Source organism: Dipodomys merriami, unplaced genomic scaffold, assembly GCF_024711535.1.
Source record: "Dipodomys merriami isolate MVZ:Mamm:240054 unplaced genomic scaffold, mDipMer1.0.p SCAF_8, whole genome shotgun sequence".
NCBI classification, from domain to species: Eukaryota; Metazoa; Chordata; class Mammalia; order Rodentia; family Heteromyidae; genus Dipodomys; species Dipodomys merriami.
Genome location: NW_027206401.1, coordinates 14,061,133 through 14,637,848, shown reverse-complemented (window position 1 = coordinate 14,637,848; position 576,716 = coordinate 14,061,133). Strand labels below are relative to the sequence as shown.

The following is a 576,716-nucleotide window of genomic DNA, read 5'->3' as shown; positions in this document are numbered from 1 at the left end:
TTATTTGTTCACTATGTCAATGAACCTTGTGCTGTCTACAGATTACTGAAATTGTTCAGAAGAGTCATTCTTTAGTTTCATGGGAAAAAAAATAAAACAAAATAATCAGCCATTACAATTACCTAACATAATTAAGATATTATGTCCCAGGAACAGGACTGGCTGAAAAGTTCAGTATCCTCAGCATCTGAGGCTGAAAGTCTGATAAGATAAGGACCACCCATGGAGGTTGAACATCAAAGGCCAAATTCCTGGAAATCTCTTGTCTAGGTAAAGGAAAAGAGAAGTTGCTATGTCTTGAATATGTCCCTGAAATTCATGTGCTTTAGAGCTTGATACCCAGTGTGGCAGGGTTAGGAAGTGGGACCTAGTAGAAGGCACCACCAGACTGAATGGGTTGATGACCTCTTTGCAGGAGGCGGTGTTATATAAAGGAATGTGTTCACCCCCCTCACTCTCCCTCACCCATTTTAGCTCTTTCATCTCTTCCCACCTTCTTCGCTGTCTATGGCTTCTTCCCTCTCACCTCCAATCCTAACTTGGGTTTGCCAGTAACTCCAAGGTCTGGAAACTACAATCCAGCACCTCATTTCAACTACTCTTCTTCCCTTAGAGAATTCTGAGCCATCATCCCAAGTCATCAATGGTAAGCAAAGTGCAGCTGCAGGTGACAAGGTAGTAAATGCATCATCGTGACAGTTTTGCTTTGTTTCTTTTAGTTGGTGCACACAGAAGCAGCTTACAGAAAGAATGCTAGAAGTATTGAGATAACTGCTTTCTTTTTAATGCCACTTCCAAATCATTTGGTTGTATTTGTTTTAAAAGTAATCAAAAGGGAACTGGAGCTGGATGCTGGTGGCTCACACATGTAATCCCATCTACCTAGGAGGCTGAGATTTGAGGATAATGGTTCAAAAATCAGCCCAAGCAGGAAAGTTCATGAGACTCTTACCACAAATAAACTACTCAGAAAAAACTAGACATTGTGTCGTAGCTGACGTGATAGAGTGCTAGTCTTAAAAAAAAAAAAAAAAAAAAAGGAGCTCAGGGACAGCACCCAAGCCCTGAGTTCAAGCCCCAGGACTGGCACCAAAAAAAAAAAAAAATAAGAGAACTGGGAACTGGGTATCGTCCCAAGTGGTAAAGCACTTGCTTAGGAAGTGTTGGACCCTGAGTTACATTCCTTCTACTTAAGAAACAAAATAGAAGCAAAACAAACACATTTCCTAAATAACCATCCCAAACCAATATTCTATTTCTCTTTTACCCTATCCAATAGTTAATCCTAGTGTTCAAGACCTTTCTTCACATTTGGGCTCCAGATAATTTTTCTAGACTCTTCTCTGGTCGTATTGCAGTTAGATCCCATTCTTCATTTCTGTCTCCACTGGAGAAGGGATCCCACCCATCCCCACCCATGACTTCTGCAAGACTCTCCAATTTCCACAAAGGCACACCAACCTTACTGTCTATCTTGGGCTCTCTAGAGTCTTTTAATGAGATTCTAATCAAGAGTTCAGTTTATTTTCACTTCAGACACTCTTGAGAACACATAGCTTCAAGCATCTGCTCTCTGGCTTCTATTAAGAGCCTGAATAAGAAAAGTATTACCCTTTGCTTCAATCAATGTTCTTTCTGAGAACATTTACTTCTTCCTACCTTGAGGGCTTTGCACAAAGTATTTTCCCCACTTCTTTCCATCATAAACATGTCCATCAAGATGCAGGATGCAAGCAGGACCTTTGAAGCAGCCTTTGTGTTCCACTCCTAACAGTCTGGAAGCTGTACACTGCAGGTATAGCTTTAAAATACCTTAATGAAAATGCACATTTTACTAAAGATCCCATGGGAGGACAGAAGTTCACAGGTTGCAACACCATTCACTGATTGCTATTGGTCACCTGTGTCCCCCAAAGCCTTTCCTCTGGACATTCCTATTGTCCTCTGCTGCCTTTAAAATCATTCTTTGTTTTCCTAAGAGTTAAATTATGCTCTCACATCGTCTGGAAGTGAAAAGCCAGAGTGCAATCTTCCTACTTTCAACTCCTGAGTAGATGGGATAGCCATGCCCTACCACAACCAGACCTCACAAACCAAATTAAATGCCCTGTCCTTCGGAAGCTTTCCCAGATTCTCCTAGGTGGACAGAGTCTTTCTCATCTGCTACCTCCCTTGTGAGGTAAATAATATGTTCTATACACATGCGTGAAGAATTGCTACTATATAAACTACATAGAGAGTTAAATTTTAAAACAACAACTATACTTGGTTTGGCGTTTGCATGGATGTTGTTTAATCTTGATATTGTTCAGGGAAATTCTTCAAAGGATGCAAAAGAACCTTCAGGGGACTGTGATAGCAAGAAACCACGGCCCCAAAACTGTGAAAGTACATGAGCTGTGCATCAGACACTGAGATCTTCCCCCTTCTCAGTTCTTTTGAAGTGTGGTCTGTTAAGATTTCAGCAAGACAAAAGGCAATTATACTTCAAACACCTTCTTTTCTTGTGGTTAAAATTCATAAGCCCAATTACCATTTTTAAAGAACACAAAGCAGTATGACACTCTTTTGGAGAGTTAGAACCCAACAGTTGTTTTTGTGATTTACACCAGATATTTTACTTGCAATGATGTAATTCTATGTCAGAACTTTATTTACTTTTTTATTATTTTTGTGTAGTTGTAGATGGGTTACAATTAAATGAATCAGGTACTATCTGTATAATTCTTTCTGAACTATTTTTCCTCTTCGGTCACTCTCCCCCAATCTTTCCCTCCTGTCCCCACACATAACATATCCAGTTCATTTTCTACATAGTGTCTGATGATTATCACTGTTGTATTTTTTCATCCTCTTCTACCTTTACCCAAATACAAATAAAGTAACAAACAATGCAAAAGAAAAAGAGAACAGAAACAGTAACAATGCCAAATAAAGAGTGTCTCTTGTTTCCTTTTTTTGGAGTTCTTTGCATAGAATATTATTTTCTATGATCATCTGTCCATAGCCATTGAGCCTTTGCCCATTACTCCTATCCTTAGCCTCCTTTGGCATCGGTGTGTTAATGACTAGGGTCTTGTATAGTTTATCATGTCCCAGTTTAATTTATTTCTTTTGGTCATTCAGTATGTTTACTTGTATCTTTATAGCCAAGTTCTACTTCCTACAAATGAGGGAAAGCGTGCAGCCTATGTTTATTTGGTTCTTGCTTACTTAGCCTAATATATTGTTTTCTAAATCTTCCCACTTCCTTACAAATGGAACAATATCATTCTTTCTGGTGGATGAGTAGAATTCCATTGTGTGTGTGTATATGTATGTGTGTGTGTGTGTGTGTGTGTGTGTGTGTGTGTGTGTGTGTGTGTGTGTGTGACATTTTCTTGATCCATATGTCCACTGAGGGACATCTAGGTTGATTCCATATCTTAGTATGGTAAACAATGCACCAATAAACATGGTTGTGCTGGTGGCTTTAGTTTGTCCTGACTTGTGGTCCATTGGATAAATGCCCAGGAGCGGAATTTCTGGGTCATAGGGAAGTTCTATGTTTAGTCTTTTAAGGAACCTCCATAATGCTTTTCATAGTGGCTGAACAAGCTTGTATTCCCACCAACAGTGTAATAGGGTTCCCTTTTGGCCACATCCCCACCACCAGTTGTTATTGTTAGTTTTCCTGATAATGACCATTCTAACTAGAGTGAGGTGGAATTTCAGATCCAGAATCACAACAAATCAAAGAAAGGTGAACGCATGGGATTATATCAAACTGAAGATCTTCTGCCTAGCAAAAGACACAGCTAGCAAGATGAATAGAGAGCACACAGAGCAGGAGAAAATATTCACTAGCTATACATCAGACAAGGCTTCATATCCAAAATATACTTACAGCTAAAAAATTTAAACTCCCAAAAGTAAACCATCAAAAATACAACAACCCAATCAATAAATGGGCTAAAGACCTAAAGAGAGACTTCTCAGAGGAAGAAACAAAGAGCGGCTGATAGATACATGAAGAAATGTTCCACATCTCTGCCCATTAAAGAAATGTAAATGTCAGAACTTTATTTACATTCAATTGGCTCCAGATTCAAGTAATTGAAACAAGGTTTTCATGAGGTAGAACTGAGCTATGAGATCAGAGTACAGGAATATTTCACTTTCCAAATATATTGACAATAAATGTTCACATTTCTTCATTCCTGGCCAAAAAGAAAAAATATCCCGGCACTGTCCTCACTGATATTATAAAATATTCCCAAGGAATAGATGATAGAAACCTGTTATGGTATTGGCACTGAGCATAGGAAAATTGCTAAGGGAAATTGCATCTGGATAAGCTGTCTGCCCCCAGATGGTGCCTCATGATGAACAGCCCACCCTGCCTCACACAAACTTATGGTCGCAGAATCCTCAGTCCCAGGAAGAGTGTATTAACCTTTGCAGATCCATGCATCTCTACTACTGTGTCATGCATAATTTAATATCCCCATCACCTGCCTTGATGTGAGCTATAATGCATAAAACTCATTGAGGTAGAAATAACCTAGGGAGCCCCCTAACTTGTGTTATTACAAGTTCCTCTTTATTCATACATCCCAGAGTCCAGTAGGACAAAAATTTCATAAGCTGTTATATGTATTTACAATTTTCAAACTCTGAATCATAGAAAAGTCTACAAACAGTCGTCTGAAAACAGTCAGTAGGCTCTCTTCTGCTCCATGTCAGGGTAGATTTCATGTCTTCCAAGTCAAATGTCCCCAGCAGAAGTTTCATAGACAACTCTGACCCAAGATTTGACATAGGTATAGGCTAAGAGTAGTTCAGGCTGCAAAACAGGGATAAGATAGCATGCATAAAATATCCTGAGAGATAGACAATCAAACATTGAAAATGATGTCACTATTACACGTGTCATATAAAGGAACAAATTGTTAATCCCAATGTGCTTAAATCAACATGCAAAAGAAGAAACATGAAACAAGAACAAAAAAGAGAAAGTCATGATAAAGAATGACTGGCTTTGAGGAAGAATATAATCTGTATCTAAATTTCTACTTAGAAACAAATAAAGATTTACTAATTACTGAAATTTTAAGAAATTGAGCAGCATATCAGATTCATGTGAATAGAGAACAGAATGGAAATAGTTAGAAATAGATTAGGCATAAATATATGAGAACTGAATTATAGGAGATGGAAGGGTGATAGGCCTATAATAATATCTGAACAGCGAAAAGATAAAGAATTGGACACAGGCTTTTTTTGTGGATTTTTAAAAAACTGATCAATTCTGAGAACTATTGAAAGACCTCCAGGAAGTCAATCCTTCTTAAGTGGAGCAAATAAGAATGAATCCAATCTTAGACACAATAGCAAGACTGAAAAAAATAACCAAAAATTTTTAAACTTTCAGCAGAAGACAAATCTCCTGCAAAGGAATGACAAGTGGAATGACTGATAATTTCACATCAAAAAAAGAAAACCAAAAGACTACAGAAAAGAGACAGAAAATCATTACTAAACCAAAGTTTCATTCCAAGTAACAACACCAAACAAGAACCCACAGGAAGCAAAGAAAGTTTCAGATAAAATAAAGTCAGATGCACATATAGCACTTCCCTTTGGTAAGGTAAATTCTAAAGGCTGTAGTTCAAGGAGAAGGAAAAGAATCCTAATGAGCAAATTTGACATGCCAAAAGGAATAGGGTAACAAATATATGAGCAACATGGACCAAATCAAACTATGGAATGAACATCTTTAACTTCACAGTTTGATATAATCAATGAAATATAGACTAAATACAATTCTCTACAAAAATTGACTATTTTCTGCCCAACTATGAGTTTTGAACATGGCCCTTGATGGCATATCCTGCAAATATGTCTAAGAAACTATTGGTTAATTTGATCTCACCTGGTTCATGACTAAATGTAGAAAATTGATTGGATGTTGTATATGTCAAAGATAACACTTGGGTAATCAATGTTCCCTTAAGCGTTTAGCATGCTTCTGTCTTCCTTCAAAATTGATATTTTATTCTTTAATTCATTCCCTAGAGCAAGTTAATTCACTCTCTCTCTCTCTCTCTCTCTCTCTCTCTCTCTCTCTCTCTCTCTCTCTCTCTCTCTCTCACACACACACACACACACACACACACACACACACACACACACACTAAGGTGATCAGTTCTGCATTGTTTATTTCTTGGAAGGGGACAAAATAGTTCTCATGCTGACCACCCTCCATTCTTCTGCTCAGTGTAGCCACTGTTCATTAACTATTATATCCTTTATCAAAGTCTTAGGCATCCTTGTCAGCATCTCAAAATCCTTTTCAAGTGCTCCTGACAGCCATGGTAGCCAATTAGAGACAGCCCTGAACACTAATCCTCGATCTTTTTCCCAGCTTAAAGGAAAATGATCTAGGATTGATACTTCTTTCTTTAGTTGTTAAAGAGATAAGTAGTATTTTACTTTTATCTTGGAACTATTCCTCCACAGCTTGCTGCTGGCAAAGAGTAAAAGAAGTTAAAGCAAGCAATAATACTCACTGAGAAGTTCACAATGACTTAGGCATGCACAATCTGACATATGGATAAACACATTCTATATTTGCTTTTTTAAAACTGAAGAAGAATATGTTTTCGTACATAATAGCTACAGAGCATCTTTGCATGCTGCTTTATAGGTATGAAAGCACAATCCCATAAACCTTTGGTTTCAAATACTAAAACAAATATGTAATGAGTGATACTGACAGACAAGTGCTAGCATCTGGGGATATGGAAGTTCTTCTGTGCTTAAGCTTGGAGTTTGGTAAAGAAAACAACCATGTAATGTGTAGTATCAAAAAATAACTTTGGCGTATAGACGGCTTTGACTGCTGGCCAACTTGTTGTTTCTTCTTTAGGAACTTGAATGCTTCCTGCCCCCTCTCTTCCCTGTGCTGGGAAGATGAACCCACGATTCACACTAGTTGCACAAATTTGGAAAGTCCCTCCCACTTACTTTTCTTTGATCACAAGAAGGAATAAATTTCTGCCAAACAAGACATAAGCTTCAGAGGCGTGGCACCAGTAACCCAGGAGATAAGAACCACAATCACCATCTAGTGATGATGTGGTCCGCCATGTACACCAGAGCTGAGCTCCCGCACATTCTCCTAAAAGAACAGACATTTGCTCTCAGGAACAAGACAGTAGCTTTTGATAGGAGTCTCGATTCTAATCTCTGCCTATGAAGTAAAACAACTCAATAATTCCTTTTCCTCCAAACCCTGCTCTCATTGCTTGCAATCAGCAGAAGTCCAGGGACCTTGGTTATAATCACTCACACACACACACACACACACACACACACACACACACACACACACACACACATGAGTGGAAATACACAATGGCAATTATGATGTGATGATTAAGAAAAAAACTGAATTACTTACAGTCTGTGCATTGCAATTCAATAGTTTTAATAGAATTAGGGAACTAAAGGCAATGAATAATAGAGAACTAGAACTAAGAGAGAACTAGAAAACTAAATAGACCTAAATAAGTTCTCTATTAGTAAGGTTATGCAGAAGAACAGGACCAATAGGATGCATAGACAGACTGATTGATTGACTGAATGATTGATCATTGATTGATTGATTTTAAGAAACTAGATAGTGTGATTTCAAGGACTACAAGACTAAAACTGAGCATCTGTCTGGAGTTGATCTTGTAATCCTGAGCCTGGAGGCAGAACTCCATCCTCATTTAGAAACTCAGTCTTAAGAGCCCACACTGCATATGAGGTCATCTGCTTTACTCAGATCTAATCATCTATGTACTACTCACATTAATTGAGCATCATAGTCAAGAAAAGCAGATGTGACTAGTCATACTATTTGCTTGCTAAGTTTCTTGTGAGGTTATGATAGGTTCTGCTCTCTGTTTGCCATAGTGATGGGAGAACATGGGCTGCACCCATCTAATGAAGAACAACACTAACACCATGTCAGCCATCCTCTCTTCCTCTCCCACGTCACCTTGCTCCAGCCCCAGGGCACAGGTTCCCACCCTGCCTAGCTTTCCCCTCCTCACAACCTTTTCTGGTGTAGCTCCTTCTGCCCACAACACTTCATAATAAACCACTCAGGTTTATCTAAATCTAACCTGACCCATAAATTAAGTTGAACCAGGACAAATTGGCAATATTTTGGCTATTTTTTACTTACAGAGATCTGCCATTTCATATGTCTGACTTTTATAAAAGTAAGCTCCTTTACCACAGTGTGAATAGGGATTAACAAGAAATCCCAGGGGGAAATCCAGAAATAATTGAAAGTATATGGGGGAATTAAAACTTTACTCCACAAATGCAATCTTTAAAACTCCTTTCCTTTCATCTCTCAAAACACACACACACACACACACACACACACACACACACACACACACACACACACGGGAGGGGAGGAGAGAGAGAGGGAGAGATTCTTGCATGCATACAAAGCTTTCCTTGTGGACAGCATATACATCTGTGTGTACTGTAGGAAACCAGACCAGTAGTTTCATCTGTTCCATCAACCAACCTTCGTTCAACTCTCTCCCCTTTTTCACTCTCTCTGACCTTTCAGTAATTCTTTTGTTTTCCCACAAGGACTTTCCTGACCTTTTCGGTATAAACCATTCAGGCTGGCGGTGCCCATCCAACAAAAGGCATAACCTGGCAGGGGCAAGGTTCCATAATAGAGGAATTCATTAAGCCTCGCACTAACCTTTCTCTGTTATCATAGCATCTTAGATGGGCATAACTGATTTCCATACTCCATTACTTGTGTATCTGCTTTATGCTTCACGTGCTACCACTACAGCCAAACTATCAAGTGGGGAAAAGAAAAACAAAGAATAACTTAGTACATATTAATTAGGCTTACATCCTAGGGTCAAATTTTCAACAAACAAAACTGGTGCATAGAAATATAATAACATGCATATCAAAATTCCCCCAGGCTTTGAACTGTGTTCCTATGGAGATAACTTCAACCGACAAGTTGGAGAAAACTGCATTTCATTTCATCTGGGTGGAGGTTGGAGGCAGTGGATGGGAGAGAGACTGCTACTGATGTGTTTTTGTCTTTCCTTATTTCCATGTGCAAAGGCAACCGGTTCCAAATTGTTTCTGATGAGCTAGGTTCTTGCAAAAGTTACTTGACCCTGATATGATAGAATTTTCTGAGCTTACAAGATGAAGAGCCCTTCTAAATTCCCTGTTGGCCTCTCTCTGGCTTTGAGGTTAATAGGGAATATTTAGAAGGTGGAAAGTATTTGGAGCTTTGGAAGGTTAAGTCACACCAAGACAAGGAGAGACACAAAGTAGTACTGTACAGGAAATGAGTGATCCCACATTTGATAACTTGGAATCAGCCCTTAGCATCTAGCTCCAAAATATGTCCTGGAAATATCTGGGAAGAGGCCTCTGGAAGGACTCCCTTCTTCTCATCCGGTAGTGTACTCTTTGAGTGACTATCAGGTATTGGCTGAAAACCATAGACTTGTCTCCTTAAACATGGAAATTGAATCACACATACCACAATGTTTATCTCTGGTTTCCATTCCGTCTTTGACTCTACTTGAAGCATCTCTAATGCATTCCTATTGAGTCTTATTATGTTCATAGTTTCATTTGTTTGTAATTATTTGAGAACATTGGGTGATACGTGCATGAGAAAGTTATTCACAACTCTTTCTCGAAAGCAAATCAGAACCTTAGTTCACAGCACAGGGTCCTATGCATGGGTTTATTCTCTCTCCTAAGGAATAATGCATTAATATAAAAATGGAAAATAAAAGCATGGCAATGTCAATGTGTTCTGTGCATATTTTACATGCAAAAGATGTCTCTAAATATGCAAACATCCACTCTTTGGAGTAACATTTCATTAAATATTTTAATTATCAAATTACATATTTTGAAAGTAATCTCTTTTAATATTTTCTGACAGGAGTTCCGAAGAGCAGTTGGCTAAAATACAGACACAACTCCACAGAGGCAGAAAGTAGAGAAAAAAGTAGGGAAAACAGATAAAACCTTAACTTAAAAGTATTCTCTTCTACTTAAAAAAATGGGATTATAAACATCTTTGAAAAGAAACATCACACTACAATATAGAATTTCGATTTCAGGTTCTCTTTAAATGACAAAAATTGTACACACTTATATTACTTAGAAATCTGTATACACAGTGATATGACCAAATTAAGGTAATTAAGATAGGCATTATCTCAGAGATATAATCTTTTTTCTGGTAAGAACATTTTTGCAATTTTTAAAATGCAATACATTTTTACTACCAGGTTATACAATATAACTCTTGAACTTATTCAGTCTGGCTACAATTCTTATATCCATTCATTTCCATCTTTCTAAACACCACAAATCATGATGCTACTCTCTATTGTGAGTCCAACTTTTTAGATTCTACATGTGTGTGAGCTTGCACAGTATTTGTATCTCTGTGCTCAATTTCACCTAACATAATGTTATTCAGGTACATCCAGGTTCTTACAAATGAGCAGATTTCTTATTTAAGACTGAAATCGCATTTCACAATGCATATATACCACGTGTTCTTTATCCATTCATCCACTGATGGGCAATTAGGGTAATCACACACTTTGAGCACTACCAATAATGCTTCAATAAAAATGATAGCTCAGGTTCTTTAGACATATAACCAGTAATAAGATTACTCAATCATATGGAATTCTATTAATTCTTTTAAGGAACCTCCATACTGTTTTCCATCATAATTGAACGATTTATGGTTATTATCAGTGGTCTGTGAGGGTTTGGGTTTATCCATGGCCTCTCTCCTATACCTTTTGTTTATGGTTTGTATGATAGCCATTCTAACAACTATAAGGTGATGCCTCATTGTTTTAATTAGCATTTCTCTCATGAGAAGTGGTTTTGAACATTTTTCTTTTTTAATATGGTTTTATTGTTATTGTAAAGGTAATGTACAGAAAGGTTACACTTACATAAATAGGTAATGAGTGCATTTCTTTTTGAACAGTGCCACCTCCTCCCTTGTCTTCTCCCAGATTTTCCCTCCTGACAAGATGTTTAGTTCATTTTCAATATAGTACCTAGAAAGTATCACTGCTGCGTTTGTTCACCCTGTGTCCCTCTATTTCTGTGCTGTCTCCTTAACCTCCCCCAAACAGGTAAATGTACATACAAGTCAAAAAGTACAGAAAACAAAAACAGTGACAAAGAGGAAAAACAAACAAAAGGCAAAATGACAAAAAAAAAACTTCTTGTTCCCATTCCATGGAGTTCATTTCAATAAACATCATTGTTTATGAGCATATGCACATTTGTATTGAGCCTTTGTGATCCTCTCCTAAGAATATCCTCCTTTAGTCTCACTGTGTGAATGTTTAGAATCCTGTATAATTTATAATTTCCCAGTGGGATTTTGCAGATGATATGATCCTGTATTTTAAAAACCTATAGATTACCCCATTTGAATATTTTCATATACCTATGTGAAACTGGCATAACTTCTTTTGACAAATATCTGTTGAGATCTGTTTCATGGCTTTGATTAGATTTTAGATTTCAGTAAGAGATGACGCCTGGCAAAGTTACTGGTTAGTAATAACGCAAATCCAGCAACAGTCTAAACTGAACTATTTTCTTCTAGGATCAGATTCAGGGAGAAGCAAAGTCCTGCTGCTCCTGGTCCTATTTCTCCTCCAGACACCAACCCTCTCACATGCACAAATGATTCAATTACACATGGTTCAAGGGCTGATATCTCAGATGCCAATATTGCAGCAATCTTATGCTCAAACTTAGTTTTCTATAGAGAAGAGCTAATGCATACTCAGTATTTGTCCAATGAATATATCTCTCAGCCAAGAGCTTTCTAAAGGAACTCTCCATAGCCTAGAGCCAGGCAAAATAATTTTCTAAAAAGAAATTATCAGTAACCTGTATTAGCAGCTATAAATTGATAAATCCATATTAGTCCTAGTATGAATAGATTTATCTCTGATAATCAGTAATCAACAATGGGAAATAGAAGAAGATAGGCAATGCCTAGATCTTAAGCCACTATTTCTCCCAACCAAAAAATAATAATAAGTGGACAACAATGGAAGCCAATAGAAATAAAAGGCAGTGGATTTGAAAAAATTAAATCAGCACTGGGCTCATCTTAGTTTCCATTTCTTGACAATGTGACTTAGTCTAAGTCCTTTAGTTTCATAATTTCAATTTGTATTATAGAAAGAATAGAGTGTCTGATAATAAAATCCCATAGCCTGAAGATGGTTAGCAAGTAATTGGCAGACACTAAATGTAAGGATTTGAAATGATTTATAATAATTAGTATAGCTCTCTTCAATATCATTAGCATCAATAATTAATCACCTCTAGGAAAAACAAGGTTTTTAAAAATGAAGGAGAAAAGGAGGCAAGGAGAAATTTTCTCCTTCACAACTTTGCCTGTGGACAGCCTCTCCAATGGCATATTCTTTCCCCTCCCCCCGCAAAAATGCTAAATTGTTTATAACTGAATCATCAAATCAGTGAAGTGAATTAATTGATTCCCAACTTAGAAGATACAAGCTCCTTTACTGTAATTAACTGAGACTATCTTTTTTTTTTATTTGAGAACATACTGTACAGAGGGGTTACAATTACATGGGCAGGATAATGCATACATTTCTTACCAAGCATTGCAGCCTCCTCCTTTGTTCACCCTTCACCTCCCTTCCCAGCCTCCCCCCTCACCCCCACCTAATCATACCCCCCTCCCCCCCACACCGACATTGTAAAGATGGTTTTGACATGACATTTTGTACTTCTCATTGTTACAACAGGTCCACCTGAATCCTTAAACGACTTGTTTGTCCCCATCTCCTCCACATGTTATACTGACATCAAATATAGTGAAAGCGGGGGAACTGAGACTATCTTATACAACAATTGTAGTAATATGTGTTAATCATGCTCTTATGCTGCGAACACAAAGCTGGATGTAACCATTTAGAGGGGTATTTTTATTCTTACTTTAGTTTACAGTTGCAGACATTCCAACCTATAGTCCAAAGCATCCATGGTGGTGGGAACCTGTGGCAGAAGTTACTCATATCATGGCAGATAGGACAAAGGGAGACAGAGGAGAACCGGGGACCAGGATAGCAAGGACATGATCCAATTCCCTACTTCCTCCAGGAAGGCTCTGCCTCTGAACATTTCCAAAACTTTCCAAGCAGTTCTAACAGCTGGGGACTAAAAGCCTTTCCCAAGTGAGCCTATGAAAGACATTTCCTATTCAAATCATAACAGCATGATGTTAGCTCTCTATTTCTGCGATCAGATAACCCAAAATCCCCAGGTGTGTAATACATAAAGTCAGAAATCACTCCATAACCTAAGTAATACATAAAAGAAAGGAAACTTAGTCCAATTGTCTCAATGAATGGCCTCAAGTCACCTCCCCTGAATAATTCAAGTAGAATTGAACTGCAAAACGAACCACATTGTTTGCACAGTAAGTTTGGATACAGTTGATTACAAAGGAATTCAAAAGTATAAATTAATGTATAGGTTGAAGTCCTTCCGTTCTTTTATGGAAGGTACACACATACATACATGTTTATGTAAATGTGCACCACAGACTTGAACGTGTGAGTATGTGTGTGCATGTGTGTGTTTCAGACACACAAATAAAAGGGACATCAAACGAACTTCAGGTCGACTATTCCGATGGAAGGCAACCCAGCCTACCTGCCCCCCTTGCATTATTCCTTAAGTCCCTGGAGCTCATTTCTGCATTTATCCCGCTGTTCCTACACTGAGGCTTTCAGCAGTGGTCCTGTCCTTCGCCAGTGAGAAGAAACCTAGTCTGCACTGAGGCTTACGCGAACAGCATGAGGACGCTCCTGGGAAGTTTACAGGTGACTTTTTCTGCCACATTCCTTCTCTGTCTATGTGGAACTTTGACTTTCATTTGTCAGCGTTATGAATGATGTCCTCTTTCTTTCTCACCTGGGCATTTTCGGATTGGAGGTCCTTTCTATTTTGTGCTTCAAAAGTAGGATCCAAGTTTCTGAACTTGACCTTCCGTTCCATTTTCCCTCCCAAGTGTCACATCCTAGAGCATGGCACTGACAACTGGTGATCTGCCAATCGGGTTCCATATGGTACACAGGTGCAAATGAAGGCTCACAGCCAGCCACCCGCACAGCTGCCACCTCATCTGTGAAGGCAGATGAGCTGGCTATTTATAAGCAGTGGGAAGGCAATCCAAACATGAGACAAAAATCCAACATGAACTGAGCTCTAGATCCAAAGAGAGACCAGCTCCTCTGCCCTCAGAGCTCCGATCCATCCAGCAATGCCCTTCTGGAGAAAGAGCAGCTCTGAAGGCCAGACCAGGAGGCTGCACTGGGTTTTATTTCTTCTCTGAAGCAGACAGTAGCAGCTAGGGAACTAGAAAGGAAGGTCCTGGGTGAGAATGACAGCTCTGCTTTCTCCAGGAAAAAAACTTGAGCCTCTGAAATTGGCCAAGTCTTGGAAGAAGGACAGGTGTCCTTACATTGAGTGGTCCTACAAGGACTTCCCGTCACTTGTTTCCAGACAAGTGGTTGGAAGAAAAGACTGCATCTTCTCTGGGACGAGGCGAGGAGAACACAATTCATCTCAAAGCTTAAACGTACAGAAAGCAGCAATGGCAACAAAACCATAAGTCACTGTTGCTTAACATACAACTCTCAAAACTCTGAGGTGCACATCAAGAAAAGGAAAATGTAAAGCTACTCTTTCCATGTAAGAATGGAAGCTTCTAGAGCTGGGGAGGGGGTGCAAGAAAAGAAGGGAAGGAGAAAGGAAGAAGAAGAAGAAAAAGTAAGGGAAGGTGAAAGGGAAAAAGAAAGGAGAGAAGGAGGAAAGGGATGAATAGAAGAAAGGGAAAGAGAAAGCATTCATGAATGCTGTAGTAACTCCCATATTTAAAGCTATCTTAGGCATATGAGTGTGAAGATGCTGCATATTATAATCTTTCAGGAGCATACAACAGGTAGTGAAATACAAAGACTTAATGATTGGTCTCTAATCCACCTTAGCTCTGAGACATTCGAGGAAGAACTTCTTTATTCTTTGCTGATTTTCACACTGGAGAATGTGGATTCCCTGAACTCCAAACTGCTCCTATCATTAACATTCATTTCTATCTTTTTCTTCTGGAAAATTGTTTTTTACTTTAAAATGGAAGAGCTGCCCATGACCCATACTTACCATCCCAGCTACTTAGGAGGCTAAGATCTGAACAAAGATTTAAAACCAGTCTCTAGCTCAAGAAAAAAAAGTCCTCAAGGCTCCATCTTCAAAAATAACTGGCAAAAAAAAAACAGCTAAAAACATGGATAAGATGTAGAGAGTCAGCTAAGCTAATAAGCCAAGCAAGCTCAAGTTCATGAGTTCAAACCCTAGTGCCAGCCAAAGAGAAAAATGAAAAAATGTGGAAAGGCTACCCTCAGTCCTTAGTTCCCAGATTGTGGTCATTTCTCTCATTCTATACATTATAGTCTCCTACCACCTGTGACCTTGAATGTCCTCTCCGCTGGTCTATTGCTCCCAGCCTTGCCTCTTACTTACATTATGCCTCTAACACCTTGCACAAAGGTGAGAGCAATAGTCTGTATTGCTACTGAGTAGCGATCACCTTGACTACCACTTCACCTCCATTCCTAAGAACTAGCCAGTGAAGGTTATTGAAGGTGAGCTGTTTTTAATGTGGCAGAAGGCTGAGAGTGCCAAGAACCATTACCAACACCCTAAAAAGCAAAGGACCATCAGAAAGTCCTGAAGGCCACCTTTCAAAATGCCAGTAAACTTTTGCTTTTATCAGGGGTCAAAAAGAGCTACTAAACTTAAAAAAAAGATGAGCAATTCTGAGGTATGTCAGACCAATAGATTCAAGCTGTAGCCTGGCAACAACCCCAAGGCAAGAGTCACCTATGGCCTGAAGAATTGGAGTGGATTTAGAAAGAAAATTGTCTGGTACCTGTGTCAAACTCATTCTGGTTTTAGTGGCCCTATGAAAGGACAGTGAAAATTCAATGCATGGAGCATTTTCTTCTTAGGAAATACAAGATGAGGAAGTTGCCTTTGGTAAGGTAGAAGCGTGCTTTTCACACATTCTCTAACCCCATCCTTTACGAGTTAACGTGGTCTTACATGGGCACGGTCTTTCCTGACACCACGCTACTGAGTATCCCAGTGATCAAAGGGAGACGCTGCAAGAAGATACTCAACAGCTGATTCATGCCTCTTACCCATGGCGAGTGGTTTATACCCTGTGACAACCTGGAGCTCTCACTCAGCAGATGGAAGAGGGGGCAATCAATCCATCTACATTTTCAAAGTTCAATTTGAATGGACTTGAGAACTGACATGTTCCTAGACTGTTCCAAAGCCCCTTTTGTATCTTTCTCCCTGTCTTCTCTGGGATGGTCAACATTAAACACTGCAATTGCAAGCCTTAAGATCTAGGTGGGCTTAAACAACAAAGGATGATTTGTTACTCAAGCAGAGTCCAGTGCAGGTTGGACTGCCAAGCTCCATCTCGGAATACTGTGGTAAGATAGCAATCGTGTGGTAGGCTGGGTAGAGTGGCTCAAACCTATAACCTTAGGTACAAGGGAGGTAGAACTCAGCAGACAGAGGTTCAAGACCAGTCTAGACATAAAAACGTTCTCGTGAGTTTCCATCTTAATCAGTGGCTGAGCATGGTGACATAAACCTGTTGTGCCCATTATGGAGGAAACCCAATGTCTGGGGATAGTGGCACGTGCTAGTCAAGAGGACTGCAGCACAGACCAGCCTAGGCACAAAGCAAGTAAATGATACAAAAAGTGGCTGGACATGTGGCTCAGGCAGCAGAGCCCCCGCCTCACAGATGTAAGGTTCTTAGTTCAATCCCTAGTGATGACCAAGAAAGAAAGTTGGATGGGGCTGACCAGTTCTTATTGTCAAGTTAGGATCCAATCCAACTGCAGGAAATCCTGAGAAACAGAAGAAAATGAATGAGGGTGAGTGGATATTGACAGTATTTATTTCCCATCTAAGCAAGCACACTGACTCAGAGGATTGATATTGAGGCCTGGATCCAGATCAGGCCTGGGATCCCTCACAATGCAGAATTCCCTGCCCGGCCTTCCCCCACACCCCATCGTTATTTCGGCATGGTTATTACTTCTGACATTGCCCTGTCTCCATGAAGTGCCCAGAACATGACAGATAGCACAAGATGGATCTACCTAGACTTCCTTAGTTATAACTATTGCTTTCGTTTGTTTCGTATCAGTTGACTGTCGTTAGATTGATAAGGTTACAGCTGTCATCGAATTTGGGTAAATATGTATTTCTTCAAATGAGTTTTCCCCTCTCCTTAAGGGACTGAAACTCACAGCATATTGTGTTGCTGGAAGTTGCTTCATTGCTCAGTAATGATCTTTCTTCTTCTTTTCAGATTGTTTCTCCCCTCTGCATTTCATTTTTCAGTTGTTCTATTCTTGTCTATTAAACTTAACTGTTCTTTTTCTCTTGTAATATATGATGGAGGACTTCTTTCCTTCCTCTCTCCCCCCTCTTTCCTCTCTTCCTTCCTTTTGTCCTTTCTTTGTTTGATACTTATTTCTATTTTTTTCCCAGGACTGGAGATTGGGCCTCAGGACTTACCTTTGCTAAGTAAATGCTCTACCACTTCAGTTACTACAATCTCTACCCTTTCCTTTGTGTAACATTCCCTGCAGCTAAATTGGAACTGTGATCCTCTTGCCTCTGCCTCGTCAGTAGATGGGTGGGATTACAGTCATGCACTACCATGCCCAACTCATGCAATTTATTTCTTCTTTGGGATTTTTAAAATTATCTTTAAGTAGTTGTAGAAAAGAGTGGCCATTTAATGAAGTAATTTAAGAATATATTGCATCTTGATCAATATCTCCTCTTTCAAAATTCTCACCGATCCCTCCCCTACCCACTCCTTCCTTCTATCAATCTTATAGGACATACATCGAATTCTTGACTACATTTCCCCCTCTTCTTCTCTTCATCCACCTGCCCCTTACCTCTTGTCTCCATCCTACCCCTTTCAAGTACCCACTTCTTGGTGTATATGTTTCTGAACTTTGACTTTCTAAAAATTAGACTATTTGAGTTCCTCTTTCAATCTACTATATTTCAGTTAATACATTTGCATACACTTTCATACCACCCAACATATTTACGTATACATTTATACATTAATTCTAGCTTCTACAAATATGGGCAAACATGTCTCTCTTGGATGCCTGACTTACTTCACTTAATAAAATTTGTTTCTTTCTTTGCCCATAATTTTTACCTGTAGAAGTCTAATTTGAGTCTTTTTGCATCTTGCTATTCTCCGCTTTCTTCTTTGAGTAGATGAAATACGTCTTTAATAAACTTTTAATGTGTTTTTCTACTAAATGTAATATTAATGTATCTTTTTAAATTGGTTTTTCTGTTCATCATAGGTTGTATTTTGTTTCTTTGCATACAGGATTATTTGCAAGGTCTGCCAGACACTGTAAATGTTATACATGATGGATAGTTTTACATATGTATAAATATTTTTGAGCTTTGTTTTTGTACTTAGTTAAGTTTACTTGAAAGCAGTTGGATCTTTTGGTGTGTTTTGACTCAATGGACAAGCCTTTAGTCAAGGCTAGTTTTCTTGTGTACATTTCTGTGGATGATTACGTTTTTCTATTCAGCTTAGTAGGAACAGCCACTATTCCAAAGCCCTGTGATCGAACGTCTCACATCTAATGTTTACCTTTCAATGTGTCACCTCTCTGTTACTATCCTAAAACCTAGCTCCTTAGGGGAACTTAGGTCCTCAGCTCTGCCTCCTCAGCTAGAATCTTAGCATGAAAACTCTCTTAAGAAGGTCAACCAGGCCGGGCGCCGGTGGCTCACACCTGTAATCCTAGCCACTCAGGAGGCTGAGATCTGAGGATCATGGATCAAAGCCAGCCCGGGCAGGAAACTCCATGAAACTCTTATCTCCAATAAACCACCAGAAAACCAGAAGTGGTGCTGTGGCTCAAGTGGTAAAGCGCTAGCCTTGAGTTGAAGAGCAGAGGGACAGCACTAATGCCCAGAGTTCAAGGCCCACGACCGACAAAAAAAAAAAAAAGAAAAAGAAAAAAAAAAGAAGGTCAGCCAGGACTGGTGCTAGTGGCTCACGCCTGTAAGCCTAGCTACTCAGGAGGCTGAGATCTGAGCACCACGGTTCAAAGCCAGCCCTGGCAGGAAAGTGCGTGAGACTCTTTTTTTAAAAAATATTTTATTTTATTTTATTTGTGAACATACTGTACAGAGGGGTTACAATTACATGGGCAAGATAATGCATACATTTCTTACCAAGCATTGCAGCCTCCTCCTTTGTTTACCCTTCACATCCCTTCCCAGCCTCCCCCCTCCCCTCCCACCCAATCCTTCCCCTCTTTCCCCCTCCCACTGACATTGTAAAGCTCATTTTTGACATGACAATTTGTACTTCTCATTGTTACAACAGGTCCACCTGTATCCTTAAACAACTGGTTTTTCCCCATCTCCTCCACAAGTTATACTGACATCAAATATAGTGAAAGTGGGGGTTATACTGTGGGGAAGGGACATACAAAGCAACAAAAAAATAATCTTATAAATGCGTTAGAAACACATGCATGAAAGAAAAAAACATTAAAATACATATCTAAGGGTTCATTTTCCTAACATCACATTATCTGACCTTTTCCGCTTGACTCATACCTATACTAGATATTGCAAATAAGGGAAACCATGGGACCTGTGTTTCCTTGGGCCTGGCTTACTTCACTTAATATAATTTTTTCCAAGTTTTTCCATTTCCTAACAAATGGGGCAATGTCATTCTTTCTGATGGAGGCATAGAATTCCATTGTGTATATATACCACATTTTCTTGATCCATTCATTTACTGAGGGGCATCTGGGTTGGTTCCATATCTTAGCTATGGTAAATAATGCTGCAATAAACATAGTTGTGCTCCACCCAAATTAATAAACTCAGAGATGAGAATGGAAACATCACTACGGAAACAACCAAGATTCAGAACATTATAAGGGAATACTTCTCAAAACTTTATGCTAATAAGTTTGAGAACTTGACAGAAATGGACCTTTTCCTAGCAAATATTGACATGCCAAAACTAAACCAAGATGAGTTAAACCAGCTTAATAGGCCCATATCAAGCATTGAAATAGAAACAGCAATAAGAGACCTCCCAGCTAAGAAAAGTCCAGGACCAGATGGTTTTACAGCGGAATTTTACAAGGCCTTCAAAGCAGAGCTCACACCAATACTCCTCCAACTCTTCAATGAAATTGAAAGAGAAAGCTCACTACCGAACACATTCTATGAAGCCATCATAACCCTCATCCCAAAACCAGGGAGGGACTCATCAAAGAAAGAGAACTATAGACCCATTTCTTTGATGAACATTGATGCAAAACTTCTCAACAAAATTTTGGCCAATCGACTTCAACAATTCATCCAAAAACTCATACACCACGATCAAACAGGATTCATTTCAGGGATGCAAAGCTGGTTCAATATATGCAAATCAATTAATATTATTCATCACATCAACAGGAGCAAGAATAAGAACCACATGGTTATCTCAATAGATGCAGAAAAAGCATTTGACAAGATCCAACACACCTTTATGATGAAGGTTCTGGAAAAATTAGGAATCCATGGAACATTCCTCAATACAATAAAGGCTGTATATGACAAACCTACAGCCAGCATTATACTCAATGGTGAAAAACTAAAGCCATTTCCTCTTAACTCAGGAACAAGACAAGGATGCCCACTCTCTCCACTTCTCTTCAATCTAGTATTAGAATGCCTAGCTACAGCAATAAGACAAGATGCAGACATAAAGGAGATCCAAATAGGGAAAGAAGAAATAAAACTCTCCCTCTTTGCAGATGACATGATCTTGTATTTAAAGAATCCCATAGACTCCACTCCCAAATTACTCAAGCTGATTCAAAACTTTGGCAAAGTAGCAGGTTATAAAATTAACCCCCAAAAATCAATGGCTTTTCTATATGCCAACAATGAGAAAAGTGTGGCTGAAATTAGGAAAGCAACTCCATTTGTAATAGCCCCACAAAAAATAAAATACCTAGGAATTAACTTAACCAAAGAAGTGAAGGACCTCTATGATGAAAACTTTAAAATCTTGAAAAAGGAAATCAACACAGAACTTAAAAAATGGCAAAACCTCCCATGCTCCTGGATTGGCAAGATTAACATCGTGAAAATGGCAATACTTCCCAAGGCTATCTACAAATTCAACGCAATACCTATCAAAATTCCACCCTCATTCTTCAAGGAAATAGAAGAGGCAATCCAAAAATTCATATGGAACAATAAAAGACCCCGAATAGCAAAAACGCTCCTCAACGGAAAGAACACTGCTGGAGGAATATCAATACCAAATTTCAAACTCTACTATAAAGCCATAGTAATCAAAACAGCTTGGTATTGGCATAAGAACAGACCTCAGGACCAATGGAATAGAATTGAAAACCCAGAAATGAACCTACAGACCTATAGCCATCTAATCTTCGATAAGGAAGCTAAAACAATAGAATGGAAGAAAGACAGCCTCTTCAGTAAATGGTGCTGGCAAAATTGGTTAGCTACATGTAGAAAACTAAAGCTAGATCCTTATATATCACCCTGCACCAGAATCAACTCCAAATGGATCAAAGACCTTGAACTCAAAGCAGACACTCTGAAAACATTACAGGATGGAATAGGAGAAACCCTAGGTCTCCTTGGCTCAAGCCGAAATTTTCTGAATAGAGACCCGGAAGCACAACAAATCAAAGAAAGGTTGGACAAATGGGATTGCATAAGATTGCAGAGCTTCTGCAGGGCAAATGACATAGCTGGCAAGATCAATAGAAAGCCCACCGATTGGGAGAAGATCTTTACTAGCCATACAACGGACAAGGGTCTCATATCTAAAATATACTTGGAACTCAAAAAATTAAACCACCCAACAACAAATCCTCAAAGAAACAACTGCCCAATAAATAAGTGGGCGAAAGACTTAAAGAGAAGCTTCTCTGAAGAAGAAAGAAGGATGGCCAATAGACACATGAAGAAATGTTCAACATCCCTAGCCATCAAAGAAATGCAAATCAAAACAACTTTGAGATATCACCTCACTCCAGTTAGAACAGCAAAAATCAAGAACTCTAACAACAACAGATGCTGGAGGGGATGTGGACAGAAAGGAACCTTACTTCACTGTTGGTGGGAATGTAAACTTGTTCAACCACTTTGGAAAGCAGTATGGAGGTTCCTCAAAAGACTTCACATAGATCTCCCCTATGATCCAGCAATCCCACTTTTGGGCATTTACCCAAATGTTTACAAACAAGACCACACTAAAGCTACCAGCACAACTATGTTTATTGCAGCATTATTTACCATAGCTAAGATATGGAACCAACCCAGATGCCCCTCAGTAGATGAATGGATCAAGAAAATGTGGTATATATACACAATGGAATTCTATGCCTCCATCAGAAAGAATGACATTTCCCCATTTGTTAGGAAATGGAAAGGTTTGGAAAAAATTATATTAAGTGAAGTAAGCCAGGCCCAAAGAAGCATAGGTCCCATGGTTTCCCTTATTTGCAATATCTAGTATAGGTATGAGTCAAGCGGAAAAGGTCAGATAATGTGATGTTAGGAAAATGAACCCTTAAATATATATTTTAATGTTTTCGTTTCTTTCATGCATGTGTTTCTAACGCATTTATAAGATTATTTCTTTGTTGCTTTGTATGTCCCTCCCCCACAATGTAACCCCCGCTTTCACTATATTTGATGTCAGTATAACATGTGGAGGAGATGGGGACAAACAAGTCGTTTAAGGATTCAGGTGGACCTGTTGCAACAATGAGAAGTACAAAATGTCATGTCAAAACCAGCTTTACAATGTCGTGTGGGGGGGGAGGGGGGTATAATTGGGTGGGGGGAGGGGGGAGGCAGGGAAGGGAGGTGAAGGGTAAACAAAGGAGGAGGCTGCAATGCTTGGTAAGAAATGTATGCGTTATCCTGCCCATGTAATTGTAGCCCCTCTGTACAGTATGTTCTCAAATAAAATAAAATAAAATTTAAAAAAAAAAAAAAACATAGTTGTGCTGGTAGCTTTAGTGTGGTCTTGTTTGTAAACATTTGGGTAAATGCCCAAAAGTGGCGTGAAACTCTTGTCTCCAATAAACCACTCAGAAAACGCGAAGTGGCGCTGTGCCTTAAGCAGTAGAGCACTAGGCTTGAGCTGAAATGCTGAGGGACAGCTCCCAGGACCAGAGTTCAAGCCTCACTACTGACAAAAATAAAAATAATAAAAATAAATTTTAAAAAATGGTCAACTGGACGTAACAGGCTTGGTTCACCTTTTTTCTCACAACTCAAGGACTGTTGTCTGCATTAATGAATAATGTCTTGAAAACTTTTTCCCCAAAAATATTCTGCTAGGGTTTTTGTTTTGTTTTGTTTTGTTCTGTGTCAGATGGCAAGTGTTGTCCCATCCTACGTCTTCACGGTCCTGTTTTAAGAAAATCACTTTAAGCCTCTCATTATTTTATTTTAGAGACCTTACACTGTCTTCTGTTTGTCTGAGATAAAGTGTGGTGTTTGGAACGTGGCCTTACCTGAGGTAAGAAGAAAATAAGCAGCATGTAGGTAAAACAGCAGGGCACTGCCAGTATCAAACATTCCTTTAGGAACGTTTATACTTTGAGATTGTACTAACTCTTCTTCTTTTTGTCTTTGAGGCTATATAGCCCAAGTATCTATGTTTTTGAGCAACATCAAGATAAAAGAGAGTGAATGCCATTGTATTTGAAGGTAAAATGATAGAGAACATTTTATACCATATGCATACTTACTGTTGTGTGTCTTCTTAAGACCTTCCCATAACTTGCAGACAAGCTCGTGCTCTACAAAATGATCCTTCCTCTATAGCTACTATTTCTGAGCATCCTCTGCAACCATAACCTAGACTCAAAAGAGACTACTTTGAATCTGAACATATCAAGTATTGTTCCAAATATAGCCCTACCCAAAGAAATGCAAAACACACTTAACTCCAAATAAATGCTCCTGGTCTTTATTCTTGAAAGAGTAATCAATAATGAATTCTCTTTCATAATGTAGACTCTAATTAGATCTCAATGCTACCAAAACCCTCCTAATTACCAAAAGAAAAATTTATATTGTTGGGCTTCTTTCTCTTTTTCCTGTTTCTTTTTGTGTATGACCCCTCTGAAGTATTTTAAACCCTTGAAATGTTCATTTAAAAAAATCTTATTCCAATCACTACTCCTCTTGTTCATGCTTTTATCTCACCTACATTATTATAATAATTGTAATTATTATAATAATTATGGAAAGCATGCAGCAACTGGAAACATCATAGCACAGAGAAATAGGCAAATCAGGGGTCTCTCACCTGAAAGAAAGATTTCCTTCTTAAAATGTTGTTGTTCTGATTAATGAGAAAAGTAAACCCAAAACCTGTTTCCATTTTGAACTCATTTTAGTCCACGAAGAATTGAGTTGCACAGTGTTCAGAATATATGAATTACTAATATAACTTGAAATGGTATTTCTCATGCGGGGAGAAGAGTGATTGCCTGATGTTGACTCTCACATGCACACTTTATAATCCACAACAGAGAATAAAATATTGAGAAACAAGTTGCACAAGAGTGAGAAATATCCCCTGCTCAGACTGCTGTGTTTACTCGCCTGCTGTGATCCATTAGCAAACAGCTGTTCTTTGGTTTCTGAAGGTAAGAATTCTCTTGGTACTGTGAGTTGGAGAGAGGAGAGACTCATTTTTCCAAACAGGTTGAAGCTAGGTCCATTACGTGGTTTCTAATTCTTTTCCGTGTATAACATGGATTTGGCTCTCAATTCATAGATGTTAATGGTGATTACTGAGCAGAATTCACAACTAAACTCTTGTGTCATTCCCAAGAAGGGTGGAAAACACAAGAATTTGTGTTAAAGTAAGTTTGGGTGGGCTATACACATAATGAAATATCTAGCACCTTGAAGTATGTGCTGAGTTTTCTTAAATGAATCCATCCTGGCATCTAGAAGTTACCAAGAGATTTGTAGAGGAAAATTAAGTATTGGTAAAATCTCATAAACAGAATGTCTGAACTAATATGCTACACATGAACAAATCGGAGGGTACTTCGCTTGGAAAAGCCACACCGATTCAGCTGTTATTCATTCTCTTGCAAAGTTTATTAAGGATGTGGTTCTCAGTTGCTGAGGATAAACAACAAAAACCTCAAGATAAGTTTCTCCGCTGAGCCCTAATGAATTACACATGTGACTGGAGTGTCTTTGAATAATGTGCTTTCATTGCCAAATACCGGATTTTGTAGACCTCATTGAGTACGGTATTGATATTTTTATCTTCTGAGGAAAATGCAGTCTAGCACTTTAATATTTTTTATTATTAGAAAGAACCTAATATAAGCCACAAGTACTGTAGTGAAGTAAATTAGGTTTACTTTGGAGGACTATTTATTCTTCATTTAACAGGAATCATGCAACTCAGACTAATTCTTTGGAGAACAGAATTAAAATTCTTCAAGTGGAACATGTTTAACTTGGAGAATTGAACTGTGTGTGTTTGTGTGTGTGTGTGTGTGTGTGTGTGTGTGTGTGTGTGTGTGTGTGTGTGTGTGGATACTGAGGCCTGAGCACTGTCCCTTAGCTTTTTTGATCATGGCTAATACTCTACCACTTGAGCCCTGGCTCCACTTCTGGCTTTTTACTGGTTAATTGGAGGTAAGAGTGTCACAGACTTTTCTGCCTGCACTGGCCTCGGTTAGGACTTCAGGCATGAGCCACCACTGCCCATCAAATTGAGCCAATGTTAAGTAATGTGCTTCAAGAAACTGAATTCCAAATAATCCTAACATAACTGAACTTTGGGGATGGTATTAAGGAACTCTTGAGATTCCGAGAGAGCACACTAATTAGCACTTATTTTTCCTAGGCTGTCTCTCCTATTATTTTGTACATGTACATGAACACTTCCACTTTAGCCACTTAATGTCTTAGCCCCATTATTCATTGATTTGTTCAAACTATTTTTAGACATTAAACAACTATTGTTAGACATTAAACAATGTCTAAAGCAGAGCCTGTGACTTACACGTTATCATTGATAGACTTCAAATTTCAAGGCAAAAGCATAACAAATAATTAAAAACTAAAGAAAAATGTGTAATGACTAATAAAATCAGCTCTATCATTAATATACCAAAACCACACTGCTCTTTTCCAGGGGGAACTTTTCCTGTATGGGGTTATAAAGTAGTAGAAGATATCTAACTACTGAAATGGGTGGAGAAAGACCCCAAGAGGTCCAGAAGTAGCACAAGCAACAAAGAAGTCACTACCACCTCTAGTCTGAGAAAAAGGCCAGGAAACATAGTCTGCTGGAAAGAATCTCCGGACACTGAAAGGGGTTCTGCTGTTCAGTGGTGTTGACTGTCTCCAAAGGCTGCCTAAAGACATTTTACACTTGATGTAAAGGTGTCTCCATGCATAGTCAACCACAGCCTAACTTGATAAGTAAACAGACTATAGCCGACTCTTGCCTAGGTAGCCAATCACAAGTCGCAGGTGCTGAGTCTAAGCCAATCCCAAGTCGCAGGTGCTGATTTGAAGAGGTTTGAAGAAGTCAGAGCACGCTGCAGTGAGCTGGGCCCCTTTGTGTACGGGTCGCTTCCGTTTTCCATGGCATTTCATTTTCTGTAGCTATAAATACAGCCCGCTCAAGGGATGCAGTGGGGAATTCGGAATCCGTTTCGGCCCACACCATCATCATTTTTGATCCAGACCATTCATCAAATTCTAGAATCATAAAAGAAGTCCACTAAGACGTTTAAATTGTTGTGATTTGTCTCTAACAGTAGAAGCAGCCTGGGTTGCTGACCTCTGGCTATCTGGATTTGGTAAACGGAAGCAGTCCAATATTTCTCAGGAGCAGACTTGAAAAATCCTTATTCATAAAATATGAGCAAATCTAATAATACAGTGAAAGAAAGCCACATCTCAACTAAATTGCACTGGTACCTTTGTGTATATTTCACTTATTGCATTTTTTAAAATTACTCATTTTTCTGTCCTTATTCATTTCTTTTTAGGACTAATTCCTAGAAATAGAATTGCTAAATAAAAGGTGAGTATATTTTGAAGAATTTCAATGAATATTGCTTAAATTACTTAAAAGAGAGCTGATGCAATTTTTATTTATCTCACAAGAATGGTATAAATATAAAGCCTTGGTATCTTCCTATATTTTTGTTTCCCAGTCGACTTTTCTCCCTTTCTTTGTAGTGATTCATATATTCAGGATTTATAAGGATTTTGCAAATGATTGTCCTGCAATGCTGTTTGGTTTTATGTGTGTGATTTTTTTGCTATTATTTATCTGGTTTTTTGCACAGTAAGTTGTTTTTAATTTTTTATGTAATTATAAAAATCTAAATATTTATTTTATAGCATCAAACCTTAGGACATCCTTTTCAAAACTGTCTTCATCCGAAGATATTTATAAATCTACAGTCCAAAGTGTTTTTCTTCTAGTACTTTTCCATCTAAAATTCATCTTGTCAGATAAACTGTAAAGCATCTTATTTTAAAAAGTCATTTATTATCCAAGAACTATAATCCATGTGTCTCGACTTGAAATTCACTGCTATTCAATTGTGAATCATTTTAGTCTATTTTGTTTTCTTATTCTTTTGATAAGAGTATGTGTTCCGATGCCAGAACCATCTTGCCTTAGTTATAAAAATTATGAATATACTTCCATTTTTCTTCAATTTTCATAGTTATTTATTTAGACTGAATATAGCACAATTTAATCATGCTCAGACAAAAGTTTTACAATGATTACTTTCAATTTAGGTTGTAATCTAGAGGAAATCACCAACTTTAAATAGCTCTCTTCCCGCAGATTATGCTATCATTTAAATACACCAAGTTGGAAACTGCACATCTTTGGTGCTTTCATACTTGTGTTGCTCTATTAAATAAGAAATATATTTATTTGCCTGCAACTTACCATTCTCAGTGGAAAACAAATCCATTGGTATATGCATTATTGATTCTGCATTCAGTCATACTCAGCTCATGATTTTCCAGAAATATTTTAAAGCTATATTATTGCAAATAAAAATATCTTTTGGCCAGGTGCCGGTGGGTCATGCCTGTAATCCTAGCTACTCAGGAGGCTGAGATCTGAGGATGGTGGTTCAAAGCCAGTGTGGGCCTGGAGAACAGGTAGCAATTACAACCATGTGTGAAGGAATGATTGTGAGCATGTCAACTTTTACCACCCCGCCCTCTGCCAGGAACAACAATGTGGACTCTTCTATTATCCAGCCTCTCCAATGGTGCTGTACAACTAAATATTAACAAGAAAACATTAACCCCAAATTAACAATATTGGAAACAAAACATCTTAAATAACTAAAAATATTTTTAAGTTAGGAAGCATGTTTCTATTTTTAGGGTTCCAAGTTTATGCATTATCTGATGAGTAATATGTGTTGTGGTTCATCAAGTATAATTATTAATGCTTACAGAAATTAAGAATAGTTTACATCCTTTTATATTCTTTTGGTTGATAGGTTTACTAACAAAACATTCTTATATGATTGGTCATTATATAATTGTGTCTTGATAGATTGTTTATATATTGCTTAGTAAATCTGCTGACATTTCATTTAGTATTTGAACTTATATCTACAAGGAAAACAAAATTGGTAAACACTATCTGCATGCATGTGGCCATAATTTTGCACATGGGAAAAATTGTTTTAGGAAATTGTTCCAATGATATAAAAATATTTCTTTTCTTGAAAGTCCCTAGAACTCCAAATCTAGAGTGTATTTTTTTAATGTATGTTTCTTTAAAGGTCAGCTTGTTCACCTTTCTTTTCAAGGCCACTTTTTTCTCAATTTATTGTGTCTTACTATTATTTCAATTATGTCACTAAAAATTCACATATGGGCTAGGAGGGTGGCTCAGTGTTAGAGTGCTTGCCTAGCAGGCATGAGGCCCTGGGTTCCATTCCTCAGCATCACATAAGCAGAAAAAGCTGGAAGTGGTGCTGTGGTTCTAGTGGTAGAGTGCTAGTCTTGAGCTGAAGAGCTGAAGGACAGTGCCCAGGCCCAGAGTTCAGGCCCCATGACTGACAAAAAAAAAATTCAAATGTATCTACACATATATGATAATATCATTTTATAAAATTGCTTTCTCTTCATCTTGGACATTCTATTTACTTCTATAATTGTTTTGTTTTCATCAAAAAGAATACAACAGTATTTCTTAGCCTTGACTAGTACCATTTCCCTTCAGAGGAATTTATGAACATGATATAATTCTCCATTTACACATATTTCCTTTTATGTTCCTTAACAAAAAAATTCAACTAGGTGTTATAAATTTCTTCATAAATTGCATGCATATTTCTTTGGTAGATTAATTTATGTTCAAACAACAGCTTTTCATTATGCTACACACATAATTTTTTCTCCTTTTAAATGATATTTCTAATTTGTTCACCTTGAATGCAGAAATGCTAATAAATTTCGTCTGCTGACCCAATTGGCAACCTCACTAACCTCTTTTAATTGTTCACTGTTTCTCTATACTCTTGTATTTTGTGGGTGGTGAGGAGAGGGGTTGGGCAACATCTGAGAATAAGTGCCATCTTATTTCCTTGTTTTTGACACTGGTTATTCCTACCAGTTGTTGCCCGTATTAAATTACTGCCGTAATCTCTTCCTCCTCCTATGTATAGTTTCAGATTGATGTGTTGAGTCCACAGGGCTCTTGCCACCTTGCCTAGGTATTGTTTTTCTTACTTCCAACAACTAGCAAGTATTTCTTACTGTGAGACTAACAATTGTTCCCTGGTCTCAATTTAGTCACAACCTTCCCACAACTTACAGTGGCATCCTCTCACTGTACACTTAATCATCTTTGTGCTTTATTTTTAGGTCCCCTAACTTTTGAACTAGCTCCTTATTTGTAGCTTCCTGGCAATGGCAGGTTTCTGTCTCCCTGCTTCTCAGGCCCAAGTCCCTGGAACATCACTGTCTGTGTATGACCCTTGAACGTCTTCCTCTTCCCCGTTGCAGAGCTTTGTCAGCAGAATGCTGAGGAGCCTCGGAGGGAGAACGTTTTGTTCTCTCCATGTCTGGCTATTCCCTTCTTGGTTTCTCAACAGCATGAAGCACAAGCAGGGCATCCTTTACACAGCGTCTCCTGACACCTCGGAGGGCGGGTCCACGGGACAGTTTCTCAGCAGGTCCTTCTTCTATCTTTAGCTGGGCTTTCCGCCTCAGACCAGGAGCCGAGGGCCCTGGCACTGCAGCATGGCTCCACCCTCACGCATCATGGCTCACGCATCAGGAGCATTTGAATCTCATCCTCAGCTGTGTTTTCCTTGGATCTTCTGCCCCAGACCTCTAAAGGGGCTGTGCTCATCACTGCGGATCCGATAGTCCCTAGAGTGTTCTTACTCTCTAGTGGAAAATGCCTGTTACAGCAGTTCTCCATGTTAAAGACTTTTTCCTGCTTACATTGATAGTGGCACTTCTGACTCCTGATTGGCCTCTGACTATACCAGTTACGAGATGGCCTTCTTATTAAATTCCCTCATTATTAATGATCGTCTTTTTTGCTGTTTTTGTTTTTTCTTTTTGTTTTGCTGTTTGTCTATATGTCTTTGGGAGGGGAGGGAGGCATCGAAATGGAGGGAGAAAGGGTAAACAAATGCAGCAACCGTACTCACTGGACACCATGTTGAAAATGAGCTATACGACTTGTGGGTAAGATGGAAGGGAAAAACTGGGAGAGAGCAAGGGAAGGGGTGACATTGTCCAAAAGAAAATATACTCTTTACCTGACTTACATAATTGTAACCCTTCTGTTTTATAAAGATTTTAGTAATAAAAATGAATTTTATTAGTAATAACCCTTATTACTAAATTAGATATATATATATACATATATATATATATATATATATATATATATATATATATATCCTTTGTACAATGTAAATATAAGAGGGTGGTTTTGGTAGTAAAGCAAGATCTTAGTATTCCAGCAAAGTTGATGTTCACCAAGGAGCAATACTGAGAATGTGCTTCCATGAGAGTCAACACTAAGTCTTAAAGGATACCCTGATTTTCAAATATGTGTGCTCCATTGTTTGTGTTTATGTGTGTGTGTGTGTGTGTATGTGTGTGTCTGTGCTTCCCAGTGAATTACTTTTGAATGTTTCTCATTCCTCAAGCTTTCATTAATTTACAATTATCTGTGCATAGCATGACAACCAGATTCTTTGTTTACAGTTCTACAGTCTAATGATTACAAAGCTATTACCAAGACTAGTGTCTGACCCTGCCATTTCTGACTTTCTTTTTCCTCTGTTACCCAAACACTTGTGCTGCCACTACAAGGTGCCTTCATACTATGCACAGACTTACATTATAACGCCATGATATGTCATAATGCCGATGAGACAGCACAATGACACAGAAGTATTTTCAGAAACCATTCCCATTCCGTACCACAATGATCATCATTAGTTTGGGGTTTAACTCTTTCCAGAATACCTGAAAACTTCCAATCCCACACCATGCAAATTTAAATACTCTAACTCCATTTTCTCACTGGTGGGTCCCAGAAATTCCTGGGGCCTCTATAAAACCATCTGACAGAGGAAATGTGATGGATGGAAAACCAGAGCAACACTGTCAGACAAGAAATGTACTCGTTGCCTTACTAGTATGTACCTGTAACCCCTCAGTACATCACCTTTACAATAAAATAAAAATTTAAAGAAACAAAAACAGCCTTAATTTGTTGAGATTGAAGTCTTTTCTAAACTTTATAAAAATATGTGAATAAAATAAATACCCACGACACTGTGCATGGTTTTGGAAGCAACCCGTGCAGGTGAGGAATCTGAACTTAAGCTTCTGTAGTGTTATGTTACTTCTGCTCCTATTCCTGGGAGTTCATTTCTGCAAGGCAGCTAGAGAAGAAGTAGATTCTCCCAAAACTCATTTCACTGGAATGGCCGCAGACATCCCAGGACCAGAGACAGAGGAACATGCCTCTTCATGCTGTACCCTAGTGTTGGTGGGGAGTTTCACACCTGCTGCAGTGACTCGGGGGTACAACAGGTATTATTCCGGGATGTGACACCTTACAGCTGTGAAATTCTTTCTCTATGCAAACTAGACTATATTGGGAAAATCTGTTACTTATGCATTAAAAAATAATTCTATGAGAGAGGCTGACCTCTTTGACCTACGGGTTGTCAAAGGAACTAGAAGAAACGAGCCTTTCCTGAACCTTTAGCCCTCCAGGTCCTGCCTTGCACCTGAACCTGTGTTCTTTCTTTCAAAGCACTTCTTTTGATTTCATTGCACATTCTAGATGACTAATTAATTAAAATCTATCCCCCAAAAGAATAAAATGGAACTATGTCCATGTTAGGTACCAGCACCTGCCAGCTGGCATGTAGGTGTCCAACGTATGTTAGCTAAAGAAAAGCAAAAGCACTCATTCCATTTTCACAATTTTGCCTTATAACTGTCATTATTGTCATATTCAACACATTTTATTGATAAGCTGCTCATGTATCTGCACATCTACTAGATTATACGTTCCTAGAAAACTGGCCTTATTTCACAATTACATTTAAAACCTCCATAAGTACTCAGCAAATGTTTGTTGGGCTTACTTACATCATAAACAGGGAGTTGTTTCTGACAGGCATCTCAGATGGTTGCCTTAGCTACTCTGAATCCCATCTTTCTTTAAAAATCTAAAGAAATTACGCTAGCGATGCCTCACAGGATACTTTCCAGTAAAAAATAAAAGTTAAAACTGATATGCTTACATACACAATGCATTTTCTATCTCAAACCACTAACAGTATTTTAAACCATTTAAGTAAAGGAAAAACAGGACTTCTGGGTAAATTTAAACAGCTGAGGGAAGTTTCATTAAAATACATATGATGGAAATACGTTGATTGATTTTTTACTCAACAGGATTATCAACAATAAAATGTTTATTCATAGAATCCAAATTGGGTAACCATAAAAGGCTTATGCTCTTTGGGGGCAATGATAAAGATTCTGAAACAGTATTATGCATTTTTCAGAACTTATTTTAAGAAATAAAATAGTGTATTCCTCTTAGAAAGTTGATATCGTTATGGTGCTGACTGGATAAAATTATCATATATAAAGATTTGATTGCTTCCTAGAAGAAAAGTATTTTAGAAAATACTCAAGAAAAATATTTTAGACATTTACACACACTAGACCACTTAGGATAATTTAGGATAATAGATTTCTGGTAAAGGATAAATTATACATACAAGCACACAAATATATATGAATAGATATATATATGAATGATTCTATGTATTAATTTGTACCTGCCTGTTATGAATGTAAATTTTATAAGGAATCTATAAAATATAATAACTGGTAAGTCTATACCAGACACAGAATAATTTTTTGAGATTTCTGTATGATATTAAGAGTAATGTTTTAGCCGGGCACTGGTGGCTCATGCCTGTAATCCTAGCTACTCAGGAGGCTGAGATCTGAGGATCGCGGTTCAAAGCTAGCCCGGGCAGGAAAGACCGTGAGACTCCTATCTCCAATAAACCACCAGAAAACTGAAAGTGGCGCTGTAGTTCAAGTGGTAGAGCGCTCCGCCTTGAGCTGAAGAGCTGAGGGACAGCGCCCAGGCCCAGAGTTCAAGCCCCACGACCGACAAAAAAAAAAAAAAAAAAAGAGTAATGTTTTATAATGAAGACTTTCTTTCTTTACATTGTTTTACAAACTTTAAATTGGGTAACAATGAGCATCATTTGTTAAAAACTGTGTAGTTTTATTGAGACATTTGCCCCAGAACCTGAACATAATTTTCCTAAGTTAAACAATTTACAAGGAACTGCAAAGAAACAGAATAAGAAAAAAATCTGAAAAGTATATCTTTCTTTTGTCCTTAAGAGTTTCCTCTTGCCCTAGGTCAATCATGGAATTGAAAAATCATACCTTGCAATGCTTTGACTTGTTCCTAAATAAACTCATTGTCAGGACAAAAGAGATCAGAGAATCTCTCTGTTGTTATTTAGACTGACATGTCTTTTGGAAAACTAGAATAAAGATGAAACTAGCTCATGTTTCAGATGACTAGGAAGTCCTTAGTTGTAAGATTGGGAGGTCCTTAATTGTAAGCCTATAGATGATTTGTAAAAAGATTGCTAATGAAGGTTACTGGCCCCTACTCATCAATTTACCTGGACTTCCAGAGTCTTGGACACTTCACTACATGGACTGTTCCACTCATTCTCTGGAGATTTTCACAGTGTGGAATGATGAAAGAAGTTCCCGTTCTTTTTATTTTTATTTTATTGTAAAGATGCTGTACAGAGGGGTTATAGTTACATGAGCAAGGTAATAAGTACATTTTTTTTTTGTCGGTCATGGGGCTTGAACTCTGGGCCTGGGCGCTGTCCCTCAGCTCTTCAGCTCAAGGCTAGTGCTCTACCACTTGAGCTAGCGCCACTTCCGGTTTTCTAGTGGTTTATTCGAGATAAGAGTTTCACAGATTTTCCTGCCTTGGCTAGCTTTGAACCACGATCCTCAGATCTCAGCCTCCTGAGTAGCTAGGATTACAGGTGTGAGACACCAGCTCCTGGCATGAGTACATTTCTTGACAAACATTGCTACCCCCTCCTTTTTCTCCTATCCCTTCTTTCCCCACCTCCCCCACTCCTCCACCACCATCCCCAGAAGTTGTAAAGCTCATTCCAAACATGGAGTGAGTCTCATTGTTGCAATGTGTCATCCTGTGTCCCTGTTTCAGCATTTTGTTATTCCCCTTCTCCTCCCCAAATTAGATAAATATATATATACAAGTTGCAAGGTACCAAAATCAAATACAGTGACAACAGGGGATATACCACAGGAAGAAGACCTAAAAAAGAGGAAAAAATCATGTAGTACATTATAAACAACAAAGGAAAACTTCATGTGTCCATATCTTGAGGTTCATTTATCTTAGGGTTCATTTCATTTAGCATCATTTTGTACATAGCTTTTGAGCTTTTCTGATCATCTGATAAGATTATCCTAGATGCATACTCATTATTGCAAATTAGGTAAACCATGGGACCTATATTTTTGGATCTGGCTTACAGAACATCAATATAACAAAAATTTCCTCATTTGATTACATTTCACCTAGATCTTAGAATAGAGTCACTGTCCAATCATGAAAAGAAATCACAAGCAAGAAGGAACATCAGGAAGCATAAGACAAAGCAGGAAGAGAAGATGCCGGAGTGGCAGCTGACTAGGGCAGGCGAGGGGTGACAGAGGGAAGGAACTTTTGCATTCAGACTGTGGATTCTTGGCACCATGAGGGCCAGGAGAAGACATGAGGCAGGAAGACATGCAGAGGGTTCATAGCGGATTCATGACAGAGCAAGATGATGGCACAAGATTAAGTGTTCTTGTCATAAATGGATAGATTGTATGTTTTATGGTTTTTAAAATGTTTTGCACTACAGGAATTGAACTCCCAGGGCCTTGCGCTTCCTACCACTTGAGCCCTACCCTCGCCCTTCTATTCTGTATTCTGTTTTTGAGATTAAAGTCCCTCTAACTTTCCCCAAGCTAGTCTAGAACTCGCAATCATTCCTCTTCTCCATTTAGAGCATTGATTGTCCTTTGAGAGACTGCTCAGGGTGCCCCAATACCAGGGTATGATGAAGAAAATTTATAGATTAGTCAGAAAAATGAGAAAAACATTCTTCCAATATAATGTATAGTCTTGGCTCTGGATGGAATTTAGGATAAACGCCTCACTTCTAGTTCATTCTTGATTAGCAAGACAATGTGTCTAACATTCAACCTAACACAAAAATGTGGGGACATTCTGTACATTTAAAACAATCTCTGACATCTGCATCTATGTGGTGGAAAATAAAGAGTCACTCTATCTTTTAAAGTGCTTTCCTTTCCAAACGATAGAATTTTATCCTAAAATATACATTACTCACCGTCTCTCAACATTTATATCATGATGTCAGCCTCATAGTATACAAGAATTTCAAATTGGTAATTTTCATATTTTTATTTGTAATTGTTTTCCATTCCAAAAAGAATTAAATATCAGGTTTTATAACTGGTCAAATAATATGACAGAATGAAAATAAATTTAAAATAAGAAAGATGAGGCAAAGGGATAAAAAATAGTAGAACTGCAAGTACATCAAGGATTAAAGCTAGTTCAAGAAAGATGTTCTCAAAAAAGAAAGGAGGAAGGAATGCAGGAGGGAGGGACAGAGGGAGGAACAGAAGGAGGGAGGGAGAGAGAAAAAGAAAGAAAGAAAGAAAGAAAGAAAGAAAGAAAGAAAGAAAGAAAGAAAGAAAGAAAGAAAGAAAGAAAGAAAGAAAGAAAGAAAAAGAAAGAAAGAGAAAGAGGGAGGGAGGGAGGAAAGAAAGAAAGAAAGGAAGGAAGGAAGGAAGGAAGGAAGGAAGGAAGGGAGGGAGGGAGGGAGGGAAGAAAGAAAGAAGAAAAGAAAGAAAGAAAGAAAGAAAGAAAGAAAGAAAGAAAGAAAGAAAGAAAGAAAGAAAGAAAGAAAGAAAGAAAGAGAAAGAGGGAGGGAGGGAGGAAAGAAAGGAAGGAAGGAAGGAAGGAAGGAAGGAAGGAAGGAAGGAAGGAAGGAAGGAAGGAAGGAAGGAAGACGGTTGTTCTCATTTGGTATGCCCCATGTGGAAAATGAACTATGTAACCTGTGGGCAGGGGTGGAAGGGGAAACTGAGAGAAAGCAAAGAAAGGGGTGACATCGTCCAAAAAAAGTACTATACTCATTGCCTGACTTATGAAAGTCACTCCTCCATATAACACCTTAATAATAACAATTAAATTATATTCCAAAAAAGAAAGATGCTCTCGTGGTCTTCTCATGTCATGAAGAGGAGGAAACCAATTATTTCAAGCTTTGTAATTACATAAAATGTTTTTGTGGCTCGGGAACATCAACTATGTTTTATTCTTTGGCCAGAGAAAAATGCTTTCCATGAGATCACTTGCAGGAATAATACTGTGTGATGTAATACATCAACAACGTAGTTGGTACACATACAGTTTGCCTCTTGTAAGACAATCAATATTGGCCTAGGATGGCAAGCCAAACAAAGAGGATTAAATAACGCAATTTTCAGAAAGAAGATGGGTTAGAAACACAATAAAACTTTTAAAGACTATGGTTAAAATTGACATATGGTACTTGTCATGACAGCATAGCTATAAACCTGTGTGTGTGTGTGTGTGTGTGTGTGTGTGTGTGTGTTGTGAAATAGCTCTTAATACACTCAGAACAAAGAAGATACTAAACTGAAGCCATTCAGTTATTTAACTGAATAAATTACCTAGCCATTAACTTACTTGGGAAACTGTTCTTGTGAAATGTTTTCTTCACATTGCTTTTGGATTAATATGTACACTAGAGCTGAACACAGAATCCTACAAATTACTTAGCTTGAATATCAAAGAATGTCAAAAAGCCCATGTTTGCAGAGCATTACTTACAATTCCTACCAAATGTTAAGTAGAGAATCACTGTGACGTAGACAATGTGAACATCTCTGAGGGCTGATGGAGACAGAGAGTCAATGGATGAGTAGCTGCTAGCCAGAGACAAATGGGAGGGGAAAGGATTCCAGGAACAAGGAAACATATGTGCAAAATCCAGAGGATAAAACAGAACATTTAAGGTAATTCACTTTGGGGTGTTGGTTACCAAGATGATGAATCGGCTGAAGAGTAACTCATGGACCAGCCCTAGATATCTATTAAAAACTCTCTAGTTTTTGCTGAGAACAACAAAGAGCCATTGGGGAGCACTAAGAAAGGAAGAGATAGTACCATATTTAAAATTAAGAAAGTATCTGTGTCAGCAATGAAAGGAATGGTCTAGAGAGAGGGGTAAGAACAGCAATTTGATAATATGTCAAATGCCTTAATCATCTGGCTCAGAAGTGAGAGGGACCTGGACTTAGTTAAGAGATATTTAGGAGATGTAATTAAGCAGACTTTTGAGTGGCTTAAAAGGGTGGTAAAAGTGAAGATAACAAAATAACATTTCAAGTTTTTTGTCCTGGGTTCCTGAGTTGCCCAACAGAGAAAGTACAGAAACTGCAACTGAAAGAAGGAAACTTGACTGGAATATTAAAGTTGTGACATATCCTGGGAGATGTTCAGCGGAAAAAAAAATGTTGATGGATGAGCCTGGCACCCAGAAAAGGTTTAGAATGAGGATTGAGATTTGGGTGTCACTGGTATTGATGATGATTGAGAAAAATCTCATTGAGAATGGCAAACACACCATCCCTCCTGACACCTGGGCAGAAATTACAATACAAAACTTGAAGATAGAAATACACCTGCCACTGTGAAGACCTGGTGAAAGAAGGATTGCCCGCAGGTAAAACATTGCAGTAGATAGCATGTTTTTAGAAGACTGCTGATGGATAAACTAAAGCAAAGGACAATGTTGCTTGACATATTTTATGAGGAGGCATAGAGCAGCAAGGGAGATGGAGGATAAAGTATTCACTGGAACCTTGAGAATATTTCTGGGTTTAAAGTTTCAGGAATGATGACAACTTCTCTGGGAGGAAATAGGGCGGGGTTGGGGAGAAGCTTAGAGTAGAGAGACTGGTAATTATAGGTCTGGCAATGACTACTAGGTTCCCATCAACATTTTCTTCACTCTTCCCACAAACATTTTTTAGAGCTAGGAAAACAAAAAAAAAGAAAGAGAAAATATATCTAAAACAACTCGAAATTACAATTAAGATTTCACCATGAAGGGACCACAAATCCCAGTAGACACAGGTCTTTGGAAGGGAAACATCTAATTGCCAAAATAAAAGCAACAGCTATAAAGGAGAAAGAAATAGTTATTTTGATTGAAAAATTAAATGAATATAAATAAATCAGAACATAATGATAATCACTTGTTGCTAGTAGTGATTCTCACAAGCGATCGTTATGTACCACTGTGATTTACATTGGCATTTCTATAATAATGAATGATGTTGAACACCTTTCCATATATTTGTTGGGTATTTACATGTTTTTGAAAATATGACTTTTGAGATCCATTTTTTTAATTGGAGGGAGTTGTCATTTTTTTTATTGGTCATGGGGCTTGAACTCTGGGCCTGGGCACTGTCCCTCTGCTCTTCAGCTCAAGGTGAGTGCTCTACCACTTGAGCCACAGAGCCACTTCCAGTTTTCTGAGTGGTTTATTGGAGATAAGAGTCTCATGGACTTTTCTTGTATGAACCGTGATCCTCAGATCTCAGTCTCCTGAGTAGCTAGGATTACAGGTGTGAACCACTGGCACCTGGCTTATCTTTTTGATTCTAAGTCATTTGAGCTCCTTATATTTCTTTTTGAGTTTACGTAGTTGTACAAAGAGGTCGTAATGTCATGTCAGGTTGTAAGTGCAATGCATCATGATCAATGTCATCCTTTTATTATTCTCCCCTACTTTCCCTCTTCCAACCCTATTCTCAAGTATCTTACATATTTTAATAGCTCTCCCTTATCAGATGTATGCCTCATGAATATTTCCTCCATTCTGTCTGTTGCCTCTGTCATTCTGTTGTTTCCTTAAGCTTTGCAGAAACTCTATAGTTTAACCCAAACCTGTTTATTATTGCTCTATTTCCCTTGTATCTTTAATATTAAATTCAAATACATATCTGAGGCTAGAATCAAGAAGCTTTGCCACCCATATATTCTAGGAGGTTTGGGTTTGTTTATTTGTTTTGGATCTTACCTTTAAGTTCCTAATCCAGTTTGATTTTGGATGACAGCAATCTTTTTTACTGACTTTCAACTATTTCCTTTAGAGATTCTGGTATATTCCCAACTATAACTACAGTATAGAAATTCAACCTGTCTTTTACTTGATCTGTACAACTAGAGGGAGACTTGGGGAGAAAAATGAGGGAAGGGGTAACAAGTTTGACAAGAAATGTACTTATTTCCTTACTTATATAACTGTAACCCCTCTGTACATCATCTTGACATTAAAAAAATAAATGTTTCTTTCACACAAAATAGCTCCAATTTTCTGCCTGTCCCTAACTGTCCTTTCAGTAATATTCTCACAAGATAAACCTGAGAAATGGGGGGTAGAATATTCCAGTTTCTTTTGAGTTTCTACTTTTCTCCAGTCTGTTTATTTGTTTTTTACTCTACAGTCTTTTTGAAATAAACTTCATGGCAAAAGAACACTTTATTTAATGAATGTACATAAGAAGTTACAATGTGAAGTAGAGAACATATTCATTAGCTTTGATATCTTCCCTACTTTTTTATTGGCATCCACTAGTTTTACAAGAGGATTTCATTGTGGCACTTCAGTGTGCGCATGCAAGGTACCTTGACCACGTTCACACCTTCCATCATTGTCCCTTGTCCCTTATCCCTCTTCCCAAAGCAATCTCAGCAAGTCCGTCTTTACACATGTACATGAAGTATTTTACTACATTTACCTCCCTCAGCCTCTCCTTTCCCCCTCCCCATCCTGCTAGTACCTCCACCTGAGTAGGATCTCTTTTACAGTACTGTAGTTCTTTTTTTCAATCTTTGTCCAAGATTGTTTCACCTTGGCAGTTCACATATGTGAACATATGTGATCTTCAGTTAGAAGCAGTAATTGTATCTCCCCAAATCCATACTGAATGAATAACCTCCATGACTTGAGTATGATTGGTGCCCTTATGAAAACAAGAAGTTTGGATCCAGACTCCCATATATGATAAATGCTGGGTGAAAGTTAAGGCAGAGAACAGGCCGATGGTTCTGTAAACCTAGAAATGTCAAAGACTCGTAGAAATAAAAAAAAGTGAAACTGTTTCTCTCTCCCAAGTTTCAGAAAGAATTGAGCTTAATACACTTTGGTCTCAGAGCTCTAGACTCTTAAGGTTATGAAAGAATCAATTTCCATCATTTTGGCCATCAAGAGTACAGGACATTATTACAGCTGTCCTAAAAAACTGCAATACAAGACCAGAGTTTACCACGGCTGGTTGATTAGAAGCTTCCCCTAACAAGTCAACAGTCTTTCTCACCGGAAAATAAACTCATATTCTCTCTAAACCTCTAGAATTTTACCTGTGAAATAAGGATAGTCACATCTCATAAGACTGCTGGAAAGTGTCGATAAATTTCTATACATACCTATAAAAGCACTATATGCTATCACACTAAACGCTCTCTGTAGTTATTAGCTATTCCTGTCCTTCCCTTGTTGAACTGTACACCAAGCTCTATTCACTCCAGGTCCATCATCAAATAAAACAGATGTAAATATCTGACTCTATGAAGTTCACCCTGCAGTGAGAGGATGTAGACAATAAAATAAGGAAATTATGTAACATGCTGTCTTATAATTATAATTAGAGAGGGATTGTGGGCAAATTGGGACAAGCAGAGTCAGGTAACTCTTTGTAGAGTGGTACCAGGGGAGACATCATTGCGGGTGGTGTGCATTCATGGAGAAAGAGTCTATCGGGTTGTATTAGTCTGTCTTTTGCTGTTGTATCAAAATACGTGGGTTCTTCATGTAAAATAAAGAACCTTCTTTAGCCAAAAGACCAAGATCAAAGAGCCCCACAGGCTCAGCTTGGAGTTAGGGTATCTTGACTGTGGCACGCAGGAGGGATAGACTGAATGGCAAAGAAGCCAAGAACATGGGCAGTCGTACTCTGTAACAGTAGTGTTCACAGAAACTGGCTAGTGTCCTGTGTGAGAACCACATTAGTTCCTCCCTGACTAACCTAGTACCCTGCCAATGAGCCTCACCTCAGAAATTCTACCACAAGTAACATGATCCCAGATATACTTTTCCAGGCTCTTGTGTGGGGACAGATTTGACAGTGGTAGGGTCTAGGAGAGAAGGAAGGACAGAAACAGGAATTCTTCAGAGGAATCTATTCCTGAAACACAGTGTGGCAATCAGACTTGAGAAGCTAAAGCACAGAGAGCAGATCTCCAACAGGCTTTCCTGATGGACCCAATGTGAGATCTGAAAGAAAATAGGAGAGCCAGGGATGGCTTAGAGACTAAAAGCATGCTATGGCTTGAGCATGTCACCGCCCCCTTGCCCCAAATACTGGTATTGAACTTTTATACTTCAAGGTGCCACTGTTGGGAACAGGAGTTCAGTGTCATAAGAAAAGACTTGCAGGAATGATTCATTTTCTCCCTTTTTCACAAGTGCCCACATGCCCTTGGCTTTCTACCACACATTGAAGGAGCACGAAGCCCTCACCAGAAGCCAAACAGATGATGGCACCATACTTTTGGACTTTGCAGTCCCCAGAATCAGGATACAAAATATATTTTTCTTTACACATTCCCCAGTCTAGCCTCTGGTAATCTGTTACAAAAACAAAAAACAGACCAAAGCAAGACCTGAATGAGTGAAACTATATACCCTTAGCTGAACTGGGAAAGACTTTTGACATCATGGTTTAAGGAAAGGGGGAAAAATACAGTAGCTTCTATTATTGTTCAACTCCTATATATTATAATTATTATTTTTATAATGAGAAGTGGCTTCATCAGATTTTTCCGTTCTTTTTATCTATATTACCCACCAGATTCTCTTTTATTTCCTTCCCCCTTCTGACAGCTAGTGGAAGATTACTTCTAGTCAATCTTTCTTTGTGCTGGTACTGGGGCATGAACTTAGGGCCTCATGTTCTCCCTTAGGTTTTTTTTTACTTAGGGTAGGTGCTCTACTACGTGGGCCACACCACCATTTCCATAGCCAATCTGATTCCTTCTGAATTCATTCTTGTCTCTCAGAGAAGTAGGAAAACACTGAACATGTCTAACACAGACATGTCACCTTGACTCCCTTCCACTTCAGAAGTCACACCATCTTTCTCTCCCCGCAGAAAACATCTGCTTTTTCTTTTTTTAGGAATATCACTTTTTTTTTGCTTTTTCTTGCTTTATTCATGTTCTCCCACCTCCCCAACTTCCATGAATCCTTCCATCAATTCTTCTTACTAACCACACTGATCTCATTTCCATTAATTCTCTTCCAATTCCTCAATACCACAATAAATCCTTTGACCTAGCTTCCTGGCTAACTTTCCTCTGGCCCTCAATTACAACTGTTTCATATGAGGAAAAGTCGGTTGATACCTTTGGGTCTGGCTTTGGTTTTTTGCTCCTTTTTAAAATGAAGGAATTACCTAGATTATCTTTTAAATTTGTTGTGCTTTAAATTCTGATTTGGCTCTATGTTTAACTATATTCCATGCTATCACGGATACTTATCTAGCTCACTTTTCAATCAATTATTTCTCTCATTCTTGAGGCTTAATCATATTTTTGCACCATTTTAATGCCAAGTCACAAGTTTTTCACTTGTACCTTAATGTTGGTCAAAAGGGAGCACATAACTTTTCTAATTTTCCTAACTTTCGTACATAGGTAAGAGAAGGATAATGTTCAAAGCCTCTAAGAAAGTAACCTTATTTGGACATTTGTTTACTTGAGTGAGCACTTCTTTTGATTATCTTGGAGAAAGCTGTGGTTGAAACGTTTCCTAGATCTGGGGGATAGCTAAGTGGGAGAGTGCATGCTTAGGAAATAAGGGTCGTGGATTTAATCCCGAGTACTTCCACCCAGGATAAGCATTCATGCCAGAGACAAGAAGCTAATAACACCCTAGCTGCTTTGATTGTCCAGGCACATTCCTGAAGGTTCATCCTCATTTCTCTGAAGTACCCTTGCATATGAATTCTTTGTCAACTAAATGTGCCTTTCCATAGGCTAATTTGAGAGTAAGAAACAGTTTAACTGAGCTGACTCCTCCCTTTACAAATGAAAGCTTATTCTTTGAGGTTCTAGATTAAATGGATAATATTAAAACAATTCTGTCTTTTTGAAATGCATTTATTTAGCAAAAATTCCAGGTGATCTGAGGTAGGGTAGCCATCCTATTCATTGAAGACTACAGGTTATTCCAGAACACTTTCAATAGCCCTAAACTGGTTTTGTTCAGCAGAGCAAAAAGACAAAAAGTTGGAAATACCCTCCAAAATTCAATTCTATAGTGGAAATTATGAAGAAATATACACTAGACATTAAAGAAATTTACACACACATACATGTATACACACACTTATGTATATGAATAGTATTCCATTTTTAGCATTAAATTTCACATGTAATATTATGATTGCTAATGGGTTCTTGAATACAGTAGCTATTTCCAGCTCTTTTTAGCACATTAGTCAATGCTGGTTTAGCTATTTAACGTTGTAAAACTGTACAACTGTAGGGCAAGTGTTGACTGTCTAGTCTCCTCTGCCCAAAACAAATGTCACCTCTCTTGAGTGCCACCCTGCCTCGGAGTGCTACCAGAACTTATTTTCTAACCTTTCCCTAGACCCTCTAAATCACTGTCTGTCCTACCTATCAATACATTACTGTGGAAGAAAGGAGGAACAGAAAAATACACAGGTATTTTAGTTTAACTTTTAAAGTTTGGGTTTTGAGTCAGACAAATGTAGCTCTGTATTGTGTGTCACATGACAATGGATAGTAGATTTCACTTCTCTGAATCTTAGCTTCCTTGTGGACATACTAAAGATAATGCAAGCTTCCCCACCGGAGCCTATGAAGGTAGAATTAGATAAAATGGTAAAGTACCTAATATATGAAGATGCTATTAGAAGGCATCTTCATCCAGTGTTCTACCATGTCAGTCACACTGGTGTCAATGCAGGTCTGTTTCCAGGTCCTGCATCTCGGAAGAAAAAGTCTTGCTCATCTTTGTATATCCTATAGAACCCAGTGGTTCTAAAGAAACCAGGTGTTCTAAAGAAACAGCAGCGGTGAGCTGCTTACACTGAGAGCTGAACTATGATCAGACTCAAGCTGCTGAGTCAAATCTGTGGCTTTGGCTCTTGGGGTTGTTTGGATAATACAGTTCTTCTCGGGAACTATGACCACTCAGGCCCCAGTGGCCTGTGGGTCATCTACTGTGTTTTTAGGTTGCACAAATAGAACTTCTCATCTAAATTCTTTGGCAACTGATCAGGATACTCTTCATTTCTCACTGTAGAAACTGCTACAGGGGTATCGACCTTATCCTCGATACGGATTAAAGTGAATTGACTACAGTATGCTAGAAAGAACAAACTGTATTGAAAATAGTGCTATGTCAGATAAACAAGGGTTACAAACACCAGCTCAGTCCTGTCTAACCACCAGACCCTGGGCAAGTTCTCTATGCTCATTAAACCTCAATTAAAGCAAACACTGAGCTAACTCTAAATCTGCTGTCCCATGGGGAGGCTGGGTAGATAACGAAGACAATGTCTTAAAGTAGACTTTAACCATCAGAAAGCAGTATGTAGAAAATATAATGAATGGAAAGCCATTACTTTTGACCCCATTGATCTCTTCCTTTGTCATAATTCAGGCTTCTACTTTTATTTCTCCCATTGGCAAATGATCATCATTTTAGTTCATAAAAAATGCTGTGTGTGTGTATACATGTACTCATAGACTACAGTAATGAACTCCACCAGTCAACCAGGTCAACATGCCAAAACCACAAGAAAGTGCTGTCTTGAACCCCTCACACATAGTAGCAGCAGGGCAAACGTCTCTTCTGCAGCGGAACTGAGTGCATGCTTTGGTTATCTGGTGCTAGAACACTGCATGGCCAACTGCCTCTGGCTTTCTCTCCTGTGGCCCTCCCAGCATCCTTTGCACAGTATCTCAAAGACACAGTCCACTAAAAGCATCACCGAAAGTCATCCTCACAGGAAGGAAAGCGGCATGGAAGAGGAGAGCACACCAATCTTCACACTTCAGGCGGGGTCTCAGTCGCTACATCACTTAATTAATATCATCTCACACTTCTCTAAAAACAAGCAAACAAACTGGGAGGAACGAGAGGCAGGTTGGCCAGCTACCGAGTGCATCCGAGAGAACAAATCTTCCCGAATTTCTGGAAGAAATCTTCTTGAGCCCTGGACAAGGCATCTTCGTCAATGAACACCGCGGGCCTCTTGGCCATGAGGAAGTATTGAATCTTCCTGAGCTTCCAGCCCAGCACATAGTGGAGCCAGCCGCAGACAGCCGCAGTGGAGCGCCCCACCCCGGCATTGCAGTGGACATACACGTTGTGTCCATTCTCCAGGAGAGCATGCAGGAGACACACGGCCTGGGGTAGCATCTGCACTCGGCCTAGGATTGAGAAAGCACAGCAGGTGCGTGAATGATGAAACCTCCACATCAGCACTCACAACTGAGCCCTCCAGGGCTTGGGGTAGGCCCAGCCCTATGTGGGGAAGGCCAGGAGGGGATACTTTGCTTCATTCCTTTGTTTTCAAGAAAAGATGAGATACGTTTAACACCTGCTCAGAACCTCTGGACACTGCAGCTCCGCTCAGTGACTGTAGCATCAATGCAGATTTCCCTTGTAAGGAGAATTATCACCTATGGTTCAAAAGGATGGATTTGCACATCTTCCAGAAGGGTTTGGCAGAGAAGTTTCAAAGAAGACCTACTCTATCCTGTCAATTGAGTTTCACTTTTCCAAAATGTCCTACTAGCTCAAGAACAGCTGAGTAGAATTTACCCTTATCAGTTAAAGACCTGAGCTCGTTCATTGATTAGACAAATGAAATTAGAAACAATTAGATAAGGCTCATTTTCCTGTGTGCACTGGAATGCTGGTACATGTGGGATAATATAATCCTTCATTTCTTCCTTCATGACCCTGTGAGCACTACACCTGATTGAATTTCTGTGTTATGGGACAATTATGGCTATAATTATGACCATTTTAGGACTGCTATTTTAATTATTACACTATCCAAATACCTTATACTGGGTGAGGGTGTGCTGTGTCCTGCTGAGCCCTGACTAATTCTGCTCCTCCTCTAACCCTGCAGAGCAGAGGAACACCTCACAACCATCCTTTGCACTCTTGCACACAGGAGGATGCTCCTGCTCACACATACTCACTACAGAAATATTTAATGGGTTAAGGTTTTTGGTTGGTTGGTTGGTTTTCTCGCGGGTGGAGGGTCATTGTAAATGACTACCTATACAGAATCATGGGTTATAGTTCTGCACTTTCTTATACCTTGGCCTTCTCTGCCCTCCATGGAGGAAACAGTGCCTCAGAAGAATATTCCTAGGACTACACAGGAGAGACCTGTGCAGGCTTCATGCTGACATTGCCACTCAAAGACTGAGGAAACGGGAAAAGCCACTTCCCCAAAACGTCTGACCTGCAGCCAGGTGCCGATGGTTCACACCTGTAATCCTAACTGCTCAAGAGGCTGACATCTGGGGATCATGGTTCAAAGCCAGCCCAGGCAGGAAAGTCTGTGAGAGTCTTATCTCCAATATATTACCCCCCCAAAAAAAAGCTGGAAGTGAAGCTGTGACTCAAGTGAGAGAATGTCAGCTACGAGCAAAAGAAGCTCAGGGACAGAGCCCAGGCTCTGAGTTGAAGAACACACACACACACACACACACACACACACACACACACACACACACACACACACACACACACACACACACACACACACACACACACACACACACACACACACACACACACTAAGCACAGATTTCTCCTAGAAGAGCCACTCTGGTCAGTTTAGCCCGTCTTCTTTAGGTCTTTTGAAATGCCACAACACATTGCAGTCAGGTACCAGCACCTTGGAGGAACAGTAATTTTGCAAAAGAGCCCCTTGTGGTTGGAAGACCCTCTCTCAGTCACCGTTTCTATCTCACTTCAGGCTTGTCATGCTCTGAGAAGGAGTGGGGGTCTGTAGAGAAGCTAAGATAGTATTCTGATCCTTCTACCTGTTCTTCAGCCCCTCGAACAAAACCATCTAGAGCTGCATGCACCACTCAGCAGTTCAGAGATGTTTGCAAGGGAATGATTAGGTGTGCCCAGTTGGTGGTCCCCATGGGCTCAACTGCTGCTCTCTACTGCCCAGTGCTGGAAACGTGTGATCTCCGCCTGGTTTCGATTAGACACACTAGCTCCATGAGGGTCTGGGTTCATGTGCAACCTAGGAATTTTAATTCATTGAAATCCATAGGCCTAGTCTCAGGATGCTCTGAGCAGAACAGACCTGGCCAGACGTCCTCCTTGAACTCTCTTAGAGCTACTAAGTGTCCTGGAGAGAGACAGCAAAGTGGAGAAAGGATCGGGAGTGCCAGCAAATTGCCTCCCTGTGGTCTCAGCCATAGCACTGTGTGGTAGATCCACCATGTGAGTAGAGGTCAAGGGAGGTCAACTCTCTAAGATGTGCTTGATGGGTGTTACTGCATGGATTCTAGTCCTACTGAGAGGAGGTGAGACACCTGCTACAAAATTTCTGGTGGGAAGAGAATCAACTGGTAACTCGGGGATGCACAGGTTCCTCCCGCTTCTCCCACCATTAACACCACTTGAAAAGTTCTCGTCCAGAGCTGCGTTTCCCTCCTCCTCCCCTTCACCCCTCCCTGGATACCATGCCTTGACATGGAAACATAAGCAACAGTGTTGAGGCGGGTTCTTGTCAAAGGCCCGTTCTATGCACAGGCCACAGTCACATTTGCAGTAGGAGCTTCTGGTCTGGGAGTTTCCGCTGCTGATGCTCAGCTTACACTGCATCAATGAGGCGGCTCTGCCACGAGTCACGGTCTCTCCCCTAGGCCTCGGCCTGCCCTCTGGCCAGAGCTGCTTCAAGGAAGAGTCTTCTCCCATGACACTCATGGTATAAATACCTTCCTGTCCTCTTAGTCTCTGAAAGATTATTCAAGAGGCTGACACACAGTTTACTAGTTAGAGGGACGCATGCTGGCTTGAGGTTTCTCCTATCTCAGGTTCATCCTTCTGAAGGAACCATGGCAGCTACCCCATCAATGAGCCAAAGGCTCCCGGCTTCACATAGATTTCACACACAGGGACACACCCATCCGTGGCCTCCTCACACAGCCTGTCCATGGAGGCGCGGTGTTGAAGAGGACAGGTCGATTTTTAGGAGGGGCACCCATGAAGTGGCCAGGGCAGTGTGCCCATCATCTTAGGCTGGCCCCACTGGAGCCCTGGTGTATCTGAACACAACTGCAGTGACTGAGAAATAACACGCTGAAGCCCTGCTGCCCACCAAAGGCTGTTCTAAGTTCTCGACATCTAAGAGATCCTTGATAATCACCCCTCCACATCTGTGAGGCTGGTGATATGTTGCCCTCTGTTTTTAGATAAAGGAATTGAGGCATAGAAGTTTACCCAAAGTTAACTCACCCCGTGATCACTCAACTCAGCCCCACCAGATTGACTCCAAACATCTCCACTGTGGTCCTTCTCTAACTTACATGGATACTGATACCATCTCCCCAGCTTGACAGTCTGAATTCTCCCTTAGTCCTTCTGTGCCCTACTGTGCTAGTCTTGTGCTGAATGGGAGAAGTATGCCCCATACATAGCAGCACTTCTTCTACAGAAGCTCTCTGCACCCCAAGGGGCCCATCTCTCTGCTTCCTAGGAAGCCCAGACCAGTAAGGATCAAAAAGAAGGTCCTGGGCAAAATGCTATTGTATACAGGTACCACATTTTTTTGATCCACTCATCTTTTGTGGGGCATCTGGGCTGTATGTCAGTTGCAGAGAAATAAATAGAACTAGAATAAATCATGTTAAGTGAGGTAAGCCAAGATCAGAGAGACAAACGGCACGTGTTCTCTCTGATATGCAGAAGTTAGATCTAAAACACATTGGGAGATGACAAATTATATAGGATTCTAGATATTTGCATACAGTAAGATCAAAAGAGGGTGTTGTTAGGAGAGAATCACAAATGTGCAATGCCTAAGCACCTCTTCATATTTTTATAAAATATATACTGAAATGAACTCCAAGATATGGGAACAAAAGACTTATTTTTCTTTTTCAGTTTTCAGTCTATCTTCTACCTTATAAATGGTGTATTCACATGTGCATTTTTGCACAGGGCACAGCACTCTAGGGAAAAAGGGTAAAAAAGTACAATAGTGGAGCACACTGGATATTGGTAAAAGTAAAGTATACAACTTGTGAATAGAGATGGGAGGGAAGGAGTAGGAGAGAATGAGGGAATGGCTGACACTGTATGAAAGAAAAAGTACTTATTACTTGACTCATGTAAATGTAACACCGCTAGACATCACCTCTATAATAACAATAATGTAATTTAAAATTTTTTATTGTAAAGGTGATTTACAGAGGGTTCAAAGTTACGTAAGGTAATGAGTACATTTCTTTTTGAGCAATGTTGTTCCCATCCTCATTTTCTCCTGTTTTCCCACCCCTCCCACTTTCTTCCCTCACCAAGTTATAAAGTTCCAATATAGTGTCTTGTGAGTATCGCTGGTGGATCGGTTTACCCTTTGTCCTACTGTTTCTGTGATTCCCCTTCCCTTTCTCAAATCAGATAAACATATACAAGACAAAGGATACAAAAATCAAAAACAGTGACAGCAGGAATAAACTAAAGGGAAAAAACAGAAAGAAAAAAGAACTGATCACAAACAGTACACTAGAAAAAAAACCTCTTGTTTCCATTTCTTGGAGTTCATTTCAATAAGCATCATTTTATATGGTCATATGCACATAGCTATTGAACTATTGTGGTCCTATGCTAAGAATATCCTAGACAAATTCTAGTCATTACAAATGATGGGAAATATGCAGTCTATGTTTCTTTGGATCTGGTTTGCTTCACTGAATATATTTTTTTCCAAGTCTTACCATTTCCTTACGAATGGGTCAGTATCATTCTTTATGATGGAAGCATAGAATTCCATTGTATTTATTGATCCATTCATCTACTGAGGGGCATCTGGATTGGTTCTGTATCTTAGTAAACAATGCTGCAGTGACGTGGTTGTGGTGGTAGCTTTAATATGGCCTTGTTTGTGGTCATTTGGGCAAATGCCCAGGAGCAGAATTGCTGGGTCTATGTTTAGACTTTTGAGGATCCTCCATACTGCTTTCCAGAGTGGCTGAATCAGTTTACATTACCACCAACAGTGTAGTAACGTTCCCTTTTGGCCACATCCCCACCAGCATCTGTTATTAATTTCCTTGATAATGGCCATTCTAACTTGGGTGAGATAGAATCTTGGTATTGTTTTGATTTGCGTAGAAATTAATAATAAAGTAAATTTTAAAAAAGAAGATCCTCAGGGTCAAGGTTCACCATAAAATACCCTGCTTCACAGGGTCAGTGTCCACCAGAGCAACTAATGTTTAGATTTCCTGTACAATAGCTCCATGGAGAACTTAATTTGAGAAGAAAAGTTTCCATTTGTTAAAAAAAAGTAATATCTCAAGATAAGGCAAAAATTCAGATCTTTTTATGTAAAAGATTCCAGATTTTAAATGCTGGCAACTGAGTTGAAAATGTATAAACCTTATGTAGGTCAAACAAAATACTCTACCATCTGTGTTTCTCACTTTGGAATTTAGAACAGGCTTTGGGGCTCAATAGACATTCAGTAAACATTCTTTAAGTGCACAGATAAAAAGAAAAAATAATAAAAACATTCAAACAATCCTGAAAGGGCGAGTCACTGCTCAGATCCTCTCAACACAATTTTTGGTTCACACTTAGTCCAGGCTGATCCAATTCTGGACTGATGAAAGCATCCTGAAGGTGATCCACCTATTGAGTAAGTCAAGGTTGTAAGACAGGATAGTTCACCTGGGCAGGTTATGTGGAGCCCCCTAAAGCATCAGAGGCTCAGACAAGGAGGCCAATGATCCCTAGAGGAATGCTTTACCTGCAGCTGACTTTGCGTGCAATCTTTCATGGCTCGATTTTCAGCCTTTCTAACACACACACACACACACACACACACACACACACACACACACACACACACACACACACACACACACACACACACACACGTTCCTTACTACAGAAGCAGACATATGGCTGAGAATATTATTATTTTATTTGAGCCTATCTTTTTTTGAGCTTAATGTGGATAAGGTCCATTCAATCTGTAACAACTTTTGGAAGAAACTTAAAATTTGAGGACTGATCCTATAGTCCTAGCTTCAGGACTTTCACGGCCTTTTTGTTGCCTGCCCCTATTGTTATAATCCAGTGAGGTAGAAATTGCTGGGTCTATTTTCCAATGCAGGAGCTACAGGGTAAGTGTCGCACAGTTGCTCAGTGACTACATCGCTGGTGCCCAGGTGTCCTACGTCCAAGGTCAGTGCCCGCACAGTGGCAGTGCTGAGCTCAGTCTGTTGAATGAATGAAAGCCAATGTGATCCCAACTACAGAGGGTGGCTGAGGACACTGAGCGTCACACTAACTCGTTCAGGAGGCCAGGGCAGGCCACACATCATACACAGCTCTGCATGAACCCAGGTCAGAATTCAATCTGAATTCTCTCCATGGGGTAGATGTTTCCATGAGCAGCTTTGTTCTGTTCAGATGAATCCTGAATTTGGGAGACATTCACTTTTCAGGAGAATGAGACAAACTAAACTTTGACAAGAAAAAAAAAAAAGAAGAAGAAATGAAGCTAAGCCACGCCCATGGGCAGATGACAAGGTGCACTAGAAGGATCAATAACACGACCGATTGTAACCAGTCGGTGACAAGCAGTGGGAACAGTCCAGCCTCACAGACAGTCTCCTTCCCAGAGTTCATCTGACAGCATTATGCCGCTGCTCAAAATGCTTCCAAAGGGATGTGGGTTTATTTTTTCCTCTAGAGTTCTAAAAATATTCTGCGGGTTTCACCTCTGTGTGCATTGTGCTATTGTTACGAGCAGCATAGATTAATCTATTGTACAATGTTCCTCGGTCAGGCAGGAGTGGGGAGTGGGCGGTAATGCTTTGATAACGCCTTGGGGTTAAGCTGAACAGAAGAGATCCTTTCTTTGGTCTTAGAGCACAGCCTGTTGCTGGTGGGAGCTTTCGTGTCACTGTCACCTGTGCTGCCACACTGTCTCTGCACTGAAGGTGGCCCCTGCAGCACTAACTGCTATGGCTGTCTGGGACCTGGTGACGTCCTGACCCCGCCATTGGATTGAAGACAACTACAAGGGTTCCTTGGGGACAGATCTCCATCAGGCATCTACAGAACCCAAAGACATTGAGTAAATGACCTACTGCCAGCAAAACCATCATGCCTGGATAGCGTGGCAGCCAGTCACTAGCTCTGCTTCTCTTAGCCTGTCTCCTATGGTAGCCAGGCAATGGAATCAAAGCAGCTACCATCCAGGCGCTCTGGTTCTTCTATCCCAACAAGTTTATCTATCTTGAGGCAGCAAAACATGATGGCCAAGGTAAATGCAACCTACGTTTTTTTGGTTCCTTGAGAAAGGACAGAGCTCTTAAGACTAAATCCAGCTTCTTTGTATCAGCTTACCAAAAGAAATAACCAAGCTATCCATAAAGCTCCCCATCTCTGAGAATAACAATTAGACCCCCATCTTCAGTGGTAATGGGTCCAGCCTGGCCAATGGGACCACTTGAGGCCCAAAACAGGCCAAGGAGGAGCTTCCCTGTGGTCCTCGAGGTGCAACGTCTTGCCGATCACAGACTCTTCCAGAAATAAGCAACCTCCCCTGCAGCTTGAACCTCTGCATGAAACTCTAGTTTATCATGGGTGTTATGGACTGAAACTATGTCCATCTATCGAATGCTCCTGAAGAGTGTGTTTGGGAATGTAGGGAGACATTTCATAGTGTTGTATCTGGAGCAATTCTCTCAAGACTGCAGGCCTTGAAATCCAGGCTGTGTGTCTTTTTAGTTCTATTACCTGGTCAAGCTTACTTAACTTTTTGCCCCTTACTCTCTTCCTCTGTGAAAATGGAATTAACTACAAGGTCTGTCCAGAGCCACCTTAGGAGAATTAGATACATGCATGCATGAAAGCTGCCTAGGAAAGTATTTGCTGGGTAGGAAGGGCTGATGGTACACGTTTCCTGATTTCCTGTCTGGGCTTCACTTTGAAGCCTGTTGCCTTTTCAGAAACAGGTTACCAAACTACCTCTGCCTATGCAATTTCCACAGCTCTCTGCTGCCCCCTGCTGACATACCATTGACACTATCAGCATAACGGTTCTCTCAGCTACAGTTACCATTACCCACTCCACATTGAATAATACACTCTAATCTATAACCAAGCTGACATACATATTGTCCCTCTAAAATCCCATGCTTTCTGGGTCACTAATCTACTAAGCATATCCTTCCTCTCCTCACGTCCCCCTACCCAAGCCAGGCCCATCTGAAATGCAAGGCATTTGCCTGGCCTCACTGTGCTCCTCCAAAACTCTAACCCTCCCATTCTATCAAGTCTATTCTTCTCTTTGTGGTAGTACGTTTTGCACTCATCTCTGCCTTTAGATCAGAACTCTGCCTCCCCAGCAGCACAGGAATGACCACACACTAATTCCCTGTTCAAAGGCCTCCTGTCCAGTACTTGCAGAGTCAGTGATGGATGATTCATCAGCTCCAACCCCTGCAGTCACCTGGGCTCCTAGCTCAAGCCTCACTTCCTGAGGAAATCTTCCTAGATGATCTGGGTTTTCTCATAGCAACATCTATGTATCATTCTAACAAAAGCACGTACCATACCTTTCCATTTCTATTTTTACTTGTGTGTTTAATACTGGCCATCCCTACAGGACTACAAGGCTTTACGACGGCCGTGATGCCTGCCTTTCTTTACCATCCTGTTCCCGGACACTGGGGTAGTGCCACACACACATGAAGTTACACAATGAACTATTTGATGAGTCAAAAATTAAGGAAGCCAGAATAAACAGAATCTGAGTCAAGATGTTAAGAGATATGTATTCAATATATTCATTCTAATACCTTACATTTGCTCCATTTCAACTTTTCACATTTAAGACACTGAATTACAGCTAAGTAGGGATATTGATTACATAGATGGATAGATTGATGTTTAGACAGAGAGAGAAAGAGAGAGACAGAGAGAGAGAGACAGAGACAGAGAGAGACAGACAGACAGACAGACATAGACAAAGAATAACCGTTTCCTAGAATGCGGTCAGAGTCTTCCTCTGATCTTTACCTTCAGTGCTCATGTCTGCTGTGGGCATCCAGACATAGGCCAAGCCTTCCTCCTTATACAGCTTCATCATAGTGTCTGGACTCATGGGTTCTGGGTAGCGGTTACAGCCGGAGGAGTTCTGCACGATATCCCATTCCGTCTGGAAATTCATGACAGCTGTAATCCCCAGTTCATGCTTCAGCTTGACGGTAACATGCTCCACTTGGCGAGGACAGCTTCCCAGCCAGATATTTGGCACAATTCTAACAAGAATACATGGGCCAACTATTAGCATTGTGGCTCTAGCATGATGGCCAAGAAGCATTAAAATATAATTTGCCTTTCGGTCTGGCAGAGAGAAACCTGCATTTTATAGGGCTGTGAAGGACAGTGTTATTCTTATTGAAAGAAAAGGCATGTGGATGCTGCTGTTTTGAGGAAAACAAAGAATTCACTTAGCTAGGATGTCGGACATGGGTACCAGCAAACCTCATCAGAGGGCCCCAGTGCCCTTTGCCCCTCCCACCTCAGGCCGCCCTCCACCCGATATGCTGCAGGGAACAAGATGTCTGATGTCACTTCTCAACAGTAAGGAAACTTGTACAAATTTGTTCCAAAGAGAATAATCTGACACCTTTAAAAGTGCCTTTTTGTTCATCTTATCTTACCTCTAATCATCTTTTAATGTGAGTGACAGTTTAAGCAATTTTTAGTATCAGAATTTTTAAGGTAGGAAAAAAAGCTTGTTTAAGTAGGCTGTTTAGAGAATAAAAATTCTATTTAGGTACTTTTTATGTAAGACATACCAAAACACAAAGACCTAAGAAAGGAATAAATGTTATGGCGATCTTGCAATTGAATTGTAAAAGACATTATAACTCACCAGAGAACCATTTTGTGAATAATTTACCACAGATTATGATTGACATGGAGAATGTCTGGTTTCTCTAGTAGAGATCATTTAGAAAGGTCAAAGAGAAGTCACTACCAAATGGACAGTGACAATCTACCCAGAGGAGGATTAAAAGCAGAGCTTAAAAATATATTTTAATTATCCCTAAGTAGTTCTACAAAGGATTTGCAATTCCACATGTCAGTCTCTGAGTACAATGGCTATAGATTAATGTCACCCCTTTCATGATTCTTCCCAGTCTCTGCCAACCCTATCCACCCCTCAATTTATCTAGCTCCATTTGCATATAGACACGACAAATAGTATGACATTTGCCCACCCTTTCTAGCTTTGCATTCATGTCGCATGAGGTACATTATAAAAGCAGCTATTACCAGAATCTTTCTGAGACATATTCCTAACATGGGTCTTGAATAAGGACTGTGATTTCATGGATCATTGGTCTTTCTTGTTTCTCTAAGAAATTTGCCAGATTATTTATTCAGTCATATTTCAGACTCACAGCTTGGTAGTCTCTTTACGCATGCAAGAAAATCTTCATAAATAGATCCTGATACCTTTCAAAAGCAGTCTGTTTGGAAAGAAGAGAACATGGAATTTCTCAGTGACACCACATGCACACATAAATTGAAGTCCCATCTTTCTCCACAAATAATTTCAAGACTGTAAATGACTCCTAGACAGAAAGTAAGAAATATGACAGAGTTCTGAGAGACTGTCTGTCCATGTGTTTAATGTACAGGGTCAGGCACCAGTGGCTTATGACTGTAATGCTAGCTACTCAGGAGGCTGAGATCTGAGGATCACAGTTTGAAGCCAGGATGGGCAGGAAAGTCTGTGAGACTCTTATCTCCACTAAACTCTACTAGGAAAAGATGGAAGTGGTGCTGTGGCTCAAGTGGTAGAGCACTAGCCTTGAACAAAAGAAGCTCAGGGACAGAGTTCAGGCCCTGAGTTCAAACCGCAGGACTGGCAAAACAAAAACAAAAACACAATCTAAACATTAAAAAAAACACCTAAACATACTTGAGTCATGACAAGTATTTATTGTGGTTATATGCAAAAAAAAGAATAGTTTGTAGGAAAAAAATTGTACGCTTGAATTTTTTAACTATTTCTGCTGAGATTTAACCAAACTACATTTAAATAAAATCCATCCTAGTCATGTTACAAGTTAACTGAACACAAGGAGAAAGACATGAATGGCTGCCAAGTTTGGAGTCTGCCTTCTCAGACTACGTCTCAAAATCCGTGTAATCCATTTGAGGGAGTGTGGGCCTGCACAGGGAGTCACGCCATTTGTTTAACCTGGGACTGGGAGCCTGTCCTACAGCAGCTACTGAAGTGAAAGGCATGAGCCACTGGCTCACATCAGCGGTCAGGCAGAGGAGGCCTCCCTGGCAATAATGAGGACACCAGGTAGAGTGAGAACCCACGTGCTGGAAAAAATCACCACAGGGGACTGATGGGAAGAACTGGGACAGAAGAGACAAGAAACACCAGGAGGCACATCCACTCCATGGCTCAACAGCAGAGATCCCATCACTAATGGCCATGAGAAACTGCAGGATAACCTTTACCTAAAGGTAAGAATTAGCATTATATTATGTCCACAGGAGAAATAAAAAGAGTAGCGAGAAACCCCAGATAATGGTGGAACAGATGTATGAACATTGGCTTTTATTTATGCAGTGCCCTCCTCCTTGGCAAACCAGCACTACACCATTCTAAAAGCAACAAACAAAGACAAACAACAACAAAAACAAACATGAGGCTCTTTCAAAACCCAGCTAAGAACTTAAGGGGAAAACACAATGTGGTATTTTGTCAGTTAGATAACAGTGCTACATTTAAATTATTTACTATTTTGACTGTGGCTCAAGTGGTAGAGCACTAGCCTTGAGCTGAAGAGCTGAGGGACAGTGCCCAGGCCCAGAGTTCAAGCCCCACGACCGGACCAAAAAAAAATTATTTATTATTTTGGGGGCAATTCAATGTGAAATTAAAATGTGGCCTGGCTATTAAATAATAAGTTAAAAAAAATGGGGACAAACAAGTCATTTAAGGATTCAGGTGGACCTGTTGCAACAATGAGAAGTACAAAATGTCATGTCAAAACCAGCTTTACAATGTCGGTGTGGGGGGGGAGGGGGGTATAATTGGGTGGGGGGAGGGGGGAGGCGGGGAAGGGAGGTGAAGCGTAAACAAAGGAGGAGGCTGCAATGCTTGGTAAGAAATGTATGCATTATCCTGCCCATGTAATTGTAGCCCCTCTGTACAGTATGTTCTCAAATAAAATAAAATTAAATTAAAAAAAAATAAGTTAAAAAAAAGTCTATCAGTCCTGTACTTTGGATCTCATTAGTGACAAAGCAAGAGAAACATAAAAAAAATCAACATATCATAAGCTCTAACTTTCATGAGTGCATACAGCCCCTTCTGCTCAAAGTTTGTCCTCTAGTATTCAGTATTAAATTATTAATGACAAATGTCTACTCCAAAAGGGGAAGCTAGTTCAGGCTGAGTAACTGCTCCAAGACAAATTCCAGTTTAGACAATAATACTAATTAGCTCCTTTTTTAAAACATCATTTTATTAGCATTTCACATGGATCACACAGTATAGCGTAAATAGAGTGCATGGAGATTGCGTTAAATGACAATACTAGGGTTTTTTTCACTATGTTACATAGCCGATAACCAGATGAAGCAAACAATTTTGATCTAATGTCCTTTTTATTTTCTATCTTATTAAATTCCATATGATTAAATCAATCACAAAAATATAATGAGATGATGTCCCCCAAAGTTTATATGATGAAGTCTTTACACCATCTTCTCAGAGAGTGACCTTGTGTGGAGGCAGGGTCTCTGCATTAGTAACAATTAATCTGAGATCCTCCATCCAACTCAATGCAGACGATGTTCTTGCAAGGCAACAGCTGGAAATAGACACCGAGGGAAGACGATGTAAAGACACAGAAAGAACATGCTGCAAACAGGCCGAGGAGGCGGCCTGCAACAGATCTTTCTCTTGTCCCCTGCCCCGTTATGAAAACTTTTAGACACACAGAAATGTGAAGCCGCACATCTCTCTCACGAGACCACTTATATGATGGGCCTTTGTTACAGCAGCCATAGTAGACTAACAAATGCCTGAACCTTCTGGTTTAAAATATATCATCCATCCCATCATCCAGATTCTTCATCATCCTGCATCCTCTCACCTGAACTCCTTCCACGTGGCAGTGCACACCACCACATCCTTGGCTAAACCCTTCCCTTCAGCTTTCTGGCAACACTTCAGTTCTGAAGTAACTCGTTTTGATCCATGCAGTACAGTGTCGAGCTCCTCCACACGGCCTTCAAAGACTAGACTCCAATGGAAAGTCACCTAAAATGTATCACAGTACAGTCTCTCAAAGTCATAGCTAGGCTCATGCTTTTTTTGCCTTTTCTTTTTTCCTTTTTTGGTGCTGGAAGCACCTTATTTACATGCCTACTATTCTATCATGAACACACTTTCAATCCTTTAGCTTTTAGGTTGCTTTTGAGAGGTCTCTCTAACTTTTGCCTGGGCTAGCCTTGGACCACAATCTTTATACTTCCTCCTCCCAAGTTGCTGGGACCACTGGTGTGCACTATGGTGCCCAGCATTATAACTTCTTAAGGCTCTTGAGTCAAAGACAGTTTGGCCTTCTCGCTCTGAAGCATTTGTTACCCTGGAATTTTATGATATGCCATATTGCAAAGTATAGGGGTAAAATCACTCACACAGTTCACTTCTTAAAAGTCAACCACAAGATTACACAAAGACTGAGATACATAGCTTTGCGGCTTCAGTTGGTTCCCTTGACATGAATTGAAACAAAATGTTCCTCTAAAATAGCCTCTTGGTGTGTTCATTTTGTTTCCAGGGCTGAGCCTCCTTTGAAGGAGTAAAATGTCATCTTTGGAATTTTTCCACATAATGAACTTGAAAGGATTTATTTAAAATTAATCACTTGGCATAATAAATGGGGAACAACAGAAGATCAAAGAAGTAATAAAAATTAAACATGGGTAACTGTATTTGTTTTAAGGTCATTCAGCCTGTTCAACAAATATGTAATGATGCCTGTTTGTCTGGTTTTGGGGTTTTTTTTGGCCACGCACTCAAAGCGCACTTTTATTTGGGTCTGCAAAGTCTGAGGGCAGGCAATAAATATCAATTTACCCAATTTATAAAGGACAAACTCAGGGATTCAAATAGACAGTGCTGGGAGAGCTGGACTTCAGATTAGACAGGAGAGGTTTTTCTGACGCAGTGGTACTACACCTGAGATCTGACATACAGAAATGGGTGACTGGGTCAAGGGTTATCATCCTCACAAACTGACATGTTCAGTTAAGAATCCCTGTGTATAACTACTTAATGACAATATAACTAAATCAAATAAATTTAATTGCATTTTAAAACAGAAAAATGAAAAGAAAATTCAGCCCAGGAGCCAACAGCCAACACCTACTAAAATCCAGCTGACACAAATGCTATTTCACAGAGACAGTTTAACATACACTTGGTTTCTATGTCTCTTCCAAATTACCTCGTTAGGTGGTTATGCATATCTATTATCTGGTCTGTGACACTCTGTTTTTCCAGCTTATGGTCACCATGCCTCTTGTCTCCTCTGTGATCTCTACATGCCTTCTAAGTGTAAATGTTTCTCAGAGTTCCAAACTGGTCTCTCTTCAGTTGTTACATGCCTAGATGTCTCATTAACATAACTGCTTAAACTGCCATCCATAAGGCAGGCAAATTCCAAATCTACTTTGCTCAGATCTCAACTGGGAATTCTCCTGTATCAACTGAACTCATCTGTGCCAACTTGTACTTTTCGCTTCCTACCCACAAACCTGATTCTTCTGAATTTTGCCCAGTTTCCATAAATAGTGCTACAAAGTGCCCAGTTATCTAAGCCAGGAAATTTTACTTGGATTCTCGCTCTTCCTTTCCCTCTCCCATTAACCTAGCCATGCAAGTCAATATCCTGCATTAATGTCAATTGCTTCCTGATTGCCATTACCATCACCTTCCTTCCTCAGCACTCAAAAAGTGGTTTATACCAATAGCTTCTTAAGTGACCTCCCAGCCTGTCTTCCTTTCCTCCATTACTGGAGTTGTCATTTAAAACAAATCAGGAGCCAGTGGCTCAAGCCTGTAACCCTAAGCTACTCAGGAAGCATAGCTGAAGCATAGTTAGTTCAAAGCCAGCTCAGGCAGAAAAGTCCGAGACTCTTTAATTCAATTAACCACCTAAAATCTGGAAGTGGAACTATGGCTCAAGATAGTAGATTGCTAGCCTTGAGCACAAAAGCTCAGGGAAAGCTTCCAGGTCCTGAGTTCAAGCCCCACAACCAAGCCAACCAAAAAAACCCAAAAAAAAATAAAAAAAAAAAAAAAAAAAAAAAACACCTGACACCTGCTATAAATACAGAGGTGATTACCCATCATTTTCTAGGACATCTCAATACTTTGACCTCATCCTTTAGAATATGACTCCCATGGAAATCTCTAATCCCACATCACCATGTGAGCAGAAAATTTAAGGGTAATGTTTTACTTCTTCTTGATTCTCCAAAGGCCCTGAGCTCCTTCTTACATTCCCATGACAATTCACGCAAATAATCGCAGAGCTTTAGTTCAGACTCCTGTCTCTCTATCCTGAATGATCAGTCTTACCAAAAGCTTCCTGCTCCACAGTGAGCACCTGAAAACTAGAGTGATGTTACTCATCACCATATCCTTAGAACTTAACATCAGGGGTTTCGGGTCAGGGTCTGGGTGAAGGCACGGCTGGCATCATGTCCGGCCACAAAGGTGGCAAGCAGAAGCCCCTGAAGCAGCCCAAGAAGCAGGCCAAGGAGATGGATGAGGAAGACAAGGCCTTCAAGCAGAAACAGAAAGAGGAGCAGAAGAAACTCGAGGAGCTGAAAGCGAAGGCCGCGGGGAAGGGGCCCCTCACCACAGATGCAATTAAGAAATCTGGCAAAATGTAAGCTGTCCCTTGTCCCTGAGATGATGGTGACCCTTGATTCCATTCCCATTCAACATCTGGATTTCCTGTCGTAACATTTCTGCCATCTATAGGTAGAATGAAGTTTTGTCTAGGTCAGTCTCTAGTGTGTCAGCCATTGTGTCAGCCATTGCTATCTCAGCTGTAAATTTCAAGTAAACCCAGCCTAGGTTCCTGCCAGAGTCTGCTCTTTGTTCTACTCTCGCATTCTGTATCATCTTGAAAGTAAACCAACTCATTTAAAAGGCTAAAAAAAAGAAAAAGAAAAAGAACTTAACATCAGCCTCATCGCAACCATTAAAAGCAATAGATGGTTGAAAGAACAAACGAAGGAATGAAGTACCATCTGTAGATATGGCTTTACTAGCCAAAGACATTTTAGCTGGTTCATTCAACTACCACTAACTAAACAGCCTTTCTATGACTTTTGCAAACTGTGATGACATTTTCAACAGTGTTATCCCAAGGATATATGCAATAAGTTATTGGTTGAATTTAGCTCAAAAATAATATTTTTCTCTACAGGCAAACACAAATGCCTTTTTTAGTAAGAATATAAAACTATGTAGCTCAGTGTGTTTCTTTTTTTCCCCTTAACTGCCAGAAAGCTTAAAATTAGTGTTTAATAGTACAAATTAGACTGTCTCAAATCCTTTATAATTTTTATTCTATTTGTTCTCATGGACAGTCTGTTTCCTATCCTAAATGCTTCTATGTATATGATAGCTTTTCTAAAACCTCCTAAGGTACCTCAGCACAGTAGGTAGCACTTCAGTCTCATAAAAACCTCCTGTTATAAATAATTATATATTTGTAAGCTGGTGGAGAATGGTGGTAAAGTCTTCAAACTACTTACTTCTTCCACCTCCATGGTCTCCATCAATCAAGACAGCCACATAAACACAGAGACAGGCCTCTATTTGAGCTGTCCAGTTTCATTACATTTCAGAATCCTTGAATCTTGGTCAGTTTGATTCTGCAGATATGCACATCTATTCAAAGATCTCAATGACACAAACTAAACTGAATATTGTAACAGGCAGTACAATTCATCTGCAATAATTATATATATATATTACCTATTATGTATTACTACCTATCATGCTAAATATTATAACCCATGCACAATAAGCCTGTTTCATTTCCTGCTATGCATTTTATATGTTAGCTATTAATCCAAGTGGACACGCTTACAGACAAAACCAAGTGAAATTCTAGAGTAGTGCTTAAAACCATGGGCAACATTAAAATTCCTTGGAGGTTTCCATGGAAATATTTCTGTCCAATCCTCAGTGAAATCAGGATCTCTGCAGTGGTGGGAATGGCTTCAAGGATCATTATTCTAAGTCCTCCTAATGATTCTAATGGACATTGAGGCTTAGCAATCACTGGGTGAAGCGGGGAAGAAGGGTCAAGCTTAGCAATACTGGGGTGGAGCCAGGGAAAGGGGTCAAGCTGGAGATAAAAAATTTGTCATCTTTGCAGTTGGCCTAACCAAACAGAACCAAGAAGATATAAACCAATGAAATAGACATATAACACATAATAAGACTGAAGCAGTATAAAGAGTCTTCCAACAAAGGAAAGCCAAGGAGTCAATGGATTCACTGCTGAAATTTGTTGGACCTTTATAGAAAAAAATAACATCACTACTCCTCCAATGTGTTCATACAATAGAAATGGAAGTAACACTATCAACTTCATTCTATGAAGCCATCACTACCCTCATTCCCAAATCAGAAAAGGACATAACATATAAAAAAAATAAAAAAAGAATTAATTATAGGCCAATATCTCTTGTGAACATGGATACAAAAGTTCTTAATAAAAATATTTTCAAACCAAATTTCAACAATATTTTCAAAAATATCATACACCATGATCAAGCTGGCTTCACACCAGGGATTCAAGGAGAGTTCAATACACAATCAATAGATATAAACAGATGAGGGACAAAAGCTACATCATCTCGGCACATAATAAGCTTTAGACAAAATTCAACACTCAAAAAATCCCAGAAGAAAAGGAATAGAAGGAATGTGCCCCAATATAACAGAGTCTATATAGGGCAATCCTATAGGCAACATCATGCTAACAAGGAAACCATGAAATCATATTCACAAGAAATAATGCAGGGGTGTACATGCTTCTCACCTTTATTCAATATAGTACCAGAACTCCTGGCCAGGACAATAAAAAAAAAAAAAAAAAGAAAGAAGAGGGATTCAAATAGAGAAGGAAGAAGTAGAATTATCCCTATTTGCAGGAGATATGATCTTATATTTAAATACCCCAAAATAACACAAAAATCTCTGATATCTGATAAACTCAGCTGTGTAGGAGGATATAAAATCAGTGTTAAAAATCTATAGTTTTGCCAGGCATCAGTGGCTCATGCCTATAATCCTAGATACTCAGGAGGCTGAGATCTGAGGATCACAGTTCAAAGCTAGCCCAAGCAGGAAAGTCCATGAGACTCTTATCTCCAATTAACCACCGGAAAAGCAGAAGTGGAGCTGTGGCTCAAAGTAGTTGAACACTAGCCTTGAGCAAAAGGAGCTCAGGGACAATGCCCAAGTCCTGAGTTCAAGCCCCATGATGGACAAAAAAAAAAAAAATCTACAGTTTATCTATACCAAAAAGGAACAGGATAAGAAAGAAACCAGTAAACCAGAGGGTAGTTCCACTGACAATAGTATTCAAAAAAACAAAACTAGATTAAAAAAATGGAAATACTAGAAGACGGAAAGACCTTCTCTCATGTGTATGAAGTAGCAGAATTAATATCATGAATATGCCTCATTTAAGAGTATTACGTAACTAATCCTACAAGAACAGCATAAGGGTAACCTCACATGGGTAAACTTGTTCCAATACACATTCGGCTGCAGGGTGACCAGCCTCTGTGGAGCACACCTCAGGAATCACAAGACTGGTAAAGCCCTTTAAACCCAGTGTAACTTGAGTCATCTCTCTACCTTCAAAGGGCTGGAAAACTATAGTCCATAGTTGAAAACCACCTTGTCCCATGTTTTGCAAATAAAGTTTTACTCAAAATAGCCATATTTAATTGCCTACCCATTGCTTTTATCTTATTCTCCACAATTGTAGCAGATTTGAATCATCAAGACAGAAACTATATAACCCACAAAGGTTAAAATGTATCTTGAAAAAATGCTTGTCTCTGCTTTAGAGGCATAATGAATTGGGAAGCCTGCAGCTCTATTTCAGACTCACTGAATCATCAAGGAAAATTTTGTTCTAGCAATGGGTATTTCTATACCCATTTGTCTGTAAGGAGAAAGGCAAGATTCACATATCTGGCTGGCTAGATAGATAGATAGATAGATAGATAGATAGATAGATAGATAGATAGATAGATAGATAGATAGATAGATAGATAATAGATAGATAGATTAGATAGATAGATTAGATAGATGATAGATAGATATGGGTAGACAAAGAGAGAGGAAGAGTACAAAGAGAGCGAATGGCCATAGGCGTAGTGGCAGAGACAAACAATGAGGATCATCACAAAAGCTCCTATGATGGAGAAGAAGCAAACTGTAAACAGAAGATGATTGAAGGTTCTGACCTTCAAGTTAGATGCTTTCATGTGATGGGCACTTTTTCACACTGCCTCTCCAATAGTCTATACAAATATCCTTTTCTTTCCTTTATAATTACTACTATTAATCAAGTATAGTCCTAGAAAATATGCTCTGGTAATCTGATTCTCGTAAGTCAGGTCTTCTCATCTTCACTCTATAGGTGAATAAGCCAAGTCATATCAAGTTTAAGCAAATTCTCCATGCCTTCTCCATGGTTGAGCTTGTAGTCAAACTTCATTTGCTCCATCTCAGATCTCCCACTGTGCCTCGCCAGTCAAGAATTTCTTCCAACCCTAAGAAATGTTATACAAGGTTCTGATAACTGAAATTTCTTATTTACTATGCTAGATCACAGGCTATCTTTGAGCAATTTTTTTTTCTCCTACTAATAACCTATTGATTCTCTACAAGCTCAGCTCTTGGATAGGGGTAAAAGAAAATATAGACAGATGAGGCAAAATAAAGTAAGGAATCTGCCAGAATCTGGCATAGATAGAAACTCCCATAACATTTATCTTAGGGCTGAATTTGATATGAGTAGAAACACAGGAAGCTACTGAAGAATAAAGAATAACCGCGTTGTCTGAAAATGGCAGCTGCAAACCTTCTTTCTGTGTTCCATCTAGTCAGCTTCTCTCAGCCAAATGTAAATTACAAGAAATATAATTCAGTGTTTAGAAAATATGCTTAATTCACCACCAAAGCCATACAATTTTTCTTGAAGAAGTGAATCCTGCATCAGCGTTTTAAAATGATGGTGATTAAGATGACTACAATACACTTCCACTGTTCCTTTCCTTTCATTATTTGCGGCACCCTGACGGCAGGTAATTATGCTTTGGTGGATTTTCCTCTTAGATGTAATTTGGACCACTTATCTGAGATGCTCAGAAGGGAGCTGACTTTCGACTAAAGAGAACACCTGCTTTAACCAATGCAAAGGACGCTGCTTCTCCTGAGAGCCTCTTCCTCTCCTGGCAACACACAACTGTTCTGCAACCTGAAGCGGGGAGTGCTGTGTTCATGAATTGCCTTCTCTAGACAGTGCTTCATTTAAAAGAAAGCAAGATTTGTATGACATATGACTTTATACTTACAAAAGGAAGGTCACGAGTGTGAAATAACCAAGGAAAGAAAACAGATTTAGTGACATGTGCCTACAGACAAACACATCTACAAATTCCCTCAGCTACTCAGCTACTTGAACAACTCATAATTTGCAATTGTGCTATTTCATAAAATAGGTCAAAAGGGACTTCAAGAAGTATATGTCTGTTTGCCACACATGGAAATTCTGTGCATGGAAATTCTCTGCAGCCTCTTCTCTTTGGCATGAAGAGTAGACAACTGGCCTGGTACTCACTGTGGCTCATAAAAAGAGGATGGTCCCAGGGCTTTATTAAAACACTAAATTACTCTATTTCTGAGTAGGTCCTGGGAAGCTTCAGCCACATATTTATGAGACTTTTATTCCTTTTATAATCTAAGACAGTACAGCTATTACCTGGCTTTTTTTTTTTTTTTTTTTTTACGGTATCCTAACAAACATCAGGACGCATTTTGGCAAATACAGCCATTTGGCTTCACTGCATTCTTGAGATAAGTGTAAGTGAGAAGAATACCAAAGATGTGAGTGCACAACTCAGGGGAATCCACTGCAAATCAGGTGATGAACTGAAAGGAGGATTTGCTTTCCTTTGACTACACTTTGCTACCTTCTTTTGTTTTCCATGAATGGGAATCCAATTTCCTGGTGGAAAATATTGAAGGAAAACAGGGTAACATGTTCTTCTGATTATTCATCTTTCAAATACATTAGGATTTTTGCAACCTATCTTTTTTTGAAGTATTTACAAGAAAGAGTATATGTACTGTAAAACATGAGTGCTTTACAGGTATACCAGAGTATACTGTTCAATAAGTTTTTAAAAATTGGGTATGTTCATATATCCGACCAGTGGCAGAATACAGAATACAGAACTCACACCTCCTTTCAATTTTTACCAACAAGAAGTCGCTTTGTCTAGCTTCCTGGATACATAAACTTCCATGAACTTGCTTTATCTACAAACTGAAACAGAAGTACTGAGCCTGAGGTCATCTCTATATTGTCATGCAACTCCAAAAGAAGAAAGTCTAGACTTTTCATCTGGTGTGTTATCACCGGACTTCCTCCTAGCCAGTGGAGAGAAAAATTCCATAGGACAAGCCTATCTCTTTTGCACATTAAAGGAACTTGTGACTGCTTTCAATATAAGGATTAGAGGATATTCTCCTTCAAAGTCTTTATACAAAACCTTTGATATTGTTCCTTATGACCTTTAGCAGCTCCCCATCTAGGAAAGAAAATTAAACACAGAAAAAGGATGTTAAGACAATAAATAAATTATAATCAAACCTTCAACTAATTGTCTCTGCTCAGATCACAGTTCTCAGCTGCTATTGGTTTTATGTTAATAAGAATTCTTCAGAGGAAAAAAAATGAATTGTGTGTGTGTGTGTGTGTGTGTGTGTGTGTGTGTGTGTGTGTGTGTGTGTGTGTGTGTGTGTGTGTGTGTGTGTGTGTGTGTGTATTAGAGAAAGTGACTTAGTTCAGGAACTGGCTTAACTACTTACAGAAGCTAACAAGTCCCATTTGCAGGGTGAATCTTTAGTAGGCTAAAGACTAAGAGCCCACAACACAGTTCAAATCCAAAGCAATCTGTTAGCAGAATGCCCTCTTCTTCCAGAAAAGATCCACTCACACTAGGGATGCTAATCTGTTTAACTCAAAGTCAACTGTTTCATGTGCCAGTCTTACCTAAAGGTTCTGCTATGACTTGAATATGGATTAAAACTTTGGAGGCGTGGCCCCCAGTGCAGCAATGTACAAGAAATAGAAGCCAAATGATGGAGGAGGCTCTTACATCAAGGGGAGTGCTGCCCTGGGAAAGGATTAAGACAGTTCTCAGGAAACACACTTTCCTTTTAAGAAAGGTGTTCTGGAAGCTGGAGCCTGGCCTCACTCAGTCTCTGGCTTCTTGTGCTGAAATGTGATCCCTTCCTCCCGTCTATACCCCACCACTGTACCCACCATCAGGAGATGCAGCCAGGTGCAAGCCCTCAAGCAGAGCCTTGCCTCTGTCCTGACTTTCAGCCCCTAAGACTCTGAGCTATACAGGTGTTTATTCTTTATACAGTTAACTGATCTTGGGTATTCCATTATGGTTGTGAAAAGCTAGCTCAGATACCTTCAAAGAAATATTTAGAAAAATATTTGATTAGATATCCAATGGCTTAGCTACTAACATAAAATTTGGGGAGGGGAAGGGAAAAAAAACAAAATGCTTAAATAGGGATACAGGTTGACCCATTGTAACAATGAGATATATAAGACACTATGTTGAAAACAAACTTTACAACTTCAGGGGCTAGGGATTTGGGGCAGAGGTGCGGGCAGGAGGGAGGGGGAGGGAGGAGTTCGGGAGGTGAGAAGGAAAGGGATGGTAGGGGGAAAAAAGGAGGGGGTAACAATGCTCAATAGGAAATGGACTCATTACCTTACTCATGTAACTGTAACCCCTCTGTACAGTATCTTTACAATAAAAATATATTTTAAAAAATTAACCATCAAAAGTATGTATCACATGCTTTCTCTTAGGAGTTCTGATCTTTTCTTCACTTGATTGATTTATTGCTAATTAAATTAGCAGGGATTCATGCTAGTTAATAAGCTCCTAGGGCAGGGAGATTGTCAATAGAGCAATATATTTTTATACAAATGTCAATAAAGTACCATATTCTGCACAGTGTGCAATCTTAAAATTGTGTCAAAGCACAAATGACAGAAAGTCATTTTAGGACCACAGAGCAGGATTAATAATAATAATATAATAACAATAATCTAACCTATGTTATTGAACATTTTCTTGATTTTAGGAAATACAAAGGGATTTTGATCTGCTCTATTCATAGTCCAACAGGAATTCCCAGGTGTCTACAGACCTTTACAAACTGGGATTGTAATTCATTTTTTTATTTCTGTAGTATTGGTAGACATAAATAATTTGCTCATGGACAACACCTCCTGCCTATCTATATAAAATAAAACAACAAATTTTGCTTGTACAGAGAATTTGCTACCTGGCTACTGATTTCCTAATATTAAGTATTTATAACAAGTATTATAGTCTAAATAATTTATCAAAATGACAAAGTAATATATCACTTATAATAACAAAAGTACATAGAGTATAACAATAAAAATAGATATTTAAAAGGAACACAGAAAAATTCCACCTAATACAATAAAAACTGTCTTGTTTCCATATGAAGGAGCTGTGTAATAAAAGATAGCTATGGTCTCTAAAGCAAAAGCATGCTCATATTTCAAAGTTTATAGATAGTAAAAATAAGAAACATCCTATGTGCCTTGCAATTTATCAGAAAAAATGAGCTTATACAACAGAGAGATGGTATCTAGATTGTTAAATAAAAGGAAAGTTTAAATAGGTGGCATAAATAAGACTGAATATTTTATAACACTAAATATTAACAGGCTAGATTTTCCCATCAATAAGCAAAAAATGACTCTCTTAATCATTGAAAAGGCAAAAGTGAATGTGGTAAACATAAAATTGTACTAAAAATAAACTTGTTTGGAAATGTGCAAAATAAATGTAAAAGTAATTTTTATCATTTTCTTTTATTCAACATGAATACGTCAAGGCTTAAGATTCTGGTTGTTGTTTTAAGGTAGGGTCTCACTATGTAATTCAGACTGGTGTTAAATGCTTCATCCTTCTTGCTCACACTCACAAGTGCTAGGATTATCACTGGGGGCTACTGTGTCCAGCCAAGGCTTAAGATTTTAATAGCATGCAAGGTTGAATTCAATGCAAAAATGAGACCTTTTGGCTATTTGAAAACTTTTGGCTATTCCACAGCATTGAACCCTCTGAATGGACAATAAAATTACATTTTACAATCAATTACATGATTGAATATGCTGATAAGATTCTTCTGAAATGTTCAAATTTTTATCCAGTGGCAGGAAAAGGACTTCCCTAATGAGTTCTAGAGCAACTTAGTTGCTAATTTACAATACTCTTTATGGTGATCATTAAACATGTCTTAGAAACTTATGTGTAATAATGTTTTGCCTCATTTAATCCTGGCAATAAAACCACACAAGATAAGCTTTCAAGGGTAAGGAGTAGACAAATGAAGAGGAGAATGTATATCCTAAAGGATATGTATATCCTAAAGGATATTATCATAAGAAGCTTAAGGAAAGGGCTGGTAGGAGAAGGATGAATGAGAATTTTGAAAGGGGAGATCAAAATATATTATATTCATAAACTGCTTTATTAAATAGCAACTCCTCTGTACAATTAAATAATAAAAATAAAAATGCTAAAATGATAGTCATTGTTATTCACTAATAGGCAACATAGCAGTTAACTAACCCCAAACGCCACCAATACATAGTATAAAGTTAGGGTTCAAATCTCTGACAGTTCAACTCGGAGAACAGGATTTTAATAACTCTATAATATAAGCAGAAATTAATTTTAATTTAAAACCTTAATTTTAAAAAAACCTCACTTAAAGCATAGGCATGCCAGTACTCTGGGGGTTTTCAGACAGTATGCTCTGGCACTAAAGTTACCTTAACCCTCCATTTACTGATGGACATGCGAGTCTGTCGATTCTGGTCAGGATTGGCTCAGGATATCAATTACGTAGAATTGGTCCTATAAAGTAAATGTGCCAAAGTTCCCCAAGATCACCCCCACATTTAAATTTGAGTGCCTGTGTCCCTCTTGAAATTCACATTTTGAAATCCTAATCTCCAAGGTTTTAGCATTTGAGGAAGAATCCTTGAGAGTCCTAAGAGCAGAAGCCTGGTGAGTGGGATTAGTGCCTTAGATGAGCAGCCAGAAAAAGTTCCCTTGCCACTTCGACCATGCGATGCTGTGGCCAGACAGTGCCATCTGCGAACTAAAAGGGAGGCCCAAACCCGCTGATTACCTTCACCATGCAACTCCCCAACTGCAGAACTATGAAATAAATCTCTGCTGTTTGCAAGCGAGACAGTTTACAGAAGCTCATCAGAGTTTCCCAAGGAGACTGACATTCAAACTCTGTAATCTGCTCCATCTCACACGAGCCACCTGTACTCCCAGCTGCGACGTATTATAATGAAAAGATACAAAGGAGAACCAGCAAAGGAGAATGGTCGGGGGGGGGGGGGGGGAAGCAGCCCAAGCTTCCAATAGTCAGAGGAAACTCAACTGTGCCGGATGTGCTTAGCTCCCCCTACCCCCCACGCCCATAACAAGTGGAGTCTGCACAAGGAAGTGCTGCTACAAGGACGCCCATTGGAGAGACTAATTGCCAATCATTTCTACTGGGAGCTGGTGGGTTGGTCCCCTCTTCCTAGCATGGGCCCAAATTCTGGGCTCCCAGAAAGGCAAGTTTTCATAAACACACTTTTTGCACAGTTCAGGCACAGTGAGCCACCTTTATTTCAGGAAAACTGTTTTTCTGTGTTTATTAATGTTAATTGCACATAACATTGATATTAATTGCACATAAATGTTTACCAGCTAAATCCCAGAAACCAGGAAAGGACCAGAGTTGTATGCATCTTCTCTAAGAATAGTTCCAGGCCTGTTATATGTATAGTGAACATAAAGCTACCTCCAACGGTTGTGGATCACTCTATAAAAACAATGGACAATTCTCTACTTCTAGCATTTCTTGGGTTAGATTCTTTGTTCTCCTCCACTCAAAAATGCCCACTCCATCCACTAGTTCTCCTGGAAACATCACCTCGTTTGGTTTCCTCTGACAAAGCATAGTCAGACTCCAGCAGTCTGGACAATCTAAGGGGGAGAAGGTAACGTCTCTGATGGTAACCAAGTTACAACTGTGTAGCAACTGGGTTTTCATCTCCTCTTCCCAGTGCTCTGACCCCACATGACACCTACCTGAAAGTTGCAAAAGCCTTGAACAAAAGTTCTGGATTGGAAAAGAATAATGAGCCACTAAATTTCACAAAATTCACCATGCAACCTACACATCTGAGCATCCGTTAGGTAAAAAGCAGTGAGGAGATACAAAGATTTAAATCAGACATCGCTCTGAGTTAGGAAGTAGTCTTTTTATAGCCAATTTCGGAGGCTTCAAGGAGTAACTTTCACACCAAGCAGGTGAAGTGAAGGTAAGGCTGAGAAAACATCAGTGAATTGACAGGGAGAGTAACATTACAGAGAGGCATGGTCAGTATTTAGGACATCCTGACATATGATAAGATGTTTATTATAAATATTAAAAATATATGCTATAATATGCAAAATATAATTAGATTATGAATATATTATTAATATAGCATATTATTTATGTATGAATATATAATATATGTAGTATATAGTAACATACACTATAGTTCTATATAGAATATAGACAATATATTTACATATAAATAATTTAACATAATTATATATCTTTTATATATTTTTATATAAAATATATTTTTATATAATGTATACAATACATATTAGTATATGTAATATATAATATAGTGAATATTAGCATACACTATAGTTATATATAAATATAACTATATTGTAAGTATAATAAATTTAAAGTGAATTGCATATAAATATATTATTCATAAAAATATAAGTATAGTATAAATAAATTTATATACTTATATGTGTATAAATGTATATATTAATATACATGATATATGTTATATAAATATGTTATATATTCATATATATTATATAATATGTAACATATATTTTATATATCATATATTTATGTACATAAAAATACTATAGTTGTAAATTATATATTTATAATATGTAATATTATAAACAACTATATAGTTATAAATATGTACACATATAAAATACTATAAATGTACATATTTATAAATATTCCCATAGCCTTTTTATGTGCTTTTCCTCAAAATGTCATACACCATATTTAAAGCCTCCAGTCACCTCTGATCGACAAGGCCCTTTTGAATGTCTTTGATGGTCAGGCTGCATGAAATTTGCCCAAAGATTGTGAGGGCCAAGTATGGTGGTTCAGGCCTAAAATCTTAGCCAGGCAGGAGGCAGAGATCAAGTGAATTGTTGTTAGAGGCCAGTCCAGGCAAAAAGATAGGGAGCCCCATCTCAACCAATGAAAAGGTAGACATGTTGAAAGTACTGGACACTCCAGCAATGAGGAAGTATAAACAGGAAGATGGTAGTCCAGTTCAGCCTCCGCCTAAAGGTAAGACCATGTCTCAAACATAACCAAGACAAATCAGCTGGGGCAAGCTGCAGTGGTATAGTACCTGCTTATAACTCACAAGGCCCTGAATGCCACAACGAAAGTGGGGGCTCAGAAGTCATTATTGTATTGCTAATGGTAAAACACTCTCTTGGCCCTTATGCTTATTAGACAATTTTGTTATTATTTGTTGTTGTTGTATTTACTTTGTCTTTCTGGCCTTTGCCTTCTTTCGTTTCTATCCTTCACTTCGCTCCTTCTTCCCTGCTAGTGTCTCACGCATTTGGTCCCATAGTAACAACGGCTCTGACTTTCAGGTTACATGGCATTTTATAATCATTGTTTTGGGCAGCCGGGTCCTAAGGCTATTGCAGAACAGAATTTTCTGAGAAGTTTAGGAACAGAGGATGGCTTTTTTGTTGAGATGTTCAAGTTCATGTTCAGGACCAGTTTCATGGTCTATCAGGAGAGCGTCAGTCCACTCTCATCACAGCAAAGACAGATAGCCTGTGTCCCGGGGACACACTGTATTCAGGCACAGAGCACGCAGGTGCTAAGTCTCTGGACTGCCCTTCTTTCTTGTCCTAAATGGATTCCCATCAGCTGAGTGGATCATAATACTACATTCACTTTATCTAGGATCTGGAATAAAACTTGATTTCTGAAAGTTTTCTTAGTACACAAACTACCTTTACAATGTCTATAGTTGCTATTTGGCTGTTCCCTCAAAAGGTATTTGCATTAACAGGAAAGCCCAAGACAAATATCTTTAAATAAGAAATTTATCTATCAATAAGACAAAATAGTTTAAGCCAAAGTTGGATAGCAAATACTTTCTGCATCTATCCAAGCATGCAGTTATATTTTACCCTCTCCTTACTTTGCATTTTAATTATAGATATGTTCCATTCAATGGCTGACCTGTTCTGCACTCTATAGCATTATTTAAATTTATGGGCTTCTTATTTTTAATGAGGACCCATCATTTGGGTTCAGCATTTACAATACAGTACATGATTTCTGCTTCTCAAGTCATTATTTCTTCTTGTCATAACTATTACTAGAACTCAGCAACATTTCCAAAGTTACTTGTGCTCACTTTTATTTCTAAAAGCAAAAATCCAAGCAGATGTCTTTCGTATTCCTTTAATTTAAAAATACAACCAAAAAGTCTTATTTCAGTCTTCTTTGGTAATGGCATATTTCACTGAATTTCAGATGAATGCTATGCATTTTTCATTAAAATTCAATTCATCATTAAGCAATAAGAACATCTACTCTAGGATGACACATGCCTCAATAGTCTATTTTACAAACCTAAGTATGTAGAAAAATATACTTTGCCTTCATAAGTGAAAGTAGTGAAAAGCCATAACAGCTTTCTAATTTCAAAATCCAAAAGTGGCTTTGATGTTTAATTAAACTGCTACCAACTGAGTTTCTTAAATTATTATTTTAATTGTACAAATTTATGGGGTATGATATGGTAATTTGATACATGCATACACTGTGCAGTAATCCAATCAGGAGAGTTCCTTCCTTCTTAAAATATTTAAAATGTTTTAACACAAAATAATCACACATATTGACAGAGTACAGTATGATTTCATACTCATGCACAATAAACACTGGTAAAACCAGGGTAACTGACATGTCTGTTCTCTTGTTATTACTTTGTGTTTAGAGCCTTTGCACACCTAGTTTTTGCTAAAATGCATCATAGGTTATCATAAACTCTACACACACACACACACACACACACACACACACACACACACACACACACACACACACACACACACACGTGCATATGTCACCCACCCTATTCTGTAGAAGACTAGAACTTACTCCTTCCTATGACTGTGTTGGCTACTTATTACCAACCTCCTTCTAACTCTCTGTCATCATGATATATCTTACAAATGGCCTTTCTCTCTTTTTTTAACACCTCCATATGAGAGAGAACCTGTGGGATTTGTTTTTCTGCATCTGGCTGTTTCACCTACTGTAACATGCTCTGCTTTCATCTGTTTGGCCGAGAGGATACCATTCTTTTTATGGCTACGCAATATTCCCCAGCTGAGGCTCAAAACATAACGTCAGCAACACTGCACCCGAACCAATGGCAAATTTAGGGTCACTTGTTGGTCTGGCAAATGGATTAGAGACCTTTGTATCATTTTTAATCTCCATTTTCCTATTTTGTTTAGAAATATTTGTTTCCAGGTTTAGATGTTCAGTAAATAGCAAGTACCATCAAATCCATTGTTTGGTTCATAAAGCCACGAATCATGTTTTACACCTCTCTTCTTCATAACTTGTTTCCACTCAATCAGTCAGGCTAAAATCAAACAGGAATAAGTCAGAAAGATATGTTCACCGAGAATACTAATTCCTTAATATTTTGAAGTTGCATATTCTTTTACTCCCAGTGCTCATATTCTATTAATTATAGCTCTAACCAAAGCAATAAATTTTCATACACATGAGAATATATCTCCTTGCCTGTGGCATAAATATTGCATGTTCTAAAGTAAATAATATTTAAGTGATAATTGAAATGTTGGCAATTTAATTTTGAATTTCAAAATATCAAGGATGAATAACATTCATATTTACTAAATAAACTTTAAATTCTATGAACTTTGAAAGTGCAAAAAGTAAAACAAGAGTTGGTAGGTGAAAGTAAATGTCAAAAAATATGGAGACCCAAAAATCCCAATCTTAGAAAATAGGAAATTTCAAGATAAGACACTGTCAAAAACTGATGGATCACAAAATAGAGTTTTTATGAAAGTAAGTCATAATAGCAGTTTTTGTTACATCTTAGAGATTAGAGAAGAGAGAGAGGACAAATACAGAGTTGATTTCTCACAGGCAATACAGGACAATCAATAGCTATTTTATACCAATACATTAGTAAATGAATTATAAACATCTCATTTCAGACTCCAGAAAATCTAAGCAGAAAGTCATTAACTGATGAGTAGGAATGAAGGAAAAGTATCATAAGCTCTGCTTTTCATCTAGCTTTCTCTTCAGTATTTTTATTATCACATATAATGCTAGTCAATACTTAAATACGTTAAAACATTAATAAATAATAAAGGAAATGACCACATCCAAACCTCATGGTTTGTTTTCCACACAGTTATTTGAATACATTTTCATAAGGATACACCATTTCGCATTGATCTGTTGATCAGTATGATACAACTGCTCATCTAGGATATTTTTAGTGCATTTTTATTTTTAACTCACAATATCTAAATAGATTGGTGGTTACTAACCTGGCAAAATGCACTGATAATAACATATGTATCTAATCTAAGGATTCACCTTTTTAAAAAAAAAAGCATCTTTCATGTATAGAACCAAAAGAACTTACACTCTTACTCACTGTCTTTTTCTCCTCAAAGCACTGAAGGTCTGTAGACTATCCCCCCCCCCCCAAAAGAAGCCACTGCCATGTTCAACACAGTAAATATTCCCACTGTCACTTCCAGTTCTACTTTTAACTTACCAACATGGCGCTATTTTTACCTTGAATAGTGCATGGCATGGTGGCCTGCGATATTAAAATAGAAATCTGTAGTGTGTTTCATCTCATTGGTATGCCCCGTGGCTTCAATCCAGTGTCCTATTGGGAGACAATAAACACCATCCACCACGTTGTTTTCATTGTAAATACAGCAACGGTCATGATGAGGCCCATTGCCTGGGACAAGAAGAAATGACAATAGAGCAATTAGATGAACGCTCTGCTCCAACAACCTTTGAGTGGCTGATTCAAAAGTAATAGCCAGATGAAAGTAAACATAGAACCACTTAACCTACACATTTCCATATAAACACATCAAGTGAGAAAACAGTAGGAAGTTGCAAACCGTCACTTATGAAAATCAAGAGGATTCTGTGCTTCCTTTGAGTACAAAAGTCTAAAAAAAAAATTATTAACTACTTCAGAATCTCATGGTACTGCTCTGTGCCTTAAGAGGCCAGCAGGTAAAACATGGGTTATTATCACTTATAAATAAGGAAACTAAGTCTTTACTAGCTTGTCCAAGATCACCAAATGACTAGGCACAGAGTGGGTAGTAAGTTGATTTCCCTAAACCCTCACATTTCAAGCACCTAGTAGTTTCATGCTACTCTCTGCCTAGATCACATATATAAAAACATGGTATCTTCCTCCCAGGACTAGGAGATAGAGACAAAAGAATATATCTCTAAAACATTATTTACCTATTTTTCAATTCTGTCTAATACCAACTCCATTAGATGCTTTGCTCTGAATGTTCAAATCATAGCTCCTGCCCGACCCCAGAAATGTCTTATGCTGAAATCCAAACACCTAAGGCAATAACACTGGGAAGTAGAACCTTTGGGAGACAATTAGGTCATGGGGGTAGAATCCTCACAAAGCAGGGGCTACTTGAAAAGAAGCCCCATAGATTCTATGTGGTTCCTTCTGCATGCAAATATACAAGGGTATCATCTCTGAGCCACTGTGGGCCTTCACCAAACATGGAAGCTGCTAGTGTCTTGATCTTGGATCCCTATGTTCACAATTACAATATGCTTCTGTTGATGTTAAGTGATTAAATCTATGACATTCTGCTAAAAAAGGAGCAGGGGCAAGTGGTAGGGGAGAGGAAGGGAGTAGAAAAGGGGAAGGGAGGGGAGGAGAGGAGATAAGCCTTCATTCATATGAAATTGATCATTATTTATTATTAAAATATATGTGATTATTTTAAATTATTATTTTCTTTAAACCATGTGCATGTCATAAATTATAAGAAAACTATATCAGCAAAATACATGTCTGAGTGATTTATAGGAATTACATTTGTTATGACTACAAAAACTAAGTAAATGATTGGCTACATGTTCTTTCTTACAAAGTAGCCTAAAGTTGCAGAACATAAAATCTAAGGAGAAAAAAAAGCTAAATTATTAGGTGGTTCTCTGGAATAGAACCCCCTTTCAATCAACTGGAAAGCACAATGACTCACTTAATAAATCATTACTAATCTTCCTAGATTAGACTCTTCTATTCCCTTAATGGCTGCAAGTCACTGCACCACCTCTCCATTAACCTTGATATTTAATAGATGATAGCTAACCTATACCAGAAACACACTTGACATTTATATTCAACAGAACTATTAGCAAGAATATAGATAGATACTAATAGTGTTTAAAAGAAAATATTGAGAACTGTGTAAGTTTATTCTTCTATAGATAATGAGACAAATCTTTTACTAGGTCATGAGAAGAATTTAAATATTTGTCATAAGAACAATGTTTAAATTCTGTAATATTTTAAGACTGTATGGCCAAACTTTTGTTTTGAAAAAACCTGTCTGGTTCCAAAGTGGAATTTCCAATTTCCAAAGGAAAACTGGTTGAAGAATAATGAGATGGAAAAAGGATAGTAGTAGTAAACTACTATGTGATCACCAGTAGAGGATGAGGAAATGTTCTTGGTAGAAATGGAAAGTAGATTCAGAAGGGACAGGCTACAGGACGTGGTTAATAAAAAGAACTTGGAGAAAAGATAAACTTCAATAATCAATAATAAAATAGAGGAAATGGAATCAATAAGAATTCTCAAGCTTTTAGTAAATGTAACTGCAACAGGGAGTGGTACCATCTACTTAGATGCCAAATCTGGAAGAAACTGGTTTTAGAATGTTGAGTTGCCAGTGCTAATTTAGTTTATTTTTAGATATACAAAAGGAGATGTCAAGTTGAGCTACAGTTAATGGTTTGACACTCCGATCAGAATCCTGAGCTAAAAATACAGATGAGTCATCTGAGTGTAAATGACAATTGAGATAAGACCCAGATGAATCATAAAGAAAAGCAATATTGAGTGACAGAAGGAAGGGAGGGAGGGAAGGAGGGAGGGAGGGAGGGAGGAAGGAAGGAAGGAAGGAAGGAAGGAAGGAAGGAAGGAAGGAAGGAAGGAAGGAAGGAAAGAAGGGAGGGAGGGAGGGAGGGAGGAAGGGAGAAAGGAAGGAAGGGAAGGAGGGAGGGAGGGAGGGAGGGAGGGATAGAGGGAGGGTGGGAGGAAAGGACTTTGAAATGTGGGATAATAAGCCTTTTGTGAATCTGCACATGAAAATTTACCTCTAGTCACAACTGAGCCACATAGTGGAGAACAATTTTTCTATTTGATAGAATAACAAGTTAGTGGATTCATACTCTGTACATCATAGGCCTGGCCTCATTTGTTCTCATTAATAATCAAACTAGGTTTATTCATATGCAATGAGAACACAACAAAGGTCTTTGCATGTTGTTTAGCAGCCGGTGGGACACAGTGGTGCTTTCCGAGGTAAGCTTGAGGTAAGCTTGAGGCGAGCATAAAGAGCAGGAGAAATAAATACAGCTCAGCCTGGGAGCCACTCACAGCACACCTCCAGAGGGAGACCTTCGAAAGATGACTCCCCAAAGAAACCTGATCAGGTCTAGCAAAGAATTTTAAGAAAATATTTATTACACAAAACAGAAAATACTAGAAGGGAAGATTTCCATTTTAAAGAAAGACATGAGGACAGCAGAGACTTTTATCAAGCTAAATTGAAGCAGTGTGCTAGGGGAGTAACAAATAACTTGGAGGGGAAAAAATAAATGTCAGTCGTTCCTTCCTGAGGAGAATTAGCAGAGCTGTAAATAGTTCACTCTAATGTCGTGTTTTCCATGTATGGTGGCTGCAATGCTACGTCAGAGGGCACACTAAGGGGCAACTGGTCTTATGGGAAAGGAAATTGTGACCTTTTTCTTGGATAAAGAAGACTGAAAATGGAGTTCCTTGAAGAAAGATGTGTGAGACCAAGAATGTGAGAAAGGGTTGGAAACAGGGGACTTGGACCTTAAGGTTTGGTCAATAGCAATGTCTGCATCAGGCACATAACCAGTAAAATGGTTTCTATTTAGAGCAGAACATGGATGAGAACAAATTTAGGTAAGTGGAGGAACAATCTACAGCTCCAGGTGAGGTCTATGTCACTTACCAAAGTACACATCCATGTACTTAACTGGAGTCCATGACTTTGAAGAGTACCAGACCCAATTATTCACGTCTTTAATCATTATTTAAAGAAGCCATATGTGCTAGTCACCTTCTTATCACGGTTATGAAATAACTGAGATCGTTAATGTATAAAAAGAGAAAAGACATGTTTTGCTTCTGTTCTGGAAATTCCAGCCCAAGATCGGGTGAATGAATTCATTGTATTGGGCAAAGGAAGTGATTGTGTGACTCCTTTCATGAGCCAGGAAGCAAAAAGTGAGAGTTAGAACAAGACACCAGTTATACAGCATAGCCCTGACTCCTTGGGACTTGTGGATTCATGTGAGACCTCCCCCCCACACCCACACCCCCACACACCTCCTAGTCCCTGGGAACTAGGGCTTTAATACAAGTGTCTGTGAGAGGTAGTCAATACCAAAACTAAAATCTTGACATGAGTAGATTTATAATAATCTACATACCTTGGAATGGAATATATCACAAAGATGGTAAATTCTCCTAAGAAACGCTCAAAAAAAGTTACTATTAATCAATTATGTGTCCATTTGAAGTTAAACATAATAATCAAATTCTTCCTCTTATATAATGTTCACAGAAAATCCGAAACTTCTTTAACAGACTTGACCCAAAGCAACAAACAAAATTGTGAATAATATAACCTTAAAAAAAAAGATCCAAGCCAGGCGCCAGTGGCTCACGCCTGTAATCCTAGCTACTCTGGAGGCTGAGATCTGAGGATTGATGTTCAAAGCCTGTCCGGGCAGGAAAGTTCGTGAAACTCTTATCTCCAATAAATCACTAGAAAACAGGAAGTGGTGCTGTGGCTCAAGCGGTAGAGCACTGGTCTTGAGCTGAAGAGCTGAGGGACAGCGCCCAAGCCCAGAGTTCAAGTCCCACGACTAACAAAAAAAAAAAATCCAAAGATTTGACCTGGTCAGAAATTTTTCTGTGCCTAATGCCATGCCTGAAGGAATGAAACAAAAAGATCACTGAATACATCATCTCTGCATAAATGGAGATACATTGCATTGACTTTCTAAGTCACAGGCAGAGATGTTTATTCATTTATTTAATGAAGTTTTTATTAAATTGGACTAATTTTTTTAATGTTGTTTTCTCTACTATCATTACAATGTTTAAGGTACTGTCTAGACTTTTGTTGTTGTTGCTTATTAAATTGGCAGGTCTTTTTTTTTTCTTTTAGCTCTACAGCCTTCCCAGAATTGAGTAGCGATTTCATGGTGGTCTATCATCAACACAAATCTAAGTTGTAAAAATATATATGACATTTGTGTAAGTTTTCTGATATAAAATGGAATACTTCTGACCAGATTTTGCTAATTCATTTGTTACACATTGTAAAAGCTTTACATCTCCTGTTTGTGTACAGACAAATAATGCAGGGCAAAAGGAAATCTCAGTAGCCGTATCTCAATTATGTCCAATATTTGGATATGGAAAACATACAGTAACCATATTTGTAACAGAAACTCCTCAGAAAACTGACAATTACCTTACACTTAATGCTATCCTAGCCCAGAAAACATTCATTTTAGCAATTTCATAGCTAATAAATATTTTGACATGAAATATCTCTTCAATTAAGATTTTCTACAATGTGGACCAAATAGCTTAAAACATTCCCTTGAACTGATCAAGTTCTGCTGTGAAAAAAAAAAATCTTTGATGGCTTTGTACTTGAGTTTCTTTCTTGTCAAAATATTTTATGAAGATTTTTATATGCAACTGATGCGAAGATCATATAGACCCCAATCTAACTATGGGAAATAACTACAATTGCACAGATCATTGAAAGAGAGGATGAGAAAGTCAAAATTTCAAAGACCAAATGTTTCTGAAAATGATAAGTCAAATTCTTTGAACTTCTTTTACTGAGATGCTTTAGACTGTGGAAATAACAGTGCTTACTTAATGTATTAATTGGGGAGACAGAATCATGTAACATTTCAGGAATGATGCACTGCCTGAATGAAGGTGATCCAGTGAGATATCACTTCATGATGCATTCGCCTCTTGTTTTCTGTGCTAACTCTCAATGATGTCTAAATAAATTACCATGGTGCAATGGTGGCTCCACCTATAATCCTAGCTACTCAGAAGGCTGAGATCTGAGGATCATGGTTCAAAGCCAGCCTGGGCAGGAACACTCATGAGACTCTTCAAATAACCACCAGAAAACCGAAAGTGGAGCTGTGAACAAAAGAGCTCTGGAACAGTGCCCATGCCCTGAGTTCAAGCCCCATGACCAACCAGAAAAAAAAAGGAAAGAAAGAAAGGAAGAAAGAGAGAGAAGAAATGATCTAAGGACAAATCTCCACGACCATTGAAATTTTCTATACTTGTAAACTACGTACATGTAAGAAATAACTCAAGAAGCATTTGTTCCTCTACACACTACACCTAGTCATAAGAAAAAGTCTTGACCAACAGCAACTTAAACAAGTATGTCTATCTCACAGAATGAGGAATGGGAAGTCTGGCAGCCCAGAAGCAGTGGATACCCGGTTCCCTCTGAGGCTGAACTACACTATCCTTCAGGGAAAGACTTGGTTTTTCATCGGATTCAGGGGCTGACCCTCCCCTGGGCATCATGTCTGGAGTGCTTGCCATATGAAGGATAAAGGCCCTGCCAGCTAAGTCTATGCCCCTTTATATGAGACAAGTGGACGCTCTCCTGGGGGTCTCACCCAAAAGATTTACCCAGCACTTGTGACCTAGATATCTGGAGATCAATTGCTAGCCAAGGGGAATAAAGTAATTGTAACTGCTTAGAGCTACAATGATTGATCACACCACTGCTGAGACAAATGGGTATCCTGTTAGTTAAGGAGAACATTGAGGAACAAATTGCTACGTATGCCACGGATGGCAATGAAGATCGGTTAGAAAACATCATCTTTCTCCATCAAAAAAAACCAAACACAACTTTTTAGGACATAAATCATATTTCCTGAGGGATTACAAATCCCAGCCTGACTTAATTCAAAAGTACCCAATGTATCAAAATTTTAATTGCAGAGGATTTCCAGTTAAGTTAATCAACAATAAAAGAAGCAGTGTTGTAACATACTTCCAAAAAATGGAAAGACTGAGGGGTGTGGTTCAAGTGAAGGAGAACCTGCTAGCAAGCCTAAGGCCCAAGGACCAAACAAAGCAAAAGGAAAAAAGAACTCTTGTCAAGACAGAAGGAAACAGGCAATTGTTGTCTACTTCCTGAAGGTGATTTGATTTTACAGCCTCCTTGCTGTTCTATCTCCTCCTCCTAACACAAGCCTTAAAGGGCCCTCCCTGAAATCTCAGGTGTGACTTCCCCCAACGTCCCCCATTGCCTGCTTTCCCAAGGCTAGTCTGCCCTCACCCAACTTCCTGACTTCCTGTTCACTCTTGAGAGCACTATTAACATCTTGAGAGCACTATTAATATCGGCCCACAGCCAATCACAAACCAGCTTCTAAATGAAGTGATATTCTAACTGCCATGTTAATTTCTCTTTTTTTTTTTCTGTCTGCTAATCTCCTGGAAGGCAGTGTCTTATAGCAGGCAGTGCATGGTCCCAGGATTCAGACCCAGACTCCATTTCAGTGTCTGTGGGGAGCAGTATCACTCTTTGTACCAGAACCCATAGATGCTTATACCCTTGGATAGCATGGCACCCTATGTGCACTATTCTATTCTTAGCTCCTGGATACTTTAAATCCCTTCTAGGTCATGTATACTACCTACTGATGTGAAGTCTATATAAATAGTTGTACTGCATTGTTTCAGGAGTGCCATTTTTTTAACAGTCTGTATACATTCAGTACAGATGCAATTCTTTTTTTTTTTCAAATAGTTTTGATCCAAAGCTGGTTGAACTCACAGATGTGGAACCCACATCTGTATAGAGAAGGCTTACTGTATTACTTACTGTTTGTACTCGGGAATGAGAAAATCGTTTAAGCAACCTGTGGCTGTTTCCTCATTTGTAATTCTTTTTAAAAGGCTAACAGTAGGATCTATGACATAGAGTTGTGAGGGAATTCAATTAGATAGTCCATTAGAAAAAAGTCTAACACAGGGACTACCACAGTTGGTGCTCAATAACTCAATGACAGTGCTCAAGTACTACTATGCCTTTCTTACATCTTGCAATCCTTGTAGTCTACATGGAAAGCAGATGCACTGACTTGTAAAACAGGTCCAACATTAAAATATGCTCAAAAAGTATTAATGTAAGTTTTGTTTGGACTATGTAATAGTATTAACCATGTCGATAATGTATTCCCAATTCTAGATCTCTGATTTTTCCTGTGACTCACCTGGTTTTCAGAGTCTGACCACTCCTTTTTTAAACCATGCAAACTTTCCCCTGTGAAACTCCAAAATAGTATCCCTTCTCTTTGACAAGTGTCCTGTTTCCTATTTGTCTGAAATAACTTGTTAATGTGAAGATCAGCTTGTCTTAATTATTCTTCTTGGTTAATTCTTCAGTACATATTTTGAATATTCCTTCTCTCAATCAAAACACCAACTCTCCCCTACCCCAATTTCCCTTATTGGAAAATTAGCAATTCTTCTTCCTAAATCAACAGTGCACACACAGGGCAGCGAAGAGCCGGGAGCGGGCTGATTCGCATGCTCCTCACCTCCTGCTTCAATAGCTTAATAATCAGAGTCCTTAGGGTCCAGTTGCACAACTTGCAATAAACCTACCTCACTAATTAACCAGCCAGGGTCATTTTCTAATTTGTATACAAAAACAAAAATCGTGAAATTTCACAAATATACTTTGCTGAAACTAAGATACTCTTCCAATGTAAGATATACATTTTTCCTGTACAAATTGGATTGATATCAGATCAGGAAAGATTTCAAAGGTGATTTTTAAACCTGTATCTGACATATGCAAAGATGGTGAACTACCAGAGGTTTTTGCTTTCTGTAGTTCCTAAATTCCTGTGTAAATCAGGAAATTAGATCATCTTAGTCAAAAAAATATGTTTTAAATACTCAAGCTGGCAGAGCCCCAAACTTACCATCATTCTAGATATTGTAAATCCAGAAACATGACTTATGACTACAACTTTAAGAGAAAAACATGACATTTCCAGCAACATATCAATTTACTGTCAGATGTTTTAAAGTAAAATAACTTTGCTTCCTCCCTAAAAATATTTTTGAAAGTCTATTTAACACACAGCAATTAAAATTCCTACTAAGTTTCAGGTATTTAAAAATAAAGATGCCCTCTATTTGAATCTACTTTAATAAACAATTTAAAATAGCCTAATTTTTAAAACAGGTAATTTCTCTTATGCAAGATATAGTTCCTATGGCAGCTTAAAAATCACTTTGATTACCCTCTTACAACTGAACACTAGTGATACACTATAAAACTGGATAATTCTGACTTTCTTTCTTTGAAACAGGACAAGAATACTCTAACTTACACTAAAGCATAATATCAACAGAAGTCAGCAAGGAAATTCCACTGTGAATTCATCTTGTAGAAAAATTCTCTAGGAGATTCTGACACAAAGTAGACTGATAAGGAATCAGAATAAAGCAAATCTCAAACACATCATAATCATCAAAGGATTCAGAATTACAATAACATGATGGTTTTATAGAATATGGAATAATATAGGAAGCACAGTCTAAAATGCCCACGACTCTTTTGAAAAACAAATTGTTAGGCATTCATAAAGAACAAATGGCAAGATTTCTGTGAATAATTTTCAACTAATTTCAAATTCCTGTATCAATAATCACAACAAAGAAATGGGTTTTGATCTGATCCAAAATATGAAGAAGTTCCAGAAGCACTGATGTTTTAGGAAGATTACGCTCACATTTAAATACATATTTTTAAGTAAATGACCATGGTACCTTGGATAAGAAGGGAGAAAGAGAAGATGGAAAGAGAATGTGGTCCTCATATAAAATGAATTTTTTTCCATGCAATTGCAAACCCAGTGTAAACATAGTCGAGTAGAAGTGACATGCTGCCACCTAGTGGAACTAAAATGTAGATCACTCTTATTTGAAAAGATTACAAATTTCCTATCATTTTTTAAAGCGGAATAACAGAGCTGAATAATTTTCAAAGTGCCTCCAAATATATTATTCCTTTTTTAAAAAAGACAGTGGTCTACACATACATGTTAATACATCTTTCTTGAATCTAGGGATATGGATTAAGTGACATGATGGAGTCCTATATCTAAGAGCAAAGAAACATTGGAGTTCACAACACATGATCCTTCTCAACTTCCCGTGACACCTCTGTTCCTGTCCAAACAGTGCAATTTACAGGAGATAAACTGAGACTCAGAGGTAATCTATCATCTATCTACACACACACACACACACACACACACACACACACACACACACACATATACACACATTCTCAAATATAGTCAAGTAGTCTGGGAAACACAGCCCATAACAGTACCCTATTACCATGAAAATCTTGACAGTCTTGTGTCTTTTTTCTTTAAAATTCATACGGGATTTGTGTTCTATCCAATAGGACATACATGTGTGTTTTCATTGTCATATATTTTCTTTTTTTCAAATGTCTTTCCAAAAGTTGATGTTCTTAGACAATTTTGTATTGTGATCTCATGTTATAAACTCACGGGCACAGGCTTGCAATCAAGAAAAGAAGACAGAGAGTAGAAGTATACTCAGCTGTTGGGCAAAGTGATTTTGAAATAAATATTCTCCTTAGGAGATACTTTTACATGGCAGTGAAAAATCAAAAACTAATAAACATAAACCAACCAATGACAAAACATTCAGTATTTATATTAATTCCATAGATAATAGTCTTCTATATTAACTTCACCTTTGTTCATATTATTCTGCACTAGTGTATGTTAAAGTAATACCTTAAACCAATGTATTTTCACAGAACATTTAGAATTACCTCTACCCTAAGGCCAATATTCAAATACAACCAAATCTAAAATGATGGAAGTAACAGTGTAACCCTAAATCTACTGCTCCGTGTGTGAGTTCTAGACTTGTGCTGAATGGTTGTGATACCCATCAAATAGATCTCTACTGACCGAAATCAATGGAGATGGGAAGATGTCGCTATTTTGCAATGGAAGACATAAATTTCATTACTAACTTTTTCTTAGGGTACAAATAGTTCCTGAAATCTACAATGACAATATTCAGAAACTTTGTAATTCTCTTCTATAGTTTACTTGTGTTTGGTGCAGGGCTTTGTGCTTGCTAGGCAAGTGTCCTACCACCTTAGATATGCCCCCGCCCTTTATGCTTCAATCATTTTTAAGACAGGGTCTCACATTCTTGCTGAGTATCAGCTTTGTATCCTGAATCCTACACCTCCACACACTCCCCCACCTACCAGGCGTGAGCCATCAGGCCCAGCCTAATAATTCTCTTAGAGAAACAGTATGAAGCCTTTTATGACTAAACAAAACAATTCCTTATAAATCATTCTCCTAATTCTCTGTAGTTTTTGCTAGACAAAATTCAAGATAATATATTATCCTGAATAGACACATGAATATTGGTGTGTATACAAAGACATATATGCAAGCCGGGCGCCAGTGGCTCACGCCTGTAATCCTAGTTACTCAGAATGCTGAGATCTGAGGATTGTGGTTCAAAGCCAGTCCAGGCAGGAAACTCCGTGAGTTCAAGCCCCACAATCGACAAAAAAAAAAAGACATATATGCAGATGTATATAAGTATTTTAAAAATAAATAAAATGAGGAATTCTTTTTCATAAGAGTAGGATGGAAAGAACAAGATGCACACAGCCCTTAGGCTCAAGAGCTCACAGTATGATGGAAAGATATACAACAAAAGAATAAGTAGAGCCAGGCACCAGTGGCTCACGCCTATAATCCTAGGTAATCAGGAGGCTCAGATATGAGGATCGAGGTTCAAAGCCAGCCCAGGCAGGAAAGTCCGTGAGACTCTTATCTCCAATAAAAACCACCAGAAAACCAGAAGTGGCACTGTGGCTCAAGTGGTAGAGCACTCTCCTTGAGCTGAAGAGCTGAGGGATAGAGTCCAAACCTATAGTTCAAGCCCCACGACTGACAGAAGAAAAAAAAAGAATAAATATACAAATATCACGCTTGATTTTCTTTCAAAATGCTGCAATGTTTCAACTACCTATCTAAGATCTACTGTTCTCATTATTCTTGACAGTCATAACTCTAATTTTCTTCAGGGAGCCATGAACGTTTTGGATCAAGTGTATAGTAGAAACAGCCAAGCACAACATTTGTGGCCAGAAGGAAGGAGTGGAAATGCTTTTGCCTTCTAAACAAAGGGGATTCCAGGGCTGCCTTTTCCTAATGTCCCTCGCTCTCTTATTCCAGAGAATCCACGTGATGGCTGCAGCCAGGCCAGCCTCTTGTCTCCTTGAGGAGTGCCAGGAGAATGCAGTGGGACATCTCCCTTGACAAGGAATCGTTGGAGTTGTTATTTTTCTTCTCTGGATTAAACCATATATGCATGAGCTGGCTGGAGGGCAGTCTGGCTAGGTGGATTCACATAGGCTGAGTAAACAAAGCCCAGGGGAATGGAGAGAGCAATGAGAGAGAAAAGAAAGGCTGTCTGCACTCCCACCTGCTTCTAGTGGGTGATACGACTTCATTCTTTTTTTAGACTGGCTCACATTTGGTTTCTATTACTTGCAACTGAAGAGTCTAGCCACTATAACCAATGTGGTTCTGAGCTGTAATTAGAGGTGTGAGAAAAGCGAGCAGGTGCTGTGAGAGCAGATGAGGTGGTTAGGGAAGACTTCTAAAAAAGCTACAGGAAGCGGCTAGAGTGTGGCTGCAGGGGTAGAGCGCCTGCTTACTGGTACCAAGTCCTCAGTTCAATCCACACTACTGCCTCTCCCCACCAAAAACGAGGAGGAGACCTACAAATAAACATACACCAAACCAGAGAAGACAGAGTCCATGGAAAGATTTCCCACCTCCTTCCTCAACATGACCCCTCCCCAAGGGCCACCAACAGCCAGTGTGTTCCCCAGACACTGGAAAGGACCCTACTGTGGGCAAGGGCACTGGAGACCAGCTGCAGCCAACACTGAGATGTCTGTTTATATGGCTGCTTAAGACATCTGTGTATGATACATGTATATGCACACATACTTATATACATATATGACACAGGTATTTCTGTAAAATAAAAGTCAAGTAAAGATCTCAGAAATTTATCCAAACACAACAGATGAGAATTACGAGAGAAAAGCTTAGAAGCACTCTTTATATATGCAGAAGATATAATATATATAATAACTAACATATTTCCAAGGGAAATAAAGACAAAACAGAGAAAGAATTAAACAAATGATGAAAACTGCCCTCAGCTAAAGGAACTAATTCCTGGAATTAAAAGACCCAATCAAGTGTCAAGTAACATTAATTAATAATAGTAAGATACATCCTTGTAAAATAAGAGAAAAAATTAAAGTTTCTAAAGAGAGAGGCAGAGAATGAGAGAACAAAAAAGGCTTAGTTCAACATTAGAATTACAGACCACAAAGAGTATGGGTCAATACTGAGGCAAAGCCAATGAAAAGAGAAAATTACTGAGACTGGTGCACAATACACTCCATAAAGGATCGGCCAATCCCTAGAGCAGAAAGAAGTCACTGATGTCTTCTTAAATTTCTTAAAAGTTATTTGAGAATACAATCAACAAAATGAGGTGTTCAGGAATTCAATGATATAGATTCAAAACAACACAACGAACACAGGAGTTTGATTTTTCTTTAAAAGAAAGTCTCACATTGTCTTTACAGCTATACTTAGGAAGAAACAGATTACTGAAAAACAGGATAGGAATTCCAATTCTTCAACCCTAAACTATCTTAAAGAGCTCAGCAATTTCCACTCAGGAAATAGAGCAATGAAGCAGGAAATGATGGAAGTTCCCTCTGATTCTTCAGGTAAAATAATTAACATGAAGTTGAGAACGAAGTTGTAGACGAACATGTTAGTCCAAATATGAAGTCAAGTCTGCTATCATTTTATGTAAAAGACCTGACTTGAAGAGACAAAAATGGGTAGGTTTTTTTTCCTTCCAACGATGGTTTTTGTATCACAGGTTTGTATTTCTTCTTTAATCTAATTTTAAAACTTGGCTTCTGACACAAATAATAAGAGCTAGCCCTATGAAACACGTAATACATGTTCTATCAGAACCAAGTTCATTCCTGAAGCAGTTTGATCCTTTCAATGATGGCCGTGGTTAAGGGGCTCTCTCAGGATAACCGATTGGCTGATAAACCGAGGCCACGTGATACAAGAACATAAGAGTCTTTGCTCTTGACCACCTGACAGCCTCTCCACATTCTTCTCATAATTTACAGTCCTTAGAACCAACCCATCAGCCTAAAACAAGTCACAAGAAGAAAACAGAGCAAAACCTGTAAAATTTAACAACGCAGAAGATAAAACTAAGCAGGAATGATGTGTTAGTTGTTTTTCTTATCTCTTTTTAGGGGTAATTTTCTTCATAATGTAACTAAATTCATGAATCTTCTACATAATGGAAAATTAAGTCACGTATATTTATGTAATTTAAAATAATATAAAAATCAGCAGGGAGAAGAGGGATGAACTAGAGCTGAGTTCCTCACATTTTAATTGGTTAATTTTATGTGCATCCACTAGGTGTCAATAGATACTGCCTAACTTTAATTTTTTAAAAATCACATAGAATTTATGAGGAACTCTCTAAGCACAAAGTGAGTCCATTCGAAAAAGTCATATAAGTGAATTATTAGAGCTTTAGGAGGAATCCCAGAAAGCTAATGAAAGAAAAGGAGAGGGCTTGGGGAAAGGAAAGACTTTTCCCCAAGTTACATTTTTATTAAAAGTGAGCATGAAAAACAATTCTGTGTTTTAACTGAGTGATGCCTGGAATGAAAATGATAATAAATACTACCAGAGATTGTTGTTTTTAATGTACTATGTGATTTTTGCATGTTCTTCCCCCTCTTATCACTGTATTTGATTTTGGTGTTCTGCATCTTGTATACACATTTATCTGAGTTGGGGAAGGGAAGGGGAATAACAAAATGCTCAAACAAGGACACAGGATGACCCATTGCAACAATGATACTCACAAAACACCAAGTTGGAAATGAACTTTACAACTGGGGGGGGAGGGATGGGGGAGAAAAACAAAGGTGAGGGTAACAAGAAATGTACTCATTATCTTATTCATGTAACTAACCCCGCTTTACAAGGAAATATAAAAAAAAAAAAAACTGTTGGGTACAAAAAGAGGAACAAAGACCAGATTGAAACATAGTCCAGCGCACTCCTTCATTTCTGTGAATTCCTTTTGGGCTACATAGTCCATTTTCCTCTCAGATGAACTTCTCAAGAGACACTCCAGTCATTGGCCTTCAACAGCATTGAATTCCTCACACCCCAAGCTTCCACCTTCTCCAATTTACACACTGAGAGACTACGCCTTGCTATCACTTTGTCAGGGTATAATCTGCCCCTGAAATGCACCATCTGGCTACATATTTGGACCTAATCATTTCACTTCTCTGGCTCTATTCAACGATACACAACACGCCCAAATGTTCAAAGAGAACGCTCCACTGCGGGGGGCTCCCAGGCCAGCCACCTCCACTCCTAAACTGAAAGACCTGGCCCTCCAAACCGCCTTCCTTTTCTGTTTTCTTTTCTATTTTATATAAAACGAAAACACCGGTCGTGATACTGAGAGATACCCACAATGTCCGGCTAGGGAGGATTCTGAATGATGTGTGCATGGTAGGATTTGGGGTTGGGAAAGCCTGGGGACTCTGTCCTGGCCTGTGCGCTCAGATGATGATGTCTTCACAACCGGTGTTAAGCGGTGTTTATACTTTCCTAAAGAAATCGGCGCATGCATGTCTCAGTCCTTCCATAGCTGGGAAAACGTATTTTTCTCCCCAATCATTCCTTCTCATTAATCTAAGAGGAAGAAAGTATTTTATACAGTAAGTAGACAGTGAAATCTGGGAGTTGTAAAGATTTCCATTGCCAGAATCAGATTTTAACGCACCGGGGACGAAAGAGGGGCTCGGAGTACAGCTAAGGCAGAGCGCAGCGGGGACCCCTTCCCCCTCACCCCCCGGCCCCGGGGTGGTGCCCAGCCCGGGCGCCCCGAGTGCGCCCTGGGAGCCGGGGAGGGGACAGGGATGGGGCGGGGAGAACCTGGTGGGGGGGGGAGTAACCCGCGATAGCGGCCGGGATGGCGCAAAGAACTGGGGTATGCGGGGCGGGGGGGGGGGGTGACCAGGGAAAGTGACCCGCCACGCACCAAGGGGCCGGGGGCGGAGAGACCAAGGATCGGCCGCGGGGTCTCGGGCCCGCGCTGCCCGCGGCCCAGGCCGGGCGGGCCGAGGGCGACCCCGACCGCGGGGTAGCGCCAGGGCGGCTCGGGGCCGCGCCGGGCCCGTACCTTCCCAGGCGAGCTCTCCTCCCGGCTCGCGCTTCAAGAACTTGTACCAGAAGGTGTCCACGCGGCCCGGCTCCGCCCCGTCCGGCGCCCCCTCCTCGGGCGCGGGCCGCAGCTCCACCTCCCCGAGCCACAGGCCCGGCTCCGGCAGCGCCAGCGCCCCCGCGCCCGCCGCCGTGCCCGCCGGCCTCATGCGCACCGCGCCGCGCGGCTCCCAGCGCCCCAGCTCGGCCCGCGACCCCACGATCAGCAACTCCGGCCCGGCGCCAGCCACGGCGGGCGGCACCACCACCCCGAAGCGGAACCGCATGGCGATAGGAGGCGGCGGGCGGCGGGGCTCCCGCGCGCGGCGTCCCCGAGGCCGGGCGACTAGGCCCGGGCGCCTGGCGGCCGCGGCGATTGGACGGCGGGGCCGGGGGCGGAGGAGGAGGAGGCCGGGGCGACTGCGGGGACGCGGGCGGCTCTGCGCCTTTTTGGGGCGGCATCACGCGGCCCCGGAGCGCAGGCCACGGCCAGTCGCGGCGTGGGGCTGCGGGAAGTGGTCAGCGGAGCCAGCCGCGGCCTCTGGCCGCATCACAGCCTCGCGGAAGGTTGGTTTCCACGGGGACTAGGCGATGAGAAGAGAGAGAGGGAAATGGGACACAGAGAGGGGAGAGGGAGGGAGAGGAGAGAGGGACAGAGAGGAGAGGAGAGACGGGGTGGGGGGGGGGAGAGAGAGAAGTGGGGGGGAAGAGAGGAGAGAGAGAAAAGAGAGAGGGAGGGAGGGAGAGGGGGAGGGAAAATCCTCCCAACTCCGAGATTGGCCAGCCACCTTTCCCAGAGATTTGAAAGGATCTCGCCTAAGTGCACGGTGGAGGAAATGGCTTCGAAACTGCGCCTCTGAATGGCGAAATGGAGAGAAGATTCTAGAGCGGGTGTTTCTGAACCTCAGGTTCTGTGTTGGAAAATGGGGGGGGGTGGTGGAAGTGATCTCTCAAGACCCCACCAGCCCTGAAGGGTCTGTGATCAGGAACCCAGAGCGCACCCTCATCTGTCCGCCCACCCCTACTCCCTTAACGCCAGTCTCCTATCTGGAAAAACACTTTTCTCAATCCACACCACTTTTTTTCCTAGCATGTATAAAACAGGATTGGAATAAGTACTTCCGAATATCTCCCAAGGTCAACGCAAGACAACAACTAATTCAGTGTTTATCAGAATTACGACTTTCATGTATGATCTTTCGTGATGTTTCATGGCATAGACATCAATAAAGCCCTTTGTCCAAATTTTATTTCTAATACAAAACACAACTTTCACAACATTCTTAAGTCAGCTAATGAGTTCGTAGTCAATTTGGCCTGAAGACATGGCTCATGTAAATGTGAAGGACTCTTCATTTTGTCGCTGCCGTAGACTTTCATTTACATCTACTTGCAACATCATATTATTCTCACTCTCTTACTTCTTTCTGTATGTTCACCAACCTTTAACACAATACATGTCTAATGAGAATTAAACATGCATAAATATGCATGTTTGTTAGTATTTCAAAGCATATGCATACTGAAGGGGAAACATAAAATGTGTGTGGAGAAAATCCTTACGACAAAAGTACAAAAATGTAAACTGCCAAACAGTAAACCAGTAGCACATCTCGCCCTGAAGGTTGATAGTCAACATTTAATTGGTTGCTAAGCTTAAGGAGAAACATCAGGAAACAATGTGAAGACAGCCAGGCTGGCCAAACACAGCAGTGAACTCACAGTGACACGCAAGTCAGTTTATTCAAGCTGCCATTACAAAACAGTGATTTAGGAAAATAGCTGTGCACAGGGGCCTATTGGTCTATAGTGGAATTTGGACTTCAGTGAGTCTTCTCATTTTTTTTTAGGAACCCCAAAGCTAACTGTTCAGAATTTTGTTGTGTACAGTGATCGGTTTGTTCAGTGGACATTATTTCCATCTCTCTCTCATCATAGAGTTAGATAATTTTAACTGTTGGAAGAGGTGAAGCCCCTTTGAGCCACTAAACAAACTAGAGTGTATATTTAATGATGTTGGTCTTAAACATGGTGCAAATTTTATGGTTACAGTGTGTACCAAGAAAACTGCAACTGGAAAGAATGCCAAAGTAGAGATTAAATGACATATTTCATGACCTTGACCATATTTGGCTATCAGTCTTTTGGCTTGATTGACAGTCATTGCCACTGGCCTCTTACTGTGTGCCACACAGCTCACATACATCTCATTTTATCATCTCATTTAAACCATCCTGTGAGGTAACTACAATTATCCCCATTTTCAAACACAGGGAAACTGAGAAATAAGCCCTTCTGTGCTTCAGTATGCAGTCCACAGCAAACAAAGGGCCACACTATATGGTAAAAGGCATCCAATCACAGTTAAAGATCAGGTAAGGGGCTGGGAAGGTGGCTCAGTGGTAGAGCACTTGGCTCAGATGCATGAGGCCCTGGGTTCTATTCCTTAGCACCACGTAAGCAGAAAAGGCCTGAAGTGGCGCTGTAGCTTAAGTGATAGAATGCTAGCCTTGAGCTGAAGAGCTGAGGGACAGCACCCAGGCCCAGAGTTCAGGGCCCATGACTGACAAAAAAAAAAAAAAAAAGCCCACAGGTAAATGCATAGCTTGATCAGGATAACTGTTTATAGGATGTACTTAAATCTAAGCATATTTAAATGTTCTTTTCCATTAGGTCTCAATACAAAGTAAACTTCCTGCAATTTTAACCTGTGACTAATTGCATCCTCAGGAGTGATGCAAATAGATGAATCACCAGTGGTAGTCTAAACGGATCAATGAGTCTATAAAGACAAATATTTTGGTCTTCATAGAGGATTTGACTTCAGTCCTAGGAATTTGTAAATTTTGTTCTTTTATAGTCTTTTCTTGTTGACAACAGACTTAAGAATTCGTGCTTTACCAGTAACTTTTGTACTGTTCGCCTAAAAATACTCCTATGAAAGCTTTTCCTTTTACATTTTAAAGAACCACAGCTTTGAGTGAAAGGAATAATTTTTGAGATATATGGAGGTCAGATTTTGGGGAACAATTCTGGGAACAAGCTGAATTTAGAGCAAAAATTAGTTCAGTAGAGTAACAATTCAGATAATTTTTTTAAAAACCAAACAAATTTCATGTGCATTGAATTTTACTTCTGAAGTGTCATCTGGTCAGTTACTTCAATATTGCTTGTAGAATGGATGATAATTTCAAACAATTCCAGTAGCCAACTCAAATACATTCTTTCAAAGCCTCCTTGGGAGAAAACTGTAAATTGATTCTCTAGTGACTTGTTTTCTAAGCAATCTTTCACTAGTCAGTGAGTTACAAATCTTTCCTTTTATAATATTATGTATGTAGATATACACTCACTGATGTAAACCACATTTTATTCATGTCTTTTAAGGGCTGTTATATGTGTTAGTTTTTTACTCAACTGAATAAATCTAAAAGTTGAATGTATCACATATACCATTCCAATTTTGTAGCTTAGGACAAAAAGGCTTGAGAAAGTCTGCATACAGCTTAGAAAGTTTTAAATGTAGCTAGTGCTTTCTGGGTTAGAAAACTGTGTACTTCGTTCTTTGAGACCTTTTGAAGAATGCGTAACAATAGAAAGATACACATTACACCAAATCTTTGTCTAAAAGTCCCATAACTATTTTTTAATCTGTTACTTTTGTAACATATCAAAATTTCCCAACTCCAGTAGCTTCTCATAATTCCACTTTTCCATCCATCTGAACAGAGTGAATTTCTGCTGTTACTGAAATTTATGCATGGTTAACCAAACTTTGATTCTTGCATCTGACCTAAGAAGACATGAGAAGATTTAGTCAATGTAGCCCAGTGCCAGTGGCTCACGGCTGTAATCCTAGCTACTCAGGAGGCTGAGATCCGAAGATTGCGGGTTGAAGCCAACCCTGGCAGGAAAAACCATGAGACTCTTAAGTGACACTGTGGCTCAAGTAGTAGAGTGGTAGCCTTGAACAAAAAAGCTCAGGGACAGCAGACAAGCCCTGAGTTCAAGCCCTACAACCAAAGAATAAACAAAAAACGGTAAATGTAGTAAAAGTGATGGAAAAGTTTATTGGGAAAGGAATATGGCAGAGAAAGCAATTGTGTAGCATAATGCCACAGAAAGACAGAACTGCAGATCACCCCCAGCCCTCTTCAGGGTACAGACCTGAGCATTAAGTTTCCATAGCAATCAATTAAGATAGGGCACAAAGGTATGCATAGTTTAAGAGCCATTATCTCAGTTCTGTACTTCAGTAATTTCAGGCCAGGGCCAAATAGCATGAATGGTCAGGAATGAACACTTTCCCTCAATTAGCTCTTTACAGAAACTCTTACCTTCACTGTATTATTTGGAATGTAGGCTAGCATGGTCATCTCTAAGTTGGCAAAAGAATCCAAGTATTTTAAGCAATGGCTTTAAATCTTCTTTGTAATCAGAGAACAACAGCAAGAGACTTGTTGCTAATCCCAAAAGTCCACCTGCTTTTATAGTTCTATATTTGTCTTCAGTGGACTCCTACCTCTTACCACATATGAAAATTAACCCAAGATAAATCAGGCACCTGAAAGCTAAAATTATAGAATTCTAGGATAGAAACTCTGCCTGATTTTGTATTAATAGCAATCCTTATCTGTGACACCATCACTAAAGCAAAAAAAAAGGTTAAATCGCCCTTCATTAAAATCAAGAACATTATAGAGAAAGTGAAAAGACAACTCATAGACTGGAAAAAATATTTGCCAATCATATATGTAATAAATGTAATATCCAGATCTTATGAAGGAATCCAATAGCCAAACAATAAAATGATAATTGTGTTAAAATGTCAATAAATTATTTGAACTGATATTCTCCAAAATGATATAGCATGGAAAGGCAGGGAATGGCGCTCAAGGTGCAATCCTAGTTACTCAGGAGGCTGAGATCTGAGAATTCCAAACCAGCACAGGCAGGAATGCCATGAGACTTGGATCTCCAGTTAACCACCAAAAAGTTTAAAGTGGAACTGTGGCTTAAGTGGTAGAGTGCTAGCCTTCAGCAAAAAAGCTTAGGGACAGCTCCAGGCTATGATTTCAAGCCTTAGGACTACACAAAACTATAGAGATATAACATGCAAATATATTCAACATCATTAGTCATTAAAGAAATACATATTAAAACCACAGTAGCATACCAATTCAGACCCACTAAAATAGGTGTAATAAAAACCATAAACAATAATGATAATACTTCAAAAAATAACAAGTATTGGCAAGGGTGGGGATAAATTTGAACCTTCGTGTGGTGCTAAAATGAATCTAAATGTAATGTCGCTGCCATGGATACAGTTTGAAAGGTTCTAAAAAATTAAACATAAAATCAACATATAATCCAACAATGTCCTTCCTATGTATACACCCAAGATAATTGGCAGCAAATGTTCTCATTTGTAAACTTGTACAAACATCCCTTGACTGTTCATAGCAGCATTATTTATAATTCCAAGTGGAAACAACTCAAATTTCTGGCAGTAGAATGGATGAGCACAATATGGTATATACATTGTAAAACAATGGATATTTTTATTCAGCCAAAAACAGAAATGCAATATGTATATGCTATTGCATATACATGTTAATGTTATGGTAAGTGAAAGAAATCAAGCAAGAATGGCTACATGTGAAACCTATAGATAATTTATAAAAATAGGCAAATCCACAGAGACAACAATTTGATTAGGAAATTAGTTGTCACAAGATGCAGAAAGAGAAATTGAGACTGGTTGTAAACATGTATAATGATAATGTACTAGAATGATGATAATAATGTACTAGAATTAATTTGTGTTGATTGTTGTACAACACAGTAGATATATTGTTAAAAAGCTTAATTATATACCTTAACAGTATGAGGTTTATCTTATGTGAATTATACTGACAGAAAGTTACAGTATCCTGATTATTTTCCACTATTACTGACCCAGGGGTTGCCTGCATTGTTTGATTCATTTTGGTCAAAATTAAGAGGAGACACAATTAGGCTACTTTAGTTCATGAGAACTCCACATGAAAATGAGAGCTCCATAGCCATATAACAGATAGCGGTAGTTCAATTGTTTCTGTTTCTATTTTGCATATTTTATTGTTTGAATACACCATACACTATACATTTTGGCCATAGCAGGTAGGTGAGTTATTTTCAGATTGGTCTAATTTTTTAAAAAGGAAGGTAACTAATCCTGAAAGGTATGTCTTAAGGAACATTTGCAAAAGTTTCTCTAGAGTGTATACCTTCAAGTGCAATTGTAAATCATTGAATAGGTTCATATTCTGTTCTTTAAAGAATGTTCCAAAGAAGAGACAGTACTCTTTATCCAGAGCACTACTGTAGCAAGTACAACTTCTTCCTAATCACAAATGTTATTCACCCTAACTCCAGTGCATGAATTCTGATACTATGAAGTGTGTGTGGGAAAGGGCAAAGGCTTTTCATTCTTCAAGTATGATGTATAGTTGCTATTCAGTGAGTATTTTTCTGTTTGCCTCAACAAATAAACGTCAGTTCTTTAGTCATTTATTTTTTCTGTGAGGACTATCTCTAAGGTCTCTTAATTATTTCCATTATTAGCATAGGTCTAACTTTTCAAATCTAGACCAGGTAATTCATCATCTACCATAGGTCAGTTTGGATCCCAAAAGAAGTGCTAAAATAATTAACAGTTTCTATTTACAGAAGGTATAGAATAGACCCATCCAAAGCAAACCAGAATGTATTGTCTTCTTAGCCACAGTACACTTTATATGTTTATTCTCAGAGCCCATAAAGAATGCTTTTGGAGAACTAGCTCACATTTAATACTAAAGAACGTGATTAGCCACATGACATAGACATATTTGTAATCTCATCTTCAGAGTCTTCATTGAGGTTCCTAAACAGGAAGTCTAGATCTAGATATCTTAGTAGGTTTCAATTTTGTCTTTTAGGAAAATGGTAGCTGCATCTTTAATCCACAACTTAACCACCAACACAATTCTCAATGGTATTATTCAAAGGAGATTTTTCAGGAGTGTTAGCTGGCTGCTAAGTAACCAGTGACCCCATAGGAAAGGAGCAATAAGGAAAAAGTTACTAACTTCCTTTGTGTTTACTGACTTCAGAAAAGATTTTTTTTTTTTACTTAGGACTGGTTCAACAATTTGTACTTGGAAAATTGGAAGTGTGACATTTTTCTACAAGCAGAAATATGCAAAAACAAAACTATTTTAGTCACAAAGAAATTTCACAGGGTTAGTATTTGTTTTTCTAGAGCAGTCTATCAGACATCTCATCGCTTAGATAAGTGAAACATCTGAATATAAAAAAAAAAGTTTGGGAAAAGGCCTAATTGCCTCAGACATACTTGGATTTTCTGAAATAGCTTGGCAATAACAATAAGAGGAATTTTATACTGTAGCTACATTGTCTAATAAAAAATCTCCTTAAACCAGGTGCTGGTGGCTCACACCTGTAATCCTAGCTACTCAGGAGGCTGAGATCTGAGGATCAGGGTTCGAAGCCAGCTCTAGCAGGAAAGTCCATCCAATTAATCACAGAAAAAGCTGCAAGTGGTGCTGTAACTCAAGTGTTAGAGTGCTAGCCTTGACCAAAAGAAGCTCAGAAACAGTACCCAGGCCCAGAGCTCAAGGCCCAGGACCGGCAGAAAAATCTACTTAACCACTTTACCAAATAGAAAATGATCCTATTTCGAAGCAAAAGTGGTTAGTTACATAAATGCTTATATTTTTCCAAGTTATTAAGTAGCTGATTTGATATTTGAACTCACTTCTCTCCAGAAATCTTACATGTTTAATAAAATCTTGTGACGTATTAATTTCACTTATTCATCAGAAAAGATTTTACAGTTCAAATAACATTTATCTAGACAGAAGAATATAGTGCCAGTACTTGAGGGTATTAGGATTATAATGATAACACAATTCAAAATGGCTTAAATATGGATTTGGAAACAATAATTCTTCAAGATTCTTCATATATAACCAATCCAGAGGTTGACTTAATCTAAGAAACAGGAAAAATAATACTATGTTATTCTAAATATTGAACTTCAGAATCTTGAAAAGTTCTATGAAGAAATATGGATCAATTAATATTAAAAATGTCTAATCAAATAGATGGATTTAACACCCCAACCTTTTTTTTTTTTTCTTTTTTGTCCATCATGGGGCTTGAACTCTGGGCCTGGGCACTGTCCCTCAGCTCTTCAGCTCAAGGCAAGTGCTCTACCACTTTTAGCCACAGCACCACTTCTGGTTTTCTAGTGGTTTATTGGAGATAAGAGTCTCACGGACTTTGCTGCCTGGGCTGTCTTTGAACTGTGATCCTCAGATCTCAGCCTCCTGAGTAGCTAGGATTACAGGCATGAGCCACCAGTGCCCAGTTCCCCCCTCCCCCAACTTTTATAAGTGAGATTTTTTTTCCAGTTACCTCTGAAAATCATAGTTTTGCCTTGACAAAATTTCACTTTGGTAGATGAACTTTTAGCAAAAAAATTGAAATCATTTAGAATATTCCATTGTAACCCTCTGTTTCAAAGGGCATTGAAAGCTGATTTTTTAATTATTCATTTTTTGTTGTTTTCTCCTTTTCCATTTTGTCCATCCTATCTAGTTTCCACAAAGAAACCCACTAATCTTCTTACCCTTTGGGCTCCCTTCCTTGGCTTTTAACTCCTTGTAAATTCTTTTGAAATGTCTCAACCAAATGAGCTATCCGTCTTCCTTGAGTTTATTAAATATAACATTTTATGCAAAAAGTTCCCAAATCTATTATAAGCCACATATTCAGGGTAAAACACTAAAAAAGAAAAAAAAGTCAGGGTAACTTTCCTAACTCACTGGCTAGATGTGATATGGATATTCTAGGCAACTCCAAAGACAGTATTTGAAGAAAATCCTGGATAGTATTGCTATCTTGCTATCACAAAAATCAAGGATGACAAACTTCTGAGAAAATTACATGAACTTAAGAAGAAACGTGAGGTGGTATTTTTCTTCATTTCTGAAAGTTGCTGGGTCATAAAGTAAACCTAGTTTTATAGCTCTGGAGAGGAACTAGCATTTCATTTCCAGATCAGTGAAGATTTGATTCTGATGACTTTAAGATTTGATTAAATTGTGAGAGCATACAGTTTGGGATTGATACATCCTACAGAAAATCAGTTTTCTGTTTTCAATAAAACACTAAACACTTGCTCTAGTGTGTGTGTGTGTGTGTGTGTGTGTGTGTGTGTGTGTGTGTGTGTGTGTGTGTGTGTGTGTGTGTGTGTGTGTGTGTGTGTTTGTCTTTTAACAGCAGTAACAGCCTAGGGATAGAGGCAAGAGATGATCTTATTTTCCAAAACAAATGAGCAGCCTCATGTCAGAAAGATGTGGCTACTAGGAGGTCACCTCAAATAAAAATGTACTTGAAAAACAAAAATAGTTGACTTACTGATGCTCAAGGCGAGATTTACAAGTATCTGCTAAACACTGACTGAGGCACACAGCCAGAGAGTCAGAATGCCAATATTCATAAATTATACAGAGTTTCATCATGATTATCATAGATGAGTAGTCCAACTCTGTTGTTCTAGTTGTAGAACAAAGGACTCTTCTAGATTAAGGGTTAACAGAGTCTGACCCAGCAGTCATTTGTATGTATTTGTGAATGAAGTTAATTGAAGATATAGCCATTCCACTCATTCATGGCTCATACTTTCTCACTAAAACTACAGAAGTGAGCAGGTGAGATACAAATTAACTGCCTTTCCAAACCTACAGGAAAACTATTTCCACTCCTGCTCTAGGACAAGGGTTTCTCAACTGTAGCAGTAGTAACACTTTGCTCTCTGGATGCCAGTAGTGCACAACTGTGCCAACCAAAACATCTGCAGACATTGCCAGATGTTCCCTGAAGGATTTATCACCAGCCATCGAGAGCCACTGCTCTATACAAGTATCATTTTTCTAAGCATACTTCCCATTTTCCCTTCCATCTTGATCTGCATAACAACACAAAGAGCTCAAGGAATTTTGAAAACATAAAAATAATTGTGTAAAAAACCCTACAAGCTCTCATTCCATCTCTATGGAACATTCAAGTGTGTATTCTTACCATGTGCCTGTCCTCACTTTAAAGTAGGTGCTGGTCCTCCTGGGGCAGAATCCATCCCCACCTATCTCTTCCCTCTTCTCTGTTCAAATGTTTCCATTTTCCCCCTTTCCCCACTGGCTCATCAGTTACTATATCTCTAATCAGGCCCCTCAGTGACGTTTTTCTTCAAACAGACAAAGAAATTAAATACCTCTCAGTTCTCCTGTTAATATTCACAATTACTGATGCCACCTATAGAACACTTCTTGAGACATAAATCTGCAGATTCAAAAAATTGTAATGAATTCTAAGCAGAATAAATTAGAAATCTGTCTACACATATAATAAGGAAGAGCACTAATGACAAAGGTTATGTTGAAAGCAGTCAGAAAAAGACAATCTGTAATCTACAAAGGATGATTTTACAGTTCTTGCCATCTTCCATCTAGATTGACTGCTGACTTCTCATAGCAAAAATGAAAGCCATCAGGTGATTGAATAACAGCTTCATAGCCCTTGATGAAGGGGAGCTTGCCTACCCGTGATACCTCCATGGGAAAGAGTGCTTCCTTTTGTGATGCTGATTCATTGGCCTCATCTTGAAAACAAGGACAGTGACAGTCACACCTCCTTGAACTGAAGGCATGATTGCTGGATGCTATTTGTTAGCATTTAGTCATAAGGTTAATTTATTCCTATCATATTCTCACTTCCTAAATAACCACTTTTAGGATAATTATAAATACATAAATCAATGTACCCATGCAATATTTTTTAGTTTATAGCACATTTTCTAAAAAGCACAAAACCACTGAATAAGTAAAAGTATATCTAGTAAAAAAATTTCTAGGATTAATGACACATATATGAATTCCTTGTAGACAAGTAGATGAGTGAATGACATGAAACTAAATAGAAAATGGGCTCTAAAGCAACTCTCAATTACTCTCTCACATTGAAGGAGTAAAGTACATGGAAACAGAGGTAGCCTGGGTTCATCTTTTTTGAAAATCTATTGCTTCTAAAAGTGAGCGTTTACAAAAAGAAAATGTCCATGTGTAACACAGTACTTGAAGGCTGTGCTGAAGATGTGAACCAAATAAAATGAGGTCCATTTCTATAGAATTTAGTATAAGCTTAGACTTAGTCAAATCTTGTTCCACCGAAAACAGAAGTGATTGTCAGAATAAGTGCCAAGATAAAGCCCTTGTGGGCATTTACATTAAGGAAGAGCTCTGAGACCAACAAGGAATGTTTATTTGACAAGTAGCTATGAGTCCCTTCTACCCCATGCACTGAAAATTCCTGGTAATGGGAATGAGAAGAGCATGGGTAAGAAAAGATGTAGTCCACATTTTTCAAAAGACAACTCAAAAAGCAGCTAAATAAAGCATCAAAAAAGGAAAAGCGGAAACAGTATAGAGAGAGGTATGGATTTCAAGAGTTTCTAGTGGTACCAAGAGTTTGAATAAGATAAGAATGATGGGAAAATATCCTGATGGGATTAACAATTCAAAAGTCTTCTTCCTTCTCAATGTTTTTCAAGGAAAGTTGAATTACTCAAGGTGGATGGAGGACTTGACATGAACTAATGGAGAATGATAGCCTAATCTTTCAAAAGACTTGACATGAAAAGCCAACAGGTCTGATGGGATGTGGGGAAAGAAGAGAACTAGGAGTTTCTGTTTATGTAAAGACAGAGATGATTATGGGAGAAAGCATGAAGACAGCATTTGAGTGGGCACAGCAAAACATGCCAACTAATGGAGCAAATAACTCCTAAGTAATAGAAGCAAGAGATGGAATCCAAAGCGCTGGCAGAGGGGATTGGCTTTCTAATCCTGAAGAATAACTATTTGAAAGGAAAAGCAGAGATGATGAATAAATATCCAAAAAGTTAGAATAAAGGTGGATAGAAGATGAGGGGGTATCTGATGAAGCCTTTGCTTTCCTGATACTAGAGTAAGTACCCCTGCATTCAGTGAGGGGATAGAGGTTCTTTAGATAGCTGACTAATAGAGATTGGCTGAAGAGCTCTGCATCCCATGGCTTGTCTAGAAAGCATCTGTTTGCCAGGAAGTCTTCTAAGACCTTGCTTGCACCCAAGGAAAACCCCTCATACCTGCCGATCGAGACCAGGAAAACCTGAAGTACTCAGTTTTTACCTTTCTAAGATGACAACTGTAACTCCAAGAAAACACTGATTAAAAGCAAAAGCAGAGCTGATGACTCATGGAGTGACAATTGTACACTAGGAACATCTTTTAAGGGGGATATTTGAGCTAATAAATATTTCATCTTTTAAGTCTATTCTGTCTTTACGTTCTCAGCTCTGTCATCTCATAATGCATTTGCCATTATCATCAAAGGTCTCAAGTGTGAACAAATAATCATTTAAAGTTCAGCTTTAATAAACAAATGCTATTCCCATTGATCAGCTTTCCGGAAGGGTTGGAAGAAGGGAAGGGACAAGAGAGGCGATAGGAACCAGGTCTATTCTCTGTGTCAAACTCATTATTGCTGTTAACACCATTTGCTACTGCAAAGGTATGAATTATTGAAAGCACTTATGATTCGTGATGCTGTCATCAATGTTACCTTATTTTTAATTTTATTTATGGATAAATTATTCATGCAGAAGAAAACTGTAAGGGAAGAACTTTCAATTGGCAGATCTTTGTTATACACAGTAAGATTAATCCTCTAAACATTTCTGTTTGTAATAATACATACTATTGAAGATCAAATTAAGATCAGGCAAAAGAAAATATAGTTTAAAATTTAGTTTAAAATATAGTTTGAATTCAAAATCCTTTTTTATGTTAATGATATTGAAATTGCTCAGCTTTTATTAGTAGATTGAGGGGGGAGTTACTGGTACTGGGATTTGAACTAAGGGTCTGTGTTCACTTGACTTGCTCTTTCAGCTGGCACTGTACCTCTTGAGTCTTATCTCCAGCTCTGCTTTTTGCTGGTTACTTTGGAGGTGGAATCTCATGAATTTTTCTGCCAAAAATGGTTTGAGGGTCTGGGAAGGTGGCTCAGTGGTAGAGCGCTTGCCTTGCATGCATGAGGCCCTGGGTTCGATTCCTCAGCACCACATAAGCAAAAAGAAAAACAGCCGGAAGTGGCGCTGTGGCTCAAGTGGTAGAGCGCTAGCCTTGAGCTGAAGAGCTGAGGGACAGCGCCCAGGCCCAGAGTTCAAGCCCCAGGACCAGACCCCAAAAAAAATCCCAAAACTGGTTTGAAACTACAGTCTTCCAGATACCTTCCTTTCGAACAGCTAGGATTAAAGGCATGAGCAACCAGTCTGTCCTTTTTTTTTTTTTTTTTTGTCGGCCGTGGGGCTTGAACTCTGGGCCTTCAAGGCGAGCGCTCTACCACTTGAGCTACAGCGCCACTTCCGGTTTTCTGGTGGTTTATTGGAGATAGGAGTCTCACGGTCTCTCCTTGCCCGGGCTGGCTTTGAACCGCGATCCTCAGATCTCAGCCTCCTGAGTAGCTAGGATTACAGGCGTGAGCCACCAGCGCCCGGCCCAGTCTGACCTTTGAATGTTGAAGTTGGAATATAAATTATGCAGTAACACTCACCCTTTTAAAGTGTACAACTCATTAGTATTCTCACAGAAGATATTCCTTCTCAATAAGAAATCTCATGCTCAGATACAAAATATTTTACTGCAGTGCTTACCAACTAATTCATCAACGTTGTCTATGAATTTGCCTACTCTGGACATTTTATATAAAACGGATAACACAATATAAGATCTTTTATATCTTGACAAGGGCTTCACTTTCAGGAAACTTAATTTGTTTTCAAGATATATCCCAAATTGTAGTTACTTATTAATATCTGTTCCTTTTCTAATTGCTATATAGCATCTGTACATGGCTATCACATTTTGTACATCCACTCATCATTGTTTCTACTTTTTAGCAAATATGATAAAGATCCAAAGAAAACTTTGTGTTCAAGTTTTCATGAGACCATATGCTTACAGTTCTCTCAGGCATGTATTTAGGACTAGAATTACTAGGTCCTACACCACCTCTATTTCAAGGAATCCCTAAACTTTCTGAATTAGTTCTCACCAGCCATGTATGAAAGTTTCAATTTTTTCCATATCCCTACCAACACATGTTATTTTTGTATTTTTTTTAATGACAGACATTCTAGTGGGTATTAAGTACTATTCTCATGTGGTTTTGAGTCTCACTTTTCTAATGATAAAAGACATTGAGTATCTTTGTATGTGCTAATTGGTCATTTGTATATTAGCTTTGTAAAACAAAATCTATTTAAATCCATTGCCCACTTTTAATTGGGATTTTTTTATCATTGAGGTTTAAGAGTGTCATATTTAGGAATCATTGCTTAATCCAAGATCATAAATATTTATGCATGTTTTCTGTTGAGAGTTTGTAATTTAGCTCATACATTTAGTTATTTTTGTTGTTGTTGTCTATTTTGAGTTGTTTTCTGTTTGTGGTATGAGAAATAACTTTCCTCTTCACTAATGGATATCCAACATCATTTGTTGAAAACACCACTTTCTCCCACTGAATTAACTGCTTTATTGAAAAGCCATAAACATGAGGGTTTACAGACTCTTAACTTTATTCCATTTGTTTATAGATCCACATACCAATAACATATTGTCCAACATATTGTCTTTATTACTATACTTTGTAGTACTTTTTAAATTGGGAAAATTGAATTATCCAACTTTAGTTTTTGCTGTTAAACTGTCATATGTTCACTTGTAAATTAAGAAATACAATAAAAAAGTAACCTTAGAATGAATATACATCATCTGAAATATTTGTTTACTGTTCTCTCATAAACTCCAATCCCTTGGGTTCAGCAATCTACTCAATGCTTCCACTTGATTACAAAAGCATTACTCAATGGGACAAGATCACAGGGCGTTAGGTGTGAGTGACACCTTACTTCTCTCTCAAAACACTGGGGTTTTTGGAGCTGCAGAATACATTCTTTCTTGGATTACTGTCTTGCCAATCAGTACTTTCCTGTAATATGATTTCTTCCTCAATCCTTTCCCAACACTTACAAGTCCAAGGAACATTTTCCACAAGCCCTCTATGCTTTACCATGGTTGAAATGTATTCATTTTCAATATTATTTTTCCTATTCCAGGTCCCTTCCGTTTCCATATGAACTTTACAGTCATAACTGTCCATCTCTATAAGGCCAGTTTGGACAGAGATTTCATTGAATCTGTAGATCAATTTGAGGAGTACTGATATATTAGTATCAAACCTTCAGAATGTACCTTCTTCCCATATGCTTAGATCTTCGATTTCTTCAGCCAGTGTTACATAGTTTTCAAAATATAACCCTTGTACTTCATTGATGGAATTTGTTTCCAAGTATGTTATTATTTTGATGCTAGTTTAAATGGGATTGACTCCATAATTACATTTTCAAATTGTTCATTGCTAATGAATCAAAATATAATTGGTTATTCACCTATCACACCAAATTGCTTAAAGTTACCCATTTTGTTTTCAATCTATGTCTTAGAATTTTCTATATGCAAAATCATGTCATTTGCAGATAGTTTTACTTCTTTTTCTTCCATCTGAATGTTTTTTAAAAAGAAACATTCAAGAGATATCCTTGTTTTGTTTCTAGAATATATATAGGTTCCTGTCATTATCATTGTCTGGTGGTACATTAATAAATGTGAAAGCAATGGCATATATGGGTTTACTCACTGGAGCTTATTCTCTCTTTTTTTTTTTTTTTTTTGGTCGGCCGTGGGGCTTGAACTCTGGGCCTGGGCGCTGTCCCTCAGCTCTTCAGCTCAAGGCGAGCGCTCTACCACTTGAGCTACAGCGCCACTTCCGGTTTTCTGGTGGTTTATTGGAGATAGGAGTCTCACGGTCTCTCCTGCCCGGGCTGGCTTTGAACCGCGATCCTCAGATCTCAGCCTCCTGAGTAGCTAGGATTACAGGCATGAGCCACCGGTGCCCGGCTGGAGCTTATTCTCTTGTGTTCTTGCGACTGCCATAGAAATAAGTCTGGGCTAGCCCGATAGATGATGAAAGAAATAAGGCTAAATCATCCTATGACTCCAGCCCACAGTCTGCCAACTTCCAGGCTGTGATCTTAGATCATCCATTTGTCAGCCCACTGATCAGCTGATCATGGACATACGAGCCAACAAGGCAGCAGCTGGATCAGGCCAAGCAAGAGCAGCCTAGATAACTAATCATGAGCATGTTATAGTTATTTCAGGGTGGCATGTTATGCAAGAAAAGCTAACAATCTCTTTCAAAATGAGACCAACAAATGAGTTCTGACTGCCTTTGTGTGTAAGGACCTCACCTAGGAACAGGAACCCAAAACTAAGAAGACAATCTCTACCTAGAGGGGCCAACAGCTTATAATCACTACCAGTGAACAGATAGTGGTAGTGAGTCTTATTAATGCTTGGGGGATGAGTATTAAAAGAGAAAACATGGGATCTGAGATGGTAATTCGTTAATTTAGAATGATCTAGAAAGAAAAGGTGAAAAGGGATTGGATCTTTACCAATAAATGAGGCAAGTTGGGGGAGAACACTTTAGGCAAAAGAAATGGTACAATCAAAGGCCTAGAAACATCAAAAGATATAAAATTTAAAGAAAATGGTGAGAAGTATAACATAGCAAAGATGTAGCATGTAAGAAAATGAAAGATGGATGACTGATGGAATTTCAGACAAATATGCTATATCTTAATTACTGGTGAAGTGTCATGAAATTAAGTAAGGAATCATTAACATGAAAAAACATGATAAGGCCTTATTTACCTCCTTCTTCACTTTGCTTTGGAGCCTGTTGCACTATGTAGGTAAAGCTATTGCAGTGCAAGTCTCTTCTTGTCTTGTGTTTACCCTGATGGTTTAGCTCATAGTATCAGCCTATTGTGTTGAGCGCATTTAATGACATGTATCATTGTTCTCCTTGAAACACACACCCATTGAACTGGCATGTATACCCCCAATTATACGACAGGCCATTATTTCAAAGAAATTGGACTATTTTTAAATATTGATTTGAATCAGCAGTTTTGCAGTTAGCTTCTTAGAACACTGTAGAAAATAATTGGTTTAAAGATATTTGAATATAATCACCCCAAAGTCAGGAACATTACAAAATGTATTCCTTAAGTAGTCTCTTTGTGATCTTGAGTATTTAAATTTGGAGAAATATGTGAAGGAAACATTCAAAGTGAACCCCTGCTTAAAGGCTTTGCTCCTTTAAAGCTTGTCCATTTGTCCATGTCTAGCATAATTACTAGATAGAAAATAATACATTACCTATGAATTTTAGCATTGAATCATTCCAGAGAGAGTAAAGCCTACATAGCATCTGGAATGAGTGTTCAATAAATGTTTGTGGATGAACCCACTGATCTCAGTGTCAATTTCAACAAATCTGAGAAACCAAATGATCATTAGAAATGATCGTTAAGGCCCCTATTAATTTCAGGTAGCTCATATCCACTAGACAGTACCAAAGAATAAAAAAGATTTATATGTGCCCCAGTTAAATTTATTTAGTTTTGTCTAATACATAATTGCATTTGCACTATAAAATAAACAGAAAGTATAAAACTGTAAAAAACAGTACTGAAAATTATACAAACTGTTTCAAAGTATTTTCTAAAACAGATCTTTTAAGTCCAACTGCAATGTACCCCAAGGAATGGTAATAAAATGTGAAAGGTAGAAAATGATCATTGACAGAAGCCAGCAACAGTCAGAGTCTCTCAATGATAGGAAATGCTGAAGAACTGCAGCTCTGCTCCTGCTGCTGTCCTTGGTACTTCAGTGATGAGATTCACCGATTTTTATTATTGAACTGAACAAACCTGCTACATTACTAATGCTATACATGAATTTTAAAGCACAGCTTGAGCATTTCACAAACCTTGAGAACATTATACTTTTCAGATTTGGTCATTTATGACCTCAAATACTACATCCTTTAAAAAAAACAACTGTGGTAAAAATACATGTAAAACTTTACCATCACAAAAATGTACAACTAAGTACATTTACATTCACAATACTATGCAACCAACACTACTAAATTGTTCTGAAACATTTGCATCACTCTGAAAGAAAGCCCTATAACCATTCTATAGTCATACTGTTCACCCTTGCCAACCACTCATCTGATTTATTTCTATGGACTTGCTTACTCTGGTTATTTCATATAAATGGATTATAAAACATATGGCCTTTATGGTCTAGCATTATGCACTTAGTATTTTTTTAAACAAATATTACATCCCTTTGCACTGAAGACAGATGCTGGTATAAATCATGTATAAAGAAAAGATCCATCAGAAACTACTGGGGAGAGAGATGTGCCTCAGGCGTCAATCACCCAAGTGTCCTTTCAGAACACAGGTCATTCGCAGTACTAACTAGTGTTTCACAATGAGAGTGTCAACAACAGATTTAACACTTTAAATGAAAAATTAAAAGTGTATAGAATTCATGTTCACCAAATTATTAACCATTCAAGGCAATTTCATGTCATGTCACAGCTGTTTTCACAAAACGATTACTATTGTAGGGAATCAATGCTGTTCTCCCCGTATATCCGATCCCTTATTTACTAAATAATGGTGAGTTATCAGTAGTTACTTACGTCAGGTCATAATTTTCTCATTAATTGAATTGATAATGACTGTTGACATGATAAACCACTGGGTAGTATTTACCACCATTTTAATTTCTACAGCTTATTTTAGATAAATAACATGATTAAATCAGAAATGCTGTGTTTCAAATTTCTCAAATTACAAATTTGTTTTTGCTGACACTTTGAAAGAAGTCACTGAAATCTAAAATTGTTATCTCAGAAGACTTTGAATTGATGAGTTTTATTGTTATTTCTACGAAGCATGTTCACGAACTTTCCATGTAACCCACTTCTTTGTACTTAATTAAAAGTCCCAAAAAAAAAAAAAAAAAAAAAAAAAAAAAAAAAAAGTCCCTCTCTATATGTGTTGGATTATCCAGTAAGTTAAATACAAAGTGTCACTTTTGAAATGTTCTAAGGTAAGAAGAGGGCCTTTATCTCTGTAATAAATCTGAAAATCTGCTGGCCAGAACATACCAAATTTGGTTAGCTTTCTTTTTGGTATAATCCCTAAATTCTCTTCCAAACAGTAGCAAACACAATTCTAGGCAATGATATTTATTTGCTTTTTCTTTATCTAAACGTCCCTTCTCTTACTGCATTTGTAAAGTGGGAAAGTGAGCCATGTCAGGTTACATGGGAAGTTGGAAGGTATTATTTTCTGAATTTACTTTGACCTTTCTAATAAAAGGTGACTTCCCCAAAAAAAAAAAAAAAAAAAAAAAAAAAAAAAAAAAAACCAACCTTCCTTGTGTTTCCTTTTATTTATAGAAGATTTCATTCAAAGTAACTCAAACTATTTTTCTAGAAATCAGGTTTGAAAATCAGTGACAAAACACATCAGTAAATTATTATTTTATGGTACTGAGCATTGTACCCAGGGCCTTAATAAGCAAGTGCTTCAACATTTGAGCTATGTTTCCCAGTCCGTTTGTTCCAGTTGTTTTTGAGATGCGTCTTGATTACACTTACCCAGGCTAGCCTTGAATTAATGACCTTTCTAGACCTGCCTCCTATGAGCTTCTTCGTTGGTAAATTATTTTAAACATAATAAAGTGCATCAGTACTGAGTTGATACACTTTAAAGGTATAACTAATTCACCTACTCTGACTTCCTAAAACTCATGAGCATGTTAAGATCACTTAGCAGAATAAACTGAGATATGTCATAAAAATTCTCTCCATCAAAAAGCCTTGTGCAGAGCCAGGTGCTGATGGCTCAGGCCTGTGATCTGAGCTACTCAGGAAGCTGAGATCTGAGGATTATGGCTCAAAGCCAGCCTGGGCAGAAAAGTCCCTGTTAAGACTCCTATGTCCAATTAATCATTCAAAAACTGGAAGTGGAGCTGTGGCTCAAAGTAGTAGAGTGCTAGCTTTGAGCAAAAAAGAGCTCAGGCCCAGTACCCAGGCTCTGAGTTCAAGCCTCATAACTGACAAAAACAAGCAAACAAACTTGTGCAGAATATAGTGTCAACTGTTTTCTCTCTACTGTACTACTAAACACCTCTGCCAATAACACCATCACTCAATGTGATGTATTATACATGGAATGAATGTACTCCAAAGAAAATTGAGAAGAGAAAATCCATTCCTTTTTAGGTTTCTTTTCAGAATGCAACATACAAGATTTCTTGTGCTTTGCATTCAAAGACTTCAAAAGGCATCAAATTTGTACATGTCACACCTGTTATCAATGTAGTACTGCAAACCACCAAATATTCAGTGGGTATAGAAGTTTGTTGCAAACTCCATTACCTTCAATATTACTAAGATCACAACCACCAATGTTATAAAAGACAGATAGTAACAGCAATAACATGGCCGATGGGATATGCAGAACAAGGTCCAAGACCAAGAAAAGATTCTATGCTACTCACAAACCAGAAACTCTCTCTTACTGATAGGGTTGAAAACACCCTTATACAAGTACTTTTGTAGAATCCAATCAAAATTGGGTCCAATATTTCTCTTTCTAACTTTTGCTTTCCTTAAAAATCTGAAACTACTAAGTGAAAGGAGAAAGAGATGATGACTAGGCTAACTCAACTAAAATCAGCACTGCAAAGCACCACCATTAAAATGTTAGTGACATTAAGTCTCAGTCTTACATGGCTGTAAGACTGAGATAACATAATTTAACCATACTATTCATAAATTACCACTACTTTTCAGTTTGTAAATATGTACATACACACATACACCCATTCCAATAATATATCAGAAGACAGCTAACCTGGCATGTTCCAGGCTTTGCTATAAGACCTCTATTTTGTTGTGCACGAAAATCGCTAGATAACTTGTTAAAATAGATTGCTGTTCCCATCTCAAATACAAAGAGCTGAGGGGGAATGGGAAGGAGAGACAGAGAATGAGAGAATATATTGTGCTCCATTTCTGAAGCTTGCCCTTTATCTTACTGTTTGACAAAGATTAAGAGATCAACAGACTTCTCAATTTACAATCTACCAGGCCAACATACAAACCTTTTCATGCTTAAAAGGGTAAACACAAGGTTCTCATTACAGGTTTTAAAGAAATAATCATGCCAGGAAGTCTCTAGTCCTTCAATACCTCTAGATGGTAATACTAAGACACCGAGGAAGCAGAGAAAGCTAACTAGTAAGCTTTTCATACTTAAAGAAAAACAGTTCAACAGTAAAAACAAAGTGAGAAATGATCAACATCAACCAGCTACTCCTGGAATACACAGGTCAAAATTAAAGAAACAATATGAGTGCATCTGGAATTTGTTAAACAAGTATTATGATTTTATTTAAATGAAAGTTTTCCTTTGTAAGTTAATGAGCCATATAAAGGAAAAACATCAATTTTATTAGAACTTGAACACATGTTGCAAAATGAACACATTCTAACAAAACAGTATGGTGGCATAACAAAAAGAACAGTGAAAGATGTGCAAAAGAAATATGATGTGAAAAACAATGTTAAATATCTCATGATCTGGTGTGGAAACAAGAAGTCTAAATTTAGAACTCATGGACTTGAAAACCATAGCCATAAAACAAACATAAACACTGTGCTATCCTAATTATGGACACGTTCTTCAGCAAAACTGTAAGGCAGAGTTCTATTCTAAAGTATCTGAGATCTTATTTTTGGCTTCTTAACAGCAATGGATTTTTTTCAAATTAAATTAATCTCACAATTGAAAAGAAAGCTTAAGCATTGACAAATCAGTATTCTAAAAGGAAAATGACAAATGAGGCAAAACAATTGATTAGTCTTTAGTGCTACATTTTTCAACTGTAGTAAGGACTGATCCAACCAAAACAAATCTTAAGCAGTTCAGAATTTTCTAATGCCCAAGGAACGTCTCTGCTCAGCCTGATTGCCATATATGGGAATCATAAACCAGGAACTATAAACCCTCAGGAACAATGTAGAAAGGAAGGATAACAATTGAGCTCTGACATTCAAAAACAATGTAGTTTGTCATCACTTTATATTACCAAATGCCAGAATTTACCGAGGACCAATTATTTAGGTAAAAATTCTCCTCTTTGCAACTTATTTCTAAATACTGATATAACATGTATATTCATTTTTTAAAGGTCACTACATCAAGTTAACCATAGACAAATCATTTTGAAAGCTTCCAAGAATAGACCTGTAAATATTCTTCCATTATACCATGGTCTTCATACAAAGATAAAACTCTGACTTTCCACTAGAAATATATCAGAAATTAGCTTGGAAATGTCTCAAAGAGATTGTCAACCAAGACATGTATCTGTTTGATTGTTACATTATAAAGAAGCTATTAAACTTCCCATTTTAAAATGTCTTAAAATAATGTAGTTATATTTTTATAAGCATCAAAAGCCAAACTTGCCAAATGCTTATGAACAAACTAGTTGAGTCCTTTGCATTCTGAATATTTAAAATGTATTCATATATGCCCAATTCAAACTTAGGCAAATTTTTTCAAGCATTAAAATTATCTAGCAAATACATAATACCATGAAGAGTTTCAAATTAAATTTACAGGCTCGTTTTTTGTTTTTGCTTTTACCTCCCATATACAATATATGGGTTGAAGCAAAAAGAAAGATTGTGTAAAACACTGCCAAGAGTCTTTGGATATGATATCTAATAAAAAGCTGCGTATGAATCACTTTCCTTGTAGGAGTTGTAAGAGCCTAAGATGAAAACACCTTTGTGGATTATTTTAAATATGACCATTTCAAAACAGTTGCCAAACATTAGTCATGATTTTAAGCATTATGTCAGTATAATAGAGATCCCTATGCATCACTGATTGTCAAAGGAGAAATCTGGAAAATAAAAACTGTGTAATGATCTTATGCTTAAGCAATTGAAAGTTATTCTTCTGCCACAGATTTTAATCAAAATTTTGCTTTTCGATTAACCTGTGCTTCAACCCATAGAAAATATGTGGAATAAGTTGTTTGGTCAGGATCTTGTTAGTTTAAGAAGCAAAAAGTTTAAGAACCAAAATATGCACACAATTAAAAAAACTAATTCTGAAATTTATGTAAAGATTAGATCACCCTGTCCAGCAAGTTCCAAAAATTTCACACATTTCAAACATTAAGGCAACTTTTTTTTTCAAACTAAACAGTACTTTATAAAAATATATGTCACTTCAAAACATTTATATACACAATGACAATAAATTTTGCTAGTTGTAATCTTTAATACATTAATAAAAGTGTCACATATTACAAAGAAATTAGGTGCCTGGATGTGTGTATGTGCACATGAAGGTACAGTTCTTACAGTACAGGTTTTAAAACTGAGCGTAGTGAACGTCCTTCTTTAGTGAGCTCTCGAGTCACACACATACACGGCAATGGGATTGCTTCCTCCCGTTTCTCTACCACATTGTAACTGCATTTCTTCAAGTGGTCAGCCATGCTCAGGATGTCAGCAAATTTCCACTCATCAACAGAACAAAATGCAGTACTGAATCGCCATACCTAGAAGAAAATTCCACTTCAGAATTAAACAAGTCAATTTACAGAAAACCAAAACACACTTCTGGCTCTAATTATACATATATTTTTCTACTGTTAAGAAGAATACCTAGTATTTCAAGTAGTTAGTTACTTGAAAATCTGGATGTAAGTCTTGGTCAAATTGACACTTCTATGGGATAGTGATTACAATAAATCTAATACATAAAAAAATAAGTAAGCCAGGCGCAGGTGGCTCATACCTGTAATCCTAGCTACTAAGGAGGCTGAGATCTGAGGATCATGATTCAAAGCCAGCCTGGGCAGGAAAGCCCATGAGACTCTGATCTCCAATAAACCACCAGAAAACCAGAAGTGGCACTGTGGCTCAAGTGGTAGAGCGCTCACTTTGAGCTGAAGAACTGAGGGACAGCTCTCAGGCCCAGAGTTCAAGCCCCACGACTGACTGACTGACACACACACACACACACACACACACACACACACACACACACACACACACACACACACACACACACACGCCCAGAGTTCAAGCCCCACGACTGACACACACACACACACACACACACACACACACACACACACACACACACACACACACACACACACACACACACACACACACACACACACACACACACACACACACACACACACACACACCCTCTCAGGCCCAGAGTTCAAGCCCCACGACTGAGTGGTAGAGCGCTCACTTTGAGCTGAAGAACTGAGGGACAGCTCTCAGGCCCAGAGTTCAAGCCCCACGACTGACACACACACACACACACACCCCCTCAGGCCCAGAGTTCAAGCCCCACGACTGACACACACACACACACACACACACACACACACCTCTCAGGCCCAGAGTTCAAGCCCCACGACTCACACACACACACACACACACACACACACACACACACACACACGAAGTAAAAGCCAACATTAAAAACTCATACCCAATGTGGCTTATTAAACATAAAACAAATGTAACTTCATGAATGCAGAGCTACTTTCTAAAATAACATATACTGTATACAATTATTTTTATGTGAAAGTACCTATGTTAAGCTATTCATAACCTGGAGATACTGACAAATATTTTTTCTCCCTAGAGTTTTCATTAATACCTGTTACTCCATACAAAGTATTCTAAAAAATACTTAGCTTATTCAAACACAACTCACAAATACTGAAGCTACTAAAAATATTTTTTAAAAACCAGTTGCTTCAATTTATTCAAAATGTCCCCAAAAGCTTACAATTAAAGAGTAAGATTATGCAAAAATGGATCTTATTGTAGGCTATGCAATGTGTTATTAAGATAAAGGACTCACCTGTCATCCCTGTTCATGTGTCTACTGGAAACATGTGAGCTATTTCCCCTCGCTGAGTCAGCAACTCCTGAAACACTATCTCCCTAGTCCATCAATGGTATATGGCCCCTTATCATCTTTATGAATGGAAACATAATGCTTCCTAGACATACATAACAAGCATGAAGGAAGACTAAGAAAGCCCTAGGTAACAATTATGAACAGGGCAAGAAAAACCTACACATCCCAGCTAATAGAACGGTGTCTACATAGAGAACACTGAATATTATCATCCCTTGGTATCCAAGGAGGATTGGTGCTAAGATACACTGGTATGTTATAGGTGTTCAAATGTGGGTACTAAGAAAAGCACATTTGAAAGCCTTGCAAGAAGAAAGAAAACATGAGAAAAACAAGTCAGTGTGGCAGGAATATAAAGTAAAAGGAAAAAAAGGCAGAAGGTTAAGTATGAATAAGATTATAAAAAGTTGAACATGCTTTTGTTAAAAAGACAGCCTCTAATCCAAAAGGTCAATGGAGGAATACTAACAAAGCTATAAACATTAACTGATAGCGTAAGAACTGTATCTAAGAAACATTATATATAATTCTAAATTCTTGTATAGAGTTGGAGAGAAGTCCACTGGAAGTAGAGACTCAGAAGGAAGCTGTAGTAATGCTCCAGAAGAGAATCAAAGATGGGACTGAACTAGGAAAAGGGTAGGGAGACAAACGAAAACCTGGCAGATATGAAAACAGCAAGAATGAAAAGGACTTAATTACCTAGATATAGAAATAAAGTGAGCAAAAAACAATCACAGACCCCTGATGTGGACAGCTTGTTAGACAATAACAGCCCTTCCTGAGATTAAGAGGGTAGAGGAGTAAATTGGACATTTTGAGATTGAGGAAACTATTATATAACCAACTAGAGATATCCAATAAATGCTTGTCTATTTTGTACAGAAAATGACCACAGTATAGGGGTCTAACTAATTTATATGTGATGTTAATTTAAACTTGGAGGCTAGGTGAGATTATTAAAAATTCCCTGAAAATATTTCATTCCAAGTTAATACTAGTGAGTAAGAACTGAGGTCATAGTGTCTCATCCCAAAAAGGGAAAAACTAACCATCTTGCAAAACGAAACTTCTGCCACCAGATGCCCTTCTGGGGAAAAAAATTCATAAAATAACTTGTATGTTCATTCATTGATCAAGGCCTCAAAGAGAGAACAATAAAAGATAAAACCTAAGGTTATCAAGAATAATCAGAATTCTGAATACTATGCAACCAAATGTTCAGCTTATCAAAACTGCCTACATTAGAAAATGTAAAATTTTCTACATATTCTAAAATGAAAATTACCTATAAGCACAGATCTCTGCAATCCTTTTGTGCTAGTTATGGGGCCTGAACACAGGGCCCGGCTACTCTCCCTAAGCTTTTTTTGCTCAATGCTAGTGCTCTACCACTTGAGCCACAGCTCTGCTTCTGCCAGTTTAAAGGCTAACAGGAGAAGAAAGTCTCATGGACTTTCTTGCCTGAACTAGCTTTGAACTGCAATACTCAGATCTCAGCCTATTGAGTAGCTAGGATTATGGGCATAAGACACGAGGTACCTGGCTACAATCCCTTTTACTTTTCACTGCATAGGGCTTCTAATAGAAGCTAAGCATATCACAGGAGGGAAATGGTAGAGCCAGGTCTGCTAGATTTATTATAGGCGTCACTCCTTTGTACTGTAGTAAGGCTAACTATTCACAATATAATTCTGACATATAAAACTGGTAAGACTAAGCCAGGCACTGGTGGCTCATGCCTGTAATCCTAACTATTCAGAAGGCTGTGATCTGAGAATCGCAGTTCACAGCCAGTCTGGGCAGAAAAATCTGTGAGACTCTTATTCCAATTAATCATCGGAAAACGAAGTGGCGCTGTGACTTAATGTGGTAGAGCGCTGGCCTTGAGCTGAAGAGCTGAGGGACAGCACCCAGGCTCAGAGTTCAAGCCCCACAACTGACCCTCCATCCTCCCCCCCCCGAAAAAAATCTGGTAAGAATAAAGGTAACTGTAAGCAAGATGGTCTTCTTTCTCCATTGTCATATGGGGAAACTGTTTCAGAAATCAGAAGACTGCAACACGGATGTAAAGGAAGCTGTTAACAGAGAGTTAAGGAAGTGCAAAACAAATGCCCTTTGTCATGTGAGTCTAGATCTGGGAAATCTACAATAAATTTGTGATTATGGCAAACAACTCTATTCTAGTTCCCCGCTGACATTTAAAAAAATGCATCATGATATTAGCTTTACAGGATAATCGATTTCTCAGCAAGGTATTCACTGTATTAATTCTGCAGCATTATTGCCTACTCTTTAAATAAGTAGATTTGGTGAAGATTGAACTAACCTTTTCCTTAATCTGCCATGATGAATTTCCTTCTGGATACTTCTTTTTCCCCCACTGCAATATAACCATTCCTCGAGATTGAAGCAGACTGCCACATACATCCCTCATTAGTCTGGATACACAGGAGAGCTGGCATAAACTGAAGCCATCAAGAAAACCTGCAATATGTTGCAGGACCTCAAATGGAAGACTACTTAGATGGTCACTATGTAATCCCAATACACAGTTTCTAGAAGGCTCTGCTAATACCGTAGACACACATGGCTGAACTCCAAATGACCTCAAATGGCGGTCATGTATAATCTTTGCTCCTAGTGTTGATGGACAAAACCTACGCTGGGAATAGGTACAACCATAGTAAGCTAAAGGACACCTCTGTTCCATCCATCCGTTGAGTCCAGCGTGAATGTCACCATGCACATTCTTAAAATGTGAAGAAAATTCCTTTCTCCTAAATAATTGTCCACACACAAAGGTAAACATTGAACGTTGCTTAGGTTGGTATCTAGCAACACATTCTAATACTAAATCCAGCCCAAGTGTCTGAAAAGGGCTTGGATTTGAAAGTTGTGGATTGGCATGATCGCAAGCTGAAGCTGAAGCTATTTCCCCAACCATTGTATTTGTAGCTAATATTGCAGATGGAAGTGAAAAGGTCTGTGTCCCAAAGTCAATGTGATACACATCAACCATGCGACTATCCGATATACCCCTTCCTCCTGGAGAGTCTCCTAGACAAAAGAGTAATGCTGCTGTAATCAGATCTATTCCTTGGAGGCCCATGGGATCTTCTCCAACTTCCAAGTCGGATGTATCTACAGCTTTATCTTCCTTTGGTTTAGACCAACATGAGTTAGAGAGAAATTTGAACGAAGGAGTATGATTTAAAGATAAAACATCCATATTCCTCAAGTCTCCCAAGTCTACTTTTTTCCAATACAATTCTCCTTCATCTTCACCATCTGGCATGAGGATATGCTGAACTGTGCCATTAGGCAAAGCGCTGGATGGAAGTATTTCCCTAAGTTGTGCTCCTACTAAAAGCGAATTGGAAGGTTCTGAAGTACCATCTGATGCTATGCATTCTCCATTTGTTAAGTTACTTTGTAATGAGTCACCATGAAAATTCTGATCATCATCTTTGACCTGTGTACGTATGTTTTCCAAAGGAAAGCCATTACAAAGAGTAGAAGTGCCATAACAACCTGAATTCAGGTCACATAGTAAATCACTTGAACCATTTTGTTCAGACTGGGCATTCTGACTTGTGCCATTATAGTCGATTCCACCTACTGCCCCTATCTCATCCTCATGAAGATGATCCTGGTCTTTTAAGTTTCTATCTTGTTGGCTTTCTCTGGCATTTTGTCCTTCATCCATTTCATTTGTGGTGGCATGGGGACTTGTATTTAACATGCCAATGTCTCTTGTGGCAGTGTTCAGGATATCTAAAGCAGCAGCCAAACTTCGGGTTGTCTCTACAGTAGCTTGATAAAGTGCACCATAAGATTCTTCATCAACAGACACCAAACCATTAGCATGTGGAATTTCTTGGACACTTGATTTAACAGAGATTTGCTCTCTAGGTTCAGATACTTTATCAGTTGCTTTTGACATCATGGTGGCTACTTTGAGTGATTCTAAGAGCATCCTTTGATCTTGAAGAGCCAAGGCCATATCTAGTTGTGCCACTTCATCAACATCTCTGCTTAGATTTTCATATGACTTCCGGTCTGCATAACTAACTGGCCATCGGTTCCATTCCATAGTACAGCACACCACACTTGCAGGACACATTTCTAGATGTTCAGCAACTTTATTTCGAGCCAGCGTAAATGGACATCCAAAGTCACTATTTAAACAAGGCACTCGCTCAAAAGGACATAAAAGTCGATGCTCATCAGCTTTACAAGAGTGGAAAACTGCTCCACAAACCAATGGACAACCAATCAAGTCACAGGAAACCCCAGGGTCAGGTCTGGTCATACAGCGCCTACTGACACAATTCACACAGTGTGAATGCTGCAGCTCCTCCTCCATAGTGGCCAATCCAGCTCTAGTTTTTGAAATAGAAAAAGAAAGAAAGAAAGAAAGAAAAAAAAAGAAAGCAAGTTAGCCAAAAAGTGGTCAATTTTTGAAAAAATAATATAAACCACTTTATTCTTCAGAAATAAGAAACATATGACCATATTCAACTAGTTCATTTTACATATGATCAATAAATCATCTTGAAGGAAGTTAATCACTTTAAGTAACAACTCAGTACTTTAAAATGTCATAGTTTCTTTTTTATGTACCAAATTACAGTATATCAAAGGCATATTATACCTTTCAAAATATAATACTTAAAACGAATATTGTGTACTAAATCAATGAGTGATAATAAGTTACTGTGTATCTTCAATTTCTAGATTTCAGAGAATGCTACAGTTTATCATTTAATTTCAATTAAACTGATTTTGGTTTATCTCACATTGCAGAGACTTCATCATATTTCTAACAGAATAATCTATTACATAAAGGCACATAATCAAAACTTTTTTACTAATTTTTTATTCCTTCTGAATATATTAACTCATCTCTTCTATATAAACCTATTAAGGTCTACAATAAATCAACAAGCTTAATCAAAGTATATAAGAAATTTATCTAGAAAATAAAAGTTTGGCCCAAGCTATGTAGCTGTGGCTCTCTGGAGAGACAGTTTCTTTCATTAAACTACTATGTACCAGGTAGTATTCTGTGTGACACGTTCTCCTAAGGAGCTAGAACAGGAGCCTGAAGACAGTAAAAACCCCATCACCCTCGTGATCAAGATAAAGAAAATAAAATGGTAATATAGAAAAGCTAATCAGTATGTTAAAAGGATAGATAATGCATAGTAGCCATAATGATAAGAAGTATGAGACAGTAAACTGGTAAGAAAAAAGGCATTCAGCATATGAAAATGCAGAAATACATTCACTGACAACACCTACTCAATCTTCCTATGATTGCTGGATCAGGGTGAAATATAAGATAGCTCTGAAAAGTGAGACCCAACAGAAATGAAGCAAATCCCCTGGTAAGTGTTATATGTTGCTCTAAAGAATTCACTTTTACTAAGTGAAAGTTCTAGAGAATTTTGAGAAACAGGGTCTAGAAAAGATGAAGAGATTACAGATACCTTAAGATCTTTCCTGCATTACAACTAGCATTTTAACTTTTTTAGCATCAAGTTTTAGACCAGAAATAAAAGAAAGTATAAGCAAGACATACTGGCCTAACTATAATTTGAATCTATTTGATGCATTTTTAAATCATTTCAACCATGTCATTGGTTTGTTCCTATCAGCATCAAAAACTTAAACTAATACTGACCTTTGATATCATTCTTATTTACTACTCAGTTAAAATTTTAGGAAAACCAAAAGGTAACAACAATAAAAATCTAATCTCTAATATACTCACCAACTCTACCCTCACTTTACTGTCTCAATCTGTTCTTAGTGAGGTTTTCTAAATCCAAAGGGTATTTACTTGTTTTTTCAGATGCCATCTCCTTTGGCCGAATTTCATTATGATGACTAACCTTTCCTTTTTGGACTGTTGTTTTCCTTTATTTTTCATGTTGTTTCCACACTTCTCATTCTCCTACTGTTACCTCTTTGGTTATTCCTTTATCTAAACATTAGCTTTTTATCAGACCACGTGTCATTTCTGGTTTATTCTATACATTCTCCTTGGGTGTTCTTCAAAAGTTTCAATATCACCTCATCTGTAAAAGCATCCTGCCCAGATCCCTCTTGCAGACTCCATACCTCTGTAACAACTTTGTATGTTTTCACTTGTAACTCAAGTGTTTTCCAACTTGTTATACTGCAGTATATAATTTTCTAGCTAAGAAGCATATTCTTGGTCTGTTTTCTAAATTCAGTACATAAAAGATAATTGGCTCTTTTACATATTTTCCCCTAAACTCTATCTTGGACCAGAAAAAGTAATCACTTATGAAATTGTTTTATTATTTTCTTCCATTAAAGCATGATTTTCCTCAAACTACAATAATAAAAACCTATCTAGTCATCATTAACAGAGCTTTACTTAATTAGGTAAGAAGTTCTATACAATGTTGAATTATGCTAAGGAGAGGAGACACACATTCAACATCAAAATTATAATTTTAAATTGTGCTTAATAATAAAATAAGGTGCCTTTATATTCTTTCAAATTTCATAAACAAGTACACAACTTCCAAATTAAAAACATTCTCCATAGTAGAAGAAATGACAGATGAATAGTGACAAACATTTGTAATTTAAGCAGACATTCAAAAAGATACATCAAGAAGAATTGAGACAAAGCTGAACGGGTGATTAGACTGTATAAAGAGCTGTAGCTTTCTTGTTTTGCAGCTACTATACAAGTTTATCTCACATGCTAAAGATTACAAGCCTGTCTGTTGCTAAGACAGAAACCTAAAAAACAAGCGATTTCAACAGGAGTGACCACTGCTTTTAGAACTTGTTAGGGACATTTTATGTTACCACATATTCCATCACATGACCACCAGGCAGAACACATCTTAGAAACATCACTAAAAGGAGAATGGGGAAAGGAAAAAAAGAAAGAGGGTAAATATTTTGGAAATATATTGCAAGCATATATGAAAACAGTATAAAGAACCTCAGTGAAGGCTGTTGATCAACAGGGGGTTACAGGGCCCCCTAGGGAAGGAGAAACAGGCTCTGTTATTGAGGGAAGGAACTAGAAGGAGGGGGTTGGACTAACAAGGAGAATGAAAGAAGTCAAAGCAGTGAAATGCAATCAGAACAGATGGATTGCAACTCTGAAAATGGAATATGAAACCCGTTGAAACTGTTTTGGGATAGAGGATGAGCTATAGGGTGAGACTGACTATATTGTAAACAAATGAATCCCCTCCCCCCTATAGTTAATGTAAGCCAATTAAAAACAAACAACAACAACAACAAACCACTGGCTTCCTGAAGTGTTAAAAACAGTAACTATTGCCAGCACCTATGGCTCTGCCTATAATACTAGCTACTTAGGAGGCTGAGATCTGAGGATAGAAATTCAAAACCAGCTAGGGCAGGAAAATACATGAGACTCTTATCACCAATAAAACTACTCAAAAAAATCCCTAAGTGGTGCTGTGGCTCAAGTGGTAGAGTTCTAACCTTGAGCCAAAAAAAAAAAAGCTCAGGGACAGAGCCCAGGGCCAGAGTTCAAGCCCTAGGACTAGCAAAATAATAATAACTTACAATTCTAAGTTAAATGCAAAAAGAGAGAATACTTTTAAAGGCAAAAGGAAAGAAATGAGTTCTCAAGGATTCTAAATAAAGAGCTGAGACCATATCATCCTTCCTCTGAATGTTTAAAAACAAAAACAATGAAACTTGTACCAACATATTCAGAATACCTATTCTTTATTGAAGTTGACTCTGAAGAAAAAGAGAACATTAATTCTATACTTATTTTATCCTTAAAATATATTAAATCATTTACATCCTTATAAGAACCCAGAGAAATCTGAGGTTCAGAAATGGTTAAGTAACTTGCTGAGAATCATCTACCTACTAACTGGCAAAAGTAGGACTTAACTCTGTATCTGACCAATATAAAAAGAGAGTAGCAGACATGGTTGCTTACTGAAGTTCAAGAAAATAAGGCAAAGCCGGGCGCTGGTGGCTCACGCCTGTAATCCTAGCTACTCAGGAGGCTGAGATCTGAGGATCACGGTTCAAAGCCAGCCCGGGCAGGAGAGACCGTGAGACTCCTATCTCCAATAAACCACCAGAAAACCGGAAGTGGCGCTGTAGCTCAAGTGGTAGAGCGCTCGCCTTGAGCTGAAGAGCTGAGGGACAGCTCCCAGGCCCAGAGTTCAAGCCCCACGACCGACAAAAAAAAAAAAAAAAAAAAAAAAAAAAGAAAATAAAGCAGCTCTTCAGTAACTGGTGACTCAATTTTAAGATGTTATTTGGGGAATGGAGATTACACAACTTTGCTTGTAGTTTATTCCAACCCTTAATCGCCCTTGTGGTCAAGAAAGTCTTTTTGCTCCTTTCTAATTATAAGAACATATTACTTTACTATGAAGATACCTGTTTAAAATGTCTTCTAAATAATCTGACCAATAATGCCCAACATAAATATAAGGTATATGATATATTTACCAATTCTCAAAATAGCCACAAAAAAGAAGAATCAAATTCAATCCCATTTGACAGTTCAAATGTAAAGAGATAAGAAAATGTAGCAGTCATTTTGGAGTGTGTTTTGGGGAGAGCGAGTCCTCAGCTTTTCCAAATTTAAAACACTCCCAGATGTAACCTCTAACATCATAATTAGCAAATTTAAAATGCTTTAATAAAGCTATCCACAGCTACTCATAAATTTTGTGAAATAGTTTTTAAACTGCACAGCCCTAATTTTATCTGTTGAACAATGACACAGAAGGTCTGGTAGAAAACAAGTAGCTACAATTGAGGCTTCAATCAAGATGTGCTTAATTTAAAACTCAATGTTTCTTTTAACTCTGTTGAAGCAGAGTTAAAGAGTTAGCATAGCATTTCCAACATAGTGTCTTATGAATATCATTGTTGCAATGGGTCATCCTGTGTCCTTGCTTCAGCATTTTGTTATTCCTCTTCCCCTCCCAAATTAGATAAATGTACATACAAGATGCAGGGTATCAAAATCAAATACAGTGACACCAGGGAAGATCATACAAAAGAAACAACAAAAAAAATCACATAGTACATTAAAAAACAACAACAATGAAGAAAAACCTCTTGTGTCAAATGTTGGGGTTCATATTTTGCTTAGCATCATCTTGTATGGTCATATGTACATAGCTTTTGAGCTTTTCTGCTCATCTGGTAAGATTATCCTAGACATATACTAGTTATTTCAAGAGAAGCCATGGGACCCCTATTTCTTTGGGTCTGGTTTACTTCACTTAATATGAACTTTACAACTTGGGGGTAAATGAGGGAGGGAAGAGATAGCAGCAGAAAAACAAAGGAGGGAGTGACAATGCTGGACAAGAAATGTACTCATCACCTTACTGATGTAACTGTAAACCTCTGTACATCTTTATAGGAAAGTAAAATTAAAAATTAAAAAAGAGTTAGCATGGCAAATAACATCTGTGTTAATTTACACTTTAATATGGATTTCTGGAAAAAGTTTTATTAAAAACTTTACAGTAGTTTCAATTTTCTCTACAGAAGTGCCTTGCCAAACACACTGTGGCTGACAAGCAATTCTTAAAAATAGTTTTAAGACATGGCATTTTCCCATACAATGAAATGAGATCTTGTCATTTAAGGCAAAGAGATAGTGCCCTCAAATATTTTCCCAAAATCATGGAAACACAAAGGAAGATAATAAACCAGCATGATTTCATAACATGCCAAGAAAAGTCATTCAATGTATGCAAAACAGATTGTTCAGTGAGGATTGTTCCTTCTATTAAAAGATGCACCTCTTTCCTTACCTTAACATGCCACTCCAACTCTTTAGCCTTAAGCTTAAATGCTACTTTTCCGTGTACCTCAAAATAAAGGTTCTGATGTATATTTATCAACTAGTACATTTCCCCTCTTAGTACTAAAAACAACTCAAAGTAAAAAATGATTCTAACATCTAGACCACAGGAAATCTTCAAGCTCCATAAAGGTCAAGCCATCTCTATCTCACTCATGACTGTGTTCCCTGCATTCAAATTTTGCCCTAAACAGATTCATTTGTGTAAATATGTGAATAAAAACAACAAGGCATGCAATAAAACAACAACATGGATTCCAAACAACTGAGATTCTTTATGTCAACAACATAGTCCATGAAAAAAGATACAGATTTTCAGCTCTACCATTAGACAACCAATCTGAGTCAGAGTTACAGCCTTACCTTGGCTTGAAAGTCAATGGTGGGGGTAGGGGGAAGGGGTTGGAGATGTGGCTCAGTTGGTAAAACACCGCCAATGAGTCAAAGTATCAGATACATAGCTTGATTTCCAGTCTCAGATTAAAAAAAAAAAAAAAGCCAGTGGTGTTCACATATGGAGCACCTAACTGGTGTGCTAACAGGTGGTATTATACATGGATTAGATATAGCTCTATCATCTTTTAAAAAGTAAATTAATGGGAAAGGTAAATCAAAGAAAGGAAATGTCAATCTTCCATTGTTTAAAAAATCCTTAAAAACTAACATTGATTAAAAAAAGAAAGGAGGAAAATTTACTTTTATGTTGCTCCATTATTTTAATTGCTAATCAACTCTGTAGGCTAGTTAATAAGAAAAACTAAGTGAAGAGGCACTAATTAAAAAAAAAAGACAAGGTTTGGTGTTCAGACTTGTACAGATACTGAAGGATATAAGATGAGGAGGGGCTTGAAATAGGGAGTGGCACTAATCTACAGCCTTAATATTAAAATTAGCATGGTAATAGACAAAACAGAATTCTACTTAAAATAATAACATGTTGTCCCAAAGTATGGGTGATGTGGAACTAGACAGACCTGTTTAAATGATTAACCATTATTACAAATAAGTCCAATAGTGCAATGTTGCCAGAAGCATCTCAGGGCAAATATCATCCTTCATATAGTCAAAGATAGCAGTATGTATATGGTAAATGCAAACATAGGTTGACTACTGCTGGGATGCATTTCATTTTAATTATCATAATAAAACTATACTTTGGTTGGACATTTTGTCGTGTGTGTGTGTGTGTGTGTGTGTTGGTCGGTCCTGGGGTTTGTGTGTGCGTGCGTGCGTGCGCGTGCGCGTGTGCGTGTGCGTGTGTGTGTGTGTGTGTGTGTGTGTGTGTGTGTGTGTGTGTGTGTGTGTTGGTCGGTCCTGGGGTTTAAATTCAGGGCCTGGGCACCGTCCCCAAGCTCTTTTGGTCAAGGTTGACCCTCCACCACTTGAGCCACAGTTTCACTTCTGGCATTTTTGTTGGTTATTTAGAGACTGGCTTCGAACCATGATCCTCAGATCTCAGCCTCCTGAGTAGCTAGGACTATAGGCATAAGCCACTGGCACCCAGATTGTCTTAAGTTTAAAAAGTATGTAGGGTGGGGATCTGGAGGATACTATAGCTTAGTGGTACAGCCCTTGTCTAGAATATGTAAGGGCCTAGGATCAAACCTCAGCACTGAAAATAAACATAATAAAAAGTTAAAAAATTATAAAGGAGGGCATCAAGGTGGCTAGATAAGAATCACTGGATTCCCAACCCATACAGCACACGTCCTGGTCCAAAACGGCTCAATGAGTTACAGTATGTAATTGTTTTATTAAACTTTTGTTCCTGGTTTTAAGATGAATAAATTACATGAGAAAAAAATTCAAGTATATATCCTTCCCGATGTGATATAATAGAAAATATACATCTTGTACTTCTAAACATGGTCATGGTGACAGATTGGTTTCAAAGTAACAGTGGTGACTTGAAATCTCCACTAAACAAATTAAAGTATCACAGCTTTTTATCAGAAAGGAAAGCAATATTAGTAAACATTAATACTAAGATAAGAACCTGTGTGAACTGATGCTCAGTTCAAAGCGTTCCACCAGGCTGGCAGTGAGTGGCCTGCCAACAACTCTCAGCTTTTGGGCTCGAGGCAGTTCCTGTACTCTGAAATCAATGTAGATCTTTGGAAAGGTTGGTTATAATTGTGTCCAATAAGACATGAACATGCAGTTCTTAGAAAACAGCCACACTTATACACACAACTTCATGTACAATTGTTTTTATATCTGGTTAAACTTAAGAAGCTCATTAAATGCAGTGATATGAGGAACTACTGTATCTAGTGCTAACATTTCTCTTTAAAAGACATACTTTGTTAGAAGGAAATCTGATGTATGCTCATGTAACACCTCCCTAAACTGACCTACAAGCTCAATCTCACCTATTTCATGCAATGAATATGAAATTAAGTAATAGTCTTTGAGTCAAAACAAGTTTTCTACAAATACAGTGCCATTCTAGAATACAATGACCAGTGTTCACCAACTCCCTTTATCAAAATAGTCTTAGCAGATCACTTAAAATATCACAATAGTCATATGTTTTAGAGATCTGGCTTAGAGACCAAATACTAAACTCATTAACCAATACCTATTTTGGTGACTTTCAAATACCTCTCCGACTACATACATTGTCAAAAAAACGTTAGCAATTATTTATGCAGTACTGCATTTTAATGTTACATTTTATTAGAATACTTGGTTGTTGTTTTTTTTTTAAGCAAGTCTCCCAATGCTAGCAACTTAGAAACACTGGGTTCAACCTAAACATTTTAGTAAACTTGGAACACACAGGCAAACTCCGGTTCCATTTCTAGAATCACCCACGAAATAAAGCTTATGTTAATTAAAGTCCTGGGTAAAAAACAAACTGGCAATTTAAGGAGTTTGCAAAACACCACGCTGTCCCCAATTAAACTTCCACAGTGAGAAACAGTGACTAAGCATCAAGAAGAGTGATTCAACGAAAACCACAGACTGAAATCTACCCCTGGGCGGAGAGGGGAGGGAGGGGAGAATCCGAAAGGCGTATTTTATGGTGTCCGGCCTTCGGCCCGGTGAACCACTCAACTGTTTTGGAAAACTTTACTACGCACCAAGGTACGACCCGATCATTTACTGGGCAGCAGAGAACAGGTTAACCACCTAGAGAGTTGGCTGGGGGGTGGGGCGGGGAGGCTGGGTTCAGAGTTCTAACAACCTACATTGGTATCAAGATGCCCATAAATAACTTCATCTTGGCTCGGAGTCGTCAACAACAACAACAACAAAGTAATCGCGAGAAAGAAAAAGGTCCGTTTGCTTCCCCAAGCATCTTTAATTCAGGATTTACAACAGGGGCTGGAAGTTAAAAGCAGAGACGGGCGGAGGGGGGGGGGGGCAGGGTTTACCCAGACAGCTCAGTCACGTGGAAAACACTCCCCCCCCGCAGATCCTGGGGCTGCACCCCGCGATCTGTGTGCTCCCCCGCCCCCGCCCCGCAGGTCTGCAGCGCGGGGCAGGAGTTCGCCTTTCACAAGGTCTGCGGCTGAGCCGGGCCGACTCGCTTCCATGAATGGAAAAGTTACCAACTCCGCTCATCCCGCCGAGAGAGTTTCCAGGCCGCCCCAAGTCCTCACTTTAACCCGTTTGTCCCCAAAGAATCCCAACTTGCTCGACGCCCCCCAAAGGCACGGGGTTCCCTAAAAGTTTGACAACCCCTCCTCGACGCGCGCGCGCGCGCACACACACCCCCAAACCAGGGTGACCCGGGGAGCGGGGGGGGGGGGGTCGGCGGCCCTGGGGTTCGGGTCGCCATTTGCTGACCGCCTCAACCGCTGGCCACGCAGGCGGCGGGGCGCGGACCCCGGGGGCGGACGGCCCCGGCCCCGCGCGCCCGCACGGCGGCCCCGGCCCCCGAGCCGCGCTGACTCCGCTCGGCCCGGGTCCCGCCGCGGCCCCGGAGCCCAGGTCCGCGCCCCGCTCGGCCGCAGCCGCGGTGCCCGGCGCTCTCCGCGGCCCGCGCCGGCCTCCCCGCGGGCGGGGCCTCCCGGACACTCACCGGCCTCTGCGGCCGAACCGCGGCCCTGGCCCCGCTTGCCGTGGCCGCCGCACCCCGAAGCTCAGCGCCCCACGTTCGGGACCGGTCCGCCTCCTCCTCCGCGCCGCTCTCCACAACCGGGCCGCCGCCTTTTCTCTCTTCCACGGCCTCCTCCAAAGGCGGCCGCCCTCTCCGCGCGCCCCGCCCCGCTGGGCCCCGCCCACCGGCGGCGCGCACGCAGGAGCGGGCGGCGGGAGGCGCGCACGCCGGGCTTGGCGGGGACGCGCACGCCGCCCTCTGTCCCTGCTCTCACTCGCCGGCGCCCATGGGGGCTGGGAGCGCAGACGCCTGGCTCTCGCGGCTCGGCGCCCGGGACGCCCCGCGGCTCTCGGGGTTCGGTGCCGCGCAGCCGTCAGGCCCTGTTCGATTTTAGAACCTTGCTTTCTTGGAAGGAATCCTGGACCTTCAGTTTTCCAGTCGTGGTAACAGGCTCGTGTAGAGGGGGGCGGGGAGGGCTGCGGTGGCGGCCGCGGGTCCGCGCGTCCGCGCGTCCGCGGCCTCGGCTCCGGGACGGGGTCAGCGCCCGCCGAGCCCCGGCGCCCACGCGGCCTTCCCGCCGGCCCGCCCTCGCTGGGTGCCCCGGGTGGGGGCCTCGGGTCCCCGCCGGCCGGGCCGGAGATCTCGGGGCGGGGACTTCGCGCACGGCACGTGGCTTCGTTAACGAAGGGCCGTCCGCGCCCCCCCACCGCTGCCCGACGCACCCTGCCCCGGGGCAGCCGTCCTGTGGTGGGGACCCCCTCATCTAGTGAACCCCTGCTGCCCGCTCCGCCTGCCCCCACAGGCCTGGGGGGGGTTCCCTTCCCGAGCTCGTGCGGCTCGCACCCCGTTTGGGATGACCGGTCTTAAAGACCAGTGAATCTGAAAGGGGTGACTGGGTTAGGGCGTCGCAGCAGCGCAAACGTCAGTTCTTTAAGTGAAAAAAGAAAAAAATAGGGGGGGGGGCGTTGTTTGAATCAACTTAAAAGAAATCGAACTTGGCTGCAGATGGGCCACCCCATCTGCCTATGGGAAGGGGGGTGAAGCAGGCCCTGGAGACAGGGCTGGCTCTCCTGACCGAGGCACCACGGGCTTCATCGCCTCCTCGGCCGGCTCTGAAATTAAGAGGTCCGGGTTGTTTTCAGCTTTTCAGGGGTCCTTCCCAGCTTTCAAGTTCCATGATTGCACTTCCTGAGATTCGGGGATGTTTTTCCTTGACGCACCTTGTTCCACCTCAAGCTGGGTCCTTCAGGCTAGACACCTTGGGTCAGTTTTACCCATCTGAATAATTTTCCAGTCCAATCTTCCCATAACTCTCAGTCTGAATAAAAAATAAATAAACAAGCAAATCTTTCTTGTTTTTGTCTCATCCCCAATTATTGTCTTAAGCAGATTCAGAAATTTAGGTTCCTGCTGTTGGCTAACCAGTCTTCTTTCCCTAGTGTTTTCTCCCTCAAACCTACTTTAAGAAAACCACAAATCTCAGGGCACCCATTTCTTTTTTTCTTTTGTTTAGGCATCCGCAATGCCTATATACTGCGCAGTAGAAAAACTCCTTTGTTCCTCAAAGTGCCTGGGGTAGTGTAGACTGTTTAAGTTCCTTCTTTCCTCTGTGCAAAGACCACCTTGTTCATATAAATGACCTGACTTGGCGCCCATCTTTAGCTCCAGTTGCACAGCCTGTGCAAGAGACTGCTGCAGCATCTGTTACCTATTATCAGCACTTGGTGTGCGAAAAGTTCACCGTTATCTATTTCATAAGTCTGTTTCAGGTCATAGATTATCTCCCAAACCCAGGGAAGCAGGTTTTGTGGTGCTTTTCTATCACCCTCAAGTATCTTAACATGCTATCATGTACATTGTAGTGCTAAATGTATCCTTGTCACATAAATTAAACTTTACTCTCACTTCATCTTGTTTTCATTTTCTATCATGTTTTATTTTACATCCTCAGAAAAACTTCAGTCGGTGCCTCCATGGGAGCATTTAGCTCTAACCAATGGCAACTGAAGAGAATGTCCAGTATCATATCTTTCTTCATCTACATGGATTATTTGTATAGGATTCTAGAGCAAAGCTATCATCTGTGGTTTAGCGACCAAGGGAAGTAACAGAGACTAAGGCAATTTGAGGCAAGTAATAATAGTAAGAAGGGGCTGGGAAGGTGGCTCAGTGGTAGAGCGCTTGCCTTGCATGTATGAGGCCCTGGGTTCGATTCCTCAGCACCACATAAGCAAAAAGAAAAAAGCCGGAAGTGGCGCTGTGGCTCAAGTGGTAGAGCGCTAGTCTTGAGCTGAAGAGCTGAGGGACAGCGCCCAGGCCCAGAGTTCAGGCCCCAGGGCCGGACCCCCAAAAAACAAAAAACAATAATTAATAAAAAAAGAAGCAGTACCATGTTTGATCTGCGTACTCCTTTAAACAGAGTTTTTCCTGTTTCTCAAATTGCATCCTACAGAGAAAATATGGATCCTAGTGAACAGAATCTAGATCCTCTAGAAATTTTTGAGTGGTCATTCCCATTTTAGTGAATATATAAGAACCATAGAAATAAAACTAGCACCACATGTAGAAAACCTCAATATAACTAGATTACAACCAATTCAGTTGATACTAAAAACAAATTCAACAACCAAATTAAATTTTTCTTCCTTTTATTCAATATCAGGGACAAATAACATCTGTGCTCAAGTAGATTTTCTTTCCCAATTAGACCAGCTTGTACTTAGGTTGTCCAGGGGCTGCTAAGCTCCTGATAAGTCAGGACGAGGTTAAGTCATGTACTAATTAAGGAAGGCATCACGGGCCAGAGACAAATGTGAGTAGGTGGGGACTGATTTGCAGCTGTGAAGTCATGAGACAGTCAGAATTACTATCTGGGATGGCTGTGGGAAACAATTTTCTCTTTTATCTTCTGATCCTAAGAACTTGCAAGGGAGAAAGGCTGTTTGAACCACCTACTAGCCAGGGTCTAGGATCTAATAGCTATAATTATATTTCCTATGCAAGTTCATTTGCAGTATGAAGGATATGATGATTAATACATAATTATATGATAATTTGAAGACAGTGACATAGGATAATGTTTATAACCTCAGGTTAGTCTTGCAGTTTTATATAATCTAAAGAAAGGATTTGAACCAAGATAGCCTAGAATAGTAGAAAAGTGAAAGACCTGGTTTTGATACTGTATACAGCAGATCTGACGAGATGTTGAAATTACTTGTCAGTGCATTTCCATGTTTCCCAATTCAAGTTACTAAATTTACATTTATTAATACAGAACTCAGCACAAAGAATGAAGGAACAAATACCTCCATCTCCTGAAAGTAGTGCTTGAAGATGCATTTGTATTTCAGGTGGTAAGGTTGAGGGTGTGTGTGTGTGTGTGTGTGTGTGTGTGTGTGTGTGTGTGTGTGTGTGTGTGTGTGTGTGTGTGTGTGTGTGTGTGTGTGTGTGTGTGTGTGTGTGTGTGTGTGTGTGTGTGTGTGTGTTTCAGGTGGTAAGGTTGAGGGGTGTGTGTGTGTGTGTGTGTGTGTGTTTCAGGTGGTAAGGTTGAGGGTGTGTGTGTGTGTGTGTGTGTGTGTGTGTGTGTGTGTGTGTGTGTGTTTCAGGTGGTAAGGTTGAGGGGTGTGTGTGTGTGTGTGTGTGTGTGTACGTACCAGTACATGAATTTGAACTGAGGGTCTGGGTGCTGTCCCTTAGCCTTTTCATTCAAAGCTGGCACTCTACCACTTCAGCCAAAGCTTCACTTCTGTTTCTCTGTGTGTGCTGTGTGTGCATATGTCTAATTGAGAGTCTTGTGGACTTTTTTCTTCCTGGACCGGCTTTGAACTGTGATTCTCAGATCTCAGCCTTCTGAGTAGCTAGGATTTCAGGTGTGACCCACTAGTGCCTGGCTTCAGTCAACTTGGACAACTAGGTATGTAACTTTGTTACAAACAGCACTATAGAAGTGAGTGGGCAATGTTTAGTTTCTGTGTAGGATTATTGAGATAAATTTCCTACACCCTACCTAGGAGTGTGTGTGTGTGTGTCTGTGTGTCTGTGTGTCTGTGTGTGTCTGTGTCTGTGTGTGTCTGTGTCTGTGTGTCTGTGTGTCTGTGTCTGTGTGTCTGTGTCTGGGTGTCTGTGTCTGTGTCTGGGTGTCTGGGTGTCTGTGTGTGTGTTTGGTACTGGAGTTTGAACTTGGCTTTGCACTTGGCCTTAAACCACACCTCCATCCTTAGAAACCAGGTTTACCCTATAGATGGTCTCATTTTGGTTCTCAGCCCTACTGACTATTGCGGTGGTAGCACAGGCAAATGCCACCAGTTAATGCCATGCTAGGATGAAGTGGGCTCAGAGGGAGCTGTGGGCAGCAGATGAGCAGACTGTTACTATGTTGTTAATTTTGTTGTAGTTAACAGCTATCCACATGACAAGAGAGGAAACAATAGCACCATGTCTTCTGATTAGTTTTTCTAAAAGCTCCTGGAAATCCAAACAATTATATGAAAGCCTTAAGGTTTTGTTGTTGTTTTGTGCTGGTCCTGGGGCTTGAACTTCAAGCATGAGATGTTTTGTTCAAGGTTAGCACCCTACCTCTTATTTATTTTTGGGTCCTGTCTTGGGGCCTGAACTCTGGGCCTGGGCGCTGTCCCTCAGCTCTTCAGCTCAAGGCTAGTGCTCTACCACTTGAGCCACAGCGCCACTTCCGGCTTTTTTCTTTTTGCTTATGTGGTGCTGAGGAATCGAACCCAGGACCTCATACATGCAAGGCAAGCGCTCTGCTACTGAGCCACCTTCCCAGCCCAGCACTCTACGTCTTGAGCTACACCTCCACTTCAGTTTTTTGTTTTTTGGTAGGGGTGAGTTGGGAGGGGATAAATGGAGATAAGTGTCTCATATACTTTCCTGGCTGGGTTGGCTTTGAACTGTGATTCTCAGATCTCAGCCTCCTGAGTAGCTAGGATTACAGGCATGATGTCTTAATATTTTCAAAAATTAAATGTGTAGGTAAAAATATCAGCCACCACAAAGATATCTCATATATTTAAAAATAGAGATTTGTGATTTGTCTAGGTAGATCAGTTCCTAAATAAATTGTGTCTGTTTTTCCTCAGGAGGTAGATTTCTTGCACTAAAATGCTGGTTTACTTGCCAATTAGTTCCTAATCATTGTCAGTTCCCCACACTGTGGGTAACAGACTCCAAGATGACCTCAGGAACCTGTTTCTTTTTCTATTTACACATTTATCTTTTCCCCTTACATGGACAGAAGCTGCAACTTGCTTTTAACCAATAGAATATGTCAAAGGTACTAGGATATTATTCTCATGATTAGAAGATTATGACTTTGTGTTGCTAGCAGACTTCCTCCTTGCTGACTTTTATGAAACAAATTGTTACATTAGGGAAGTCCATGTGACCTGAAACTGACAGCTGCTCCTAAACTACAAACAGCCAGCTAGAAATGTAGTCTGTGAGTGCAACATCCAAAGGAGCAAAATGCCACCAATGACCACCCTGTGCATAATATGAAAGCTGATCCTTTCATGGTTGATCCTTTAGATAAGACCCCATCCCTAATCAGACAATCAGTTTCAGGTTCACACAGAGACCTCCAATAGTAAGGCCCTCCATTATGCTCTGGTCCCTGGGAAACATGACAAGAGTGAATGTCTGTCACTTTAAACTTAGGAGAATTAATACACTATACCTTGCCTACATAGGAAACAAAAGTACTCTCAGTCCACACTCCTACTTTGGCTGTTTTAAGGATTAATGAGTTAATACCAAATAAAGTGCTAGCAAAATGCCTGGTACATGTTGGATATCTTTTTCTTCAATAGATCGTAGAGAAGTCAGACATCTTAACAAGGAAAGATGGTAGACAGAAGGAAAGAAGAGTAGTCCAGGACTCCTTCAAGCCCAAGTGATGCATTGTGCGACATCATCCTGGGCCTGGGGAAGTGCTTTCCCATGGACTCCTACCACAGAGCAGCTTTACTGCAGTCTGACTGGGCTACAGAAGCCAGGCAGGCCTGTCAGCATAGGGCCAACACTTGGCCCCATGCTCAGTGGACAGAGATAAAGAAGAAGCTGGAACATAAGAGCTTCAGTGGGTTTATTCTTGAACACCTTTGGAAAACTTTCTGGGAAAACCCATAACAACTGAGTCAGTGTTTGCAGTGATCCTCTGGGGCAGTGTTTCCTCCCAGTGGATTTATTAAGCCTTACAGTTCAAATCTGGCCACCCCATTGGCAGAGCTATTGACCATTGTCTTTCTAGTTTATTCTTACATCCCCAGAACCTACTATAAAATAGTTTTGTTAAATAAATGTTGGTTAAATGGCATATGTGTTTCACCAGTAATTATAAATTGTTGTTACATCATAATTTGAGATGGTAACATACTTTTAAACAAACTTTTTTCTTACTTGTTCTTATTTTATGACAAGGGAAAGAAGATACATAGTGTCATTTAGAAGCTCACCTGCCCACAGCTACCTTGGCACATTTCAAGTGAATCCTCAAGGTCAGTGAGTTGTTTTCTATCCATGGAAATATCAAAGGTGACACATTAATTTGTCTTTCTAAAATAGACGAATTCCTTAACTAATGAGTCAACTAGCATTATGTCTTACTTGTTGTGCCCAGGTCGCAGGACCCCCCACCAAGTAGACCACCGGGAGTCAGACTTTCCAGCTGTTTTAAGGTTTTATTTAGGCAGGCTGCTGCTCGGGCCTCGTCCTACACTCCGACACAGTGGAGCCTAGGTGGAGAGCCCCGAGCTAAAGATTTGCAGGGTTTATAAAGGCACGTTTATAAACACGTGGATTACCACCACGTGTTGCTCTGCTAGACAGAATTTGCTGATCTTAGGTTTAGTTTAAACAAGCAACAAGTGGTCACTGCCTCAAAACTTTAACCCTTCATCTCTTGATTTCTATAAATGACTCAGAATATATTCGAAGTATGGAAGGCAGGGCTGGAGAGAGAAAAAATGTGTGTAAGTAGTCAATAATTATGAGCTGATATTAATGACCGCTCATTGTAGTAAAATAGAATTATCATATAAGTCTTGAAAATGTAGGCTTTGGGGGACTTTTCCCATCAAAAGAATAATTAAATGTCTTCTACTGGTAAGAGTGGTAAGACCTAGAAAGAAATTAAGGGCTTTTCTAATTTGGTCCTTCCAAATGTAAGAGGTAAAGAATGAGCATGATCTCCATTCAGAGCAGCTTAAAAGCTGAATCTGGTACCTGGCAAATGCCCCCTGATTCTCGTGGGATTGGCATTCCTTTGAGGGAAAGCCTTGGGGCTGATAGTTGTCTTTTTGTCTTCCTCAAAGTCAAGAAGTCCGAAGTCAGGGGCTGGGAAGGTGGCTCAGTGGTAGAGCGCTTGCCTTGCATGCATGCAGCCCTGGGTTCAATTCCTCAGCACCATAAGCAAAAAAAGAAAAAAGCCTGAAGTGGCACTGTGGCTCAAGTGGTAGAGCGCTAGCCTTAAGCTGAAGAACTGAGGGACAGCGCCCAGGCCCAGAGTTCAGGCCCCACGACCGGACCCCAAAAAAAAAAAAAAAGTCCTAAGTCTCCCAGAGGTCTGAAGGTTAACTCCTCTGAGTAGTGTACCACATTATCACCTTGTTTCTTGATGACATACTGTTGACTCACCTGTTCAGACAGACAATGTTGTAAAAGGACAGTATTTCATTTAGAAGAATATGGGCCTTTGTTGGAAGAGGATCTGAAGCTTGGGAGTGGAACTTTTAGGGTCACAGGTAGTGATACTTGCAGGTGTTCCACCAACAGTTCTGAGTCTATATCTGTCTTTTCTTTCTGAGTGAATTATAAATTAAAACGCTGATGTAATCAAACCTTTATGGGAAACCCTAGCATTATCCTATATTTGCTTTGATACTGTGTAGAATGTTCATTGAGTCATTGGCCCAAAGGGAAAACTGAAGTACTTGTCCTTACTTTCCCAGAAGTCCTGATGCCAGCTTCCTGGGCATTTTATGCACCCTTGCAGCACTGTGACTGTTCATATCATCCATAATTTGCAAATAGGAAGAGCTATAATAGCCATTTTTGTGTCAGACCCAGAGTCTAAGACCTATTAGGCGCACATAATGTGATTTATCTAACAAGATACTGAAAACAAGCACACTCAGACACAAATTAGATTAACCCTAAATTGACTTGCAGTACACTTATCAGATGTTTAATTTCCAACTCCAAATGGAAAGCTCTAAAGCAAGCCTATGTGAATTATTCAGGAAAGCTATGCCACACAACCTAAATGCCCTGTCATCTTTGGCTGCTTTAATCTGTCTCCAAGTTTCTCATCAGAGTGGAGCGAGCTGGCCACACCCTGTGTCTGCCCACCCACTTGTCAGTAGGTATTACACGGAGAAATAGTATAAACAACATATGCTTGTATTTCTTCCTCTCCTCGTGCAGGTCACACAGTCTTTTCCTTGGAAAAATAAGAGGAAAGGATGCCCACACATTAGGGTAACTCCAGCTTCCTCTCACATTTGGTTACATGCTTGCAATGTTTACAACAGAACATGAGCTTTTGTGAAATAGAGGAAAGAAGGCATCCAAAAGAAACAGAAGGCAGATAGTACTTTGCAGATCTGGCAAAGTACATCCAATTATTTCAGACTATCTTCATAACTAATTATTGTATCTGATTTAATTATTGTGGAAGCTAATGGTTTAGAGAAGCCTGACTTGGTATAATATGAGCAGCAACATCAGAGATATTCTAGGATATCTGAAAAGTTATGGATCTTCTGGGATGATGGGAGGGGTGATCATCTGGGTGAGAATCTTCTTCATTGTCTTGGAGCGCCCTTTTATGACTTACCCGAGGCATAAACATGTCTGAGAGTGCCCTCAATAATGTCCAGCCTCCCCCAATTTTATTTCAGCAAGAGCAGAAAGACTGGCTGGAACCATGTGCCTAGTTTGGACGGTTTTTTCTATGTTCACTTGTGAAAGATCACAGGTGATCTTATTCTTCTCCTTTGCTGTTTTCACAGTCATGCAAATACTTCCCCCATAAGTCATGTGAATCTATTTTGAAAGTTCACTATCATTTTTGGAGAGTTACTCAAATTATTACATCTTAGCCTTGGGAATATTTGTGGTTTCTCACAAAGTGAGGAATTGTGAGAAGTCCAGAGTCTCACAGTACAGAACATGAGCTAGGATCTCCTGATTGTTCAGTACTGAGTTCTAAAACAACAAAACTCTGGCAAATATATTGGACCTCATAGATCATTAACCCCAACATTTTATGAACATTGGCATCCAATGCCTCTCTACGGCCATGGTATTAATCATTGGCAACAACAGAACATCTGGGAGTGATGCAAATGACTGATCTTCCACTGAAGAGTGTGCCATGCTCGGCTCTTGATAACTTTTCCGAGTACTTGCATGTTAGAAATACTTACCTTCTGAAGCCAGGTGCCAGTGGCTCACTCCTGTAATCCTAGCTACTCAAGCAGCTGAGATCTGAGGGTCTCAGTTTAAAGCCAGACCAGGCAGGAAAGTCCGTGAAACTCTTATCTCCAATAAACCACTCAGAAAACTGGTAGTGGCGCTGTGGCTCAAGTGGTAGAACACTAGCCTCGAGCTGAAGAGCTGAGGGACAGCGCTCAGGCCCAGAGTTCAAGCCCCACGACTGACAAAAAAAAAAAAAATACTTACCTTCTGAAATTGGGTAGCTCATTTGTAAACCCCCATATGGCCTGTTTCTGTATTGTTGCCACACTTAAGATGGAAACTAATAAACAAGGGTGATAGTAAAATTCTACACTCTCTGGCAGGTAATGAAATCATTTAAAACTGTCTCTGGACAGGGAGAGTAGAGAAAATGCAATGGACCACTTTAGTTAAAGGAGATTTTGGTGTTGAAGAGGGTAAGAACTAGGGCTGGGATTTGTGGGCCAAGACAAAGAGTTCAGTGAAATGGGAGAGATACCTGCAATGACTGGTGGGAATAGGTAGATCTGAGAGACAACAAACAAGACATTCTTCACATGTTTCTAGTACTCACAGTGGAGGATTTGAAAAGCTATTTCTAATATTATGTTGAAATGAACCTCTAACTCTCATCTTTATTCTCAAATTGTTTTGCTAGATTTATGGCTTAGGGAGCAACCACCTTATAGGGTCTCATCTTATATACAAATTATAAATAATAAACCGTGCTACATTAAGGTTCTATTATAAACTGCATGAAAATGAAACATTATTTTAATACAAGATAAGATTTTGAGATCATATTTGGAAATAACACAAAAACATCCATGTTGGACTGGGATGTAGCCCAGTGGCAAAGCCCTTGCCTAGTATGTACAGTATCCTGGGATTGATCCCTAGTACCAAAAATGAAAAGACAACAATAACAATAACAAAAATACAGATTTTTTTAAAGCCCTCTCCCCACCCTCTCCCCCTCAAATTCATGAAGCACTGGTGGCTCACACCTGTAATCCTAGCTATTCAGTAAGCCGAGATCTAAGGATCATTGTCCGAAGCCAGCCCTGGAAGAAAAGTCCCTGTGAGACTCTTATTTCCAATTAACCACTCAAAAACCAGAAGTGATGCTGTGGCTCAAGTAGTAGAGCGCTAGCCTTCAGCACAAAGAGGCTCAGGGACAGCACCCAGGCCCTGAGTTCAATCCCCACGACTGACAAGATCAGTCACTCAGTCAACCAATCCATGTCTCCCACAGACATCAATCACTTCAAGATGTCTACTCATATTTGTCCAAATATTCATTACTTGATTAATGTATATGAACATTAGATTCACAACAAAATATCAAGCACAAAATATCAAGGAAAGCACTCAAGGCCTTGAGTTCAAGCCCCAGGACTGGCATGTGCGCGCATGTGTGCAACCACACACACACACACAAAGTATTTCAAGTCACAAGGAACAGAAGGGCTAAACCTTCTGTCCTGTAGACTCACTCTGCTTTGACCTCTCCCAGCCTGTTTGTTTCTGGCTGTGTGACCCATGTTCCTGTCCCAGCTCTTTTTGGCTTGGTGCTGCTGGCTGTCTTCCATTGTGGTCTGAGCCAGGCTGGCGCTGATCCACTGTGACAGTCCTGACCCTCTGCTTCCCAGCCCTGGCTTTCTTGGGAATGAAGGACAGAGGCATACTAGGATGCCAAAGGCCGTATATACCTAGAGGATGATTATTTTTAACAGATCAAAGTGCTATCTAATTGAATATTAAAGCATACAATTATTATATGATCCAAAATGACATCCTATATAGCTCTCTGTTATCTTCCCCTTCAAATAGATTAGCGTTTTGAAAGGTACAGAGCAAGGTGGCATAAAATAAAATTCACACAACAAATATACATATCAGAAAAGAAGTGATAGAAGTTTACACATGTCTATTGTTTGTACCAATGTTTAGACCAGACTTAAATTTTTTAGATTAGTATTAGATTTATTTTGTTGTTGTTGTTATTATGTTGAATTCAAGTTAACAATGGCCCAGCAGCAGCTTAGTTGTTGAGCAACTATGAAGTGGTTCTAGTCCTGATGAATTTCCAACCACCATAGCAGTAGATGTGCCCCAAGTCCTCCTGGAATTGAACAGACAGCTCTACTGTGAGTTTTCATGTTTGTATTGGTTCCTCTGATCCGGTGTGTTTTCTGTAGTTTTTTTGTCATTTTTATTCATAAAATGAAGGAGGTTTGTTTTTATAGAGCCACCACACATTCAAAACAACTTTTTTTCTACTGGTCCTGGAGCTTGAGCCTCAGGGCTTGGGTGCTTGCTGCTCCTGAGGTGTTTTTGCTACGGCCAGTACTTCACCACTTGAGCCACAGCTCCATTTCTGGCTTTTTTTAAGGTAGTTAATGGGAGATAAAGAATCTCATGGACTTTCCTGCCTTGACTGGCTCTGAACTGTCATTCTCATATCTTAGCCACCTACGTAGCTAGAATTACAGGCCCAAGCCACTGCTACCTGGTTTTACTTGGCTTTTTGCTCAAGTTGGCACTCTGCTACTTGAGTCATACCTCTACTTTCAGCTGGCTTTGAACTATAATTCTCAGACCTCAGTCTCTAGGCTAGCCAGGCTTACGGGGAGCATGACCACCTGGGCTTTGCTTCAAAAAATGTTTTGTTAGAGAGAATCTCAAACACATTAGGGAGTCAAAATTAGTGTGTCAGACTCTTCAGTACTCATCCCTCCACCTCGGTAACTAAGACCTCATTGGCAATCTTGCTTCAAATGAATACCCTGGACTATCTATTATATAATTTAGAAGCCAATTCTAGGTATATATCATTTCCCTATGCACCTCTAGAAGGTATAGACTATTTCTATAAGTATATTCATAATATTAATCACAATTATTTGAAAATAACAACTTATTGTCAGACATCAAGTCAACATTCTTATATTCCCAATTGCTATATATAATTTTTCAAAGTTGTTTTGAAATCAGAAACAAATGACCCATGTTAAAATAATGGATGTGTGTCCTAAATTTGTCTCTTAGAAATGAAGCTATAATTCACTTACCGCTCAGTCCACCCTGTAGAGTTCTAGTTTTCAACTAGCATGTACAGTCTTGAACTCACCTCCCAAACCAAGAGAGAGAATAGGTCATCCCAGGAATTGTCCTTGTAGTCTTTTATTGTCCTATAAGTGCCTTTGTTCTGAGGTCATACCAATGGAACCACATTGGCATAGCATAGCCCTCATTCACTTAACCAGATACATTTTGACAATACTTTAAGGTTGAAATTCTGCCTGTGAAAATCCCCTCATTTAACTCCAGGAAGATAATAGGGTGGTTTCAGGAAGACTTTTATATGTTCTAACTTTTCACAAATTACCCATCCCAGCAGGAACCATGTAACTGTTTCCTTAGTTGGCCAAATAGACATACTGCTTCTTGCTTGCCAGTAAGGACCTTCTTGCCTTCTTTGTCACTCAAGTATCTATTAAAAGCTCAATTAAGGACAACAATGGCCAACAGCAATTTCAGAAAGACGTGTACTTTGTTCATGCCTTTATATATTGTTCACGCTATGTCTGGTGATACCACTCAATGTGTTCATTGAGTTAATTAATGAATTGTTAAATCTGCTAGAAGCTAAAATATACTTTGAACATCTATTGCTTTTTGGGCCCTACAGGGGTCTTGCTCCTGAACTGTGTTTGGTGTAATACCAGGGCTTATCCAATCATTGCTCTCTGTATCACCCTATGGAATTCATGTCATTATATTCCACATTCTTTTTTTTTTTTTTTCTTTGGGTCCGGTTGTGGGGCCTGAACTCTGGGCCTGGGCGCTGTCCCTCAGCTCTTCAGCTCAAGGCTAGCGCTCTACCACTTGAGCTACAGCGCCACTTCCGGCTTTTTTTTTTGCTTATGTGGTGCTGAGGAATCAAACCCAGGGCCTCATGCATGCAAGGCAAGCACTCTACCACTGGGCCACCTTCCCAGCCCCTTCACATTCTTGATGAAGAAGTTCCACAGTGTTTCCCTTCTCATGATAGTCAAGAAGTAAGTTGTAATTGATACTTTTTTAAAATCATAGATTTTAATTACCAACTAGATTTCAATTTTCATATTCGCTGTCATAAAATTCATAGTTCAAATGACTTAATTTTTCATTTAACTAATTCCAACATCCAGTTTTTATTTTGTTTGGTTTTGTTTTTGGAGGGTAAAGGGTCTTACTGTATAGACCAGGCTGCCCTCAAATTCATTATCCTCTAACTTCAACTTCCTAAGGGCTAGGATTATAAGTATTACCATCACACTCAGATCTATGTCTCATTTTTGCCCTTCTCCCTTTTACTTTTTTTCCCTTTTTTACTCTTAGGCCATCTGTAGTTTTTGATTTATTAGAATACTTCATTAGCAGCTTATAATTATATTTATGATTCCCTTTAATGATCTGAAATCTTTTAGGAAAAGATATTAATAATTTTTAATCCACCAATGAAATATTGTCTATTGTGTAGAACAATGAATGTCTACTTTTTAAAAAAGAGACTGAGCCAAGGCAATAATGTTGGAGATATTTATTATTCTTTCTGAAGAAAGCTACTCATTTTTTTTATTTTTTATTTTTTTTAATTTAATTTTATTTTATTTGTGAACATACTGTACAGAGGAGTTACAATCACATGGGCAGGATAATGCGTACATTTCTTACCAAGCATTGCAGACTCCTCCTTTGTTTACCCTTCACATCCCTTCCCAGCCTCCCCCCTCCCCCCCAATCCCAATCCTTCTCCTTCCCCCCCCTTCCCCCCCAAGCTACTCACTTTTCTGGAACCTTTCTTCTGCTCATTAAAATTACAAGAAAGGGTAGAGTACTCCATGGATGGGTAACCAAACCCAACTGTTCTGATCGCTGTGTCCACAGGCATTCTTTGGTTTGTTCACTGGTTGGAGAGTAGTGTACAGCATGTGAGGAAGTCTCATCTTATGAAGGGATTGAGATGTAAAGCTTGAGATATCAGTGATCATATTTGTGCCACCTGGGAAAAGGCTGGCTCAGTGTGAGAAAAACTGGCACAGAGCAAAGAGAGAGCAACCAAGAGAGAGAAAAAGAGAAAGAGAGAGAGCTTACACCATCCAGGTTTCTGATGATTGGTGGCAGCTAGCCATAATGGGAAAATGCAGAGGGAACCTAAACTGAAGAGCTCACAAATCTTTGAGAGAAAATATTGTGCTTAGACTTCTCAAGTCACAGGCGACCTCAGTCCTGTAGACTGGACCTAGGCAATCTCAGACCTCAGAGGCTAATGTGTGGTTCCCGTTGTAGAGACAGCCCACTTCCAGTCTGTGAAAAGCACACTGATACAGCTGTCTGGAATCCCTGCTTTTGTTTTGTGTTTGTCATTGTTCTAAGTCCTTTTTGGGCTCCAGGAAGGACAGGACTGACTGGTAATATCTTTATGACAAGAGACTGAAGCTACCCCTAAGGAAGAACAAAGCCTTGAACAGATGCCCCAGATGGAACCATTACCTGTAGTGATCAGACTGCATCCTGGAGCCGGAGGAGTCATCTCCAGGGGAACAGATTACTCCCTCAAGGGGTGACAGCATTAGCACTGGGAGAACCAGAACTGAGGTGGTGACTGATCAAATCACTCTGGTAACTGGAACCATGCCTTTCCTGCCTCTATTTAAACCCAACACTCATGTGTACCTGGAAGATGACCAAAGATGAACGGGGACACCATTTTCCTATGGTATCAGCCACATAAAAATCACTTTCCTCTGCCATATTTCTTTTCTACCATGTTCACTGTGTGTGGAAACTCACCTGAATTCTTGTCTTGTTGGACACAGGGACACAGGTAGATAACTGCATTGACTTCCTGCTAATACTGGAATTGTCAGTTCTTTGTTTTTTCCTAAATTAGCATCTTAGTTGTACTAAGGGATTTAATTCTGACATGTCCATCTATGTATACTGTGTTCTCACTCTCATTCTCTACTTCACCCCCACCCCCACTCCCAAGCAATCCCAACAAACTTCACAGTTCCATTGTCACACATGACAAGCTTCATGTTTCTATACATCAAAGATTTTGACCTTATTCACCCTCCTACCCCCAATTCTACTAGTACCCACATCCCAGTCATTTCTTTGTTGTTATTGTCGCTGGTGGTCATGGGGCTGGAGCTTGAGACTTGTTCCTGAGCTCTCAGTGATGTCCCTGAGCTCTTAGTGCTCTACCACTTTGAGCCATAGCGTCACTTCTGGTTTTCTGGTGGTTTATTGAAGATAAGAGTCTCTTGGGACTTTGCTGCCCAAGCTGGCTTTGAACTGCAATCCTCAGACCTCAGCCTCCTGAGTAGCCAAAATTACAGATGTGAGCCACTAGCACCTGGCTTTTTCTTTCTTTCTTTCTTGTTTTTATTTTCTGCAGAGCTGAGGACTTACTTAGGGCCTTGCACTTTCCAGGTAAGTGTTCTTCCACTGAGCTGAGTCCCCCAATCCTCCCACCTCCAGTTGTTTCTTAAGACCTGAGTATTTGCCTATCTCATGGCTTAGATCTTAATCCCTTCTAGATTTTACAACATAACAAATTCTTTTCCATTTTCAGTTGGGCCTCTGTCAGTTTCCTGCAAGACTCTTTGGTGTGCCATTTTGCTTTTAAGCCTTAACATGGATAACCTGGAGCATAGCCTTTCTTTCGTAGGAAAGCTTGTGCCTCACACTCTCATCAATCCCACAGCTAATATTTGTACAAAGATAGAATGGATCTGCCTCTCACTTTTACTTAAACTCAGCTTTGCTGCAAAGACCTGATGTATAGACATTTAAACTTTCTCATTTGAAGTACAAAATTGCAAACATTTGTTAAGTACCTCAAACCCAAAATGTTTGCTCTCCTGTTGGGGCAAAAACTGAACCTAAATAATGGTTGCTGGAGGTGTAGGGACTTGATAACTTGCATTTTGCATGTAGTGTTATCTCTGTCTCTGTACCTAATCAACAGAAAGTCTGGTGCCCGTGTGAGTAGAGGGGAGAGAACACAGTGTTGGGTTAGGCAGCCTCACATCCTCTTCTTAGCCTACAATTTAGTCAGGTGCCTCTCAGCCTTTCTTCACAGCTCCTTTTTAGGTAACTTGTGGAACAACAGCATCTGCCTCATGACATTGTTGCAGGACATCGGCGTAAAGTGCAAAGACCATATCAACACATTCAGGTCAATCACTGGTAACCAAAAAAATGCAAAATCTGAAATGCTCTAAAATCAGAAACTTTCTGAGTGCTGGCATTAGTGCAAAGGTCTACACTTTATCTCATGTGATGGGCCCCAGTGGAAATGCAGTAAAAGCACTGTATAAAAGTCCGCTTAAGCTATTGCTGGGCAATGTGTTCCAGATCACCCTTCAGTGACTCCACATCAGCTGCTCTTGTTCTCATGTCTAGTTCGACTTGTGCAAGGCATTCCTGTCTCAGGCTTCACTGCCCTTGGACCTCTCAGACTTCATTGGACTCAGTCTGCTGAGTCTGATGCCTGTGATCTATGACAGGAAGCCAAGAAGTGAAATTCTTTAGCTCAGGACAAGACATCTAGTTCTGAGAGTAGCAGTGGACCCAAGGAAGGCTGGAACTATTGCAGGACACATGGTAGACATGTTGAGGACTCACACTCTTCTTGACTGGGACTATTACCTTCTTTCCTCTGTCCTTGGTCTGTCTTTGTGTCTTCTGTTCTCAAAGCACCTGTATTACTTGTTTATCCTGTCTCAGGCCATGTGCAAAGCTATAGCGAAACACCATAGATGGGGTAATTTATAAGAACCAAGAAATTAATTTGTGCATAGTTGTGAAGGGTGTGAATTTCACCATCAAGGCATGACAGGGTTGGATTCTAGAGAAAGGGTACCTTGCTGATGTATCCTCAGGAAGGAAGAACAATTAAACCCCTACATGGTGGAAGGGATGAAAGGGGCACAAAAACGGTGAGCTCCCTCTCTTTACCCTTTTTACAAAGGAAACAATCCCACTGAGGCAGGCCAAGTCCTCATGTCCTAAAGACCACACCTGTTACAACTGTTGCATTGAGATTAAGTTTCACCCTGAATTATATCAGGCAAAACATTGAAATCACAGCACTTCCTACATTCCCAATGAGAACAGGAACTGTAGACTAGAAGCTGTATCTTAACTCCTCTCAGCATCTTTAGCCTGGCCCACAAACTGGTACTTAGTCTTCATGAAGAAATAAATAAGAATCTTTATTGAGAACATTTTCATTATCACAACACGAAATAATGACTAAATAACTTTTTCGTTTATTTCACTGATTTAAACTCTAAGAAGCAAAACAATGGAAATAATTATTTGCCACCAGAAATAAAATAGAAATAGCTCATTTCAGTGGTATTTTTGGTTCTGATTTCCAGAATCAGATCTGTTTTACAAAGAACATTGACTCTCAGGATAAAGTTTTGCATTTAAAGGGAAATAAGGTGTATAAGAATTAAGCTTTCTCTTGTAAATGTACTGACATGCCTAGAAATGTCTCTGTTAGAAAAGCAGAAGCTGGGGAAGTTTCTGGGAGAGTAGGTTTTAAATTGCTACTTAAAATATTCTGTATCCTTGTCAGACTATATGCCAGAGTAGGAGTTTCTATTTGGGGTTCAGATATTCTGGTCTCTAGAGAACCCAGACAGTTGCTCTCTGGTCACCGTCCCACCCCCGCTGCCCTCTGGGTTACCTACAGTAATACCTCAGTGCAGCAGGAAGTACATTCTGGAGGTGACAGATGCTTTCATCTCCTTTCAAATAAGATTTAAGAAAATTTTTTATAATTCCTAATTCCAGAAACTGCCCGGACAATTTTCTGAGGTAAATAAACATTCTCTTATTTAGATCAGTAGCAGGAAGTTTGAGTCTCTCTCTCTTTTTTTTTCCTTTCTCACTTCCATTATTCTTCTGTAAGAGTGATCCAGGTTAGACCATAGGTTAAGCCTGGTTGACGACTGATGGTGGTATTTGTTTCTATTGGAATCTGTAAGCAGAAGGGTAATGGTGTCTGGAGTGTCTAGGCACCATCTTTGCCAGGACTTAGAAAGCCCAAGGTTGGAGGGCAAATTAGGAGATGGAGAGGACAGTCAGATGGCACTGGATATTCTCCATCTGTTCCTGCCTCACTAGGAAGGCATCATCTGGTTTCTTAACGTGATTCTCTCTTATGTTTGTTTGCCTAAGGTGATTATAGGCCTATAGTCTGACTTTCCGACATTTCTAATATACCCATTAATCTCCCATTGAAATACACTGTATCACACAGTCATAGTTATTCTAAGAGAAGATGTGATTTATATTCATTTTTGTACCCCAGACTTTCTCGAGAGAAGAAACTTATTTCATCTGTTTGCCTAACATCATTGTAATATTTTGGATTATGCTACAGAATATGATCACTATGAAAATCTCAATAGAGTTGTGAATATATGGACCTGATTTTTAAATTATTTTTGTCACTCATTATTTCCAATAGTAACTAGTTCCCAACTAAAAAGCACCTAAAAAATATTGGGAAAACAAAATCATTGACTTTACCTCACCAAAATTCAAGAATCCTGTTATCAGCACATACTGACTTTCATTGTCATAGACATTATTTTATCTAAGTGAAGAAAGATTCTTGGGTAAATGAACAATAAATTGAAAGATCCTGTCCAAGTCCAAGTATTAATCTTAGGTCACTTAAATGCCTATTATGTCCCAATTTAGCTCGGCATATGTCTCATCCAGGGACTGGTTGCTCATTTGGAGAGAGAAGACAGCTGGTTCACCACATTATTCAACTGTTGTACAAACTTTGCTCCCAACCTTGCCAAGTTTTTGTGCAACTTTGCTCCAGGGAAATTTTGGTTTGTCATTCTTACTTGGTTAACTTACCCATGAGGTTTGTCATTAATAACTTGAATTCTCTGGATCTAATCCCATTAAAAATAGAAACAAAAATACCAAGATCCTAATTATGGCACATGAGTCACGTTTTATTTCTGCCCACAACCCCCTAAAGAACCAACCTAAGACTTAAATCCTATGAGTGAGGGGTGAGCTTCCTATGGGTGGTGCTGAAGGGTGTGGAAGCCCGTGGCTTAGAGCAGCCTGTGAGGTGCAGAGTGAAAGTCAAGACTACACCTGCCACCAGCATTCTTCCCGACCACCTGACGACAGGGAAGCCCCAAGGGAGCAGTCTCATGGGCCGCACGCTTGCCAGGCAGGAGTTCTACCACTCGAGCCATGCTTCCAGTCATGTGGGATTTTTTTTGTTTTTTATTTTTTGCTGTTTTCAGATGTGGTTATTCTGGAGATGGATTCTAGCACACTTTCATGTGCAAGCCTGAAAATAGTCCTCCAGATCTCAGCCTCCTAAGTAGCTACAAGTGCAGGTGTGAGCCACTGTTGCACGACTCATCCTAGATCTTCCTACTGGACACAGCTGAATGGATCTCCACGATTTAGCTTTGTACAGAGACCTAAGAACCCTTGCAAGGTAACTCAAAGGGAAAACACTCAGTTTTACTTGGTATAGGAACACATGCCAAAAGGAAAATTTCAAAGATTAGTGTCACATCTGAATACAACCCAATTCCAGCATGCAAGGATATGTGACTACACACGGCCCTCTTAGTCTCTTACGCTTTTAATTCCAGTTGTAAAATGAATATAGCACTAACATTTCCCCATTGATCTATTATAAAGATCCTATTTGTAAATCGATGTTAAGAATTATCATTCAAAATTACAAGCCGAGCGCCAGTGGTTTATGCCTGTAATCCTAGCTACTGAGGAAGCTGAGATCTGAGGATCACCATTCAAAGCCAGCCTGAGCAGGAAAGTCCATGAGACTCTTATCTCCCAATAAACCACTCAGAAAACTGGAAATGGTGCTGTGGCTCTAGTAGTAGAGCTCTAGCCTTGAGCTGAAGAGTTGAGGGACAGCACCCAAGCCCAGAGTTCAAGCTCCGTGACCAAAAACTAAATAAATACAATTTTGTCTAGCAGATAATACATGCTTTGGTATTAATTACTATTATTATTAATCAGCTTTTTTCCTGTCAAATGGATACCATATGACACAAATCTGGAAGGAAATGCTAGGTTGAGTTGGCTTTATATATATAAATTACTCTCTCACACCGTAGGCACTCAGTCCACAGATTAGTGTCATTGTTGTCATCCCTCAAGTGGCAGTGTTGCCAGAAAGCAATTAACAGTATTCCCACACAGCTGGTGAAGCTGTTTATAGAGTGCATTGTTTTTATTCAGAGATGGATGGCGCTGGAATTTGTAAATACACAATCGCCTTATTCTTCAATGTACACAGCACTGAATTGTGTGGTATTCTTTGATTTTATTTTTCTCTTTGCAAATCATTTAGCAGACAGATTTCAGAAGGGAAATCAGCTGCTTACCGCAATGTCAAAGACAAGTTTGTATTGTCAGGTCATGCACAGTTACCTTCTGGTATCCCCTGAGGGAGGATGGGTGCACCTTCTTAGTCACAGTAAAACACATGCTATGCAGGAGAACAATGTGTGTCCAGGACTGCTCAGCTTATTATCCAGAATACCATATGCTGGCATAATGAGAAACACCTTTTTTATAGTGACCATAGGGATAAACCTAGAGGTCATTATGCTAAGAAAAATAAGCCAGATAGCTGGAGAAAAGGACAACATGATTTTACTTGCACACAAAATCTAAGATTATCTAACACGTGAAAATAGAGCAGGATGGTTGTTGTTGGGGGTTGTAAAGTGGGAAGAATGGGGTGTTGTTAGTGGAAGGAGTACAGAATTTCAGTTACACAGGATGTGTAAATTCTGAAATCTACTGTACAACAACAAAAAAACAGTACAGAACTCTTGGAGATGATGGGTAATGAAATTGTGATAATATACAATAATACAATATACAATAATATACTATAATACAAGTCTTAAAAAAGTGTTCTTAGTGGTCCTGTGGCTCAAGTGGTAGAGCGCTAGCCTTGAGCTAAAAAGCTCAGGGACAGTGCCCAGACCCAGAGTTCAGGCCCCACGGCCGACCAAAAAAAAACACCTCAGTAAAAGGTTCCTGAATAGAAAAACTAAATACAATGTTTAAAAACTTTTTTTGGAGGGCTGGGAAGGTGGCTCAATGGTAGAGCGCTTACCTTGCATGCCTGAGGCCCTGGGTTCAATTCCTCAGCACCACATAAGCAAAAAGAAAAAAGCTGGAAGTGTCACTGTGGCTCAAGTGGTAGAGTGCTAGCCTTGAGCTGAAGAGCTGAGGGATAGTGCCCAGGCCCAGAGTTCAAGCTCCACACTGACAAAAAAAAAGTGTTCCTGGCCAGGCACAGTGGCCCAAGCCTGTACTATTAGCTACTTGGAAGGAAGCAATCAGGGAACTGGGTTGGAAGCCAACCTAGTCGTAAAAGTTCTTGAGACTCCATCTCAACCAATGGCTAGGTGTCTAACAAGCACAAGTTCCTGAGTTCAGTTCCTAGCACTGCAAAAAATAAATAAGCAAATAAGTTCTTCATGGCAAATACTACATCTTTGAATTATACTACTTTGCACAATACCACTTGCCCAGAGCTTAGCAGTAACATAGTAGGTGCTGAACAATAACATTTCTATTTCAGTAATCACACTGTGTTCTGAGTTGTATACCTGTTGTAATCCTAGCATTCTAGATGCTGAAACAGAGGAACTGAGTTTGAGTTGAGCCTGGCTACACAGGGAGAGTGTCTCAGAACCAAAACAAAGATAAGTAAGTCTATTCTGAATATATATAAGGTACTGTCTTCCTTTCTGAAACAGTATTTTCATACAAGTGAGGTAGGCATTATCAGACTAATTGAGAACTGCAGATCCATACTGATTCTTTATTTTTCTATCCAAGCATTCATTTCTGTGTTTTAGGAAATCCTTTGTCACCTGCCGTCAAGGTGTAAGTTTACTTCTTTTTCCTGAGCCTTGTTAATGCTTGGTTACATAGTAGATGCTTGGATAATTTCAGTTGGGTGAACCACTGAGCAAATAAAGATAAACTGTGTATTAATAGTGTTAAATTCATTAGACTGGAGTTTGATGGTGTTAGATTTGTCCAACAATTATAAATGAGGCCCTTTCTTAGTTTTGAATCTCTATTCAGAAAAATTTGCAAATAGAATTATGATACTCCATTGTAAGTTTTGTAAACAAAGTCCAGACAAAATCTATGGAATAAACCCAAGTAAAGGAGACAAGATAACACTTGTGCTGAGACCTAAGAGAAATAAATGCCAACAATTTGATAAGATTTTCTTCTTTGTATGCATATCTGTATGCGAGCATTTTATTCTTCCATTTTGTTGATCGAGTAGATGGCCTCTTCTCTTTATTGTTTAACTCAATTTTCCACCAGCTGAGAGTTCTTTTGCTGTATTGAGATAGAAATAATGAATAGCAAAATGCAGTTCCTTTATTGATAGACGTTCTGAGCTTTGGTGTCAGTGGCCCTCTGCTCTTAATGATGTAGAATGCCTGAATGCCAACAGCTCAGCACCCAGCCAGTTTTGGCGGCTCTTCAGCAGGTGGAGCTGGTAGTTCTTGGCTATCCTCGGGAACTTCTCTACTGGCCAAGGCTGCAGTGCTCCTTTGGTCTCAGCTCTCTATAGTTCTTGTGTTTTTCAGTTCTCACCTTCTGTAGATCTTTGCCTTCTGTAGTCCCAGCTTTCTACATTTATTTTTTGGTTGGTTGTGGGGCTTGAACTCAGAGCTTGGGTGCTGTCCTTGAGCTCTTCAGCTCAAGGCTAGAACTCTACCACTGTGAGCCACAGTAACACTTCTGGTTTTCTGGTGGTTAATTGGAAATAAGAGTCTTACCGACTTTGCTGCCACTTTGCTGCCCTGCTGGCTTTGAACCTTGATCCTCAGATCTCAGCCTCCTGAGTAGTTAGGATTACAGGTGTGAGCTACTGGTGCGCAGATCTTTCCACATTTCTGTTTCTTGCTACTCTGCTACTCTGCGATTTTTCCGGGTATACTCATGACTAACAGAACTTGATGTGCTGTCTGCTTTTCATGAAACCAACTCATCTACCCATCCCTGATAAAAGATGACAAAGCTTTATTTGGGCTTATCGTGGAGCAAGAGGGAATCGTGCACAGGAGCAAACTCTTAGACCTGATGGGAGGTGAAGAGGGCTGTGTATATAACCAGTCAACATGGGTGTAGCCTCTTTGTCTTGCTTAGCTGTGCCATTTTACACAGGCATCCTTGGCATGCCTATGTCAGTTGTCATGGTGGGGAGACAGCTCCTTGCTGACCTTTCTGAGGATATCTGCAATGTTGATGGGGGCCTCTGGAGCAGCTATGGTCAGGGTCACCTGAGGTCACTGGAAGGCGCCATGACAGAAATGATGTCTCCATGCTTCCTCCCAGGTGTCTGCAGTAGTCATGACTGAAGCAGAGTCTTCTCTGATGGAAGCTCTTAAAGTGTTGGCTTCCAGAACATGAAGAAGCCCCAGGTTCATACCTGTGATGACAGCTGTGGCAGTTTCTGCAGCAGAAAGAAAATCAACCTGAGCAGCAGTGAGGCCTTCAAAGCATTGTGATTGATGGCCAGGACAGTGGCTGTCAGATCACATCCAGCTTGGTGGCCAGCCCTGTGGTTTCCACGAGAGCAGAGGGGCTGAAGTTGTGATACCATCTCTTCTGATGGAACTTCAAGAATGGAAGCACTGATACTCACAGATCCTCCAAACTTGGGGCTTCAGTAGGTAACAGTAGCAGTTCCTACCCTACCCTTCTTCCCTACCCAACCTGGAATAGTGGCAAATGTACTTTCTGGCATTCATTGCTGCAGCCAGCACAGGGGAAGGCTGGGCTGCTGTCAATCAACCAGCCAAAAGAAACAGTTACGTAAAGAAGGGACATTAAGGAGTATGAACGAATATGTAACAAGATTAATATTCTCTCCCAGTAAATTTTGCTTAGCATTTAACCTTTAGTTAGATATCCTGGTAAAGGAAAAATAAAAAAGGTTTCAACTAAGCGGACAAATCTTGTAGGGTTCCTTTCTTTTAGCTCATCTCCTCATTTCTTTCCTCTTTTCACATGATGTAGGCCCTGATTTTGGGGGTCAAACATTTGTTTACATTGTTCATGACTATTATAGAAAAATTCCATTACTTTTTTCCTTTGTTGTTTTATTTATTGATGGTGCTAGGGTTTGGACTAAGCATCTCACTTTTACTAGGCAAGTTCTCTGTCACTTGTGTCACATTCCCAGACTCTACTATTCTTATTTGTGCCAAACATCTTTAAAACTGAAAAAGGTTCTGAAAATGAAATGGAAGATAAAATGAAAACAACAATAGCAAAACAAAATAAATGATAAAGTTTTTTTAAGATGGTGTTTAATAGTATGGTATGAAGCTAGGAGTGGTTTTAGTTTAAAGCTTATGAATAAGATACAGCTCATGAGCAAACTTATAAAAGGTTTGGAGAATAATAGCAAGTTAAAAAAAAACAACAAAGAAAGAAGGACACTGCAGTCTTTCCAAGTGAAAAGCCCTCAGGGACCAAGACTTGATGATGTCCTAGATTTCTAGGCCATCCTACCTGAACGATGATTTGTTTCTTTGAATTGCCACATTTTCAGGTCATTGTGGTAGCTAGATTTGTTCATGTCTCTTTTTAATGCCATTTGTTCAACCCAGTAAACCCAAACGATTAAATAAAACTTAAAGTGCACATATATTGAAAATGTGGTACCTTTCTATTTATTTCTAGTACAGAATACACACACCATAAATTGTCATATTTTTGTAAACTGTTATAATCTTATTCTGACTTACTGTTTTCTTAACAGTAATTGTGACCATCTCAGGTCCCTGGTTTAGGTGCTCATTTGAGTTCATAATTGGCACTGATGTAGACTGAATTGTGTCTCCTCAAAATTCATAGCTTACAGCTTGAACCCAATGGCTGGTATCTGGAGATAGCGGTGGGGGAGGAAGGAGGTTTGAGATAATTAGGTTTGGAGGAGATCATGAAGGTGGAGCCATCAAGATGGCATTAGAGCTCTTCTAAGAGATATCAAAGGACATTCTCATTGAAGACACAGTGAGAAGGTATCAATCTACAAGCCAGGCAAAGATCTCTCACCAGAACTCAACCATGTTGAGTCTGGACATTTAACCTTTAGAGTACAAGAAAGCAACTTGTTATTGCTGAAGTTCTCCACAGTCTGTGGCGTTTTGTTGTGGCAGCCTGAGCTGTGTCAGGTGCCTTTTGAGCCCACTGATAGGATTCCTGTAGGGATTTATAAGTAGGTTCCCTCCCTCCCTCCTTTCCTTCCTTCATTTCTTTTTCTTTTTTTTTTTTTTTTTGGGTCCGGTCATGGGGCCTGAACTCATGGCCTGGGCACTGTCCCTCAGCTCTTCAGCTCAAGGCTAGCGCTCTACCACTTGAGCCACAGCACCATTTCTGGCTTTTTTCTTTTTGCTTATGTGGTGCTGAGGAATCGAACCCAGGGCCTCAGGCATGCAAGGCAAGCGCTCTATCGCTGAGCCACCTTCCCAGCCCTCACCTTTCTTTCTGATTCAAGCTGTCCACAGGGAGAAGCCAGGTGCATTTGAGCAAGATCTGAGGTTGGCTTCATATTGGAGTTCAGTTCAGCTATATCTTATTTTCCTATCTGTTTCGGGGAGAATTTCAAGATAAAGCAGGACTTGAATAGCAGTTCACTTTTATATTTTCATTATTTTATCCTTGTAACTCTATTGATTTAGTTTGACAAAGGAGGACCTATTTGAGAAGCTAGGATATTGAACGTGGTGGAGTGGTAGTTTGGTGCTAGAAAGTCTTAGGTTCATATCCTAGCCTTCTATGGAAATCTATGCATTGTCTAGATAAACCTTTCTCAGATTATGCAGCTCCTGATAGCCCAGGACAAATCTTGTCCTGTCTGTTATAAACTCTGTTGACATCCATTCTCCCACTTCCTTTCTGATGTGGAAAACAATTATACCTCCATATACCATTAATTTTAACATTGATTTGCATCCTATCAATTCGTTCTTGACTTTTTTTTTTTGAAACTGTTGTCTCTTTGTTCTCTCATGGAATGAGTTAAACAAACTCATTGTGTGTTCGTTTTTTATTTATTTGTTTATTTATTTAGTCATGGGGCTTGAACTCTGGGCTTGGGCTCTGTCCCTCAGCTCTTCAGCTCAAGCAGTCTACCACTTGAGCCACAGCTCCACTTCCAGTTTTCTGAGTGGTTTATTGGAGATAAGAGTCTCACGGACTTTCCTGCCTGGGCTGGCTTTGAACCATTATCCTCAGATCTCAGCCTCCTAAGTAACTAGGATTACAGGCATGAACCACTGGTGCCCAGCTGTGTGTTCATTTTTATATCTGTATAAAAGTCTACTTTTACTTTTTTCCTGAAACTTTTGGCACCCAACTTCCTTCCTTAGAAATGGGGTTCATGACCCTCTCACCTTCTTCCCTTCCTTAATTTTTAGGATTACAGGTGATAAAATTAACTGGGGATGAATTTTTTAAAGGATTTAAATATGTCCTATGAACTTTTCTATTTCTAATACAAGTGCTTTTTTTTTAAAGTAGTCTTGCCAGGACTGGTGTTACTAACATCAAACATTATAGGCAGTATAGTAACCAGCAACCTCTGCATCTTTTTGAGAGTAGCCAGAGGGTTCATCTTAGGTAGCATGAGAGGAGGCAAAGGTGCAGAAGTCACCTGCTAGGAGAATGGGGACATGGCCTCTGGGCCATGGTTTACAGTTTACAGCTCCAGTGAGCTGGCCCCTGTGTAAGAGAGAGGTTAAAGGAAACTCCACATGATGCTTCTTGCTACCTAGGCTCTGAGCCTCTAGGGATTCAGAGGTCAAAGTGCTTTCTCCACACAAAACTTAGCTTGTCTCACATACAATTCCCAATCTCTCATCCTGTTACTTGTGCCAAGATGGCAGAGTAGACAGGTGGGTGGAGAGTACAATTTATGCTAAGAAAAATATTATAGGTTTGTAATACAAAGGTTTGTCAGACACTTCAAAACTTGTGAATCCACATTGTTTGAATCTGTATTCTTCTATATTTAAAAGGTTTACTTCAGTTCCACAATATAAAGCTTAAATTTCCCTCCTTCCTTCCTCCCTTCTTCCTTTCTTTCTTTTCCATTAGGGATAGAACTTACCACCTCAAACATGTTACACAAGTGATCTGCCATTGGGTTACGGCCGTCCACCCTGCCCAAATGTGTATTTTAAAATGGAAGCTGGAGCTCAACATTAATGTCACTGTTCTACGAAGGCTTTTCACAATCTTTGCATGCTCAGTGTAACTTTTCTACCCTTCAGCTTTCCCCCCTGTCAAACTGAAAAAACAGAAAACTAATTGAATGTTTACAGGAAGGCAACTTAAGCAAAATCAGTAAGATGCATCCATCCACCACGGTGTAGCAATGAAAACCAGGACCAGAGATATCAGCTCTGTGACAGCACCTTTCCGCTCCTATGACAAATAACTGAGGTAAATAATTGTGTGAGGAGAAGAGGTGTATCTTGGCTCACAGTTTTAGAGATTTCAGTCCATGGCTGGTTGGCTGCATTGTTCTTGGGCCTGTGATGAGGCAGCACATTTGGAGAAACATGGCATGGCAGAGCCAACTGTTCACCTCATGTCTGTCAGGCAGCAAAAACAGAGAGAGGAAGAGACTGGATTTTACCATCTACGCTAAGCCAAAGCTCCCAGTGATCTAAGACCTGCCGACTCAGCCCCATTTCTTAAAGATTCCAATGTTTTTCAACAGAACCAAAGTCAGAATTGAACCTTTCACATATACGTTTGGATGAAACTCCAGATCCAAGCTATTGCCAGTTTATTATCATGGAACTTGTAAATGTTATCTTCTATGGAAGAAGGCCTTTAAAAAAAGGACTAAGTGAAGGATCTTTTTTTTTTTTACTCTTCTAATTGAGCCACAGCTCCACTTCTGGCTTTTTCCATGATTAATTGAAGATAAGATTCTCAGACTTTCTTGCCCTAATTTTGAATGCTGATCCTTAGATCTCAGCCTCCTGAGTAGCTAGCATTACAGGTGTGAGCCACCAGCATCCAGCTAGAGGAAAGATCTTTTTTTTTTGTTGGTCATGGGGCTTGAACTCTGGGCCTGGGCGCTGTCCCTGTGCTCTTCAGCTCAAGGCAAGCGCTCTACCTGTTGAGCCACAGTGCCACTTCCGGTTTTCTAGTGGTTTATTAGAGATAAGAGTCTCACGGGCCTGGGTTGGCTTTGAACTGTGATCCTCAGATCTCAGCCTCCTGAGTAGCTAGGATTACAGGTGTGAGCCACTGGCACCCAGCTAAGTGAAAGATCTTGACCTGAGAGATTATCCTGGATTAATTTGGCAAGCCTTCAGTGCAATGGCAGATGCCACTGTGATTGAGAGATGGATACAGACAGATGATTGTGAGATTTGAAATGGATAGGAGAGAGAAGACACTACGAAGACAGGGGTAGATTGGAGTGGTAGGGTCAAAAGCAGGAATATTGGCATTATCAGAAACTAGAAGAAGACAAGGAAAAGACACTTTCCCTAGAACGTATGGAAGGATTGAGGCAGCCCCTTGATTCCAACCAAGTGAAATTGATTTCACAAGTTTGACAGAGTTTTCATAGAATTAGTTTTCAGCCACACAAGTTCATTGTAATTTTTCAGAGCAGATACAGAATCAAATAGAGATGTTAGTTGAGTGAAGTGGCTCAAACTGACCACAGTTTAAGGCCAGCCTCGGTGAAAACTGCATTAGATTCCATCTCAAGCAATGGCTGTCATCCTAGCTACAAAGCAAGCACAATGGCTGAGTGCAGTGGTAAACAACTGTCATCCCAGTTACACAGGGAAGGACAAAGAGGTGCAGTGTAGACAGTGGAATAAAATAAGATCTTATCTCACAAATAACCAATGCAAAAAGGGCTGACTCCAGGTAGAGCTCCAGCATGAGATCAAGGTCAGTAGGGTTGATCTTTCCTGAGAAAGAAGCGTGGCAGGGTTTTGCTCTCTTTGTGTATTCACATCGTCTTCCCTCTGCACCCATGTCCTAATCTCTTCTTATAAGGACAGCAGTCTTTTGGTTTAGAATATATATATATATATATATATATATATATATATATATATAATATATATGACCTAAATTAGCCTTATACTTGAATAATCCAGCTTCTTCACAGTTTCTTCTTTCCTTATTTTTTCTCAGTGCTGGGAGTAGAACCCACGGCCTTGCACATGCTAGTCAAGCACTCTACCACTGAGCCACATCCCAACCCTCTCTGGTTTCTGTTCAGTGAATCTAACCTGACACTGAGTGAGGTATAACCTCATCAGTCAGTCATTAAAAAGAAGTCTGTTATACTGTAACACTCTTAGAACTGATTTTTTTTGGGGGGGTCCGGTGGGGCCTGAACTCTGGGCCTGGGCACTGTCCCTCAGCTCTTCAGCTCAAGGCTAGTGCTCTACCACTTGAGCCAGAGCACCACTTCCAGCTTTTTTCTTTTTGCTTATGTGGTGCTGAGGAATCGAACCCAGGGCCTCAGGCATCCAAGGTAAGCGCTCTACCACTGAGCCACCTTCCCAGCCCCCAAGACGTCATTTTTTTTAATCAACAAAAAATTGACCAAGTTCGGGGAGCGGGGGGATGGGAACGGTAAACAAAGGAGGAGGCAACAATGCTTGATAAGAAATGTACTCACTATCTTGCCCATGTAATTGTAACCCCTCTGTACAGTATTTTCACACACACAAAAAAATTGACCAAGTTCTAAAATGTTGCTTCTTTATGAGAATTTCCAAACATAACTTCCTTCATTGAACAGATATTTATTGAAGAACAAGTATTTACTGAAGATTTTCTATCTGACAAGTATTGTCCTAAATTTTGGGAACAGAATATATAACAAACTACAGCTTAGAAAAATCCTTGCTTCTATGAAATTTTCAGTTTTGATGAGGCAAGACAAATATGTAATAAACAATTATGTGACTAAAGTTGAACACAGAGTACACACCAGTTGACCACAACTTCATTAGAGTCACTACCAAATGTCTGGCCTACAAAAATCATGAGACACAAATGATTGTTCTTAAAGTCACTAGTACTGATTTGAATTCAGCATCAGGTATAATATTAATAATAATTCAATTTCAATGTATTCTTAATACCTAGCATGAAACATTCTTGTGTTTTAAATTGGCTGCATAATTCTTTTATATTAAATCATGGGCTATGACTAGAAAATAGAAAAGTTTTTCCTCCAGTGCAGTACTTTGACAGTAACTGTTGATATATATACTCACCAGAGAATTGATTGTTTGCTATACAGTATAATTCTCATAAGAATGCAGTATTCCCAAAAAGCTACAGAAATGATTAAATAATCAGGTTCTCTCAAAAGAATATGATGCTCTATCTCAACAACTGAGTTTTCTATAACTTCGCTTGAGAAGAGGTTGTTTCGGGTAGTAATTATATATCCAAAATTGATCGTTATGCTACTTACAACTTTTAAAAAGAGGGCAATTCTCTTCTCCTCTTTATTTTCCACAGGCTAATTAAAAATCTTCAAATCCAAAAGGCAAATGGTTAATTTAGTTGATTTATATTGAGATGGTATATGTGTTATCTGCTTACCAGCCATTAGCTTATCTGTGTTTTCTTTTTAAACTTTTAAAATCACAGCGTTTGTAGCTGGTAGGCCAGAACAGTTTTGAATCTTGAGAGGCTGTCATGGATCCACCGTTAAGGTGACAGACTACCATCTGAGAGAATGCTGCTCTTTCAGTGTGGAATGTCTAACCAGGAAAAAGATGCCCATGTATGGATTTCAGCCAAACATATATTAAAGAAAAACTCCTTGTATTTTCCACTTGAATAAAAGCTTTGAAACCTACTGTAATTTCACTTATTTCTGCTTACGGATGTATATATAATATGTATGTTATATATATAACATAATACATATACAATGTTTTATATATAACATAAAATATAACATTATATAATATATAGATTATGTTATCTACAAACAATAGCAGTTGTTTTATTAATACCTTTATTTTCTGTTGCTGTAGTAGAACTTTAGAACACTTCAGTAGGACTTTAGTTCTACTCAGCTTTCTGACTCAACTAACAGTATTTTACTAGATATTGGGAAATGAGCTGCTGACTAGGGTTTTACCTAAATATTGAGGGTTAATCACAGAGGGTTGAAAAGATAATAGCCACCTCAGAACTGAGAACTGAGAAATACAAGGGATGGGGTGGGTTGAAGCAGGGCAAAAATGTTGAAGGGATGACACAGATCAAGATGCATTGTGCGCACAAACTGCTTTGTTAAGTGGCAAAAAATTCAATACATAACCTAAAATTAGGATAAGGAAAAGGGTGGGTAAGAATGTTGAAAGGGGTGACATCGATCAAGATGCACTGTATTCATAAACTGCTTTGGTGAATGGCATCTCCTTTGTACATTTGGTTAGAGCTAACTTTGCTTTATATCTAAGTACATCATCTATGTATTGCTTGCTTATTGCCAACCTACGGCAAACTGTTCAGTGGAGTGTCAATTACAGTCAGCAATTCCAGATGGGACACTATTTCAACTGTGCCTCCAGATATCACTAGGGCTCACAGACTCTGGGTACAAGATTCTCTGCAATATGTGCCTCCGATTTTGAAGACCATCTGTCTCCTTTTCATTGACAATTGGCCGAGCCAAAATGTTTGCATGCCTGATGAATTTTTATAAAAAGCTTTGAGCTACATTAAAAAGACTTCCAAAATATCTTTGTAATGGAAATATAACTCATGCTCCATAGAACCCAGCCAGTTAGTGTACAAGTCAGTGGTTTTTAGTATACTCACAACTACCTAGCCTACCAGATTTTGGACTTGGCTGGTTAGTCCCCATAATTGCATAAAGTTCTTGCAATAAATCTCTTAATATTTATCTGCTACTCCTTCTGTTTCTCTGGCCAAACTATGATACACCATTTTTAGGGACAAATTTCTAAATAAATAACACACATTACCCAAACAGTAGGATTTTGCTTAGCAAATTGGTGATATGGTTTATGGGGCACTCTTTCATTTTTTATTTTTATTTTTAATTTTATTTTATTTGAGAACATACTGTACAGAGGGGCTACAATTACATGGGCAGGATAATGCATACATTTCTTACCAAGCATTGCAGCCTCCTCCTTTGTTTACCCTTCACCTCCCTTCCCAGCCTCCCCCCTCCCCCCACCCAATTATACCCCCCTCTCCCCCCCACACCGACATTGTAAAGTTGGTTTTGACATGACATTTTGTACTTCTCATTGTTGCAACAGGTCCACCTGAATCCTTAAACGACTTGTTTGTCCCCATCTCCTCCACATGGTATACTGACATCAAATATAGTGAAAGTGGGGGTTACACTGTGGGGGAGGGACATACAAAGCAACAAAGAAATAATCTTATAAATGCGTTAGAAACACATGCATGAAAGAAACGAAAACATTAAAATACATATTTAAGGGTTCATTTTCCTAACATCACATTATCTGACCTTTTCCGCTTGACTCATACCTATACTAGATATTGCAAATAAGGGAAACCATGGGACCTATGCTTCTTTGGGCCTGGCTTACTTCACTTAATATAATTTTTTCCAAACCTTTCCATTTCCTAACAAATGGGGAAATGTCATTCTTTCTGATGGAGGCATAGAATTCCATTGTGTATATATACCACATTTTCTTGATCCATTCATCTACTGAGGGGCATCTGGGTTGGTTCCATATCTTAGCTATGGTAAATAATGCTGCAATAAACATAGTTGTGCTGGTAGCTTTAGTGTGGTCTTGTTTGTAAACATTTGGGTAAATGGGGCACTCTTAAAGAGCACTAATATCTCTAAGAAAACACACCTACATTTTTACAGAAATGACCTTCAGTGTATAAAGGTTGTGTAGATGGAGGTAGCTTCTGACATGATGGTCACTGATTTCCATTAGTGGCCTCGAGTGTGGCATATATGCAGGCATCAGCATCGCTGAACTACACCAAGAAAATACCAGAACTTATATCGAATTGGGAATTATTCAAAGACAGAAATTAAGCTGCCTCCTATCTAATTTGCAGACCAATGGGAATAAAGGCAGACCCTTATTCCCATTTACTTAGCAGTCACGTGTCCAAGGGACATGAGGAGCCAGTGTAGTATTCCCATGTATCTGAATGCATCAGTCTGTACTGCAGATTTTATTAGCTAGCAGTATACTAACCTTACCTTAAGATATTCCTATAAAGATTCCATGTTCTGATGCTGATAAAAATAATGAATTACCAGGGAACAGCAACCAATACAAATGAAAACATATGTTCAAATATAAATCTGTATGTAAATGTTTTTAACAACACTAATCAGGAATGGCAGGCTGGACCTCACATGCATGAGCTGAAGCTGGTATCATGGGTGGCATTTCAATGGAATGAGTCAAGTCCACCCAGGTAATCTAGCATTAGCTTTTTATGTAAATAGGCTGATTATGGACTTTAATCAAATGTAAAATGATTTCACAAAACTAGAAACATGTCCTGGTCAATTAACACAAAACTGACCATGACAAGCCTAGGTACTCAGGAGTCTGAGATCACGGTTCAAAGCCAGAATGGGCAGGAAAGTCCATGGTCTCCAGTAAACTACTCAGAGAAAGTCACAAGTGGAGCTGTGGCATAAGTGCTAGAGCACTGGGCTGTGAGCCTAAAGGAGCTTTAGACAGCACTCCGGCTTGAGTTTAGGACCAGCAAGAAAACCCCAACTATCACAGTGGCAATTAACTTGTGTAAACACAAAACATTACTACTTGACATCATCCTCAAGACAGGCTTTGATTTCAAAAGCTGTTCTATGCAAAATCAACCTCTTTACATCCCCTCTCCCCCCGCAAAGACCTAACTACAAAATTAAGTGCAACTCCTTATGCCAAGTCCACCAAACTTGCTGGTGTGTGCGTAGATTTCTTTTTACATTGGCCTAACTACCTATTATTTTCAATGTGTTCATTGTTGTTACAAATGATTCTTTCCCTTTTAGGTGCTAGGGACTGAATTCAGGACATAGTTCATGCTAACATACTCTACCACTGGGTTGTTCCTATAACTCCAAAGGGACCAGTTTCTAAAAATAAACACATGGCTTATTATGCTAAGATGACATACAAAAGGAAGAGCTGAAGTTGCAATGAACACAGTAAAGCTATCTGGCCTTAAAAGATGATGGGTTATGTAATATGTATGCTATAAATCATACAAATCAATCTTTCCCATTCCAATGAACTTGTAAGAGGTGCTTTTGAAAAACTGCTTTTACTGGGCCTACAAATTAACTACAAGTGGGAAAAAAGCTTGACATACTTATTGCTCCATTTTATGTTTGTCTTCTCTCTGCAGTCACTTTGCAATCAGGACTGTTCCATAAGATGGCTATCTCCATCCCTTCCCCCATTCATTGTCTATAAAACATGAAGCTCATGTCTGTACCATGGTAAGTGAAGATGTACTGAAATGCCATTGTTCCATGGCTGTCATTGGAATTTCCTTTGTCTTCCCATCACCATGTCCCATTTGTTGTATAAGGGTGAGTGGCTGGACCTGTTATATAGGCTCCTGGATTTGGGCCTGAGGTCTGGTGTCAAATCCTTCTGGAGATATTTAACAGAGAAACACATTTAAGTTCTAAGGATTAGGGATATTCTAAGGGTTGGGATTATCTTACTTTTTCTCAGTGGTTCATTAGTATAATGTCCATTTAATAACTTATAAGTAGAGTGATATTCTAGAGAAGATAAAGTAATGGAGGAAAATAAAGAATCCTGTTGCCAAGTTACAGAAGATTAGATGTGCATTGGTTTTGAGCAATTGGAAGAACTGTTTTGAATAAGAAATGTATGTGAAATTTGGACTTCTAACAGGGATGATGACACCAGTTGAGAAACAACAAACAAGCAAAACAATTCATATCATCTATGCCTTATAAATACTACCACAATTTCAACTGTCACTAAAATATTTATTTCATTGCTATCTTACAGAAATAAATAAAAGTAATTATAAGAGTAAGTACAGGTAAGTATCAGGTAAGTATACAGGTAATTACATGTTCTCTCTCTCTCTATATATATTTATTTTACAAAATTGAAGTATACCAAACTTGTTTTCTGGAAAGCATAGCACAAAAAGGAAGAGTAGGAACTAAAAAGAAATGCTGAGGCCATGTCATACCAAATGAGAGCTACGGGCCTTCTGGCCTGGCATGTGACTTATTGGAAGTACGTGAGATTTGGAGTCAGGGGCCTGGGCTCCATTGTTTATTTGCTACATGTCAATACAAGTTTTTCAGACCTTCTGAATCTTAGTTCTTTATCTTAACAGGAATGATAGTAATTACCTGTACCTCACAGGATTGTGGGGAAAATCAAACATGAATGTACAGGAAAGCTCTTTATAGCATGTAAAGAGCTATAAAAATAATTACATTTAATTTCATATAAAACAATGCATACTATCAACTGAAGAATAAGCACCGAACACTGTTTCCTTCAGTCGAATTATATCACCTATAAACCTGGAAGAAAGGTAAGAAAATGCACCTTAGCTAAGCACCAAAGCCTCTTGGGTGGAGGCGGTCCAAGGGCCAAACCAATTACAGTTTTCTGGGCATGTAAGTAGGAGCTAATGAGTCCTGAGGGTTATTTAAAACTCTGAAAGCTCATAGGAAATAAGAACATCTGTACTACATCACACAGGATACACCAGCTACTTCATTGGCAATTTCAAAGTGCATTCATTCTTCACAGAAGAACAAATAATTGGTTTTTAAAAGACCTTTTATAATCCTTTGCCCATAAAACACAACTTTCTCTTGTGCTAAAGATTCAAATACTAGTCCTTAAGCAAGGACTGACTGAAATGAACCAACAACCTATCATAAATATGGGTATTGGTGGTGAAATGTCTAGCTACACAGAATGTGCGACAGTATATAATCCAAGATACTAGTACAATAATGATAAATCAACCTCCTGCCATATGTCTAAGACCAAAAGCATAAAAATTTCAATATTTACAATTATGTCAACCTTAAATCATATAAAACAGTAAAATTGTGAGCAGTTAGATAACTAGGTTACATGTCAATACACTTTAAAATGCTATTTCAAGCTAACTTACTTAATGCATAAGAGAAACGTAAAAAGTTTCAGTGTCTCTATTTTTAGTAGTAGGATGCAGAGAGAATAAACATGACTAACATTTACTTCATGTTAGCAGCTGTATTACTGCAAAGTTACTATGCATGGTGGTGTGGCTTTATGCAAACAAATAGGAGTTAATTACAGTTCACCATTTACTTAAAATATTACTGACATGATATTGTGTGTTATCTGTTAGAGATACTAATGGTCCTTCCACAATGAGATTTATATTTGTTGAGTAAAGAAAGTCATATAAAACTACTTTATTTTTTTCTCTCATTCCAACTCTTTACAAGTGATCTTATCAAAAGAAGAGTATCCAAAGACCCATGCCCTCTTTTCATTCTCTTGCTTCATCAGATAGATGTTCTTTGGAATGAAAATAAATGTTTTACTAGGAGTGTAAGTTAGAAATCATTATAGATCTTTTGAAAATAGTATATAGAGAAGGGCTCAGTAAGCACTAGGCCAGTGTATAACCAAAAAAAGGGACAGTGTTTATGGGATTTTTTATTTAAACCTGTAGCTTTGCTATACAGTTATGACAAGTCAGTATGACATCAATGTCTGCAGCATGATTCACACGGCGTTCACTCAAGCTCTTCAGAGTCTCTGGAAAACAGGTCTGCCAGATCAGCCACAGTCAGCACAGAGGCCTCAGAATGCTTCCCTGATGAGTTAGTGTGACTGCAGGGTTTTCCAAGCGGCCGCATCAGAAAGAAATGTCAAGGATTCAGTGATTATATTAAAAGACAAGATACATATTTACTCTTACTATTTATTGTAATTGGGCCATAAAAAACTCCAGAAGAAAGCAGCTGATTAAGACTATTACTTTTCATCACACCTAGAAGACTTAGGTCTTGTCATAAAATGCCTTTGTCTTAACAATTAAAGAAAAAAAGGAAAAAGAAAAGAGTGCTGGACACCTACTGTGAAGGCTCTAACTTTACAATTTACCTTTTTCCCATCTAAGGCTAAAGGCTAAAGAGAAGTACAACAGCTTTTCTGAAATTTCATTTGTGCAGAGGTCTCCTACAAGTGGCAACAAGAAGACAATGCCTTTATGTTCTGTTTAGGTGGAAAGCGAGGGCAGTTACCACTTTTCCTTTCCATACGCCACCCGGGGAAGGAACTTTCTGTTTTCCACGGCATCCCTGCCAACACTGGAACCCAATCCCTTCTAATAGGCAACAATCACCTCTTCCAGGTGTCTTCCAATCATATACACTTTTAAAGTTAAGACTCTCTGGTCTCTGCTTCTGTTCTGTCTTTGTCTCTGCCATCACAATCATCAGAAAAGTGTTATTATTCAGATATTCCTATCTGCACATGGCTAACAAATGTGAGATAACAGAAGTTCAATTTTACACATCAGGCTTAAGCTTAGGTAAAGCATAATTTATGTGGTATTTAAGTAAAAAAGGAAGGGTCAGAGGGCTAGAATATTCTTACACAATACAACCTATTAATAAAGTTAAACACAGACTGCTCAAAGCATTAATGGGGCAACATGTTACTTCTTATGTTAAAAAAAAAGTATGTGTTTATCCTATTTTTTTTGTCATCTAAGTGAAGAAACTTCAAACGTACTCAAACCCACAGGAGTAGAGCATTACCTACCTCCTCTCTGCCGTTTTCAGCATTGTCTGCATTCGCTCTTCTATTGTGGCTTTAATTAAGAATCTGTGTACAATCGTAGGTCTAGAATGTAAGAGTTTTAAGTTTGAAAACCTCAAATAAGTAGAAACTGAACTCACACATTCACAGATCAGCTGGTGCCCACTTGTGGTGGTGCATGGATGTGTGGAGGGACAGTTTAGCAGTGAATAAAACTACTGATCTCCATGAACTAACCTCAGGAGGGAAGACAGAAATCAGTTTCATGTAGTGAGGAGCCAAAACAGAAGCAATGGGAATGTGATCAATAAGTGAAGGAATAGTAGGACCAGCATCCAAAAGAAAAAAAACAGCATATATGTGCATGCAGTTGGGAAGAGAATGTGCTGGCAAAAGAGGGACAGAGGTGAAAATGAGGCTGGAGAGGCAGGCGAGACAGACACCCCCAGGAACAGGATTTTATTATGGTTATAATGAAAACACTCAGGGGTTAATGTATGACTCACTTGATCTAACACTGCTTCTGAAATCTCTCCAGCTGCTGTGAAGGTAGAGGCCTTCCTATCTATTATTAAAGGTGACCTAGGCCTGCTCCTACCTAAAAACCAACCTCTGCATTTCAGGACTAGGTCCTATATCTTCTTGTCCACACAAGCACTGTCCCAGCACTTCTTTTGCCCATTCTCAAATCATTTCTAATGGATCATTCACTATTTCTCCCATTTAAATGGCTCATCTGTACAGGAACACTTGTTTTCCTACTTGTGTGATTGTGACCAAGGTACCCATGTTATTTAGAGAAGCATAAAGCTCCATTCTTTCTTATAGGCAGTTGCTACTGTTGGTCTTCATGCTGTTACCACTATGGACAGAACCCAGCAATACGATTCCTCATCTTCTTTAACTATCTTGAAGCAGACAGCATGGCTGATCATGCTATGCATGTCCCTTTCCTTGACTTGATCTTTACCAGTCACCTTTGCTGGTTTCTTTCTTTCTCTCAGAGCCTTTTAAACTTTGCTGTGCCCTGGGTATAATTCTTGGCTTTCTTCTCTATATAGACTCATGTCCTAGGTAGTCCCATTCAGATGCCTGACTTAAAAACACCACATTGCTGTTGTGTGCTGCTAGCCCAGACTTCTCTCCTAAACTCATGACTTGTATACAAAAGTGCAGAATAGAAACTTCTCAAACTTGCCTATCAAGTAGACCTTGGCTATTCCTTACAAATTCTCTTTCTCATAGTTTTCTTTGGCTAAAGCTTTTCCTCTTCTAGTCCAGTCCAAAGCCCAGGTGCTATCTTTGATTTTCTCACAGGTAATTTCAGGTATGTCCACAGACACCAGCAGTTCTATCCCTAACAGGTATCTAGAACCTGGCCACTTTAACCAGGTGCCACCACAGCCAGGTCATCCGCTCTCACTACTGCTCTCCTTCTTACACTCTCCTTTGCTCTTTTTCACTCCTGGCACAAACACAACACTCGGAATGTTTCTTTGAAATCTTAGACTCGGTTGAGACATTCCTCTCTCTGCTCAGTCTTCCCTATCTCACAAATGGAAGTATCTTCAGGGTGGCCTCCTGGGACCAATTTAAGTGTCCTTCCCCCAAACCCTTGGGTTCACTTCTTACTTCTCTCCTGATTACTGAAGCAACTGTGGCTATTACTCAACATACCCGGTGAGTTGCAGCCTTCACAGTGAGTGCAGTGTCTGCTTTTCCCAAGGTATCTTCGTGACTAGTTTTTTTTTTTAATCTCTTTTAAGTCTTTGTTCAGATGTGACCTCAATAAGACCTTCTAGCCCAAACACTGCATTCTTTTTCCTCCTCAATGTGTTCTACCTTTCAAGCTCCTAATATCATGTATCTTACTCTATTTATTGCTTATTAGTTAACTAGAATATAACTTTCCTGAGGGCATCTCAAGTGTCTAGATACTGTCTAGTGCCTGGTAAAGGATCTCAGTAAAAATCTATTCAATGAAGTATATAAGGTCTTATGTAGGTAGACTGTTTAAAGTGATGATGGTTAGATGAGGCACTATCCTCTACATCCATGGGGAAAAGATATAGAAGACATAAGATAGGCCCTTCACCGAGGAGAAAACAATTACCCATTGAGGAAAAATGAATAAGATTGTTGGACAGTGCTAAATACTTTTTAGACTTGTAGCTTTAAATGTGATTGAGTCCATTTCAAAAAACACTAGTAGACAGAGAAGTCAGTACTTGAAAGCACACAAGTGAGCAACAGCTACAGGGTCTAAAACACAAATGCATTTTAAGTGAAACTTGGTGGTACTTCAGAACAAGCTTGCATTTATTAGTCAGGCTGCTTTGCTGTATTTTGATAAGGGGGGGTGGCGTTGATGAACTTGTCTCTTTTCTGCTTTAATTCTTTATTTGTTCTGCCTGCTTAGCAGTCCAGATTTCTGAGCCTGACATGGGCATGGAAGAGCTTATTTCTGCTGTTTATTTCTTTATAGTCTATCTGGCAAATCCAAACTCCCTACAGTCCCTAGAAACTTCAAGCTATTATCACCCGTGTTCTTGCATATTGTATGTTCTCTATGGCTACCTATTTCTAGTCCTACTTTGAAATAATTATCCCTTCAAGATTCAACTTATTGAGGGTGGAAGTATGGACTGAAGTTGCTAGGGACTTGAGTTCAAACCCCAGTACTGCCAAAAAGGAAAGTACAGGTTGAGTTGCTATAATGCAAAAAGTTGAAAGGTTCTGAACAAAGACCCAGTGTTCTAAGTAATTTCTACACCTTACTTGGAAGCCCTGAAGAATAATGTATACCACTACCTTCAGGCTGTTTATACTGTGAAACTAAAATAAATGTTATGCTTGTACGGGCTTCATCTCTAAAGTATCTTATTATCATCTATGCATATGTTTTAAAATCTGAAATACTGCTGGTCCCAGATGTTAAATGCTGATTTGTTTCTAAAACCTGAGCAAAGTCACTATTGCCAATGGCACTGCTTACTTGGTCTGTCCAATCCGGTGCACCCTTCCAATGGCCTGAAGCTCATGGGCAGGGTTCAGTATGGGCTCCACCAAGAGAACGTGAGTTGCTTCAATGATAGTTAATCCATTAGAACCTGTATGCAGGGGCAGCAGCAAAATATTGATTTGGGGATCATATTTAAATGCTGACAGGTTCTCCTAAAAAACAAAGACATATTTTGATTTCAGCCAGATCAGTTATAATAGGAACAGCATATTATATTCACTTAAAAGATATCAAAGGTAACAATAAGGTCAGCAGGACATGGAACCATGAAGAAAGCTGGAGGTAAAACTGCCAATTCTAGAAAGTGGAAACTGGAGGCTTATCTTTAATTATTAGGAAAAGTATTACATAAGCTCACTTGATTTTATAATCAGTAATACAATCACAAGATAGATGTATGTAATGCATGAAAATCTACATGAGCTTAGAGGGAGAAAAGAAAAAAAATGCTACATGTAGTGTGCGTGTGTGTGTGTGTGCGTGCGTGCGTGCGTGTGTGTGTGTGTGTGTATCCCCTTGTGTGTATATATCCCCGTGGGTATGTGTCACTGTGCTGAGTTTGGTGTAAAGGAAATTTTAACTACATGTTGTTATAGAACTTAATACCAGGGATAAAAGTCCTTCCTTTAAAAAAAAAAAGGCAATCTCTTTCTATATTAAAGAAAAGGAAGCATCTCTGGTGATAAGATAAAAAAAAAAAGTCCCAAAACATCTGGTTTTCCTACTTTGCTTTAAGATGTTAATTTTATACCTAAAAGAACTCAAACTGTCATACAGGACTCATGACACAAGACAACCAATGCTAAGTAAAGCAGTAGCAGCAGCTGCAGTTTGCAAGCGAATCAACAAAAGACCACACGAGCCAAGTCTTGACATACCTGAAATGTCTTAACCCGGCCAATCTGCGCAAATTCCATGTTGTTGTCTGTGAGAGCTTTTGAGATAATATCTAACACATCCTGCCACTAGAACACACAAATATAATAAAATTGTCTTTATTTAACACAGCTTCTGTTCAAAGAGTACTTGAGATGATACTAATCACAGTAATTTTTATACCTAAGTTAAATAATGAAAACAAAAATAAAAGCTTTATGTGCAGAACTGTCAATATCATTTAGCTCTATGGAAATAGTATTTTTTCTTTTTACATCAAATTATGGCTGAAAGAGCAAAAACTGATTTAAGAGAAATACTAGAAAACAAAGTGATTTAAGAGAAATATTAGAAAACAAAGAGTGAACTGTTTAATGGACGTGGTTCTCATCTTTCTACACTTAAAACTACAGTTTTATTCAATATTTTATTCTGTAGATTTTCTCTTAAACAATTAAATTTATTTGTAAAGAGACTTTTAAGGTTATTGATTCCAGCTTTTTAAAATAATGAAGATAAGAAAATGCCTACGTGAAATATAAAATCAGGAAATAAAATTATAGGGGTTAATTTGTCAAGTATCATTACATTTTTCTAGAAATAATTCTACCTCAAAGATATGGAAAATAAACCTAACAGTAATACTAAACCTTAACTACTATGGTAAGTAGTATAAACTGGCTTTCAGCTATGAACTAGTTAGACAGAAAACCAGTCTGAGTTAGTAGTGGGGGAGAAACATTGCTCATACCGTTGAGAAAACGAGTGCTTTGGCTCCTGGGTCTCGGAGCTTTATTTTCATCAGAGTTCGGATCACTGCTTCTACTTTGGTAGAATGGCTGCCCTTTGAACACACAGAGAAAAATACTTCAATATCAAGTAAAAACCAGTTAGAAATGGAAAGAAAACCATAGTATAAATTGCTTTTTATCATCAAAACTAATCTATATTAAAACCAAGTAGCAGGTACATATATTATTACTCTTTTTTACTTTGTTTGCTGTGAATTTTCTTTAGCCCCTGATTTTAGATACGATGGAATAGAAAGCACACCAAAGAGCCACATGGCATAACATATTAAAGTATGTTTTAGTTAAGTTGTTTAGTTAATTTGTTATATTAGAGAAGCAGAATGTCTACTCAAAAACCTCCACTTAGGGCTGGGAAGGTAGCTCAGTGGTAGAGTGCTTGCCTTGCATGCATGAGGCCTTGGGTTCAATTCCCCAGCACCATATAAGCAAAAAAAGAAAAAAAGCCGGAAGTGGTCCTATGGCTCAAGTGGTAGAGCGCTAGCCTTGAGCTGAAGAGCTGAGGGACAGTGCCCAGGCCCAGAGTTCAGGCCCCATGACCAGACTCCCCCCACCAAAAAAACAAAAACAAAACTTCCACTTACTCTTACTTACATCAGATATTATAAAATTAGAAATGCTGAGGATACAATGAACCAAAACTTGGAACACTGTGCAAACAGTGAAGGATACAACCAAGGAAAAACATCTGCTTGCAATGGCATGACCAAGAATAACAACAGGTTCACACAATGCTAACCACTTCAAAGAATGGTGTTTGTATTCATCTCTCATAAACATTCTGCTACAAGATTATGAACACAAGAAAGTATTTGAAAAATAGAGAAGATGATAAAGACTCATTAGCACCAAGGGCTAACAAAAGATATTTCTTAAAACATTTGGTTCAGAAGTTATCTAGTAGGTAATTCAAGGTCAGAAAAGCTATGTAGTTTCTTATTTTCTCTCATAGGTACAACTGATTTCATCACAGAGTTAAGTCTGAAAGGAACAATTGATCTGCAGATGCAGGTTTTTGTTGCAAAATTCTAAGAACCTAAACTCTGAGTTAGCAAATTGTTGAATGCGCTTAAAGGACAGAAAACCTCTACTGCCTCATATATTTAGCATACTAAAAAAATTTTAGTGATAATGCAATTAAGTATCTGATATATATTTGATAATTCTCTCCCTTTCACAATAAAACTATTTTACTAATGCAATGGTAGAATAGGGCGATGTATTTTATTCCCTGAAGTAGTTTTATTGGGGGTGTATGGTGTAGAAAGATGCACTGGCTTCACCTTATTTCTGTCACATCCAATCCTGTCTGCTGAGATCCTTTGTCTAGCCAAGAAAGCAAAAGGGGAGGACAGATTGGAGATCTCCTTCCAGCAGTATCAAAGGGCTACTTGCCTTTTATAGAAACAAAAGTAGTACTAAATGACTAGAAAGGTATCATGGTTTTATATTTTCTTTGGTGACTTCTCAATAATAGTGAATACTGGGACACAATTTGCAAGAAGGTATGCCAATCCATGAAATGGAACCAAGAGTGGTTGCACGTTGTATTCCTTTGTCTCCAGTTTAGTTATGTCACCTTGTGATTTATATATATAAATAAAACATACATATATAAAGAAAAAGTTCCAACTGACTGGAGTGTTTGAAATACTGTTTTGTGAAAGGTCAGGCTTAAATGGTAGAACTGGGATTACATTCCCTTCTCTAGGACTTCAATCATTCTACTTAGTTATCTATGGTAAATGGTATTTCTACTTTTATACTGCATATACTCTACCTCTTTTTTCTGGATATGGAAGATATGTCTACAATTAGATAACAAATTTGTTTGGATCCAAAGGTTTTTGGATGTTTAATGGAAACACTACTGAATCATTTGCCATTCATCATCCACTCAAATGTGTACTAAGTATCGATTATGGTAAACATTGCTTTATTTGTTCAGGAAACAGAAATGAGTATAGACCTGTCTCATGAGTAATATCTCCAGATTTAGATAGGAGTTTAAACTTCATAAATGGTTAAGTTTTTCATACCAATAATTTCATAAAGCAAGTCTCTACTGTGTGTTCAATTTATTGTACATCATGGTTACTTTTAGTAAAAGGCCTATTAATAGTTACGAAATATAAATGCTAATGTGGCTAGTGAACAGAAACTATTTTTTTCAATGATAACTTAGATGAAGTCATGATGTATTTAAAGAGCATACACTGCATTCTAAATTTACCAGTTAATGTTTATGTACATCTCATATACAAAATTTAATTTATATTTTATATGTTTAGATATAATCACTTATAGATCTACTAAATTATTTTATGCCTACTTTAATCAAAGTTTTATGTTTTTCTGAAAGTATTCATATTTCACTAAATGTTTCACCCATTTCCCAAACAAGTCTTATCCCTCTTCTAATTTTTCCCATTGTTTCCTCTCACATTTGTGTGAGGATATCTTATGCAGACATCTCTACCGTCAGTAGGCTTGTTTGTTGAAAATAGGTTCTTGGATCATACCTTACATACAATGATAAATTCATGGGAATGTGCCTGAAAAGCAAGCCAATTGCTTATGAGACACTCAAAGCCTTCTTGTGGTGCTTTGGTGGTGAGGAGGAAAAGGGCTGTTTTGATAGCTGTAGCTATGTAGAGCGTTTGTCCTGGACAGAAAGTTCTTAGACATAAGAATCTTGTCCACTGTTGCACCAGCCTCTCTACTGTCAAAAACGCTCTTGATAAAATCTGGTGAGACACAAGACAGAGGGAACATGCCACGTGGGGCCTATGTTCTGCCAGGAGACCTAGTTCATCCAAAATGCTTGGCAGTTGTCAGGACTTGCAAGGGGAATTTTGTTTACTCTATGAAATGCTCAGTAAGTTCCAAAGTTCATTTAGAAACACTGTCACACCATTAGGGGAAGATCTGATCTTTAAGTGGATTTACCAAAGGGATATTTTTTAAATTTCTACAATCAATCAGTAGGATTCCTTACATCATGAAATTTCAATCTAACTTCCACAACACCAAAGAATACTTAATAGCATATTCTTCAAATAGCTTTTATTTGACTCCAGTTATATGATTAGGCATTATGTATGATATGTTATCTGCAATATATAAGAATCTTTTGTTGTTATTGTTGTTGTCCTGGGACTTGAACTCTGGGCCTGGGCAATGCCTCTGAGCTTTTGTGCTGTAAGCTAGCACTCTACCACTAGAGCCACAGCTCTTCATCTGGCTTTTTATGGTTAACTGGAGATAAGAACCTCATGGCTTTCCTTCCCAGGGGGGCTTTAAACCATGATCTTTAGATCTCAGCCTCCTAAGTAGCTAGGATTACAGGCATGAGCCACCAGCACCTGGCCAATGAATAGAATTTTGACAGAAATACAACATGAACATTTCAAATAAAAACAAAAAATTACTTCTCAATATAATCTACTAAGTGTCAAGGATTTGACAATCAGCAACAATGTGAAAAGGTTAAGAATTGTGGAAAACAGTATCTCTAAAATTTGGAAGTAACACCTCAGTCATTTATGTAGATTCATCTTTATTTCCTATATGATCACTTCTTTCTCCATGCTAACATAGGTGACAGAACCATGTAATGGAGAAGTTCCATTCATAAAAGTGAGCTGAAGTGGGCTGGGAAAGTGGCTCAGTGGTAGAGCGTTTGCCTTGCATGCCTGAGGCCCTGGGTTTGATTCCTCAGCACCACATAAGCAGAAAAAAAAAAGCCAGAAGTGGTGCTGTGGCTCAAGTGGTAGAGTGCTAGCCTTGAGCTGAAGAGCTGAGGGACAGCGCCCAGGCCCAGAGTTCAGGCCCCATGACCAGACCCCCCCCCCCAAAAAAACCAAAAACCAAAAAGTGAACTGAAGTCTGAAATGAGAAGATGCTTTAAGAAGAAAGTAACAGACAGTGGGCAGAAATGTGACAGAAGTCAGAAGAGGTAACAGGTAGTAAGAGGCAGAAGTAGCAAACAATGTGAGAGGAAGCATGAGAAAATTCAGAGGAAGAGTGATAATGCTTGTTTGGGAAATGGGTGAAACATTCTGTCAAATGTATAACAAATAGGAAATGTAATTACAAATCCATCTGTAGCAAAAAGAAATTTGTAACTTCAGCAAAGTCTATAATCTTAAAATTTTTAAAATAAGATGCTTCAAGTCACTTATGTGTTTATCAACAGCCATGACAGGCAAGAAGGAGAGCAAAATAAAAAATGTCTCAACACTGACATCCCTGTCCCAACAGGGCAGTGCTTGTAACTGTCCTGTGTGTCTAGGAAAACTGCCATAAAATGAGCAGGTGTTTGGGTGTCACGGGCTCAATGACTCAGTTTCACAGAGACTGTGCTGTTTACTAGGAGCTAGCTAGCATAATCCCTTCCTCAACCTCACTGCCTGAAGTCTGACACGGCAGTTCTGCCTCACTGCTGGTTCCTTGTACTGTGAAGAGTGCTTTCACCATTTAAGACTGAGCTCCCTCTTCCTAGCAATGAATGCTACTTGTGGCTTCTGGGATGCCTGCAGCTAGAGGAAAAGATAGAAGAGATAGGAGAACTAAGAAGGACAATATTCTTGGGAAGGGAAAGAGAGAACTACAGGATTAGGAAGCAAGTGGAAGGGGGACAGGGTAGTGGTGACCACCAAAACTCAGAAGCAAAAGGGATTCATGAGGAAGATTCTCCTTGCTAGAGAGTGAGTACTACCATTCTCTAAATTATTCCGTGTGTGTGTGTGTGTGTGTGTGTGTGTGTGTGTGTGTGTGTGTGTGTGTGTGTGTGTGTGTGTGTGTGTGTGTGTGTGTGTGTGTGTGTGTGTGTGTGTGTGTGTGTGTGTGTGTGTGTGTGTGTGTGTGTGTGTGTGTGTGTGTGTGTGTTACTAGGGTTCAAATGAGGTCATACATGGGCTAGGCGGCGTTCTACCACTTAAACCTCTCCAAATGAAATGAATCCTTTAGGCCATAATCATCATTATACTATTCTGATTTGACCTTTGTAAATCTGATAAGAAAAAATTCAGAAATTTATTTTTTTAAAGCTAGAAAAAAATTGGCTAGTAAAGATTTTTCATTAAATTAATATTCTTGGATAGAAGGTCCAATTGTGGATCATGTTTATATTTTCAATTAAGAGATTTCTTTAGGATTTTGACTGAAGCAAGGGAAAAATAAAGTAAATAAACTCTGAAATATTACTCTGAACTCTCAGTCTATAATACTTCTTTTAGCAGTCTTTATTAATGTCAGCAATTAGCTATTTTTTTTCCTTCAGTTTTATTGGAAACATCTTTTTCCCCCTGAAATACAAGTTTGAATGAAAGCTTTCTTTGAGTAAATGTCTAATTTACCCAGAATCTAAAGAGCTGACAGGGAAATTCCTTTCACCTAGTGGAAGTGGCTAGCTCCAGCCACCCAGTACAAAGCACTGCTGGGCTCCTCCCACAAAGCCAATAGCAAAGCTGAAGTTGAAGTGTCAACATATTTCTAGACCCTGGTGGTGGTCTCTCCAGATTCATGGTGCCAATTCTGTTCTGATTCTACTATGTGCCTTTTGCAGTGCACTCATGGTGGATCCATGTTACCTTCACTGGGATGTCCTCCTCTTGGCTTGCTCTCTCTGAGGTGAAGACGTAGGAGACCTCTTTGTGTGATGTGGTCTGGCGGCAGATGGCACACTTGATGGAGCTTTTGTGAGACCCCACGCTGTACTGCTCAATAATGATAGAGGTGCATTCATTACAGAAGCAGTGTCCACAGCTCAGCACTGCCCACTAAAAAAGAAAACGGAGAGAGAGCTTCATTAAGTGCCTTCAAGACTAGCACAGTAACCAGGGGGAAATGACTATCTCACTACATCAGTAAACCTGTGCGCTGCATTATATTTCTACAATTATGTTACTTTTCAAAAGTTACTTGAACACAAACTTGTCCTTGTAAATATGTTCAAAATTATTCGTCTCTAATGAAAAAGATAAGAGTCATTCTGCACATTCTTTCCCACCAATTACACAAGAACCTGAGCCCCAGCCCCAGCCCCTTCTGCTTTTTGGTTATTGTTCAGAAAGGGTCTTGTGTTTTTGTTGGATAAAGGTCTGGACCAGGATCCTACTTATGCTTTTCTGTGCAGACTAGATTATAGACATACAATATCATGCCCAGTTTATTGGTTGTGATAAAGTATCAGGCTGGCTGAGAACTATGATCCTCCTGATCTATGCCAAATAGCTAGGATGACAGGCATTTGGACTCCAGTTCTCCCTTTAAGATAGAAGGTAATACTTGTTTTTCATGCAAGTTATGAGCAAAGTAAGGCAGGGAGAGAGGTCAGTAGAAAGAAAGAAAGGAACCAGAGCGAGAGCAAGAGCGAGAGCGAGAGCGAGAGAGGGAGAGAGAGAGAGAGAAACAGAGAAACAGAGAAACAGAGAAACAGAGAAACAGAGAAACAGAGAGAGAGAGACTCACTTGCTTTCCCAGCTGTCGAGCACATATTGGGCATGGTTCTGGATTAATACCTCCTGACGTTTTGTCTTGAGACTAGGCAAAAAATAGAATACAAAAACATATTAATAAAAATAACTGTTGGTAGTTGCTATTTAAATAATCTAATGAATGATATGACATATACTTTATATGTACCTAATACTATTAACTCCAAAGGAATTTATTCAAGATATGAAAAAAACCTAGAAAAGCATAAACTGATTTTAGTAAATGTCTTTTGCATAGCGATAAAAAGAGATACTCTGCTGTAGTTAGGTGTCTGTTTAATTAGGTCATGTTTTTTAATGTGTGATAATTTGGCTATTTTTCTGAAGTATGAAAGAATCCTATAAAACTTCACCTCTGCTCATCTCCTTCATGCTGCTATCACAAATTTAGTTCTGTATATGTTGTATATGCCATTCAACAGTACTGTTGCTTTAAACAATTAATATTCCTTTTTATTTATCTATATAATTAATCTTCCTTTAATTCCTTTTATTCTGTCTTTTAGTTCCATCCTTCAATCTGGGATAAATTTTCTTTAGTCCAAAGAATTTCCTTTAATGTTTGTTGTAGTATGAATTCTTTGTAAGGATGAATTCTTTGAGTTTTTATCTGGAAATATTTTATTTTACTTGAAAATATATATATATTTTTTGAGTCCAGTGGTGGGGCCTGAACTCTGGGGCTGGGCACTGTCCCTCAGCTCTTTAGCTCAAGGCTAGCGCTCTACCACTTGAGCCACAGCGCCACTTCTGGCTTTTTTTCTTTTTGCTTATGTGGTGCTGAGGAAATCGAACCCAGGGCCTTATGCAAGGCAAGCGCTCTACCACTGAGCCACCTTCCCAGCCCTTTACTTGAAAATATTTTTATGTAGGTGTTTTTTTCTTTTTCTTTAACTAGTTCTAATACGGTGATCTGTCAACTGATGAAATACAAATTCCTTACTAAAATGGAATAATCTTCACCAATAATTGATTAATTTGCTAATGTTTGAGACAACATATTAATCACAATTCCGAAAATGAAGTTCTTTACAGTGTATAATTTCAAGCTTTATTGTCAAATCTTCTGATTCTCATTTATTAGCTTTACAAACATTTTAATTTCTAATAGCAAATTTAAAGATATATTCTGTATAAATAAGGGTATATGTATATGGTATATGATGCAATTTTCATTTGAAGGTGTATTATAATACATTTTTCTCAGTGCTTTGAAGTAGTCTATTAACATAGTTACTTTACTGTGTAATGTGTCTTCAAAAATCACCTGTGTAAGTTATAAGTTCTGCAGATTATTATCTTTTGTGATCTTTGTAGCTACTGTAGACATGGCTAGTGACTTGGCTTATTTAACTAACACAACCAAAATATGTGTACTATTAAACTATGAATTGCAGGGTTGATATTTTCAATGGAAGAAGTTATTAGTTTATGATAATAGTATGAAAAACAGTACCTTCTCCAAATTAGTTAGATAAAGAAGCTGTCCAAGTTTTTTCTGAAGCTGTGATGTAGCAACAGCTTTATCATTTAATAGTTTTATACGATTTTGCTCTACCTAAAAGCAAACAGCAAAAAGACATTTTTTTAAATTCTCTCTTAGACAGATGGTCAAGTATATTACACATACACAATGTCTTGTTTTAAGAAAACCACTTATACATTAAATTCAAGCTCGTAAATTGCTATTAGATAATATACTTTTGTAGGATTTCTTTTTGCTTTATAGAAGATAAAATTCAATGTAGATTTTTTTTTGTTTTGAAGAAAATACCCCTACATAACTGAAATCAGATAAAAATCAACCCAAATTCTATTTATGTGCCATTTTACAGTAATATATTCATGATATATAGAAAAACTAAATGATAGGGTCCTTTGGTCGGTGATTTTAGGAAGCTCAAAGAACAATGTCTTTACCCTCTTTCCCTTCTAATTAGAACATGCAAAAGAAATTCTATTAGAAGATTTCCAGGGCACCTTGCTGAGGATTAACCATGAAATTTATTTATTTAATTTTATTTTTCTATCAGTCGTGGGTCTTGAACTCTGGGCTTGGGCACTATCCCTCACTCTTCAGCTCAAGCGAGTGCTCTACTGCTTGAGCTAGAGCGCCACTTCTGGTTTTCTAATGGCTTATTGGAGATAAGTCTCCCAGCTGGCTTGAACCATGATCCTCAGATCTCAGCCTCCTGAGTAGTAGGATTACAGGCGTGAGCCACCGGTGCCTGGCATGAAATTTATTTTTAAAACAAAAAACTTACTGAACATTCCTATCTAAGTGAAAGGGCATCAAATGATACCTTAATTTTTTTCTAAATTATAGTCTCCAAGCTCTGTAGAAAGAAATAAATTTTGTGGTAGAACACAAAATTAAAATTGGGTAGGAATACTTATAATTCTAGTTACTTGGTAGTTTAAGATCAGCAAGATCATGATTCAGGCCAGCCTGGGCAGAAAGGCCTGTGAGATTCTACCTCAACAGAAGAGGGTGGGTATCGTGGTTCATGTACATTCCAGCTACTGAGGGAAGTTAAAAAAAAGAGAGAGAGAGAATTGTAGCCCAGACACATACCCAGGCAGGTATGTCACAGTGGTGAGCTGACCAAGGCAAAGTCTCGATATATATATATATATATATATAATATATATATATATTATATATATATATGTGTGTGTGTGTTACATATATATATATAATATATGCACACACACATAGCTATGTCTCTATCTTATCTATGTATATACACACACAGTATATATCAATAATCTCTGTACACAGATGTACTCAAAAACAGATGAATGTACAACTGTGAAACAAAATACACCAAAACAGCTGAAAGCAAGCATACATTAAATATGAAATTGTTTATTTTTGACCATTTTAACAAACAAAAATAATGGCTCAGCCCATGAACAGAGATTTACAGAGCTCTAGCTCTGTATCTTCTGTAGATGGAGATTTACCTCATAGGGTTCAATGATGTGATGAACAGGTGGATTTGGCTTTGGCTCCTTGGGATGCCGCACTCTCAGTCGTTCTGTAGCCATTGCAAGTTCATCAACAGCAGATACCCGGTTCCTTAGTGTCATCCAATATTCATGAAGCAACTGAGGGAACAGAAAAAGACAGTGGTGGAGCACAAGATTAAAACCGTTCAAACGAGTAAGATTATAATGAGCAATAGCCCCAATAAGCTCTTCATTAAATGTCTAACAAATAAGCAATTCTTCAGAGCATATTTAGGCTAAGGAAGAGTGTGAATCATCTCCATCGGATACATCCTCTTCAGATTCTCAGAAGAGAATATCCAAAGATTTCCTAGTGAGGCCATAAATTAACTGTGTTCTGTTTAGAAAATATTTTTAGCATTTCACATATTAAAAATATAGTATTAAAAACAAAATATGATAATTAAGATGCTGAAACATGCAATGGAGTGCCTACCACGTAGTTTAAAAAAGAGATCAGTAGGAATTCCCTGGAAAGCTTTAATTACATCATTTACTGTCCTTCTATATTCTTCTTGCAATGCCAAAAATGGAGTAAATCACAACCCTTTATTTATTCTTCCAGACTTTTCACGGGAGAATAAAGATAAATATCTTTAATAATTTGGTCGTATAAAGTTTCAAACTTAAATTTTTTTTTTTTTTTTTTGGGTCGGCGTGGAGCTTGAACTCTGGGCCTGGGCGCTGTCCCTCAGCTCTTCAGCTTAAGGCAAGTGCTCTACCACTTGAGCTACAGCGCCACTTCCGGTTTTCTGGTGGTTTTATTGGAGATAAGAGTCTCAGGGTCTCTCCTGCCTGGGCTGGCTTTGAACCGCGATCCTCAGATCTCAGCCTCCTGAGTAGCTAGGATTACAGGCGTGAGCCACCAGCGCCCGGCTTGGAACTTAAATTTTTTGATATGCTTGCTTCATATACATCACATTTTGAGATAGATCCTGGCTGGAGTGTCAACTGATATTTCAGATAATATCTTGTTTGGAAAAACATTGTTAACCTGCTTTGAACAGCAAAAATTTCAGATTAAAAAAAGAATACATGGAAATATAACATAAAACAAAACACTTTCCCTTTCTCTAAACTATCTTACCTGAAAAGTCAGATAAGAAATTCAAGATAAAGAAGAATTCAAAATTAATAAATTCAGAAATACCATATCAAATGAAGAGTAATACTACAACTAGATCATTAAGTGTAAAAATAAAAGGCTAACTTGTCCTCGATGTATAGAAATGGTTTTCAGCCTTGCTGCTTGAGATGTCTGCATTAGGACTGGCCACAAACTCACTCTGTAGTCCAAGTTGGCAACAAAACCCCAGTCTTTTTGCCTCAGCTTCGGTGTACTGGGTTTACAGGTATGAAATACCATACCAGTCATTTGTTCTCTAATCTTCAAGTTTGATGTTGCTATTTGGTTATTTATGAGAATATAAAAAGAACACAAACAAAACCACAACTCCAGTCTAATTTCATAAAATACCAGGGTAAGATCAAGCAAGAACTGAATGAAGCATACAGCTAACCAACAGCTTTCATATTAAGTACCAGTTTAATGATTATCTTTTACTAAATAAATAGAATTTGTTAAATACTATTATATTTACTAGTAGTCTTTGCTACAAGAAATACAGTTAAGGGAAAAAGAAATTATAACCCTATCAAATCTCTAAAGAAGATTTAGAAAAACAGGAGAAAAAAAAAGGAAGTAGCAATTAAAATTAATATAAAGGAGAACTTTTAATATTGGGAGGTTTAAAATAGTCTACCTTATATTCCTTCTTCCATGCTTCAAACAGATCCATTGCAGCGCTTCCTTCATCAATGAATTCAACATCAAACCTGTGGGATCTTGCAAATGACAGTATTGCTTTCATGGAACGCTCTGTCTCACTAACAGCCCACAGGCCCCGTGTGGTAGTAGGGGCTCGATCATCTACTAGTCCTTCTTCATCTTCTATCATTTCCTCGAATATGGCAGTCTGACCTTTGACCCTGAAAACATACCAGAACAAAACAGGTACTAGTGTCATTGGGTAGCAAGCACAGGGAGTGAGTGATCTGTCTGAACAAATACAAAAGCAAGGTCATTACAACTTTCAATGTCATGACTATATGATCATGGATGTGGTACTTTGGAAAGGTAACAGCAAATATAAAAATGGACAAATAAATTTGTCCAATGTTTCTTGAGAGTAACCTGAGATAATAAAATGCCTATAAATTCCAGACTATAAGTCTCAACCTGAGAATTAAAACATAACTGCCACTATCACTAACCATGATAAAGAAGAAAAGCAAAAGATCAACAGTCTAATTTAAAAGCTGTACATTTCATACACTGTCAATCCCTCCTCCTTTTGGAACTTAGGCTAATCTTCATTTCCATGTCTGTTCATCAAGGAAAGTTCTGCTAAGGTTGTGGTTATGTGTACACACTAACTACATTAATCTCAATAAAAGGATGAACAAAGGTTCAAGAAAGAGTATTAATAACAAGGAATAAGGGCTAGCACTTTTTATAGGATATTATTATTTTTTTTGGGGGGGAGGGTCCGGTAGTGGGGCCTGAACTCTGGGTCTGGGCGCTGTCCCTCAGCTCTTCAGCTCAAGGCTAGTGCTCTACCACTTGAGCCACAGCACCACTTCCGGTTTTTTTCTTTTTGCTTATGTGGTGCTGAGGAATCGAACCCAGGGCCTCAGGCATGCAAGGCAAGCGCTCTATCCCAGCCTCTTTTATAGGATATTATATTTTAAGTTCTTTGTAAACAGCTATGTATATTTATTTATTTAATATTGGTTAAAATCTCAATGAAGGAAGAATTGTTAGACAGGTAATTTAATTTACTCACATCAGTGGGCAGGGATTTGAGCTAAAATCCATCAGACTCCTGGATTTGGAACCTTATCGTTCTCAAATGACTCTCAAAGAATACTTAAGAGGTAACTTCTGCATGAGAAACCTAACTGTATTAAAAGATCAAATGCCAAAGGTTTGTTGAATTGAATAAAAGAAAAAATTAAAAGAATTGCTACAGTGGGCAATATAGTCTTAAGATCAAACATGAAGTCTTATAAAATTTTCCTGGTGGGAAATAATCAAATAGGGAACTTACGTGTTAGCAAATAGCTTTGATTCATACTCTGTGAACAATTCATCTGCTTTGCAAAAGACACAGCTGAAAAAGAGATGTCACAAAAATATTCATAAATATAAAGCAATCTTATGATTTCTAAAAAAGGCTTTGTGTTTTGTCCTTCATTTTTTTTCTTTATAATAGATATGCCATTTTAGAAAAAAAGAATTACATGGTTTCCAAACAGAAGGTCCTTGAATTGTGTTGTTTTTACTAATATATCTCCTTCTACTCTAGTACTGAAAATAAAAAATGCTTTTATCTTATGAGCTGTTATTCCTTTTCTCAGGTAAGTGTTAGCTCAACGGGATGATGTTACTTCACTGCTTGGTTTCTTCATTTACCTACCAGTTGAGAGGAAGTCTGGCTGGTCGCAGGTGGCAGACTGTTGCAGACTCAATAACATCACGAGATGGAGGTTTCTCTAGGTTTTTTACAGCTTCCCTGACAAGCTTCTGGAATTTATTTAGCTCTTCCATTTGTGTTGCAAGTAGGAACTGAAGACCTCTGCAGTCTCGGAACCTGATTCCCATCACCAGCACCACACACAAGAGGAGAATTATAAGGTCAATTCCTCAAATTCAGAAAATGATTGCCAACCAAAAAATGAAACTATGTGCTACATTCACCCAAAGTTCACATTTGGGTGAGCTTTCCTTCAGAGTGGATCCAATGACTACTAGTAGTAAAGGTATAGAAAAACTCAGCTGATTATTAGATACCAAAAATGCATGATAGTTCTATGTTCAGGAACTAAAAGAGTTAGAAAACAGAATATCTCTCTGTTTAAATTATTGTTAAAGAATCTTTCTTTATAAGGCTGAATGACCACAGATTGTTCCTCTGACATTCTTGCTGTATATGGAGAGATAACTACAGGACTGAACATAAAAACAGAACACTGAGAGGAGAAATGGTCAAGTCATATTTCTTATTATAAAGAATATGAATAATAAATTTCAATTGAGAATTTATTATATGCCAAGTACTTTGCCAAGAGTTTCAATTGCTATCGTACTTAAGAAATAAAGTATAACAAATTAAGATACACAGATCAGAAAGTATGAGTTATGAGGCAGAGTTAGGAGTTGTGCTCAAATTTGGTTTGAGGAAAAAGTTACAGATATGTATTAATGGCTTATCAAGGAAACTATGAAAAATGAAAAACTAGAAATTATAAAGATGATTTGTTATATACTGAAATTGAATACCCTGATGCCTAAAACTATAGTATCTTCTGATTGTAAATGGGACCTTCTAGTACCAAATGACCTGAACATGGGCATGATTACTCATCTAGGTTTTTATATTTTGAACTGTTTTCTTACTTTTCTGACATAGAAAGCTTGTCAGTTTGCTGTTTGTAGTTGCTGGTTATTTCATTACGCACTCGTTGTACAAGTTCTTCATCCAGGGAAAATTCTGTTGCTCTGTGGATTACATTCAGCCACCAGGGAGAATTAGAACGAATCTATAAGAAAAGTAGTTTTTTTAGTGATTATTTTGTTTCAGTATTCACTATGATCCCATAACTAGGAGAAGTGATGTAAAAAATACAAAATAACCAATAAATGCTATTCTCCAAAGAATTATAAAACAGGGTAGATAGTACACATAATCTACATAAACTGATGAAATATTCATTTACATACATAATTAAAGATAGTAATTTTTTTTGCAATACTGCATGAATGAGAATTTATGTAATGGCAGAGGAAAGCTGTATTAAAAACATAGGTCACAAAAATGATGATTAGCTACTCACTCTGATTGTGGTAAGGTCACAGGTTTTTTTCACAAGGAAAAAGAAAACCCAAGACAATGGAATTAGATTCCATTAAATGAATAAATAAAATTCTGTGCCTAATATTTAAATTAATAAATGTGGGAGACAAAAATGTGGAAAATTGATAAACATTTAAAAGTAAAATCATACTGTGTAGTCTTTTCTTTGGATTTTTCTACTGACGTTATAACACAGAAACTTAAGAAAGGAGTATGAATGGCACACAGTCCACTAATGTTCTAACATCTTAAAAGATTTTGGAACAATATATGTTTAAGACAACAAGTTATAGAAGTCTTTACATTCTCCAGAAAGCAACCAGTTATATAACCAAGGGAAGAACACACCCACCATAGCATAAAAGAAATGAAACAGAACCACAACATAGTGATCAATCTATGAATCTGATCCTTCACCAATAAGCATTACTTATTATAAATAATCATGTGCTAAGTGAGAGGCAGTGGACTAGGTAAGTACGAATCACAGTGGCTGTGTCTTTTGAGAAGTATCTTGAGAAGTACCTTTCTTTGGAGCTCCCGGATGGTCTGCTGCACAGGCTGTAAGGCTTGCTGGGCTTCGGCAACTTCTGTATTGCACTTGGTCATGTAGTGCTCTCGAAGCTGTTTGGCCTGTGTTGAGATAGAAAATAAAGATCAACTTCTGCTCCAGGTCTAGATGGGTGAAGAACAATGTGATCACTGCAGATATTTAAAGTTATTTGAATTAAATACTTTCAATAACATAAGTGAGCCTTGAAGGCTTCATACTAAATAAAACAAACCAAGCACAGAAAGACAAATATTGTATGATCTCACTAATATGTGGAATCTAAAAAAGTCACAGAAATAGAACAGAATGGTTGTCAGGAGCTGGAGAGTCTGAAGATATGAGTCAACAGATACAATTTTATCATCATATGGTTACTAACAATTTATTGCTGAGAATATATTTTAGGTATTCATACTAAAAAATCAACTATGTGAGGTAATAGGGATACATTATTTAGTCTGATTTAGCCATTCCATGTTTATCTTTATCAAAATATGTTGTAACCAGTTGTATGTGGACACACCTGGCAGGCAGGAAGTATCCTGAGGTCAAGATCACCCTGGGCTACATAATAACAATTTCAAGGTCAACTGGTACTACACAGTGAGACTAACTCAAAAAACAAAGCATGTTGTATACCATAAACATATGCGTTTTACCAATTAAAATAAATAGTTGATTTAAAAATAGTGCAGTCAAAAGTTGGGCATACTTATGCATTCATAGTTTAACTTGCTGATTCAAATAAGGCTCTACTTCCAGTTAATATATTTCAACCATATCTACTCTTTTATTTGTAGCTTTGCTCTCCTATAATCTTCAAAAAAGGCAGAAATCTCTGGAAAAGAACTATAATTAATAATGTACAGTGAAATAATTCATCATAACACTCAATACAAAACACTTATTATAGAGAAAAGGTTTTAAAAGAAATACTTGAGAAAATTTGAGTTTATTTACTAGCTTAAATAATAAGTAGAATGTGGAGAAACTACAACTCTTTGCATATTTACTAAATTGTATCTCTTGTAGATTTGCCATGAGATCAACCAAGTCTTTTAATTTGTTATTATTGCCAGATGTGTAATAATTACCAGGTACTATGCCCATAAGCAGATGCTCTGACAAGGAAAATAATATGGAGTAGGCCATAATATGGAGTAGGCTAGTCTCTACATCCAAAATTACCATAGCAATGTTTGGGACACCAAAGCAACAGAAAAAAACATGGTTGCACTGATTTAAATGTTGCATGCCCTATAGTTGAATTATCAACTATGTAGGGTATAATGCTTGAAAAAAAGCAAACTTTTACAAACAGAATGAAAAGAGAATAATTACCTCTTCCTCAAGCCTGCCATCTCGTAAGGTAGGAGGTATCCCTGGGTGTTTGGCCATTAACAGTTCCATCAAGTTATGTGTAGCATGAAGTCTCTACCAATACACAAAAGGTAAAACCTATGATAGGTAGTGCAGTAGACTCTGAAGAAAATGTATGATTTGTATGGTGCAGGGAGCATTTAATTCCATCATTAAAATGATATCACCAAATGCTTTGCCTCTGTAAAGGTTACTTGGGGCATGTTGAGCCTGAACGTTGCAAAGGGAACGAGCTGGAACTGAAGACTTTAGAGAAAGAGGAAAAAAAAACCCTACATTTTATATGTTATATTTACCCTCCCCTCTCTGCTCCCACCTATTTTCTCCAAATACCCAAGTGATCATGTAAGTCCCGCCATTTTTATTCTGGATGGTAAAAAGTCTACTCAGCAAAGCACTGGTGGCTCACGCTATTCAGGAGGCTAAGGTCTGAAGACTGTGGTTCAAAGCCAGCCTGGGGAAGGAAAATCCATGAGACTATTATCTCAAAAAAAAACTACTCAGAAAAACAGGAAGTTGGTGTGGTGGCTTAAGTAGTAGAGTGCTAGCCTTGAGCAAAAGAAGCTCAGAGAAAATATCCAGGCCCTGAGTTCAAGCCCCAGGACTGGCAAAAAAAAAAGTCAACTCACCAAAACTTGCCAAGGTTAATAAAGTGGCCTCTATGTTCCATTAGGTTCAAAGAGCTTGTACATGATTTGGTGTTAAAACAGAAATTTCAAAAAGACCCAAAACCCTAAAGTTAAATTAAATCATTAGATAGGCTTTATTTTTGTTGGTTCCATTGCCAAGTAAAACTAATCTTTTCTTGTTTTTGGTAAAAACCATGTGAAGAATGTTATGTTCAGATGTAAAAGTGATAAAACTAGCTCTACTCTTTGAATCACAAGTAACTAGAGAGCTGTATTTCTGATGTATATTGTAAATTTACTTTGTTATGAGTTCTGGCCCAAACTGATCTGAGCAGATGGAAACAGTAATTCTTAAATTTTATTATACACACAAATCTTTTTTTTTTTGGTGCTTAGTAAAAAGAATAAAACCTGGCTACAAGGAGTGATCATGACTTAGGTCTATCTATCACCCTTTATTGTCTTAAACACTTAGAAACATTATTTTGTCGAAAAAAATTACGAAACTGAAACATGTTAGCCATTACTCACCTGAAGTGAATCAGTTTTGAGTTTCTCCTTGTGCTCCTCAGATGAGCGCAGTACTTCCCTGTATAGCTCTGCTGCTAAGGTGTGCTCACCTGGAGGATATAGGTGTTTGAAACACTTGAATCATGATCCTATTCCACACAGTCATTACTTATCTATAATCTAAAAGGCCCTATTATGTAACTTCATGATTATAACTATTTTTAGGGGATGGATGTTGAGTGTCCAAGCAATTTACTCCTGGCCTATGAACCTACCCCTTTAATTCACAGACTTTTTGAAGGGATTTAACCTAGTTGTTTCAGTTTATGAGCGTCTCAGTTTAAACTTAAAGAATCTGATTACACAGTTCTTTTTGTACCTTTACGAAATCTACCATTGTTTATTGTATCTATATTTTCCAACTAGAAAGACATATTTATAAAAAATATATTTAGGGGTCTAGGAAGGTGTCTCAGTGGTAGAGAGCTTGCCTTGCATGCCTGAGGCCCTGGTTCGATTCCTCAGCACCACATAAACAAAAAGAAAAAAGCCGGAAGTGGCCCTGTGGCTCAAGTGGTAAAGCGCTAGCCTTGACCTGAAGAGCTGAGGGACAGTGCCCAGGCCCAGAGTTCAGGCCCCACGACCAGACTCCCCCCCAAAAAAATAAATAAAAAAATATATTTAGGATCTTTAAAAACTTATATTGAAAAATAAACGTTCTGACAGGGATTCTCATAATAACTAGTTCTAGTCTGCTAGAATTCCATGCACAGAGACCAGGCAGCACAATGGGACTGCAGGGGCAAACATCTGGAAAGAGCAGGGGGTGCTTCTGCAATGTATATCGTCCACCATATGCTGCTGCTGCTGGGCTGACAGTATTGGGAAATAATCAGATTAGGAACCTTCCTGTCCCACACCTAAATCCACTGCAGGGAAAGGCAACAATACATCTGCAAAGAAGACAAAGGAAAGACCAAGAAAGGAAATTCACTCACTGCCAAAGCTGTTGAGTTATAATTACCTACAATAAAATGTGGAATGAAATTTTAAAATCAGGATGAAAAAGCTGAAATTCAGTTTTCTTACTATGACAATCTACAACTATTCTATCAATCAGATTTTAAAAATTGTCTGAGTTTTCCACCCACTGCAGATCACATAATAAGGTTTATAAATGTCTGTTTTGTAAAGCAGTCACAGCATAATAAAAATAATTTAAAAAACTTGATTAGAAATCAAATGATTCAGGGTACATTCTGTCACTTCCTAGCTATAATCTTGAGAAAGCAACTTGACTTGTTTCCTTCAGTAAAATGGGAATAACACCACAATCAAAGGACAATTATGAAAACAAAGTAGATATAAAACAAATGTGAATACATAAGATATAATCTATAAAAATGAACATTTCGAGCTGGGCATGGTCACATATGGCTGTAATCCTGGTATTCAGTCAGGCCAGGGATAGAGAGCAACATAGCAATGTCAAGGAATTTCAATGTTCAGCATTAGTTACAAAATGAGACCTCTCTCTCAAAAACAAAAAAATAAAAAGCCATCTCAGGCAAGTATAATATTATGTTTCCAGTAGTACATCTAGTTGTCATATATGTTCAGGGGCAAGGACATGTCCTTCTCAACTTGTGATATTCATGCAATCTATACACTGTAATGATAAAGTTAGCCTACTCAATTACTATTAAAAAAACTGGTATCAGAAACGGCACATTTTTTTTAACCTCGTTACGCTGCTGAAAGTTTAATTTTCTAAAATCTTTTTTTTTTGCCAGTAGTAGGGGATGAACTCAGAACTGGCATTTGAATTCATGTGCTCTTCCACTTCAGCCACATGACCTTTCTGTTCATGTTACTTTTTTAGACAGTCTCATTTCTTTTTTCTTTTTTTGTCTATCCCAGCCTTGGATGGAGGTCTACCTACTTATGTTTCCCATGTAGCTGGATTACAAGTCACCCTAGTAAGCTCAGCTTGTTTGTTGAGACTGGAACATAGGAGAAAGAGGTTTGCTTCTCTAACCTTTTGTCCTGGTTAGACTCAAGGGAAATTCTACACATCTCTGCTTCCAGTATTCCTGAGATTATAAGCATGAGCCACCATTCTTGGCTCCAAACAAAAATTCTTAGAATTGCCTTATTACTCTTTTTCTATATGTTGTAAGGTACAAATCATTACAGCTTGATGCCTACATAGCCACAGGATATCCTCAACAACTGAAATGATGACGGTAAGGATAAAAATTATTAGAGAAAGTACAAACCTGCAAATACTGTTGGCCAAATTGAGGCTTTTCTATGTAATGTCTGAAAGGGAAGATTTGCTCACAAAGTTGTAGGTGCTATATCTGCCTAATTTGTCAAAAATACATATGTCTCTTTTCTCCTACTTTAGTTATTAATAATAAAATCTGCATTGCAGCAAGGTGAAAGTTGTTACCATCTGAGATCACTTAATATAACAACATCTTCATCTATAATGTTTCTAAAAAGTATGTTTCCAAGTATCATGTTAAGAATAACATTTTTGCTGGGAACTGGTGCCTATATGTAATCCAGCTACTCAGGAGGTTGAGATTGGAAGATCATGGTTTAAAGCCAGCCTAGGCAGGAAAGTCCATAAGACTCTTATATCCAATTAACCAGTGGTAGAAAGTAAGCCTTGAGCAAAACTAGCTCAAGGACAGGGTCCAAACCCTGTGTTCAAGCCCTGTGACCAACAACAAAAAAATAGTATTCTTTGGGGAAGATAAAGCACATGCATTATTTACATTTTACTGAAGAAACTGTAATCCAGAAATCATGAATATATTCAAGTTCCAGAGTGACATCTTCAGCAGGTTAAGACGGCTCATCTTTTTTAGTTCTTGTCTAGTGCTGCTGGTATTCAGTTTTGAGATTGCTTCTAATTCCACCCCAATACAAAGGACTCTGAGCCACTTTCTAGTTTTAGCGGCTCTGGTGAAGAAGTAATAACTAATAGGCAAATCAAATGGCTGGGAACATTACCTTGTGATCTACTGAAAATGCAAATTCTGCATGTCAACATTTAACTGTTCTTCTTATGTACACATGGTGGTTGTTGTTCACTATGAAAGGACCAAGGTTGGCATCGTCAAAGTATGTCTTTATTCATATCTAATTTTACTCAATAACCCAAACACATTTCCCAAATTGGCAAAGAATGGGACAAAGCACATGTAACCAGGAAGATATTGTAGTGCTCTGCACTGAGCTCTCTACTTTAATAACAAGCAGCAGTGAGTGATCACATCTTTTTTGGAGTGCGCCAATTTTGACTATGATTAGCCTTCTTCAAAACCTCTATGAAGGTTCAGAGATATCAAAGTAATCACCTTCTACCTTTAATGATGTGGATGCCCGCTAAGCCATTGAGGGCACACACCAGTTGTCGATGTGCTTCTTCACATTCAGTTCCGCATTTCTTCTGCAAAGATGTCAGCAGTTCCTCCATTGTCATAGTGCTGAAAGAAAAGGGAAACTATTTAAGTCTAGAAAGAAAATCCATAAGGGCTGGGAAAGTGGCTCAGTGGTAGAGTGCTTGCCTCACATGCATGAGGCCCTGGGTTCGATTCCTCAGCACCACATAAAAAAAAAAGCTGGAAGTGGTGCTGTGGCTCAAGTGCACTAGCCTTGAGTTGAAGAGCTGAGACACAGAGTTGAAGTGCCCAGACCCAGAGTTCAAGCCCATGACTGACATGCCACCCTGCCACGTGTCCCTCCATCCCCACACACACAAAAAAAGAAAATCCATAAATAACAATAGGAATGCTGTACTACACAAAATAAAGAGCACAAGACCCTTTTGTGGGGGGGGGCAGTACTGGGGCTTGAAGTGGGGGTCTTGGTGGTGTCCTTTAGCTTTTCTGCTCAAGGCTGGAATACTTGAGCTACAACTTCTCACCTTTTTTCTCCTATTTGTCTATAATCTACTGAAAGGCAAAAGTAAAAATCTAATCTTCTTGATATTTTTTTATGGAACCTAAATTCTGCTTTTAATACCAAGTTTCAAAAGTAGGCCAGTTTTTGAGTTATAGTCTGATTCACAAAAAAATTCTGGGATAAGAGTATTATGGAAAAATATTCCCTAAGATTTTTTTGGAAGGCAAAGCCAAAATATGGCTAACATAATTACAAAGAAAATCTTTAGAGGTCATCTAACTCCCTAAGAATCAAGAAACATAACAAAGGCCTTTCAAATCTGAAGCACAGCCAAGAAAACTTTCCCAAACCAAAAAGGCAACCAAACACACCACAATAAAATTAGGACAATAGTCCTCACTTTAAAGGAGATGTTCAAAACAAAAATTTTTTTGATATGACTGTCTTCCACAAATGAGATTCCATACAAAGATTAAAACACATCACTGAAACAATTGACACCCAGTTGTAAGTCCCTGAATGGAACTATGGGCCCAAAGGTAACTGCTTAAATACTGTCTAGGTACCAGGCTCTCTCAAGAACAGGGTAAGGAAACTGTACAAACCTCTTTTGGAGTGGCAAGAACTCCCCGCGAACAGCCTGTGGGTGGCAGCAGGCCTGCCTAAGCCTCAGCAGTGGATAAAGGATGGAAGTGACGGTCCTTCGGTCCAGGCTACTGAGCTTCAGAGCCCAGTCAGAAATCTTCCTGAGCTTCACCACTGCATCCTGGCAGCAGACCTCGTGCTGACGGTGATAGAAATGTCTCTCCACTGGAGAAAAGTGGAGCCAGTGGGTTTCTTCAGTCTGAGGTGGTATCTGGATCTGTATTAGAGGGTTTGGAAATAAAGATTTCTTTCACTTGGCAATTCTGCTTTTCATCCCAATTTCCTTTCTTCTTATAATATCCTTAATAAAATTTAGCATACTGACTTGGTCAATCACATCTTTCTTTGCAGACCTCCACAGTATCTTGGCAATAAAACTGTACAGGAGCTGAGGGTTCTTCTTGCAGTAAGGGCGATAGAGAAGTCGAACCCACCAATGTCTAATACAGTAAGGTTCAATGCCAAGAAACACCACAAGGCCAAAAAGATCTGAAAAGACAAAAAGTCACAAGACACTGAGAGTAACTGTTTCTGTACTTCTTAGTTATTATTTTGAATAAGCACTTTCACAGATATAATAAAGCGCAAAGTACTGTCCATGAATTAAAATGCAGATTTAGTGTCTTTAATCTGAAATTTAATTTCAGTGCAATTTACATTTATTGAGAATCTATTTTGCTTTACATTTTTTCTAAATACTAAAATGGAAAGCTTATAGAACAGTTAAACTAAACTTGTAATTAATGAAAAATTTGTAAAGTTGCTACCAGACAGAAAACCTAGAAAAAGTACTTGAGTATGCTTGACTAAAGGATACATAAGAAATAAGAAATAACATATATCAGCTGGGCAATGGTGGCTCAGGCCAGTAATCCTAGCTACTGAGTAGGCTGAGATCTGCAGATTGCAGTTTGAAGCCAGTCCAGGTACAGAAGTCTGTGAGAATCTTATCTTCAATTAACCACCCCCAAAACTGGAAGTGGCTCTGTGGCTCAAGTGGCAGAGTGCTTGCCTAGCATGCATGAAGCCCTGTGTTTTGATTCCTCAATACCATATACACAGAAAAAGCCAGAAGTGGCACTGTGGCTCAAGTGGTAGAATGCTAGCCTTGAACAAAAAATAGGTGCAGGGACAGTATACAGACCCTGAGTTCAGGCTCCAGGCCTGGCAAAAAAAATTAAATAATATATATGCATCTCTATATCTCTATATCATACATCAATGCGATATTTATCGAACCAGAAAAAAATTTCTAATAACAGAGGTGTTATGGAGAATCACTGATGACATTGTCTGATCCAGTCTTCCTCATGACTTTTAATTTATTAATTCTAATTCTAAAAAAACATATAAAAATACAGGTAAGATTTACCCACAGTGACTCATAACAATATATAGGATAAAAATGACTCAAAAAAGAAAGTATGGTATTCTGTCAGTACTAGTTTTCTTTTCTGATCCAACAAATCTCCCATTATCAGCTTTGAAGCATGGTGCTCTCTATGTATTTCTTGGACACTCAATTTTATATTCTATTTTTTTTCCACTCAATATACCTAAGACAGTTTTTCCTATATAATTATTTGTGATGCATTTCTTAACATAAAGAAAACCGCTGAGGGCTGGGAAGGTGGCTCAGTGGTAGAGTGCTTGCCTTGCATGCATGAGACCCTGGGTTCAATCAATTCCTCAACATCATATAAGCAGAAAAAGCTACAAGTGGCGCTGTGGCTCAAACGGTAGGCACTAGTCTTGAGCTGAAGAGCTCAGGGACAGTACCCAGGCCCAGAGTTCAGGCCCCAAACTGACCAAAAAGAAAAAAAAAAGAAAAAAAGAAAACTGTTGATATACTTCCCCAAATTATCAAATTATGCACACAAGTGGACTGTAAAGTATTTCTATAGAAAGTATATTTTTGGGCATTTTTTTTCAGTACTGGGGTTCACTCGGTACATTTGCTAGTCAGGCATGTTATCACAAGCCATACCCCCATCAAGGTGAGGTTTTATCTTTAAACATTCTATAGGTAAGTGTAGTTTTCTTTATGCTTGTCACTATTAAAATTCTAGAAAGTTTGGAAAAAGCTATTTTTTTTCAGGAGATCTGGAGCCATTTTACTGTGGAAATACATTCATAGATATACAAAGATGCCAAAACTTCTTAAATTTCTCACTTTAAGTAGTTACAGTTTTATTATATGGCAGTTACACCTTCAAGAAGCTCAAACAGCTCAATAACAATGTAAAAAAAAAATCACTCGGTGATTTTGTAATGGTAACAAGTGCTCAAAAGTCTTGCCAACATATGTAAAATAAACTACCCGGGAAGTGAGGAAGGATTATTCATGTTTTTAAACACTGAAACGAGAGAAAGCAACTGACAATTATTTATATTGTCTCTACCCTTCTGCTTTTTATAAATTATCTTTAAGTAACTGCATACAAAGGGGTTTTAATTCAACATGTCAGTTTATCATATAATGTATCTTCTAACCCCTTCTATCCTCTCCCATCTCTCTCAACCCTACTACTCATATCCTCAACTTCCTGCTAACTTTTGAGCTGAATGAGATTTATTAATAACTACATGCAATTTTTCAGTTTTCAAATGTGAAGGCAGATCACTAAATCTGACTTATTGTTCTATTGAGTATCTTCATGAACCATTTAAATTATGTATTTCAATATAGATTTCTTTGCCTAGAAAATTTTTCTCTTGTATGGATGCTGATGTTTTAATTTTAGCAGGATAATCTAAACTCAAAGGTAATGTATGAAAACTTAAAATTTTCAGACAGGTAAGTATTAAAGATGCCTCAAAAACTAATGTACTCCAAATATGCTTAAATTTTTCAACTTAACTTTATTTTAGTAATTGTTTTTCTGCAAATTTTTTTCATGTGAAACAGCATTTTTTTAAACTTTTAAGTATCTGCAACTTGAATAGATGTGTTAAAAATGCAGTATCTTTTCCAAGGACAAAGCAAGTAACAAAAGATTAACATGGAAACATCAGTGTGTGCATGGGAGAGGGAGGAAAGAGGTGGACTAGATATAAAAACTCAACCAGAGGAATGGTTTTAAGGATAACAAATATGCTATTATGCGACACTACAAAGCTACTAATAACTTTGTAACTTTTAGAATTAGCAAAAGCATGGTCCTACATGGATTCAAAGAAAACTATGGTCCCTATTTTAATAATTACTCACATCCAATTGAAATTAATTTTCTTTCCTCCCTTCCTTCTTGCTCTTTTCCTTGTCCTCTCTTTCCTGTCTTCATCCTTCCATTTCCCTCTTCCTCTCTTTCCATCTCTCTCTGTCAGGCTCTTTTTTTCTGTTTTCTATCATTTTGAAATAGAGTTCAATTTTGATCTGTATCTATACTGTTTAGTAGGTACAATAATTACTTAAGATAATGCGTCTACTCACTGGATATCTAATCTTCAAATATTAAAAAACCCAAACAAGTTCATTTAAAAAATAAATGCTAGCTGGACTGTAGTGACTCAAGCCTGTAATACCATCTACTCACAAAGCTGATGATTATGGTTCAAAGCCAGCCTGGGCAGAAAAAGTCTATGAGATTCTATCTTCAAGAAAATCAACAAAACACTGGCCTGGAGGTGTGACTCAAGTGGTAGAGTTGCTAGTCAAGCAAACAAGATGAGCAGGTGCAAGGCTTTGAGTTCTGGCCCAGTACTAGCAGGAAAAAAAGACAAGTGCTTAAAACTATTAAGAGTGTACTATACATACACATTCACATGAGTAAGGATTTTGTTAATTGTTTAATACACAGTAACATATCATGTTATTTTCTCCAAAATAATAGGCTTTTGAAATACATTTCATATATTCAGAAAGCCTACATTACCCTCCAGTCCTCGCTGTACTGGAGTGCCACTGATGCACCACCGATTAATCCCAGTCAGTCGTTGAGCCATTTCTGCAGCCTAATGAGAGAGAAACAAGAAGTCAAAGTTATCACTTGGAATCCTAGCTGTAAGGTCTGCACAGGGACACCTCCCTACCTCTTGGTTAAGTTTCCACCCAGTATCTGTTACCTAGGAGACTGGCAGACCTGGAAGCAGTCACCTTCCCCTGCTGCTAGGTCACATCCTGGGCTGCCTCTGGTCACATGCCTCCCATCTGACCTGAGGAGGGTCCCAGATTCTGAGGTCATATGGGGGTCTAGTGTGGCCACACCTTTCCCTCACCTGGCCACACCTCTTCCTGTCCCTGGCCTAGATAAGTCCTGGCCCAGGGGTGGATCCCTCCTTCCTTTTTCAGCCTTCCTTCTCATCCATGCATGGTGGGGGGGAGGGGCAGCAGTTTGGTAAATAAACTTCTTTTCCTGCCTGAATAGCCCATGATGTTCTCTTCATCAGCTACCTAATGAAACCTATTTAATATACCTTACACTAACTACATAGAAGGCTGAGAACTGAAGGATCATGATCTGAGGCCAGTCTAAGCAGAGAAGTTGGTGAAATTTTACCTTTTATTTTTATTTTTAAAATTATCTTTAAGTAGTTGTAAAAAGGGGTTTCAATTCAGATTATAAGTATAATGCATCTTGATCAACATCATTCCTACCATCATCCTTATCTTCAAACCAACAAGAACATAGGACAACACAGAGCTGAAAGTATGGCTTAAGAAGTAGAGAGCTTGCTTAAGCAAGCACTAGGCCCTGAGTTCAAACTCCAGTACTGCCAAAAAAGTTAAAAAGTCACTGGAAGAGTGCATAAGTGAGGCATATGTTTACTTATGAAAACAGTCTATGAATCTCTATACTTCAAACGCGATATCTTATCCTGCTTTAATAGTTGCCACATTCATTGATGAATATCACATTCAGCATTTCCCATTACAAGAGCTCTTACTATGAGGATGCTGCCCGTGCCACTCTGAAATGATAAGGTAGTTCAAACACACAGAGAGTGAAAAATCTCCCTGTACCACTAAAACATTTCCAACACCACTTCATACACGTAATGTAAACCTGTATTAGGAGATTTAATTCATGAATTCAGCTTATGTTATAGACTAGACAAAGAAGGCTGAGTCATAATTTTGTCCTCTGTAACTGCATTTTCTGTCACCATCATTATCTGTCAGAGAGAACAAACTACTACTAAAGTCAAGTTTTCCTCAAAGGTACCAGAGCCTAGACAATGAGCTTTCCAGTTAGCAGAAGTTCTTATAAAAGTCTTAATTTGCTTTGATCTGTATCACACACACATTGACATCTTATCCAAGAGTATTTGAGCACCAAATACAGAGCAATGATTCAGAGTATCAAAGTAATTCCAATGGGCTATTAAATTGATAGCTTAGGAGAAAAAGAAATGTAGTGTTTAACAATAAGCTTTTATTAATAGTGTGAGAAAACTATTCTTCAAGGATTAAACCATTGATATTCCCTCTTTCTTCCCCTACTTTGAGATTTTTCAGACTAACCTTAACTGTTGGACACTCAACCATCTGAGCTTCATCAAGGCAGATCCTCCACCATTCCACAGCAACTAGAGGGCTGGGAATGGCCATATAGCGCTTCTGGTTCCGCAGACGACGCCCATCCTCACTATTGCTATGTGGGATATCGACATAGTTCAGTTCGGAACGGAGGACATCATAGGTAATGATAACTATGTCCTGTTCTGCCAAAAAATGAGGCTGTAAGAAGCCATCTTTCTTCACTCCTTGATATACCTAGAAGTAATGAGCATCGACAGTTATTACAGACAGTCTTGTCAAAGACAAGGCAAACATACATTTACCCCCTTATTGAGCCCTTCACATTGGCTCAGGACACCATATATGCTATGAGAGCCACACCTGGCTAGAGGAACACTTGTTTTAATTGTGAAAGACAAATAACAAGGACCTGGAAGGAAAGTATATGTGATGGCATCATGGTAGAAAGATCAATTCCATGCCTGAGGAGAATTCAGGAGTTTAAAATGTGAGGTATGCCTGTGATAACATAGGAGTTACACAGGTGGGAAAGAAAGGAAAAGGATGACAGGTCAACAGATCCAACAGCTTGGTTAGAGCACAATGGCATGCAAAAGTAGCATAAGGGTTATCGTTCAAGAAACAGTTTCCACGTGGTAAGCATTATCTTTAGAATTCAATGAGTGGGCATTGTTTCTATCCTTCATGTAAGTATCAGGTGGCTTGCCCAAAACTGAAAGAACTAAGATTCAAACTAGAGCCCTTCCCAGGCAATAGCTGTGTTCTATTATTGTGGTTTCCATGACTATGATAGTGGCTGAAATTAGAAAAACCTACAACAATAATTTCTCAGATTAAAAAAAAGAACACAGGCAGTAAACAGTAACACTGACCACTTAGTGGGACAGCACTTCTATCAAACCATTTAATCTTCATAGCAGGATATTATTCATAGACTTTGGCCCAGGTATGGCACATAATAGGTGCTCAATAAATACATAAATACCTGTAGATTGAGTAAATTCTTATTTCACTAACAAGGTAGCTGACACTTGAGAGAAAAAAATCTGGAGCTCAGAGGTGACAAGTCAGAGGACAGCTAAATTATAGTGTTGCCTTTGGCTGGTATTCTCTCTAAAAGAACCAGTGCTTAAAAACAGTTCTTTCCCATTGGCATGACCAATGGTTGTTGAAAAAGCTTTCACATCTTTCTACTCAAAAATACTTTCAACCCTCTAAAATCAGAAAAGAATGAATACTTCTGTTCAATTTCTTAATTTTAATTTTCTCTTCAGGCTCTGATATAATGTTAGTATTCAGTCAGTAACTTAATTTAGGTGGATGATAAAACAAAAAGTGTATTAGATTATAATAACTCTTGAAGCAAAAACTTTCATGTTTCTATCCCTCTTTAAGCCCCCAGTGCCTTTACCAAGACTCGAAGAGATGAGGACTTGACGTGCCTGTTGATCTCATCCACCCACTGGTGACAGATGGAACTTGGAGAGATGATCAGAGTGGCTCTTGTTGACACCGGCTCCATTGCAACAAGGCAGTGGGGGCAGTAGAAAGGTTTAATCTTCAGATTCTTCTCTTCATAGTTCACACACTTGGCATGTTGCCACAGATGGCATTTCAGGCATTGAACCCGAGGCTTAGGGTCTATCCCAACTTCACCACATATGCACTCAAAGCGATAGTCAGGGGCATTGAAGGGAGTCTCAGGAGGAGAATGCGGTACCTCATTACTAGCAGCGTCCAGAGATTGAGCATGGTCCTTTGATTCCTGCTCTTGTTTAACGTCAGATACACATGCACTCTCAGACATAGTAACATCAGCGATCCCAGAGTCATTTGTAGCTGGACAGTGACCTTGTGAATCAGGACTGGTAACAGGCTGACTTTTTCCTTTGTTTGTTAATAGCTTTTTCCTTGGTTTACTACGGTTTCTCCTGGCCTTATAGTAATAGCAGTAAGGATCATCATCATCATCCGAAGTGTTTGAGGGCAAGTATTCAGAATCTGTGTCCTTGTTCCCTAATTTTCTGGAATCTTTCTGAATTCTCCTTGGGCTTCCTACTACCTGTGGAAAAAAATCAGACTTAATTTACTTTTTTCAACATAGTTGTATTTCTGAAACTCAACTCCTAACTTTTTGCACATGCTTTACATAAACTCCTGTAGCTAGTCTTTGCTCCCTTTACCCTAAGGAGACTCACTTCTGACAGAAAGCATCTAATCCAGCCTCTGTCAGAACTCTCTAATCTACAGAAACCAAAGGAAGATTCTACTCTATACAAGCATGATCTGGAAAGAGGAAAGATTAGAAAAAGGATGTTATTGACATTTTGGTACTAATTTGTTAATTATAGTCTGTTTAAATTAAGGAAGACTACAAGATTACAGTGTATCAACATACAAACTAAGGCTATAACAAAAGTACCAAGTACTAAAAAATAAAAGTAAGTTAATATACTGTGACCTGAGATTAGCAAATACATTTTCCCTATCCTTTCCTTTTCTGTGTATGTGCCTTCTGTCTCTCATTCAATTGCATTTTGAATAATTAAGAGGCTGGGGTTATGCATATGAGCAATATTTGACTCCTGGTTACAACAGATCTCAAAGAATACTAAGAAAAAGGATGCTAACAGGAGTACATACTACATGTGGGAGTGTGATGAGCAAGTAGGTAACAGAAATAGTTTCTACCAAAAGCTGTCAAGATGAAGTTGAGCTAAAATATACTTGGAACTCAAAAAATTAAACCACCCAACAACAAATCCTCAAAGAAACAACTGCCCAATAAATAAGTGGGTGAAAGACTTAAAGAGAAGCTTCTCTGAAGAAGAAAGAGGGATGGCCAATAGACACATGAAGAAATGTTCAACATCCCTAGCCACCAAAGAAATGCAAATCAAAACAACATTGAGATATCACCTCACTCCAGTTAGAAAGAACAGCAAAAATCAAGAACTCTAACAACAACAGATGCTGGAGGGGATGTGGACAGAAAGGAACTTTACTTCATTGTTGGTGGGAATGTAAACTTGTTCAACCACTTTGGAAAGCAGTATGGAGGTTCCTCAAAAGACTTCACATAGATCTCCCCTATGATCCAGCAATCCCACTTTTGGGCATTTACCCAAATGTTTACAAACAAGACCACACTAAAGCTACCAGCACAACTATGTTTATTGCAGCATTATTTACCATAGCTAAGATATGGAACCAACCCAGATGCCCCTCAGTAGATGAATGGATCAAAAAAATGTGGTATATATACACAATGGAATTCTATGCCTCCATCAGAATGACATTTCCCCATTTGTTAGGAAATGGAAAGGTTTGGAAAAAATTATATTAAGTGAAGTAAGCCAGGCCCAAAGAAACATAGGTCCCATGGTTTCCCTTATTTGCAATATCTAGTATAGGTATGAGTCAAGCGGAAAAGGTCAGATAATGTGATGTTAGGAAAATGAACCCTTAAATATGTATTTTAATGTTTTCGTTTCTTTCATGCATGTGTTTCTAACACATTTATAAGATTATCTCTTTGTTGCTTTGTATGTCCCTCCCCCACAGTGTAACCCCCGCTTTCACTATATTTGATGTCAGTATAACATGTGGAGGAGATGGGGACAAACAAGTCGTTTAAGGATTCAGGTGGACCTGTTGCAACAATGAGAAGTACAAAATGTCATGTCAAAACCAGCTTTACAATGTCGGTGTGTGTGGGGGAGGGGGGTATGATTGGGTGGGGGGGAGGGGGGAGGCTGGGAAGGGAGGTGAAGGGTAAACAAAGGAGGAGGCTGCAATGCTTGGTAAGAAATGTATGCATTATCCTGCCCATGTAATTGTAACCCCTCTGTACACTATGTTCTCAAATAAAATAAAATAAAATTAAAAAAAAAAAAGATGAAGTTGAGCAAAAGAGTAAGGACAGTTAACACAGAACCAAAGGCATTAATTTAGATTTGCTTTGCCTAGTGGAAGCAGGATTACTAAAAGCACACAAGTTCTTTGTAGTTTCATGTGGTGTCAGGAGACAATGTTGGAGAACCCTTATTCTAAGAAATTGAATTATTTTCTGCTGCTCTTTTTCTGTGTCCTATGAAGCTTGTAGCTTCACTATTTGACTTATTGCCATTAATCTTTTCTGGATTTTTATTTGTAAATTCTATGCTTATTTTCCTAAAAGCAAACTGAGATTACTGGACCAAATGGAAGCTGTTTAATAACAATATACAGAAAGTGGAGCTACGGCTCAAATAGTAGAGCACTAACTTTGAGTAAAAAAAAGTGGAAATTATAAAAATTATAATATACAAAAATTTTATAAGCATCGACACTGGGAAAATGAGAATTTTATATAAAAGGTTAAAAATGGATATAAAGTATTATGTAAACTTAAGGGTATTCTTAATATTTCTAAAATGTGGACGTAACTTCTTAACTGTTAACAGCACAAGATGAGAATAAAGAAGTTACCTTGAAATCTATAATGTTTAACCTATTAATTTTACAATTCACCAGAGACCTAGTTATGTGCCATATACTTTTCTATGGGCTTAATGTTAACCAAGATTAAGTTTCTACTCCCCTGGATCTTGTATTTAGAAAGTAGAAGGCAGCCATTTCCGTAAGTGCTTTTCCTAACTAGTATTTAAAAAAAAAAAAAATCAGTCTGTAAGCTTACAAGTCAAGGTAAGCTGTGTCAACTTACAGAAGGCATCACTTATAGGTAAATGTAGTCAGCAAGTGCTCTGGTACCTGCTTTTTCGTTTTATCACATACATCCTCTTCCTTATAGTTCTTCCCCAATGTAAAAGTCCCAGAGAAACCGTGGCCTTTGATCTGTTTCACTAGACCTTCGAGAATTAAACATTTCAGCATCCGCTTAAGAAGACTTCTGTTCCGCTGCACATCGTATCTATACATAGAACTGACATACTTGTAGATGGAAAGGATAGAAACTCCTTTTTTTCCATTCATTTCTTTCACAGCTGTCAGGATCATCACACGTGTTGCTAAATGCAAAAGGGTAGGCCAACTCAGTCAAAATGATTAGCATGAAATGGAACTAAAACTCAGTTAATCTTACTTGCATTGAGAATTAAGTTAAGGAAAAATAATTAAAAGATTTATTGAAGTATAGTACAATTTGAAGAAGAGACAGTAAAATTTATCTCAACATATTAAGAAAAATTACCAGAACAAAAATAATTCAGAGAAGAATTATTCAAGCTAATTTGTTAGTCATATATAAAAAAATTATTCAAAATTTTAAAAAAAGCCCTAGCAATTATCCTTAGTATATGCTACTACTATTAGTAAGGGCAAAAATAAAATTGGATTTCAACTGTAAGCTTAAAGTCAATAGACCTAACAAGAAGTGCTTGGGCCAAGTCCAACAAAAAAATTACTATTTTTAAGTGAAGGTATTATGAATTATAGATAAGAAAATTTATACAAAGGATAAATTGTAAGAACAATTATTCATAATAATTACAAGATATCTCTAAGGACTGAGAAAATGATCAGAAAGATCACTGTAAGGAGTTATTTCCTTTAAAAGTCTTCATACTTACGAGGGCAATGAACTTTTTCCTTAGGTTCAAATTCTACATTCCGCGTTTTTGTCTCTTTTGCTTTTCCTCCAAAACAATTTGATGGGATGAAATAATTCACCACTTTCCCCTAACATAACAACATTCCATAGTCACGTGTTTGCTTTCGGTATTCTCAACTGTTTTTATTAACATTAATCACCCTTCCACTAAGGAAATACAGAACAGTTTTATACAATTATGAAAGGGCTATCATGCCTTTCCCACATACAAACTTTATTTTTATTTCAGAGCTCACAACTGAATTTACCTTTAAAATTTTTTATCTTAAATTACCGAAATGTTGTATGGAATTGCTAACATTAACTTTTAGGGAATATTTTAAAAGAGTTAACATATTGAGTTTATAATAATAATATAACTTGGAATAATATAATAATAAAATATAATAATAATATAACAGAATAATATAATAACTTGGAATTAAATTAAGTTAGGAATTAAAATAAGTTAATGTATAGAAAGCTCCAGAACGAGGTTATTAATATTTAAAACAACATATTGAGCTGTTTTTCTACAAAAGAAATAGATTTTTTTTTCTCATTACTAGTCAGATCTGATTGGCTAATTTTTCAAATAGGATCACATTACCACACTATAAATACTAACTAAAGCTGTGTATGCCTGGTGGGCTCTGAAAAGAATTAACATTAACCTTGTTTAGTGGTCTCATTTGAGCAGTATGTAATGTGCTGTCTTCAGATTTCATCACTGGAACATATGATCTACAGCAACATTTGCCCCAGTGAAGTTATTTTTTTGTCAAGTCTAAAATTTCTATTTGTAAACACATGTATTTCATGAAGAATACCTAAGAGCCTGTTTTTATCTAACAATCTACTAAGCTACCTGTCCTTTAAACATAGCCTTCATTTTAGATTCTAAAACTTATACTTAATATTTGTATATAAAAAAAGTGGTAATATAGAATAGGTTTTCAGTGGTGACCAAATATATGAAGTCAACCGAACTTTTGTAAAGTGGTTTCTCCTCTGCCAACAGTGGGAGCTGATTGCGTATACCTTTCCTCCTTAGCCAATATCATCAGAGAAGACTCTGCCAGGTCATAAATATCCAATTCTGGGGGCTCGCTTGAAATTAGCCATTTAATTCACACAGATCATCAGCCAGAGCGAATAGAAAGTGATAGTTTGTGTGCCAAGCAAATGTTCATGACAGGATGCTTTCTGGGAACATATGTGCCCTGCTTTCCTCAACACCACAGTACTACTCCCTACCTCAGGAAGAGTGAGAGCATCTTGTTTGACATCTTGTCGAGTATGTGTTAGAATCAGAGCCAAAACCTCCACTGTCTTTCCAAGACCCATTTCATCTGCTAAGATCCCACCAAGCAAGTGGGGTCCGGAATGTGGGTACTCACGGATGATGCTAAAGGAAAAACAAAACAAACAAGAAAAACATATAACAGGAGTATAAAAATCTTATACTGTGTCTTAGAATGAACCAATTGAAATCTGATCATTAATAACTGCTTAAGTGGACAATTAAGTCTGCAGAACCATAAATGGACTGGTAAATATTTGTCATCTTTTTTCTTTTTGACACATAAAAAAATTATGAATCTTCTTAAAAGAATCTTTATACATCTGTGAAAAAAAACACTGAGAGAGACAATAAATGATTATTTTATGTTTAATAATTCCTAATTTGTTATACAAATTGTCAAATTTAATTACAAAAGTATAAAAACTGGCCACTAAGAAACAAGATAACTTTTTACTTTGGATAAAAATCTGTCTGTAAATCTTAACTAAACTCCTTATATCATTATGATGCTTTTATTTACTGAAAAACAAGTGCTATTAGTTCTGTTTGTCCTAGCATATGTGTTTAATAAGAATAATTTATTATTCTATTTCAAGATACTACAAAAATTAAGACCAACAGTTATAATGCCATATAGTATTTCATTGTATTTATTTTTTACATTAATCACAAATAAAATTTTGCCTTACCAGCCTGTATATGGATTATAGTAGAGTTTCAGCCCCTCAGATGTAACAATTTCTCGCCATAAAAAGTGCAGGGAATTTTCTAAAGCAAAATAGAACCATAACAATAAGATTTTACGTTTGTTTTCCTTTTCCTGTCAAATAGTCACATTCAGATAAAATTAGACAGGATTCCTGGGATCTTAATTCATATCCTTGAGTAGTCTCAATTGGGAAAATGCATGCCATTGACTTAACACTGGGTAAATGGCTAAGAATCCCTTCAAATATTTTCTTCTAATATGGTTCTTCAGCTTTTTCTGACTTAGGTATAAATCCACATAAGCAAGTAGTAAGACAGAAGAGCAAAGCACAACAAATAGTGGAAGGTTAACAAAGAAAAAAATAGATATATATCTACATATATATATCTACATATGTTTACATATATATTAAAAAAACTATAACCAACTGGTACTCAATAAAATGATCTTATATAAATCATCCAAGTGACTGCATGAAAATTTAAAATAACCCAACAGATATATGCTTGTACATTACTAGCAGTATTAGACTAGGCTAGAACATTACTCAAATCATCACTGATTTCTTACATAGGTTGGAAAGCAAGTCTTAACTGAGGGTGACAGTCTCAAATCATAACACACAAGTGTTGAACCTGCCTCAACTAGAACCACTAATACTAAAATCTGCCAAATGAGAAGTGTGTCTCTTAGGAGTTACAGTAAGAAAACTGTCCCTGCCACAAGGGAACTTTCTAGGATGGGAAGAGTACTTCACACCAGCACTGTGTACAGGAAGTATACATTTTTTTTCTATCTACAATCAATTTTAAAATTATTTAGATACTTTATATTTTTTCATGGTACTGTCTGGAATCTTGTGTATATGTCAAACTCAGAGCACATGTCAACTTGGAGAGTCATATTTGGGACAATCTCTATGTTAATGAGGCATTATGATTCATATCTAAAATATCCCCCAAAGGCTCAGGGTGAAGGAGTGATCAGTGATGTTCCTGAAGGATCTTTTGGGAAGTGATTGCATAATAATGGATTAATTCATTGTTGGGTTCAGAGTTTGATGGACTATTGGGAGGTGAAAGAATCTCCAAGTTGATGAAGGTGGAATCTATTTGAAGGGAATATCTTCAGGCATGTCCTTGGGTCACTCTTTCCTCCACAAGCCTACTCTCATGCTGTCATATTTGACTAGCCCTAGGTCTAAAACAATGGGTCCAGCTGACATTGAATTGAGAGCAATGAAACTTGTAAACAAATGCCTTCGTTTTCAAAAATTCTAATCAAGTCCAAAACTTGGGAAAAACTAGCCCAAACTAATATTAGATAAATTATTTCAGATATTAATTTTGGATTTCGTAGAAGACAGTTTTGCTCACAGAAACTTCCATTCTATCCATTCTTCAAGATGTTTTGTTTAATGATTATTCTATCCCCTATCTATCTATCCCCCAGCTCTCTCTCACGTAAACCCTCTAACCCATGTGTCTTTCTCTAAGCATTGTACTTGCCACCAGCAGGTGTGCTTGCAAGGTGCTCTCGCTGAAGCATCCAGTTGACAGCATCTCTCTGGTAGGGTCTCAAAACAGGGGTCAATGCAGGGTGCTGGACATCCATTTGGACAGGTTGTGTCTCTTGTTTATGTGTTTGCTTCACAAAATGATAGAGTTCATCAATATCTTGTCCCTCTGGTTCACTTTCTTCATCTTCCTCATCTTCTACTGTATCTGCATATTCAGTAACAATGTACTCACAACTTGATCTACCATGTATAGACACAAGCAATTCTTTGGGGTCAGGTCGTGGGGCCTGAACTCAGGCCTGGGCTCTGTCCCTCAGCTCTTCAGCTCAAGGCTAGTGCTCTACCACTTGAGCCACAGTGCCACTTCCGGCTTATTTTTCTTTTTGCTTATGTGGTGCTGAGGAATCGAACTCAGGGCCTCATGCATGTAAGGCAAGTGCTCTACCACTGAGTCACCTTCCCAGCCCTAGACACAAGCAATTCTTATCCTAAAAAAGTACTGTGTATTCATTCATCTCTGGGGTATTACTCAGTGTTTCATGACTGGAAATTGTTATCTATCAAAAAAAAAAAATTTACCTAGTGGTTCCATAAGATAGTTCAAGTGCTATTTTTCAATTGCTGTTAAGTTTTCAATGTTTGGAAATTTTTCTCTCAGTTTTTCTAAAGCTAGAATTAATGTTCTTTGTGTTCATACAATGCTTCTGTACTTAAATTTAGCAGACCCCCACAATCTACTTGGTATTGCAATCACTTGCCCACTGAAGGCAAAAAAGGTGGGTTTTTGTGTCAAGCTTAAATGTGCATCAAGATGATGCACATCTGGCCCTTTGTGGGTATTGATAATCATTCAAGAAACTCAAAGATAACTTCACTTTTACATCTCAACATAGAAGTGTGTGTGTGTGTGTGTGTGTATGTGTGTGTGTGTGTCTGTCTGTCTGTCTGTGTATGAGTATTAGTTTCCTGAGATGGGACTTAGTAATTTAGTGAGACTGGCTTAGAATTTCTTGCCTTAGCCTCTTAAACATGTAAGCCACTATGCCTATCCAGATATAATTTTTCATATCTATTTCTTCTACTTAAAAAAGGTTTCTAGTAGTAACATTGGTTAAGTAGAAAGAGTCCTTTAAGGGGCTGGGAAGGTGGCTCAGTGGTAGAGCGCTTGCCTTGCATGCATGAGGTCCTGGGTTCGATTCCTCAGCACCACATAAGCAAAAAGAAAAAAAGCCGGAAGTGGCACTGTGGCTCAAGTGGTAGAGCGCTAGCCTTGACCTGAAGAGCTGAGGGACAGCGCCCAGGCCCAGAGCTCAGGCCCCACGACCGGACCCCCCCCCCCAAAAAAAAAAGAAACAGTCCTTTAACTATTTTGTAAGAATATTAAAAATCTCCTATCTATAATCTGCTTAAGCTGATTCTTTGTTAAAAACATCACTCTCAAAGGGAAGAAGTGAGCCATTTCTGAACTGCTTTCAAAGAGTTTAATACAACAAACCCAATACATTCTAGAACTAAGGGATTACACCAAAAAGTTCCCAAATCTTTCTATTACAAGATGCCATAAGTGATTTTCAAAATCACACAATTAATGTATAATTATATACTTTATTATTTCATACCATTATAACAGGCAATTTAGTGTTAACATTTTAAAGTTTTCTTAGAAATCATGTTTTTAAAATTCAAATTCAGTATTCATCTTATTTTGTTATTATTATTATTATTATTGCTTAGCATCAAGGCTTCATCAGGCCTCAGCTTGCTAAGCATTTGTCTACCACTTAAGCCATGTTCCTAACCCTTTCTGAATTGTTTTTTAAAAGACAGAATGATGGAACTTGCATTAAAACTTAAAAAAAAAACAACTCTGCATGTATTTGAGAACATTCATTCTTCATTCTGAAGCTCAAGGTTTTCCTACTGTTCTAACATACAAAATAATTTTTTAGTAGTAATATGAAATAATAATGTGCAAAAAATGTCAACAACCATGCTTAGAAACTGACTTCCAAAATATTTTGTATAGACTGAACCTGAAATAACTCTCAGCTAGAAGAGAATTTGAACTGTTTTCCCAGTAGTTTTGCTGGCCGTACCAAGCCATCCATACTCCTTTGGACACCAGTGGCTGAGAATTCTAAAAGGTCTAACCAAGGATGCAAAGTCTTGCCAAGACATAGAGCCATTTGATCTTTATAGAAACCAGGCTTTGAAGGCCATTTGTCAGACTGGAAAGGATGGATGGAACAAAGGCCAGACAAGGACCTGGACCTGACTGAGGAAATTTTACATAGGAGTTTTTTTTAAAAAAAAAACAACAACAAAACAAAACAAAAGAAAAGAACTCCAGTACTGGTGGCTCATGCTTAACAATCCTAGTCACTCAAGAGTCTTGAGACCCAACCCAGGTAGGAATGTCTATGAGATTCTTACCTCCATTTAACCACCAGAAAACAAGATGTGGTACTGTGTTTAAAGTGGTAGAGCACTAGCCTTGAGCAAAAACAGCTTAGGGACAGTGCCAAGGCCAAGTTCAAGCCCTACACCCCGACAAAAATTTAAAAAAAAATCAAAGAGCTCAATTCCATCTCAACTTCCTGAGTAGCTACGATTACACTGGTGCCTGGCTTGACTGCCTTTTAACTGATATATTTTCTCTGATGATATTTCTTGAATGTTCACTACAAACTAAGCAAATAAAATAAGGAAATAAAATAATAATATTTAGACAAGTAAAATTTTTTTCATAAGGTGACTGATGTCTTTTATTTTTTTTATTTTTTTTTTTTGACTGATGTCTTTTAAATTTATCATTTTAATTACCTGTTTTTTTTCCACTTATGCTGTAAGAGTTAAAAGAACACTCACAAGTCCAAATAACAATTTTAAAGTTTACCTTAAAAATTACCTGGGATAATAAAATGATATAACTTTTCCATCACTCTTTTCATGAGTTGATTGAACTTTTTCATTCGTGAATTTGCATCACTGAAAAAATCTAATTTTGCTAGACCAGCTTCCATGATGTAAATTCCAATCTACAAGGAATCAACATAACAACAGTTTCAATTGGGATATACCATTATTTATGAGGACATAAGAAAAATGTCTTTTGGAAAGATTGTTTTTTAAAGGTATACACAATGTCTTTGCCACATAATTTCACTTTCAGTAATAAACATCTGAAAATGCATGTGTTTACTATATGTGAAGTATCATTGAAATTATTGGGAAAAATACATCCCTAACTAGAACCAAACATCCAATTTTCCATACCTAATCAATAATTTCTAAACCTGACAAATATCAGACTAATCAGAGAAGCCTGTTAAAATGCAGATTTCCTGGAAGGATGTTAATGCACATACAGGATTCTTATGCCTAATTAGGTTTTAGAACCCTTATGAGTAGACAAATACTAACATAGAGAGAATTTTATTAAGTACCTGAACAAGTGAAACAATGCATATGAAATTAAGCAGTTGAAATACCTAATTTGAATACTGGCAGTCATTTTTAGGAGCTAAAAAAACTTGCAAAATAAAACATTTATTTAGACTCAAATGCTACCTTACAAAATAGAAAGCAGTGCATATGAGAGAACCTATATAACTGTAGAAGTTTTTAGTGGTGGACAGTGTTAAATTTTTTTCATCTCTCCACACTATTCTGAGTCTGATTCCCAAATCACTGAGATTCTCTACTCTTTCAGTAAAAAAACTAGAACCTACCAGCACACACAGGAATCTGTGACAAATATTGCATTTAATTATTAGTATTTGTCTTGTGTTTAGCTGGAGATAGATTAGTACAGTGACAATAAATATTTATAGAAATCCTGGGTTTTCAAAGGAGGTGACAACATATACATAAGCTATGGATTCTTGCAACTCTGTGTCACCAAGTCACAATTTTGGCACTTACACTCAATAAATATAGGGCATTACTTGGTTATAGTATCACTGTCTAGGAAAAATTAATGGCAATCTAATGTCTCTAACTTTTCTCGTTTGCTCTGGTCAGTTCTGAAACTATAAGCTTATTGAGTAACTCTCTTTAAAACTAGCAAGAAACAAAGATTATCTGATGTTTTAAATTCTGTATTCTTGTAAGGTTAGCATGAAGATATATTAATCTCACTACAAAGTACATCTATTACACTATTTCATTTTAAAATACAATTCTATAAGAAAAGAACAGGTATTACAATTTGACATGGTAGAAAAAAAGCTGAAATTAGAGCATTTAAATAATTTAAACAAAGTTTAACACAAGATTTGCAACATGGCTGGTAGGTAGTAAATGGCAGAACCTAAAAAAAAATTACAAATCTATCTATTCATTTACTAAAAATCTTTTGGCTACAGCACTCCTCTAAAGAGGCAGTATTGTTTGCGGTTTAAAAGGGAGAAACATCTGAAATGTAAATGTATTCTTTTTTCTTTTTTTTGTTGGTTGTAGGGGTTGAACTCTGGACCTGGGCACTATCCCTGAGAACTTTAGCTCAAGGCAAGTGCTCTACCACTGAGAGCCACAGCATCACTTCTGGTTTACTAGTGGTTAATTGAAGATAAGAGTCTCACAGACTTTCCTGCCTGGGCTGGCTTTGAACAATGATCCTCAGATTTCAGACTCCTGGGTAGCTAGGATTACAGGTGTAATCCACAGGTGCCCAGCTATAAATGTACTCTTAAGTGACCAAAACAAAAATAAAAATATTCGTTAGGTATTCTGGTAAGGATGCATACCTGAGCCAGCGGGTTTAGTAAAATGTCTCCATGGAACAAATAATCTCTGAACAGAATGTTAAAGAATGGCCAGGAGGCAGTATGGGAAAGGAGGAGAGGTGTCCAAGCAGAGAGAACTGTGAGAGCAAATGCAAAGAAGCAGAAAGACAGCAGGATATGTGCAGAAGATAAATTAATGTAGACTTCCTGGGACATAACATGGAGTAACAAAAGGAGTTTCCAGAATTCATCAAAGGAGGGGCTAGTATGTCAGATTAGAAAGATTCCATTAGTTCTCTGGGGGAGAAAAGAGTTGCGTTCATATTGTATCATTTCTGGAACAGAATAGCTAAGGAATTTGAAAAGGATAAATAGAAAAGGACAAATGACTCACAATAAGAGGAAGAGATGATAAAGACCGAAACAAGTCATGGAGAGTAGAGACAGAAAGGAAGCCTAGCTATAATACACAGTTTTTAGTCTTGAAAGCCCCAAATAAAGTGTACTTTTAGCTTAATGAGGAGAGGCTTACTGATAGGTTTTCAGATTTTCCTTCTCAACTACTTTCAAAATGAACTGCTAGTGAAGAACCCTAAGTCACCACAGAAATTAACTACCTTGATCATGTGATTTCCTTCCGGTGTTTGGTAAAGTTTTATTCTTCTCTTCTTTTGCAGCCATCCCAAATCTTCTAACATCTCACCACTAAAGGATGATTCCACTGGAATTCCCTTGTCACAAAAATTGATTGATTCTTTAAGTTCCTTTTCTTGCTTCTCTACATCTTCACATTCTGAATGAACATAGATCAGGAATTGATTGACTGACTCAGAACTCATCAATGTGAAACTCCTTTGGGAAAAATTTTCCATTAAACTGTGTCCAGGAAGAAGCTGAAGAGTTAATTCTCCCAAAAGGGCCTTCCAAGAATTATCGCAGTGATAAGGAGAAATTACAATATTCAATTTTACAGACAAGGAGGAAACAGTATCAACAATTTCTTCTTTCTTAGTTGATACTGAGCTCACCACCTCTGAACATCTCCTCTTCTCTCTGTGAGCTGTTTCTTCCAAGGGACTGTCATCTAGGCTGATGCTCAGGGCAGGAGAGGAGTCAGCAGCTAGGCAAGGCTGCTCATCGTCAGTGAGTGGTTCATTCCTTCGGTCCTCAAGCATGTTCCAACGAAGCTGTTGCTGCCTCTCTTCATCTACCTTCACAGGAGGAGCACGTTTCCGTCGGCTGCTCATCTTCACCTTTCTTACTTGGTAAATGTAATGCTAGAAGACAAATGGGTATTTGATAGTGGGCACTGAGAGCAAGAGAAAGTTTTAGTATGTAAGCATGCTTACAGAAGAGATACAGCAGAAAAAAAAAGTATTTTTTTTTTTAGAAACTGACAAGCTAGTTCTGAAATTTATGCTGAAAATGCCCATGATTTAGAAGACTCATAACAGTTTCAGAAAAAAAGATGAATGGATTATACAATTCTAAGACTTATGTGACTACTGTCAACAATAAACAAAACTATGTGGCAACAGTGCAATGACAGACTTATGGACTAATGGAGAAAGGTTGTGTCCAGCCAATTGACTTTCTTTCCATGTTGGAGAATGAAGCCCAGCAGGCCTCTGCATCAGACAAGTGTTTACCACTTAGCTACATCACAGACCTAGTCAACTGACTTTTGAAAGAACTTCCAAGGCAGGAAAAACTACATAGACCCTTTTCAATAAATGGATACCCATATACAAAAAGTGAAATCTTGACTTTTACTTCTTAACATGGGTAAGAATTACTTTGAGAGTCAGGTGCCAGTGGCTCACATCTGTAATCCTACCTATTCAAGAGGCTGAGATCTGAAGACCAAGGTTCAAAGCCAGCCTGGGCAGGAAAGTCTGTGAGATTCTAATCTCCAACTGACCACCAAAAAGCCAGAAGTGAAGCTGTGGTTCAAGTGATAAAGTATTAGCCTTGAGCAAAAACTCAGGGACAGAGCCCAGGCCCTGAGTTCAAGTTCCAGGACCAGCACGTGCACACACACCACCACCACCACCACCACCACCACCACCACCACCACCACCACCACCACCAACAACAACAACAACAACAACAACAACAAAGCCTTCAAAATAAATTGTAAAATATAAAAATCTAAATTCTAAAAGAAAATAGAGAGTCAAAATTTAAGTGACTTTTGGATTAGAAGAGGGAATGTAAAATTGTACAACAAGATACAAAACTAGGGTACTAGAGAATAAGAAAATGAGAAATGAAACGTTACAAAAATGAAATACTTTTGACTTCTCAGATACAATACTGTTATAGATATAAGAAGGAAAGCCACAGATGGATAATATTAGCAAAACAAATTATCTAATAAAGGATTTGTTTACAGAATATATAAAGAACTTTTAACAAAAGCTTTCAGTAAGACAGATAACCTTATTTTAAAATTGGGCAAAAATTATGAATACATTTTTATCAAAATTGATCTGAGTGGCAAATATACACATGAGACTACCCTCATCAGTCATAACAATGAAAAGATCAACCCACAAATTACAAAATGCCATTATACACATACACATTAATAGTTAAAATTTTAAACATTGAGGGTGTATAGCATCTGGATCGGAACACTCAAACTTGCTTTCATAGACAGTCACTTTAGAAAATGTGTCAGTTTCTAATAAATATCTTCAACTGTTGAGGAGACAAACATATTGTGGCATATGCATCCAATGAAATACTATTAAAGAGATACAAACTTGATTCATACAAGGAAACAGGTGAATTTTTAAGCATTATGGAAGTGAAGGACGCTAGATATGAAAGAACATATACCATAAGATTCCATTTCCATGCAATTCTGAAAAAGGGAAAAATCCAGTGACAGAATGTAGATTTGTAAAAGAGGCCAATAAGTGCAAAGAGGTGACTGGCAGTAGAGATTTGGGATTACAAGAATGTCTATGCATGGTGCTTGTGTAACTGCACACTATACACTGTCAAAACTCATCCAAGTACATTTAAGATTGCTGAATTCTATTAAATATAACTTATTTTAAATATAACTTATATATGTTCTATTAAATATGTTATATCTTAATACAGTTGATTTAATTAGACAAAGACTAGATGCAAGAAGGGCTTAAGAGAATATATAAGTGATATTCTCATAAAGTTGAAAAATCTAGATTAAAATAGAGAATTTCTAAACAACACTGGTCTAAGAAATAGAAAATCTGAATAGCCTAATAACTTACCTAACTAAAACCTCTCTCCCTTCCTTGGAGACAGAACTTAGAAAATAGTAGACTAGACCTAAAAGGAGGACCTAAAAGGAAGTAATTTCTACTACTGGTCAAACCAAATCCAATAAGGTAGTCACAAGCTGCATGAGGACATTTAACTTCAGATAAATAAAATTAGATATTACTAAAAACTCAGCTCCACCGTCTCACTAGTCCCACTTCAAGTGCCTATTACCATGTGACTAGAGGACACACGTAGCTGCTGGTGAGTAAGTCTAGACCATTTCGAAAATAGCAAAATGTACTTCAAGCATGCAGGTCTAAGTCAATCATGAGAATTCCACTCCCTAAGTCAAGGGCTCATTACTATTTGGGGGAGGGAGAGGGAACCTGGTCCTGGGGCTTGAATTCAGGCTTTTTGAATTCCCAAGCTTTTTGCTAAAGGCTAGCTTTCTACCACTTGTGCTACTGCTTTACTTCTGGCTTTTTGACAGTTAACTGGAGATAGGAGTCTTATGGACTTTCCTGCCCAGTTTGGCTTTGAACCAAGATCCTCAGATCTCAGCCTCCTATGTAGCTAGGATTACAGGAATGAGCCACCAGCACCCAGCAGGTTTACTACTTTTTAACTATCTTATCTTGGAGAAATTAAATATAGAAAGCCTCTATTAAGTGTTCATCTTTATCCAGTTTTTCTCAGAGCACATGTTCAAATACTGGAAGTGAGGCACTTTGCTGGAACTTTAAAAAGTTAGTTTACATCAGCATATTTGTTAATTACTGCCACAAACATGCTGTGTAACAGGCTTCATCAAAGCTAAATGCTTTCAGACAACAAACTTTTTTTTCTCATAGGTCTGAAGACTCCTCAGAGATGGCTGACGTAGACTCTATGGTAGCTCTGCTTACTCTTATTTCTTTTGCCTAGGAATGAAAAATGTATCCTGGATATGCTCTTATGGCAATGGTTGAGGAATTAAGAGTTCAAATCCAATCACACAAGTTCTTTTCAAAGTTCTTGGTACATTAAAATCACTAAGTTCCTTGAAAGAAACAAGTAAAATAGAAGCACAGAGATAGGGAAATAGGCCACACTTTCTTTTTAAACTGAGAATACTGCACATAGTAGAGTGTAAATACAAGTTAAGGCTTGGTGGAAAGGAAATGTGCCAATTACAAAATTTACTACACCAACAATAACTGAAAACTGGAAAAGCCATAATCTGACATGTGCAAAGCAACATGGCTTGTCAGAGATAATGTGGGCTCCAAAATCTTAAGAGTCTATCTGGCACTGAAGTAGTTATTGACCTCATCTCTGTCAGTCTTCTCATCTCTCAAATGGGGATGACAGCAGGACTGTGGTCAGAAATTAATAACTAAAGTTCAACAGCAATTAAGTGGCAATTATAATCATTATCATCCCAACAATACTCTATACAATAACCAAACTTCAATGTGGCAGGCTGTACCATTGATTGATACTTCCTAAACTTACCTGCACATTAGGAGAACATTCAAAAATCCCAATGTCTAGGTCACCCCTAGCAAATTAAATCAGAATGTCTGGAGTGGACTAGCAATATATCAATTACTTTTCAGGCTTCCCAAAATATTCCAACACAATGCCAAATTGCAGAAACCTTATTGCAGAAAATCAGTTTCCTACTAAAAATCTGTTTTTCTTCCCCAGTGTGGAATACTGCTTTAGTACAGTTCCAGCCAATGAAATGTGAGTCCAAGTAATAAATACCACATTTCTGGGTATAAAAATTTAACAGACACTAGTACACATTCCTTCCACTCTTTATGCTTAGTAAAACCTACACAGTGTCTTTTAAATTGTGTATGCCTCTACAATTTGCACGTCTTTTCTGATGCTTGCTTTCCACCTCAATTCCTGTATTAGAGCGTCAATAGGAGTATGTTAGACAAAAGTAAATACTAAGATTTCTATCAGGGCTTTCTCTTTGTCCACTTTTCAATTGAGCAGAAAAAAAAAAATCTGGTTGCCTCTTTCTCTAAGGGATCTTGACCCAGGAATAACCTCTCAAACCTTGGCAATTGATACAACATAACCCCCATGTTTTTGTATCTATGAATCCCTTTGATGGTACTATTTCTTTCTCCTTTAGTATTTCATTGTTTGGATGAAATGATACTATGTGAAGTTTTCTACATAGACCATACTTCCACTGTCCCGCATTTCAATACAGAAGGCTCTTTGCTGTGAAGTGCCTTTTCACATGTCTGCCAGTCATGTTTCCCAATCTTCATTGAAAAAATCTTCCATGACACACCAGTCAGTTCATTTAAGGACTATTTCCACCTTGATCCCAACTGCTACAGCTGTTAACTCAGGACAGTCTGAAAGCTGAATGAGAATACTATAGGAGGAATAGTACCCTATTTAGTATTGTACTCCCGAAGTCAGGTCAGTGGCATGATGTAAATAAATGAGATACAAAACAAGGTGAAACAAAGATCTCTAACTCCCTATCTCCTCTCAACTTAAGAATGCTTTTTACTCACATTTCTTTTTGTGGAAGTCTTTTACCCACATTCTATTAGACTAAAAAATAGGAAAATATCCTTTACTATGGCTGACTCAGAACGCAGAAAAAAATCTGAACAAATTCTATCTTCAACAGAAAATGATTACAGATTGCTAGAAAAGTAAATATGAAATGTGAAGCTATTAAAAGAACACAACACATGAATATCTATTAAAATTCAGCTTTTTTTCCTGCTACACTTTGGAGCTGAATGGTCCCATCAAAACTCATGTGCTGAAAGCTGCTGTTCAGAGGTAAAGCTCTTAGTAGGTGACTGAATTATGAGGCCCCTGATTTCACCAATTAAAAATGTAATGGTATTATTGAAAGGTGATGGGAACGTTAACATTTAGGAACTAACTGGAAGAAACAAGTCATTGGTGTCAGGCCCTGAAAGGACACACCTTGTTCATTATCTATAGTTTTGTTTCCTAGATGCCATGAGGAGAGCAGCATCCTCTGTGACATGCTCTGGAACTATAATGTTCTGCCTTAACACAATCCCCAAAAACAGTGAAGCCAGGCAACTACAAACCGAAACCTCTAAAATCATGATCCAAATAAACTTTACCTCCTTTTAAATGGTTTTCCTTAAGCATTTTGCCATAATGATGAAAAGCTGATGGACATATCCTAAATTATTGTCTCTTTATGAAAAGATCTACAAGTCCTGAATGACAACCTAATGCCAGAACCAGGAGTACACATCTGCACATCTAAGCAAGTCTGGTCATTACCAGGGACTGAAAGACTCATAATGACCTTCCTACAGAGACAACTCCAGCAAAGTGAAGTGTTTTCTTTTCTGAACTTCAAAATAGATTATATAAACTTGAAACAGTAGACTGTTTACTGTTTCCCCCAAATCTTTCTAGCCATGTACAGTTCTTTTGGGCTGGACAAAACAGCATTCTCTAGAAGTTAACTATTTTATTTTTAGCTATCCCTTAACTGGGTCTTTCAAAGTAACAGGAAGTGTGGGTTATAAGTACAGACATAATCATGCACGATTGCTCTAGGAGTGCAGTGTTAGGGATCATAAACCAGTCTTTCTGATGACAGAACAGATATTAAGATACTTTCTATTCCAGAGAGTATCATCATTCCTGCTATCGCCTACTGGGAAGATTAAAAATAGCAGTTATGACTTTAAAATTATGTTCTTTTTGTTCAGTGTAAGCCTCAAGCATATTTAAGTACAAGTAGTAAAACATCAAACATTTAGAAATCCTACTTGCTAATGTCAAGCCTCTTGATTAAAAAAAAAGGGCACAAGCTTAGTGGCTGTCATTTGGTAAACATGATTATCATCTGCAGCGGTGGAGGGAGCGTTAATCCTCGGATAAAAGCACGTCTTCACATCCATGAACCTAGCAATGACCGCAGAATCAAGATGCACTCACATAACCAGGCAGGGTGGGTCTGAATGCGCACGTAATTCATCTGACCATAAGGTAACAGCGACTTCCCGGGGACGAACGTAGAAGTCTCCACCTTTTCACACTGCTTCTCATCCCGTGCACCAGGAACCGGGGGGAAGGGGGGGGTCTCCCCGCAACAATTCCAGAACAATCCCAGGAGTCGGAGCCGGGCCGGGCACACAGGCCCGCCTCCCCGAGGGCCGCACTGGCGTCTCCGCAGGCCCCGCAGGCCCCGCGGACGGGGTGCGTGCGGGGAGGGGGGTCCTCGGCCTTCCCTCCCACGGCCGACGCCCCCCCACCCCGCCCCACGCACGCCTGCTCCCCGGAGGGCCGCGGCACCCCAGAGGCCCGCACGGCCGAGCTGGGGAGCCTGTCCGGGGAACTCGCTGTCATACTTGGGTCTCCTGGGCTCCCGGAAGAGTCAAGTCCCCCCGCCGGGGTCTTGGGGAGGCCAGAGACATCTTCCTTTCCCCAACCTTTGACCTCCGACCTCCCCATCACCCAAACGCCTACCTGGCGGGTTCGAGTCTCTCTTAAACCCCTGCAAAGCCTGAGCAGGAACTTGCCGCCGTCCGAACGTCCGTCTGAGGTGGGCACGCGCGCCCGGGGCAGGTTGCGCTGGGTTTCCCGGGGTGTCCAGAAACCACAGCGCCCAGCGTCCGGGTGCGCGCCTGAGCGTGGGGTCACCGTGAACGCGCACGTAAGGTAGCCCCACCCATCTCCTCCGTGAGGGCTTCACGAGGCGCCTGGGCGCATGTCCTTTCGGCGGAAGCCCAGCCTAGACTACCTTCGGAATCTCGCGATAGCTGGGCTTCTCACGCCCCATACTAGCAAAGACGGGATTGGCTGAAACTCTGGAGGAGGCGGGACACTAAACAAGTCTATGGGCGTGACCTCCTACGCGAGAGGGCGGGGCTACCCGGGGCGAGGCTCGCCCCATACTAACAAAGACAGGATTGGCTGAAACTCTGGAGGAGGCGGGACACACAACAAGCCTATGGGCGTGACCTCCCACACGAGCGGGCAGGGCTACCCCGGGCGAGGCTCCCCTGGAAGGGAGGGAAGTTAAGTATGGTTTTTCATGAAAAGGTAGACCAGACTTTTCTCCCAAACCATCCGTTTTTATTGCTTCCAGAAATTAGCCAATAATGAAGTACAAATGAAGCTCTCTCCCTCCAGCAAGTCAAAGTTTTAAAGGAGAATGTCAGTAAATATTTTATGCTAAGGGAAAAGGTACATGTGTGGTGTGTCAGTATCTCAGGCTGGTTTCCTCCTCTACTCCTCCTACAGAGAAGTAAGCTTACACTTAGTTAACTTGAGAATAACGGAGACACTTAAAGGCCACGAGCCTGCAAATAGTGGGCTGTCGGTAATAGGGATTCAGAATTTATGTTGTGGGCAAGTGTCTAGTGTGTGATTGCATTCCTGCCTAAGAAAATGTCATTGCTGTTGAGGTTGTCAAGAGTAGTGCATATTCTACTTAGTACAAACCGTATCAGAGCTGCCTTCCGACAGCATGAAAGCGAAGAGGAAATGAATTGCTTATCCAACATTTTATGAGACACCTTGGGAAAGTACTTCTGAGCTGGAGCAGATAGATTTTCTCATCGGAGAACCTATCCTTTTTTGTCAAATGTAGGACACCATAGCAATTTTGTTCTGGTATGATTTGAAACTTAGCACTGTGGCGGAAAAGCTATCTTTGACAGTTTTACCTTGGCTCTTAATATTGAAGCAGGAAATGGAGTTCAGAGTTTTGCTGAGTCCATTTGTGCCAGGTGAAGATATTTACCAGTAAGCACAATATCTTCTCATCTTTGTTAGTGTTGACTGGAGTAATTTTTAGTAATTTCATAGTAATTCTTTGCAAGGTATTAAGATACAGATCGAGTTGTAAGCTTGGTGGAGAGGTAATTTCAACTGCAGAGGTGGAGTTCTAAACATTCAGTGTTTAGAAAACAAACAAAATTCTCTCTTTTGAATTTTCCAGGGGTGTAGTCAATCCTGTTTTTCAAAAACACCTTGTAATACTCTTGGAAAATATTCTTTATGGAATACTGTTTTTCAATATTGGAATCATCAGAATTGTTCCATAAAAATGGATTTCTTTAATAACTTGACTGCCTAGTCCCTAACTGTAATTCACCCCTGATTACCCCTGACAACATTGGGTTCATCTATTTGTCAGATACTAGTGATTTACTGACATTACATATATGCAAGGTAATTGGATACAAGTAATTGACTCTTTAGGGTTCAGGCAATTCAACTGCTTCTTCTTCAAACAATTTAGGCATACTTCATATCTTTCTGGGTTTGGTTCCAGATGACACCAATAAAATGAATATTGCAATAAAGTGGTTCACATTTTTTTGGTTTCTCATCCATATAAAAATTATGTTGATACTACAATATAGTCCATTAAGTGTACAATAGCATTGTGTCTTAAAAGCAATGTAAATACCTCAATTTGAGAACAGTTTATTTTTTTTAAAATAGTAATGATCATTTTGGATCTTTAGGACATCACAATCTTTTGCCTGGTGAAAGATTTTACCTTGATACTGATGGCTGCTGACTGGTTATGTTTGTGGTTGCTGAATTTTGTGTTATCATTTCTTAAGATAACATAAAATTTGCCACATCAATGGACTCTTCATGAAAGATTTTTCTGTATCATACAATGTTATTTCATAGCATTTTACTTTCAGAAGAAATTCTTTTAAAATTTAGTCACTTGTCTCAAATCCTGCCATTGCTTTATCAGCTAAATTTATGACATTCTAACTCTTTCGTTGTGTTTTATACAGTGTTCATAGCATCTTCCCCAGGGGTAGATTCTATTCCAAGAAATGATTCCTCACAAATCCATAAGAAGCAATTCTTATCCATTAAAGTTTTATTATTAGATTCCCACAATTTAATCACATCTTCAGGCTCCATTTCTAATTCCAATTCTCTTAATATGTTCATCACATTTGCAATTATTTCCTTCACTGAAGTCTTGAACTTTAGTGCCAGCCTGAAGTTATCCACAAAGGTTCTTTGAACTCCTATAAATGTTGATATTTTGGTCTCTCCCACAAATCATAAATGTTCTTAATGGCATACAGAGTCCTTTCCAAAAGATTTTCACATGCAAATCTCACCTACATCCTTCCCCAAAGATTTGCCCAGAAATCATTTTTTATGGCAGATATAGCTATTTAAAATATATTTCTTAAATAAGACTTGAAAGTTAAAATGACACTTGATCTTTTGGATGGTTAAGTGTGGTGTTACTATGCATCAAAATAGCATTAATCTCATTAGGCTTCTTGGATGACCAGGTTTATTATTAATGAACAATAATATTTTGAAAGGTATCTTCTTTTCTTGAGCACTAGATTTCAATAATGGTCTCGGTATAGTGATAAGTAGCAAAGAAAGGAAGATTACCAGCACAGGTGAAGTTAGTAGAAAATCTTACATGAAAAGAAAACTGAAAGCAAAAAGGACTGGCTGATCAAGCAGCAGATTCTTGTTTAATAAATGTGAAATCTTGAGTTCAGTCCCCAAGGCAAAAAGAATAAAAGGAATAGGAGAGAAATTCATGTTGCAAAAAGGTATTTTATCATTCAAGGCTTTATTTGTCCATTTTTATCAAATAGGTAGAAATGACTTAATGTAATCTTTAAAGGAACTGGGACTACCTTGAAATAAATGTATATTTAGCTTTAACCTAAAGGTGTCAGTATCAACTTCATTATCCTCTAAAGCAGAGTCAGTTTTGAAACTACGCATTTACTTCTCTTCACCTGCTATGAAAGTCACAGCTTCTTCTAAGCAAAGCTGATTGAGACTACACTGCAAGTATTTCATTTCATGTAGGCACTGTCATTGACTGTCAATGATCAGATGATCCAGATGTTCTAAGTAAGGTACTCTAGCTTCTATATCAGTACTTGCTGCTTTGTCTTGAAAAGAATCCCTTATCTTAAATTTCATGAACCAACCTTGGCTAGCTTCAAATGTTTCTGTAGGTATCTTGCCTCTCTTAGCCTTCATAGAGTGGAAAAGAGCTGGGGACCTGCTCTTATTAGGCATTTGCTTAAGGGAATATGGTAGCTGGTTTGGCCTTCCATCAAGATCACTAGAACTTTCTCTATATCAGCAATAAGTTTCTTTTTCTAATAATCCTTGTGCTCACTCATGGTAGTACTTTTAATTTTCTTCAATAACTTTTACTTTATTTAAAAATGTTTTACTACCATTATTAGCATATATGCATTGTACAGGTTAGTAAGAAGTTTTTCTTTGTGCTAGTCATCATTTGACAATGCAAGAAGCTTACATTTTAGCATGTTTCAGTTTTCAAAATACCTTTGTCACTGTGTTCACTTTTTTTCTAGCATCTGATTCAAAGTGAGAGGCATGAAACATTTCCTTTGGCTTGGACACTTAGAGACCATTGTAAATTATTAATTGACTTTATTTCTGTATTGTTCAGGTAATAGAGCAAGGGAGAAGGAGAAACATGAGGAACAGCTTGTTGGTACATGGGGAAGCAAAATACTCACATTTACTAAATTAACTTTCATAAATGATTGACGTATGTGTTGGCCTTCAGAATTACTATAGTAGTGTGAAAGATCATATTACCATAATAATAATAATAAATAATAATAAATAAATAATAATGAAAAAGTTTGGAATTATGTAAGGAGGACCAAAATAGGATACAGGAACACAAAGCAAACATGTGCTTCTAGAAAAGTGGTGCCAATAGACTTGCTGGATAAAAGATTACCCACAAGCAATTTTGCTAAAAAAAAATCTGTGAAGCACAACAAAGTGAGATTCAGTAAGAAGAGGCACACATCTGTATGTGTGAGAGCATTTGTTCTTTTCTGTGTGTTTATTAGCTAAAACTTGCTTATAGAGAAATTTCTGAGCATGGTAGCTTTCTTTTTGATATTTCCCTTACTTAGGACATGTATGTAAATAGTTCTCAAGAAGAAAGATTGTTTAAGGGAAAGTAGAAAAATTAATTCAAATTTAATTATTTTTGAGGACAAGAATAAGATACCATGATTTATCAACAAAGAACCTGATATTTTGCAAGGTGCCTTTGTATCTGTTTCTCCATTTGATTCCTACTTGTGTGAAATATGGTTGAGGTTATTGTATAGAGACAATCTGAGACTGAAAGAAACTTGATAAACTTGCAACAGTTTGGATCTAAGAGGACACAAAGATCTGTCACTGTTGACTTCTCTAAGTTTTTTTCTCTTATTAAATCATGTTGTTCATCACATAATAATAGACAATTTTGTCATTAGACTTGACTGGGTTACAATGGGAAAATGAAAACCAAAAGCATAGCTATTACAATGACCTAGGGTTGTGCATTTAAAATGACAGTTCAGGGCCAACACTCTTTTCTCCTCATCAGAAAGGTAATTAACAAGTTATCTGAAAAAAAAAAATTCTATATTACCCTTCCGTTGCTTTCTCTCTGCTTTCAATTATACCGATGGAAATGTGTCAAAGATGATGCCTTGGGGCTTGGAAGGTGGCTCAGTGGTAGAGTGCTGACTTTGTATGCACGAGGTCGTGGGTTTGATTCCTCAGCACCACATAAGCAGCAAAAGCCAGAAGTGGCGCCATGGCTCAAGTGGTAGAGCACTAGCCTTGAGCTGAAATGCTCAGGGACAGAGCCTAGGCCCAGAGTTCAGGCCCCCACGACAATACAGAAAAAAAATGGTGCCTTATTTTTGATTCCCTTGAAGCCATGCTGTCTTGGGATTGCTTTTCCATCTCCCAGAAAAAATGAAGATATTAGCAGGGTGCTGGTGGCTCATGCTTGTAACCTTAGCTATCCAGGAGGCTGAGATCTGAGAATCACTGTTCAAAGCCAATCTGGGCAGGAAAAGTGGGGAGACTCCTATCTCCAATTAACCACCAACAAGCTGGAATTGAAGCTGTGGCTCAAAATGGTAGAGCACTAGCCTTGAGCAAAAAAAACTCAGGGACAGTGCCCAGGTCCTGAGTTCAAGCCCTACAACCACCACCAACAATTTAAAAAAAAGGAAAAGAAAAGAAAAAGAATAAAGAGGATATTAGAGTCAGAGTGACTGTTTCAGAATGAATTACAATGTCCAAGTCCACTATTAAAATGTGTGTAGTGCTACCATAGAGTGTGATTAGGAAACATGAATTTAGAAAACTGATGCCAGCAGGGGTTATCAGCTTTGGTGAAACAACTGTTACCAGGTCAAACAAACAATAAAAGTAGTAATTGGGGTCAGAAATCATTTGTAGAATTATGAACGTGATCTATTATGGGGCAAAAAGTATAAAGTCTGAATACCAATTATCATATGTAATTTTTCACAGTTTTTTCTCATGCAAGCCCAGGATAAGCTTAACTATTAACTTTCAATTTTATTTTATTTTTTCTTGGTGATTTTTCATGTTGGATTTATTTCAAAGATAGAACAAAGTTTGTTCTATCTCCCTTGGTACAAGTTCAACCTACACCCTGAAAACTAAGCAGTGACTCTTCTGCCTTTCATCATTCGTGAAATAAAATTTGTAACCTATGCACAAAATACTGTACTGGACAAGAATTTATGGCGCATGTGGAAGGTAGGAGAAAATTGAGGTAAGTGTGCTGTAGAAAGAAAGAAATTATATTCAGTGCTCATTAATCAAGGTAAAAAACTCTGTAATGTTCCCCTCCATCCGTTCTCATTCTCCTAACCCAGATAATACTTTTCCCCATAAAGAGTAGTTATTTTTTTCATCCATTTTTGTCCATATGGCATCAGGGCTTTAAGACATAAGAATTTCATAGATGAATCTTTTGATACTTAGGATTTTGAGAAATATTTATTATGCAATGTTGAGACTTACATGTTAAGTAATATGCTTAAGTTAAAATATAGGGACATTACACTTTTGTTATGAATCTACCTCCTTCAAGAAGCTTAATTACAGTAGTGTTAGAATTGATTGAGGCTTACCAGGGAAGGATAGATTGTTTCCAAGGCTTCCATCCTGTGGAAGGACAAGGCTTGCATCCTCAAGGACAGCACCATACACACTTCAGCACTGGTGCCTTGTTTAGGTCAGTTCTTGGAACAATAGCAAAATCAGATATGAGCACCATTTTCCTTCAACCCTGTTGAATTTCCCAACTGTTGTTGGTTCTTTCAAATAAAAATTGAATACTTAAGACTCTCAACTGATAGAAAATCGTAGTGTGTGATGACCAGTTGTGTCCATATGTCATGACATTGCTATATTAGTTGTTGACTTTTAAAATTGTATGCAAAACTATTTATCTCTGAATCACAGTGTCAAAAGTATAATAGAAATACAGACAACTGTCTTGAGGGTATTTTGTCCTGGAATGCATTCTTTGACCTCATAAGACATAGCTGTCATTATCATTTAAAATCAGGTACTTTGTTTTAAGGTGTCCTGTGCATTGTAGACTATTTAGAAGTATCTCTGGTCAGTGACATCTCTCCACCATATTCAGGGCAATCAAAAAATGTCCCCACATACGACCAAATATCCTGAATCACAAAATCACCTCTGAAAGAGAATGACTGAGCTAGATATTGTATCTCTGAACCTTGGTATTTACCAAGGTTTAATAATTATTTGTGATAATGTAAACATTTGCAATTGGGTTTATGTAAACCAATTAATAATAGCACTGAAAACCATATGCATTTTCAACCTCTCACCTCTGGAAAGAATATATACTCTTCATTTAAATAAAATTTGTTGATCTTGTACTTGATTTTTTGTAAAGAGAAGGATATGAATAATATACTTGATAAATGAGATTATGTCATCTTTTATAAACTTCTTGCATGTTTTTTAACGTTTCATATTTACTGACTGAAGTATATGACAAATGCCGTGATGAATCACTTTCTTTATCCCCAGCCAAAGCTCACAATAATCAATATAGTATATTAGATTTGATGTAATTTCCTTGCATGATATGACCTTATCTATACATTTTCTTTTTATAACTTATTTTAATTTTTGTCTTGCTTTGAAGCATTTATAAACTTGGAAGTTTATGAAAGGTCTCAGATAATTAAATAGGAGATGCTTTTCGCTTAAATTAATTTTCACATTGGCAGAGAAGAAAGTATGAGAGTTTATTCAGACTGAAACATTTTAAAACAATATGAAGAATCTGAATATATTCAGAACATAGGTAGTGTTAACTTGAATCCTCAAAGGGGTATCCCAAATATTTGTAGCATGGTTGAGTACTCTAAATTGTCATTGTAATATATTATTACTGTAAAAGTCACTAATGAGATGCTGGGAGTGGTGGTGCATAACTATAACTCCAGCTAAATGAGAGGCAGAGAAGGATAGGGGGATTTCAGTTTGAGGCTGGCCATGAGGAAAAAATCCCCACAAGACCCTACAGAAAAATTAAAGAAAAAGGTGATGGAGATTGCAGCTCAATGTTATGTAATCTTTCATATGTGGATATAGGGTAGTTTACTTAGCCTTTCTATTGCTAAAGGATGTTTAGAGTACTTCAGATTACTTCAGGTTTTTGCCACACTGCGCATTCGTGTATGTAGTGGTGTTCTGTAGTTGTTTACAGGTGATCCTTCAGGGTAGCTACTAAGATATGACTAGATAACTCTCCTTACCATTACTGATGTAATGTAACTTTGTTAATTATTCTCCAGCTATCAGTATGTGAAGATATCCGTGTCTCCATAGATTCAGCAATCTGTGATCAAAGATTTCAGCTTTTTCACTAGTTGTCTTGGGAATACCTTTCTAATATTTCAGGAACACTTTCTTTACAGTTAGGAACCATTCATTTACTACATGGAATAATAATATTGAGTGGACACACTCAATGGTTGTTATAGCCTTGGTCAAATTGCTTAGCTTCTCTGAACTTCGGTTTCCTAGAATTAAAATATCTATTCTGTAGGGCTCTTAACAGTATTAAAATTTACTTAGGAGAATAGCTGTCCCAGAGTGAAAACAGAAGATATTAACTTAATAGAAAAGTGTGGGGAGATAGGCAGCCCAACACTGTTCACATTTGTAATTGTAATCCTACCTACTTGTGAGGCTGAAAATGGAGGGATCGTGGTTTGAGGCCAGCCCAGTCTGAAAAGTTTGTGAGATACTTTTTCAGTATCTGGGCATGTTGGCTCACCTCTGTCATCCCAGCGATACAACAGACAGAGAGTGAAAAGAACACAATTCTAAGACAGCTCAGGCATAAAAGTCCATGAGATTTTTATCTCCAAGGGTAGAAATTGGGTGTGGTAGTCTTTGCTGTCATCCCAGTTACAGCAATCAAAAAGGTGAGTCTCACTTAGACTAGGTGAATTTCCATCTACACCCAAACCTGCACATGAAACAAGACTCTTTTTAAAAATAACCAGGGCCAAAAGGACTGGAGCTGTGGCTCAGTGACAGAATGCCTCCTAAGCAAGTATAGGGTCTTGAGTCCAAATTTTGTTGTCCTCAAATGGGGTGTGTGGGGGGGAGGGGAGTGGATATATGTTTTTACCAAATTTTTTATTTTTTATCAGTCAGGGCTTGAACTCTAGGCCTGGGCGCTGTCCCTCAGCTCTTCAGCTCAAGGCTAGTGCCCTACCACTTGAGCCACAGCGCCACTTTCATTTTTCTGAGTGTTAGCCAGATTTTAAAGGTTGATTTTTTTTGTAACTCCTATCAATACTTCTCAAAGGGCAGAGGAATGTTGTTGTTATCAATGGGACCTGAAGGTGTGGGTCATTCAGAGAGTGCTGAGACTCAAAGCAGAAGGTTATCCATTTTTTTTAAAGTATCCTCAGAGGAATTTCTTTTCCAAACCTTATACATAGTTTTTTTTTGGGTTTCCAATGACTAGATAAAGCCTCCCCCAAATACAGATTATTAGTGTAGAGAGTGTTTTCACAGTTTGCACAAACTTCATCAAACATTCCCCAAAACAATCGGGGCAGCCAAACAGCTATCATATATATCTTACTAGACTTTGATACTTTGAAAAGAAATTAACTATGCAGGAGAACTTCTTAGCCAAACAATATAAAAAGAATCTGAGTGTTTTGCTTCTTCCAAATATTTGAACAGTTAGAAATTCTGTTTCCTTTTATAAAAGGTGGGAGATGATGTCTTTTCTATTTTACCAGTAATGGATTTGTTTAATGCCCATCTTCTCCTGTGTAGAATAGTTATTCAATTTCTTTTCCACTTAAATGTGTTATATTAAAATCAATCCGCAAAGCATAAATTTATCTCATTACTGGGGATAATTCATAGTGGATATGTTGGCAGAAATGAAATATTTAATCAACTAAAGTAAATCCAGATCTTTGGTGATAATTACACTGATTACAAAGGAAGCATTTCCTAATGTAAGAGAGAATATTTATAAATGTGTGTTTTCATTCATTTCGGAAACACTTTAGATATATTTAACTTTTTCTGTCATAAATGCTCAGGTGTGGTTATTAAGTTTCTCATTATTTTATTTCTTAGATGATGCAAGTATAAAGAAGACAAAAAGAGAATATTTCCATAGTAACAACCAGCTATAAAAATCATTAGAAAAATAAAATATTTGAAGTGGATGTTGTAAAAAATGTCCTTATGTTTATATCTGTAAATAAATGTTGCTCTTAGATCCTCTGAACCATATGTTTTATTTTTATTTTTTCATTAGTGATAAGTTTAATTACATGAAAGTAACAAAAAATTTTATTGCTAAGACGTCTAGCTTAGCATTCTCCTTGTTATTTCAATGTTTTTTTTTAAAAAACATGGTAATATTAAAATCATTTGTAGCACATACTGAAATATCAATGTAGACAGGTTTCCTAACTTAATCTTAAGCTTGTATCTATAATATTTTCATTTGCATGGAGACACATGGATGACTTGCTATCGTGAGATCAATTCTCATGGGAAAATTCTCCCGTATTTTGGAGACAAATGTGGCTTAGTAAGAAGACCCTGCCTGAAAATTACATTAGACTTTGTTGGAATGAGGTTTTAAATAATGAATAGAAGACAAGCACATCTAAAGACCAAATCTTGTGCAGAGCTGAACTCTCTGCTGCTTGGTCATTAATATAATGCCAAGAAAAAAAATCTGAAATCTCCATCAGCAGCTGCACAGGCAGACATAACAGGGGCACCAGTAATTTGACAGTAATTTAAGGAATAAAATCTGCATCTCACCTCTGAAAAATCCCTCATCGGCCTTACTGTTTGAAAATATAACATTATGTTTTTACTTGAATTGAGATATCATATGTGCACATTTTTTTACTTACCACAAGACACATTCTGCTCAGTAAGTATTTTACAGAAAGATATGTCAGACACTAAAAATTGATGGAATAAGGTAGGATTCTTGTCAATTTTCTGTAGTGAGGAAGGAAAAAAATACTTTTTTTTTTTTGTCGGTCGTGGGGCTTGAACTCTGGGCCTGGGGGTTGTCCCTTAGCTCTTCAGCTCAAGGCGAGCGCTCTACCACTTGAGCTACAGCGCCACTTCCGGTTTTCTGGTGGTTTTATTGGAGATAGGAGTCTCACGGTCTTTCCTGCCCGGGCTGGCTTTGAACCGCGATCCTCAGATCTCAGCCTCCTGAGTAGCTAGGATTACAGGCGTGAGCCACCAGCGCCTGGCTGAAAAAAATACTTTTTAAACTGTAACGAACTTTTTATTTGCTATGATGGAAGTGCAGAATATGGTGAGGTTAAAAAGAAGAGTAGAAAAGATGTTTAGCAATTGTTTCATAGATGAAATGCTAATTGGAGCTGAAGGATTGCTAGGGTTGTTCTGGGTAAAGGAAGCTAAGGTATCCTAGATAAGAGTGTCTGGAATGGAAAGGTCTGGAAGTGTAAAGCTGACTGCATTGTTTGAGGAAATTGCAGGCTGTTGGACCCAGGTGAAATGAAGAATGAATATGAAGAGCGGTGGGATTTGCATCGGAAGTGAAACAAATGGGAGCGCCACTAAAGCTTCAAGTATAGGAGACATACCATGAGAAGCCATCGGGAATTTATTCCATTATCAATATGGGGGACATAAAAATTTCAGCCAACAGAAGATATGCTCAGATCTGTATCTTAGATAATTCTAGTCATTTATGGGAAATGGAATAGATGAGATTACTGTGCAGATGGAGAGACCATTGGGACAGCATTGCAGCTGGTGAGCTCAGCCAGGGGAAGTAATGAGACTGAGGCACCTTCAGGAAGGGTCTGGGTCAGTCTGGGAACAACCTGAGCATTAGGTAGTACCATTCATAGAGATGAGGATACTTCAATAGGTACATTGTGGAGACAAAGATGATTTCATCTGGCCATGTCCAGGCCCAGGGCCTTCAGAATATTACAAACACAAGGGACATTTGATTTAGAGAAGCTGAAATGAGAACTGATCCAGGAAGGATCTCTGGGCTTGAGATGAACGTAGTCCCAGCAAGAAGAAGAAAAAAAAATCCAAACCAGCCTGTGAAGCAGGAAGACATGAAGATAAAGAATACCATTATTTAAAGAGAAAGAGTTGAAGAGAAAGACATGGAGGAAATGTGGCTTGAGTAGTAGGACAGAAAATCCAGGAAGCATGGAGTCACAGAATCAAGCAGGGATGAATATTAATGATGGGAGTCAATCAAGTGCACACAAACTAAAAATCAATGAATCCTTTAGGGAGATCACTGATGACTTATTTGAGAAGTTTAAGAATAGGGAAACCTGTTTCTAGTAGGTTGAGGGAGTGAATAACTGGTGGATAAAAACACTTTATCTAGTGGGTAGTCTTCTTTCTAGGAGTTGGTAGTGAGTGGTAGTGAAAAATACAGTAAGAGTTGAGGAATTGATAAAGAATTGATCTGCTTTCATTGTAAGAAAATCTTGAGATTGACTCTAGGAAGAGTCCAAAGGGGATTTTACTGTGACATTTCCATACCTATAAGCCACATATCCAGATTAAACTCACTTATTTTTAAAGTACAGAAATACTAAACTATAAACATAATCAACTATTAGCAAATTTGCTGACTCATATAGCTTAAATATCATCTGCTTTCAGAATCATTTGTATTGTAATAATATTCAAAACCTTTAAGAAAAATTCTAACAATTTAGATTCCAGATACAAACAGCAGATGGCAGATTGGGGAGAGCTTTGAATCTTCTAGTATCAGGGACATTGTGCCACATAAGTTACCTTTTCATGTGTGCAAAATATAACTTCTGCGTTCTTATGCTGTTCAAGATGAGAAGCAAGCTCAAGAAAAAGAGTTAAAAATCTATTTATTTACTGATGGTTCTAGGTGATGATGACTACATTCTTTCGAATATTTCCTGCCAAACCCAAAATGTTGAAGTCATCCTTGTCATTATTTCTTACAACTTTACTCCACATTCATTTCTTCAGAAAACCCTGTTGTCTCCACTCATAATGCACATCCAGATAGTGAGCCTTTTTCATTATCTTTGGTGCTACCTGGTCTAATGACACACAGTTCTGCTTTGTCTAGGTTATGCCACACTCTTAACTAGCATCACTGCTTCCATGACTGAATCCTTAAAGCAGCTGCAGTTGTCTTTCAGTCAGAAATCAGATCTGTGTGCCTGCTGTGCAAAACCATTCAGTAGCTCTCTGAAAATTATTAGTATAAATTAATTGCACAAGTGTTTCATTGTGACATTTATATAAAGTCATATAATATACTTTGATTAAATTCACCCTGGTTTATATTACTTTCTTAACCTTCTTCCCTCCTACCCTGCATATATATATACATATATATATATATATATTGTGTGTGTGTGTGTGTGTGTGTGCTTTGATCATATTAACCTCCATCATCCACTTCTCCCCTCCTCTCCCCCACTGGTCCCTCCTTCCACAATCCCCTTTTTATAATCCCATCATATTTTATTACAATTTTAGTTTGTGGGTATGTGAATAAACACAATACTTATCTTTCTGGATTTGGTTCATCCCACTTAACATGAAACTCAATAGTTCCAGTCATTTTCCTACTCAGTAACGCTTTATTTCATATTTCATCATCCTACATGACTCTATACAAACTAGATTCCCATTTTAGTTTTTCTCATCCTCAACTACTCTCTTCCCTCACTGTTCCATACACAAGCGATGCCCTGGTGCATGTTTGGTTACACTCAGTACTCTTGAACTTCACTGTGTTTCCCCTGCATGGAATGCTCTTCACACACACATTCCCTCCCCTCCTTCAAGTCTTCATTCCTGTGTGTCTCTCTCAACAGAGCTTATTTATTTGAAGCTCCATCCTACTCTCCAGCCTCTACCTTATGCTTCTGTTCCTAGCTTGCCATTATGATTTCCCCAAGGGCCCTTGCAACGTATTTTATAATTTACTTTCTTCTTATCTCCAGTGTTTTCTGTTATTCTGCCTGATGGAAAGAAACCAGAGTTTTTTGTCTAGTTTATTGACATATTCCACTTCCTTAGAAAAATGCCTGGCACATAAAGACATACTCAGTAAATATTGTTATTATATTAATGATAATCAACACCCACAATATCACCCACGACTTATATTTGTGTGGTAATTTAGAGTTAAAAAATCGATTATTTTTAAGAGGTTGTAGTAAATATGGAAATGACTGGGGTAGGCTTACTCAGTAAGATCAATATCAGTGTATCAATATCAGTAGTAGGAGAGTTATCAGGAAGACCGGAGTCCAAGGGGCTGGGGTAGAGGAATCTGCATTGGATTAAAAAAAATGACCTTGCAAATATCCAACACACTCAGCTCCATGTGAAAAGCAGGCAGTTGGATTGAGCATTTGCTAGTCAAAGCTAGAGAAAATAGAAAGAATGGTTTAGGAGGTAATGTAAAGAAGTCAGCGAAACTGAACATGGTCTAATTCACAGTTACACCTATATCTGTGACATTATAACTGGAGAATATTTTGTCTGGTTGGTTAAGATGCCAGTTAAGAAACAGAAAAATTAGTTTACAGTTTTAAGTCATGTCTGGATTTAAATATATGTGGCTTCCATATTTAGCATACAAAAGGAAAACAATGATGCATAAACAACTTGAGAATAACAATAAATGGTAATGGATATGCTGGAAGATTAGTGCTTTTGTTTTTTTCAGGGACTCATTTGATCTGTGATATATAACCTCATGGTTCCTTAGTGGCAAGTAGGAGAAAATTGCAAACCAATTATACTTTTGAAATACTGGCACATTTAGCCTAAGAACAATAGCATTGAAAATATCTGTCTCTAAATACTTATGGGAAATGAAGTTGCTTGAACTAGCATCAACAGATATTTTATTTCTCCCCTGAAGGATAAAATTTCCAACCAGAGAATAACCATTTACTTTCAACTGCAATCACTAGATTCTGAAGCAACTAGATAGCTGGGATTGCTCTCATGGACCAAAAAGAGGGGAATATTGTGTTTTATAAACTCTGTCTGTGGTTATTGATCATATGTAAGAAGTTCCATAAATAGAAAATAAAATCTGGTTTTGTAACTGAAGTTTGTATTATGGACAGAAGGCTAAATATAAAAGACAAGAAATCAAGGTAGAGGAATATTCTACTTCATTTTTCTACACAGTAAATCTAGATAGAGAAGGTGTGAAGTTTTCTAGAAACATATTAATTATATATTTAAATATTCAGTTGGAATATTGGAAATGACATAAGCTGAAAATATGTCATTAAAATAATGAATTAATAACTTAATTGTTCTTCTAAAAATTATACTAGACTAAATTCAATTTTTAAAACACTTATCCTTCAAAAATATGCATGATATAAAACTGTTCTTAAAAGCTATTCGAAGAGACTTTATTGTAATTACCTGTTCAGCAAATGTTAAAAAGTAGGAGTTAGAGAAATGGAGCAGTTTTCCCAACTTTAACTATAAGTACCTTTGTAGAGACAGATGTTTAAATGATAAGATTAAAAAAATGTTTCTTTCAGCTCTAACTCTAAAGTTCAATTTAGCTCCAATTGTTTTGTATCTAGCACCCTTCACTTCATTTTAAAATTTTAATCCCTATCCAAACCCATAGAAACTAGGTATTCAAAATAACAAACTAGTTATTTCAAAAGAAAAATAGGTTTTAAAAATTTATTTTCAATTCCTTGAAGTCACAACTACTCAAGACAAACACCAATACTTAAAAGCATAGTTAGTCTCTCACAATGGTAGAAGTTGGGGTATTTTTCTTATGTCCTAAAACTTAAGAGGGAATTATGTGGAAGTAAGTACAATTTTTAAGTGAAAGAAACATGGTAATTAATAAATGAACAGTAAAATATAAAGAACATTATTTCCTAGCTAGAAAAGGTTTATATGTAATTAATAGAATTCCTGATGAGTTTTGGTTTTAATAATAATGGCAAGAACCATAGCAACTGGACCATATTATTTTGTTCGTTTCACTTTCAATTTTTCCTTGACCTTTTCTTTATAACACCAGTTCTAAACAGAAAGACCACACAACATTATTCCAAGAAGAAAAGAATGGGTAAACCACAATTTGTTTTCCTTGCATGTTATCATGGAACAAACTTAAAACAAAATTAAAACTGCTTTTTGCCTTAAGTCTCATTGATTGTTAGATGTTGATTGACTAACTGAGATTTCTTGGATTCATATTTATCAATTCTGAGTCATTCTCTAGTGCTAGTAGACTCTTAGGTAGTTACACAGTACAATGGAGATTCGTTAGAGAATCTTGATTAGAGGCTTGATAAAACAATATGGTTTTCTTGTCCTAGAATTATGGGTAAGACCCAAAGATATCAGTCAAAACAAATTGCATTTCATGTATTATATTGGAATACTCACCCACAGTTGGGGCTGACCATTGTCCCGTAGGGCTCGCTGAGGGATACCATTTAGAGAAGAAACTCTAATATCACTTCCTACTCACGCATGGTCATTATTTGGGTAGGAAAAGGGATTTAGAATTTTTGAGGAAATGTTGCTCCTTCCTATCCTCAAGTTCAATGCTAGAGGAACTCCTCAGAGAAGAACTTGAAGATTGTACTGTTTGAGGATTGGCAATTAGTTTTTTCTAACTACTTACAGTCTTTGAGTTCTTGGGTTCTTTGTCCTACCAAAGATGCAAATGCAAATGATATGTTGAACTCATAGAAATGACTTTTTAAAATTGTTATTGTAAAGGTTATTTACAGAGGGATTACAGTAACATAAGGCAATGAGTACATTTCTTATTGAACAGTGTCACCCCTCCCTGATTTTCCCCCAATTTTTCCCTCCCAATTCCCCCACCCCAAGTTGTGAGGTTTATTTTCAACATAGTGTCTAGTGAGTATCACTATGGCATTTGTTCACTCTTTGTCTTACCATTTCTGTGTTCCCTTACCCTCCCCCAAACAGATAAATTTACATACAAAAGGTACAGAAGCAAAAACAGTGATAGAATTAAAAAAACAAAGAAACATAAAACTTCCTGCTTCCATTTCTTGGAGTTTATTTCAACAAACATCATTTTATATAAACATATGCCCATAGCTATTGAGCCTTTGTGATCCTCTCCTAAGAATATCTTCCTTGGGTTTCACAGTGTGAATGTCTAGAGTCCTGTATAATTTATCATGCCCAAGCATATTTTTTTTTTTTGCCTTTTACCATCCAGTGTGTTTACTTCTAAATTTATAGGTACTTTCTAGTTACAGCAAATGAGGGAAACCATGCAACTTATTTTTCTCTAGGTCTGGCTTACTTTGCTTAATATAATTTTTTCCAAATCTTTTCATTTCCTTATGAATACTACAATAGCATTCTTTCTGATGGAAGCATTTTGTATATATACAAATGTATATATACCGCATTTTTCTTGATCTATTTGACTGCTGAGAGGCATCTGGTTGATTCCATCTCTTGGCTCTAGTAAACAATGCTTCAATCAACATGGCTGTGCTGGTAGCTTTAGTGTGGCCTTGTTTGTAGGCTATTGGATAAATATCCAGGAGTGGAATTTCTGGGTCATAGGGAAGCTCTATGTTTAGTCTTTTGAGGAACATCTGTACTGCTTTCCAGAGTGGTTGAACAAGTTTCCATTCTCACCAACAGTGTAGTAGAGTTCCCTTCTGGGCACATTCCTGCCATTATCTGTTGTTGTTTGTTTTCTTGATAATGGCTAAATGTGGTGAGGTGGAATCTAAATGTTGTTTTGATTGCATAGAAATGACTTTTATATGCTAAACTTCTCTGCTTTTTCAGAATAGATCTCTGTCTCTGTCTCTCTCTCTTTCTGTTGTTGTTTTTTTTTTTTTTGTGCTTGTCCTGGCATTTGAACTCAGAGCCTAGGCACTTTCTTGAGTTTTTGTTTTGCTTAAGGCTAACATGTTACCACTTGAGCCACAGTTCTACTTCAGGAATTTTGGTTGTTAATTGGAGATAAGAGTTTCACAAACTTTTTCTTAACAAAGTTGGCTTTGAACTGAGATTGTAAGACCTCAGCTTCCTGAATAAATAGGATTAGAGGCATGAGCCACTGATGACTGGCATCAGCATAGATACTTTTGATATGGTAAGGTTCTACTGTTTCTTGTGCCCAATAATTTCAAATAGTTATGTGAGGCATGTTAGTAGTGATACATTATGATACCATTTTATTAATCTTTTGGTATTATTTTGATATTTTTTCAGTCAGGATAAAGGAATATAGAAATATCTTTTCCTCTTTGTAAGGTTTCTACACAAATCATGCATCTAATTAACAATGCCTGAATAGGAATGTAAGAACTACATTATCAATTCTCATGTAAGATTCCAATAACCTGCTGGTAACATAGACTTGGGTCATGCCTGTTAGACTCAAGTCCTAAATAGAGAACCTAAACAGAGATCTGCTTTTATTATTCAGCTTTTTCCAAACATTCCGAATAATGCAAGAATCAATAAAGAGAGGAATCCAAGAGAAGAATGAATATCATAATGAATTATCTCTGACTCTACACCTACACCCTTAGTTTCAGTTAGAATGAGGATATAAGAAGGCCTTTGAACCCATCAAAGAAATAAAAAATTTAGGGGCTGGGAAGGCGGCTTAGTGGTAGAGCACTTGCCTTGCATGCATGAGGCCCAGGGTTCAATTCCTCAGCACACATAAGCAAAAAGAAAAAAAAAAGCCACAAGTGGTGCTGTGGCTCAAACGATAGAGCACTAGCCTTGAGCTGAAGAGCTGAGGGACAGTGCCCAGGCCCAGAGTTCAGGCCCCACGACCGGACTAAAAAAAAAAAGAAAAAAGAAAAAATTTAAATTAGTAAGTGTTTAACAAAATGGAAACAATCTATTAGAGTAGCTAAAAAATGGCCTAGCATTATATATTATTACATGTATAATATGTAATATTATTACATATATATTACTATATATGTGATAGAAAAATAGTAGTTCCTCAAAGGGAAATGGTAAATGGAAGAAATTTAGTACAGTTTATGGGAAAAAAATCTATTTTATGTTTGTAACTCAATGAATTCCCAATAAGTCATCATCATAGGTGTGATTATTGTGTTAATTCTATGTCAAGGAAATGGTTGTCATATCTGTCATGAATATGTATGTTTATACCAATAACAGGTATGTATAAATTAATTATTGATTATACATTCAAAATCTAAAATGAAAAATTGATATTAAAAGACAGCACCTTAGTAAAATAAGGGGATGCTAATAGTAAAAGTCGGGTAGCAAGAAAATATACATGTGGTAATAACTGGTGCTGTTAGTAGTTGTCAATAGATATGAAAAACTCCAAGATAATTACTCCTAGAATAACTGTTATTCATTATCTTTGTTATGCGTTAATCACAGCTTTGATTTGAGTTCTCTATCAGTTAATACAAAATAGAAGCATAGCTTTGAGATGGGATTCCAAGTGTCAATGCATAGGCTAAAAGAAATTGTGTTCATTGCTAGTAACATGACTAGAAAGAGATGTCCCCCGAGTGTCTCCAAATAAATTGCATATTATAAACAACAATACTCTCATCATTATTCTTTTGGTGAGGAGCTAGCAATGAGTTTCCTAAGGCAGAATAATGAAATAAAAAATTTTATGAAATGTAATAATGACAACTTTTTAGACTACAAAACAAATGTGCTGGCTAAGTCAAATACTGTGCTATTTGGTTGGAGGCAAAGGAATCCTATGTGATTATTTTTTATGGCTTGTAATTCTGTATTTGAATGTCAGGATCATTTGAAATTAATGAAATCACAAGTGAACTGACATCTTTCCATTACAATTTCTTCTCTTGAAGGGAAATAATGTGTACTGTTTAAATATTGTGTAATCTAATTTAAAAAGGAATACAGATTAAGTGGCATTTATTTAAAGTTAAAGGCTAACTTTTTTGTTATTTCTAGTTCTTAAAGTTCAACTGACTAAAAGAGAAAACATATGGCTTGGTAGCCACTGATTTTATGTATGTATATATATGTTAAATACAACATATTATATGTATTACATCACGTATTATATACATAAAATGGGGGCCTTTAATGAATAAATTTTTTGGGGGGGTCCAGTCGTGGGGCCTGAACTCTGGGCCTGGGCGCTGTCCCTCAGCTCTTCAGCTCAAGGCTAGTGCTCTACCACTTGAGCCACAGCACCACTGCCGGCTTTTTTCTTTTTGCTTATGTGGTGCTCAGGAATTGAACCCAGGGCCTCATGCATGCAAGGCAAATGCTCTACCACTGAGCCACCTTCCCAGTCCCATGAATAAATATTTGATGAATAAACATATGGGAGAGAATATAACTTTACTCATTCAATGAACTGATGCCTTAATTTTCTCTTATTATACCTTATTATGTCTGACACAGAATTTGAGATCTTCTGATTAAAACAGACTAATATTAAAACACTGCTTAAAGTGTTTTATCAAATAGCACATTTTCATTAACGTAGATGCAGCAGAGAGATGTGAGTGAATAGCAACTCTTACGTTTAAGCTTCATCGTGAAATCAACAATTAAATAAGGACCTGACCCCAAATTAAGACCTAAAAATACTTAGTAGCTAGTCATTAAGAAGAATATTTATCCAGAGGCTCATTTCTTTAGCAAGTTGTTTCTATGTTGAAATCTGTAATTGGCAAAAACAAAGCAGAACAAAATTATAGCACAAAGAAAATAGTCAGCCAGTCTGAATTCCTTTCTCTTAAAGACTTTTACTCCCTTTGTTTGCTTTACAGATCTTGAAGCAAGATATCAGGTCTTGGTAAAATTTCTGACTTCAAAATCATAAAAATAAGCAATCAAACAAGGAACAGACAAAGCATGATCATGCTGTTTTAGAGATGGATGTTTGGGTAAACAGTAAACATTACAAATGAGGATCCCAGGTTACATGTCAACTCTAGATAGTCTCAATGTGAGTCCTTTCCTTCCAAGATCATCATATTTCTCACCCCTCTGAGGCCTGTTTTGCCCTCATCTATAAAATTTCCCTGTTTATAATCTTTCTCATATTTTTTTTGCTAATTCATATTCCTTTTTCCTTCATTCCCAAATAGTCTCTAATTGACTTTTTTCGCTCAGTTCTTAGGAGTTTCATGAAACATTATTTGTGGCGATGTTATTTTTCAGTTTTAAAAAGTTTTTTCTAGCTGAATGTTGGTGGCTGATGCCTGTAATCCTAGCTACTCAGGAGGCTGAAATCTGAGGATCGCAGTTCAAAGCCAGCCTGTCAGGAATGACTATGAGACTCTAATCTCCACTTAATCACCAGAAAACCAGAAGTGGTGCTGTGGCTCAAGTGGTAAAGCACTTGTCATGAGCTGAAGAGCTGAGGTACAGCACCCAGGCCCAGAGTTCAAGCCCCATGACTGACAAAAAAAACTTTCTGAAATTTTATGTTTGAAATAGAAAATGTTGGAAATGGCACTTGGCTCAAGCGGTAGAGCGCTCACCTTGAGCTGAAGAGCGCAGGGATAGCGCCCAAACCCAGAGTTGAAGCCCCACAACCGACAAAAAAAAACCCCAGAAAATGTTACTCATTTTTTAACAGGAAACTTCTATATTCACTTCCCATTACTAGTAAAATAATAGATAAGAGAAAGAGATATTGAAATAGAAAAGGTTCATGTTGACTTATGATTTTGGAGATTCCAGTCTATAATTTTAGAAGCACTGCAGTTTGGTTCTGCAATAAGTTCCTGGTTTTAGAACTAACAACACAATTCCATTGTGTATATATACCACATTTTCTTCATCCATTCATCTACTGAGGGGCATCTGGGTTGGTTCCATATCTTAGCTATGGTAAATAATGCTGCAATAAGCATAGTTGTGTTGGTAGCTTTAGTGTGGTCTTGTTTGTAAACATTTGGGTAAATGCCCAAAAGTGGGATTGCTGGGTCATAGGGGAGCTCTATGTGAAGTCTTTTGAGGAACCTCCATACTGCTTTCCAAAGTGGTTGAACAAGTTTACACTCCCACCAACAATATGCCTCCATCAGAAAGAATGACATTGCCCCATTTGTTAGGAAATGGAAAGACTTGGAAAAAATTATGTTAAGTGAAGTAAGCCAAGCTCAAAGAAACATAGGTCCCATGGTTTCCCTTATTTGCAATATCTAGTATATGTATGAGTGAAGCAGAAAAGGTCAGATAATGTGATATTAGGAAAATGAACCCTTAGATATGTATTTTAATGTTTTTTTCTTTTTTGCAGTTGTTTCTAACGCATTTATAAGATTATTATTATGCTTAGTATGTCCCTCCCCCACAGTATAACCCCTGCTTTCACTATATTTGATGTTGATATAATTTTTGGAGGAGATGGGGAAAAACAAGTCGTTTAAGGATACAGGTGGACCTGCTGCAACAATGAGAAGTACAAGTTGTCATGTCAAAAACGAACTTTGCAGGGGGGGGGGGCTGGGAAGGGATGTGAAGGGTAAACAAAGGAGGAGGCTACAATGCTTGATAAGAAATTTACTCATTATCTTGCCCATGTAATTGTAACCCCTCTGTACAGTATGTTCACAAAAAATAAAAAATAAAATAAAATACAAAAAATAAAAAAAGAACTAACAACACAAGAACATATCTCTTTACTCTACCAATAACTAGTGCTCACTTGTTATGCTGCCTTTGCATTTATTTCTCTCATCCAGGCATTTTTTTAACTATCCTTAAATAGTTGTACAATGAGGTTTCAATTCATCATGTCAATTCATTAGTACAATGCATCTTGATCAAAATCACTCCTTCCATTATTCTCCCTCCCATCTATTCTGACCACACTTACTCTCAAGTTATCGGGTTCTATCAAATGATTATTATTCAGAAGTGGGTCTTTATTTAAAAATGAACTTTTCCAGCTCTTGTATAATTCAACTGTGTTTGGTATATGGAGTTATTTTTAATGTTTTCCTTTGGATTAATTTTTGTGTGTGATTTTAAAAAAGGATTCATTTTTGGCATATTAATTGTTCTTTTTATATTTGTTGATAATTGCTATAACTTTTATAGAGCATGTATATAACATACCAATCTACCTTTAGATTATGTTTGGAGCTCTACAGATAGAGTATAAGGACTTCACAAAAACATTCTCTCATGTTGATTTCCATTTTCCTCACTCCCATTTTTTATCTTGTTGTCATATATTTAACTTGTACATTTGTTTTATTTTTTTTTTTTTCTGATGCCAGCATATTAACCATTTTTATTTCACATTTTTATTAACAAAAAAAAACAAGAAAAAGAGTATTTGCACTAGTATGGTTTATGCTTACATATGCAAGTGAAGTTTTTCTTATTTTCCTTATATATTTGAGAATTACTTGCTCTTTTCTCCCTCCTTTAGTTTTGTTTCAAGTCTTGAGAATACAAAACCTTAATTGTATTTGTATGGTTTCATTACTGGAAACTATCTAATTTATCTTCCTCCCTCCAGAATAGAAACTAAAATAACTACCAAGAATTTATATAATTCATTGTTGTACATTTGTTTTAAATTACACAGTACATGACTCTTTGTATTTCAGAAATTATCTTAACAATTTTTTTTATTGCAAAGGTGATGTACAGAGGAATTACAGTTACATAAGTCAGGTAATGAGTCCATTTCTTTTTGAACAGTGTCCCCCTCTCTCCTATTTTATCCCATCTTCTCTCCTCCTGACCTACCATCCCCACCCTGAGTTGTATACAATATAGTGTCTAGTGAGTATCACTGCTGATTTAGTTCATCCTTTGTCCCACTGTTTCTGTGCTTCCCCTTCCTCTCCCCAAATCAGATAAACTTACATCCAAGACAAAGGGTACAGAAATAAAGCACACTGACCAAAGGGGTAAAATAAAAATAAAAAAACCCACCAACAGTACAATAAAAAACTCTTGTTTCCATTTCCTGGAGTTTATGTTGATAAGCATCAATTTATTAGATCATATGCCAATAGCTATTGAGCCCTTCTGATCCTCTCCTAAGAATATCCTCCTTTAAGTTTCCTTAAAAGACTCCACATAGAGCTTCCCTATGACCTAGCAATTCCAGTTTTAGGCATTTACCCAAATTATCACAAACAAACCATACTAAACCTACCAGCACAACTATGTTTATTGCAGCATTATTTACCATAGCTATGATATGGAACCAACCCAGATGCCCCTCAGTAGATGAATAGATCAAGAAAATGATCTACATACACAATGATATACAAAATGATATATATACACAATGGAATTCCATGCCTCCATCAGAAAGAATGACATCACCCCATTTGTTAGGAAATGGAAAGACTTGGAAAAAATTATATTAAGTGAAGTAAGCCAGGCCCAAAGAAACATAGGTCTCATGGTTTCCCTTATTTGCAATAATTAGTATATGTCTGAGACAAACAGAAAAGGTCAGAAAAGATAATCTTAAGTGAAATGAACCCCAAGATAAGGATACAAGTGGTTTTTTCTATCTTGCTATCATTTCTAACGCATTTATAATGTACCACGTGATTTTTTGTTTCTTTGTATGTTCCTCCCCCGTAGTATAACTCCTGTTTTCACTGTATATGATGTTGGTATAATTTGGGGAGGGGAAAGGAAAAATAAATTGTTTAAATAGGGATACAGGTGGACCCATTGCAACAATGAGATGTACAAGATGCTATATTGAAAGATGAACTTTACAATTTAGGTGGGGGGAGGGAGGAAGTGTAGTTGTGGAGATGGGAGGGAAGAGAGGTAGGGGAAAAACAAAGGAGGACGCAACAATGCTTGGTAAGAAATGTACTAATTACCTTGCTCATGTAATTGTAACCCCTCTGTACAGTTTTTAGTCACAATAAAAAACGTATTAAAAAAGAATATCCTCCTTTAGTCTCTCTGTGTAGATGTTTACAGTCCTATTTATCAGAAATTTTCTTTTAAAGATATCAAAACATGAATAAATGTCTTTTGACTTGTGTAGTCTTTTACCATTTATGAAAGCTTTTATTACTTAGCATTGATCCGCATTTCGATCTAGTGTCATATTGTCTACCTGAAGAGTTTTTGTAAACCCCATTTGTCATGAATGTCTGTTGAGGTGAATTATCTCAGCTTTTTTATGTGAAAAATCTTGATCTCTGCCTTCATTTTGCAAGATATTTTTCCTTGTCAAGAATTTTAGTTTGACATTATCTTATTTATTTATTTCTTTTGCTTCAGAGATGTTCACTAACTTTTGGCTTCCATATTTTTTGGAAAACGTTATCATTTGTCTGTTTCTCTATAATGTTGTATTTTTTCCTTTGGTTACCATTAAGATTTTTCTGTTTACCTCTGGTTTCAATGTGCATAAATATACTATTATTTGTGTTTATTCTTGAGCTTTGGGGGACTATTTGTTGATTTTAATTAATTTATAATACTGGGTCAGTATTACTTCAAGTATATTTCTGGCTCCATTCTCTCACTTTTTCTTAAGTTGCATCTGTGCAGGATATTTTGATATTGTCTCAGAGCATTAGGATGCTATGTTATATTTTTCTCCATTTTTTCCTGTGTTTCAGTTAGTACTTTGGCTACTTTCATTGATTCACTTTCAAGATTGTTGTTAGATTTTGTGTTGTTTTGTCCAGTCTTTGGTAAACACAGAAAGGAACTTTGAATATTTTCCTTTCTGGATTTTTCACTAAAAACTGAATATTCCTTTCTCTCTGCTGAACTTTCCTATCTTTCCATATGTATTTTTCCAATCTTTTGACAAGATCCTTTTATATGCTAATCATTGTTACAATAAATTATTTGTGTACTTGTTTTTACATATGAGATACCTCTGAATCTTAAGATGCTATCTGCCTTTTCACTAGACATTGAATAATTGTTTTCTTTGCATTTTGTGTATGCTTAGAATTTTTTTAATTGAATATATGATACTATGTATAAAACACTGATAGACTGAAGTACCCAGAAGTAGGAGTACTTATTTTTATTTTTTAAACATTTTTATTATTATTATCTTTAAGTAGTTATACAAAGAAGTTCCCATTCTACAAAACAGTATATGAATACAAGATGTCTGACAACATTGACTACTTATTTTTCTACCAACAGAAGCTGCAGTAGTATATTCAACATTGAAGCAAATTTGGGTTTCATTGTCACTCCAGTTAGTAGGGCATCCTCTCTAGCCTTCCCATTAGTTAATGAGGATCGCTTGTATTGAATGTGATTAACTGTTATCTAATTAATTGATTAATTATTGTGATTGCCTGTGATTAATGTAAAGCTTGAAGTAAGGGAGCCTTTTCCTCTGTTTCTGCTACACACTAAGCTTTCAGGCACACTATACTAATCTCACTAGAGATGCTTCTCTCTCCATGGTCACTCTATTGTTTCTTGTTACATGACATAAGGCTCATGCTAGTAACATGTCATTTCAATTCTCCTGGATTAGCCTTAGACTTAGATAGGTGCGATATGTATATCTAAGCTGTAGAAGTGATATCTTTTCCATATCAAATTTTTAACAGAGTTTGATTTCTTTTTAAGGTCTTTTCTCCTAATTTTTAAGCTTTAGGTGTATAAGTAATCATATTACATAATGATTTGCATGTGCTTAACCTTTTCATCTTTGCTAAGCATTCATTTCTATTTTTCTGTGAGATCTCAGTTACCCTGGATGGCTTCAAAAGTACCCGACTCAGCCTATTCCTGCACCTGTTTTATATTTTGTCTGGTTCCAGCGGCCTTTCTTAACATTTTCTTTTCAGTACCTTAACTTGGATTGTAGACAAATGATGAAAAAACAGATGGATTAGTGTCACAAATTTTATAAATTCCACGCTCAACTGAATTTTCATCATGCTTCAAAGTTTCCCTATCCAGCTGCCTTTCTTTCTCACTAATATTTTGACTTACTTGTGCCCTACTTTGCCAGTACCTCCCAAACATTCTGTTAGGAATTAAGGCTTTAACCTCACAATATTTTAAGCTTAATGCTGGCTTAATGCTAGTTGATCAGAACTAGGACAAGCGCCTTTTATTTGCCATCCTTGGTTTCAGAATACTATATCATATTCTTCTCCCTGATCCCATATCTTCTTGTCCACTCTCCCATCAGTTTTTGTCCTCTGACATTTTATTCTCTTCCCTTATCCTCCTCTATGTCAAAATAAGGGTGATAGAGAGCAATGGGGGTGACTATGATCAAAGTCTGTTATATACATGTGTGAAAAATAATGAGACCCATCATTTTGTACAGTTAATATGTGGTAACAAAAAGAATAGGATAAAATGTTGGCTGTTGTCAGTTCTGGAATTTAGATTGGAGGAGAGAGACAGAGAAAGAGAGAACACCAAAGCATGCATGTGCTAAGGAACTATCTGTCAAGATGAGAGAAGGCACAATTTGTACAAGAATTTTGGAGGAAAAGGAGTCACAATCTAGGATATAGGGGAAAAGTCATCTTTAAGTAGAAGAGTGACATAATATACCTTTGAGAAAAATAAAAAGGGTAAACAAACAAATTTATAAGTGAATGAGTGATATGATCATTTTCCTCTTTGGTAATATTTATATCATTGTGGACCAAAGTCAACTGAGATTGAAAGCATGCTATGGATTATAAATGATTCCACACATAGTTGTAAATCTTAGTTTTTAGTTTTGAAAGTAGGAGACCATTTGGAGCCAAACAAAAATAATATTGATCACTATCAAGGGACTGGCTGAAGTTGGAGACTGATACTTAGTAGCATTAATTAATTTCACATATATTAACTAATTTTAGTCCATACCCATGTATCTAACCAAGACCTTTCTTTAATGTGCAGACCTGTATTTTGCTACACACACACAATTTTTTAAAACGTTTTCCAGAGAATTAATCACTTATTTCTCCAAGGACTCTACACTGCTTTCTATGTTATGCATGGTGGTAAAGACCTTCTAACTTGTTTCTCGGGTAAATAATCATTAGCTCATATAAAGAAATATAATGAATATATAATAAAAACAAATGTGAATCTTATCTTGATAGGGCTCATGAAATTTGCAAACCAGCTATAAACAATTATAATGTCACTATTATATATCATATTTCAGAGACCTCTTAAAATATGGGTCAATAACCTACAGCACAGGGTTGAAACACAACCAGCTGCCTGTTAATGTGTGGTGATGAACTAAAATAATGCCCGAATTTATTTTAAATCAAGGCTAGGCTGCAGGGTGAAACCTTGTTTCAACAAAAACAAAGAATTTTAAGGTATACATTTCAGTTGCTGAAATGTAGTGGAGTCAGCACCTATATAATTTTCTAACATTTTCTAAAGAAAATTGCTTGTCCACTGAAGCGTTCACTCCTAACCACCTTCTCTCTACCACTTGGCAACCATCACTATGTTTTCTCTCTATGGATTTACGTACTCTGACTATTTCATATAAATAGAATACTACATGACCTTTTATGTCTGGTGGTTTCAGCTCGCATTGCTTTTGGAGGTTCAAACATACTGCACTCTCTCCACTTCTTTTTATGACAGAATATTACTTCATTTTATTCATACATCCCATTTTACTTGCCTATCCCCCTATTGATGGACATTAGGGTTATTTTTAGCTCTGGATGAAGTTTGCAAGGTGAAGATAGGAGGGAAGAGAAACTGCTATTGCAAATGGTGCTACTATAAATACTCGTGTACTTGTTTTTGTTTGAGTTCCTATTTTTCAATTCCTTTGGAAATATTCCTAGTAGTGGAATTGTTGGGTGACATGGTAATATTATATTCAGTTTCTTGAGTAACTGCCAGGGTGTTTTTCATAGCTGCTGTTATCATTTTATGTTACTACTAGAAATGGAGGAATTTTGCCCTACCTTCACCCACATTTGTTGTTTTCTATTTTTAAAATATCATTTTCCTGGGTGTGAAGTGGTCGCTTGCAGTGTAGATTTTGGATTTCACTAATGACTAATTGTTTTCAGCATCTTTTCATGAGATGTGACCTTTTGTGTATCTTTGGGGATTTTTTAAAAGATTATTGCACACATTTAAGTTGGTTACCTGTTTCTTTTGTTGCTGCGTTACAAAATTCTTTAGTTAAAAATTTTTTTTGATATTAGGTGCTCAATGATACATGATTTTGCCAGTGTTTTCTGTTCTGTAGGTTGTGATTTAATAAAACTTGATTTACTTATTTTTATGCTTTTGTTCATGTCTTTAGTGTCAGTTCTAAGAATCCATTGTCAAATCTCAAGTTATAAAGATTAATTCCTATGTTTTCTAGTATTAGTTTATTTTATTCTTTAATACTTTTTTATTGTAAAAAGACTGTACAGAGGGGTTACAGTTACATGAGTACATGAGCAAGGTAATGAGTACATTTTCTATCAAGCATTGTTATCTCCTCCTTTGTTTTTCTCTTAACCATCCCTTCCCTCCCACCTCCACAACTACATCCCCCTCCCATCCTCAACAGCCTAAATTGTAAAGTTCATTTTTCAACAGTGTCTTGTACATTTCATTGTTACAATGGGTCAACCTGTATCCCTATTTAAGCATTTTGTTTTTTCCTTTCCCCTCCCCAAATTAGAGAAATGTATATACAAGATTCAGGGTACCGACATCAAATACAGTGAAAACAGGGGTTATACCATGGGGGAGGAACATACAAAGAAACAAAAAAGATCACATGCTACATTATAAATATGTTAGAAACAATAGCAAGAAAAAAAAACACTTGTGTCCCTATGTTGGGGTTCATTTTGCTTAACATCATCTTATCTGGTCATATGTACATAGTTTTTGATTTTCTGCTTGTCCCAGACATATACTAATTATTACAAATAAGGGAACCCATGGGACCTATGTTTCTTTGGGCCTGGCTTACTTCACTTAGTCTAATTTTTTCCATCTTTCCATTTCCTAACAAATGGGGCGATGTCATTCTTTCTGATGGAGGTATAGAATTCCATTATATGTCTATATATATAATGGAATATCTACATAATGGAATATCTATATCTATCTATCTGTCTATCTAACTAAGGTGACAGTTTTTTGTTTTTGTTTTGTTTTATTATTTTGTCGGTCATGGGGCTTGAACTGTGGGCCTGAGCGCTGTCCCTCAGCTCTTCAGCTCAAAGCGAGCACTCTGCCACTTGCGATACAGTGCCACTTCCCTATCTATCTACCTCCATCAGAGGTATATATATCAATCACATTTTCTTGATCCACTCATCTACTGAGGGGCATCTGGGTTGGTTACATATCTTATCTATGGTAAATAATGCTGCAATAAACATAGTTGTGCTGGTAGATTTAGTATGGTCTTGTGTGTGATCATTTGGATAAATGCCCAAAAGTGGGATTGCTGGGTCATAGAGGAGGTCTATGTGGAGTCTTTTGAGAAATCTCCATACTGCTTTCCAAAGTGCTTGAGCAAGTTTACACTCCCACCAACAATGCAGTAAGGTTACCTTCTGGCCACATCCCCTCCAGCATCTGTTGTTATTAGAGTTCTTGATTATAGCCATTCTAACTGGGGTGAAGTGGTATCTCAATGTTGTTTTGATTTACATTTCTTCTATGGCTAGAGAGGTTGAGCATTTCTTCATGCCCATTGGCCATTCTTGTTTTCTCTTCAAAGAAGTTTCTCTTTAAGTCTTTAGCCCACTTATTTGTTGGGCAGTTGTTTCTTTGAGGATTTGTTGTTGGGGGATTTTATTTTTTGAGTTCTAGGTATATTTTAGATATGAGACCCTTGTCCGTTGTATGGCCAGTGAAGATCTTCTCCCAATCCATGGGCTTTCTATTGATCTTGCTAGCTATGTCCTTTGCCATGCAGAAGCTCTGCAACTTCATGCAATCCCATTTGTCCAACCTTTCTTTGATTTGTTGTGTTTCTGGATTTGTATTAAGAAAATTCCGGCCTGTGCTAAGCAGACCTAGGGTTTCTCCTCTTCCGTCCTGTAATGTTTTCAGGGTGTCTGGTTTGACTCCAAGGTCTTTGATCCATTTGGAGTTGATTCTGGTGCAGGGTGATATATAAGGATCTAGCTTTAGTTTTCTGCAGGTGATTAACCAATTTTGCCAGCACCATTTACTGAAGAGGCTGTCTTTCTTCCATTCTATTATTTTAGCTCCCTTTTCGAAGATTAGGTGGCTATAGGTCTGTGGGTTCATTTCTGGGTTTTCAATTCTATTCTATTGGTCCTCAGGTCTGTTCTTGTGCCAGTAACAAGCTGTTTTGATTACTATGGCTTTGTAGTAGAGTTTGAAATTTGGTATTGACATTCCTCCAGCACTATTCTTTCTGTTAAGGATCATTTTTACTATTCGGGGTCTTTTATTGTTCCATATGAATTTTTGGATTGCTTCTTCTATTTCCTTGAATAATGCGGTTAGAATATTGATAGGTATCGCATTGAATTTGTAGATAGCCTTGGGAAGTATAGCCATTTTCAAGAAGTTGATCCTTTCAATCCCAGGAGCATGGGAGGTTTTCCCACTTCCTAAGTTCTCTTTGATTTCCATTTTCAGGGTTTTAAAGTTTTCATCGTAGAAGTCCTTCACTTCTTTGGTTAAGTTAATTCCTAGGTATTTTATTTTTTGTGGGGCTATTACAAGTGGAGTTGCTTTCCTGATTCCAGCCACATTTTTCTCATTGTTGGCATACAGAGAAGCCATTGATTCTTGAGGGTTAATTTTATACCTTGCTACTTTGCCAGTTTCAAATCAGATAGAGTAATTTGGGAGTGGAGTCCGGGGGATTCTTTAAATACAAAATCATGTCATCTGCAAAGAGGGAGAGTTTTCCTTCATCTTTCCCTATTTGTATCCCTTTTATGTTTACATCTTGTCTTATTTTTGTAGCAAGGCATTCTAATACTAAATTGAAGAGAAGTGGAGAGAGTGGACATCCTTGTCTCATTCCTGAGTTAAGAGGAAATGGCTTTAGTTTTTTTTTTTTTTACCATTAAGTATAATGCTGGCTATAGCTTTGTCATATACAGCTTTTATTGTATTGAGGAATGTTCCCTGGATTCCTAGTTTTCCAGAGCGTTCATTATAAAGGGGTGTTGGATCTTGTCAAATGCTTTTCTGCATCTATTGAGATAACCTTATGGTTCTTATCTTTGCTCTCGTTGATGTGATGAATTATATTAATTGATTTGTGTATATTGAACCAGCTTTGCATCCCTGAAATGAATCCTGTTTGATGGTGGTGTATGATTTTTTTGGATGAATTGTTGAAGTCGATTGGTCAAAATTTTGTTGAGAAGTTTTGCACCGATATTCATCAAAGAGATGGGTCTATAGTTCTCTTTGTTTGATGAGTCCCTTCCTGGTTTTGGGATGGTTATGATGGCTTCAAAGAATGAGTACAGTAATGAACTTTCTCTTTCAATTTCATTGAAGAGTTGGAGGAGTATTGGTGTGAGTTCTGCTTTGATGACCCTGTAGAATTCTGCTGTAAATCTATCTGGTCTTGGGCTTTTCTTAGCTGGGAGGTCTCTTATTGTTGTTTCTATTTTGATGCTTGATATGGTCTGTTAAGTTCATTTAACTCATCTTGGTTTAGTTTTGGCATGTCAATATTTGCTAGGAAATCGTCCATTTCTTCCAGATTCTCAAATGTATTAGATGGGAGGTCTCTTATTGCTGTTTCTATTTCGATGCTTGATATGGTCTGTTAAGTTCATTTAACTCATCTTGATTTAGTTTCAGCATGTCAATATTTGCTAGGAAATCGTCCATTTCTTCCAGATTCTCAAATGTATTAGTATAAGGTTTGAGAAGTATTCTCTTATAATGTTCTAAATCTTGGTTGTTTCTGTGGTGATGTTTCTATTCTCATCTCTGAGTTTGTTTATTGGGTGTGTTCTCGTCTTTTTCTGATAAGATTTGCTAAGAGTCTGTCAATTTTGTTAATTTTTTTGAAGAACCAACTCTTTTTTTGTTGATTATTTCTATTCTTTTTTAAATTTTAATTTGTTTAATTCTGATTTAATTTTAATTATTTCTATCAACTGGATTGGGGTTTAGCTTGCTGCTCTTTTTCAAGGAGGTTCAGATGCCTCATTAAATTGTTGGTTTCAGATCTCTCCAATTTGTTGATGTAGGAGCTCAGAGCTATAAACTTGCCTCTGAGTACTGCCTTTGCTGTGTCCCAGAGGAACTGGTAATTTGTGTATTCATTTTTGTTGAATATCATGAACATTTGAATTTCATTTCTAATCTCTTCCATGATCCACTGGTGATTCAACAGTGTGTTGTTCAGCCTCCATGTGTTACAGGTCTTTCTTTGGTGGTTTTTGGTGTTTGGTCTAATTTTATTCCCTTGTGGTCTGAGAGAATGCAGGGCATAACTTCAATATTTATGAATTTGGACAAGTTTGGTTTGTGACCTAAAATGTGGTCTGTTTTGGAAAATGTTCCATGTGCTGCTGAGAAGAACGTGTATTCTGATGCTTCCGGGTAAAATATTCAGTAGATATCTGTTAAATCTAGTTGACTATACAGTTGTTTAGATCTGTGGTATCTCTGTTGAGTTTTTGCCAAGTTGATCTATCTAGTGGGGATAATTGTGTGTTAAAGTGCCCAAGAATTAATGTCTTTAGCTTGATGTGAGATTTGAGGGAAAGTAGTGTTTCTTGAATAAATTTGGGTGCTCTGTAGTTTGGTGAATAGATATTTAGAATTGTAATATCCTCCTGAAGGAGAGATCCCTTACTTAGTATGAAGCAATCTTCTTTATGTCTTCTCACTAATTTTAATTTGAAGTCTATTTTATCTGATATTAGGATTGTAACTCCTCCCTGTTTATGGGGGCTGTTTGCTTGGTGGATTTTATTCCAGCCTTTCACTTTCAGAACATGTTTGTTTTTATTGACAAGGTGTGACTCTTGAAGGCAGCAGATAGAAGGATCTTGCTGTTTAATCCAACTAAACAGTCTATGTTGCTTAATTGGAGAGTTAAGTCCACTAATGTTGAGGAACTACCAAACACTCTTCATGATGGGTGGAATGAGGGGTGTTTGGTAGTTCCCACCATGTTATCCACCTTCTTGGGGTTGTGACAACTGGGTTCTTTTTTTGTTTGTTTGTTTGTTTGTTTTTTGTTTTTGGGTCCAGTCATGGGGCCTGAACTCTGGGCCTGGGCACTGTCCCTCCACTCTTCAGCTCAAGGCTTGCGCTCTACCACTTGAGCTACAGTGCTACTTCCAGCTTTTTTTCTTTTTGCTTATGTGGTGCTGAGGAATCGAACCCAGGGCCTCATGCATGCAAGGCAAGCGCTCTACCACTGAGCCACCTTCCCAGCCCCAGGGTTCTTTCTATGATTCTTGGATCCTCAGTTTGGGTGCAGTTTCCTGGCCTTTTTTTTTGCTCTTGTTGGTTTTCTATGCATAGGACATCTTTAAGTATCTTTTGTATGGCTGGTTTGGTGGAGATATATTGTTTCAGTTTTTCTTTGCTATGGAAGGTTTTTATTTGGCCTTCCGTTGTGAAGAAGCGTTTAGTTGGGTACAGTATTCTTGGTTGACAGTTGTTTGTCTTTAGGGTGTGGCATACATTATTCCAGCCTCTTCTTGCTTTAATTGTCTCTCCTGAGAACTGAAGTTATTCTAATTGTTTTCCCTTTATGTGTGATTCATCTTTTCTCCTTGACAACTTTAAGGATCCCTTCCTTGGTCTGAATTAAACCTGTGTGGATTATAATGTGAGGGTGGGATGTCCTGTTTTGGTCTTCTCTATTTGGGGTTCTAAAAGCTTCTTGTATCTGAATAGGCCCATCTTTTTGCATGTTTGGGAAGTTCTCTCCTAGGATGCTGTTAAATAAATTTCCTAGACTATTATCTTCTGTCTCTAGGTGCTCCTCTAAACCAATTATCCTCAGATTAGGCCTTCTGATGGTGTCTTGTAAATGTTGAATAGATCTATCATATTTCTTGGATTTGTCTTGGGTAGTTGTATGTTCTTTTTCTTTAATATATAGGCTATCTTCAAATCCCAGAGATTCGATCTTCTGCACATCTAACCTACTGTTGAAACTTTCTACTTTGTTTTTTTATTTCCTTTCCTTCTAATTGGTTGGCTTTGATGGCTTCAAATTTTTGTTGGAGCTTTATTTTAGGTCTTGTATGGACTTCCTTACTTCCTTAATTGTTGTTCACTGTTTCACTTGTTGTTCACCAATCACTTAGTTGATTGGTTGTGGTTTCCTTGGACTCCCTTTCCTTCTGACAGGCTCCATTCAGCATTCCCTTTGTAGTCTCCCTGGGTTCCTTCAGCTGCCTGTTTATGGATTCCATGAATACCTCTATTGATCTTTTCTATTCTCATACTGTTCATGAAATTCCTGTATTATTCTTTGATTAGCTTCCTCATGCTCATGCAATTCCTGTATTTCTCTTTGACTATTCTCAGCCTGCTCATACAATTCCTGTATTAATCTTTGATTAGCTTCCTCATGCTCATGAGACTCCTGTATTAATTTTTGGTTAGCCTCATCATGCCTGTGAAGTTCCTGTATTAATCTTTGGTTAGCCTGGTCTCGCTCCCTATCATGCTCACACTGAGTCCTTTGCAGGCTTTTGATCTCTTTATTCACCATATTTACCAGTAGTGTTTGTAGAGCTTTTTGGAACTCTCATCTGGATTATTCATTAATTGTCTGTCACCTGATTGTCATGAGTGGGAGTTGAGATACCTGGACTTGCCATTTTTCTTGTGTTTCTCCAGCTTGTTCTGCCCATTTGGTATGAAAGTAACACCAATTTTGCTCTAGAACACTATTTTTAAGGCAAGTATCAACCAGAGTCCTGTAATTGCATAGTCAAAATGGCTGCAGATACAATCTTATTCAACAGGTACAATCTATTCAACATCAAACAGCTATGGATTAATGGGCTAAGATCATCAAAGAAGGATTCAGCAGACCAGAAATTAATAGGTTTAGGGAGAATTGCAAGGCAAAATAGGATTAGAGGGATGTGTATGTACACAATGAAGGTAAGGTCTAATAATTGACAACAGCACAATAGCAATTAAGTTATGCCAAAAAAGATCAAAAGGTTAAAAGAGATAAATACATACACACACACACACACACACACACACACACACACACATACACACCCAAAATAGAAATTATGAAAGGAAAAAATAGAAAACAATTAAAAATTTTTAAAAAATATGTAGAAAAAAGATTTATTTGATTTTTTTCTTGGGGGGAGGGAGATCTTTTATTTCCCCTGTCTCCATAATTAGTCTCTTGGTGGAATCTCTGGTTTGTTTGTGGTGTTTGGTGTTCCTGTGGCTCAATTGGCTTCTTAAGTCAGATTGTTTGAGCAGGCAGAAAAATGCTCCTGCTTTACCCAGGACTTTGTGATCCTCCTCCCAGGCTAGCTCAGTGGGAGGGAGATCTGCTTTGAGTATCATGAAAGAGGGGGATAGTTGTTTCCTCTAGCTTTGAGTTGCTGTGATGAGGCTAGGTTCTGGGTAGGGTTGAGGCCTATCAGCACTCTTTAGCTTTTCCCTGAGGGGCTAGCTCCTGACATACTCACAGAGCCCAGCTTGGAGCCATTCTCAGGATTTTTGTTTACTGAGTTTCAATTGTTTGTCTTTTGCCCCTCCTGCTGTCTAGGCTGCAGTGGAGAGGGGCAGCATCTGGCTCTGTTTACCCAGTGAAGAAAGTCACTCCTCCAGGGGTGGAGGTACCTCTGCCTGGGAAAGGCCAGTTTTCCCTGGGTGGAGCTGAGCCAGCAGGTCAGGTCAGGTTCCTGTGACCTGTGGAATGACTCTTATTGTTTTCTTCCAAGGCCTGAGTTGGAGCTAGCTGCTCTGACCGGCCTTTGTTAGTATCAAAGATGGAGTTCTTCTCCTGTGGTGGGGGAGGGTGAGAAGGAGTGAGGATGTCTTGGGTGTACTCATGCTAGCCTCTTGGTTTCTGGGCCGTCCCTGGTCTGTGATCAGCAAGATGAAGATTTCTGCTCCTTGTCAGTTCTTGCTGGTGGTGAGTAGAATCCGCTTGCACACTGCGTCTGGCGCCTTTGTCCTGGGCGCTCTATGTTGACATGGCAGCCGTGACAGCAGCCGCCACTCTTGCTGCAGACACCAGCAAGTGCTCAGATCTGTCTCCTTGACTAAGCTGCCTGGATTTTTCCTTTCTGGCCAAACTCCCTGCACTGTAATGGCACACTTGGTGTGATTCTCTAGCCTAGGACTGTTCACTGGAACACTAAAACTGCTTTCTATGCAAGAGCTTATTTGGCCTCCAGCTTCTCCTCCACCATCTTCCTCTTGCTAGTGTTAGTTTTTAAGTGGTATATTCTTTCAGGAAAGTTTATGTGTTGGTGTTTGCTATTTGTTAGAATTTTCTTTTTGACTATCCATGAAATCACGTTTGTCTTAAGAGTGGGTTGAATGATGCGGGTTCCTCTATCTGAAAGATAGACCTGCTTAGAAGCAGTGGGTATGGTGGTGTTTGGGGAAAGAGCCTTTCCCCAAAGTAAGGAACCTGAGGTGAAATATTAGTTTAGTTAGTCCCTGAATTCAGTGGTCAGGAGAGAGGATGATGTAAAACAGAGGTAGAGATTGAAATGATGCATCTACAAGCTGCACCTATCAGAAACGAAGAGTCAGACAGAGAATAGACTTGCCTTTAGAATGGTGAGAGAAAAATTTCTATTGTTTTCAATACTGAGCTCATAGTAATTTGTTATGGTGGCTCTAGGAAAAGAACCTTCTAAAAAGTCCAGCTTAAATGTCAATATATGACAGATTATATTAAATTGCTTGCTCATTCTTATTTGGTATTATTTTAATCTTCATCAAACGTTTACCTTCTCTAAAAGCTTTCCACTTGTCCAGTATTTAATTTTCCCTTCCCATGTAGCATGGTATCTTGAGCACAGGAGGTTATTTTTGTATATTGAATGAACGAATGACAGCACAGGATGAGGTGATCTAGCAAGCATTGTCTAGAGTCAGTGTGTTAGCATTCTTTACTGGATTTCTCCACTTATAAGCTAGAGTGCATTTTGCTTTGACCTTTTTCTGGCTCATCTTTGCTATACAACATACTTTAACTTAGTCCCATGCTTACTGTAGAACTTTCCCAACTACAAAACATTAAGATATATTATTTTGTCTGAATGACTTCTTTCACATCAATGTCTGTTTTTTTTTTTTTTGAGATTGCATATGGGGAATAATATCTTGTAGAGTTTTCAGGGAAATCAATTACCCTTCTACTTCTGCATATGTTTCTCAAGGCTTTAAGTATTTCTTTCCTTTCCTTTATTGTTATGCAAGACTAGAAGCAATACCACTGAGATGTGTGAATGAATTTTTATTGATACTTGTCTACAGTAAACACATTTTGTGGGTTTACTGTTTAGCTCTTATTCCTTGATAATGAATCTAGTAGTTATTAGTCATTTGAAGCATCCATATTGATACTTCAAAAATAGATGTTAGGCAGGCACTGGTGGCTCATGCCTGTAATCATAGCTACTCAGGAAGCTGAGATATGAGGATCACAGTTCAAAGCCAGCTCGGGCAGGAAAGTTTGTAGGACTCATCTCCAATTAACCACCAGAAAACCAGAAGTGGCACTGTGACTCAAGTGGTAGAGCACTCTCCTTCAGTTGAAGAGCTGAGGGACAGATCCCAGGCTCAGAGTTCAAACCTTACAAATGACAAAAAAAGATGCATATCAAATACTTATAACTTATTAGAAACAAAGCAAGCTCAACTGTAATGTGCCTAAATGATCTATTTTGTTATTGAGTCTGAAATTAGTTTCCTTTTATACAGAGTTGAAATTAACATGTGTTTTCATGTTTTAATATTTTTGTCTGCTTTTAATATACCTGTTGTGATGAAATGCAGTGAACTGAAATTACTGGCACCTGTGTATCCATGTTAGGAAAGCAAGTTATAAGCAAACGAAACATTATTTATGGATTATTTGTATCAATGAAGATGCACCTTTATATAGGCCATTTGTCCAAGTGTTATTAAAACTGACTCATCAAATCACTTGCAAGGTAATTCTCCCCATAAGGAGATAAGAAAATAGAAATGGTACAGTTATAGAATCAAGGATAAAAGAAAAACCATCAGTAGAAATGGAGGCAGAAATAGAGAGTGTTGCTGTGTAAGGAATTAAGAATCTTTATAAAAAACCCCTTAAGGGGGTTGGGGGTTTAGCCCAGCGGAAGGGCGCCCGCCCAGCATGCACAAGGCCCTGGGTTAGGTCCTCAGCCCTAGAAAAAAAAAAAGGCTGCAAAAACCCCTTAAATTGGGAAGCTCTTAAAAAACAACGACCATAATTTCTTTGAAATGCAAGGAAACTTTTTATGCTGTTCTCAGAGTGTTCTTTTACCTTTTGCAGTACAGCACATTTTTGTTAAGATTCTATTAGGTTTTGGGATTTGTACCATTGGTTATAGAAAGATTAAACCCTTTATTATTTGAAAGAACTTCATGGTTCTTTGAAATGCAAAATCTCCTTATGAAATCTAAGCCCTAGGTTTATATGATTTGGGGAAGAAATTATTAGGTCTACTTATATTTGTGCATGGATTCATTCTATGGAAAGTCTACCTTGCAGGTAGGAATAAGATAATCACATACTACATTGGACTGGAAATCTCATTTGTGTGTGTGTGTGTGTGTGTGTGTGTGTGTGTGTGTGTGTGTGTGTGTGTGTGTGTGTGTTTGAAGTATTGAACCCAAGGCTTTGCACACACATTGAAAGCATTCTATTACTTGAAGTATTGCCTACCTTTGATCCCATTTGTTAAATTTTGTTTCTGAGACAAGTTTTCACTAACTTTGCTTGGCCTGGCTTCAAACTCTTAATCTTCATGCCTTTACTTCTTGGATAGCTGGGATTATAGGCCTATGGCACCCTGTTCAGCTTTTTGTTTTGGTAATAGGACTTGATTTCGGGCCCTGGGTACTCTCCCTGAGCCTTTTTGCTCAAGGCTAGCAGTCTACCACTTTGAACATCAGCTCTACTTCTTGTTTTCTGGTGATTAATTGGAGATAAGAGTCTCATGGACTTTCCTGCCCAGGCTGGCTTCAAACTGAAACCCTCAGATCTCAGGCTCCTGAGTACCTAGGATTACAGGCATAAGCCATGCGTGCCAGGCCCAGCTTCATTTTACAAGTTGGAATATACTTTAGTAAATGTGAAGTCAATCTCCTAACACAGATTATTTACTTACCTAATGTTTAATTTTTATCCAATAATTGTCTCTTTGTGGGACTATCAATTGATAGATTAATCTATGGATTGAGGAATTTCCTATACATTCCATAATATCTAATGGTAGTTAAAGAAATCCTGGGATTTGCAGGGAATGAGTTAGAAGTCATGGCCTACCAAAACTTTCAAATCTCATTATCACACATTTATATAAATCCCAGGATATTAGAGAAATGACATTTGTTATGATTTAAGGAATTTTTATCTAAGGCTTGTGGGAAGAAGTGGTCTGCTGTGTGAGAAGAGTTGATCTTTTTCACAGGGGAAAAACTGCCAGGGAAAATTGAGGGGAAACAGCAACAGACTTCAAGAAAAGTAAGGTCAGTTTAAGGTAATTATACCCAAACTTAAAATGAATATCCTGTGATATTTGAGATCTTGAGTCAATTAATAGAAATAGAAATTGGGCAGAGGAAGTGGGCCATATTCTCTAATGACCTGTTACTCTGCTCCAAAGACAGACCTATATATTATACTTATGTACTTTGGTATTATGTAGAAAACTCTGGATCAAAACAAATGAACACAATGAGCACAAAACTACCCCTAGCACCACAAAACAAAAACAAAAACAAAAAACCAAACTGAAACAAAATAAAACAAAACAAAATCTATCAGACTTACTTGGCTAAGTATTTCTGTCATAAAGGTATGTGAAATATATCTGTACTCATATAACAAACAAGTTGTTTGCTTGTTTGTTTCCCTTTCTGAATTTCATATTTGTAGTTTGTCCTTAATTTTGCAGTTTGAAGAAGATCTACATTTTTCATGCTATAAATAATACTAGTACATTTTTTCTGAGAATAAAATTCTTTATTTAAAAGAATTCTAAATCTTGGGGCTGGGAAGGTGGCTCAGTGGTAGAGTGCTTGCCTTGCATGCATGAGGCCTCTGGGTTCAATTCCTCAGCACCACATAAGCAAAAAGAAAAAAGCCGGAAGTGGCGCTGTGGCTCAAGTGGTAGAGTGCTAACCTTGAGCTGAAGAGCTGAGAGACAGTGCCCAGGCCCAGAGTTCAGGCCCCACAACCGGAACCCTTCCCCCCCCCAAAAAAAAAAAGAATTCTAAATCTTGACCCATTTGCATGAGGTGTTCATGTGTACTCAAGTTTGTGCATGTGGTTCTGTATGTATGTGAAGTAATCTTGTGATAGTACCTAGATTGGTAAATAAGCATACAGGTACTCAGACTTTCAGAAACCTATTTTCTTATTCCTTGTGATGTGTCTTATTTAGCAAATCATCTACAACTTCTTTGATAATGTCACTACTGAGCTAGTTTAGTATTTATTTATTTATTTAGTGGGTCATGGAGCTTGAACTCTGGGCCTGGGTGCTGTCCCTCATCTCTTCAGCTCAAACCTAGTGCTCTACCACTTGAGCCACAGTGCCAGTTCTGGTTTTCTGGTGGTTAATTGGAGATAAGAGTCTCAAGGACTTTCCTGCCCGGGCTGGCTTTGTACTGTGATCCTCAAATCTCAGCCTCCTGAGTAGCTAGGATTACAGGATTGAGCCACCAGTGCCCAGCTTAGTTTTTATTTATTTTTTAATAAAACCAATAAACTATTTTTAATCCCTTGCTTTCTTACTGCTCTTTTCAACTCTGGCTATACTTAGTCACTTCGCCCTCTTGAGGAACTCTTTCCCATTTGTTCTTTGGCCTTGCACTTATTAATTTTCATTTTTATTTCTGTTACTCCCTGCTTTTATCATATGTGGGATTTTTTTCTTACTCAGAATATTCCCTAGGTCTCATCAGCTTTTGTAATATAATTTGTTCTCAAGTTCCTCACAGTGATTTCTTTGATATGTAGACATCTTATTTGTAATCCCCAATGTGCATACAAACTGCATGTGGACTCTCTCAAAGATATTTTAATAAATCTCAAGTGAAATTCATTATTTTCCCCTACCTTGAAACTCTTCCTCTGCCCATGTTTTGTATTTCAGTAAGCAGCACCAATCTCTGATAAATTGTCAAACATTCCAAAGTGGGACTGCATTTTAAACTGCCTTTTCTTTTTTTTTTTCTTTTTCTTTTGTCAGTCATGGGCCTGAACTCTGAGCCAGGGTGCTATCCCTCAGCTCTTCAGCTCAAGGCTAGCGCTCTATCACTTGAGCCACAGCTCCACTTCTGGCTTTTTCTGCTTATGTGGTGCTGAGGAATCGAACCCAGGGCCTCATGCATGCAGGCAAGCACTCTACCACTGAGCCACCTTCCCAGCCCCCTTAAACTGCCTTTTCTGGTTTGATTTTCACCACCTCTAGTTGTCCTTGTTGTCCCCCCAGCTTTTACATGATGATCTGTTCTCACTGGGAATGCTTCACTTTAGTTCATTGTCTATTCTTTGGTTGCTTTCAATTTGTTTTCAATTAATTTTTAAAGTTGTAATTTGCATGTTGTAAAATATACAAACTTAAGCATACAATTCCCAGAATTTTGAAAAAAAAATGGACATACATGGGTAATACTTCAAGCAAAGTGGGGAAGATTTCTATCACTGGAAAAAAAAATCTTTGCAGTTGATCTTCCCAATTTCACCCAAAAGCAATCATTCTTCCAGTTTCTATTTGTGCAGACAGGCGTGATTTATATAAATGAAATCGAGCACTCAAAAGAATGTTTATGTCATTTATTTAGGTTATTTTTATTTGTAAAGTTTACTGTGAAGTATTGGTCTACTCTATGGAGACACTGCAATTTGTGTACTCATTCTTATGGTGATAAATATTGGAGTTGTTTTCAATTGTTAATTATGAATTAGCTATGAATTTTCTAAGAAAATGCTTTTGTATGGACATATGTTTTCCTTTCAGTAAGACGGAAATTGTTTGATTGTAGCACACGTATATATTTCAATTTATGAGAAATGGCCAGAGATTTTTCTTCAGTTTTTGGGCCATTTAATACTTCTTTCAGTAATTTATGACGTTTTCCTCGTATCCTTATCACTACCTAGAGTTTTCAATCTTTGAAATCTTCATAATTTTACCATGTTCAGTGTGTGTCAAGTGACATTTCATTGTTGTTTTGCTTTGTGTTTCATTGATACTCAGTCTTCTTGAACATCATTTCATATATGGACTCTCTGTGTATCTCCTTTTTAATAAAGTGGCTGTTTAAGCCTTTTAACATGGAGAAGAACTGGGCTATGAGTTAGTTTATCTTTAATTTGTGGTAGAGTCACAAGGAGTCTCCGTACAGCCCTTTATCATGTACAACCTTAGGACAATATCTGTCACACATTGACAATGTGTGCTGTTCACATTTTCATTTTCTCAGTGATACCTTTTTGAAGGACAGAAGCTTTTAATTTCTACAAAGTCCACTTGATCTCCCCTTTTTTCTTTTGTGGTTATTATTTTTTTGTCCTTATATCTTTTCATATTTCAAGGACACAATGCTACTTTTCTGTTTTTTTTTCTCCTTAAAAGCTTTATAGTCCAAGTGCTTATTAACTAGTTCTTACCTCTCAATGTTGTCAGCTCATTTTTGAAAATCTGAAAAATAACAATGTCAATTATTTTCCTACCACCAAATTCAGCTTTCTTAGTGATTGCTACTAACTTTTTATATGCCTTCATGTGGTTTACAAGGCCCTTCCTCAATTCATCTTTCTGAAAGGAATTTCCTCATGTCTACCTCCATCCAGGGCTAGTCTCTGGAGACTCATTGCCAAATTACTCATAGTGCATCACATTTTTTAAAAAAAACTTGTGAATGAATACAGATTCTGGCAGAAACTAGACTATCTGTTCATCTACTTGTTTCCCTCTTTCTCTAGGCAACCCTTGCCTCTCAGTTTTGGTTTTATTGGCACTTTTCCTAGGAAGCTATTCCAGGCATTTGAAGAAAGTTGACCCCTCCTAAATGGTCCTACTGCGCTCCGGGCTTTCCCCTACTGTGGCAGTTACCACACTATTCTATAGTAGTTGTGCGCCAGTAATGTGGTTCAATGGTTGTGAACCTTTCTGTAATGGGCTGTGAACCAAGGTGTCTTACTGGATTCCAACTTTCCAAGTCTTACCTGATTCCAAGACAAGAACAAAATGGTAGTTGCTATGTTGTCACTAATACTGAGCAGAGTTTTGTCCATAAAAAAGTGTAATGGATGACATATGTAGATGGTGGATAGGGTAGCATCTATGACCTGGTAATCTTTGATTTCTTGAATCTATCACTGCTAATAGGAGATGTTTCTTTCTCCTATACTGTAACATTTTAACAAATTAATATATATATATATATTTATGATATATATTTTAGAGAAGAAGAGAAATGGACAACTGGGGTCTATTGCAGGTTTGGAGGGATTTAATTGAAGAGAAAAATACCCTATTTTAGGTAGCTCAATATTTTAGTGATGTGTGGGATGAATAACAACTACATTGTATATGTTTTATTACAATATAGTAGCAATACAATATATTGTGATTTAAGTAGGCACAACAATTTAAATGGTTGTGTAGATTAAGTTATAGTAAGGTAAATCCTTTTATAATGAAGGCTTTTTCAAGAATTAGATTTGAAATGTAGACATTTCTTGCTTAATTGTTCAAAAGTGGTTGTGAGACTGTGCAAGTAGGTTACTGCCTTTATTAGAACTGTTATAAAAGATGGCTATTTTAAGCAAATGGAACAATCACCTGTAATGTTTGTGCCCTCAACACATGGAAGGCCCAAAGGAAAGAAATTTAAATTCATTTTCTTTATTACTTAAGCTTTGTCTGAGAAAAGATAATCAGTTCCAAGCTTCAGGAAAATATGAAAACAGGCAATACTTATGGCTGGTTTTTATTACTTTCTACTTATGAATCTGGAATGAAAGTAGAACCATGTGGTGCTGCTTCTAATTTGCTCTTTGAGCTCACATAAGGAACAGATCCATGGTATTTCAAGTTTCCCATTTCCAGGGCTACACAAAGATTTCAAATGGCCACTTTCAATTAGATTTTACATTAGATTAGGGCTACTTTCCATTTATTTATTGCTTTTCAGTGGTTTTTTCTTTTTCTTTTCTTTTCTTTCTTTTTTACCTTTATGGAGTTTCTAAACTTCACTTGTTAAAGGTTAACATATGCAGTACAAACAAAATGTTTTCATTGAATTTGATACACATTTCAGTATTCAAATGTAATAAAACTTTGTACTACAATCATACATCAACATAGTTTATTGAACTAGCTATTTACACTCAAAAAACAGGCAAAAATTCCTCTTCCTATGCTGGCCGTGATCTTCTTCAGGAAAGGCACTAACACAGATGGTATTTTGAGATTTTTGAGAATATATCCCTTTATGTATTCAATTATTATTTGGGCACCCATCATGAGTCACATTGTTGGAGGCCATGGGACTATAGACTATAGCAGGGAATGAAACAGACAGTAATTGCAGTCTTTTTCATTTGCTTCTGGAATAATTGTGTTTCCCTTATTTGTCTCAATTATACTGTGATGCTTAGAAAGTAAGTATTTGGAGTGTTTCAGAAGAGCAATATATGACCACATGCCAGCCCACTTGCATGAGTCTGCAGTGCTGTTAATCCTAGTTGTTCAGAGAAGCTGATGCTTTTGGTCCTGTCTTTAGCTCTTTTCCTTGTCTAATTAATCACATCAATAAAACAATGACAGTAGACTATATATATATTCATCTATAGAAATGGGGCTTTTTATTAGCTCTTATCTTCAAATTTATTTGTAAAAATATTACCTTGTTAATCAGCTAGGATTTATAAGAATATTTTCAGATGCTGAATGTATGGGGTTTTATCATATATACATATATATATGATAATATATATGAAAGTACATATGATGCAAATTAACCAGTTCCATTTTCACATATGTACATTCAATATCATTACTACACTCACCCACTCTTCTCTTCATTCGTCGGCTCCCCACTTTCATCACTTCGACCTCCCATATAGCGCAGGTTTTGGCTTCCTGGGATTCATTTTGTTAAGCTGTAAGTTAGTTGTTCAAAGGAGCTACACTATCACAATCTCATCTTGTACTCTTATTGCTTTTGGTTCAGAGCATGAAGTCCAGTGATGATATTATACTTTCCCTCTTGATTTAAGCAATGTAGATAGCTAACAGATAAATAAGCTGAAAAATTTTACTGGGTGTTGGATTATCTTGCTCAACACATGAAATAAGTGCAGGAATGTAAGAAATGTTGTACCTGATTAAGTCTACTGTCTGTGAAGCATGGTAGTTCATAGGCAAGTATGATATTCACTCTAGGCGACATTGATCTACCTTGAAGATCAATTATATTCCCTTAAGTAATACTTTACATATCAATTTTCACAAATCAATTTTCTACAAAGACCTTCCTTGATCCCATTTCTATTTTCAGTCCATGCTACCTCTTTAGTAATGAGTTTATTATCTCTTGTGGATACTTCACTTCCATATTTCAATGGCTGTGTAAACTTTAATTTTCAAAATACCCACTAGAGTACACTATAATTTGAAATACATGCTTAATTCATCCACTTTTTCTTTTTCTTATGCCTACCTTTCTTGTTGAAAGGATTTGAAATTCCGGTTTGTTTTATGTAGAAAATGATATTCTTTCCTCATTCATATCCAGGACTCATTCCTCTATGTCATTCTTTAAGATGGAGAGCAAATAAGAAAAATTTGTGTACATATGCATAAAAATATAGATAGTAATTTTGCTTATGGACAACAAATGCTTCATTACCACACCCACATGATGAGCATTATGTTGCACTTACTGTGAAAATATCATATGAAGGTTTTGTATAGAGATAGCATATCAGATATTCTTTTGCTTAATTTTCACTACATTTTATAATAAATAGGCTTCTTAAATGAAAATACTGATAATACTTGGTACCCTACTAAAAATCACATATGAGTGTAATGTCCTATCCTATCAGTTCTGAAAAACTATGCTGACAGTACTTCTGAATGCATACCTCTTCAACATTTCCTGAACTCAGTGCTTTAACTTGGCTTTGTTAATATATAAGTCATTCTTTCACTCTAATAGTCCTTCTAATAATCTACCCAATAGTTCAATCCCTTGGGTGTCTGTAAGGAAAGAAAAAGGATTTTTATTTTACAGAGAAAGAAAGGGTATTTTACAGAGAGAGAAAGGATATTTTACCGAAAGACAATGGATATTTTATTGATCTCTTCTTATCTTGTTTTGAGTGTTTTCTTCTTTTCATTTAGTGCCTTCTGAAGTTCAGTCATAAATAATTGAACACAATTTTAATATTAATTTCAAGTTTATACATTTGAAAATAATTTGTCTTTAACCCCTGTAATATGATTTGTGCATCTGCATACCTCTAGCATGTTTAGATCCCTAAATTAATTGTCTTTAAAATAATTGATTTTGGTAGCTTGAATGTTGAACTTTTACTTAGATTATAACATGAATTTAAGAATGTGAATGTTAATTATTCCTTAAGTAGTATAGTTGTTTTTAAATTATAACAATGTGATACATTAAAACTTGCTGGCTTTCTTCCCCCTACATTGTTATTACCATTAATCAGTAATCAGTTGGATGAGGGGATGTCATTTTGAAATACAATGTCCTTCCCTTTCCAAACCAATATCAATAAGTGTTATCATTTCACTTTCATACATGTACATGCACATAAAGTATTTTGAAAACATTCACTTTTCTTTACCCTCTCTGTTTATCCTACACTTTCCACTAGTACCCATATCCTAACAGGGTCTGTTTGACATTCTTGTCGTTTGTTATATTTGTAGTGTCTGTTAATTTTCCAAGGGGATTTCACCGTGGTATTTCACACACGCATATGCAGTACTTCCAAAAGATTGACCTCTGTCTTCACTCGCATGTTCTCCAGTACCACTACTCCCAATTAATCAACAGCTCTCAGTGAGTTTCATTTCTCTGTCTTCCTTCCCAGATGCAGTGTGTTTCATCCTTGTTCACTCACTAACATTCTCTTTTATTTTCTACATTTAGTCCACAATAATAAACATGCTGCATAGACTTAGATGAAATCAGTATGAAGGTCCCTTAAAACTAAAACAAGAACCATAATATATCCAGTGATACCATTCTTAAGCACACATTTGAAGAAATGTAAACCAGAATACAATAAAGGCATTTATATACTCATGTTTATTGCAGTGCTATTCACAACAGCTAAGTCTTGGAAACAGCTAAGCCTTGGAAACAGCCTGGATGCCTACAAATGATGGCTGGAGCAAGCAAATGTGAGCTTTCTCTCCCTCTCTCTCTCTCTCTCTCTCTCTCTCTCTCCCCCCCCTCTGTTACACAGCCCTTAAAGCCTTAAAGAAGAGTGAAATTATGGAATTTACAGGGAAATGGATGGATCTAAAATCTTCATATTAAGGAAAATTAGGTCTGGAAGACAAAGATCATGTGTTTTCTTTTATATGTGGATGATAGACATAAAAGATGGCTACGTTTAAGGAGGCAGACATCTTTCTTAGACTGAAGGTAACGGTCTTTTTACATCTAGCATATACATATGAATACTTGGTGGTTTGTTCTTCTTACAACAAACATTTTTCTAGGGCAAAAGAGATGATGGATTTCCCTGTATATCCAGATACAAACTTACCTGGTTCAGAGCATTTTTTTGTGTGTGTGTGGAAAAAATAAAACAAGCCTACGCTCTTTAGGTCGCTAAATTCATAAATATTTGTCATTTGAGAGAAGATAAGAACTAGATTACTTGGCATAGTTTCCCTCTCCAAGTTTCACAGAACACACTGAAAGATGTGTGAAACTACCCTATATGGCCGATCCCCACACCATTCCATGGAGTCACAAGGACCCGAACAGCCAATGACCATGGGCTTTACACAGGCCAATGTCTGCTCCACAGATGATATGACTGGAGAGCTTTAAGCAAGAGTGGAAAGGAATGCTGTCATCTGTCTGTCCCCTGTGAGAAAACCAAGTGACAGGCTGTTTGGCCACGAAGCTTCTAAAAGAATGTGATTTATCTTCTACTTCCCTTGTAGTAAGAAGCAACACTGTAGGCAAGAACTGTGGTGAAGGTGCTGGCAGCCTGGGAGGAATTTGGATATGTGATTCTCATTCCAGTGTTCTCATGTGACCTGACTTGCATTCTCTGTTTAGTTACATCTTGACCTGGAAACTGGCTGCCGTGGGTTGTCTCTCTTTCTTGAGTTTACCTTGTTCATGAGCTCTTCTCTCCGTCCTCTGCTCCTACCCATGCAGCCTCAGCTTCCTCTTCCTTGCAGCCTAATAGAGACTTTCACTAGATGTCTATTCACATCCTGATTTCTGGGATATGGACTTTACTTCCAGGGAGGAAAATGTCTTTGAGTGCTTGAAATAAATAGAAAGATATGCACTCCAAAGCAGCCTAAGCGACCTTTCAGTCTCTTGGCCTGAGAGGATTGATTATTCAAAGCTTTACATTTTAAAGAATTCTCCAGCAAGCAATATAGGAAAGAACAGTCCCCATATCCTTCTGCTTTTCTCTCTCCTCTCTCTCTATCAAACAACTAATTTTTCTGCATGAAATAATAAGACGAGCCTGGGGTGACCTGTTTTATAATTTTTCCCCCCTTCCATGCCTCCCTCCCCCCTTCTTTTTCCCTTGCGGTAGAAAAGTGCTGAAGAAAGAGGGCACTAGTGCACAGCCCAGATCGCATCCTTGCACTGTCTGCCTGCGAACTGAAGGCGGCTGCAGTCCTCTGACCTGGGAACCACAGCTCCGTCTCCCCCGGACTCAGGTATGTCTCAGCTCCATCCCTCCCAACTCAGGTGAGCCGACACCTTCCCGCTACAAAACCTACTCTCCATAGCGCACGGTGCTAATCTCTGGGAATATTTTTTCTCTCCTGGACCCGGGTGCATCTTTGCTTATTTATTCCTTTATTTATTAATTTAAACCTGCATGCCTAGGAAGCCTGAGGAGCGGTGGGTTGCCCGAGCTGACTTCCTTGTCTTTCTTTCCTGGACTCTGGGGTTCTGACTGGCTGCCTGCTCCCGGGGAACCTCTTCCTTGCCTTGATTCTCACCTTGAGAAAGGAATCTGGGGAGGGACGGGAGAAGGAGGCAACTTCAGCCCAGGGGGGAGGCTAACACTTAGCGCCCGTGCTCTAGAAGCGATTGTGTTGGAATACATTCCTGCAGATGAGCTGCAAGGCAGAGAGAGTAAGTGGGGAGAGAAAGAGGTGGGAAGGGGAGGGGAGGCTGTGTGTGTGTGTGTGTGTGTGTGTGTGTGTGTGTGTGTGTGTAAGTGTGTGTGTGTAATGCATTTCCACGTGTGTGTGTGTGTGCGTGTAAAGAACGAGAATGAGGAAGGTTGAAAGAGAAAATGGTGAAGAAGTGGAGGGGAGGAGGTGGTCTGGGAATTGCAATACTCTGGTGAAAGCATCATGGGCAGGCCCCGTGGGGTGTCTTGACCGCCTGGACGGAGCGCTGTCCAGGGTCCTGAGCGCCGCGTGCCCCAGGCTGCAATCGGTGACAGCTACCCCAGAGCTACCCTCTGTTCCCTTCCCAGCAACTGGACAAGACGGAAAGACTTCCCCCTAATACAGACGAATTTGGGAGAAACCCCATCTCCTTCACCTCCGCCCCCTCAGGAACAAGTTTTCTTATTTTCACCTCTTCTCCTTGAACCCTTACAGCAAGTCATCTGACTTCTTAGAGGGGCAAATAGAACAAACTCCAGCACACGGAGATTAAAACAACAACAACAAAAAACAAAAACAGGCGTTGCCTTAGTAACTAATATGGATTTTTCACAAGCTGGAAGATTTATATTTACTACTTGCATGTCAGGGTCTCCTTAGCCTCTCAAAGTTAAAGTAAATGGTGCATGTCTTTTGTCTTTGTTCATTTTTAAAGTGCCGCTTCCTCACAACCATTACAACGAGTTTCCAAGTTGTCTTCTGGGGGAGAGGGGAGAGAGGGGGAGTTGATCCGGAAAGTTGTCTTAAGGTTGAAGGACTTGGCTCCTCCTCAACTCTGTTCTTCCTTCCTCCCCCTCCCCCCAAATCAGAGAGCTTGGCAAGACTGGAGAGAGATTGGAGGGTGGAGGAGGGAGCGGGTCGCTGCCTGGCTTTGCCCCGCAAGGCAAAACCCAAGAGAGCGCTGGCCACATGAATGGCTCACCCCTACTTTCCTCACTGACCAGAGCGGTAGTTCCCCTGTTTCCTTCCTGATCGCTGATGTATTGAAGTGAAATGCACAAAGCAACACTTAGCATAGTTTAAGCACAGGTTGTATGATAACCAGGTTTGTTTTTCTCACTCTTTTTTTTTTTTTTTAATCAACAACATCCAGCTCCCTGCAGCCAACATTCGACTTCCATGGTACACTTGGTCAATCTACCTTGATGCATCCTTGAAGAACCAGGGCTTGAATTCCTCTTAAAAGAAAAAAAACTGCCCCTCCCCACCCAGGGCTTGAGAACCGTGGTGGAGGACCAGGAGGAGGAGGTGGAGGAGGGAAAAGAGGAGGGAAGGAGATCAAACTTCAAGAGGCAGCATCCTTGTGCATCTTGGTGGTGTGAGACCAGCGCAGGCTGCGAACTCGTCCTCACCACAATGGTCCGGCTCCTCCTGCTTTTCTTCCCAGCTATCCTGTTAGAGATGACTCTTTTCCCCAGAAGCCCCGAGAAGAAAGTGTTGCTGGCCGGTGCCTCCTCTCAGCGCTCTGTGGCCAGGATGGATGGAGATGTCATCATCGGAGCCCTCTTCTCTGTCCATCACCAGCCTCCTGCAGACAAGGTGCCTGAAAGGAAGTGTGGAGAGATCAGGGAGCAATATGGCATTCAGCGGGTGGAGGCTATGTTCCACACGTTGGATAAGATCAACGCGGACCCTGTCCTCCTGCCCAACATCACCCTGGGGAGTGAGATCCGGGACTCCTGCTGGCACTCTTCAGTGGCTCTGGAGCAGAGCATTGAGTTCATCAGAGATTCTCTGATTTCCATTAGGGATGAGAAGGATGGGCTCAATCGCTGCCTGCCTGATGGTCAGACCCTCCCCCCGGGCAGGACTAAGAAACCTATTGCAGGAGTGATCGGCCCAGGCTCCAGCTCCGTAGCCATCCAAGTCCAGAACCTTCTCCAGCTGTTTGACATCCCCCAGATCGCGTATTCCGCCACTAGCATCGACCTGAGTGACAAAACTTTGTACAAATACTTCCTGAGGGTTGTCCCTTCCGACACTTTACAGGCCAGGGCGATGCTTGACATAGTCAAGCGTTACAATTGGACCTATGTCTCTGCAGTCCACACGGAAGGTAGGCATTGTAATTGGGGAAAGAAAAGTACCCAGGAAGCCAGGGCGTTGCATGGTGTACTTCTGGGATCATAGTAATAGAGTTTCTGTTCATTCCTAGCCTCGTGGGGTACAAGTCTTTCTGTCCTTGTCCTTACATACCCACCCCAGGCATTGCCTTTTTAATGCTCATTCCCTTATAATGGTTGGTTAGGAAATCTGGTATTTCTGGGAGGCGGAGGAGCCGAAAATCTCCTTGCCTGGTGTCCAGCTGTAGATTGAACTGACATAATGCTTTCCCTCATATTCTGAGTTTGTGTTTGTAGGTTCATTGGCTCAAACTATTATATTTCACCTCAGGGACTGGTCAGGAAGATCCAAGTTTAACTTGCTAATCCAGGTTGAGTTATTAAAAGAAGAAACAAAAAAAATAACTGGTCCTAATATGTACGTGAAATGTGAACTTGAAAGCTTTACTTTGTCCTGAACATGGGAGGTGTGTTTTTTGCCCTCTAGTGCCCCTTGTTGACATGTAAACTTCCCTAGGAATGTGGGATTGGTGTCATCTCCAGCAGAAGGACAGACACTTACTTTTAATTTTAGGGTGCCTTAGAAACAAAGGAAATAATTTACCCTATTTTTTCTCAGTTTATATGCTAAGATTATCCAGATTTTCTCAGTTCTTCCCAAATTATCTTGCTTTATGGAAATGGCACTGAGGACCTCTTGGATTTGAGTGTGTGTGTGTGTGTGTGTGTGTGTGTGTGTGTGTGTGTGTGTGTGTGTGTATGTGTGTGTGTGTTGACTGTCCAGAATTCCAAGTGAGACCAATTATAAATGACCAATAGAAGATATCAAATGTCAAGTTTAAAATGGCTTTAAAAAAAAGAACTAGCAGATTGACCCAAGATTAAAAGCTTTGGTTTTTTTCCCCCTCAAGATTATTACAGATGTGAATTCTCAAAGAATTTCTTACATAAGGGTTTGCTTTATCTCTTCACCTTAGCCTATATGTATTTTTAGATAAATGAGATATTTGAGTTCATTTATTTTTAACTTCCCTAGCAGGTTTTTAAGGAAACCGGGATCTTGGTTGCAAATGAACATCTTGGATAATGCACACTTACATGTGGAAGACAATCCTGGGGGTATTGCTACATTCATGTTTTTTTTTTAAAATCGACTTATTGAAAGGTCATAGACATGGGGTCATTTAAAACTGTTTAAACAGTATTCTGCGAAGCCTGATTATAAAAAAAATTAAGAAACATTTTTACTGAAGTGATTAGATGGTTATCATTATTTCACATATAAAGAGAACAGAGTTTTCAAAATGAACACAAGCAATATAGAATTATACATTATAATTCAAGTCTTTGCTTTTGAGTAACAAAAATCCTTTTAATGTAATATTGTGACTTTCACCACCAGACTCTTGTTTCTGAATCTTGAATTTCAGTTATGATTTGGATACTTCTTTCTAAAAACAAACTCATTATTTTTAAGACACAAATATAGTTCTTTACATTTTAATGTTTAATGTTAATTTGCTACATTTTAATATTTAATATAGTTTCTTCTAGTACTTGGCTGAAACACTCTGAAAGCACAAGTCAAAGTGTATGAAAAACCAACACTCAACAGAGATCTTGAAATGGAATTGGAAAGATCTGGGTTTAATATAGCTTACTTAACTATGTCATATTTCTTCCCTTATTTATCTAGGTATTATTGATATTGGATGTATACATTCTTTATTTTAATATAATACTCATCATCCATGTTCTATTGTAGGGCATTTTATTTGCAGGAATGGAAGGAATAGAAGAGTCTTCTCTCAAATCTGTTTGTCAATTGTATCCCCGTGCTAACCACAATTGATAATAGGGATGGTTTTCTGACAATAGAATAGTATATTTGAAAGTTTAATTATGCTTGGGCTTACTGATTATACTACAGAAGCACACACACACATGCATGCGTGTGTATGTGTGTGTGTGTGTGTGTGTGTGTGTGTGTGTGTGTGTGTAAATACTTGGATTACTTTCTTTTCTGTCTTCTAACTGGTGTATAGCAGAGACAGTGTCCCTATACTACTCCATCAATGAATCCCAGATTGGATTGTGTTTATAGAATAGCATCCTAGCTATTCTTGGTTTTATCTTATCACAGGAGATTGCATCATTCACTCTGCCATTTATATCTGTTATCTTGTTTCTTTTTTTAAAGTCAATTAGTTCCTACTCTTAGTTAACACATTATCTGTGAAAATAAGTTGCTTTTCCTTTTTTCTATCTGCAAAGGAATTTTGTGTAAGTTCCAACCAAAAATTTATTTATTTTTTTTGAAATCTCTGCTCTCTGCTTCTCAGGGAACCCTGGTATAGTGGCCTACAGGCCCTCTCTTGGATCACTTAGTAATTTTCCTGCCTTCAAACTGATGGGGTCACCTACTGTTGACAGTTTCCTGTCAAATAGCAGCTCAGAGCACATATCAATGTTGTCACTACCATCTGGGCCCTCCTCAGACAGGAAGACAGTTTGTCTGAAAATTGGCAATTTGAAGCATAAGAACTCTGCCACCTCCAGTGACCTTCACCTCACCTTTCCAAAGCAGCCACTCCCTGGTCTATTTGCCACCACCATTTCTTTATATAGAAACCAACCTATTGAAGTTGATATTAAAAATGAGTTATTGTACCCTCATTTCTGTTGTTAATTTTGGTGACTTTAAAGTCATAGATGAGCATCTATTCTTTGAACATCTTAATCATTTTATATGGTCTTATCATTCTCTTTTACATCGAAGTAAGCTTTGAGATAGTTTCTGCTTTTATAAACCAACAAAATTTTATCATTATATTCTTTTGAATTATCGGTCCTCTGTCTCATTATTTGTGCCACTCCTGTCTCTTCTTTGACCACATGCCTCGCAGTTTGCCTGACATAAGAGAATGATTGCACATAAAGTTTCTGCAGAAGATTCTAGAAACAGTTCATAGTTGTTTTCTGAAATAAAGGTTGAGGGGATCTGACAAGGGAGAAGGCTATGGAAGCAATAGAGCTTCATCTACAAATGAAATTTGCCTGTGCTTTGAAATAAGTTGCTAACCTGCAATATGTGACTTTCAATATGCTAAGTATAAGGGACAAATCTAGGCACGTTGGGAAGATTATCTTTTCCAAGGGCATTAATTTCATTTTTTTCTGATAAGATGCAGGTTCCCCATCAAAACTCAAGCTGATCATTTCATAAGGTTGATCTAAGTGTTCTGATCATGTCCAGTTAAATTTCGAGGTAAAATTTCACATGACTCTTAGTGAGTCTTCTGTGTAGCTCAAACTGTCTCTCAAGTTTCCATCAGTTCTCGCTCAACTCCCGGGAGCCATCAAAACAGTTCTGATTCCTCTGCTACAGGAGACATTTGACATCAAGGAATCCTGTCCTTTTTATACCATCCCTTGTCAGTTCCTTTGCTCAAATGTTCTGCTTTTTGCTTCCCTCACAGCCATAGCTGATTTTAAGTAAACATTAGAATAATTAATATCTCCAAGTCTTTAAAATTATATACTACCATTACGTCACAGTTGCTTCTTTTTAACCTTGGGTACCTAAAAATATTGGGATTATCATTTATAGTATTACAGCCAGGAACAGAAATTTTACATTTTTATTTTGAATACAAAATTATTTGCTTAACCTTGCTTTTCTTATCTATGAATTTATCTTAGCCTGTCAGCATCATGTTTTTGTGCTTTCACTTTGTATACAGTAGGATCTGAGTAAAACAGGGACAGATATAAAGTTCTATACTTTTCCAACAGTAAACTATTTCCTGGTGACCTTCAGCTCACACTAAGCCTGTTAGCAATTCTCTTGACAGTAGGCTTTCCATTGCCAATTATCCCACCCTGTAGATATATAAACAACTGAAGGAGTTTAGATGAAAAGCCATTGCAAAAGGCATTCAACTTTAATGGAATATCAACTGCATAGAAACTGCATATATGAAACTCAAAGACTGAACCTTAGTTACTGTTTGACACTCTAAAGAGAGAGTTTAATTTGAATACATGTAAAATAAGTAAATAAGTTAAAATGAGTCACCACTCTACAGACATTTGCAAACATGGATTGATGCATGTTTATGACACTCTAAAATAAATTGTTGGTAATATATTATTTAGAGAAAAGTTAAAAAGAGAATTATGGTTATTATTTTATTTGGAACTACAAAATTTGTAAAAGAAGAAGTAGTACTAAAAGTGTCTTCATGACAAGAAACATAAGCTCATCAAGTTAGCTGGAATAGAGTCTGGACCATGAAAAAATAAGGACTCTGTGTGTGTGTGTGTGTGTGTGTGTGTGTGTGTGTGTGTGTGTGTGTGTGTGTGTTTCAGACTTGTGAGTCCATGAGTTTTTGTGGACATGAAAGACAAGTAATATGTGATTTTTTTTGCCAGTCATTAGAGTTTGAACTCTAGTCCTAGGTGCTATCCTTGAGCTGCTTTTGCTGAAGGCTAATGCTCTACTACTTGAGCCATAGCTCCACTTCCAGCTTTTCCTGAATACTTTATTGAAAATAAGAGTCTCACAGACTTTCCTGCCTGGGTTGGCTTAGAGCTGTGATCCTCAGATCTTAGTTTCTTGAGTACCTAGGATTTCAAGCATGAACCACCTGCACCCAGCTCATAATCCATAATCTTGAAGCATGACAAAACAGCTATGGTTTCAAAAATGTATATTAAAGCACAGCTTGTCATGTCAAAGATAGAGAGAATTATTTTCTCAAATATAATTGGAGATCCACTGGATATGAAGGTAGAGGGACCAACAGTGAAAATTTAGTTATTGTGTAATGCTATTTACTTAACTGTAAAGATAATTGACAAGTAATATAAAATATGTGCTGATGAATACTATTTGGGAGATTTATTACAGTGAAGAGTTAGAGACATGGAGAGAGAACTCAGAGATTTCTTCAGTTTTATAATGTAAGGCACACAGTGTATTAAAAAATAATCAACAAAATCTTGTGATAAGTATTTGAAGCCAATGATTCTTTCAGTTTAAACAGAACACACTTAGATTTAATACGTGAAATTTGATATGAACTTTGCTCTAGACAAAATTTGTCACCGAAATAGAGGGAGTGGGAAAAGTAAAAAGTGAAGGATAGTTATGAGGTACTCAATTTGTGATTTTCTAAAAAGACTTGCACTCTTTATGATTCTCCTGACATACCATTATTTGTGCTTGTATTTGTTGTCTTGAATTTAACTTATTTTATTTTTTATTGCTATTGTAGAAGTGATATACAGAGGGGTTAAAGTTACATGAGTCGGGTAATGAGAACAATTCTTGTTGAACCATTTCTCCACTTCCCTTTCTGTCTCATAGTTTTTCCCTCCCATCCTCACCCACAAGATGCACAATTCATTTTGCACATGGTGTCTAGTACCACTATTGTATCTGTTCACCCTTTGTTCCACTTTTTTCTGTGCCCCTCCTTACTCTCTCAAATACAAACAAACTAACAAACAAGACACAAGGAAAAGTAAACAGAAATAGCAACAACCGCAACTAAAAACATCTGTGTTTCCTTTTCCTGGTGGTGGCTGCAACTTTTATTTTGTGTTCTTATCTTGTTGTTGGCATTGCCATTCTTCTTAAGACATGATGCTTTTCTTTGAGTGCTATCTGTACCTCATATATACAACAACTGCTTTACAGAGTTTTGATTACCCGCTGGGAAGTGACTGTAATGATAATCGTAAGAGCCATGTACACTAGTATTTGGCTGCAGTCATGAAGACTGCAGAGGGTTGAGGAACCAGACTTGAGGACACACTAGTTTAATGAGCGTCTGCAACCACAGAAAAACAACTAGCAGCACATGCTGTTCTGATATTAGGTTAAGAGCAACATCACAGTCAGAGAAGGTTGTCAGTTTTTCACAGAAACTGTAATTGAAAATCATATTCAAGGAAAGATATAAAACCTTGTCAGGAGGATCACTGTCTTATCCATCAAAAGAAGAGTCATTATTAGTCTGAATTTGTGTAGAAATATTTACTTCTCTCTAATACCTAATAATTCTCTGGGAATGTCTACATTTTAAATCTCAACTTACATGAAAAATGGTAATTCTTGTGGTTTTTCCATTTTACAGGAAAACTAATTTCTTAACCTGATGACACTAAGTGTCACATATAAAACTAGTATTTAATGTAGATAATTTATTGATTCAAACAGAAACTTGAGGGGGTCACAATACCCACTTACCAATCTTAAGGCTTTTCTCATTATTCACTTCATAGCCAAGGCAATATGAATAACTACATACAAATTATCTAAATAATTTAGATAAAAGCATTAATTGACAAATGAAGTATGAGATTCTTTTGAGATTTTAGAGAAAAGAAATTCTTTAGTTACCAAGTAACTTAATTACTTTCTAATGAAGAAGTTCATTAGTGAATTTGAACACTTAAAAATTCACTAATGAATGTGAACACATGTTCATACTACAAATTCCACACTTTTTTGGGATACCAGGAACATGCAAATTAAAATAAGAACAGTATTACTAATAATAACAACTATTACCATTACTACTGCTGCTATTAGCCTCAAGAACCCCATATTTAATCACATTTTGAAAAGAAGTACACAGAGAACTGTGGGAAATACTATAAGCATATTGGTTTTATTTGCAAAACAACAATGATGCTTACAGTTACATCACCTTCTTCACGCAAAAACAAGATGGTACCTACTTTTCACTGGCTTTTGTTAAACTGCGATCAAAAGATAGCTTCTTCTCAGCTGATGAACTCTGGGCAAGTATGAGGAATCACTTGCCACAGCTCCATTTCTGGTTTTCTGAGTGGTTTATTGGAGATAAGAGTCTCACAGACTTTCTTGCTGGGGCTGGCTTTGAATTGTGATCCTCAGATCTCAGCCTCCTGAGTAGCTAGGATTACAGGCATGAGCCACCAGTGCCTGGCTATCTTGCTGATTTTCTAACATCAAGCAGCACATTTATGGGTTCATATTCTTTTCCTTTATAAAACATGCTCTCACAGCATATGGCTGCAAGTGCAAGTCTTTTGGTTGCATAGCATGTTCCAAAGTTATTCCTGGATAATCTGAGTCACTTTTACCTGTAGTCTCTTTTGTGTTTGTTTGTTTGTTTGTTTATTTTTGACTCAGGGTCTTGCTTTGTTGGCCAGGCTGGCCTTAATCTCCCGGGCTCAAATTACTCTGCCTCAGCCTCCTGAGTATGTGCCTATAGGAATATGATACCATGCCTGGCTACATTTTATAATTTGCATGTTATAAAGTACAGAAATGAAAGATTAGTAAGCAACTTGCTGATTGTAAATTGAAGATTAGAAAGTGTTTGCAATAGACTTTAAAAGTGCTACAAGGAGCTGGGTACCAGTGGCTCACACCTGTAATCTTAGCTACTCAGGAGGCTGAGATCTGAGGATCGTGGTCCAAAGCCAACCTGGGCAGGAAAGTCTGTGAGAGTCTTATTTCCAATAAACCACTCAGAAAATCGTAAGTGGGGCTGTGGCTCAAGGCAGAGTGTTAGCTTTGAGCTGAATAGCTGAGGGACAGTGCTCAGGCCCAGAGTTCAAGCCCCACAACTGACCTCCCCCGTTCTCCCCGCAAAAAAGTGCTACAGGGATATTGAAATAATGGAGAAAATTTACAATGAACAAATTGTTTATATTATTTAGTAATATCATAATAAAGTATTGTTTATATTATTTTCCTGAATCAATAAGCATGCTATCTATTACTTCTGCTTTTTGGTCAACAAATACAACAAAGAAGTCATGATTACATCTCTAAGTTAAATAAATATTTAATGAGAATTTTCTCTGGGCCAGACCTCTGCTATAGTAATCAAAGAGCAAAGATATCTAAGTGTTAGTCCTCTGCTAAAAAGTTGGGCTGGGAAGGTGGCTCAGTGGTAGAATGTTTGCCTAGCATACATGGGTTTGAGTCCTCAACACCACATAAGCAGAAAAAGCCGGAAGTGATGCTCCGGTTCAAATGGTAGAGCACTAACCTTGAGCTAAAGAGCTGAGGGACAGTGCTCAGGCCCAGAGTTCAGGATCCATGACTGACCAAAAAAAATGTTCATATAGTGGTTACCATTCTATTTTCTGAATGCAGCTGTAGGAGTTGCATGTAGTTACTCTGAGACAGAGAATAACAGAGCACTGGGAGTCTCTCTGTCTCTGTCTGTTTCTCTCTCTCTTTGTTTCTCTCTCTCTCACTCTGAGTCCCACTCCATTATGAATATGAGAAGTAATGATGTAGAAACAATGTGAGCTTGAGGCACTATAGGCATTGCTAATTCCTAAGTACATGCTCCTGGAAAGAGAGTAGAGAAGAGGTGAGAATATTCTCAAAGGCTGGTGGAGAAGGTTGAATGGAAAAGGAAAGTCAAAGAAACTTGACATAGCAAAGCTGCTGAAAAATCCAGAAGGACACATGACATGGCCAGACTTGCATAAATGCCTTACATCTGAGGGGAAGATTGGGAATAGAAGAGTAAAAGGTTGAAAGATTGTTTCCTCAATGATTCAATGAGGGGGATGGAAAGGAAAAAGAGGCAGGTTAAATGCAAATAGATGTTAAGAGAGCTTGACTAAGATTGCAAACCAAGTGTTTCTAGTAGTGTATGTTTAGACTGTTTAGACTACCCTCTTGAGTAGGATACATTCTCCAGATAAAACACAGGAGTCTCAGATTTCATAGCAGTTTATCAACTTGGCCACCTGCTGGTCCAATGGCCCAAACACCAGACTCTCTCTCCAGTTAATTATATAGGCTACCAGGTTATCACCAGAGAAGATAACCTAGAATTATCCCTCATTCAGCTCCTATCAGAAAGACAAACAAGGGTATTAATATTTCTTATGTTTCATATTATTAGGGGTTATTATCAGCCCCTCTTCTTAAATTCAGATTTCCAGAATATTACATGCCTGACTTACTTTACTTTTACTGAAGAATTGCTTCTTCTAAATTGCATATTAATAGTTTTTCACTTTATTTATAAAAGGATAGTTGGAAATTTAAATGACACCTTATAACTTTTCATATTTTTTGTTGAAGACATTGCTTAGTACACTGCTTCACCTCCCTTGTATAAAGTGGATGGTAAACAAATTCTCTTTGGACTTTAGTGCTATTTGGTTTTCTTAATTGGAATTGAGAATGTTGTGTTTTATATTTTTTTCTTGCCTGTCAGGAAGCCTAAAAATATATCTAATTCTTACCACAGCAAATGTTCTAGGTAGCACATGTAGATATTAACTTCTGCTTTACTTTGCAAACATTATTCATACTCAGTTCATAAATTTAAAGTATCGCAACTCCATTTTTGGAGAAGGTAGAATATTAATATTTAATTAAATGAAGGTGACTCTCTGTTGGTACAGGAAAATTTTGCATGTTTTTAAGCAGAGAGTAATGTCCACTTGAGATACTTTTTTTATAATTTCTAGAAGCAGGGTCATATCACACCCATAGCTTAATATGAGCCACTATGTGATCTTATAGCAGACTTCTCCCCAAACTCTCTACTCATCCTTAAGTGAAAACCAATCTGCAAAAAGACTGGGAAGACGGCACTTGCTAATACTCTTATCCTGACTTTTCTGGTATTTTCATTTACTTTCTAGAACATAACTGCTTATTAGTGAACATATGGTTTTGCTGAGGATTTTACATAGTGCCTATGGTGTCAACTTCTCAGTGATTCTCTTGCTTTGGGTGATGTGGCACTGGGGTTTGAACTGAGGATCTTATACTCTCTGGTTAAAGGCTTTACTATTTAAACCATGGCTCCACCCCTTGCATGGTTCTACTCTAAACCAAGGATGAGAGGTCTTAATATTGTATAGGGTGAAACACCAAAAAGAGACCCCATGTCTGCTGGTTCTGTTAATAGGTGCCCATTAAATTACAAGGTGTAGAAAGAGACACTGTGCCTTGACATGTGAAGGTGAATTATCTCTTGGATATGTGTTAGGTAATGGTAGATGCCAACCTGAAGAGGAAAAAGTCTTTTCTTCTATGTCAATAAATGCTGATGGAAAGCTCAGCATGTAATATCCTTGATCTGCCATTTTACAAGGAAAATCTTACTTGTAAAGAAATTACTTCTTAAAACTTGAAAAAAATATGAGGGAGTGATTAATTTTTGAAGTGCTGAGATATTCCCTTTCAGAGGGTTATTTTTAGGCTCTCTAGCTACAGGAGGATGCACTAGCAGAATCTTCTCAAACCTCTGTGTGCAAAGAAACCACCAGGGAATCTGTTGTTAGGTTGAAGGTTGTGACTTGGTAGGCCTGGAGTGGGCCTGAGGTGTATCTCTGTCAGGCTCTCTGATGATAGCAATGCTGCTGGCCCGCAGACAACACACCACAGTACCTCTGGAAGTGGCTTCTGGTCATGTGTTTCTTATGGTAGTGCATTGTATATACTTCCACACAACTCTGAATCATTTTCTTCAGTCATTTGTATGTCTAAAGACAATTGTTCTCTTGAACTAGTCAGGAAATGGTTTTAAATGTGCATACCTAGAAAATCATATTAAAGACATGGATCTATTCATTCTTTACACTCCTTTATAAAAAAAAACTATGCATTAGCTAACTTGAATAATTGCTCTATGTTGCATTGAAGGAATCGATTAGATATCGTTCTTGGTCAAGTATGACCTGTTGAAAAGTGAGACCTCAGCTTCACTGAGATATGTCCTACACTGGAGCAGGGCTGCCCACATCGGAGACACTGAATCGACATGTGTTCAAGGGAATTAGGGAAAGCTTTTGTTTCAAACGCCTTTTCTGCTTTCCAGAGGGGTTAGAAAAATTGAAGAATTTGGCTACACTTCAGTGCTCATTGCCTCACATTATATAAATGTAAAATGCAATTATTCCAAGAGCCAACAGCCTCGGAACTATTTGCTTTTATTATATTCTTCCCAAATTATGTTCACTTATTGGTTTCTTTCTCATAACAGTAAAATATAGTGAGGAAAAATATCCAAGCAGTTGTATGTTTTGGGGGGACAGGTTCTTCTTAATAAATCTGTTTGCCTTTTACCTTTCTAACAATTAGGGAAACTTCATGACATTGACTGTCAATGAAGCCATCAGATATTTTGTCATTGTCATTTTCTCTCTTTGTATGAATGTTAGTGTTCTATGTAGTGAAGATATTCGGTGCAGGAAGTATTTATTTATGTGTGTATTTATTTACGGGTATTAGAGATTGAACTTAACTCACAGGCTCATACAAAGTAGGCAAGTGCATTACTACTTGCGCCCTGTCCTAGCCCACAACTGGGTTTAATCTCATCTCCTCATTCAGTTACCTCATGAATCTGGACAAGTGTTCTGTCAGTCATGCCTCTCTTCCAGGTTCCTATGAAGACCAGATGAGCAATAGGGAAGTCTTTTTGAAACTGTGTACTTTAAAAAATAAATACAGTTAGGGGCAGTCTATTGTACTATAGTATTTATATGAGGAGTTTCTCATTTTCATTAATAATTGTCTCCTGCATTAATTATTTCCCAGAAAGTTACAAGCAAGCAGTACTATTCAGCACTTATGGAAATATGATAGACGTCTGTGTGGAAGAAGTCATTTCTAAGTCTTTGATGTGAAAAGGAAGCTTTAATATTGGGGAGACATCCCTGAGGTTGCACATAGCTAGTTCATAAGATTTAGTTCTTCTGTGTGGCCACTTTCTGCCACTTGCATCTTCTAGAGCTTCTGCTGATTTTGATAATTTGTCTTCCTCTCTTCTCTTGTTCTCCCTACTCTCTGATTTTCTTCTGCACTTAGTCTTTGCATGTTAGCTGAAGGACAAGCCTCTGATTCATACCAATCATCCAACGAGCTCATCAATTTATTCCACAAGTATGGTTCCTACTAAACCTTAGGCAGTTTGTTAGGCACCAGGCATTAAAAATGAATTCGGGAGTGCCATTGTCAGTAATTTTGAGTAACATAGGAAAGTATCTGTAATCAATTATGTATACATTTTGTTATAATAGAGTGATATCATCTGTTTCTAGGCTTATAAATACCATTCTATATGAATAGTACCCATTAATACTATTTTTACATTTTTAAATTGTTACTATAAAAGGTGATGTACAGTCCCATAAGTCAGGTAATGAGTACATTTATGTTTGGACAACATCACCTTGCTCTCTCCCAGTTTTTCCCTGCTGTCCCCACTCACAAGTTGTATAGTCCATTTAGTTCTATTAGTTCATAAATACTGTTGCTTATAGTCAACCAAGAGAGGGGAGAGAAAGATCATTAATGTGAGAGGGTGAAGGAGCCCAAAGAGAGAGGCTCATTACTCTGATCCTTTCCCTGGGAGGCCTCTCCAAATAAATGGCATTAGAACTAGGTCCTAGATGTTAGTGAAGCTTGCAGATGCAATGCTATAGATGACTGGAATCTCTCGAGTGAAATCATGTGAACAAATGCTTAGAGCAAAGCGCTAACAGGTGTACAGGGCATGGAGCACTCTTTCCTTTTTCTGGAGTAAGAAGTACCTAAAAGGACTTAGCAGAAGAATTGAATAGACAAGTGGACCTCAACAGCTGAGTGTTAAGGATGTCAGACTTTGGATTGGCCTTTCATTTGCTGTGTTCATCAAAATAGAGAAGACTTTCTTTTGCAATTTTACCAGACTAAAAAATAGAGACTAATTTTTAACCTTTCCTGCCACTCTTTTTTTTCTTGGTCCACTTTTTCCTCCATGTGCTGGACACCTGACACCTTTTCAAGGAAGCTACCTTCTTAGTTTACCTTGACAAATGCCATTAATCATACAATCTGTCTACATATCCAGTGTCTCACCCATATTTGACTGTAAGAAGGATGCCGATGAATCTATTGCAATGCTCTGTAGCTCAAGCTGCAGCCTCTATGGACACGTGGCCCGCCTCTCAGTGAAGCAAAAGGCATATCACAAGCTGGTTTCTCAGCTGTGAAATGCCACTACTTAGGTCACATGCTTTAGATAAAAAACCTGCCAGGAGCAACGCCTTCTCCTTGGCGGAGAGGCCTGCCACCTGTCACCCAAAGCTGCCGTCCCCTCTGCCTCGTGCATGGGAACTCTGCCTCATTTCTGTACGTGAGGAGGTGTGTTCACTGCCTAGTGCAGTGTCTTTCTCTGTGGGTATTTATCAAGGGTAGAATTTTGTCCGATAATCATTGAATTGAAGATTATTGCCTGTACTCAAGCAGGGTCATATCTTAATCCAGAAATATGGTCATAAATCCAGGAATCACACTGAGGCACAAATGGGATTTTTTTTCATGTGAAAGGTGATGTACGACAGGCATAATTCCATCCAACACCAAGCCATGGTGCCACTCTAGGTGACATGGCAAAGTCTCACCTTATGCCACTCTTTTGTAGCATGCACAGATTCCTGGAAATAAGTCTGAAGACATACATGGTGCATCCAGTAGAGACCATGCCTTATCAACTTTTATGGAATACTAAACAAAAAACAAACAAGCATGGTAAAACACCCTGCACAACGTGTACTGGTATGAGGTTTCCCCATTGCTTTGTAAGGTCTGACTGGTGTTAAATCACAAAGTGCTTGGTTAATACTCATTGAATGAATAATCAAATTCTGGTTCTAAGTAATCTCATAGGCATTTGCTTTGGCCAGGGTGTTTGAATTGTCAGGCATACTGTTTCTCTAAGATGTACTTACTTAAAGATACGGGGCAGGGTCGGGGGTAGAGATGTAGGTTCTTACTGATGTAATAATGGTGCCATGACACAAGAAGTGTGGTGCATAAGAGTTTACAAAGCATTGCCTTTGCAGTTTGAGGTAGTTTGTGGAAAAAGCTGCATTGAAGTATATCTTTTCACAACATATTTCAACTATAACTCTTTTTTGCCCTCTTTCTTTTATGGGTTAAACTTGGTCCCTTAGAAAAGGTGCATTGTGCTTCTAATGCCAAGTGTATCTCAGAATGTTTGGAGAAAAAAGGTGCGGGGGGGGGGGGCGGGGGAGTCAGATTAAAACAAACTCATTAGCTTGGGCACTAATCCAACATTAGTGGTGGCCTTAGAAAAAGGGGAAATTTGGATGTAGGACCATGCACATGTGTGCATGCGTGCACGTGCGCGCACACACACACACACACACACACACACACACACACACACAGAAGAAAGCCACCAAAGATGAAGACAGACATTGGGATGATGTATCCATAACAGAAATTGAATGCCAGACATTGCTAGCAAATCATGAGCTACTAAGAGATAGGCTGGAACATATCTTCCCTCACAGCCCTCAGATGAAATCAGTTCTGTTGACATCTTCATTTTTAATTTTTAGCCTGCAGAACTATCAGGCGACACGTTTGCTTTTTTAATTTTTTAATTTTATTTTTTATTTTTATTTTTTGTGAACATACTGTACAGAGGGGTTACAATTACATGGGCAAGATAATGAGTACATTTCTTATCAAGCATTGCAGCCTCCTCCTTTGTTTATCCTTCACATCCCTTCCCAGCCTCCCCCCCGCCTCCCACCCAATTCTCCCCCCCCCACCCCCAACCAAAGTTGTAAAGTTCGTTTTCGACATGACAACTTATACTTCTTATTGTTGCAACGGGTCCATCAGGCGACACGTTTCTATTTGGCAGAAAGCACTGTATTTTGTTATATCAGCCGGAGGAAACTAATACAGATTTGCAGTTATTGCATTGTGAGAGCTAGTCAGTTTTAGGAACTCCCTGCACATGAAAACATAGAACAGACTTTCTGATGCAATTGATGTTCATCGCCTGTGGACTGTTAGCTACTTACCCTCAACCCTTTCCCCACCAAAACACTCTTCAACTCATACAGGATGACTTAACTGAGAAGCCTCTTACAGATGGTTAATTTTAGATGTCAACTCAACAGGGTGGAATGATACCCAGAAAACTAGTAAAGTGGGAGTTGCTAGGATGTTCCCGAGTGTATCACAAAGAGATCGGTATTTGATCAGTGGACAGAATGAGGAAGATTGCAGGATTTATCCAATCCACCTAGGGCCCCAGGAGAACAAAAAAGCAGGGGAATTGCTTTCCCTGTCTTCTGTGGCTAGAGTACCCTTCACTTGCTCTTCAGTATCATAGAGATTTCCCAGCCTTTGACTCTAACACTCATACCATCCTCTTAGGTTCCCAGGCCTTTGACCTCAGTGTGAAATTTACGCTATCATTTTCTCTGGTTCTGAGGTTTTTGTACTTGGTCTGAGTACACTACCCACTTCTCAGGCTCTCCAGCTTCCAGATAGATCATTTTTGTACTTCTTAGCCTCCACAATCATGATGATGTGAAATAATTACCTATCTATCTGTCTGTCTGTCTGTCTATCTATCTATCTATCTATCTATCTATCTATCTATCTATCTATCTATCTATCTATCCATCTATCTGTATCTGTCTATCATGCAAGTATGTATGTATGTATGTATGTAGGTATCTATCTATCTATATCTGTTTCTCTATCTCCTTTTGTTTCTGTTTCTGGGAAAGCTAGACTAATTGTTATTCTTTAAATAATAATACTGATGAAGGTGTCACGAGTTAACACTTACTGTGGTCCAGGCACTGTGGTGATTGTATTTTGGACATGACAATTTGCTCCTCTTAATAGGGCTGTGACATATAAATATGAATACTGTTTTGAAAACAAATCAAAGTGATTCTCAATTCATATAAAAAGAAAAGAGATCCAGGGTTCAAACCCAATTAGTTCCATTCTAAACCTCACCTAATTTGCTGTACTTAACAGAAAATTAACAGGCATATGTCTTTTAAGGTGAATACTATCAGCATTTTGGTTATCTATTTAAATGAACAAGGAAATGTAAACAGTGAGTGCAAAGACCATATTGCTGAAAATCAGGCAAAGTGTTTATTTTTCATATCAGATCTTGGAGTCACATTGCATTCAACTCACTTGCTCATGTCAGCTTGGAAGATCACATATCCCAGCCTATCACTGCTTCAAAAAGGACAAGATGAATGGATTCCTCATCTTTCTATTCAATTTTCTTCATGTTCTGAAACATCGTTTCAGAAAAGGCAGTTCCTCTCCAAAGCTCACTCCCCTTCAGAGCAAGAAGCGAAGGGAGGCAAAGCACGGTCAGAGGGCAAGATATGGCTGCAAACTGATTTGTTTTCAGATGCACCTGATCCTTCTTGGAAACTAGAAATTGATGATTAAAAACCAAGTAGTATTTATCCAAGATAGTTCTGTAGTAAAAACCAAGAAACAAATACACTCATCTTTCTAAAATAAGGGTTTTTTAGTAGGGGGAGAAAAGGAAAGCTTTATTTTCTCCTTGACAACTTGTAGACCTTTCAGACTGGAGACTTTTTCACATTTTGCAGCTAAACAGTGCACTTGACTGACTCATTCTCAAAAGTAGGATGTACACGCTGCGGATTGATTTTTTCCAATGGTCAGGTACAAGGCAGCATCTCTTAAGTGTTTCTGCATGCTCTTATTAGGCACAGGGTTGTGGGAGTCTTGCTTTCTTTAAGAGGAGTCAAATAAGCCCAAAGATCTGAAAACGCATGGTTCCGAGTCAAGAGACAGAGTCTGTGGTTTTATAACAGGGTAATGCTGACTGAATCTCTTCTAGAAGGTTCTACCAACAACTGGTTCACAGCCTTTTAAATTCTGGTTCCTCCATTTGTAGTTATAGTTCAAGTAGATACAAAAGAAGACCTGGAGAGGAATGAAGGAGGGGGTCAGTGACTAAAAGGAAGGCCTCTGAAATCAGACTCTGGAATCAGACAGACCTGTGTTCTTATCTGATCGCTGTCATATATGATCTGTGTGACTATTTAGCATTCCTGCACTTAATCTGTAAATTGGGAATTTCAATTGCACTTGTTTCTCATGATAAAGCAGGACAGAAGTAAAAATGTGTTGAGAACTCAGAAATATATACACACAGGCACATATAGACTGACAAAGTTGGTAATAAAAAGGTATGCCTGGTGTGGCATATTCTACTTTGGTTAGATGTAATTATGACTGGCTTTCCATGTTTCTACGCTTACCCCAAACTTTTGGCCGAGACCTTCTACACTTGGTGCAGAAGTCATTGGCAGAAGGAGATAAAGGCACATCTGGAGGAATGCTTATAGAACCTTACAGACATTTAAATGCTCCTCTTCGTATAAAATTGTCTTCCATACTGTTTTTCATTAGGAGGGAAATGTTTGTGCATTGCATATGCTCTCTCGTAAAGGTAATGTCTTTGGGAAGTGCAGCACTGAAAGCTATTATTAGTTATGTCAGGGTGATCAGATAAACATTTAGGGTGCTTCCTTCAGGGAAGAGCAGGCTTGCACAGACCAGTTGAAGGACATTTAAGGTTATTTGGTTTTAGCAACGAGCATGTGTATAACATTTCCTGAAGGTCTGAGAAGATCATCTTTAATCATCATCACTGTTTCTAAGCACCCTTATGTAACCATCTTGGTTTATAGAAAGCAGTGGCTTCTATTCTGTACAAGGTTGCCACTTGACATAGTTGCATAGCATGGGGCATGCGTGGGCTGGAGTTATGTCAGTAAGATCATTAGATGTAAGCTAGCTGTTTGTAGTCCTGGTGTAAATTCCTTGAGGGCAGGATATATCTTTTACTCAATTCCTGAAGCATCTGCCACATCTCTTTATAAAGAGACTGAAAAGATTAGGTGAGATGAATTGATCATCATAAAGGAGAGATTGCTTTTCAGAGTTGTGATACTGGCACAGAAAGATATTCTGTCATAGGAAAGGAGTGAGGGATTTGGGACTGCCTCTTATATCTGAACGTCTATCAACATTATATTGGTTTACTGCATTTCCCCTTCCTTAGACTTTCCTGGGTCACAAATTCATCCTTTCTTTAGTTTATACCTTAAGTTTTCATCCTCTGCTTAAAAGTTTCACTTCTGGCTGGACATTAGAATCATCCAGAGAGGTTTAGAATCTATAGATGCCTGGCCTCAAAAGTGGGAGTTAGTTTGATGTAGTCCTCTCATGGAGAAAAGTTGTTGGAAAGAGACAGAGAATGGGAAGCAAATCTGGTGTTGCAAATGTAAAGGGTGAGTCTGCAGTGGTATCCTCCGGTGTCACCCACCCTACCTGTCCTCACTGATTGGTAGAGGGTCTCCTTGCTGGCCTTGAGAACGCTCTCATTTGGTCTTGGGATTCACTGGTTGCTCTTTGGCCGGAATCCATTTCCTTCAGGTCTTTTTGTGGTCAGCTGCTTCTGTTCACTCAGGCCTTCGTTAAAATGTCATTTCCTTAGGAAGTCCTTCTGTGTCAAAATGTCACCCTTTCCCTCTCACTTCCTATCCTGTTTTGTTGTCTCGCTTACTTTATGTCATTTACTCCTATCAATATTACCTCAATGATGCAATTCTCTACATAGCTGTTGTTAGTCCACTTGTTAGAATACTATAGCATTTCCACTGGCACCTAAAGGACTTATGCTAGATATTATTTTTAATAAGTTTTTTATTGTGAAAATACCATACAGAAGGGTTACAATTACATGAGCAAAGTAATGAGTACATTTCTTATCAAGCATTGTTGCCTCCTCCTTTGTTCTTCCCCTACCATCCCTGCCCTCCCATCTCCACGACTACACTCCCCCTCCCCCCCACCAAAGTTGTAAAGTTCATTTACCGACATAGCATCTTGTATGCTAGATGCTATTTGAAAGAATAAACTCAATGTTTTGTATTACAACCAAGATAGCAAGCGTGAACCTTGCACTGGTAGCAGAACTGTGATCTCTTTTTTTCTGGATTCTGTAGCATAGGCCTGGTAAGACAGTTCTCAATCCTTAGGCTCAAGAAAAAGCCTTTTGTCTATCTCTAGTTTTATAAGTAAATTTCTGTACATATCTTTTTTTTTTTAGTTGAGAAAGTTGAGGCTGAAATAGGTTAAGCAAATTCCGTCTTTCCACTTGTTTTTTGTTCATTCACCTGAAAATTTTGAAGACTTAAAAGACTCAGGTTTACATATGTCCCCAGAACTTGGATCTTGTAAATTACTTAGTCATGTATGTTTTTTTCAATGTATATTTGCTGAAAGTGGTCCAATAGAAAACTTAGAAAGTATACAAATTACTTTATATAAAGTGATATTTAACAACTGAAGGTGTAAAGCTTTTAGTGTAGATAATAAGTAAGAATTAGAGGCTGATGGATTTCAAGTTATCCATATAGTGACCTCATCTTGCAGGTGAGGACATTGAAAAACCAGAGAAGACAGTAGTTTATCTTCCATGAATGCTTGTAGGACTGGAAACTTGAATAGTGTTTGAGATCGTGTGATTACTTTAGGTATCACAGATATTAGAAAGGTTCTTTCACCCCCACCAGCATTCCAAATATATATGATTGCAACCATCTGAAATATTTCTACATAGGCTAGACATGGCATTGTGGCACTGAAATGTTTGTACTCTCCCCCAGTTAATTCTACTGCAAAGTTAGTTTGGGAAATCACTGAATAGCTTGTGTTATTAATACGTGAGTTTTCCTCACTTGAAATGCAGAGATGAGGATGTTCTATCTAAGATAGAGAGAGTACCTTTTATAGGACTTTCAAAATAAAAAGCCTTTAGTTTTTGCTGAGCTGCACAGTATAAGTCTTTGAGCTAAATCTCAATAAACTGAAGACTTGCTTCTGACATTTAATTAAATTCAACAGTTATTGAATGTGAGGGATAAAAAATGAGTAGGATATGCTTCTTAATATAGACGCTTTAAATCCTGTTTAAATGGAGGAAAGATGTTGCAGAATTCTGATATCCTCCTGCATTTTAGGTAATCATGATTTGTCAGGCTGCTGGCAATCTGTCTTGTACCTAGTAAGGTACATTAGGGTGACTAGCTGTTAAATGAGGACATCAGCATTTTCTTCAACTATTGTGGAATCACCACCAGGTGATTCTTTCATTATTTATGTTCTATGGATGATGCTGTTGGGTAGGAATGGGAGGAAACATACTTTATTCTGCCCGTCTTTTCAGACTGAGCAGTAATAGACTTAATGACATAATAGACATAATTATATAACAAATGTAATCCATAAAGTTCATGTTCATAAGCTCTTTCCATAGAAAGTTCTTCTCTTTCTAACCAGTTATCACTTTCTGTTCCTTGCATTTTGTCTTGTGGTGTTTGTCCACCATAGGAGAATTTTTTAGGAAAAAAAAATTGGACTCCGTAGCCATTTCCTATGTGCTTTCTACAGAATGTTGGATCTGACTCATTTCAAAAATCATAGAAATTTATGTCTTATTCATATAAGAGAAAGAAAGAAAGACTTTAAGGACTGGCTTTGGAGATGGAGGGTTGGTGTTCACTAATGCTGGCTTGGTGCACCCAGAAGTGAAAAATATAGATGACCCTCAACTCACATGAGATTATGTCTCAGCAAACCCATGGTAAATCCAAAATCTCCTACATGAGTTGAGTGCATTGAATTCACCTGTTCTTCCAAGAGACTTAGTGTAGCCATGCAGCACATTCTTGACATTGCTTCCTTCCATGATCACGTGGCCATACAGCTCTCTGCCACTGCCCGCCACCTCCAGAGAGGGCTGTGCCCCCAATGGCCAGTTTAGAAAAGATCAAAATTCAAACAAGAGTTTCCATGACATATGCATTGTGTTCACATGATCCTAAGGCCAAAAGTACCATTAATTGAATCTTCATCAAGTTGGCACCTGTGGTCTTTCCTCTCCTATTCTTTCCATGGTTTTTAATTCCATGTTTAATGATTTCCAGAAGGGAATGTCTGGCTCATGGTTCGTGTTAGCTTTCTTGCTAGTTGTCTTTCTCGGCTGTCATGGCAAGGTAGAGGTGAGTGATCGGCAGTGATCGTGGGTGTGGGGATTTGAGGGGAGGACCCAGTACTCGTTAAGTGAGGTGATAAGTGTCAGTAGGAACAGATCTGTCTTGGGCTTGGCTAATCTTCCAGCAGAGGCAGGAATTTGATTGTGTTATCCATGCTGTATTCTAGTGACTACTACAGCACTTTAACTAGTACAGCTATTTATTTTATTTTATATTTCGTGTTTGTTGGTGTTCACGTTTGAACTTACTTCATACTTGCAAGACAAGCATTCTCTATTTAAGCCCTGCACTAGCCTTTTTTCTGTTTTAGTTAAGTTTAAGCTGGTTTTTTAAGTTTAGTTAAGATAGGATCTATTGCTTCTACTAAGAGGCAGCTTCAGACTGAGATCATCCTACCTGCACCTCCTGAGTAGCTGAGATTACAGGTAGGCATCATTAGTCCAGCCCTCATATTTGATATTTCCCTAACTGTGTTAAATGAATGTCTATCTGAATAGTTATTTACAGAATCATGCAGAAAGGGCTTCTGAGGAAGATTAAGCTTGATAAATAGGATTCGTGATGTTTGAGTGAGTTTCTTGACAGCACAATGCCTTGCACATAATTGACACATAATTGACACATAAGGATCTAGACTGTAATGTGAGTTTGAGGTGTCACAAAGATTTTAATTGCTTTTATACAAAAGTGTATGGGAAAAGATTGGAGACAAGCTGGAAATTTTTTTTCCTAAAGCAAGAGAAGTGACTATGGAAATTTAAACCTAGTTTAATGATTTGTAGTTGTTAGCATATTAATTAAGTTAATTTTTTTCTTCTTTGGTTAAAATTTTGGTGCAAATATAATGACTATATCCGTGAGTGGTGTGTGGTAGGTTCATGGGGACCAAATTTGAGAGATGGAAGGTGTACTTATTTTCTGAAAGGACGTGGGCAGAATGTATGGCAATAAATCATTCCCCTCAGCAGCTGGAAGAATTGGAAATCTTTGGGTTTTGCATTGGTAAATAAACTGAAATAGAAATGATTGCCAATGAAAATCCAACATGACTTCAATAAAATAATTTGAGGAAATAGAAGCTGGATTGGCAGAGAAGTGCATACCCACTCTTTTTAGTGCGTGTTCATGACTTGTATTTATTTATACACAGCCGTTCATTAAATGAAAAAGTAAAATAATTGAATTTAGTCAATCACTAAAGTGGTTTCAAGGAAAGGAGTTAGATGCTAATCAGTGAGAAAAACTCTGCCATCAATTCAGGAGTTTTGCATTAGCATTTTCATACTTCATCAGAACTCAGTGTCTCTTAGTACACAATTTCTTTCAGACTGTAGTCAGATTCGAACTTCTGTTTCTCACCATTGAAGCATAATGAGAAAGTTGTTAGGTTTGCAATGTTATAACTTTCCATATACTTAGCTCTTTGTAAATAGTTATCTTTCTAAATCTATTCTGTATGGGACAAGCAAGGCTGCAGGGAGCACAGGCTCAAAGTTACCAGAGTCAGGCAAGTGAAGCTGACCACAGAAAATCCCAGTAAACCAAGCACCGCACCACCAGTGGGGGTGCGGTGGTGGCGGGGAGATATTGGCATGCTATTGTCAAGCCTCTCATAGCAAGAAAAGGAAGAAATAGAAAAATTTCATGCAAAACAAAGTTAAGTTTCTACCCTTAAATTTCAGCAACTCAGTATGTACGACTATGTGTATGTCTTCATTGAGGGAAGGTCTTGTTATTTGGCCCATGCTGTCTTGAACTCACAGTGTAGCCCAGCTGTACTTGAACATAGAATCTTCCTGTCTCAGCCTCCTAAAGTACTAGGATCACAGGCAAGCCCCCTTACCTAGATTTTCTATTCAATGATTTTTTTTTAAGGCATAGCTTACTTGTGCTCTGGCTGCTGGTTTGCCATTACTGTCTCAGGTAATCAGGTATGGTGAGGGTATGGGTAACCCTTCAGGCCAGGTAGCCCACACTGAATGCGGAAGGTTCTTAATGGCCTAAGTCACTCTGATCTATAATCGGATCTTTTTATTTTATTTTATTTTATTTGTGAACATACTGTACAGAGGGGTTACAATTAAATGGGCAGGATAATGCGTACATTTCTTACCAAGCATTGCAGCCTCCTCCTTTTGTTTACCCTTCACGTCCCTTCCCAGCCTCCCCCCTCCCCCCCAATCCCGATCCTTCTCCTTCCCCCCCATTCCCCCCCCCTCCCCCCCGCACCGACGTTGTAAAGCTCGTTTTGGACATGACAACTTGTACTTCTCATTGTTGCAACAGGTCCACCTGTATCCTTAAACAACTGGTTTTTCCCCATCTCCTCCTCAAGTTATACTGACATCAAATATAGTGAAAGCAGGGGTTATACTGTGGGGGAGGGACATACAAAGCAACAAAGAGATAATCTTATAAATGCGTTAGAAACACATGCATGAAAGAAAAAAAACATTAAAATACATATCTAAGGGTTCATTTTCCTGACATCACATTATCTGACCTTTTCCGCTTGACTCATGCATATACTAGATATTGCAAATAAGGGAAACCATGGGACCTATGTTTCTTTGGGCCTGGCTTACTTCACTTAATATAATTTTTTCCAAGTTTTTCCATTTCTTAACAAATGGGGCAATGTCATTCTTTCTGATGGAGGCATAGAATTCCATTGTGTATATATACCACATTTTCTTGATCCATTCATCTACTGAGGGGCATCTGGGTTGGTTCCATATCTTAGCTATGGTAAATAATGCTGCAATAAACATTGTTGTGCTGGTAGCTTTAGTGTGGTCTTGTTTGTAAACATTTGGGTAAGTGCCCAAAAGTGGGATTGCTGGGTCATAGGGGAGTTCTATGTGAAGTCTTTTGAGGAACCTCCATACTGCTTTCCAAAGTGGTTGAACAAGTTTACATTCCCACCAACAATGAAGTAAGGTTCCTTTCTGTCCACATCTCCTCCAGCATCTGTTGTTGTTAGAGTTCTTGATTTTTGCCGTTCTAACTGGGGTGAGGTGATATCTCAATGTTGTTTTGATTTGCATTTCTTTTATGGCTAGGGATGTTGAACATTTCTTCATGTGTCTATTGGCCATCCTTCTTTCTTCTTCAGAGAAGTTTCTCTTTAAGTCTTTTGCCCACTTATTTATTGGGCAGTTGTTTCTTTGAGGATTTGTTGTTGGGGGGTATAATTTTTTGAGTTCCAAGTATATTTTAGGTATGAGACCCTTGTCAATCGGATCATTTTTTGACATTAGGAATTTGAGTGCAATACCACATGATTTTTTTCCACCTTGATAACATCTCTGATTTTTATATGGTCTTCACATTCATTAACATTCTCCTCCTCACTGTGAACTATGTGAGTTCCCTCAACAATTTGAAATCTGCCGACTATTGGCCTCTTCCAGAGTTGTTTATGAACATTTGTTGAAACTGACCAGAGAAAATACTGTCAACTTGTCTCTGGGCCTAAGTAAATTGTTAGCAGAGTTTGCAGTACTTGGCGATCTCCCGCTGTAGTAAACATATTAATAAGCTCTCACCAGAAGAACTGTGAACAGATGCAGCCCTTGAAAACACAGTGTCCTTGTCACATTTACTTGTCTGTCTCTCCTAGTGGGACAAGACTTGCTTGTGGTAGCCTAGTAAACAAGATCTCTTTTTGGATTACCACATCACAGCTTATGAAGGCAGGGGGAACAATTCACTGCGCCCAGGACTTTCAATCTATGCAACCCAAGTCACAAAAAAGATGCACAAAGGCGTGGACATGTTTTTCTTCTTCTTAGTTTATCACACAACTTCTTTTATTCTATTCCATAATTCCTTGGAGTCAGAAATAAGAATAATATATTGGCTTTGTACTCACTTTCCCATGTGAACTGCTGATCAGTGAAATATTGTAGGTGCTTTCGTCTTTGAAACAAATATCCATCTACAATATCTTAGGCAGAAAATAAGAAACTATCCCCAGTGAAATGGAGCAACACAGGCATTCCATTCAAATGCCTCTGTCTTTGCCGCTCCACTAGAGAGCTAACCTTGAGAACTGCATACCTTTCTGAATTTCCATTCACCATGTATAAAAACGTTGCTCATAAACAAAAAAAAAATGTTCTTGTATCAGAAGAAAGCGATTAGATGTGAAAACGCTTCGTTAAACATAAAGCACTGTTATGTCAGTGAGAGACCATGTGACTCCATCACCTGCTTCATTGAAATGTTAAGGATGGAAGTACATATGGAATAAAGCTGCTTGTTGGAGGGGGTACACTGCAGCTGGCATTCTCTGGGATTTGGATCTTGTACTCTTACATTTCTACTTCACCCATTTTAAACCATAGCTTTCCTCCTCAGCAGCTTATTTTATTTATGTCCCTGGGCACAGGGAATCAACCTCAGAATGTTAGCAAAAAGGGATTTTGGATGTTTACTGAAGGCTGTTCAAAATATTTTCTTGGATTTTTTCATTAAAAAGAATTGTGTTTGATTTCCATTTTCCCCCCTTTCTGAAGTTCTCTTACTGTTTCTATGTCAGTTTTAGTACTGAGGACTTCAGTATAGAAGTATACTGTATAGAAGTATGCCATGTATAGAAGTATGTAGAAAATGTGTTATCAGGCTGGAGGTGTGGCTCAGGTAGTAGAACAGCAGCCAATGAGCAAAAGCATCAGATTCTGAGTTGCAGTCCCAGTCTCAGACAAAACCATGATGCCTTACCATTTTTCACTAGCAATTTCTACTTCTTCTAACAATCACCCTCCTCCGTATCTACCTGGTTTCCTATTTATGACTTAAAGTGGCAGCAGGATATTTGGAACCTGGCTTCACTAAAATTCCTCTGAGGTTAAACATTCCAGATTGTTGATTTGTTTGTTTTACCTGAAATATACTCAATAATGTATATCAGCTCCTGTTGCAGAAAGAAAGGAGAAAAAGATGAAATAAATCATCATTTGCAGCATTGACTCATGTCCATGGTTTAAATTCTTCTCTCCATGGCCGATTTCAAGTTGATTTTATGGAATGGGAATGAAGAGATCTCCCTGGAATCTCCTGGGGTTGGAATCACCAGAGCATGCGCATTCCTACCCAACACTACACCGAACATCTTAGTAAGCCTGGTAAAGAAGCTGCTCTACGTTTTGCTTCTTTTTCAACCTATTATTGTTTGTAAACCACATTGAATGTTTCACCCAACGTGTTTTCATGCAGGAAATGCTCATATATGTACACACTGTATACATTGACAATGTTCTTTTATTTTTTAATTGTGAAAATACCATACAGAGGAGTTACAATTACATGGGTAAGATAACGAGTACATTTTTTTTTTTTTTTGTCGGTCGTGGGGCTTGAACTCTGGGCCTGGGCGCTGTCCCTCAGCTCTTCAGCTCAAGGCGAGCACTCTACCACTTGAGCTACAGCGCCACTTCCGGTTTTCTAGTGGTTTATTGGAGATAGGAGTCTCACAGTCTTTCCTGCCCGGGCTGGCTTTGAACCGCGATCCTCAGATCTCAGCCTCCTGAGTAGCTAGGATTACAGGCGTGAGCCACCAGCGCCCGGCACGAGTATATTTCTTATCAAGCATTGTTGCCTCCTCTTTGTTTCCCCTTCCCATGCTTTCCCATACTCCTCCCCTCCCCCCACCCGATCCTCCCCCCACCCCCCCACCAAAGTTGCTAAGTTCGTTTTTCAACATAACGACTTGTACTTCTCATTGTTTCAATGGGTCCACCTGTATCCCTAGTTAAACGATTTGTTTTTTTTCCCTTCCCCTCCACAAATTATACCAACATAAAAAAAAACAGTGAAAGTGTGGGTTATACTGTGGGGGAGGGACATACAAAGCAACACAGAAATCATCTTATAAATATGATAGAAACAATCGCATGAAAGGGAAAAAAACATTTGAATACTTATCTTGGGGTTCATTCCCCTAACATCAACTTATCTGACCTTTTCTGCTTGATTCAGGCATATACTAGTTATTGCAAATAACGGAAACCCTGTTCTATACTGTTTTCATGAGAAGAAAATGAACAGAGCACATGGTATGTGAGTCCTCTTTCCATCACTGTCACAAAATAACACAGAGAATTAACTTAGAAAGAGACAGGCACTATTTTGCCTCACAGTTTCCCAGGTGTTGGTTCATGACTGGGTGGCTGTTACTTTGGGCTTCTGGTAGAGGTGCCAGTGTCCAGTGTTGGGACTTTGTGCCTAGAGCTGACCTCTTACTTAAGGCCAGGAAGCAGGATGGGCGGGGCCAGGCTCTCGCAAGCCACACCCCCAGCTCATTCTACTTTTACTTTTATTGTTCAGATTGCACCTCAAGCTTTTGCCGGGCAGCACCAGACTGTGATCTTATCTCTGTCTCCCAAGTAATTGGAATTGTAGGTGTACATCACAAGCCTTGCCCCTTAACTCTTTCAAATGAAGATGATACCTGTCTTCATTTACTGTAGCTTTAAAAAGGAAAGCTTACAAGTATGTATCTGGTGATCAACATTTTTATTTATTCACTTTTTTTTTTCATTTGTGTGTAACTGTGAATCATCCTCTCAGTTTCCAAGTCATTCGGTTCTTGGTTTTGCTTTTGTTTGTGATTGGTGTGATAGCTCCAGGGTGTCATCTTTGTTGGTGACAGAGGTTGTTACCCTGTATTCTGTTCTGTGCATGCCTTTTAACTTTGGTGTTTTACATTTCCATCCTTTTTATTTTGGGCCCTTTATTTAAGTTTGTTCGCTGTCCTGCCAATTTAATTTTCTGGAATTCCTGATTTGCTTCATCCAAGGTGATTTTATTTGGGGCATGTTTCTCAATTTTTAAAATTTGATTATGAGCTGTTCTTGTCCTGGCCTGCTTGCTTACCTTCAGTCTATTTTTGTTTAATAGATATTGTATCTTTTTATCAGCCACATTTTAAAACATCAAATATATAGGTATTTTCTAAACTTGTCTTACATCTCTTCAAAAAACTATTTTTGAGGCTCACTTCACCTCTATTGCCTTCTGAGAGATTTTTCCTTTGTTCTATCCTGGATCCAGGCTATTTTTCCTTCACTTTCTTTGAGTGAAGCTAAGTCTGACCAGGTCAGATAACCCAAGGCGACCAACAGCTGCCCAGATTCCTGATAGGCACCATTGTCTGCTCCTCTGCCAGCGACCTTCTCTTGCAGATCTGAGATCAGAGGGCTGGATGATTTTAAGCCACAAGCCATATTTTCCAGGGCAAAGTACAGACAGAACAATCACATCCCATATTTAGTCTATTCTTTCTGCTGTTAAAGGACTGTTTGGAATTAAAGGAAAAAATTTGTTTGTGAAATGAGTAACCTGTCTTCCTCTGATTGTGATGCAAACGACTTTCTAATTCAGCCTTCTTGCCCTGAGAGTCGCATTCTAGAAGATCATTTCCATTGTGTTAGTTGGTTTCCAAACTTATTAGGAATTTTCTTCTCAACAAAGACATTTTCTTTGACATTTTTATGTGGGCTTAAGGAAAAGACCTTTCTTTTGCTTTCATTCTGTTTGTTGTTGCTTATGTAACACTACTCAGTTTCAACGCTGGAAAGAAAAAAGAACCTGCTGAATTTTGTCTGGCTTTCTACCTTTATCATATTTTTGTATATTGAGTCCCCCACACAGGAGAAAGGCATTTCTGTTTTGGAAACTGTAATTTAGCCTTCTGTTTCAGCACAACAACCATCATAGCTCACAGAATACATTTTATCATGGCCAATATGATGGACCCTTATTGTAATTCTGCTACTGAGGTCAAGGGCAGTCAGACCTGCCACACTGCAATCACAGTAAACCCTGCATTAATGGGCGAGGAGTTAATGGTATTTAAATATATTGCACACTCAAGTACAGTCAACCTATTATCTATGCCAATTAAGAGGTGCAATGCCACAGAATTACAAAGCAACCCAGAACCTATTTACGTATTATTTTGGATTCATATGCATTAGGACTATTTCCTTGCTTCATATTTGCATAATTACAAGCTCACCTAAATTTATATGCAAATTAGCTTAGCTCTCCAAACACATACTAATTGCCCAGAGTAGCTAGTTGGTTCATAACCCTGACTCCTATAAAAAACAAGAAGACAAATATATAAATAAATAACTAAATAAGAAAAAGGAACATAACACTCCAGAATCTAGAATGTAAAACAACTCTTCAAATGAAAAAATATATATAAATTAAATAGGCAAGAATTAGTGCATCTTTTCCAACTGTCTGTAAAAAGCCCTAGAATGATGAGTATGCGGGTATCTGAGTGCACACATGCAGGTTTGTCAGAATATCTGGAAGGTGTGAATAACATGGGAATTAACGCTGTGTTTTCCCTACTGTGTTAAGTTGACTGATGGAGTTATTACATGGTTTTCATACTAATTCTTTAAAGGCTATTTTTATGGGTTATGTAGTCCAAAACAGAGCACTTTGGTCAATAGATACATTCAGCAATGTGAGAATCAGCACGAAACCCTGAAATTCTGTACTAACTCCATTTTTAGAACACATATGACATTTGTGTCCATTTGGATTACTATTATTTATACCACAATTTTGTGATGCTTTTCCTGATTCTTAGTATTTAGTATCAGTTCTAGTTCCTTATTCATGATGAATATTCATCGATGCTAATAATAACAAAGTTTCATCTTACTATTAAGTCTTAATATTTAACAAACCATCACTGTCTAACTACTGCATGGCAATCTTTGCATGGGTTTTCTTATAAAAGATGATTGCCTTAAGGGAAACTATGGGACCTATGTTTCTTTGGGCCTGGCTTACTTCACTTAATATAATTTTTTCCAAGCCTTTCCATTTCCTAACAAATGGGGCAATGTCATTCTTTCTGATGGTGGCATAGATTCCATTGTGTATACATACCACATTTTCTTGATCCATTCATCTACTGAGGGGAATCTTAGCTTTGGTAAATAATGCTGCAGTAAACATAGCTGTGCTGGTAGCTTTAGTGTGGTCTTGTTTGTGATCATTCAGGTAAATGCCTAAAAGTGGGATTGCTGGGTCATAGGAGAGTCTTTTGAGGAACCTCCATACTGCTTTCAAAAGTGGTTGAACAAGTTTACACTCTCATCAACAATGCAAGTAGGGTTCCCTTCTGTCCACATCCCCTCCAGCATCTGTGTGTCTGAGACAAGAAGAAATGGTCAGATAAGTTGATGTTAGGTGAAATGAACCCCAAGATAAGGACTCAAATGGTTTTTCTTTCTTGCTATTGTTTCTAACATATTTATAAGATGATTTCTTTGTTACTTTGTATGTCCCTCCCCCACGATATAACCCCTGTTTTTTGTGGAGGGGAAGGGAAAAAACAAATTGTTTTAATAGGGATACAGGTGGACCTCTTGCAACAAGACATATAGAAAAACGAACTTTACAACTTTGGCTGGGTGGGGAGGGGGGCGGGTGGTAGATATAGGAGGGCAGGGATGGTAAGTGGACACAAAGGAGGAGGCAACAATGCTTGATAAGAAATGTACTCATTACCTTGCTCATGTAATTGTAACCCCTCTGTACGGTACTTTCACAATAAAAAAACATTAATTAAAAAAAAGATGCTTGCCTTGCTAGAAACCTTAATATCCTTGTAACATTTTCCCCCTGTTTGTTGGTCATGGTGCTTTTCTTTTTTCTTTTTGCTTAAGGCGAGTGCTCTAACACTCTGAGCTACAGCTCTACTTCCAGTTTTTCGGTGGTTATCTGGAGATAAGAGTTTCATGGTCTTTCTTGCCCCAGTGGCCTTCAAACTGTGATCCTCAGATCTCAGTCTCCTCAGTAGCTAGGATTACAAGCATGAGTCACCAGTGCCCAGTTAATTTTTTTTTTATTGTGAAAATACTGTACAGCATGGTTACAATTACATGGGCAAGATAATGAGTACATTTCTTACAAGCATTGTAGCCTCCTCCTTCGTTTCCCCATCCCATCCCTTCCCATCCTCCCCCTGCCTCCCACCCAATACTCCCTGCTCCCCCTCGCCCCCCATTAATTTTGGTTTAATTTACATTTTTCTTCTAATTTTCTTACAAAACTTTCATAACATTAGGGGAAAAATACCACCCCACTCTTTAAGCCAGTATCTTCTGGAAAAGCATATTTTAGTTTGGAACTCTTTCTTGATCTTCCAATAATTCCTTAAATGGAGATGAGAAACTTTAAAAAATTATCTTTAAGTAGTTGTGCAATGTAAACCTTGTAAGAAACACCAAACTGTTCTCTATCATTGGATTCTCTATTAATTTTTAGTGTTGATTTTGGAGGAAAGTGTAATGGTTTCTCCTGGCATGGGCTCAGGCCACGTGTGAACCACATTCAGAATTAGCTACTGTTAGGTTTTTAAAAAGAGGAGGCTGAGTAAGAACAGCATCATGCACGTGGTATTCAGGTAAGGGGAAGGTTTATTCAGTGGACCTGCTGGGACCAGGCCAGGTTGGTACTCCATGTGGCTGGCAAAGACCTGGGAAAGACCTGGGAAAGAGAGCTGGGAAAGAGAGTTTGGGTAAGAGAGAGAGAGAGCTGGGAAAAAGAGCTAAGAGAGCTGGGAAAGAGCTGAGAAGGAAAGAGCTGAGAAAGAATGTCTGGGAGAGAGAAGAGAGAGCTGGGAAAGAGAGAGAGCTGGGAAAGAGATAGCTGGGAAAGAGATAGCTGGAAAAGAGATAGCTGGGAAAGAGAGAGGGCTGGGAAAGAGAGAGAAAAGAGCTAGAAAAGAGCTAGAAAAGAGGGAATCTGGGCCTGGGCTAGGCCTTATCTAGGGTATGGGCAGAGAAGGGTGTAGCCGCATCAAATTCAGATGTGACCTCAGCAGATGCAAATGTGACCTCTTCCAGGTGTGCCAGTTGCCTAGGTAACGCAGGTACTAGGTGGAGACTTTGCTGTGAGGAGGGTGGAGTCTGCTGGCCATCGAGGAGCAGACCTTACAGCTACACTATGTCTAAAAGTCATTAACTACACCAGGTAGGTCTGGCTAGGGTTAGAGTATAGTTTCTGTAGCCAGCCTGCCATTGGTCCAAATTGTGATGCTGTTACTTTCTGGACAACTTCCTTAGCTTCTTTGTGCTTCTGTTTCCTAACTTAGAAACTGAAAATACTTGTCTTTTGGATTAATTAAGTGCCAGTTAAACAAAGATAGTATTCAGAGCATAAGGTATTGTAGAGTGTATTCTCATCATACTACCCATTCATGTAAGGAAGATAATGTCACCAAAATGACTATATGGCAAAGGAGGATATTTATTATCTCATTCTCTTGGGCTTGGTCTGTCCAGTGGACAGTCAGGGTCCATTATTCCTCATCTACATGGAATAAAATTCCCAAAGTAGTTTTATAGGCAGGAGGAAGTAGAAGGAATGTTGGACAGCAAAAGCAGAGAACAAATGGGTTATGATACAGAAATGATAAAGGACAAGAAAGAAGTAATAATCATCATTATCAGAAGTCCTACTATGTGAAAGCAGGTTAGTCATCCTGTGTGGTCTCAGGGGCCAAGGGTAGGACATATGGACAGGAGTGACAGGTCACTAGAGTTCTGTAATTCAAGGGTGAGAAACCAAAATGAAATGCAGAAATTGAATGCATTGTTGCAAGGCAGTGAGATGCATGCTGCTTAGTGAAGATTTTATATACACCATACACACATATGCATGCATATATGCATATAGATACACAGTAATATTGAGATTTGAATTCAAGGCTTTGTCCTTGCTAAACTGGAGCCATGCCTCCAGCACTGTTTCTTTGCTAGGTATGCATCCCTGATGGCTCATACCTGGACAGAAGTCCATCTCTCAGATTTTTCTGCTGGTTCTGGCCTGGAACCTCATCCTCATAATTTTATCCTCTCATAGGACATCGGTGACAGGTGCTCAGACTAAGCCCATTGATAAGAAGAAGGTTTTTCACAAACTTTTCCTCTGTGAGCTAGACTGGAAGCTAGATCCTCCAAATCTCAGCTTCCCAAGTAGCTAGATCAGTGTGAGCTACTGGCTCCTGGTTAGCAAGTGCTTTTAAACAGATGTCTAAAAGCACTTGCAAAAGAAAAAAATATATTATATATGAAGAGAAAACAGCACATATAGCTAATCCTATGATTCCTACAGACATAAGATATTCAGGAAATGATCTCAAGTTTTGAGAGCTTGCTCTGCTAATAATGACTAAAGGATGGCGAGTCTTGCAAATATCTAAAGAAAATGTTGACATTTTCATTTTTTTAATGAAAATTCAATCCCTGAGCTCTCTGGCTGTGCTTTGGATGCAATTTTGTGTTTGTCTTTTGTATATAACTAAATACATTCTAATCCTTGCTAATACCTGTCTACTGAGACAGGAAGAGTCCAGAAATAAGGTATGTTTCAAAGCTAAAATTAGGGAACAATTTCCACAAAACCAGTGAGTTATGATATTTAATCTCTCACTCTGGCATTAGTGGGTTTTACTCAGAAAATTTGATGGACAAATTGATTTTATGTTACTGAAATAATAACATTTTCTCATCAGCAATGACAATGGCTGGATTCCTTATGGAAAGGAGCAGTTGGAGTGGAATTTTGATCATTTTTCTATTTACTAATCAAATGTATATTCATATGACACTTGCATTTGATCTCCCACAAAATTAGGCATGATATGAATTAAATTTGTGCTCCATCTTAGGCATTGTCTTATGTCATTATGAAATGGTCTTAGACATACATATAATTTCTATATCAATGACTTTGAAATTTAGAAAGTCAATTACTAAACATCAAAATCTTTTTGTAAAGTATAAAATTTATTCAAATGGATGAGACAGATTTGTTAAACACCAAAAAGGTGTGGAGAGAAGACAAAGAAATGGCTCATCACCAGCCATGTTTATTGGGGAGAAAAAGCCTCAGAGGGGACCTTTTAGGCAGGCTGGAGACTTGCCTCTGTTTTGGGGGCTAGCGCTTATATGGTGGGTTGTGTAAGACTAGAACTGCCTGGTGAGGACTGGTAGGAGAGTAACTGAAAAAGAGACACAGAAATCATGATGCAGAAAAGGCTAACAGGGAGGAAGCTGGGCAGAGTTATCCGCTCAAGGCCCTAATCTGTTTATAGCAGCAGTGAAGTGTGTGTGTGTGTGTGTGTGTGTGTGTGTGTGTGTGTGTGTGTGTGTGTGTGACAGAGAGAAGAGAGAGAGAGAGAGAGAGAGAGAGAGAGAGAGAGAGAGAGAGAGAGAGAGAGAGAGAGAGAGAGAGAGAGAGAGAGAGAGAGAGAGAGAGAGAAACTGAACTTGGGGCTTGAACTCAGGGCCTGGGTGCTGTCCTAAATCTTCTCTTGCTCAAGGCTAATATTCTACTGCTTGAACCATGGCACCAATTCTGGCTTTTTCTGAGTTGTTTATTGGGGATTAGAATCCCATAGATTTTCCTGCTTGGGCTAACTTTGAACTGCGATCCTCAGATCTCAGCCTCTTGAGTAGACAGGATTGTAGACATGATCCACCAGTGCCCAGGAAAGCAGTGATTTTTTCTATGACACTGGATGCATGCGTTCAGTGGGTCAAGAAGAGAGGGAAGGGTGGGAGTGGTCATATATTAAGGCAATGGTTTAGGGCCTTCAAGATAAGGATACTTGGCTATTTGGACCCAACAAAATTACTAAAATAATTATTAAGATTATGCAGTAAAATGAGTTAAATAATCAAGATGCTCTTCAGTATAGTTATTCATAATATTCTTAACTATTTTACTTAACCATTTTATTAAAATAGGTTATTTACCTGTGTGTCTATCACATTTTGTTATAACAGCGAAGCACAGGATAAAGGCTACATTTGGATTTCCCTTATTTTAATAAGTTTTCTTGACAGATAAGGTGGCACACACCAGTACTCATAGTAATTGATAGGCTGAGGTAGGAGGATTGTTGAATAGAGGGTCCACCCTAGGCTACATAGTAAATTCAAAGCCAGAGAGGATACAGAACAAAACTGTCTCAAAACAAAACAAACTAACAAAAAATCAAAGAAGGCTCACTCTCAAATTCTTTCATTACATCTTGTTATATTACTCAGAATGGCCTTGAATTGGCAAATATAGTTATTACCAGCATTCAATGTTGACTTCCTGAAGAAAATCCAGATTCCACAGTGGGGTTTCAACATATTGTTTCTCAAGTGTCTTGGTGACATAAAGACCTATTGTACAACCAGCAGAATGTTGCCATGTCTTACTCTCGTGCTTAGTTTTGAACATGTTATCAGATTGGTTTTCATCATATTGGAAGCTTCTGATGGATAAGGCCAAAGGTAAATTGTTTTCATGATGTTTTAAAATAGGTAAAACAATGTATTTTTATGACTGACTGACTAGAGGAGGTGTTTTGAATAATGCCACTATGAGTCTTTTGTATCAATGCTAGTAATGTTCTATCATGTTTGGAATAGGCTGTATTTTATTTTTTTGTTGTTGACACAATGGATCAGGTGTCCCAGAGGCCAGTCTCCAGTCCCATCCACTGTTTTTTTTTTCTGTCTTTAGCTGTGTTTAAATAGCAGTATTATTGAAAGTCAAATTAACATTTTCATAGGATGGAAGATGTCTACCATTGCCTGTGAAAGTCAGAGAAATTATTGGGAGACCCATAAAGCTACTGGCCTTGTAGTTTAGTCTGTGCTGTACCTTGCCTTGCCTCCACTATCTCTAGAACACTACTACCACTGGTTTTTTTTGATTTTTTTTACTGTGTGCTCAGTGTTACAACAAGGTGCTTTAAATACAATCTCACTTAATTTCTGTAACAACTTTACAAGGGAGGAAGAAATTGAACATTAGATTTTAAGCTCACTTGGGCTTAGAAAGCCATAAAGAGGCTGGGATTTAGTATATCATCGCCAAAGCCCATTTTTATTTTGTGTGCTCTTCTGCCATAATAAATACTCCAAAACAACAACAGAAAGTGTTTATCTGCCATGTGCCAGACTGTCTGTCTGGCCTCAAGGAAACCAAGGTAAATGGACTTGTCTGCTCTGAAAGAGGAGCTTAGAAAAACCCATCTTTCCACCACTTCTCCTACAGTTATTTTTTTCCTAACAGTTTATTCTTTAACAAAGGTCACAAGACCAAATGTTTAATGCTATTTAAATATATCCAAGAAAGCTGTCATAAAGCCAAAAATACAAAGAACATAAGAGAAAGAATCCCTTAGGAAGAAAATAGGTACTTTATGAGTACTTAGTATACATGATTTCATTTAATCCTTGGAACCATCTTATAGTATTTATTTCATATAAGATGTATGAAGGGGAAACGTGAGACTCATAGAGGCTGAAAGATCTGGCTAAGTCATCTAACTTGTCCGGCACAATGCCAGTATTTCAACCTTAACTGGATATATCCAAGACCTTTCCATTTATGCTGAGGTCCACTGGTGTTGGTAACAGATTTCTAGAGCTGAAAGTGTTACTATTATAACTAAATAGATTAATGGAATCTATAAATCTTTATTATATAAAGGTATGAAAGTATTAAGTAGCAAAGGCTGCACTTAAAGTTTGACACCTGTCTGTTAAAAATTTCTGTTTCACTTATTCCCTCAATTCTTGGCAGCAAACCCCCCTCTTCCTAGCCATTTAGGACCCAATGATGATTAAATATCCCTCTATCAGGAATGATTTATTAGTTTGGAACATTACAACAAAAATGTTATTTATAAATGATTGAACTCATTGCATGTAATTAGAACTGTAAACATTTAACTGAAGCATGTGGCTACATAGCAGTTATAAACAGTTACAAGCAGAGTTTGATATAAATTCTCAAGTCATTAAGGACTATTGAAACATTTAGCTATGGGTCTGAGCAACCAACTGCTTCTGGTTTATCTAGATTTTTTTTCCCAAATGTGCAAGTCACTGTCTTGTTCATTCTGTCCTTTCTCTTACCCTGGGTCTGCTTCTTTGCATCAAGGTTATGATTACATTGACAGGAAATTCTTGGGCTCTGTCCATGTGATTATTATTCAAAGGTCATTTACGTGTACAGTCTTTGTCTATTCACTTCCATCAGATTCTTCTTTTAATACACTTTCTGTTGGGCAGTTTCCATATAAGTTCTTCTTTGGATGCCCTTAGCCCAGATTTGAACTGTTACTCATTGGTTGCATATTACTCTATTTAAAAATTATATTTTTTTCATTATCTTTAAGTAGTTGTAGAAAAGAGTTACCCTTCAGCAAATCAGGATATGAATACAATGCATCTTGATCGATGTCACCCCTTATGTCTTTCTGCATCTTATTCTTGAAGGCAGAGAGAGAGCTTTTGCTCTGCTTATTTTCCAGGAGAAGAAATTCCAAACAGAAATGGATCTCACAATACATACAACTGTAAAAGCCACAGTATCTCATGTTGAATTATTGTTATAATACCTTTATTCGCTGACAAGTTCCAGTTTTTACTCTTTCAATGTATTTCTTCTAAAAGATGTGAGCTCAAGAAACAAAACTTGGGAAATGGTAACAGGGGTGTGTGTGTGTGTGTGTGTGTGTGTGTGTGTGTGTGTGTGTGTGTGTGTGTGTGTGAGAGAGAGAGTGTGTGTGTGTGTGTGTGTGTGTGTGTTTTAAGAGGCATGAGGCAATACTCTTACAGGATGTAATAAGTCTATTACATTCCTATTGTCTTATGTTGAGTCCTTAGGAAGCACACTCTAAGATGGATATTAGTTTCTTAGGAATGTTCTTGAGATTGACCTATGGGGGTAGCAGGGAAGAAAACAGGATAGAGTAAGTGTTGTGGGTTAGGCAGAATAAAGCCTTGGTCAATCCAACAAGGAGCTCCAAAGCTGGGATTTTGTAACTATCAGAGTCCTATGTAGCTAGAGCAGAGTTTGGAGCCTTGCTAGCATTGTACTGACCACTCATTGGAGACAGGCTGTCTGCACTGGGAGGTTTGTCTCAGTTAGGGTCATGTTATGTTTTCTGCAATATCCTGCACTACATCGTGGCAAAATATCAAATGAAAGATGTGCAAAGGAATAATTGACGGATAGTATTTGCTTTTACTTTCAAAAGTTTACCTCAAGATTCCACATCAAAAGTAAACGGGAAAATGAATGGAGTATATGCTTTTCAAAACACACCCGGCAATAAATACATGAAAAATGCTCAACATCTTTAGCCATCGGGGAAAATGTAAATCAAAACAACACTGAGATTTAATCTCACCCCAGTCAGAACAGCTGGCATCAAAAAACAAAACAACAAATGCTGGGGAGGTCTGGTAGGGGAGGGCAGGCACGGGAGAGTGACTTTCATTCATTGATACTATCAATGTAAACCAGTGTCCACTTACAAAAGAAATCAAGATGGAGGGTCCTAAAACATAACTAAAAAAATAGAACTCCCATATGACCCAGCTTTAACTGCTCTGTATATATTCAGAAAGATAAAAATCAGTTTACTGTGGTAGCAATATCTGTCTACGTACTCATGCTTATAATAGCCAAATGTGGAATCAATTTACACGTCCATCAATAAATGGGTGTACACACACACATACACAAAGAAGAAGATCCAGGAGGTTATATCAGAGAATATATGTACAGGTGATGTTGAAGCCTGTTTACTTCATGTCCTTGCTTTGTCCTCCTGAGAATGAAGATTCAGGAATAGGGCTAAGACTTTATTTTGTGAGAATCTGCAGCCTTACTGGGATTCCCTTAACTTGTGGACCATTAGTCTATGATTAAAATCCTCCTGTTCTTTTATTTTCCAGTGCAGGAAATCAAACCCCGTTCTCACACAAATAAAGCAAGTTCTATGCTTGAGCTACACTCCTGGAAGTCTTCTGAGACATGAATCAGTTAGTTGTGGGACATTTCCTGAGCAATTCTTTTGTGCTTGGTTGTGCCCACTTTTGGCATGGGTATCGTTAGCTATCTCTGTGTGTAAACCGTCACTTGATTCAAATTGCTGGTATGCAAGTAATACAGCCCAACAAGCTTTGTTTCTTAAGTCCCAAGAGTCCCATTGCTTTTGACTGGAATTACTTGGACTTCTGTCTTTGATAAGTAACAATTTTCATTGAATCATTGAAAGTAACAAACTTGACACAAATATCCCACAGGCAAGGTCTATTTACTTTCACCTAACAGTTTAATGACCTTCAAAGCATGGCTCAGTGACAAGTAGAGAAGTCCAAAATACCTGCCCAAATTATACATAATCAAGAGCTGTGGAAGTCATGCTGTCAAATAACAGTATTTTAATTCATATAAACTATAATTTCCTTTTCTTTCTATGTCTATTTTTATCTTTTGTCACTTAAATATGAATTGATTTTTGCTTAGTTTATCTACTAAGCCCTGAAGCAATATTGTCTTATGTCCTCCACCTTATGTCCTAAGCTCTAGGCTCTTCTGAGCTTCTGGGGACTGCAGAAGACCATTGACATCTTTGGTTTGTAGGTACATTACTCTAATTTCTGGCTCCGTTTCCTCACACGACTTTCTCTATTAATGTCTCTCTGTGTGTTGACTGCTCTTCTTATAAGGATATTAGTTAAATTGGATTATGATATGCAAAAGAGACCTCCTATTAATTTTATTGCAATTATAAAAACATTATTTACTATTTTTGCCAGTCCTGGGGCTTAAACGGTAGGCCTGGATGCTGTCTCTGAGCTCCTTTTGCTCAAGGCTAGTGCCTGACCTACTGGAGCCACAGTACCACTAGCTTTTTCTGTAATTAATTGGGAGATAAGAGTCTCAAGGACATTTCTGCTAACTTCAAACTGAGATCCTCAGATCTCAGTCTCCTGAGTAGCTAGGATTACAGGTGTGAGCCACCAGTGCCCAGCGCTAATTTCTTTTTGATAGATAATTGTTAATGAGAACCAGTTCAGTATATCTTTGTGGGTGATACAATTCAACTCAGAAAAATGAAATAACCAGCCATGCAGATACAAGTGCATGGAATGACTAGTTCAAAGGCTCTAACAAGGAAAAATGTCTGGTAGGAATTGAGGAACATTAAGGAGTTGTATGTATTTCTGGTATATAGAGAGAGTCTGGCTAGCTTTTGGTCAGGCTGGCCTCCAACCTTGATCCTCCTATGTCTCCATTATAGCTAAGACTATAGATAAATGCTAGCAGAGCTGCTCCTAAAATCTCTTTTGTGCATGTCCTCATGGAGATTATTGAATTCATTGCCAACTTCACAAAAGAATTGTAAGAATTTGATCCATGTTTTCCTCAGTTTGTCATGCTCATCATTACTCTTCTTTTGGCACTTCAATCAACAAAGAATAGCTATTAATTTAGAGTTTTTATTATCAAGTAATGGTGACAGGTTTAATGATGGAAACTCTACTGTACAAAAAATGCTACACATCTCAAACAGAAATATTTGGAGTCCAATTTTCCGATTTTTCAATTTTCAGACCTGAAAACTGGTGAGCACTGTACTCCCAATACAAATATGAATTCTCCATCACTAGGTTGCTCAGGCATGAACAGACAGATTCAGCCAGGACAGCTCTTCCTGCCAGATTGCATGGCTTTTCATGGGGTAAAAGAGTCAGAGAAAAGCAAGAGGACATCTTGACTCCTGCTCAGTGGCTTCCTTTCCATTGTTCCTTCCTGTCTTCCCTTCTTGTCTCTAAGTGAGACAGACATTTTCCTCAACACAATGACACAGGTAGAAGCAGAGTACTGTCTGGACTGGGTATTGGAGATGTCTATAATTTCTGCTTGATGTTGGAAGGGATAAATATAGTATCCAATTATTTACTGCTTACAAAAGTAGAAATTTACTGGTATGTCCAGATATTGAGGGAAAGGGAAGAGGGGGAGGGCTCTCCAGGATCTCACTTAGTCTCAGTGACCAGGCAATTTAGAAGAGCTCCTCTTATTTTCAGAATGCCTCTACGTTATTTAGCTCAATTTTTATTTTCATACGTATTTCTTGAATGACTTCTTGTGTCATTCCAGCTCTGATGTGAGCACAGAGCTCATCATCTACTTCACTTTGGTAGAAGGAGGTGGTCCAAGGGTTCAAATCCTGGTAGTGTTAATGAGAAGCTTCTGTGATACCTCAGATGACTCTATGTGCAGCTGGTAAAATGACACAATGACAGCAAACCTTCTACTGAGAAGGGGGACAGGAATATGGATAGCCTGTCATAGGGGTGTGTGTGTGTGTGTGTGTGTGTGTGTGTGTGTGTGTGTGTGCGTGCGTGCGTGTGTGTGTGTGTGTGTGTGTGTGTGTGTGTGTGTGTGTGTGTGTGTGTGTGTTGTACTTATACTGGGGCTTGACCTCAGAGCCCTGAGCTCTCACCTGGCTTTTTCACTCAAGGCTGGTTCTATACCACTTGAGCCACATCTCCACTTCTTGCCCTTTGCAGGTTAACTGGAGACAAGAATCTCATGGACTTTTCTCTGCAGGCTGGTTTTGAACCTTGGACCTTGGATCTCAGTCTCCTGAGTAGCTAGGATTACAGGCACGAGTCACCAGCACCCAGTTGTCACAGGTGTTCTGCACTGAAATGTGGCATTGAATTGTGCTTCAGCTCCCTTGACAAAGCAGATGCTAGTTTTGTTGACACATGGGACAAAATATAAGCCAATAAACATTATTACAGATAGAAATTCCTTTTTTTCCCATTGTGTTAACGAGAGGAGGAGGCATCGTCAACACAATTTCTACACAGGCTGGCAGTGTTGAATGTGTTCCATGCAACATTGCATCTAAAGCGTCTTCATTATCATTCAGGTGCAGATCTGCTCTTGTGAGGGAAGATGAAAGACAGGGATTTTGTTGTTCAATTCTTTTCCTGTTCTGTGTCAAAACTGCTTTCTTCCTGGGTTGTTTTTTAATGGTGCTCTAAAGACCTCAAGATGAATAACTCACTTTTGAGAAACCAGCTGTGGAAATACATCATTAAAAGAAAGAAAAATGCTAGCTGTTCAGCATATGTTCTAAGTAAGACTAGCATGTGAATATGTATTTAGCTGGGCCACTGTCTACTGGGAATGATAGACAGCCCTTAAATGCTGGGCCAGAAATATTAAAGAAGATGAAGCAAATATGTTTATCATGGAATGTGAAGTAAGTTATGGATAGATTTAATGTAAGGCCCAAATTATTTAGTATTCGAGTTAGAATGTTTTGTAGTATTTAAAATAATCATTTTGGTAGGAAGTTAGTCAAACAGTGTTGGAACAATTTAACTATCCAGGTCTTATATTTTCTTTCATAAGTATGTCTTGTGACTTGAAGAACACCAAACCATAGCCATGATCATGGCTCTTACTACAAATCCTCTAAGCTGGGAATCCAGTTGGTCAGCAACCCAGGTGGCTCTTGGTTTTAAAGCAAAATTCTGTCTAGCGCCTTGAGTACGTGATGTGTGAAAATTTCCAGTAGTGAACGGAGTGGAAAAACTATGATTTAAATGGTAGAAAGGAAAGGGAAGAAAGGAAAGAAGAAGCAACTTTTCTGAGTTGGTCATGGTGATTGAAGCAGATGAGTGGAGAAGATCATTTGCATTAAAAAATTGATGGTGACCCAATTGTCAAAAAGGTGATATATATATGTATATGTATATGGCTTTAATTTTAGGAATAAAAATGAAGGTTTTCATTGTCTCTCTTCCTAGTCTATTTGGTGCCTGGAAAGCAAGTTGAAGGGTACACAAAGAACAGAAAGGCCTGGGTCTATGTAAGCAGTCAGTAAAAAAGCCTTGTCTTCCCAACTGGGGTACACAAAGAACAGAAAGGCCTGGGTCTATGTAAGCAGTCAGTAAAAAAGCCTTGTCTTCCCAACTGGGAGGATCTAGAACACTGATGACTCAGAGCATCACAAAGCCAGGCATATCAACTTCTGAAGCTGAGAGCCACAGAGGTTGCTGGGGTCTTCACCTTCATTGCCTGGGTTGGCTAAGAGGTGGCTTCAGGCCTCAGTAAATCTCATGATTTATTTCATACCATGTTTTTATTCCACTTAGTGACAGTGTAGCTTGTGAGGTTCCCAGAATTCTTCCCTGTGACTATGGAATGAATGTAAATCGAGCCTGCCACTGGCTATTGCTACACATGCAATTTTGGTGACCCAAAGAATCACAAAGGTTCAGGAAATTATTGGTTAGAGCTAGATTGATAGTTTTCACTGGTGGGGGGGGGGAGGGCGTTTGATGATTTTTACTCTGTTGCTGCGTGAAAGAGGCTCATGTTGAGGCCGATGTAGTAAATTTATTCATCATTTTAAACACTGTTACTATAAAATGTTTATGTACATTATTAACTTATTGGTGGTGTGACAATTATTTGGGATATTAACCATTATCCTTTCTCCTCCCCTCCCCTTTTCTGGGTTTCTGACCTGGTGCGTTCATTGTCTCAAGGAAGCAGTCATGCAAGGAGAACAAAGAAAAAAGCCTTAATGTTTTGTGTTTGCAAAGATGAGGTACGGGGAAAGCAATGGATAGAATTAAACACAATCTAAGGAGAGCTAGTTCTCTGCTTCTGTGTCTACCAAGGGTCCTTAAGTGGTATGAAAAGGTAGAAAGTTCCAAGGTAGGTAGATGTTGAAGACTGATGAGAAAGAGATCTCTCTTCGGTTCTCCTGAGCCAACGCTGTGCTCCTCAGTACTTCAAAGATATCTCAGAACAGAAAGGATCCAAATCTTGGTGGGAAAAGGACCTAAGGAGATAAAGAGAAATAGAAGCAAGAAGAAGATCCTTTCATGCTCCCTCTCGTGGCTTGGGAGCAGTACAGTAGAAATGGTGACATGCTGTCCAGGTAAATGAGGCTGACACTGTCAGTGACTTCTCTGAATTCCAGCAAAGGTGAGGGAAGCATCTGTGCCCTGCTGAAACGTGGCATGGATGTCCCTCAACCCTCAGTGGGATGGCACAGCGGTTCTTCAAGTGTTTGGGGTGTATGGCTCAAGAGTTCCCCTGGCTTTGCTGTAAGTGGTGAAGGAGAATGCAGATGCAGTAGCACCCATGACACTGCATAACCAAGACCAGGTAGGATACCAGCCACGTCAGCAAGGCCATCGACAAGCTATGGCACCTAAGATGGCCAGGCATCTTGACTGAAACTTGCCTTCAGGTTGGTGCATGCAGGGCATCGATAAAGCCATGATGAAGCCAAGTGGCGGAATCTAGGGAAGGGTATAGAGAACTTCTCTAAGTCTGAACTTCTTTCAAAATATAAAGGTAAAAAGAAAATAAAGAGAGCTATCTCCCAAATAAAGTATGTACAGAGTTCTATATCATGTCAATGATTTACTGACTCTCTACAAAATACATCTCGTCCAAAATGAGTAGACTGGCATGGCGGAATTAGCAATAGCTGGAGGTCCATACTTACAGAAGGAAGGCATACTTACAGAATCTTGAGTGCATATAGCATTGAGAATTGACAGGACGTTAATTTCTTTTCAGCGGAAGTTAATAAAAAGTGAAGTGAATGGCCTGAAGCAGCTCAGAGTGTACAGAAAGAGGAGATTTGAGAAATTTGAGCTTTTGGTGAGTTACTTAAGGAGTAAAATATCTGAGTTTATCTAGAAGGTCTGATTTCAAATTAAATTTAATGTCTTTATTTGTTACTTAGTTCATTGGTGAAGTGTATGCTAAGCACTATGGGTTCCAGTGATGACCGGGAGGCGTGAGCTCTGAGTACGCTTTAGAGGTGTTTATGAGTCCTTCTGATGGCAGGCACATAGAAAAAGACTTTCCTTTCTTCCCTTCCCTCCCTCTCTCCTTCCTTCCTCCCTCCCTTCCTTCCTTCCCTACATCCCTTCCATCCCTCTTTCCTTCACTCCTTTTTCCTTTCTTGATCTCATTTTTTTTTTTTTTTTGGCGGTCTGTTGTGTGCCTTGAACGCAAGGCCTGGTGCTGTCCCTGAGCTCTTTTTGCTCAAGGCTAATGCTCTACCCCTTGAGCTACAGCACCACTTTTGGCTTTCTCTGCTTATGTGGTACTGAGGAATCAAACACAGGGCCTCATGCCTGCAAGGCAAGCACTCTACCACTGAGCCACCTTCCCAGCCCCCTGATCTCATTTTTTGTAGTAGATCATTGTGTATTGCAGATCTTACATTTCATTCTGTATATTGAAGATTTTTTTTAACTCATAAATGTTTCTCTTCATTGCATTTGGTAAATAAGGAGTTTTTTTGTTTTGTTTTGTTTTTTGCCAGTTGAGGGGCCTTAACTCTGGGCCTGGGCACTGTCCCTCAGCTCTTCAGATTAAGGCTCTACCACTTGAGCCACAGTGCCACTTTCAGCTTTTTCTGCTTATGTGGTGCTGAGGAATCAAACCCAGCGCCTCATGCATGCAAGGCAAGCACTCTACCACTGAGCCACCTTCCCAGACAAGGACTTTTAAATTTTATTTACTTATTTATTTATTTTTTTGATCGGTCATGGGGCTTGAATTCTGGGCTTGGGCACTTTCCCTGCGCTCTTCAGCTCAAGGCTAGCACTCTACTGCTTGAGCCACAGCGCCACTTCCGGTATTCTAGTGGTTTACTAGAGATAAGAGTCTCATGGACTTTCCTGCCTGGGCTGGCTTTGAATCATGACCCTCAGATCTCAGCCTCCTGAGTAACTAGGATTACAGACATGAGCCACCGGCTCCCAGCTAGGGACTTTTTTTTAAATAATAAAAAACAGTCTTTCTAAATGAGTTTGCTTTCATTAGAAAACTTCTAAATTTCCTGCTTTCCTTAAGAAGGTCTATTTTTTTTTTTCTTCATCGTCTTTACTTCTATTTGTAACTTTAGGCTCCTACTCTAGCTAGAATTTTCTTTTTATACTTAGGAATAATTGAAGTTTAGCTTTATAGTCTTTAGGATGTGTAGCCAGTGGTACTAGCAAAACCCAAATTGCCAAATTTGCGCAGGGAATGGCAAGAATACTGAATCAATTAATTACCAGAAAATACATTGAGAAAACAACAATTTTTGGCTGGGCTTTTTAGGTTTGGGCCAAAGTTTCCTCTTCATTCTCATCTGATTATTTCTTTGAATTGCATGTAGTCCAGAATTAATGATTTTTCATTTCCAAGTAAATAAGACAAGAAATATATTCATGTGATGATTAGACCATATCCACTTTTCTTTCAAATGTTTAATCTTATGGAGTTCAGTTATGTATTCCAGTTTCCTAAATGTGCATAGACTTACAAAAATTGCTCATTTATTCCATGTATTATATTAGTGGTCATTCATTTCCCATTTATCTTTTTTATTTTATTTCTGTTTCACACTTGTATGAAGAGAACTCTGTGCACACACAGGCACACGGGTGCACATGTGTGCACACACAGATACATACACAGCTTGCTCATACTGCTCTTTCCATCTTCCATCCCGAGGTCTCTTATTTGTTTCAACTTTTTCCTTCAAGTGGTGTACAGTTTGCAAAGTCTCCCACCTCTTTCTTATATTTAAAACATTTTGTAGGTCGGAGTATCTTCTTTTCATCTTTGGGGGGCATTTTCATGTGTCTATATAGATGTTTCTAACGTTCTGTCCTTCCTCTTACCTCCCCCGACCCCGCCCCCAAGTGGAACTCTGCATGGAAAATCATGCTTCATTCTTCCATCAGAACCATGTCTGAACCTGAGTCTCTGTCCTCTCCACCTTCCTTTTGTGGTGGCTGATCTTCCCTCAGTCATCATCAACTGTATCTCTTGGACATGTGCTGTCCGAGCCTAGGCCACAACTGCATTTCTAGCATCATAGCTACCCTGATACAAAATACTGTCACTTACCTTCTAACACACACTTCAATAACTATGAATCATATGACTTAATACCATACAAGTTAAATATAATAGTTACTCATTTAATAGTTATATGATAGTTACATATGCGTAATGCTCAATATATTTTAAAATTTTTTATTAAGTAGTTGTTTAGTGGTTACAGTTCATAAGTCAGGTTCTGAGTTCAGTGAGCACCCCTCTCATTGCTCTCCTCCATCTTCCCCCTTCCCCTGCCTCCTCTCAAGTTATGTAGTCCAATTTATACATAATGTACCGTATTTATATACATTATTATAAGCATCATGGTAATTGATAACACTTAATATATTTTTAATATATTATATAATATGCTTAATATAGTCATACCAGTTTTGTTGAAATTTCTCTGTGTGATTTCTTGCAACCATTGAAGAATGTACAGACAAAAAAAAAACCTGTTTTGTCTGTATTCTACCTGTATCTATAAGAGTGTGCTCCACTGTTTCCTATATTATAGCTCTTCCTGGGAAAGCCCTGCAAATTGCTCTCTGAGATCTTGACTCTATAGCCATGTTAGATTTCAATAGACTCATAATGCTCTCTGGTCTATAGCTTTCTCTGCAGACTCCTTGCTAGCTTATGAGAAGCTAGATGAAAGCTCTTTTTATTTGGTTTTTCAGACGGGCCTTCAAAATCTCTTCTTTAGTGTCTGCCTCACCTGTTCGCAGAGCTGAGCCTCCCATCTAAGGAAAATCTCTTGAGCTTTGAGCAGGTGGAATGCCTCAGTCTCTTTCATTATTCTTTTATTTTGGCTCTGAGGTTGAAGTGCAGTAACTGGTGCTGACCCCTCCTTACCTTCCTCATAAATGGGATCCTATTCATAATTATTTATTTATTTTTAGTAGTCATTAAGTAGTTGTACAAAACGGTTTCAATTCTATTAAGAAAAGGTTTCAGTTCAACACATAGTCTGTGAGTACAATGCGTCTTGATCAATCTTTCTTCCCCCATCCATTTTCTTAATAACAGTGGATTGTAAAGACACTTTCAATGTCTTTTTAAATCTTGGAGTGTGCAGGCATGCCAGCTGTGGTTTATTTTTCATCTATGAGTCTCTGCTGATTCTTATGGTATTGTGTTTGTGTTTATTTGTGGCCATACTGGGGTTTGAACTCAGAGTCTTGTGCTGCTAGACTTTACTTCAGCCTTTGTTGTTTTTGGCCTTGCTTTCTTTTCAGATAGGGTCTCAAAATTTTTTCCTGGACCAACTCAGATTCATAATCCTTCTACCTCTACCTCCTGCATTGGTGCGATGCCAGCCATAGGCCACAGTGCCTGGCTTCTTCTTTGAAATGGTGTCTCACTCGCTTTGTGCCTGAGCTGCCCTCAAACTTCAATCCTTCTATCATCACTCTGAGCACTGAGCTCAGCTCCTTTCCAGTTCTTCTTCACGGCATCCATGTCTCTTCTGTGTGCGAGTGTATAATAAGTCTATGAAACAGAAGGTCCTGTTTGCTAGTTGTTTCAGTCATGAACCACAGCTTCCTCGAGGCTATGAGTTTGGAGAGTGATTCTTCAAAGCTTCAGCAACAGCCTCTCAGAAAGCAATAGTTTTCTGAAACATGGCAGAATAAGCCAAGGTTGACCGCCCACAAGTGCCTGAAGTGCCTTTGTACGAAAACTCTGCCTCTTTTACTTTACTGGAGATCAGGAGGTCACTGTCTCCTGTGATGTACCTTCATCTCAACGGCCTGCGTTTAGCCACTGCTGTGGCTCCTCTGAGTCAGGTCATGTTCAACCACCGAGAACCACACAGAGCATTGTGACTAAGTCCCCCTGGGCAATTAGAAATCAGCCACACAGCAACAACAAAAGGGCCTTTCCTCACTTTGTATGCGCTGCCCACATTTCTGACCTCAAAGCTGGCAAATTGGAGCTGGTAAAGGTCCTTAAAATAGCACTCCTTCTAAATCTGGGGGCAAAATCACCAAAAAATGAATGAACATATGCCAGGACAGGAATCCAAACAGATTATAAGGAAATGATACAATTTTATTTATAATGATAAATTAGAGAATTTTGAATGCCCTGCAGGCAGCCACCTACTACCTCTCTTCTATGAGAATTGAACTCTTCTGGGAATTGAACTTGACTTTTAACTAGCTACAGGCTGTCTCTTTTCTATGCTCCCCTAAGCGATGAAGTGAACTCATCTATTCATAATACCAGTCCTTGCCGAGGCAGACATGCCCTGGTATGGATGAGACAAAGGGATATATGTCCTGAAGACTTTGCACTCTGCAAAAGAGAAAGGAGCTACACTACTTCAGTTCCTTCTTAGGAACTTGTTCCTCTTCTTAGGCTTGTTCCTCTTAGGCAAATGTGGATGAGGAGCAGAAGAAACTCCCTTGGGATGTGGTTCCCCCTTTTCTTTATGGAAATAGGAGTGGGGAAGGAGGACAGATAATTACCCATTCTAACAAGAAGCTCAAAAGTTCAAGATCAAGGACACAATAAGTCTAGTGTGTGGTAAAGGCTGGATGTTTGTCCTTGAAAACTCACATGGCCCTAAGAATGGGCTTTAGTCTCTTTTTCTTCTTTCCAGGACACCCATCCCCTCATGAGGGCTCTGTCTTCATGCCCTCCTCTCTGGCTTCAGCTTACTAATTTTTAGGGAACACAAACATGTAGTCCATAATACCACCCATCTACATTTTTGCCAGGCACCCCTTACCTCATACCTGGATGTTAGACAATTATAACATTTTCATGATTCTGGTGTTTTATTTCCCTTATTAGATCCATGGCATGATCTCTCTTCTTCTCTGTACTGAGAATCAACATAGATAGAAATGTATAGATGTGTAAGGCTCACCGAGAGGGTTTACTGCAAGGAATGCCTGGTGCCTGCTGACTGTAACCAGAGCCAAGACTTGCAGGCAAGGGAAGTCCCTAAATCTTCCTTCTCAATGGAAGACAGGTGGCTTCCATCAGGCATCACTAGGCAGCAATCAATGCCTGCTTCTTCTTCCCAGAGGTCAGAGAATAAGCCCTTCAGCTTTGGTGGGGGAAAGAATATGAGGTGAGCAGGAGTAGAATCTTCTATTGTATTAACCAAATATTATTTGCTTAAGTTGTTTGAGGGCCTATGCTTCTTGTTTCTAATTTGGAATCTCCCTGATACAAGATCCACAGCAAGTTTCTCCATTTTAGTTTTCACACCAGTGAATTTTGGAACAGAAAGAAACACAATTGGAAAGACACAAAATAGGCTATCAGATGGGTGTGCTTGATTGTCACTCAACCCCTTGGTAAGATTGTTTCAAAAACAGTTCCCCATCTTGGGAAGATTTCTAGGAGTCAGTTTCCAGGGTATTTTGTTCTCATGATCTTCTCTGACTGCTTCATGGGCTTCTCCTGGTAATATCTTGCCTGTGCATGCAGATATCTGACAGGAGGCTCTGAGAAGAATTGTTAGCTATCCACACACTGACAGCACTGGTAAGTACAGGTGGTTTTACAAGTGGTTGCCAGTCAGGGGAAGGGGTCCTTAGATTCAGAGCATAGACAGATGCTGCATTATGCAGTCCTGTTTACCAAAGCCCTTTGATGTTAGCTCTCTTTGAGGTTTCCTATTGCCATCCCAAGTTGGTGAAATACTGCGCATGTTTTTCATTCCTCCTTGAACTCCTCCTTTTTTCTTCTACATCGTGCTGGAGGAATATTGATACCAAACTTCGAACTCTATAACAAAGCTGTAGTAATAAAAACAGCTTGGTACTGGCACAAGAACAGGCCCGAGGCCCAATGGAATAGAACTGAAGACCCAGAAAGGAACCTGCAGACTTATGGCCACCTAATCTTTGATAAGGGAGCAAAAAAAAACAAAACCCTACGATGCATTAAAGACAGCTTCTTCAACAAATGGTACTGGCAGAATTGACTAAACATCCTTGCATATCACCCTGCATCAGAATCTAGTCCAAAAGGATCAAAGACCTCAAGGTAAAAGCAGATACCCTGAAAACATTACAGGAAGGAATAGGGCAAACTCTAGGGCTCCTTGGCACAGATTGAAACCTCCTTAATAAAGCCCCAGAATCACAACAAATTCAAGAAAGGTTGGATGAATAAGATCGCAGAACTTCTGCACAGAAAAGGACATAGCTAGCAAGATAAATAGAAAACTCACAGACTTGGAGAAGATCTTCTATAGACAAGGGCCTCATATCTAAAATATACTTACAGCTCAAAAGATTAAATTCCCCAAAAACAAATCCCCAAAGAAACAATCATCTTAACAAATGTGCTAAAGGCTTAAAGAGAGACTTCTCTGAAGAGAAAGTAAGAATGGCCAATAGATACATGAAGACATGTTCAACATTTTTGCCATAAAAAAAAAAAAACAAAACAACACTGAGATTCCACCTTACCCCAGTTAGAATGGCTTAATAGAGTCTGGTATTTTAATCTTCATTTTGCTACAAGATTCAGCATTCTCAAACTCCTTCCCGATCATTCATGTATAAATCCACCAGGCTTCTGAAGAAATAACTGCGAGGGAGCAAGAGGTACCCTCTTCAGGAGCTATTGATGGAGACAAATACGTTTTTAGAAGTAGTTCAAGATATTCTTATTTATTTAACAATTTTATCATACTTATACAATAAGAAGACCAGATACTAAATCTGTATTAAGAAACATGTGTTCATGTCATAATAAGCCTTCTAAAATAAGAAAATGAGTCTGAGGATCAGAAGTAAGACCTTTGCAGAAGTTTAGGGAGTTAGAAATCAAGCATTTTCTTCTCTTGATAGTTTTAATTAAAGAGCAAACAAATAAATACCCAGGCTTTTCTGTTATTTATTAGCCATATGCCTTTCTTGGATGCAATTCAATCTTGGATACATACATATAAAACAGAAGAAGAAAAGTCTTTAACAGAAAAGAACAATTCATTAATCTTACTAAATTAATATTAAATAGTGTACACCATCTGTCTACAACCATTTTGGAAGCAGTGTGAAACATGAGAACATTGCTTTTTTGTGTGTGTATTCCAGTCTTGAGACTTGAACTCAGGGCCTGGGCTCTCTCCCTGAGCTCTTTTTGTTCAAGGCTAATGTTCTACCACTTAAACCACAGCTCTACTTTTGGCTTTTTGGCGATTAATTTGGACATAAGAGTCTCATTGACTTTCCTGCCTGGGCTGGCTTTGAACCATGATCCTCAGATTTCAGCCTCTTATGTACTAAAATTACAAGTTTGAACCACCAGCACTTGGAGAAAATGTTCCTTTTAACTACTGAGGAAGTGTGGGTTTGGGGAGTGGTGAGCATGTAGCTACTGTCCTTAGTCCTCATCTGGGACCCTGCTTCTCTAGGTAAGAAGCAACTAGAAATCTAGGTCACTGACACAGCCTTTCTGGTTGTCGTTACATTAAATAGACTTGAGGCCTTATAATTCTATCTCTTCTGTCATACTTGAATATAATCAGCATTTCCATGCTATGTTACCTGAAATCAATTATAGTACTACTGTCACATGACTGCTATGGACGCATCACTAAATTTCCCATACTACATTAATCATTTCTTAAGTTTGGTAACATTAAGAGGTCTGTATTTTAAACAAGATACTTATGTTATCCCACATATGCATAATTAATCATTTCATTGTTAATGGTAGGATGTCAAAGGCTGAAAAAAAATCTATTCTAAATGACATGTACTCAGGCATAGCAAAGACTCAGAAACTCATTTCAGTCTATAATTACTTGCTCTGAAGTAGAAGAATAATCAATACTCATTGAGCTATGTCATCAAGAATCTACAGACTCATGACCAAACTCTTAAGTCTCAGAAGATGTGCTATAAACTTCATACATAAAGAGGCAACCTAAAGCAAACTTGTTTGAAGAGATGTGCAAAAAGGCAAAAATCAAATATGATCTGCCAGGAGAGCCAAAGAACAATGGCAAAGCTTCATGGGGAATCAAAGAGTGACTACCAAATCCTGATGGTCAGAATGCAATTACTGATAAGGGGATGAGAATGAAGATAGGTCAGTGCTATCATGAATGTCTGTCTATCAGTAAGAAAATTTCAAGCCAATGTTCATAGAGAAAAACATGTCTTTTCTAATTGGACATTCTTATTCAACTTGCCCTTGCCATTGACATTGAGTGTGGTGTTTTAATTTTGTGGGTCCAACCCAAAGTTAACTAAAATACCATCCAGATTCCATTTCCAGTATGGACTACCCTTTTGGTCCAGTGTCTCTGATAGAAGGGTGCATCCCACTGGATATTGTCTGCTCAGCCTCAAGAAGCAGGAAGGTAGGGAAATAAGGCTTTTTATGCCAGAATTGCCCACATATTTGGAGTTCTGGGCTATTTAGTGAAGAGCATGGGCTTTCAAGAATGGTCTTGTAAGCCATTTCCTTTTTCTCTGTACCTCTTGCTTGCCTTCAGTTGCTGCTCCAACCACCTCTCTTCTACAAGTGTTAGTGTTCTGTGCTGTCTCTTTAGAACTGAAGGTGCTCTTTTCTTCCTTAGAAAAATGTTCCCTCATCTGTGCCTCTGTGTCACACACTACTACTTGCCTATAGCTGCCATCTTTTGTTTTGCCCTTCAGTGGTATGTTTGATGCCTGGTACAAAGTTAGCAATGCGGAGTTTTGAGAAGGGTCTCATAAGACACTGGGTTCTGACATAGTATCTTTTGAGATACTGTTGGATAAATGAGGAGATGTAAATGAGATTGATGATGCAACATGACGCTGGGTAATGGTCTAGCAGTTTCTATGGTGGTTTTTACACACGAAGTTTGGAGGGTGTTTGACCTATAGAATTTGCAGCTTCTCTACCCCACTCCTGCCAAGAAGGCTCCCTACTAGTTTTGAACACCCCAGCAACAGTAAACTCATCTCCTCCAGAGTCAGTCTTCTTCATTTCAGGCAGCTTCTCCTGTGCCAATATTCTGACCGGAAGACTGAGTCTTATTACCGTTCCTCTAAAGCTACTTGGATTCAATTAGGCTGAACATAGTGGCTTGTTTGACTTAATCTAAAGCTTAGAGTTGACCAGATTCTGCTTTGCTGAAATCTTGTTACCAGTGGTATGTTTTAGTCTTGAAACAGCTTTATTGAGATATAATTGGTATACAAAAAAATGCATATGTATACAGTCTGACAATATGCATGCATCTGTTACACTGTGCACATTAAAAAAACTTTTATGTCCTTTTATGAATTCTGAGTGGTGAAAGAGAGTTAAAGAAGAGGTAGTTAATGATAATTTTTTGAGCATCAAATTGGATCCCAGGAAAACGGACTTGCTGAAAGTCATGCGCCTTCGTACAGGGAGGAAGGACACATCCCCTTGCTTTACGGACCCGGTGTCTACTTCTTGCACACACTTTATATAACGCAGCCATGCCATATGCTGCAACAGAAGTATTGTGCTTTTGAAATACAATATTAATGGCATAAATTTTATTGCATGCATAAAAATTCTCCCTTCTCTCCACCCCTTGCTCGTTCATTTGCCCACATGTCACCAATGACCACACAGACAACTATTTGCCTTCTGTCAAACTGACAGAAAAGGGACGCTGGTGGGTGTTCATATTTTGAAGAAAAAGAGAATCGGAAATTCATCACAGGAATATGGTTGAGTAATAAAAATCGATGACACAATTTTTAGCTATGAGATAACTTTGATTCTCAAAGAAAGAGGATGATTCTTTTTTTCATAATGTTAAATAGCATTTAATGTTATCTGCTGGAATGCATTTGGATTTAGTACAGGAAACAGATGATATTTGGTCTGAAAACACTCTGTGAATTTACTTTTTGTCACAGATTGTTGCTTACTTAAAAAAAATCATGTTCTACTATGCCAGGAAATGACAGCTCTGTTAGGTTATATAACTGGTGCTAGTAAATTAGGGAAATAAATGGCTTGGGTAAAAATGTGGTTCTGCTTATGGGAAACATGTTCAAAAGGTTGATAGTTTGCAAACTCAAACTTCAGGAGTTAAAGTATAGAAAAATCTGTGGGGTAATGTGCTATGTTTTGGGAAGAGTTTTGTGTAATGAGATGTTTGATTTTATTCTCGTCCACATATCTTAGACATGCATTTTTTGTAAATGCTTTATCTCTGTATTTCATAATGTTGCCTTATTTAAAATTTATGTTCTGATTTGTTGATATTTTATGATTCTGAAAATGTTACTGGAATACAGTTTTAATACTGTGAATAGAAAACATATATGAGGATGAAGGTATTTGCTAGCACAAGTGAAAAATAATTGCTAAACAGAATTACATAAAATAATTATCATTCTAGATTCTATTTGGAAAACTGTGATAGGTGACATTATTTGGTCTCAAGTCAGAACTGGCTTATCCCAATTGTGCTATTATAAGAACTAAGGCTGTTTTCTTAAAAATGGATTCTTCTGTAATTAGACTATGACCTGTAAAGTTCATGTGTTGGAAACTCAAACCTCAAAGCACCAATGTTTGGAGGCAGTGTTTATTAAAAGGGCTCTGCCCTCTTGCCCAGATCAGTGTGTGAGAGTAGCTTAATTACTCTAAGAGTAGGAAGTTAGAAATTTGATTTCAGCACACTCTTCTCCCTTTGTATTCGCCATCTCTTGCCTTTCTGCATTCTACCATGGCATGAGGCAGGTGCTGGTGACTTGCTCTTGGCTTCTCAGTTTCCAGAACCAGGAGCCAACTAAGTTTCTCTTCTTTACAGACTATCCACTCCCAACCATTTTATTTGGTGAAAGAAAAGCACTAAGACTATTTGGCAAAACAATATGGACTAAGACAGATTCCAAGTTGTCTATTTAGTACTTTTGCCATCTACATTCCTTCAGTAAACTGATCTTTCAGCTTTCACCATTTTTATGATCCCTGAATGTTGCTAGAGCTTTTAGCATGCATTCCTGCACAATTCTCACTCTGGAGTGAGCAACCTGCTCACTCATATTTATGCCTTAGTCAAGACCAAACCTGGGTCATCTAGCTATCTCCTTCAAAGGACACTGAATCCAGTTTTGTGAGAATTAAATGCTCCTACAGCATATTACTTATATCTCTATTTTGTGCTTACACCAGCTTTGTATTATGGATAGTTTGCTTCATATTGATCCATTACACTATATTTCTGTGATACCTTATTGACTGTATATTATTCTCCTGTTTAACACCACTTACCCCTTCTCTACACCATAGAATGCTTGTATAGATCCAGAAATCAAAGATATTTTTAAATTTTTTATTATTATAAAAATGATGTACAGAGGGGTAATGAGTACATTTGCAGTTTTTACCCCGCCCCCTCCTGTTTTCTCCCATTTTCAGTTAGCTCCCTATCTAGTCTCCTTTCTTTCTCTGTTTTTTTTTTTTTTTTTTGTAAAGGTACTGTATAGAGGGGTTACAGTTACATGAGTAAGGTAATGAGTGCATTTCCTATTGAGCATTGTTGCCTCCTCTGTTTTTTCCCTGCCATCCCTTCCCTCCCCAAATCCTCAACTCCTCCCTCCCCATCCCCCTGAAGTTGTAAAGTTTGTTTTCAACATAGTGTCTTGTACATCTCGTTGCTACAATGGGTCAACCTGCGTCCTTTTTTTTGGTCCAGTCATGGGGCCTGAACTCTGGGCCTGGGCGCTGTCCCTCAGCTCTTCAGCTCAAGGCTAGCACTCTACCACTTGAGTCACAGCACCACTTCCGGCTTTTTTCTTTTTGCTTATGTGGTGCTGAGGAATCGAACCCAGGGCCTCAGGCATGCAAGGCAAGCGCTCTACCACTGAGCCACCTTCCCAGCCCAACCTGTGTCCTTATTTCAGCATTTAGTTATTTCCCTTCCCCTCCCCAAATTAGAAAAATGTATATACCATATGCAGGGCACCAAATCAAATACAGTGAAAACAAGGGTTATATCTGGGGGAAGAGCATACAAAGGAAACAAAAAAAAATCACTTAGTACATTACAAATACATTAAAAACAACAGCAAGAAAGATAAAACCACTTGTGTCCCCATCTTGGGGTTTATTCCTTTCTTTCTCTTTATGGCCAACAATTCAAGCATGTTATCCATGTGTGAGTCTCTCCTTCACGCTTCTCAATCCTTTCTCAATCCTTTCTCAATTGACTGTGATTTTGTGTCATCGACCATCACATGATTGTCCTTTCTGCCAGAGGAACTTCTGAAGATTAAATCCAAGAGCCACTTTTCAAAGTCTTTATGTTGACTTTCCCCTATCATGAAATATTAATCATGATGACTATGTTCCTGTTAGCCATAATAGTTACAATGTAATAATACTAATGTCAGTGGCTGAGTTCATTGATAAGTAACAGAATCTTTGGGGGGGCAATGTTTAGTGTCTTTTGCTTTTTGTAACTAATATTGTTATGCCAGACAAGGTCATGCAATTCCTTATCCAAGGTCATGCTCTACAGGGAAGTCCGTCTATGCAATAGTTTACCTTGTCTGGTGGTTGTCTCTTCCTCAAATTCCAGACTCTCACCCCCATTTTGTCCATCTAGACCTTTGCTTGATCTTGTGTTTCCCTGACACTTCTGTGTCCTTAACCTGACTTTTCTCCCAAATTCCTTTGGTCCTCTCCACATTCTTCCTGGCCCTCCCTTGACACAGAAGTGTCCCTTGTGATCTACCTTTCGAAGCTCAAGCAACACTTCCCAATCTAGTTATCATCATGCATTTTTTCAGACCATTGATTCTATCATCAGGATTACTGCATACAGCTATATCCAGCTATATCAAGATCCTATCGATCTTGAGAGCCCTTAGGCTTCCATACAGTGGCTGCCAATGAAATTAGTTTCTCACTTTACTGAGCCACTTTCACCATTTCTAACTCTCACCTCATTGAAATCTATCTGACCATGTGGTATCGTTCCTTGCATATAAAATGAACACCTTTACTGCCCTGCAGTTGCTTTGAAAGCAGATGGTAGGACTGTCCTTTTGGTGAGCCCTGATGTGTTCCTTAGCATGGTAACATGCAGTGCACAGAGTAAGTTCTCAATAACCATTAGTCCAAGACAAATGCAGTCTACTAAGGAGTAGACTTGTTTCTGTAACACTAGTGGTAGCTAAGTTGCTTTTGAACCTCTAGAAAGCATTGGGCTATGAGGCCACAGCTGATTTCTATTGCTTCAGTGGTCTTCTCACGTACCTTTCCTTCGGGAGGCTGACTTCATAATGTTTGCTACAACTCCAGTGCAACTCTCAGCACCTCTCTCTGAGGAGAGGGACCTCCTTCACACCATCCATTCCCTTCCTCAGAAAGTCAAAAGCATTGAGCACAGTCTTGAATTGTGAATTGTGAGGTCTATGAATATTTATGTGAATCCTGTTACTATTCTATAGGAGACAAAAATATATAGTAATATAATTGGAGAGTGGTGTCTAAAATAAACAGAAACACTTTGGCAAAATGTAGTCATATTCTTGCTTAAATACATAATTTGCCATTATCTGCATTACATTGCAGGGTTAAAAAAAACACTGACCTGTAAGTCTTTCAGACACTGAAAAAACGACCCCAGAACTTGGCTAGGCCATTGCGGCTTTGCCTCTTCCTGGACTGAGGTGATTATTCTGCTCTTTTCACCTGAACCTCAATTCCTTCCAGCCTGAAATGGAACGGCAGGTGTCTCAGGACTTCTGAGCTCCTCTGGAACTTGCAGTGGTTCCAGGAACTTGCTCTCCATGGTCGTTGACTTCTCTTTCTTCTCATTACTCTCAATCACAATGATGTCACCAAACGATAGGTGTTGGTGTCTGTGACAAGTAGCTTTTGAGAAAATAGATCCTTCAGATCTAGAAATAGTGTCAGGGAGCAACTCTCCCTTCTCTCCCATTTGATGACCTCATTTCAAATCAAGATGGAGTAACTAACCATTTTACTAACTTACATAAGCTTTTCTCTCCTTAGAAGTCTCCCATGATTTTCTACTTCCTGAGTCTTCTCACTTATGACATTGTTCACTTATGTAGATGGGCATTTGATAAGATTTCTGCTCTCTAGTTCCAATTCACTTTGATTTTATTCACGTTCCATTTTGTGCTAGAGATGCCATTGGCTTTGTGTTCTTGGATTTACATTTTCCAAAACACTTTAAAATATATGTGTATGTGGCTATTTCTATTAATCTTCACCTTGACACTGTGAAATAGGGAGAGGAAGTTTTACAGATTTGGAAATGGAGAGTCAGAGAAGCAATGTGAATGCAAAGTCACCCACTTGATAAATGGCATGCTGAGATCTGGGTGCAGTGATTCAAAATCCCATGTACCTCCATCGCCACTTCCCAGCCCAACCTCCCTGCCACCGGGATATAGCATGCAGCTTAGCTTGGTTTTACTGGAAATTTAGTGGAGGTAATCTCCCTTTGCTCTTGCATCTGGCCTGAGAAGAACTCATGCAAGATTCAAACACAGAAAAAAGTGATAGGAATGTTTACTCAGAGATTAGTAGCATAGACATGCTGAGCAAGTACCTTCAGCTCATCTTCAGCCATTTTCCATTGTCTTCAAAGATACATACAGTGACCTTCGATTAAACAGGGATAATTAGAGGCAGGGTATGAGAAGGATGATTAAACAGTCCAAATGATAGCTGGTAATTGGTCAGGTGAGGCCTTGTAACAATAAGTCATTAATGGTCAGGCGTTCTATATCCTTTCTAGATTCCAAGATGGCAGCCTCAGGAGCACTAAGTTCCGTCCTCCCTCAGGACCAGCCCCAAGGGGCAGAATCACAATCACCTGGGTAGGGGAGGTTGACATTTGACTTGTCAGACCTCCTGAGCTGGGCATGTAAGTCACAGATCTATTTATGTAGAACTATTTGTTGGCCCACCTTAGACTCAAATGAAGCATATCATTAATCCTTCAATGGGTGAAATACTACCAAAAAATCATACAACATTTTATGACCTTGGGGGCCTACAGACTGGTCACCTATAATTTGGAATGGTTTATTATAATGCTTTTTTTTCTGAGACTTGGTTCACTCCTCCTCCATTTTAGGTTCCTTTTGCCTTTCCCATCACCCATTGCCAACTGCCACTGGCTCTGTGATTAGTGTTCTTTCTCTCAGTTAATTACAAGATGGCCACATTCTAAGGCTCACTTTTGAGTCCATCTCCCCTTGTCTCTTTTAGCTTATGTATTTGATTGTTTTTACTCTTTAACAAAGCAGTGATGTGTATAACGCATCTTGATCTGTGTTCCTGCTTCTACATCACCCCAATTCCACCCACCCCTACCCTTATATTGCTCAGTTCTGTGGTGTGTACAACAAATTCTTTCCTACATTGTACCTCCTTTTTGAAAACTGATACAGCCAATCTAGAATTATTTTTCCAAAATGATCTGGCATTTCTCCTATTTATTTTGTGTTTACTTATGAGGTCTTTTGTATTACTATATTACTGACATTTAAAACGTATGGAAAAATAGAAGTCTTGGACCTTCCTGGACTTGGGTTTAAATCTTGGTTGTTATTTATCAGTGTTTATGACATTAAGCTCCTATGAGCTTATCTATAAAGTGAAGATTTATTAATTTATTGCTGAACACCTACTGTGGTTCAAGTGTGCACAGCGGTGAACAGGACACGTCACAGATTGACAAGAGACACAAGTGTTAAGTGATTGTTAAAAATGAAATCAGATGACAAAGCAATGATGGCCAGAAGGCAACACACAGTATAGAATGATCCTGGAGGGTCTTAGAATAATACTTTACCTGTGACTTGCTGGCTGTTTTCATCATATCATACACACAGGCCTGCAAAGACCTGTCTCTGTCCAGGCAGAATGATTGAGCTCTGAGAGAACTTAGCTTATTAGAACAGAAAGAAGACCAGCAGGGCTGGGGCATAGCAAGCATGTACTATGGTCATTCTGGAGCTATGAGACAATTTCAATCAGTGATAGGTAAGGAAGTTTAGATTTTATTTAATTGCGGTAAGAAGCCAGTACAGATCATAACAAGGCTCTCTTGTGGTTGACAGAGCTGAATAGATTAACAAAAGCACTATTGATATAATGCCTTTGAGTTCAATGCTAACATATTTTTGTCCTATTTTCTTGTAGACAGTTTATTATTAAAACAGACATTGTAAGCTTCTTAGATGCAGGGGCTCTATGTCATACTATTGTCTTCCCTACACAATGTGGCATACTGTGACACAGATAACTTGATAGGATTTCTTAGATGTGGGTGTCAGCCTGGGGTGTCACTTGGCAACAGCTCTTTCTAAGTAGATGACTTGCACTATTCTGAGTAGTTGAGCTGAGCTGCCTGCGTCTGCCCATTTCATACCTCCTTATCCACATAAGGTTGCCTGGTGAGTTCTCTAACTAGAAGTGGGCACACAGTGGAGTTGGTAAGTGTGCAGAATTCTCAGCTCCATCTATATTTAATTGCCATTTTGGAAAACATGGACTCTTGTGTAATTACCCTCCCCCCAAATTAAAACAAAATAAAAAAGAACAACATGAATATAAATGATGAAGAATCCACTTAGCATTTTGCAAAGGCAATTTCTTCAGAAAAGTTCATTTTCGTTTGATGTGCCACACCATCTGCTTTTCAAATAAGCAGCACTAGTAAGTTCTTTATTGAGATACATTCTGTTACTTAGACCTTGAAACTTCATTTCTTCTTGGAAATGGCATGCCTTTGGAGGGGTTTAGAGCATGTATTCTTTCTCTTCCTGACAGAAGAGAGATGAAGATAAAGGTCCCTCTATCCAAACTTCCTTGAAAAGTTTTCTTCCTGAATGGCAGCTTCCCAAGAGTCATTTGTCACCGTTTCTATGTATGAGAAGTGGAAAGATTTTTTAAAATATTTTTTTATTTGTATATTCACATTCAGCTCACTCACTCTGGGACGTGTACTGGTTTTTAAATCATCTGCTGTTTGGAATTAGAGAGACCTCTTGGGTTTTATGCAACTATAAACCTGAGCCAATTTAGTTCTCCACTGGATTAGTGACCCTTTATGTTGTTTCATCTCTCTCTCTCTTTCTCTCTCTTCCTCTCTCTCTCTTTTGTAGAAGGTCACCTTGACATGAGGAATAGGTATACCAGCCCAGTTTCATTCAACATTCATTTTAAAACACTGGTTAGTTTTCCAGCCATCTAGCTCAAGTGGAAAACAATAGATAGAAAGACAGAAAATTCAATAAGTTAAAGCAATCCATTATTTCATGAAATTCTCTTTTTCATCATCTTATGTCTACAAGCACCATATTTCTTTTATTCCTCTGATATAATGAGGGTTTAATTGTTTTAAGCATGTTTTAAAGTTCTGTCCCCACCCAAGTGGAAATTTCTTTGGGGGACACATTGTGCCTTATAGTCCTGTATATTCACTGTGCCAAAACCTTGAACACACCCTCAACAATAAACATGGAGTGGAATTAAAATGTTTTGAGACACTGGGTTTGAATTGTTTAATGGCTTCCTCCTGCAATTTAAAAACTCTTGATAACATACTTGTAACAGTAATTAAACTACAACTTCCACGTCCTCAAAGTTGACATGCTGCAAGAAAAGGCTAGAATATGAATAGGGCCTTATCTTTATGTTGAATACTCTGTACTATGTAGTGTAATTCAGGCTTTTCCAAAGAAAGCATATATAATGCATACCTTATTTTAAAGATGGAAGATTTCAAAAGGGAGAATGTAGAGGACTTTCTTCTCTTTTAGGTCTGTGGAGTGTAGCACAGACTTTGAAGCTCTTTTGCTGAAGGTCGTAGGGTGAGATGTGAGCAGTGGTTTAATGTTTAGAATATTGATGTTTTCTTTTCCTCTCCAAGTTGTCATAAAATCTTATAAATGATACCACAAAGAATTCTTTGCTTCAGAGTAAGGTTTTATAAAAGTAAAAGTAATGACTAATTTCTCTTAGGTAGATTGTGGTAATTTTTTTTTAAAAAAACAATTCATTAGTCTGTTCCAGTTATCATAAGAATGAGCGAGAGCTGGGTTGGGGCAGATGCAGAGAAATGGGCCATGGTTCTCAATTCTTTCTGTGGGCTAAGAAACAACCTGTGTTAGACATGATTGCTTGTCATAGGTCACAAATCAAGGCAGATGCTCTTCCTAAATCAGTTTCCTATAATAATTCTTGAAAATAAGAGAAGGACCTCATGAACTTCATTTAAATAATCATTATATTCTTCATATTATCAAAAAAGAGTGGGATCCAGCGTATGTATTTAATATTTTGACCCATTCACTGTTCTGCTCCATTTTTCTATTTCAGGAATTTGGAAAAGAAGATCTCATTTATTTAAAAAAAAACTATGGTGTTTGGAGATTTCTGTATAATAATAATAAATACTTAATCTATTAAAACTGGCAAGAGAAATTTAAATAATCAATACTTCAAGTTGCAATGAGTTTGAGACCGATATTCTTGTATCCTTGGAAAATAAAATAGTGCATGTTATTTTCCCAGGTATTCTATTTTCTGAGAATATAATGGGAAGTATGGGAAAAATATATGCATGAGAAAATTCATTGATTTACTATAATTATAAAAATAAAGTAACCAAAATAAATGAACAATAGTTGTAGAATATTTATGAGGTTAGTATGCTTCTGGTCAATAGAATACATGTAACCAGTTTACTGGCACCATAAGCATTGTGGCAACTATTTACAGTAAGTAAATACAGGCTTAATCCCAAATTGTTTTATTCTAATAAGCTGATTAGGAAAGAGGAGATGTGGATCATAATATTAGTTATGTGTGGGTGATGGAATTATTTATCCATCTAAAAGACATACTATATAAACGACCTAAGATTTTCATTGAATCTTGGCAAATTTCACGTTAACTTCATTTTAAAGAAATACACATAAATAATAAGATGTTCAAACTAGAAAGTTAGTCTTCAAATTTGTTAGTCATTTCTATTCCAATACACTCATACAGAAGGTATACAAAGTTCTCCACTTTTCCTTAAGACTACATATCTAATTAAGGAATAAAGCATATGAAAATTCCTTCATATGATTCAGAAAAAAATTCTGTGCTTCGGTTGCTAGGATTACAATTATGATTTAAAAAATCTGATTTCTGTTTGAGAGAGAAAATGGAGTAGTCTCCTTCCTCAGCCCTAGGTTTTAATGTACTAGCTCTATGACTTTAAGTTCCTTCACTTCTCCATGGCTTAATTTCCTAAACTAAAGTATCACCATTTTAAGATGATATACGTCTATTTTGAGGATTATAAGCCATTATTAACTAGAAGACAAATTTATTATCTAAAACATACTCTAGTTGCCTTCTGTCTAATATTGAATGAGTTACTTATTTCTTATCATTGCATTGGCTTTGTGCAATGCTACATTTCTAAGCATTTGATCTTATTTTAAGTATGGATTACATACCTTTCATCTTTTTCTTTAGAAGAGATTGATCCATTTGTCTATTTTTAAAAGATTTCTCTTGTATGCTTTTGACATTATTAATTCTGCTTTTTCTGTTTATTAATTTGCTTGGTTTCACTGTTCATTTTTATATTTTCTTGAATGGGATGTTCATTTAGTAATATTTTAATGAGATTGGTTTGAATTAAAAATCATGTTAGTTGTATCCCTTTAAAATGAAGAATATCCGGTAGAGAGAAATTTCATATTCACATAATTCTTTTTGCTATAACTTACTTTGTTATTAATACATTTTTATTATACACGTTAAAATTTTTATTGTTGAAATTTACATAGTCTAACTTTATTTCTCAATTTTTTTACAGCATTTACTTTTTAAATGTTTGTGTGTTTGTGTATTTTGTTTAGTGTTATAACATGTATGTATCTGGATATTTACCAACCCAAGTTGGAAGTTTTTGGTTTAATAAGAATATCTAATTACTTATTTTATTGTGATCACTTGTAGGGTACATATTTTTATGCTATTTTCTTTTATGATTTTGTTTTCTTGGTTATTGTTTCTTTTATCATGTTTGGTTGGTTTAATAACATTTTTCTCCACTTCAAATAGATGTGGTATTTTTATGTTTCAATTCTACTAATGAATATATTTATATGAAGTATAAGTTTCCTATAAGTTTCCAAATTTAATCAATGTCCACAACCTTTATAAACCTACACACACACACACACACACACACACACACACACACACACACACACACACACACACACACACACACACACACACACACACACACACACACACAACTTTAGCCCATCAATTTTATTTCATTTGTCTCTGTTTTAGATTTTGCTAAGAATCAATTGTAGGTTCTTACTTTCCCTTTTTCAGATTATACATATATCATTTTAAGATGACTCTATTAAATTGTATTTACTTATCAACAATTACTTATCTTTTTTATACATAGCTCTGGATTTTTTTTTTTCGGGTCATGGGGCTTGAACTCTGGGCCTGCATGCTGTCCCTCAGCTCTTTAGCTCAAGGTGAGTGCTCTACTACTTGAGCCACAGAGCCACTTCTGGTTTTCTTGAATTGGAGATAAGAGTCTCACAGACTTTCCTGCCTTGGCTGGCTTTGAACCAATTTCCTCAGATCTCAGTCTCCTGAATAGCTAGGATTACAGGTGTGAGCCACTGGTACCTGGCTAGCACTAGATTCTTTGATTATTCTTTTTCTTATATATTTTCCTCTTCCTTGAATTCATTTTAAATTTTATATTATCTAAAGAAAAACTATATGATCTAAAAGAAGAAAATTCCAGAAAATCTATATGCTAGCAAACTTGGTATATTGAAAACATGTATATATTATACTTTACTACAAGAGTTATTTTTTCCATTTGAACTTTTTCTTTTCAAGCATTTTTTTCACTTTAGAATTTCTGATTGCCTTCTTATAGTGTTTTTTGTGAATATAATATCTTTTCAAATCCCTAATTTTATGAGTTCTTATATTACTTTCTCACATAATATTTCCTTGATCTTGTCTATTTTCATGTTTGTTTGTTTTTTGAAATTTGCTTATATTTATAATTGAGAGTTGAGATTGTTTGGTAACTATAGTTAAAGATGTTTCCTTTACCAGAAGCAAACACAACAATTCCCCAGATAATGAATTTGGATTATATTGACAAAGGTGTTTTGTGAAAGTATGTGTTTGTTACCAAGACTCTGTTTGTTCTAGGTTACCCAGAGTTTGCTTTTGGATGCAGAGGCTGCTTATTCACTAGGGGTTCAGAAGTTATCTAGGGTACTTTTTTTTCCTCCTTCCCTCTCACCCTCATCTCTTTCCTTTCTCCCCTCTCCTCCTTTCTACCTCTTCTCTCTGGCCCTATAGAATTTGTGAATTACTATGGCAGATTTACACCTGATTTGAAGATCTTTACCTTGAGGCCCATAATTCAACTAGAAGTACAATAGTTCTCCAATTTACCATGGACCACACACTTGTGCCTTCAGCCCCTGGTGTGTGTGTGTGTGTGTGTGTGTGTGTGTGTGTTTGTGTGTGTGTGTGCATGCACGTTAATGCTAGTCCTAAGCTTAAACTCGGGTCCCTGGAGCTGTCCCTGAGTTTCTTTTGCTCCAGGTTAGTGCTCTACCACTTGAACCACAGGTCCACTGTTTTTGACACTTAATTGGAGATAAGAGTCTCAGGGACTTTCCAGCCTGGGTTGGCTTTGAACCCCAGTCCTCAGATCTCAGACTCATAAGTAGCTAGGTGTGAGCCACAGGTGCTCTGCCCAGGCTTAGCTTCTTGGCTTTGATGTTTTTCTCAGATTCTTAGAGGCACATTCCCTCTCTAGACTTCACTAGTATCTGTTCAGCAGTACAGACTCAGCCCTGTAGATTTTTACCATCAGTCTGGCTCCATCTGTCTCACATCTTCTAGAAATGTCTCTACTGTTCTGGTCTGAACTTGGCACCCTTCCCGGGTTCCCTGTGCTACCATGGATGCATTCTTATTTTTAAATCTCTTGTTATTTGAATGGCATCATGGGTAGTAGGAAAGATTAATATATATGCTTAAATATCCACCATGAAATAGAAAAACTTAGCTTTTAGTAGTAGCAGTGGAAGTTTATTTCTTCTGAGGAATCAACAGGTTTGTTTTTTTTTTTGTCAAAACTTACTTTTTTGTTTATGCTTTGAATAACATTTTCAGAAACAGAGTGCTGAGTATTTGGCCATATGCTTGCTTCACTTTTCTATATCTTCATAAACATGCAAATTCAATAATTCTTCTTATTTTGCAAATTACAAAACAGATGCCTGGGAAGTTTTAATTAGTAAGCAATTTTAAAATAAGGTAATAGTTTCCGAGATCATATGTTTAAGATCAAATAGATGTAAATGTAGAAAACCATAGAATTCATAGTGTAACTTAAAATATTAAGTTTTGTGCTTCTATAATTTGATCAAGATTTGCACAATATGTGGCTGGGAATATTAAAGCTCAGGGACAGTGCTCAGGCTCTGAGTTCAAGCCCCAGGACTGTCAAAAAACAAAAAAAGATTTGTACACTATATAAGATTTTTTCTCATGTATTTCCAAAAGCATATTAAATATTGACATTGTTTGGGGGAGAGATGGTCTCTAAACTCACTAAATGTTTAGTTTCTTCAGATATATTATTCTATAGACCATTTCTTTATCTCTTTGGAAAAAATATATAATAAATTAATAAATGTGTGTCTATCAATACATATCACATTTATTTTTGCATAATCATGCCAATATCACTTCTAGCAGCAATGATCTCTATTACCTAAGTATCAACAATTATCTCTTTCTCTGGCATAAGGATTGACTATACTAGAAAAACATTTTTGGTGAAGAGAGAGCTCAAATTGTTAAAAGATGATATTCATGAATAAAGATAAAACTTTGTAATTTTGACTGTCTCTATGTGACTTTGACAACTTGTCTTAGGCCATGTATACTTTCAAGGGTACATTTCTGTAGGTTGACACTAATAACCACAGTACTCTGGGATGGAATAATTGCTTAGGTTTCTTGAAATAAAAAAAATCTACAGTTTGGGTGGGGGGGGAGAGGTAACAATGCTCTATAGTAAGTGTACTCATTACCTTACTCATGTAATTGTAACTCCTTTGTATAGTATCCTTACAATAAAAATATACTAAAAATATAATTTATTTAAACAAGAGAGAAAAATGTTAGTAAGATGAGTAAAATTGCATTATATATTTAATTGCTAATGCCATCACTTAAATGACCCAATGCTTTACAATATTTTAGCATTAGTTTAGACTTAAGAATGATCCGCACTAGCTTTGCAGTTTCTTCAGTAATTGCCACTTGTCAAATCATAGAGTCTGTTCCCATATTCTCTATGAAAGTATATATTAACAAAATGTATCTTTACCCTAGTTCTTCCCCCCACCAAAATATTAACTTCTTCTTCTTTCTCAGAAGATTTTCTGTCATTTTATTCTTATAAAATATACTCTATAAACTGAGCATTTGTGTTTGCATTTTAAATCTCTTTGAAGCGAAGACAATGCTTTTTCTCTATCACCTGTAGTAGTTTCTGGAGGAAGCAGTCATATTTTCCCCCTTTCCTCCATTCTGAGTTGCTATTTTTATGAGCATTTGTCTAACTTGCATGTGGTAATTTTCTAATTCAATTAGATTGCTAAATTTTTATTTTATTACCTGGCTCTTGAGTGAAGCAACTTATTCTAAAAATGTTTAAAAGCCATGGAAATTACAAACCTTGCTTGGAAGAGAATTCATGATTTAATTCAACGGATCAAATTGTTTATCACAGTTGCTGACATATTCCAATTATTCTAACCATACTTTGTGTTTTCATCCATATTTCTAAATTCAGAAGGTGTAATATAGTTCTACCCATTTCCAGTTACCTTCAGCATGAAAGAAAAATAATTTTCATTTGTAAAAGTTGTTGCTTCAGGTTTTTGTGTAGAAGCTTAGTAAGGCTTCTTATAACCAGGGAATCAATTATTGAGCCAAATTGTGGAATAAACAAAATTAATCTTAGGTTTGAAATAAAAGGGAATATTTAAATGGCCACCAGAAAAGGCCTTCTTGACAATGAGTGTATATCTTTTATTTGTGATTATAAACAAAATCTACAGTCATAGAGGAAAAGAAAAAGAAGGTAAGTCCTAATCTTTTTAAATAAGTTTTTGTATTGTGAAAATACTGTACAGAGGGGTTACTGTTACATGAGCAAGGTAATGAGTACATTTCTTATCAAGCATTGTTACCTCCTCCTTCATTTTTCTCCTACCATCTCCTCCCTCCCACCTCCACAACTATACTCTTCTCTTCCCCTCCCCCCCACCTAAATTGTAAAGTTGGTTTTCCAACATGGTGTCTTCTACATCTCATTGTTGCAATGGGTCAACCTGTATCCCTATTTAAACAACTTGTTTTTTCCCTTCCCCTCCCCAAATTATACCAACATCAAATACAGTTTAAACGGGTTATACTGTGGGGGAGGGACATGCAAAGAAACAAAAAAATAGCATGGTACATTATAAATATGTTAGAAACAATAACAAGAAAAAGAAAAAAAAACCACTTGTATCCCTATCTTGGGGTTCGTTTCATTTAACATCATCTTATCTGACCTTTTCTGCTTGTCCCAGACATAGACTAGTTATTGCAAATAAGGGAAAGCATGGGACCTATGTTTCTTTGTACCTGGCTTACTTCACTTAATATAATTTTTTCCAAGCCTTTCCATTTCCTAACAAATGGGGCAATGTCATTCTTTCTGATGGAGGCATAGAATTCCATTATATATATATATATATATATATATAATTATATATTCCATTATATATAATATATATATAATATGTATCATTATATATTCCATTATATATATAATATATATATTCCAATATATATATATATATATATCACATTTTCTTGATCTATTCATCTACTGAGGGGCATCTGGGTTGGTTCCATATCTTAGCTATGGTAAATAATGCTGCAATAAACATAGTTGTGCTGGTAGCTTTAGTATGGTCTTGTTTGTGATCATTTGGGTAAATGCCCCAAAGTGGGATTGCTGGATCATAGGGGAGGTCTATGTGGAGTCTTTTGAGGAACCTCCATACTATTTTCCAAAGTGGTTGAACAAGTTTACACTCCCACCAACAATGAAGTAAGGTTCCCTTTTGTCCACATCCCCTCCAGCATCTGTTGTTATTAGAGCTCTTGATTATAGCCATTCTAACTGGGGTGAGGTGGAATCTCAATGTTGTTTTGATTTGCATTTCTTTTATGGCTAGAAAAGTTGACCATTTCTTCATGTATCTATTGGCCATTCTTATTTCCTCTTCAGAGCAGTTTCTCTTTAAGTCTTTAGCCCACTTATTTGTTGGGCAGTTGTTTCTTTGAGGATTTGTTGTTAGGTGATTTTATTTTTGGAGTTCCAAGTATATTTTAGATATGAGACCCTTGTCCGTTGTATGGATAAGCCCTAATCTTATCATCAAGAGATATTTAGTGTAACATTTAGTACATTGTTTTCCTGTGGACTTCTTTTATTTGTGAATGAACACAAAGCTGTATCCATTAAAAAAATTCTGTGTATATAGTTTGGACTGAAGAAAAAGGATGTTTTTCCCCACCCCCATTTATTTCTAATCATATCCAGACTGCTAATCATATCTAATACAATGCAAATTCTATGCAAGTAATTGGTATACTGTTAAATAGAAATGCACGATTTTTTTGGTCTCATGTTTTACATCTGTGGTTGGTTGAGTCTGAGAATGTAGAAGTGCACATAAGAAGAACTGACTGTATTTATGCATGGAAAAAGCTCGTGAGGGCAGCGGTGAGAAACTTTAGCCAAATGAGAGGACATCTTGGGCAGAAACCTTTATCTCCAGTCCAGGAGCTAAGAATGTAAGGAGAAAGGCATTCTGGGATGTGGGGAATGAAAGTGTTTTTTACCATAGTTGGGGCCTGCTCCTGAGTGGTGGGGGAAAAGATAGAGAGAAACCACCTAGCTCAAAAGATCTGACCTGGGATGCGACACATTTCCAATGTGGCATGAGCCAGTAGTCTTCTTAGTTTAGTGTGCATTCCTCATTAAGATGACTTCTCAAATTTAAAGTCTTTGGAAGGAGTTCAAGATTTGTAGCTAGAACATCTGATTCTAAATCCTCTTGCTACTTTTTAGTAGATGTGTTTGGCATTATTTTAATCTTCCTGAAGTTGTTTTTGCATTTGTAAACTGTCAATAAGGAATTTTTCACCTGACTGGCTTTGGATATGTGACAAGCGTCTTTGGATATGCAACAAACTTCCCCTGAAGTCAATGGCTTGAAATTGGCACATGACTTTTTTTTTCTCCTGAGTCTACAAGTTGGGCAGGGCTCAATGTAGGCAGCCTGGCTGCTCGATTTGGAGCTCCATTGGAGCTCGCTCGCTCACTCGCTCACTCACCTGTCTGGTGGTCAGCTGGCAATGTGCTGGGACGTCAGGTGGTGCCTGGAACGCCAACGCCCGGCCTTTCCATACACTGCCTGACTCTTCATAGCACAGAGGCTAATTGACAGGGACTAGAATCCATAGATATCCAGGCCAAAGCTGTATCTCTTTTACAACCTTGGCTTTAAAAATCACTGAGGGACAGTTTGGAACAAGACCACCATGAAGCAAAGGGAGAAGCCGCAGACATTTTCCATGAAGGAAAGAATATCACACTGTAGGAAGAACATGTGGAAAGGAAACATTGTACAGTCATCTGCAGTAAATGCAATCTGCTGCAAAATAACAATAGTTCATATTTATCAAGAGTACTTAATAGTGTGAGTATTTAATCGTGTGAGATTTGCATCCCTGTATTACCTCATTTAACCTCTCACCGCAGTACTTTGGTGTGTGTGTGTGTGTGAGTCTGTAGTATCACTATCCTATCCTATTTTTCAGGTGGAGGAAATTGGCTTAGAGAGTCTTTATTTCACTGAGAATAGGGCTTGTAAATGGTAGAGCTGATATTTAAACCCATATTCCTAGAGTGCTAATCTGAATCCTTCTCTAAAGAACTGTTTTCAGGGTTAATCAAGACTATTTACCTAACTGTTTTTTTTGTTGTGAACTCTAAGTTTGCATAACTAACAAGTCTTTCTGAGAAAAAAATTGGAAATTTTTAGAAACATTAATATTTCAGATTTCAAACATGGTAGATGTAGTTGGCTGCACAATCAATCTAATAATGATAAAATGGAACTTTGGTATTTTATATTTTATCAAAAGCTTTTTGTTTCTATTCTCTGATCTTTCCATTCACTCAGCCCAGCATCCTTGGCCACTCTTTGTGATTCCTTTATAGAGTCCAAGAACAGTAGTAATGTAAGAAGCTATGGACATTATCTGGCTCAACTTCCATTTGTGTTACTGGGGTTTTCAGATATGGTCTCTAGAAATGTCAATGACTTTAGAGAATAAGTATTAATGAAGACTCTATCCCTCCTTCCTGTGTTCAGATAAATGTTAATCTTTTCTAGGGTCTTTAAAAACCCTAAAGAATGATAATCTTGGAGTCAAAGAGATCTCCTAAATTTATTGTGGTGGTTAAATATTTGGGCCTTTTTAGTAGAATTTTTCTGTATTGTCTATTAATATTTAGCACAGAGGAATATGTGGGTAGTGTAGGGGGAAGAGAACAGAAGGTGACATCTCCACATCCCCAGAGCTGGCACTGCAGAGGAAGCAGCCTCCAAAGCAGAGACCGGTTCCACCGAGTCTTATTATGGAGGATATATGGCCTCTTCTGGAGGAGCCAGCTTTCATTAAATAAGACAAAGCATTCCCTTGTGTGCTTGTGAGTATGTTTATGGCAGTGAAATCAATTTCAATTATTTTAAAGAACACCACTCAGCATCTATCCTACATGAAACCAACTGTAAAAGCTTGTAGGCAAGACCAAGCAGGGCCTTCCTTAGACGAATCACTCTAGTTCTAGAGAAAGTCTGCCCAGGACAACTTGGGCTGGTGGCAAGAATTTGTAGCCTCTCTACACACCTTGAACCTCCCATGGAGTTCCTGGGAAAGCCAGGTTATTCCATGCCTGTTTGTGACAATGCTCGTGCTCCGATGACAACTATGTGTTGAAAGGTTGCTCACTCCAATGCAGGCAGCTCTGTGTGGGCAGTGCTCCAGGTTCCATCTCCTCCCAGGCAGGGCTCAGCTCCATCTCTGTAATTTGTGTAGGAGAGGCTGCTTGATTTCCCCAGGGATCTCAGATAATCGGCTCAGAAGTTTCCTTAGCCCATGTTGGGGGCCAGTAAGGGGCCATGTCATCACAAGATGTCGTTTGTTTCTTCATTGCTTTGATTTTGTTTTTCTATGTAGGGAATAACCATCACTCAGAGCACAGGCATCCCTTTTTGTAGATGTTTCTGATTGTCAGTCTGTAAGGTTTCAGAGGGGTTGGGTTTGGGAGATCAATGATCAGAAGGAAAATTGCCAGCATCAGTTCTCAGTACAGATACATAAGTATATGACCAGATGATCAGTGCAATTATAACCCATGGATTCCTCCTCCATAGCACAGCTCCAAATCTCTGCTCTGTTTCAAGACCTTGACATTTGGTTTAAAAATGTTTGACTTGATTCCTTCTGTTTTCTGAGGCTTCAGGATTAAGTTCCCCTCCCCAAACCACCTCCCTCTCCTTCTTTACTTCTTCCCTGCTTTTCTTTCAAAGTAAAAGACAAATGGAAGAAGTCCACCAGTCAATGCACTGACTTGTAAAATCCTCAAAGCAAATAATAAAGTGAAATTGCTTACCTAGATGAAGGCTTCCAAGAACCAAGTGAAAATGCATGGTGAGTAGTTGAGAATTAGTTAACTAGTCTGGTGTTATGTTTTAGAGATCGTAATAACATTATTTGAGGTGGCGCAATAGGAAGAGACAAATACTATGCTCTCATTCTAAGGAAAAGTATGTTATTTTGTTTTTCTGAATTGAACTTACTTTTTAACTATATTTAAAAATGATAACATCCTATAGTATTGCTAGAGGGTAAAATTAAAAGACATCTGTTTGCTTAGTTAGTTGGTTGGTTGTAAGATCTCATTATACATCCCAGATTGATCTCTAACTCTCAACTCCCGTGCCTCAGTCTCCTGAATGCTGGGGTTGTCAGCTGTAATACCACTTGTGGCTTAGAATATTATTTTCTCTGTGAAGCCACTGTTCATTTTATCAAGAAAAATCTAGGAAAGGATCCTAAGGGAGGAAGCTATTAATGTCCGAGCAGTCAAATATCAGGAACTACGTTGTGACACTTGTGGGATGAGCTGCTCTTCAAGACAGATAAACATGTGTGCAAATATTTATCTATCTTGTGGATGGTTCACATTCCATGTTAGTTACCAATAATCACAGATGAAGTTCTTGCTACTTTTCTGGTCCACCTAACAAAGGAAAAGTTCTTAGGATTAAGTTCTCCTCCCCAAACCAGGGCCTACTTTTCTTCCTGGGGAAATAAAGAAAGTTGCCCCACAATAGCTGTGAAACATTGCTAGGTGCTCAGGAGTTAGACACTTAAACACCGTGTGCAGCTGATGAATCTGCAGACTTAGGTACTGGGAGGGTGGCACACATTCCATTGATTATTTCATTGAACAGTGGCTGAAGATAATTTATCTGGACTGTTCTGGGGTGTTATTGTCTGAAGGCAGATTTCAAGACTATTTGTCTCCTCTTGTATTTCTGTTTCTGTGTAGAATTCAGAATGGGAACTAGAATTTTTAATGCACCAGTATGCTAGAAAGCTGGTTCTCCCTAAAGTAGAAATGACTACTTTCAGTGGATTTCAGTATGGTATTGCCATTGATTTATTTTGTAGCCTTGGAGGGATTCATCTATTTTTTTTTTTGTAGCTCCTGGCTATAAAATATGGGTTATAGACAAACTAATCATTAAGGTCTCTCAGTCTTGACTATTATTGGTTATATATGATATTTATGACATAAAATATTGATTACATGTATTTAAATAATAGATTTAAGCAGTTGATCACCATCAGAAAAAGTTAAAAAATGACCTAAGGATAATAAATAAAAGCTGTGTTATGAATAATCTCCTTTGTAACCCCGGCTCTATAGGTTCATGTTGCCTCTAGCTTTTCAGGATGTGAGACTTTAATGAATTTCCTCTCAGTATCATTTTATTTTTCAAAAGACAGAAATTATATCTTTCTAACGGTGGAATTTCAGATAAAGTTCAAGGAGGTACCTTGGGTTAGAGAGACATTTGCCAGCACTTTTAATTACATCACATGGATGCCTCATTCTGAACACACTGGCTGGAGAAGCAGATGAAATGCCCAGTGACATTTACTTGGTTGTGTTCTTGGCACTTCATTGACTCCACGTTGATCAGCCTCACACTCAGATACTGCCTGTCACGCCTCCTGTGATCTCCCTGCCCTGTCTGACTCACCCCCACATTCTCATAGTCATGCAGCTCACTCCCCTTACAGCATATGAAACTAGAACGTGGACTCAAGTCTAACTGCGGAGCTGTGATCCTTCTCTCTCACTGAACAATTCTTCCAACACTCAGGTCTTATCCATACATGAAAGGAGATAATGGATGTAAGGGACTTCTTTTGATAGCTAGCTCGGAGCTCTTAAGATGCTACCCAATAAATAATAATAAGCTCTATGTCCTACTTGTTTGGAATAATAAGCTATTGTTCACTAGTAATGTATACAAATGCCAATTTTTGATGCCTGCTAATTTTGCATTCATTAGTATCATTGAAGTTTTGGAACCATTTTAAGAGGTGATTATTATTATATCCATTTCAAGACAAGGGAAACAAAGCACAGAACGAAATTAACTTTCCAAATGTCCCAGAAACAATGATCAGGGAAATCAGAATTAGATTCCAGGACTCTCTGGATCTGGAGTTCCTGTTTCTCACTATTTTGCAACATTGTCTCTCTTGAAAGTAAGGTGTATTCACTCTAAGAGTTCTGATAAAGCTATGGTAAAACTATATAGTCTGAATCCATGTGAAATCCAAGTCAAACTAAGGCTTTGTGCTACAAGAGTGAACTTTTTCCTGTTACAATGCAGAGATATAGGGATGAAGTTAAAGATTTGTAATGAAAGGTCTCAGAAATCACCCAGGCCAATCCCTTCAGTTGGATACAAGCAGAGGTACAATGAGGCCGAACCAAACCCTGATTAGGTCTCACAGGGCCAAAACCTAGGACATTTTAATGCACTGCACTTATTGAAGCAGGTTCTCATGTCCTGTGAATAAAAGTTTTCCTCCATACCCTAATTTCTATTGACCCACAGATAAAGCTGTGCTGATGTAGTTAAATGGCATTTTTTACTGACGATGTAAAACATATTGAAAGTGGTGTTAAATAGAAGGAGACCGAGAATTCAGTAGAAGGGATGGGTTTAATTCCATTGAGTAAAATGTGGCTAAAAGTAGGCACTGGGAACAGCTGGCTCTTGGTGAATGTCATTTCCATGATGCTGGGCAGTGTGTCTTCTTGTAAGTTAAGGTTCGTCTAATGAGCTTGTTCTTAAAGTAGCCCTGCTTATTCTAGTGTATCAGCTATATCTCAGGGCAGTGTTTCATTCCGTACTTTTTAGTGACTGCATACCTAAAGCAGTATTGGTTTAAAAAATGTGTCTTCAGGGAAGATAAATTCTAAATGGTTGCACAATAAATGCCTTCTCTTCTCCAACAGTGAGTGATCTACTTGTAAGAGAAATCAGATTGGGCAAGGAGAAAACTGTTGAAAAAAATTAGCTGAGCAGATGTCTACTTTCCGTACTGAGAATAGGAAAAAATGTTTTGACACGAAGCTCTAGATTATGAAAGAGTGCTGATTCATAGTGTCCTATAGTTTCCACATGCTTATGTGATAAGGAAACTGAAGGATCTCCTGGTATGAACCTCCCATTTGCGACATGAGTCAAGCAGAATGTAAAACAGCTCAAGGTCACAACTAGTTACAAGTAGTCAGGTTCCTGGCTCCCATCCTGGAAATTTATTGTGAGAAACCCACGTATGGTTGGCCCTGGGAATCCCTCAGAATTTGCCTAAGTCCTTTAATGTATAATGGTGTAATGTTTGTACCTAGCTTAGGTACACTTGTCTGTAACTTTCAATCATCTCTATACATACAGAGTATCTAATATAACATAAATGCTATATTATTATACTATATTGTTTAGGGAATAATGACAAGAACAACTCAGTTCATTCTCAGCAAAAGGACAATTATTCACATGACACTTTTTTTTAACCAGTCCTATAGTTTGAATTCAGGGCACTGGCTCTGAACATTTTAGCTCAAGGCTAGCACTCTACCACTTGATCCACAGCTCTATTTCCAGCATTTTGATGTTTAATTGGAGATAAGAGCACCATAGACTTTCCTGCTCAGTCTGGCTTCGAACCACAGTTCTCATATCTCAGCCTCCTGAGTAGCTAGGATTATAGTCATAAGTCAGTGGTGTCTGGCTCATGCCACTTTTTAAAAATTGTAAGTAGTCATACAAAGGAGTTTCCAAAGCAATTAATAAATACAATATTTTGATCAATGTCACCGCTTTCAACATTCTCATCCATCCTTCCCCTATTCACTCCTTCCCTCATCTTCTTAATTTTGTAGGCTATAGATTGTCATGCCACTTTTTGAAAGACAGCAAAAGTAGTGAGAATACAGAGACAAAGGTTGCATGTTTTCCCACATACATGAAAACTAGAATTAGCTTATAAACGAATTAGTAAATAAACTAGGTATTATGCAAGTATATACAAATGTATGTATACTGTAACTCCTTAAGAAGAAGTCTAAGCTTTCCCAAATATTTTCCACCTAGAGTTTGTTGAGCCATCAATGTGGAACCTGTGAATACAGAGGGACATACATAGAATACTGTATTAGTCTACTTTGGCTCCTATGACAAAGTGGTCAAAAACCAGGTGGTGTTTTTTTTCCCCACAATTGTGGTTGCTGGAAAGACCAAGACTACAGCTGAATAATGTCTCTGTTTAGGAAAACTATGTTCTTGTTGGGCCAGGGCTCTGGAGTTAACTTTAAGTCCTTATAGGCTTTGTTTCCAAAGACAGCCACATTTGTGATAGGAGCATCAATATGTAAATTTTGGAAAACATACATTTTGGTTCATAACTATAATCAAGAATATATTTGTCTGCAAATAGGTTGAAAATAAGACTTATGGTGACTTATCAGAGTGATTTAGCTTTCTCATGCAATGAGACATCCACAGGTGGAAAGTACATGGCTGGTTGTGAAGCTGCAAGGTCTCTGAGATGCTCAGTCTTCTCTCCTCATCTGTGTGTGTGTGTGTGTGTGTGTGTGTGTGTGTGTGTGTGTGTGTGTGTGTGTGGCATAAGCTTCATATTTTATCTCTCATCTTTATAATATGATAGTTCACCTAGTCTCAGGTCTATATACTGGCCTTCAAAATGCATGTATGCCATATGAAGCTTATAATTTTCCTATAAGACTCACTGGACAACTCTGCTTAAATCTCCTTGTCTGAAAGTGGTTCACTTTCCTGCTTTAGCTGCAAGGGAGTCAGGAAATAAATGTGAGTGTTTGAGGCTGTCTGTCGGCATAAAGCTTAAAGTTTAAATGTAAACACAAAAGCTCAAAAATGAACAAGAGAAGGACTTTCTTGGTGCAAATATAGCTGCAAAAATAATTCAAGGAACTTCCTGGTCCAAAGTGACCCTGGGGAGAGTGAAGCCCTGCATTAACAATCGCAAGCTCAGGTTTAATAAATAAGATCAAAATAAAAGAATCCATAGCTCCTGGGTCATTGCTAACACCTATGTCCAATTTAAATTCTACAACTATTGGGGAACACGGACATTTTTGTGTTACTTTTCACATAGGATTTAATAATCACAAGTCTCTCTCTCTCTCTCTCTCTCTCTCTCTCTCTGTGTATATATATATATATATATATATATATATATATATATATATATATATATTAAAGATACTGTACAGAGGGGTTGCAGTTACATGAGCAAGGTAATGGGTCCATTTCCTATTGAGCATTGTTACCTCCTTTGTTTTCCCCCTACCATCTCTCTCCTCCCCACCTCCCAAATCCTCCCTGCCCCCTCAAAGTTGTAAAGTTCTTTTTCAGCATAGTGTCTTGTACATCTCATTGTAATCACAAGTTTTTGAGATGTATATGATGGCCTCTGTTTCATGTAGTGGACAACTCAAGCTTCCAGAAGAAAATCCTTAAAGTTAACTAGCTCCTTCCTCAGGATCCAGGATTCACCAAAGTTGATATGCCTTCAGGTTTATCCTCTTAATCATTCAGCAATAGGGCCTAACAGAGAAGACCGTGAGGCACAGTATGAATGTCATTTGGTTTCAGTCCTACAAGCAGAGAGCAAGTAGCTCCTTTGTGGTGGATTTCTTCTTGGATGCTGAAACTATACCTTTCTACACTAGTGTACTCAGAGTTGGGAAGTTGCTGGTAAAATAGAGTCCTTCATGTCCTCTGTGAGTGCCTGAGTTCGTTCCTTCCCTGACCTTGTGTATAAATTTTCTTGCATGGCACCATCTGGGAGTCCAGAGGCAGGCGATGACTAAATATCAGCTGATGACCAGGCCCTCCGTGCTGACGTGTTAGAGGGCTCAGCAGGTGCATGGATGGAGGTGGGAAGACATCATGTTTTCTAAGAGTTACCTGGGAGAACCAAACAAATTAAAAAGGTCGCCACGCAAGGTTAAAGTTGTTAAGAGAAGAAAAAGCTGAATTGTGACTTCCAGGACTGTACCAACACCCTATAAGAAAAAAAGAAGACAAATTCAGAAACCACATAATCCTTGTTTCCACTGAAAAGCAAAGAAAGAGATGAATTTGGATTTTTATTGTAAAGAATTTAGGTCAAAACGAAGGATTTCCCAATAGTGATGGATGTTGAATAGTAGGTTTCTAGAACATGCTATGAAATTGATTTCCTTATCAGAATTCTTTTAAATGGATATTATCCTATTTGTCTGACATGCCCCAGGTGCCAATCTGTTAGCAAAGCTGGTCCATTTCTCCGGGTAGAAAGAGGAAGTGAGTCACTATCAGGTGACCTTGGAATGCATGAATGAAGGCAGAGAGCCAGGATGTCTAGGGCATAAGATCAGTGTTCTTTCAAAACAAAAGCATTTTTTTCTTTAAGCAAGTGGAATTGTTTGCATATTTCTTGATATCACTGCTGGCCTCTCATATCACTTATGAATAAACATGTAGAGATGAGCAATGTTGAATATTGTTTTTTGATACTGATTTATAAAGATACAGCAACAACACTTAAATTTAAATAAAGCATTTGAATAATAACAAAGTGTTTTAAAGTAAAAAATGAAGTGGACAATATTGTCTACACAAGGGCAAATTTAAGAATATTGATATGGAATATTATAATATCTCGCTGTTTCAAAAAATCATATCTATCTTAGAAAATCTGGACTTAGAGGAATTGCTCCTTCCTTCCTTCCTTCCTTCCTTCCTTCCTTCCTTCCTTCCTTCCTTCCTTCCTTCCTTCCTCTCTTTCTCTCTGCTTCTTTTCTTTCTCTCCCTTTCCCTTTTCTTTCTCCCTTTCATCCTCTCCTCCCTTTCCCTTTCCCCTTCTCCTCTTTCCTTTTCCCCTTTCCCTTCTTCCTCTTCCCTTTCCCTTTCTTTCTCCTCCCCTTCCCTTCCCCGCCCTTCTCCTCCTTCCCTCTCCTCCTCTCTCCTCCCCTCTCCTTTCCTTTACAAAATTACCTTTAAGTAATTCCACAGAGGGGTTTCAATTGACATATCAATTTCTGAGTACAGTATGTCTTGATCAGTCTCACTTCTATCAGCATCTTTCTTCATCTCTCCCCATGCCACCTTCCCACTCAAGTTACCTGGTTCCATTTTTACATGTGTATATTGAATATTACGATTGTGATCACCCCCTTTTTAGTGCCTTTCTTAAACTTATTTGCTAATACTGTCCACTCCTCTTACTCTAAATTTTTTTTGGTATACAAATAAAAATATTTCTTTGTAAACCCCATGTTCATGGAAATATAAATATTCTTATGTATACCCCTTACAAACATCTTGACCAGTTATTTAGATGCTTATTTTACTAGAATATCCAGATTTATTCTCTGTAAATCTTTTTTTATCTTGTCACTAATTTGGAAATGAAGATTTGTCAACATGTAAAGTTTTCTGTTTTATGGGTCAACCTTCCCTTTCTCTCTCACTCTGTAGGTTTTAGGCAACATTGTAACAGGAATAAAGTCTGTTATAAAATCTGTTATATTGCAGAAACATAGCACATTTCTATGCTGTAGCCTTATGCCAGATGCCTTACTAGAAATTGTTGCAGAGTTTCATTCTATAAACTATGGACTGTCTGCTCCAGTGGGATTTCTTTACCCAGTCTCTAAAAGTTCCTTGTGGGGCTTCAGTTTGTTGCTATTCACCTGCATGCCAGCCCTTCACTCATGTTCTCCTTGGACCTGTTTCATTCTGATGTTATCCAAGAGGTGGTATCTAATTATCCCTATACTTTTAGTCCCAAATCTAGCATTGCAGCAATTTTCATTTCTCATGAAGCACATTCATCTCAGTGTTGCTGTGTTCTGTGAGCTTGAGCTTGTGCTGTGTCATTACTCTTGTAGACCATTTAAATGACTGTGGTGAGAGAGAACTTCTGAGTTAGATGGTAAATCCTGGATGCACTGAAGTTGGGAAAATTATTTAACTTTTTTTTTTTTTGTCATGGGTCTTAAACTCTGGGCCTGGGTGCTGTCCCTCAGCTCTTCAGCTCAAGACTAGAGCTCTACCCCTTGAGCCACAGCACCACTTCCAGTTTTCTTAGTGGTTTTATTGGAGATAAGAGTCTCACGGACTTTCCTGCCCAGGATGGCTTTGAACCATGATCCTCAGAGCTCAGCCTCCTGAGTAGGATTACAGGTGTGAGCCACAGGTGCCTGGCTTATTTAACATTTTTGAGCTTCATGGTGGAGTATTATTGTTTTTATAAGGAAATTGTTATGTGAATAAGTGGCAGGCTTAGGTGCTTCATCTAATCCTGGATACATACTAAATATTTATCAAATTGAAGGGAAAACCAGTGTTCAATTATTTGGTAACCCTGAAAGTACAGAACCAAAACATATGTTTTTTAGTTGACAGTTCAATAAAATGCTAATGGAATGAAAATATACATCTTCCTACTCGCCCAAAATATTTATAATCATATTGCCATTTTATTTTTCAGGTCAGCAGATACTAGATCCAGAGAGATGTCTAAATAAATCCTTCAATATCTAGAAAGGCAGGAGGGGGCCGAGGGGCAGGATAAAGGGAGGAGAGGAGGGTTAGGATAGACTTCCAGCTGAGAGTATTATCTTCAGTCTGACATTGTTCATGACCTACCAGGCAGTTAAAGACTACAAGTCCCTTTGTTTTCTTTCTATTTATGGAAAACATACTGTGTTTTAAGACTCAGGACATATATTACTTTCTTTATGTTCTTTTGCTTGGTCCTTAACCAACAAAACTTATTCTAGGTACTTGTACTTGACTCATTAGTTATTAGCTCTGTTGCTTGTTAAGGTAAGTAGCACAACTTTAGCCTCAGTGGGGCATGATTTGTTCTCATTTTGTATTTTTTTTTCAATCTAGTACTATTGATAATGGATGCACTACATTTAAAGAGTCAAATGTGATACTGCTCATGAATGCTTTTTTTGTTGTTGTTGGTCGTAGGGCTTGAACTCTGGGCGCTGTCCCTCAGCTCTTCCTTCACCTTGAGGTTAGCACTCTACCACTTGAGCCACAGCACCACTTCCAGTTTTCTAGTGGTTTATTAGAGATAAGAGTCTAACGGACTTTCCTGCCTGGGCTGGCTTTGAACTGCGATCCTCACATCTCAGTCCCCCGAGTAGCTAGGATTACAGGCGTGAGCCACCAGCGCCCAGCTGCAATTTTTTTAAGTATAAAAATTTATAAAATTTATTGTTGTTGTTGTTGTTATTAGATATGGCTCCTTTCACAGAAATTTACATGTGAGTTTGAAGATAAGTGGGTACTCTGAGAGAAATGCATAGTGTAAATACAGTTCAATATATAATCCTCAGTTTTCTATTTATCTGTGTAAGTAGGAATTGCTGTCCAAACAAGAATTTATCAATACAGAAATTGAGACTAACATTTCATTGAACAAATTAACCTACTCAGATTTTTATTTTAGATAATGGAAATACAGATATTCAGTAGTAGTCTTAGAGCATTGAGTGAATAGAGCAGGAATCTGAGAGTCAGGACAGGTAGAAGCTGTGTTGTCCACTGCTCTGCCTTTCACATCTTTTTTCCTTGTCAAAGCTGAGGGGTGTGAACTAAGTATGTCTATAGCCTTTACTAGACTTACAACATATGAAACTTCTTATACTTATGAAAAGACCATTTTTGCTCATTAAACCTGCACGTGTTTTGATAAAGGAGTAAAATAATATTTGTGACTGAAGTCTCTGAGTTAGCACCATGATGTTGTTCTTTTAATCCAATGTTCTAACAGACCAACAGTGACTTTTGAGAGTCTGCTGGGTGTGTGTGTGTGTGTGTGTGTGTGTGTGTGTGTGTGTACTTACCTTGCAGATTCCTGAACCTGCATTTATGGGGAGGAAGTGGCATCTAGCTTCCTTCCTGTGATCTCTGCTGAAGATAAATAAAGCATTCACTTGTCAGCTGCAGTTTTCTCCCATATAATCAGTCAATGCCTCTTGTCTGGGCTCTGACATCTCTGCAAAGTCCAGGGAACCAGGGATCTGTGATGTGCTAATGCTTCCATTTGAACTTCACTACACCCCGTCAGGACACTGAGGGTGATGGAGAGAGAGATCTGGAAACATCTCATTAGATGTCATTACAATGCTCATGAAAAATTTTAGTCCCAAGTCTTTTATGGATAATGTCACTCTTTTTCAGGTGTTTTGACTAAATTATGCTGTATTTACCTTACATTTACCTTAAATATGTGAAGATAATTGTCAAATTATTAGTATATTTATTGTTGAGTTTTATATATTTGTTATATATTGCATATTGCATATTGCTTATTTCTTTTTTGGCCTGTTATATAAAAATACGCTTTTATCGTGAATTTAAGTATCTGGGGCTATACTAAATATTGAACATATATCTTGGAACAGATCATTAACAGATGTAATCATGGGGCTTATGTTCTAGGGAGAATAAAAAACAAAACTATCAGGTATTGAGATAAAAATCAACTAATGTATTGGATTTAGTGGGAGGCTAATTTAAGCTAACTGATTAAGAAGACTTTTTAGAGAAGGGGAATTTATGTAGCGATATGACTGACAAGAACATCTGGTAAAATACCATCCTTTTATGTAATGATGGAGAAAGCTAATACAGAGGCATGGATGAGCTGGGGATACTCCAGGAAGAATAATACTGCCACAGGACTGGAGAAGATGAGCAAAGGAAGTGGGAAGAGAGAGAGAGTTGGAGAAGTTGGAGATCTCAGCCCATGGTAATCTAGGGTGAGGAGTTTTAGTTTCTTCCAAGCATGTTGGGAAGCAATGGAAGCTTTCTGTAGCTGGATAACATAATTCAATTTATAACTATAGTCTGGTTTCTGGATATGAAATCAATTGTTGGGAATAAGAATGGAAGCAAAGAATCTAGTTGGCTAGAGAAGTGCTGGGAGGTGGTGTGGTGGTGGTGGTGGTGGTGGTGGTAGTGGTGGTTGGTGGTGGTGATGGGGTGTGTGCGTGTGTGTGTGTGTGTGTGTGTGTGTGTGTGTGTGTGTGTGTGTGTGTGTGTGTGTGTGTGTGTGTAGGATTCTGTCAATGGTCAGCCTGATTTTCTTTCTCCTTGTTGTACAATATTTTAGGACTGGGTCTATGCTATCATGTGTTCTAGCACTTTCTTCTGGGACCAGCCTGCAGCTAATCTTTGGCCGAGACAACTTTCCTGCCTTGCTTTCCCTTCTCATCCTACCCTGCTACTTTTGGTCTTCTTGTTCTCAATAAATAACTTGAACAAGAGTCTTTTGTTTCAGGCAGCATGGTCTAAGCCATGGTTTATTGTAGCAGGAGGTTTAAGTGGAGAAGAGAGGATGGATTAGGAATATTCTAGAGTTAGAGTCTACAAAAAATGGGTCAGGTATACAAGAAAACTACGGATATTAAAATAGTTCTTAAAATTTCTCATTGAGTAACTTGATCTACAAAGGCATTATTGTTAACAGGAAATATCTGAAAGAAAATGTCTACAAAAAAAGAGAAGCAAAGATTATTTCAGATATGTAAAACTTCAGATGTTTATAAATGGATATATCAGATAGACAAATGAATAGTGTCTTTTGTTCCAAGGCATAGTTTGAAGCTTAGAGTTGTTGTCTTATTACTATTACTATTTGAGGTGATTACTATTATCCATACCCACTGACTAGAGAGATTAGTAGCTCATGAGGAAAGCAAGAGCACTTCTGTCACAGGAACTATGATCATGAAGTGCTGCAATGAAGAAACATAGCTAAATGGCTGGTAAATAAAGGCAAAGAGCCAGTCATGGAATATGGCAACAGAGATGTTAGCAGCTTCAACAACAGAAGATATTTTTTGTCGGTCTTGGGGCTTGAACTCTGGGCCTGGGGGCTGTCCCTGTGCTCTTCAGCTCAAGGCAAGCACTCTACCACGGAAGATTTTTTAACAAGAGAAGATTCTGAGGAGATATGTATCCAGGTGTCTGAACTCATTAAGATCATTGTGCACATTGAATGTATACAAAATTTTGCATCCAACTATAGTCAATTAAAAATACAAAAAAATCAGAGAATGGAATATTAAGAAGCAGATTTTTTTTACTTCATTAACTGTTATTGTGGGTGTGTGGGGAGAGCAAGTGTAGAGAATCCACTGGTAACTCAAGGGAGGTAATGGGCCCAGGAGTTTTGTTTTAAATCAACATCATTAGGAGAGATAAGTTGATTATCCAAGACAGCAGGAGTAGTTGCTGCATAAAATATTTGAACAGACAAAATGTGATGAATCCAATGTTCTTGAGCAGAGATTAGTTTTATACTTAATCCCTTATAAATTGCAATGCAAAAAAATTTCCAGAGAATTCCAGTGTCAATGAAGAAAGGTGCACACATGTTATAGTGTGTGGCAGGATTTATTTTTATCGGACTCTCCCTGTCCTTATTGAGCCAGGAGCTGAGAACCCCAGGTGAGAAAGGGTGATGGAAGAGCCCTTATTTTAGAGACAGAGAGAAGCATACAGGTGTAATAATCATAGGGCTGGTAAGAAAATATATTTACAGGAGTGATATAGTAGAATTTCCAAGTACTGCTGGATGCCCTTTCCCTATGTGTTCTCATGAATTTTACAGAAAACCAGTCAGTATTTGGAAATGAGCTCGAGCCTGGCCTGGGTAGAAGCACAGGAGAGGATTTGTTGGGTTTAATTAGCAAATGGGTTTTGTCAGGAAGACATGGGAGGCTTCTGGAATTTGGAAGGGATTGACTGAAGATATGCTGTCAAGTCAAAACCAGATGGAGCTGGAAGGGAGAATGCAGGCTAGGGAGTGAATGGATTTTATATTTGTATGAAGTTTGGGAAATTCTGTGATGAAAGGAGTAGAACTTAGGAACTTTTTCAATGGCAAGAGGTAGACTGTTAGACAAGTTACAGGAAATAGCAATGGAGCCCGGGAGGTTGAGGAATTTGGAGGACAGGATATTGCAAGCATCATGCACGTTGATATCAACGTCTCTAAACTTGGGAAACACCAGGAATATGGAGCTTTTAAGGCCAGAGTCATCAATGAAGAAGAGAGAAATGGCCAAGTGGTATGTATCCCATAGATCTACGAGTTCTGACTACCCAGAAGCGCACTTGGTTGTAAGAATGATCTAAAGTAGAAATCGAAGTCTACGGCCAAGTGTCTCCTCGTGGCTTCTCTTCATCCTGGCAGTGGGTTTTGACTCAGCCCAGCAGCTTTGCTCCTGATCTGTTTAGCCTTCCCTCTGCTTTGTGCGTTTGCTGGTCAGGGAAGCCTCAGGGCGGGTGGGGGGCCTCCTATCAGCAGGAGCATCGACCTCTAAACCAGGAGCCAGCACAGGCCAGCTGACCTCTCCACCCCAAGATCACCCTGCTCTGGTTAAAATCTGGGACAACCCTGCTCACCCCTGGCTGTCAAGTAGGGCCGCCATCCTTTATCTCCCCAAACTTGTTCCACGCTGAGCGTCCCAGCGCGGATCACTTCTCTTGACTTCCATGGAGGTGTTTGGGCTGGCTCCACCTGGCTTACCGTCTGTACTCAGGTTTGCCTTCAGGCCCAGGGACCGCCGCAGCTGCAGAGGATGGGGCAGGCCGGGGCCTGAGCACATGCGCCCCCCGTCACTCAGGGCCCCCCAGGCCGTGGTAAGCACCGCTCCCCGGCCTCTGCCTCTGCTCCCTTCAACCCATGCTGGATGTTTTTATTTCCGTGCAGGGAATTACGGGGAGAGTGGCATGGACGCCTTCAAAGAACTGGCGGCTCAGGAAGGCCTGTGCATCGCCCACTCGGACAAGATCTACAGCAATGCCGGGGAGAAGAGCTTCGACCGCCTCCTGCGCAAGCTCCGCGAGCGGCTGCCCAAGGCCAGAGTGGTGGTGTGCTTCTGCGAGGGCATGACCGTGCGCGGCCTCCTGAGCGCCATGAGGCGCCTGGGCGTCGTGGGCGAGTTCTCCCTCATCGGAAGGTGAGCCACTCTGTGCCTCTCCCTCTCCCCCCCTCCCTCCCTTCCTCCCTCCCCCCTCGCCCCCCCCCTCACACACACACCTATAAATTACTTTATACACACTTACTCTTTCTTCCTGATTCCAGGTAGTCTGAGCTGTGCAGTAGCTGGGTTTAGCATCAGTTTTGGGTCTCCTTGGGAGGAAGACTATTGGAAGGAAGGAAGGAAGGAAGGAAGGAAGGAAGGAAGGAAGGAAGGAAGGAAGGAAGGAAGGAAGGAAGGAAGGAAGGGAGAAAGGAAGGAAGGGAGAAAGAAAGAGAGAAAGAGAGAAAAAACCCAGAATAATCCTTAATAAAATAATAAGGGTAATCCACAGAAGGACGGGAAGTCCTTTGTCCGAATGTGTCTTGTCCTGGAGAATTATTTCTTTGCATGGATACAGCTCCCCGCCCCCCTCCCCTGCCCTCCTCCCCCAGCAAATGGTATGTCTGCATACTTCCTAAGCATGGAAATCTTAGTGGGGGCACTTGGTAGGGGGGGCAGAGGAGCAGCGATTGGTGGGAAGCAGTGGAAATGGAAAATATCTAATAAAAGTTTGAAATTTAGTTGGCCAAATACAAGTGAACGCATGCATCTACATTTTATTTATCTCTCGTACTGGGCTTTGAACTTGGGACCTACAGGGATTGGCCACAAAATTCTGTTCCTTTGAGACGTACCTCCATCTCCATCCCTGATCTTTAATTTTTACTTTGGCAGTACTGGGATTTGAATTTAGGGCCTTAGGCTTGCCTAGCATTCTACTGCCCCAGACACCCTCCAATTGTCTTCTGCTCTAATTATTTTTCCTATGAGGTTGCATCCCCAGCCGGCCGTGGACTGGGAACCTCCTAACCATCCCTCCCACATAGCTAGGATCACAGTGTGTGCCTCAGTTTATTGGTTCTGATGAAGTCTCATTTTTGCCTCAGTTGGCCTTGAACCATGATCTTCCTGATCTCTGCCTTCTGGCATTAGCTGTGGTTATAGGCATGAGTCACCTGGCTTTCAGGTGAACTTCAGATAGAGAAATATAATCTCCTTGCACACTTATGAATTGGATAATCATGATGCTTTCCACAGGCAATTTTTGGAATGGTAGGTGGTAGGGTCTAAAATCTCTACTCTCTAGATCGTATTTATTTCTGCAGAAATAGATTCTCCATTGCATTGTTGATTTTCTTAGGATTTTTGGCCTACCTGGTCACATGTTTACTTTGCCCTCTTCCCACACTGTGTGAAGGAACTGAGCATGTTTTCCGAGAAATTCATATTTGGTACTGGAAGGAAAACTTCTCAGCACTCTCACATTCAGCCCCAGATCTCAGTGCCTCATTTTATCTCTTCCACTGCTGGAATACAGTCCCACCACACTCACCAAAGAACCTCCATTGCTGACCCTTTCTATTCTGTGCTTGTGGCGTTGACTAACACAATGGTGAGATTCACCTCACCATCTGGATTACAGCATGAGACACTGAAGACTTTTGAGACAATGGGAGAGAAATACAGACCAATAGAGGAAACAGTGGGACAGAGGAGGTGTGGCAGTAAGGACAAAGGTGAAATTCAAGATGATGATGAATAGGTTTGGATTTGGGTAACATTGGCAGATGGCCACCAAGAACCGTTCTGTTTCTTCAGTATGATGCAGTTGTACGAAGCCACTTGAAATATTCTTGAGAAAGCTAGCCCTTTAAGGAGTATTTAAAGACAAAATAATATCTGTCTTAGGAGTTAAAAGGATATAAGCACATTGTTGAAGTGTTCTTAATATATGCACTAGGACAGATGGTGCACAGATATTCAGTTCTTTCGATTGCTTTTGTAAAATGACTGCTTTTTATAAAGAATTTTTGTCAAAAATCTTATGTTTATTAATTAAAAACAACTAAAATCTATTTGTCAAATTTATCCTCTCTACTATCCTCAAAGGCTATCTCTACTTTAGTCCTAGGTATCTTGAACAGATGTGGCAAAATAGATGAGCTTGGAGGTCTGTGGACTTCCTAATTATGACACATAATCATACAAAATGTTGCAACATAATTGGAGTGTAAATTCATCCCATCATCATTATTTAAAAGCTAGGCAAAATGGTAATGGCAGGTTAGGCTTTTCTGATTTTTGCTTATCTGCTAATAGAAGACAAGTGAGCTCATGTCAGCATCCCTGAATTTTCACGAGTTTGCTCAAGAAGAGAGCAGTTACATGTCATACCTATTTCCTGGTGTCCATTTGTGGTGGGTTCTGTAAACATATTGTAAAGAACTATTGCCACAATGCATACTTGAGCTTCCCAAATCACTGCTACCCATACCAATGGCATGAAAACTTCGACACACTCAAACTGGACTCTAGGCAAAAGTGAGGAGAAGCCTGTGTCTGTCTGTCTGGGCTACATTTCACGAGGATCTATCAAAGTGGTGTTGGCTTTTGCTTCCACATCCTTGAGGATGTCAAAGAAAACATCCATTTTCAATTATTTTCCTCTTGATATTATTATCTTCAATAACTGTGCAAAGGGATTTTAATTGAGCAAGTCTATTTTGTGTGTGTAGTGTACCTTGATTTGTGCCCTTCCTTCCATTGTTCTCACCCACAAATGTGGCATCCCTTCTAACTCCTCATTTCCTACTGCCAGTTCTCATATGCACACAGAAGCTTATGATTCTTATATACCCCCATTCCTCTCTCCATTTGTCAGCCTTCCCTGCCTACCTCCAGAGGTTGTATTTCAACCTCCTGGTATCCATTTCATGACTCTGTCTGTCCAATTTTCAAAGGGTTTGCTACACGGAAACCCACTCCTGCCTGCCCCATACTTGGTTTGCTTGTGTATGCATGCAGATGGCCCTATATGTGAATCATACAATATTAAATGTTTCTTTGCTGATAGTTCCTTCTTCTCTAAGCTTCAGATATGAGAACGTCAAGGACTCTTCCAGGTACAAAGTCAAGTAGCAACACTGTGCACTTGTAATTAGCCTTCCAAGGGGATTCATTCTCTCTCTCTTTGTGGGATGAGCTCTATTGTAAGTGCAGCTCTGTCAGCCATGCCAGTGGCCTTTGGTGGACTTGGTTCCCCATTTCAGCAGACATATCCAGAGCCTTTAACAGTTAGCTTTAAGCTTCAACTTCCAACCCTTCAAATAATGCCATCAAGTCTATCTCCCCCTTATTCAAAGGAGTATCCGCTACCAAATGATGGACTACTTTTAAGGTCAGGTGTCATCTGATTTTTCTCTCATAATATATGGTATGACCCTGGCTGCTGCCAGATTCGCAGGAGTGTTGCATGGGTGAAAGCAGACCTCTTTCATAGGTGAAAGTAAGTCTGTGTGTAGATTATAAGAGGTATTTCATTAAAGATAGGACTTTTAAAATTTTATTCTTGTTAGTATACATTAATAGTATGAGTCTATGAGTATGTCCAGTGTACTTTGAACAAGCATACCTTCTCTATTACATTTCCCCCTTTGCAAACTGGTGTGTTTTGTTCCCTCTCTCTCTCCCTCTCTCTCTCTCTCTGCATCTGTCATCTATCTATCTATCTATCTATCTATCTATCTATCTATCTATCTATCTATCTATCTATCTATCTATCTATCTATCTATCTATCTATCTATCTATCTATCTATCTATCTATCAGAATCTTCTTCATCCCATTGCACCTTCTCCCCTCCCCCAAGATGGTATTTGCCCCCAACTAGTAAGTTCTTTAATTTTTTTCATGACTTTCATTTTCCATCATTATTTTGCCTTTAGAACATCAGGAATATTTCTTGGCACTACCATCAAAGCATACTGAGAGTGTGACAACCTACCACCATTCTACTGCGGCTGTCCTAGGCCCCGCCAGCATCATTTCATGCTTGGCTTGTCACAGTCACCACATAATCGACTTCTCACTTCTTTTTAACACGGAGGAAAAATGATCTTTTAAAACTTAAGTCAGATAATGTCACTCTTTACTCTTCATGCTCCATACCTTTAAATGGATTCCAGTTTCTTTCATAATAATGTCCTCACAAAAACCCACATTCTGTCATTAAGACTGAATTGCTTAAACAGATATTCCAGGGCAGAACAATGGAGTATGTCCCAATGAAAGTATAAATATTATGTCTAAACTCTATTGATAGCACCTAAGTGACTGAATATTGTTGGTATAAGACTAAATGTACTGTAGTGTTTTGTTTTTTCACATTTGATATTATGGCTTCCTGGGAGTAGTGTTTGCTGCTACTGCTCCACCTCACAAAAGGCTATTGTAGCAAATACTGCGAGCCTGAGAAAAGATTAAATTCTGAATTCAAAGTGTAGTTTCTACCAAACATGTCAGGTTTTCATTTTTATAAAATCAAAGAAAATTAAAACTCAAACCATCATAAATTTATGACTATCCATAATGATTACTAAGCTGTAACCAAGAAAAATAGATTTAGGGAAAAAAATAAAGTCTCAAAGAAAATGAAGTAGTCTGTATCTAACCAATTTGAGATCATGGAAAAGAAAATAAACAAAAAATACAAACCAGGAAGAAAGCCAGCAGACTCACAAAAGAATCAGATTTTAGACAAATTAGTATAGTATTCTCACCAAATAAGTAATCAATCAAGCTTATCATCATGTAAAAGAATAATTTCTTTTGGCTCTATAAAATTGCCATTTTTGAGATGTTTCTCAGAACTATGCTCACCATATCTACAGTATTAATTTTACAATACAATTCTTTTTTTTTTTTTTTTGCTAGTCCTGCAGCTTGTACTCAGGGCCTGGACACTGTCCCTGAGCTTCTTTTGCTCAAGGCTAGCTAGCACTCTACCACTGGAGCCACAGCACCACTTCTGGCTTTTTCTGTTTATGTGGTACTGAGGAATTAAACCAAGGGCTTCATGTATGCTAGGCAAGCACTCTACCACTAGCCACATTCCCAGTCCCTACAATACAATTCTTATGGACATCTTTTTAGGACTTACTATTCTAAGCATGTTAGCTATCTCAATTATCATAATCAAATGATGAGATAGGTACTAATATTTTCACCATTGGATGAATGGCAAAGTAAAGTAAGTTATCAGTGTGGCAGAGGCAGAACTAGGATTTGAATCTTGACATGAGACTTTATAATCTTTCTTATAATTAGCAATTTATACAATATGTCAAGCTTTAATTGTTTTATCACAGATATACTTTTTTGAGGAAATGACTTGAAGTTTCTGTATCTCATGAGAAAATGATTTTGCATTTCTAGCTATTCTGCATTTCTTTAAATCCTTTTATTTTCTCTTCTCATGGTAAACATTTTATAAGATTATTCCATATAGGGGGACATTTTAGCTCTTTTAAAACTCATGTCTTTACTTGTAAAATAACTTTCTTTCTGCACATCATCCTTTATATGTGGAGCTGTACTTAGTAAAAAGCCAATTTGGGATAAATGAATATTATTTCCTTGGAATCCTTCATAATTATTGAAATTCTGTTAGTGAATAGTTAAATTTATTCTGATTCTGTATTTTTAAAGACAGTAAAAACATTTATGTGCATGAACATATAATAGTAGCTATGATTTGAAGGCTCAGTATGTAGGAAGATTTTAATATATATCTCCTTTTCTTAATAATAGTCTAAAATATTGCTTTGACAGCTTGAAAGTTAAAGTTATCACAATTTGCTATATATAATAAAGTGATAGAGTATATCATCTCTTAATAGTATATCATACCATCACACACACACATATAAATACTGAATTGTTGATATGCATCAGCATGAACCAGATTTCATACCAAAATGGTCATCCAACTTAAAAATGGTTTGACTTATGATTTTATGACTTATGACCAGATTGTAAAGTGATATGCAATCTATGGAAGCCATGCTTTGAATTTTGATGTTTACTTGTGCTGATGCTGTAAGGTCCAGTCTTCACGCTCAATAGAATATGGCAGTAAGCCACGGCTCCTAGTTAACCAATGACCCTGATGATATACAGACAAAATAGTGCATGGTGTTGCTGAAATATGATGTCTTATGTCTTGATCCATGGTAGGTGAATTTAGATCCTGAAAATTCCACCCAAAGGAAAATGCCCCTAAAGCCCATGCGTTGAAGGTAGTACTATTGGGAGAAGTTGGTAATTTGGAGGAGGTACTTAGGTCATAGGGGATTGTAGGACTCTGACTCCTTCCCTATCATCTTTTTTTTTTTCTTGGCTATGTGATGAGCATTTTGCTTTGCTACATGTTGGCCCCCACCATACTGTACTATCTCAGCACAGGCCCAAAGCCATGGAGCCAATGAGCAGAAGATGGAGCATCCAAAACTGTGAGTCAAGTTCTACCTTTTCCTGGTTTTGTGTCCCAACACTTGGGTGGGAGAGGCAGGTGGATCACAGGTTCAAGACGGGTCTGAGCTCCACAGTGAGATGCTATCTCAACATACGAAGCAAAATGAAATTTAATAACCCTACAATAAATAGTCCCTTTCTGTTTGTAAGTTGATTATTCCAGGCATTTCAATTCATGACAGAATGCTAACATGGATGTTTTAAAGGCATTTATGACAATGATAGTTTCCATTTGCAATGGGTCAAAGAGCATCATCATTTATTTCTGTGTTCTGCTAGCATGTTGCTTTGGCACAGAAACTATGCAGTAATTGCTTGAGAAAGCTTGGTGAGGGGCAGAGGGAGCAGGCAGCCTCACTGAATGACCCTTAATTTTGTCTTTACCTTCTTATCTGTTCATTAAAGTATCTTTAAGCAGTTGTACAAAGGAGATGCCATGTGACCAAGTGGTTTATGAATACAATGCATTTTCATCAGAGCCCCCCCTTTCCCCTTTATCTTCTTGATTCAGCACATTTTCCCTAGCTTTGTAACAGTTAATACACTTCACTGAGCTTTACCTCTAGAATCTGTAAACTCATCACACATTTACAGACCTCTCAGATTATATTTGTTAAAGCACAAAATATGTGCTTGCTTGGCTAATCATAGACGTAATCTTCTCCGAGGATGAGTGAGAGGCTCCTGGCTTTACTATGCCTATCATGGTCATTGTCATAGACCTTCTCTGCCATGGTCTTCTTGGAAACCTACATTTTACCTTCTTTGGAATTATGATTAGATATACTGTACACATGATATAGTTGTTAGTGTGCTGATCTCCTTTGTTGGACTCTACAGCTAAAGTCCCCCCTTTCCAAAATGAATATCAAATAAAGATCTGTGTCTTCTGTTTCATCCTTTCTCATTTACTACATCCTGGCCAATCACATTATAAATATATAGTCCTTAAATTTAAATAGCCTGTTCTTCATGCATTTATTTCATTTTGTCAATTGTCTCTCCCATTTTGTGATATTCTTGTCCAGGAGACCAATTTCCCATTTCCTGTCACCACAGAGAAACACTATTTCAGGGCCTTTATTTAAAACTTGATCCCAAATCGCACAAAACCACATCTTTTGAGTTTTAAGCATATTAAGCACACATTCAAAAAATTAGATTGGAGCCATTGCTTTATCTGGAAAGAATTAAGTTCTCTAACACTATCTTTCCACCATGTATGTTTTTTTCACAATTTCTCCAAGAACCTAAATACAAAACTCTATATTCTTAAAAATAATGTGTCCATGCAGTTTTACAATGAAGAAAAGAGTTATTTTAGGTTTGTTTCTTTCCCTTATGGAAAAGATGGGGAAGAAATCTGAAGTTGTCAGCCTTTGGGCAAAATTTCAGAAGTTAAATGTTTTAAAGTAAATATGACCTTTCCATGAAGTCTGACATCCCTCAAACAGATTATATTGAGTAGAATGGCCAAGCTGATGAGCATGTTTTCCACCGTGTAATGCTTATCACTTATGAATACACAGTCTGGTCTTCACTCAGCTGCCTTGGGCAGAAAATGACCCCAAATATGCTAAGAAGCTACCCTTTTCTGAGACACTCCTGTTCTAAAGACAGATTAGTATCAGCTTTGTGCAAGGCTGTTCTACTAGAAAAGGTCTAAGAAATGTATGCTAGAGTTAGAGAGATTTAGCTTAGAGTACTCAGGAGAATCAAAAGTTATTTTGAGCATAGATCTCAGACACAGAACCACTCATTTTCTTCACCTGGAGCATCTACTTTGCACTGCAATTAGTAAATTTCCTTCCTTCCTTCCTTCCTTCCCTTCCTTCCTTCCTTCCCTCCTTCCTTTCTTCCTACCTTCCAGCATCTCATCCTATGCTTCAGATAAAAGACATGCAAAGTTGAAAAACTACATTTGCAGCCTTTACTTCTCTTCATGGCCTTGGAAACCCTAAAAGAAAAGCTTTTGGAACCTTCTGTGTCTGTAAGGCATGACCCAGTTCACCCAGTTCAGTAGATTTAAAGGGAAGTCAGAGATTCAGTCCATTTTGTCTTTAAGGCTGATCAAAAACTATAATAGAGAATGTATCTTAATACTTTGGGAATCTCCCTTGGAAGTTTCTTCTCTAATGAGATATATATATCCATACTTTAGACCTCACCTCAAGCCCTCAGTAGCATTTATTGGTGGCAACTTTAGATCATTGTCTTATTTTCAAGCCTTGGATGCATTATTTTGAGAATCATTATCCTGTGATACTCAGATCAGTGCCTTATACTTAATAAGCCTTCACGATGAATAACCTGTTTATTAGGTGTTGGAAAAAGAAAACAAGATGAAGGTTTGACTATACAGTAGTACAGTTAGTAGCACTGCCTGGCATTCCTCCATTTTTGTTCTTTTTATTCCTTGACATCTAGGTAGCAAGAAGATGTAAAATGTAGATGGGTTACTATTAGTGATGATAGGGTAACAGGAGTAATACACATGATTTGCAGCACTGTTTATTGCTGGTCAGTCATCTGCTGGCCTCATTGGTCTAGTGGCCCACCCTGAAAAGATCACCACATTCCAGTTTTCAGCCGAATCAAGATTCAGAGTAGAAAGCCTTTGAACACACAGCTCTTGACATCTTTGAGCATGGCATTCTTAGGGTTCACCAATGAAAAGGTAATTAATCCTAATTACAAGAATTGTTATTTCATAATGGAGTGGCTCCTAAAGTTGATTTCTGTCTATAGCAGCTTGCCTGCATATTTCATAAATCTAGAGATTTATTTTTATACTACTCTGGGGGCTTGAACTCAGTTCTACCATTTGAGCCACATCTCTAGCCTGACACTTTGCTGTTTAATTGGAGTTAAGAGTCTCTCAGCCTTCTCTGCCCTAGCTAACTTTGAACCATGATCCTTAGATCTCAGCTCCCTGAATGGCTAGGATTATAGGAATGAGTCACTGGTGCCTGGCTAGAGAGGTTTCGTTTTGTTTTCTTTTTAAATACTGTAGCTCTTTGGACTCAGTCTCTTTCAGATGCTAGTTTAATATCCCTGGAGAGGGACTGAAGAATTTGAAGAATTTGTGTGTACAGTCTAAATTTGCTTTATTGAAATTTGCCACTTTTCTCTGTAGAATTTGTTGAATTCTGTCAACTCTGTATAGTGATGTAAAGGCTCTGACAGCATCAACACAGGACATTTTCTTCACAGCAAAATGTTTTCCATTGCCTCTTTGCAGTATTTCCACCCAATTCCTGGAAAGAGGCGTCATGACACTTTTAACTGTTTTAGAATTTCATATAGAGGAAATCATATAGAAGATCATCTTTTCATGGCTGATGTTTCTCAACTAGTAAAAGGTTTTGGAGACTCATCTATGCTGCTGTATGTATTGATGGTTTCCCTTTTATTGCTGAGTAGTATTCCAATGGCATGACCATGCCCAACCTGCTTTTCCATTTACCTACTTGATATACTTGATAGCCTGTGACTAGTTATAAATAATGCTGTTTGAACATCCTACAAGTCTTATGTGGATAATTTCCCCCTCATTTTAAAATGTATCTAGGAGGGAGATTATATGTCATAAATGTGTGATAATATTTTTGTCTTGTGGCTTGAACTCAGGGTCTGGGCACAGACCCTGAACTAGTGCTGGTGGCTAGTGCATTATCATTTGAGCCACAGCTCCACTTCCAGCTTTTTGGTGGTTAATTGGAGGTAAGAGTCTCGTGGACTTTGCTGTCTGGGCTGGCTTCTAACTGCAATCTTTACATCTCAGCCTTCTGATTAGCTAGGAGTACAGATATGAGCCCCAGTACCTGGTGTATGATACTTTTTAACCTTATAAATTATTTTTTAACAAACTGCCAATTTTCCAAAGTTGGCTGCACAATTTTGCAGTTCTACCAAGAAATGTATGAGAGTTCTAAATCCTCCAGATTGTCACCAAAATAGTAATGTCAGTCTTTTCACTTTTAGCTTTCCAGTGGGTGTGTAGTGGCATTTCTTTGTGGTTTTCATTTGCATTTTCCTAATGACTAATAATGTTGAGCACTTTTATGTATGTACTTGCCATTTTAATATCTATCTTTTTGATGAAATATCTTGTTACATATATCTATGTCCATTTTGTTATCAAATTGTCTTTTTGTTATGTGTTTGTAAGCATTCTTTAAAATTTCTGAACAGAAGTCATTAATACACACAGCAAATATTTTTTCTCCATATGTGTCTTTAAGTTTTGTTAATAGTATCTTTGGAAGAGTCTGACAATGAAAAACTATCAAAATCTTTTATAACAATGCATAACTAACACATTCTTCTTTGTACTCTTTGTTTATCTGCCCCAAAGATATGCATATTTTTCTAGAAGCTTTATAGTTTTTGTCTTTTTATTAGATATATAATTTGGTTGGACTTAATTCTTCTGTAAATTGTGAGCAACGGTTAACATTTTAAGACAGGATCTGGTGATGTACTCCAGACTGGTCTCAAACTCACTATCTTCCTGCTCTGCTCCTCAGAGTTAGGATTAGAAGTGTATGCCACTAGGTCTGACAGAATTTTTTGTTTTTGTTTTATTTTTTGTATGCATATCCAATTGTGGAACATTTCATTGGAAGGATAATTATTTTTCCCCTTGGAAATGACTTGCCATTTTGTTCAAAACATTATATCTGTATAATATATGGTATAGACACATTTATAGATGTATATATAGTATATGAGTATATTAGACACCCAGAGATACAGAAAGATAGGTTTTATATACTACATAATATATAGTATAGACATATTTGCCTCTCTTATTTGTATAGCCTAGAACCTACCATTAGGTGGTCATATGGTAACTTTGGCTCATCTCTTGGCTTTTATTTTCCCAATCTCATATATATCATCTCAATTTATATCTATATGTATAAGTATTATATATAAATTATAAATTATTTAATGACAAAAATGAAGAATTACAGTTTTAATGATCAGAAGTCTGATACAGGTTTCACTTGGTTAAAATACAGATTTTTTTAAGAGGCCTTTTTCAGCTTCTAGAGTCTCCCTAGTCTTGGCTCATTACCTTCTGCATCCATGTTTTCAAAGCCAACAGGATTGTACTGAGTCTCACATTGTCATCTTCCTAGTGCTCTCTACTGATTACAGCTCCTGTGTTCTTATTGGGCCCACCTGGATAATCTGGAATTATATGTTAATTAAAGACAGGCAATGAGGAGCTTTGATTGGCTCTGCCACCTTTGTTTCCCTTTGCATGCATCCTAATGTGTTCACTGGTTCCAAGAACTGGAACATGGCTTCCCAGGCTGGCCACTGTCCCATGTAGAAGATAAAATCAGGGCAGGCAAGTTACTGCATATGAGACAAGGTCTCTCGAGGTGGAGGGGTGAGAGCAACTAGGGAGATTAGTAGGATGAGACAGGACCAGTTTTACTTTTAAAGAGTAAGAATTTTGACATTGTATGTGGTAAGTAGGAGATAATTATGCAAGGTCCTAGCATAGTGATAGATGATCAGGAGTGGGAGTAAGGCTGTTTTATTTTCACAAGGAGAACATGCTAGTCTTAGAAGATAGGTTAGTAGTTTGTAATTTGAAAAGGCATGGCATACTCTGAGAATTTGTTGTGTCATTATATTTACTTTAGTGCTATTTGAACTTAAACTTTAGGCAAATGTATTGCAGTACAGGTTTTGGAAGGATAGAGAAAGACTTCAGTAAGTCACGGGGAGACTAGATGATAAATGCATTTGAGAGGCCTCGATTTTGAAACAGAGGCAGCATTGCTTTCTGTGACCTAGAAGAATGCACAAATCTCAGGGTAATAGAATCCACAGACTTTTGGTGCTGAATGAAAACGTTCAGAAAAGCGATGTCCCATTATGAAAATTCTTCCTCCTGGGCAACACTTGACCCTTGGTATGTCTGCCTATAGCCCATCTGTCTTTGAGGATTAACTAGTTTTCATGAGTTAAAATTAAGACTTATTGCTTTAACTCTTCTAGAGGGGAAAAAAACGCGTAACCTGCTATTGTTGGTAGATTATCCCAGGGTTTTATGTCAATTCTGTGGAATCCTTGATTATTGGACAAAAGAAATCTTCATTTTCCCCAAGATCCTGACCTAGAGTTCTCACTCTAGGTCACATACATTCACAGATGAGGGAGAATTTAGAGACTTTCTTGTCATTCTTTATAGATAAGCTGGGTTTCTACACATTTTTAAAATACCACTGCACATGAAAAAAAAGAGAAGTGCTGTGAAACTTAAATTTTAGTACTTGTTATATTTTTTCCCTAGTAGTAATGTTCCCTTTGCACAGATACATTCCTCCGAAACTATCATAGGGAATCCTGTTCCCTGCCTTCCAATGTAGATACAGCCTTGGGGATCTGTGGATCTACAACACAGCAACTAGGGATACAAGGTATGATCTAATGGGATTCTGGCATTGGCATTTTTTTCCTAGAAAAACTGTACTTTTGCTTTTTTTTTTTTTGCTAATCAAAGATAACATACAAAATCATTATTAAAATTCACTTAAATAGATGAGGATGGGGGTTGCAATCCTAGCTAAAAGTACAAGGAAGTTGGAATTGGAAAAAATTGTCTTAGTAAACAGGTACAGAAGAGTAGCTTGCTGACATACTTTGCTTAAGAAGAACCTTGAACATTATTAAATCAAGGTGTAGATCTGGGTGACTACCTTTGTTGGAAAAGTTTACATTGACTATTATAGAGTCATTTAATGAAGCTTATAACCTCCAAAGGATAGCAAAGAGTTCAATAGTCAGGTTTCAGGTTATTAAATTAGGTTTGTTTACACTTGGATCCCCAAGGCTTTCTGCAAAGGGAGGATGGTGTTTGCTGAGCAGACTTTCTTGCAAGAACTTGTGAATTGCAAATAGATCTCATCTATCCCAGCTCCTGTCATGTCAGAGTTGACCTGGAGAGAGCCTGTTTCTACATTCACTCCACTGCATTCATTTTCCTTTTGCTGAGTGGTAGATTCTTATTTACCATTTGTGGGAGACATCACTTTCTTGCCAGAAGTGTGCCTCTAAGAAGCAACTCACATGAAACTGAGTGGTATGGGAGCAAGTCCGAGGTATTTTTAATAAGTTCACTCTGTGGGAGGTACCACGTTACTTTCCCTTCATTCTGTATATCAGAGTGGATCACTGCTCAACGAAGCAGCTCAACGAAGACAAGATTGTACAAGGGAATGGCCACCTTAGCGAACGGCTCACGTGACTATGGTCGTGTTCATTCTAGTACTTGTATTTGTAATTCACTTTTTCTGGATAAATGAATTTGGCGTACAGTCACTTTGTGGCTGTTTTTTAAAGTTGCCGTGTTAATGAAGATAGTTTTACAAGGACGCCATGAAGGATATCATTGCTATCTGCCTGTGCTCTCACTTGAGTTGGCTGAGATTTGTAGTAGATGCTTATCATAGCCTCTACTCTCCTAAAAGCCATCGATCATCTTTACCAATCACCTTAAACTATCACCCTTTGTCTGGACTTATCTATCTGTATGGATTTATTGTGTTATCTATAAGACCTTGAGAACTAGTGTGTTAAAAACAAGAACATTTTACTTTGGTTTGACTTACTGAGTTTTCCTCCAAAATGGTAATTAGTAAAAAATATAAGAATATAATATACATAAATACAAATGCAGAATCTAGCTCCCAAAATATCTTATTCTGACTCACTGGAAAAAAAATCTTAGTTCAAAAAAATCACAAACTTTGCTTTCCAAATATCATGCACAATGACTATGGTAAAGAAAACAAGAAAAGAATGATCTGTCTTAGTGGATAAGAGAGGTATATTATTTGGTATAGGATACATTAGATTTTTACAATATATTGTCCACATTTCTCAGATTATATTGAACACTTGGTTTATCTAAACTTGTATATTATAGTAGCATTATGGTTTGGGAAAAACCTCTTACTGTTTTTCCTTACTTGTAAAAGAAGATAAAAGATGTAAAATTTCTCTTCTTTTAAAAACATATTATCTGTCTTATAAGCTTCTCTTTTGCTTTCCTTTCTTTTTTTGCTTTTCAGTTTTGCTTTGTTTTCTTTTTTTTAATTTTATTTTATTTTATTTGTGAACATACTGTACAGAGGAGTTACAATTACATGGGCAGGATAATGCATACATTTCTTACCAAGCATTGCAGCCTCTCCTTTGTTTACCCTTCACATCCCTTCCCAGCCTCCCCCCTCACCCCATCCCAATCCTATTCCTTCCCCCCTCCCCCACCGACGTTGTAAAGCTTGTTTTGGACATGACAACTTGTACTTCTCATTGTTGCAACAGGTCCACCTGTATCCTTAAACAACTGGTTTTTCCCCATCTCCTCCACAAGTTATACTGACATCAAATATAGTGAAAGCAGGGGTTATACTGTGGGGGAGGGACATACAAAGCAACAAAGAGATAATCTTATAAATGCGTTAGAAACACATGCATGAAAGAAAAAAAAACATTAAAATACACATCTAAGGGTTCATTTTCCTGACATCACATTATCTGACCTTTTCTGCTTGACTCATACATACACTAGATATTACAAATAAGGGAAACCATGGGACCTATGTTTCTTTGGGCCTGGCTTACTTCACTTAATATACTTTTTTCCAAGTTTTTCCATTTCCTAACAAATGGGGCAATGTCATTCTTTCTGATGGAGGCATAGAATTCCATTGTGTATATATACCACATTTTCTTGATCTATTCATCTACTGAGGGGCATCTGGGTTGGTTCCATATCTTAGCTATGGTAAATAATGCTGCAATAAACATAGTTGTGCTGGTAGCTTTAGTGTGGTCTTGTTTGTAAACATTTGGGTAAATGCCCAAAAGTGGGATTGCTGGATCATAGGGGAGTTCTATGTGAAGTCTTTTGAGGAACCTCCATACTGCTTTCCAAAGTGGTTGAACAAGTTTACATTCCCACCAACAATGAAGTAAAGTTCCTTTCTGTCCACATCCCCTCCAGCATCTGTTGTTAGAGTTCTTGATTTTTGCCGTTCTAACTGGAGTGAGGTGATATCTCAATGTTGTTTTGATTTGTATTTCTTTTATGGCTAGGGATGTTGAACATTTCTTCATGTGTCTATTGACCATCCTTCTTTCTTCTTCAGAGAAGTTTCTCTTTAAGTCTTTTGCCCACTTATTTATTGGGCAGTTGTTTCTTTGAGGATTTGTTGTTGGGGGGTTTAATTTTTTGAGTTCCAAGTATATTTTAGATATGAGACCCTTGTCCGTTGTATGGCTAGTAAAGATCTTCTCCCAATCCGTGGGTTTTCTATTGATCTTGCTAGCTATGTCATTTGCCCTGCAGAAGCTCTGCAACTTTATGCAATCCCATTTGTCCAACCTTTCTTTGATTTGTTGTGTTTCCGGGTCTCTATTCAGAAAATTTCGGCTTGAGCCAAGGAGACCTAGGGTTTCTCCTATTCCATCCTGTAATGTTTTCAGAGTGTCTGCTTTGAGTTCAAGGTCTTTGATCCATTTGGAGTTGATGCTGGTGCAGGGTGATATATAAGGATCTAGCTTAAGTTTTCTACATGTAGTTAACCAATTTTGCCAGAACCATTTACTGAAGAGGTTGTCTTTCTTCCATTCTATTGTTTTAGCTCCCTTATCGAAGATTAGATGGCTATAGGTCTGTAGGTTCATTTCTGGGTTTTCAATTCTATTCCATTGGTCCTGAGGTCTGTTCTTATGCCAATACCAAGCTGTTTTGATTACTATGACTTTATAGTAGAGTTTGAAATTTGGTATTGATATTCCTCCAGCAGTGTTCTTTCCGTTGAGGAGCGTTTTTGCTATTCGGGGTCTTTTATTTTTCCATATGAATTTTTGGATTGCCTCTTCTATTTCCTTGAAGAATGAGGTTGGAATTTTGATAGATATTGCGTTGAATTTGTAGATAGCCTTGGGAAGTATTGCCATTTTCACAATGTTGATCTTTCCAATCCAGGAGCATGGGAGGTTTTGCCATTTTTTAAGTTCTGTGTTGATTTCCTTTTTTAAGGTTTTAAAGTTTTCATCATAGAGGTCCTTCACTTCTTTAGTTAAGTTAATTCCTAGGTATTTTATTTTTTGTGGGGCTATTACAAATGGAGTTGCTTTCCTAATTTCAGCCACACTTTTCTCATTGTTGGCATACAGAAAAGCCATTGATTTTTGAGGGTTAATTTTATAACCTGCTACTTTGCCAAAGTTTTGAATCAGCTTGAGTAATTTGGGAGTGGAGTCTATGGGATTCTTTAAATACAAGATCATGTCATCTGCAAAGAGGGAGAGTTTTATTTCTTCTTTCCCTATTTGGATCCCCTTTATGTCTGCATCTTGTCTTATTGCTGTAGCTAGGCATTCTAATACTAGATTGAAGAGAAGTGGAGAGAGTGGGCATCCTTGTCTTGTTCCTGAGTTAAGAGGAAATGGCTTTAGTTTTCACCATTGAGTATAATGCTGGCTGTAGGTTTGTCATATACAGCCTTTATTGTATTGAGGAATGTTCCATGGATTCCTAATTTTTCCAGAACCTTCATCATAAAGGGGTGTTGGATCTTGTCGAATGCTTTTTCTGCATCTATTGAGATAACCATGTGGTTCTTATTCTTGCTCCTGTTGATGTGATGAATAATATTAATTGATTTGCGTATATTGAACCAGCTTTGCATCCCTGAAATGAATCCTGTTTGATCGTGGTGTATGATTTTTGGGATGAATTGTTGAAGTCGATTGGCCAAAATTTTGTTGAGAAGTTTTGCATCAATGTTCATCAAAGAAATGGGTCTATAGTTCTCTTTCTTTGATGAGTCCCTCCCTGGTTTTGGGATGAGGGTTATGATGGCTTCATAGAATGTGTTCGGTAGTGAGCTTTCTCTTTCAATTTCATTGAAGAGTTGGAGGAGTATTGGTGTGAGCTCTGCTTTGAAGGCCTTGTAAAATTCCACTGTAAAACCATCTGGTCCTGGACTTTTCTTAGCTGGGAGGTCTCTTATTGCTGTTTCTATTTCAATGCTTGATATGGGCCTGTTGAGCTGGTTTAACTCATCTTGGTTTAGTTTTGGCATGTCAATATTTGCTAGGAAAAGGTCCATTTCTGTCAAGTTCTCAAACTTATTAGCATAAAGTTTTGAGAATATTCCCTTATAATGTTCTGAATCTTGGTTGTTTCCGTGGTGATGTTTCCATTCTCATCTCTGAGTTTATTAATTTGGGTGTGTTCTCTCCTTTTTCTGATAAGATTTGCTAAGGGTCTGTCAATTTTGTTAAGTTTTTTCGAAGAACCAACTCTTTGTTTTGTTGATTCTTTCTATAGTTGTTTTGGATTCTAATTCATTTAATTCTGATTTAATTTTGATTATTTCTTTCTGTCTAGTGGATTGGGGTTTATCTTGCTGCTCTTTTTCAAGGAAGTTTAGATGTGTCATTAAGTTGTTAGTTTCAGATCTCTCCAAATTGTTGATGTTGGAGCTCAGAGCTATAAACTTGCCCCTGAGTACTGCCTTTGCTGTGTCCCAGAGGAGCTGGTAATTTGTGTGTTCATTTTTGTTGAAAAGCATGAACATTTGAATTTCCTTTCTAATCTCTTCCATGACCCACTCTTGATTCAGCAGTGTGTTGTTCAGCCTCCTTGTGATACCGGTCTTTCTTTGGTGGCTTTTGGTGTTGAGTTCTAATTTTATTCCCTTGTGGTCAGAGAGAATGCAAGGTATAACTTCAATGTTTCTGAATTTAGACAAGTTTGCTTTGTGGCCTAAAATGTGGTCTATTTTAGAAAACGTTCCATGTGCTGCTGAGAAAAACGTGTATTCTGATGCTGCTGGGTGAAATGTTCGGTAGATGTCTGTTAGGTCTAGTTGATCTATGCAGCTGTTTAGATCTCCGGTTTCTCTGTTGAGTTTTTGCTGAGTTGATCTATCTAGTGGGGAGAGTGGTGTGTTAAAATCCCCAACAATTAATGTCTTTGGATCTATATGGGATTTGAGGGAAAGTAGTGTTTCTTTGATAAATTTGGGTGCTCCATTGTTTGGCGAATAGATATTTAGAATTGTAATATCCTCCTGAAGGAGAGATCCTTTAATTAGTATGTAGCGACCTTCTTTATCTCTTCTCACAAATTTGAATTTGAAGTCTATTTTATCTGATATTAGGATTGCAACTCCCGCCTGTTTATGGGGGCCGTTTGTTTGGTAGATTTTGTTCCAGCCTTTAACATTGAAAATGTGTTTGTTTTTACCGGCAAGATGTGACTCCTGCAGGCAGCAGATAGAAGGGTCTTGTTTTTTAATCCAACTAGACAGTCTATGTCGCTTAATTGGAGAGTTCAGTCCATTAACGTTAAGAGATAGGACTGAGAGGTATTTGGGAGTTCCTGCCATGTTATCCACCTTCTTGGGGGCTGCGAAAACTGGGTTCTTCCTATGGTTCTTGGATTCTCAGTTTGGGTGCAGTTTCTTGGCCTTTGTTGCGGTCTTGTTGGTTTTCTATGTGTAGGACATCTTTAAGAATCTTTTGTAGGGCTGGTTTGGTGGAGATGTATTGTTTCAATTTTTCTTTGCTATGGAAGGTTTTTATTTGGCCTTCAGTTATGAAGGAGGGTTTAGCTGGGTACAGTATTCTTGGTTGATAGTTGTTTGTTTTTAGGGCATGGCATATGTCATTCCAGGCTCTTCTTGCTTTGATTGTCTCTGCTGAGAAATCTGAGGTGATTCTAATTGGTTTCCCTTTATAGGTGATTAACCTTTTCTCCTTGACAGCTTTAAGGATCTTTTCCTTGGTCTGAGTTGATTCTGTGTGGATTATAATGTGACGGTGGGATGTCCTATTCTGGTCTGGTCTATTTGGGGTTCTAAAAGCTTCTTGTATCTGAATAGGCCTATCTTTTTGTATGTTTGGGAAGTTCTCTGCTAGGATCCTGTTAAACAAATTTCCTAGACCATTAACTTCTGTTTCTAGGTGCTCCTCTACACCCATTATCCTTAGATTAGGCCTTCTGTTGCTTTGTTTTCTTATAGTGTCAAAATCTTGTAGAGTTCGGGACCTAGGACTTTGCATGTAGTAGGCAAATGTTCTGCTACAAAGTTAAATCTCTAGTCCTTTCATTTGCTTTTTTGATATGTTATAAAAAAAAGCATGATAAAGGTAAAGGCTTTAGTTACCCCCTTTCTAAATGACTACAGCTCTTATAACAGTGGCTTCCACTAAGTATTCAATATACAGTTAATTTGAAATGCACTTAGAAAGTATTTAATACACTGGGCACCGGTGGCTCAGGCTGTAATCCTAGCTACTCAGAGGCTGAGATCTGAGGATCATGGGTCAAAGTCATCCTGGGCAGACTCTTTCTCCAATAAACCACCAGAAAACCGGAAGTGACGCTGTGGCTCAAGTGGTAGAGTGGTCACCTTGAGCTGAAGAGCTGAGGGACAGCGCCCAGGCCCATAGTTCAAGCCCTAAGACCAACACACACACACACACACACACATACACACACACACACAAGAAAGTATTCAACATAGTGCTACTATGAAATAATGTATCTAGGAAAGTAACTGACACAAAAATTCCCAACAAATAATGGCAATTATATTATCCATTCAAAAATAAATTTGATTTTATTAACAGTCAGCAAGAATTTCTCAACTGGAGTTGTAACCCAGCAGAAAGTCATAATGTATTGTAGTTTCTATTTTTAAAATGGGTGGATCAAGCCACAAGTGGCATTACCAATTTTTAATCTTAGGATTACTTACATAATCCTAGCTACTGGGAGGTAAAGATCTGGGGATTGTGTTTTGTGACCAATTCAGTCAAGAACAAAAGCTCAAGAGATTTCATTACTGTTATCCAGTCTAAGGAAAAGCACAGTAGTGTGTGCCTGTAACCCCAGAGACAAAAAGAAGCATGGCAGGAGGAATGAATCCAGGCAAGCCTGGTATGCAGCCAAGCCTTATCTTGAAAATAACCAGCACAAAAAGGGATGGTTAAGATCAAAACCCAAGACTGTAAACAAAGAAGGAATGGATGAACCAATAGGCTATACAAATACAGAAACCAGCTCCTAAATTTAAAATAGCCTCTTCTGACTCACTGGAAAAAAGCTTAGTTAAAAAAACCCACAAACTCTATTTGAGTACCATAGATGTAATTTATCTATTATAGGCTTCTCTGGACAGTGAGTGTAAAGGAATCTGTAAGAAATCTTGAAGCTCAAGAATCAATAGCTCAAAAATGCCTCCCTCCCCCGACCACCAAGAAGAATAAAACCTATCAGTTTTCTTCCAGATAAATTTTTTTTAGATTTTCTACACAATGAAGTTGTACCTATTGTATACCCAAATATCTAGTTAATCCATAAAACTCTTTGAAGAATTGATTAAATTTATAACTAAGTTATATTTTATCCTTTTTTATACCTTTTTACATTGTAAAAAGGTATAGAGGGGTTACAATTACATGAGTAAGGTAATGAGTACATTTCCTGTTGAGCATTGTTGTCTCCTCCTCCTCTGTTTTTTTTTCTACCATCCCTTCTTTCTCCACCTCCCCAACTACTCCCCTCGCCCGCCCCCACCGAAGTTGTAAAGTTTGTTTTCAACTAGTTATTTTTCTAATTTACTAACAGACAATATTAAATGTTCTAGCAGGGCATTTCTGACTAACAACCCAAATAGTTAGAAATATCAGGATTCTAGTGTCAGCTTCCCCATCCGTGGCTTGAACCTGTGACTGAATTACCTTTGGATAAGGCAGTATCAAGTTATCATCTATCACCTGTCTCATTGGAGATCCTTAACCTTAGTGAATATAGTATAATTAAAGTGGTCAACAGTGTGTAGGCCGTTACATAAAAATAAATGTTATCTGGAAGTTTTAGTCTTATATTAGCATATAGGCTCAAGTCTGCATTTTCTTTGTTTTCTGTAAGCATTTAGCATTTGGCTTCAAATGTGAATGCTATTTTCCTAATGGAACATGAGTGAAGTAAGTGAAAGTAAGGAAGCAGTAAAGTAAGGAAGCAGTAAAGTAGTCCTCTGTTTGACCTCTAGACATTGTTCTGATAAGTGATTTTCTAATCTCAACCCAGTGGAGTAACGAGAGCTGACATCTATTCTCAGGGTGACTTTTACTTGACAACTCATAGCATACTAGAAGACAAGAGGATGGGTTGAGTCCTTTTATTTTGAAGACTAAAACATTTACATTCCCTTCATCCTATTTCCACTTGATACGTTCTGAAAATTATTTGCATAGGTTAGAATTTCATCTTCATTTTTCTAGGATACAGGGGTGTATGCTTACAAATTTTGGTTCTCTTCCAACTTTTTATGTAGCTCAAATATTTCTTCATCTATTGAATGTTACAACATTTCGAGCACCCAGTTTCACCATTTTTATGTCACATTAAACTAGTTTAATGTGTTTGAGCTGGGCATCTTATGAGTGACACTTAAAGAAATGAATGTCATTCTTTTGTTGATTATCATCACTTTACATGGTATCTTTGCCATCACAGAGGTTTTTTTCACTCATTTTTCTCCTTGTCATTTTTCACACTTTTTCCCTGCCACTAAATATATATTTGCATTTTTAGCCAGACAATTGCTTGTCCTTGGCTTGAATAATATAAAGCACAGTTGTAGCTAAGTGAAATGAAGGTGACAGACCACAGTAATGGAATCTCATAATGGAGAGTCATCCTAATAGGTCTATAGAGATTATTTATTGTTTTTCATAGGCCCATGAATCTCTTCCATTTTGTGCATCCATTATTTTGAGAACCTTTACTTCTTTTTGAAACAATTTTAATGTTTATAATACTATATTTGGAAACATTGCTAAGATCATAGAGTACAGATAGTTCTCATGCACTCAATACCAGACATTTCTTTATGATTATATTTAGTAGGATTTCTTCATTACAGTTAACCAGATCAGAACATCCATATTATATTCTAGAATAGCTCAGTGTTTATAGTTATCCTGTCTTTTCAGATTCTTCTTGGCTGTGACAGCTTTCAGACTCACCTTCGTGTGTGTGTGTGTGTGTGTGTGTGTGTGTGTGTGTGTGTGTGTATGTGTGTGTGTGTGTGTGTGTGCTGGTCCTGTGGCTTGAACTCAGGGCCTGGACACTGTACCTGAGCTTCTTTTGCTCAAGGCTAGTGCTCTACCTCTTGAGCCACAGTGCCACTTCTGATTTGTTTTGTGAATAGGGATGAGTCTTACAGATGTTTCTGCCTAGGTTGGCTTTGGACCATTCTCCTCAGATGTCAGCCTTCAGAGTAGCTAGGATTATAGGCAAGAGCCACTGGCACCTGCCTAGACTTACCTTTTGGTGATCTAAACAGTTCTGAGTACTATCGGTGAAATATTTTGTAAAATGTCCCTTTACTTTGATTTACCTGAGATTTTCTCAGGATTAGACACAAATTATAGATTTTTGAGGAGTAAGATTACAGTAATAAAGTGACCTAATCCTATCATTGCAACATAATTATTATCACTGCTGATGGTGACTTGATAATCTATGTGATGCATAGTCTGGAAAGGAATTTGCTCATTAGAGGCTAATTTGGATATCAAATGTAAAGGTATACTCATGATTAAGACTCTTTTCCCTAGACCAACTTCAAACTTTCTTGCTGCTTCATTTATTTTATCTACTGGCACTTTTGAAGTAAAGTTGGTCAAGAGATAATGCTGCAATCAAAGCCATCAATCTACCCAAGGATGCTTTCTAATATGAGCTGGAATAGAGTAAGAGCGGAAGTAGAAGTTGAATTTAGTGTCACGGGAGAGAGTCCTGTGAGAAACAGTGTTAGAACTCAGACATGTAGATTCTTTGTCCTGGAAATAATCTCTTTTCTGATATGGAATAGACTGCCAGACTATAGACCACTGGTGATCTCAAATGCCAAAACTGAGACAAAAGAGCATCATGAAAGAACATAAAATCAATTCTCATGTGCACATGTGTCTCAGAGCTGAAAGCTGGATGGAAATAGGACTAACTTTAGCCCCACCTGTTCTTCATTGGGTGCTCCAACGAGGACAAAGTTCACCTTGAGAGGTGTCTTGGACCTCAGATGAACCTCTAGGGAAAGAATGGACTGGTGTAAGTCTAGTGTCAATAGATTCAACACTGTGCCTATTTATTTGCAGAGGGACAATTGAAGAGTGGCCACCAGTAAACGTTCAACCAGAAGTATGCCCAGAGTCAAAACTCAGAGCACATACTTTTTCTGGGATTTTTATTCTTTCATCTTCAATTTATTTCTGCTAAGTAGACAAGAGGGCATAGTGGTCCAAATTAATTCTTATATCAAGAGGTTATACTTAGGGAATGATCAGTCTCCTTCAACAGAAAAAGAGTCTATATTTGTGTTACGTATGTCATCTACTGCCTGATGATGCACATGGTGAATTAGATCTCAGACTTCTGAGGGGAATAGATGTGAAATTATATATTAGTATATAGTATATATACATTTCATCTTATATAAGTGTATATATAAAACATAATATATAGTCTATAAATACATAATGTATACATATATATTATAAATCTTAAGCATAATAGTTGATAGAATTTCTACCCATTCTATTTAAGAAAGAATTAATAATCTCTTCCCCTGTTACTGTCTTAAATAGGTTTTTCATCTTTAATCATTTTCATTCTTTAAAATCCTTTGAACAAAAAGGACTAGCACATCTAAATGTCACGAACCCAAACTTTACTAAAATTAATTTTCTCCATTAGATTTTTATTACTTTCTCATGGTTTTCTCTTTCCAGCCCAGAGATCTGAGCATTGTGATTCAAATCCAACCCAGGCAGGGAAGTGTGTGAGACTTACCTTCAGTAAGACTGTTTGTTGAGCACACTGTACTCTAGTTTTAAAATGATATTTTAACTAATATACCTCTGCAATATATGAACTGAAACAAAATAGAATCTTGAATAAAAACTGATTTTCTTTTTTTTAATTTTAATTTTATTGTCAAGGTGATGTACAGAGGGGTTACAATTGCATAAGTAAGTACATTTCTTGTCTTTCCCTCCAAGAATTCATTTTCCATGATTTAGAAAAGACAAACAAGCCATTTTGCTTAGCTGTAGGTATAATAACGGAAGATACAATCTTGGCCTGTTCAGGTGTTATAAAAAAAATCCCTGAGATGGAGTAATTTATAAAAGAAGAAGTTTATTTTAACCATTGTTCTAGTAATCCAGTGCATAGTTGTAGCCTATCTGCTTAGCTTCTGCTGAGATCCTCAGGCTGCTTTATTTTTTTTTAAAGCATGATGGAAAAGGAGAATGGACATTTGAACACGCACAGCAAGAGATCACATGTAAGGAATACCAAAGCAGGTGTCAGGCGAATCGTTAGAACAGCCTGGCCCCACAATAACTCATCTAGTCCCAAGAGTATTAACTCAAGCCAGGGGCTGGCGGACCCATGCCTGTAATCCTAGCTATTCAGCAGGGTGAGATCTGAGCATTGTGATTCAAAGCCAACCCAGGCAGGAAAGTGTGTGAGACTTACCTTCAGTAACTGCCATAAACTGGAAGTGGGGCTATGGCTTCACTTGAGAAGATAGAACTAGCCTTGAGCAAATAGATTTCAGAGACAATTCCCAAGCCTCAAGTGCAAGCCTCGTGCCACTGACAAAGATTAAAAAAAGAGTATTAACTCATTCTTGAGAAAGACATTAAGCCATCAACGAAGGCAGATCCCATGATCCTAAGTGACTATTAAAGGCCTTACCACCTCTAGGTATTGTTGTTTATACTAGAGACCGAGCTTCAACATGAGTTTTGGTAGTGACAAACTGTAATAAAATTGTAGCATTACACTCTGAGTCTCTAATACTTATGCCCTTGCCACAGATATGATGCAATCATTTCATCCCAAAAGTCTTGTTTCAACAACAACTTATAAGTCCAAATTCTGAAGTCTCATCCTAGACTCATGACAAACTCCTTCTAACTGTAAGCCTATAAAATTTAAACAACAACAACAACAACATCCAAATGATCAACTTCCAATGTGTAATGATTAGAGAGGAATAAAATATCCTTTTTTGTTTTGAAGCAAGAAATAGGCAAAAGGAAAGAAATAACCTTCACAAAACAGGTCCAAACCCTAGCAAGGCTAATATTGAATCTTGAAGTGGGATAATTTTCTCCACACACTACTTCCTGTATACACTGGGGAGAGGGCTGTATCCCCTAGGCCTCACACAACCCCCTTCCCCCACCCCATGGCTTGTCTTGACTGTCATCCCACATTGGCTACTATTTTGGTGTGTAGTTGCAGGCTGCCACCTTTGTCTTTTCCAGATTGGCATTTCACATGACCATTGGTGCTATTGATTTGGGATTCCAGCAGTGATGGTCCCCACTTCTGTGCTTCTCCAAGCATTCATTGCTATTGGCTTAGTGGAATCTCTGGGGCAATTATTATGCCCTTGCAGTACATCTCTGCCTCAGTTTCCTGTACTAGTCTGGTTTGTGTTGTAATACAAAATCCTGGTGGATAGGTAATTTATAAAGATAAGGAGTATATTTAGCTCACAGCTGGAAGTCCAAGAATACTGTGTTAGCATCTGCTTAGCTTCTGGTGAGGACCACATCCTGGATCAGATCATGGCAGATGAGGGAAAGGGGGAAGTGGAGGTGCACAGAAAGGCCACATGAGCAAGGGAGACTAAGAGAAGATTGCAGGCTCATTTCACAAAAACCTGCAATGAGAACTCAAACATTCCCATGCAATCTCATCTAGTCCTGACAGAAACAACCCAGTCTCCAGAGAAAGATCGTCATTCACTCTTGAAGATAGATATTTGCAGGACCCTACATGCATCTTTTTTTTTTTTTTTTTTTTTTTTTGTCGGTCATGGGGCTTGAACTCCAGGCCTGGGCGCTGTCCCTCAGCTCTTCAGCTCAAGGCGAGCGCTCTACCACTTGAGCTACAGCGCCACTTCCGGTTTTCTGGTGGTTTATTGGAGATAGGAGTCTCATGGTCTCTCCTGCCCGGGCTGGCTTTGAACCGCGATCCTCAGATCTCAGCCTCCTGAGTAGCTAGGATTACAGGCGTGAGCCACCAGCGCCCGGCTCCTACATGCATCTTAAAGGCTCCACAATTCTCAGTGCAGTTACATTGAGGATGAAGCCTTGATATGAGTTTTGATGGATAATAAACTATAGTCAAACGATAGCAAATCTCAAGGGGATAACCACTTAAAACCCATTGCACCAGGAAATGAATAATGATCATACAACATCTGCTAAGGAGGAGTGCAGTCAAGAAAGGGATGGCACTCTTTCCACTATCCACCAGGCAAACAAGGACCATTTGCAATCACACACCTCAGGTACACAAATAGATGTGCAATGCACATGGATAACAAATGCATTTCAGCAAGAGATTGCAGTGAATACAGAATGATCTCAGAAGAGGGTGAGGATACTTGAAATGTTCACACATAATTTGCCACCTCTTAAAAGAAAAAAAAAACCCTCCAAAACAAAACAGAAATCCACGAACTCTCCAAAGAGTAATGGTGTGAAATGAAGTGTTTGAGTCACTGCATAATGAAGTCTTTGTGATAATTTCAGTTCACTAAACAAAATAGGTATATGTCATCATTCTAACATATGAACATGCCCAAGATTAAGAAGAAAAGCTAAAATAACTTGCAGTTTGAAAGTGAGAAGAGAAAATTAAAAGGGGGTATATTGTTTAACTCATCACTCTGCCATGGTGCCAGTTTTATTCTGGATCCATATCTGTAGCACTTGGTATGTGGTAGCCACTCAGTATATTCTTGAAAGGTCTCTTTAGAAGGGAAAACTTCAGTAAAAAATTCATAGGTTGGCTCCAAGTATCCTAATTGTCTCAGATATAGTAGTTTTATAGTAGTTTTTCATCTTCTCCTTTATCAAATGGGCTAAGGATAAATTCTAAACCTAGTAACAGGTGAGAAGACTCCATGGATAAATTTCAGGTCAGGATGATTGATAATGAAGACCATTATGAGTTATTAATTAGGCAGGAAGCTAAGAACCTAGGTAAAATATATAAAAGATTGTTCAGGACATGCACAGTAAAAGAATTATAGGGATATGACAGAAGCAAAGACATCAGTAAAATGGAAGGGTCATTCAATAGGTATCTCTTTATTCACAGAAAATGTGAAATATTAAGCCTTCCAACAGTTTACCCAGGAGTCTTTCATTTTATTAAAAATAAAGCAAACTGATTGGCTATAACATGAAGATTATTGATCTACTTTGTTAACATAAACATTAATCTTTCACTCAATTCTCATTTTCATAAGATACACCTTAAAGTTCTTTAGTGAAAATATTGAAAGGAATGACACTAATCATGTTGCATTGTATTCATAAACTTTGTTAAATGGCAACTCCTGTGTATACTACCTGGAGATAATAAACAAACAAATAAGTTGTTTTGAAACGATAATTTTGTAACCTAACATTTTCAAGCCAGTCTCACACCTGTAATCCTAGCTATTTAGGAGGCTGAGATCTGAGTATCACTGTTTGAAGACAGCCAGGGCAGGAAAGTCTGTGAGACTCATCTCCAATTAATCACAGAAAAAGCCAGAAGTGCTGCTGTGGCTAACTTTGAGCAAAAGGAGCTCAGGAACAGTGCCTAGGCTCTGAGTTCAAGCCCCAGGACTGGCAAAAAATAATTATTATAATTATAAGATTTTTCAAACTTGTTTCATTAATAAGCAGAAAAGACAAGAAGTTTGATTACTATAGTGCCTTTGCCTTGTTTCTTCCTGAAAATAAAAATGTTTCTAGAGTTCTCTTCTAAGAAGAGGTGGATAAAACTTATTCTCTTTTGAATTTGTCTTGATTGCAAAAAATTAGCTAATTTCATCCCTCAGTTCCCCAAGTCCATTATAGCTGTACACTCAACATTATCTGAATTGAAAATATACTTCAAAAATCTCTCATCTTCATGTCACATTAGAACAGATAAACTCTGATGGTAAAAATTACTTGCTCTTTCCTGATGCTCTTCACATAAATTACTTAGCAAACCTGACATGAATATGCCTTAAACTTTTGGATTTTCCAGGTAAAATCTATTCCTAGAAAAAAAGTCTTCTTATATTACCTTCATCAAGTAATAACACTAATATTGCATATATGCATGGTCATTTTTTATTGTTTTTAATGGAGTAGAATAACATTTTTTAGTTTGGTTTATTAAACAAGACATACATGTTGGAGATTCAATCAATAATTCACTCCTCTCTTTTTCTTTCATAAGGGAAGCACTAACCAATGACCTAGTATCCTAGATAATGTGGGTATTTATTTACTCGTAAAATTAGTAGTCAAGTATCTGTTTTGCTAGAGAAATGGAGTATGAGTTGGTTACTACTTTAGAAATGAAATGAACATGGAGCAACCCAGATACATGATACATGAATGTTCTACAAATACATTTCTCACATACCCTGACTCATTTAGCTCAATGAAAGATCAAGACATTTACCTTTTCTTCTGAGTTCACAGTCTCAGTGTAAACTCTTAAATTGTGTGAGAGGAGAGTAGATTTTGTAGACAACTACCCTATTTTCCCCTTCTTACAAGCTCTTGGGGTTGTCCTGAGGGTCAAACCAAATGGAGAGTAGCTATGCTAGCACAGTAAAAATCATAGTGGCTGGTTTGGGAATTAGAACACAGTTTCTTAGTGAAAGCTTTATATCATAGTTATTATCCATTGCCAAGAGGCCCCAAACTAAACGATAAAACACTGTGGTCCTTTTCTATGCCTCTGTTGTCATCTTAACATTGCTCTTTTTGAAACTGGGCACCAATGGCTCACCCCTGTAAGTCGTAGCTACTCAGGAGGAGTCTAAAGATAATAGTTTGAAGCCAAGCCCCAGCAGCAAAATCCATGAGACTCTTATCTCCAGTGAACCAACAAAAAGCCAGAAGTGGAGCTGTGGCTCAAGTGGTAGAGTGCTAGCCTTGAACCAAAAAGCTCAAGGACAGTGCCCAGGCCCTGTCACAAAAAAAAAAAAATTAAAAAATTGTCTTTTTGCCTTTCTAAAGAAGTTTGTGGTCCTCCACTAGAAACTTTGTGCTTTGGCTGATTGCTTGGAGGTCCTTTATGTAGTCCATTTTTCTAAAATTAATTTTTTTTACTATCTTTAAGTAGATATGCCAAGGGTTAACATTCAACAAGTCAGTTTGCAAGTACAATGCATCTTGATCAATGTTATCCCTTTTATTCTCCCCATTCCTCCCAACACAACCCTTCCCCTCAATTATCTTAATTTCCTCTGATATACATTGAATATTACGATTGTATTCTCTCCTCCTTCCTCTTTTCATTTATCTACCCCTCTCCCCTTAACCCCCCTACCAACACCTTTTAAATGCCACTTTCATTTTATTGGACTAGGAGTTTTTCTAAAGAATTGAGCCATTTGAATTTAACCTTGTAAGTATCATGCTTTGGCTAACACATTTGTATATACTTGCATACCACTCATATGTATTTATTTTACGTGGATAATATTTTTCTCTCCTTAATCTGACCCTTTATATGAGTTTTTCATTTTTGCTCTAACATCTGTCATTTGCCTGTCATCTAAACACCCACATTTTGATGAGTTGTTTGTGAGTTTCTGTGAGGATAAGCTATGAGAAGCTATAGCTCAGGAAGTATACAATAATCAGGCCACTTCAGTTGCAAATCATAGCTGGAGCTGGTAATTAAATAGGTCTCCTCCCTACTGAGAACCTTGAAGCATTGTAAATGTAGGACCTGGAACAGTGCTGGATTTAGCCAGGAATTCAATATTAAAATGGGTCACCTTGTTCATATGAGAACATTTGACAGATGACTTTTTAAAAAAACATCCACAGGATTATCATAAATCTTGAGTTAAGTCTGGGTACTTATCTGCTACCTATCTTGTTTTAAATTATTTTAGAAGAGACAGAAGGAGAGATAATTATGATCACAAGACCTTTGAAACAGAAGAAAACATAAAGGTCATTTCATTCAACTTTACTTCCAAAACAGAACTCTCTCCAATTTTCTCAACATGTTCATCCTAGTTTTTTTATTTTGCTTGATGGGAAAATTCACTACTTTCTCAGATAGTCTCTACTGTTTAGTGTTTACAGTACCAAGAACTCTTATAATTATGTACTAATACATCTCCTATTTTCCAATTACCTGTGTGTGGATATCTAAATTGGGACTCATTGAATGCTCTGAGAATCTACTAAATTGTGTTAGTTGACACCAAAATGTCTGTAAGAATTTGGTTATATTAACTGGGGGGGGGGCAGGAGTATGGAAGAAGGGATGTGCACACGTGCGTGCGTGTGTGTGTGGGGGGTGTGGGTGTGGGTGTGGGTGTGGGTATGTGCGCGCATGCACGTGCGTGCTGGTACCAGGGCTTTAACCCAGGACCAGGGTACTGTCCCTTACATTTTTCACTCCAGGCTGGTTGGTGCTCTGCTACTTGAGCTGCAAATCTACTTCTGGCCTTTTGCTACTTGGGATCCTCAGTTCTCAGCTTCCGAGTAGCTAGTATTACAGGCCTGAGCCACTGGTTCGGCTCTATTAGTCAACTCTTCATTGAGTCCTTTAGTAAACAAGCCACTGATTTCCTGTAGCTATACATCTCTCATTGTCAGATAGCTTTTGTTATGCTGCAATACCAATCAACCCTAACACTTTAGTGGCGGCTTAAAAACAATATTTACTTCTTATGTTCTATTTCACCTCATGGGAATTTTGCCCTTGGTTTCTGTTGCCTTCATGCAGCGATTTATTCCGATGGGGATGTTGTCATATGCAAAATCTGATTAAGATGGAAGAAGAAAATAAGACACATGGGTTACAATGCTACCCTTGAGAATGTGCACCCTGTAAAAACCACAAAGCTTGCAGCTGCTTTCTTTTTTTTCAGTTTTTAATGTTATTATCTGTAAGTAATTGTACAAAGGAGTTTCATTTTAGCAAAGCGGTTTATGAGTACACTGCATCTTGATCAGTGTCATGCCTTTCCACACTCTCACCCATCCCGCCCCACCCAAACCTTCCCTCATTCTTATTACTTTTGTAGGATATGCATTGAATTATTACTTTTTAAATGTTTTTATTGTCGAGGTGATGTACATAGGGGTTACAGTTACATAAGTAAGGTAATAAGTACATTACTTGTCAAACTTGTTTCCTCTTCCCTCATTTTTCTCCCACTTTCCCTCCACCCCAACTCCCCTCCCCGAGTTGTACAGATCATTTCCGACATATTATCTTGTGAATATCGTGGTTGCATTGGTTTCCCTTGTCCTTTGTCTCACCATTCTATTGTTCCCCTTCCCTTCCCTAGTTCAGATAAACATATATATAGTACCAGGGTACCAAAATCAAATACAGTGACAATGGGGGATATTCCATCAGGGGAAGAACATACAAAAGAAACAAGGAATCATATAGTACATTAAGAATGGCCAATAGGCACAGGAAGAAATGCAAATCAAAATAACATTGAGATTCCACCTCACCCCAGTTAGAATGGCTATAATCAAGAACTCTAATAACAACAGATGCTGGAGGGGATGTGGCCAGAACGGAACCCTACTGCATTGTTGATGGGAATGTACACTTGTTCAATCACTCTGGAAAGCAGTATGAAGGCCCCTCAAAAGACTAAACAGAGCTCCCCTGTGACCCAGCAATCCCACTTCTGGGCATTTGCTCAAATGGCTACATTTAATTTTTGATTGCATTCTATCCCCCTTCTTCTGTTCTGTCGTCTACCTTGCATCCACTTTTTTCCACAGGGTAAAATTCCTTTTATAAAAGGGAAGTGTAAAGTACCATGCAGATGAAAGGAAGGTGAAGAATTCAAAAAAGTTCAATCTCCAAGTTACAAGTTCGATTTACTTTTCTTACATGAGTACAATATAGTGACCTGTTCCCAAAGGAAAAATCCCGAATTACACAACATACATTGCACAGATCATAGTATTTAGATGATGGACAGCATGCTCTATTAGGCCTGAATATATTCCTTTTACTTGGGGAACATGAATTAAACATATATGCTGTATTATTCTTATGGTCTAATAGACTCTTGTCAAAATAGAATAGGAAAATTTGAGTAAATATCTCAAGTTGGAAAGAAATAGTGAAAGACATTGCAGAGGCCAGACTGGCTCAAAGTAAGGCTGTTATTTTGTAGAGCTCAGATTACAAAAGCTACCTCCCTTGAGATCAAGAACATTCCTCAGACAGATCCCATTCTTCTACCTGAGACTGGCTCCTTGGCCCATTGTGCTTGGAGATCCTCTAGAAGATTCTTCTCTGCCATCCTTTGTGAAAAATGAGTGTTGGAAAATCTGACTTTTCTCAGGTTTGGGTCACTTTCTAAATCCACTTTCTCTTTATAGGTAGTTGGCAGCTGAAGGGTTGATTTAAGACTGGAGCAGTAGCATCCGTTTTGGTCCACAGTGTTTATTGATTGATTGATTGATTGATTGATTGATTGATTTTTGCCAGTCCTGGAGCTTGAATTTAGGTGTTGGGCACTGCCCCTGAGGCTTCTTTTGCACTCTTTAGCACTCTACCACTTGATTCACAGCACCATTTCTGGCTTTTTTGTGTGTATGTGGTACTGAGAAATTGAACCCAGGGCTTCATGCATGTTAGGCAAGCACTCTACCACTAAGCCACATTCCCAGACCCAAAATTGATGATTTATAATGGTAACAAAACACTATAAACACACACTTCATGGTTATCTTATCTCTTTAATTGTAGTCACTTTGTGTTAACAAGTCTACTCACCATTCCTTTTTGCAGGACATGAGTCTTAAGACTAACATATGCTTTAACTTTCTTGTCTATATTCCTAAATCTTGTCTCTTTGTAGATGCTTTAATCCAATCAGGCTGGGAAAGCAATAGCATTAAGTTCATTTCTGAATGTCTGGCCTTTGTGAGTTCTTACTTCAGAATACCTTAATCCATTCAGAAGTCTTTGCTTTGATCTGTATCTGTGCAACTGAGTTTTGCTTAGCCTTTTCTGCTTAGATCTTACAAATTTTATCTCTTGCTGCTTTGGTTGGGAAGCCGTGGCCTCTGCTCTGCATTCCTGAGTTCAGAGACTTCTGAGTTCTTTTTTATTTTGATTGCAAGTAAGTTGATCTTTCCCCCCTGTAAATCAAGTCTTTCTGTAATCTCTTTCCAGAGAGTTTAGAGTTCACTAAGAATCTGACTTTCCTACCAGGTTATGCCAGGTGACAATTTTAGCAGATATGTCCCCATTGCTTAAGTGATGACTGTCTTTCTCTATTTACTACTAACTGCTAAGCCAATACCACGGTGTAACCCTTATTTCATTATAGCTGACTCTCTCTTGTACAAAAGGACTACATATGTTTTTAAAGTTCTAGGTTATTCTCTGGCAATAAACCTCCCCAAAATTATAGTAATTGTTCTAACCCATGAATCATGGTTCACACGCCTTATGCCTTTTATGGGTTACATTATACCATTCTCACCCAAGAGTACAAATGATAGTGACTTGCTTTGGTATCAGGCAGATAGAGGAGCATTTGTGAGGCTGTGGCCCAGAAATAACTAATGTCACTGACATTCAAATCTCATCTCCCCAGTAAGGAACATGGTTACCTGAAACTTAAAGTAGAGAAGAAATGCAATATTACTGTATTCTGAGAATAATAAAAAATATTGACTATTAACATTAATCATAACCCCAACTCTTTTTAGTTTTTCTAAATAAATTACTGGTTTAAAGTCTAGAAGGCTTGATTATCTGACTGTGCAGTCTTTTTTTTTTTTTTTTGGTCTGGTCGTGGGGCCTGAACTCTGGGCCTGGGCACTGTCCCTCAGCTTTTCAGCTCAAGGCTAGTGCTCTACCACTTGAGCCACAGCGCCACTTCCGGCTTTTTTCTTTTTGCTTATGTGGTGCTGAGGAATCAAACCCAGGGCCTCATGCATGCAAGGCAAGCACTCTACCACTGAGCCACCTTCCCAGCCCTGTGCAGTCTTTCTTACAGGTAACCTATAACTATGATTAAATAATTCAAATGTTTGTAAAGCTAGAATATATGAATCAACTAACTATAATAAAATATATTTGCTGCATTTCAGAATAAAGAAGAAAATAAATCCATTGTAAAATAAATCAAGACTCTGCCTTAAGCATACTTACTTGCTATTAGGAATAGAAGGCATTTTATTTTCCAAATGAAGACATTTTTAACCCCTATCACACCATGAAGCCTTTGGTCAACTAGAATTTGCTTTATTCCTGTTACTTACACATGAAGTATGTATTTGTAAAGGTACCATTTAAGGGCTTTAAGATTTTTATTAATCTGTTCAGGGCAAAAGACTATGTTCTTTTAAAAGAACCAAGATACCTAGTAATGCACCAAATGCTAGGGAGGCAGAGATATATTTCCTGAACAACATTCTATTTTATTATAAAGCATAATAAAACATTTTATTTTACTATAAATCACATCTCAATGAAATGTGATTTATATTCACTAAGAAACAAGAAGAAAAACACCTGCAATAACTAGACAGAAAAGGTGTATGTGATTAGCTAGTTTGTTTTAAAATAGAAAACAAGGCATACAAAAGCCAAAATGAAAAGATTTTTGAAAATTATTTTCTAAAGCAAAGGTGGCAGCGTGTGGCATCTACTGGGATGCTTTATTTTCTTGTTATGTAGGTTTTGATTTTCCTGTGAATAATGGTAATAATAATAATAGTAATAAAAACCCAGCTCTTGGAACAGAATATTAGGTTGGTAAAGCAGCAAGCTTTCTATCTTATGCAGACTATTCTTCCTTTGTAAAACTCATTTGTCGTATTTATCTCCGTGCATCATTACCACAGTCATTCCAAGTGTTTCCAGAAAGGCGAAGGCTTTCTTGTCAGTCACCGCGGGTCATGGGATCCATCGGAATCTCAGAAACCCCTGTGGTCAGGATACCACTGTGATGAGTGGGAGACAGCCTCTTCTCTGGGTTCCTTTCTTCCAGACATGTCTTTCAAACACATCCTGAGCTCCATGATTGCATTGATCTTTTCTAAACACTTGTTTTGCCCATATCAGTACAAAGCACTTGTGGCTTTGATTCCCCATGGTGCATAAGATAAAGTCCAGATTTCTTGTTCCAGCATTCCACATTCATTGTGGTCTTTATAATGATCCACTTTAAAATAATTCATTCTTTGTCTTTTCATGTATTTTCAAAAAGTATTAGTTTACTTTATTATTACTATGGAGGTAATGATGTACACAGGGGTTGCAGTTATATAAGCCAGTTCATGAGTACATTCCTTTTAAAACAATATCACCTTTTCCCTCACTGTCTCCCAATTTTTCCCTCCCCTCCCCACCCATAAGTTGTATAGTTCATTTTCAACATGGTGTCTAATGAGGACCACTGGTGTATTTGTTCAACCTTTGTCCCACCATGTCTGTTTTGCTTCTAAGATAATAGCAATTCTTTCTCTTTCAATGTGAGTCCACAGGCTTCCTCATGCTGAAATATTCTCTCTGAAGAATCCAGGCGACGCTCCATTTATAATAGTCTATTTGTAAAAATTAAAGCCCCCGCCTCCCCACAACTCACGCATCTATGCACTCTATTTGTGCAAAAGTGCACTTATCAAGTAATAAGATGATATCATGAAGCAAGAATACATTTTAGTATTCCACAAAAGTCCATACTTATAGTTTAAATGTGTGATTTCTTGATGAATTTTCAGTAGCATGCATTCGTTGTATGGGTGGAGCTTCATTATGACAGTTCTATACAAAATACCACCTATTTTCTTCAAACTCATTGCCATCTGTCAATATCCTTGACTCTGTGTTGTTAGCTTATTAATCTGGACTTGTTGATATGGTCTTTGTCTCCAGGAAATTCTGTAAATTACATGCATAATCTAACATGCATTTCAACTTTTAATTCTCTAATGCCAGACTCTCTTTTTAATGCTGCTACTTGCTGCCTCATTTCTACATAAGAAAAATTTTAAAAAACTTCAAAATTTCTCCAGAAATTATACTTCCTAATTGGATAATACAAAGCTTGGTATTTATTAAAGTTAGCTTTTTTTTCAAAATAAAAAATAAAATAAAAAACTAGACTACCTCCCAATATCCTAAAATTAAAAGATTAGAGTCAAAATTCATATCTGTACTTTTAAATTTTTCTTAGGTATTTCTGATGGGAACTCTTAGAGATATTAACTAGCTTTTTCGTTTTCCTTTTCTTTTTTGTGGTACTGGGGGTTGAGCTTGGATGCTTTCTTTACCTACTACTTAAGCCATGTCCCTGGATTTTTTTTTCTTTTTGCATTAGTTATGTTTAGGATAGGATCACATATGTATGCACAGGCAAGCTTGGACTGTGATCTTCCTGTTTAGTTATACATTTCCTATAGCTGAGATCAGAGATGTATGTCACCAGTCTCAGCTCTTAGTTAAAATGGAACCTGGTTGAAATTTGTGCCAGTTGGCCTTGATTGAATCACAATTCTCTTGATCTCTGCCTCCCAAATAGTTGAGATTATACATGTAAGCCACCATGCCCATTCTCAACACTATGTTTTTCTTAATATGAACTTTTTAAAATCATTTAGCTCTCTCTGCTCTTAGCAAATCCAAAATATAGTAATGGAGAATGGAGCTAGACCATTATGAGTGCTGAGGTTAAAATGGAAATGAGCGTACTGGAAGTCACGACCGGATAATGGTCAGTAAACTGACCATTCTCAACCCATTTTGTAACTGTTGATGCATTCCCCCTAAGCATCACCGTGTCATTGCTTTTCTTGCTTCATTTAATTGAAAAAAACTTTTCCATTAGCTTTTTATGTCTCTTCAACCTTAAGGTCCCTGATCGGGTTCTTGTTCAAGTGGACTATTTTCCCATGTTCCTCAGTGACCTGTCCTGCTTTCTACTTTCTCTGGGATTCCCACTAGCTTTTGCAGCCTCTCACAGCCACTTTGATATCCCACTGTCTTTCCCATCTGTCCATATTCCTGTAGAAAATCTTCTAATTTCTGTCTAAATATGAGATGAGCATAACACGTGAGCTGATTTTGAAAACTCTCTTCCTTTAAACTGCTCTTCAGTTTGAACATCCTAACCTGTCCTCATAGAATACTGGCTCAGGCTCCCAAGTAAAATAAAATATGCTTTCCTGTCATTATTAGGATAGTTCACAAACCAGAGCTCCTTTATTTCACTAGAGGTAACCTGGTGAGGCATGGTGTTTGATTGCATGGTGTTTTATGGTTTGTTTTACAGGTAGGATTTAAACCTGAGTGTTCTTCTTTGGGACTTACTGAGGATTATATTCCATTCTCTGCAGAAACCTTATTTTGACTGTTGCAGTAAGGTTGTATTTGCTTTGAAAAAAACTTCTTTAGTCATTCGCCTGTCCTCCAAGGTAATGTGAGTTTTAATTCTGCAACCACATAGTAATTGAGATCCATTTCAATTAATGTGAATTCTGACTGTTCAGTAGAGGAGGAGTGATTCCTAGGGCTTGTAGAATGGAAAGGAAATTTAAGTCTAAAATGGGAAGTTTAAGCATTTTACTTTGACAAGGGGAGGTTGTCAGAGTAATTCTGGGTATATTCTCTTGGAGTTAATGGCAAGAGTTTATTGCATAGCCTTTAGGGGACTAGGATCTGTGATTCTTGGATTCAACTAAAATAATGGGAATGAATGCTAAGGCTAGATCTTTATAAGGAATGGAGTAAAAGAGGAAGAACACTGCTTCATGGAACAAGGTACAGACCCATGGTAATTCGGGGAGTGGGATAAACTATTGCAGTGAGAAATCAAATCCTAGACCAGAAACACAGTTGAATTCAGAGGCTAAAGTTATATTTTACAAGTGTTGCTGATTCCTCAAGCCCAGAATTTTAATTGTAAAACATTCTGAGCCAGTAAACACTCAGAAGTGTTGAAAAAGCAAAGAATAAAAGCAATTACATAACATGCAATCCAAGGTGCCTAGTAATCTTAGAGGGAAAACATCTCACTAAAAATGAGCTTTTGCACAACCATTCATGTGCACATGCACACATGCACACACACACACATACATACGTATGTATGTATGTATATAAAACACAAAGGAAACATTGTATCTTTAGGGAATCATCCCTAAATGCAACAATACAAACATCCCATAATGCAACAAATACAAAGAGGCCAAGTAATAATCACTTAGAGTCATAAAAGAATAAGGAAAGACAACCAAATTACTTATAGATTTGAATTAGAACAAAATTAGACTTGCCAATGAAGGGGAAAGTTGTCACTGAAACTAAAATGTAAGAAATGTTTATATAGTAAATTATGTAGCTGAGAGGTTTACAGTGAGATGATCCCATATAAATACTAAAGATGTAACTCTGAGGAACATGAGATGGGGAAAAATGCAATAGAAGTTAACATTGGGGATAGAATGAGAATGTGATGATCAATATGAAGAGAAAGAGTATTAGAGTAAACATCCCAATGCGTGCAATGAACCCTCTATCTCACATTCCAAGGTTTAATGGGATCTTTGTCTTAATCAGTATTTATGAATGGGTAGATATTTGGAATGAGAGTTCAAGTGCACCCAACTTTCTGAGAGGGGATAAAGAAGGGAAGATTGAAGAGAAGGTCCCAGAAGGGATTTATTTTACCTCAATTTTTGTAAACTTTAGCAGCTCTAATATTATTTTTATTTTTCATTGAATTCTGGCCGTGCATATGTACAAATGTTATAGAGTCATACACAGATTTGACCTCTTGTATCTGTGTATTTCCAATCTGCTGTTTTATTCAAATATGGATCAAAATAGTTTTTTTGCTTGTTTGTTTTGTTTTTTAGAGCTGAGGACCAAACTCAGGCTTTGCACTTGCTCGGCAAGTACTCTTCCACTGATCTAAATCCCCAGTTCCTTGAAATAGTTTTTTAAACAGTTGTTTATGTACTGACATTTTCTTGTCATTATTCCTAAATGATACAGTATAACAATTCTTTATATAGAATTAGCATTATATTTGATATTCTAGATTGTATACTATAATAGTCAGCTTTTTGTTGCTTTGACAAAATATCTGAGAAAAAACAACTTAAAGGAAGAAATGTTTACTTATTATTTTTAGTTTCAAAATTTCACTTCATAGGCTACTGGCTCTATTGCTATAGGCCTGTGGTAGGAGTGTGTGGCAGGGAGGAAAGAGAGGAAGAGAGAGAAGGGGAGAGGTAGGGAGTGGGAGAAAGTGAGAGGGAAAAAGAGGAGGAAAGAAACGGAGAGGGAGAGGTAGAAAGGGAGAGAGAGGGAGAGAGAAAAGGCGAGAGAGAGGAAAGGAAGAGGCTGAAGGCAAAAGTATACCCTAGTGATATACTTTCTTCAATGAGGCCCAACTGCTAATAGCTATTCAAATATGAAATCATCAATGGATTAATCAATTAGTGAGTGCCTTGATGATCTAATAAGCTCTCAAAAGTACCACTTGATAGGGATCAACTGTTCAACACATGAGCTACTAGGGCCATAATATTTGGTGATTGAAAATATACTGGAGGACATACAGATATGGCACTTTTTTTGGGGGGGGGGGTCCGGTCATGGGGCTTGAACTCTGGGCCTGGGCGCTATCCCTCAGCTCTTCAGCTCAAGGCTAGCGCTCTACCACTTGAGCCACAACACCACTTCTGGCTTTTTTTCTGCTTATGTGATGCTGAGGAATCGAACCCAGGGCCTCATGCATGCAAGGCAAACGCTCTACCACTGAGCCACCTTCCCAGCCCAAGATACGGCACTATTTAATACAAAGAAGTTGAATATCTGGAGTTTGGTCCTAGAATGGGAATCCTAGAACCAATTCTTCACAGGCTTGGAAGGACAACTCCTTGTGTGCCTATATGAACACATATGTCTATCTGAATATGTAAGTTTTGTGGATGGGTATGTGTATTTCTCTATATTTTCATAACTCTTTCCTTGGTATTCCTTTCATTGTTGCATGTGATGTTTGAAGTCTAGTGTTTTATAGATCTGATCATTTATAACCCTTAGATATTCTCTTCCTCCTGATTTTGTTCTATCCTCTTGTTATTCCCTCTGTCCCATCCCTTCTTATTTGAATAGTTTCTTTCCAGTCCTTTTGGTCCTTCCTTTTCCTTGAGTTCACTTACACACTGGCATGTGACTGGCTCCATCCTCCCTGGCTGATCTCTGACTCTCTGCATCTCCCTGGCGTGTGACGGGCTCCATCCTCCCTGGCTGATCTCTGGCTCTGTGCATTCTCCCTGGCATGTGACTGGCTCCATCCTCCCTGGCTGATCTCTGACTCTCTGCATCTCCCTGGCGTGTGACAGGCTCCATCCTCCCTGGCTGATCTCTGGCTCTGTGCATTCTCCCTGGTGTGTGACGGGCTCCATCCTCCCTGGCTGATCTCTGACTCTATGCATTCTCCCTGGCGTGTGACAGGCTCCATCCTCCCTGGCTGATCTCTGACTCTGTGCATCTCCTTGGCATCTGTTTCACTGTGTAAGCCTCACACATGCTCCAGTCTCTCCTGAACGCGGTGTCCATCCTCCCATAGCATGCACATTTGAAAATCCCATAAGCAACAACCACATTTCCCTTGGGAGGCTGAACTTGCTGTCACCTGCCAGTCCTCCCCTGCGGGCTCCTCCTTCTGTTCACTCGCAGGAAGTGGCATCAGAACTTCCATCCGCCCTGTCATCCGAGCTCCGTACATGGAAGTAGGATGTGTGCTCAAATCTGTCTACATTTGCTCACCGTGGTTTGCTATTTTTATTTCATCAAGCATTTGCTCCTTTGTCCTTTTCTCCATGTCCTTGGTTGCTACCTCTGCTCAAGCTTTTATCATATCTTCTTCAAATAATAGCTACCAAGTTCCATCTGCCTTGACTTCAGCCATTTTATTTCACTCAATCTTGTTTCTATTCTCATTTGTTCTTCCCATTGCTCTGTTAAAAAAAAAAGCCCAGTTCCACAGTTCAAGTGTTTCAGGTTACTTTTGAGACTTTGCAAGGGGTTCAAGCTCCTTATCACAGAATTGTGGTTCTCCATCTTAGCCCCTAGTTGGCTTTCAATTACATAACTGCCACTTCCCTAGGCACCTGACTTCTCTTTTTCATCCTAGACCCTTGCATTTTCCACTTCTGCTGGTTAGAAAGGGCCCCACGCCCTCTTTGCTTAAGTCAGTCTCCCCTCTAAGAATCACCATTGATGAATCCTCTCCCTAACTGAAGTTAGGTTTCCTGCCATCCTATCCCTGCCCCTTCCTATCTCCTTCCATAACTTTCTCTGTGCTCTCTGCACAGATAGTACCTCAATTTGTTATGGAGGTCTATAGATTCATGTAGTCCCAATAGAAGTTTGGGTTTCTATAGCTAAGAACAAGCCTTATTTGAATTTATTTTTATGCACTCAGCATAATGCGTGACATGAGGAAGGGAATTTGTGCCATTACTCACTTATAGGATGATTTTCTTTCTTTCTTTCTTTCTTTTTTGGGGGGGGGTCTGGTCGTGGGGCCTGAACTCTGGGCCTGGGTGCTGTCCCTCAGCTCTTCAGCTCAAGGCTAGCGCTGTACCACTTGACCCACAGCACCACTTCCAGCTTTTTTCTTTTTGCTTATGTGGTGCTGAGGAATCGAACCCAGGGCCTCATGCATACAAGGCAAGTGCTCTACCACTGAGCTACTTTCCTAGCTCCCTATAGGATGATTTTCATCATGGCTCCCGAACATTCAATCTCACCACTGCTATAACTTCCAATTTTCTGCCCGAGACTTCCTCTCTGTCTTTCTCCAGTCACTCCAAATGGATTCGTTCTAATGGTTCCCATTTCAGAGGAACATTTCTGTCCTCCTAGGCCCCTCAGCATGGGGCCAACTTTGATGATTATTACCTAATCACTGATATTTTTGTTTACAAGCTTTCTTTTTAACTTATATTTAGGGTCAGCATCATCTGTCTTGCCTTTTCTCCATTCCTTTTGTTTTTCAGGGTTTTTTATGCCTCTTTGGTTGAGTTCATGTTCTCTTTCCTTTCTCTTATGCTGAAATGCAAAACAACTCATTCCCCTTTGTTCTTTCCCATCGGTCAGTTCCTGGCCCCTTACAAACTAATGTTGAGAAGCTTTCATATTGGATGAAAAAAAATGGTTTCTCTCTGTACTGAAAGAAGGCAGCCACAACACACAAACTGGAGAAAGGATTATTTGTAACAAAAGAATTTGGAACAACTAGAGTCAATGTACAATTTATTGCGTGTTCATGTGTGTGTTTGGATGTGTGTGTTCATGTGTGTGTTTGTATGTGTGTGTATGTGTGTTACACTACCAAGGATCGAAGCCAGGGCCTTATTGATGCAAATACTCTACCATTAAGCTATTGCATTTTTAAAAATTGTGTTAAAATTAGACTATGAAAATATTTAGGATACTTTCTAGCTTTTTTACCTTTAAGATGGTTGAATCTCCAGAATCAAAAAGGTTTGTTTTGCTCTACATTTTACCATATCGTAAGTGCAAAATAAGACACAGCATGGTGGTTCAAGCATGTAATCCTAGTTACTCAAGAGAGGATTGCATTTTGAGGCCAACCTAGACAAGAGCAGGAAGACCCTTGTCTCAACAAATATGCTGTGAGGGGTGGTATATACCTGTAACTTCAACTACACAGGAGTCCTATGTTGGAGGATTTCTTTCTGAGATAAAAGTGTGTGATTCTACCTGAAAAAAAAAAACTAAAGAAGCTGGGCATTTGTGACTAATGCCTGAAAGCCCAGCTACTTGGGAGGCTGAGATCTGAAGATCATCATTTGAAGCCATTCCAGACAGGTAAGTATGTGAGATTATTTCCAATTACTACCAAAAATAGCCGGAAGTATAGCTGTGGCTAAAGTGGAAAAGCTCTAGCCTTGAAAAAAAAGATGAGGGATAGTGCCAAGCCTTGAGTTCAAGCCCTAGGACTGGAACGCATGCACACGTGCACAAATACACACACACACACACACACACACACACACACACACACACACACACACACACACACACGAAAAAAGTTCAATGCTCATCTTACATTGTAAGTGGAAGATTCGGAGTTCAAACCTCAGTATCAAGTAAAACAAAATTTGAATAATCATGTTTTGTTACAGTCTTTTAAATGTGACTATAATAACATTTTGGAACAAATATATTAGTTTTTATATTAGGATAAATAACTTACAGAGTAATAATGGGGACATGTCACTCTTGATTGCAGGGCAGGACATTAAAATTTACTGTGCTTTGCAGCTTACTAGAGCCCTGACCTTAGACAAAAGTATAGACTCCTCTTATGTCAAATTGTCTAGAGATGACAAAGGATAATACATTAAAGCATATAACATAGTTTCTGCTATACAAAATATCCAATATTCTTTAGTAAATTATTAAATTAATAACTTTCCTTCCTAGTCTCCAAGGTCTCATCATTTGTACCTCTTCCTAAAGTGGTACTTTCCAAACTGCATTTTAGTCTGAAGCTACACTGAGTCAACTAAATTCTATGATATAGATTTGTCTAGCAATGAAGCTGAAATTCAGATCCTTATCTGATTGCCATTTTTGGCGCTTAAATTTTCAGAGACATCCGGTTCCCAGGGAAGATATGTAATGAGAGAGGGAGAGAGAGACAGAGTTTAGAGAACAGAGAGCAGAGGAATAAATGTAGTTGACTGATAAACAAGAATGAAGGCTTATTTGATTTTCTTAGCATTGGAAAGCTAGTGGAGTGGTAGCACTGATGTCTAATGGAAAAAGAAGTAGATTCAAAGGCAGGAGTCACTTAGAAGAAAAGCTGTCAGTACGGATCATGACTAGTTTTCTTTGGGACAGTCTTGTAGTCCTAGAATTTTGTTCAGTTTAGCATTTCCCTGACCAGGGCATCTTGGCTTAGATCGTTAATTACATAGTCACATAGATACATGGAAAAATTAAGCTATTTTTGGTGCATGATAGTGTATAGTAAAAAAGGGGATATGATTTTTTTAAGTGATAGGTAAATATTTGTGTTAAATATCACCTCAGGGTCATATATCAAAAGGCTTTGTTGAGGAAATATGTTCATAAACACAAAGATGACCAGTGGTACTGCTTCCCATGATCTAGTTCCATTTCCCTCATTTCCTTAAACAGCAGTATCAATGTCAGTAGAGAATTCTTTAGAAATAGACCAATCTAGGACCACTGAATCAGAATCATTTGAAGGTTTGCATCTTTGTTATTTTAACATGTTCTCAGATGACACTTGTACTTGTTGTTTAAGAGTCAGTAGAGTAGTTTATAGGTACTGAGAGTGAAGGTGGGAAGTTATTGAGTTTTAATCTGGGTACTGACCCATGAAGAATTTGTTGGGACTCTGTTGTGCTGGGTGCTTTATCTTATAAAAAGTTTATAGAAAGAGCCCCTCAAAAGAAACAAGAAATTGGAATCTCTTCTTTAAAAAAACTATAATCTACTAAATAATACACCTGTACACAGCTGATCATGTGGACTGAAATCATGACCTTAAGTGAATCTTTCCTTCTTTCCCTCAAGTTGTTTATGTCAGGAATTTTTATCACAGCCACTGAAAACTGGGGAAGACACGAGAGGATGGTGAAAGACTATGGAAGAGAAATGGAAGGGATCAGGGGAAGGCACAGAGAGCCTTCAGACCACAATGCAAAGCTACAATCTATAAAGGAGAGGCTACAACTCTTAGATTGTACGATAGCCCTTAAAGAAGATTTGGTCAGATTGATGTGGAGTGAAAATATTTGTTGGGTAGAATTAAATGCTATCTACAATTCCTAAAAAAGATGGATTTATGATTTCTTGTGAAACGAGGCATGTTAATATTAGCTGACTCCAAACACATTCTTTAACCTTATTCTTTGTAGATTGGAGAATCAAGGGGTGTCAATGCTCTCTCTAGCTCCCCCACTGGGTAGTTGTGTGATTGTTGTCAGTCCCCACCTCACCCCCAGCCCTGTGAAGCACCTAGTTCTTCTGGTTCTCAAGTTCAGGACCATGGACAGGTGCAGAATTGACTCCAGGAGCATCAAGACTTTCTTTGAAAATTGTTTTATTTTATTGTGAAGATGCTGTACACAGGGGTTACAGTTACATGATTAAGGTAATGAGTACATTTCTTGTCGAACATTGTTACCCCCTCCTTCTTTTTCTCCTCTATCCCTTCCCTCTCCCCTCCCCAAGTTGTAAAGTTCATTTCCAACATAGTGTCTTGTGAGTATCATTGTTGCAATGGATCATCCTGTGCCCTTGTTACAGCATCTTGTTATTCCCCCTTCCCTCCCAAAATTAGATAAATGTATATACAAGATGCAGGGCACCAAGATCAAATATAGTGAAAACAGGGGATATACCATAGGGGGAAGAACATACAAAAGAAACAACAACAACAAATCACATAGTACATTAAAAACAACAACAACAAAGAAAAACCTCCTACTCTTAGTAAGGAGACTTTTTTCTTTCAAATTATAGTTAAAGGTTTGACCTCCCTGATTTTATTTGACAACATTTACTTATTAGAAGAACGCTAGCTGCTATAAAAACAAATCCCTGAATAGGGGTGGGGGCTGGGTAACAGAGTCATATTTACTTTTGGATCATATCACTGATGCTGAATTTCCCGGTATTCCTGCAGTGATCTCTTCTATGAGGATTGCCTCGTTCTTTTGCTCAGTTATTCACTAGGATATAGTTTCTTTATGTAGAAGTTCAGGCAGAGTAGCCCATGCCTCTTTCTTAGATGACATTAAGTAGGAATTTAGTCAGTGGGCATCTGAGCTCTGGGATCATGAGAAATGTGGTCTGATAGTCACACAGTCATGTCCTAGACAGTTTTCTATGCATGTAGGAATCCTCATTTCTTCTTGGACAGCCAACTGTCTCTACTGTAGTGAGGTGCCTGGATCCGTGGACTTGATGACACCAAACTCCCTTCTAAGTATGATCATCTGATCCTATGGCTACATCAGAGTATGTGTTTTTTTTTAAATTCTAACTTTGCCTTCATTTAACAAGGTCCTTATTACTTTCTGAAACTTGAGATCTGTCCTAAATTTAAATTCCACAAGGAAGATAAAAAAATTTGGAAGAGATTGTTAAAGAATATCTTCTAATGGTTTCCAACTTGCTGGCTGTAAGAGCATTAATTACCACCACCCTTGAATTTCCTCGTCCTTTGGATGTGTGGACAGTAAATATCCCTTTCAAACCAAAAGGAAGTATTTTTTTCTCAGCCACTGCTTGCACCAAACTTTTAATCAGAATGATTACCCTTGTTCTTCAACACATGTAGATTTTGTGTTATTTTTGAATGTAATGTTCTTATTGAGTGTTAATTGCATGCACCTACAGCTTTCAAAGAAGTGTTAACTAGATACTGTCAAGCAGATAGTCTCTTCTCTAGTGTTAATTTATAAGGTGGATTTGCAAGTGCTTCACAAGCTCCTTATTTTGGAGTTGCTTGATGATGTGAGTGAGGAAAGGAAAATGAGATATACTGTCTCTGCTTAAAACTCTGTAATGAGGCAACAGGAGGCAGAGCTCTGAGAAAGAAACTTCAATAGATAAAAGCAGTTACAAATCTGCCCACATTTTCTGAGTTCTCAACAATAGTAAAAAAAATGTACAGGTAGCAGTAGAAAAAATATCTAGATATATTTCCCTTTAATTTTCTTAATCTACCCTTTCTAACTTGGAAAATAAGAAAAATGAGATTGTGTTTACAATAATTTATAAAGTCTTTTTTGGCCTACTGTCTACATTTTTGTGTAACTACATGTTTGTGAAATCAGTGTGGGTGGACAGTCCAGGTTGCCATGGTATAGGGTATGAATAGGGCTGATACTAGAGGGTCCCTATTGAGCATGTCACCTGTGTACTAAATTCTATTAATCTTATGATAATTAGGCAAATATTCAGATTTGATTGCAACATTCCTTGTAAGGATTTGAAAAATAACAAGTCCAAAATGTGTATAAGAGAAATATTCCATTAAACAAAATCAAACTGTGAAGACATGTAGAAGCCTTGGTTATGCATGCTTTGGGAATGTTCATTATAACAGATAGGCCATCCAGATGCTAGTATACAGATGTCTGGATCAGGTATAGGAGAACAGAGCCAGAACATAACCTAGGAGACACTGAAGTCCATGGAGTGCCTAAAGATGTATCCTCTTACCTAGCCCTTAATACAAAAGTGGGTTTCATGGTGTTATGTCATATTTTATTAATGAGAAAGCCTGTGAACAATGTATGCATTAAAAATACCCAGAATTTCCATTTTGAACATTTAAATAACTTCCAATAAAATTTTAAGCAATTCAAAAAATGCCTTTAGGGAGGCTGGGAAGTTGGCTCAGTGGTAGAGCGCTTGCCTTGCATGCCTGAGGCCCTGGGTTCGATTCCTCAGCACCACATAAGCAAAAAGAAAAAAGCCAGAAGTGGCGCTGTGGCTCAAGTGGTAGAGTGCTAGCCTTGAGCTGAAGAGCTGAGGGACAGTGCTCAGGCCCAGAGTTCAGGCCCCACGACCGGACCCCCCCCAAAAAAAAATGCCTTTAGGATGCTCCTGGGTCCAATTCAGGTTATGTTATAAAGTACAAAATGTAATCATTAAGCATTCTGGTAGGAAGCTTGGCGTGGCCGTTCATTCCTGTATTCCCAACGCTTGGGAAGCTGAGACAGAAGGATCACGAATTGGATGAGGCCTAGACTATAAAATGACATCAAGGCCAGCACAGGCTAATATAGTGAAACCCTGTCTTCTCTCCCCAATAGAAGGCAAAGGAGATCACTGAGTGATAGTGCCTTTTTTTCTACAAAACCAATTTGCTTTTTAATCCCTCTTTTTGGGATCCTGTTTTAAATTTTTTCCCTGCAAAACACATTTATTTTTAAAAGGTTTCTCATTTTATGTGAACCTATGCTGTGTTGTGCCTTTTCTTTTCTTGGATTAAGTCAGCCTGTGTATTTCAGGTGTGTGAATATTTAACAAGCGAATAATGTCTAGTAAATCTGTCAGTGATAGATTCAAAAACAGAAAATCAATAGAAAGCCGGAGGGATCTTTTATTGTTCCATATAAATTTTTGGATTGCCTCTTGTATTTCCTTGAAGAATGAGGTTGGAATATTGATAGGTATCACATTGAATTTGTAGATAGCCTTGGGAAGTATTGCCATTTTCATGATGTTGATCCTTCCAATCCAGGAGCATGGGAGGTTTTGACACTTTCTAAGTTCTGTTTTGATTTCCTTTTTCAGGTTTTTAAAGTTTTCATCATAGAGGTCCTTCACTTCTTTGGTTAAGTTAATTCCTAAGTATTTTAGTTTTTGTGGGGCTATTACAAATGTATTTGCTTTCCTGATTTCAGGCACGCTCTTCTCATTGTTGGCATATGGAAAAGCCATTGATTTTTGAGGGTTAATTTTATACTCTGCTACTTTGACAAAGTTTTGAATCAGCTTGAGTAATTTGGGAGTGGAGTCCATGGGATTCTTTAAGTACAAGATCATGTCATCTGCAAAGAAGGAGAGTTTTACTTCATCTTTCCCTATTTGGGTCCCCTTTATGTTTACATTTTGTTTTATTGATGTAGCTAGGCATTCTAATACTAGATTGAAGAGAAGTAGAGAGAGTGGACATCCTTGTCTCATTCCTGAGTTTAGAGGAAATGGCTTTAGTTTTTCACCATTAATTATAATGCTGGCTGTAGGTTTGTCATATACAGCCTCTATTGTTTTGAGGAATGTTCCATGTATTCCTAATTTCTCCAGAGCCTTCATCAGCTGGAGGGGGCTATAGAAGGTTGGTTGACTCTCAGGTGGAAACTATTTGAAAATTTGTTTTCCAGTCTAAATCCCAATTGTTAATTTACTGATATAGTACATTCTTCTCCCTAAGGTGTTAAGTCCAGAAAGAAAAACAACAACAACAACAAAAATCCCGAAAAGAACCAACCCTGTCCCCAAACTGCATTTAGATGAGGCCCAATAAAAAGTTCTTTCCTTTTCCACTCTTTTAAGTTAGATCTAGCTCTTTGTCTACATTAGTCCTATTCTGAACACAGAACTTTGAATAAAAAAAACTGAGAGGACCTTACCATCAGCATTAAGGTAAGACTTAGCCCTATCTTAGCTTAGTTACTGTGTGGATAGTTATCTGTCTCCCTTTCTCCCCTGTGACCTGTACACAAATATTCTGGCATGTGCAAAGTCAAGGTCATGCTGTCTCCAGAAGTTGGAGTCGACATCCAATGTGGACAGTATATTTGTATGGTTTGATTTCTACAGGATGTGGGGTCCTAGGGTCAAGTATAATTTGAATATGTCTTCCAAAGCTTTAACGTGGTGATGTTGGAAGGTGGTAGTGCCATTCAGATGTGAATCTTAAAAAGAAGATTATAGCTGGGTGCCCTGTGGCTCACACCTATCATCCTAGCTACTCAGGAGGCTGAGATCTAAGGATCATGGTTCAAAGCCAGCCCAGGCAGGAAAGTCCGTGAGACTCTTATCTGCAATAAACCACCAGAAAACCAGAAGCAGTGCAGTGGCTCAAGTGGTAGTGCACTCACCTTGAGCTGAAGAGCTAAGGGACAGAGATCAGGCCCCATGACTGACAAAAAAGAGAAGATTCTAATGGAAGATAGGTTCATAAAGCCATCACTCTGGGAAGGATATTAATGTAATTATCAGGCAACCTTTGCTAGATGCAAAGGCCCATTGTTATCAGAGTCGCACAGGCTCCTGGGTCTCGTTGGCTTCCTGTGCTGTCCTATGACCTCCCTCTTCTGCATATGTCTGTTCTTCTAACTTCTCCACCATGCTGTTATGTAGCCAAGGGAGCCCTCAGCAGAGGCTGAACTGATGCAGCTGCATGATCTCACACTCTCAGCCTGCAATGCCATGAGCCAAACCAACCCCGTTCTTTTATACATTACTGGTTCTCAAGTGTTTCACTATAAATAAGTGGGCTAAAGATTTACAGAGAAACTTCTCTGAAGATGAAAGAAGGATGGCCAATAGACACATGAAGAAATGCTCAAATTCTCTAGCCATAAAAGAAATGCAAATCAAAACAACATTGAGATTCCACCTCACCCCAGTTAGAATGGCTAGAATCAAGAACTCTAATAATAACAGATGCTAGAGGGGATGTGGACAGAAGGGAACCTTATTGCATTGTTGGTGGGAGTGTAAACTTGTTCAACCACTTTGGAAAGTAGTATGGAGGTTCCCCAAAAGACTCCACATAGAGCTCCCCTATGACCCAGAAATCCCACTTTTGGGCATTTACCCAAATGATCACAAACATGACCACACTAAAGCTACCAGCACAGCTATGTTTATGGCAGCATTATTTACCATAGCTAAGATATGGAACCAACACAGATGCCCCTCAGTAGATGAATGGATCAAGAAAATGTGATGTGTGTGTGTGTGTGTGTGTGTGTGTGTGTGTGTGATACACACACACACACACACACACACACACACACACATAATGGAATTCTATGCCTCTGTCAGAAAGAATGACATTGTCCCATTTGTTAGGAAATGGAAAGACTTGGAAAAAATTATATTAAGTGAAGTAAGCCAGGCCCAAAGAAACATAGGTCCCATGGTTTCCCTTATTTGCAATAACTAGTATGTGTCTGAGACAAGCAGAAACGGTCAGATAAGTTGACGTTAGGTGAAATGAACCCCAAGATAAGGACTCAAATGTTTTTTCTTTCTTGTGATTGTTTCTAACATATTTATAAGATATTTCTTTGTTGCTTTGTATGTCCCTCCCCCACGGTATAACCCCTGCTTTCACTGTATTTGATGTTGGTATAATTTGTGGAAGAGAAGGGAAAAAACCAAATAGTTTAAATAGGGATACAGGTGGAACCATTGCAACAATGAGATGTAAAAGATGTATGTCAAAAAATGAACTTTACAACTTTGGCACGGGAGGGGGGATGGAAGAGGGGGGAGATGGGAAGGGATGGGACAGGGAAACAAAGGAGGAGGCAACAATGCTTGATAAGAAATGTACTCATTACCTTGCTCATGTAATTGTAACCCCTCTGTATGGTATATTCACAATAAAAAAGTAAAGAAAAGGAAACAGAGACCTCTAGTATCCAGGAGGAAGAGTTCAAAGGCAGGAGGAGATTAATGTCTGCCACAGCTAAAGATGAAATGCAGCACCTGTAAGGTTGGGTCTGAACATTTTTCTATATTTTAAGCAGAAAAGAAAAACCCAGGCTGTATGTGGTGGCTCATGTCTGTAATCTCATCTACTTGGAGGGCAGAGATAGGAAGATCCTGGTCCAAGGCCACCCGGGGCAGAAGACTGGGATTATTGTGTGGCTTGTGGGTGTGGCAAAGGGGTAGCTTGCTTTCCATGTAAACATGAGGCCTAGAATTCAAACTTTGGTACTGAGAGCAGAGAGGAAAGAGAGAAGACAGAGAAGGGGCAAGAGGGGAGAAAGAGAGAGAGAAAGAGATAGACAATTATTACTGAAAGGATGCTTATTGTTGGAGTCATTTTATGCTATTGAGTGGATGTGTTTGAAGGCTGAAGGCTGAAGAATGTGGTTGTAGAAACAGGCTGAAAATTAGAGGGTAGCACAGTGTAGGCCTACAGTGTACACATGATTACTTCTGTCTTCCCAAAGCAGACCCACTTCTGGTCTAACTTGGTTTGTAGATATTCCTGTCGCTATCTCAGTCCTATCAGTGCACCAGTAAAAGCTATGCCTTTTTATGATTCTCTTCCTGGGGGTGGATAAGTGGTACTATGGACTCTTGGAGTTATTTTAGTAGACATTCTTACACTTTCTGTCTCTCTGATCATATCTGGCCACAATCACTTTATGCACCTTTGAAATCTTACCTATTCAAAAATAGAGGGGCAACTACTCTTATTTAGATAGAGATAAAAAAGGCCTCTGAGGGAAAACAGATGCACAGGAATCTGAACACAAACTCTTAGGGACCATGTGGCCATTTGTTAACTATTATTTATGAGAGACTATTTTCTTATCTATAAAAGGAAGCTTACAATATTTTTCCCTAAAGAGTTATTGTGAAGTCATAGATAGCACATAGACAATAGTGTTATTCCAATCACCTTCTGATAATTTCCCCTTCCTACTTCCTCTTTCTCTTGTTCACCTCAGTTTGCCTACCATCCTTTGCCACCTCTGTGTTTTCTTAAATGGAGGTCTGATTCGCTGCCAGAAGACTTTGCCTGGAGACTAGGAGGCAGCTAAAAACCGAGGGCAGTAGAAGGATTTAATTCCTGGGGGCCTGGGTGACTCAGATGACACAGGTATATTAATAGGCAACCTACTCATCAAGTGACTTCATCTGCAATGCTCCTTATCACCCAAGAAGGTTAATAGCAGAAACTGCTTTAAATATTCCTTAAATATTTTAAACTTTTATTTAGAGTGAGAAGGTAGTCTGTTGAAAAAAATTATTTCAGTGTGTTGTTAAGTAGAAGATTTTTATACGCAATCAAACAAGTATAAAATGCCAGTTTTTTAGAGCTGGGCACAGGTAGCTTATGCCATTAATCCTAGCTACTCAGGAAGCTGAGATCTAAGGATGGTAGTTAGAAGGCAGAAAAGTCCATAAGATGCTTATCTCCAAAAAGCTACAGCCACAAGTGGCACTGGGGCTCATGGTAGAGCACTAGCCTTGAGCACAAAGAGGCTCAAGATGGTCAGTGCTCAGGCCCTGAGTTCAAGCCTCAGGACTGGCAGAATAAAAAGGCAGCTTTTTAGAACTAACTCATAATTTTAAATCATTCATAAGCACACAGCATGGGTTGGTCATCTAAAATGCAGTGTTCACATAACCAATGTCTCCTAAATATTTTCCTATTTCTTTCACCTGGTTAATAAATAGATCATGTAAATAAATATTAACATTATTTCTGAATCCTGCCAATATTTCTCCTCTCATTCTGATTATCTTACGGTAACAAATGGCTATCATTTTACTGTTGGTGTATACTTGGAAGTTATGATAGGACATTTATATTCTTGTTTTACACACACACAAACAAACACACACATTTTTCTTGAGAAGAATTACTGGCAGTGTTTATCAGTCATATTTGTTCAATTTTTTTGGGGGGGGGGTCCGGTCATGGGGCGTGAACTCTGGGCCTGGGTGCTGTCCCTCAGCTCTTCAGCTCAAGGCTAGCGCTCTACCACTTGAGCTACAGCGCCACTTCCGGCTTTTTTTCTTTTTGGTGATGTGCTGAGGAATCGAACCCAGGGCCTCATGCATGCAAGGCAAGCGCTCTACCACTGAGCCACCTTCCCAGCCCCATATTTGTTCAATTTTGAGTGGTCTCTAGCTCTTAAATTATGTGTTAGTGATTAGGAATAGCATCATTTATTGTTTAAAGACAGAAAATTATAGTTCATTATTGACTGAAAGATTAAATTATATATATAATTATATACATTTGCACTTGTGTACAAAATCTTTTACAATTACTTTATACTTTTATATTAATTTTATATATTACTTTATAATTATTTATAGTTTGCCAACATTATGTATGTTATTCTAATTCAGTCTGACAGAAAACCAACAGCTAGTTATTATTGATATGTTAGAAGAGAAAAGGAGACCCAAATCATTTTATTTGCCCAAGAGAATGAGAACAGAGTTGATATAATCAGAACACAAGCCTGCATACCTATGAACTTTCCTGTGACCATGTTGCAATTAACAGATATTTTTATTTTTAGAAAATTGAGCAAATGTTCCAGATCTTAGGTTAAGAGTCAGAGAGGCAAGAATAGAAAATCAACCGCCTGGGATGGTTTGTCCTAGAGAGTGCAATTAATGTGGTCCCAAAGTGCTTTGAAGATCTGGGACATGTTTGATTAAGTAGGTAAAGGTTGGTAGAAATTTGCCAACTTTTTTTTTCTCTTCTGACTTCATTCCCTTTATTTGGCTTTTTGGGCCATGAGGAACTGGAACATCCGAAAAGGGCTGACCGTCTGTGGATCCAGACCCTTGAGCTACCTTTGACTCTGCTATACAGGGTTTCAAATAATAGGTTAAAAGATTCATGGAGAAAGATGAATTGGAGGTAAATGACAGGAGGTACAGTGGTGGTTGGAATGGAAGGGTGTATTTCATTTCCTGAAAGAGAATGTGAAAAATGGGCATGTGTGTTTCATTACAATAGGATTTTGTTCATTTACATTATAATTCTGCTTGACATTATACCTTGGATTTAAAGACTCATTTAACCTTGGTATTCTGAGGAGTGGCAGATACTTTCCTCAAAATACTCTTGAGGCTGTTTGCATATAAGGGGTAATGGTGGAGGAAGGTCTAGAAGGAAATATATCTTTTTGCCATTGGGGTCTTGCAACTCTATATTATCATCTCTGTAGTGGACATAACAGTTACATTTTAAGTAGAAAATAATATTGAGGATTGAAATATTGTCATTTTCATAATGCAATCATGAAAAACGATACTATATTTTCTGTAGGATTTTGTAATATATAAACTATTCCATTCTCAGTTACAAAATCATATAACTTCTTTTGGCTCTTATGCTTTAAGAATTACTTGGTGAGTCAGAAAAGATTGAGTCTGGAATTTTGGGGAAAGGGGAAAAAATAAAAAGGAAATAAGGACAAAAGGAAGGAGTGAGTGAGAAACTTTTCCAAAAGTTCTTTGCTTCTAAATCTGTGTTCTTTAATTTCATATCCACAAGAGTCCTATAAAATAGGGATAATAACTCTAATCCATAAAGTTCCTATACTATTAAACTGGAAAATAGATGTTAAGTGCTTACCACAGTATGAAGCAGACACACAGAGAGATGCTATAAGTTTATTATAAAAAATAATTCTACATTTGGCTTTTTTTTTCTTTTTTATCACACTCCACTGTAGTAACCCAAGATAATTCCACAGTAGGATCAGAGTTGGCAAGAAAACTGTAGTTCCTTTGTTTGTGTAGCACTAGGAAGTGGCTGGATTATTGGTAGGTGTGGCAGGAGCCAGGAGGGGAGTTTATGGTGGGTGGAAGAGGGAGGAAGTAGCAAAAGCCCAGGAGCCTGTCAATGGCACTGTTGTGGAAGTTAACTTCCTTTTACCAAGCATCTCGAACCTACCCCCTACCCTAATGCTAAGAAAAATATTCAGTGAAAGGGCTGATTTGCTTACCAGTTTTTTCCCCCTAAAAGTCAGTTCTGCAAAATAAAGGGGAGCAATTTCACAGCAGTTTCCCAAATGGCAGGAGTTCCTTGTGTGGTATTTAGAACCATGTGTGCGACTCCTGGGGCAGGAATATATGTGCTGAAGAATGGAGATTTGTAATGTGGAAGGGAAGAAACCCTCTTAACCTCACAGAAAGCTGGGCATATGGAGTGAAACGGAATGCCTGCTCCCCCACCTCCACCCCACACATGCCACCTTCCTGATGCGACTCTTTCAGAAGAAAGCTTCTCCCTATGAAGTAATTACAACTTCCTCAAAACAATCAGCCCCTCATTTTCAACTCCATCAACACATCACACTTCCATCAGTGTTGTTTTCTATTTGAGTCATGTAGGAGAGGGGGGAAAACACAGGGTTTGACTTGAATAGCATTTTTCAGAATTCAAGCATGGAGTTCCTGGAAAATAATGAATGTTGAGTCTGTCTCTGATCTGGAGATTTTTTCTTAGCCATTCCTCTGGCAAAACTTAATAGATCTGACATTTGGTCATTCCTATTTGATAACCTGTGTGTGTCTGATGAGACTTGAAGAGACATTCTATTTCTGATGATAGAAAGAAAGCAAAGGAAATGTGTTTTTCAAAGCCACCTACTGAAGCAGATGGATAATTTGTACTATAAAATAAAAAATGAAATATTTGAATATAAACAGTTTTTCTTTTGTCTCCTGGATTGGAGCAGTTGGATATCACATTAAAATATGGTGAGGTAATATCAATTTCATTATCATTTTTTATTAAGTAATAGCCACTTACTAGTGGCTATTCAGTTTAATTGCTGAGTTGTGTTTCAAGTGGTTCATACAAAAACCTATGCAGATTATCTTTATAAAATCAGCCTTAATCTTTCATCAGATAATGCAAATTATATCACCCAAATATCCATGGCCATAGGTTATTTTCTATGAGCTGATAGCTCATATAGCAAGCAACAATAAGCTAACAAAAAGCTTCATTTGTTTTTAATTTTTCTCAAATATTTATCATGTGATTATTTTTACTAATTTGACCAGCCTAGTCCCAAGAATCCTTCCAGTGCGTCTGTCAGGGCTCAACCAAAGAAATGGAACCATTAGGATATTATGTCTATGTGTGTATTATATAATGTGTATGTGTGTATTATATAATGTATATACTATATATGTAGTATAGACATGTATATATGTATGGATACAGACTGCATTATAAATACTGCATTGTAAAGAATTGGCTTACAAAACTGTAGGGACTAGCTAGATTTCCAGAATCCATAGGGCAGGCCATCAAGGTCACACTAGAAATCTTGGTCATGAGAAAATGCTTCTACCCTCAGGCAAAATTTCTCCTTTATCAGGGATGAGTCTGCTTTTCCTTTAGAAATTTTGAACTATGAAATCAGGTCTACTCAATGATTTAGGATAATTCCTTACTTGAAGCCAATTGATCATGACCTTCAAGGACAGGAATGAGTTGGAAGTGGCAAATTTGAGATGTAGGCTGGAAAATACTTTTTTTTTTTTAAACTCTAACATGGTATCACAAGAAAGCAGGGAATATAAGTAGCATCTAAACCATGGTTATGGAATTGATCATGGAGAGATGTAATGAATTTGAGAATGGTAATGAATTTGAGAAATAGATGTAGTACGAGAGAGTATACAGTGTTATTTCTTAAGGTATGATACTAGGAACAGAAAGAAGTAGCTGCATCTTTGTGATAGGTGATGATATAGTCACTTTTAGACACTTAGATTTGAAGTGATTTTGGTGGGTTTTTTTTTGGAGGGGGGTTAGTTATGGGGCTCGACTCAGAGCTTGGACATTGTCCCTGAGCTCTTCAGCTCAAGGCCAGTGCTTTACCACTTGAGCCACAGTGCCACTTCTATTTTCTGGTGGTTAATTGGAGATAAAAGTTTCGTGGACTTTCCGTCCCCAGGCTAAGTTTGAACCATGATCCTCAGATCTCAGTCTCCTGAGTAGCTAGAATTACAGGGGTGAGCCACCGGTGCCTGGCTTTGAACGGATTTTGAGATACCCTAGTCGGGTACAGTGAAGTGACCTTGAGATAACAGTCTCAAACTTTGCTAAATAATAAAGTAAGATATAGTGCTACACATAGTGTATGGATTTTAAGACAGAGGCTAGTGGTAGTGGTCTGGATTTGGAGATTGGTATCTGGGTGTTTCGCAAGTTGATGACTCTAATTTAGATAAGTAAAGAAGTGCAGACATGGATTAGAAGCAAATTTGGGGACAGAGGAGTGAGTCATTTCAGTATAATGGAAGAACTAACGTTCTGGAAGTAATTGGGAAGGAGAGGACAAAGGTCAGATCCTGGTTGTAATGCAGGAAGCCTAAATGTGTGCCTTCCGTGGTAAAATACTTCAGTGCAATCACAAAGTCTTCTAGATGGGAACAATTAGTCTTGCCCAGAAATGGCTGTTGTGGTGGGCTGTATCACAGAGATATCCTAGAGTTTACAAGAAGTCATCCTCAGTTCTTCGTGATTGTAAAGGCTTTAGGAAGATATCCAGGAGTAACTCTGTACTTACTTAAAGACAGAAGCCCAAAAGTTGCCCTTCAAAATAAACAACAAAGATGTGTAATTGATGTTGTAGAATAGCCCTAATTTTGTGTCCTTACTGTAAACACTAAGTAGGTTTTTCTTATGATTATTCATAATCTTATTTTAAATCAGGACCACTTATTGTTATGGATATTCTTAAAACACACGCCTTCTAATTTTAAAAAATTCACAACAAAAGCAAAAAGTGCCAAAAGATTATCCTAATAGTGTTCTATAAATCTGACCCTGTTGTGCATTAAATATTATATATATACAATATGAAATATGTACTAATTGCACTGAGCCTTAATTATTTTCTCTTGTTTTAGGCAAGTATTACAAGTATAGAGCGTGAAAATAATGAGCATGCCTATCAGCATTAAGAATTTTAATGGTTTTGGCTTTCATTTTACATTTAGTTTTCAATAAACATATCTTGCCAGTTAAATATGTAGAGTGGATAATTTAGTGGCAATTAAACATCATAGGCTGCTGCATTGCAACTATCTCTGAAGCACCACTTAGCCTCACATGGCTTTCGGTTGTCATCTTCTTTGAAGAGGAATGCTCTTGTTGCCATGTCAACAGCTTGATCAAGTTCAGAGTTCCCTGGCCTCCAGTGGAAAGATATTCTTTACCTGGCTACTTCTCTGAGACAAGTTTATTAAAGCTAATAAGGCAACTTAACAGTTTAACAGAAACCAGGACTAAAGGTAAGTATGACTTAAAGGTATATCATTTACCATGAAAACCGTATCTTTCCCTATATTGGAAAACACTTAAAGTAGAATCACTGAGTACTCATATGATCTGCTTCACATGCTTAAGTCAAGCAATCACTCAACAGATTGTTGAGAACATTTCATTGGCAGTGGAATCTCTTAAGGAACCTTTCCAACTAAGTACCACATGCTGGAGGCCACCTTTCTGAGCTGGGGGTCACCTTGCTGCCCAGACAAGTGGCCAATTTAGTCTGACTTTCTAAGACATCTTTTTTTTAACTTATGGAATAGCTACAATTTGGTGTTCACAATGTCTAAATGCTTGGAATAGTAACCATTTGTTGAGGATCGATTAATATATTATCATATAGCAAGTGCAATAAAACATGAATAAGGTAAAAACAATTATAGAAGTCTTATAGAGAGCTCTACTTTAGCTGAAATGACAAACATTTGCAATTATCTTGTACACACTTCCAGATATTTAAAGAGTGCAGTAAGCCACACACCAGTGAGTAAGGGAGAATAAAGTATTTTGATAGACACATAGGCAGTGTTTTTTGGAGCCCTTGGAAATCGAAGAACATTTGAAAGGTGAAGGCTTTCTTCCTGGAGAAGGTAACTGGAAAGTTTGATTTTGAAGGAAGAATAGATTTTGGAAGGGAGAAAGGTTGTTTAATAATAGTTGCACAATTCTTTTTTTTTTGTCGGTCGTGGGGCTTTAACTCTGGGCCTGAACCCTGTCCCTCAGCTCTTCAGCTCAAGGCTAGCACTCTACCACTTGAGCTACAGTGCCACTTCTGGTTTTCTGGTGGTTTATTGGAAATAAGAGTTTCATGGATTTCTTGCCCAGGCTGGCTTTGAACTGCGATCCTCAGATCTCAGCCTCATGAGTAGCTAGGATTACAGGCGTGAGCCACTGGCACCTGGCTAGCACAATTCTTTTATCCTATATATTTTGCCAAGTTTTTTGTTCTATGTATCTTTTATTTCTTTCCAATGCATCATATTCTTGTAATCACCCTGTGAGTCAGGCACCATTGTCATCTTAATTTTCAAGATGGAACAATTACCAGGCATGGAGAGGTTAAGGTGGCATTGTGTGATGAGAAAACAATTCACAACCTGGTTTCTTATTCAGAAAAACTAAGCCATTTGCCTGACACTGTTGGCTCACACCTGTAATCCTAGCTATTCAGGAGGCTGAGATCTGAGGATCGAGGTTCAAAGCCAGTCTGGGCAGGAAAGTCCTCAAGACTCTTATCTCCAATTAACCACAAGAAAACCAGAAGTGGCGTTGTGGCTCAAGTGGCAGAGCACTAGTCTTGAGCTGAAGAACTGAGGGACAGCCCCAAGGTCCAGAGTTCAAACCCCACAACCACAAAACAAAAACAAAAACAAAAAATGAAGCCATTTGCTTCTCACTATGAATGTGATAAATGTACACCAGGATGTTAGAAAATTTAACATTATTTTCTGACCCTAGTGATTGGAATTTAGTGTTGGAAAGATGTTGAGGTTATGAGAATTTTTATATTTCATCTATCTATCTATCTGTCTGTCTATCTATCTATCTATCTACCTATCTATCTATCTGTATCCAAATATATCTATTAATCTGTATCTCTTCCAATCTATTTCTAGATCTATATATCTATCTGTATATATCATCTAGCTATCATCTATCTTTCTGCCTTTCTTGTGATGCTCAGAATGAATTTCTTACATAATTATTAACATGAACTCTTTATGCATCTGTTATTAATGAATACAATATACTACCTTTGAAATATTGGTAATCAAGAGTGAGTACCATGCCTCTGAGTCAAAAGAACTGAGTCTTTGTTTACTAAGGCAATTTTGTGAAATCATAAATGATGCATACATCAGCAAGGTGCTTGCAAGATTCTGACAAAGTCAGTTAGTATCAAAAGAACAGATATAAATAACTCAGTTCCTAGGTGAATAAAACATACGAATAAATCAAAAGAATGGGCTTGAAAGGATACAGATCCTGCTTCAATTGCATTAGTACTAGAATTTCCCTGCCACAAAGTCTCCACAGGCTCCAAAGCACCCACAGTTACAGAAGTAATATGCTTCCTTTTGCAGTCATACTATATATTGGAAGTTAAATACTTAAATACAAGTGAGACTGAGCAAAGGAGACATGCTTCCTGTCACAAATATGGCTTGTTATGGATCTTTTTAGAAATAATATTCTGAAGACAAAATTGTCTTTGTATCACAGTTAAAAATCACTTTCTCATTTCTTTAGTGGAAAGATTTGGCATCATCTACCTACAAGTTTACTTGATTTCACTCCGTCTTTAAAAAAGAAAATGATGTTATATCTTAGAAATATTTTTTGACTTTTGCTTTTCCCTAAATTTATTGATTGCTCAAGTTCTGGTTATTTTTAAAAGCTTTAGATTTTTAGACTTTCTTTGCAGTTGTTTCTCAGTTTGAGAATATAATCAGATATGATCAGATACATCTGGCTTAAGAAGTAGAGCATTCAAATCAAGATCTGGGTGGATGGGTCTGAAGTTGGTTTTTATCCCAGGTAGAAGGTATTTTATTCACTGTTTCTGCCTATAAGAATATTTTAGATGTGTGAAGGTAAAGAGAATGTTTCCTTTTTAGCTGGCGTGAGAAACCTTTCATAAGGCTGTTGGTAAAAGACTTTGACAAAGCCCATTAGGGATGGGATCAAGACTTTGGAATCTCGGGGAGAAATTTTGGCTATACTTCATGTCAGGGAATGAATGAAATGGGAGCTGCAATGATTGGTTTGAGGGACAGCCTGGAGCAGTAGTTTTCAAACTATAGGACATAACCTATTAGTGGGTCACAAAAATCAATGAATGCTAGGTGATCCATGGTTTAAAAAACAGAAAGAATTACATAGGCAATATGCTGTGAAAATCCAATGCTGTTTTTCAGGAGATACTAGCCTGTTCATCTAGTAAAGATTATTCATTGCTGTTCAAATGTTTTCCATTTGTCTGTTCCTAGTGGGGGAATATATTTCTTATATATTTTGGTAAAACCAAATTATAAAAAATGTTCCAATATAAGGAAAATTCTAACTAACAATGGAATGGGATTTTCCTTGGGGAAAAGCAAAAGGAAGTGTTTATCAAGCCTCTTTGTTTCCCATGCCAAAACTTTAGTAAGTTCAACTTTGTTGGCAAATATTTTTATGAAAATGAAGTTCATTGCTGTTGTTATTGTGTGTGTGTGTGTGTGTGTGCGTGCATGCATGCAAGAGTACAGGAGTGTGAAAGTGGAATAATATCAACAGCTGGTAGAAGAAGGTAGAAGAAAACCAATGGCCATGGGCATGTAGAATAACTGTGTGCGTCTGTCATATACATGAATCTATCTATCTGTCTACCTATCTATATCACAATATACATATGTAAATGAGAAACTAATGATAATCTAAACATATATATGTATTGATATACGTTTACATAAATATGTATGTATATATGAACATACTTAAAATTGTTCTGGAGAGCAACTTTAAGCTAAAACTTCAAGACCACTAAGGTAGGCAAATGTAGTAGTTTTCGATTGGGGGTGGATAGACTTATTAGACTCTGGAACAAAATGAGAACATTGGAAAGATGAGAATAAAAGACTATTCTCTGTAAAGCAATGTGGAAACTCCAGGATCCCTTAGTGACTCTCTACTATCTGGCCAGAGTAGAGCAGTCGCAGGAAGCTGCAGATCAATTCTCCAAGAAGCTGTACTGTCCTTAAACCATGACTCCCTGAACCTTTGCACACACCCTTACCTTATATCAACTAATCTCTACATCAGAAGAGAGTCATAAGAGGTTTTCATCTTTAGGACAAAGGCATCTTTTGTGTTCTTCATTTTGTCCTTGGACCTCAGAGCCTTTTGTCCTGAGGAGGAGGCCTTCTAGCAAGAAGCCATGATCTCTCCTGCACATCAGAATGGCAATAGAAGTAGGTAGATAGATCTGAACTCAGCCACAGGTCAGTAGTTTAGACTTTTCATCTGCAAGCTCTAACTTATTTGTCAGTCTCAGGCCATGTGATTAAGAAACCACAAACATGTCAATATGAGGAAACTAGAACTTCTAAACCATAGAACACAATAAAAGACTAAGTCACTGAACACAGCCTGCAAATTTGGCCCAGAATATCATTTTTATGTATGTGTGTGTATATATATGTATATATAATTATAGAATATACATTATAATCTACATAAAATATATTTTATATATTAAAGGATATTCATTTTATGTATACATAAAATGTATTTGTACAGTGGAAAAGCAAATTAATCTTATTGTCTTGATATTCCCTCCTTACCTTTGTTTAAACAATTTCTTTCTGACACTGTCCATGAACTGCAGTAACAAAGATCATAATGCAACCATATGTTTATAGGCTTACATTCACAATATTTGTATGTAGTATGCATGTTCTGATTCTTTCATATGTTCTCTTACCATTAAAATTCATATCTATCCCCAAGAGAACAATTTTTTTTTGCATTTTACATAAGATGAAGAACATAATGTACCATTCGTACTTAGTTTTAGCACTTTTTCTCAGGGTCCAGGCATAAAGTGTAGATTCCTAACACCCAGTTTTAAAGGTGACAGAAAAAAGTGTCTTCATTGCTTATGAATAGTTTGGCCTGCCAAAAATCCAGCTGTGTTGCCATAGAAACCTCATTGGCCTAGATGTGATGTCATCACCTAACAAAAGCTAGAATTCAACCACTCTATTATTATAACTTGTTAATACAAGTAAATATTGAGTCACCAAATTGCCGGTTACAGATAACACTTTCCCAAATGCTTTACTATAAAGAGTTTTAGAAAGTTCATTAAATATGATTGGCCCATAGTGAAATACCAGAATGGGGGAGAGAGAACTAACTGAAATGATAAAAAATGACTATATTTTTAAAATGTAGCAAACAACTTCTGAAAATATGTATCAGTGAAAAATTATCTTAATGATGCTTTTAAAAGCTAAGCACAATGCTTGCTAAATAAATCCCACGCTTCCCTTTCTTAGTGACAGAAGGAGCCGGTAGCCTTTACGTTTAAAGATAAGAACTCAGATGGTGCATCACAGCACAGGTTTATTTTTCTTCTCAACTCTAAAAGATGCACTGAAAAACAGCACTCATTTTCTTCTACTCTGTCATTCAGGGTAGGTTTTATAACTTAAATACTAAAAAGTTGTACATTCAGCTTTCCTTACACAAGTTCCTGAGTTTCGATTTAGCTTGCAGCCTTTGCCTTCTCTTCAAGAGAGCTTAGGAGACCGCAGTCTGATGGGAGGACTGTTGAGATCCCTTTCCCTTGGACAGTAGTATCTCTTCAACTTGTAAGTATTGCTTGAGATGGTAAGAAGGGAGAGATAGAAGTCTGGAGGATAAGAAAGAGGTCTTGGTGGTCCTGGGGACTTAGCACCAGTCTTCTGATGGCTCCAGAGGTCAGTACCATTTTCCTCTTGTGTACTTGCATGAGCCCCTACCTTGTGGCCCCCTCACCAATGTGCATGGCCACAATGTGCATGGCTTCCCATTTTTCTCTATTACCCCTGGGCATCTGGTTATACTTCCATGCTTTGAATGTCTTTCTGTTAAGGTCTTCTCAGCCCTTTAGGTTGTACTTTGGGGAAGACTTAAGAGAATCCCAGCTTTGTTTCCTGTCAGTGCAGTACCATATCTTGCCCACGTAATTCCTGGTGTCTGACTCATGGCGAGGGGGAGAGCCATCCTCTTGGCCCTTTTTGACATGCAGCTGCAGCCTTTTACACATCTCAGACATGGCATATAACAACATTCATGCACATTTGCTGAGGTCTCCCTTAGTTTCTTTAAAGCCCTCTCACTAACTTAGGAGAAAGAAGACCTGGAAGACAGAGGAGGTGGCCATAATATAGTAATGTCTAATGTCTCCCCTCTGATAATCAGCCTTCTTCAGACAAGTCTACTTCATGCACATCCAACTTCAAATGAGAGAAGGGGAAAACGGAGGGAGGGAGAGGGGGAAGAAAGAGGTAAGGATAACTAAGCTAGTTTTTTTTTTACACTGAAATCCTACATAGGCTATACCTTATTTGAATATCTCACCATTATCTTGGAATGTTAATAAAAAACAAAACAGTTCATCACTTTGAAATCCAAGAATAGTACCTATTAACATTTTCAATACTTGCATATGAATTCTAGTAAATTAAAACACAAACAATAATAAAAATGAATTAAGGTTCACCACACTTCTATATGTGAATGCTCTCCATGTTTAAGTGGGTCTTCACCAAAATAAAATGAAAGTTAGCTACATTTACCAAAAATTAAGGGAATAAGAGATAATTTTAAACTGAGCAATATGCTAGTATGCATGACAAGTAGAACATCTGAATAAATTTGCTTTTGCATTGGTTTTAGGATGACTTCAATGCAAGTTTCCTTGTGCCCTGCCATATTGAGGAATGTGCCTTTATTTGTTCTCAAATGCCTTTTTGTGGTTACTATGTTGTAAATATTCTTTAGTGCGAATTATATACCAGTAATCCCAGAACTCAGGAGTGTGAAATATTCAAGATGAGCCAGAGCTACATAGCTAAACCTTGCCTCTAAAATACTACTACTACTACTACTACTACTAAAATACCTTAGAAGAATAATTTATGTAGTGGCAATTCCTTCCTGAGTTCCAAAGGCAAGATGACTGATTCATTTAACACATTTAGTAAGGCAAAGCTTAGCTATGTGATTGGCTTAGGGATAGAAAGAAGTGAATCCTCTAGTTTTCCATAGAGAGACCAAGACAGAGAGGCAGAGAGAGACAGAGACAGAGAGACAGAGAGAGAGACTCTTCTCCAGTTAAACATAAGAAAAAGGAAAATGTACTTTGGAAAGTTTTCAGCAGTCACAGTAAAATTGCACAAGAAACGAGTTATAATGATACCACATGAAACAGAAAAAGAAAAGAGAATTTTCGTAATGTCTTTGATTTGCTACCGTAAAACTAGACCAAGTCTGCCTTTCCTTTGGACTCTTCAGTTATCTGAGTGATAAATCTATTTTTTCCTGTAGGAAATTTTAGTGGATTTTGTTGTCGTTGCCTTGCAGTGAAAACATCCAGAATAATGCAATGCCTGATTAGAGTGTCGTCTGTGTATCACTAGCAATCTAGCTACTGGGATTGAAACTGAGTATTCATTATTGTCACCAAGGGACTCTAGGCTGTCTTAATTAAAGTGGTTTCTGAATTAATATTCTGATCACTTATTTGTTCCATGGTTTATCGGCAGGTGGTTGGTTTGACTGCTGACTGTTCATGCTGCCTCCTCTTCACAGCCATGGTTTAGAAAGCTCTAAGAGGAAGTTGTGCTAAATAATCACCTCTGTGACTTATTGCTATCTTTTCTGTTCATCTCTGGATTCAGGTTCGGGCTAGATCACTTCACTCCTAGGCTCTTCCACAGCATTGATGACTACAGTCAATCTTCTACCCAAGATTGTATTATCAAGACATGAAGGAATCTTCTCCATCTAAAAAACTTACATCTTGAAGTCTGAGAAGTTTTAAGAGGAAGAGATGTGCTTTTATCTTGGTAGCATATTGGTGTGATTCTTATGTTGATAGAGTATATAATGAGAACCCTCACTCCAGCAGTAGTTGACAAAACATCCCTCTTAGTATCTCTATCCCTTCTAGAAATACATAGAAAAATGTATACGGAAAAGGATTTTTATAAGATTAGAAAGCTGTGTTAATGCTCTTTCCTTTCTCTTAAGGAGATGCTTTCATATAGATTATCAAAAATACATTCTTCAATAAGACTTTGGTTATTAATAGCTTATATGGAAGATGATTCCAAGTTTGGAGTGAGGATACAAGGAGAATGAAATAGAGGAACAATAAAAGGCAAATAAGGCAAATTATTGGGCCAAATATATTGCCAACCTATATTGCTCCATTTGGGCTTCAATAATAAAATGTATCGTACAAATGGATAGGACAAGTGATCCCACCGAAAGCATGGCAGTGATGGGTGGCTAACAGTCAAGGGCAGCTCCCGTTACACGCAAGGAGCTCTTGCACTGAAGCATCTTACACAGAAGGAAATACACTAGAAGATCTACCTCAGCTGAACTGAAGCCATTGCATCAGGAAGTTGCAAGCACTCAGGTATTTTGGGTAGTACATATTTATGACTATTTTTTCTAGTGAAACAATGTATTCAGTGGTATAGGGCATTCTTGTGGGCTCAATAGGCTACAATAAGTTCTACTTCTTCATTAGATGTTTTTCTTTTGCTGTTGTCAAATGAGATCAAGAATTGAAACACTTACTCTAAAAATGCTCTGTGGCATTGATCAATTGTGCAAAAACTCAAGGTTCCCTGTACAGCTGTAAAGGAATTCTTTTTGTTGTTATTTTGATAGTAATTGGGAATGAAATCCAGGTTGGACACTTGCTGGGCTTTTTCACTCGTGACTGGTGCTCTACCACTTAGTCACACATCTACTTTTGGCTTTTGGGCAGTTGATTAGAGATAAGAGTCTCTTGGACTTTTGTACCTAACTGGTTCAAACTGAGATCATTAGAACTTAGTCTCCTGAGTAGCTAGGATTATAAGCCTGGGCCACTGGTAACTGGGTCCAATTCTTACTTGAAACCTAAAGGCAATGTTTGAATCTTCTTCATTTTTACAATCTCCACTTTTGCTGATATAGACTGCTATCTGGTTAGAATCATAAGCTTGATTCTTAGATTATTTTTATTACTAGTTTTAAAATTAAGTAGTTGTACAAATGGTTTCACTTCTGCATGTCACTTTATGAATAAATGCATCTTGATCAATGTCGCCCTTTTCTTCATTCTCTTGGGCTCTACCAAGCATACCCATCCTGTCAATTTTCCGAGTTCGAGGTTCTCATGTATACATTGAACAGTATGACTGCATTCTCCCACTCTTCTTCTCTCCACTGGTTTATACTCCTCTTGTTGACCCCACTCTCCCCTGACATTTCAGTTCCAGCTTCCTGGTATCTATTTTGTTATACAGTAGGCTCGTTGTTCAAAAGGATTTCACCACTGTAATTCTCCCTACATACACCATATTTTCGATAACACCTTTTTATATAAATATATATGCATATGACTCTGAATGTGTTTATATATACATATATATATGTATTTATAAATTTGATTTAACTTCCACACATGAGAGAAAGCATGTGTTCCTTGTTTTTCTGGACCTGCCTTACTTCACTTAACACTTTTTTCTAGGTCCATCCATTTCTCTTCAATGAGCATAGTATCATTCTTCCTGGTGGATAAGTAAAATTGCATTGTGTGTGTGTGTGTGTGTGTGTGTGTGTGTGTGTGTGTGTGTGTGTGTGTGTGTGTGTGCGCGCGCGCGCGTGCGTGTGTGTGTGTGTGTGTGTGTGTGTGTGTGTGTGTGTGCATGTTTAGACAGAGCACATTTTCTTGGTCCATTTGTTCACTGAAGGGCATTCATAGGCTTGAATACTGACTGTACTATTGTAACTCTGGAGTCACAACTCTGAAGTTGTAATCCTGAAGTAAACAGTTCTCCTTCATCTGGAAACACAGTGAATTGTATTATAGACTTATTATAGAACTCAATCATAAGTTTATTGACAAAGGTTCTCTTGAGATATCTGATATTTGACAGTATACCAGGCACAATAATGAATGGTTCTTGCAGATTCTTCAATTCGTCTCTTTATTCAATTATCATCTACAAACACAGCATTTAAACTTTACTATCTTTACTCCAAACCCATGACATCCATCCTTTTTCTATTGTGATCTACTTACTGCTTCTTCAACTCTGTCTGCTATTCTAGAAAATTTAAAGAATATTTCATACTCACAAAATGTATCATACTGGGGCTGGGAAGGTGGCTCAGTGGTAGAGCACTTGCCTTGCATGCACGAGGCCCTGGGTTCGATTCCTCAGCACCACATCACCAAAAAGAAAAAAAGCCAGAAGTGGCGCTGTGGCTCAAGTGGTAGAACACTAGCCTTGAGCTGAAGAGCTGAGGGACAGCGCCCAGGCCCAGAGTTCAGGCCCCACGACCGGACCCAAAAGACAAAAACAAAATGTTTCATACTAATATGTATGGACAAACCCTTTGATAATCAGTTGCGTAGCCTGTCTAGCAGAAGTTTTAATGTAATGGCTGGATTTAGTGTAACTTATAATGGAGGTGCTTATACTAGACATTTTGCACTCAGGTGGCTTTTGTGGGGAAAGAGGATTCTGTGTTCCATTATAAGAGCCCAGAAATTCTTATTCTCTGACCCTAATAATTGGGTGTAGGCACAGGATCAAATGTTAGTTTGATGCCTTTAAGACTGAAAAGCTGTGAAGGAAGTGCCACACAGACTAGCATCAGGTAGTGATAAACTATGATGACAGCTGAGTCAAAAAGAGATTGTTCTGGTGAACGACAGCTCTCTGGCCTTCCCTGACTCCAGCCCATTTCTTGAATTTGTTTTACAAGCTTTTTATTAATATATATATAAATATTAATATTAATATCAGAGCCACATAATAACATTCGACAAAATGCTTTCGTGGTGAATCTACTAGATCCGGTAGTATTTACCACCCAAACCTCTGACAAGTTAATAATTGACCATTTCATATGAAGTTATAAAAAGTGAAAGCTGCATCTTGAAGAAGCATGAAATATGTTCTAGATCACATAAAAAGGTTTCTGGAGAAAAAAAGTTCTAGTCCTTTCAGATTTAATAGTGACCTATAGGTTAACTTTTCTGGGTAGAAGTGCTTTTTGTTTATAAATGTACAAGTGTGACTAGTGATGATTTTCATATCCCTTGGCTAGGCCTTCAAAGAAGTCTTCTGTTGATGAAGGATGACCACCACGGGAGAGGACCTGAGCAGGAGCTCCTGCTGAGCTGAATTTCCTCCTCACTTTCTCAAAGAGTACTCAGAGCCATGTTCAGTTTTCTCACTTGTTTCCTCAATATAATTTTACAAATGATTCTGTTATTTTACACTAGAAATCTCTTCAGCATTATATTTCTCCTAAAATAATATTGGAAAGCAAAATATTGTGTGGCTATGATCTATGCAAAATAGCACACATTTTTACAAAAATGACTATGACTTATTGAGTCATATCATATAAATATTTAATGAATAAATTGATTGAAAATCCACAGCCTATTCTATACTCTTCCCAAGATTGCATGAATATAGGAGGTAGGATTTGAATACAGGTCAAATTTGCTTTTAACTTTTTTGTCTAATGATAAGACATTAAAAATCCAAGAGAATATACCAATGTATTCAGGAGTAAATGAACTTGATTCACTGAGTAAGTTACAACAATGCTTAAAATGATGCTCTTTGAGCCATGTCTATCAAATCAACAGTGCTTGAGATGACAAGACTGAAAAGTAGTTGATATACATGGTTTTTAGTTGTTTGCATACATTGTTTTCTTGCTAACTTGTTGATGCACAAAATCAAAATAATGTAAAATGAAATAAAGAGAGGGATAAGAAAAGACAGTGTCTGGGAGAAAGTATTAAAGAAAAACATGTGATAAAGAACCACTATATAGAAAGAATTCTCAATGTTCAACAATTTAAAAAGCAGCTTGATTAAAATATGGGCCCAAAGTCTTGACAGACACTTCACCAAAGATTATGTGCAGATGGCAAACAAACACATGGAAAGTTTCTCTGTCGCATATGTCTTCAGGAAAAAATGTAAATCAATGCAAAACTGAGATTCCATTACACATCTATTAAAATGTGGAGACCCAGACACTGGAAACTTCCAACTGCAAATTCTCTAAAGGGCTGTCAGGAACAACAGGCGTGCCCATTTGTTCATGGTGGGAATGCAATTTTGAAAGACCGTTGATCGGTTTCTAACAAAACTAAACATACTCTTGCCATCTAATCATTGGTTGCTAAGCTAATGAAACTGTTTGATAGGTTAGTTTAATGATGGATGTGTCTCATTATGTCTTTGCCAGAGCTCCTAGACTGTGCCACACTGAGTATGAACTAAGATAAGCGATGGGCTTGAGGTGATCAAGATGGATCACTCTAAGCTCACCAGTTTTAACAATTTATAACAAAGTTGATTGAAGAACATGCTTGTAATGGTTTGGTAGCAATGCCAAGTCAAGTTCCTCAGTCAACAACTTTCAATACTAACAGGAAGTGGCAAAGTGAATCACCGCTCACTTTCTTCCTATTCTAAAGATATGGAGAGAAGCTTTCAACAAGCGATGAAAACTGTAAGAAAACATAAAAACGAAAGGGTTAGAAATAACAACAAAAGAGAACGACTTAGTTTTTAATTAGTGTGATACTTGTCAGGGTTTTTTTGTTTGTTTGTTTTGTTTTTTACAAGTGTGACAAAAGACGTAGGGGGAAAGTTGTGTTTGGGGTCATAATTTCAGAGATTTCAGTCCACAATCACTTTTCTCTGTTAATTTTGACCCAAGATGAAACAGAATACGATGGTATAGAGCAGGAGTAGAGCAAAACTGTTCATCTCATGGTAGTCAGGAAGCAGAAAGACAAAATCTAAAGGACCAGTGACAGATGATCCTTCTAAGGATTGTCTCACTTCTTATAGCTGGCTCCTACCTCCAGAAGTTTCTACCCTCTACAAACAACACCTGTTACCTTAAAAAATGTTCCTTCCATTTCCATTTTATATTGTTTTATAGCTTCACTTTCAATGAACTTTTCTAATTGATTGTATCTATTGGAGATCTTTTCCACTCGAGTGTTTTAATCATAGTTGTATTCAGTATTTTGGTTGGATAGCTTTAATATTTGGGCCTGGCTCTTGTGATTATTCTCTCTTGCCTTTTTGTGAGTTTTGTCATTTCTTTTGTTCAATGCTGGGTATTCTTGGGCATATAGTAGCCACTGAAGTAAGTAGTATTTTTTGCACTGAAATCAGCAGGCCCTTTTCTTTTGTGAAGCCTTTATTATAGGTTTTGTCATTATAGTTGGGAGTTGAACAGACTATTCAGGTTTCCAATCCTTGCATGCAGTTCTTTCTGATACATGGCCTATACATAATTTTAAATTTTTAACAACCTTCCTTTCAAAAGTAAAAGAAAAGTGAATTCAATTTTAGTGCATATATAATTTAAGGTATTTTTACAAAGGTCATTGTTTAAACACGTAGTTCTGACTACATTTCAAGTGCTCCATGGTCATACGTCATTTGTTACTACAGTATTGGACAACAATGGCTTGAGAACTATTTGTGTTTAAAGTGGAGCTTGACTTTCCAAAAGAAAAGGGATATTTTTATGTCCCACCTTCCTCTTAATCTCCATGCCTTGGGTAGTGACTTGATACCTCAATGTTTTTCTCTTATGCTCTTGAACCTCTACTAGGAGTGCCCAGTTATGACCTGGTAAGTGTGACTGACTACAGGCACTCTGGCTACAGAAACACTCCTGCTTATTTTAGAGTAGCCTCATTCTTCAGCAGGCCTATACCCCAGGCCTGGAGCTACTCAATGATACCTCTCTCCTATTTAATGGTCTAAACCACTATATTTTTCTGTCTCTCTCCTGAAGTTAGAGGTTTGATTATTCTTATTTCTTTCCTCCGACTATATTGGGTTATTACCTGTATCTTAAGAGTGATGTTTGTCCACTCCCCCAGCAACTGGAGGATTTTACCCATCACAGAGAAAGAGAAGACAGATCCAGTTCCCTTGTTTTATGCCAATTATCTTCCCAAGATCAATTGAAACATTTTTTTTTCAGGGTTTATGCTCAGGTTTGGGGCGGGGGGGGGTTGGTATTGGGAAGAATCTGAAGGTGTGGGATTCTCCCTTGGTATTTTTGTTTGCCAAGAGCTATATGTTATCACCTCAATTCAGATTCCACCTTTAACAAGTTCATAGGTAGTGGTAGAGTACTCTCATTGACTTAAATGCCATTGGATGTCTAGCCTCTGCCTTGGGTGCTCAAAAGCAAATGACCATTTCTCCTTCATATTTGTTTTTTCATTAGATTTCACATTACTTTTGATGCTAGCTATTTAGGGAATCAAGAAACATTGCAATTTTGCAGGCTTTCTCTTTTGTGTGTGCTTTATGTAAGGATGTAAATGACGCATGTTTCATCTTTTTTTTTTCTTAATCCCCAAAGGAAATTGAAATTTGTAATGCTTACTTGTGATAAGTATAACTCTGGACTAGTAGAAATCTCCAGTACACCTTGGTGAAAGTCATTGTAGAAAAATAAGGCCCAATTTTTCTACAAAATTCCTTGTCTTATTTTATTGTGTTTTGGTTTGTAGTGAGAAAAATATTTTGCTCTGGCTATCAAATATAATGTATGGTTAATTGTTAAATATCCTTTTTTCCCCCTCATCATCCTTTCTCTCCAGAGGAACTGAAATCCAGATAAAGGAAGGACTGGCTCTTCCCAGACAATTATTTGTGACCTAGAGAAATGGGGGTTTGATCATTGACAGTCACGAAGAAGCAAAGTAATGTTGGGCAGTGGCAGTTTTTGCACCTGTTTGACATGGAAAGCATCCCACCTAGTAGAGGCCTTCACTGGGTTGATGCAGTCCTATTGTTTTACAAAGTGGTGAGCTGAGGCGATGTACTAAAGATTTATTTGGCCAACTATGTGGGGCATTGAATATTTATGCTTAAAAACATTTGGAAAAGTAAATGCGATGCTTTCCACCTCCAGGTTTGGATTATTGCCATGATCATGGCGACAAATCACTAATCCTAACTAGTGGGCACTACAATCACTGGGCTTTGTTGACATTATTATTTTGTGCTTGTGTTTTACGTTGTTTCTCTCAAGCTTTCTGAGACAAGTCAGATCCCATCTGTCTGCTCAGCAACGAACAAAATGAGAAACACAACATGGGAAACATGATTCAGACATCCAAGATTGTTTTCTGCCATTTGGTTTTCCTAATATGCTAACATTTAGAGCACATAAACAAATGAAAGATAGGCTAGGACCTTGAAATCAAGATGATCTTTATGAGAACTGGAAGATGAGAGCAATATTTTTAAGTGGACATTTGTTTGCATTCGTATTTATTAGGCATTTAAACAATTTAATTTACTCTCAAGAGGCTCCAATGCTGTGGAACAAATTAGCTGTCATGATTTATACTACTAGGGAATAAAGGATCTGTCTCCCTTTTCAGAGCTGAGTTTTACAGTGACATGTGGACATGTGGTATGGCTGGCATTTTGATTCCTGATCTAAAAGGTTGGTTTTTTTTTTATGAGTAAAGGAAAGAGGTACTCACTCTTGACTTGATGTTTTATCTACTTATAGTTCCTAAGATATAGTGGTTTAAAAATTCTCTATTTTTTAGAAGTAGATATTATGAATTCTATATTCTTTATTTCTCCTAATAGAATATTTTATTACCATGATTACCTGTTATTTTTTCTGTATTAAGATAGCTGTAGTTGGGAGGGTATCTATACTTTTTCTTTAAGTTGAAACCAAATGAACAGAGTTAGGACTTGATAAATTATCTCAAGCCTCAAGCATGGAGTATGCATTAAACGCATTCTATTTCTTCTCTATCAAATACACTTGTTTCTTAGGAGTTTTCACAAAATCCCTTGTACATAATAGGTTGGACATAAAAATATACTTAAGAAGTTCACATAGGTTTAAGAAAACTAGGTTAGCTGACTGTTCAATTCACTACTACTGATGTTAGTTGAATAACTGTCTCTCAATCTTCTTACCTCTCCAATATCCTCCTAACTTTAACTCCAAAGTAGACATGAACTAAAACATTATTCAGACTTATAAATAACCAACATTATTGTTGTTATTAATATTCTTTTGTTTTAAAGAGAAAAGTACCAGCTCCTCTTATTTCAGAACAAATAACACAACTGTAAAAAGATGTTGCTAAGCAACCTAGATTCACAGCTCAGATGGGCTGAATTGTGTATGTTCATATGTGGATAAAATTGACCCATTCCTCTGAAAAATGTATCTATAAAGTCTTTGAGATATTGCTACTAAGATTAGGGGGCATGGATCATGGCATTAGTATTGTACAGAAGGTTTTTCAAGGTGTACCTAAGTATTATGTGGACCTCAGTCACTGCACTTACCATGTTAAATTATAAATTTCTGGTTCAAAGTCTGTTTCCCATTAGATGGCAGTTTCTTGAGGGCTAGTATTAAATTATACAGTAGAAAATGATACTGTGCCCTGATCCTATTCACTGGCAGCTCTCCACAAGTGATGAATGAATGCTGGAGGAGCTGATATTATAACAGGGTTGTGCCATACACTTTCTATAAAAGTAATACCTCATTGGAATTTGGAAGGAAGAAAAAAAGACCATGCTACAATAAAAAGCTTCAGTGTTAAATTACAGTAAGTCCCAATTAAATAAATAAAATTGTAACATTTAGAATTGGTAGAAACTTTACAGGGTCTTTAGTTCAGTGGTTCTCCATCCTAGTTGCCATTTGAATCACACGGTCCATGTTAACTGGTTGAGAGTGAAGTTTGGGACAATTTTCCTTTCAAGTTCCCTAGTTTATTTAGCTGAGGAGCCATGATATTACTGAACAGTGCCAGCAGTCACACTGTATGGTATAGAAATCAGCCTCAGAGGAGTGAAAACTGTGAGATCATGGGAAAGAGACCAGCTCCCCATCCCCTGGCAGCCATGGTCTATCTGATTGAAATGTCCAGTCCCTATTGTCTGTATGGAGAGGGTAGCATTTACTTGAGGCCCTGATGTGGAAGTTGAGGGGACTGATAGGTGGCGCTGTGCCTAATGGGCATTTGACAATGACCCCTCCCACTCTTAACAGTTTTCTCTTCCTTAAAAGCACTTTTGGAAATAAAATGCTGATCCATTGAAGTCCCAACTTCTCGGACCATGAAAAATGCCATGGAATATTTCTAGCTCTGATGTTTTTTACAAGAAGAGAAAAAACATTTATATATATATGTGTATATATATATATATATATATATATATATATATATATATATATATATATATATATATCAGAATCCCTACAGGAAACCCATGAGTCCCTCAAAAGCGTCAATGAAGACAATTGATCAAAATGACTTCTTTCAAATGTGTGGCTAGTGTGGCTAGTCCTTAAGGAGTCACCAAGGAATGATTCCATAAGTCAGACCCACCCAATCAAGGTCACAGTGTTTACTGTCTGTGGTTGCAAGGAACAAGCTTACATGTTAGGAGATATGTCCAAATTAAAGGTTCAGGAAACGAACCTAGCAGGAAGGAATGTGATCCCAATATGATTTTTTACTAGTGATCCTATTGGGTAAGTCAGGTAGGGAAACTTCCATGCGAGCATTTCCAAAGGTCATTCTCCTGAAGCACACAGCAGGATAATGAAAGATCTTCAAAGAAGGATCTGAAAGGGAAACCAATAAATATCTAGACAGTCCCTGTGTTTCTAATTTCTGCTGGATACTTCTGCTACGTGATGTCTTTAAAGCTTATATTCCTTTGAGACAAATACAACTGAATAAAAATTCTCCTAGGATGACTGACAGTCTTTGTGCTATGGTTTTCCCTTTCCAGAAATTTATGGATATATATATATATATATATATATTAGTTTATTTATTTAATTCTGCCCTATACTTGACTACTAAATTTGGGCCCAGCAGAAGAGATCCAGCCTTCCCAGCAGTACATGGCTTCTTTGTTGTTGATTCAGGAGGGAAATCAGCCTGTGACATCTACTAGCAGGCACAGAGAAAAGCCAAAATCTTCCCCCCTCCCTTTCCCTCAGCAGCTGTCTTAGCTGTAAGTTCACCTCTTTGTCTCTTAAAAATTTATCCATCTAAGAAATGAGAAGAACACCTGCTTCTCATTGCAACATTGAGATGTTTTGAGGGAGCAAATATGCTATTTACTTAAATACAAAAGGAGACTTTCACTGGCACTAATTTTATATAAATTTCAAATTCAATATTCTCATCTCAGCTCATACCTGACAATGGAGATATTGCTTTCAGTGATTTTATAAAATACATATTAAGCACCTACAGACAACAAATGTTACTATGCCCAGTGTTGAAGCTTTAGGCAGTTCCATAACTGGAATGTTGGAATTTATTGCCAAGGAAACTTAAAGTTGCAAAACTTTACTTATAGAGCACTCCTTAGCCCTTAGGGAACAAGGACCTCATCACGATTGGATTGTGAGCTGGCTGGGATAGGAAATTGTATCCAAGCCGGGCGCTGGTGGCTCACGCCTGTAATCCTAGCTACTCAGGAGGCTGAGATCTGAGGATCGCGGTTCAAAGCCAGCCCGGGCAGGAGAGACCGCGAGACTCCTATCTCCAATAAACCACCAGAAAACCGGAAGTGGCGCTGTAGCTCAAGTGGTAGAGCACTCGCCTTGAGCTGAAGAGCTGAGGGACAGCGCTCAGGCCCAGAGTTCAAGCCCCATGACCGACAAAAAAAAAAAAAAAAAAAAAAAAAAAAGGAAATTGTATCCAAAGGAGCATCCTTTGCAATATCTCTGAATCAGAAATGGATGTGATGTGCACAGCTGCACCTGTGTGCATCGTATGTATGACTATTGTGTGTCTGGAATTTTGCCAGATCACTTACCTATCTGAACTCGAATCCTAATCACATAGAGAACCAGCAGCTAGCTACTAAATGTCAAGCTGTTTCCTGCACACTGCTTTGTTTTTTAAGTAATATAAGATGGATGAAAGAGGATTGATTTCAGGGATCTTTGAGAAGCAGATATGAGGAGCATAAGATCATAGATAGCAATCTTCATGTGCATAATTTATGAAATGTTTCGGAAAGTATATCACTCCATTCCTAGCTCCTTCTCAACTAGTTTAGCATAATTCATTAAAAGTATCTTAAAGTAGTTGTACAAGAGAGATGCCATTAACAAAGCAGTATATGAATACAATGCATCTTCATCTGTCAGCCCTTCAACAATCTCATCCCCCTTCAATCCATCTCTTCCCTTATATTTCTTAATCTTTGGTAGATACAAGGGATTCTTGACTGCATTCTCCTGCCTCCCTCCCTTCATTGTCGACCCCTTTCCCCTCCAGTCCCCTTACAAGTATCCATTTCTTGGTGCTTATTTTGTTTGGCTTAGACTGGTCTTTCTAAAGAACTGTACTATTTAAGCTTTCCATAGTACCTATTATAATTTATTCAATTCATTTGCAACTGCTTGCATACCACCCAGTATGCTTGCTTATAGATTTATAGGCACATTCCGGTTACCACTAATGAAAGAAACCTTGCAACGATTGTTTCCCTGGGTTCTGGCTTGCTTCTCAATATAATTCTTTCCATTTTCTTACAAATGGTACAATATCATTCTTTCTAATGGATGAGTAAATTTGCATCCTGTGTACATACCACATTTTCTCATAAATAGTTATCCATTGAATATTGTCTGGGCTGATTCCGTATTTTGGCTATGGTGAAGAGTGCTGAAGTGAACATGGCTGTGCTGGTGTTTTACTGTAGTCTTGTTTGTATTCAGTTGGATAGATGTCCAGGACTGCATTTGCTAGATTGGAGTATAGCTCTACATTTAGTTTAGTTTAGTTTAGGTTTTTTTTTTGTCAGTAATGGGGCTTGAACTCTGGGCCTGGGTACTGTTCCAGAGCTCTTTAGCTCAAAGCAAGTGCTCTGCCACTTGAGCCACAGCACCACTTCCAGTTTTCTGGTAGTTAATGGGAGATCAGAGTCTCATGGATGTTCCTGTCCAGGCTGGTTTTGCTACAACAAATTCATGGAAATGTACAAATGGCTTTAGAATTGAAGAACTGGTAGACAATGGAGGAACTTACAGAAACAGGTGGGGAAAAGCCTAAATTTTCATAAACAGAGCACTGAGGACAATTCAGGAGAGGCCCCAGAAGAAGAGAAACCTGAGGAAAGTTTGGTAATTCTTTGGGATTATTTAAGTGTTCATGATCAGAATACTAGTAGAAATATGCAAGTGCAGGCCATTCCAATGGGGTCTTGGACAGAACCAAAGAGCAAGACACTGGAAATGGGAGGAAAGGCACTCTTTATAACACAGCTGCAAGGAACTGAACCATGTCCATGTCCTAGGATTTGTAGAAGTCAGAATTTAAGAGCAAGGCAATCAGATATCTGGTTGGAGAAAGCAAAATATGGGAGAAGCTGCACAGCTACAAGTAATTGCATATAGTAAGATGATAGTGGAGCAAAATGGTTTAAAGGAAACATGTATAATTAAGAGGGAAGGGGGGAAAAGGCACTAAGAAGAAAATTTCAACCTAGCCATAGAAAATGAGTAAAAATGTCTTAAGGAGAATTAACCAAGGGTGTAGCCAAGGAAGTATAATTGCACACCTCTGGATCTGGCCCTTTGATGAGTTGGAGAAGACCAGGCTCCCAATGAAAGCCCCCATGAATGGATCTATGTTGTTATTACAGGAGTGGGTTCACAGTCACAAGAGTTGGTTTTAAGAATGACTTTGTACCCACCCCCCTCTCCCTCCTTGCTCTTGTCCTCTATTTCTCTTCCACCCTCCACTGTGGGCTGCTGCAGTCAGAGGCCTCACCAGATGCTGAGCACCATTTTGATTTCCTACCCTCCAGAATCATGTGCCAAAGAACTTCTGTTATTTGTAAATGACCCAACTCAGGTAGGCACACATGGACCAAAGCAAGGTATAATAAGGGGACAGTCTACTGTTGCTTACCCTCAAGTTCCTCAGACCCAAGGGATAAAGAACCCAAGAGTTCTTAGATCATCTAGCAGCAGTTAACTTTCTTCTCACTTAAGTTCGTTTATTGGCGATAGATGAGGATTTTTTTTTGTAGCTCAGATTCAGACTAACATCAATAACTTGTTACAGACATTTACTCTAACTTTCATTTTGGTGATACTCAGATTTGAACTCAGGACCATGGGCTTGTTCTATTGGCACACTTCTACTTGAGCCATACCTCCAGCCATGATTTTCCTCTGGTTGTTTAAGAGAGGGAGACTAGTGAAAGTTTCCATCAAGGTGGTTTGAATTGTGATTCTCTAGATCACAGTGTACTGAGTAGGATTATAGACATGAGTCACGAATGCCTGGCTCTTAAGTTCTAATTAATCAGTGTAAGAATAAGACTTTGGATCATGTTTCTTATGAGGTCTGAGCAAACCACACCAGCACATTTTTTATTTCCCAGCAATCCTTCATTGTCCCAAAGAGTGAGTTTCCATTTATTTACATGGTTTGGGGATGGAACTGGAACCAGAAATGTAGCTATGAATTCACTGCTCATCTTCCTCTGTGAGCCTACCAATAAACTTTAGCTTAAATCAGCTACTACTAATAATGAAGACCAGAACAATTAGCTGCTACAAATTTGATGACAATGCTTGTTTTGCCTTTTCTCTCCTCAACCTGATTTACTTCCCTAAATAATAGCTACTGCCGTTATTATAAACTATTAACAACATGGGGGGATTTCATTGTTTGGTAAAGTGATAAATTACTCTTTTGTTATTAAGGTTAATTGAAGTCCCTTATGCCCTGTTCAGGCTTTAGCATTTCCTAATGTGTACAAACAAACTAGTAATACAAAGTACTGAAAATATAATTTTAATTGTGTAGGAAGGCAGTGTAAAATAAAGATGATCAATTTGTACCTAATGCCAAGAATGACAATATAAATGTGCAAGTGGTAGGTGTAAAACAACAGGGAGAAGCAGGAATTATGGCACACAAAAAACCCTAATAATATTTGAACTTTTCTTTTCTGAGCTGTTCAAATAAACTGATCTCTGAAGCTAGATGCCATTGGCTCACATCTGTAATCCTCACTACTCATAAGACTGAGCTCTGAGAATCATGGTTCAAAGCTATCTGGGTCAACAAATTCTGTGAGGCTCTTATCTCCAAATGACCAGTCAAAATCCAGAAGTAGAGGTGTTACTCAAGTGGTATAACACTAACCCTGAGCAAATTAACCAATAGAGAGTGTGAGGGCTCTGTAGTACAAGCCCCAGTACTAGTTTACACACACACACACACACACACACACATACACACACACACACACACACACACACACACACACACACACATACACACACACACACCCTGATATCTGGGCCTGGTGGCTTGAGTGAAAGGGAAACATTAAATAAAAAATTGTTTTCTAAAATCCTTGGTTTTTACAGATAAGCATATTGATAAAAGGACTGATATTCTATATGCTTAAAAGTATTTATCATAATTACTATTTATACCATCATCAAAAAATTATACAAGGATTGAAGTAGCTGATTTTTTCACATCAAAGCATCAGAGCTGATTTTATTCAGGTAGAGATAATTATAGCAAGATTACAGAGTGTTTAGATATTCCAAGCCTCTGTTTTGCTGTCACAAACATGTAGTGACTACACTCATTTTCATATGACAATTGGTCGTCTCATTAAAAGTCAAAAATACATTGGAGAAAGTGCTAAGGAATAAAGTGCTTTTCTGATCGTTCCAAACCAAATGTATAAATCTTCTAAGACTGACTGAACTTTCATCTTTACCTATCAAGTATTTATGACCTTGGAGTCTTCAGAGGATATTTGTTTGATATTTGTCTTACAAGATACAGGGACTAGATCATCAAATTGTACTTTGAAAGCTACCCATAAATACTGATGCTCTCGTCTCCTATCCCAAGGCTTCTTCTCAATAGGTAGCTTTTCATGTGCTGCTTTAATTCTAAACACAGCTAAAATCAACCTCAATACCACTCCCAGGCGTCTCTCCACCAGAATTTAAGTCTGTATCGATAGAGATAACTCATGTTTATGACAACACTGTTCAAAGCCAAATTATGGGATCAACCTTGATACCCATCAACTGGCTAAGGAATATGTACTATATATTCACAATGGAGTATTACTCTGGCATAAAAGGGGAAAAAAACAAATCGTTTAAATAGGGATACAGGTGGACCCATTGCAACAATGAGATGTACAAGTTGTTATGCTGAAAACGAACTTTACAACTTTGGTGGGAGGGGGAAGAGGATTGGGTGGGGAGGCAGGGGGGGCGGATGGGAAGGGATGGGAAGGGGAAACAAAGGAGGAGGCTACAATACTTGATAAGAAATGTACTCATTATCTTGCCCATGTAATTGTAACCCCTATGTACAGTATTTTCACAATAAAAAAAAGAATGAAATCATGTCATTTGCAGGAAAATGGATGACTAGAAATCATTGTTTTACTGGACATAAGCCAGACTGAGAAAGACAAATATTGTCTGCTCTTGCTGTTATATGAGAACTAGGTCTAAACAAAATTAAAAGAAGGACCTGAGTGTAAAATCAGAGGAGTACTGTTTGGGAGTCAGAACCAGTAGGAGGAGGCAAGGGGTGGAGGGTACAGTGGGGTTCATGTGGTACAGGCACTTTATATGCATGTATGAAATTAGGATAAATAAATCCATTAAAATTGTTTGAAGCAGGAGAAAAATAAGAGAGAGTAATACAGGGGGCAGTAGGTTGATTATATGGATATATAGCAATGAAACCTTTGTGTACAATTAATATCTAAGCTTATAAAAAGAAAAAAATAGAACCGTAATCTTGGAAATAAAAATAAACTTCTGCAGACACATTACACTTACAGTTTTCAAGTCTACAAGTGTCAATGCCTACCATAAGTGAACAGAAGAGTCTCTTTGCAAGTAAAGCCTGGAATTCTCAGTCATCAATTCTATTCTAGTATTACATGACAATTTGCCTTCACTGGCTTAGCAGTATGGGGTGGGTGCCCGCAGATCTGTGACACTGCCAGGCTTGGATGGAAGTAGTGTTCTCTAGCCATTCAGCAAGAGCTTTGGTGACAGATCTTTGGGCTGGCAAGGTGGTAGGAAACCTTCATTAAGATGGCAAAGATGAGCAGATCAAAGGGAACTGGATAGCCAGAGGAAAAAAGATACCTCAGTGACATAGATGAGGATTCAGCTAATGGTCTGGTCGAAGCAGTGTGAATCAACACCAAACAGGAAACCAAAGGAGGAATTATGCTGAGGCACCAAGGGCCAGATATTGCTTATTGATGGCAACCCCAAGAACAGACCTGTAGAAAGAACTGGGGAGACCCAGCACCATTTATCTGTTTCATATCTGCTGTTCCCAAGGCAACCTGCCATTGAAAATGCAAGATGTTTCATGGTGCATACCTGATGGAGAAATACATATCTTAATAACAATGGGTTCTTTTTGTTGTTTGGTGATTCGGAGGTTTTTAAACTCAGGACCTTGTGTTTGCTCGAACTGCTTGTTGGACTGGTGCTTCACTAACTTGAGTCATGCCTCTAGTCCTGCTGTTTTGCTGATTATTTGGGAGATGGAGTCTTAAGGACTTTTCTGCCTTCAATAGATCTCAAACTGTAATCCTCTGGATCTCAGCTTGCTGAGTACCTAGAATTTCAAATGTGAGCTATCAATGAGTGGCTGACTTTTCAGTTTTAATTCTAAATTCTCTAGGAAAGGAGGGCTGTTTGTTGCATTTTAGGATCGATGTGTACCTGTAGGTCCAGTTATCTGACAATATTATTGGTTTTCCTGGCTGTGACAAGCCACACAAATATAGGTAGAAAGGCAGTTTTCAAAACACAGCCAAGGAAACATACCTAAGAATTAGTAGCTTGATATTATAGAGAAATCAGTGTTAACACTGATTTTGTGTGTGTAGCCAATATATTCTCTCTCTTTCTCTCCATATATACATAATTGATACAAAACAATTACAAGCTTATTACATATTATTTTTGATAAGATTATGAATTAATTTAATGTAAAATTATATGTTTATATATGATAAAATATACCTATTTCAGGGGCCTGCCTGGTCTTAATAAAAGTTCTATGAAGAACAAAAGAAACTATATTGGATGTTTGCCCAGTTGTGTTCCCAGTCTTAAGAGTTGAGCAAAAAACAGTGTGTTGTGGTAGAGCAGTAAGTCTTAAGCCAAGAGTTTTTCACTGAATTAAGACTCCTTCCTTTTCCCCCCTGCATTTCTTGATCTCTTCATTCATTTTCTCCTTTCCGTCCTTGAATCAGTGTAGTTGCTCCATTCTCAAAAGTTTTGTACGCCATAACCTCACAGACATCCTGAATGAGAGGAGCTGCAAAGATTAAGAACTGCAGCATCAATTGCTGCCAGGCTAGGTAAACTGGATCAATAATAAAGATGATCAAGATGCAGAAGTCTATGTATTGCTTAGAATTTTGAACATCGATGAACTTGCATATATATGTATATATATATACACACATATATAGTCACTATTTGCACAGATATTCTAGTTTCACCCAGAAATGTTTCCTATATTATTTTTATATATTTAATACTATAGTTAAGCTCTAGTTATTGTTCTAAGCCTTATTTTACTATTGAACTGATCTAATAATGGAGGAGCTTTTACTTACCTTACTATTTAATTGATATAACAATGTAGGAGGTAGTTTATTTTTATCTTTTTCATAGAAGAGAAAACTGAGTCAAGAGAAGTTAAACAACTTCACCACCACAGGGTGTGTGGGACAGCATGGCCTACCTAGCACTTGTCAGCTAGTTCCGGAGCCCCACTCCAATGCACCCTCAAAAGACCTCCCCTAAGGATTCTGCATCGGTGCCAGGATATTTATGCTGCCAATAGATTCAAGGAATGTATTTCGAGAAACGTTTGAATTGATGTGAGGCTAAGACTGCATGTGAGGAAAAGCACATCATTTCCCATCATTCCCGATGCTTTCCCCCAGTTCTGTGGTGACAGATGGGACTATTTCAGGAAGATGAATGTTTTTGAGAACTTTAGGTTTCTGAAATTTTACTTTTCATCCCAGACTCCATCTTTTGATTAATGAAGTACTGGAATTGAGTGTCTCTAATTTTTATACATAAGTTCCTTGAAAGAATGTACGGTACATCTAAGCAGTAATTTTAGTACTTATCTCTTTCCAAATAGGAGCATGTAAATGGTTTCAAACATAGCACTGCCCTCATTAAAACCATAAAAATACATGGTGCTGCTTCTTTTTTTTAGGTGGGGGCCTTAAATCAAAATTGTTTTTTAAATTGTTTTTATTATGAAAATACTGTACAGAGGGGTTTCAGTTACATGAGCAAGATAATGAGTACATTTCTTATCCAGCATTGTTGCCTCCTCCTTTGTTTTTCCCCTACCATCCCTTCCCTCCCACCTCCTCAGTTACATCCCTCTACCCTCACCCCCTAGGTTGCTGCTGCTTTTATTAACCACCCCATGATCAAGTATCGCATATACCACATCCACACCCACTAACCTACCTGTCTCCCAGGGGAATCTTTATTGGCATATATTCCTAAAGTTCTACCAAAATAATAACTTCTAATTTGGCTTCCCAGAACTCTTTCCATAGTACATTTCTATCTCTAGGATCTGTGCTTGTCCTGGTACCAAATCAACTTTTAAAGATTAATGACATATTCACAAATGGGAAACCCTGGGTGGGGCAAACAGATCATGCATTATTTCCCCCTTTAAAATAGATCTTACTTAGCATTTAAATATTAGAAGTGAGAGACAGACTTGATATATGTACATATGTGCATGTGTATGTCTGTGCATGCATATATAAAATCCGGGCATTCTTAGGCTAAAGGCACTAGTGGTTCCCAGCATGGCATGGCAGTAAACACACCTGATCTGCCTATTGTGGTCTCAGTATTTGGCTTGGTAACGTGTATAATGACATAATCTGTATACTAATAAATCAACTCCAGTCATATGCATTATCTACTTAAAAGTGTGTGTATGTGTGTGTGTGTATGTGTGTGTGTGTGTGTGTGTGTGTGTGTGTGTGAGAGAGAGAGAGAGAGAGAGAGAGAGAGAGAGAGAGAGAGAGAGAGAGAGAGAGAGAGAGAGAGAGAGAAATAGAGAGAGAGGAGGGAGGGAGGGAGGGAGAGGGACAGAGAGAGAGAGAGAGTTCTGGGAAAAGATTTGGAGGAATTGAGGAACTGAAATTCTTTTGATGGAAAATAGGATTGTCACATTGAATTACATAGACTTGCTCATTGACACTGATGTACTTTTTTTTTTTTTTTTTGCCAGTCATGGGGTCTAAACTCTGGGCCTAGGTGTTGTTCCTCAGCTCTTCCGCTCAAGGCTAGCACTCTACCACTTGAGCCACAGTGTCACTGCCAGCTTTTTCTGCTTATGTGGTGCTGAGGAATTGAACCCAGTGCCTCCGATATACAAGCGAGCACTCTACCACTGAGCCACCTTCCCAGCTCCTGATGTACTTCTTAAGATAACTCAAACTGATCACTTTCATTTCCTGGGTCTTGAGAGTTGCAATACTTCAGTTGATTAGAAAAAGGGTTGATTAGAAAAAGGCTGATTGGAAAATGATGAACACTTTTTCCTGAAAATACCAGAAACACACTGATGTATTTTCCAAACTATATTTTCACTTAATATGTACAATCTCAAAGCCTTGGTTAAATTGCAAGACTGCTGAAATTTCAAAAAAAAACCCACACTATTGATTTTTATTCATTCAAAGGAAGAACTATTCCCTGACAAATCCTCTGTCAAAAATCATTGTCTATGTGAACCATATGGCTACCCGCTATTGCCAACTCAGTGTGAGTATTAGCAGAGAAAAAAATTGACTGGCAGCAACCTGCCCTGAATTTCATACCTGTGATATAATCTCTAGCAATTCATCAGATTACTATGAGTCTTACTTGCTCATTAGCAAGAGTGAACAAAACCCGCCTCATGGGGGGTAATTACAAAGTTCAGTGAGATAGCACATATGTATGACCTCAGGGTTCTTTGGTTCTCAGTAAAATAGACTTTGAAAAATGAGGAAAAAAGATTAACAGGAGGAAATAAAGACATTCAGTGTTCATTTGAAGCTGGAGAATTAACAGAAAGGACAACAGCAGGAATCAGAGTAATGGCCTCACATTTTAAATAAAATAATGTGGCTACAACACTTAGAAAGGCAATGCACTATTTCTGTTCTTCTTCCTGGGTCATATGCTCGTGACTTGGAATCCCAGGACAGACTCACTTGGTAGAGTTAACACTTTCTAGTTTCCACATGGGATTTCTACTCCATTGAGATTATTCATTCAGAGAAAATAATCCCTTAAAAGAAAATCAAGATACTGTAGAAAGGGGATACTAGCCAAACTTTTAAATAATTTACTGAGACTGGTAGAGTAGCTCAAGTGATAGAACATTTATGCAGTAGGCGCAACTCCTAGTTCAGCACCATATAATGTGGAGGCCAAACATCCAGTGGTTCGAATGATGGGATCATCTAGAAACACTCTCAGAGATGCATCCAGAAGTAATTTTTAATCTGGGCAACACATATCCCAGTCAACTGAACACATAAAAGTAACTAACACATTCCAGTGCCCATAGAGTAGTATTTGCACTGACTTTTTCTTTTTCTTTTTTCTTTCTTTTTTTTTTTTGGTCGGTCGTGGGGCTTGAACTCTGGGCCTGGGCGCTGTCCCTCAGCTCTTCAGCTCAAGGCGAGTGCTCTACCACTTGACCTACAGCGCCACTTCCGACTTTTTCTTTTTTTGAAATGTTATTCACCAGGGAGAAGACTATGGTTTTTAATAGCAATAATAGGGAGTTAGGGATGTAGCTCAGTGGTGGAGCCTCACCCAACATGAACAAGGCCCTGTATTTGATCTCTAACAACACACAAAAACAAGTAACAATAAGAAAATTCTTCATGAAACTCCACAAGTGGCGATCGTAGAGTAATTTTCTTCAGCTTTTCAGTTTGGAGAAGTGATTGAGGGTCTTAAAACTTGCAAGGGAATTCCAAGCAAAAAGGCATTCATTATTGGCATGCCGGTTTGATTTATCCGGTTTATTGGCAGCAATGAATGTGATGTAAGATTTTCTCTGAAAAAAAGAAGAGCTTCTAAGCACTTTAAAAATGCCTGTGCTGCTTGTTTTCTTTAAGACATTCCATAACATAGTTCCAGTGTGCTTGAAAACCAAAGGTACTAAGCTAACCATGCTGAAGAGCTGAACACTTAATTCAGGAAGACCATAATGACAACAGCGTTTTACCCCGCCTTATCTTTCTCTACCATAAATTAGTTAATGTGTATGGCTTTCTCCCTCATCTCAGTTCTCTTTCCTCCTTCTTGTTTCTAAGTCTCCTTTATAGCCAGCCTCCTTTCTTCCTAAGTTATTATGTTATGATTATTTATTTATTATTTTATATGCCAGAGGGTTCAGGAGCCTCACTATCAAAGATTCGACCAAGTCTACTTCAGCTGTGAAGTACCTGGGAGCCCTCGGAAGGTACCAGAGAGATCACTGGGGAGAGTGACTCTGGCATCAACTTTACTAAGTGCAAGAACTTTCAGTAGAGAACTCTGTGAGCCGAAGGTTACAATGCCTTCCTTGGCTTTGTAGCCTTCAGCATCTTATTCAGGGCAATGAGATAGTAGATGGCAGCAGGCTTTCCTTCTCTTTTAAGTTGCATCTTATGTTTGCATGTATTTCCATTTTCTTTATTCATTTGTCCATCATAGGTAGACATTTGGATGGTTCCCCTGTCTTGTTTATGATGAAGACTGCTGCAACAAACTTGGGAATTGATGTCTCTTTGCCATTTTTAAGGGGGCTCCCAGGATCCTTTGTGATTTCAAAGGAGCCCTCGTGCCGTTCTGCAGTGGTGGTACCATTTTACATTCCCATGAACAGGCGTACAAGGGTTCCAGTTCTCTACATCTTTGCCAGCATTTAGCTTTTTTTTTTTTCAAAAAGTAACCATCATAGTAAGTGGTTTTTAATTTATATTTCTCTGATGATTAAATACCTTTAGATGTATTTCTTAGCCATTTATTTTATTGACTTTATCATTTTTTATTTGATGACAATGGGGTTATACTCAAGGACTTGTGCTTATAAGGCAAGTGTTCTACCAGTTGAGTAATGCCTCCCAACACTTTTTGCTTTTGATTACTTTTTTCAGATAGAGTCTGGTGTTTTATGCTTAGGACCACTATTCTCCTATGCTTCCCCACATTGCTGAGATCACAGCTGTGAACTACCATACCTTGCTAACTTTCTGCCTTGGGTAGCCTCAACCTTCCTGTTTTCCATATCTCAGGTAGCTGAGATTATAAGCACGAGGTATAGAGCGTGGCCGTGTTTTTATGTATTCCTTAGGAAAATGTCTTCAGTTCCTCAGGTCCATATTCTAATTGGGTTTGATTTTACTATTGAGTCATAGAAATCCTAATTAACTTGTCTGTTTCTCCCTTGTGTGTTAACTCCATTTTGACAGGAATGTTTTCTTTCTGGCTCACAGCTACATTTTGAAGTTATCTAGACATAAGGTTTTTTTTTTTTTTTTTTTTTTTTTGTAAAAGCCAAAGTAGAGACATTGACTGAAAGTTATTAACTGAAATGGGTAAAGGGGGACTGTCTTAACCTGGCTGGTCATCCCTGGTGTTATTGACCAAACTTTGGAATAAATATAATCTGGGTGTCTGGAGGATCAAGAAAATGAGGAAGAGTTGACTAGTAGACATCATGAAGGATTTGCTGTTGACTAAAGATGAAGCCCATAATAAGATACCAAGAAGACAGTTCAACCAGAACATCTTGAGTGAGCGGGGACAGACGTGGGAGCTCTGCCATGGGAGCTGAGGCTGCAGACAGTGACACTGAATTAAAGAGAAAAGAAGGATAGACTGATAGGCTGAAGGTCTTTGAGCCCAGGCAAGTGGTTTCAAAGCGTGTTTGACTGAGAATACAGTCGAAGAGAAATGTATAAGTGTGTCAGTCAGTTTGGATGCAGGTTATTCTCAAGTTCCCACAAAATTCTTGGTAATGCAGACAAAAAACAAACAAACAAACAAAGCCATACACAAAATGTTAAGTGAGACCTTATGTCAAAAAGCAATGAGGGCCTGGGACGTTCATATGTATTATTCCTCCTAAGTGGAAGGCAGAGGCTGCATTCCAATGTTGGCTTGGGCAAAAGTATATTATTAAACAAAATCACTAAAATAAAGAAGTTGGGGTCTGGCTCAAGTACTTGAGTGTTTGCCTAATAAGCAAGATTTCCTTTGTTCAAACTCCAGTAACTGCGGAAACAACAACAACAACAAAACCATAAGCCTCTTTGTTGGCTTCCCATTCTAGTCCCTGTATGGAATAGCTGTCTGTTTAGGATTAGAGCAAATTCTATAGCAGGACTTGCAAATCTCTTTTTGACCACTTCTGCTAAACACTGTGCTCACCAGCTGTATTTGTTTTTTAATTGTGAAAATACCATACACAGGGGTTACAATTACATGGGCAAGGTAATGAGTACATTTCTTATCAAGCATTGTTGCCTCCTCCTTTGCTTCCCCTTCCCATCCCTTCCCATCTCCCTGCCCCTCCACCCCCACACCACCTCCCCTCTGCCGCCAAAATTGTAAAGTTCGTTTATCGACATAACGTCTTCTACATCTCATTGTTTCAATGGGTCCACCTGTATACCTAGTTAAGCAATTTGTTTTTTCCCTTCCCCTCCACAAATTATACCAACATCAAATGTAGTGAAAATAGGGGTTATACCGTGTGGGAGGGACATACAAAGCAACAAAGAAATCATCTTATAAATACGTTAGAAACAATCCCATGAAAGAAAACATTTGAATACTTACCTTGGGGTTCATTTCACCTAACACCAACTTACCTGACCTTTTCCGCTTGACTCCGACATATACTAGTTATTGCAAATAAGGGAAACCATGGGACCTATGTTTCTTTGGGCCTGGCTTACTTCACTTAATATAATTTATTCTCAGTCTTTCCATTTCCTAACGAATGGGGCAATGTCATTCTTTCTGATGGAGCCATAGAATTCCATTGTGTATATAGTGTATATATATACCACATTTTCTTGATCCATTCATCTACTGAGGGGCATTAGCTATGGTAAATAATGCTGCAATAAACATAGTTGTGCTGGTAGCTTTAATATGATCTTGTTTGTGATCATTTGGGTAAATGCCCAAAAGTGGGATTGCTGGGTCATAGGGGAGCTCTATGTGGAGTCTTTTGAGGAACCTCCATACTACTTTCCACAGTGGTTGAACAAGTTTACACTCTCACCAACAGTGCAGTAAGGTTCCCTTCTGTCCACATCCCCTCCAGCATCTGTTATTATTAGAGTTCTTGATGATAGACATTCTAACTAGGGTGAGATGGTATCTCAATGTTGTTTTGATTTGCATCTTTTATGGCAGGGAGGTTGATCATTTCTTCATGTGTCTATTGGCCATCCTTCTTTCCTCTTCAGAGAAGTTACTCTTTAAGTCTTTAGCTCACTTATTTATTGGCCAGTTGTTTCTTTAAGGATTTGTTGTTGGGGGATTTAATTTTTTGACTTCCAGATATATTTTATTTTATTTTATTTTATTTTATTTTATTTTATTTTATTTATTTTTAATTGTGAAAGTACTGTACAGAGGGGTTACAATTACAAGGGCAAAATAATGAGTACATTTCTTTTTCTTTTTTCTTTTTTTTTGATCCTGTCATGGGGCCTGAACTCTGGGCCTGGGTACTTGTCCCTCAGCTCTTCAGCTCAAGGCTAGCACTCTACCACTTGAGCCACAGCGCCACTTCCGGCTTTTTTCTTTTTGCGTATGTGGTACTAAGGAATAGAACCCAGGGCCTCATGCATGCAAGGCAAGCACTCTACCACTGAGCCACCTTCCCAGCCCTTGAGGGTTAGTTTTATACCCTGCTACTTTGCCAAAGTTTTTAATCAGCTTGAGTAATTTGGGAGTGGAGTCTGTGGGATTCTTTAAATACAAGATCATGTCATCTGCATAGAGGGAGAGTTTTACTTCATCTTTCCCTATTTGGATCCCTTTTATGTGGATATCCTTGTCTCGTTCTTGAGTTAAGAGGAAATGGCTTTAGTTTTTCACCATTAAATATAATGCTGGCTGTAGGTTTGTCATATACAGCCTTTATTGTATTGAAGAATGTTCCCTGGATTCCTAATTTTTCCAGAACCTTCATCATAAAGTGGTGTTGGATCTTGTCAAATGCCTTTTCTGCATCTATTGAGATAACCATGTGATTCTTATCCTTGCTCTTTTTGATGTGATGAATTATATTAATTGATTTGCATATATTGAACAAGCTTTGCATCCCTGAAATGAATCTTGTTTGATCGTGGTGTATGAGTTTTTGGATAAATTGTTGAAGTTGATTGGCCAAAATTTTGTTGAGAAGTTTTGCATCAATGTTCATCAAAGAAATGGGTCTATAGTTGTCTTTCTTTGATGAGTCCCTGCCTGGTTTTGGGATGAGGGTTATGATGGCTTCATAGAATGAGTTCAGTAGTGAACTTTCTCTTTCAATTTCATTGAAGAGTTGGAGGAGTATTGGTGTGAGCTCTGCTTTGAAGGCCTTGTAGAATTCTGCTGTAAAACCATCTGGTCCTGGACTTTTCTTAGCTGGGAGGTCTCTTGTTGCTGTTTCTATTTCAATGCTTGATATAGGCCTGTTAAGTTGGTTTAACTCATCTTGGTTTAGTTTCAGCATGTTGATATTTGTCTCCAGCTGTACTAAACCATCATTTCTCAGGGAAGATTGACAACATATATTGCTCAACATTACTGACAGTTATTGAGGATGTATTACTCAACATCATTTTACTTAGTAAGGTATAAGTAACTTCAAACATTTCTAAAATTATGGAATAGAAAAAGAAGGTAAACTGTTAGCTTTCAATAACCTTTCCATTATCCAGCCTTGGTATTTAACTTGAAATCCTAGTAAATCTATCTGTCTTTAAGAAGTTCATTATTTCTGTCTCAAAGGCTTTCTTAATTCCAATGCCTTCTTCTCTCAAACAGGAAGAATTATCAACTACCCCCACTGTCTACATTGTATTCTCACATTTTCTTATCTCTTTTACATTCCTTGAGAACTATCATTTTACTTACATTTCTATCCTCAGTGTCAACCATATACCTGATAAGAATTTGCTAAAAGGTAAGAAATGAAAATTCCACTGTGGAAATTTATTAAGATGACTCTGTTAAAATCATCCTAGTGATCAAGGTTCAGCTCAAATGTGACTTCCTTTTATTGACTTGTTCTTCTGTTGACTTGGTAGAATATGCCTTGAGCTCCAACAGCACTTTGGTTATTTTTCTCATAATTTGTGATGTAGATTGTTGCAATATTTGCATTGTGTGTGTGTGTGTGTGTGTGTGTGTGTGTGTGTGTGTGTGTGTTTTCTCTTCTACTTCAGCTTTAAGTTTCTGACAATCATCCTCATATTTTTAGTATCAATTTAGGACTGCTGTAGCAAAGTATCAGTATAGATTCACAGATTCTAACTGTACTTGATTGTTATACCATGTTTAGATTATAGTGAGAACATGGAACTCATATTTTCAACGTATTTTAGATCTACTGGAAATGAGACTTTGGTTGATTAATTATTCCATTAAAATAAATTCACAGGACAAACTCATACATTATGTTTTCTGTGAACATAAACATTGGATCAGAAAGACATAATAAAGAGATAACTGTCTTTTTTCTGCTGGAATAATGTTAGTTAATGGATGTACAATGAAGGGTATTATTATTTACAGTAGCTAAGATAAAATTTCTGGAGTGCTTTCAAGTGTTTTTTTTTTATGATTTTCTAATACCTACCTTAATGATCTGGATTGACATTAGATATTCTTAATCAAAGATATATAACTAAATTTGGAAACTTTCTAAGAAATGCCTACCAGGAGTCTGTGATATACACATCCTACCTGAGTAAACTTACCTCATGAGCCATCACACCTGTGAATGTCAGAGCTTGGTGAGATGTGCATACAACCTCTGAATTAAGTTCTAAGTAAGTTTACTTGAAAGAATAAATGATACTTGGGCTGGGAAGGTGGCTCAGTGGTAGAGCACTTGCCTTGCATGCCTGAGGCCCTGGGTTCGATTCCTCAGCACCACATAAGCAAAAAGAAAAAAGCTGGAAGTGGTGTTGTGGCTCAAGTGGTAGAGCGCTAGCCTTGAGCTGAAGAGCTGAGGGACAGCGCCCAGGCCCAGAGTTCAGGCCCCACAACCAGACCAAAAAAATAAAAATAAAAATAAAAGAATAAATGATACTCAGTGGGCACAAACATGGTAAAACACATCACAGTGGAACACTGAACATATGTTAATTCCAGCACCAAAAACCAAATCCCTTACATTTCTATTGAATAACTACCCTGAGTGAAAAATCAGTGAGGATGTTCTTTTGGAGGTGGAACAAATTGAGATTCACCTAGAAACATTACCAAAAACATAGAATACACTTTATAACCTGAGTATAGACATAGACATCTTCTTGCAATATTATTCCAAATGAATAGCATAGAGATTATGATTCAACAATGAGTTCATTCTTGAGTATATGCTTTTTTGTGAGTACTTTAACTACATCTCTTAATGACCTATGAGAGGTTAGGCAAGCTAAGAAATAACAACTGATACCATATCTTAGCTATGGTAAATAATGCTGCAATAAAAATAGTTGGGCTAGCAGCTTTAGTGTGGTCTTGTTTGTGATCATTTGGGTAAATGCCCAAAAGTGGGCTTGCTGGGTCACAGGGGAGCTCTATGTGGAGTCTTTTGGGGAACCTCCATATTGCTTTCCAAAGTGGTTGAACAAGTTTACACTCCCACCAACAATGCAGTAGGGTTCCCTTCTGTCTACAACCCCTCCAGCATCTGTTGTTATTAGAGTTCTTGATGATAGCCATTCTAACTGGAGTGAGGTGGTTAAGATATGGAACCAACCCACATGCACCTCAGTAGATGAATGGATGAAGAAAATGTGGTATATATACACAATGGAATTATATGCCTCCATCAGAAAGAATGAGATTGCCCCATTTGTTAGAAAATGGAAAGACTGGGAAAAAATATATTAAGTGAAGTAAGCCAGGCCCAAAGAAACATAGGTCCCATGGTTTCCCTTATTTGCAATAACTAGTATATGTCTAAGACAAGCAGAAAAGGTTAGATAAGTTGATGTTAGGTGAAATGAACCCCAAGATAAGTATTCAATTTTTTTTTCTTTCTTGCGATTGTTTCTAACATATTTATAAGATGATTTCTTTGTTGCATTGTATGTCCCTCCCCCTTAGTATAACCCCTGTTTATACTGTATTTGATGTTGGTATAATTTGTGGAGGGGAAGGGCAAAAACAAATTGTCTAAATAGGGATACAGATGGACCAATTGCAACAATGAGATGTACAAGTCGTTATGTCAAAAAACAAACTTTATAACTTTGGTGGGAAGTTGGGGGGGATGGTGGGGGAGATGGGAGATGGGAATGAATGGTAGGGGAAACAAAGGAGGAGGCAACAATGCTTAATAAGAAATGTACTCATTTCCTTACCCAGATAATTGTAACTCCTCTGTACAGTATTTTCACAATTAAAAAAAAAAGAAATAACAACTGAGATTTCAATCAAGGTGGACTGAGAACAGAGTCAGCAAATAGTAGCTACCATTCAATAATAATAAAGGATTTTATTTTACAAGATGAAATATTAAATTTTCTTATTTTTGAATTATATGATTTATTAAACACATTAAATAGATAATGTCTTTTTAACATTGGAGATTATGGTTATACTGCATACTAGAATCAGTGTGCCAACAATAAGGTTGACAAGAATCATACTCATTATCTTACTTATGTAACTGAAATCCCTCTGTACATCACATTGACAATAAAAAAGAAAAACGAAGAAAAAATTTTCATAATTTTCCAAAGTAAGTTTTTTTTGTTTTTGTTTTTGTTTTTTGTTGATCATGGGTCCTGAACTCTGGGCCTGGGCACTGTCCCTCAGCTCTTTAGCTCAAGGCTAGTGCTCTACCACTTGAGCCACAGTGCCACATCTGGCATTTTTTGCCAATGTGGTTTTGAGGAATTGAACCTAGGGCTCCATGTATGCAAGGCAAGCCCTCTACCACTGAGTCACTTTCCCAGCCCTAAATTAATTTTTCTTATTTAATCTCAAAGTATATATATATATATATATATATATATATATATATGTGTGTGTGTGTGTGTGTGTATACACATATACATATATATATGTATATGTATACACACATACACACACACACATACACACACACATCTGACCAATACCAATTAAAATTCAAGCTGGTCATAACATAGTTTATCATCCATGATTTCTAGTCAATATTGCTGCATTATTTCACAAAAATAATTCAGTGGTCCTGCTACATAAAGTTTTTAATAATGTAGTACATTTCTTAATAGTAGTACATTTCTAGATAGGTGTTAATTCTTTACATAGAGTAAAGCTATAGTGCTCAAACAAATGTAGCATTCACCCATTCTGAAGTAGCCAACTGACAAATGGCTGCAAATAAGTTGGAAAATAAGGTTGTTCTAGATAGGCAGTCTAGGCTGTGAACTGTACTGTATAGCCATTCTCATGTAGATAGTAATAAAAGCATTCTGAAATGTATTAACAGGTAGATAAGAAATACTATGACTATCAGTTATGCTTCATTTTCATTCCCAATCATACAAAAGGAACTTAACAACAATAAATACAGATTTATTTTGGCTCCTGTCTTTAGCCCATGGTTAGCTTGCTTTATATGGGCCTGAGTGAAGCAAAAGTATCATGGTTCCAGAACTGGATGGCAGAAACAGAGTTACCTCATGGTGGCCAGGAAACACAGAAACAAAGGAGCTGGTATATACCCCAGGAACTACTTCCTTCAACTAGACCTGACCTATTACCTCTTCATAATACCATCCTATTCTGAATCTATCAGTGGATGAATACATTAACTAGGTCAGGGCCTTCATGTCCAAAAACCTCGCAGTGATTGCAAACACCAGCTGAGGGCCGAACCTTCAAGCTTAAGCCATCTTAGGGCTACTTCATGTCCAAACCACAGCATCTTTTCAAGAATTATAAATGAGAGAGAGGCAGGGGGAAGAGAGAGAGAAGGAGAATAGTAGCAGTTATTGAAATTTTTTTGTAACAAGAGTCAGGATTAAACATTTTCTTTTTGTATGTTCTTTGTGAAAATGATATCATGGACTCACAGAATATTCTGAAACTAAAATAATACAGGATACCATAGCAATGTTTTACCAGGTCAATATCTTTTTTTTTTTTTTTTTTTGTCGGTTGTGTGGCCTGAACTCTGGGCCTGGGCGCTGTCCCTTAGCTCTTCAGCTCAAGGCTACTGCTCTACCACTTGAGCCACAACACCACTTCCAGCTATTTCTGCTTATGTGGTGCTGAGGAATCAAACCCAGGGCCTCGTGCATGCAGGGCAAGCACTCTACCACTGAGCCACCTTACCAGCCCTGGTTCAATATCTTTAAATCCTTCATGGAAACTTTATTGATCTCAAACAGAAGAACATTCTGCGTTAAGAACAATATTGGAAATAATGTGGCTTTCCAATGACTTTTCTTTTTTGGGTGAATATATGGCAGAAAAAAAAGCAAAAGTAAAAGATGTGTTGCTCTCTGAACCTGGCACAGAAGTTAGGGTCTTTTGTAGGCTCTCTTTCCAACATCTCCTGGACTAATGGGTCATAGTCTTAGTTGAGGAAAATTTTAACTATCCTAAGCCACATGAAGATTGAACTTACAACTCTGTTTCATGAACACTATTTTGTAAAAGAACAGAATTATGAGTTCCTCTAATTGGTGAATTTTAATATGTACCCACTATTTTTTTCTAAATAAAATAAATGACTCTAGTGATACCCATTTGAGAATATGCCAGGGTTCTCTGGCATACAGCCTAGAACCAGACTGTGAGTAATGAGGTCGGAAGGACTTACTATGGTTCAGAAAAGTCTGTTGGAAAGCTGTTGGGGGTGGGAACAGAGGAGGAAGCTGGTGGGAAAGGAGACAAAGAAGGCGCTCAGGGAACCCTGGAGATGGGGAGGGTTACTGAGAGTGCAGAATGGCTTCTGATAGGCAGGCAGTCTTTTGAATGCGTGTCTCAGTCAAACGTATTTTCTAATTCTCACAGTTTTGCCTGTCATTAAGTTTTGTAAGCATAATATTACAGTTTCCTAAATGTAGGCTATTTGTCACCTTGAAAATTGCTTGTCTTATTCATAGGAAAGAATGAAGAGCAGCTGCCCAAACTGAGCCACCCAATTTTCTCTGTGTGGAAATACAGTCTCCTAAAAGAAAATTCTCAATTGAGTGTCACAATCTGCATATACCGCCATCTTATGACTGATTGGCTAAAACATTCGTAAAGAGAATGCATCTTCAAGGAACAACTAAGGCATGATTTCTGATGTCTAAAGTTTGATAGTATTAACCAGACTTGTGACAACATGCCTGCCACTTCAGACTTCAGGATGGGAAGTCAAGAGAAGGCAAGTTCAGGGACAGTCTAGGCTGCAAAATAAGACCCTATCACAAATATCTTACTTCATGAATTCTTGCAGTTTTGTTCAGATGCATTTGGAAAATGATATATAAATATGGATATGTAAAGTAAAATATTTGGATATTTGTACATTGAGAGGGTTCAAGAAAGTCCATCTTCCTAGAAACATATCACCAAAGAGGTGCCTGGAGATTTTTGGCTCATTCTTTAAAAATAAAAAATATTACTTACTGGCACTGGTAGCTCATGCCTATAAACCAAGCTACTCAGGAAGCTGACATCAGCAAGTCTCAGTTTGTAGCCAGCTGAGTCAGAAAAGTTTTCTAGACTCCATCCCTAGTCAGCCAGTTCAAAGTTGAGGCACGGCTTGAGTGGCAGAGTGCCAGACTTGAGCAAGCAAGCTTAGCAAGAGTGTAAGAATCTCTTGTACTGGCACAAAAATTTAAAATAATACAATTTTCCCTTACTGCATTAATATCATAGACTTCCAGCTTGAAATTAATTTTATTTTATAGGTTTAAACCCAGTATACATTATCCATGTTTTATGTTTGAGAACAGTTATTTACTTTGTGAGAAACAAATAAAAAGTTATCCTTGTTTCTGGGTAACTTTTAGACTGTGAGAAAGTGAGTTTTGTAAAGGTAGAAGCAAGGAACATTTATTCAATATATACATGAATGAATAACTCCAATAGCTTCTCAGTTACCATGAGAATATTAAAAAATATTTTGACAAAGTGAAGAACAAAACAAGGTTAATAGAAGATGATGGATCACACTTAGAGCACTTTGTATTGTGAAAAAGGAGTTATGAAGATTGTTATTGAGGAGAAAAGAAAAAAAACCTTCAGAAAGAAGAATTAGAAACATCACTTGTGATGGGAAATGGAGTCTTATGAAAGCCTTGTGAAGGAATATGGACATGATTCTAAGACAAGCATTAGAAAGATCCTGAAGGATTTGAAGACCCATACCTTATTCTCCCGTGGCCCGTGGGTTGACATGGTCTCCAGCCTACGATAGTTTGGGGAGGTGATGGAGCCTATAGAAGGGAGGGGTGGTTGGAGGAAGTTCGTCATTGAGGAGCAGTTTTCTTCACTCTATTCTCCCACTCTTCTCTTGAGCTTTGGCTATCATTCCCAAATTAATTGACCCACCAGTCGTGGTCTGAAACTTCCAAAACTGTGAACCTAACTATGCCTTTCTTTTTTATAAGTTGATTTACTTCAAGTATTTTTTACAGCAATTTAAAGCTAGCATGGCTATCACAGAGATCAGATAGGATCATTGAGTCACTGGGTACTTGAGATGAAAGGAAAACACAAAATACTTCAGGGGCAGAAGGCAGGTCTTTCCCATAGAACAGTTGTTAAGCTTGGCCTAGAGATAAAGGAATCAAACAGGCTGTCTATATAAGAAGGTATTTGGCCCTCTGAGATTTGAATAGTGAAAGCATTTGGTAAATCTAGTCTGAGCAGCCTGTGAACACAGTATGAGGTTTCCTCCAAAAAGACTTGCTAGGATGAAGAAACTTGAGTCAGGACAAAGACTTGGGCCTGCCCTCATGAAGGGACCTGGCCTAGCAGAAGAGGGGAAGAAACTCTGAAATTTATTTATGTCTGTTGAAGATGTGCCTCGAAAACAAAGCAAAACTACTACAAAAGGGTCTATGATGATACCATAAGTAACTTTAGAAGGGGATACTGTTCCCTGTGCCTAAAACCCCAGATAAGTGCTTTAAAATCTGGCTATGCTGACAAAGAAGAGAAAACACCCACATAGCTGGTTCTCACTCTTCGAGCTTGAAGGGTTGCCTAGGGCTTTAGATTTACCATTCTATAGATTTTTAATGGTTAGTCACATGGTCCCTCTTTTGATTTCTTATGATGAAAACTTAGAAAGGGTTCCTTTTATAAATGGAGGGGAAATGCAGAATGTCTCCTTTACAGGAGACTGCAAAGTGGTACAAAGCAGCAGATTCAATTTTTTTTTGAGTTTGTTCTTTTTTTCCCAGATGGATAATTATTAGAGGGTTATTACAAGTAGCTGCATGAAAAGGCAATTATGAGGAGACTATGGACAAATCTGCTTTCATTTGGATTTGAATGTTAGAGCCCTGACAGTGTCTGTTGTGTGTTCCTGGTAATGGAATTCAATCTTTTCTCTTTTGTTAAAATGTTCTTCAATAATATATGACTATACAGATGCATAGGAATAAAACATGTATTACAGAGTCAGTCTCTGCAATCTTTCTCTTGTTAGAGCAAATCAAGTCTCTTACTTTATGGAACTACAATAAGGATGTGTCACGTAGCCTTTGAGTTGCTTAAGATATGCATATGAGGCCTCCTTTTTTCTACTCAACTAAAGAGAAACCAAATATAAGAACAGCAACAAGATGTCATTTGAGAAAGTGAAAACTTGTAGAAAATAATGGCAAATAAACTGTGTTCCTTTAAAAACAATTCTGTATTCTTCTATTGGAATATTTTTAATTTCACTAACATGAAAGTATTTTCCAAATTACATGGAAATATGTATTGTTCAGAATTATGAGCCATTTTCAGTAGCAATCAATCTTCTTAAGCTGTTTTCTAAGAACATTCAAAGAATATCACCTCGAAACACCTAAGAGATAGGTAGAATGACTTGGTTTATAGAAGTGAATTTTAATTTCACCTTATACATAAGATATCCAGAAAATCTGAGTATCAATCATTTCTAGTTATTTTTGTTATATTAATGTTATCAGCCTAACCTTGCCTTAAATACTGTCTTACATTTGCTACTGATGGTCATTTCACCAGTACAGTGAAAGGAATGGAAGAATAAGCATCAAATGAATTGGTTCTCATTCTTTATTCAGCACTAGTGATTTTAGGAAAATCAATTCATCTACCAGAGTCTTGGGTCATGGCAGTATTAAATCAAAACTCTTGAGACTGAGGGTTCTCTGCAATGAAAGGTTATATAGAACATTACATGTGCCAGGTAGTAAAAAAGACCTGTTCCCGAGACAGGTTCCCATAGTTACCATGAGTGAGGTCAGGTAGCAGTAGAAAAGGCATCAGATGACCTCAGGGGTAGACAAACAAAGCAGAGGATAGGGAGAGAATTCAGTCAAGAATCCAGTGTTTATCTTACAAAGTTAAGGAGAGTTGAAGGAAAGAGAGGGGAGGGACAGGATGGATGAGAATGTTGAGAGCGGTGGCATTGATTCATAAACTGCTTTGTTAAATGGCAACTCCTTTGTCCAATTACTTACAAATAATACAATGATTGTTAAAAAGCTAGCCAAGTTATACTTAGGATGTATGTGCTGTGTAGGTTGTACTTCAGCTAGTCAAAGTAACACCCACACCTTACGCATTTTATTCTAATCAAAGCCAGACTTTGCATTGTTTTGGCCAGCTCTCAATAGTTAGGGGTCAGTGTCATCGTTATTAAATACATTAGCACAGACAAAAAGCTTTCTGGTAGGTGGGAAGAAGTTATTACAAGTCACATTCGACCTATGGAAAAAACCATGAGAATTGGAGGAAGGAAAGATGTTTACATGGGTAAGAATGAGATAGGACAGCAATCTAGAAGGGAGTGCCTCTTGCATCTGGCTGAGATCAGTGGCCTGGAAAGTTCATCTGTAAATAGAGCAGAGCTGAGGCTGGTGGTCATCTGTGATGGGAGATGTCAAGGGTTCATTATGTATTCAAGAATGAGAAATAATCTTTGACCCAAAGCTACCAGGTGATCCATTTCCATTCTATCTCCTCCCTTCCATCCTCCATCCCTTGTCATTAAATTTAGGATATCTCAGATTTTTTTCTGGTAACACTTATGTAAAGGAGAATGTGACATCACTTAGGACCAGTACTCTAAAATTTTCATTCCAACTTCCACATAATGTAACCCAGTTTTTATTTACCTTTCTCTAACGTAAATCAATTCACAAATAAATTCATAATAGAAAGACCACTGAAGACAAATGGCAAATTCTTGGTCTCCCTGAAGGAAAAATTCAGGAGACAGACCTGAAGAGTCTTAACAGGACAAAATTTATTTGAAGCAAACAAATTCAAAGGTGATAGCATACCCTAGAGAGGCTGGGATGGGCAGCTTGACCAGGCTGTCCACTGACCTTGAACCCCTGGAAGCTAGACTATATTCAGCATGCTAATTTTTTTAATATTATTTTATTTTATTTGAGAACATACTGTACAGAGGGGCTATAATTACATGGGCAGGATAATGCATACATTTCTTACCAAGCATTGCAGCCTCCTCCTTTGTTTACCCTTCACCTCCCTTCCCAGCCTCCCCCCTCCCCCCACCCAATTATACCCCCCTCCCCCCCCACACCGACATTGTAAAGCTGGTTTTGCCATGACATTTTGTACTTCTCATTGTTGCAACAGGTCCACCTGAATCCTTAAACGACTTGTTTGTCCCCATCTCCTCCACATGGTATACTGACATCAAATATAGTGAAAGCGGGGGTTATACTGTGGAGGAGGGACATACAAAGCAACAAAGAAATAATCTTATAAATGCGTTAGAAACACATGCATGAAAGAAACGAAAACATTAAAATACATATTTAAGGGTTCATTTTCCTAACATCACATTATCTGACCTTTTCCGCTTGACTCATACCTATACTAGATATTGCAAATAAGGGAAACCATGGGACCTATGGGCCTGGCTTACTTCACTTAATATAATTTTTTCCAAACCTTTCCATTTCCTAACAAATGGGGAAATGTCATTCTTTCTGATGGAGGCATAGAATTCCATTGTGTATATATACCACATTTTTTTGATCCATTCATCTACTGAGGGGCATCTGGGTTGGTTCCATATCTTAGCTATGGTAAATAATGCTGCAATAAACATAGTTGTGCTGGTAGCTTTAGTGTGGTCTTGTTTGTAAACATTTGGGTAAATGCCCAAAAGTGGGATTGCTGGATCATAGGGGAGATCTATGTGAAGTCTTTTGAGGAACCTCCATACTTCAGCATGCTAATTTTTAATACATAATTGTGGAGAGTTCTGAGAAATGGGAAGGCTTTCCCAAGAACAAAGGAAGGGAACAGAGAGTGATTTAGCTAATAAGATGTCTTTAAAGAAAAGATGGCGATTTGAGGAGAGAACTGTACATAAAACTACACCTGTAATGAGGTATAGATGAGGCCTTTGGATAACCTTTAGAGAGTCACTGTGGAAGCTGCTCCTGGGGACTGTAGACCCCTGCATGGAGAAGATTCAAATGTGGTCAACCATTACGTTGGGACTGTGCAGGGACACAATGGGAAATGCACCTGAGGACAGTGCATATCTTTTCTCCGGCTCATTATGGTGTATTGTTCTCTGTCTGTGTGACAGAAACTGATATAGTTCCAGGACCTCACTGCTCATGTCCAGCTCAGCAAAGATATGAGGCCTATAGGCTCTTCTACTTTTACAAATTGGAAGTTAGGTACAGATCACCTAAGCTGTACCAAAACACAGCACTGGGAATTGGAGTGTTTCTGGTCCATGAGTCATCTATAATGCACATGTGATCGGTATAGAGACTTCTTGTTCCTCAATACTATTTCCTTCCACAATTCCTAGAAGCTCAAAATTGATTTCATATGCTGCAGTTTTGAGAATTCAACATTTGCTCCTTGGAGGTGTTCTGAGTCTATGCCTTTGCAGTGTTCAGGGCCTGCTCTTGCAGGCAGAAGAATGAGGAAGATCACTACTCAGATGATGAGAGCCTGGGGCTGCCAGGACTGGGGCGCTGGGTATATACCATTGAAGTTCACAGGCCCACATCTAACTTCTTCTTGCTAGCAGATTAGGAGATAATGGTTTAAAATAATGATACTATCAATGTGAAGACACTGATTTACTAGTGAACATGAACAATGGCACATCCAAAGATGTCCTTCTCTCTTGAGTGAGTTCAGCTATTTTTGTTTACAAATGTGCATAGTAAGAAATAGGTCTATGGCTTGACTTTTCTGTGGCCCCAGATTCTAAAATGATTGCAGCAGCACTACAGAGAAGTTTTGAAGATCAAGTCCTACGAATGCCAGGACATATAATGGTGAGAATGTTACATTCAGCTGCTTTGCTTTTTCCTCAGTGATTGCTAAGTCCTTAGAATCAAATGAGATCGAACACAGGCAATTCATGGCTGTTCATGAGAACAAATCCAATACGTGGTGTTCATTTCACTTTGCTCTTGACTGCCTTTAAAGAACCATAGAATTTGAAAGAAGAGACTTCTGTTTCACTGAGACAAATGTCTATTTGAGTAATACATTTCTTCTAATGCAGTAATGGATTATTTCTCTGTATAACTATCTTCACCTCTGTATACTTAGAAAAGTCGCCATGTTCCAGACCAATCTCTTCCTCCTCTCCTTCTATATTTCCTCCATCTCTTCCTCTTCTATGTTCTTCCTCTTCTTCCCCTTTCCTCCTCCCCCTTCCCTCTTTCCCTTCTTCCTCCTCTTCTTCTCCTTATCATCTTTCTTCCCCTCCTCCTCCTTTTCTTCCCCTCCTCCTCCTCCTCCTCCTCCTCCTCCTCCTCCTCCTCCTCCTCCTCCTCCTCCTCCTCCTCCTCCTCCTCCTCCTCCTCCTCCTCCTCCTCCCCCTCCTCCTCCTCTTCTCTTTTCTCTTCCTCTTCCTCCTGCTTCTTCTTGATGGGGCTTCACTATTTAGACCAAACTCTTGACTTTTCCCATCTCTGTTAATATCACTGCCATTCACCTGTTGATAGAAATGGAAATGATGGATTATTCTTTCCTTGCTTCCCTTATTCTTCACATCTAGCCCTTCCCATCAATAACACTGTATATCATTCTAAATCTGCCTCAGAGTCTTTAATCCATGTGTCCTACTTTCACAGACTCTTTAGCATCTTAACCTGTGGTGCAGAATGATTCAGAAGCCTCCAGTGAATCCTCTGGTTCATCTCCTTTCTTCTTTCAATCTTTCCTTAGAGCAGCCAGAAGAATATTTTTTCTTAATGTTAATCAGACCTTCACTCCCTTCCATAAAAGCCTTCTATAGATTCATATTGTGCTTAGCAATAAATAGCATCTTTGGTTCTGCCCTTTATATAATTATAGTTCATTTTACAGTATTCACAGTACACTATAGACCGTTCTTCCTATTCCTACTTTAGGTTTCTGTAAGAACTAAAGGGTAGAATGAGTGTAAATCACTTAGAATGGTGCAAATCACTTAGAATGGTGTCTAGCAGATGTCTCATTGCTATTTTGTTGCTGCCATTATTCATTTTATGCCTATTCTGTTCAATTTTGAGATCAAGACCTTTGTCTATTTTGTTCACAAGTCCATAGAAAGATACTTGACTATTTCACAGCTTTAAACATATAAGGAATTAAATCTATACTGATAAAGATATAGTCTATAGGAATTTTTTTGTTGTGAAAATACTGTACAGAGGGGTTACAATTACATGGGCAAGATAATGAGTACATTTCTTATCAAGCATTGTAGCCTCCTCCTTTGTTTCCCCTTCCCATCCCTCCTTTGCCCCCCCCACCCAATCCTCTTCCCCCCCCCCACCAAAGTTGTAAAGTTCGTTTTTCCACATAAAGACTTGTTCATCTCATTGTTACAATGGATCCACCTGTATCCCTATTTAAATGATTTGTTTTTTTTCCCTTCCCCTCCACAAATTATACCAACCTCAAATACAGTGAAAGCAGGGGTTATACCATGGGGGAGGGACATACAAACAACAAAGAAATAATGTTATAAATGTGTTAGAAACAATCACCTGAAAAAAAAAAACGTTTGAATACATATCTTAGGGTTCATTTCCCTAACATCAACCTATCTGACCTTTTCTGCTTGATTCAGACATATACTAGTTATTGCAAAAGGGAAACCATGGGACCTAAGTTTCTTTGGGCCTGGCTTACTTCACTTAATATAATGTTTTCCATTTCCTAACACAAATGGGGCAATGTCATTCTTTCTGATGGAGGCATAGAATTCCATTATGTATATATATATATATATATATATATATATATATATATATATATATATATATATATATATATCACATTTTCTTGATCCATTCATCTACTGAGGGGCATCTGGGTTGGTAGGAATTTTTTTTAATCTAAAGTTTAGTTCAGTCTTTTAGCTAATCTAAATGTTGCTACTACTACACCTCAAAGTCATTCAAATATTATACTTTCCTATGTGATTAAAAGTAGTCACATGTATCTTTATCTATGTTTGCTGTCTTGACATGGCTATCAACATTGAGTCCATCAATTCTCTTTTGAATTGAATTTAATGTATCTGACATATTTAAAATTCTAAAATCTGAGTTATTTAAAAAATTCATTAGTAGCCTTCTCCTTTCCCTTAAATTTCCAAAAATTGTCCCTTCTAAGGAAATTCAAAATACAAAAAGGTCCAAATTGAAGAACTAAATAAATGTGTTTTTTATTTACCAAGCTATATTTTACTTTAAAAGGATTTAGCATTTAAATAGTATGTTACTTTAAAATAGCATATCCACTTGCTTACTATTTTGGAAGTTAGATTGATTGCTGAAATGTCACAATTTTGCCTTTAAATGAAGTCAAAACATCCTTGTTTAAATGAAAAAGGGATTTCAAGTTCTTGAATGAATTTTGTGACAATGTATGCAAAATTGACTCTTTTCAATGCTACCAATATGTCAGCAGAGAAGTACATTTTGATTACATTTTGAATGTGCTAACTGAAAGAACTCCATGTTTAGATACAAGGAAGGCTCTAGAAAATTGATATTCACAGTTGTTAACAGTATGTTGCTGAAAGGGATTGAATATAAGCTTGTAAAATCCTGACTCAACTGACATTGATGACCTAAGCTAGTGAAAATAAAAAGAAATACATAATGATTAAAAAGTCTTGGGGGTAAAAATTCTAAAAACTGGCAGGCTCTTATATAGAATTTCATAAGACAATGAACAACCTGAAATGATACTAATTGTTTAATGACAAGCGTGTCATCCCTCGGGGGGCAATCAAATGTTTTAGTGTTATATAAATGTTAAGTGAAATCATGGCGTGGCAATTTTTCCTTATATTTGATTAGCATAGAGAGAGGATCTAATCATTGGTCTCAGGGGAAATAAATAAGAGCTTCAGAGGTTTTAAGAGAAAGTTTTGTTCTAATAATGAGTTCGTTTCAATTGTGAAGCCATTGGCTTGTTGGCCAAGAAAGAACAAAAGTCTACCACTAGATACATGGGTAGATGAATTGTAGCATATGCAATGTAACAACATTCAGCTATGAAAGCCAATGAATTGCTAGCTGGGCTTCATTGCTCAGGCCTTTAATCAGAGCTACACAAGAGGCTGAGGTCGGGAGGATCCCAGATCAAAGCTAGCCCAGACAGAAAAGTCCATGAGATTCCCTCCATGAGATTCTGTCTCCAAAGTAAGCAGCAAAAAGTTGGAGGCATAGCTCAAGTGGGAGAACACCAGCCCTGAATGAGAAAGCCAAACTGGAGGCCCTGACTTAAAATCCCACCACTGCCCCCGCCAATGAAAAGAAAAGAGAAGGAAATTAAATATTAAATTTTCATGTAAGTTCTAAAAAAAAACCCTGACAACTTCTTAAAAACATTAGACTAAGTATGGGAAGCTAGATCCCAAAGTCTACATATTATGGCACAGTATTTTCATGTAAGTTATTCAGGATGGATACAACTATAGAGACAGAAAGCAGATTGGTAATACAGGGAGGTAATATCAGGGAATAAGTACTTAATATCTATGTTAGTGGTGATGAAAATTTTGGAATTAGGTAGTGGTTATACAACATATTTGATGTTCTAAATACCACTTATTGTTTGTTTTCAATGGTTGATCTACGTGATGTAAATTTTACTTTAAATAATAATAATAGATTTCAGAAAGGAGAGGAAAGAAGGATGCTTGTTCTGGGTAAATTAGAATAATCTGCTTCAGCAGATTACGGGGTTCTAAGTTTTATTTTCTAATGAGGTCAACCAGATATAATAATCTTTGTATATATTATGCCAATATTGTTGCATTATATCATCCTCTTGCATTTATTGTTTTGGTAGCTTTTTTTTTTTTTTTACTGAATTTGAGAATATTTACTTTTAAACACCTCTAGATGAATTTGTAGGAGAGAATGATTATTTGTTCTTTGAACCACCTTCTTGAGTCAGGTTTGCTAATGAAAGTCCTCTAGGAAATTGGCCTTTTCTTCTTAGAGTTAAGACTTATTGACACCAAATATTTCACGGTACTGATCACTTAATTTTTGTTGCTGGTGTTTTGTCCACCAAGGGGTCTGAACTCTGGGCTTGGCACCTGTCCATGAGCTCTTTTGCTCAAGGCTAGCACTCTACCACTTAAGGAACAGTGCCACTTCTGTTTTCAGATGGATAATTTCAAGGATGAGTTTCCTGCTGGCGCTGGTTCTGAAACATTTCAGCCTCCTGAATAGCTAGGATTACAGACATAAGCTACCAATGCCTGTGTCTTATCATTTAACTTTCCATTTTAACTAAAACTTTACTTTTAATATATAAATTAGTTTATAGTTTGTAATTTATTCTAAATTTTATTGATTTGTGCCTTCTTTATTTTTCATCTGACCTCAGAAGACTGCATTGATGCTTTTTAATTTTTTTTGTTGTAAAGATACTGTACAGAGGGATTACAGGGATTACATGAATAAGGTAATGAGTACATTTCCTATCAAGCATTGTTACCCCCTCCTTTGTTTTTCGCCTACAAGCCCTTCCCTTCCTTAACTTCCCAACTCCTCCCTCCCCCACCCAAGTTGTAAAGTTCATTTTCAACGTAGTGTCTTGTACATCTCATTGCTACATCCTTATTTCAGCATTTTGTTCCTTTCCCCTCCCCAAATTAGAAAAATGTATATACAAGATGCAGGGCATCAGATTCAAATACAGTGACTACAGGGGTTATACCATGGGGGAAGAACATACAAAAGAAACCAAAAAAGCCACATAGTACGTAAAAACAACAGCAACAACATTCTATTAGGTGAAGTAAGCCAGGCCCAAAGAAACATAGGTCCCATGGTTTCCCTTATTTGCAATAACTTGTGTATGTCTAGGATAGTCTTTCCAGACAAACAGAAAAGTCCAAAAGCTATGTACATATGACTGCATAAGATGAGCTAAGCAAAATGAACCCTAAGATATTGATTCTTTTTTAAGGCTAAGTAAGCCACGTGTTCAAGCCTTGGCTTGTTTTTGAGATAGGGTTACACAGTGTAGCCCAGGCGGACATAAACAGCCTTCTAAGTCCTGTGACTACAGGCATGTGCCACGATACCCAGCTATAGCTTCTTAAGTTATATATTTAGCTCACTTATTTTAGCTTTCTTCTTTTTCTGATAGAGGCATTTCTGGCAATAAATGTCCTACAAAGAACCCCTTTAAGCTGAGTCCCATAATTTTTAATATGTAGCATTTTTTATTTATATTCATTTAGTACTATTTCTGCTTTCACAAAAACCTGAATTTACTTAGAAGTTTAATCTCTAAGTATTTTGAGCTACATGAATTATTTTCAATACTAATTTAAATTTTATGACTTCAGATATATGGGTTGTATGGGAATTTTTTTTTTTTTTGTCATGGGGACTGAACTCTGGGCCTGGGCACTGTCCCTCATCTCTTCAGCTCAAGGCTAGCGCTCTACCATTTGAGCCACAGTGCCACTTCTGGCTTTTTCTGGTTATGTGGTGCTGAAGAATCAAACCCAGGGCCTCATGCATGCAAGGCAAGCACTCTTCCACTGAGCCACCTTCCCAGCCCTATATGAGAATTTTTAAAAATGCTTATTATCTAGACTTATTTTTCCTAAATTTCCATAGGTGTCATAAAACTTTTTAACATGTTCTCTTCTTTTTCTATGATTCTAAATGGAGTGAGTGATATGGATTGGATGTTTACATTGTAAACATTGAGATTCCCTCCTCCCCTATAACGAATGTAAACTAATAAAAAGATTTTAAATATATCCATTTTACCTACCTATTATACTTCTCTCTGTGTGTATATGCTAATTTATTTAGCCAAGTTGCGAGAAAAATCAGGAATAATTCAGATATTCAAGACAAATTCATAAACTATATCTCTATTGACCATAGGCTACTTAAGGATAGTTTCCTTTTTCAAACAGTTGGATGGAGAAATTGGAAGTTAGTATAGATGGCTTATATTAGGTCTGTTAAGGGAATTCATTAATGACATTACAAAGCTATTGGATTCACTTTCAGAAAGCCACAAATTGCTGTGCTTTGACCTTTTGTTCAAGTCAGAAAGTTAAATCTAAAAAAAAAAAAAAGAACCACAAGAGATCCTGAAAACCCATTGTCATCTCAGAATGTAAGAAAGTAGCATCAGAAAATTACCCCTGCCCTTGAATCTGGCTGGCTTTCCTGACAACATAAACAAAGCACGCTCTTTCCTTTTGCTTCCTCCCTGTGATCTTTCCTCCATTCTTTTCTGCTACAAATTACACAATGCATAAAGTTATCTTCTGTACAGTGCTAAAGAAATATTCTTTGTGCCTGGCAGCATTCAGTTGAGCTACACCTTAGCTATCACAAACACTACAACCCAAGAGACTGTCCAGACACATCCAGTCCCCAAGAATAACTCAACCTAGCTATCTGGGGACTTGTACAAGTTGGATCACAGTTCAAGAACAGTTAAGGTAGAAAAAGTCTTTGAGATCCCAACTAACTGATTAACTGAACACAGTGATAATGCACCTCTTGTCCTATCATGGGAATTCTATCACAGGCAGGCAGATCAGGCAACGCCCACAAAAAGTAGGAGGAGGAGAAGGAAGGAAGAAAAGAAGGGAGAAAAGAATAACCTCTTCACAGCTAGACACGAATCATTCTTTCTCTTTTATTTTAATGTTTTTCTTTTGTGTGGTTGTTAATTGTACCTAACAAGAGGTTTTGTTATTCTCTTTTCATTTTATAAATCTCTCACTCATCTCTCAATATTCTTTGTGATACATATCTTCCTGCCCTACTTCTATTTATGTCCTGTGCTCACATGTGACATTAAATCAGCGGAGGGTGAGGATGTATACTGCCATTATCAAAGAATATTTTTTTTTCTCTTTCACAGAAATATGCATAGCTTTTGCTGCCAGTCCAATGTGTATCAGCACAGTCTTCCTCTCAAGTCTTAAGACTCATTAAGGCAAAGGCTGCTGAAATAGTAGGTAGATGGTAATGGAAATTGTAGTGATGAGTTAGGAGACCACTGAACAATCTCTGTTTTGACCACAGTGGAGCTAGTGTTGACCCTAGTCAAGCCAAAATCCAAGGCTTCAAATTCTACTCAAATCTTCCAGAATTGGAGCCTCAACTTGGTAACTATGATCTAGATCTGGTAGAATTCTAGAGCCAATAGGATTTGGGGCTATATGGAATTATCTCAGAGCATGATTCTATTTTTGTTTTGTTTTGTTTTCTGTTGAGCATATGGAATATTTCTCTGAGGTTTCTGCACAGTGGGGTGAGGTTGAGCTCATGTGACACTTTACTATGATTGTCATTTTAGGATCTCTTTACCTATGATTCTATACAAATTTACAAGCCACATAGATTTTTATTGGATGCCCACCACTGTAAATTTTACTTTGGGGTGGTGTTGGATATTTTGTGTTTCTGAAAATGGAATAAAATACAACCATAAAGAAAAAATCATATTATTTGAAGGAAAATGGATAGAATTAGAGAGCATGTTAAGTGAGATAAGCCAGTATGGAAAGGCCAAATATTGTATGTTTTTGCTTATTGTGGATGTTAGATCTAAAAGACATACTTATGGACACATACATCCATACATATACATAAATACTGTATATATACACAAAAATATGATTTTAACTAAGGACTGTTTAGGGAACTAGAAATATGAAAGAAAGATGAAGTTGAATAAATTTGAAATACATTGCAATTTCATATGAACATGGCATAAGGAATCTCCATGAAGCTGTGTTCAATAAGATGTTAGAGGAGTAGAGAAAGAGAGAGCAATTGAGGCAATTACTCTGATTATGCACATCTTAACTGTCATTTGGTTCAATTGATAGAGACTGAAAACATAAATGACAGGAATGTGAAACAGGTTCAGTGGGGGAGGAGGCAGGTAAGAATAGGAGGTCTGGAGGCCTAATAGAGGGCAAAGGAGGTGGATATGGTCAAAGTACTTTATATGCATGCATTAAACTAGGACAATGAAGCCTGTTGAACTTGTTTGAAGAAGTGGCATAGGGGTCAGGGAGAGTGATAATGAGGGTGATCTAGATGCATTGTCTGTGAGCATGGAAATGTCACAACGAGCCCTCTTGAACAACCAATGTATGCTCATAAAAATCATAAAATAAGAAAATAAAAATATGAATCTTCACAGTCTCTGTGGCTCAAGCCTATAAAACCCAAGCTACATGCTAGATAGAATTGGATCAAAGGATCAAAACCATCTCAGGAAATAAAGAGATTTCAGAGACTTCTGACATGGTAGTCACATGGTAAAGCGCAAGTTAGAGGATCACAAACCAGGCCACCAGGAGCCTAGACTTTACCACAAAAAGAACCAAGAAAGAAAGAAGAGGAGGGGGTTTAGTCGGAAGGCAAGCCTCATTGATCAAGTGCTCACCTGGCTAGCATGAGGCTCTGATGAGTTCAGTTCTCAGTTCTTAAAAAAAAAAAAAAAAGTAATAATTAGCCAGGTGATGGTGGCTCACGCCTGTAATCGTAGCTACTCAGGAAGCTGAGATCTGAGGATCATGGTTCAAAACACCAGCCAGGGCAGGAAAGTCTGTAAGACTCATCTCCAATACACCACTAGAAAACCGGAAGTGGCGCTATGGCTCAAGCAGTAGAGCACTAGCCTTGAGCTGATAGAGCTGAGGGACAGTGCCCAGGCCCAGAGTTCAAGCCCCACAACTGACAATAATAATAATAATAATATTGTATTCCTATTTTTTAGTATCCATTTGCTAATTAAATTATTTTAACTGATATGCTGCAAAAGTAATATTACTGGTGGGAGTAGCAATAGAATTTTCTTGTTATTAATATTAGAAGTTATGAGGGAGGAGAAGAATAATTATTCAAGTATATGTGAAATCATACAGGGAAGGGAATATTGAACAGCCTTTTGAAGAACTACAATCTAAAAAATGTTGAGAAGGAGATTCTTGCGTTGCTTTCTATTCGACAGTCACCCTGCACCTCCACAATCTGCAGCTTTGTTTCCAGACTCCAGCTAGGAGATGGAACACTAATAATTGGGAAACAGATGGAGCAGCAGAAGCTGCCAGAGGCTTTGTATGTGCCTCATGGAATGTGGCTCTGTCTGAGGCCGGGTTACCACCCAGCTCAGCAGAATCCACTCCTGTGCCTTGCGGGGTGACCAGGTGACTCCAAGTCATCTCAGGCCAAGCACAGGCCACACCACCTCCGTCTAAGAAAGATCCTGGGCCTGGAATTGTGCAAGCTGCTGGCTCCCTCTTTTTAAGGTGTAGTTTACAGATAATTCACTGCAATAATATCCACACCAAAAATACCAACGCCATTCAACAGCAAAAGGTCCTCCTTCATTCCGTGTAAGCGTACTTTACGAGTGAGAGGGAAAACTATTTAAGGGATAAAAATGAAGAGTTGCTTTGCAGACATTTTTTTCAGCATCTATTTTATACCATCCCTTGCTTCTTACCTCTGATAGATTCATAAGCTCATGTAACATCTCAGACTCATATTTTTATTCACCGAGTAATCCTACTTGAATAATTTCTCCATCACACCCTGCTTTTCCATGACTTTTGTGATCCCTTGTATTTAACACTATCACTTCTGGAAGGGAGACCAATCTTTTGTGAGGGCAAAGGCTTCCATCAATGACTGAGAGGAATCAGGGCTCCAGACAAAGCTGTACTCTGTGTACCTCTGTTGGCTGGGTCAAGGACAGAAGGTCAGAGTTTTCTGTGTCTGGCATTGACACATAATTTTATTTGTTTTTATAAAACTGAGCATGGCTCAGAAATGTTAAAAAATGAATGTAGAAATATATTATTAAGAACACATGCTATAATCGTTTTGTAAAGTTGTGAGATTGCAGATTTTTGTACCTATTACCAACAAAAGAAATCTCATAGAATATTAAACTTATAGAGCAATATAATTTGAACCTTGCATTTACATCAAAAGTAATTCTTATGTGGACATGGTCGTAAACACTTGAAATCTCAGCGTATAGAAGGTAGTGGCAATTGAATCCTGGGTTCAAGGTCATCCTGGCTACAGAGCATATTTGAGACTATCCAGGGAGATAGATGAGTAGATAGACAGACTGGCAGATAATTCGTTTTCTGAGACAAGCTCTTACGAAAACAAAAAAACCAAAAGCTATAGGTCATTTTGATTTTGAATAGTAAACTCCTAGGCAGATTTTGGAGTTTGTGAAAGTCCAACTAATTTTACTTTCACCTTCCTTTTAAACAGGATCCAAGCTTCAGTGCAAATCTGCAGGCTGCTGAGGTCATAGTGAAGTTATAAATAGAAGTGTATTTTAATGTAAATTAAACTAAGTGGGCCTCTCAGGATTGAACAAACAGAAAGATGAATGTGTCGGTCTTTCTGATCAACTTCCTGGGCATTGCACTGAGTGATACTGAGTGGAAGACTTGTGTGAATAGAGTGCACAGAGCATACAGGACAGCAGGCCGGCCCTGATCAGGAGTGGGCTGGGGACCCTGTGGGGACTTACCCCAGTTCTCACACTCGAAGTTTCCAGGTACTCACCCCTACTTCCTGTCACCTTCTCTGTGCTTTACCTGCCCTGCGCTGTCTCCAAAGTCCTTAACGTGCCACACTTAAATCCCTCTCCTCGTTATCTGAATAATGTTAATGTGTCCTTTGGATCTCAGGTCTCCATCACTTTCTTCAGGAAGCTATAGACCCCAACACACACATGTAGAGACACACCCACTTAGGTTAAACTCCAAACCCTCCCCCACCACGGTCCTGAATGCTTCTTCCTTAATCTCCTAGAATTTATCATCCTTTAGTGTCTGTTTCCCCACAAGTCTGTAGCATCCACCATGAGACAGGCAATAGCATATCTTATTCTCAGTTATAGCATCTTGGTGACTGCTTAGTAAATGTGGAAGGAAGAGAGGAAGAGAGGGAGGGAAAAAGGAAGGAAGAAAGAAAGGTAGGAAGAATGTTCAGGAAGTGGGGAAAACTGTATATCATAGCATCTCTTCTAGCAAATTTAGAGACATATAAAGAGCACTCCGTGTAGGCTGCACTGTACCTCAAAAAATCCTTCTAACTTGATCATGGTAAATCAGCTCTACTTCCTGTGACTCGACCTATTGTACACACAGCTCAAATCTAGTTCACCAGTCAGATTCTGGACAGAAGCTGAACCAATTAGCTCAGCTAAGCAGAAAACACATTTGTCCCTATTGAGCTCAGGTAACAAGAGGTGAGCTATGGTGGGTGAAATGCACTTGGCTCAGTTCCCTGCTCTGTGAAAAGCCTATAAGATACTTTCTCTGGCAAAGGCTCTGTGATTATGTCTTACTAACTGCAGGGTTTCTCTCTGTAGGAGAGGAATAAATCTACTCCCTGACCAAGACAGTCTTACTGTCCCTCTCATTCCCACTGAACTTTAGAACTTTAGACTTCTTCCTGAGCCAGAACCCTTGCCTTCCCTTTACTTAGATTATTTACCCTAGAAAACTTTTCATTGTAAATGCCTTCTCTGCCCCTTGAGCTATATCTAAGTCTTCCCCCATTCTCGGCCAATTCAGGGACAACTTTCTCCTAGACCCGGGAGTCATCTCTTTAAAACATTATCAAGAATGATGGGAAAAAAAACTCTGTCTCCTATTTTCTTTGGGAAGATGATATTTTGATCAATTTGACCAATGTCATCACTAATATCCCATAGTACTGTTGGCTAGTTCACTTTAGCAGTTAAAAATCTTCCATTATTTTTCTTCAGAGGAATAGAATTTAGTAATTCTCACATATTGCTTTTGTCTTGAATAAAACCTTCTTTGCTTAACTCTGGTTCTGTTTTTCATTGACATCCTCTGAATTCTGGTTCATATATATATACCTGAATTAAATGGGTGCTCTATCACTTAGGGTAGATGTGAATGCTATAGAAAAATTTCTAACCCATTCAATAAAATGTCAGTGAGATTACATTTACCGAGAAGGATCATTCTTTTTCTATTTAGGAGTGAGGTATTTTTTTCTATTAGTACTATTGTTTTAGAATAATAGCGGGGAAGAAATCTGGCTATTTCTTGTAAAAGGCATGATTCAAAGCTTAAGAAGTTTGTGTTCTACCTAATTCAATTCTAGTAAGGTCTTGTTTGCAATACTAAAGTCATGCTGTGCTCTTATTGTGCAGGCTCTGAGGCCTAGGATTAAGTTCTTCCATTTTGGAGAGTAATTGATGAGCTTTGTGGTTTACTGGTAAAGATGACTGCATTAACTGCTAAGGATTGCCTAGATCCAGCCAGACTTACCTACTTGTCACACGTTTTTCTATCTCAGTCCAAGTGACTAGCACAGGATCTGTTGACTAATGAATGCTTAATGGATGCTAGTTATTACAACTGTTATTACAATGGTCTTCACCATCATGTTCTCTACTGTAAAACAGAAACAAATGAGATCTTCTAGTTTCACAATGTTCTGCTTTTTCTTTTCATTTTTCTTTCCTTTCTTTTTCTTTCTTTCTTCTTCTTCTTCTTCTTCTTCTTCTTCTTCTTCTTCTTCTTCTTCTTCTTCTTCTTCTTCTTCTTCTTCTTCTTCTTCTTCTTCTTCTTCTTCTTCTTCTTCTTCTTCTTCTTCTTCTTCTTCTTCTTCTTCTTCTTCTTCTTCTTCTTCTTCTTCTTCTTCTTCTTCTTCTTTGTTTTTAACCAAAAAGTGAGCCATGGATTGTTATAGTAGATTTTTAGCCTTTCATATGTACCTCTGACATCTATTTGTGAGATCTTTTGTCTTTTTCTCTCCCCATCCCATACCCTGCCACTTCTAGTGATGGATGGGCAGACAGAGATGAAGTCATCGAAGGTTACGAGGTGGAAGCCAACGGAGGAATCACCATAAAGCTGCAGTCTCCAGAGGTCAGGTCCTTTGATGATTATTTCCTGAAACTGAGGCTGGACACAAATACAAGAAATCCCTGGTTCCCTGAGTTCTGGCAACATCGTTTCCAGTGTCGTCTACCAGGACATCTTCTGGAAAATCCCAACTTCAAAAAAGTCTGCACAGGTAACGCACGTGTTCACCAAATAATACTCAACAGCTACTGTCATGTTGTCCTTGGGCCAAATTACAGATGGTTAGATGAGACTAAAATGCATCAGGGCTAGAGATCCAAAGACAAAATTTCTTCTTAGTTTAAAAATTCACTAAGAAGGGGAAGAAACATTACTTCTTGAATTTATGGTCCTGTATTCTGGGAAGACTGCTTTTGTCTCTGGTGGAATAAGTAGAAATAATATAAACAAACAAACAAACAAACAAACAAACAAACAAATAAATAAATAAATAAATAAATAAATAAATAAATAAATGAGAACAGACAACATAACCAAATAAAGAGCAAACTGAATAGTCAGGTATCTAGCCCTCAGACGGGGTGGGTGGGGCTATTTGATTTCTTTCTTAGGAGATAATTGCCACAGAAGTAAATGAGCAACTTTGGTTTTATCTTCTCAACACCCCCTCCCCAACTGCTTTAATAGACAATTAAGAAGGAAATGAGGTAATATCATCTTAAGCCATACAACCAGCATGATGTTTGGGGACACAGGTGCCAAGAAATTGGACTGTCTTCTGTCTACCAAACATCCCTAGATAGATGGCTTTATTGTAGGGTTTCTTGGAAAGTACCTTGGGAGCTAAGCTGTTATTTGAGGTTTTCAATATTCACAGCATATATAATTGTTAAAGTTATAGCTTGGCTTCCTTAACATGTATGTTTGTGCATTGTTTTTATATTATGCTTGAATCTCAGACAAAGTTTCAAAAGTGATGACAGCATTTTGTAAACAAGTTTGTGTTTGCATTTCATTCTGGTGTCAAGTTCAGAGAGTTCTTCCCTGTGTCCTGAGTTCAAAAGAAGGCAGAAAGCTTTTCAAAATTTCTGTTTGGGCCTAATTACAAAGCATACTAATTCTTTTCTGCTAGAATTTTATCTTCAATAGTTTTATTGTGTATTGTGTAATGCATGCATTCCTGCTTTTATCTTTTTGTTTCTGTGAACTTAGCATCATGTTATTGGCAAATAACAAACTTTCATTGTATATTATGATCAAGTTGAAATTCTCACATATCAAATGAATTCTGTAGTCTCACAATGAAAATATTGAACTATTTATGAAATTTAAAGAGAAGTAAAATTATCCTTTCTAGACTATGGATAACTACTGTTTCATCACTCTGCCTAGTGTACTTCTAGTATTCTGAGAAGGTTTATATTGGTTTTCATCTCTACAGAAGCTTTTATTGAACTTGATTTCAGATATCAATATTTAACTGGAGTTTATAGGCACTACATCCCTAGTTGGAATATTAAGGGTCCTGAGCCAACACTGAGCAATTTGGAAATCACTGTGGTTAATTAAAAAATGCTTCATGTAAAGTCCACATCACTGTTTAATTAGTTGGATACACTGAGGATCTTGGAGATATGTTGGAAAAATCTCTGACTACAACCAAAGCCTAGCTCCTAAAAATTTAAGCATTTTCAAGATCATGGAAAAAGTAAGTAGAAAGCAAAGCCTAGACTCTCTCTCTTAGTAAATGACTTAACTACTTAAGGGATATGTATCACTGTCACAACGGCCTAGTGCTTTATCATTTCTGATGAGAAATCTTAGGAAGATATCCTGGAAGCTGATCGAATATAGGATTTAGAAGTACAGCCAGTGGGTACAGTGCCAGCTCATGTATCCATGCATCATATGACTTGGATGACCACACTTATTTTCTGAGTCTCAGTTTCCTCAACTGAACATAATAAAAAAAATTGTCTGCCCCAAGCTTATCCTTGTGAAAATTGAATAATATAATACAAGTGACTTACTTTGTAAGGAAATAATAATCTGAATACATCATTCCTTGGTATCCACCGAGAATTAATTACAGGATGTTCGCCCATCTACAAATATCAAGATATGAGGATTCTCATAGTAATATTTGTATAACATATACAAACACTCAAAGCTCTGTATTGCATAAATACATCATACAATGTAAATTCTATGTAAGTAGCAGTACATTGTATTGTTTAGGGAATAATGACAAGTGGAAACTCTGTATGTATTCATTGCAGATACATTTTTCAAATAATTCCAACCTACAAATGATTGATTCCCCACATGTGGGGGTTAAGTGGACTTACATAAATATAAAATCTTCATACTAGAATCATGTCTTTGCATAAAGCAAAGGAAGTATAGATTTTGAAGTTAGTAATATAACATCATATTATCATAGGATGTGCAAACTAGGAAAACTAAGCACTAAGTCATTAGTAAGCTGTCCTTCTTCAGCATGTGTCAATGTAGATCCTTGCTTTTACTTTCTTTAGTTTATAAGGTTTTATTATTGTTTTCTCATTTTTATAAGTAAATATAGCTTGTGGTAATAATTCATGAGAAAGATGAAGAAAGGCTGTTGTTTCATTCCTATTAGACACTTAAGTATTTCATATTTTTTCATATTTTTCCATGTATTATTTTAAATAGTGTACCTGATATTCTATATTGCTTCTTAAATATGAATAATACTTTTTTGTAAGTTTATGACTTTTTCTCTGTTATTAAATATTTACATTCTTAAGGGCTATACAGTCATTCTGCCTACAGCAAAAGTATAACTAATTTAACTATTTTCATTCTTCCTACACATGTGGGGAGTTTTGATTCTTCTTCAGTAAAGATAAAATCTGCTTTAGTACTGTAATAAAATTCTCCTTTCTAATCTCTATTTTTCATTTTTAGATTTTTGCTTTGTTTTGGTTTTGGCAGTACTGGGGTTTGAATTCAAGGTCTTGTGTTTGCCAGGCTGGCATGATACCACTAAGCCACATCTCAAGTCCTTTTGATAATTTTTGTTTTTCTTTCTACCCAGGCTGGCTTTGAACTGTGATCCTCAGATCTAAGCCTCCTGAGTAACTAAGATTACAGGCATGAGCCACTGGTACCTGCCCTTTGGATAATTTTTTAAAGCTGTGTTTCTGTATTTGTCAGTTTTCTCACTGTAGTGACAAGGTTCCCAACACAAACAACTGACAAGAGGAAGGAATTATTTTGGCTCACAGTTGCAGTCAGCTCAATCCATGATGCCTTGGTCCCATGTACATTCTTGAACAGAACATCTTGGTGGTGGGCACATGGGGTGGAGGAGGTTGTTCATCTCATGGCAGACAGGAAGCAAAGAGACAAGAAGAGGCTAAGACCAGGTATCACCTTCACAGGAACACCTCCAGTGCCCTACTTCCTCTAGTAGACTCCACCTTCTAACTTTCAGAACCTTCCAAAAGAGCACCACCAAATGAGCACCAAACATCCTGTGGAGGCACAGGCATTAAATATTCAGATCATAGCTGTTTCTAAAAGCTAAGTTAAATTTCCAGAAGTTCAGTCAAAAGTTGAGACTATTCCTGTAGCCTTTGAAATAAAGTGTTTCAAAAAGCACCTCCTACTAGAACTGCGTGAAACTCTACATTTCTCCCCCACCTCCCATTTTGCTTTCATAGTTATAATCACAGTGCACATGTAACTGGGTCTTATTTTTTCCTTAAGATTATGCTTCATGTTTCTGCTGATTCGACATGGTTCTAGAACCACCACTTTAATAGCCCTTTTAAGTTCCATCCAATGAAAGACTATTGTTATTTAACCATTCTTATATTGTGGAACCAGAAAGTTATTTCCACTTTTCCTTGTTAAAACAGTGAATATGGGACAGAGGTTTTTCATGGTTGGTGCTATTACTATTTTTGGAACATTCTTGTACAATGGATTTCTAAATATGTAATTATGAATCTAAAGGCATGATAGTTTAGAGGACTCTTAAAAACACATTAGGAAATTTTCTTGCAACATAGCTCTACAAATATTTGCTGTAACTAGCTGTTTATATTAATATTATCAACTTACTGGGGCTTCCTGTGTTCTTATTAGGTTTTTTGTTGTTAGTTTGTTTTTAATTCAGTGAATTTAAAACTACAATTTAGTTTCCTCCTCTTATTCTAGCAACAGGAAGCAGAATTGATGCAATATTTCTTAAAAGATAGTATGCATTTTTATTTGAATATTGTCTAAGGTATAATGAAAAAAAGTTTGGTTGGTGTCTTGCTAATAGCTCATAGTAAGATAATGACATCTTGTATGATGTTGTGGTTGGAATATTTCCTCAAAACTCATGCTGGTATTTAAAGGCTCTGGGATCACATTTGAAGGTAGGACTTATGCAGTTTGACTAGGCCATTTAAGAAACCTTAAGGTTAGATTAATTCCATTATCATAAGAGTGGGATCTTCAGATGGACCTAAGTTTGACCTCCCACACTATACTTTGGGCTGTTCCAACACAAAGGAAGATCACAGATTCAGCCCTTCAATCTTAGACTTCTCAGCCCCCAGAACTAGGAGCCAAATACATTTATATTGGTAATAATTTATCCATGTAACATTTTACCATAGTAATAGAAAATGAACCAAGATAAATGATAAGATAAAATTTCAAGACTTATAAGCAAAAGGAATCTTAGCCTAGCAGCTTGGAGACAACTATTAACAACTTTTCAACTACTACTGATTATAATAATATAGTTGCTTTGTCATTTTTTAAACTTTGTGGACATTCCACTTTGAATTAGCTTATGATGTACAGACAGACAAAACTGGCCCATTACAGTTTGATTCAGACCAAGAGGCTCTGGAAACTGAGATAGGTCTCAGTTTATTTTAGCCCAACGGTCCCTAAAGTAATAACTTCCCTTTTTTTCCTTCAGGATGTTTGGCCCAAGTGGTAATTTGCATGCCTGAGGATTATAATTTTCTTATTTATATTTAGCTAAAATGTTGAAAATATTTGAGTTTGTGAAAGGGCTGACTCAGTTTCTAAGGTCTTTGAAATACGGCTTTGCAGCTTCATGAAAAGAAAGGATTTTGTTCTCCTTTTATTTTTCTTTTTGGTCTGAGACTGGGGCTAAAACTCCATACTTGATGCTAGTGCTCTACACACTGAGCCACATCTCCAACCCCTGCTCTCTACCTCTTAAATCTCTATTGCCTTACAATACATGAATTCCAAGCTGAGGACTCTAGAAGCTGGTCACACTCCCTTTCTTGCTCTTGGAATTCTACTTCAGGTGTATGGACAAGTCTGAGTTAGCCTCTAGTACATGAAAAACAGTGTGTATCCAATACAGAATGACCTCTTTAGGAGGTGTCCTGAATCAGTCAGACCCCAGCCAACTGATGCATGAACAAGCCCAGTTGAGAAAAGTCGCAGCTGGCCAATCAAGGGCAGCAGAACTTACCAGGTCACTCCCACATTCATGACCTAAACAAATTCAATTTGTTATTTTAAGCCAGTAGAGCTTAGAGTTGGGGAGGGGATTATAACATAGATATATTGGGGGTAGTAAATAATTGATAAATGATCTCTGTAGCTTTGATATCCATGATCCTTACACAGAACAATGGCTGACAACTTATTTGAGAAACATAATTCCTTGATGCTATTTTTTTATTCACTCCTGGGTTCTTTTCACTATCAAGATATGTGACTGAGAATATACCATCACACTGAGACCTCTAAGTATTTTCCATAATTCTATTATTTCTGCTTTTGGAAGTGATAGTTAAGGTAAAGGAACAGTATTTTCCATAATTCTATTATTTCTGCTTTTGGAAGTGATAGTTAAGGTAAAGGAACATTTTTTCAGCCATATTAAGAACCAAGTCTTTAGTCACAATAGCTATTAACTGTGATCCTTTATGAAGCATAATAGAATCAAGGTTGCCATATCTTTAAACAGCTTCCTGAGTAGATTCTCTAATGTCAAATTTTCTCGTAGATGTTTTTCTGAAAACAAACCTCATTTCCCAAGTTCACTTCTGTGGTCTGATGAGGGGAGTGTGGCCTTATATAATTAGCCCATCAGTTATACTTACACTATAAATCCTGTGTCACTAGGCTTTATTATTATCCTGGGGAATTGTTCTGCCTTTGAAGGAACTGCTTGTCAAACCCACCACAATGAATGCTGTGAAGTAGTATTGAATATGATGTGATAATCACCTGGGTCTGTGTAGATGCAATCTCACAATTCGATTTGACAGCTTAATTTATTTACTAATTAGTCTCTCTCTGGAGTGTCACTGGCTGGTAGACACCAGCATTGCTATGACTCAAATCCTTACAGAAGTTTGGTGGTTATCCAAAGGAACTACACAGTGACAAGTATTTAAAATTTGTTAGAAATGCCAACATATTGAACCCATCTGGACTTGTCTTGGGTAGCTCTATCTGATCTTTCAGTCAATTTAATAGCATTATCCAATCCAGTTGTCTAAATGAATAGCTCAAGCCCTGGAATGCTGTAAATAATAAAGTTGTCCTGTAGAGCAAAGTTCTCAAGCCTAATTAAAATGTCAGGAAAGCTCTTTCAGAAAGCATTTACCTTTACCATACTATACTAACTGAAGTATTTATTTTAAAGGCAGGCATAAATTCCTATTTCAAATTTATGAGTCATTTATCACTTCACAAAAAATTTCTACCACTGGAACCATCTATCATTGTCTGAGTTGAGCTGATGCTAACATTTTGTCTCTGGCTATTGTATCTGAAGCAGTTGATGAGAGTTTAGGCATCTGATACTGAGACAATCTCTTCTGTTTCTTGTATTTGTTTATTGGCAGGATAGTTTTGCACTGAAATATCCAGCAGGTCATGGCCAAATGCTAGCTTTAATGAAGCCCAGATTTTACGTAATTACTGGTTGTATTAATTTTTTAAAGTTGCAGTAACAAAATTACTACAAACTCAGTAGCTTAAGCAACATGACTTTATTACATTATATTCAGTCTGAAAAGAATCTTACTAGGCTACCATAAAAATATCAGTGTGTCTACATTCTTTCATGAAAAGCCTAGGTGAGAATCTATTTCCTTGCTTCTTCTAACTTCTAGAAGCTAATAATATCCATTGACTCATGCTCTTGTTGCTTCTTATCCAAAGCTCTAAACATTGTATTTCATCCATCTGGCCTTTCTTCCTCAACCAGGCCTTTTTGGATCATAATGAGCATAGACTTTCACATATTCATGGGATGGAATTGTGCCCAGTTAGATTATCAAAGTCTCTTACTATATAGCTTAACTTATGCACAAGTTCAGAGCTTAGGATGTGGCCTTCTTTGTGGCCTTCTTTGTCTATTGCACATTAAATATCTAGCTAAAGTAAGGATTAGGTTCTGTACATCCTTTGTGGTGTGTGTGTGTGTGTGTGTGTGTGTGTGTGTGTGTGTGTGTGTGTGTGTGCATGTGTGTGTGCGTGCATGCGCGCGTGTCAGTGTGTGTTTCTGAGGGCTGAACATAGGCCCTCATGCATGCCTGATAAGTGCTGGGCCACTGAGCTGCATTTTGGCACCATTGAGTACTTTTTACAATCTGCTTCTTTAACTTCTGCTGTTGCCCTGCTTCTGTGGACAGTTGCTGATAGGTCTTTGGGAACAGATTTTAAGTCATTTTCATTGTGTTTTGAAAGCATTACAGTACGGGAACAATTGAAAATGTGTGCCTCTTTAGTTAACTTACTCTCAGAAAGGTCTCCAAATTCTCCTTGGCCTTGTATGATGGAGCACTGGAGACTTTCTGCAAGGGCCAAGTAGCTCTCATTCTGCATCTTAGTTGAAACCTTTGGGTCCCTTGACGGATTCTAAATCTCCAGTGGTTGTAATCATTTTTAGTCTCATCTAATTATTTTTTTCTTCACAAAACCCTTTCAAATCATGTTTTCTTTCCATCTAGTTTTTCAGTCACAACATGTTCCAGTAGCCATGCCTACCACTATAGACTTAATTATATATATATATATATATATATATATATATATATATATAGTTGTAAAGATACTGTACAGAGGAGTTACAGTTACATGAGCAAGGTAATGAATCCATTTCCTATTAAGCATTGTTACCTCCTCCTTTGTTTTTCTCCTACCATCCCTTCCCTCCCCACCTCCCCATACAGACTTAATTTTAAGTAAATTTGACCTCAAAGACATCTATTGGAAAGCCACAGTCTTAGTTTCTTCTGTTTTTTTTTCTATTTCCTTCATCTGAAAAATTTATGGATGTCAAATTATCCTTTCCAAGATTTTAACAAAATAATGAGTCTTTTCTTGGTCTTTGCTATGATTCTGAGTTTTCATTGGCATTTTATAGGTATCTTAAACCTTCTGAGTTTAATCGATCTTTTAACACTTGGAAATGAGAACTGATTCCATCTCATCTCTGCACATTTGATTTTCTGGACTCTTTGCCTAAACATGCAAAGTCACAGAATAAAAAAAAATCTACTATCAATTTATGGCAGGTGATAATATTACTGAGTATTTTATCATGGCATGATAATAGATTTGTGTCCTTTTAGACCCTGGCTACAGCTTCTGTACCATCTGTAAGGGTTGCTGAAAGGAGACCACCATGTGGGTCAGGCAGAAGAGAGTTTATTTGGGAGAGCCAAACTGCCAGCCTGCACCAGATGTAGATGTGCAGAGAGAAAATGAATGGCAGGGAGAGATTACATAGGGAAAGGTGAGGAGGAGGTGTGGCCATAGAGGATATGAAAGTGACCTCAGAGCCTGGGGAAACACTCACTGGCTGAAAGAGGCATAACCAGGGCCGATGCGGAAGTGACCTCAGAGGATGCAAAGTGACCCCAGAGCCTGGAGTCCTTTTGCTGGCTCACAGGCAGGTGACTGGCAGTCAGGTGATTGGCAGTTACAGGAGATTACTGGTTTTAAGCAGGCGATTTCTGGAAAGGGTACATGCTGTCCTTCAAGAAGAGGAATGAGGGAGCCTAGGGCCTGTTCTCCCAGGCAGATCTAACACCATCTACTACCTGCTTCTACAGGCCTCATAGTTTGTATTTCATTGCTGATTGTATTGTTTCTGCATCCCCTACTATTTGGTATCAGTTAGGATAAGATGGGAGAAATTACTTTATAGCATCAAACAAGAACAAAGAACACATGACTGTTAATTCAATGCCTCACAACAATAAATACGAATTTCTTACTTTGTATTTCTTAGGCAATATATGTAACTTTGAAGCCTCCTCTGTGTACTGTGTACTCTGGGAGCCAAGAATACAGAGTTTCTATCTAGAATATTGATGGTGTGGCAAAGGGAACTGAGCACTTGCACAGGGTGTAGAATTTGTATCCATTACTTACTTGCAAATTTCTTTTTTGTTGTTGTTGTTGGTTTTTGTTTGTTTTTTGTTTTTGGGTCCGGTCATGGTGCCTGAACTCTGGGCCTGGGTGCTGTCCCTCAGCTCTTCAGCTCAAGGCTAGCGCTCTACCACTTGAGCCACAGTGCCACTTCTGGCTTTTTTTTTCTGCTTATGTGGTGCTGAGGAATTGAACCCAGGGCCTCAGGCATGCAAGGCAAGCGCTCTACCACTGAGCTACCTTCCCAGCCCACTTGCAAATTTCATTGAGCATGCAGAACCCAATCAGGTGTCAGTGGAGAGAGAATTCATCTATGATAGGGAAAAGGTACTGAATTCTTGGAAGATATCATTCAATTTATCCAACTATGCACAGGATTGGTTCTAGATAATCTTTTATTCAAAATACAACAAGTCTTAGACATATACAACATTGTTTATTTTTATTTTTTGGTAGTACTTGACTTTAAATTCAGGGCTTCATGATTGCTACATAGGCACTTTACATGTCTCTTTCCCTTTATCCTCTGGTTATGTTTGAGCTATTGTCCTGCCTTTTGGTAACGTCAGCCTGGATCACAATCCTCCTATTTTACACCCCATGGTTGGGATGACAGGTATATAGCACCATATCCAACTTTTTCTGTTGATATGGGGTCACATGTGCCTTTATTCCCAATCTGGCCTAAAACTACTATCTTTTCAGTTCCAGCCTCCTCCATAGCTGGTACTACAGGCACATCTTACTACATCCAGCTATTTATTTAGATGGGGAGTCTTAGGAACTTTTTGTCTGGGCTGGTCTCATATTTAAAGTCCATCTCTTAAGTAGTTAGGATTATAGACAAAAGCCACTGGAACCCACCCAGAAGTTTGAGAATTTTAAACTTAACTAAAGCTTAATATTAACTGATAGAATTACGATGTCAAAATGCCTTGGGAAATTTTTACCAAAGAAAAGGATACATTTTCCTGCTTTTTTTAAAAAAACATGACCTTCATTAAATTGATTGTTTAAATCAATGCATGAGGGCTGGGAAGGTAGCTCAGTGGTAGAGTGCTTGCCTTGCATGCCTGAGGCCCTGGGTTCGATTCCTCAGCACCACATATGCAAAAAGAAAAAAGCCGGAAGTGGTGCTGTGGCTCAAGTGGTAGAGCGCTAGCCTTGAGCTGAAGAGCTGAGGGACAGCGCCCAGGCCCAGAGTTCAGGCACCATGACCGGACCCAAAACCAAAAAACAAACAAAAAAACACAATGAATGAATGATTCAGAGCTCCAAGGCAGACAGATATGTGTCAGAGGACTTGTCAAGAAAATACCTTTATTTTCTAACCAAGTAAGAGGAAGCAGTGGTCAAATTTCCATTAGTGAAGTTTACTTGATTTAAAGGTGTTAAGCCATGCTGGAGCTTATTTCTATCTTGGGAAGAATGGAGAGAAAGGATTTGTGCACAGTCTGACACAGTGCAGTCCTGTTTGTGGGATGCCCCACTTCCAGGTTTAATCTGACTAACTGACTAACAAAAGAATCCTCTCTCACAAGGAAAAGGAGCAACCACTCAGCACAGACACTGAAAAACAACACGCATGAGCATTTATTTTATGACACAGGATAAAAACTGCAGGACATCCTGTAGGGGGTTTACTTAGATTTATTTAGATTATATCCTGGCATAAGGTAGTCTCAGCCTGCCTGAAATATGCTCTCCTGATGACACTTTCCCAGGTCTGTGTGAGAAGTTAAGAAACACTGTTGTGTAGTGAATGGAAAGAATCCCTTGTCTCAGCTCCAGCTTCGTTTGCAAGATTGTCCAAGGGTCCTGGAACATTATTGTTAGACATTTCTGCATTCTTAAAGTCCAAAAACAAATGGAGAAATTTTGATTATCATTGAATATTTTCTCAGCTTTTACAAAATTTTATCTTCTATGACTTCTTTTGTTTTACATCTTCCATTAGAGTGCCTGCCTGCCTGCCTGCCTTTCTGCCTTCCTGCCTTCCTTCCTTCCTTCCTTCCTTCCTTCCTTCCTTCCTTCCTTCCTTCCTTCCTTCCTTCCTTCCTTCTTCCTTTTTCTGTGCCAGTACTGGGGCTTGAACCGGGCCTGGGTGCCATCTCTTAGCTTTTTCACTCAAGACTGCCCTTCTACCACTTGAGCCACAGCTCCATTTCCATCTTTTTGGTAGCTAATTGAGGACAAGATCTCACCGACTTTCTTTCTCACACTGGCTTTGAACCATGGTGCTCAGATCTCAGCCTCCTGAATAACTAGGACTAGAGCCACTGGCCCCAGGCAGAATGACTTTTCTTGAAATCAGCTCTGGTTTTATTTTCCAAATCTTATTATAAAACCTGTTCATCCTAATTAAAAAACCCTTCTCCTAGACCAAAAGCTCAGTGTAGCCTGTGAGTGCTTAAATCCATATCATGAAGAATTTACTAAGTTTCAAAGTAAGAACAAATTTAGGTTGTAAGATACCAAGGGTCTCCAAAAGTATAGGAGATGTGAAAAAAGTTGTCACAAAGAGATTGAGATTTGAGATTGAGAGAGATTGAGAAATGAGTTTGTTGACAAGGAATATATATATATATATATATATATATATATATATATATGCATATGTATATATACAAACACCATATTGTGCTTAGAGGGTTTTACCTATGTTTTACCATTTTAACAAAGTACTCTGAATAAGTAATAACAGTATAAGTAAGAAATGACTCAAGATACAGAAAATACACTGCTTCACAGTCTCTAGTAATTTCACCCATATGCACTAATGACATTTTAAAAAACTTTAGATCTTCTTTTATATCTGCTATTTAACAACAGCAACTATATACATGCGTATGTACATATATGCATATTTAGCTGATTCCCAAATTGTACTTAAGGTAGTCTACAAATGTCTCAACAATATGACTCTTTGTCATTGAATGAACAGGAAATATGAATTCCAGGCAGTTAATTATGGAATAGCACCAGGTGCCTAACATACTTTAATTTCTTTTAAATTATTTACTATATCACCTCTATGTAGAATAAAAATTGGCTTATTGGTGCTATCTCCTGTAGCTGCTCTGAAGTGAGACACCATGAAGATAAGTCATTTCAGACGCATGAGGATGAGGTGGAAGCAAACTCAAAGGCAAGCACTGATTCAACTTTGTCAGTGGACTGGAAACCTAAATAGAAATTCCTACAGGGCTTCTCTCAGGCCTCCTTAGAGACCAGCCAAGTCTAGGCGGCTTTCATGGTAGCCTCACCTCACCCTAGCTTTTTGCCTACCTCTTCCTTTGATGAAAACAAGCAAAGGGCTTTTGAACATAGATACTTGAGGATCAGTCTCCATGGTGACATTTAGAGAATGCTGGTTATTGAGGCTAATGGGGCTATGAAGAGTTTCCATATTTCCTAATTTTTAAGATATATATTGAATTTTTGCCATTTAACAAAGCAGTTTATGTACACCAGAAAAGTGAGGAAAGAGGTAGGTTGGAAGGGGTGGGTGAGACAGTGGAAAGGGTGACATGGATCAAGATGCAGTGTATTTGTAACCTGCTTTGTTGAATGGCAACTCCTTTTATAGCTACTTAAAGATAATAAGATACTTTTTATTTTTATTTTTTGGGTCCGGTCGTGGGGCCTGAACTCTGGGCCTGGGCACTGTCCCTCAGCTCTTCAACTCAAGGCGAGCACTCTACCACTTGAGCCACAGCGCCACTTCCGGCTTTTTTTTCTGCTTATGTGGTGTTGAGGAATCGAACCCAGGCAAGCACTCTACCACTGAGCTACCTTCCCAGCTCCCAATAAGATATTTTTTAAAAAGGAATCTCAGTAGTGAAGGATTTGAGCACCTTACTGACTGTAGGACGACTGTCTTCTCTGTCTTTGTCTACATCAGTTTGTCTTGGCCAGAGGCAACTGCTCATAAAATAGAGTACTATTTTCTTTGGGCACATCTGTCTGCAGTACAAGGTTGCCAAAAGTATAATATGGATGAAACCAGATAGAGTTTCTTTAGTTGCAATTATTTATATTGTTTTGTAGATTCAGAATTCCTCTGTGAAGCATACTATTAATGAACATGCTGCTACAATTAAAAATGTTACCTATCCACACATTGTAGACAACCTTGTGTGTATTTGTGTGTAAGAGAAAAACTCTATGGGAGCATGCTGTGTGTGTGTGTGTGTGTGTGTGTGTGTGTGTGTGTGTGTGTGTGTGTGTGTGTGTGTGTGTGTGTGTTGTGTACTGTCTCTAACAGAATTCCTATTGCTGTCCTAGATATGTTCAGAAGGATTAGCAGGATCTTAGTTAATTTCTAGCTCTACACTTGGACATTTATGACTTAGGAAAAAATACTTGATCATCTCTGGGTCTGTTTCCTCATTTGTAACACAAGAATACTATACTAATATTAAAGAGTAAAAACAAGAATAAAGTGAAATAAATTATGTGTTATTCCCCTACATTTTTTTTGTCAATCATGGGGCTTGAACTCTGGACCTGGGGACTGTCCTTCAGCTCTTCAGCTCAAGGCAAGAGCTCTACCACTTGAGCCACAGCACCACTTCCAGTTTTCTGGTGGTTTATTGGAGATAAGAGTTTCACAGGCTTTCCTGCCTGGGCTGGCTTTGAAGGGCAATCCTCAGATCTCAGCCTTCTGAGTAGCTAGGATTACCAGTAGCCTGGTTTCCCCTACATTTAAATACTATAATTGTGTAAGTGAAGTTCTCCACCTCCATAGAGATATTCTCTCTATAAATATATTTATAAGCTATATAATTGTATTATATATTTTTATTATGAATATTTTATAAATATATTTATTCCATATACATGTATTTATAAATTAGAGATATATGTATGTATTTAAAACTATTTTTATTTATGATGTACTATACTGATCTTTTATACCACAATTAGATCATTGTGTCCTTTCTTTATGTTTTTCTTAAGATTCTCTTGATATTTCCCTTTTTTCTTGATTAAAGCTACCAGGATACTCAAGAGGAGTTTTTGTTGGCTTTTAGGTGCTAGAAATTCTGTCCCAATCTTTATTTGATTCCTTGTCTGTGAAAAATTATCCTTCACCCTTGAGGAGGGCAGTACTGTGGGCCTACGTTATCCTCCATCCCCAGTTGTTCAGGGTAGGCCAGTAGCATGGGGCAGGCCGGCTGTCCATCTGTCGGTAAATGTCATGTCAGTGGTTTCTATGTGAATTCTCCCCACCCCATCTCTCTCTACCCTTGGACCATCTGTTACCATCTGTTACCTGAGCATCTTTGAACTCCCTCTGAAGAGGTACTGTGTTTCTTGAAGCTGTTGCCGTGCTTGTTCATTTCCTTACAACTAGGCATGGATGATATGTTTTGATAACCCCTCATCACCAAGCACCATGGCAGTGTGTGTGTGTGTGTGTGTGTGTGTGTGTGTGTGTGTGTGTGACACACACATGTGCCACTGAATTGAAAGAATCGATGAAAGATGGTGTTTAACATTTACTCAGAGATTCCTCCACCTGAATCTCTTACTGCCCCCAGAAGTCCTGGTATCTATTATGATACAGGTCTATCTTGGAAGGAGGAACATTAGCAGCCTCAGCCTTGCTACAGTTTCCACAGTAGGACAGGGTTCTGAGTGGCAGGCTCACATGTTTGTGGAGGATTAGCGTTGTTGGGTATTTTGACCCTAGGATGTTGCTCTTTCTTGACAGGAAGTAAGATGCGATGGAGAAAGGGCATCAGGAAGATGATGGCCAGGGTCTAGTGCCTTTAAGACAATGATCGAAGACATAGATAGGAAATGGGGCACAACCAAAGCCCTTTCAAAGAACTTTTATTGTGAGTTTCCTATTAGCATGAGGATTATAACAGAAATTATGGGATAATTTCCACTCCCATCATCTTACCCAATTTTGTTGTTGCTCTTCTTCTTTTAATAGTCTAGATGTTTTTGACATGCTCTATGTTATGATTTACTAGTTACATGCATTTCATGTAATAGTGTAACATGTTAGGATGATACTATTGATCTAATAAGATTTTTTAGTTTTTAATTTTATATTAAAATTATTTTTCGCTTCCTATTATTTTTATAACCTTTCTCTTACCTGTCTATCCATCACATTGCAAGCCTGTTATTATCTTCAGTGTTCTAGTTACTTCTTTTCTTTTATAATTCTGCTTACTCTAGTTCTTAATTATTTACTATCCCTTATATTTTGATTGGAGTAAGGGAGTTTAATACACGTATCCTGTTGCAAGTTAGGAATAATCAACTATTTGTGTTAGACATATGCAGATCTATCAGATATTTGTCTGATACAGTTATGTTTCAGGCACTGTGAGTGTGTAGCTATATGCTACTGGGAGCAAGGCATTAATTAATGAAATGATGTCTGTATCCACAGAAGTTTAGAGTCCAGTAGAGGCAATGAGATACTTGCATGATTAATTAATTAGCTAATGTGATCTAAGCAAATGTCACAACAGGATAGGTTGAAATAATATGTTAACTGTGAGCATGAGACCAATAGGGCAAGAAGCTACTACTATAAAATGTGTGTTACTTGTGAAGTTCAGATTCATGTAGGAGGAGAAAGTGCAAAGGGTCCAGCAACCTCATGTCATAGGTCAAGGATTCTCTGAAGATCAGGGGATCGGAGACCATTCAGGCTCAGACAGAAATGGATTTCAACTCACTTGCTTGAAATACTCTACCAACTGTCCTGAAAATTTTGGTAAAAGTTGATCATTTTGTACCTCTTAGATTCATCTCTTGCTCAGGTCATGGCTCAAAGCATTTGTACCAGTCCAGAGAAAATGCATTAGGGTAGAAAAAAATCTGTATAGAACAAGATGATACTGTGTTTTACCCTTAATTTTTTTCTAGCTAGGAAAAAATGGTTCTTAAATAAGAAACTGTGGGAAAGGTTGTTATATAAGCCAAGGAACAGAGCCTGTGCTACTATTATACAAGTATATATAAGCATGTATTGATATATACATATCTATACATAAAATATGTGTATGAGATGTAGGCATATAATTCAAAATCCTCATGATAAATTCCTGTCATAAGCAAGAACAGACCCAGAAAAAGACCCAAACACCTCATATTTATCAGACAAAACTGATGCCTTATTCCTTGGGTGCTGTTCACTGGTTACAGAGCAAAAGCAGGCTAAAATTTTTTTATCTGTAAGATGAGGCACTATCCCTCTTGTAAGTGTTGAAGAAAGGTAAGCAGAGAAAAAACAGATGCCAGTTTTGTCCTATTTTCTTCAAAAGGACAAAAAGAAAGCCTTCAACATGCCTATTTTTTAAGAGAACTTGGATCAAGTGCTAAGTGTCGGTGAAAGCAATGTACTCTAGCCAAAGATTGCACTTGAAGTATAGATGGCCTTAAGGTCATGGATGGGCTGAAAAAAAATAACTTCCACACTATATGACAGCATAGAAATCAGAAAGCATTGTGGAACAGAATAGAGACACCATCCTGCCCAACTTTCATTTCACTAGTGTGAGCATTTCTCTATCTCACAAACACTCAGAGGAGATTATCCTTATTCCCTGATGTAGTCAGTGTGGTGGTAGATTTCATGAAGGGTAGAAACCAATTGTATTCTCCATGGGGAATCATGTTATCTACGTTCTGTAGTATTCCAAGAGCTAATGAGCAATGGATATCAACCAATGAGAGGTATATTGGTTTTCTCTTGCTGTCTTAACAGATTTCCATTATTATTTTACTGTTCTGTGAGTCTTAGGTCTCAAGATTGTATGGTTCAGTGAAATCTTACTTAGCATTGGATATGGTTCCAGGCATGAGTCTGTTCTGAGCTTAATTAGATTGTGGAATGAATTCCATCTTTTCTACAAAATGTGGATCCTTAGGTGAGCCCTAACTTTTGTGAATCGCTATGTGGTTCAACATTCTGTGATTCTGGCTACGTTTTTCACATTCTTAACTGTATTTCTTCCCTGGGTCCTCTGGTTTAGATTGGGTCCACATGGGTAATCTAAAATAATTGTCTTATTTTCAGAACTCTAATCTGAATTTCATCTGTAAAGATCCTTTGCTATGTCATATAATATTCATAAGTTCTAGAGAGTAGAATGTATCTCTCTGTTGGAGGTCATTCTTCCTGCTTAAAAAGTTAAAAGCTATTTATCACTCCTTATCTATTTTCAGAGCATGCTGTCCTTTGAAACAAAGCAGTTTGGAAACTCCTGCCATCTGACACACATGAAATGTAGCTTCTCGGGGGAAGAAGGGCACTTACTGGTACCGAAAAGACACCGATTTGATCCAAATATGAGCTTGGTTTTGTGGGATTTATTTAACTTTTCTTCCTCCACCTCGGTTGTGTTTCTTAGCTATAGGATCTCTTTTCTAGATGACTAAAATTTTACAAAGTGATTTTTAACTGGTCTATATTACATTAGACCTAAATACTTGTCTGAACATATTACACTCCCAACAATGCTCAAACAGATGGCCTCATTTCCTGATAATAGTGTTGGAAAATGTCGGTGTCGAATTACCTGTCATCTTTTGGTAAGACTAGACTGGGAGAAGAGCCCCAGGTTGCCTGACAAGAGGCCATTCTTGTCAATGAGGATGTGTTGAGTTAGGCTCTACCTCATATGGAGGTGAGGTAGACTAGGAAACAAAATCCTTAGTCCTGAGGTAGTGATGCTTCCATCTGTGTTATCCATTCACCTGTTGAGTTTTTGCCCTGCTCAAAGGAATAGTCATATTCTTCTTTTCTTCTTTTTTTTTTCCAGCATACAGTTTCTTTAAACTTTTAAAAAAATAAATTGAAGAAAAGGAAGTCATCCATGATTATTGGAAAATCCTTATTGTTTAGGCTGATCTTTTCCTTCTCCCTTTGTCTTCAGTCATTCTGGGATAATTATAAGATTTCTATCAGGAAAGAAATGGCCAGCCGCAGAGAAGAGAAATGAAGTTTTATCTGCTTCTCATTTTCAGTGCTGACATAAGGATGGGGAACTGAGGTAAAACCATTTACCAGAGGGGTTGGGCTCTGTGCTCATCTTTACTAAGATCTCCATGAAAATCATGAGGGACTCATTCCTGCTTCATGAATAGCTGAATTAAGAACTAGACATGTAATCTGTCCTGGAAATCATCATTTCTCATTGTACGAAATAAAGAATCTGGACCAGGAAAAGCTAACTTTTTATGTATGGACATATAACACAAACAATGTATAAAATTTCTCATCCACTGTCTAAAAAAATTAATTTCTCTCGTGGATACAGATGGAGAAGCTGAGGCCAGAACAAAACTCTTATGTCCTTTCTTCATACACATTTCCCCTCAGCTGGTTTCTGGTGGGTATGGAACAGTATTAGCTGAGTGGGTATGATTCTATCAGGGAAACTATATGGTAGAAAGCACCCAGTAGATCATTACCTATATCCTCACATACTCTTAGTGTGCTTCCATCATTTGTTTCCTACTAATAAATCACCATAAGCTTGAGACCTTTGTGTTGACAAGCTCATTTTCTCTTAGCTCAGGTACATTCTGTAGCTCTGATGATATATGTCCAGACCTTATCCTTGCATGACATCCTATATAAATAATTTCTCTTCATTAGAAAGTCCTTTTTCTCTTTGAAATTCACCCAAAATTTAATGGGGAAAAAAATATCCGTTCTGCATTCTCACTGGTAAGTCAGAAGTCTTGCAGAAGTCTTGTAGATCCTATCGGCCTGCATGAGGAACAATCCAATGAAAAATCCCTTTTCTGGACTGACATTTTGCAAATGAAGTCTGCAGCCTCTTGAACTTCATTATAGCTTCATGAATATTGGAGGACTTCAAAATTTGACTGTGGTTTTGAAACTCAGCCAGGAGAGTATTAATGCCATTTGTGTTTATGTAATATCCTTTCTTGCAACTTTTAAAGCACCTAGCACGTTATTTTTATATATCCACAACATGCATAAGAGTTGTTAAGTAGAAGGCTTTACTCTGCTCCTTTAATAAGTAGGAGTCCTAAGAATCAATAAATTGACACAGGGACAAACGCTGTACAATACCTTAGTTAATACCTTTATGATCTGAATTTCTCCCTGAGAAAGTTGTTTCCATTACTCAAATGCATTTTTCATTTGCATCTCATTGTGTTAGCGAGTCATTGAACCTCAATTCTTTTTCAGCTGTCAATCTCAATTTCTTTGCCCCCTTTTGCTTCGTGTGCCCACCCACTTGATTTCCATCAATAACCTCTTCCTACTCCAACTCCTAGAACATGACTCTTGATCTTTAAAGTACAAGAGACTTCCAGGATGCTCTAGGCCCTGAAAAAAATTGATTTTTTTCCCCATTCCATAATGGAGCAAAAGAATCTGAATTTTTTAATGTATTAAAAGTTTTAAAAGTATGCAGTGTTAACAGTAATTGAGAAAAGTGCCTCATGATCAGTTCCAGTGCAAAGAAGGGAAGTTGGAAATAGTGTTTGTTAGAATTTCAGGCCAATAAATTATCTGTAGGAAATTCCAGGCCATTCATTCTGTTCAGGCTGAGTTCCCAGGAAGCAGAGCTGATGGCAGAGATTCCTTTGCTAATCATCTATTGAGGGGTGCTCTCAAGAGGAAGAAAAAGCAGAATAACGTTGAAGAATAAATAGCTAAGCAACATCTCTGCTGGAGATGGGGGATTCTCTGGAGGACAGAAGTTGGTCGGTGTGGGTAGTTATCAGCAACACCGTCGGTATCCTGGCTGGGGTTAAGGTGATCCTGGCAGGGTTCCAATAGTATCTACCATGTCTTTTTCTTAAGAACTTTTGTCCCTTTATCTTGGCTTTTCTGGCCAGGAATAGTAACTCTTCTCCTTTGTCTAAGACATAGTCCCACTTCAAACCTACTTCAAGTATAAGACTCTATACCATTTCTATGCCTCGGTTCCTTTACTAATAACTTACATGTTGCCACAGTCTCTGGGAAAACTACTCACTAATCAATTACCGAGAGAAAAATTCCTTGTCCAGAACTTTCCTATGGGAAAGTTACCCACTCTGGTGGCCATCAAGTTACAGGTGTTTTCATGACTCTTTTCAAAAATTGTATTGTTAAGTAATTGAAAAAGAGGTTACAATTCCATAGGCCAGGTGATTAGAACCATGCATATTGACCAATATCACCCCTTTCACTATTCTTCCCCTCCCATCCCTACCCTCAAGTTACATCGTTCAATTTTACATGGTGTTCCTGAATATACTAATTGTGTTTGCCCTCCCTCCCTGCCTCCGTTCTTATGCCCCACAACCATCACACATACTTTGGCCTCCTTCCAAAACATGTTTCCACTTCCAGCCCAGGGTTTCCTATTCCTGTTGAACTTATTTATCATACCCTACCCCTATTTCTAGGAAGGATTTCTGGGTTGCATAACTCCAAGGATGACATCATCATCATCAACATCATCATCATCATCATCATGTTCTCTAAGAATGGCTCTCCTAGAAAAGCTTTTGCTTTATGTTTTTCTAGCACTAGTATTTCTACTCCTCTTTCTGCTTTAATTAAGACAGAAAGATGGTAAAATTATAAGAGGTCATCAAATGTTCTCATATGTCTGACTAATAAAGGAATTTAATGCTTCAATAAAAAGACTTTACTGAGGAGAGCCATTTCTACAATCTTCATGATACAAAGCTAGCAATCTTCATTAAATCACATATGGAAACTACCGGACACGTATATTAAGCAGCTTCCTAGTTCCTGGGATTGCTGCCTGAACACGACTTGGCCTCCTATAGATTTTGAGGTCTGTATGTTATGGCAGAAATTCAGAGGTATTGCTTTCAGCTACTTCCCTGGCAAGAATTTCCTGTTCTAAAGATGCAGCACGAACATGTGCATGGTAAAGCAGACTTACGCCTTGTGTTTATTTACCACAAAATTCCAAAGGTAGAAAGATACATCTATAGCTCTTTGAAAATAATTTGATAAAATAAATGTTATCACCATCAATGTTGTGGCAACAGACAGGGCTACACCCTGTGCGAAAGAAAAAAATGATTACTCCTTTAAAAAAATGATTACTCCTTGTTGAGGAGGCATATATTTATTTTAAAAAAATGGTAGTATCCAGAGTGGGTCAGAATGTGGTGACAATGGCACTTAAATGTTGCAGCTGATAGTCATCAGAATGGTATTGGTTTCCTGGATGAAAATGTTTCGATATGCGTTAAAAGTCTAAAGAAACCTCTTCATTGAGAAATTTTACAACAAGGGATTTATAACTGGGTAACAAATTTTTTTTGTCAAGGAGATGATCAGCCTCTCAAGGATAGAAATGTGTGTACAAACAAAGAAAAAAAACTCAACTAGAGCCCTAGCCTCTAAAACGACAAATTTAGGTCAATTTTGGAAGATAATAGACTCATTTTAGAGGGCTGCATCAAGTATAGTTCTTTTTCAACGATGATCAGACTCAAATTCACAGATTCTTAAGTCTAGGATTGGCTAAACATGAGCAAGACTAATGGGGTTAAAACTAGTTTTGTCTAGGAAGTTTAGGCCTCACGAGTCTTTTTATGTGCCTTCACCCATCCTGTTTCAACTTCCAATGTAATTTGAGTCCAAATCCTAAATATGTTAACTTTATTTTTGTAGTTCATCTGTCTTCCTTGGGAAGAAGTAGTGTATATCTGAGGCTTACAGAAAGACTTATGAGTTCGTGGGCATTTTTTTTTTTTTTTTTTTTTTTTTTGTCGGTCGTGGGGCTTTGAACTCTGGGCCTGGGCGCTATCCCTCAGCTCTTCAGCTCAAAGCAAGCACTCTACCACTTGAGCTACAGTGCCACTTCTAGTTTTCTGGTGGTTTATTGGAGATAGGAGTCTCACGGTCTTTCCTGCCCGGGCTGGCTTTGAACCATGATCCTCAGATCTCAGCCTCCTAAGTACCTAGGATTACAGGTATGAGCCCAGCTGTGTATTCTTCTTTTTTGGGGGGGTCTGGTCGTGGGGCCTGGGCACTGTCCCTCAGCTCTTCAGCTCAAGGCTAGCACTCTACCACTTGAGCCACAGTGCCACTTCCGGCTTTTTTCTTTTTGCTTATGTGGTGCTGAGGAATCGAACCCAGGTCCTCATGAATGCAAGGCAAGCACTCAACCACTGAGCCACCTTCCCAGCCCTTAGCTGCGTATTCTTAATAGTCATAATAGGCCAGGTACAGCCTAAAGGACTAGGATTAAAAAATAATGTTTATCATAATCAAGAAGGAGCCTGAACAATAAGAATTCAAAAATGAAACCCTTTCACTCACTGCTTAAAGTTCAACAAATACTGGCTTTTACTATTATTATCTTTCCTAACCCTGTTTCTAAAAGCTCAGCTTTTAGAAATGAACCGGTGGCTCATGCCTATAATCCTAGCTACTTAGGAAGCTGAGATCTGAGAATCATGGTTTGAAGCCAGCACACGCAAGAAAGTTCATAAGACACTTATTCCCCAATTAACACCAAAAAAAATCTAGAAGCTCAAGTAATAGAGTGCTAGCCCTAAGCCAAAAGAGCTCAAAGATTGCCCTAAGGCCCTGAGGGGTTTTTTTCCCCTAATGCATTTATTTATTTATTTATTTATTTATTTATTTATTTATTTATTTATTTATTTATTTATTTAAACCTGCTCTGAGTTGTCCCAGACAGGTTTACTGACAACTTCTTTCTTTTTTTTCTAGCATCTCTTAAGCACCTGGATCAGCAGTAACAACAACAAAAGCTTACCTCCTTCCTGTTCCACTCGCTAGCTCTCTTCTGTTGTGTACCTCTCAATATGCATGCTCCTTAAGAGTCCCTTCAGCTTCTTCCCCCTTTCCTCAGCCCGTGTCTCACTCTTGATTTGTAACAAACTAAGTCCAACCTCTGCCGTGAAGCTCACTTGGGAGGCTGAGTGGCACGTTCCTTTCCTATAGATGGAAACACACTTTGCCTCTTTATTGTATGAAAACAGCACCGTTAGACATATGGATTGTGTTCTATGTACGATCAACTGGGCAGTTCCCAAGCTAGACTTACAATCACTGCTGTGTGACATTCCTTCTTCTCTTGAATAACTGCAGCAAATGATCTAGCAGTTTCACTTTAATTTTACCCTTAAAGTTGTTAGAAGTTCCTATTATTCTAGGTACTGATATCCTGATTCCATCAGAGAACTGAACACATATGAAACAATTCTCTTCCAGCTACAGTCAGTTCACAACATAATTTCTCCCTTAAAGTGGCTTAAAAACATTCTTACTGCTTCAGCCTGAAATAATTTTTCTTCCATCTTTACACAACTCCTTGTCTTACTTCTACAATTAAGGGCTCCTAATTTGACTAACCCATTAAATAGGCACTTCATTTCATATTGCAATTTTTATTCAATAATCTCCAGTGATAGTTTATCGTCATCAGATCAGATTTCCTTGTGAATGTTGTTAAATTTATTATTGTCACTGTGAGCAACAATCAAGCCTTTTTAGATTTATCCTGTTAGTCTTTACCTATGAGCCCAATTGTGATCATGTAGACAATTGTCTCCCAGCATTCACTACTGTGGGAAGACAAGCAAGGTATGCTTAGCATCACAGGTGGAGTCTACTCTGGTCCTGGGATAGTGGTTGTGCAGTTGGCAGTGGAATCTGAGAAAGTATTGGGATGGATTTCTGGCAGTACAATTGCCCTTAGCTATCCTTTGCTTTTGTATCACAAGCTGCTCTATTATTGGCATCACAAAAGCAGTGAACAGTAGGAAGCCATGGACAATAGGAACTCACACTAAACCACATTATCCCTTGGCATACAACTAGGCCTTTCCTCTCAGCTGATAGAACTTGAATGAAATCCAAGGAGTTTTGTATGCTGCTCATTTATGAGAGCAATTGCAGACATACCTGATGTAGCAATTCAACAGATTTTATGGCAAAGGGAAATTGTTGCCTTCACTTTAGAGTTCTGTGAACTTTCAGGGTACACAGCTTCAGAAATCCATGCCAGGTATGTTCTTAAAGAAGAAGCTGTTAAAGACCTTCCTATTGATTAGAGACAGGTGTCACATTTGATCAATGTGGAAGGCAAATACATACCAATTGTTTACCTGCTTCTTCTTTTTTCAAATATTTCTAAGATGGACCGGGTGAAAATGAGCCCTTGATGCCAGTGCTCATTTCTCTGCATCCTGACAATTCAGTTGCTTTCTTGTCCATACAGAAGAGTAGAGTTCATCTCTGTTCCTGTCCTTTGGTTCCTAGCTGTGTAAGAAACCACGACAGAGGAGCCAATGCATACCTCCAACCTCAGTTACTATGTCGAAACACATCAACATTCCCTTGTATTAAGTTCACGGGGATAATGCTTCAAAGAAGCCCCTAAGTAATTTAGCCCCTTGACTACACAAACTCAAGTCATGTGCAAGGATATGTACATATGATTAAAAACAATATTTGTATTATCATCCAATTTTGTACCCAGAGCCAGGAATTCCTCAAATAATGGAGTTTGGTTTAAATCCATGACAACAATGTGAAGTTTTTATATTAACTTAGTTATCCACTGTTTATTTCTTCAAACTAGCCATAGTTATAACTAACAAAGTCAGTCATAGAATTGAGAATACTGTTTTTCAGAAGTGAATTTCTTTCTAGGTGACTGACTTTATCTTCGATATTAACCTTCTCTACACAGAATGAATGCAGCACCTACATAAAAGAGCCATAAAAGTAACTCAGCATCTATCTCCATATCACTCATTAAAAATAAATCATGACAACCAAATCATGTGATAAAATGCTTATCTTGATTATGAATCTTGACGATTTGCCGTCTCTGCTCTACATGTTCTCTCTAGAATTGGCTCCTTGTTTATTGAGACAAACAGATACATGGAAAGAAGTGGGTAATTTAAATTCCAAATCCTAGCTGAAAACAATTTTCTTATTAGAAAAAAATGGGGGCACTAAAATGAAAAAGGAGAAGAATAGCTAAAGAACCACTTTGACACATTTATGTTTTTCTTACAAGCTGATCTAAGAAAAACAAGAAGCCAACAGGAAAACTCTGGACATGACCAATTAGTATTCCAGTAACACTGAATCCCAAAGAAGAGATTTTCTTCAAAACAAAAAAAAGGTGTAACACATACCACCCTAGAAAGTAACGTTTCCTCCAAACACTACCAAAGTTCCACAGTCAACAGAAACAGTGCCCCACAGATGGTAAATTCCCTATGTTCTGAAACCATATTATTTTGACGAGTATGTTTTGATCATTCTGAACCAGGTCAGTTGGCAAAGTCTTGCCTCTAACAATGTAGTTACCTTCATTACAGGCATTGAGTGCGGTGTTTCTTGAATGGATTCCTTGAGGCAACCTAGAACCTCTTTATAATTGTTTCTTTTTATCCAGTGCACCCTCCATTCATAATAACAGCCATGACCCTATGACTTACTAAAGGGCTATTTGTTTAATTTGATCATTAAGTTAGCCTTCTGTGTGTAGCTACCCCCTAAAAAAGAAAGGACCCTTCAAACTTCCCCAAAACATAGTCCACGACTGCATGTAGAAAGAATGACCAGGAGGCAGTATGAGAACTCAGATGGATCATAGAATAGAGAATACTGATAGTCAGAGGTGAGTTCCTTTCCAATGATTCTTGTCTTTGATTTTAACCTTCCCTAATGCAGTGATAAATGGAGCATCTATATAAAAGAGCCAAAAATAATTCTGCACATCATTCATGAGAAATAAATCATGACAACCTCATCATGTGATAAAACATTGCAGAACATCTCTTTATAGATTATCTATGACCTGCTACCAGGGGCAAATTTCACTTTGTACACACAACCATTTATTAACATAGTCACAAATACAGCATCTGTTCTACTGAGTGTAGCATCACTATGTGGCTACAACTAAGCAAGAGACACAGAAACAGAGTACTGAAGACTTAGCATTCTAGCCCAACAGGCTAAGTATTAATCTGGCAATCAGCCAACTGGGTGACCTTGGATAAGTCAATGATTTGAAAGACTCAGTAATTTGAGGAAAGTTAATATCACTCATCCATTATTCCTCATGAGGGAATAAGATGGTACATGGAAAACACTTAAGTTCTGCTGTGTAGAGAAAATGAGATAAGGTTATCTCTTACTGATTCTGGCCTAAATGAAATTTGTGTTTTAGAACTCTCAAAAAAAATTGTTATAAAAATAGTGTACATAGTTCTTATATACGTTGCCCTTCCTTCCCTTTCCTTTCTTTCCCTTCCTTTACTCTCTGCCTCCCTCCCTCCCTCCCTTCCTTCCTTCCTTCTTTCTTTCCTTCCTTCCTTCCTTCCTTCCTTCCTTCCTTCCTTCCTTCCTTCCTTCCTTAGTCTGCCTTTCTTTCCCTCCCTCCCTCCATTTCCTCCCTTCTGTTCTCTCTCCTTTGCTTACTCTCTCCTTTTCCCTCTCCCTCTTTTCTTCTTCTTCCTCTCCATTTCCCTTTCTGTGCTGAAGATTGAAACTATGGGATCTTGTACAATCTCAATGAGCACTCTACCACTTGAGCTACACCCCTAGCCATTTGCTTTGTATTTTGTTTTTAAAAGAGGGTCTCCTTATATATCCCAGGCTGGCTGGTGAACTTGCAGTCTTTCTATCTGTGCTTCTCAAATATCTGAGATTACAGGACTATGCCACCATGCCAAGCTGCTTCCTTATCTATTATTACTATTTTATATTGCTAGGTAACATTTGCCACAATTATATATTGACATTGACATGTTATTATTAACCTGTTTTGGGATTCCTATGGGCTATAACAAGCCTCAGATTTTCCCGGTTGGTGCCCTTCAGAGTTTCTAGTACTGGTTAGGTTTAGCTGATATTTTTCTGGTACTGGGATGAGGAGGAGAAATACCAGAGAGGTGGCTTCCATAGAGTACACACTGTCAGCCTATCGCTGATTGAATTAACACTGATCACCTAGTTAAAATGGTGCTTTCTTTATTGTGAATTCATTTCCCACGGTCTTTCTTATACTACATGATCTAAAAGCAAGCCACCAAGTGCATGCTCATTATTGAGACACAGTAGCTGAATAAATTGTACAGGAGATTCATCTTTGTCCTGGTTAGGTTCAAAAAGACAAAAAAGGGTAAGGAAAGAGTAGGCAAAGAGATGGCTCATCACCAAAAGCCTGTAAAAGGGAGCCTCCGGTTAAAGCTAGACACAGTCCTTGCTTACGATCTGAAGCCTTTATAGTGGTGTGTCTGAAAGAATGTCTAGTGCATGTAGTTTGAAAGTAAATAATGGTGGTACTAATGGTGGGAAACAAAGTTAGAGCTGAAGGGAGGGAGGGAGACAAGATGGAGTCTCTGCTCAGGGTCTTAACTGGGAGTAGATTTTGGTCTCGTTCTTCTGCATGAGTTTATCTGGTCTGGGAAAGAGGATCAGGTGGGAGAGTTAGTGAACCAAAGCACTCTGGGACCTCAGGATACAGATACCTGTCTACTTAGACCTAACTCTTTCTTATTTGATCACTTATTTATATCATTATGGGCGTGTGTTTGTTTTTTGTTTGCTTGTTTGTTTTTGTGTTGGTCATGGGGCTTGAACTCTGGGCCTAGGCGCTGTCCCTCAGCTCTTCAGCTCAAGGATAGCACTCTACCACTTGAGCCACAATGCCACTTCTGGTTTTCTGGTGGTTTATTGGTGATAAGAGTTTCACATTCTTTCCTGCCCGGGCTGGCTTTGAACTGCAATCCTCAGATCTCAGCCTCCTGAGTAGCTAGATTATAGGCATGAGCCACCAGTGCCCAGCAGACATGTGTTTTATAAATTGGGTTATAGTCCAATGTATAAATGTTTGTTGCTCAAATCATGTTGACTTTGATCATTCAAAATCTTTCACTTGACTTTCATATCCCTTTGACATAATTCCAATCTTTCAATTTTTGGTACTAAAATAAATAACAGGATCATCATGTATTGTCTCTGCCCTCTCATTAGTCATTTCCTCAAAAGCATATTATTTTGTTTTGTTTTCTGAGGTTATTAGAAACTAATATCTGGGTGTTAGGTGTGCTTATGGTTCTGCAGTGTTGCGGTTTCAGTGGATAGAATCAGGAAATACACATACTAGCCCACATGTAAACATTTCTTCATAAACACAGCTGCCTTTAGCTCTAGATGAATATACCATGGCTTTTTGATATATTTGCTTTCCTCATCATCTCTCAACTTCTGTCAATTCAGAATTGATATCTCAAGCCCATTACAGAGCAACTTGACCTACTAGAGTGCCTATGTAAGACTTCTGAGTTTAAGTGTAACATGTTTGAGTAAGCTCTGAGACCCTCCCTCAAGGTGATTCTTCTTATTCTAGAGTTATTATTAGCTTTCTTGTCTCTGTAAGTTTCCTCCTTGGTCTGAGTGGAGTAGCTGACATATCTAAACTGATCAGACCCTACACGTTTCCTTAATAAATTCTGCCAAGAGTTCCTTGTCTACATGCTCTTAGCTACCTTTGTCTTAGAAGCTACTCAGAATTTCTGTGAGAGATACTGAGCATAGTCTCACTAGCCATGGACTTTTACAGCTCTCCTAGGATGTTCAAGTTTGATTCAGTAAAAAAAAAAAAAAACTGCTGTTGGGAGACCATGAGTAAGTGATAACATGGCACTCATTAAATCACCACACTGGTGATATAGAGACAGAGGGTGTTGTAGCCTACCAGGACAGATAAATCCACCGACAAGATGACTGCAAAATATCATGAAATACTTACCCAGGAAAAGGAATCTAAGATGAATAGCCAAGCTACAATATATCATTCCTAGGTAATACAGGCATATAATAAACCATATAGCTTCTATTTAAACCCCAAAGTGTGTACATCCTTACATTTCATCTGTAAAGCATATTATTAACTCCAGGATAAAGGACAAAGGGATAGAAAACCAGTACTATATTTCAAAGTAATATTTTTATGTACAAAATTCTTTGAAGTTATAAATACTATATGGTATTATGTCAGAAAGTCAATCACAGAAGTAGTGTTACAATGCTAGTAACATTTAAATTTTTATGATTACATTTTTATAATAAACACAGCTCTATACTAGTTATGAGTTGTTACATTAGACCTTAAATAAACTAAGTGAAAGACAAGCAGAATTTTTTTTACCAGTAGCTCATACAGCATTCCTATAAAATCCACTGTTACTAGCTCAGCCTATGTCCCTGAAGCGTGAAACTAGAGAGACCAAAAAGAACAGAGCATTAATGAGAGCGCAGAGAACCATCATAACAATAAACCATGAACTCCTTGTATAGGTAAGAAGAACACTTCCTTCCTATCGCCTATAAAAAATAAAGATGGCAGGGCCGGCATTCACCTGCCTCTTCAAATGGGAATAAAGCCAAAGAGGAAGGTCTTGAAATGGATTCTGACCCAGCAGGTTGTTGATTAAGGAGCTGGTTCCTGATAAATTTTAACAACAAACTTTCTTCACACTCAGCTTAAGCTGCCAGCTCTTTGTAATGTATTCCATCTCTAACAATTACCTGCCAAATGCGTACCATAGACTGGCAAAGATTAGTTACTCCAGGGAGAGTGGTTTATAACTCTAAGATGCAATTTTGTGCCAGACCAGTAATAAAAGCAAAGGCCCACAGCAGGCTGCTCTTGCTTTCTCTCTTTAGAGAAACACAGATCCCTACAGATCAACTGATTATTCCCAACCCATCCTCAGAGCACATAAACATACCAGTGGTGGTCCCTATTTGCTTTACATACACCATAATTTCTGGAAATATGAATTAGTTAAATGCAATTGTATTGTCAAGAAACTGTGGCTTCCTATATATCATTATCTATTTGCAGGAGCCTGCTGTTTTTGTGAACATAACAGGGTAAATTTTTCTCTTAACAATAGATTATGATGCTGTACTCAGGAAATGCCTGCATTGTTCACATATGTTAAGACCAGGTGGGATTGAGCAATAGAAATTCAACTAATAATGTGATAATAACATAGGCTTGATTAAATGATCCTTCCTTTCTTCTCTTTCATCCTACACAGGAGTTCATTTACATCTTAATAAACTAAATAGAAGGAAGGTTCGTATTTTTCTGTGATGTGAGCCCAGAGAATCCTGTAGGGAAAGAGGAAAATGTAATGTTAGAGGGAAACAAAAACTTCACAGATGCTAGAGCTGAATATGATTGAGCCTACACAGTTCTGAATCAAATCACAAATTCACCCTGGAGAAGTATAAAGAGAATTTAGAAGCTTGGACCTTCAAGCAAAATTGTGGGCATTGTCCTTGGAAGTTATGAAAAAAAAATGACCTGATTAATCTTCCTTCAATAAATCTTAATACTTGAGCAATTTAAAAGAATACAAATTTCATTTTCTTAGCTTGGCATGTTAACAATATAAAATAATTACAGCCCTTTCTATTTTAATCTGCATGACATTCTATAAAATTAAGTATCAAATATATAACGCTGTCAGATAAATGAGACAGCAGGACAGCTATAAATGCCAACAGATCAAAGAAATATATTCTCCAGGGACAATCATGCTTAGCTTAGTGTTTTCCAGAATTCTTTCTTGCTTTATGGTGACATAGAATAATACTTGGTGTGTGTGTGTGTGTGTGTGTGTGTGTGTGTGTGTGTGTGTGTGTGTGTGTGTGTGTGTGTGTGTGTGTGTGTGTGTGTGTGTGTGTGTGTGTTTTGTTGGTCATGGGGCTTGAATTCTGGGCCTGGGTGCTGTCCCTCAGCTCTTCAGCTCAAGGCTAGTGCTCTGCCACTTGAGCCACAGCACCACTTCTGGTTTTCTGGTGGTTAATTGGAGATGAGTCTTGTAGACTTTCCTGCTGGTGCTGACTTTGAACAGCGATCCTCAGATCTCAGCCTCCTGAGTAGCTAGGATTACAGACATGAGCCACTGGTACCTGATATGTTTTATTTAAGTTGAAGTTCATTGAACCTACATCCATAAAGACAGAGTTGTAATAGGAAAATAAGAAAGCCTTAATTCAATCTATTGTCTCTATTTGCAAACTCTGAGCATTCAAACTGAGACAATGTCATATAAAAATGAAGGGTATTAACATTAAGTTGGTTATTTTTGCTAACAAATCTCAGATGTTGTTTGTAATGAGACCTTACCAGTTGGACAAAGTTGATGCATGCATGGTATGCATGCATGCAAAGAATTACACATAATTATTGCCACTGTGCTTGAAAGCTACAGCAGCTCCAATATAGAACCACAGGGATTTTATTGGACCAGTCAATGTACCTCCTTCCCAATCTTGCACCTAAATAAGAAGTAGAGAAGGGAGAAAACACCTATAAATACCAGATTGATTACTAATGTTAATGTACATAGGCCATTCAAAACCATGCATGAATAAAATTATAAGTGAATTTGGGCATGGGGGTATATGCCTGTAGTCTCAGCATTTAGGAGGTAGAGTCATTAGGTTTGTGATGTTAAGGTTAGCACAGCCTCTATGGTAAGACCTTGTCTCTAGTAAAATATAATCTAATTAATTAACTAAGCCAACTTTCAGGCTATAAGACTGGCATACAAATCTCAATATAATTTCCCTATGCTGGTAACAGATATTTTTTAAAAAATGCAAAATACGTCAATCATAGTAGCACACACACACACACACACACACACACACAAATCAAATACATGGTGTCTGTGCCCCCAAAGCTAAAAAATATTACCAAGAGCCAGGGGCTGGTGGCTCATGCCTGTAATCCTAGCTACTCAGAAGGCTGAGATCTGAGGATCATGGTTTAAAGCCAGCACCAGCAGGAAAGTCCATGAGACTCTTATTTCCAATAAGCCACCAGAAAACCAGAAGTGGCACTGTGGCTCAAGTGGTAGAGTGCTAGCCTTGAGCTGAAGAGCTGAGGGACAGTGTCCAGGCCCAGAGTTTAAGCCCTACAACCAACTATATATGTATATATACATATATATATAAAATTTATGTTAATATATATAAAACCAACATAAATTAAGGTGGCTATTATTAATGAACATCTTCTTCTGGAAACTTTTGATATCATCACTGCTGCCTTGATGGAAGTTATGAAGTTATATGTGTGTGTGTGGGTGAAATTTTATTGACTCAATAGCAAAATGTTTGATATTTTTCTATAAGTGATTAAACCTAAATGAAAAGTCTTTAAATTAGGAAAAAGTGACAACATTTAAATTGGCTGGGGATAAGGATTAGGTACATACCCACAAATGACAATGAAATGCTTGATCACAAAACTGGATAGACAAGCCTGTCTCGTCAGTGGTACAGCTCACTTTTGTTACAGGCAAGAATCTGTGCTGAGCATCTGCCTCCAAACAAAAATGACAGTTGTGCTGAGCACTTTCAGTTTCTTTCTCTCAATCTACCAGTAACCCACATCATGTCTTTTCTCATCAGGTAAGAAATAAACCAGAGTTTTTGTTTATGTTGTTATTTTCAGATCCCAAACCCAAGCTCCAGGAGTTTCATAAGGCAGGAAGACACATGTTGAAGGGCAGGCAGAGAAAGGAGGTTTATTAAATGACATGAATGCCATGGGAAAACCCTTCTGCCCATCTTCAGTCATCATCCAGTGTACATACATAAGCTACAGATTTAAATAGACAAAGAATGAGGGGCAGGGGTTGAGAGTATGCAGTGAAACAAACCAGTGTCCAGAAGTGGTCATGTAGCAAGAGGAGGTATCAGAGGGGGTCTCGATCTCACCATTGCTCAGAATGACTCCTGGCATATAGTCTCATCTCCTATCTACTCCTTCCTGGATTCCAAGATAGCAATGGTTCTGGGCAAAGGAATGAGATACAAAATGGCTGCCTAGCTTTCATCCTCCTTTCAGATGTGCCCAGGAAGTAATGTTTCTCAGCAAACAAAATAAAAATAAAATAAAATAAATGGTTTTTAAGCAGCAGTTACAAGAAGAGTGGTCAAAGTGAGTCCCATAAGGAAGAATCATGAAGTGAAGAGACAGATTTCTCCTCCAGCTATAGCTTGAGTTCTCTGTGCTTTGGTCTTGTTAATATTATGGAAGCAGAAGAATTGAACCTATAAGATCCTATGTGCATTGAAACCGATAATTCATGTGAATGCTTGTGCCAACTACCAAGAATTTGAAATTGGAGGAGCAACATATAGAAAATTAAAGGATAATAAGTTCTTCCCAAAGAAAATCTGATCTATTTGTATTCTTAGTACTGAAGTCCAAAGAGGTCAAGACCCTTGTCTAAGTTCCATCCATGGCTTTTTGGAAATAGACCATTGACAGACAAAGGCAGAAGTACATCTAGATCCCAGCTGCTTGGTGGTTAGACCAGAGTTCTCTCTGCTGAGTAGTTGTGAATGGCATAGGATGGAATTGCTGATCTTTCTCCCAGCCACTATGAAGATCCTGTCACAGAGGAGTCCCTGCCTTTTCCTACCTCCATGCAAACACTGTGTCCTGCTTCCTTCAGGGAGCAATTTATAGCCCTTGTTGTGCTTTTGTAACAAAAACAAGACTACTATTTAGAGTTGAGGTAGTTGTTTTCACAATCCACCGTGAAGCAGTCAGGCAGGTGTTCTCTTGGAGGTAAATAAGCACAGTCAACCTCAATTATTTGATTCCATTTAGTATATTAGAAAAGGTAACGGTTTAATGATACCCTAGCGGTCCATAATAGTAAATGCACCATAGAAAAAGAATTACAAAATCCCCTTTTCACTAATAACTCTTGAAACTAGTATTATGAAAAGTCACTAAACCCCAGGGAGTCAAAGCGTTTCCACCTTTGTCCAAGTGACGATGCCATTGGTTTTCAGTTCTTTATTCACCGATCATAAAAATAAAAGCTATTTTGAGGACAAGGGAAGCTGCAACATTCCCAAATGGCAATTCATTAACATGAGCCAGCCTAGCTGAGACTGGGTAGCAGCTGAAGAGAGAGTTCTGCGAAGGGTTGATGCCTTTATATGTGCAGAGCCAGGGAGAAGGAAATGAAACTTCAGACTGACACAAACACTCAAGCTATTTGCATTTATTTTGGAAGAATGTGAGCAATTACCTTGTCAACATGTGCCTAGACTTTTGGCTCCCTGTAAGACAAATACTGAGAGGATAGTCTTCTTTGTCATAGTTTTCTGTTGATAGATTGGGTTCCAGTACTCCTAGTTAGTAAGGACAGCTGTGCAGATCTGGAATGATCCCAGAGAGAGGCACAAAACTAGGCTTGGCAAAGACACCAGTGCACAGCAAGATGCCCCTGTCTACTGCCTTCAGGAAAGTGCCTCTTCTGTAGATTCCTATCTCAGCATCAGGAAGGCATTTTGGATCCTACTGATGACACACTCCTCTCAGCTGGTAAATGGTTAGATTCATATCTATTTGGCAGGATAATGGTGAGCCTGTGATCTCACTTATTCAGTGCTATATGTAGCTAATTCTCAAATACTAGCTGTTACTAGTATTAAAGATATTTGCTATTAAAATCAAGTAAATATTAGTGAAAAATCAATAAAAACACTTTCTACTGCTCGTTTACATGCATGCATATGTGTGCATATATTTGCATGCATGCATCTGTACGTGAAAATTGCCCATAATAACATCTGTAGATAATAGAGGGTACACGGCTCATGAGGCAGGTATTAGTTGGCGTTGTTCACTCCTGTGTTGTGGAATACTTATTATTATCAATCACTTTTACTCTGAAAAGTGATTCAGTTACATAATCATCCTAATAAGGATCAAAAAGAAAACATGAATCTTACAGAAATCCAACAAGAATTGCTACCTTAGCTGATGAATGAAGCGGTAACTAGACAACCGCTGCAAAGACATTGGTACTGGGAACACCAACCTTCACTTGTTGTTTGTTAATATCTTAAATAATAGCTATCAGAACAAGAACAGAAAACTCATGGCCATATCTCTAACAAAGAATTTTCCATTTGTTACTGAACATTATGTGTTTATTTTTCTTGATCCTGTTATTGATTGTAGTTGCTACAACTTCAGTTGATGGTGTTAGTATTTGCTAGGAAGATGTAAATGAAAGGTTCACAACAGAATATCCCATCTACTACCACCTCTCTCTTCCTCTTCCTCACCTTCCTCATTTCTCCTCCCTCAGCCATCTCTCCCTTCTTCCCTCCTTAGAAATTTCTCTAATTCTACTATCTTTAATATCTATCTGCAATATTTGGGCACTTACAGAGTCACATAGTTGTGCTTGCTTAAAACTTATGAGACAGATGGCACTAATTTACCTGTTTTAATTATACTAAGTGTGGAAATGTTGGCAAAGGAAACAAACATTAGGAGCCAGGGATTCTGCCTGACAGACATAAAGTTAACCTGTGTTAATGACATTGCAATTTTGGCAAAGAGCTGCTGGATCTTTGCTTTTCGTCTTATGTAAGTTTCTATGTTTATTCTGTATGACATGACTACAATATATTTTTTCTCATTTTCATCTTTTTATATCTCATTTCATCCTGGAAAACTTCCTTTCAGCCTGAAAAATATTACTTCAGTAAATTACAATTTTAACCATGATGTATGGCAATGGTGGCAGACAGATTTGGTTTTGAATCCTTTATCCCCTCTGACCCAGCTTGAATAATTCTGAGTCTTATTCTTAGGATGGTTGTATATATAACTTTTTCACATTTTTCGACTTCATCTAAATAGATCATCCCTTCAATAAAACTCTTTAGAAATGTCTATTTCCATCCAAGCTCAACATCAAAGCCCAAATTCTTTACCATTCCTTCTAAAGACGCCATTATCTCCACCTTCTTGAAATCCCTTTGCTGTCTATTGAACCATATAGGCTGGAGAAAGAGGGCAACTGGCATGGAGCTTAAAGATCCTCTTGCTCTTAATCTCAGAAGTGGATGAATTTGCCCACTTTCCCGGCCTTTTTGAATGCACATGACAGAGACCCCTCAGCATCAGTCAAGTGGACAAAGGAAAGCCCACCACAGAGCACCAAGTCACTGAAACTAAGCTCAAAGTCTCTAAATTATGCTAATGGTATAACTACCTCTAATTTCCAAGCTTGTTCCACATATCGGGTCCATATATAAGTCCTAAAATTTAGCCTTCCAACATGGTGCTTAAATCAAATGCAATACTCTTCCTAGGAGAGAGCCAGGAAATTTTCTATTCATCTGTGGATGGATAGAAATATCCACTGGGCTTTTGAAATTCACAGGTAATAGATAAGAATAAAGTTAATGTGCTGTATAACTCTTCTATCAAATAATACTTTTCTGAATATATTCCTAATATTGAGTAAATCTGATTTAAATGCATTTCCAGGCATGTATAGAAGAAGAGATTTATACTTCCTATTTTTTTCTTCCCAACTCTGAGTTTTTGTGGCATTAAAGGCATTAAAAAATTTGTAAACTCACCAAAAGAAAATATCACAAACTGAAATTTCATGAATAATAGATTATTCTAGAGGAAATGAAATACAAATCCTTTCCCACAACAATGAGTTATGGAAATTTTGATGTAAGTACCAGTATACCACAAGGGAATAGGAGCTATTCCCATTGTTCCTAAAAAAATGTCCTCATGCTATGAGAAAAATCCTTATTTTCACCTTTATGAAGTTTGTCCTATATCTCACAAAACCATTATTGACTAGAGGAAATGAAACGCAACAAATCTATTTTCACATAGCGTATGCCACAGCTGGTGCCAGGTACCAACCTCGCACAAGTGGACTTGGCTTCAACTTAGTGTCCTTTTCCTTTCCTGTCAACAACCCTGAAGCGCTTGAGAATTAAACCTGCAGACCTATTCTTCATGACTGTGGCATTGGCAGTGATCCGTTCTTATTGTTTCAGGCAATGAAAGCTTAGAAGAAAACTACGTCCAGGACAGTAAGATGGGGTTTGTCATCAATGCCATCTATGCCATGGCACATGGTCTGCAGAACATGCACCTTGCCCTCTGCCCTGGCCACGTGGGCCTCTGTGATGCTATGAAACCTATCGATGGCAGTAAACTCCTGGACTTCCTCATCAAGTCCTCATTCATCGGCGTGTCTGGAGAGGAGGTGTGGTTTGACGAGAAGGGGGATGCTCCAGGAAGGTAAAGCAGTCCCTTCCGTAATTGATCTGAAAAAACAAACAAACAAACAAACATGATCCTTCCAGGTCAGACAGTTGACAACTAGGGTTTCATTCCCACCCCCACTCCTCCCATAGTTTGGGGGTATCAAAAAGAGATTCAACTAGACAGCTAAAAGGACTGGGCTATCTCAGGTAGACATTACTAAGCTCATACAATTTTTTAAACTTTTTAGAAATTCTTCTTTGGGTAAATTCTGACAGCACTTCATCCTACTGGTATCCTCAGCTACAAACTGGCCTTCCCTTGGGAATGCCTGGTATCTCCCTGCAAGATACTAAAGAGGGAATCTAACTAGTAAGACTTTCCCCAGGACCTACCTTACACTAGCTGGCATCATTCTGATTGGTTCCAATGCTATTCTGGCCATGAAATACATAGTGCACCTGATTACTACTGAGGGAACTAAGCCTTAGGCAGACATTCTCATTTCTAAGGCTAGTTTGTGATTCGGCTAAGCTGTCAACTAGAAAAAGAAAGGCAATTAGTTCCTTCATAGAATTCAGTATCTTATGACTTCCACAGGGTAAATCAAACAAGGAGCAAAAGGAAATTAACTCTACATGTACAAATGTAAAATTCTCCTAAAGTCATTTTTCATTATAATCTATTCTACCACATTTATTTCGATGCCATCAATGAGCTCAGATGTAGGTGAGGGATGAGCTTAGTGTCAAGTGTCATGCTCATGCATACAAATTTTCTCAGGAAAGGGATAATCAAAATGGTAGGAGAATTGAAACATGATGCAAGAAAAGAGGTCCTCAGTTTGACTGGTGCATGGTAGGGCTATAAGCTCAGAGCCCTTATTGTCATTCAGTCTGATTCTATAGCATTACAGCTTTCTGGGAAAGCATATGTTATGTTTAAATGAAGCAACGAATCATTTAATTCTCACCGCTTAAATATGTTGTAATCCTTCTTTCTCTTTACATATAAGAAACCTAAGTGCAGAGAAACTAAGTTGAAAACTGAGTTGAAATCAGATAGAGAGCAAGTCACACAGGCAATGCAGTCTGACTCTGGGGCTTACAATTGTTTGCTACCTCATGCTGTTCTTAGGCTAATCCTAAAATTAGGCAAAATCGCTGGAAACTTTCTTAATATCGTGGTAGAAATGCCGCACTTGAAGGGATTGTATGGCTCTCAGTGATTCCCTGCACAGCTCTTCTTTTTGTGTATACAAGCTTCAAATTCTGCATATAGAGGATCTCTTGTGGACGCTAAATGAATCTCTCCGTTATAATCCAGCAGCTCTAGGAAGGAGGAATGATATGTCCTTGTCAACAATTAGCACAATTAACTTATAGGTTTCTTCCAAGCTGTCAGTAAGGTTGGAGAATATTTTTGATTGGAATGTGAATGGAGTGGATAAGCTTGAGAGCATAGAAGCTTAAAGGCACTGAGCACCTTAGGATATGATACCAGAAGGAAGAAATGGATCTCAGATTCAGAACAGGGACCACTCACAACCCTAAACCCATTATTTTAATCCTGAGTCTCCCTGACTACCAGGTCAGCTTTGCATTGTAAACCTTTCTCCCTTGTTCTCAAGTAAACATATATGATACAACTAGCATAGGGCCAAATAATTTTTTATACTCCATAAATACACATTTCCACCGTCTTCTACTGGTTAGTCAAGATACACGTGTGCATGTGCAATTTTTCAAATTGAGGTCTTGCTCCTAGCTCCTTTCTCAGGGATGCTATTTTCTCAAGGTTGGTCAGTTTCATCTGTTCAGCTCTGTTTCTACCACTTCCCCTGCTTCTAACTCCTGTTATTTATGATCTTGTTCCTTCTGTAATTATTGTAGTAAGCCATTATACAACAAAAACTTAACCCACTGAGGGGGATTAATTTATAGGAGGAGGATATTCTCAAATACAGGCCATGTAAACCCTGGGATCAAAGACAAGAGTAATGTTCATTCCTTAATAAGAAATTTGGGAGGGGGAGGTTTTTGTTTGTTTTGTTTTTAGCAAGTCAGTATTTTCCTTTGGTATCTTTTTGAATTTCTATTTTTTAACCAAATTTTAGACTTTTAAAAATGTGTTTTCATACCAAAATATTGTGAATTCCATTTGCTGAAAGCTACTGAAGTGTGAACTATTTCCCTTATGAAAGAGCAACAGATGAGGAAATGGAGATAAAAGTCTCCGGAAACTGAGTTTTACAAAGGAATATTCCACAACTGGCATCACAGCACAGCTTCATTAAAAGTATGTAAGAAAGTGGCCTTATGCAATGTGGAATAAAACACGGAGATTCACAAAAATGAATAAAGAAAACTCACACTGCATATTCACAACAGGTTTTATAGCCATAGACTAAGTATCATCCATCACAAGATTTGTCTGCACCATCCACTCACAGATAATACCCATTTGGACACCACAGGGCTTCTCTGAAGGATTCTGGTAGGACTCAGGAACAAGGAAGATAATAACTCTCTATTAGCCAAAAGCCAGAAGAGCCCCAAAAAATGAAAAATGAGCTCCAGGTGCATTATTCTATCTTTTGCCTCTTGGTATCTTTTGCTCATTGGGTAAGAAGAAACCTTTTTTATTTTTCTGACTCCCTTATTCTTCTAGGAGACAGCTATTTGTAGCTGCTCAATGTGGATATAGAGAAACCCAGAGTTACACTGCGGGTGACAGGATGCATTTGCACATTAAGAACAAGCAGAAAAGCCAATAAACAGATACTTGTTGTCTAGACAAAAAAAAACTAGGCCAGATACAGCCAATAGATTGCAAAAGCCAACTTAGGCTAATGAGTAGTAGCTTCACAGGGTGCTGCACTGAGCTAGCTTATGAATCTGAATCCGGCTTAGAAAGAACTCCAAGATGTATTAATCAGGAGCCTGGGGGAAAAAGGGAAAGATGATAGCTAACGATGAGGAATATGTGCTAGTTCATTGCCCTCTATTTACTTGGGTCGAACACAAAGAACAAATAGCCATGACTCGTCATAGCCCAGCAGGGTGAACAGAAAAGAAACCTATTGCAGACATAAAGAATCCCACTGCCCAGACAGTAAATTAGCACCAGGTACAGGCAAAGTTTGGGCCTAGTACCACCTGATTGGTAGTGGTTAGTTTGAAGGGAATGGTGACATGGCAAGATGATATATATATATATATATATATATATATATATATATATGTGTATATATATATATATATATATATATATATATATATATATTTCAGAGAATGCTTAATGGCTGACAGACAAATGACTATACCTAGGTATCTTCTCAAGTTTCCTATAGCAATGGAAATAACCAAAATATTTTAGTATATTCATGGAAATACAAATGAAATCATTTTGTTATATTGCTATAGTCCATTTGGGCTGCTAAACAAAACATTATAAGCTGTGTAGCCTACAAGCAGTGGAAATTTGAGGCTCACAAATCAAGACGTAAGGAAGTCCAAGATCAAGGCACCAGCAGATTTGATATCTGGTGCAAACTCGCTTTCTGATTCATACATGGTACCTTCTACTTCTGTCCTTATGTGTTGGAAGAGACAAGAGAGTTTTTCAGGCTGCCTTTGTAAAGGGCACTAATCCCATTCCTAAGGGTCTTGCTCTCATCACCTTTTCACCTCCCAAAGTCTCTGTTTCCAAGTATCACCATTCAGGGATGAGAGTTGGGGAGAGAGCAGAATCTCATCACTGAAATTTTGAGTAGATGGAAACATCAGATCACAAGAACTATGGTTTTGTTTCCATTAAAATTAATTTTTATTTTATTATTTGGGTACTGGGGATCAAAACCAAGACATTATACTTGCAAGTCAAGTACTTTGCCACTGAGCTACATCCCAGTCCCCATAATAAATTAATTCTTCACATGTCTATGTCCATAAATCTTCAAACCCATGAACCTTAAAGAGTTTAGTGACATTCTTCATTAGTATAATCCACTGTCACAATGTGAGAAGAGGCTATGTCTCATACATTCTAACTTCAAGTCCTCTGTTCTTTCTGTTAAAAAATGTCTCCCTCTGACTACCCTGGAAAAGAAGAGATTTGGCCCCCAGAATACACACTGTCTACAGTAAAGAGTATTTTTTTAATATATGTTATCATTATTATTGTAGTCTTCGCTGTTGTGGTACATTTTGACATTAGAAATTATTGAGATAACCTGCACCCTTTATTTGGTTTCAAAAACTGTTTGTCCTAATGAGGAAAGATGAATTTAAATGTTACTGTGTGGGACATAAAATTCTCAACTTCCTTTCTAATTACAGGTATCTTTCTCAGATTTCTTGCTCTATTAGCACTCATAAAATGTTCCAGGATTGGCAAAACCTCTCTTCTTTCAACCCACTACAATGAACTGAATGTAAAAAGGAAATTTGAAATGGAAGCAATCAAACTTAGATATAATATCATGAATTTTCATTCAAGGAATAATTTAATGAACAGTTATTTTAAAGAGATATTATCTAAGCATACATTTTTGAAAGATAAGCAGAAAGAAAACAATGAGAGTAATACATTCTTTAGAAAATATGGATTCTATTCAGATATAGTCTGTAAAATCAGGGGAAACATCAGAAATAAATTAAAATTTTGACAGTAGCTGGTGTTGGGCTGTATAGTGATTCTAATGCTTATCCCTCCTCTCTGGGCTAATATCTGTTTGCCAAACTTCTTTTTGTACATAATGTCCACCTCATGTAAGAAAGACTCCTTTGTTGTTTTCTTTGAAGGTATGACATCATGAATCTTCAGTACACTGAAGCTAATCGCTATGACTATGTACATGTGGGAACCTGGCATGAAGGTGTATTGAACATTGATGATTACAAAATCCAGATGAACAAAAGTGGAATGGTGCGTTCTGTGTGCAGTGAGCCTTGCTTGAAAGGCCAGATTAAGGTAAACACCAGTGTTTTCTTGGATATTACTTATAAAGAAGTCTACTACTGGTTATTAATAGAGAGAGCCACAGGTACTCTTCTTAAATAAAAAGAGTGTGGCATGTTGACTTTAATAGACAAAATGAGAAAATGAAGTAAGTAAACTCTTAGATAATTGGAATTTATTTTTTATTAATACGTTTTTCTTATTGTGAAAATACTGTACAGAAGGGTTACAATTACATGGGCAAGGTAATGAGTACATTTCTTATCAAACATTGTTGCCTCCTCCTTTGTTTCCCCTTCCCATCCCTTCTCATCTTCCTCCCACCCTGCCCCACCAAAGTTGTAAAGTTCATTTTTCAACATAACGACTTGTACATCTCATTGTTGCAATGGTTCCACCTGTATCCCTATTTAAACAATTTGTTTTTTCCCTTCCCCTCCACAAATTATACCAACATCAAATACACTGAAAACAGGGGTTGTACCCTGGGGGAAGGACATACAATGTTTTTATTACAATAATGGGCTAGAATTTTCATATAATATATGCAGCCACAAGATAAATAAATAAATGAAAAAATTGAAGCAGAGGTAAAAATCCCAACCAATTAATGCTACTTAGTTCTAGTTCCAGCTGTTACTAACAAAAATAGTGGGGATCTAATGTACGGCATGGATTGTGAAGGATGTGTTCATTTAATTGTGAGCATCATTACCCACTGCATACATATATGAAAACCTCACATTGAACAACTTCTTAGCTAAAATCTTTATCCATAAAACATTTTAAAATTAAAATTTTTGAAATCAAAGAAAATGTGGTACCAAAACCAGTAGTAGTAGTAGTAGTAGTAGTAATAGTAATAGTAGCACTTAGTCATATGCTAGCTATTGTTAAGCTAAAAGCTAAGCAATGATGAACAGGCAAGTAACAAAAGTAACAGAGCTGAAATGAGATAACACTGAAGCTCTATCGTTTCTCTTTTTTTTTTTCTTACAAGTCCTTTGATTTTTTCTGAAGTAAGATTTTTTTTTCTCTTCCTAACCAAAAGAATTCTCAATTTCTACTTATATTCCAGGGTTCGGGGAGGGGGGGTGAGGCAAGTGAGTAACCATATCTTTAGAACACTAGAGTCAATAGACACCAAACCTTAGTCATGTGCTGGATGTGACCTAAGAATTCTCAGTGAAGAAGTCATGAGAACAGTTCTAGCTGTGTCTCGTTGCTATTTAAAAGCAGACTGGATAATGTAGAAGGAAATGGAGCAGAGGGGAGGGACTGGGAACTGGCAGGGGCGTGGATTACATGAACTCATAGGTCTTTCTCATCTCTAATTTTCGGTGATTCATCTCGGGGAGCCGACAGCCTGTCACATAAATGTCACACAGCACAGCTGGAGCTGGAGTAGATCGTGTAAGGCTCTGGTCCCGTCATGATGCCTCTAAGCTTCCATGCCATTTGAGGTTTGCCTGGTAGCTGCATAATGTCCCATGTGGGGGGAAGATGTCCTATGACTCCTAAGAATGCTGAGGGCTGGAGTCTAGATTCTGTTGTGGAGGGAGGCTCTACTCACTGACATTGGTGGAGGATTTGGAACCTGCAGTCATTTTTAGCAGCTGAGAACAAATGTCCTGGTGGACCAGCTCTAGGTGACTCCAGCTATTTTGAGAAGATAACAAATGTCTGAGACAAACTGCCATAGTTTGAAAATTGAGGGGATGGGTCATGACGGGAGAGATGAAGCATAATGAAAGGTGTGATATTGATCAAGATGCATGGTACTCATAAACCAGCTCATTTGAGTTGAAACCCCTTAGTAGCACTACTTAAATATAATACAAAAAGCCCCTCCCATTAAATACCTTGTGTCTTCTCTGCAAAAGTTTTATTTAAAATAATCGTTTTCATGACAAGTACCTAAACCAATGATTCTCCTTTCTAGTGCTCTGATGGCAGGGTGCGAAAGGCCTTCTACCCACGGCCTGGTTCATCCTTGATGCTGTGGATACTGTGCTTTGACAATGGTTTGAGTGTGTCTCCAAAGGGTTTATACTTTGGAAGTTTGATCCCCAGCATGGCAATGGTGAGAGGTGGTGGGTCCTTGAAGAGATAAGGCCTAGGGGAGGTAATTAGGTTATTGGGAGTATCACCTTCAAAAGGATTAAGATCAGGATCATGAAATTAGTTTTATCTACCGCTGGTTGTTATACAGTTCAGGCATGTCATGGCTGAGTCTTTTCTGCCTGCTGCTAGTCTCCTTCCATTTCCCTTCCATGCTATGATGTAGCCATGGTGACCCTCACTAGTAGCCAAATTCATAGGGCTGCTAAAGCTTGGGACTTTCAGGCAACCAACCTATGATCTAAGTAAACCTTTCTTTGTAAATTACTTAGCTTCTGGTATTTTTGTCATATTAACCGAAAAAGGACTAATTCCATGGATCACGGAAACATATGGCCAAGGAGTTTTTGTTGTTGTTTTTCTTCCATGACTAGGGGAAGCTCTAGAAACATTTGCAATCTATGCAGCAGGATTTCAGTCATAAGAGCAGCTCTAGCCAAATTAGTATGTTGGAGGCATTTGTCTTGCTACTCCCCAAACATCCATTTCCTCCTATCCAGATGGAATTCTTTCACATGAGGCCATCTGGTGGTATGTAGGAGTATGTCATCTGCAATCCAGAAGCCCCAAGCTGCTTCTAGACTGTTGCACTGTTGCATATATATATATATATATATATATATATATATATATATATGTTGTGACGTAAGACCAATGGATTCTGGCTGCATCATCTTTTCTGGATGGTGAAAATAACAAAGCACAACACAGAAGTCCTGGGCTCATGGGGTCTCTGACATGCTTGACTCAGGCCTCCTTTCACCCATTGAATGTGCTGTGCATAAGTAACTTATGGAATCACAAAGTTTTTGTTGTTGTTGTTATTTTGTTGGGTTTTTTTAAGGATATAAATTGGGCACAAGAAACCGAATTAGGAAACAACAGATTGTTCCAAGGATTAGCTGCTCTCCAGCTCCTTGTCATGTGATTCCTTCCTGTTACGGAGAGCTGGCAGGCCATGAATGGTGTTCCCATACTATGTATATCCGAATATTTTAAAAACAAAAGCCTCTTTCTTCCCCAAGTTCAGGGGAAAGGCTCTGTCTTGATACTAAAGTATTTCTGGCACCCAGTCTTGGTTATACCCATTTGATGTTATGAAGGAGATCCCAGAAATCATTCCTGGGCCATTACAGAGCACTCAAGATAAATGCAAATCTCCTGGGGGCCAATTTCAGAAATATTATGTGCCCTGCAGGAGGAAAATATGCTGGTTCTCAATAGTACCTGAAGTGGAAGTGGAGGGGGGTTATTTGTTTCACAGAGCGCATTGGGAGATTTGGAAACAAATGAAATCTGAATCTCATTGAGTAAATAATAGCACTTACATTCTAATCCCACTAATTTGCCACCTGTGAGGCCTAGGATGCAGAGAGCCAGATCTTACTTGCCACTATGAAGATAAGAGAGGCTCTTACAAAGTGATTGTAGGACAAGCATTAGCTTTAACTGTAAGTACAGAGTTTAGTAAGTCTTTTCTTTTTAAGTATCAGATGCCATCCACTTTCCTAACATAATGGCCTGACAACCCCTTGAACTTTGTTATAATAATTACCTTTGTAGTTGTGACAAATCCAGTTTTCTTATGCTGCTTATTTTTAGAAATACATATCTTATATCTTACAAAGGTAAAGAGCGATTTCAGTCTTACCACAAACACAGGTCAATTACATCACATTTTTTATTATTATGTGATGTATTAATCAGGAGAAGGGAGCCCATGCCATGTGGTTCAATAGAAGGCATTTTATAAAGGAAACCTGTTAGAAGGAAAGGGGATGCCGAGGCTACACGAAGATGGACAACTCATTCCCACCCTGGAGCTAGAGGAACACAGGAAAAGAACACAAGCTCTTCCTGAGATGCTCCCTGAAGTGGGGTTGGAGAAGGTACTCTGTCTCTGTCTTCTCTGACTCTTTGGTCTCCCAAGCCTATCCAAAAAAAGGGTAAGCAAGAGATCCTAGGAAATGTAGCTCACAATGTCTCAGCACAAGTTTCCTTGAACCCTAAAAATTATGCAAGGCTTAAATGCTAATGGATTCTTGGGAGCTTCAAGAGAAGCAAGAATGAGACCAAAAGGTCAGTGATAGATGAAGGAATGGGATAAAGACAACAAAGTGAAGCATCTGAGCAGGAGGATTCGGCCTCACTGGATATAGCTATTGCCTGGGTCTCACATGGACCTCTAGACCACTTATTCATACTGGAGGGAAGAGGAAGAGGAATGAATGCACCCATACAATTCCATTCTCAGGTTCCTGAGGTCAAAGTTTATCCTCAGAGTTAGGTCACTGATCCCTTCAGATGTATACTAAGGAAGCCAGAGTCCATGGCTTATTACGTGGCTCCTGTTAAGATGCTAGAAGCAGTGGAACATGTAAAACCCTGGGTGGCTCCTATGGCCTTCTGCTGTGGTAAATCCAATAGAGAAAGTTGTGGAACCCAGTACCTATTTCCAGAGTAGGGGATCCAGCAACAGATGTCAGAAAATAAAGCAACCATGACAGAGCCAGGGTCAAGGCATAATCAAACAAGTGCCCAGAACTCTTTTGAAGCTAGTGTTGTACAAACCAGACACCAAGGTCTGGAGCAGATGGAGACCAACATGTTTACATGGAGAACCTGCTGTTGTGTTCCTTTTTATGAAGGAGAACCTGCACAGGTGGGAAGGTGAAGAAAGGGAAGTAGAAAGAAGGAAAGAGAAGCAAAAAAATGAAGATCACAGACTGACATTTACCACACACATTCTTGTGCAAATGCCACAGATGCTTTGCATGCATCACTTCAACTACTGCTTGAAGCAACACCTACAAAGCAGGTATTACTGCCCCTGCATTACAGATAATGGATCTGAGACCCAGAGGGGTTGAGTCTCTTGCTTTCAAGCTTCGTGCCTAAGCTGGGCTGGAGGCCAACTCAGAAGTGTTTATCATGTCAGAACTACATGTTGTTCAACTATCTTTCATTCTGTGAAGTGGCATGTTTCCCACACACACAAATTTCTTTGTCAAAGCCTGAGTTGTTCAAGAGTCCACACTGAAAATACAAATAGTAATCCACTTTCAAAGCACTGAGGGAGCTTAATCCAGAAGTAAGGACACAATGTGATTTAAACAGGCAGAAAAAATTTAGTAGAGAATAAAGAATGGGTACGAAAAAAGGAGAAGAAAAAAATAAGGAAAAGAACCTTCCCCCCCTCCTCCCACACAGACACCTAGAAATCACCTTCACTGGCCTCCTACTCTTTTTTTGTCCTTCTCTCCTCTTCTTTTTTCTGTTTTCTTCTTCTCTTAGGTTTGTCTTTATGTTTGTCCCTTAAGTTTGTTCTTTCCTCCAAGATAATGATTTAGGGATAAGAATGATGATAATCACTACTTCCTTTTATACTTACCTAGACAGGTAACAGCATGCTGGTGAACACAGTATATATTATAATTAGTTTCTTATTCATGCATATCTTATTTTCATGCAGTAAAATGACACTCTACATGTGTAGAGTTTAGAACTGGATTCTTTCCATTCATAAAATAAGACCAATGGCATCCTATTTTTGATAGTATTTTCTATAAGAGAAATAAATGTTTAATGATAATATTTGCCTCTAGCTATAAATGTAAGTATACCTAGGTCTGTTACATGAGCACTATGAGGTAATACCATTGGAGAAGTTGGTCCCTGGATTGTCTTGTTGGTAATATGGCCTAATTGACAGAGGAGGAAACTTGTAATTTTTATCAATATCCTTCTCTAAAAAATAGATTGATGATATTGATCTTTCAGATATACATTGCCACCTTTAACAGAGGCAACTGATTTTTCAAAAAAAAATATGTTGACAGGGCATTATGTCACACTCCTGTAATCTCAGCTATTCAAGAGGCAGAGATTGGAGAATCATGGTTCAAGGTTAGCCAAAGCAAAAAACATTACTAATACCCTTTTTAGAAAAATAAACTATGGTACATGCCTGAATTCCAGCTACCTGAGAAGTAAGGCAGGATCATGATCTATGGCCAGCTCATGGCAACAGCAGACCTTTTATGAAAAATAATTTTTTAAAAGGCAAAAGGTATGGACCTCTTAATCTTTACATATCAAAATGATAAGGATTTTTCCTAGCAAGCACAAGTCTCTGAGTTCAAGCCACAAGAGCACTTAAAAAGAAATAGCTGGCTGGGAATAAGGCTTAGTGATAGAGTACGTGCCTAGTATGCATGAAGCTCTGGGCTTGATTCTTCAGAACCACATAAACAGAAAGAGCCAAAAGTGGTGCTATGCCTCAAGTGGTAGAGTGCTATCCTTGAGCAAAAGAAGCTCCAAGACCCTGAGTTCAAGCTCCAGGAATAGCAAAAAAAAAGGAAGGAATGAAGGAAGGAAAGAAGGAAGGAAGGAAGGAAGGAAGGAAGGAAGGAAGGAAGGAAGGAAGGAAGGAAGGAAGGAAGGAAGAAAGAAAGGAAGGAAAGAAGGAAGGAAGGAAGGAAGGAAGGGGAAAAAAGAGAAAAAATAACTAATTTCTTTTAGATTATGCATTTTCAAGATTGCAAATTAAGGTTAAAGTTTCAGATTTCAAAGCATTTGTCATTTGTAGCAACCCAAGATCATTCTTTTTTTTTTTTTTTTTGGCCAGTCCTGGGGCTTAAACTTAGGGCCTGAGCACTGTCCCTGAGTTTCTTTTGCTCAAGGCTAGCACTCTACCACTTGAGCTACAGTGCTACTTCTGGCCTTTTCTGTTTATGTGGTACTGAGGAATCGAACCCAGGGCTTCATGCATGCTAGGCAAGCACCCTACCACTAAGCTACATTCCAAGCTCCAAGATAATTCTTTAAGGTGAGTCATTAATTATTTCTTTAACTCCTTTAATTTGTTTTCTTCTGCTGCTGCACATTTTCTCATTTTTAGATTATTCATATAATTTTATACTTACCTGTTTCATTAGTCTAATTCCAGAAATATTTTATGAAAGATATTAATTATGTTGAAGTTTAGATATCCATTCTTGAGCAAAAGTGAATCAATGAATATCTTCTCATTTTTCATAATAATAAGAAAAAATATGAAGGTAAATTTGATACTCTACAAAACATAATATAGATGAAATGAATATAAGAATATATATGTAGATTTATATGTGTGTATATATATATACATACATATATATGTACTATGTGTGTCTACTATTTGCTAGCAATTCTTTGTGTTGATTTATACAGAAATAGCAATAAAAATTAAAACCAGATAAGCAAATTCTATTCAACAGCAAAGATGAGAACGTGGGACCATCAATATGTTCCTACTTCAGCTATAAAACTTCTGTTGATATCACAATTTAATGTCTTCAGAAAGAGAAATGGGTTTAATCGTGTGATAGAATATGAAACATGTGTTATATGAAATCAGCTAGATAAACTTGGAAAAGTAATATCACTCTGTATATTCTGTAATGATGGAAACATTGCCACATGTCCATCAAATACATAAAGTAACTATTGAAGTATATATCACCATTTCGTGCTAAGATTTAAAATCTGTTCAGATATTCTTTTTTTGATCTCCAAACTTTGACTGGAGGATTGAGAATTGAGAGGCTCTAACTGTACTGGCAGCGATAGGGTTGGTAAATCTATTTAGCATCATCATCTTTTGAATTTATCTAATTAGCTGTGCTAATTCTATAGGGAGGGAAAAGCAAAAGGCTGTTTGAAGTTGCCTACCGTGTTTTGTATTGGTTGTTACTGTATTGCTTATCTTAATTAAAATAAGGAAACAGCACATGTTTTATTAATTCAATTTCTCTTATTATTTAGAAAATAATTATCATCTGGGGTGTAATTTCCCCATGCCTATTGAATACTACAATATTTAAAAAAACTTTGATTTCATTTTATTTTCTAAAGATATAGAGTAATAAAACAAGAAAAGGAAAATGACATTGATTAAAAGTATTCTATTATTTGATTATTTAATGCAATTCTAAAGAATAGTCATGTCAATTCTCTCCATAAAATGATAGTTTATTTCCCTAAATAAGAAGAGTTTCTGTTAAAGAATAGCAATATTTGCAGTTTAATTCTGACTTTACATACGGAAGTATTTGGTGATTTTCTGGATGTGAGGGACGGACTTCTGCTCCTAGACATGAGGAGTAACAGGTTCTTATTTGAACCTTCTGCTATAAACAATTGATGAAATATTTGAAACAACAGTTTTCAAACATTAGCCAACCATGTGTGACCTTGATGCCAAGGAAGTGAACAAGACAAGCGAGGTAATCCCTAAAATCACTCAGGCTTTCTGCCTGGAAGCAATTTCCTGAGTGTTCAGCTAGAGAGAAGACAAAAGCTTGGCCATCTTGCTAATTGAAGGAGACAAGATCAGGAGTTTGGGAAAATCAAATGCAGCTAGAAATTGCAGTGCAGCATAAAGAAGGAGATGGATCTATGCAAAAAATGAGCCCCAGGAATTGGCTTAAGGAGTACCATGAGTACTTGAATATCAATCTGTGTGTGAGTAGAGTGGAATACTAACCACCCAAATAAAGAATAAGACTAAGAAGATGAATTCCCAGAGCTGTCAATAAAACAAGGAATTATTCTGGTTTCTGATCAAGCAGAGTGGAGAAATGTTATTGAATGCACACAGAATTAAATAAAAATGCCAGAAGGCTCAAACCTTAATAAAGAGGTTAAATAATTCCAAGAACAGAGACTATTCTAGACTGGCTCTGAAAAAGTAAAAGCAAACTGAGCTACAAGGAACTCATTAAAGAAAGGGGGGAAGCCAGCATTCAATAGCTATTAATGTATATAATTGAGTATTTGGTCTAAATTTTTAGATGTGTGACCAACCTGGAAGAGAACGCATGGCTAGGAGGAGTGGTACATATCTATAAATCCCAGCTGCTCAGAGGCTGGATCTTAGTGGGAGGAACCTGCTCTGAGACCTGCCAGTGCAGAAGTGCAAGACTCAATTTTTAAAAGCAAACTAAAAGTGAAGGGGCTATTGGTGTGGCTCAACTACAGCACTAAGCTAACATGGACCAGCCCCTAGTTCCAATCCCCCAAACCATCAGTCTGTCAATCAATCAGTCATACAGAGGAACCATAATGACAACGACATCATGGTTCTCATCAAAAACCATCTGTTAGGCAGGAAAGGAAAGAATAACATCTTTAAAGAAATAAAAATGAAAAAACAAACACCTTTCAACTCATAATTCTTTCCCTAAGGACCATTGAAGAGCATAAAATGCAAACAAAACATAAACAAAAACTGTCAACTTCATTTGATAAAATAATCAGAAAGGATAATTCACTGAATTTAAAGGGTGTTATAAAAATATATAGTGGCTCATGTAGCCAAGGCAGGAAAATCCCTGAAACTATTATCTCCAAATAACTACCAAAAAAAATAATCCAGACATGGTGCTGTGGTTCAAGTGATAGAGAGCTAGCCTTGAGTAAAAGAAACTCAGGGATAGAGCCCAGGCCCTCCATTCAAGCCTCAGGATCAATTATATATGCTTGCAACACATATATTAAAACAGTAACCCAAGCACTGAAAGGAAAAGGAAAATGTAAAACATACCTGGGGGTTCCTTCTATTATAGAATTGCCCACAAATAGAATCATAGTGTATGTGTGAATGTAGACTGTGAATGTGACGTCTATGTGTTGTTAATTTTAGAAAAACTACTAAAACAAAAAGAAGAGATACAGCTGATAAGCCATTCTTCAGATTGACATGGGAAAGTGTGGAAACAAACAAAAGCAAAAACAAATGAACACAATAACATTAAAACAGGGAAAGGGAAAAAAGACAGATGGGACAGACAGGGAAAAAAAAAAGGTAAAGCTATGGTTGACTTATAGCTAGTCATTTGATTATTATAGTAAATGTAAATGTACTAAATCATGAAAGGCAGAAAATTCCCAGCTGCAGATGAAAGCAAGACCTGCTTGTCTGCTGTCTACAAGAAACTCACTGTAAATGTTATGTGTTTTGACATTGAGGTTTATGTTGTACCACTGTGGAAAGTGTTTACCAATCAAACTGAAAATAGAGGGAAATTAACCTGCTGAGATATAAAACCGCTCTTCAACAGTTTTTGACTAGTACACTTCCTCTCATGTGAGGACATGTCCCCATCTGAAATGGAAGCCTTTTTCCTGGAAGCCATCTTTACAGCATGTGAAACATTCCTGTGTTGCAGGTCATACGGAAAGGAGAAGTGAGCTGCTGTTGGATCTGCACAGCCTGCAAAGAGAATGAGTTTGTGCAAGACGAGTTCACCTGCAGAGCCTGTGACCTGGGGTGGTGGCCCAACGCCGATCTGACAGGTAGGAACGGCTTCAGGAATCAACCTTGTTCCTGACAGTTGTCCTTTCAATGCCTACCATTTAAGGCGGGCAGTTAGCATGTATTCTCAGCATTACCTTACACAGCACATTTTGTAATTCTCCTGCCGCACAAGCCTTTTATGAGTTTCCATGATATACACAGAAAGTACAGCTCACCTAAATCTAAACACAGGTGCATTGCTATGTGGTATAGTATTTTGTTGCAGAGTTTATTTTCTGGTGTTCCTTTTTTTAAAACGGCATTGGAAAGCAATTCTAGATAGCAGAATCCATACTTGCTTCCATTTCTTGAACATCTAACTGTATAAGAATCACTATTGTAGGCCTTAAAAGTACAAAGTTAGATGAAACACAATCCTAGCTTTTACTTTGCTCAAAATCTGCAGGAGAAAACAACATGAAAAATATGATGATATGATAGATTGTGATAGGATATGGTATAATTGATATGGTATTGATAAACTTAAAAGAGATATTTACAATATACTATAAAACTTTTAAGACAGGAACATGATAGAAATTCTAAAAAGTGGAACACAAGGAATTTGTAAGTTTATAGGGAAAAATAAAAGTTTACCAAGTTCACATAGGAGAAATGATGGAATAAGTCCATGGGATTGGTTGATACCCACAAGGAATAGATGGAAAGTGACAGGCGATGAGGCTGGGAAGGAAACTGGCAGTGTTGGGGATGCTTTTTCATGACCCCTCTGGTGGTAGACCTTGGCTAGTAGTAGAGGAGAAACATTAAAGTAGTGAATGACAACCGTTTTCACGAACATGATGGTGGTGTGGCATCTAGACTAGACAGAGCAATCAGGAGGCTGCTGCATTGCATTTCAAAGGGTGTGAACTATACAGCAGCTGCAGCTGGAATGGAGGAAAAAATGAATGCCAGTGATGACTTGCCTGTAAGATCAATGGGGCTGAGATGGATGGAGAACCACATGCATATTCATGAATTCCTTTTTTTCCCCACAGTCCCTAGTATGAGCTCCCTGAGGAGAAGTATTTCACAAATACTTCGCATGAATTTAAAGTCATTGAGTCTTAGGAACTTTGTCATTTGAGCACATACAGACTTTGTCATCTGTGTAAGCTAACTTCTCACTTTAACAAGAGGAAATTGAGTCCTAGAATCATAAGGTCATATGCCCAAGGTCATCCAACTAGAGACAGTCACTAATTCCTGATCCAGTTCCTCCTTTGGTGCTGTTGAAAAAAATCTTATAGCTTATCACTGGTCATTAAATTGAGAGGATTAGAGAACAGAAAGGACTCATCCAAGCTCATCTAGATCTATGCAGTTGATTACAGAAAAATTGCAAGGTGTGTCTATAATAGTCTCCCTGGGCCTAATGGTGTCATTTATCTCAAGCCTACATTCAATGGACTGGCATGGAAACACTCCCCAGCCGCTTTTTGGCCTCCAATCTCCCCTCTTGCTCATACTTTATCTCTTCTAAGCGTTGTCTTCCTATATAACGTATAGTTCCTACTGTGCCTCTCTTTCTTATATAAGCTGGTCCTACAAAGGGACCATTGTACTAGAGAGTTGGAGTTCACTGAGCAACACAGTCTGCTCTTTGACTGAGATCACAGCTGACCAGAAAGAGTCTCAAAGACAAAAACCATCCTTTGCTCAGGTTGTTCTTAGAAGTCCAAAGTACTGGCTTTGAGGTACAAGTTTTTCTCTGGTCTATATTCTTTTAAACTTTCCCAAACTTTTCTTGAGGTAGGCTTTATCTCATACATGAAAACAAACTTCTTTTTAAAACATAAAAAAAAATCTTACATATGAAAGATCTAATACATTGTAATAATAGAAACCAGAGTCATATATTTTGTTCCCTGGAGAGCTTCCATTTTGGGTATACTGTCAACCAAAAGACAAATGAATACTCTCATTCACTAGGACTCTGTCTTGGTAAAATGAGGTGAATCTGTCTGGAGATTCAATCTACTGTGATCTGTCCTACGTGTAAATATCGCTTTAACATTCAAATGAGTTGATCCAATGAAGAGCTCTGGTTGCATTTGTTTTTATCTCCATCATGCAGCTACTCTTGGATGACATATTGTGCAAATGCTGCCTTTGGAATCTTTCAGAACGTACATCTTTCATGCTAATCTATACTTAGACCCTAATGACACCATTGTTTCAGCCTTCTTTTTCCTTTCATACATGAATGGGAAATTAAACTCCATTTCCACTTGCTTGGTGCCATGTCAAGACGTAGATGGCCATGCGAGGTTGGGGTTGCCATGGTAGCAGGTGTTGTGAAAAGAAGACCACAGAACACCAAAAACCAGTCAAAACACTTGGGAGAAGAAATGCATTGCCTCTATGGAATGGTTTGTTTTCATAAGGAGGGTTTTCTAACAGATTTTTAGTTAGAAACCCTTCTTTGAGAAATGATGTGGGCTTCAAAAAACATAGATTATAGAAGATATAAAAAAAATCACTTCAAGACAGCAACCATTCATATAGATTGCAGTATTCCAGTATTAATAAATTAAAACAGATACCAGTTTTCAGTAGAATCTGTTGTTTCTTGGCTATTAAAAGAAAGTGGTGTATTTCTTATATTTTCTTGTTATATATTCTTATTTCTTATATTTTGGAACTGTTAAATTTTTCATATTTTGGGAACTTCATCTTCTTGGAAAATTTCACACAAATATTTCACACTTTATTTTTTATGAGGCTGAAATAGGGTTGTCTTCTGTTTTACTGTATGACTTGATAGTAGTTTAATAATTCATGGAACAATTATAAGTGGGCCAATAAACCTTCTTTAAAATATCAAATAGTATAAGACTTCTCAAAAAGACAGACTCTTCTGAATTTTTGCATTAAAAATCAGAAATTAATCTTGAAGAAATGAACTAACATTAGCTATCTGATTCCATCCAAGAGTTACCATGAGTTCTCATAATACTCATTTATTTGATTCTGCAATATTCCTTGCCATTTATTTTGTGACATTTTTAGAAATTCATTTTGTAGGTAATTGATATTAATGAAATAGCATTGAGAAGCATTTCCCTATACAATCATAAAATAGTATTTCAAATGTTATAAATTGCTAGACCATATTCTGGGTAAAATAATCACTCCCTCCTTCTCCTCCTTTCTCTTTCTTTTTCTTCCTTTCTCTTTTTCTCTTTCTTTCTTTCTTGCTATTTCTTTCTTTCTATCTTTCTTCCTTCCCTCCTTCCCTTCCTCCTCTTCCTCTTTCCTTCTCTTCCTCTTCCTCCTTTCCTTCCTACTCCTCATCTCTCATTTTCTTATTTCTTTTCTGTTATTATTTTTTTGCTCTACTGAGAGTGTAGCTTGCTTGCTCAGCTGGTGCTCTGCCACTTGAGCAATGTCTCCAGCCTGGCTTTTTGCTGGTTATTTTGGGGATGAAAGGTCTCATACTTTTCTGCTCTGATTGCCTTCAGACTAGGATGGAGCCTCCAAATAGCAGCCACCTGTGTAGCTGGAGTTCAAGCCACCAGTACATGGCTTGTCACCTTTATTTCTCAATTCACGTTAAATTCAACTTGACCTAATAATAAAGAAACCTGATATTAAATTTTAGCCCCCTGTAATATATTTGAATGTTACATGTGACCACATATTCAACTCAAAAATGAGACCTCTAATCTATTCCTTAGATTGTAACTATTACCACTTCTGAAATTTTACCGAGTACTTTCAAGTCTGCTTAAAGGGAACTGACGTGTCACAATCCTACTTCTCTGAAATCACTGTAACCATGGATACTGCCCAGCCAGCAAGTTCTCAGAGCTTCAGATACACTAAGCATAACTCCCACAAAGCGTTCTTTTGAGTGCTGTGGTCAGATAGGCTTGAGACACTACTCATTATCCCCAACTCCACTAGTCTTGAAATACCTCAAAACATCCAGGGATTGGAAAGCTCTTTAAAAAAAAAAAAAAAAAAAAAAAAAAAAAAAAAAACAAAAAAAAAAACTTTAAAACAGAGCTGAAAACTCATCCCATTAAGTGCATGGACAACTTGTACTTTGTGGCTAATTCTTTTAGCAAGGCAAAGCTACTGCTTCTCAAATGTAGGATGTTTAAAAATAAAGTAAAAAATAAAGCTTTAAGCAAGTGTCTTTCCTAATCTTTGGGTGATTTTTTATTTGGGGGGCAGTTCCAGATTGGCATTGAAGAAATATTTAAAATATCAGAAAAATCATGGTCAAGTTAATGTGCCTGGGTTTTATCATGACAAACTTTTATTGGTGCAGGTCAACAGTACTTAATCTTCTTCTGCATAAAGACATTTTTCTTTTATTTTTATAGCATACACTGTGAAGGATAGAGTTATACTATAGCTAGACCTGGATAAGTTTTATGATCATCTAAGGGATTTTTTACTATCTATCTTTGACTTTTGACCATGTCATGGGAACTGGGATTTATAATACATAATGTTTGACAATTCAGAGGGGACAGCAAAATCCAAAGTACTGATGGATTTCACTTGACACAAACAATTCAATTGACTGACTCGGCTTCAAGTCTTGTGAATGAGATGCTATGTCAAAAACAAACTTTACAATTTAGGTGGGGGGGTAGCTGAGGAGGTGGGAGGGAAGGGATGGTAGGGGAAAAACAAAGGAGGAGGCAACAATGCTGGATAAGAAATGTACTCATTACCTTGCTCATGTAACTATAACCCCTTTGAACGGCATTTTCACAATAAAAATCATAATTAAAATTTAAAAAAGAAGAAGAAAAAAAGACTCCAGTGGGAATTTCTGTCTTGAGTTGTCTCAAATCTAATATCCATCCTTTGGATCCTCATAGTTCAATCTTCAGATGAAACACATTTATATATATATAAACTTGCACCTGGATATCACTTGATTTCTTGGTACTGACCTACATTTCTTCTTTCACCACAACACACATTCTGCCTTTAATGAAATCATTGAATGAGTATGTTCTTTGAGTCTTCTGAATCCTCTCAAATATCAGAATTCCTTAATCTTGCATATGGAAAATAAACTGGATAAGTTAGTGCCTAGAATGTACATTCAATTAACACTATCTTGCTATACCAAAGTTACCTTTCCACAAACCATAGCTTGTTGTAATCAAATTATTGAATTAGAGTGACAAATGTTAAGCCAAATCTAGGTCATCCCTGTCACAGTAAGGGAAAGAGAAAGCTGAATTTAGGTAATTTTAATCAGTAAACAAAAATGAGTATGCAAAATAAATAGTAATATATTCAAATAATCTTAAAAGATCTTACATGTTATAACGTCCCCAGCTTACCCTTAGGTCCTTGAGTTAACAACTGATTTTCATTGACTTCTGCTTCCAGAGACTTTCAGTCAAAGCTCAGTTAAAAAAAAAACACTAAAAGGTATAATACTCATCAATTTTAAGATTCTCTTTTATTTTGCAAAGGGTAGGAAATGATGGCAATAGTTTAAACTTTGTCAAAGTTTAAATAAATAAATGTTCCAGTGAATATTTCTCCACATCACTGTTTTTGTAAGTTAGAATGTCTTAGCTAAGAAATATAAAATGGAATTGTATTTTAGCCATTGTGAAGGTTGTGCCTTCTGAGATGAATGACGCAATTGATGCAGAAAATAAACACACTATCTGAAGTAGCATGTAATTGTAAATCAGGAAGCAGAACAACTTCCATCCATTAAGAGATACTCAAAGGATTTGTTTGCAATTTGTTGTTCACTTGGTTCCCCACCTTTTCATCCTGTTCAGATTAATTTAAATTAAATATGAGTGAACCGAATCATTGCTATTCTGAAAATGTCATCTCATTAGTGTGTCTTCTGGAAAGATTTTTTTTTCATGAGGAACTTATTCAGTGTCCATTGGATGTATAACTGATGATACCAAATAGTGGCATTATATCTATAGATCTCAAGCAAGGTTATTTAGGATCTTTGGGGGATGGGTATTTCCCAGCTTGAATTTGTGTATTTGCATTTGGCTCCTATACTTCTCCATAGATATCTTATTACTAAAGGACTTTTGTAGTTTTATTTGAGAACCATGGGTAATGACTTTTTATTGAAACTCCACCTTTAGCACTATCACCTCTAAATGACTTCAATGTCTCAAGTATTTTTGTGGTGCCTACTCTTTCATGTTTGAGCCCACCAGTATGATAGCAATTATTTCTGGTAATATTATGACATCAAGGAATTGGCATTAGTGATTTTTTTTCATAGAATTCTTGGACCATTAAAAACAGTTTCTGGGAATGATGCTCAATGGTAGAATGCTAATCTAACATGCATTGCGTCCTGAGTTTTCTCCTCAGCCTAGCCAAAAGAATATTTTTTCTTTATAAGGTCAAATAAATGAATTGTTCTGATAGTTTTTCAACTTTTAGTGTATATTTTTGCTCCTTTTATTTTAGCAGTTTGAGATAGCATAGAGAAGGCCATAGTTTCATTATTAGAAGAATTTAAATTGGGATGTCTTCTATTTTATAATACTAACTGATCTGCTGTTTGTATATGAAACCTACAAGTATCTTTTTAGTATAACATCCATAGTGAAGCAATATTAAGTTAAGATGTAGTACTTGGTTATTTAAAACTCAGCTCTGAGCATAAACAGTTCTTGTATCGCATAAGAACATTCTTGAAATGTTCCTTCCTTGAGACGATTTATAAAGTTGCAGTATTACCAGTAACACACCAGCAGATAGGAAATAGGAAGGAGAAGCAGCACTAATTCAAAATTTAGTTAATTAAGTAACCGACACTGTCCGACCATTGAGTAATAAGGATTTATCACATTTGGGAACAAGAGACATAAAGAACAGTACAAGACCTAAAGGTGTTTGGGCTAATTTAGTTTATGTCTGCGCTTGCTATTAGAATCTGAGCATTGATTAAATTAAGGAGTTGAATTTACTAGGGCAATTCGTTATCCAGCTATATAAAAAAAAAACTTACACAAAGTCTAGTAGCTTAAAGCAACACACATTTATTATTTCACATGTTTGTGGGTCCAGGACCTGGGCAGAGCTGAATGAGGCTCTCTTCTTCTTGTGATCTTTTGGAAGACTGGGGATGAGGCCTTCTCTAAAGGTGTGGGGGTGGGGGGAAGAGTGCATGTCTCCATTCACTTCTGTGGTTGCTGGCAGGGCAGAGTGCTCGCAGGCAGTGGCACTGAAGACCTCAGTTTTTTGGGTGGGGACTGTCCTCAGTTCTTTGTCACAGGGACTTCAGTAAGATGACATGTGGCTTTGTAGTATATACAGTGTAACAACATTCAGCTATGAAAACAAATTAATTGCTAGCTGGGCATCATCACTCAAGCCTTTAATCCTAGCTACACAAGAGACTGAGGTCTGGAGGATCCCAGATCAAAGCTAGCCTAGACAGAAAAGTCCAAGGTAAGCAGCAAAAAGTTGGAGACATAGCTCAAGTGGGAGAACATCAGCCCTGAATGAGAAAGCCAAACTGGAGGCCCTGACTTAAAATCCCACCACTGCCCCCACCAATAAAAAAAAGAGAAGGAAATTAAATATTAAATTTTCATATAAGTTCTAAAAAAAAAACCCTGACAACTTCTTAAAAACATTAGACTGAGTATTAGAAGCTAGATCCAAAAGTTCACATATTATCACATATTATGGGATAGTATTTTCAAGTAAGATATTCAGGATGGATACAACTATAGAGATAGAAAGCAGATTGGTGATGACCAGAAATATAGGGAGGTAATATCAGGGAATAAGTACTTACTGTGTATGCTAGTGGTGATGAAAATTTTGGAATTAGGTAGTGGTTATACAACATATTTGATGTGTGCGTGGACTTCAGTAAGGTGGAATGCAGCTTTGTCAAGGCCAGCAAGACAGAGTTTGCTAGTAAGATAAAAAAAAATCATTTCTTTATGGAACCTGATCTCGCAAGCGACTTTTCATCATCTTTGCTATACTCTATAGACAAAAAGCAAATTGCAGGTCCTTCTCTTAGTCAAGAGGAGGGGATATAAGCACACACAGGTCAGAAGTGGGGAGAGGCAGTTGAAGACTACCTTAGAATCCTCCTACCACAAAGGGCAACAGTTAATTGTATGTGCCATGTTGCTAATCTGCCTAAAGCATGGTATATAGGGTTTAGTAATTTAACAAAAATCTACTTACTTACAATGGCTTGTAAACTAGTATGCTATGTTCCAAATCTTAATTTTGTGGAGTCTCTTGTTTAAAAGGATTCTGTGATAATAGCTATTTCCCAAATTTTGCAAAGTGTAGGTGTTTTCATGTCTAGAGCGTCTATAATTTGATGCGCTCTCTGGAAGCATTCTGTCTATTACATTTGTGGGATTTTGTCACAAAGAATGAAGAAATATTTTTCTAATAACAATCTCAAAGTATAAATAGTAGATTGGGACATAGGATTGTTTCTTGCTATTGGAATTTTTTAAAGTAAACAAAGTATCTGTTGTTCTAAAAACATAAGGAAGGAATATTCCTTCTATTTAGATTTTGTGGTAAGAGCAGGGATTTCCTAGATGTCAATATCTCTAATGGACTTAAGACATTAGATAGATCTGAACGTTTCTGGAAGATTATTTTTCATCTTTACATCTTTTCATTAAAAGCATAGTTTCTGATAATGCCTTATAGAATGCATTTATGTGGTTTATTTATATATCTTTTTTATTCTGCTGCTTTAAAATATTTTCCCCACAAGAAGGCGATTAATTGAATTAAACAGAATGGATTTGTGATGTAGGACTCTACTTAGTAAGAATCGAGAGCATTTACTTCACCCTCTCTCTCTGAAGTTGGAGAGAATCTACCCAGTCTTTATTGGGAAAAAACCCAGAAACATGTAGAATTAAAATATGACTTTATAATGAAATCAGAAGTTCTTCCAGGAAGAGGTTTTTATTGTATGGTTTTTTTAATTGTAAAACTACTGTACAGAGGGGTTACAGTTACATGAGCAAGGTAATGAGTACATTTCCTATTGAGCACTGGTGCCTCCTCCTTCTAAGGTCAGTCCAAGTATGTGCTCCTGAATGAGAGTTCATATTCTCAAAGCAAGAGTAATGTTGGAAAGCAACACTAAACAAAGTGATATCTCACACATTGACAACCCAACAAGTAAGTTTCCAGAGATTTTCTAAAGGACTCAGAAAGAGTAGATACTTTTTATAAGCTAGTTATCAGTGCTCCAAACATGGTCCAGCTTGCACCAGCGAGTTCCTGGATCTGTGTCTTCCAGTGATCTCATTTTCCCACTTCCTTTTATAGTCATCAAAACACCAGCAATGCAACTCAATTCAATTCAAATGCAAACCAAATCAAACAACAGCCACAAAAACAAATAAGTGGGCTAAAGACTTAAAAACAAATAAGGATTTATATATGCAGTAGGTAAATGGTTACAAAAGCAAAAAAAAAGTAGCCGAGAAGTAAGTAAAGAAAAAGATATTTCTCAAATTATACAGCTAAAACAAAATGTTTGTTGACTTTATAAATACCTTAGGCTTATTTACCAGATGATGTACATAAAAAGGGGCTGGAATTCTTAATGTAAAGATAGATAGATCTATGTTATACGAAGATTTAAGTTTAATGACCCTATATATAGAGTCCTACACAAGTACAAGTCCTAGCCTAATTAAATAGATACAACACAACTCAGTAAAATTAACCAGAGCTGGACCACTATTGTGATCTTCCACAAACAGTGTATGGGAAGAACACAGGGTGAGCTTTAGGGGTCTAGGGAGTGAACTGGATATTCCCAGTATAACCAGGAATAGTATCAAGTAAGGGTCTTCAAAATGATCTTTATGAAATCTGTAGAAATACAAAAGATGGTAAGACTAAAGACAGTCATCCTTCCTTAGCTACTTCTGCAGCTGTGGATGGAAACCACTGGAATAAATAGTTCCTTTATTTCTTTCATGAACTATATAGTCCAGACTATGATGGTTCGGTCTATGCTCAATACTTAGACATGTTTTTCTTGTCTCTTGTCCCTAAACCATACTATTTATATAATTATACATAGGATGATGAACTATGCATAATCTAGAGATTATTTAAAGCATACAAGAAGATATGTGTAGACCATTTGCAAACTGCAACTTTCCAGAAGGTATTGGAGCAAGGGTAGGTATCCGTGGTGGCTCTGGAAGTAGTTCCCCATGAACACTGAAGGAGAATTGTATGTAATTTTTTTAACCCAAAACTATAATTTATTACTTATACTTATGTGACACCCCAACTGGGTGACTGTCAGAATCAAGGGCTAACACTCATTGGTTGGTAAATAAAAAGATGTTCACTGAGGTAGGTTGGTGTTGATTGGCTGAACAGACCTAAAAACCATTTCTGGTGGTTTCTTGCTGCTAGAACAATGAGTCTTTTCCTAAATTTAGGGAAACATATTTTTACTCTCACAATGTGGGAAATATGGCCCAGACCAAACACAAAATCCTGTGAAGGGGTTGTCTCCAGAGTCTGACAATTTTTTTCTCTCACTCTGAAATATGAAACAGATTCTATTTCCTGTCTCAAAGGAAAACATCTCTCCTTTTAAGAACATTGGAAGTAGAGATCCAGTTTCTTTTGGTCTGTCCATTTGCCATGTACAAATAATAAATAGCTAAAGGAATTTTAAGTGGGTAACATAGAATTATGTGGTAAACACAAGCATGCAAATTCTTGTACAACATTTGAATTGAATTTCTATATAAAATATTCTGCAAGCCAAAATTTGCCTGTGAGCTCTATTTGTCTATGGTCAATGGCTGCATAAAATTAAAAAAAAGTTTGCTAGTTTATTTAGTCAGTACAGGGTCTCACATTTTCTAAACAGATACTCTATCACTTGAGTTCGCTTATTTCTTACTAAGCTTTTTTTTGTGTGTGTGAAAATACTGTACAGAGGGGTTATAATTACATGGGCTAAGCTTTTCTTTTATGTTGTCCTTACTTAGCCTTTACTGTAAACATTTTTCTCCTTTCTTTGATGGACATCCATTTATAATGACAGTATTGAAAGAAAAATATTATAGGTTCACAAGCATGTCACCTTAGACTTGCAATGAGACTAAGTTTAGGAATCTGTGTGTAACACTGGCAACTTTTGTGCCAAGCATAGAAATCATCCAGGAAGAAAAGACAGCTCGGTTGTGAATAACTAATAAGCAGTCATTATTGGTCAGCAGAAATCTCCGATTTCATATGAAAATGAACTGTTTCTCATCACAGGCTGTGAACCCATTCCTGTCCGCTACCTTGAGTGGAGCAACATCGAATCCATCATTGCCATCGCCTTCTCTTGTCTGGGCATCCTCGTCACCCTGTTTGTGACTCTCATCTTTGTGCTGTACCGGGATACACCTGTGGTCAAATCCTCCAGTCGCGAGCTCTGCTACATCATCTTAGCCGGCATCTTCCTTGGTTATGTGTGTCCGTTCACTCTCATTGCCAAACCAACGACCACGTCCTGCTACCTCCAGCGCCTCCTGGTTGGCCTGTCCTCCGCCATGTGCTACTCTGCTTTGGTGACCAAAACCAATCGCATTGCCCGCATCCTGGCAGGCAGCAAGAAGAAGATCTGCACCCGGAAGCCCAGGTTCATGAGCGCCTGGGCCCAGGTGATCATTGCTTCCATTCTCATTAGCGTGCAGCTCACCCTGGTGGTCACCTTGATCATCATGGAACCTCCTATGCCCATTCTGTCCTACCCAAGCATCAAGGAAGTCTACCTGATCTGCAATACCAGCAACCTGGGCGTGGTGGCCCCCGTGGGCTACAATGGGCTCCTCATCATGAGCTGTACCTACTATGCCTTCAAGACCCGCAACGTGCCCGCCAACTTCAACGAGGCCAAGTACATCGCCTTTACCATGTACACCACCTGCATCATCTGGCTAGCTTTCGTGCCCATTTACTTTGGGAGCAACTACAAGATCATCACCACCTGCTTCGCAGTGAGTCTCAGCGTCACGGTGGCGCTGGGGTGCATGTTCACGCCCAAGATGTACATCATCATTGCCAAGCCCGAGAGGAATGTCCGCAGTGCCTTCACCACCTCGGACGTGGTCCGCATGCACGTCGGCGATGGCAAGCTGCCCTGCCGCTCCAACACCTTCCTCAACATTTTCCGAAGGAAGAAGCCAGGGGCAGGAAATGCCAAGTGAGTGATCCGATCTGTGTCTCCCCGTCCCTGCCTGCCTCCTTTCTCCTCTTGTGCCTCCTCTCCCTCGTTCTCTCCCTCTCCCTGCTTTCCCTCTTTCTCTCCTCCTCCTTTTCTGTCTCCTGTCTCAGTCTCTCTCCATCCATGTTTTCCTCTGTCTAAACTGTTTGCTCCATTTCCTCCAAAGTTTTTGTTTATATGTATTTTTTCCTCCCCTTTTCCAGATCTCACATTCTGTTGTAGGATGATAGAGCTTAAAAGTCCTCTTTGCTTTCATTCCTTTGCAAGAGCAAACAGAGGACCAAGCACACGCACCTTCCTTGGTCTCTAGAAGATTCCAACTGCAGATCCTCTGACAGTGTTTGTTTTCACACGGGTCCTTCCTTCTATGGAGTGTCAATGCAACTCTGCATTCTGGGTCAAAGACGAACAGTATTTCTCATGTATAGTTTATCCTCTGGTGGGAGAGAGCTTCTGATTGATTTCTATCATTCTGGAAGCACATTGTGACTAATCTGGAGTGGAGTGCAAGAAACTATGCACCCTGAGAAATGGCTTTCACAAAAGAGAATTGCAACCAAGTGCCATGTGTGTCCTGAAATAATATCCCTTAAGTAACTGCCTTATCATAGTCCCCTTAGTTATTAAAGTTTAAGGCATGTTGTCATAACGATGTTCCACAGAGCTACACTTGAATTGGGCTATCTCTACTTCAAGGTCATGATCAGAATGAATTGTGATTGCAAATCAAAACATAAATTTTTAAAAAGATACAGGTGATGAGCCTTAAACTTGAGAGTGAGTAGACAATCAAAGTCCAGTTGATTTGTATTCTAGTAATTCTGACTAATTTGTGCAATAAATACTTCACTATCTTTCTCCTCATTTTAGTTAATAAGAATCATGTGTTCAAATTTTGGATGTGTCATCTTTCCTAGACCCACAAAAACAAATTGCATGTAATATTTGCAATTTAAAGAAATGGCACAGATAGTTGAAGCTCTCAAGGAAATTGAATTAAAATGTAGGCAGTTTTCTTTACAAACAGAATTAATTTTACCATATAATAATATTTCTTTTTTGGTGGGGGAGGGGAGGTTATGGGCTTGAAGTCAGGGCCTGGGCACTGTCCCTGAGCTTTTGTGCACAAGCTATTGTTCTAACACTTTGAGCCACAGCTCCATGTCTGGTTTTCTGGCAGTTACCTGGAGATAAGAGTCTTATGGATTTTCATGCTTGAACTGGCTTTGAACTGGGATCCTCAGATGTCAGCTTCCTGAGTAGCTAGGATTTCAGGCATAAGCCACCAGGGCCTGGCTCTATAATAACTTTTTATAAATGAAAATACTAACTGGAATAATTATAACATTTACATCAGTTTGTAAGTATGCTATCCTTCTGAGTCAGTCTGCAAGTTCAGCAGAATATATGTTATTTTTCCTTCACTAGGTAGACAAAGAAACTAAGATGTAGATTTTAGAACTGGAATGAAATCTCCTAACCTATATTAAAAAAATCTACATGCATGAAAAGTCAAGCACCAACATAGGCATCTTTTATAAAAGTTATATAGTTTGTGGAAGTAATAAGAAAGAATTTGGGAGTTTGGCATGGTGGCTCACACCTGTAATCCCATCTACTCAGGAGGCTGAGATTTGAGGATCATGGTTCAAAGCCACCCTAGGCAGGAAAATTCATATAACTCTTATCACCAGTTAACCACCAGAAAACCAGAGGTGGAGCTGTGGCTCAAAATGTTAGAGTATAAGCCTTGAGCAAAAAGTCTAAGTGAGAGCATAATGCCAATTCAAACCCTGCCCAGTACTGATGGAAGGAAGGAAGGAGAGAAGGAAGGAAGGAAGGAAGGAAGGAAAGAAGGAAGGAAGAGTTTGAGAATATATGTTTTTAAGATCCATAACTATTATTATTTCAAGCAAAAACCTCCCTAGGCTTTGTCAGTATTGCAGTGAAGACAATAATTTGTGCTTCCTTCTCGCCTAATCAATTTCAAATCCTTTATAGGATACAGATCATACACATTTCTTAATAAATTTTACCCACTGGTCATGATTTTTCTTTCTTACCTGCTGTCAGGGAGTTATTACCAATCAGGAAGGTGAAGCCATGTTAGGACATGAAGAAGAAAAAGAACAGCGCAGATTGTTAGCCACGTATACAGATGTAAAGTAACATCACAGCAATTTTTGTCTAAGAGGGGAGGGATTAGAAAGCAAATACTGTGTGTGTGTGTGTGTGTGTGTGTGTGTGTGTGTGTGTGTGTGTGTGTGCTGGTCCTGCCTGGGGCTTGAACTCAGGGTTTGGGTGTTATCCTTAAGTTTTTATTAACATTTGTTGGTGTTTAATGGAAATAAAAGACTCACATGTGTGGATGGATAGACACCTGTCTGAGAGATTGTGTCAATGACTATTGAGTGATGCTTGCTGCTGGGAAGAGAGGGAGCATCAGATATTACTTATTGAGGCCTGGCACTTGCTACCAGACCTTGCTGTACAATTGCATCATCGTACCATATATTGACTACTTTTCCTGTAATCTGAAAAAATTCCTCTTACTAACATATACTTAAAATCTCATTACATTCGAGATTTTGCATTTGAAAAAAATGTATCAGTTGTCTTAGAAGTACTGGTTTATATCAGTAAATGGTTTAACTATTAGGTGTTGATAAACCTAACTCTAATAAATAACCAAATAAACATGCAGTATTCTTAATATAATTTATAGCTTATCCAATATGAAAATCAGTTGACCCTAGAGGGTAATTTCAGGTTAAACTTTAGTGGAAAAAATATCATTTGTTTGCTTATTTTTCTCATTCCTTCTGTTATTGCTCCTGGTGTGACTCTATGAGACTATAATTCTAAAACGTAGCAATAATTTCAGTGCCTGTGTTTTACCTCATTTTATTACCAGTTTATTTTTTCCTGGTTTGTCTTCAGAGTTACAAACCTTACACTCTACTATTTCCTGCAGCAATAAAAATCAAGCAGAGTTTTGCCAATTGAAGGAAGGGGTGGAAAGCTCTAGAGAATGAGTTTACTGCCATTCTGGATGTGGAAATCTGATGCTTATGGGGCACGAGCATGTTCAGCGGTCTGTATATGGAGTTATAAATGTGGAGCAGATGCTCGAATGACATGTTTTCAACAGATCTATCTGTTGGAATGTTGTTCTGAGGGGCTGTAGATCCAGTAACATTCCCACGACAGCCTGGTTTTCAGATAGATGGAAGGGATGATATTATATGGCTGTTTTCTCAAGGTTGACTGAATTTCTTTTTAACATTTTACTCACAGCCAAGTAGCTGACAAAATTAAAAATATGAGTTCTTGTTTTATATCTTCTGGAATATAATTTGGAGGAAGCTCAATCAATCAATCAATCAATCAATCAATACAGTGTTTGGGTTATTTTAGTTATTTATAGTCACAAGTCCTTTTAGGCAGAATCCAACTCAGGAAGATCGACTTAAGTATAATTGCCTTTGACAGCTCTTTTACTGTCAAATGGGCAAATATTTAGGGTTACTAATATAAAGGCACTGAAATCTTCACCCCTTTAGCAATCAAATGCATAGAAATCTATGGACCTTCTTAGAGAAGTAACTTACTTCGATCCAAATTATTATCACTTCCTTATACAGCCAAATGAAAAACTATGTATATAGCATATATAGTAAGAAATCACAATATTAATGACACAATGTCAGATTGACATTTCTAATGATTTTCTGGATAAATAATTTAATGTCTGTCAAACACTGATGGTTCAGGGGGGCGGAAATGTGACAATGTAGTCTTTGGGCTTTTGTATACACAATTATGTACACAACTAAATCACAACTGCAAAAGTTAGACTGATATAAGAAGCAATTTTTAAAATTTTTGAATTTATTTGTATTGTACAGGTGATATACAGAGGGATGTGTCAGGTACTGAGTACAGTGTCACCTCTTCCCTCATTATCTCACAGTTTTTTCTCTCCCGGCCTCCATCCCCCACAAATTGTATAGTTAATTTTCAACATTAGTGACTAGTGATTATCACTGCTGAAGCTGAATTAGTTCACCCTTTGTCCCACCATTTCTGTATTTCCCCTTAGCTTCCTCAAAACAGATAAAGTTGCATGTAAGACAAAAGTTACAGAAATTTTTAAAAAGTGACAAAAGGGATAAACAACACACACATACCTATAAAATTAAAAAAACTCATTTCCATTTCTTGGAGTTCATTTCAATAAACATCACTTTATATGATTATATGCACATAGCTATTGCGCCTTTGTGATCCTCTCCTAACAATATTCTCCTTGGGTCTCACTGTATGAATGTTTAGAGTCCTATTTATTTTAGCATGTCCATGTGTAATTTTTTTGTCTTTTCCTATCCATTTTTTTACTTGTAGATTTATAGTCACATTCTACAAATAAGAGAAGCCAGCAACCTAGGTTTCATTGGGTCTGGCTTACTTTGCTTAATATAATTTTTTCCAAGTCTTTTCATTTCCTTACAAATGGGGCAATATCATTCTTTCTGATGGAAAGAAATTGTGTATATTGTGTATGTATGTTACCTTTCCTTGATCCATTTGTCCATTGAGAGGCATCTGGGTTGTCTCTAAGTCTTTATCCCATTGCTTAATTGTGTTGTTGTTTCTTCTTTAAGGATTTGTTTTGAGAGGCTTTAAATTTTGAGTTCTAAGTATATTTTAGATATGAGGCCCTTATATGATACATAGCTAGTAAAGATTGCTTCCCATTCTGTGGGCTTTCTATTTTTCCTGATAGCTATGTCCTTTGCCATGCAGAAACTCTTTAGTTTGATGCAGTCCTATTTATCTAGTTTGTTGTTTTGACCCATGCCAAGGAGCCCTAGTGTCTCCCCTATCCCTTCCTGTAATATTTTCAAGGTATCTGGTCCTGCATTGAGGTCTTTGATCCATTGATTCTGGTACAAGGTGATATATAAGGGTCTAGCTTCTGTTTTCTGCATATGTATAGCAATTCTGCCAGCATCATTTGTTGAATAGGCTGTCTTTCTTCCATCCTGTGTTTTTTGCTCCCTTATCAAATATTAGGTGGCTATAAGTCTGTGAGTTTATTTCCAGGTCTTCTATTCCACTGGTCCTCAGGTCTGTTCTTGTGCCAGTACCAAGCTGTTTTTATTACTATGGCTTTGAAATAGAGTTTGACGTTTGGTATTGGTATTCCTCCAGCACTGTTCTACCTGTTAAGGGTCTTCTATTATTCCATATGTATTTATTACTATGGCTTTGTAATAGAGTTTGACATTTGGTATTGGTATTCCTCCAGCACTGTTCTACCTGTTAAGGGTCTTCTATTATTCCATATGTATTTTTGAATTGCAAAAAAAAATTAAAGCATGTTCTTAAACAGAATATTATTAGGTTGTTGGAATGTTTCCTAAGCATTTGAATGGTTTCTGCTCAGTGCAAAAGTGACATGAAGTGCTAAGGAGAAGGATCCTGTAAGGAAATTTTTCCTCATGACTGCCTACTAAAGACAGAGTTTGTCCACACGTAGAGGTAAAGAAGTCCGTAGCACCATTTTTTAACTGGCTAAACATTTTCATCTTTCCTCCTCTGATTAAAAAGGAAATTTGAAAATGAGCCAACAGATGCCATAATCAAGTAGCAGTGGCCTCTCCGATGGGTTTTCTCAAAATATTGATCTAATAACTACTCTGGCTCAGAAGAAAATCTGTCAGTTGAAATTCTTTTTCCCTGAATCATCCATGACTTTAAAAGTTGACTGTAATTCTTCTTGATTTTATAGTAAACATAAGGGTATTTTATTGAAGCATTTGTCATAGAATTTTACTACTTAAAAGACCATTTACTGAGGATATTGTGATTCAGTCATTTATATGATCAGATATTATTTTATACACGTAGCATGATACTAGATAACCTTCAGGATAAGAAAGATCTGAATACATGTCCTGACCATTGCGAATCCTGCACTATAGAAAAGGAGACAAAAATATGAGTAACATTTTGTTTTATGTGCCATAATAAAGGACAATTGTAACTTCTCGATTGTCCAAGGAAGGAAGAGATTATGTCTTCCTCTGAAGTAGTATCTGGGGAAGGATTAGAAGGATATTTTAGTAAAAATAGCATTTGAACTTGATCTTAGAGAATTTTTGTTTTCAGCATAAATAACTGCAGGGTGGTGACATCATTGCACACGCAGGAAATAATGAGTGGAGATTCAGAAATGCTGCCATGCTCTTGGGCTGAGACATGGAATCCGATATAAAGAAAGAGCACACTAATGTGTAGGGGTGATTAATAGGCCGTAGAAGACAGGCTGTAGAGATGACTCAATTTCTGTGATGAAATTTTAGATATTTTTGCAATAAACCACACAAAGTAGTAAAAATTTTAGGAAGTTTCATAATCACATGTTGATTATATAAAAATTAGAATAGACTTTGAAATTTAAACCTTAAAAGCCTTAGAGTAAAACAGTGCAATGATTGTTGAGTCTAAGGCATGCACATTGTAAAAACATTTTCAGAGTTTAATTCATTAGAACTGGAATATCAAGTAAGGGATCTGAAAGAATGAGGGGAAAAAATAGCTTGCATGATATGATCCTGGATGTTGGGGAAAACACACTGAGTGGTATACAAGCAGCTACAAGCGAATTCACTGGAGTGTAATGGACTCTATGGAGGGTCATCTAGTGTAAATTTTTTTAGAAAAACTAGGTCAAAGCCCAACAAAATAAGTACCAGGAAAAGGGTACTTGTAATGGGAGGGGGTGGATGGGGCGAAAGGGAGAGGGTAGATGACAGAAGGAGAAATGGGAAAGAATGCAGTCAAGAATTGATTGTATATACCACAGAATTAAGGAAAGCAAGGGAAGGGGTGGATCGAAGAGGGGTGAAAATGTTGAGAGGAATAACACAGATGAAGATGAATTGTACACATAAACTGCTTTGTTATGGCCCCCAAATTCAATACATGGCCTTCAAAATTAAGAAAAGTGAAGGATGGAGTAGCATGCTAGGTGTGGCTAAGAATGTGGAAAGAGGTGACACTGGTCAAGATGCGTTATGTTCAGGAACTGGTTGGTTGAATGGCAACTTCTTAAAGATAATATAAATATTCTTTTTAAATAAATAAATAAAACAGGATATAGAAATAATAGAGAGAGATGTTGGTCTCCCTCAGACTTACTGATCAAACATGTTGCCAGGCTTCTCAGTACTCAGAGGTTGAAACAGTGTGTTCTGAAAGAATATTTGGGTACCCCCTGCGATTATGTGTCAAAGTTCCAGTGCTCAATGAGATCATATTTGGAGATGGGGAGAGATGAGGCCACCACTGGGTAATTAGGTAATCAGGTTTGGATGATGATCTAAGTTAACGATGGGAAATTAAAATCTAGCCCCCAAGAGACAGGTCCCACCTAAAGTGCTAGCTTTGAAGCTTAGTTGTCAACATGTTTAAAGCAATCAAAAGATTAGTGATGGCAAGAAAATAAGAAAATAGAAGAAAGAAAATTAGAAACTATTTTTGCTTAATAGACAAGATGAAGAAGGAAAAATCTGAGGACATTAGACAAAGCATCACTTTTTAATGAGAAAAACAAGAGGATGAAGTATTATAGAAATTATTGGGGGCTGGGAAGGTGGCTCAGTGGTAGAGAACTTGCCTTGCATGCCAGAGGCCCTGGGTTCGATTCCTCAGCACCACATAAGAAAAAAGCCAGAAGTGGTGCTGTGGCTCAAGTGGTAGAGCGCTAGCCTTGAGCTAAAGAGCTGAGGGACAGCGCCCAGGCCCAGAGTTCAGGCCCCACGACTGGACCCAAAAAAAAAAAAAAAAAGAAATTATTGACACAAAAGGTAGTACATACTTTAGGAGAGGTAGTATGTACTTTTATGGGGTTGGGCAAGAGGAAAGAACAGTATAGTAAAGGAGACCATCACACATTTGTGTGATCTGATAAAGGATCCAAAAGAATAATTAACAACATAAAAGAGAAACACATTGTTTAGGCCAGGAGTCCAATCAAGAACTATATAATACAATAAGTGCCATTTGATTTGTTGAAAAGGGTGGCGATGAAGCACCGACTCAAATGTGTGTGGTTCCCTCTAGCTGTGTATATAATGCAGAATAAAAAAATGAGGCTTCAAAGCTAAGGACTGTAATAAACTCCTGTCAGAGGTGGAACACAGGGTGTGCTTTCTTGAGAATGATGGGTAGTCTAGAGGAGTCTCAGCTGAGAAGGAGGGTTGTGTGTCTACAGCCAGGTTCAGTGCAGATGACACAGATGCATTGTGTCATCTCCACTGTGACTGGAACGTGATAGAAATTCTTGGATCCCTTCTTGGATCTCTAGGCCTCCTCAACCATGGTGCTTCAGGCTGTCAGAATACTTCAGGTATTTTGTTTGAGATACCTGGAAAATAACTAAAAGGCCTTGACTCCATAATGAGGTAGCTTTTTGTCTTCACCTTAGGGCATCTTGACCATGCTTTAGAACGAACTTAGTATTATCAGGAATGGTGTATGAGAGAAGTACCAGTGCAGGGAGTTTAGTAACCTCAGGATAATGAGGATGGACAGAACTTGCGCTCCATCAAGGGAAGCAGATCTGTGTTCACCTCTGTTTCCGTGTGTGTGTGAGTGTGTGTGTGTGTGTGTGTGTGTGTGTGTGTGTGTGTGTGTGTGTGTGTGTGTGGTGCGTGCGCGTGCACTTCTTAATTAACACACTTAATTTGCAGATTGCACCAAAATAGATATTTTAAAGAGTGGCTTTTTATATTTTCAGATTCTAAACTCAGACCAGAGGCAGATTATTCCATAACCTCAAAGGGAACATAATCTCTTTTGAATATGGGTCATCTTTTCTGTTGTGGTTTTTTTTTCAGTTAGAAATTTGTGCAGGCAATACCTATTCAAGTTCTGAAACATAGCAGTTTATGCTTATAGGACAGTTGGGTGTAATACTTAAGACTAAATTTAAAAACAGTCTCATGATTATCCATAGTGGTTCAAGGTGCATATACTTACAACATCACTTTGCAAGTAAAGAAACTGATGCTTAGAAAGCTGAAGATTTCATTTAAGAGAATTTCATTTAAGAGAAAGAAACAGGAGGTAATCATTTATTTCCATCAATAATGTATTTGTTAATTTGTGAACTAAATAAAATGAATAAAACATGGAGCCTACCCTAAAGGTAGTCACAGTTTGTTAAGGCCATATACTGTTACAATAAAATAAGAAATAGTGTACCATTATCCATATAGATAGGTAATGCCAGAGTCAGATGTTGTCTTAGTTTTATAAACAGCTGGAAGTGGTGGCACACATCTGTAATCCTCGTACTCAGGAGGCTGAGACAGGATCGTCATGAATTCAAGCCTGAGCTACATATTTAGATTATGTGTGTATATATGTATGTGTTCAGTGGTAGAGTGCTTGCCCAAATGGTACAAAGACCTGAGTTTAACACACATATACACTCACACATACCACAAAATTCATAGACAACTGGCTCAAAATAGCAAAAGTTTACTTCTCATACTTTGAGAGGCTGTGAAGTCTGAGATTAGGGTGCCAGCATGGTTGATCTCCAGTGAGATTCCCTCTTTCTGGTTCAAACATCCAATCATCTCATATCCTCACATGATAGAAAACCCAGAGAGAAACTAAGCCCTTACAGGGGCACTAATCACATTTGTAAGACTCTATTTTCATATCTTGGTTAGCTCCCAATAGTAGTATATTAAGACTATAAATCAACAGAAGGTAAGTTCTCAGTCCACAGCAAATGGAGCTATTGTTATTTATTGGTTGCCTGTTTTTTTAAGCTACTTAGTCTCTCTAGATATATTGCTTAACTTCTATGTATTTATTTATAAAAAATAAATGATGATTATACTTATCTCAGAGTGGTTAAGAAGATAAAATGAGAATATTTATAGAAAAGAGCATTGCAGTATCTAGTAGAGGACAAAATCTTACTCATTGTTGTCACGTGCTGTGACAGTTATGAATGTATAGGAGGGTTTATGTAACTCATAAATGAACATAAAACTCTACATTACACTTTCAAGTAGAGAGTTCCCTCACTGCTCAGCTCATTCAGTTCATGCTGCATAGAATGGTGAAGCTCTAGATCTGCTGAAAGCGGAAGCATGCATGTGTAACCAGGAATGAGATGTGTGTGCAGAAGCTTGCCCTGTTAGGCCCAGCTTGGCTTCTTGCGCATACCTAGCACCAGCTAAAGAACGATGAAATCATTTGCACTCCATCTGTGCACCTTAGCATCCTATATAAGGTGTTTCCTCGCCTCAGGCCATCTGAGTATGTTTGTGAAGCCAGTCTAAGAACAAAAAATATTAATAGTTCTCAGAATGAAGAAATTAAAGGGGAAGTACTATGGGGCTCCAGAGCTTTCAATCACGTGGACACGGTCCACAGGCTCATTAGTTAGAACTGCTTGACTGCAAGTTATAGACATCATCTTAAGCTAGCCTGAACACAACCAGGTGGAGTACTGAATGTAAAGAATGTAAGGAAGAATATCAGGTAGCTCAAGTCACAAGGTTCAGAATGCTTTATGGCCACAGCAAGAATGAGTTCCTTGTGTCAATGAATGCGGTCTCCATCCCATGGCCTTTCTCTGCATGGCTTCATTGTTTCATTTTGGAGCTCCTTTCTCTGTTTCTCAGGCAGTGATGATTAGTGCCAGTTCCTGAGTTTGTATGTTGTTACACATCCGGATATCCAAAGAAAAAGGCTTAACTCCCTCTGGACACATGTTTCTGCATGACACCCAGAAAAGCGCTGACATGAAGGGTTGGAGAGCTCATTGCATGCATACCACTGTTATTATGAAGGTGTGACTACTTCTGTTAAGAGCATCCAACACTGAGGCCTGATCTTTGTTACTGTATTGCATAGATTCCTGATTTTAACTTCCATCACCTGCATGTGGAGCAGGAAATGTTTCTCTTTTCTATTTCTCTCTGCTTTCACCATACTACAGTAAAGTCAATCCTTGCTAAAACTTTCAAACTAAAAGATACTAACGAGAAGAGAAATACCTCCATTTCTTTTTGCTTTATCTTGTTTTTTAAGAAAAATACATCAACAAGACATTGTCTTCAGTATTCATTGAAATACACATAAGGTACAGGCTAATAATAAAAATCATTTATTGTTAATATTTGTTGATAATAGAAAAAGAAAATTAGTAGATACTCACATCAACTTCATCCCAAAGTATGTGTACTTCCATTCTATTACAATGCGATGGAGAAATCTAGAACTAAAGAAACCAAACAATACCATTTATGTATATTGTATTCAAGATATACCAAGAATTGGCTTCTGACTAAAGTAAGCCATGTTATCTAGGTTGATGCTACTAGAGATACTGAGAAAGAACCACTTGGGAGAAATCAATAACAATAGGAAACATTTGATTGTTCTTAGCCATAAAATATATACTCAGTTATCCTACACCCCATAAATGCTCTGAACACCATGGAGATTGATTTCATTTTATACTTTATCAAAGATGGCAATGTTTACATCCATTGGCTTGGAGATGTGCAGAGGGAAGAGTAGGAAGAATGTTAATAGAAAAAAATTACGTAGACCTTCATGGTCAGAGTTAAATGAGTTGTGACAATGGTGCTAGTTTAGGAGTAAGGGAGGAAAAGAAAGAACACTGGTTCATTCTGACGGTGTTTTACTCTGAACAGTAGGTAGTTCGGTGAGTTTTACAGTATAATTCTGAGCGTGAGAGAGACTAGCCAAGATAGTTATCGTTTTTCAAACTGTAGGGAATTTAATGCTGAACAAAATAGTATGGTCTCTAATCTCAGAGGACATCGTAGGAAGTGGAGACTCCAGTGGCAAAATTAGCAGGGTAAAGTCAAAAGATGGGCCTCTAATACAAACCTTAAAGTCTGGGGAAGGCTATGGACATGCTTTCAATTGGCTACCCAAAAATGAGATGAGTAGCAATGAGTGAGCTACCATGAGGACAGGAGCAAGGACAGTAATCTATGAGGAGGGTCTGTAAGGACATATAGAGGCAAGAGAGAGCACAGAATATTAGGAAAAGGAAAAAATAGGTCCTTCTCTGTTGGATATAATAAAAGACCTGAAGCTGATCCTTATAAAGGCTTATTAATTCTGCTTTGAAGGCTAAAAGTGTTGAAGATTGGTTGGCTTTATTTGGTCCCTACATAAAATGTACGTATCACAGTATTCTAGAGAAATGGAAAGACAGCCAGAACTAATTCACTCCCTGGATAAACATTTATCCCTACCAAAAGCAGTGCCTCTGATGATCTAATCACCCTCCACCACATCTTTTAAAGGTGCTTACTCTTTGGTGCTAGCACTGCGGCTTGAACTCAGGGCCTAGACCCTGTTTCTTAGCTTTTCTTCTCAAGTCTAGCGCTCTATCACTTGAGTCAAAGCTCCACTTCTGACATTTTGCTAGTTCATTGGAGATGAGTCGCTCAGATTTTCTGCCTTGGCTCCTCAGATCTCAGCCTCCTGAATATCTAGAATTACAGGTGTGAGCCTCCAGCACCCAGCACTTAAAGCTTCTTATTCATTGCCATAATGGGCACCAAAAGGTCTGGCAAATAAACCCTTGGAGAAAAATAAATCACATCAAATCATAGATAGATTGGCAAGCTAGTGGGTTGCCTGTAGGTGTGTTTATTAAGTTCAACTATGTAACTCCGAAAGCTATTCTAGGGCTTATTTCACTCTATAATTAGAATAGATTCAAGGACAGAGACCTACCTAGTAGGTCCAAAGGAGAAGTAATAATGAGCCATTCATTCAATAAATGAGTTTTATGCACCTTACTATGTGCCAGGCGCTAGAACAAACTTATCTGGTCCTTGCCCAAAGGGCTAAAATCTACACATGTGCTGGGTGTTTTTTAAGTTGTTATAAAATTGTAAAGGCTGTGATCATGAAATAACAGTAGTAGAGGAGGAAATGGCAATTCCAGGGTACCTATAGCGCAGAAGAAAGGAGGAAAGCAATATGGGTTGGATTTGCATATATGTGGCAAAATCAGAACCTGAACCTCATACTCTTCTCAATGGAACACCACTCAAGTCACCAAGTAAAGTGCATTGTTATCAGCTCCAATTGTATGTCACAACTAACACTCTACGCTTAGCGTGGAGCTGAACAGGAGGAGAGCAAGGAGAGGGGCTGGGGTTTCAGGAACAGGAAGCTTCGGGGTCTTGGGAGAGATTACAGTGCCCTGATGAAGAAAGGAACACAGAGAAGAATCATAAGTAAAAATAAGGCTGCTCATAAATTTCAATTAAATGCTATTCCAGAGAAGCAAAATAGCTGATGAAGGAAAGGTCATTAGAAAGCAAATCTAGATGACAAGTAGAGAAAAGATGGTGAAATTGCACTTTGTGATTTTGTAGTAAAACAGTCTGCCTTGTGATCACTAAAGAGCAAGTTGGTTACAGTAGATGAGTTTACACGCACAGTAACTCATGTCTAGTCTATTTCTAGATACTATACAAAAACTCTTCCATCAGCGTGCAAAGAGACTTACTCAAGAATGTTTGTCAAAAACAACTTAAATGGACATTAGTGGAAAATGGATTTTTAAATAGTATATCATTTATTTAATGTAGTTCAGTAATGAACTGGAGCTACATTTATCTATGTATTTGCTGAACAGAAATGGGTGATACCATGTGTATAAAATTTAATGATATGATAAAATTACCATGCATTACTTATTAATGCATATTGTAAAAGTGCTAAAATATGACAGATTTTTCCCTTTAAAAGGAAATGATTAGTATCAGAATGGTATGTTTTCCAATGAAGGAGCATTTTAATAAGGCAAAATGCTAATAATTGGCAAATCTGTGTTGATAATTAAATTGGCTTTTATTTTATCATTCTCTAGTTTCTTATTAGCTTACAAATTGTAGTAATTTAGAATGTTTAAATGTAAGAGTATTTTATATTGATAATAGAAAGTCTGTATAAGGAGCTTTGATATACTATGTTAGGTATGTGTGTGTTCAAAGAAGTGGAACAAAAATTAGTATTTATAGAAGGACCATATACAGAGTCAAAGCTACATTCTCCGCTGAGCAAATGCCAAGAAATAAATACAAAAATTCAGATATAGAAACATGTCTTTTGCTTTGGAAATCCAATCAGAAGCATAAATCATCTTATTTATCTATAACTGCGAAAATGGTCTAAGTAGTTGCTGTCATTCTTATGATTTGCTTGGATAGCTGCCACATTATTTTTATTTGCTTGGTGAGATTTATATATTCTTAAGATTGACCATCTGGAACTGGCTAGACCATTTTTTTCTCTCCTAAAAGTAGATGCACCTCCAAATCTGTCATAGACACTTGGCTTCAGACATAGATATCTAACCTGGCTCTGTTTCTTACCTTTACCTGTTCCTGAATCTTCTACTCCACACCACTGATGTTTCCAGAGAGACGTGGTTGTGGGAAGAAATTCTGAAAAAGAGAGAAAGCAAAAATATAGTTTACTTGCTACTTTGGGAGTTTTAAAATTCTGGAGCCAGAAAAATGGCTGAAACTCATGAGATACTATGTCCTCTAAATATCCACAGAGATGTAAAGTGTTTGGGTCTCATATTGGTCCTATTGTTTCTCCACCTTTGAGAGGAAGGTTATTCATAGTGAGGGCTTAAGCTGGAATAGCATTTGCTATTTGGAAGTAATTCACACATACCATTTCAGCCACCTTGTATGGATATAAATGATGATTGGACAACTGGACAGTGCCCAGGTCTCCTGGCTCCTTGTCCCATGATTATTGTTAGCATCATACTTAAGCAAACTTGTCTGCAACAACTTTTCAAGTTCACATGAAGGGTAAGTCTTGTCAGAAACTGATGGATGGATAGCCTAAGGTAAATCGAAGGACACATGAAAACAGAGTCCTATGGTGCTAAGTACCTTCAAAAAGAAATGGGGTATTACACCAAGCTATATTGTTTGAACAATAGAAATAGATGGGAAAATGTATGCACAATCCATACCATATGACAATGACTTTATTTAAAGGAAGGAGAACAAGGAAAGAAAGGAGGGAAGGAAGAAGAATGAGAGAAAGACCCTAGTATTCTCAGAGGAAGTAGAAGAGGACTCTTTCTAACTAAACTTCTGAGGTTTCTTTAAATCCATAGTTTCTGCCAAAAAGCATTCAAGCACAGATTTGGGACTTATATTTGACAATCCCCCATATGCTGCATTTTCCCTCCAAGCTTTTGCTAGGGCTTGCTGAATCTGTGGTTGGTTGATTATGTGGTTTTATGACTGCTAAAAATATCTTAAAGCCAAGCTCCTTTCCTTAATTTTTATGTGGTTGATAGACTGGTCATTTGGGCCTCGGAGTTTTCAAGAATTGGCCTCTAAACTTTAAAAGAGCAGTCCTTTCGGAAGAGCAAAGTCTATGTAGTGTGAAACATTAATATTTCACCTCAGTGCAAAGGAAAAGTCAGAAGCTAAGAAAGGAGACTGGAGAGAAGATGTTCTGTTCATTTCAGCACCCACAATCAATACTTACCTGCAGTTGTTTTGGATTATTTAGCTACTATATGAAGTCTGGCTGTCAATACGGTAGAACTCTCTCCTTCCCCATCCACAAAGGAACCACAGAACTTCCAGTAACTGCAGCAGTAGTTCCAAAAGCTAGTGCCAGATACAGTCATTAAGCTTCTTGTCCCAGGTCCTCCCTGTGGCCTTAGAAGTTCAGACACTGCCCCCAGGCTGCTACCTCCACACACCTGTACTAATTAAGACCCATACATCAAGTCCCCATGCTGTCAGACAGCCCTCCCAGATCCATCACCTGCAAAGTCCAGTGCAAAATGAAAACAGAAGACCTGGGGAGAAAAGCAGAGAAAGTGTTAAATGTATAATATAAAGCTTTACATTCTTACTTCTATAATCTCTCTGTGTGTCCCTTTCTCCTCCTTCTCCTCCCTCTCCCTCTCTTTCCCTCTCCCTCTCCCTTTCTGTCGCCTTCATCCTTTCTCTCTGCCCTTCTTTCTCCCTCTCCCTTTCTCCCTCTTTCCCTCATTCTTCCTCTCCCTCTCCCTGTTCCCATCCCTTTCTTCTCCCCTTCTCCCCTCCTTCTTCCCCCTCCCTCTCCCTTTACCCTCCTCTCTGGGTCATGCTTCATTGTACAGGGACACTCTCAGGGCAAAAGCCGTCCTCATTCAATGGCTTGTGCATGCACAGTTCACATCCTGCTAAGTTCCTCTCCAGCAAGTCACTGGACTTTCCCTTTGGGAAACTGAATTAGTCACCTGCCCACCCATGTGCTTCCTAAACTGACCCAAGTACTGGAAGGAGAGTGCAGGAACATCTGAAGTATTTGGATCAAGAATGATTGAGAGCCTGGCCTCTGCCCTAGTGCTTCAAATAGCAGTGGCCTTGTCCATCAGTGGAAAAAAAACGCCCCTGTTATTTGCTTTCTCAAGCTTCTACTGAGCACACAATCCACATCTTAACCTTTCTGAGGCCTCTGAAATCGGTGGAAGGTGATGATGATTCCCAATCAGAGGCAGTTAGTGAGAGTCTAGATGAGCTAAGACCCAAGGGTAGCAGTGGGGGGCGGGGGTGAGGGGGAGCCAAAGAGTGTTCTAGAGAAGGCAGGGAGGCTGTGTGATATGGGACCATCAGTGAGCCAATGCCCCGGGATTATGTCCCATTGGGCCATTTGCTATCGCTAACAGAGCCCACGTTAAAAGATAAAATGAACTGAATTTTAAGAGGCGGATCATAGGACCAGAAGCATTAAAAACAGGCTCTTTGGATGATCGTGTGCCTGTCCATGTCAGCCTTGGGCACCTAAAGACCAGCTCTGACAGAGCCCTTGCTCCTCGGGACCATCCAGTGTGGCCATGCATAGGCCACCCAATGGTAGACTTAAAAGAGTCAAGAGGATCCAAACAGTTTAACAAGGCAAAGCCAAGTGTGCTGAGCAAACCAGTTTTTCCTTCTTTAATGAGAAATGAAGTTGTTTGAAAAATACTTTGAAGGTTGAGTGCTCTTTCCTGCTACTTTCATTTATAAAGTCAAAAATATTTTCATTCTCCATTACCTTCTTGCTGGTGTTCATTGTTTTCATGATCTTTGTCATTCTGGGTGGGCATATTGGAATGTCAAAGATATATTCGGTTGGCAGGTTTGGTAGCAAATATTCCCTCTGTCAAATTTCTTCAATAAATGGATTGTTATGGTAGTACTAAAATCACATGAAGGTGTCTCATTTTACTATTTTCAGATGAGGATTTCAAATTGTGTTGAGCATATCACATACTTTTAACTCATTTACTGAGTGACTCAAACTTGATAGAATGGATCAGTATTTTCTGGCATATCCAACAGTGCTGTGGAAAATCTTTCCCCACCTTATAAACTCAGATCCATTCCCTTGCTTCCAGGTACTAAAATGTAATCATAGTGTGTTCTCCTTTGAGATTTCCTGTCAGGCCTCAGCCTGAAAGACTTACAACAGGAAAAGCCATAGTAGTCTGTAACAGAAACATCTCTTCTCCTCCTCCTCCTCCTCCTCCTGAGTTTCCATTCCTCTGTCTACTTTGAGAGGGAAAAAGAGACAGAAGCCAGGAGAAAGAACTGTTACTGCCCTGATACTTTCATGGTCACCACTGAAGAAGTATCATTAATGACTTTGAGATGGTTGGCCAAATGCTATAAGACATTTGTGAGTTCTTTGGGGATCCTTGTCAGAAATGTCAGCTCTGTGTGGCTGTCTAACATGAGAAATCACCCTCAAATCCACAGCACCTGCAGTCCATACCACTGGTTCTACAATTTAGCATCATCTTCCTCAAGTTCTTCTCCATGACAGGCAGCCCTCCCGTGTGGCATGGCAGCAAGATGACTTCATCTCAGCACTTCTCAAAGTGTTCCTGGACTCACTAGGAAACCACTTATCCTTGTTCCAACAAATGATGAGAAAGCCAACTCCTCATGGCTACTCCATCAGCCTTGCGCTCTCTAGCCAGCCCTCTGCTCTTCTTGTCAAGGTGACACCAAGGGCAGATGACCCTCTGTGCTGTCTGAGGGGGCATCCAGCCAGAGGACGGGATGATAGCTCCCCTGTGGCAGATCCCTCCAATCGCGTGCCATTCTTCCTCTCCTCTCTTAGACACATTCTAGCTTGTGAATGCCAAGAGACAAATGTGACTTTATATGAAGTGACAGCCATGCTTTTGTGATGAAATAATATGGGAGAAAATTAACGGTGCAAGTGAAAATCATGGTGTCAGATATAAAGCTGTTGATATGATAAACTTTTTGGAAGGGTTGGATGGAAAGATGGTCAACATCAGTGTATATGGAGATAAAGAGTCTCCGGCTACTTAAAGTGGTATGATCAACAAGGGAGGGAAAGAGTCAATCTGGAAGACACACACACACACACACACACACAGCAGAAAAAGCATCTGCCACTTAAAAAAGAGATGGTTCCACAAGAGAAAAAAACAGTCATGTACTTTATTGACATAACTTTTAGAAATGAACTTGACAGTCCGAATCAGGCACTACAGATTACATACAGGGTATGGAGGCAGAGATGACAGGGAAAAAGACTCTGAGAGGCCAGACCCAGTCCTCTCCCAGGATCAGGAAGATTCAGGGGCCAGGCCCAGCCCTGCCCTGGGACCAGGCACTGCTTGACTGGTGTCATCACCATACCTGTCCACATGTATAACTACTCACTCACTGGGTGTCTTTTTCTTTTCAATCTTCAGGAAGAGGCAGCCAGAATTCTCGCCCACCAGCCAATGTCCGTCGGCACATGTGCAGCTTTGAAAACCCCCACACTGCAGTGAATGTGTAAGAGAAGCTGCATGGAAAATATAGTGTTTTTGCCCCTTGCTTTCTCTCTCCTGGGTTTTTTCCACTTTCTCACATGGAAACAGATGTGTGCATGCCCTCGAGAAGGAGGAACTCATCGTGCCCTGGTTTGCACGACTACCTTAATTTGACTGTCCATCGTTCTTAAAAGGGCACTGTCAAGTGATTAGTTTGGTCCTTTTGCTTATTTTATGTTCCAATGCAGCACTTTTATTTTTTTTGGCCAATTCTAGAAATTTGCTTGTGTTTGTGACTCCTACTCAAAAAACTTGAAAGTGAAATTTCCCCCCTCCAGAAATTTGTCAGCTTCTCCTTGGCAAACAGAGCTTTTTCTTTTCTTTTCTTGCCTCTTTTTTTTTCTGTTGCACAAATGTTTGAAATGATCCTGTCTGCATTGTAAAAGCCATAGCTTAAATTTATGGAAGAGTTCCATAATGTCAGATTGCGGGGGTGGGTGCCAACATGAGCTTTGCTGGGTGTCTCCTACACCCTGGGGAACACAAAACAAAGATTGTTGTGAGCCCAACAAAAAAAGTGAGTTAAAAAAAAGGGAAAGTAGTTATTTCCCCAACCTTCAGGGTGATTTCTTTTTATCAGATGGCCCATCTGATAAAAAAAAAAAACTGTGCATGTTTGGTCCAATTTTTGACCTTTAGATCTTGACAGTGTCTCTTTAAGTTAACAAAAGAACATAGACCATGTTCAATTCATGGTGCATGGAGTCTGTGGTTATTCTCAGCTGTTCCTTTACAGCCCTCCAAACACCTGGGAGAGTCAAAGGTACACATTCCTGCAGCAGGAGGGCGCCCACGGATGAGGTGTCTGTGGCTCTAATAGCTCTTCAGATGAGAAGAGCCCAGTTTGTTCAAATGTTTGCTACTGAACTTGATCTTGGAGGCTGGTGAATGGGGCCATGGTGTCTCTTCCCTTCACTCCTTGGAGTGCACTGGGAAGGCCAACACCTTCCTTTCTTCTATTCCCTTTAAAACCTGAAATATAAAAAGTGTAGTTATACCAACGCATCCTGCTTCTTCGCAGAACGAAGATGGTGGGCATGTCAGTGTGTTTTAGGAGGTGGTTGGGAGTTCTCCATACAGCGCCATTCTAGCACATTCGGATGCCTACTCTGAATATTTCCAAGTCCAAAGTCATAGAGTGGTTCTTGCTTCATGGGGTGTCTGACCAAGGACACAACAAGAAGATGTTAATTGTGACAGCTTGCTGGCTGCCTGTCAAAAGGGATGGATGGAAATGGGTAGATGTGATTGTCCTGTCGTGACAGCAGGGCCAGAGAGAGAGGAAAGCCAACTGACATTTCCTGACTTAAAGGTGAGTGTCTAAAAGCAAAAGTAAAAGCCAAAGGAGGCACATCCTCAAATAAGGCAAGCATCAGAAAAGCTAACAAGTTGGTATTAAAACTTTCAGGAGAGGGACCATTCAAGCTTTCCATCCAGAGACTATAAAGATATCCTTGACTTTAAAGCTCTGCACCATGGACTAAGACTAGATATGTTTAACCTTGCCTGTTGCTACAAAATTATAAAAGAGCAAGACATATGCTCATTCTGTGACATTCTTGTGATCAGCAAGGCCAAAGGACTAGTGAGGGAAACAAACTGGATTACTATGGTCCATCTAGATCTACCCTTTCCCTGTGGAATAATCTCAGCAGAGCAATGCAATTAGAAAACGAATAGCTGAAGTACAGTTGGCCATTAACTTTATAGGTCTGGTATCAGGGAGCATAGAAGAAATGATTATGTTTGAGCTGAACTTCCTTCCAAAGAAACATCATCATGGCTTACCTATATTTCCTAAAAGAAAGTAGTTATAGCTGACACGCCTCTGCTAATACAGGACTCTGGTACAACATGAATTAAACTGCAGCAAGAGATTTTTTTCCCCCACCTCTTCAAAGACAACCTCAAATTGACTTAGAAAACACTTAACCATCAGAACTTTAGTTTGAAACTGATTTGGCAGTTTTCTCGGGACAGTAGATTCTCTTCCCAGAAAAGACTCCATAGACTTCTATTCTTCACTGACTTTGATAAGACAATTTCATCTGGGGATGTCCTTTCCTCTACTGGGTCATTAAAGAAAGCAATAGGTTTAATAAAGGGGAACTGCTTTCTTTTGTGTCATCTCTTGTCCTGTGTCATACAGCTTGAAGATATGGAATGGACATTCTCTAAGAATTACAAAAGAAGGGTCATAATATGTTGACTCTTTAGAACGGTAAATGGAGAGTCTTCTGTAAATGTAGAGATTAGATTGAAAGGGGTAGAAAACAAAATTCGCAATGCTATTCAAGACTTAATAGCAGAAGGAAATATCAAGCTCTCATATAACTAGAAAGCATTTGCCTTCAAAAACACACTTAGAGATTTCTTTACAAATCGTAGTAAGTCAGAAAAGCGAGAAATCTTAATTATGTTCAGATGGGTCCCCAGGTTGTAGAAAGCAAGGTAAATATGCAGATTTTTCTTTTGGCAAACCTTTCAAGAAGTAGAGCTGGAGTCAGTATGGAAGACTAATGAGCTTTTCTGGGAATACAGAATACTCAAATAGTTTCTATGAGTGAGACTCTGTAAAAACCGCCTCTCAGATAGCCTTCTGGCACCTGCTGGCTGAGCCCCATGGAGGTGAGTCTCTGGACAGTTTGGTCTGCAGCATGCTTTGGGCTGTTTCTTGGGTACCAGCTGCACCATACGCTTCCCCCAGAGCTGGCAGCCAATGAGCCATTCTCATCATGCTGGCACTCTATTTTTATTTTCACTTGAGAGAAACAAAACAAAACAAGTATTAATCTCTTCAGGCTCCCAAGGAGTGAATCTCCTTTCCTTATCATAAGATCTTGCTTGTCTGTGGCCTCTCTCGAAACAGTCTTTCTATTTGTTGTGAAGCTCTTACGCCTAGCAGTGGAGACGTGAATTGAACATGGGAGGAGCAGGTGTTGTGTAAGCCGGCCTTCAGGGGTGTGTGCAGAACTGATGCGTCCCTCCTGATCTCAAACACCCACCCACTGTTCTTCCCAATTTTAGACCTCTCTGGAGCTTCGTACTCTGCAGATGTAACTAGTACTTACTGAAACAAATAAAACAGACAGGATCACTCTGATTGCCAAAGATACACTCATCTGTTTATACCACCCATGCCAGACTCTTCTCTAAAGTGCTGTAAATATTGGGTTTTGTGTTTGGTGGGATTGTGATACGTATCGAATGAAAGAAAAATCAAAGCAAGATCATGGACCTGCTGTAGTGGGGATTGTAGCCCTAGGCTACCAGCTCTGTGTATGATAATGTACAGCCTCCTAACACCTCTACTTCTTTCTAGTCTATCAACCATTTCTTCCCTTGATTTTCAATGTCAATAAGTATGTGAAGTCACCTGAGGTATTTATCCTAAATATTCTATATTTATCCTTGAATATTTATTTTAGGTCTTTCTTTGGAAGGTAAAAGCAAGATTTGTGTATTGTGTGACAATGTGGTGTTTTCTAAACTAAATACTTAGAAACTAAGTACAATTAAGCAATGGAAGGAAGAAGCTGATGTATGAAGTAGAAGGTATTAAAGTTTATCTAGGGTTAAATGCAAGTTATATAGCCTGGTACTATAGCATTTCATAATATGTTTAATGCTCTGTTTTTGCTCACCTTACAGGGTTTTCTCTTCTAGATATCACAACAACCAGTTCCTTGTCAAACAGGATATTCCATTTTTACACCAAAACAGTCATGAGTCGTCTTTACCCGAATCATTGATAGTAATCACCTTTATTCACAGTCATTGGAATATAGAACACAACAAACATTTTTCAGAATTTAAGTATCCTTGTATCTAACAGCAAACTTTATCATAGCAGAACCTATTTTCCTTTAAAAAATATTGCTGCATTGTTTAAGAAGATGTAATAGATATTGAGTCTCAAAACAATACAAAATGCATACATAGATTCATGGACCATTCCCACTGCCTGTGGACCTCAGATGTGAAATGGCTCATCCTGAAAGGTTGAACTTCATTCTGTGAAGTTCGCATACTCTGTACTGCTATTTCTTTGTGATGATACATTTCCTCTACTACCACTGGTTTTTAAGAAGCAATTTGTTTTGTCCTTGAATTTAAAAAAAAGGTTAGTCTAATTTTTGTAATCTGATAAATGCCCTGGGGCATGAAATCTGTTTCCTAATTAAACAGGACTTTGTACCAAATCTAGAGCAAGACCCTGAGGGAAAAGAAAGCTGCTGATTTCCAAAGCCAGGGTGAAAATTTCCCATCATAAGAATAAAAGTTGAGCTCAATTGAAACAGAACCAAATTTTAGTGGTTATACCTGCTTACAAGATCGTCAATAATAGTGTTAATCTATTGGTGTGAGTGATTTAGAAAGAAGCCCATATGGAACCTTTGGGTAATGAAGAAAGCAGCCAGTGGACTGAGTGAATGAAATAAATGAATTCATCGGAGAGTTTCTAGTAATATATGAGTAATATACAATTCATGGAGAGACTGGGGCAGTGCTTTACTAGTCCTTCTAGACTCGATGGTTGAGCTAAGGGTAGGCTAGCTTTAAGGGATCTGTTGTTTACAACACACACACACACACACACACACACACACACACACAGAGTTAAGTGAAGATACAAGATAGCAGTTAGTATAGTGATTTTATTAATGAATATTGAAATGTGGGCACTGACAAAGAAAACATTTTCCCATTACAGTTGATGCAAAGCATAGACCTGTGATAAGTACATTTAAAGATGATTAGATGCGGGTAGAAGGTATGGTGTCTTCTGGAACACCTATATTGAATGCATAAATAGAGAAGCAATCTGCACAGTGTGGCAGATGGACAATTGAGAAGGAAGAAAGTGGAAGGTGAGCTTTCCCAGAGTTTTAGGCACAGACAGGGAATGGTGAACTCTGGTTTAACCTTTGGCTGTGGTGCTTTTGGCTGGCCGGTTGACTGTTTTTAACAGAGGTATACTATTACTATTCATGAATTTTTTGTTTAATTCTGAAAAGAGATAGTTACTCTAGCAAGATGGAAGGTGATTAATTAAAAATTCAGCACTAAAATTGCTTGTACATTCTCAGGTAATATAGTAACTATAGAGTTGTGAGGATTATTAATTTTGATATAATAGTTTAGAGGTGATATTTTTCTTAGACAATTAAAAATACTCACAATCAAAAATGGATTATCAGTTTTATAGAGGAACTACCTTGGCTCCAAATCAAATTTTTAGCTGTATCATTTGGTTTAGAGTCTTTATATCCAGAAATTTCTGTATTCCACATCAGGCTTTCCCTCCTTAAATCTACTCAGTTTTCAGGATTATAAAAGATGGAGTGTCGGTTATGTGACAATCAGAAAAATTTTGAAGTATTTATTCTTGAGTTCTCAAGTGATTAAATAAACCATTGTGTTAAGTATTGATCCTGTCTTCTTTTCCAAACAAAGGGCAATGATATGGAAGAATCTATTTTATACCTCCACCACAGGAAAATAATGCATGATAATTTTCTTATTCCATTTAGTTTTACATTCGTGTTCTTGTGCTTCTTTCTCTGTTGCTTTGATGAACACAGAGGAAAAACACAAACACCATTACACAGAAGAAAAATGATGACTCTCAAGTACTAATGCTATTCTTATTATTAGAAGGCTACCAAGGTATCTCCATCTGCTAAAAGACATTCGGAAAATAAGCGAAGCCCCAAGTAAGATCAGAGATATGGCAATCTACAGAACAGAAATTGTGATATCAGCGCCTAGTAAATTTCAGTTTTTCTTCAGAGAAAGCTTCCATTTGGCTGGTTTTATTAGGGTTTCACAAAGATGAAATTTGTTTTGGGGCCTATGGCAAGGCAAAACTTCATGGCAGGGAGCATGTGGTAGATCAAAGCTTCTCACACCCTGTGGACAGAGAGAGCTCACTTTGATCACAAAGTCCCTCCCCAAATGTCCACCGAACTCTGAATTCATGAATGGATGAAAGTACTCAGGAAGTCAGAGCCCTCATTATCCAATTACCCTTCCCCCAAAGGCCCCGTGATCTGTGAGCTGGGGATCAAGTCTAACATACAAGCTTTGCAAGGACAGTTAAGAGCCAAATCATAACCATCCATAAGCCATGAAGGATGCTGGTAGCCTAAGATTTTTCTTTGCCAAGGCACAACAGGGAAAGATCTATCTTTGCATCCATTGACCACTGCTCTACCCTAGTCCTAATTTTGTCTCAATTGCATCAAACTACCCTGGAGGATGAACACAGAGATGTGAGCATTAGAATTTGCTGTGCTTCAAACTTGCCTTGTTGAGCACTTCTGCTGTGATAACAGCCAGCTAGAGGCTGTGAATTGGGGTTTTCATGGGAACGCTGAGCTGATAATATTTTAAAACAACAAACAAAAATAGAAAGTGATGAAATTCTCTGGTCCATCATGTGTCCGGGTTTTTCTGTGATCTGCTTTTTTCCTCTTCTGTTCAAGTGCCGTGGCCATACATATTTCCCTTGTTGAATGTGGAAAGGGAAATACCTGTGTATCAGAATAGGAGCGAGAGCAAGAGAAGGACAGAGACAGAGACCGAGACAGACAGAGAGAGCATGATTTACCAGCCTCACAGGACAATGAACATAGCTTTATATGGGCAGCTATTAATTTGTCCCAAAGAATACAATTGATAGGATTCTCTTGTCTCTCTGTAACTAAGATTTTGTTTATTATTTTTTAAAAGAAACTTTTCTTCACTCAGGATGGGACTGGCTCTCAGGCTTACCTGAAGAACAACTGTATTATCATTATTATTATTAATTAGCATCATTATTGCCTGAGGGGGGAGGAAGTGAGGGGGAGGGGCAAGGGGGGGGTCTTGGTGCAATTCTAGACCTAAAGGAGAATAGCTGTTCCTGCCAGAGGCTGGCTTTTCTCCCCCCACTCTTCTGAGGCGCAGTACTTCCTCACTGGATGTGAGCTAAGTCTGTGCAAGTTTGGAGTGGTCAGGGGCGGTGTGTGGAGGAAAGGCCTGCGGGGCAGGCGGCGTGGGGTGGCCTTGAACTCACTTGGGCGCGGTGGGGCGCGCGTGCTCCCTCTGCAAGTAACCCGCGCCCCGTCTGCGTTTCTGTCCGCAGCGCGAATGGCAAGTCTGTGTCGTGGTGTGAGCCGGGAGGAAGGCAGGGGCCCAAGGGACAGCACATGTGGCACCGCCTCTCCGTGCACGTGAAGACCAGCGAGACGGCCTGCAACCAGACGGCCGTCATCAAGCCCCTCACCAAAAGTTACCAAGGCTCCGGCAAGAGCTTGACCTTCTCCGATACCAGCACCAAGACCCTTTGCAACGTGGAGGAGGAGGGCGACGCGGGGCCCGGCGGCTTCAGCGCCCCCAGCAGCCCTTCCATGGTGGTGCACCGCCGCGCGCCCCCCGCCGCCGCCGCCACGCCGCCCCTGCCCCCCCACCTGACGGCCGAGGACACCCCCCTCTTCCTGGCCGACCCGGCCGTGCCCCAGGGCCTGCCCCCGCCCCTCCACGAGCAGCAGCAGCAGCAGCAGCAGCAGCAGCAGCAGCAGCAGAAATCCCTGATGGAGCACATCCAGGGGGTGGTCACTAACTTGGGCCCCGGGATCCCCGACTTCCAGGCCGCCGTGCTGGCGGGTCCTGGGGGCCCCGGGAACGGGCTGCGGTCCTTGTACCCCCCGCCACCCCCGCAGCAGCTGCAAATGCTGCCCCTGCAGCTGAGCTCCTTTGGGGACGAGCCTGCGTCGCCCTCCGCCGAGGACGAGGAGGACGACGAGGAGGAGGAGGACAGCGAGAGGTTCAAGCTGCTCCAGGAGTACGTGTACGAGCGCGAAGGCAACACGGAGGAAGACGAGCTGGAAGAGGAAGAGGAGGACCCGCAGGCGGCCAGCAAGGGGACCCCCGAGGATTCACCCGCCCTCACGCCGCCATCACCTTTCCGAGACTCTGTGGCCTCGGGCAGCTCGGTGCCCAGCTCCCCCGTGTCCGAGTCGGTGCTCTGCACCCCTCCCAATGTGAGCTACGCCTCGGTCATCCTGAGAGACTACAAGCAAAGCTCGTCCACGCTGTAGGCAGAGGGCCTCTGCACGGAGAAGCCAGAAGAGGCGCAGAGCTCTGACCCCTCCGGAGAGATGGGCTGAAGGCCAGGAGGAGAGGCCTGGAACGGAGGCCCAAGGGGAAGAGAAGGCTGCAGGCAGATGGAAGGAGGGAGGGAAAGACGAGACGCCAAGATGCTGACTTGAACACTTCCAAGGCCTTCTCCAGGAAGAAAGGCGATTTTTTTTTTGACAAAGCACAATTCCATAGGCTGTGTGACTTTTACTGCAAATAAATAAGTAAATGGTTTTAAAAAAATCAATGAAAATAATGTCTTCTGCACGGTTGTGCATACATATATATGCTCCCCTACACACACACACACACACACACACACACACGCGCGCGCGCACACACACACACACACACACACACACACACACACACACACGGCCAAACTTGAAATGGGACAGCCCCTGTGGATGTACCAGCCTGATCATTAGTTAGTTCCTCTTGAGGCGGTCTTAGCAGGTGGAGACAGTGAAGAGTAAAAGGGAGAGGCAGAGACATGGGACATCCAGGGCCCAGGACTGGGTCAGCTCCAATTTACGACGCTCTTCTCTCTGCTGGGCCTGCAGATTCCTGGTTTTCAGGAGGCTCTGGGGGAACTGACTTTGGCAGAATGGGGCCCTCTCCACCCACGGCTGCCAATCAGTACCAGCCTTGCTGTTGCACTTGGAGAAAGGTGCGCAAACACCCTGAGGCTCTGTGATTTCCATCTATTTAGGAAAACAGGAACCTGAGCAAAATCACCATCACAAAGTGCTTCGCAGGGAGGAAGAACGAGCAGCCAGCTGATACGGCCACGTGGGTCTTTCCGCACAATCAGTGGGCACAACCAGACTCCCGGATCTCATACTGGCTTCTTGATGATTTGGGGGAAAGGAGAGAACGGGAGATTGCTTGGAGAGAGTGAGCAGAGACCTTCTATTTGTGCCAAGTGGGCTCTCAGTTTCCATTAAGTTAAACAGGACAAACTGGGTGGCAAGTGTAACCTTCCATTTACTGTAGCAAATTCAGCTAAGCTGTTGGACTTCCAAGAGTCAGTATATGTACAATGTGGTGCCATTGTTTCTCCTATGTACGACAGAAACAAATCTTTCTTCCAACCTGATGGTGAACTCAAAGCAATGGTTACTGGTTTAAATGACAAGTGATCCATCTTTCCTGTTATTACTTCTGTGTAACTAGAGAGTGAACCCGTCCCTGGGTCCTGTGTACATGTGGCTATAAAATTTGTGTCATGTGATAATGTCAGCCTAACTGCAACTACAAGATTGTCCTTTGGAAATAGTGTAGATAGTTTTATGTTCCAGTAATGTTTGATAGATTATTGTCACCGATATCTACTGAAACTCTGAAGGTTTGAGTACCGTGGTCCATTGT

The 576,716-nt window shown here is 38.3% G+C and overlaps 4 protein-coding genes across 10 annotated transcripts; 1 reads left to right on the top strand and 3 right to left on the bottom strand.

Annotated features, from left to right (window-relative positions):
• Positions 1-40,484: 40,484 nt before the first annotated feature.
• Epm2a (EPM2A glucan phosphatase, laforin) lies at positions 40,485-94,396 on the bottom strand. 3 transcript variants are annotated; one of them, XM_070010945.1, is made up of 4 exons: positions 93,759-94,137; positions 77,786-77,960; positions 55,414-55,655; positions 40,486-46,541 (listed from the first exon to the last, which is right to left on the bottom strand). In XM_070010945.1, exons 1-4 carry the CDS (start codon positions 94,063-94,065, stop codon positions 46,264-46,266), a joined length of 1,002 nt encoding a protein of 333 aa, XP_069867046.1. In that variant the 5' UTR covers positions 94,066-94,137; the 3' UTR covers positions 40,486-46,263. The 3 variants fall into 3 exon arrangements, with proteins under 3 accessions (XP_069867047.1, XP_069867048.1, XP_069867046.1); XM_070010946.1 differs by lacking the exon at positions 77,786-77,960 and having other exon boundaries at positions 40,485-46,541; positions 93,759-94,396; XM_070010947.1 differs by lacking the exon at positions 55,414-55,655 and having other exon boundaries at positions 40,485-46,541.
• An 18,511-nt stretch (positions 94,397-112,907) lies between these two features.
• Positions 112,908-133,174, bottom strand: Fbxo30 (F-box protein 30). The gene is made up of 3 exons (XM_070010885.1): positions 132,821-133,174; positions 121,240-123,295; positions 112,908-117,516 (listed from the first exon to the last, which is right to left on the bottom strand). Exons 2-3 carry the CDS (start codon positions 123,277-123,279, stop codon positions 117,313-117,315), a joined length of 2,244 nt encoding a protein of 747 aa, XP_069866986.1. The 5' UTR covers positions 123,280-123,295; positions 132,821-133,174; the 3' UTR covers positions 112,908-117,312.
• Positions 133,175-170,163: 36,989 nt separating this feature from the next.
• On the bottom strand, positions 170,164-225,272 carry Shprh (SNF2 histone linker PHD RING helicase). Of its 2 annotated transcripts, none has more exons than XM_070010688.1 (30): positions 225,138-225,272; positions 218,012-218,671; positions 215,576-215,705; positions 212,657-212,872; positions 211,129-211,207; positions 210,391-210,541; positions 209,114-209,222; positions 208,296-208,552; positions 204,955-205,605; positions 203,526-203,777; positions 201,937-202,015; positions 198,387-198,550; positions 198,022-198,278; positions 196,877-196,998; positions 193,520-193,608; positions 192,321-192,413; positions 190,952-191,059; positions 189,970-190,112; positions 188,990-189,163; positions 188,621-188,683; positions 187,274-187,499; positions 185,466-185,609; positions 183,955-184,056; positions 182,473-182,544; positions 181,593-181,781; positions 175,941-176,033; positions 175,192-175,278; positions 174,287-174,465; positions 171,295-171,375; positions 170,164-170,358 (listed from the first exon to the last, which is right to left on the bottom strand). In XM_070010688.1, exons 2-30 carry the CDS (start codon positions 218,639-218,641, stop codon positions 170,262-170,264), a joined length of 5,037 nt encoding a protein of 1,678 aa, XP_069866789.1. In that variant the 5' UTR covers positions 218,642-218,671; positions 225,138-225,272; the 3' UTR covers positions 170,164-170,261. The 2 variants fall into 2 exon arrangements, with proteins under 2 accessions (XP_069866789.1, XP_069866790.1); XM_070010689.1 differs by lacking the exon at positions 170,164-170,358 and adding an exon at positions 170,369-170,950.
• Positions 225,273-275,095: 49,823 nt separating this feature from the next.
• Grm1 (glutamate metabotropic receptor 1) lies at positions 275,096-575,407 on the top strand. Of its 4 annotated transcripts, XM_070010074.1 has the most exons (10): positions 275,144-275,198; positions 276,726-277,688; positions 364,978-365,227; positions 483,048-483,283; positions 520,412-520,658; positions 525,428-525,596; positions 535,916-536,042; positions 547,315-548,245; positions 567,099-567,183; positions 574,351-575,407. In XM_070010074.1, exons 2-9 carry the CDS (start codon positions 276,989-276,991, stop codon positions 567,157-567,159), a joined length of 2,721 nt encoding a protein of 906 aa, XP_069866175.1. In that variant the 5' UTR covers positions 275,144-275,198; positions 276,726-276,988; the 3' UTR covers positions 567,160-567,183; positions 574,351-575,407. The 4 variants fall into 4 exon arrangements, with proteins under 4 accessions (XP_069866173.1, XP_069866175.1, XP_069866171.1 ...); XM_070010072.1 differs by lacking the exon at positions 567,099-567,183 and having other exon boundaries at positions 275,096-275,167; XM_070010070.1 differs by lacking the exon at positions 567,099-567,183.
• The last annotated feature ends 1,309 nt before the right edge of the window (positions 575,408-576,716 follow it).

Bases quoted from the DNA above. Each gene is read 5' to 3' on its own strand.
- Fbxo30 (XM_070010885.1), bottom strand. From the start codon at position 123,279: ATGGAGGAGGAGCTGCAGCATTCACACTGTGTGAATTGTGTCAGTAGG. The intron at 117,517-121,239 runs GTTAGTTCAATC...ATTTTCTTCTAG, and splicing joins CATGGCAGATTAAGGAAAAG to GTATGGCGATTCAGTACTGC.
- Shprh (XM_070010688.1), bottom strand. From the start codon at position 218,641: ATGAGCAGCCGACGGAAACGTGCTCCTCCTGTGAAGGTAGATGAAGAG. The intron at 198,551-201,936 runs GTAATGTAGGCT...TTGTCTTTTCAG, and splicing joins AGTACAGCGAGGACTGGAGG to ATCTTTTTGGCCTTGTGGTG. The intron at 189,164-189,969 runs GTAAGAAAACAG...GATGGGAATCAG, and splicing joins AAGCTTTCTATGTCAGAAAA to GTTCCGAGACTGCAGAGGTC.
- Grm1 (XM_070010072.1), top strand. From the start codon at position 276,989: ATGGTCCGGCTCCTCCTGCTTTTCTTCCCAGCTATCCTGTTAGAGATG. The intron at 483,284-520,411 runs GTAACGCACGTG...TTATTGTTTCAG, and splicing joins CTTCAAAAAAGTCTGCACAG to GCAATGAAAGCTTAGAAGAA. The intron at 536,043-547,314 runs GTAGGAACGGCT...TTCTCATCACAG, and splicing joins GCCCAACGCCGATCTGACAG to GCTGTGAACCCATTCCTGTC.
- Epm2a (XM_070010946.1), bottom strand. From the start codon at position 94,240: ATGCCGCCCCAAAAAGGCGCAGAGCCGCCCGCGTCCCCGCAGTCGCCC. The intron at 55,656-93,758 runs GTACGGGCCCGG...TATTCTTGTTAG, and splicing joins AGGAGAGCTCGCCTGGGAAG to AATTGTGCCAAATATCTGGC. The intron at 46,542-55,413 runs GTAAAGATCAGA...TCTCAATCCTAG, and splicing joins AGCAGACATGAGCACTGAAG to GCCGAGTGCAGATGCTACCC.